Genomic DNA, 576,716 nt, shown 5'->3' on the forward strand with positions numbered 1-576,716 from the left:
TAACAAGAGCAAGTGAAACTAAATCTGAGCTCTGTTAAAAGAACAATGAAGCAAATCAATTATATTTATCATAGTGATTCAGGAGAAACCTAAGTGTATGTAAACTTCCGACTTCAACTGTACATAGTCAATGATAGGCTTCGAGGGGACTCCTACGGTAGGTACACCTATAGCTCATCTCTTGGAAGTAGTACTGTAGACTACTTTTTCACTAACCTCAAGCCAGAGTCTCTCAGAGCATTCACAGTCAGCCCACTGACACCCCTATCAGATCACAGCAAAATCACAGTCTACTTGAACAGAGCAATACTCAGTCATGAGGCATCAAAGCCAAAGGAACTGAAAAATATTAAGAAATGCTATAGATGGAAGGAAAGTAGTGTGGAAACCTACCAAAAAACAATTAGGCAAAAACGTATACATGATCAAATACAAATCTTAGAGTCAACTATTAAAGACACCAGAACTCACCAGATTCTACAAATACATTGAATGAACTACAGGCCAAAATACAAACCCTCCAACCCAAAAAGGCCTGTGGTGTTAATGGTATCCTAAATGAAATGATAAAATATACAGACCACGAATTCCATTTGGCTATACTTAAACTCTTTAACATCATCCTTGGCTCTGGCATCTTCTCCAATATTTGGAACCAAGGACTGATCACCCCAATCCACAAAAGTGGAGACAAATTTGATCCCAATAACTACTGCGGGATATGTGTCAACAGCAACCTTGGGAAAATCCTCTGCATTATCATTAACAGCAGACTCGTAAATTTCATCATTGAAAACAATGTACTGAGCAAATGTCAAAATGGCTTTTTACCAAATTACCATATGACAGACCAAGCATTCACCCTGCACACCCTAATGGACAAACAAACAAAACAAAGGCAATGTCTTCTCATGCTTTGTTGATTTCAAAAAAGCTTTTGACTCAATTTGGCATGAGGGTCTGCTATACTAATTGATGGACAGTTGTGTTGGGGGAAAAACATATGACATTATCAAATCCATTTACACAAACAACAAGTGTGCGTTTAAAATTGGCAAAATACACACACATTTCTTTCCACAGGACCTGGGCCCTGACAGTAAATCTCAGTCAGACAAAAATAATGCTGTTCCAAAAAAGGTCTAGATGCCAGGACCACAAATAACATTCCATCTAGACACCGTTGCCCTAGAGCAGGGTTTCCCAAACTCTATCCTGGACTTGAGCCCTGGGCCCAGGATGCACGTTTTGGGTTTGCTGATTCACAGCTGATTCACAGCTGATTCAAGTAACCAGTTCATTATCAAGCTTAGATTTTTTTGAACAAGCTGTGTAGAACAAGGGCAAAAACAAAACGTGCTCCCAAGGTGGGCCCCAGGACCGATTTTGGGAACCCTGTCCTAGAGCACACAATAAACTATACATACTTCGGTCTAAACATCAGCGCCACAGGTAACTTCCACAAAGCTGTGAACGAGCTGAGAGACAAGGCAAGAAGGTCCTTCTATGCCATCAAAAGGACATGCCAATTAGGATCTGGCTAAAAATACTTGAATCAGTTATACAACACATTGCCCTTTATGGTTGTGAGGTCTGGGGTCCGCTCACCAACCAAAAATTAACAAAATGGGCCAAACACCAAATTGAGACTCTGAATGCAGAAGTCTGCAAAAATATCCTCTGTGTACAACGTAAAACACTAAATAATGCAGAGCAGAATTAGGCCGATACCCGCTAATTATCAAAATCCAGAAAAGAGACGTTAAATTCTGCATCCACCTAAAAGGAAGCGATTCTGGGGCTCTGTTCACAAACACAAACAGACCCCACAGAGCCCCAGGACACCGACACAATTAGACCCAACCAAATCATGAGAAAACAAAAAGATAATTACTTGATACATTGGAAATAATTAACAAAAAAACAGAGCAAACTAGAATGCTATTTGACCCTAAACAGAGAGTACACAATGGCAGAATACCTGACCACTGTGACTGACCCAAACTTAAGGAAAGCTTTGACTATGTACAGACTCAGTGAGCATGGTCTTGCTATTGAGAAAGGCCGCCGTAGGCAGACCTGGCTCTCAAGAGAAGACAGGCTATGTGGACACTGCCCACAAAATGAGGTGGAAACTGAGCTGCACTTCCTAACCTCGTGCCCAATGTATGAGCATATTAGAGAGACATATTTCCCTCAGATTACACAGATCCACAAAGAATTTGAAAACAAACCCAATCACATACTCCCTTAATAGACATTCTCTTGAAAAACAAAACATTGCAAAAATGTTTATTTAAATGCTAATAAGCAACAGAGAAGACCTCAGGAAGACTACAAATTCCTGTAGGAAGCTCCTGCACATCATCTCTGGCCGACACTGTCAACTACCATTCACCAGCGTGATCAGAGATCTGTGCCCAATCCATGATGAATCCATGTGCTGTATTGAAATGAATTAAATAAAGTGTTCAACTTCTTCCGTCCCCTTTCTCTGTCTTAGCTAGCCACCGACTACATTACAGATTGTCTACTAGCCCAGTCTGAAAAGTACTAGCCTACTGTAGACATGTATAACAGACTTCACAGGTCATTTGATTAGTCATGTACAACAGATGCACTCGTGGAACTAAACTGTTTGTGTTTTGTATGGGGAAATCATTGATCCCACAAGTCCTTTGTGAGATAGATAGACAACTTTAGCTAACTAGCCAACCAGGTGCCTAACTACTGTTGCTGGCCCACCGGGCGATATTTAGCTAGCTAGTTAACATGCACTGGCTATGTAAAGTCTACTTGGACACCGGGTCCCCACAATTTCCCACTCTTTCACACCAAATAGCCTGAAGCCACAGGACTCTTCTTGCTGGTTCTATTTCGTTGGGATCATTGCGAACTGTAGGTCGAGATTTTTGACCAGGTTATATGTACATTGAACGACACAGCAGTTTTTCAGCCTGTTTTGTGATTTCTGCATGACAAAAACTTGAGGACTAAGTTGGCTCTTTTAGAATGGGGTTCAATAGGAAAGAATGTTTGTTTCCCCAAATTGTGGGCGTGGTCGATTGAATCCCTTCTTACACAACTCGTAGTATGACAACAAACACTTCATTGAAGAATCTCTACTGACGACCAATCACCGACAAACACTTCATTGAAGAATCCCTACTGTTGACCAATCACCGACAAACACTTAATTGAAGAATCTCTACTGTTGACCAATCACCGACAAACATTTAATTGAATAATCCCTACTGTTGACCAATCACCAACGAAGGGGAGTAGTCTTAAGAACAGCCCAAAAAAAACCTTGCCGAAGACCAAAAAGAACAAAAACGTCACAAAATGTCGCCATGATATATGCACAAACTGTTCCGAACTGTTTCAGATGACGCCTTTAAGAGGAGCAGAGGCAAAATTGAGAAGTATAATTATCGGAATGTAAGGAAGGGAGGGAGGGTGAGACCGAGAGAGATCGACTGACTAAGCAGGTGTTGTCATGTACTGTATGTTGACATTCCTCCCATTCTTGCTGAGCAGTTCAGTGTTTAGAACACTGATTCAATCTGTATAGTTTCTCTCCAGACATTCCAGAACACTCTCTCTACACCCATTATCTCCTACCTGCATCTTTATGTGTGCAGTTGTGTATTTGTGAGTGTATGTGTGTGACACACGAGTGCAAACTCATATTTCTATTTCTACTTCTTTCAGGCCCAATCATTACTGCTAAATGGTACTACCTGGAATGAATCATTGCTTGATGTGACTGCTTGGGCAGTACTGACAGATTGTTCTTCTTGATTGATTTCTTCTTCTAATTCATCTAAGAGTGAGGTGCAAAGTCCTCATAAATATAGATATTTCAAAGATTACCATAGGCCAAATAAATATATTTGGTGAGTGCTGTCCTACATCATGTAGAATGACCAGGCTGTAGTCACAATGATTCAGCACCCTGGTTGCAAGAAATAATACTTTTGTGGTGACTGAAAGCATGTTGTTTGCTATTTCTGTCATGTGTTGATTTTGCTGGTGGTTAACTGTAAGTGTTAACTTATGACTAGATTTCAGACTGGCTGGGCTAGATCCATTTCTGCCCACTTGTTGTGGTGTTTTGCTTACCATGTCAGTGAGTTCGCTCTATGTGGGGCAACCGGTCTCTGTTGATTTCCCCTGTTGATGGAAAACTATTGACCTACAGGGGGTGGGGGTAGTATCAGCTGTTCTCATCAGTCTTTCATGGTAAGGGCAATAGGGGTATTAGTTTGGCTCTAACTAATAATTACTGTCAAAGGCAAAGCAGCTGATATATGAATGGGATGATAACATTGTTATGAATATAATAGAATAGAATAACTTACTTTTTCTTTTACTTTTTCTACTGCACTGCATCTCAGTAGGCGTCATTGTAAATAAGCATTTGTTCTTAACTGACTTGCCTAGTTAAATAAAGGTTACATTTAAAATATAGTTCAGCCTAGTTTGGAAAAATCGCTGATCCAGGAGATGGATGAATAACTTTACTCTGACAACCTATTAGTGTTGGCCTATGTCCTAACATTACAGACCTTGCGGACTCGTTCCAACAAGAATAAAGTGGAATGTATAGGGTTAATCCTCTGCTTTCCCCATTGACAGGGTTCCAGCGCGTCGCTTCCCTCCTTCACCCACCGATTGGTCAATAGAGAGCTGGTCCCGGCGCCTAGACAGACAGCCGAACATATGATTGGTTTCAATTTGAGGCACGGTTGTGGGCTGATGGCTTTCGTCATGAATATTCATAACCTGGCGTTCCGCTAGGTCAGACCTCGCCCTGAATGGTTTATCCAGCGAGGTTGCGGGGTTTGATGTAGCATCAGTCATTTTTGCATTGGAATACATGAGAGCAAAATATAGGTCAATGTGAAGGAAGTTTGAATTCGATTGCAATGTAAACTATAATTCGTTTTTATTGTGCTTGGTGTGTGAATGTTTTGAGAAAGCTCACTATAAACCATTGTGTTGCGTTTGAGTGGCTGATGCGCAACACAGGCTGACAATTGCGCGGACATAGAGCCTCCTATCATTTGGTTTGCAGGGACTGGGCACTGGGCAGGGGCCGGATAGTAGGCCTATCGCTACTGGGAAGCCAATCCCCTTCATGCAAACTATGCCAGCATGTTTTTTCTGTCTGTGTGCTAGCTCATTGGAGTCCGGTTACTGTAGAACAGGTTCTGGGCACGCCCTTAGACACGAATCCACCTGCTCTATAAAGATCCGACCGGGAACCAGTAAGAGTCAGGACAGAAACGAAAAGAAGAAGGAATAGGTAAAAGAAGAAACGAGAACAACTGCCAAACTCTCTTCATAGCTCCGTTTAATAATTGAATACAAAAGGACCAGCCGCTTTCCAAAGCCGATTAGAAAGTAGAAGAAGAAACGAACTATCCAGCTCTGGTTGACAGTTATACATTTAATTTCTAAAACAAGTTCAACAATTAACAACAGTCGCCAAGATGATGCAGATCTCAGAATCCCACCTGCAGAAGAACTCCCTGTTCAACTCCATGAACCGCTTCATCGGTGCCGTCAACAACATGGACCAGACGGTGATGGTGCCCAGCCTGCTGCGGGACGTCCCCCTTGAAGAGGAGAGGGAGATGGCCGCCCTGAAAAGCTCGGGAAACAGCGACATCGAGGACGGCGACATGTACAGCTACTACCAGCTGCTCAAGTCTATCCGTTGCGACATTGAGTGGGGAGTGATGCGCGCCGAGGAAGCCAAGAAGCGAAAGGAGAGCCGGGCTTCAATCTCTCGGATGGATTCAGCGGAGGAAGATTCTGAGGTGTCGTCAGAGGAAGACGAGGATAACCTGCAGAAGCAGTTCCAGTTCCACATGACGGGGCTCCACGGTGTGCTGTCCAAGCTGACGCAACAGGCCAACACCCTGACCAACCGCTACAAGCAGGAGATCGGCATTGGATGCTACTAAAATGCAGCGCAACGATGATCCCCGATGATCGATTCTCATTCCCTGATGTTCGATTGTGTATTATTTAGCGGAAATGAGGTGAACTGAACTGAATAGTCTATAACTGATGAAAATCCTTTGAATGGACGGAGAGAGAAAAAAAAATAAGAGAGACAGAAATAAACATTTCTGCTCTCTATATGTGGTATTATTTTACCTTTGTGGTATATTGTGTTGATCCAAAGTAATGTTGTGGTTGACCTGCTATGTGCTATATCCGGGTTACACTACACCTGTTTGCACTCTGATTTTTTACGACCATGTCTATGTTTTATGCACGGTGTTCAATGGCGCCCCATGCCTTCAGCTCAAGTGACACAGATAATGCATATGTATACAGTTATTTAATATTGATGTATTTAACTTGTTACCTCGCACTGTATGTTTGAGAGCTGTATATTTCAAGGTTGAAGAAGTGCATGACCTCAGACATTTGGCTATATTTTTTTTACTTCCTAGTAAGTGGAAATGAGCATAGGCTTTAGCATGTCTAATATTGCCAGTGTGTCAAATAGTCTGTACAGGTCTTGTATTTTTCCTTATTGTTATGTTTCTTTATTATTTGCTTAGCTAAATGGAGGAGGCTTGATAAATTCTTCCCTATGATCCCATTGCTGCCCTATATGACCAATGAACTGAAATCAACTGATTGTTCTTCTGCATAGAGAATAATGAAGGAGTCCAAGAGGTCATGTTAATATGTTGCTGTTGCCATGGTATTTATGGAGAGGTGAAACTCCATAAGCCATTATTTTTGTATGTACTATATTATGTTTTTGTATTGAAGATTCTGCATTTGTACTGAGAATTAAACTTTTGTATAAATGAAATGAAGTTGTTATGCAAGTTCTTTGCCTGTAGCAACACTTCACCTAGAATGTTGTGGAACAGGCAGGGGCGAAAATCCTGAGGGGGACACCAAAAGTAGTGCTGTAACACATAGCCTACATTGTAATATGGTAAATGTATATTGCGGAACCAAAGAAATATGGTGTTTGCCGTACTCCTAACTACCGGTACCCAAAACTACACAACTAATCACAACAGCAATACCATTGCCTTTAACAAATCTTAGTTCAGTCACCAGTTTAAGTTGAGAGTGGGGGTATCCATGGCATTTTCCAATTATGTTCCTATTTTACAAGTAAAAAAAATTGAGAACCTTTCATAATGTTGCCAAACAAAGACTCAACAAACTTACCTGAGACTCCCTGTCTCTGCCAGTCTGTCCCTGCATATCTGTCCCCAACTCTGCTGTCTGTGTGCCATCTGTTGCCTGCTCTGCCTAATGACATCATTGTGAAACATTTCCATTAGAATTTCATTTCTTTCTTATGAACATTTTATCAACTAGTCTTTGAGATATTAGGCTACTAGGGTTCTTACTATGCGTTTTGGTGTATTGAAAAATACTCTGATGTCCGTCTTTTATTTTTCTGCCATTTTTCTACCTGGCTGGCTGGCTGGCTGGCTGGCTGGCTACACACACACACAGTGTGTAGGTTATTTACAGTAGGAGATGGGCTTCTATCATCTTATCTTTTATCATTCTATTTGGGCTTCGATCTAAAAGGTAGCTAGCAAATGTGAAACGGATTAAAATGACAAGAGTTGACAGCTGTATGAGTTCACCATTTACACAACATATGCTGCAACCTTTTGTAATTTTAATCGTTTGATTCATATTGGCTGGCTTCCAACAATAGCTGAATTTGCAAAGCTAGCGAGCACCAATTCCGTTTCAGTGGTGTTTGCTATAATCTTTGCTACCCGGGTTAAATAAAGGTGAAATAATATAAATAAATAAAAGTTCCCTTGCAACAATTTAGCTTTTGTAACGAGATCATTAAATGTATCTAAGACAATGGTAGAAGAGAGTGTAGTTCTGTTCAGTTTGGACTTCAGTTTATCGCTAACCTTATCACAGGAATTTTGAAGCACTAATTTACATCATCTGCATGCTGATCTTGGAATAAATTGACGATAGCAAAGATTCCATCTTTGACGAGGCCACATAAATGGAATAGGTACTAGCTAGCTTAATAGTTAATATTTGCGCGCTAGCTCTGCATATTCAGCTAGTGTGTGTGCGCGATTGACTGGATTAACCTCACGTCAGTTACGTTCATTGAGTGCCTTTCAGACAGTAGATACGACCCCTTTGTTACCTTGCCAACTAAGGAACTGGCAGTGGATCAAACCATTGTGAGGCAAAGGGGGGGGGGGGTCGCAATCTTTTGAAACTTAAAAATGCGCTATTAAGTGTCTATAATCAGCACAATTGCTTTCATTGCGTATTATTAATATTATTTAACCTGTTAGGGCTAGGGGGCAGTATTTACACGGCCGGATAAAAAACGTACCCGATTTAATCTGGTTACTACTCCTACCCAGTAACTAGAATATGCATATAATTATTGGCTTTGGATAGAAAACACCCTAACGTTTCTAAAACTGTTTGAATGGTGTCTGTGAGTATAACAGAACTCATATGGCAGGCAAAAACCTGAGAAGATTCCTTACAGGAAGTGCCCTCTCTGACAAGATCTTGTTCTTCTTGTCTCTGTTTATTGAAGACTGAGGATCTTTGCTGTAACGTGACACTTCCTACGGCTCCCATAGGCTCTCAGAGCTCGGGAAAAAGCTGAATGATATCGAGGCAGCCCCAGGCTGAAACACATTTGCTCTTTTGGCAAGTGGCCGATCAGAGGACAATGGGCTTCGGCGCGTGCAGGAGTCGACCCCGTGCTTTATTTTCTTTCGTCTATTTACCTAAACGCAGATTCCCGGTCGGAATATTATTGCTTTTTTACGAGAAAAATGGCATAAAAATTGATTTTAAACAGCGGTTGACATGCTTCGAAGTACGGTAATGGAATATTTAGAAATTTTTTTTGTCACGAAATGCGCCGTGCTCGTAACCCTTATTTACCCTTTCGGATAGTGTCTTGAACGCACGAACAAAACACCACTGTTTGGATATAACTATGGATTATTTGGGACCAAACCAACATTTGTTATTGAAGTAGAAGTCCTGGGAGTGCATTCTGACGAAGAACACCAAAGGTAATCAAACTTTTCTAATAGTAAATCGGAGTTTGGTGAAGGCTAAACTTGCTGGGTGTCTAAATAGCTAGCCCTGTGATGCCGGGCTATCTACTTAGAATATTGCAAAATGTGCTTTCACCAAAAAGCTATTTTAAAATCGGACATATCGAGTGCATAGAGGAGTTCTGTATCTATAATTCTTAAAATAATTGTTATGCTTTTTGTGAACGTTTATCGTGAGTAATTTAGTAAATTGTTAGTAAATTCACCGGAAGTTTGCGGGGGGAATGCTAGTTCTGAACGTCACATGCTAATGTAAAAAGCAGGTTTTTGATATAAATATGAACTTGATTGAACAAAACATGCATGTATTGTATAACATAATGTCCTAGGTGTGTCATCTGATGAAGATCATCAAAGGTTAGTGCTGCATTTAGCTGTCTTCTGGGTTTTTGTGACATTATATGCTAGCTTGAAAAATGGGTGTCTGATTATTTCTGGCTGGGTACTCTGCTGACATAATCTAATGTTTTTCTTTCGTTGTAAAGCCTTTTTGAAATCGGACAGTGTGGTTAGATTAACGAGAGTCTTGTCTTTAAAATGCTGTAAAATAGTCATATGTTTGAGAAATTGAAGTAATAGCATTTCTAAGGTATTTGAATAACGCGCAACAGGATTCCACTGGCTGTTACGTAGGTGGGACGATTTCGTCCCGCCGACCCTAGAGAAGTTAAATTACATAGTTATGTTTCAGTGATATATTGGGGGGGACAAATCATATTTTCCCCAGGATCCCCCCCGGGATTTCTGCCCCTGGGAACAGGATTATAATTGCAACAGCCATCATCCTCCAACTGGCCCCAATAAATTTCAACCAGTGTTTGACATTTCCCTAACATTTAATATTTGTCCAGGGATCACTCCATCTTATGTTCATATGTACATGTTTCTATACAATCCCTATTCACCCTATACAAATACTTAAAGGCATACTCAGGCAGAGTGAATCTGAAACATATATATCCACTTGTCTAACATAAACTTAAAGCACACAGAAACTCATAGGTTACACTAAAGATACAAAACAAACATATTTTGATAAACATGCATTAAAATTGCTCATATTGAAGTACAAGTAATCAAGTAAGAAGGAGTCATGAAAGTGTGAATCTGTTCTCAGCTACAGTAGCTGCATATGCTGCATCCATTCATCCAGCTCAGATTCAAGGAATTTGCAGGTCAATGAAATAGACCCCTCTGTTCTGTATTCAAGGTCATGAAACATCCACTGACTATTATGACCATGCAAATACAGCTCCCAAGAGTACATTTTTATATTTCTTTTGACATTTTAGTAATTTAGCAGACACTCTTATCTAGAGCGACGTACAGTTAGTGCATTCATCTTAAGATAGCTTGGTGAGACAACTACATATCACAGCTGTAGGAAGTACATTTTTCCAGAGTAAAGAACTTATCAGCATCTTAGCTTCAGGGGGAAGCTCGTTCCACCATTGGGGTGCCAGGATAGAGAAGAGCTTTGACTGGGCTGAGCGGGAGCTGACCCCCGCTGACGGCCAAGAGACCAGAGGTGGCAGGATGGTGTGCTCAGGTTGGTGTGTAGGGTTTGAGCATAGCCTGAAGGTAGTTTTTCTTTGCTTTTGAGATAGTGAGATGTTTAGTTCACACATCAAATCAAATTTAATCTGTTACATGCTTCGTAAACAACAAGTGTAGGCTAACAGTGAAATGCTTACCTACGGACCCTTCCCAACAATGCATAGAGAAAGAAAATAGATAAATAATAGAACATTAATAAGATGTAATAATGAATACACAATGAGTAATGATAACTTGGCTATATACACAAGGTACCAGTACAGAGTCTATGTGCAGTGGTACGAGGTAATTGAAGTAGATACATAAGCACTAAGGCATGAGAGTGTGTGGTATATGGCCAATATACCACAGCTAAGGGCTGTTCTTGTGTACAACGCAAATCAGAGTGCCTGTATACAGCCTTTAGCCGTGGTATATTGGCCGTATAGCACATACCCCTGAGATGCCTTATTGCTATTATAAACTGGTTACCAAGGTAATTAGAGCAGTAAAAATAAAGGTTTGTCATAAATGTGATTATATATGGTCTGATTGTCACGACTTCCGCCGAAGTTGGTCCCTCTCCTTGTTCGGGCGGCGTTCGGCGGTTGACGTCACCGACCTTCTAGCCATCGCCGATCCACTTTTCATTTTCCATTGGTTTTGTCTTGTCTTCCATCACACCTGGTTCCAATCCCATCAATTCCATGTTGTGTATTTAACCCTCTGTTCCCCCCCATGTCCTTGTCCGTAATTGTTTGTTGTAGTGCTTGTGCAGGATATGCTGGTATTTACCAGGGTATGTTTCACCCATTTATTGTATTGTTCTGTTGATGGTGGTTTATGGTTATTAAACACAACCGTTGTAAATCCGTTTCCGCTCTCCTGCGCCTGACTTCTCTGCCGCCAGTAGCATCGCATTACACTGATACACCACAGATGTCAGCCAATCAGCATTCAAGGCTCGAAACACCCAGTTTACAAGTACATTTGTAAACTGGGTGGTTTGAGCCCTGAGTGCTGATTGGCCAAAAACCGTGGGATATCACGTATACCACGTGTATGACAAAACATTTATTTGTATTGCTCTAATTACGTTGGTAACGTTGGAGGCTGGGGATTGTTACTAGGCAACAATCCAGTTTCTTACTACTGAAAGAGCACCTTTACTTTATCACAAAAGCACTTGGACTTTGAAAACTTGACAGTTGTAAGTTATCAATGGAAATATTATGAACTATAACTCGGGTTGTCATGGGTGAGATAGCTGGGGGTGTTGTGGTGGTAAAAGACAGAGGTACATTGATTGGAGAGCGCATCATGCAGAGAGCTATGTGTGCAGTATACTGTATATGACTCTGGGCTCATGGCATGGCTTTGCATGTATCCAAAACGCATGTTATTTTCCTTCGACATACATGTCCACTTATCTGAAATTATAGTGTTTCAACGTGTCACGGTTGTCGTAGGATGAAGGAGTGGACCAAAGTGCAGCGTGATTATCGTTCCACATATTTTATTGAACTGTGAAACTATGCAATACATACAAAATAAACTGAATGAACAAAAACAAACCGTGACGAAGCGTTAACATAGACTTACTCAAAATCAATCTCCCACAAACCCAGGTGGGAAAAACACTTACTTAAGTATGATCTCCAATTAGAAATAATGATGACCAGCTGCCTCTAATTGGAGATCATCCCAAACAAAACCCAACATAGAAATACAAAACTAGAACATAACATAGAAAATCTAAACTAGAAAAAAAACTCACGCCCTGACCTACTCTACCATAGAAAATAACAGCTTTCTATGGTCAGGACGTGACACAACGTGGATATAATTTGCTTGGATATGCTATTCAATTTTCCATAGGAAAATGGGAAATGCACTGGATTAACTGAAAACAGTAATGCGGACAGGGAAACACTTCAGGCTCACAAAAACTAGACTTTCTAATACGTTTTTCTAATATAAAAACAGTATAAAAGAAATGGTCCAGTGTTTGTCTCTACAGTTGTAACGTGGGTCGTCTAATGGGGACCAAGACGCAGTGTGTGACGTGCTCATATTTACTTTTATTAAACTTTAAATCAACAAAAACAACAAACGACCATAAACAGTCCCGTCAGGTGCAACATACACAAAACAGGAAACAACCACCCACAAAACACAGGAAAAAAACACCACTACTAAATAGGACCTTCAATTAGAGGCAATGAGGAACAGCTGCCTCCAATTGAAGGTCAACCCAAGAAACTAAACATAGAAATATACATACTAGAATAAACATAGAAATATACTAACATAGAACATAAACCAAAAACCCCGAAACACATAAAACAAACACCCCCTGCCACGCCCTGACCAAACTATAATAACAAATAATCCCCTTTACTGGTCAGGACGTGACAGTACCCCCCCCCCCCCCCAAAGGTGCAGACCCCGTATGCACCTCAAACAAAAACACAAAATCCAAATTAACCCCAAATAAAGGGAGGGAAGGGAGGGTGGCCACCGTCACCGACGGTTCCTGTGCTACACCCCCCCTTCCCAAACCTCCCCCCACAGAGGTGGCTCTGGCTCCGGGCTTAATCCCCACTCTAACCTGTCCATCCCTGCTGAAGGCTCAGGGCTGTAGCCCACCGCTGAAGGCTCTGGGGCGACTCTGGCTGCGCCGGACTGGCGGGGCGACTCTGGCTGCGCCGGACTGGCGGGGCGACTCTGGCTGCGCCGGACTGTGGGACGTCACCGGAAGCTCTAGATGGGGCACTGTTGCCGGAAGCTCTAGATGGGGCACTGTCACCGGAAGCTCTAGACGGGGACTGCGCACTAAAGGCCTGATGCGTGGGACTGGCTTTGGAGGCGCCAGAACCGTAACACGCACCACATGGCTAGTGCGAAGAGCAGCAACAGGACGTACTGGACTGGGCAGGCGCACTAAAGGCCTGGTGCGTGGGGTTGGCTTAGGAGGCGCCAGCCTAGTAACACGCACCTCAGGGCTAGTGCGAGGTGCAGGACGTACTGGACTGTGGAGGCTACCCGTGTGCCCCCCCAAAAAAATGTTTGGGGCTGCCTCTCGTTCTTCCCTGGTAGGCTCTGATATCGTTCAATAACTTGCCCCAAGTCCAGTTTCTCCTCTCCATCCACTCCAATACCGACCAGGTGTACATCTCTGCCCGGGCATGCCGCTTGATCCAGTCATGGTGGTTGGTTCTGTAACGTGGGTCATCTAATGGGGACCAAGACGAGGTATGTGACGTGCTCATATTTACTTTTATTAAACTTTAAATCAACAAAAATAGCAAACGACCGTAAACAGTCCCGTCAGGTGCAACATACACAGAACAGGAAACAACCACCCACAAAACGCAGGAAAAAACACCCCTACTAAATAGGACCTTCAATTAGAGGCAACGAGGAACAGCTGCCTCCAATTGAAGGTCAACCCAAGAAACTAAACATAGAAATTGACATACTAGAATAAACATAGAAATATACATAACATAAACCAAAAACCCCGAAACACATAAAACAAACACCCCCTGCCACGCCCTGACCAAACTATAATAACAAATAATCCCCTTTACTGGTCAGGACGTGAAAACAGTGCAGTATTCAGACCCCTTTACTTTTTCCACATTTTGTAATGTTACAGCCTTATTCTAAAAGGGATTCAATAGTTTTTTCCCTTATCAATCTACACACAATACCCCATAATGACAAAGCAAAAAGTGGTTTTCAGATTTTTGGGGGGAAAAAAACAATGACTGAAATATCACATTTACATTTGTATTCAGACCCTTTGCTCAGTACTTTGTTGAAGCACGTTTGGCAGCGATTAGAGCGTCAAGTCTTCTTGGCTATGACGCTACAAGCTTGGCACAAATGTATTTGGGGAGTTTCTCCCATTCTTCTCTGCAGATCCTCTCAAGCTCTGTCAGGTTGGATGGGGAGCGTCGCTGCACATCTATTTTTAGGTCTCCAGAGATGTTCGATCGCGTTCAAGTCCGGACTTTTTCCCTCAAACCTTAATCCCGACTAGTCTCCCAGTCCCTGCCGCTAAAAAAGATCTCCACAGCATGATGCTCACACCACCATGCTTCACCGTAGGGATGGTGCCTGGTTTCTTCCAGACATGACTCTTGGGATTCAGGCAAAAGAGTTAAATATTAGTTTCATCAGACCAGAGAATCTTGTTTCTCATGGTCTGAGAGTCTTTAGGTGCTGGCTGTCGTGTGCCTTTTACTGAGGAGTGGCTTCCATCTGGCCACTCTACAGTAAAGGCCTGATTGGTGGAGTGCTGCAGAGATGGTTGTCCTTTTGGAAGTTTCTCCAATCTCCACAGAGGAACTCTAGAGTTCTGTCAGAGTGACCATCGGGTTCTTGGTCACCTCCCTGACCAAGGCCCTTCTCCCCTGATTGCTCAGTTTGGCTGGGCGGCCAGCTCTAGGAAGAGTCTTGGTGGTTCCAAACTTCTTCCATTTAAGAATGATGGTGGCCAATGTGTTCTTGGGGACCTTCAATGCTGCAGACATGTTTTGGTACCCTTCCCCAGATCTGTTACTCGTCACAATCCTGTATCGGAGCTCTACAGACAATTCCTTCAACCTCATGGCTTAGGTTTTTGCTTTGACATGCACTGTCAACTGTGGGATCTTATATAGACAGGTTTGTGACTTTCTAAATAATGTCCAAACATTTGAATTTACCCAAAAAATTCTACAATCCTGTTTTCGCTTACTCATTATGGGGTATTGTGTGTAGATTGATGAGGAATAAATGTAATTTAATCAATTTTAGAATAAGGCTGTAATGTAACAAAATGTGGAAAAAGTCAAGGGGTCTGAATACTTTCCGAGCATACTGATCAATTTGATCATTATGTTTATTGTCCCACACCTAACATGTTTTTATTGCAAATTGCAAATAAACTTCACATTATAACACAGCATTACAGTCATAGGATATTCAATATTGTGTTCTGCAAATGTGTTAGGGAGCAGGTGTCACTGAGTGAGAGGCGAGGAGGAATGTAGGTGTGTGAGTGTGGTGTCTGTGTAGTGTGTGTGTTTCTTCTGTTTTGTCCCATTGTAACCTCATCTCTAGGGAACTGAGACAGATGCATGTCAGTGTTGCCTCATCGTTCCCAGGGTGTGACAGTCTCTGAAGCTCTGAAGCCACCATTGGTGATGGGTGCAGCTGGGGCTTAGTGGCAACAATGGGCCTCTCTACACATATTTCACACACACACACACATGCACGCACGCACACGCACACAGAAACACACACACACACCCACACACACACACACACACACACACACACACACACACACACACACACACACACACACACACACACACACACACACACACACACAAACAAAGGGGCACCTATCACAGACAAACACAGACCTTATTACACAAAAAAATAAACTAAATCAATCATAAACTGACAATATTACCTTATACTTACCATATATCCATATATCCACATACATACATATTCACATACAAAAGCACACAGGACTGCTGCATATCGAAAGACTGAATCTTCATTACAGGTTTCTGAAAATGTCTTTGGCATGAGGTCAGCACCAACTCTGTTTTCGAGTCCCACCCCTACAGCAGATTCCATTGTGGTGAAGCACAATAGCATTGAACAGAACAGAACCAGTTTAAGTCTAGATACCGAGAGCAACACCTCTTACCCATTGGCAAATACCTGAAGACATGCTGTGCCTTTACAGCTGTCACACCCCCCACAGTATTCTTCCTCCTACTATCTCTCTAATTAGTGTTGCAACATGTGGGTTTTGCTCTCCTCTGGGTTCCTCATCATGATGTCACTTCTCTGTCACCTATCCCTTTTCAGGCCAAAGGTATAGCTAAATTGCTCTGTGTTTGATAATAAAATGTATGTATTTCGTTTTTAAAACATCCTCAGTGATAATGATAACAACTTGTTATTATCGGCTAGCAGCTATCTCACCTCTTCTGTAAAATGTAGCAGTTGTTATAGCACTGGCAGGTCCTAAAAATGCATGGCTTACATCTTGAAGGGTGTTTTGCATTTCAAGGGACAGGGAAGAAATTCATTTCAAGGAAATCATTTCAAGGTTAATTACATGGTAATAACCAGTTGGGTGAATGTGAGGTTAGCCTGAAGTAGAATAGCATGGTACATTTAAGTATACAGTTTTACTGTATTCTAAAATGAGAACGTGTGGAGGAAGTTTGCATAAGAAAACCAGATAAGTTGGTTCAAGATTTACAACCTCAATATTTATAACAAATGAGGGTGACTCTTGATTTTGCCATATGCCTGGCTGGCCACCAGCCTTTACCTCTTGCACATGCATGAAGATAGACATACATCTTACTGACAAGTATAATTTCATGTGAAAGGGTTAGCTACAGTCTGCTTAAGAAGAGAGAACCTCATCTCAAGGGTCAATACCAATAAAGTATTGTATATAAGCCCTAGATTGCTGATGTTATGTATTGGTCATTGAGAGGCTTTGAAGCCACCTGTCAGCCATATTGGCACTCCTCAGTAGGAGTAGTCATCCATAGGAATGAATGGAATTCTACAGTATTTCAATGAAATGTTTCAAAGATAAAATTAAATGTATTTAAGTTCTTAGCATTCATTGCCATGGTTGCTGACGACACAACAGTGGTAGGCCTGATCACCGACAATGATGAGACAGCCTATAGGGAGGAGGTCTTTAGAACTGGCAGTGTGCTGCCAGGACAACAACCTCTCCCTCAATGTGAGCAAGACAAAGGAGCTGATCGTGGACTACAGGAAAAGGCGGGCCGAACAGGCCCCCATTAACATCGACGGGTCTGTAATGGAGCAGGTTGAGAGTTTCAAGTTCCTTGGTGTCCACATCACCAACTAACTATCATGGTCCAAACACACCAAGACAGTCGTGAAGAGGGCACGACAAAACCTTTTCCCCCTCAGGAGACTGAAAAGATTTGGCATGGGTTCCCAGATCCTCAAAAAGTTCTACAGCTGCACCATCGAGAGCATCCTGACTGGTTGATTCACTGCCTGGTATGGCAACTGCTCGGGATCTGAGCGTAAGGCATTACAGAGGGTAGTGCGTACGGCCCGGTACATCACTGAAGCCAAGCATCCTGCCATCCAGGACCTATATAATAGGCGGTGTCAGAGGAAAGCCCATAAAATTGTCAGAGACTCCAGTCACCCAAGTCATAGACTGTTTCTCTGCTACCGCACAGCAAGCGGTACCGGAGCGCTAAGTCTAGGATCAAAAGGCTCCTTAACAGCTTCTATCCCCAAGCCATAAGACTGCTGAACAATTAATCAAATGACCACCAGACTATTTACATTGATCCCCCTCCATTTGTTTTGTACACTGCTGCTACTCGCTGTTATTATCTATGCATAGTCACTTCACCCCTACCTACATGTACAAATTACCTCAACTAACCTGTACCCCGCACACTGACTCGGTACCCCCTGTATATAGCCACGCTATTGTAATTTTATTGTGTTACTTTTTATAATTTTTTTACTTTCGTTTATTTGGTAAATATTTTCTTAACTCTTCTTGAACTGCACTGTTGGTTAATCAGTTAGGGTCAAAGTAGTGGAATGGGGTGGTGAATTTAGTTTTTATGAAATAGTGGTATATAGGTGTAGGGTTAGTGGTGCAATTGTTTCCTTTTCCCCCTTCCTTTTATTTTTGTATAATAAAAATGTCCAAATGTGACGTGTCGACCACGCACTACCGCACAGTAGGTGGCGGCATGAACAAACAAAATGTTCGAACGACATAATACCAAAGAAGAAGTTCTCTTTGCGTTTACAGCGTCCATTCTGTTTGTCCTTAGACATGTACTGTAGCTAGCTAGGAAGTTGATGTCATCAAGTTTCACATGATGTGTTGCGACGTCCAAACATCAAAACATTGCTAGCAAATTGTAAAAAGAAATGGATAGTAACAATATAATTCCATTAAATAACGACAGTAGACGCTGTATTTTCTTTAATACAGGTTCTGACGACTATCGATGTGTAAGTAGCTTCGTACAGTACCTAGCTAACAACAATATGCAATGGGCATGGGGAGATAACCAGTTATCTAGCTAGCTAGCATGCTAACTGTTGCATGTTTGTTGACAGATCCATCGTTTATTCTAACCGTCTGTGTTTACCAATAATACACGTGACTAGTGCTGGCAGCTTTAAGCAATTCATTTGTTACTTATCTGGTCGGCTGGTTAGTGACCGACTGGTATTAAAATGGGTGCCATACTATAGGTAGTTGGTTGGTTAGCTAATATCATGCTGGCTAACAACTTGTGTATGCTGGCCAAGTGTGGCATTGGTGTTGTCAGTTCCTTTGACTGACTGAGTTATGACAAGTGAGTAGCAAGCTTTGTTTTTTCTTTTGACAGCTGAAAATGTTGGTCAACCATAATTCCTTATCATAATGTGATAGCTGGTGTTCACTGGCTCCCTATGGGGTGTGTGTTTGGTATCTTACTGAGTACATTTACATGCACACTAATAATTCGATAATAAACTGATGACAGTCATGTAAACACCTTACTCTGCTTATCTCAATCGGCATAAGGTCATAATCGAAGTAAGTATACACCGATTAAAACACCTGGTTTTCTGAGCAATCTTATTTGGACATCTTAATTGGCGTTCCAGTGATGTATTTGATCTGCGCATGTGCCAGCCCCGGGTAACGTTAGCGCAAACTTCCCTCTTAAAGCCAATTTATGCTTGATCCGAAAATGTCGGAGATGCCATATGGATGGTGTGACGCAATTGCAGAGCCTCATGCAGGGGCCAAAATGACCTCCGTATCCGCTCAAATATTGTAACAATAAGGAGGGCTCCGTAAAGCTCCACATTGACATGATTGGTTGGCATACGTTTCTGTATAAACACAAACTCACTTCCTTGACAACTTCCTTCACAACAGTTCTGCGCTGCTCCACGAAGCGCAAGAAGTATGAATACCCTGACTTTTTTAGAGGCCACATCACCGTAAATGTTGCACGGCCAATGCAGACGACAGCTTGACCATGCAGCGCCTTTTACCCGCGAGTGAAGTATGCATCTTATAATTCGTTTTCACGTTTATCAAAAGTCCCATCAGTAGCTTTATTTAATGAAAACAGGATTATTAGGGAAATCTTTCTTGCAAACCATGTATACTTTTTAAACTAACTATTATATTAACCTGACTATCCACAATAATGTCATTGTTGTGTGCGCATGTAACCGTGCTCACTGTCTCTCTTATAATTGTGTTCTGATGGTACAGAATATCATCAGCAGTGGTCACCTTCCTCAGTATCAGCGCACTGATGCTACACACACTGGGCACACTATGGGCAGTGCTGGAAAGCATTGCAATCAGATCCAAAATTGTATATGTGTCTTAATGTCTGTCTTTGTATGTAGGCTATTGAAACAGCATCTCACACAAAACACCTTGCTCAAAGTTGTCATTGGGTGTATATAGACAGAAAAAGCAATCACCTAATTTACACATGAACAATAGAGTAATGGCTTTGCAATCTGATCCAATGTTTTATGATTTGTGCGTGTGTTTCTATGGTCTGTCTGTGTGTCCATCTTCTTATTGTCTGTATCTAAACGGTATCTCATATGAACCACTTGGCTCGGCTCCAAGTTGTCATCAGGTGTAGACAGACAGACAGTGCAGTGGCCTACTTTACACAGGAATGCTGCAGTAATGTTGTCCAGCGAAGAGCCCACATAAACCACTGTTTGGCAGACATGCAATCGCTCCCAACCGACACCAGAAGCTGTCTTCCTTATCAGCCAACCTTGTTAAAGATGCCCAGTTACTAAATAGGCCTAGATCTAAATCTGTCACAGAATTAACAGATCTTTTGTCAGATGAAAAGTAGGCCTAATAGGCTAACCCATATATAGGGCATTTGATTTTTCAATCATTTAATTTATATTTCAAATCACTTCCTGAATTTACTGAATCAAAATAGAATCAACCCCAACCCTGATACATATTTTGCACAGATGCAAAACATACAGTGGCTTGTGAAAGTATCCACCCCCTTGGCATTTTTCCTATTTTGTTGCCTTACAACCTGGAATTAAAATAGATTTTTGGGGGGTTTGTATCATTTGATTTACACAATATGCCTACCACTTTGAAGATGCAAAATCTTTTTTCTTGTGAAACAAACAAGAAATAAGACAAAAAAAACAGAAAACTTGAGCGTGTATAACTATTCGTCCCCCCCAAAGTCAATACTTTGTAGAGCCACCTTTTGCAACAATTACAGCTGCAAGTCTCTTGGGGTATGTCTAGACTCTGGGATTTTTGCCCATTCTTCAAGGCAAAACTGCTCCAGCTCCTTCAAGTTGGATGGGTTCCGCTGGTGTACAGCAATCTTTAAGTCATACCACAGATTCTCAATTGGATTGAGTTCTGGGCTTTGACTAGGCCATTCCAAGACATTTAAATGTTTCCCCTTGAACCACTCGAGTGTTGCTTTAGCAGTATGCTTAGGGTCATTGTCCTGCTGGAAGGTGAACCTCCATCCCTGTCTCAAATCTCTGGAAGACTGAAACAGGTTTCCCTCAAGAATGTCCCTGTATTTAGCGCCATCCATCATTCCTTCAATTCAGACCAGTTTCTCAGTCCCTACCAATGAAAGACATGCCCACAGCATGATCCTGCCACCACCATGTTTCACTGTGGGGATGGTGTTCTCGGGGTGATGCGAGGTGTTGGGTTTGCGCCAGACATAACGTTTTCCTTGATGGCCAAAAAGCTCCATTTTATTATCATCTGACCAGAGTACCTTCTTCCATATGTTTGGGGAGTCTCCCACATGCCTTTTGGCGAACACCAAATATGTTTGCTTATTTTTTTCTTTAAGCAATGGCTTTTTTCTGGCCACTCTTCCATAAAGCCCAGCTCTGTGGAGTGTACGGCTTAAAGTGGTCCTATGGACAGATACTCCAATCTCTGCTGTAGAGCTTTGCAGCTCCTTCAGGGTTATCTTTTGGTCTCTTTGTTGCCTCTGATTAATGCCCTCCTTGTCTGGTCTGTGAGTTTTAGTGGGTGGCCCTCTCTTGGCAGGTTTGTTGTGGTGCCATATTCTTTCCATTTTTGAATAATGGATTTAGTGGTGCTCCGTGGGATGTTCAAAGTTTCGGATATTTTTGATAACCCAACCCTGATCTGTACTTCTCCACAACTTTGTCCCTGACCTGTTTGGCGAGCTCCTTGGTCTTCATGGTGCCGCTTGCTTGAATGGTGCCCCTTGCTTTGTGGTGTTGCAGACTCTGGGGCCTTTCAGAACAGGTGTGTGTATATATACCTTTCGTTGGAGTCATTAAAACAAATTTTTCAACCACTCCACACATTTCTTGTTAACAAACTATAGTTTTGGCAAGTCGGTTAGGACATCTACTTTGTGCATGACACAAGTCATTTTTCCAATAATTGTTTACAGACAGATTATTTCACTTATAATTCACTGTATCACAATTCCAGTAGGTCAGCAGTTTACATACACTAAGTTGACTGTGCCTTTAAACAGCTTGGAAAATTCCAGAAAATGATGTCATGGCTTTAGAAGCTTCTGATAGGCTAATTGACATCATTTGAGTCAATTGGAGGTGTACCTGGGGATGTATTTCAAGGCCTACCTTCAAACTCAGTGCCTCTTTGCTTGACATCATGGGAGAATCAAAATAAATCAGCCAAGACCTCAGAAAAAAATTGTAGACCTCCACAAGTCTGGTTCATCCTTTGGAGCAATTTCCAAACGCCTGAAGGTACCACGTTCATCTGTACAAACAAGAGTACGCAAGTATAAACACCATGGGACCACACAGCCATCATACCGCTTAGGAAGGAGACGCGTTCTGTCTCCTAGAAATGAATGTACTTTGGTGCGAAAAGTGCAAATCAATCCCAGAACAACAAAGGACCTTGTGAAGATGCTGGAGGAAACGGGTACAAAAGTATCTATATCCACAGTGAAACGAGTCCTATATCGACATTACCTGAAAGGCCGCTCAGCAAGAAAAAAGCCACTGCTACAAAACCTCCATTAAAAAGCCAGACAACGGTTTGCAACTGCACATGGGGACAAAGATTGTACTTTTTGGAGAAATGTCCACTGGCCTGATGAAACAAAAATATAACTGTTTGCCCATAATGACCATTGTTATGTCTGGAGGAAAAAGGGGGACACTTGCAAGCCGAAGAACACCATCCCAACCGTGAAGGATGGGGGTGGCAGCATCATGTTGTGGGGGTGCTTTGCTGCAGGAGGGACTGGTGCACTTCACAAAATAGATGGCATCATGAGGGAGGAAAAGTAGGTGGATATATTGAGCAACATCTCAAGACATCAGTCAGGAAGTTAAAGCTTGGTCGCAATTCGGTCTTCCAAATGGACAATGACCCCAAGCATACTTCCAAAGTTGTGGCAAAATGGCTTAAGGACAACAAAGTCAAGGTATTGGAGTGGCCATCACAAAGTCCTGACCTCAATCCCATAGAAAATTTGTGGGCAATACTGAAAAAGCGTGTGTGAGCAGGGAGGCCTACAAACCTGACTCAGTTACAGCAGCTCTGTCAGGTGGAATAGGCCAAAATTCAACCAACGTATTGTGGGAAGCTTGTGGAAGCCTACCTGAAACGTTCAACCCAAGTTAAACAATTTAATTTCAATGCTACCAAATACTAATTGAGTGTATATAAACTTCTGACCCACTGGGAATGTGATCAAAGAAATAAAAGCTGAAATAAATCAGTCTCTACTATTTTTCTGACATTTCACATTCTTAAAATAAAGTGGCGATCCTAACTGACGTAAGACAGGGAATTTTTACTAGGAAAACTGAGTTTAAATGTATTTGGCTAAGGTGTATGTAGACTTCAACTGTATACTGAGATCATGTGACAGATCGTGACACTTAGATTGCACACAGGTGGACTTTATTTAATTATCTGACTTCTGGAGTTAATTGGTTGTTTAGGGGCTTATTTAGGGGCTTCATAGCAAAGGAGGTGAATACATATGCACGCACCACTTTTCCCAGTTTTTTTTAATTTCATTTCACCAATTTGGACTATTTTGTGTATGTCCATTACTTGAAATCCAAATAGCAACCAAATGGGAAAAACGCCAAGGGGTTGAATACTTTTGCAAGGCACTGTATTATGTAAATATGGCCATTAGGTGAGCAAATTAATTGATCCCGTGTTAGTTTTTACAGTAGGCCTTTATCCCATGGTCAAACAAAATAATGTGAAACTGAAAAAACTATAGTATTGGTAAGATAAGAAGTGTGTGTGTGTGTGTGGTTACTAGTTTGTAAACAAAGCCACAGTGTAAACATTGCAGTGGTGGGTGTGATTGAAATCTAGCGTCCCAGTTTCCCAATAGCGATGGAATTTAGGCTTATGAGTGTTTTAATGATGCATCGTTCCTACAACGGCTGAAGATGTAACACGCCTTTCACAAAACACCAAGCTGGGAGAACGTTTGCTAAGTGCGTCACGACGTGTCGATACTGATAGGATCGAAAGAAAAGCAAAGCTGCTCTCAGATCAGCTTTCTCCAGTAAAATCTTACCTTAACATTCAAATTATTCCACAATACTGACGACGGATCAGCTTCTAGAGAGATATCTCCTATGGCTGCAAATATCGAGGCAGCTTTTTCTAATAGTTATAAGCATTGCCCTATAATTAACCTATAACCACTGAGGGCTTGAAGAGCGTATTGTGTAAAAATCGTCTGTCCTCGGTTGCAACACCCCACACCAAGTTCTGAACTGCCTCTGGAAGCAACGTTAGTACAATAACTGTTAGTCGGGAGTTTTATGAAATGGGTTTCCGGGGCTGAGCAGTCGCACACAAGCCTAAGACCCCCATGCACAATGCCAAGCGTCGGCTGGAGTGGTGTAAAGCTCGCTGCCATTGGACTCTGGAGCAGTGGAAGTGATGAATCACGCTTCACCATCTGTCAGTCCGACTGATGAATCTGGGTTTAGCGGATACCAGGAGAACGCTACCTGCCAGAATGCATAGTGCCAACTGTAGAGTTTGGTGGAGGAGAAAGAATGGTCTGGGGCTGTTTTTCATGGTTCGGGCTAGGCTCCTTAGTTCCAATGAAGGGAAATGTTAATGCTACAGCATAAAATGACATTCTAGACTATTCTGTGCTTCCAACTTTGTGGCAACAGTTTGTGGAAGGCCCTATCCTGTTTCAGCATGACAATGACTGTGCACAAAACGAGGTCCATACAGAAATTTTGTCAAGATCGGTGTGGAAGAACTTGACTGGCCTGCACAGAGCCCTGACCTCAACCCCATCGAACACCTTTGGGATGAATTGGAACGCCGACTGCGAGCCAGGTCTAATCGCCCAACATCAGTGCCCGACATCCCAAATGCTCTTGTGGCTGAATGGAAGCAAATCCCAGCAGCAATGTTCCAACATCTAGTGGAAAGCTTTCCTAGAAGAGTGGAGGCTGTTTAAGCAGCAAAGGGGGGACCAAGTCCATATTAATGGCAAGAATTTTGGAATGAGATGTTTGACGAGCAGTTGTACTTTTGGTCATGTAGTATGCATGTATAAAAGGATGTAGCCTATACTGTATTTTTCTTTTAATGCAGTCATCTCAATTTTCATTTGAAGCATATTTTTATCCAGGATTTGTAACAATTGCAAAGACATTGGTTACTTTGTATTTGAAGTGAACTTGGTTCTGGAGTTCTCGGCAGTCACAGGGAGACAGAACAACTTCTTGATTCTGTGTATAAAGTAACGCACAAAGCATCTAACTTAGCTGTTCTACGATTGGTCTGAGGTAGATAACAAGGGTCTTTACGTGCAACTTTAGTAACGATTGTTTTTGGAGACGGCTCTGATATAACGGTGAATTTAGGCTTAAAATGCTTTTGGGAAAACAGGCTCTGGTCTTCATTATTAATCAGGTTGAAAGCTCCCTGTGCATATCTCTCCCATGGGCAACACTGTCACTGTGGAAGGTCACTCACAGCAGCCCTGTTCTGCAGACGTGTGTGTGTGTGTGTGTGTCTTTGTCGTGTTTGTTCTATGATTCTCTCAGCCCCGAATGGAGGGCCCCTCAAGACGCTCGAGGGTGCTATTTAGCTGTTATGCATGCTTCACATTCTCAACTGTCTTTGTATCTGTCTCTCTCTTTCCCGCTCTCTCTGTCTCTGTTTGTCCCCTTCTCTGTTTTTGTGCATGTGTCTGTCTGTCTCTCTCTTTCTCTGTCTCTTTCTGTCTCTCTTCTTTCTCTTTCTCTCTCATGTTTATAGTTTGAATGCAAGCCAAAGAACATAGTCCTACAAAGGCCCTAGGTTATAAAACCATGCATGCCGTTGAAAAAAGGGCTCCCACAGTGACAGGTACATGCATCCTAATGTAAAACAGGTTTCCTCTAGGTTGATCCTTATCTCTCTGTTGTTTGTGTGCGTATGTCTACACTTTAGCCCTAAGCAATGATTCTAATCCTAACCTTCTGGTAGAGATGGAAAGGTTTCCCATAAAACCTCAGTTAAATGTTAATTATAAAGTAGCCTATGCCTTATAATTATTTGCGTCAATTCAGTAGCCATTTGTTTTGCAAACTCTGGAATCACATGAGCGATACAGAAATATTGCTAACCAAATAACGGTCTCTGGCTGGTGCACACTTGAATTACTGTAAAGAATAACTACACCCAAAAATAGACATTCCTTAGATTATTCCCAGACCTCAAAATTGGTCTGTGGTTTAAGCATTGTTGTGGACTAAGAACATCCAGGTTTTGGGGGGGGGGGGTTAAGTGTGATTTTAGGAGCTCAAATTGGATCTCCAGCTGTCCCATACTAATGAATGTGTCGTATCGGGACCAGACAGACAGACAGACAGACAGGCAGGCAGCTATTCTCAGCCAGTCGAAATCATGAATCAGCTGGCATCATTTTTATGGATATACAGTGCATTCGGAAAGTATTCAGACCCCTTTTCCACATTTTGTTTCGTTGCAGACTTTTTCTAAAATTGATGAAATGGTATATTTAATCCATCTACACACAATACCCCATACTCACAAAGCAAAAACAGGTTTTTAGAAATGTTTGCAAATGTGTTAAAAATAATAAACAGATACCTTATTTACATAATTATTCAGACCCTTTGCTATGAGTCTCAAATTGAGCTCAGGTGCATCCTGTTTCCATTGATCATACTTGAGCTGTTTCTACAACTTGATTGGAGTCCACCTGTGGTAAATTCAATTGATTGGACATGATTTGGAAAGGCACACACCTAAAATACCAAGAATTTCCAGCACACAGCTTTGACCTACTACAGTAGCTATGTTGGTATTTTACTTCAAACTATGTGTAGGCAGGTTGCTTAGCAATCAAAACCTTTTCAAACAGCCTCATTCATACTCTTAGAGGAGGTGCTTCCAAAATAATGTGATTTGTACTGTATACAAGGTAAATTATTGGATTCTTCACACACCACAGTAAGACATTATCCCATTACGCAACCTTCTCATGCTTTTTTTATTAAATGAAAGCAAGCTTTGCTTTTATACTTACAAGTCCATCAGGCTTGGTTGAGTTGTTTTGTCTTGTAGTAATGTGGTGCATGCATGTATTTCCTTAAACCTTTATTTTAGCAATACATGTCATTGAAAAATAATAATCATAATATCATTGTTTTTTGGTCAGTAGGTGCCCAGCAAAACAGCAGAACACAGTAGCTGTTGGACACAGTAGCTTAGATAGATAGAGCCTGTCTTCATTCCTGATTTCTGTAACTGTAAGCTCACCTGTGTAATATTGACATAAGCTCAGAACCACTTGTGTTTCGAACATGGTTCTGTTTTATCAATTGCTGTGCTGATCAATGGACAGTTAATTACCGAAATGTATCTTAAAGTTGCAATATGTCACTTTTTGGGCGACCCGACCAAATTCACATGTGTGTTATAGATCGGTCAATCTCATTGAAAGCAAGTCTTAAGAAGCAGTAGATCTGTTCTATGTCCGCTATTTCTATGCTTCCCTTAAGTTTAATTTGTGTCTTTTACTTTCAGTTTTTTACACCAGCTTCAAACAGCTGAAAATACAATATTTTTGGTTATGGAAAATATATTTCACAGGGATTTAGATGATTCTCTACACCAGGTATTCCCAAACTGGGGTATGCATATGGCAATGCCGTCGAGGGTACGCTAAATAAAAATGTGATTCACATTGAAAAACAATATATATTTATTTGTATTTTTTTTCTTCACATTTTCAAACAGTCCATTTATATTTTCCAACGGGGCTATACATTTGGGTGAGGTTTTTTTCTCACCTGAGTAGCCTTGTTTCACAGCCAAAAATGTAATTAAACCATCTAGTGTTCAGAGAAATAACAACACAATGTCAAATACAGGTAGCCTAGTCAAATAATTAACATCCAATCACATTAACCGTTAATCTCTTGCGGGAATTCCATTAACGGTCCGTATGTAGCCAAACGTAGCTGCTGCTCATTCCGTTTGCTCGAAAATGGATAAATGGTTAAAAAAGTAAGGCCCGCGTCCATCAAGACACATACCAGTTCTACTGGTAGTACTGCTACTACCAGCAGTACTACACCTGCACTTGTTGACGACATAAGTTGTTCTGCTTCCACGAGCACATCCTGTGCTAGCATCAGTAATTCTACATTTGTTGTTAGCCCAGCTAGCACAGACTCGAACAGTTGTGAATCTGATGCAGCCGAAGAGCTACTGCCCCCTTACCCGGGAAAGCACCGAACAACAGACAGGAACTACAAGCCACAGGAGTTTTTTGAGCGAGAATTAAGACGACTTTTGAGTAGTAAGACATGTATAAATGCAACAGGGTCTAGAAGCGTCTTATATGTTGAGCTACCGAGTGGCTAGTTCAGGCAAGCCCCATACTATTGTGGAGGATTTAGTTCTTCCTGCTGCCGTGGATATGACTGGGACAATGCTGCGGAAAAGGGCCAAAGAAACTATACAGACAATGTCTTCATCGAACAACACTGTTTCACAACGCATCAGTGACATGGCATGAGATGTTTTGAAACAATTACTGCTTTGCATACAAGGCAGTGAATTATATGCGTTACAGCTGGATGAGTCAACAGACGTGGTGGGCCTGGCACAGCTCCTGGTATATGTCCGTTACATTTATGGGGGCTCAATTAAGGAAGACATCCTCTTCTGGAAACCAGGACAACAGGAGAGGATATTTTTTAAAGTACTGGACAGCTTTGTGACATCAAATGGACTTTGGTGGTCAAGATGTGTTGGTATCTGTACTGATGGTGCAAAAGCCATGACAGGAAGACATAGTGGAGTGGTAACGCACGTGTAAGCAGTTGTTCCCGACGCCACTTGGGTACACTGCAGCATCCACCGAGAGGCTCTTGCTGCCAAGGGAATGCATGACAGCTTGAAAGACGTTTTGGACATTTAGAGTGAAAATGGTTAACTTGGTTTAAGCAAGGCCCCTGAACTCTCGTGTATTTTCTGCACTATGCGATATGGGCAGCAACCATGTAACGCTTTTACAACAATCAGAAGTGCGCTGGTTATCAAGGGGCAAAGTATCGACATGCTTTTTTAATTGAGAGAACTTTAAGCTTAAAGTTTTCTTTACTGACCATAATTTTAACTTGTCTGACTGCTTGCATGATGATGAGTTTCTCACACGACTGGCCTACCTGGGTGATGTTTTTTCTCGCCTGAATGATCTGAGTCTAGGATTACAGGGACTCTCCGCAACTATATTCAAAGTGTGGGACAAAATTAAGGCTATGATTAAAAAGTTGGAGCTCTTTTCTGTCTGTATTAACAAGGACAACACACAGGTCTTTCCATCATTGTATGATTTTTTGTGTGCAAATGAACTCAAGCTTACGGACAATGTCAAATGTGATATAGCAAAGCTCCTGAGTGAGTTGGGTGAGCAATTACACAGGTACTCTCCCTAAACGGACGACACAAACAACTGGATTCGTTATCCCTTTCATGCCCTGCCTCCAATCCACTTACCAATATCTGAACAAGAGAGCCTCATCGAAATTGCAACAAGCGGTTCTGTGAAAATGGAATTTAATCAGAAGCCACTGCCAGATTTCTGGATAGGGCTACGCTCAGAGTATTCTGTCTTGGCAAATTGTGCTGTTAGGACACTGATGCCTTTTGCAACCACGTACCTATGTGAGTGGATTCTCGGCCCTCACTAGCATGTAAACTAAATACAGGCACAGACTGTGTGTGGAAAATGATTTAAGACTGAGACTCTCTCCAATAACCCCCAACATTGCAGAGTTATATGTTTCCTTTGAAGCACATCTTTCTCATTAACCTATGGTGAGTTATTCACCATTTTTTATGAACAAATAAAGTTTACATGTAAGATGGCTAAATAAAGAGCAAAATTGTTGATTTATTATTTGTGCCCTGGTCCTATAAGAGCTCTTTGTCACTTCCCACGAGCCGGGTTGTGACAAAAACTCACACTCATTCTTATGTTTAATAAATGTATTGTATAGTGTGTGTGTGGCAGGCTTACAATGATGTCAAAAAACTATTTAGAGTGCGCTGAACCTGGTGCTAGAGGGAGGTTGAATGTTTGAAGGGGTACGGGACTATAAAAAGTTTGGGAACCACTGCTCTACACTACTTAATTGTTTGTCACATAAACTGAAATTTGGCAAACTATTTGAATTTTAGCAACCAGGAAAAGGCGGAGTGATGTATCTTTTAAAGTTATGTTTGTACTTGTACTTCTTTTTGCAATTAAGATGGTGACGCGTCAATAATAGGCCTATATCTAAAAAATAATACAGCCAAATGATATACATATTTTTAATCGAAGTCCATTATCCCACCGAAGAGTATGAATTAGGCTGTTTGAAATGGTTTTGATTGCTAAGCAACCTGCCTACACATAGTTTGAAGTACAATACCAACATAGCTATTATATTAGGTCAAAGCTGTGTGCTGGAAATTCTTGGTAGAGCATTGGTGGAATAGGCATTGTGGTGCTCATGTGAATTTGCTTTATTTTTCGGTTTCAGACCAATGCCTACTGCTCACTTAAAACATTGTATTTTGTTTTTAATTTCCATGGTTTTTACACTAGAATTTAATGTTCTGTTAAAGAGGAACTGCACCCACTGATTTGTCTTAGTGTTTTTACTTCCTATTAACACATAGGCTAATTGTAGTAAATTCCAGGTAAAAAAAATACCACCTGAAACAGGATCGTAAAATAAAGCCATACCAAATGTTGTGTTCCCCTCCACAGGTGGTGATTCTCACAGTGAAGCGAGCCACAGGCACCTTCTCACTGATAGGATGGTGAGTATTACTTCAACCACCTTTTACATTATTACCCAATTAATCAAATAGCTATTCTTCTAAAGAGATTTAATTAAGATAATAAACCGATTGACATCTCTTGGCTTTGTTTCAAAGTAGCGTTCTTCAATCCTGGGGGACCTGCATTGTTTGTAGGCCTCAGTTCCATCCCAGTACTCACTAGGCTTGGGCGATATACAGTTTACCATATACCAGGGTATTTCAAAATACCAATGGTGTGTTTTCAGTAGAGGTCGACCGATTTATGATTTTTCAACGCCGATACCGGTTATTGGAAGACCAAAAAAGCCGATACCAATTAATCGGCCGATTTTAAAAATATAAAAAAATGTATACAATTTATTTATTTATTTGTAATAATGACAATTACAACCATACTGAATGAACAGTTATTTTAACTTAATATAATACATCAATAAAATCAATTTAGCCTCAAATAAATACATGTTCAATTTGGTTTAAATAATGCAAAAACAAAGTGTTGGAGAAGAAAGTAAAAGTGCAATATGTGCCATGTAAAAAAGCTAACATTTAAGTTCCTTGCTCAGAACATGAGAACATATGAAAGCTGGTGGTTCCTTTTAACATGAGTCTTCAATATTCCCAGGTAAGAAGTTTTAGGTTGTAGTTATTATAGGAATTATAGGACTATTTCTCTATACGATTTGTATTTCATATACCTTTGACTATTGGATGTTCTTATAGGCACTTTAGTATTGCCAGTGTAACAGTATAGCTTCCGTCCCTCTCCTCGCTCCTACCTGGGCTCGAACCAGGAACACATCGACAACAGCCACCCTCGAAGCAGAATTACCCATGCAGAGCAAGGGGAACAACTACTCCAAGTCTCAGAGCGAGTGACATTTGAAACGCTATTAGCGCGCACCCTGCTAACTAGCTAGCCATTTCACATCGGTTACACCAGCCTAATCTCGGGAGTTGATAGGCTTGAGGTCATAAACAGCACAATGCTTGAAGCATTGCGAAGAGCTGCTGGCAAACGCACGAAAGTGCTGTTTGAATGAATGCTTACGAGCCTGCTGGTGCCTACCATCGCTCAGTCAGACTGCTCTATCAAATCATAGACTTAATTATAACATAACACACAGAAATACGAGCCTTTGGTCATTAAAATGGTTGAATCCGGAAACTATCATTTCGAAAACGAAACGTTTATTCTTTCAGTGAAATACAGAACCGTTCCGTATTTTATCTAATGGATGGCATCCCTAAGTCTAAATATTGCTGTTACATTGTACAACCTTCAATGTTATAATTATGTATAATTTTGGCAAATTAATTACGGCCTTTGTTAGGAATAAATGGACTTCACACAGTTCGCAATGAGCCATGTGACCCAAACTGCTGCATATACCCTGACTCCTTGCGCGGAACGCAAGAGAAGTGACACAATTTCCCTAGTTATAAGAAATTCATGTTAGCAGACAATATTAACTAAATATGCAGGTTTAAAAAGATATACTTGTGTATTGATTTTAAAGAAAGGCGTTTATGGTTAGGTACATTGGTGCAACGACTTTTTTCGCAAATGCGCTTTTAAATCATCACCCGTTTGTCGAAGTAGGCTGTGATTCGATGATAAATTAACAGGCACCGCATCGATTATATGCAACGCAGGACACGCTTGATAAACTAGTAATATCATCAACCATGTGTAGTTAACTAGTGATTATGTTAAGATTGATTGTTTTTTTATGAGAAAAGTTTAATGCTAGCTAGCAACTTACCTTGGCTTCTTGCTGCCCTCGCGTAACAGGTAGTCAGCCTGCCCCGCAGGCTCCTCGTGGAGTGCAATGTAAGGCAGGTGGTTAGAGCGTTGGACTCCTAACCGGAAGGTTGCAAAAATGAATCCCCGAGCTGACAAGGTAAAAATCTGTCGTTCTGCCCCTGAACAAGGCAGTTAACCCACCGTTCCTAAGCCGTCATTGAAAATAAGAATGTGTTCTTAACTGACTTGCCTAGTTAAATAAAAAAAATCGGTGTCCAAAAATACAGTATGGTACAGAAACGGTATGAAGATCTGGATACCTCCCAACCCTAGTACTCACACACCTGATTCAATTAAATCATTGTCATATCTTCAAGTCTTTGATTAGCGGAATTAGGTGTGTTAGTGCTGGGTTAAAGAAAAAGCCTGGACACCCTGTGGTTTTTCAGGACCGGGATTAAAGAACCCTTTGTTAAAGGATTTGTCTGGCCTTAATTCTGCTATTCACTGATGACGTGATGATGCAGGGAAGAGTGGAATCTTTAGTTGGTGGCTGGGTTAGGGTCAAGGGTAGCGAAATATTGCACTGGAAAATAATTCATGTAGATCAAGAATGTGTATAAACCTTGGATTACGGATGCTATGTATTGGCCATTGAGAGGCTTTGAAGATACCTGTCAGCCATATTGGCTGGAGCAGTCCTCCATAGGAATGAATGGAATTCTACAGTATTTCAATTAAATGTTTCAAGGACAAAATGACATGTATTTAATACTTTTTTGTAGTGAGGACAGTAACATTAGTACTGTCTTAAAAAAGTACTTCAATAAGGAAAATGTTTTTTATTTTAAAGTTTAGCTCAGATAATATACTTTAAAAGTACGCATCAAGATGTCTGGAATATAATAAATGTGGCAAAAACAAATGTAGCCATTAATAAATGCGTTTCTATAGCTTCCAAAATCTTTTACAATGGACAAGGAGTACCAAAATGGCTTCGCAATGGCTTTAATACAGTGGCCCCTGTCAGTCATCTAGGGTTTATATACTGAACAAAAATATAAACGCAACATGCAACAATTTCAAAGATTTTACTGAGTTACAGTTCATATAAGGATATCAGTCAATTGAAATAAAGTCATTAGGCCTTAATCTATGGATTTCATATGACTGGGTATACAGATATGCATCTGGTCACAGATAAAAGGTAGGGACGTGGATCAGAAAACCAGTCTGTATCTGGTGGGACCACCATTTGCTTCATGCAGCACGACACATTTCCTTCGCATAGAGTTGATCAGGCTGTTGATTGTGGCCTGTGGAACGTTGTCCCACTTGAACACGCTGTGGTACGCGTAGATCAAGAGCATCCAGAACATGCTTAGTGGGTGACATGTCTGAGTGAGTATTCAGGCCATGGAAGAACTGGGACATTTTCAGCTTCCAGGAATTATGTACAGATGCTTGCGACATGGGGCCGTGCATTATCATGCTGAAACATGAGGTGATGGCGGCGGATAAATGGCACTACAATGGGGCTCAGGATCTCGTCACTGTATCAATACAATGCAATTGTGTTCTTTGTCCGTACCTTATGCATGCCCATAGCATAACCGTAAACCGCTCACCCACACGACACCATACACACACTGTCTGCCATCTGCCCGGTACAGTTGAAACCGTTGATTCATCCGTGAAGAGCACACTTTTCCAGCGTACCAGTGGCCATCAAAGGTGAGCATTTGCCCACTGAAGTCGGTTACGACGCAGAACTGCAGTCAGGTCAAGCCCCTGGTGAGGACGACACACAGATGAGCACACACAGATGACACACAGATGAGCTTCCCTGAGACAGTTTCTGACAGTTTGTGCAGAAATTCTTCAGTTGTGCAAACCCACAGTTTCATCAGCTGTCCAGGTGGCTGGTCTAAGGCGATCCCACAGATGAAGGACCCGGATGTGGAGGTCCTGGGCTGGCGTGGTTAGACGTGGTCTGCGGTTGTAAGGCCGTTTGAGCGTACTGCCAAATTCTCTAAAAAAACGTTGGAGGCGGCTTATGGAAGAGAAATTCTCTGGCAACAGCTTTGGTGGACATTCCTGCAGTCAGCATGCTAATTGCATGCTGCCTCAAAACTTGAGACATCTGTGGCGTTGTTACAAAACTGCACATTTTAGAGTGGCCTTTTATTGTCCCCAGCACAAGGTGCACTTGTGTAATGATCATGCTGTTTAATGTGCTTCTTGATATGCTACACCTGTCAGGTGGATTGATTATTTTAACAAAAGGAGAAATGCACACTAACAGGGATGTAAACAAATTTGTGCACAAAATTTGAGAGCTATAAGCTTTTTGTGCGTATGGAAACGTTCTGGGATCTTTTATTTCAGCTCATGAAACATGATACCAACACTTTATATTTTTGTTCCGTAGACATCATTGATGTAAATCAGCAGGAAGTGCACTGCTCTTTTATTTCAATATATCATAGGTAAAGCTATACCCAGCCTTACTGAGTTATATAGGAAGGTAAGCCAAAACTATGCAGGAATATTGAAAGAGTGCAGAGCTATGCAGGAATGTGTCATATGAACAATTGTCTCGTTACTCTCTCCTCAGCTTTTTCATGCTGTTTGTAATCTGGCTTCTGCGCCGGTATCACTCCTTGGCCCAGGTAATTTGTGTGTGTGTGTTTCTGTCTGTGTGTGCTTTGAAGTGCATCAGAATGCTTACTTCTGTGCCATAGCAAGTCTGTTTGATTAGGCTACTCATGACAAATTACAGCGTAATTGAAATGTACAAATTTACAGTTATGGCTCATGATCTGTATTTGATAATGATTGAATGCTTGTGTTTTCCCCTGTCCAATTAAAGTGAAAAGTCTTTCTACACTGGTGAATCTGCAGCTAATAGTTTTAAGGCTTCTACTGTACTCATCGATCCAACTACAGCCAACACAACTGTGGATGGAAGGTTGTTCTAAGAATCTTCCTGGTGTGTAGTCTCAGTTGTTGCCGCTGGACATATTTACGCATAGTTGGTCCCAATTCAACATGAAGAATGGACCACTGACAGTTAGTCTGAGTTTTGAAAAAACAACTCAACTCATCGATATTTATGTGGTTGTAGTTGAGTAGATGTGTAGATGCCTTAAGGTCACATTTAGGCAATGTTTAAACTAACATTACCATGCTCTCTTTCAATTTCAAGAGATAATGTCGTTTGTTAATGTCGTTTGTATGCATATCTGTTTTGTGAGTGTGGGGGTCTTAGTATGTATTTGTGCACGTGCGGGCATACAGTGCATTTGGAAAGTATTCAGACCCCTTGACTTTTCCACATTTTTGTTACGTATTCTAAAATTACTCTCTTCTAATATTGATAAGGAAATGGTTTATTTAATCCATCTACACACAATACCCCATAATCACAAAGCAAAAACCGGGTTTTTAGACATTTTTGCAAATGTATTAAAAACAGTTGCCTTTATTTAAATAAATATTAAATCCTTTGCTATGAGACTCAAATTGAGCTCGGGTGCATCCTGTTTCTGTTGATCATACTTGATGTTTCTGCAACTTGATTTGGAGTCCACCTGTTGTAAATTCAATTGATTGGACAGGATCTGGAAGGCACACACCTGTCTAGATAAGGTCCCACAGTTGACAGTGCATGCAACGGTCGAGAGCCATGCGTCCTCCGAAACACGACTCCGCCAAGTTGCGCTGCTTCTTCACACTGCTCACTTAACCTGGAAGCCAGCCGCACCAATGTGTCGGAGGAAACACTACAATTGGTGACCGAAGTCAGTGTGCATTCGCCTGGACACCACAAGGGGTCGCTTTAGCGCGATGGGACAAGGACATCCCTCAAACGGAGCAATCGGGGGAGAAGGGCCTTTGTCTGGGAGGTGACTAAGAACCCAATGGTCACTCTGACAGAGCTCTGGAGTTTCTTTGTGGAAATGAGAGAACCTTCCAGAAGGACAACCACTTCTGCAGCACTCCCCCAATCAGGCCTTTTATTGTAGAGTGGCCAGACGGAAGCCACTCCTCAGTATAACAGCCCGCTTGGAGTTTGCCAAAAGGCACCTAAAGGACTCTGACCATGAGAAACAAGATTCTCTGGTTTGATGAAACCAAGATTGAACTCTTGGACCTGAATGCCAAGTGTCACGTCTGGATCCTGCTCCAGAGCACTCAGGACCTCAGACTGGGGCGAAGGTTCACCTTCCAACAGGACAACGACCCTAAGCACACAGCCAATACAACGCCGGAGTGGCTTCAGGACAAGTCTCTGTAGCCCAGCCAGAGCTCGGACTTGAACCAGATCGAACATCTCTGGAGAGACCAAAAAAGCTGCAAAGAAAAATGAGAAACTCCCCAAATACAGGTCTGCCAAGCTTGTAGCGTCATACCCAAGAAGACTCGAGTCTGTAATCGCTGCCAAAGGTGCTTCAACAAAGTACTGAGTAAAGGGTCTGAATACTTAGGTAAATGTGATATTTCCGGGGGGCTTTTTTTGTACATTTGCAAAAAAAACGGTTTTGCTTTGTCATTATGGGATATTGTGTGTAGATTGATGTGTGTGTGTGTGTGTGTGTGTGTATTCATGTTTGTGATGACTGTGGAGCAGGTTTAGCTGCATTCTGTTCTGTTATCCTCCTAATCTGGTGTAAATGACAGCTTTGTCTATGTCTACCCTTGGACCTGTACCTCACCCCTCTACCCCCACTTCCTCTCTCTCTCGCACATCAGAACAGAAAGTTGTTTTTACACTTTGTCATTTTGTCAAGTCTCTCAGAGTTTATTAAAGGAACCAGTCAGACTGTGTGAGAGGCTATGAGCAGTGGGTGTATGTGTAGGGCTGTGGCGGTCACAACATTTTCGTCAGCCGGTGATTGTCAAGCAAATAACTGTCGGTCTCACGGTAATTGACCGCTAATTAACATAAACACATTTGGCATCTCCTGGCTTCCACACACAGCCTACAAGCCAAGTCTAATATGTCCATGTCATATAGGCTACACCTTTCACAATAAATCCATGATTTATTTTAGACGGGTCTAAAGAAGCATGATATAAAGAAAATGTAGTCTAATTCAGAACAGACTAACATACTGAGTTGTCCTTATCTTAGGTCCTGATCTGGCTATGCCAAATGGCTGTGGGCTACACTAGGTCATTTAGCAGACAAGATTTGCTTATAATTCCGTGGCATTATTTTATATTATTTTATAGTATGAAGAATACAATTAAACAAAGCTGAATAAAATATAATATTTTTTCCAAATGATTTGATGGAGTGTGCAGCGTGTTGAGTGGTTAACAAAGAAACTGGTGCTCTTATATGCCTAATTTAAAGTTATTAATGTAACTTTAGTTGTTCTACAATCGTTGGCCTATATGTTTTGATTTTTAATACATTGTAAGGCTGCAAAAACGTCACTCGGAAGGCATGAGCTCTGCTTAGTTTTTTTTTGCGCAGGCTGTACACGCTCCAATAGTCTCTCATTCACAATTTGACAAGCACTTGATAATGCCTTGAATTTCACGGCAGCATCCCCTTTGTGGTCGTAATGCACCCTAAAAAAAGTCCATGCCTTTTGTGGCCCGAAGTGCTGCATTGTGCCCTTCTCCCTGAGTGTGCTGCGCAATCCGAAGCGTCTCTCACGTGATCAGGTTTTTCTCACAGGCTACAAGTTAAGATAGATGCGTCGGGGACTCAACTGCGACGCAACTGCGTGCGTCCTTATCCAATTCCGACGTGCATATTGATGATATTGGATGAACTGTCCACATTTACTTTTCGTCAACCAACAAGATGAGTAGACCTACAGAACAGCAAAAGCACTAGCCTATGTCAATCTACTACCCCCCATAGTACAAAAGTCCACCTATTCTGTGCGAGAAATAAATATTCCAAACATAGTCTGGGACAGTGGTGGGATGCAATAGATCCCACATTAATACAACCACTAGCATCAAAAAACATTGTTACGCAATGTGGCTGACGCAACAGATCAGAATGTTTTAGCTTAAAATGTTAATAAACTATTAAGCTATTTCTATACATTATAAGCGCAGCAATGCGCACATGGTAGTAGGCAATAAGCGCGAATGTTCCATTAGCGGAAAACACCTTTATCAAAAGTGACCGCAAATGCAATTATGCATGTAATGCTTTTATTATAAAGGTGCATTTTTATGGTGAAAATGATCTTACCCAAACTCGAAACTCACCCGCTGATTATGTATGCCAGTTAGGCTCTACACCACAAGGGTGTATTTTAAGAAGCTATTTGGCCACTTTAGTTGTGATACAAACCTTATCAAAACATATAGGCTTATGGGCTAGGCTACATGAGGTGTGCGACTATGATTCGAACAAGTTGCAAAAAAGGCATTGTTTCTTATGCTGGGCATCATTCACAAGTGATAATATAAAATTCACAAGCGATAGGCTAATATTGTCACCCATCAGACTATTCTTGAATAAATCTTGTCTTTACATATACTAAATAATATATGTGTGACATTTGTTATGATTTAGAATGGACCATTATCATGCACTGTATCGAAGCAGAGGCAGCGGGAAAAAATACTATGCACTTAAATAGCAAATACCGGACGTTTTTCCCCGTGGTTTATTTTCATGACTGCCAGGTAGGCTATACTCCTGTTGTAAATATAAGCAATGTGCTTAATATTAGGAAAGTTGAGAAATAAATATAGTAGGCCTAGCCTATAGAAAGCTGATGGGATCTTCCGCTTTTTATTAGCGGCCATCAATCTGTTTTCTCACGCAATTACATAGCATATAGAAATGTTGTGCAACATGAGCTCATGGGCTCTCATGAAGTGTTTGGTTAGATTTTTGATTACATTTGCATTGATGTTAGAGTGACAATAGAGTGCTGAGTACCAGGCAGGCAAGTTTGGTAGGCCACTAATTGTCACGTGTGCTCCCTCTCCGGCCTCTAGGTCACCAGGCTGCTCATTATGGCGCACACCTGTCACCATTACGAGCACCTGTGCGTCATCAGTCTCACCTGGACTCCATCACTTCCCTGATTACCTTCCCTATACAGTTGAAGTCGGAAGTTTACATACACTTAGGTTGGAGTCATTAAAAATCGTTGTTCAACGACTCCACACATTTCTTGTTAACAAACTATAGTTTTGGCAAGTCTGTTGTGTCATGCACAAAGTAGATGTCCTAAGTAATTTTCCCAACAATTGTTTACAGACAGATTAATTCACTGTATCACAATTCCAGTGGGTCAGAAGTTTACATACACTAAGTTGACTGTGCCTTTAAACAGATTGGAAAATTCCAGAAAATGATGTCATGGCTTTAGAAGCTTCTGATAGGCTAATTTACATCATTTGAGTCAATTGGAGGTGTAACTGTGGATGTATTTCAAGGCCTACCTTCAAACTCAGTGCCTCTTTGCTTGACATCATGGGAAAATCAAAAGAAATCAGCCAAGACCTCAGAAAAAATTGTAGACCTCCACAGGTCTGGTTCATCCTTGGGAGCAATTTCCAAATGCCTGAACGTACCACGTTCATCTGTACAAACAATAGTATGCAAGTATAAACACCATGAGACCACGCAGCCGTCATACCGCTCAGGAAGGAGACGTGTTCTGTCTCCTAGAGATTAACGTACTTTGGTGTGAAAAGTGCAAATCAATCCCAGAAATACAGCAAAGGACCTTCTGAAGATGCTGGAGGAAACAGGTACAAAAGTATCTATATCCACAGTAAAACAAGTCCTATATCGACATAACCTGAAAGGCCGCTCAGCAAGGAAGAAGCCACTGCTCCAAAACCGCCATTAAAAAGCCAGACTACCAACAAAAGCCAACTTATTGTGGGAAGCTTGTGGAAGGCTACCTGAAACGTTTGACCCAAGTTAAACAATTTAAAGGCAATGCTACCAAATACTAATTGATTTTATGTAAACTTCTGACCCACTGGGAATGTAATGAAAGAAATAAAAGCTGAAATAAATCATTCTCTCTACTATTATTCTTAAGACAGGTAATTTTTACTAGGATTAAATGTCAGGAATTGTGAAAAACTGAGTTTAAATGTATTTAACTAAGGTGTATGTAAACTTCTGACTTCAAATGTAAATGTCACTCCCTTTGGTTCCTCCCCCAGTTGTTATTGTTTCAGTTTTATGTCTGTGCGTTGTTCGTGTTTCTTGTTTTGTATTATGTTGCGTTTATTTATTAAAACAACTACTTCCTGAACTTGCTTCCCGACTCTCAGCGCACATCGTTACACTAATGACCAGCAGCAGCATCAGAGCTTGGAGAAGCATAATTACCGTGACTAAGCGGTCATGTGGAATTTGACTGCCTTCATGACTCGTGACGGCCGGTGTGGCGGTAATACGGTCACCGCAACAGCCCTATGTATGTGTCAGAGTTTCTGTTAACCAGTAATAGCCAGCTTTTGGCCTATAAAAAAAAATTGAAAAGCTGATAAATAAAATTTACACCAGCCACTTGTTTGGGAGAAGTAGAAAAGAATCCCATTGCGAATAATATTTTTTAGCCTATTCATTGATGGAAATACCTGTAGATGTAAATACATTTGACTGGTCATAATTATCCGTCTAGATTAATTTGCATAATTTAGTGGAATTAAATTGGCGTGTGTAGGCTACAGTATATTTGCTGTGTATCTTATTTATCACACGAATACAGCGTACAGATACAGAGCCTTTGAGCGGAAAATCTGTCAGACAGCGTGAGAGCTGCTGTGTCAGCATCTCAAATGGCAACGGAAGGCAAGCTTCATCAGTGCTTCACACACCACCTTGCAGTGAGCTATGCATTTTGGAAACATATACTTAATTGTTTGAAACCTGAACATTTTAATAGATATTATTAAGCATGTCTTACCTTGCTTCAAAGTAGCCTGTTAGATCTCCTCTCTTTCTACATTTCTAACGGATATTTTCATCTCTGTCACATGAAACAACTCTCATGTACGGTGCTCTTTAGACAACAGTGTTTTCCAGCTAATTGCATTATGGAATGAACATTCGCACGTAGCCTACTGCCTTGTGCACATCGCTTATAATGTGAAGAAATAATAGTTTATCAACATTTTAAGCTAAACATTCTGATCTGTTGCATTAGGCTCAATGCTTTTGAAAGTTTATGTAGCCTAGGCCTAATGGTTGTATGAATTTGGGATCTATCTTCCCACAACTGTCCCAGAGTCAGTTTGACAAGCTGACCAATAGAATATGTAAACCTTTCTACTCTGGGGATAGTAGATTGACAGGCTGGCGATGTTGCTGTTGGTTACTGGTCTCGTTGTTTGAGGAAAAGTAAATGTGGACAGTTATTTTAACATCCTCAAAGTGCACATCAGAATTCAGTAAGAAGGGCCGTATATCGTTGTATCCTCAACTTGCATGTTCTGTTAATATGAATGACTATAATCTAAATGGGATTTCTGTCATCCTGAGCGCTGTGGGTGGACACCCTAATCAGGTTATGCACCTCATGCATATGGGTTAGATGTCTCAAATGTCCAACACCACATTGACCTAACAGAAACCCTGGAGTGTGTGTATAAATGTTTGTGTAGATGTATGTGGTTGTGTCTGTGCACCGTGCGTGCGTGCGTGCGTGCGTGCGTGCGGTGAGGAGGGGTTCTCAGCCCTATTGTGAGTAATGAGATTAGCGTGGGTCAGCCTGGACCTGGGGATCGATCCCCAAGTCAACCCCAGACCACAGGATAAGTGGGCCATCTGGCCTCTCTCTCAACCTGTTATCTCTCTCTCTCCCTCTCTCCATTTATCTCTCTTTGTACTATCTCCATATCGCTCTGTCTCTCTACAGAAGATGATTTGCAGTCTGACAGTAGCGGCCTTCTTTGACAGTGTAGCGTATGTCATGGTGAGTCACTGTCACCACACACACACACACACACACACACACGTTCCCACAAGCACATTCACACCGAGAGCTACAGAGTGACCTTTCCGCTATTTTCTTGTCTCCCCTGTCCTTCCTCAGGGTGATACCCATCCAGAGGGGAGTCTGTGTAACTTCCAGGCCTGGTGGCTCACTTATTTTGGTAAGATTCCCCGTGACCCCACACATACACTACCCCCCACCTGTCCATACATATCCCTTACAAATGCCTTCCCTACAGCGCACATCACCTTCTGACTTCACGTTGACTGACCTCCTAATATACTGCTTCTTACCCAAGTTTTCTGTACCATCAATTTCTGACTCTCTCAACCTAGTCCTAAATTACTAATCATGTCTAACTTACTAATGACCTTCTAAGATATTGGAGCTGGTTTCACCATGTGGTTGTAAAAAAGTTGGCCTTAAATGCTAGGTCGGGCGTAGCTACGTCTGACTTCCGGATCAGAATTTACACCTGGTCCACCAACCTAAAATAAGACTAGTCGTAGCTACGTCTGACTTCTGGATCAGAATTTACACCTGGTCCACCAACCTAATATAAGACTAGTCGTAGCTACGTCTGACTTCTGGATCAGAATTTACACCTGGTCCACCAACCTAAAATAAGACTAGTAGTAGCTACGTCTGACTTCTGGATCAGAATTTACACCTGGTCCACCAACCTAAAATAAGACTAGTAGTAGCTACGTCTGACTTCTGGATCAGAATTTACACCTGGTCCACCAACCTAAAATAAGACTAGTCGTAGCTACGTCTGACTTCTGGATCAGAATTTACACCTGGTCCACCAACCTAAAATAAGACTAGTCGTAGCTAAGTCCGGCGTAAGCAATGCGCGTTCATGAGATTTGATGCTTCATAATGATGGTTGCTAGGCAGCGCCCGTTAGTAGGCTGTTACCATACTCGTGGCAGTTCTAAACTTTGCGAGGCATGTCACTTCGCAAAGACCACCACTAAGCATGCACAGTTTCTTAACCACAGCTGAATGGATCAATAAATAATTACTGTGGAAAATTCACTGAATGACAAAAATATTGAAATAAAGAGTAGGCTAATGCCATTAAAGGCATGTATCAAATTGTTGCTTTCTGAAACTCCCAAAGTCATCCAACCGTTTGAAATCATTTCATGCAGTAGAGGTGTCTGGTCAGCTATAATTTCAGCACCTCGCTGCTTCGAGACAAGCGTGGTGTATCGTCTTGATAAATCAATGGCAGATTTTGTTTTTCTTCACTGAATCTCTGTTTGGATATTTGGTTACAGTTATGCTGGGAAATGTTAACTATATTGAGTGTTCATGATGATAATCTTTAGTCTAGGTAGTTTTCTCATCTATTAGCACTGATCAGAACGTGTTATGTAGCCTAGAATAACAAGTGGATTATGTGGTGTCCATCTTGTTCTTCACTCACATAGTAGCCTATATCCCAACCAAAAGCCTCAGGCTTGTCTGATAATCACTCAATGTGATTTTGTTTCACTGAATCTCCGTCTGTATATTTGGTTATTTGATCTCTTCATTTTGCTAATCTATCACTGATCGGACACATTTAGTTAAGTGATAATGCCCTCAAAACCGGTGTTTGCCCGGCAATATTACTTTTATACAAACGGTTACCAACATATAAAAATGATTGACAAATGTTCACTGAAAACGTTGCTACCCAAGCCGGCCGGCCGTTCGTTCGTTCTATCGGTTCGGTTGCCAGAGACGCAACCCAGTCGTTCTGTATCTATGGACGTGACCCAGTCGTTCTGTATCTATGGACGTGACCCAGTCGTTCTGTATCTATGGACGTGACCCAGTCGTTCATTCTAAATGTTCCATTGCCATACTGGCTGGCAACGTTCTTATCCCTTGCTTGCTTGCTAGCCAACTACAGCTAACTTACAGTCATGTCAAAAAGTGCAGCCAGAATAACAACAAAGTAGCTGCATTTGCATTTGTTTAAGCTGTTTTCTAGTGACATTTATTTGGTACATCCATAACAATGAGCTAATGATGTGTGATTTCACCTGGCATAGAAGATGTGCTCTCTCGTCAGGACACTGTTGTTCAGAGGAGCTAGCCAACAATACAGCTAACACAATCACTTCAAACTGAAGCTGGAAAGAATGCAAACTAGCTACACTTTGTCACGTTTGACCTGTTTTTTATTGATAGTTCTTTGTATATATCAATGAAGTAGATGCTGATTCATGATTCCGACTGGTTGAGAAAAGCTGCCTGCCTGTCTGTCTCGTCCCGACACGTTGTTTACTATCGGACAACTGGAGATCAAATTTGAATATTGAAAGAATGTTGCAAATGTCAGAGAGACAGACAGGTTTATACAAATCTCTGCTGTTGAAAACTAAATGTTAGTCTAAAAGAAATGTGAGCTAATGTCCAGATGCTTTTTATAGTGGAGATCAAGTTTATAAATTGCTTGGCTGGGCTGATGAGACACGGGATTGCGCAGTCAGATGGAACAGAGTAAACATGCATTTTAACATCATAGATTTACCCAGTGGTAACTTGTGCAATAGACACCGTCTGGAATGCGGTTTTAACCAATCAGCATTCAGGACTAGACCCACCCGTTGTATAACATGATATAATGTAGCCTAAATCAAGTGTGTTATTTTGCTATTGACTCGCGCGTAGGCAACTCAAAAAGCCTGCGAAGGTTGTGAAATATGAACACGAGACTCACATCCTTTTGAAAATATAGATTGCTATTATTTTCTGTGCGTATCATGATGAAGATAGTCCCAATTTAAAAGTATACACCGGTTCTCTACAATTTAAAGCCCTACGCTTGCTCTCAACCCTACGCCTGCCCTTTGCTACATAGCTATAGAAGAGCTTACGCCCAGGTGGTGCAACAGGTATTTTTACATCCAGTGTAGATCACATTTTACGTCAGACATAGAGTTACGACCAACTGGTGTCACTGGCCAACGATGAACATCTAAAGTATTCCTGACCTGCTAAGGTCCTTTTTAAACTAACAAAATATGTGAAGTAAGATCTATCTGCCTTTCCGATGACCTTCTAAGTCACTGAAAACCTTCTCCTGATTTAGGCTAAACCTGCCCCTACTCTGGACCTCAGGACTTATGTCACTCAGGTGTCACCCCTGAAACACAGCAGACTGTTCAGTGCACTAAACACTGGTCCTCTCTGGCCTATCAGCTACAGAGCCTGCAGGGCTGGGACACACACACACACACACACACACGTGTAAACACATGCACACACGTACAAGTGTAAACACATGCAGCCTACAGGGCTGACTGGGAGAAGGGCAGTGAACTACAGCGGCGGGGTCAGTAGCTCTATGTCAGTTCTGTTCATCATGAAGGGAGAGAGAGAGAGGAAGGAAGGGAGAGGAGGGATGGAGGCCAGTGATGGAGAGGGATTGAAGTGGAGGATATGGGGACCGTGCAAAACGGCAGAAGAGAGTGAAGTAAACATGAAGTGAGCTATGCCAACAGTCAGTGGGAGAAGAGGAGACGGAGAAAAGAGTGAAAAGGGCCGGAAAGGACATGAAAGTACAGAACTGAGAGAGAGAGAGAGAGAGAGAGAGAGAGAGAGTGTGTTCCCCCTCTCTCTCAGCAGCAGCAGGTATTAATGCCCTCTATTCCTATAGAGAGAGTGTGTTCCCCCTCTCTCTCAGCAGCAGGTATTAATACCCTCTATTCCTATAGAGAGAGTGTGTTCCCCCTCTCTCTCTCAGCAGCAGGTATTAATACCCTCTATTCCTATAGAGAGAGTGTGTTCCCCCTCTCTCTCAGCAGCAGCAGGTATTAATGCCCTCTACTCCTATAGAGAGAGTGTGTTCCCCCTTTCTCTCAGCAGCAGCAGGTATTAATGCCCTCTATTCCTATAGAGAGAGTGTGTTCCCCCTCTCTTTCAGCAGCAGCAGGTATTAATACCCTCTATTCCTATAGAGAGAGTGTGTTCCCCCTCTCTCTCAGCAGCAGCAGGTATTAATGCCCTCTATTCCTATAGAGAGAGTGTGTTCCCCCTCTCTCTCAGCAGCAGCAGGTATTAATGCCCTCTATTCCTATAGAGAGAGTGTGTTCCCCCTCTCTCTCAGCAGCAGCAGGTATTAATGCCCTCTATTCCTATAGAGAGAGTGTGTTCCCCCTCTCTCTCAGCAGCAGCAGGTATTAATGCCCTCTATTCCTATAGAGAGAGTGTGTTCCCCCTCTCTCTCAGCAGCAGGTATTAATACCCTCTATTCCTATAGAGAGAGTGTGTTCCCCCTCTCTCTCAGCAGCAGCAGGTATTAATACCCTCTATTCCTATAGAGAGAGTGTTCCCCCTCTCTCTCAGGAGCAGCAGGTATTAATACCCTCTATTCCTTTTGAGAGAGTGTGTTCCCCCTCTCTCTCAGCAGCAGCAGGTATTAATGCCCTCTATTCCTATAGAGAGAGTGTGTTCCCCCTCTCTCTCAGCAGCAGCAGGTATTAATGCCCTCTATTCCTATAGAGAGAGTGTGTTCCCCCTGTCTCTCAGCAGCAGCAGGTATTAATACCCTCTATTCCTATAGAGAGAGTGTGTTCCCCCTCTCTCTCTCAGCAGCAGGTATTAATGCCCTCTATTCCTATAGAGAGTGTGTGTTCCCCCTCTCTCTCAGCAGCAGCAGGTATTAATGCCCTCTATTCCTATAGAGAGAGTGTGTTCCCCCTCTCTCTCAGCAGCAGCAGGTATTAATGCCCTCTATTCCTATAGAGAGAGTGTGTGTTCCCCCTCTCTCTCTCAGCAGCAGGTATTAATGCCCTCTATTCCTATAGAGAGAGTGTGTTCCCCCTCTCTCTCAGCAGCAGCAGGTATTAATACCCTCTATTCCTATAGAGAGAGTGTGTGTTCCCCCTCTCTCTCAGCAGCAGCAGGTATTAATGCCCTCTATTCCTATAGAGAGAGTGTGTGTTCCCCCTCTCTCTCGGCAGCAGCGGGTATTAATGCCCTCTATTCCTATAGAGAGAGTGTGTTCCCCCTCTCTCTCAGCAGCAGCAGGTATTAATGCCCTCTATTCCTATAGAGAGTGTGTGTGTTCCCCCTCTCTCTCAGCAGCAGCAGGTATTAATGCCTCTATTCCTATAGAGAGTGTGTGTTCCCCCTCTCTCTCAGCAGCAGGTATTAATGCCCTCTATTCCTATAGAGAGAGAGTGTTTCCCCTCTCTCTCAGCAGCAGCAGGTATTAATGCCCTCTATTCCTATAGAGAGAGTGTGTTCCCCCTCTCTCTCAGCAGCAGCAGGTATTAATGCCCTCTATTCCTATAGAGAGAGTGTGTTCCCCCTCTCTCTCAGCAGCAGCAGGTATTAATACCCTCTATTCCTATTGAGAGAGTGTCTTCCCCCTCTCTCTCAGCAGCAGGTATTAATGCCCTCTATTCCTATAGAGAGAGTGTGTGTTCCCTCTCTCAGCAGCAGCAGGTATTAATACCCTCTATTCCTATAGAGAGAGTGTGTTCCCTCTCTCTCTCAGCAGCAGCAGGTATTAATACCCTCTATTCCTATAGAGAGAGTGTGTTCCCTCTCTCTCTCAGCAGCAGCAGGTATTAATGCCCTCTATTCCTATAGAGAGAGTGTTCCCCCTCTCTCTCAGCAGCAGCAGGTATTAATACCCTCTATTCCTATAGAGAGAGTGTGTTCCCTCTCTCAGCAGCAGCAGGTATTAATACCCTCTATTCCTATAGAGAGAGTGTGTTCCCCCTCTCTCTCAGCAGCAGCAGGTATTAATGCCCTCTATTCCTATAGAGAGAGTGTGTTCCCTCTCTCTCAGCAGCAGCAGGTATTAATACCCTCTATTCCTATAGAGAGAGTGTGTTCCCCCTCTCTCTCAGCAGCAGGTATTAATACCCTCTATTCCTATAGAGAGAGTGTGTTCCCCCTCTCTCTCAGCAGCAGCAGGTATTAATGCCCTCTATTCCTATAGAGAGAGTGTGTTCCCCCTCTCTCTCAGCAGCAGGTATTAATGCCCTCTATTCCTATAGAGAGAGTGTGTGTTCCCTCTCTCAGCAGCAGCAGGTATTAATACCCTCTATTCCTATAGAGAGAGTGTGTTCCCTCTCTCTCTCAGCAGCAGCAGGTATTAATACCCTCTATTCCTATAGAGAGAGTGTGTTCCCTCTCTCTCTCAGCAGCAGCAGGTATTAATGCCCTCTATTCCTATAGAGAGAGTGTTCCCCCTCTCTCTCAGCAGCAGCAGGTATTAATACCCTCTATTCCTATAGAGAGAGTGTGTTCCCTCTCTCAGCAGCAGCAGGTATTAATACCCTCTATTCCTATAGAGAGAGTGTGTTCCCCCTCTCTCTCAGCAGCAGCAGGTATTAATGCCCTCTATTCCTATAGAGAGAGTGTGTTCCCTCTCTCTCAGCAGCAGCAGGTATTAATACCCTCTATTCCTATAGAGAGAGTGTGTTCCCCCTCTCTCTCAGCAGCAGCAGGTATTAATGCCCTCTATTCCTATAGAGAGAGTGTGTTCCCCCTCTTTCTCAGCAGCAGGTATTAATGCCCTCTATTCCTATAGAGAGAGTGTTCTCCCTCTCTCAGCAGCAGCAGGTATTAATACCCTCTATTCCTAAAGAGAGAGTGTTCCCCCTCTCTCAGCAGCAGCAGGTATTAATACCCTCTATTCCTATAGAGAGAGTGTGTGTTCCCCCTCTTTCTCAGCAGCAGGTATTAATGCCCTCTATTCCTATAGAGAGAGTGTGTTCCCCCTCTCTCTCAGCAGCAGCAGGTATTAATGCCCTCTACTCCTATAGAGAGAGTGTGTTCCCCCTCTCTCTCAGCAGCAGGTATTAATACCCTCTATTCCTGTAGAGAGAGTGTGTGTTCCCCCTCTCTCTCAGCAGCATCTGGTATTAATACCCTCTATTCCTGTAGAGAGAGTGTGTGTTCCCCCTCTCTCAGCAGCAGGTATTAATACCCTCTATTCCTATAGAGAGAGTGTGTTCCCCCTCTCTCTCTCAGCAGCAGGTATTAATGCCCTCTATTCCTATAGAGAGAGTGTGTTCCCCCTCTCTCTCAGCAGCAGCAGGTATTAATGCCCTCTATTCCTATAGAGAGAGTGTGTTCCCCCTCTCTCTCAGCAGCAGGTATTAATACCCTCAATTCCTATAGAGAGAGTGTGTTCCCCCTCTCTCTCAGCAGCAGCAGGTATTAATGCCCTCTATTCCTATAGAGAGAGTGTGTTCCCCCTCTCTCTCAGCAGCAGCAGGTATTAATACCCTCTATTCCTATAGAGAGAGTGTGTTCCCCCTCTCTCTCAGCAGCAGGTATTAATGCCCTCTATTCCTATAGAGAGAGTGTGTTCCCCCTCTCTCTCAGCAGCAGCAGGTATTAATGCCCTCTATTGCTATAGAGAGAGTGTGTTCCCTCTCTCTCTCAGCAGCAGCAGGTATTAATGCCCTCTACTCCTATAGAGAGAGTGTGTTCCCCCTCTCTCTCAGCAGCAGGTATTAATACCCTCTATTCCTGTAGAGAGAGTGTGTGTTCCCCCTCTCTCTCAGCAGCATCTGGTATTAATGCCCTCTATTCCTATAGAGAGAGTGTGTTCCCCCTCTCTCAGCAGCAGGTATTAATACCCTCTATTCCTATAGAGAGAGTGTGTTCCCCCTCTCTCTCTCAGCAGCAGGTATTAATGCCCTCTATTCCTATAGAGAGAGTGTGTTCCCCCTCTCTCTCAGCAGCAGCAGGTATTAATGCCCTCTATTCCTATAGAGAGAGTGTGTTCCCCCTCTCTCTCAGCAGCAGGTATTAATACCCTCTATTCCTATAGAGAGAGTGTGTTCCCCCTCTCTCTCAGCAGCAGCAGGTATTAATGCCCTCTATTCCTATAGAGAGAGTGTGTTCCCCCTCTCTCTCAGCAGCAGCAGGTATTAATACCCTCTATTCCTATAGAGAGAGTGTGTTCCCCCTCTCTCTCAGCAGCAGGTATTAATGCCCTCTATTCCTATAGAGAGAGTGTGTTCCCCCTCTCTCTCAGCAGCAGCAGGTATTAATGCCCTCTATTGCTATAGAGAGAGTGTGTTCCCTCTCTCTCTCAGCAGCAGCAGGTATTAATGCCCTCTATTCCTATAGAGAGAGTGTGTTCCCCCTCTCTCTCAGCAGCAGCAGGTATTAATGCCCTCTATTCCTATAGAAAGAGTGTTCCCCCTCTCTCTCAGCAGCAGGTATTAATGTCCTCTATTCCTATAGAGAGAGTGTGTGTTCCCTCTCTCAGCAGCAGCAGGTATTAATACCCTCTATTCCTATAGAGAGAGTGTGTTCCCCCTCTCTCTCAGCAGTAGTAGGTATTAATGCCCTCTATTCCTATAGAGAGAGTGTGTTCCCCCTCTCTCTCAGCAGCAGCAGGTATTAATGCCCTCTATTCCTATAGAGAGAGTGTTCCCCCTCTCTCAGCAGCAGCAGGTATTAATACCCTCTATTCCTATAGAGAGAGTGTGTGTTCCCCCTCTTTCTCAGCAGCAGGTATTAATGCCCTCTATTCCTATAGAGAGAGTGTGTTCCCCCTCTCTCTCAGCAGCAGGTATTAATGCCCTCTATTCCTATAGAGAGAGTGTGTTCCCCCTCTCTCTCGGCAGCAGCAGGTATTAATGCCCTCTATTCCTATAGAGAGTGTGTGTTCCCCCTCTCTCTCAGCAGCAGCAGGTATTAATACCCTCTATTCCTATAGAGAGTGTGTGTTCCCCCTCTCTCTCAGCAGCAGCAGGTATTTATGCCCTCTATTCCTATAAAGAGAGTGTGTTCCCCCTCTCTCTCAGCAGCAGCAGGTATTAATGCCCTCTATTCCTATAGAGAGAGTGTGTTCCCCCTCTCTCTCAGCAGCAGCAGGTATTAATACCCTCTATTCCTATAGAGAGAGTGTGTTCCCCCTCTCTCTCAGCAGCAGCAGGTATTAATACCCTCTATTCCTATAGAGAGAGTGTGTTCCCCCTCTCTCTCAGCAGCAGCAGGTATTAATACCCTCTATTCCTATAGAGTGTGTGTTCCCCCTCTTTCTCAGCAGCAGGTATTAATGCCCTCTATTCCTATAGAGAGAGTGTGTTCCCCCTCTCTCTCAGCAGCAGGTATTAATGCCCTCTATTCCTATAGAGAGAGTGTGTTCCCCCTCTCTCTCAGCAGCAGCAGGTATTAATGCCCTCTATTCCTATAGAGAGTGTTCCCCCTCTCTCTCAGCAGCAGCAGGTATTAATGCCCTCTATTCCTATAGAGAGAGTGTGTTCCCTCTCTCAGCAGCAGCAGGTATTAATGCCCTCTATTCCTATAGAGAGAGTGTGTTCTCCCTCTCTCAGCAGCAGCAGGTATTAATGCCCTCTATTCCTATAGAGAGAGTGTGTTCCCCCTCTCTCTCAGCAGCAGCAGGTATTAATGCCCTCTATTCCTATAGAGAGAGTGTGTTCCCCCTCTCTCTCAGCAGCAGGTATTAATGCCCTCTATTCCTATAGAGAGAGTGTTCCCTCTCTCAGCAGCAGCAGGTATTAATACCCTCTATTCCTATAGAGAGAGTGTGTTCCCCCTCTCTCTCAGCAGCAGCAGGTATTAATGCCCTCTATTCCTATAGAGAGAGTGTGTTCCCCCTCTCTCTCAGCAGCAGCAGGTATTAATGCCCTCTATTCCTATAGAGAGAGTGTGTTCCCCCTCTCTCTCAGCAGCAGCAGGTATTAATACCCTCTATTCCTATAGAGAGTGTGTGTTCCCTCTCTCTCTCAGCAGCAGCAGGTATTAATGCCCTCTATTCCTATAGAGAGAGTGTTCCCCCTCTCTCTCAGCAGCAGCAGGTATTAATGCCCTCTATTCCTATAGAGAGAGTGTTCCCCCTCTCTCAGCAGCAGCAGGTATTAATGCCCTCTATTCCTATAGAGAGAGTGTGTTCCCCCTCTCTCTCAGCAGCAGCAGGTATTAATGCCCTCTATTCCTATAGAGAGAGTGTGTTCCCCCTCTCTCTCAGCAGCAGCAGGTATTAATACCCTCTATTCCTATAGAGAGTGTGTGTTCCCCCTCTCTCTCAGCAGCAGCAGGTATTAATGCCCTCTATTCCTATAGAGAGAGTGTTCCCCCTCTCTCAGCAGCAGCAGGTATTAATGCCCTCTATTCCTATAGAGAGTGTGTGTTCCCCCTCTCTCTCAGCAGCAGCAGGTATTAATGCCCTCTATTCCTATAGAGAGAGTGTGTTCCCCCTCTCTCTCAGCAGCAGCAGGTATTAATACCCTCTATTCATATAGAGAGTGTGTGTTCCCCCTCTCTCTCAGCAGCAGCAGGTATTAATGCCCTCTATTCCTATAGAGAGAGTGTGTTCCCCCTCTCTCTCAGCAGCAGCAGGTATTAATACCCTCTATTCCTATAGAGAGTGTGTTCCCCCTCTCTCTCAGCAGCAGCAGGTATTAATGCCCTCTATTCCTGTAGAGTGTGTTCCCCCTCTCTCTCAGCAGCAGCAGGTATTAATGCCCTCTATTCCTATAGAGAGAGTGTGTTCCCCCTCTCTCTCAGCAGCAGCAGGTATTAATGCCCTCTATTCCTATAGAGAGTGTGTGTTCCCCCTCTCTCTCCGCAGCAGGTATTAATGCCCTCTATTCCTATAGAGAGAGTGTGTTCCCCCTCTCTCTCAGCAGCAGCAGGTATTAATACCCTCTATTCCTATAGAGAGAGAGTGTTCCCCCTCTCTCTCAGCAGCAGCAGGTATTAATACCCTCTATTCCTATAGAGAGTGTGTGTTCCCCCTCTCTCTCAGCAGCAGCAGGTATTAATACCCTCTATTCCTATAGAGAGAGTGTGTTCCCCCTCTCTCTCAGCAGCAGCAGGTATTAATACCCTCTATTCCTATAGAGAGAGAGTCACAGTGGGAAGAGAGATTAATGATAGAAGGATGTTCCTCCTTAATGACACACCAACACGGTATTGTTGATGTACAGGGCCAAGGTGTGTGTGATTATGTAAGGTGTACTGTCTGTCTGTCTGTCTGTCTGTCTGTGTCTGTCATCCATCATAAATGGGAGAGATTATAAAACAGAATCTTCTGCACACCATCACTCATCACTGAACACATACACACATACACTCAACATGCATTTAGACAAAATTACAACAATCCAAGTGTGTGTGGGGGGGACTGAAACTGGGAATCCATCAATCTGACAGTAGGCCCAGCCTGTTCTGTCAAACTCTGTACGCACACACACACACACACACACACACACACACACACACACACACAGCCCCTCTCCATGTTATAGATTATGCAATAGGACCTTGTTTCTTCTTCCCTCTCTCCATTCCTTCGTCCAGACTGGAGTGCCTTGGCCTGGGTGTGCCTGATCACAGTGAACCTCTACCTTAACCTGGTCAAAGAGATGAGCACCAGCCACTACGAGCTGTGAGTGGACCACCAACATCCACCAGCTAAAGAGTGTGTGTGTGTGTGTGTGTGTGTGTGTGTGTGTGTGTGTGTGTGTGTGTGTGTGTGTGTGTGTGTGTGCGCAGGAGAGATGGACAACCATCATCCATGTGAAAAGGTTTGTTGACGTGTTGGGGGGTTGTGTCTCCCTCTGGAGGACAGACATTCCTCTTCCCTGTCTCCTCCAGGCACTAATTGAAAACGGAGCTGTAAATCAATGCTGTGTGTGTGTGTGTGTGTGTGTGTGTGTTGGTGTGTGTGCATATTAATGTGTTTTCTTTTGTTTCTGTTACTCATACTCCCTTGAGGTTGAGTGCATCCGAAATGCATATGTGGGTGCTTGTCTGTGTGAGTGTGTCTATGTTTGCTGTGTGTGTGCGTGTGGGGGGGGGGGTCAGTAAAGCACGGAGGTGTTTCTCATATTGATCAACTGTAACCCTGGCCATATAATGATGGCTTAACTCAAGAGGGGACAGTTTAATCTGTGTGTGTGTGTGTGTGTGTGTGTGTGTGTGTGTGTGTGTGTGTGTGATGAGACAGCTTTATGACTGCTGGGTTTAGGAGCAGTGAATTCACTCACCCCTGACTTTAACATCCGGACAACCACCATACCCCTAATTGGTGTGTGTGTGACGTTGAGACAGAGAAAGGAAAACATGAAATAGAGAATAGATAGATGAAAGTCTATGCTCGTAGTGGGAGAGATGGCTTAAACAAGGGGGCGCTAAAAATAGAGGACAGAGAGAGAGACACCAAATGAGACAAAAGAGAGGCAGGGAAACGGAGAGAGTTGAAAAGAGATTGATCCTCCAGAGAGTATGTGAGAGAAAGAGAGAGAGAGAGATAAGTAAGCGTGTGATAAGTAAGCGTTTGTGTGTGTGCATTTTAGCCGGAGCGTACCAGTCCTGCTGTGCCTCATTAAGTCCATGTTTGCTGCGGACCTAGTCACCTCCCTCTTCGAGCGCTGCTAGTGTGTGTGTGTGTGTGTGTGTGTGTGTGTGTGTGTGAATCGATATCCTTTGACAGACCCCCCCCCCCCCCCCCCCCACATCCAGATACTGTGTTGAGTGGCAGAACTGATTTCACTATTTGTGTCCTCTCCCACCATCTCACTCCCTTCATCTCTCTTTCTCTCTCTCTAGATCTACTCTATATATCCATTCTCTCCCTTTCACTATTTCTCCTTCTTTCCCTTTACCCATCTCTCGATTTCTTGTTTCTTTCTTTCTTTCTCTCCCTTTACAGCCCAGTGACTACCCACCAATCTGTCTCTGTTAAGCTTCCTCTACAACCTGTCATTCTCTCCCTCCCTCCCTTTCCTCGATCGCTCTTTATCTTCCTTCCTGTCTTTCTCTCACTCATACACTCTCTCTCTTTCACTTTTCATCTAAAGAGAGGGGAGGAGGTGATAGAGGGCTGTAAAATCAAATATGAGAGAGGGAGAGAGAGAGAAACGTAGCGAGTGAGATCACCTATTTCCTGGGATTTCAGACGTCCATGTAACCTGAATGAGAGCTGTCACATTCAGTGGACCAGAGCCGTATTGACCGTGTATCGAGTGTTGCAGTAGGACTGACCGCTTATTGACCGTGTCATAGTAGTCCTGACGACATATCGACCGTGTAACTGTACGGTCCATAAAGTATCGACAACACTCACTCCTTCAGCCACTGTGTCTGGACCGCAATCTGCCAGGGAGGCTCACTGAGTCGTGACCACCTGAGGACCACCAGCAGACCGTGTGAGCATGCCTAGGAGACGGGCGGAGAGAGATGCTTACCTCCCCTGTCCCGAGACACGCTGGTCTGTCTTCATCAGTGTTCAGTGAAGCACATGGTAAAGAATGAGGGAGAATAAGAAGAAAGGTGGTTGTGGGTGTATGGGGTTGTGGGTGTATGGGGTTGTGGGTGTATGGGGTTGTGGGTGTGCGTGTGTGATCAGCAACTCTTGTATCCTCTCTCTCCACAGAGCGTTCTATCCCTTCATTTGTGGCACGGCATGGAGACCATCTGGGCTGTGGGTTTGTGGTCTTTCCCGTTGGTATGTAACCACTGCTCTTTCTTGTCTCCCAGACTGTACCACCTGATGGCCTGGGGGGTGCCCCTGGTGATGGCCTCCCTGCCCCTGTTCAGTGGATACTACGGCCCAGCAGGAGCCTGGTGGTGAGTTTTGTCTATTTGTTGTCATGCTAACAATGCATTTTGAATGTAGATTTCTGTTCATATTTTTAATGTCCTTTCCATTGCCTTGCGTTTTGTTCTACATCCTCTATATTCATCTATAGTTTATCGTCATCTCTTCCTTTTTGACCTGAGGTTCAGCATGAAACCGGATGGGTTTAAGCAAAAATGTCCCAACTAGCCTTTGATTTCACTTATCCATTATTGTTAGATTGATTGTCTTGAAGGAACAGAGGTAAGAAGGTACGGGGACAGAACCAGAGTCTCCGAGCTCCTTTCTAGTCTGAGATTATTAATAGCAACAGCTATGCTCCTTTCCCTACCAAAGTCACAGAATTCTCTGTCTTTTTCTCTCGTCCTCTCTCTCTCCCTTTGTAATCACCCTCACTCTCTTCCTGCCCCTCCCTCTCGCTCTCCTCCCTCTCTCTCTCTCTCTCTCCAGCTGGATCACAGACGACCACGTAGCTTGGAGATTTGGGATGTAAGTGAAAACCTCTCAGCCATCAAAGCCAGTGCATAGAGGGAAGACTGGAGGGAAAGAGGAGGGGGGTGGTCCCTACAGAGAGAGGGGAAGGGGTTTATATGTTGGGAGGCCAGAGGTTTTTCGTGTGTGTGTGTGTGTGTGTGTGTGTGTTCCTTCCTGTACATGTCTGTGTTTCTTCAGAATGTTATGAAGGATTACATCTCTCCAAGCCTGGATATGACCTGCCAATCACTTAGCGAAGCCAGACATTCACTTATCAAGCCAGGCAATCATGCTAGCGCTCGCAGCATCAGTGAGGAATCAATCTCTCTAACCACACGCACGCACACATACACACCATATACACACACCATATACACACACACACTCTTCTCTATCAATGCAGACAGCAGTGCTAGCACTCCGTCTCTCTGTCTTTTATCAGCCCCCCTCCTCCCCCTCCTAGTTTCCATAGCGCCGTGGGTCGCCTGGGGGACGGGCTGCTTAGAGGATCTGGGAATCTTCATTAAGTCTAATTACATCAAACGAGACGAGAGATTAGAGGCCCGGACGAAGCACGTCAGACAAACACACAACACTGGCACACACACACACACACACACACACTATATACTGTACACACACACACACACCATACATACACACGTCTGATGCTTCGCGCGAGAGAGATGGGGAGAGAGTGTGGGTGAAGGGGGGTGGCGGTGAGAGAGGGATTAAGGGGTCAGGTAAAAATGAGAGAATAGAAGGGAGGTTGAGAGGAAAGAGAGAGGTTTCATCTCTTGTTCCAAGACTCAGTGCTTAGTCATCATCAGTGTTCAGTCAAGAGAATATGAAAGATTAAAGAAAGACGGAGAGAGAGAACGAGAGAGGTGGTGGGGTGCACTGCAGGTCTTGTATCCTCACTCTCCCTCTCTCTCTACCCCTGAAAATAGAGGCAGGCAGAAAGGAATATCAGAACTGTTGATTGAACTCAAACATCAGCGCGTAAGAATTGCTTCATGTGCCTTTTACTCCAGTGTTTCAGACTGACAAACAATCCGCTGGACCCCTCTCCTGAGTTTGTGAAAGGGTGTCAGCCTGTGTGTGTGTGTGTGTGTGAGAGAGATACTCTACCTATGTTCTCCTTCCCCGCTGCCCTCCCTCTCTCTCTACTCTCTGGCCCATCCCTCCCTTCATGTCTTCCTCCTCTGGCCTGAGATGGTATCTTCCAGGTCAGACGTGAAACTAGCATGTCTGTAGCTGAGGTGTTGCCGGTGTGTCTTTTTCTCTCAAGTGTCTAATTAATGGCGCTTTCATCAGTTGTCCTCTGTCACTTCAGAGCAGGGCTAGAGAGCTTCTAGAGCTGCAGGGTGGTGTGTGGGTGTACACGTTTATGAGTGGCTTCAACTAGTGTTCTTTTTAGTTTCTCCCTCCTTCCTTTTTGTACCTTGATTTTTCTTCTGTCCGTGTTGCTTGCCTTTCTGTGTTCTCCGTCCTTACCTCTCCCCCCTTTCTCACCCCTCTCCCTCCCCTTTTCTCTCTCCATCCCACCCTCCCTCCATCCTTCCTCTCTCTCCATCTCTCCATCTCTCTCGGGTGGGTGATGTTCAGCTGTAGAGCTCCAGCAGACTCTAATGGCAGATCATTATCATGCTGATTAGAGCACTTTGTAGCTGCCGCTCATTACTCCTCCTCCCTCGTCTCCCCCCTCTCCCCCACCTCTCTCGTCTTCTCCCCCCTCCCTCGTTAAAAGGCCACTCTTCCTCCTCCCCCATCGTTAACGGGAGGCTGTGTGTAATTGGATGCCATTTATTCCGGAGAGCGGGTTATTAAATCACACAGGGGTGAGGTGAGCACGTTTTCACTCCATCCTCTCGCTCTGTCTTTCTCTCTGGATGAAACGCCTCTCCTCTTATCTTGTGCACGCAGCACGCACACACATACACTCACACACATATATATACACACATACACTCACACACATATATATATACACATACACACCCTCAGACTACATGTCCAGACAGCGCCACACTCCCACTTCCCCAGTGTTCAGGCAGTATTTACTGAGGATAGTTATGCACTTAGTCGAAACTGCTCTGGATAAGAGTGTCTAGTAAGTGATTGTAATGTGAATGTAGTTGTTGCTAAATGAACAGAAGTGTAATGTTAATGTTACGTAAAGCTACTGTGAATGTCATTTTGGATTTAGGGCAGATATCAAAGGACACTGAAAGAGCCCTGAGATGTTCCAGATCCTATGACTATGACACAGAGTATTTCCTGGTCAGGTCACGTGGTCAGGATGAACTCCGGGCGGATCATGTGTCTGGCCTGGGGGAATGAGGAATTAGAGTGGATCTGAAAAACAGTGCGGACTCTCTCGCTCTGATGAAACTCAGTCTATTGAAAGATTGCTAAATGTTGCATTGCTGAACACACGTCCCGCTGTCTATCTGCGCATGTACAGTAGCAGGGACAGCCTTAGAATGGTCTGTCTGTTATGATGTGTTCCATTCTGATGAGCAGAAGTGCTTTGATGAGTTAAGGTACTGTTGAGGCCCTGAGAGTAGGGTAGTGGTTAGAGTCCTGACATTCTGAGGCCCTTTCACAAACAGGCCTGTTGTCTGTGGTCATTTTCTGAGAGGGTGACACTCCTCTCAAGCTGTAAACCCTGTTCTTTCTCTCTCTCGTTCTCTGTCACACATCTTAACAGAAATACCATGCATTTCTCTGAAGTTGTGTCTCTTTGTCACCCTTTCTTGACCTCCTCCATCGCTCAAGAATGCCCTACATTACCCGCTATTCTCTCACTTTCTCCACCTCTCTCTTTCTCTCCTGTTTTGATAACTTCCTCTTACAGTGCCCTTGACAGAAACCCTAGTACTTACCTAGTGTGCTATGGTTTTACTTCTCTACACAAGTGCTGAATCAGAGGTGGCAGAAGGATATCTAAATAAACAAATACCTATGCAAAATAAATTGAGTTAAATGTTTTAGATGATTGTCCTTTACTGGCTTTGCGGAGTTCACTGCCCCCTGGTGTATTATGATTATACTAGGGCCAGGAGTTTATCTTGACTACATGATTTGACCAGGGAAAACTCCTGACCCTAGGCTCCTCAGGCCTGAGAGATCATGACTATTCCACCTGTCAGTCTTCCTCTTTAGTTAGTGTATGTTCTTGAAGTAACTCTTGTGTTCAAGTCAGTGGGTGAATCACATTTAAATGTGTGTTGATTTCATGTAAAGACATGGCCCTCTTGTGTGTAATGCATTTTCCTCTGTCCCCCCACCCTGCAGATGGTACGTCCCACTCTTCACCCTCATCTTCCTCATGATCTGCTGCTACGCCAGAATAATCTACGTAGCCAATGAGAGGGTGAGCCCACCTTCCCATGTGTCATGTTCGGCCAGTTGGCATGAGTTCACACGGTCATAATCCTGTGTGGCCAATGGTGGTGCACTCAGTTCATCTTGACGTGGATGTCTCTGTGATATTCACCTCAGTGTGCAGTGTTTCCCACTGTGTTTCCCACTGCTGCTTAAAACAATCCCAGGGGAAAAATTGGTGTGTGTGTGTGTGCGCGTTTGCCTGTCAGAGAGCTCACAGAGAACCAGTGACTACAAGCCACCAGTGGGGATGAAACTCAGTTTATCCCTCCCTCCCTCCCTCTCTCTCTCTCTCTCTCTCTCTATCCCTCTCCTGTTGGGAGTGTTTTTGTGTTTTGTGTTGATGGGCAGCCTGGAGGCAACATACCAGCGTGCTCCACATAGCTGCCATCCCCCTGATTCTGTCCTGAGTGACGACACAACACATGGACACAGCCTGGGGCAGCAGTAGTCTGACCTGCCAGAGTAGGCAGGGTAAACCATAACATGTACTAGCTACACGTACATGTGCAGCAATAGTATTTTTCTTTAAACAAGCAACTTAGAAACTACACACATCTACACACAAGGCAAAGGGTGGCTACTTTGAAGAATCTAAAATCTAAAATATATTTTGATTTGTTTAACACTTTTGATTACTACACAATGTGTTATTTCATAGTTTTGATGTCTTCACTATTATTCTACAATGTAGAAAATAGTACAAATAAAGAAAAACCCTTGAATGAGTAGGTGTGTCCAAACTTTTGACTGGCACTGTACATAAATTTGACTTCCCTGGTCAGCGTGTGTGTGTTAGTGTTAGAGGCAGGAAGACTGAATGAATGACTGACTTCTCTTCCCTTTATCACAGATATGATAAAGGGAATAAATGAATTGGTGTGCACCCTGCATCTCATCACATTCTGCTTTCTCTCTCATCGTCTCTCTATTTCTCTCTCTCTCACTGCCTCTCAATTTCTCTCACTCTCTTTCTCTCTCTCACTGTCTCTCTCTCTCACTGCCTCTCAATTTCTCTCTCTCTTTCTCTCTCTCACTGTCTCTCTCTCTCACTGCCTCTCAATTTCTCTCACTCTATTTCTCTCTCTCACTGTCTCTCTCTCTCACTGCCTCTCAATTTCTCTCACTCTCTTTCTCTCTCTCACTGTCTCTCTCTCTCACTGCCTCTCAATTTCTCTCACTCTATTTCTCTCTCTCACTGTCTCTCTCTCTCACTGCCTCTCAATTTCTCTCTCTTTCTCTCTCTCACTGTCTCTCTCTCTCTCCTTCTATTTCTCTCTCTTTCGATCATATGTATGAAGAGCTCAAGTCTTATCTCCTCACAGCTGCAGACGGTCTCACTTGAAATGATTTCTAAAACTTTGAGGCGGCGAAGGAATAGAGAGAGGGGATAAGAAAGTCAGGCGGCCCAGAGAAAGAAAAGAAAGCGAGGGAGGAAGAGAGATAAAGAGAGAGAGATGGAGAGATTAGGAAAATCAACTAGGAATTGCTCAAACTATTAATAATCCAGATGTTTATGAAAGCAGGATAGAACATATCCAGAATCATTTGATCAGAAACCATATTTCCATCCAACCTTATTATGCAAGTAAAGGATTAAAATGTCACGACGGGCTTGATGGAAAAAGCTACTTTGTCTGTAAACTTTCCAAATGTCCACAAAACAAAATATGCTAGACAAGGTGGGATCTTTTGGTGTCTGTAAAATGAATGATGTGAGATATGGTGGTGGAAACACTTTTGTACGCCTACCCATCCACCCCGACCAACCACCTTACATTATTTTTTGCCTTAACTAACCTGTCTTATGTAACCATACCAAACGTAATATATTATGCTCATTTTAATATCCTGGATTTACATTGACTATGTTACGTCTAGTCTATGAGACCAAGCTGGTTTATTAGGCTACAGATGAAATTAGTTATGATGAACTTCACAGGGTGGTGAAAGTGCACAGTGATGAGGTTGATGCTCCTTTCTAATAAATATCTAGGGTCTTATTCTGGTGACGTGATGATCGGTGTTTGGCTGCTGTTTGACAAATTACACTGAACAAAAATGTAAACGCAACATGCAACAATTTCAAAGATTTTACTTAGTTATAGTAAGATTTTACTGAGTTACAGTTCATACAAGTAAATCAGTCAAATGAAGTAAATTCATTAGGCTCTAATCTATGGATTTCACATGACTGGGAATACAGATATGTTGGTCACAGATGCCTTAAAGAAAAAGGTAGGGGCGTGGATCAGAAAACCAGTCAGTATCTGGTGTGACCACAATTTACCTCATGCAGTGTGACACATTTCCTTCACATAGAGTTGATCAGGCTGTTGATTGTGGCCTGTGGAATGTTGTCCCACTCCTCTTCGTCTTCTGTGCGAAGTTGCTGGATATTGGTGTGGACTGGAACATGCTGTCATGTCGATCCAGAGCATCCCAAACATGCTCAATGGTTGACATGTCTGGTGAGTATGCAGGCCATGGAAGAACTGGGACATTTTCAGCTTCCAGGAATTGTGTACAGATCCTTGTGACATGGGGCCGTGCGTTGTCATGCTGAAACATGAGGTTATGGTGGTGGATGAATGGCTTGACAATGGGCCTCAGGATCTCGTCACGGTATCTCTGTGCATTGATTGCTATTGATAAAATGTCCATAGCTTATGCCTGCCCATACCATAACCCCACCACCACCATGGGGCACTCTGTTCTCAATGTTGATCAGCAAACCGCTAGCCCACACGACACCATACACGGTCTGCCCGGTACAGTTGAAACCGTGATTCGTCTGCAAAGAGCACACTTCTCCAGAGTGCCAGTGGCCATCGAAGGTGAGCATTTGCCGACTGAAGTCGGTTACGACGCCAGACTGCAGTCAGGTCAAGACCCTGGTGAGGACGACGAGCACACAGATGAGCTTCCCTGAGACGGTTTCTGACAGTTTATGCAGAAATTCTTTGGTTGTGCAAACCCACAGTTTCATCAGCTGTCCGGGTGGCTGGTCTCAGACGATCCCGGATGTGGAGGTCCTGGGCTGGCATTGTTACACATAGTCTGCGGTTCTGAGGCCAGTTGGAACTACTGCCAAATTCTCTGAAATGACGTTGGAGGTGGCTTATGGAAGAGAAATGAACATTCAATTTTCTGGCAACAGCTCTGGTGGACATTCTTGCAGTCAGCATATCAATTGCACTGTCCCTCAAAACTTGAGACATCTGTGGCATTGTGTTGTCTCCAGCACAAGGTGCACCTCTGTAATCATCATGCTGTTTAATCAGCTTCTTGATATACCAAATCTTTCATGTGGATGGATTATCTTGGCAAAGGAGAAATACTCACTAACAGGGATGTGAACAAGTTTGTGCACAAGATTTGAGAGAAATAAGCTTTGTGTGTATATGGAACATTTCTGGGATCTTTTATTTCAGCTCGTAAAACATGAAACCAACACTTTACATGTTGCGTTTATATTTTTGTTCAATTTAAATAATCTTGGTCTTTTGTCCATAATAATCTCATCATGTAGGCTATATCTGCGAGCGGTTAGCTAGAGCGTACGTGCCAATACCAGAGTGGGCACATTCGAAAATGTGCCTGTTTTATTTGTGACTTTTTGAATATTCACATGAAAATCTGTCATCAATTGGATGGAAACCTAGCTCTTTTAAGGAATTCTTTGTGTGCAGGAGGGGATCCTCTAGCTCTCATGAGGAGAATTCATCAACAAAATTAGAGATTCTCACACATGCTTCTGTACAAGGGTAGATGACAGACAACATCATTGTCGTACACACACAAGCAACCTTTGTCTAAGGTGGTTAGATAGGCGGCCATTGTCTATCATTCTTTCATGCTATCTGATTCTCTCTCTCATGTGTAAATAAACACTCATCCTCTCTCTAACCTCCTAGCATGCGACCACACACCACACACACACACACACACAGGTAGAAATTACACAAACACACGACTACACACATACACAAACATCCAATGACGAGAGCTATAGTGCAGACAGAGAAACCATGGCAACGCTGAGTTGCTAAATAGTTGAACAGAATGAATGTGTGCCGAGCTCTCTCTCTGTCTCTCTCTCTCTGTCTCTCTCTCTCTCTGTGTGTGTGTGTGTGTGTGTGTGTGTGTGTCTGTCCATGGCTGACAGAGGCTCTTCACAGACTCTCCTCTGTTTAGATTGCTCTTGATTGTGTAAACCACACACTGTGTGTGTGTGTGTGTCTTGAGGAGCATCTGATTCCCGATTGAGCTTTTTATTGTTGCTGGAATTCCCCCGAGATGAAAGAGAGAAATGGAGGGAGAGAATGAACAATCTAGTCTCCTCTCTTGAGATGTCTGGGCTGGCCACCCGTGTCTGTCTCTTCTTTTTTATCCATATCTATCCAACGCTCTCTCTTTTTTCATTCTCTTTTTGATTCTGTATCTCTTTCTCTCATTTCCCTCTCTCTATCCCCCCTCCCTTCAGTGGTAGACTCAGCTGTGATCAGTAATGCTCTTTGGAGAGGTGGGAGCTGTACATGTTTTGTTTTGGTTGTTAAAGCATTCCCTGTCTACCTCAGCTTTGAATAGCTGTGTGTCTTTTGGGGTGTGTGTGTGTGTGCGTGTGCGTGCGTGCGTGCGTTCCCTGGATGCGTTTCAGCCTTGACTGACAGTGGATTAAATGAGGCTTATTTACCTTTCCTCCAGTCTCAGGTGAAGTACTTGTGTGTGTCTACCAATGGGACTCAGACAGTGTGTTCTTTGTGCTCCTTCCTCAGATGCAGTCGTGGTTTGGCACCTTCAACCCAGAGAGGGAGAGGAGAAAGGTAAATACCCATCATTTTCATTACTCAAGTCAATCACTGATTGGTTTTTAAAATGAGGGGGAGTTCCCTCATCTACTGAAATGTTCCTAGAATCTTTGACATGCACACACGCGCACACACACACACACACACACACACATACACACACACACACACACACACACACACACACACACACGGGCGTTTTGGGGATTAGAGTGTATGTTTTATTAGCTGAGGTCCTGTTGGGTAGATTCCTACTTGCCAGGGAGCAGTTTGACCCTGTCACACCCCCTCTCAGTCGGGGTGCTTTGAGTGTATGTTATATTTTTTTATAGCCTGGTTTGCTAACTACCTCTCTCAAAGAGTACAGTGTACAAAGTAAGAACATCTGCTCTCAGCCACTGCCTGTCACCAAGGGTGTACCCCAAGGCTCGATCCTAGGCCCCACGCTCTTTTCAATTTACATCAACAACATTGCTCAGGCTGTAGGAAGCTCTCTCATCCATTTATATGCAGATGATAGTCTTCTACTCAGCTGGCCCCTCCCTGTATTTTGTATTAAATGCTGTAAAACAAAGCTTTCTTTGTGTCCAACAAGCTTTCTCTGCCCTTAACCCACCTCCAAATCAAAGGTCATGTGGTTTGGTAAGAAGAATGCCCCTCTCCCCACAGGTGTGATTATTACCTCTTGAAGTAGTCACCTAATACAAGTACTTGGGAGTATGGCTAGACTGTACACTGTCCTCTCAGTACATATCAAAGCTGCAGGCTAAAGTTACATCTAGACTTGGTTTCTTCTATCGTAGTCGCTCCTCTTTCACCCCAACTGCCAAACTATCCCTAATTCAGATGACCATCCTATGGAGACATAATTTATAGATCGGCAGGTAAGGGTGCTCTCAAGCGGCTAGATGTTTTTTACCATTCAGCCATCAGATTTGCCACCAATGCTCCATATAGGACACAACACTGCGCTCTATACTCCTCTATAAACTGGTCATCTCTGTATACCCATTGCAATAAGGTTGTTGCTTATTTATAAAACCCTCTTAGGCCTCACTCCCCCTATCTGAGATATCTACTGCAGCCCTCATCCTCCACATACAACACCCATTCTGCCAGTCACATTCTGTTAAAAATCCCCAAAGCGCACACATCCCTGGGTCGCTCCTCTTTTCAGTTTGCTGCAGCTAGCGACTGGAACGAGCTGCAACAAACACTCAAACTGGACAGTTTTATCTCAATCTCTTCATTCACAGACTCAATCATGGACACTCTTACTGACAGTTGTGGCTGCTTTATGTGATGTATTGTTGTCTCTACCTTCTTGCCCTTTGTGCTGTTGTCTGTGCCCAATAATATTTGTACCATTTTTTGTGCTCCTACCATGTTGTGCTGCTGCCATGTTGTGCTGCTGCCATGTTGTTGTCGTCTTAGGTCTCTCTTTATGTAGTGTTGTCTCTCTTGTCGTGATGTGTGTTTTGTCCTATATATTTTTTTAATATATTTTTTTATTAATCCCAGCCCCATCTCCGCAGGAGGCCTTTTGCCTTTTGGTAGACCGTCATTGTAAATAAGAATTTGTTCTTAAATTAACTGACTTACCTAGTTAAATAGAGATACATAAATAAAGGTACAATAAGTTAAAAAAATTATATTAGGGTTATCAAAACACTAATAGGGTTATTTTAAGGCAAGGAATCGTAATTGTAAAGTGTTTATTTAACAAAACAAGTGCACCTGCATTACCAGCCTTGTCCTGTGCACTCTGAAGTAGATTTTCATCAAGGATCTCTGTGTACTTTTCTCCGTTCATCTTTCCCTCAATCCTGACTAGTTTCCCAGTCCCTGCCGCTGAAAAGCATCCTCACAGCACGATGCTGCCACCACCATGCTTCACCGTAGGGATGGCGCCAGGTTTCCTCCAGATGTGACGCTTGGCATTCAGGCCAAAGAGTTCAATCTTGGTTTCATCAGACCAGAGGATATTGTTTCTCATGGTCTGAGAGTCCTTTAGGTGTCCTTTGGCAAACTCCAAGCGAGCTGTCATGTGCATTTTACTGAGGAGTTGCTTTCTTCTGGCCACTACCGTAAATGCCTGATTGGTGGAGTGCTGCAGAGATGGTTGTCCTTTTGGAATGTTCTTCCATCTCCACAGAGGAACTCTGGTACTCTATCAGAGTGACCATTGGGTTCTTAGTCACCAAAGCCCTTCTCCCCTGATTGCTCAGTTTGGCCGGGCGGCCAGCTCTAGGAAGAGTCTTGGTGGTTCCAAACTTCTTACATTTCAGAATGATGGAGGCCACTGTGTTCTTGGGGACCTTCAATGCTCCAGAAATGTTTTGGTACCTTTTCCCAGATCTGTGCCTTGACACAATTCTGTTTCGGAGCTCTTAGGACAATTCCTTCACCCTCTTGGCTTGGTTTTTGCTCTGACATGCGCTGTCAACTATGGGACCTTATCTAGACAGATGTGTGCCTTTCCAAATCATGTCCAATTAATTTAATTTACCACAGGTGGAGTCCAATCAAGTTTTAGAAACATCTCAAAGATGATCAATGGAAACAGGATGCACCTGGGCTCAATTTCGAGTCTCATAGCAGAAAGTCTGAATACTTAGTTATTTCAGTTTTGGGGGGGGGGGGTTTCTCCAAAATTTCTAAAAACCTGTTTTCTCTTTGTCATTATGGGGTATTTGTGTGTAGATTTATGAGGGGGAAACAAAAACTTTATTCATTTTAGAATAAGGTTGTAACGTAACAAAAATGTGGAGGGAGTCAAGGGGTCTAAATACTTTCCAAATGCACTGTATATAGTTTAACAAGTGGATTATTTTGCACTTAAGCCTAGGCGTACTCTTGACCAAAAGCCTGTGATTTGTCTTAATCAATGTGATTTTATTTGACTGAATTCATCGTTGGTTAATTCTCTGGCTGGGAAAATAAGTGCAGGTGGTGTAGCTCATCTATCAGTGATGAGAAATATTTAGCATGCAATAATGGAGCCTAAATCAAGTGTCGGCCTATTATTTTGCTCGATCCCGTAGGCCTTTAGGCAACTCCAAAAGCCAGCGGAGGTTGTGAAATATAACACCAGACTATTATTTTCTGTCGATATCATGATGAAGATGCTTTCAATGTAAGACCCTACGCCTGCTCCCTAACAAAGTGGAGTGAGGGTAGGATAGAGATGAAATGTGGATCGAAAAAGCATGGGGTTGCCTTGGGCTCTTTCAAAATATCACCTCTTTTTTAATATGTCAGTGGTTCCACACGCTGCCATGATGCAAGTTGTGTGGGAAAAATATTATTTGTATTTGATTTTTTTATATTTCTTTATATTCTTAGCCCACTGTAAAATAAATGTGTGTTGACTGTGATCAGGGTCGCCTAAGAGTTGTCTTGTCTGTTCAATTAACATAATAACTATTGATTTCATGTGCATGGATCAGCCATGTAGCATATAGGCTGCACAGACCAGTTACATCATTAAACTGAAAATATGCCATTCTATTCATTTGAAAATACATTTTTATTAGTCTTATGTTTCTTAGGACCTGCCTAAAACAAATTAATAATGGATTGTGATTGTGTATATTCAATGGAGTTATTAAAATAGATGTCCACCCACATCGGCTCACTCCTAAATTTGCCGGAATGTGTACGGGAGATATAAGAAGCTTATCCCGGCAAGAATATGGTCAAATGGGGCTGTATGAATGTTTTTTTTTTTTTCTTACAAGGCACCATACCGTTGTAAAGGGTATCTGGGTAACTCAACGCATGAATTAATCATCAGCTCTCACTCTCCCTCTATCTCTGTCTCACACACACACACACACACACACACACACACACACACACTCACTCAGATTGAGCGTATGAATAAAGCAGCAGGCCAGGTTCATGGACATTAATATGTATGAGTGTTTATGCACGCGCTGTGTGATGTTCTAAAACAACACTCCCACCCCTCTCTTGCTTCTACCTAGCCACTGCTTTCTACTGTGTGTGCATGTCTGTGTGTGTACGTGTGTGTGTCAGCAGGTGTAAACCAGAGTCCCTGCTGGGTGTCTCAAACTGCTGCCTGTGGCCATTTCCCTCACTCTACTCTAGCCACCCTCAACTCTCTCTCTTTTCCTCTCTCTGTCTGTCTGTCTGTCTGTCTGTCTGTCTCTGTCTCTGTCTCTGTCTCTGTCTCTGTCTCTGTCTCTGTCTCCGTCTCTCTTTCTCTCTCCGTCTCTCTTTCTCTCTCCGTCTCTCTTTCGCTCTCTGTCTCTTTCTCTTTCTCTCCCTCTCTTTTCCGCTCTCTTGCTCTATTTTCTTTCTTTTTTGCTCGGTCTCCCTCACTCTCTCGTTTCTCGTCTCTCACACACTTGTGTGTGTTATTTCTCTCTTGCTCTATTTTTTCTCTTACTCACTCCATATGTCTCTCCTCCTCCCCCTCTCCCTTGTGTCTTTCTCTCTGGCTCTGTTTTGCTCTCTCTTTCACTCTCTCTCCCTCTCACTCTCCCTCTCGTGGCAACATTCATACTTGGCTAATACAGTGGTTATCAGAGACTTGAATCGCAGTGCTGTGTCTGGGACACACACACACTTAGACGCAAGGTCTACAACAAACGTGGGCTACACCCCACACACAGACAAGTGAGACGGAGGGCATTTGAAAGAGCGGACAAACGCACATGCATACACACACACACAGTGCTCTCAGAAAGAAAACATTGGGAGTTTGTTCTTTATCTTTAATGGGTGTTTCTGTACTGTTCAGCAGTAGCTCTGCCTACAGTCACGAACACAGCTGCTGTGTGTGTTTATGCGTATATTTGTTTGTGATGGAGCCGTAGAAGAAGGCAGACGTTTTACGTGTCCCCGAACTATTGTGTTTTTTTTGTTTGTTTATTTGCAACTTATTTTTTACTTATTTTGTACATAATGTTGGTGCTACCGTCTTTTATGACCGAAAATAACTTCTGGACATCAGGACTGCGATTACTCACCACAGACTGGCAGAATCCTTTTTTTCCTTTAACGAGTCTGACAAGCCCGATGCGAACGATATACTGCTTTCTCGGGAACAGGCCCAGATCCTCGGGATTTGCGTGAAGAGGAGGCGGAGAAAAAGGGGCCAGAGGACGGGCTGCCTTCTGAATTCATAGGCGATCGAATAAACCTCCACTTCCTTCCATTCTGCTAGTAAACATGCAATCTTTGGAGAATAAAATAGATGACCTACACAGAAGATTAAACTACCAACGGGACATTCAAAACTAGAATATCTTATGCTTCACGGAGACGTGGCTGAACGATGACACTATCAACATACAGCTGGCTGGTTATATGCTGCACCGGCAGGACAGAACAGCGGCGTCTGGTAAGACAAGGGGCGGCAGACTATGTATTTTTGTAAATAACAGCTGGTGCACGATATCTAAGGAAGTCTTGAGCTATTGCTCGCCTGAGGTAGAGTACCTCATGATAAGCTGTAGACTACACTATCTACCTAGAGAGTTTTCATCTGTATTTTTTGTAGCTGTTTAAATACCACCACAGTCAGAGGCTGGCACTAAGACAGCATTGAAAGAGCTGTATTCGCTATAAGCAAACCAGAAAACGTTCACCCAGAGGCGGTGCTCCTAGTAGCCGGGGACTTTAATGCAGGGAAACTTAAATCCGTTTTACCAAATTTCTATCAGCATGTTAAATATGCAACCAGAGGGAAAAAAAACTCTGGACCGCCTTTACTCCACACACAGATGCATAAAATACTCTCCCTCGCTCTCCATTTGGCAAATCTGACCATAATTCTATCCTCCTAATTCCTGCTTACAAGCAAAAATTAAAGCAGGAAGCACCAGTGACTAGATCAATAAAAAAGTGGTCAGATGAAGCAGATGCTAAACTACAGGACTGTTTTGCTAGCACAGACTGGAATATGTCCCTGGGATTCCTCCGATGGCATTGAGGAGTACACCACATCCGTCATTGGCTTCATCAATAAGTACATTGATGATGTCATCCCCACAGTAACCGTACGTACATACCCCAACCAGAAGCCATGGATTACAGGCAGCATCCTCACTGTGCTAAAGGCTAGAGCTGCCGCTTTCAAGGAGCGGAACTCTAACCCGGAAGCTTATAATGAATCCCGCTATGCCCTCCGACGAACCATCAAACAGGCAAATTGTCAATACAGGACTAAGATCGAATCATACTGCAAACCATTACAGACTACAAAGGGAAGCACAGCCGAGAGCTGCCCAGTGACACAAGCCTACCAGACGAGCTAAACTACTTCTATGATTGCTTCGAGGCAAATAACACTGAAACATGCATGAGAGCATCAGCTGTTCCGGAAGACTGTGTGATCACGCTCTCCGCAGCCGATGTGATTAAGACCTTTTAAACAGGTCAACATTCACAAGGCCACAGTGCCAGACGGATTACCAGGACGTGTACTGCGAGCAAACCCTAGACCCACTCCAATTTGCATAACGCACCAACCACCAACAGATCCACAGATGATCTCTATTGCACTCCACACTGCCCTTTCCCTTCTGGACAAAAGGAACAGCTATGTGAGAATGCTATTCGTTGACTACAGCTCAGCGTTCAACACCATAGTTCCCTCAAAGCTCATCAATAAGCTAAGGACCCTGGGACCAAACACCTCCCTCTGCAACTGGATTCTGGACTTCCTGACGGGCCGCCCCCAGGTGGTAAGGGTAGGTAACGCCACGGTGATCCTCAACACGGGGGCCCCTCAGGGGTGCGTGCTCAGTCCCCTCCTGTGCTCCCTGTTCACTCATGACTGCACGGCCAGGCACGACTCCAACACCTTCATTAAGTTTGCCGATGACACAACATTGGTAGGCCTGATCACCGACAATTACAAGACAGCCTATAGGGAGGAGGTCAGAGACCTGGCCGTGTGGTGCCATGACAACAACATCTCCCTCAACGTGATCAAGACAAAGATGATTGTGGACTACAGGAAAAAGATGACCGAGCATGCCCCCATTCTCATCGACGGGGCTGCAGTGAAGCAGGTTGAGAGCTTCAAGTTCCTTGGTGTCTACATCACCAACAAACTAACATGGTCCAAGCACACCAAGACAGTCGTGAAGAGAGCACGACAAAACCTATTCCCCCTCAGGGGACTGAAAGATTTGTCATGGGTCCTCAGATTCTCTAAAGGTTCTACAGCTGCCCCATCGAGATTATCCTGACTGGTTGCATCACTGCCTGGTATGGCAACTGCTCGGCCTCTGACCGCAAGGCACTACAGAGGGTAGTGCGAACTGCCCAGTTCTTCTTCTGTGCGTCTTTACATTGGCTCTCTGTGCTCCATGTGTGGTAGAGCGAGATAATCTATTAGGGTCAATCTATTTGAATTCAATCACTTTTTGACAGCATTCCTTTTTAATTTAAACAAAACTTTACATACATGTTTGCCTATGGAAGAAGTGGTCAGAAAGTGACTTTTTGGACCTGAATGACAAAACCTTCAGGAGATAAAGGTGGTCAAAGTTGATCCGGTCACCATCGGTTGAGACACAATATGCTCTTGAGTCTTGGTGGGTGTCATGTTTTGGCTTATAAATGTACTAAAAAGGGAATACAATTCAAATTTGACTTTCAAATGGTATTATATCAATCTCTACCGTTTATATTTTCCTGTGATGAATACATGGATGTTTTATGGTATGGTGGGGTATGCAAAATGGGTCAACTTTGAGCACTTTTATCTCTAATGTTTTGTCATTCAGGTCCAAAAAGCCACTTTCTGATCACTTCTGCAATGGGCAAATATGTATGGAAGGTTTCGTTCAAATCAAAAGGGGTGCTATCAAAAAGTGATTGAATTCAAATGGATTTACCCATTACTGTGGCTAATGTGCGTCATTAACGGAGGGCCATCAGACTCTCAGCCATGCGCATAATTACTGTTTCATTATCCTCCGCTCCCGAGGAGCACCAGGCTTCTGACACGCGAGAGCTGTGATTAAAAACACCACACACACGGAAGATCTTTTAACACAAACATTGTGCAGTGTTCTACTTAGTCCTGGTGTTTGATTTAAAAACCTAGGTGGTGTTGTGGTTGATGGAGTATCACGTCCTTCGTCTTTCTCATGGTAATGTGTGTGTGCTCCAGCACAACAAGACCTCAGGGTTTAGGATTAGTTGGCCATGCCTGAGACAGTGTCAGGTAGAGTGGAGAGTAGAGACATAGAGATGCCTAGCCCCATATGTTAAGGTCGGTCACCAAGCTCAGCGCATATTTTTCACATAGAAGTTGCCTGTTTTCAATCAGATCAAGCGTTACCTGGTGATAACAGACACCCGCATAGCGGATGTTTTGGCGTGTCGGAGGTGGAACTGCGTTGGAGCAGTCAAATCGGTGTGTAGCTGCGCTTGCAATTATTTTCACGAAGCCACACCCGCCCACTCCTGCTCGAAGTGCGGAAGGAGAAAGTGTAGGCTGTATAGATATAATTATGCCCAATGTAAAAATTATTCAACTAAATAATAAGGGGTTTTATCATCCTAACGGAGCTGTAGATTACATCTGTCATCCTAATGGAGGTGTAGATTACATCTGTCATCCTAACGTAGGTGTAGATTACATCTGTCATCGTAACGGAGGTGTAGATTACATCTGTCATCGTAACGGAGGTGTAGATTACTTATCCTAACGGAGGTGTAGATTACATCTGTCATCCTAACGGAGGTGTAGATTACATCTGTCATCCTAACGGAGGTGTAGATTACATCTGTCATCGTAACGGAGGTGTAGATTACATCTGTCATCGTAACGGAGGTGTAGATTACATCTGTCATCCTAACGGAGGTGTAAATTACATCTGTCATCGTAACGGAGGTGTAGATTACATCTGTCACCCTGACGGAGGTGTAAATTACATCTGTCATCCTAACAGAGGTGTAAATTACATCTGTCATCGTAACGGAGGTGTAAATTACATCTGTCATCGTAACGGAGGTGTAGATTACATCTGTCACCCTGACGGAGGTGTAGATTACATCTGTCACCGTAACGGAGGTGTAGATTACATCTGTCATCGTAACGGAGGTGTAGATTACATCTGCCATCCTAACGGAGGTGTAAATTACATCTGTCATCCTAACGGAGGTGTAAATTACATCTGTCATCGTAACGGAGGTGTAGATTACATCTGTCATCCTAACTGAGGTGTAGATTACATCTGTCATCCTAACGGAGGTGTAGATTACATCTGTCACCCTGACGGAGGTGTAGATTACATCTGTCACCCTGACGGAGGTGTAGATTACATCTGTCACCCTGACGGAGGTGTAGATTACATCTGTCACCCTGACGGAGGTGTAAATTACATCTGTCACCGTAACGGAGGTGTAGATTACATCTGTCACCCTGACGGAGGTGTAGATTACATCTGTCACCCTGACGGAGGTGTAGATTACATCTGTCACCCTGACGGAGGTGTAGATTACATCTGTCATCCTGACGGAGGTGTAGATTACATCTGTCATCCTGACGGAGGTGGAGATTACATCTGTCATCCTAACGGAGGTGGAGATTACATCTGTCATCCTAACGGAGGTGGAGATTACTTATCCTAACGGAGGTGTAGATTACATCTGTCACCCTGACGGAGGTGTAGATTACATCTGTCACCCTGACGGAGGTGTAGATTACAACTGTCACCCTGACGGAGGTGTAGATTACATCTGTCACCCTGACGGAGGTGTAGATTACATCTCACATTCCAGTGTTCCAACTTGTTAACAAGGCTGCAAGGAATTTCTGTTAATGCGACTCCATGCAGCCATTGGCAATGTCCGCTTTAGGTATAATGCCAGGAGCCACTTGTGGATTTGACGGCTCTAACGCAGTTCCGACACCGTCTAAACAACCGCTATGCGGATGTTGTCTAAAGCGGATCTGATTGAATAGATCCCTAAACAGCTAAACCCCCAGTCCATTTATTTATGCAGAAAATGTACCGCAATGCTGTGGGAGCTTAGAAGCTTTTTCTCCAAAATCCCCCACCAACGAGATCTCACACACAGGCGAGATCAAATACCACCGGGGGGCTCTCGTGATTTTCATTTGAATTGTTTAAAAGGCGTGCGTTAGCGCGAGCACGCCTCGGGGTCTATCTAGTGAGTAATTAATTTTTTGCCTGGTTGGAGGAGTCTGGAGGCTCGTGGGTCTGCCTCGTGTGTGTGTGTGTGTGTGTGTGTGTGTGTGTGTGTGTGAGAGAGAGTCAATCTGTGTGTGTGTTCTTCTAGATGGAGAGAGAGAAATAGAGAGAGGAGGGGCGCTGGCCAGACTCCCCGCGTACTTAGGAGAAAAAAAGCAATTCAGCAGCAAATCGATTCTGGGCCCTGTCTACTTCCGGCAGCTACAGTCCTCTCTACAGTCTACCGGGAATTGAATAACGGACTGTCACAGCTTTCCACCAGGGAACTTCCAAACCGTTACCATTTATAGCAAAGTTAAGAATTCATTAAATCATTTTTTTATATATATATTCTTATTAATTGCCTTTATTTGATTTTATAGGCTGTGTAATTAAAAATTCCTTGTCCGATCTGGTCAGAAGTGGCTCTACTTCTTTGTATTTAGTTCATCTGGAAACACTGATTTTTCATTAAAGGAACAATTTGCACACATATACAACTATACACAAATTTTCTCCCTGTGTGTGTGTGTGTGTGTGTGTGTGTGTGTGTGTGTGTGTGTGTGTGTGTGTGTGTGTGTGTGTGTGTGTGTGTGTGTGTGTGTGTGCGCCTGCACACGTATTTGAAACACCAGGTGGTGCTGACACGAGACAGAACCTCTTGTGTTGGCACTTTTGATGTTGGGCAGGGAGATGGTGCTCTCTCTATTTGTATATCTTTCTCTCCTCTCTCTCTCTCACTTTCCCATAAGAAATGGCCAACTGTCAATCTCCTGTGTATCCAAAATCTAGACTTTCGCTGCTCTGAAATAGTGTGTCAAAGCTTTCCACCACAGGACTTCCATTTATATCAAAGTTTACAATTCATGAAATCATTATTTTGTTTGTTTTAATCATGTTCATTTCATTTATCTGATTGTATTGGCAGTGTCATTTAAAATTCCTTGTCCGATGTGGCTCTACTTCTCTGCATTTAGTTCACGTGGAAACATAGATTTTTCATTAAAGGAGCAATTGGCACACATATACAGCTAAACTAAGTATAAACAAACATAGATTCTGTTTGTTTTTGTCTTCCCCACACATTTTCACACACCTTTTCTCCCTGTCTGGTCTCTCACAGAGGAACGCAACAGTGTGTGTGTAGTGTTTCTGTTTGTTTAACTATCCTTGTGGGTACCAGAAGTCCTCGCAAATAAAATTGGGACAAGTGGGGGCATTTTGCCTGTTCCCCACGAGGGAAAATGCTATTTTAGGCTTAGGGGTTAGGTTTAGGGTCAGGGTTGCAATTAGGGTTATAATTAAGTTTAGGGTTAGGTATGGGTTAGGGGTTAAGGTTAGGGTTAAGGTTATGGTTAGGTTAGGGTTAAATTTAGGGTTAGGAGTTACAGAAAATAGGTTTTTGGATGGGAATCAATTATTTGGTCCCCACAAGTATAGCGATACAATACTGTGTGTGTGTGTGTGTGTGTGTGTGTGTGTGTGTGCCTGCACACGTATGTGAAACACCAGGTGGTGCTGACACGAGACAGAACCTCTTGTGTTGGCACTTTTGATGTTGCCAGGGAGATGGCTCTCTCTTTCTCTTTCCCATAGGAAATGGCCAACTGTCAGTCTCCTCTTGATATAAAATCTAGACTTTATCTATCACTCCTCTGAAATAGTGTGTGTGAAGTATTTATTTAAACTCTCTCTCTGTCTCTCCAGGTGTCTTTGGCTGAGGAGATAAAGCCGTTGAAGTGGTATCCATCCGTTTATCTCCTGGTGTCTCTGTTCCCCCTCATCAACAGGTAAGACGCACACAGACCAACCAGAGATTGTCATTGTCGAGACAGTGTGTGTCTTCTTCAGCATTTTAAGCCTGTCTGGTTTCATCCCTATTTTATGTCCAGTCACACTTTTGGCTTCCACTCCTATCCTCCTGTCAGCTCTTAGGCCTTTTTTTTTACATTGACAAGAGTTTAAGGAGATTCTCCAGAGGTATTGAAAAACTCCTGAGTGCAGGATGCAGTTTTAATGTAATGTAAACATGCACACTTTTCACATCTCGACCGTTACCTCCGGAGGTCGCCCACAACACTTGCCTGACAGTTGCCCCCTCCAAGCAGGGCAGTGTAAACAGGAATTGTCTCGTTGAGCCCATCACTCCTACAGTATAAATAACAGAGAAATGTTTTTGAAACAGCTGAAATGTATAGGCATTTCTTAATATTAGTGACTTGTTTTATTGAGTTTTGGTCAGAAATTGCAGTAAAAGACCATGTCTCAGAAATTGATGCTGTAATTTATTTCAATGCAAAAGCAGGTAGGAACACAAGCATTAACTGCCCGGTGAATTAACCTTTTCAGTCGCAATTTGCTTATTTTCATGTATTTGATTAAATGAGGCATGGTTTGTTCTATGGTAGGCCGAAAATCAATCTAGCTATGATTCAGCTAACTAGCTGTCTAACTTAGCGAGTAAGTTTGTTTGTGAGGAGGATGCAAACATTTTGTTTAGCTTGCTACCTACAGTACCAGTCAACAGTTTGGACACACCTACTCATTCCAGGGTTTTTCTTTATTTTTACTATTTTCTACATTGTACAATAATAGGTAAGACATCACCACTATGAAATAACACATATGGAATCATGTAGTAAACAAAAAAGTGTTAAACAAGTAAATAAAAAAATATATATAGCCACCCTTTGTCTTTATGACAGCTTTGCACACTCTTGGCATTTTCTCAACCAGCTTCATGAGGTAGCCATCTGGAATGCATTTCAATTAACAGGTGTGCCTTGTTAAAAGTTAATTTGTGGAATTTCTTTCATTCTTAATGTGTTTGAGCCAATCAGTTGTGTTGTGACATGGTAGGGGTGATATACAGAAGATAGCTCTATTTAGTAAAAGACCATGTCCATATTATGGCAAGACATCTCAAGTAAGCAAAGAGAAATGACAGTCCATCATTACTTTAAGACAAGTTCATTTAATCTGGAAAATCTCAAGAACTTTGAAAGTTAAGTGCAGTCGCAAAAACCATCAAGCGCTATGGTGAAACTGGCTGTCATGAGGACTGCCACAGGAAAGGCAGACCCAGAGTTACCTCTGCTGCAGAGGACAAGTTCATTAGAGTTACCAGCCTCAGAAATTGCAGCCCAAATAAATGCTTCACAGAGATCAAGTAACAGACACATCTCAACATCAACTGTTCAGAGGAGGCTGCATCAATCAGGCCATGATGGTAAAATTGCTGCAAAGACACCTCTACCTAGGACACCAATAAGAAGAAGAGACTTGCTTGGGCCAAGAAACCCAAGTAATGGACATTAGACCGGTGGAAATCTGTCCTTTGGTCTGATGAGTCCAAATTTTAGATTTTTGGTTCCAACCACCGTGTCTTTGTGAGACGTGGAGTATGTTAACGGATGATCTCCGCATGTGTAGTTCCCACCGTGAAGCATGGAGGAGGAGGTGTGATGGCGTGGGGGTGCTTTGCTGGTGACACTGTCTGTGATTTATTTAGAATTCAAGGCACACTTAACCAGCATGGCTACCACAACATTCTGCAGTGATACGCCATCCCATCTGGTTTGCTCTTAGTGGGACTATCTATTGTTTTTCAACAGGACAATGACCCAACACACCTCCAGGCTGTGTAAGGGCTCTTTGACCAAGAAGGAGAGTGATGGAGTGCTGCATCAGATGACCTGGCCTCCACAATCACCCGACCTCAACCTAATTGAGATGGTTTGGGATGAGTTGGACCGCAGAGTGAAGGAAAAGCAGCCAACAAGTCCTCAGCATATGAGGGAACTCCTTCAAGACTGTTGGAAAAGCATTCCAGGTGAAGCTGGTTGAGAGAATGCCAAGAGTGTGCAAATCTGTCATCAAGGCAAATGGTGACTGTTTTGAAGAATCTGAAATATAAAATATATTTTGATTTGTTTAACACTTTTTTGGTTACTACATGATTTCATAGTTTGATGTCTTCACTATTATTCTACAATGTAGTAATAGTAAAAGTAAAGCAAAATCCTTGAATGAGTAGGTGTGTCCAAACTTTGGACTGGTACTGTAGCTCTGTATCATATGTATGTATGATAATGTTACTGTTCTTGATATTCATATGAGAGGGTTACAATTTTCATTTTTGCTATGCTGGAAGTTACTTGATGAAGCAAGTCTTGTTAGCTAACGTTAGCTAGCTACCAGCTGTGCCACTTTGGCTGTGTTATTGTCTTGCAGTTAAATTAGTGCATGGATGAGAAAATAAACCTTTTAAATGTCTGCACATGCTTGTGAATTGTTGCAATTTTCAAGATTGTTTTATGGTTTTGTTGCATTAATCAAGACTGTAATATGGGAGATGCATGAAAAGTTGCTTGCATAGCTAGCTATTTGAATAGTTTGCATACCTCCACTTCAGTTACACTACACGTGTCGCGTCGCCATCAGTCATTTTCTACCTGCTACACAGAGCATGCTGTTTGAGAGCAGAGGGGAAAAGCATCTTTAATATATTTCATCGACTATGCATAAGTACAGTAGCTTTGGTCCAGTTTTCACAAAGCTACTCATTGAATTGTTGCTAGTGGTTGTGCTAAATTATCCTTTAAGTTGTTTTTGTTTACATTGTGAACATAGTCAATGTAGCTAGCTAGCTAGAGTTTCTGCTAGCTAGAGTTTCTGCTAGCTAGAGTTTCTGCTAGCTAGAGTTTCTGCTAGCTAGTAGCTTCTTGACTTCATAAATGTTAGTAAAATAACCAGTGGTGTGTAGTCGAGGACATATGCATATTCACTAGATAGAATGCTAGAGTGAACGCACGTGTCAGCCATCAAGAATTGAACAAAAGCGATCCTTGTGCTTGGACGCTGCAATTGGACGCGATGCAACACGAGCGCAACATGGGCACTATAGCAGCTTTTATTCATTTCAAAGGAAGCATATCCTCAATGGTTGAAGGCAATGCCGGACGCCTGATGGCTGTAGTGTAGCAGGGCCATTAGCCTACTGGCGAGTGTCTACCTGTGACATTTACGGTACATTTGAGCTTCGAAGCAAGAACATCACTCGAACCCTCTCTCAGCTCGTGACATTCCCGTTGCTAATGTAAATTGAAAAGTGGATGTACATATTATATAAATTGAATCTCATCCCAATACCTCTACTGCAACTTTATCTCTCTGTCCCTCTATCTTTTATTATTTCCAGTGCCCTCAAACACCCCTCTCCCTTTCTCTGCCTTTATAAATAGAAAGCTGAAAGATTCAGATTCTAAAGAGCACAGAACTTTGTGCCTTAGGCAAACTGTGTGTTTGTGTTTGAACACTTAAATGAGTAAATTAGTTTTACTCTCCCAACTGATTTTTAGTTCCTGGAGGAGTGTATTTGTTTGTGTGTTTGTGATTGCAAATACTACTAACGCCCATCAGTGCCATTAATTTACAGAGCGCAGTTGCCGTGACTCAATGGTCACGTGGAATTTGAATGCGGTCATGACTAATGACCGCTGGTGTGGCGGCAATACGGTCACTGTAACAGCCCTGCTGGTAAAAGTTCCACCTCTCCCTCCCTTTCTCCCTCCTCCTCTCCCTCCCTTTCTCCCTCCTTCTCTCCCTCCCTTTCTCCCTCCTCCTCTCCCTCCCTTTCTCCCTCCTTCTCTACCTCCATTCTTTCTCCCTCCTTCTCTCCCTCCCCTTCTCCCTCCTTCTCTACCTCCATTCTTTCTCCCTCCTTCTCTCCCTCCCCTTCTCCCTCCTTCTCTACCTCCATTCTTTCTTCCCTACTTCTCTCCCTCTCTCTGTCCCTCAATCTCTCCCTCCCTCTGTCCCTCCGTCTCTTTTGTTTAACTTTGTGACTGGTTAGATAATGAGTTTTTAAAATTAAAAGTCTCTCCCCCTCCCCCCTCCTCTCATCCCAGGGGGATGGTGTGATTGACAGGTCAGGGTTACTAAGTGATTATCTGCGGCGGCTCCGCGTGTTGTCGCGGCGATGTAGGCAGAAACGCGGGTCAATTACAGGGTCAACATTTCTCAAAGGCTCTGAGCCGCCCCTCCCCCTTCTCCTCCCCCATTCATCCCTCCATCCCCCATTCCTTCCCTCCCTCTGCGCCCGCTGTCAGCTGATGAAGATGACAAACTGCATCCTGCGCTAAGCCCAGACCGCTATCCGTTCAGCCTCCGCTCTCCTCTCTTCTTTCACTCTCTCCCTCCTTTCCTCCTTCTTCCTCTCTGTCCTTCTCCCACTACTCTCGCCCTCACATCTCTTTGTTCTTCTTTCTCTCATCCTCTCCTGCATTTCCTTTCCCTCTCTATTTATCTCTCGTTCCTCCACTCCTTCACTCTCCCTCTCTGTGCCTTCCTAGAGAACAGAGAGAATGAGATAAATAAATCCCTCTCGTCTTCTACCTCCCTCCTTACCTGCTCTATCTCCCTGGCGCCTATTCCTTCATTAGCTCCTTCTCTCTCTCTGCTCCACTGCACCCCCACCCTCCACCCCACTTCCTCCCTTTGGCTCATATTCTTTCTCTCCTCCCTCCCTCCCTCCCTCCCTCCCTCCCTCCCTCCCTCCCTCCTCTGTGAAGCGATAGAGTGTGCAAAGTGTTTGTCACGGTGCTGTGGTGATGTCGCTATGCTCTACTGTAGGGGAGCTACACCGATCAGACAGCCAAAGTGTGGGTGTGTGTTTGTATGTTTCGTGGCTGTGTTTCTAGTCTCTCTCTCTCTCTCTCACACACACTTTGTGTATATAGGGTCTGTTTGTGTGTTTAGACTCTGCATGTGTGCACATCTTGGCTTTCCGTGGTTTATCTAGGCTGTGTGTGTGTGTGTGTGTGTGTCTGAGCTCTGTTTGTGTGTGACTCGGCTGTGTGTGTTTGAGTGGGGGATTATTTCTCTCTGAGCTCCAAAGCCTCCTAAACAGGGCTTAGAGAGAGGGCCCAGGGCAGCAGCCAAAGCCTCTCTCTCTCTCTCTCTCTCTCTCTCTCTCTCTCTCTCTCTCTCTCTCTCTCTCTCTCTCTCTCTCTCTCTCTCTCTCTCTCTCTCTCTCTCTCTCTCTCTCTCTCTCTCTCTCTCCTTTTCTCAATATCTTGCTGTCCCTTTCTCTCGTACATGCTTTCACACTCTGTTTTTCATTTTTCTCTGTCATCTATATCACTTTCTTCCCGACTGCCTATCTCTCCTTCTTTTTCAGTTCCCGCTCATTCTCCCCCCCATTCTCTTTGCCCTGATCCATTGCTATTATGCACATGGACTCCCACACAAAACATACTGTACACTTGATTTGTGCCTTCACCCTCTTTCTCTATTTCTCACACACACACACACACACACACACACATTTTTCATCTGTTCCAAACACAGGCTGTTAAATGTGTTAATTCGGCACCAGCTGTGGTAAATGGAAGTAGGGATTGGGAAGCACTTCTAGTTATTCATAGTGTTATACCTCTAGCCTCCCCTGCTTTCTTGTGGCTCACTATCATAACACACAGACATCCACCATCTCCCTAAGTGGGGGAATGACACTGAAATCATATCACAGTATCAACCTGCAACCTCTGTCTCCTTCTTTCTCTCTGTCTTTCTCCTGCCCCCTTTGTGTTTGGGTGTGGGGGGGGAGTGTGTGTGTGTGTGTGTCTTAGTCCCAAATGACTCCCACAGCTCAATATTTCACTTTCTGCTTCTCACTTGTCCTCAGAGTGTTCATGTTGGAAATATGTCTGTCTGTGCATGCTTCAGATGTGGGTCTTTAACAACCCTCTCCATAGAGATCTGATTTATATGCTTCAGGCTAGCAGACTGTGTGTGTGTGTGTGTGTGTGTGTGTGTGTGTGTGTGTGTGTGTGTGTCAGTGCACACCCTGGCCAGGCAGAAATTCCCACCTCCTTTCTTTGCTTTGAAAAACGAGGGAGGAGATCTTTGAGCTGCAGTTATAATTCCTCCCTCAGAGAGAGAGGAGGAAAGAGGGGGGTATTCATTCTTATCTCTGTACTGTTTCTACCCCTGCACCCTCTCTCTCTCATACTTTCTTTCTCTCTTCCTCTATTTCTCCCTTCTTCCCCTTGTCACCTCTTGTGTATATAGTGTGTGACTGTACAGTATATAGTGTTTGATTGTGTGTCTGTGGTTTGTTAGTTCTTTAAGACAATCTCATTTCCTGGTGTGTACTTACCTCGCTGATCTCTCGTTGGCCCCCCTTAACAGCGGACTCTGCCGTGTGTGTGTGTGTGTGTGTGTGTGTGTGTGTGTGTGTGTGTGTGTGTGTGTGTGTGTGTGTGTGTGTGTGTGTGTAATAGGACAGTGACCATCAGCCTGACAGTGTGTCTCTCCTCTATTAATCTCCTATATACACCACACACACACATACCACAAAGGATGGACCTACACTCTCCCACACAAACCGACATAGGAAAACACTCTCTCTCTCTCTCACACACACACAGATAGGTATCGATTCTCTCCTTACACACACACACACTGTTCCCCCCTCACTCCCTGACGCTTCTTTAAATATTCATCACTCTGGCTGTGCTGAGAGAGCCTTAAACGCTGCCTCACACTCCAGAGAATCACTAGAGCTTACTGTATCATCAACACACACACACACACACTGGGCAGACGACACACAGCGCAGATTATACATAAGCACACACAAAAACACACACACACCAGCAGTGCAGAAACATGCACATAGAGAGGCAGCATAGCACTTACACACACACACAAAATAGGCACACACGAGGCAAACATGAACAGATAATCACCACAAACTCATTCAGTGTGTGTCTGAGTGTGTGTGTGTGTGTGTGTGTGTGTTGTGCTGTTGGCTCAGATGGCTTAATAGTGTTGTGTTCCAGGAAACAGGATGTCTCTTTGTTTGTGTTTTATTCCATTGCTGAACACTCGCTACACTAATCCTGTGTGTGTGTGCCTGTGCGTCTGCTGTGTGTGTTTGTCTGCGCGTGCATGCCTGTGTGTTTGTGTTACAGAGAATCAGCTAGACTCATGTCAGATTGAATACAATAACTCACATTTCCCCTCTTTCTAGCTATGTAAGAGGTTAAGGGGTGTGTGTGTGCGTGTGTGCGTGCGTGTATGCGTGCCCCACTCAATAACAAAAAATAATTTAAAAAAAACGATATGATATATTGGAATCAACCAGGATTCCGTGCGTGCGTGCGTGCGTGTGTGTGTTTCTTTGACCCAATCATGAACCCTGATCAAAGAAGATTATGTGTGAGAGTGCAACATGAGGGAGAGGTCAGCATGACTTTCTGTTGCTGTGAATGTCCTTGCCTCCCTTTTAGTGGATGAGTGGAGATGTGATTCTTCCTGAATAATCAGTCATGCTGGCAAGATGGCGCCGAAAGACATGGTCGCCCTGTTTTTAGCTCCTAGCCAACTTTATAGTATTACATTTTTTCAAATGTTATTTCTTACATTATTTGCTCGGAACGTTTCTTGCGTTATTAACTATAGCCGGATATAACTTTGGGACATTAGATCGATGGTCAGACTTTGTTTGAACTTGGAATTGCCTCGGGAAACACATGATAGCATGCGCCTTGGCAGCAGCTATTGGGCATCCATAATAAATACAAGTACATTCATCCCAGGGGCTGCTCCAAGACGCCGTCGCCGGAGAAGAGGAATAAGAAGCAGGCTTTTAGTCAGACTCAGGAGGCACGGACACCATCCACCGCTTCCAAGTATATTACTCGCTAACGTTCAGTCCCTGGACTATAAAGTTGACGAGCTCAGGGTGAGGATCTCCTTTCAGAGACTGTAACATACTCTTTTTCACAGAATCATGGCTCTCTCCGGATACACTGTCCCTGTCCACCGCGCACAGGTGATTGTGGTAACGTACAGGAATTCAAGTCCTTTTGTTCTCCCGATCTGGAATACCTCAACTTCAAATGCCGACCGCATTACCTCCTGAGAGAATTCTCTTCAGTCATCGTAGGGCTGGGCGGTATACCATATTTTACTATATACCGGTATGGATGCATGGAAGGGTTTGGGTTTTTACTTTACCTTCTATTATGGTATTTGAATGTTTGTCTGTTAAATGTGATATGCCGTGTGTAACGTCCATTTTTATAGTTTCCTACGCTACCTGAGTCATCTCTCTCCGCTCTCTCTCTCTGTCTCTCTCCATGCCGCTTTCCACACAGACGTAGCCCCGTCCCGTCACTCAAGGACCGCATGTTGTTGTTGCTTGAACACGAGACACTTGTGTTCAGTCTACATGGTCAATGCAGCACAAGCAACAATGTTGATGACTACGTTGCTGTTTCCACTTCGCTTCTTAATATAAATCCACAAGCGTTCTATAATTACACTATTAGTTAGTGTTTCTCACATCTGCAAACAGCTAGTTTAGCAAATTGTGGCTAAGCTAGCTAGCTAATAAATATACTGAGTCAGAGCAAACATAGCTAGCTATACAGACTGATACTAGTGAAGGTGTAGGCCTAAATCAGCATGTTTGTGCAACAGTATCTTCTAAATCAAAGAGGAATAGGCTATGCTTGAATATGTCAGCTACATAAAGTAGCTAAGAGAAAACATTTAATGTAGCCAAAGATTATAGAGTCCCCTAGGAAACACTGACCAACACTTTGGTTCCTACCCTGTCACAATAACTTCTCCCTGGCATTTTCATTCGTTGTCATGTCAAACAACATTGTATTCAAAGTGCCCACTATTATCTTCTAACTATAGAATTAGAATATCATTATTTTTTTATGATTCCAACACTTCACCTAAGTGTTTAAATCAAAATCAGAAGAAAATCGCAATTGCAATATTTGGTTTAAAAATAAGGCCTAGATATTTTTCCCATATCATGCAGCCCTACGTGGCAGTGTGGAAATGAAGTTGAATTGAACAGTGTAAAACAATCAGAATGGAAAGAGACCCATTGAAATCACTTAGAATGTAACGGGAACTAACTCACTTTTGTACATCGCGCTGGTCCGTACAATTGACCTTATTTTAGTGCCTAAAAAAGTAATACTTCCAGATCAACTGTAATATCAATACCATTGTAAAGCACAATTTCTCCCCTTTCCAACAAAATCAATGACGAGACATTCATGATGCCCATCTCTGCTTGATTCATGAAGGCAATGAGCTCCGTCGGGTCTTTTTAAAAATGGCAGGTGGGGAAGCTTAACCTATTGCATGATAGTGAGAAGGAGAGATGTCGTGTGGGGAAGTTTTTTTTCACTCGATTTGTCCAACTTATCACCTTATCGCCTATAAAATGTAAATAAATACTATAAATAATTTATATAATGTGTCATTACATACCTATTTGAAGGTTTTTGTCGAATTTGAATAGGGTTTTTAGGGCGGTGCTAAAGTTATCTTGAGAAGTAAACAGTGGCTTTTGAGAGTCATGATGGCTTGCAGTGTTGACGCAAAAAATGACTAGGTATCCGCGAGTCACTGCCGCCCCTCATGATGAATTCAGATTTTTTTATGGCCCCCACCCCCATCAAAGTTACCCATCCCTGGTGTAGAGTGAGTGACAGGCATACCCAGCCAGGGATAGTGCTGCTCATCCCCTCCTCCCCACCCTTTCTCGTTTTTAAACGGTGAGAGAAGTGCCACACCTGGTGGAGAAAGGCTGTAAGACAGAATTAGTTGCTTTATGCGCGCTGTACGTTACGTCATGACACGTCACGATGTAACGGAGGGTCCGTTTTTTTCAACTTTTCTCCAATACTATTGAGCCATTACCATGTCAATCAACGCTTGAATAGAAACGTAGTTCACACCCCAGATTCTGATGTCAACACAGTCGCTACAGTCCCATTAGTTTCCTTTGCAGCCTCGTTTGAATGTCGCGGTTGCGCACATTTGTACGGAATGGGGTTAGCGTACGTTATGTGTTTGCCACCCTAGGGTCACACACTACTCATAAAGCAAATTTAGAACTTGTATTATTCGAAAACATAAAATACTGTTATACCGTCAAAAATGTAAAAAATCCTGTGATATGATTTTTGGGCCATATCGCCCAGTCCTAGGTCATCGTCACGGCCATGTATATTCCACCCCAAGCCGGCACTCAAGGAACAACACTGGCCTTTGAGCAAACTGGAAAGCGCATATCCTGTGGTCGCATTTATTATAGTTGGGGACTTCTGAGGAAAACTACCAAAGTTTTACCAACCCATCTCCTATGCTACTTGCTCATCGATCACAGAGGATGGCTACAAGGCCGTCCTGTGCCCTCTCTTCTGCAAATCAGATCACGCCTCCAATTTGCTCCTCCCCTCCTATAGTTGTTCCTGTACCGAAGAAAGTGAAAGACTGCATGGCCACTCAAGTCTCCAACTCAATCAACAAGTTTGCCGACAACACAACAGTGGTATGCCTGATTACCAAAAATGACAAGACAGCCTACAGGGAGGAGGTGAGAGCCCTGGCAGAGTGGTGCCAGGAAGATAACCACTCCCGCAATAAAACTAAAGAGCTGATCGTGGACTTCAGGAGACAGCAGAGTGAGCACGACCCCATCCACATCGACGGGGCTGCAGTGAAGAGGGTGAAAAGTTTCAAATTCCTCAGCATGCACATCACTGACAACCTGAAATGTTCCATCCACATGCAACAACGCCTCTTCAACCTCAGAAAGCTGAAGAAATTCTGCTTGGCCACTAAGACCCTCACAAACTTCTACAGGTGCATCCTGTTGGGCTGTATCACCGCTTGCCCTCAGAACAGCCTCAGTTGGCAGCGGAATTGAGTCTACAAGGTGTCGAAAGCGTTCCACAGGGATGCTGGCCCATGATTCCAATGCTTCCCACAGTTGTTTCAAGTTGGCTGGATGCTCTTAGGTGGTGGACCATTCTTGATACACACAGGAAACTGTTGATCTGGAGAAAAAAACAGTAGCGTTGCAGTTCTTAACACAAACCTGTGCGCTGGGCACGTACTACTGTACCCCGTTCAAAGGCTCTTAAATGTTTTGTCTTGCCCGTTCACCCCTGAATGGCACACATACACAATCCATGCCTGTAGGCTTAAAAATCCTTCTTTAACCTGTCTCCTCTTCTTCATCTACACTGATTGAAGTGAATTTAACAAGTGACATCAACAAGGGATCATTTACCTGATCAGTCTATGTCATGGAAATAGCAGATGTCCTTAATGTTTTGTACACTCAGTATAATTAGAATCTTGACTACATTTTTTATTTAACAGTGCCAGATTTAGATCAACAGCACATTTTTGTGATGAAGGGAAAAATGGAGATAAAGAAATGGTGAGAGAGAGATGGAAAGAGTGTGTTATTGAGAGGGAAAGGAGAAAATTGGTAAAGAGTGCAAAGAGGAAGATGGAAGGTGTGAGTGACGGGTAGAGGGAGAGAACGATGGAGGGAAGGACATAGAAAGAGAGAGGGATGGATAGCGTTGTGTGTGCTGATGATCGACGACCGGCTCACAGATGGTGAGAGAGACAGGTGGTGACCTACTGCTGCAAACACACACACAAACACTTCTGTGTTGATTTGTATGCGTTTGTATGTGTAAAATATCCAATATCACTCGTGCTGTCCAACATCAGCAGGCCAAGTGGCTTCACACACATACACACACCAGTCATCCTTTGCCCGCAGCTAGTATCTCATGCCTAGCTGCTAGGCTCTCTCCTGTTCTCATTTATTTTTCATTAGCCGCCCTAACATAGGAGAAACATGTTCTGCCTTCCCTCTCACTTTCTCTCTCTCAGTGTGTGTGCACCTCTCTCTCTCTCTCTCTCTCTCTCACTTCACGCCTCAACCTCTTGATCTCTATCCCTCTCTCACTGACACCTATTTCCCTCTCCCTCCCTTTACTCTTCATAATCATCCCTGTCTCCCTTTCTGTGAAAACCCTCTGTGCTCATCCCCTGTAGCCTCTCTCACACACATTCTCACCTCTCTTTTTCGCTCTCTTTCCTCCTCACTCGCTTTCTCTCTTTTTCTGACCCAAATTTCTATGGAGCAATATCAGTGCCAACAGAGATTGTATTTTAATTCCATAATTTTGACTTTCTGTTAAGATATTGCACTTGAATTTAATATTTTTGAAGGTGTAATGCACAAATTGAATCATTTTATGAATTCATAAATTGATCTTGTATTTCATGATTTGAAACTGAATTTAGTGAATATTGCACTCAGTTTTAAAATTCTGTTTCAGTTTAATGTAATATTCAAATTTGATAATGATATATTCAGTTTCAATTTGGTAGATATTGCATTCATTGTCTGTGTATCAAGTTTATAAACTATGATTTCAAGTTTATCAAAGTTTAATGTATTAAACATTTCAGATTCAGTTCTCTAAATTCAGATTCAAAACCAGAGACAACATCCTGGCACATTGCCAGCCAGGAAAAGTAGAGGAGAACAGAAAGAATTAAGCTCTCACTTAACTTTCTGACTGTTTTTGAAGCCAATGTGGCGTGTTTTAAATGTATTTTCTTCCTATGAATTTGCCTCTAGCTTTTGAACTGTTTCGGATATTAACTATTATGACCACATTCCTGAAAGCTAAGACTCTCTGGAATATGGATAATCACAGGCCGTGTTAGAAGGGAGTGAAACAAAACCACAATTTGTCCCACATAACAGTACAGTTGAATAGCCCTGTCATTGCCCTTCTAAGGATAGCCTTTCCCCTCCTTATTTAATCTTGCTCTTGTGACTGACTGGGTACGAACTTGTTCTCCTGCATGTCACAAGACTGTGTTAGCCCACTTAGCTAAATCCCATATGGATGAGATCAGGAAGCTATCACAAGTCTTCAAGTCTCCAGTAAGGTTACTCATCAAAAAAGAGAGGTTCATCGAACCATCTCAGTTACATTTCTCCCCCCTTTGACCTCATACTCAGAGGTCACGGCGCCAATAAAACTGTCTGACGGCCTCCCGAGTGGCGCAGTGGTCTAAGGCTGCATGTGGTCTAAGGCTGTGCCACTAGAGATTCTGGGTTCGAGTCCAGGCTCTGTCGCAGCCGCCCGCGACCAGGAGACCCATGGGGCGGCGCACAGTTGGCCCAGCGTCGTCCGGGTTAGGGGAGGGTTTGGCCGGCAGGAATGGCCTTGTCCTACCGCGTGCTAGCAACTCATGTGGTGGCCGGGCGCAGTGCACGCTGACACGGTCGCCAGGTGTACGGTGTTTTCCCCCGACACATTGGTGTGGCTGGCTTCCGGTAAGTGGGCATTGTGTCAAGAAGCAGTGTGGCTTGGTTGGGTTGTGTTTTGGAGGACACACGGCTCTCGACCTTTGCCTCTCCCGAGTCCGTACGGGAGTTGCAGCGATGAGACAAGACTGTAACTACCAATTGGATACCACAAAATTGGGGAGAAAAAGGGGTAAAAAAAGAAATATATATATATATATAACTGCCTGGGTTCAGAATCAGATCTACTGTACAAACACAACGCTTTCTGTGGCAAACAGAAGCAGAAGCATTTGTGCACTCCATGTAATGAGTGTAACAGAGGTGGTTTGGTGATCCATGCATGTGATGAGCAACCTTGCCTGACCTGAAGACGTATTCGTTTGACTGATGGGGTTCTAACCCAGGTCTCCTGTGTGCCAGACAATGCAACTGTTCAGGTCTCAGACAAGTTATTCATCACACAGTTATGGTCACCGAACCACCTGTGTTACACTTCACCACCCTTTGACCTCCTCCTTGAAGAGACCTATCCAAGTCACAGGACCAATGCCTAGGCTTTAGCTCAACAGGCTAACACAGTATTAACCCAGTCACATGTTAACCTTATAATGACTACCATTGCCAGAGACTTGAAAGTAATATGTCTAACACAAACTAACACATGTCAAACTAACATGTCTTCAGGTCTCAGGCAAGGTTCTCATCACATAACCATGGATCACCAAACCACACTCTTTTAACGAGTAACCATGCTGGATCTTGAAGACTTGCATTAGTGGAGCACAGGGTTTCCCAAACTCGGTCCTCAGGACCCCTTGTCCTCGCACTACAACACTAATTCAAATAATCAGCGAATCATCTTGCTTTGATAACTTTAGTCAGCTGTGTAGTGTTAGGGCAAAAACCAAAATGTGTACCCCTTGGGGTCCCAAGGACCGAGTTTGTGAAACGCTGGTGGAGCAGATGGGGATCTATGAAACTCACTCCTCAGCCTGAAGTATTGCCCCTTGCACAATCAAATAAGGCCTTTTTCATAGCTTGATGGGTTGGAATGCTTCAGTAGGGCGGTCATGTGTGTTTTCAAGGCAGAAGTCCTGATTTCGAGTCTCCATATGAGCTGAATCAGGGGGAAGCAGTACTCGCTAAGTAGGCAGCGTGATGTCCTTTATAATGGTGCCACTGGACTCAGATCTACAGTTGCGCAGGGTCAACCACTGGGGTCGCTGTGGAGTGAGTTTAGGGGGTGAATGAAGCAGATGAGGATCTGTGAAACTCACTTATCAACCTGAAATGTCGCCCCTTATGCAATTGAAGGCCTTTTTCAATAGCACGTGGGTTGGAACACTTCCAGACGGCGGTTACGTGTGTTTACGAGGCAGAGATCTTTAGTTCGAGTCTTGGTATGAGCTGAATTGGGAGGAAGTGGTACTCGTTTAGCAAGAAACGTGTCATCCTTTACATGAACTTTAGCTTTAGCTAAGTGGGCTCACACAGTCCTGTGACATGCAGAAGACCTGGTTCTAACCTAGTCAGTCACAAGAGCAAGATTAAATATCAGAGATTCTCCAAAATGATAATAGTCCAGGTATTTATATATACTGAACAAAAATATTAAGGCAACATGCAACAATTTCAATGATTTCACTGAGGTACTGTTCATATAAGGAAATCAGTCAATTGAAATAAATAAATTAAGCCCTAATCTATGGATTTCACATGACTGGGCAGGTGCAGCCATGATTTGGCCTTGGAGGGCGTAGGCCCACCCACTGGGGAGCCAGGCCCAGCCAATCTGATTGAGTTTTCCCCCACAAAAGGGCTTTATTACAGACAGAAATACTCCTTATAGTATCCAGGGATTTTTTTTCAGCTCATGAAACATGGGACCAACACTTGTTAGGCTTAGATTTTTGTTCAGTGTATAAATTCCAGTCGTACTTTATCGGAGGCCTTTTCAAAGTCAGCCTTGAATACCACGCCTGGTGTCTTATATTATCTCCAATGTATCGTCGATATTAAAAGCCTGGCTGATTACGATGAATAATATCCGACAATACCTTTTTAATTATATGCGCTATGCATTTTGAAGTGTAAGGGGTCTCCAGTTTTTTAGGTGGACTGGATCTTTATATTTACCACATGGGTTCTGTTTCAGTAATAATAAAATCAGACCTTCTTGCTGAGAATCCAATAGTCTACTATTTTTAAAGGATTGGTTAAAACATGTTAATAACGGATCTTTGAGTACATAGAAACATATTTGATATACACTTCCGGTCCAAAGTTTGAGAACACCTACTTATTCAAGGGTTTTTCTTTATTTTTACTATTTTCTACATTGTAGAATAATAGTGAAGACACTATGAAATAACACATATGGAAACATGTAGTAACCAGAAAAGTGTTAAACAAATCAAATTATATTTTATATTTGAGATTCTTCAAATAGCCACCCTTTGCCTTGATGACAGCTTTGCACTCTCTTGGCATTCTCTCAACCAGCTTCACCTGGAATGCTTTTCCAACAGTCTTAAAGGAGTACCCACATATGCTGAGCACTTGTTGGCTGCTTTTCTTTCACTTTGCAGTCCGACTCATTCCAAACCATCTAAATTTGGTTGAGGTCTGGGGATAGTGGAGGCCAGATAATCTGATGCAGCACTCTATCACTCTCCTTGGTAAACTAGCCCTTACACAGCCTGGAGTTGTGTTGGGTCATTATCCTGTTGAAAAACTAATGATAGTCCCGCTAAACCCAAACCAGATGGGATGGCGTATCGCTGCAGAATGCTGTGGTAGCCATGCTGGTTAAGTGTGCATTGAATTCTAAATAAATCACAGACAGTGTCACCAGCAAAGCTTCCCACACCATAACACCTTTTCCTCCATGCTTTACAGTGGGAAATGCACATGCAGAGATCATCCGTTCACCCACACCGCGTCTCACAAAGATACGGCGGTTGGAACCAAAAATCTCCAATTTGGACTCATCAGATCAAAGGACAGATTTCCACCGGTCTAATGTCCATTGCTCGTGTTTCTTGGCCCAAGCAAGTCTCTTCTTCTTACTGCTGTCCTTTAGTAGTGGTTTCTTTGCAGCAATTTGACCATGAAGGCCTGATTCCCAGTCTCCTCTGAACAGTTGATGCTGAGATGTGTCTGTTACTTGAACTCTGTGAAGCATTTACTTGGGCTGCAATTTCTGAGGCTGGTAACTCTAATGAACTTATCCCCTACAGCAGAGGTAACTCTGGGTCTTCCTTTCCTGTGGCGGTCCTCATGACAGCCAGTTTCATCATAGCGCTTGATGGTTTTTGACTGCACTGAAACTTTCAAAGTTCTTGAAATTGTCCTCATCGACTAACCTTCATGTCTAAAAGTAATGATGGACTGTTGTTTCTCTTTGCTTTTTGAACTGTTCTTGCCATAATATGGACTTTTACCATATGGACATATCTTCTGTATACCCACCCCCAGCTTGTCACAACACAACTGATTGGGCCAAACGCATTAAGAAGGAAAGAAATTACACCTCTTAATTGAAATGCATTCCAGGTGACTACCTCATGAAGCTGGTTGGAAGAATGCCAAGAGTGTGCAAAGCTGTCATCAAGGCAAATTAAGGTCACAGTTATGAAAACTTAGGACACTAAAGAGGCCTTTCTACTGACTCTGAAAAACCCCAAAAGAAAGATGCCCAGGGTCCCTGCTCATCTGCGTGAACGTGCCTTAGGCATGCTGCAAGGAGGCATGAGAACTGCAGATGTGGCCAGGGCAATAAATTGCAATGTCCGTACTGTGAGATGCCTAAGATGGCACTATAGGGAGACAGGACAGACAGCTGATTGTCCTTGCAGTGGCAGACCACGTGTAACAACACCTGCACAGGATCGGTACATCCGAACATAACACCTGCGGGACAGGTACAGGATGGCAACAACAACTGCCCGAGTTACACCAGGAATGCACAATCCCTACATCAGTGCTCAGACTGTCCGCAGTAGGCTGAGAGAGGCTGGACTGAGGGCTTGTAGGTCTGTTGTAAGGCAGGTCCTCACCAGACATCACCGGCAACAACGTTGCCTATGGGCACAAACCCACTGTCGATGGACCAGACAGGACTGACAAAAAGTGCTGTTCTCTGATGAGTCACGGTTTTGTCTCACCAGGGGTGATGGTCAGGTTCGCGTTTATCGTCGAAGGAATGAGCGTTACACCGAGGCCTGTACTCTGGAGTGGGATCGATTTGGAGGTGGAGGGTACGTCATGGTCTGGGGCGGTGTGTCACAGCATCATCGGACTGAGCTTGTTGTCATTGCGGGCAATCTCAATGCTGTGCATTACAGGGAAGACATCCTCCTCCCTAATGTGGTACCCTTCCTGCAGGCTCATTCTGACATGACCCTCCAGCATGACAATGCCACCAGACATACTGCTCATTCTGTGCGTGATTTCCTGCAAGACAGGAATGTCAGTGTTCTGCCATGGCCAGTGAAGAACCCGGATCTCAATCCTGTTGAGCACGTCTGGGACCTGTTGGATCGGAGGGTGAGGGCTAGGGCCATTCCTTCCAGAAATGTCCGAGAACATGCAAGTGCCTTGGTGGAAGAGTGGGGTAACATCTCACAGCAAGAACTTGCAAATCTGGTGCAGTACATGAGTAGGAGATGCACTACAGTACTTAATGCAGCTGGTGGCCACACTAGATACTGACTGTTACTTTTGATTTTGACCCCCCCTTTGTTCAGGGACACATTCCATTTCTATTAGTCACATGTCTGTGGAACTTGTTCAGTTTATGTCCCAATTGTTGAATCTTGTTATGTTCATACAAATATTTACACATGTTAAGTTTGCTGAAAATTAACGCAGTTGACAGTGAGAGGACGTTTCTTTTAATTGTTTATATTAATTGTTGTATTTATTACAATCCCTACCAAAAATAGAGTTGGATGTGACATTTTATTTAGAATAGCCATCGAGTGGTCTTGGTGTCTCGGAACAGTTGGTTATCAATGTATAGCTTGTCGACAACGAGAGCTACACGTCTCCCTTTTAGTCTTTTGTCTTTGAAGAGGGGATACCATTCTTTGCGTCGTTCTGCTATTTCCTTTTGGGATCTGATTGATCATGCCTATTTTTAAGGTGGCAAGTCTTTTTCCCAGGGTTTTAACCATTAGTTGATCTTTATTGGATGCAAATTTGGCAACGGTTGGACGCTCGTATCGCTGTCCTCTGTCTGAAACGATGTACGCGTTCGAGTTTAATTTGGTCGACAGTGTCGCCTGCGATCTGCAGCACTTTTAGCATGAATTTTTTCACTTTTCACTACACTCTCTGGATCTTCACCTTAATCCTCTTTAATTCTGGTAAGCACCAGATTTAAGCGCATCTCGTCTGTATTTCAAGCAGGGGTTCTCTGAAAAACTTGTTCTCTCTTTTAAGTTCATTAACATCAGCTTTGTTAACATTGACTGTACCCTTCAGTTTTTTTGTTTATTTTTCCAGTGTTGCGGCTTTCTCGTCACTCATTTCAAGGCTCGTCTTCATCTCTTGTATATCTTTACTGACTAACTCAAGCACGCCTAATTTATCTTTTATAGATTTTAGCAGTTCGGTTTCCACTCTTACCGTACAGGGTGGAGAAAATAGGTCATCCGTGTCAGTCGAAGAGTCTTAGTTTTCTTTTAGAGTTTGGTTCTCCATTCTTTCCATGTTTACTCTCCAAGTTTTTGTTTTGACAGCGTTGGTAGTGTTTGTCTATACAATTATCTAGCCTTACAAGTTGTTTTAAGCTATTATACAGTTTGGATGTTGTTGCCCACGAGTGAGCAGATCAGCGTAAATGTCCTATTTGGGCAGTTTTAGGGACATTCATTTCTAATGTTTTTCACGAGGCATTCACAAGGCATTTTGCACCACCATCTTCAGTCCACCATCTTTTTTGTATGTCTGTTCGACTAATGATAACATCCTTAATAGATTGCTTTTTATAAATAGCTGGAGAAGTTCCAACCAACTCAATGCACCAAGTACACATGTTGATCAGGAGCTCCACCCGGGGCAGTCCCGTTAGATCCTCATATACAGGTTACAGACACAGTTACATAGGCATAGTTCATAGGGTTGGTTCTGGCATGTGTCTGGCACCGTCTCCTATCTTAACTTATAGAACATGTTCTGGACATTCTGACAGATGGTCCTAAGGAGGGAGTCATGTCACCCCCATATCTTTTCCAAGCACAGGCAGGAACCAAGGATTATTTATGACACTAAGAAAATATGAAAATTTTCAAGGCTGTCTCTTCACATGATAAAAATTTCCATCACAAATGTTTTGTTACATTTAACTGCCGAAAATGATGTTATCGAGGTAATTTCCTCAGTAGGTGATGTCAAGAGGACAGCATGTGGGAAAAGTCGGAGCTCAGGGATGATAGACGTGTTTCCCACTGGTAATTACTGATTGGAGGGCCGTTCAAGTGGATTTTTTCCAGTCGTATGTGGTAAAATCCCACTTTGTTATGAACTCGGCATTAGGTACAATCATTACTGCACTTTGAAATATAGGTGGGGTCAATGTGCTGGCGGGGATCATTAGCATATTTGGGGGTATGGTCTAAAATATGTTGTATTTGTGCCAACTGTCAGTGAAAATGTTGGACCAGTTTAATTGGTTTTATTGTTATGTTGATGGCTGAGCATCTTTTGACACTGTCAGTTCTGCAATCTTGTGACAATCTTGAAACAATCAAAAGCTCCACTGTTACTGTGCATTTTCCAGTAGCTTATTGGCAGCTGGTTCACAGGAAGTTTGTTTAATTTTCAACAGCTTACTGTCAAATACTTACAAGTGGGTTATTGTACAATTCACAGTAAATTACTCTAGCTAGTCCATCACACTCACATACCTGATTGTCTAGGAAAGTGAGGATTACAAATACATGGTAACTAGCTATATATATATATATATATATATATGTCATATGGTTCTTTGGTATCACATGCACTTATGTCAGCCTTTAACAAGGCTGCAGAATTGACAGTGTACAAGCTTAATGTTTATGAACAGAGACCATTAACTGGGATGATATTCACTCTTATGGGAGACCAAAAAGAGCTAGCTGAAAGCCATGCCTTGAATAAGCCATACCTGCAATCTTCTGATAGGTTACCACAGTTACAGTAGGCTGCCAATCAGCAAGTGATGTGCATGTTGTCAACAGAAGAGTCAGTGAAGGAACTGTAGGTTACTGGAAAGATTGCTAGTGGCATTAAGTGTCCTGTAGGTTGCTGGCAACATTTTGCCAGTAAGTTATTGTGAGTTTTACAATAACTTACTGACAAGTAGCTTCCAGTTAAGAAATGACAAATTCACCGCACCTTCTGGCAACAAGTTGCCATTAATTTACTGGAAAATGCACAATTAACACTTCACAGTACAGTTCATTACTGAGACGTTCTCTTACAACATTTGCAGAACAGACAGTGTCAAAGGAGGAGCTCTATGTACACTGGCATAACCATCAAACACTTCAACTGCTACAACAATTACACATATATTTGACCACGTCCCCAAATATGTTAATGATCACACCAGTACATTGCCCCCACCTATCGAAGCGCAGTGATGATCGAACTTTATATTCAAAATATTGGGTAGAAAATGTCCCATTATACCTACAAGGTACCAAACTGTACCATGTGAGTTCATATGTGTACCTGTGAAGTGTACCTTTTACCTTTTTGTACCCCACGTAACAACACTATAGTGTTCCCTACCCATACCCTTATTTTTTGAGTGTTCCAAGCAATTAGTATGAACCTGGTGTCACTGCAGAAACATCGATACAGTCCCAACCAAGCGGTTGCAAGTTCAGATACCCAAAGGAATAATGTATAATCTAAGTCAAGTGTCCTTAAGCACTGCTAGTTTTATGTTGACATTACGTTGGTGGTGATAATAGGACAATTATTTACTTAATTCTGGGCAGCTTTTAGCAAAGTGCCAATTGTGGTCAGAGTACAAGATTTTACTGTAATTGAAATCAGAATACAACAGCATACTGTAATTTTATAGAAATAATACCTTCAAGTTGGTGTATGTATTTACTGTATTTTTACTGCAACTTTTGGCCAAGTGCAGAAATGGATTCTTGCCAATCTCCATTACATCCACGGACCTGGTGGCGTGGCAGGAAGTGCGTAAAGCCCTGAAAGAAATTGATGGGGAAAAAATCCCCTGGCCCTGATGAGCTAGACGCCTGCTTCCTATACCTAGCTGCAGACATAATTGCTCCCCTTAACATGTATTTTTAACCTCATGCTTGATGTTAAGGAAATCCCCAAGTTATGGAAATCTGATTCTGTACTGAAAGGTGGAGATCCTTCGCTGCTTAACAACTATCGACCCATATCAAAATTGTCTGTACTGTCAAAGGTACTGGAGTCCTTAGTTAGTCGGCAGCTAAAGGCCTACTTCCAAGAAAACAACATCTTAAATGGAATGCAATCAGGTTTTAGGTCTGGCCACAGCTCTGTTTCAGCAACATTGCATTTTTTTAATGACATCCACTGTGCTCTTGACAAGAAGTTACATTGTGTGTCTGTCTTTATTGATTTGTCGAAGGCATTTGACACCGTGGACCATGCTGTGTTAGTGCAAAGGTTAAAATGTTGTGGAATTACTGGTCATGCTCTAGATTGGTTTATAAATTACCTATCAAATCATACACAATGTGTAATGGCGGATGGTTGTAAATCTAAGTCCATAGAGGTATGCTCAGGTGTTCCGCAAGGTTCTATTTTGGGCCCACTGTTGTTCATTTTGTATATCAACAACATTGGGGATCTTATTGCAACAGCGGATGTTCATTTTTATGCAGATGATGCTGTTCTTTATTCAAGTGGTAGTAGTTTATCTGTAGCTTTTGAAAATGCCCAAAGAGCATTTAACATCATACAGCAGAATCTGTATGATTTAAAGCTCGTTCTAAATTTGGGTAAACAAAATGCATGGTATTTTCAAATGTTACTAATTATGCTACATTGGCTGGACATACTATAGAGCAAGTCAAAGTGTACAAATATTTGGGTGTGTGGGTTGATGATAAGCTGAGCTTCACTGTGCCTGTAGAGAACTTGATAAGGAAGCTAAAGCTGAGAAGAGGTTTTTATTACCAGCATGAGGCTTGTTTTTCTCTGGAGGTCAGGAAGGAGCTGGTACGATGTACATTACTGGCGGTTTTAGATTTCAATGATGTTATATACAGCTGAAGTCAAAGTTTACATACACTTATGTTGGAGTCATTAAAACTCATTTTTCAACCACTCCACAAATGTCTTGTTAACAAACTATAGTTTTGGCAAGTCAGTTAGGACATCTACTTTGTGCATGACACAAGTCATTTTTCCAAAAATTGTTTATAGGCAGATTATTTAACTTATAATTAACTGTATCACAGTTCCAGTGGGTCAGAAGTTAACATACACTAAGTTGACTGTGCCTTTAAACATCTTGGAAAATTCTAGAAAATGATGTAATGGCTTTAGAAGCTTCTGATGGGCAAATTGACATCATTTGAGTCAATTGGAGGTGTACCTGTGGATGTATTTCAAGGCGTACCTTCAAGCTCAGTGCCACTTTGCTTGACATCATGGGAAAATCCAAAGAAATCAGCCAAGACCTCAGAAAAATAATTGTAGACCTCCACAAGTTTGGTTCATCCTTGGGAGCAATTTCCAAACGCCTGAAGGTACCACGTTCATCTGTACAACAATAGTACGCAAGTATAAACACCATGGGACCACGCAGCCATCATACCGCTCAGGAAGGAGATGTGTTCTGTCTCCTAGAAATTAACGTACTTTGGTGCGAAAAGTGCAAATCAATCCTAGAACAACAGCAAAGGACCTTGTGAAGATGCTGGAGGAAACGGGTACAAAAGTATCTATCTCCACAGTTAAACAAGTCCTACATCGACATTAACCTGAAAGGTCGCTCAGCAAGGAAGAAGCCACTGCTCCATAACCGCCATAAAAAAGACAGACTACGGTTTGCAACTCAGGAAGTTAAAGCTTGGTCGCAAATGGGTCTTCAAAATAGACAAATACCCCAAGCATACTTCCAAAGTTGTGGCAAAATGGCTTAAGGAAAACAAAGTCAGGGTATTGGAGTGGCCATCACAAAGCCCTGACCTCCATCCTTTTGAAAATCTGTGGGCAGAGCTGAAAAAGCGTGTTCGAGCAAGGAGGCCTACAAACCTGCCTCAGTTACGCCAGCTCTGTCAGGAGTAATGGGCCAAAATTCACCCAACTTTAATGTGGGAAGCTTGTGGAAGTCTACCCGAAACCTTTGACCCAAGTTTAACAATTTAAAGGCAATGCTACCAAATACTAATTGAGTGTATGTAAACTTCTGACCCACTGGGAATATGATGAAAGAAATAAAAGCTTAAATAAATCATTCTCTCTACTATTATTCTGACATTTCACATTCTTAAAATAAAGTGATCCTAACTGACCTAGGACAGTGCATTTTTACTAGGATTAAATGTCAGGAATTGTGAAAAACTGAGTTTAAATGTCTTTGGCTAAGGTGTATGTAAACTTCTGACTTCAACTGTATATGCAGGCCTCAGCCACTACCCTGAGAGCACTTGATTCAGTGTATCATGCAGCCCTCAAGTTCATTACACATCTAAAACGTTCAACACATCATTGTGATCTCTACAGCGCTGTTGGCTGGTCATTCGTGACCTTGCGTAGGCTTACACACTGATTTATAAGACCATATTGGGTAAAATCTTATCTCTGTTCTTTTTTAGTCAGGTCGGTAAATAAATATAAATTACGGTCCAATTCTCATTTGCTTCTAACAGTACCAAAATTTACAACAGGTCATGGTAGAAATAGTTTTAGGTACTTAGCTCCGTGGTCCTGGAATTCTCTCCTGAACATTTTACAATGTGATGATCTAGTTTCGTTGGTGGAGTTTAAACACTTGATCGATGTATATATCATAGAAGAGTTTCTTTAGGACAGCTGTTTTTAGTCAAGACTTTCGTGTTTTTAACGTAATATGTAATTGTTGTGCTGTATGTGTTTTATAGTTTTGTTTAATGTTGTGTTAGTGTATGTAAGTTGTTTTGTCTGAAACGTTGTTCCCCCTGCTGCTATTGGACCAGGTCTCTCTTGGAAAAGAGATGTTATCTCAATGAGAAAAACCTGTATAAATAAAGGTTAAATAAAAAAATACAAATACAACACAAAACCAAGAGGTTATGAGTTAAAATCCCAAGTGAGGTTGAGTCCCAAGTAATCAGCATACTGTCCCTTAATATTAACACCCGAATTTAGCTGTAAAAATACAGTAACTAGTGGTAGATTTACCATATTTTCACTGCAACTAGACAGAAACCTCCAGGGGACCGTGACTGTTTAAATGGAATTAACAGACGGTGTCAAAGGAGGGGCTCTATTTGCGTTGGCATAGCCGTCAAACACTTAAAATATTTTACATGACATTTGTCACCTGTGTTTTCACGTACTCAAATGTTGTCACATGTATTTCACATTCATTTCACATGAAATCACATGCCCCCCCCCTCTCTCTCTCTCATGCTGAAGGGAATGGCTCTTTTCCTCTAATTGCGGATGCTCTGTTGCCATGGCGCATGTTGCTCAGTATTGCAAGGTTCAGTGTGTGTATGTGTGGCAGGCAGATGATTGCAGGCTGCCAGCTCTCGTTTCCTGGATGCCGATCGCGTTTCTGGGTGGTGGCGGGGGAAAATGAGACGCCAGAAATAGCCCCCCACTGCACACACATACACACGCATCATGTCACCGTATCTTCTCTTTCTGTGTCTCGTTCGACCACTGAGGTCACCCTTCTCTGATTTACAGATGACCTGAACGAGGCCCCCTCTGCTACACACACACACACAGAGACACACATTGCTCCTTTTGCCCTCTTTACCCCTAAGTGTGTGTGTGTGTGTGTGTGTGTGTGTGTGTGTGTGTGTGTGTGTGTGCACGCCAAACCGTGTCTCGGGGGTTGTAGAATAATTCATATTAATTGTGTGTGGACTCCTGATTAATTTCACCTCTAATGGGAAGTGAAGCTAAATGTGAGCAGCAGCTGGTCCTCAGAGATACAGAGCTAACCTCTAATACAGAATTTACGGCTAATCTGGACAACAGAGAGCAAAACGGCTAATACAGAGAATCCGAGATGATAACCTAATCTGAAAACATCTAGCCAATGCTAACACTGAGCTAACAGAGTAAACATATTTTAACTCTGAAGTAGATCAATGAAACATATTGGCGGTCCGCTAACCCCCGTCAACACAGGGTTAAAGGGGAATGGAAACATTAGGATTTAGAACGCCAGCTAACTGTAATTGTAAATCGGCATATTGGCATTGTTGCATCACTGGCAGGAGAGAACATGTTGGAACTCCCAAAAATAGCTGAATTTACAGATTAGCTCCGAGTCTGAGCATTTGTTTATCACAGAAAATGAAATAATGTTAGTTACTGAGGCAATAAACCTACTGAAGCCGATCATGTTTGAGCCGATCGTTGCCCCAGATCGAAGAGTTTGTTCCCGTAGCAGTAACAACACAGACATGCCGCCTGAAACGCCTCAGCTACAGGGTCGGTGTAGCCAAACAAACTGGTGTGAGTGGGGATGCTGCCAGATAATGGCTAGAGGATGAGTGTGTGTGTTGTAGAGAGATGGTGGCTGTATTACATCCAGTCAGAAGTTCCTGTCAGTCTGGATGGCGATATAGTTATTGGACATGTCACTAATCCTTACAAAGGACTTCCTGGCAGAAGAGGTTACTCGACCAGTCAGCAGCCCATATGCCAGTTAAATTTTGCTTGATTATAAATTGTTTAAGGTTAATATCAGTAGTGGGTAGGTGCTGAATATATATAATCAGTATCCTATAACGATGTTTATCACCAGCGCTGTTTGGCGCGTTGGTAACACATTAACCTTTAGATTAGACAACCGGAGTTGGAATCGCAGACAGTGTCATGATTCATGAAATCTCATAATGGGGCGTGCTCATTATAAATACATTGTGATTTAGTTTCGGTATCAGACAAACTTTTCTTAGGATTTTGTTTGCAGCGCATACAGGCTGGCAGTTTATCGGCAGTTCACCCTATGGGCACAAGGTGAGGTGTATGGTGTCTCACCCCTGCGTGTGTCGTTTCTTCCATAAGGCGCGCATACCCAGAAGCAAAGGCATTTACATAGGGTTTGAGTTTGAATAAAACCAGTTAATTTAGTAAATCTACCCTGTTGCCATTTTTTTAAGACATTTTTTTTTATTTTATTATTTTTATTTTCACCTTTATTTAACCAGGTAGGCAAGTTGAGAACAAGTTCTCATTTACAATTGCGACCTGGCCAAGATAAAGCAAAGCAGTTCGACAACATACAACAACACAGAGTTACACATGGAGTAAACGACATACAGTCAATAATACAGTAGAAAAAAATAAGACTATATACAATGTGAGCAAATGATGTGAGATAAGGGAGGTAAAGGCAAAAAAATGCCATGGTGGCAAAGTAAATAAAGTATAGCAAGAAAAACACTGGAATGGTAGATTTGTAGTTTGAAGAAAGTTCAAAGTTCAAATGTAAATAATATGGTGCAAAATAAATAAAATAAATAAATACAGTAGGGGAAGAGGTAGTAGTTTGGGCTAAATTATAGATGGGCTATGTACAGGTGCAGTGATCTGTGAGCTGCTCTGACAGCTGGTGCTTAAAGCTAGTGAGGGAGATAAGTGTTTCCAGTTTCAGAGATTTTTGTAGTTCGTTCCAGTCATTGGCAGCAGAGAACTGGAAGGAGAGACGACCAAAGGAGGAGTTGGCTTTAGGGGTGACCAGAGAGATATACCTGCTGGAGCGCGTGCTACAGGTGGGTGCTGCTATGGTGACCAGTGAGCGGAGATAAGGGGGGACTTTACCGACCAGGGTCTTGTAGATGACCTGGAGCCAATGTGTTTGGCGGCGATTATGAAGTGAAGGCCAGCCAACGAGAGCATACAGGTCGCAGTGGTGGGTTGTATATGGGGCTTTGGTGACAAAACGGATGGCACTGTGATAGACTGCATCCAGCTTGTTGAGTAGGGTATTGGAGGCTATTTTGTAAATGACATCGCCGAAGTCGAGGATTGGTAGGATGGTCAGTTTTACGAGGGTATGTTTGGCAGCATGAGTGAAGGATGCTTTGTTGTGAAATAGGAAGCCAATTCTAGATTTCACTTTGGATTGGAGATGATTGATGTGAGTCTGGAAGGAGAGTTTACAGTCTAACCAGACACCTAGGTATTTGTAGTTGTCCACAAATTCTAAGTTAGAACCGTCCAGAGAAGTTATGCTGGATGGGCGGGCAGGTGCAGGCAGCGATCGGTTGAAGAGCATGCATTTAGTTTTACTTGTGTTTAGGAGCAGTTGGAGACCACGGAAGGAGAGTTGAATGGCATTGAAGCTCGTCTGGAGGGTTGTTAACACAGTGTCCAAAGAAGGGCTAGAAGTATACAGAATGGTGTCGTCTGCGTAGAGGTGGATCAGAGATTCACCAGCAGCAAGAGCGACATCATTTATATATACAGAGAAAAGAGTTGGCCCAAGAATTGAACCCTGTGGTACCCCCATAGAGACTGCCAGAGGTCCAGACAGTAGGCCCTCCGATTTGACACACTGAACTCTGTCAGAGAAGTAGTTGGTGAACCAGGCGACGCAATCGTTTGAGAAACCAAGGCTACTAAGTCTGCCGATGAGGATGTGGTGATTAACAGAGTCAAAAGCTTTGGCCAGGTCAATGAATACGGCAGCACAGTATTGTTTCTTATCGATGGCGGTTACGATGTCGTTTAGGACCTTGAGCGTGGCTGAGGTGCACCCATGACCAGCTCTGAAACCAGATTGCATAGCGGAGAGGGTGCGGTGGGATTCGAAATAGTCGGTAATCTGTTTGTTGACTTGGCTAATAATAATAATAGACCTAATGCCTGTGCCTTAAGTAAAAATAGTATTAGCTAGTTTATCCACTATAACAACAGGTTCAAGCATAACCTGATGAACTTTATTTGAAGATTAAACTACTTTCAACGCGCGCTAATCCCGTGTCCCAGTCGCTAGAGTCGTGACTTCAACTAGCTTTGGCTGCCATCTAGTGGAAAGGAATGGTAACTACACTGGGCAGCTAATCGGAGTCAAAGTAGACTTCAATCATATATGCCATTTAGCAGACGCCTTTATCCATTCAGTCGCTTTTGCTTGACTCCGAAGTCAGTGCCCGTCATCGCGAAGTCTTTCTCTGGGATGTGCTGTCTGAAGATCCTGCTAGCTTGAGCTGGCACGTCCTTCCTTTTCAGGACATGGAGCCACTTCTTCAAAAGTTGTGGGTCCTTGGGCAGCCAATGGTAGCTTACTGAGGGATTTCTTTGGAGCCAATTCCTACAGCCTTTCTCTATACAGTTCATGTTTGAATTACTACTTGTTGGTGCTGTCTTCGTTGTCCGCACCTAACCTCACTCTCTGCGCGAAAACTCAATACCACAGACAATTTGATGATTCCTGCCAGTGACGCACTGGCGTCAGTCGTTACTATGGCAATTTAAAATGGCGCTGACCATAGCTCAAATACACCGACGATCAAAATACTTAATATAGAGATGATTATATGTTAAATACACATGTTTAGTATTAGTGGATTGAATACATCTCTTTGTTTAGATTTACTTCCTAAAGTGTTTCCATTCCCCTTTAACCGTTAAGGAGCATGCAGCTGGCTAAACATGTGCCCAGAGAAAATTATGACTGAGAAGAGGCCTTGTGGAGCTCCTAGCCTGGCTGCAGGCCCTGTGCTACATGCTACATGCTATAGGGTACAGGGGGTAAAAAGACAGGGAGAGATGGCAAGATACGAAGCAAAAATTAGGGAAGGACAGGTCTAGGGCTGACCCCATTTACTCGACTTGTCCATTGTTTGGTCGATAGGCTGTTGGTCGACCAGAATTTTTTTAGTCGAGCAGCGGCAAATATAGAAGACATTTTTATGACACACAGGACACCTGTTTGATTCACGCTTGTCTTAGTGGATTAATCCATTGCGGAGGCCGCAGAGTTTGCACACCAGTAGTACATTTACCGTTAATGACCATAATTCATGTTTGGTTACGGTAATATATGTTAATGCATTCAATATATTATTACAGTCTTACCGTTGTCATTGTAGGAGTGGACACGTTGTTTGCAGAGCGCACAACCAGGGCAACACTTGTGAGGAAAAAGTTTTGGTACATTTCATTCCATTTTTCATTCCAAGTTGTCAATTTATTCATTGTCTTTTGTTTAGAGCGCCCCTATCAATCTTGAGTAAGGACACACACCTGATTATGTAAACTAGACCTAGGCTACCTGGCCTGCGCGCAAATGTAGGCCTCTTTTTCGTGATGGCGCCGACAGAGATGGTCGCCTCGCTTTGCGTTCTTAGGAAACTATGCGCTATTTTTTTTTAATGTATTATTTCTTACACTGTTACCCCAGGAAATCTTAAGTCTTATTACATACAGCCGGGAAGAACTATTGGATATAAAAGCAACATCAACTTACCAACATTACGACCAGGAATACGACTTTCCTGAAGCGGATCCTCTGTTTGGACCACCACCCAGGACAATGGATCGGATCCCAGTAGGCGACCCAAAACATCGGTGCCGCAGAAGGGGCAGACGGAGCGGTCTTCTGGTCAGGCTCCGTAGACGGGCACATCGCTCACCGCTCCTGAGTATACTACTCGCCAATGTCCAGTCTCTTGACAACAAGGTAGATGAAATTCAAGCAAGGTTTGCCTTCCAGAGAGACATCGGAGATTGTAACATTCTCTGTTTCACGGAAATATGGCTTATTCGGGATATGTTATTGGAGTCGGTACAGCCACCTGGTTTCTTCACGCATCGCGCCGACAGAAACAAACATCTCTCTGGTAAGAAGGGCGGGGGTGTAATGCCTTATGATTAACGAGTCGTGGTGTGATCATAACAACATACAGGAACTCAAGTCCTTTTGTTCACCTGACCTAGAATTCCTTACAATCAAATGCCAACTGCATTATCTACCAAGAGAATTCTCTTTGATTGTAATCACAGCCATGTATACCCCCCCCCCCCCCCCCCCCAAGCAGACACCTCGACAGCCCTGAAAGAACTTCATTGGACTCTATGTAAACTGGAAACCACATCCTGAGGCTGCATTTATTGTAGCTGGGGATTTTAACAAGGCTAATCTGAAAACAAGGCTCCCTAAATTTTATCAGCATATCGAATGTGCAACCCGGGCTGGCAAAATTCTGGATCATTGCTACTCTAACTTCCTCGATGCATACAAAGCCCTCCCTCGCCCTCCTTTCGGCAAATCTGACCACGACTCCATTTTGTTGCTCCCAGCCTATAGATAGAAACTAAAACAGGAAACACCCGTGCTCAGGTCTATTCAACGCTGGTCCGACCAATTTGATTCCACGCTTCAAGATTGCTTCGATCACATGGACTGGGATATGTTCTGGATAGCCTCAGACAACAACATTGATGTATACGCTGATTCGGTGAGCGAGTTTATTAGCAAGTGCATCGGTGATGTTGTACCCACGGTGACTATTAAAACCTTCCCAAACCAGAAACAGTGGATTGATGGCAGCATTCGCACAAAACTGAAAGTGAGAACCACTGCTTTTAATCATGGCAAGGCAACCAGAACATGACCAAATACAAACAGTGTAGCTATTCTCTCCGCAAGGCAATCAAACAAGCTAAGCGTCAGTATAGGGACAAAGTAGAGTCACAATTCAACTGCTCAGACACGAGACTTATGTGGCAGAGTCTACAGTCAATCAGATTGCAAAAAGAAAACCAGCCCCGTTGCAGACACCGATGTCTTGCTCACAGACAAACTAAACAACTTCTTTGCTCACTTTGAGGACAATACAGTGCCACTGACACGGCCCGCTACCAAAACCTGCGGGCTCTCCTTCACCGTAGCCAACGTGAGTGAAACATTTAAACGTGTTAACCCTCGCAAGGCTGCCGGCCCAGACGGCATCCCTAGCCGCGTCCTCAGAGCATGCGCAGACCAGCTGGCTGGTGTGTTTACGGACATATTCAATCAATCCCTGTCCCAGTCTGCTGTTCCCACATGCTTCAAAGGCCACCATTGTTCCTGTACCCAAGAAAGCTAAGGTAACTGAGCTAAACAACTATCGCTCTGTAGCACTCACTTCCGTCATCATGAAGTGCTTTGAGAGACTAGTCAAGGACCATATCACCTCCACCTTACCTTACACCCTTGACCCACTCCAATTTGCTTACCGCCCCAATAGGTCCACAGACGACGCAATCGCACCGCACACTGCCCTAACCCATCTGGACAAGAGGAATACCTATGTAAGAATGCTGTTCATCGATTACAGCTCAGCATTTAACACCATAGTGCCCTCCAAACACGTCATTAAGCTCGAGACCCTGGGTCTCGACCCTGCCCTGTGCAACTGGGTCCTGGACATTCTGACGGGCCGCCCCCAGGTGGTGAGGTTAGGAAACAACATCTCCACCCCACTGATCCTCAACACTGGGGCCCCACAAGGGTGCATTCTCAGCCCTCTCCTGTACTCCCTGTTCACCCATAACTGCGTGGCCATGCACGCCTCCAACTCAATCATCAAGTTTGCAGACGACACTACAGTGGTAGGCTTGATTACCAACAACGACAAGACGGCCTACAGGGAGGAGGTGAGGGTCCTCGGAGTGGGGTGTCAGGAAAATAACCTTTCACTCAACGTCAACAAAACAAAGGAGATGATCGTGGACTTCAGGAAACAGCAGAGGGAGCACCCCTCCATCCACATCGACGGGACAGTAGTGGAGAAGGTGGAAAGTTTTAAGTTCCTTGGCGTACACATCACGGACAAACTGAAATGATCCACCCACACAGACAGTGTGGTGAAGAAGGCGCAACAGTGCCTCTTCAACCTCAGGAGGCTGAAGAAATTTGGCTTGTCACCAAAAACACTCACAAACTTTTACAGATGCACAATCGAGAGCATCCTGTCGGGCTGTATCACCACCTGGTACGGCAATTGCTCTACCCACAACCGTAAAGCTCTCCAGAGGTTAGTGAGGTCTGCACAACGCATCACCGGGGGCAAGCTACCTGCCCTCCAGGACACCTACACCACCCGATGTCACAGGAAGGCTAAAAAGATAATCAAGGACAACAACCACCCGAGCCACTGCCTGTTCACACCGCTATCATCCAGAAGGCGAGGTCAGTACAGGTGCATCAAAGCGGGGACTGAGAGACTGAAAAACAGATATCTCAAGGCCATCAGACTGTTAAACAGCCATCACTAACATAGTGTGGCTGCTGCCAACATACTGACTCAAATCTCTAACCACTTTCATAATTAAAAAATGGATGTTATAAATGTATCACTAGTCACTTTAAACAATGCCACTTGACATAATGTTTACATACCCTACATTATTCATCTCATATGTATATACTGTACTTTATACCATCTACTGCATCTTGCCTATGCCGTTCGGCCATCGCTCATCCATATATTTATATGTACATATTCTTATGCATTCCTTTGCACTTGTGTGTATAAGGTAGTTGTTGTGAAATTGTTACATTTCTTGTTAGATATTACTGCAATGTCGGAACTAGAAGCACAAGAATTTCGCTACACTCGCATTAGCTTCTGCTAACCATGTGTATGTGACCAATAAAATTTGATTTGATTTGAGAAATGTGCCCATTTGTGGATCTGATAGTATTTCTGATTGTCTTAACTCACCATCACCGTGGAGCTTCTCAAAGTATTTTTGTCTTCGCCTTAAAAAGCAAGTAAAAGACTGTTTTTACATCCATTGAGAATGACATTAGTTCCTCAATGTAGCCTATTTGAAAAATATTTCCAGCTCTCTCCCTTTCGATAACCACTCAGCATGAAAGAGGAAAGAATTTCTTGCTCTGATCCGGTGGAATAAAAAAGGCCTACCTGGTTACTTCCTATCCCTTGCACAAAATAGCTTACGCTTTGTGTGTCTGTCCAGAGCTCACTGGCATGGGAAAACTGAGGGCCCAGAATATTTTTATACAATGTTGCAAGTTTGTTAGCTTGAGCTTCAGGCTGGACACATTAATAGTTGATACAATGTTTCAAGTTCCTTACAGACAGGCCATGCTTAGCCAATGTGATTTATAGGATATTTATTTTTATCCAGATATTTTCCACCTGCGGCCTACAATGCTTTTATTTGTTGGCTTTATGTAGGCTATTTTTACATATTGGCATTAGAAGTTACTTTTAGATTTGTATCATTTTCATTTAGATAGATTTTTAATTAACCACATGACATTGATTTTGAGATATGAAGACTTTATAAATTAAATGAAACTGTTCCACGAGCATATGAACATCATAACTGGCACACAGATCATTAGAAAGAAATGGTAGGATAACTTGGCACTCCAAATGGAAAAGGTTTCCACCCGCTGGTGTAGCCTATTACCAGCAACTTCAGGAGCATAATGGCAGAATCTGTGAAGGCCAGCAAGCAGTGGGAGGGACGAGAGTATGTTTGGAAAGAGGTTTTATTCTTCTGGTTAGGCTATATTGATCTCTGGCTCCCTCTTTAGTAATTTGTGTCTTAATTATTAATTCAGTGCTTAAAGCATCAGGTGAAGTACCCTACATAGAGTTGATTTTATTCAAACATAGGGTTTGTCTATATATGGAAAAGAACAATCGATTGATCGAAACAACAGACATTTTTAGTCGGGGACAGCCCTAGACAGGTTCCTATACTGCAGGATTACATTAGATTAGAGAAGGGCTGATATAGGGAAATGGAGGTGAAGAGGACGAACTGTGAGGGAGAGATGGAGCGTATTTGAAAACAGACAGAGAGAGATAGTGGGGCAAAAATAGAAAGAGTTATAAGAGAGGGAAAGAGGAAATAAGGGGAGCAGGATGAATGGAAAGACAGTGACAGAGAGAGGTGGAGATGGATGGGAAGAGTGTGGAGGGAGAGAGGGATAGATAATATGAAAGGAGGGAAGCAGACCCTCTACACCCTCTCTTCTTACTGAGTGGGAGTAAAAGGAAATAGGATGGAGAGAGAGGGAGAGGAAGATGAAGAGATAGGGAGGAAAGCTGAAGAGGGCTGGCATGGACAGAGAATGAGGATGGAAACAAACCAATTGAGATCGATACAGAAAGAAGGTAGAGCCGAGAGGAAGAGCATATGGACGAGTGTGTCAGGAAAAAAGAAGCCTAAAGAGCGAGAGGGAGGTAGAGAGTGGAGAGAGATGTGAAGAAACTTAAGGATGCAGAGAGATGTGTGTAGAAAGGGATGGAAAGAGAGGAAGTTGAGCACTGTTCTTGTAAAGTGCTGCGTGCTGTCAGGGCTGCAGCCAAGAATGTGTAAGCCTGCCGTCTCCCACTGCCTAATGGGCTCTTAAACGCTGATATAAAGCACCCTCTCTCTCTGTTTCGTCTCTCTCGCTCCCTATGTGTCGTCCCTCACTCTCTGTCTGTTGTCCCCCTTGCTGTCTATCAATTCAAAGGGCTTTATTGGCATTGGAAACGTATGTTTACATTGCCAAAGCAAGTGAAATAGATAATAAACAAAAGTGAACAGTAAACATTAAACTCACAACATTTCAAAGGAATAGAGACATTTCATATGTCATATTATGGCTATGTACAGTGTTGTGTACAACGATGTGTTAATTAAAGGACAAAAGGGAAAATACATCAACATAAATATGGGTTGTATTTACAACGGTGTTTGTTCTTAACTGGTTGCCCTTTTCTTGTGGCAACAGGTCACACATCTTGCTGCTTTGATGACGCACTGTGGTATTTCCTCTAATTGATATGGACGTTTATCAAAATTGGATTTGTGGGTCTGTAATCTGAGGGAAATACATTGCATTCTAAAATGGATTTCATAAATGTTTTTCCTCGTCAATTTACACACAAAACCCCATAATGACAAAGCGAAAATAGATTTTTGGAAATATTTTATCAGAAATACCTTATTTACATAATTATTCAGACCCTTTGCTATGAGACTCGAATTGAGCTCAGGTGCATCCTGTTTCCATTGATCAGGCTTGAGATGTTTCTACAACTTGATTGGAGTCCACCTGTGGTAAATTCAATTGATTGGACATGATTTGGAAAGGGATAGAACTGTCTATTTAAGGTCCCACAGTTTACAGTGTATGTCAGACTGGGAGGCTAGTCAGTATCGAAGGAAAGATGAACGGAGCAAAGTACAGAGGTCCTTGAGTGAAAAATCTATTCCCCCTCAGGAGACTGAAAATATTTGGCATGGGTCCTCAGATCCTCAAAAGGTTCTACAGCTGCACCATCGAGAGCATCCTGACGGGTTGCATCACTGCCTGCTATGGCAACTGCTCGGCCTCCGACCGCAAGGCACTACAGAGGGTAGTGTGTACGGCCCAGTACATCACTGGGGCCAAGCTTCCTGCCATCCAGGACCTCTATACCAGGCCATGTCAGAGGAAGGCCCTAAAAATTGTAAAAGACTCCAGCCACCCAGGTCATAGACTGTTCTCTCTGCTACCGCACGGCAAGCGGTACCAAGTCAAGGTCCAAGAGGCTTCTAAACAGCTTCTATCCCAAACCCATAAGACTCCTGAACACCTAATAAAATGGCTACCCAAACTATTTGCATTGTCCCCCCCACCCATTTTACACTGCTGCTACTATCGGTTTATTATCTAATGCATAGTCACTTTAATAACTCTTAAGTAACTCTATGTACATATTACCTCGACTAACCACCTAACCGGTGACCCCACACATTGACCCCACCCTCTGTACCGGTACCTCGCTATTGTTATTTTACTGTTGCTCTTTAATTATTTGTTACTTTGTTACTTTTATTGATTTTTCGTGGGTATTTTTTCTTAAAACTGCATTGTTGGTTAAGGGCTTGTAAGTAGGCATTTCACTGTTGTATTCGGCGCATGTGACAAATACAATTTGATTTGATGAAAACCTGCTCCAGAGCGCTCAGGACCTCAAACTGGGTCGGAGGTTCAACTTCCAACAGGACAACGACCCTAAGCACACAGCCAAGACAACGCAGGTGTGGATTTGTGGACAAGTCTTTGAATGTCCTTGAGTGGCCCAGCCAGAGCCCGGAATTCAACACGATCGAACATCTCTGGAGAGACGTGAAAATAGCTTTGCAACGATGCTCCCCATCCAACCTGACAGAGTGTGAGAGGATCTGCAGAGAAGAATGGGAGAAAATCGCCAAATACAGGCTTGTAGCGTCATACCCAAGAAGACTCAATGGTGTAATGGCTGCCAAAGGTGCATCAACAAAGTACTGAGTAAAGGGTCTGAATACTTATGTAAATGTGATATTTCAGTTGATATATATATATATTTAATGTACCTGTTTTTGCTTTGTCATTACGGGGTATTGTGTGTAGATTGATGAGGGGGGAAATGATCTCAACCATTTTAGAATAAGGCTGTAACGTAACAAAATGTGGAAAAAGTCTAGGGGTCTGAATATTTTCCGAATGCACTGAATGTGTCTCTAATATGGTCATACATTTGGCAGAAGGTTAGGAAGTGCAGCTCAGTTTTCCACCTCATTTTGTGGGCAGTGTGCACATAGCCTGTCTTCTCTTGAGAGCCAGGTCTGCCTACGGCGGCCTCTCTCAATAGCAAGGCTATGCTCACTGAGTCTGTACATAGTCAAAGCTTTCCTTCATTTTGGATCAGTCACCAGGGGTCAGGTATTCACTCTGTTTAGGGGCCAAATACCATTCCAGTTTACTCAATTTTTTTTGTTAATTATTTCCAATGTGTCAAGTAATTATCTTTTTGTTTTCTCATGATTTGGTTGGGTCTAATTGTGCTATCTTATCTGTGTCGTATCTCTCGCTCTCTTTTCCTCTCTCTTTCATCTGTGTCATCCCTCTGTCGCCCCTCTCTCTTTCTTTGTTTGTCCTTCTCTTTCTCTCTGTCCCTCTCGCTCTTTCTCTGTCACTGCCTCTCTTAACTCTCTCCCCTGTCTCTGCCTCTCTCCCTTCTGTCTCTGCCTCTCTGAACTCTCTCCCCTGTGTCTCTGCCTCTCTCCCCTATGTCTCTGCCTCTCTGAACTCTCTCCCCTGTGTCTCTGCCTCTCTGAAACTCTCTCCCCTGTGTCTCTGCCTCTCTCCCCTGTGTCTCTGCCTCTCTGAACTCTCTCCCCTGTGTCTCTGCCTCTCTACCCTGTGTCTCTGCCTCTCTGAACTCTCTCCCCTGTGTCTCTGCCTCTCTCCCCTGTGTCTCTGCCTCTCTGAACTCTCTCCCCTGTGTCTCTGCCTCTCTCCCCTGTGTCTCTGCCTCTCTCCCCTGTGTCTCTGCCTCTCTCCCCTGTCTCTCTCCCTCCAATCTCCTTTACTGTGAAGTATTGAGCTGTGGACGTTTTTGTTGTTGGTGTTCTGTGTTTGGGTGTGTGCGCGCATGTGTGTAGCTGGTTTGTTTGTTGCCATACATCTTCCCTCGCTCTCCTCCATGCGCATCGTCTCTATAATGTAAATTAAAGTTTTTTCCTTTCTCTCTCTCTCCCTCCCTCCCTCATTCTCCCCTCTCCAGGCTCCATAATGCGTTCTACCCCCAGGATCCAGTGTTCTCTCTTACTTTGCTCCATGTCCTTTCAGCCCCTCTCCATGGCTTGGCCAACGCATTCGTCTTTGGCCTGGACAGAGACACCTGGAGCCAGCTCAGTCCTACAGGCATACAGGTACAACCCTCACCTAAACACTTCTGTAATCTCCCTCCCATCTCGTGGTCTAATCATAAGCTTTCCTGGCCCCCTAAACACCTCTACTCTCTTGTTCAGAGAAATGGTCTGAGTAAATACTTCCTTCCAAATGTCTTTGAAAGTAATGAAATAGTATTTTAACCCAGGTCTGGTGCTGTGCGACTCCACACACTGCTGAGTGGCTGTATTTCAAATCAAACTTTATTTGTCACATGCGCCGAATACAACAGGTGCAGGTAGACCTTACAGTGAAATGCTGAATACAACAGGTGTAGGTAGACCTTACAGTGAAATACTGAATACAACAGGTGTAGACCTTACAGTGAAATGCTGAATACAACAGGTTGTAGGTAGACCTTACAGTGAAATACTGAATACAACAGGTGTAGACCTTACAGTGAAATGCTGAATACAACAGGTGTAGGTAGACCTTACAGTGAAATACTGAATACAACAGGTGTAGACCTTACAGTGAAATGCTGAATACAACAGGTGTAGGTAGACCTTACAGTGAAATACTGAATACAACAGTTGTAGACCTTACAGTGAAATGCTGAATACAACAGGTGTAGGTAGACCTTACAGTGAAATACTGAATACAACAGGTGTAGACCTTACAGTGAAATGCTGAATACAACAGGTGTAGGAGACCTTACAGTGAAATACTGAATACAACAGGTGTAGACCTTACAGTGAAATGCTGAATACAACAGTTGTAGGTAGACCTTACAGTGAAATACTGAATACAACAGGTGTAGGTAGACCTTACAGTGAAATACTGAATACAACAGGTGTAGACCTTACAGTGAAATGCTGAATACAACAGGTGTAGACCTTACAGTGAAATGCTGAATACAACAGGTGTAGACCTTACAGTGAAATACTGAATACAACAGGTGTAGGTAGACCTTACAGTGAAATACTGAATACAACAGGTGTAGACCTTACAGTGAAATGCTGAATACAACAGGTGTAGACCTTACAGTGAAATGCTGAATACAACAGGTGTTGACCTTACAGTGAAATGCTTACTTACAGGCCCTAACCAACAGTGCAATTTTTAAGTAAAAAATAGGTATTAGGTGAACAATAGATAAGTAAAGAAATGAAAAACAGTAAGAAGACAGTGAAAATAACAGTAGCGAGGCTACAATTTACTCAGCCCATTTCGCTGAACAAGAGAGTAGAGGTGTTTTAAGGGGCCAGGAAAGCATATGATTAGACCACAAGATGGGAGGGAGATTACAGACACATACACACACCCTGCTGTTGTTCTTAATGGAGAGTGAGCACACTCAGAGAGAGAGGAGTCAGATGTGACCTTCAACCTAAATGTCAGCGAAGATGTGTGTATCCGTGGAGTGTGTGTTTGTGAGAGAGCGAGACACAGACAGAGAGAGGGGAACAGCGATATAGACCTGATTGTGTCTATGTTTGAGCAACGGTGTAGGTGTGTGTGTGTGTGTGTGTGTGTGTGTGTGTGTGTGTGTGTGTGTGTGGTGTGTGTGTGTGTGTGTGTGGTGTGTGTGTGTGGTGTGTGTGGTGTGTGTGTGTGTGTGTGTGAGAGAGAGAGAGAGAGAGAAACAGAGAAATAGACATATGAGTGTGTCTGTGTTTGAGCAACTGGGAGTTATGTGTGTGTGTGTGTGTGTGCTCTTTCATGACTAACAGGCAGTTGGTATTCATCATGGCATGCGACTCCCACACACATCAGGTGTGAGATTGGTGGGGGGGTGGCGTATCCGTAACAGCATCAAAACATTATTCCCCTCCGCAGGCAAGTCCACTCTTGCACGCCCTCCCTCTCTCTCTCTCAGCCTCCCACTATTGTCCTCTGTCGTCTTTCTCCCTCTGTCTCTCTCCCTCTTTCTGTCTCTCTCCCTCTCTCTGTTGCTCTCTCTCCCTCTTTCTGTCTCTCTCCCTCTCTCTGTTGCTGTCTCTCTCCCTCTTTCTGTCTCTCTCCCTCTCTCTGTTGCTGTCTCTCTCCCTCTTTCTGTCTCTCTCCCTCTCTCTGTTGCTGTCTCTCTTCCTCTGTTTCTATTATGCTATCTCATCCTCTGTCGTTCACATTTCTCCCTCTGTTTCTTGTTCTTTTTCTCTCTCTGTCTGTCTAATTCTCTATCTGTCGTTCATATCTCTCTCCTTTGTTACGCTTTCTCTCTCATCCTCCCCCTCTGTGGCTTGCACTCTCTCTCTGTCCCCCCCCCCTCCCCCCCTCTCCCTCTCTGTGATATTGATCAGTTTTCTAACCATGCGGCTCAACTGCCTGTGGCACTACAATCAGCACACATCTCGGCTCTGCCAAATGTGTGCGTGTCTGTCTCTTTGTGTGTGTGTGTGTGTGTGTGACTCTGTTAACTCTGTGAATATGTGTTTCTGTGTGTGATCCTAGTTGGCGCTGCAGTCTCGGCTGTGTGACAGGACCCGTATCAGGGAGTACCATCCTGGGGCGGTGCACTACACACAGGCTGAGCTGGGAGACTTCAGTGACGAGGATGATGATGACACCAACGTCCTTTTCTACCTCCCCTGACATGACCCTGAAAGACAGAGGACCCTAAGAGAGAGGCAGACAGACAGAGCAAGCGAGAGATTCATTCTGAGGGGGGATACGTAGGGAGGAAGAGAGAAAGGGAGCGAAGGAGGGATAGTGAGGGGTTTCTGTGTTAGGTCTGTCAGGATCCATTATTAATCCACATCCTTTACTATTTAATAACCTCCAACTACACACACACACACACACACACACACACACACACACACACACACACACACTATCCTGCCTTGCTATCTGACTTACACAGCATCGTAACAAAACCAGCAAAGCAGCTATAGTGCTTTAAACAGCCTTCAACCCTAATGCTACACACTAGCCTGGGTGCCAGTCTGACTCTGCTTCAGTCCCTAGTCAACTGCAGAGCTGGCTAAGGAAACAACAGACTGTCCTGGTACCCAGGCTAGCATATCACTAGTCCCAAGGGTCTTCCTCTCCTCACCTCCTTTCCTTCATCTGCACTGATCTGAAAAGACAGGATAGGTGAAAGCAAAATGTGTGTTTAATGTTCAAAGGAGAGGAAAACCGTTTAGACTATTGTCATGTACCCAGGAACTGCACAGTCACTTGCTCACTGAGCTCTCCATGTTATTTTTACATTTACATTTTTTTGTCATTTAGCAGACGCTCTTATCCAGAGCGATTTACAGGAGTAATTAGGGTTAAGTGCCTTGCTCAAGGACACATCAACAGATTTTTCACCAAGTCGGCACGTGGATTTGCACCAGCGACCTTTCGGTTACTGGCCCAACACTCTTAACCTCTAGACTACCTGCTGCTTATGCTGTTAGCTTGTGTTTATTATGTTATTTATGGCTTCTTTTTTTTACTGTATGACTTCTGTTAGCAAATCCTTCCCAAGAACATGTTGCGATCACGGTAATGCCCAGCATTATATGTGACTTACTGAGCTCTGAGGGTATAATACAACGCAAGTTAAACAAGTTAGCTAGCTAACTTACCTGAATATTCTGACATAACTTTTTCTTTTTTAGGAAGATAAGCTTGAAATGGGCATGGTCTAATTGACTCAACAACCAAACGCAAATCTAAGTTAGCCTTCTTAATTAACCAGAAAATTAGTAGTTATTTCTGGTTGTTTTAGCAGGCTAACTCATTGATCCTGCTTTGTAGTATACCCATCTGGTGCTAATGCTACAGTAGCTAACCATACAGGTTCTCTAACTCAACTCAACATGCTAAAAAGGCCTCAATTCAAAACAGACAGATAAATGGAGGGAGGAAAACATGTAAAGAAGGGGAGGGGGGTGATGGAATTGTGAACCAAGATAGGGAATGGGAGAGGTAGCAAGAGATATCTTAGAACAATTCATGTCCCAACGATAGCTGGGGATTTAAACGAACAAAATCCAGTATTTGAACAGTTTAACTTGTATCACACCTGTTGTTGTCTTTACATATGGCATTACTAATGTTGCTACTCTTGTAAACGTCCGTTGTTTTTCGTACTTTTATGCATCTGTATGTTCTTTTTCCATGAAATGCTGTGGTCTGCCCACAGGTTTCAGTTTGTTTGATAAACTGTTATACTGTATTTATAAGAGACAATGTACTGTATATATATTAGTGTATACGCTATATTTTGTATGGATGCTTTTGACTGGAATGTGAAAAGGTTAACTTGACCCCTAAATGGTCTCCATGTCCTGCTGTTTAGGCCTCAATGGGGGTGGAAGCAGTAAAATTGAACACACACACACTTTCTTAAATGTGTCTCACACACTTACACTCTTTCTTTGATGCCTGTCTCCACACAATGCATGTACACACACACACTTTGACACACAGTCACCTGTCTCTTTGATTGTAGCGGCTGCCACAAGGACAGTAGGAGCCTCTGACGGCCTGTCATTGACCTTCGACACTATGTCATTGGCTGACTTCTAGAGAACCGCAATTGTGATTAGCAGGCTGTTAGAGGTGCTGTGTGGTTGACGGGCTGATGAAAGAGAGATGTGATTTTGCTGAACATCCTGACAAGGGTGTTCCTTTCCCAAATCAACCCCCGTAGTCCCAGTGCACTTATGGAGAACTGGATAGCTATTAGTGAAACAGTAATCTACACAAGTGCACAGGAGGTATGGGGCAAGGGGTCAATTTGGGGATGCGCATATAGACCTGACACAGAATCCTATCTACACATAATTATACAGTCCCCTCTCAAACCACATACAATCGCTGCACCAATCCCAGTTTAGGCATACTTCTATTGTTCTGCTGTACACTCCATCTAATAAACAAGCAGGATACACTGGCTGTGTTTATTCTCCTGTCACATTGTCAACCTTGTCAATCATGGATCATATATAGAGAAGTAGAGTAATACAACACTGTGTGTGTGTGTGTGCCAAATCATGTCTCGAGGGTTGTAGAATAATGGATATTAATTATTCTGCTAACCATTGGCCCCCGCCATGTCTCCAAATCTGGTTAACTGGATTTTGATTTATGAAAAAGTGTCCATGGTCCTCCAGAAATCTACCCCCACCACTCCGTTTGAACGTCTCTGTAAAATAAAAAAAAAGACCCGCGAAGTGCCTGGAAATAACAATCTCATTGTCACACGGGAATAATTATTCCCCAGTATCGCTGCATGTTGATGTAATTGGATACTACTGAACATCCGCAGCACACAGGCATGGCTGCACGCACTGCGTACTATAGCTTCGCCTCTCTGCCTCTACTAGGTCTCGTCAGAGAGTAGGCCTAGAGAGTTTAACAGTCTGGTAGAATGCGTGTCATAGAAATAGACAGTAGCCTATGTGGGAGAGAAAGAGACCGATAGATCGTGTGTTTGTCTGTGTGTCACAATGGGAGAGACAGCGCGCAGTGTTTGGCGACACGCAGGATTCGGAGAGAAACCGGAGCTGTTGTTTGGACCGTGGCCTTGACCCAGGGGTGACGCACGGCGCCTTGCAGTCAGTAGGCTGGCTAGTACACAGAGGGAGAATAACTACGCCCATGGCTGAAGTCAACCTCATATGAAATAGGGGGGAGGGAGGGGGAGTCGTCGTGAGCTGGAGGAAGGAAGCATTAATAGCCTACATTTTGGGGCTCGCACAAACTCAACTTCCCGATAGAGGCCAACTGGGAATGGTGCCTCGCTTTTTCAATTCAATTAAAATGTGCTTTATTGGCATGGAAACAGGCTATGTTTACATTGCCAAAGCAAGCGAAAAAACAAACAAATGTGAAATCAGGAATTAACGGTAGCCTAAACCTTAGGGTAGTAGTAGTAGGGGGTAACTCCCCCCGTAATTCACATAAAGACCACAAGATATCATCACCAAATTATTTTCCCAAAACTTTTCCCTGCTGTCACTGTTCTTGCTGAACAAAACTTTTCCTCTGTGTCATCATGACTTTTGGAGATATTTCTACAAACGATTGGTGGTAAGTTGATCTCTTTTTTTTAAGTTGTAGATATATTCCAATGAAGTTAAATCTATGTATATTTTTTTATATATAAACGTAGGAAAGTCTTAAGAGAATAATCCACTTGCTTTGAGTAAAGTAGTAATATGTTGGATGAGGGTCACTTTCCTGACCAAGGTCCTTCTTCCCCTGATTGCTCAGTTTCTCACACAAATCATTAAGGAACCTACCAGGTACAACCCGAAATCCGTAACCATGGGCACCCTTTTAGATATCACCCTGACCAACCTGCCCTCTAAATACACCTCTGCTGTCTTCAAACAGGATCTCAGCGATCATTTGCCTGTGTGAGTACTGGGTCCGCGGGTCAAAACGACCACCCTCATCACTATCAAATGCTCCCTAAAACACTTCAGCGAGCAGGCCTTTCTAATCGACCTGGCCCGGGTATCCTGGAAGGATATTGACCTCATCCCGTCAGTAGAGGATGCCTGGTGCTCTTCAAAAGTGCTTTCCTCTCCATCTTAAATAAACATGCCCCATTCAGAATTGTAAAACTAAGAACAGATATAGTCCTTGGTTCACCCCAGACTTGACTGCCCTTGACCAGCACAAAAACATCCTGTGGCGTTCTCCCAGTGATATGCAACTTTTCAGGGAAGTCAGGAACCAATATACTCAGTCAGTTAGGAAAGCTAAGGCTAGCTTTTTCAAACAGAAATTTGCTTCCTGTAGCACTAATTCCAAAAAGGTTTTGGACACTGTAAAGTCCATGGAGAATGAGAGCACCTCTTCCCAGCTGCCCACTGCACTGAGAATAGGAAACACTGTCACCACTGTTAAATCTACAATAATCGATCATTTCAAGAAGCATTTTTCCACGGCTGGCCATGCTTTCCACCTGGCAACCCCTACCCTGGCCAACATCTCAGCACCCCCTGCAGCAACTTTCCCAACGCCCACACCCCCCCGCTTCTCCTTCACCCAAATCCAGACAGATGATGTTCTGAAAGAGCTGCAAAATCTGGATCCATACAAATCAGCTGGGCTAGACAGTCTGGACCCTCTCTTTCTAAAATTATCTGCAGCAATTGTTGCAACTCCTATTACTAGCCTATTCAACCTCTCTTTCGTGTCGTCTGAGATCTCCAAAGATTGGAAAGCTGCCGCGGTCATCCCCCTCTTCAAAGGGGGAGACACTCTAGACCCAAACTGTTATAGAACTATATCCATCCTGCCCTGCATTTCAAAAATCTTTGAAAGCCAAGTTAATAAACAGATCCCCGACCATTTCGAATACCACCGTACCTTCTCCACTATGCAATCTGGTTTCCGAGCTGGTCATGGGTGCACCTCAGCCACGCTCAAGGTCCTAAACGATAATATAACCGCCATCGATATAAGACAGTACTGTGCAGCCGTCTTCATCGACCTGGCCAAGGCTTTCGACTCTGTCAATTACCGCATTCTTATCGGCAGACTCAACAGCCTTGGCTTTTCAAATGACTGCCTCGTCTGGTTCACCGCCTACCTCTCAGATAGAGTTTAGTGTGTCAAATCAGAGGGCCTGTTGTGCGGACCTCTGGCAGTCTATGGGGGTGCCACAGGGTTCAATTCTCGGGCCGACTCTTTTCTCTGTATATATCAATGATGTCGCTCTAGTTGCTGGTGATTCTCTGATCCACCTCTATGCAGACGACACCATTCTGTATACTTCTGTCCCTTCTTTAGACACTGTGCTAACAAACGTCCAAACGAGCTTCAAACGCCATACAACACTCCTTCCGTGGCCTCCAACTGCTTTAGTAAAATGAAGTGCATGCTCTTCAACCGATTGCTGCCCGCCACCCTCCCGCCGACTAGCAGCACTACTCTGGACGGTTCTGAACCTAGAATATGTGGACCAACTACAAATATCTAGGTCTCTGGTTAGACTGTAAACTCTCCTTCCAGACTCTCCAATCAAAAATAAATCTAGAATCGGCTTCCTATTTCGAACAAAGCCTCCTTCACTCATGCCACAAACATACCCTTGTAAAACTGACTATCCTACTGATCCTTGACTTTGTCGATGTCATTTACAAAATAGCTCCACACTCTACTCAGCAAACTGGATGTAGTCTATCACAGTGCCATCCGTTTTATCAGCAAGCCACTATACTACCCACCACTGCAACCTTTATGCTCTCGTTGGCTGGCCCTCGCTACATATCCGCGCCAAACTCACTGGCTCCAGGTCATCTGTAAGTCTTTGCTAGGTAAAGCCCCGCCTTATCTCAGCTCACTGGTCACCATAGCAACACCCACCCATAGCATGCACTCCAGCAGGTACATTGCACTGGTCATCCCCAAAGCCAACACTTCCTTTGGCCACCTTTCCTTCCAGTTCTCTGCTGCCAATGACTGGAACGAATTGCACAAATCTCTGAAGCTGGAGTCTTATATCTCCCTCTCTAACTTTAAGCATCAGCTGTCTGAGCAGCTTACCGATCACTGTACCTGTACACAGCCAATCTGTAAATAGCACACCCAACTACCTCATCCCCATATTGTTACTTGCCCGCTTGCTCTATTGCACCCCAGTATCTCTACTTGCACATCATCATCTGCACATCCTTCACTCCAGTATGAATGCTAAATTGTAATTATTTTCGCCTCTCGGGCCTATTTATTGCCTACCTCCCTACTCTTCTACATTTGCACACACTGTACATAGATTTTTCTATTTTTATTTTCTTTTGTTTTATTGACTGTATGTTTGTTTGTGTAACTCTGTGTTGTTGTTTTTGTTGCACTGCTTTGCTTTATCTTGGCCAGGTCGCAGTTTGTAAATGAGAACTTGTTCTCAACTGGCTTCCCTGGTTAAATAAAGGTGAAAAAATATATATATAATTGGCCAGGTGGCCCCTGGCCAAACTGAGCAATCAGGGGAAGAAGGGCCTTGGTCAGGAAAGTGATTCAATCAGGGGAAGAAGGGCCTTGGTCAGGAAAGTGATTCAATCAGGGGAAGAAGGGCCTTGGTCAGGAAAGTGATTCAATCAGGGGAAGAAGGGCCTTGGTCAGGAAAGTGATTCCAAACTTCTTCCATTTAAGAATGATAGAGGCAACTCTGTTCTTGGGGATTCCCCAGATTTGTGTGTGCCTTTCCAAATCATGTACAATCAATTGAATTTACCTCAGGTGGACTCCAAAGATGATCAATGGAAACAATTTCGAGTCTCATAGAAAAAGGTCTGAATACTTATGTAAAAAAGATATTTATGTTTTTATATTTAATACTGTAACGACCCTGGGTTTATAAGCGCGGAAATCGACTCTGCCACTTCAGCATGCTTTTGTGGCAGAGTCGATAGCGCGCTGGACCTTTGGGCTAGAAGGTCGAGTGTTCGAGGCCTGCTCCCTGCTGTTTCATTACAATAGATTTGCAAACATTTCTAAAAACCTGTTTCGCTTTGTCATTATGGTGTATTGTGTGTAGATTGATGAGGAAATGTTTTTATTTTATCCATTTTAGAATAAGGCTGTAACGTAACAGAATGTGAAAAAGTCAAGGGGTCTAAATACTTTCCAAATGCACTGTAGGCTAACTCACTGATTTCCCTCTAGCATAAATATTTTTAGGCCTACTCTCTTGCACGAGTTGCTTCTGCCACACGCTGGGAACTGCTCAGCAAACGGCCCTATAATGGGGCCTATGTGGTTCTAAATAGGGGGTTTTCTCATCGGGGAGTTCCCAGCCTTCTTTCCACTCTTGGTTCAACTGCCTGTCAGTGTCAGAGTTGGTTGATTGATAATACAATGGCGAACAATGTGCAGATCTAGATTATTAGATTTCTATAAATCAATCCCCTTCGCCCGCTCGCCCGGCTGTCTGTCTGTGCGTGCTTGTGAGGGCTGTACAAGCTGGGTGAGGAACTGCATGAAATGTACACCCCCCTCCTCTCTCTCTCACACACGCACTCAAACAAACACTCAAACACACACAGCACGGGCTAGTTTGTTTGCTTGTGGTGTGTGTGAGTAGTGAGTGGGTGGGTGTTTGTGTGTGTAGCCTATCTCTGTGTTGCGTGTGCACAGCACTAACTAATTCCTATACCATGCATATGATTATGGCTGTATTATGTTGTCTTGGAGTAAAACACCCACCAGGGTTAAACACCCACGTCCTGTAATTCTCACAGAAATCACTTTGTCGCACATTTTTTATTAACACTTGCTCAACTAAAAATCTAATCTCTCATCTCAATTTAAGTTGATCCACCCAAAACGATGTTGAGCTAAATTGATCTAATATTTTGTCATTTAGAAAAAGTGATATATATATATATATATATATACTGCTCAAAAAAATAAAGTGAACACTAAAATAACACATCCTAGATCTGAATGAATGAAATAATCTTATTAAATACTTTTTTCTTTACATAATTGAATGTGCTGACAACAAAATCACACAAAAATAATAAATGGAAATCCAGTTTATCAACACATGGAGGTCTGGATTTGGAGTCACACTCAAAATTAAAGTGGAAAACCACACTACAGGCTGATCCAACTTTGATGTAATGTCCTTAAAACAAGTCAAAATGAGGCTCAGTAGTGTGTGTGGCCTCCACGTGCCTGTATGACCTCCCTACAATGCCTGGGCATGCTCCTGATGAGGTGGCGGATGGTCTGAGGGATCTCCTCCCAGACCTGGACTAAAGCATCCGCCAACTCCTGGACAGTCTGTGGTGCAACGTGGCGTTGGTGGATGGAGCGAGACATGATGTCCCAGATGTGCTCAATTGGATTCAGGTCTGGGGAACGGGCGGGCCAGTCCATAGCATCAATGCCTTCCTCTTGCAGGAACTGCTGACACACTCCAGCCACATGAGGTCTAGCATTGTCTTGCATTAGGAGGAACCCAGGGCCAACCACACCAGCATATGGTCTCACAAGGGATCTGAGGATCTCATCTCGGTACCTAATGGCAGTCAGGCTACCTCTGGCGAGCACATGGAGGGCTGTGCGGCCCCCCAAAGAAATGCCACCCCACACCATGACTGACCCACCGCCAAACCGGTCATGCTGGAGGATGTTGCAGGCAGCAGAACGTTCTCCACGGCGTCTCCAGACTCTGTCACGTCTGTCACATGTGCTCAGTGTGAACCTGCTTTCATCTGTGAAGAGCACAGGGCGCCAGTGGCGAATTTGCCAATCTTGGTGTTCTCTGGCAAATGCCAAACGTCCTGCACGGTGTTGGGCTGTAAGCACAAACCCCCACCTGTGGACGTCGGGCCCGCATACCACCCTCATGGAGTCTGTTTCTGACCGTTTGAGCAGACACATGCACATTTGTGGCCTGCTGGAGGTCATTTTGCAGGGCTCTGGCAGTGCTCTTCCTGCTCCTCCTCTGCACAAAGGCGGAGGTAGCGGTCCTGCTGCTGGTTGTTGCCCTCCTACGGCCTCCTCCACGTCTCCTGATGTACTGACCTGTCTCCTGGTAGCGCCTCCATGCTCTGGACACTACGCTGACAGACACAGCAAACCTTGCCACAGCTCGCATTGATATGCCATCCTGGATGAGCTGCACTACCTGAACCACTTGTGTGGGTTGTAGACTCAGTCTCATGCTACCACTAGAGTGAAAGCAACCGCCAGCATTCAAAAGTGACCAAAACAATCAGCAGGAAGCATAGGAACTGAGAAGTGGTCTGTGGTCACCACCTGCAGAACCACTCTTTATTGGGGATGTCTTGCTAATTGCCTATAATTTCCACCTGTTGTATATTCCCATTTGCACAAAAGCATGTGAAATTTATTGTCAATCAGTGTTGCTTCCTAAGTGGACAGTTTGATTTCACAGAAGTGTGATTGACTTGGAGTTACATTGTGTTGTTTAAGTGTTCCCTTTATTTTTTGAGCAGTATATATATATATATATATATATATATTCTAATGAAATTAGATTTATATTTTTTTTTAATAAACCAGTAGGGGAGCCTAAAGATAAATAATCAAAAATGCCCCCAGGCAATCCAATGCAAGTCAATGTTACTCTATACAGTGCCTTCAGAAAGTATTCACACCCCTGTTGTGATACAGCCTGAATTTAAAAATTGATTACATTTAGATTGTGTGTCACTGATCTACACACAATATCCCGTAATGTCAAAGTGGAGTTATAGATATATATTTTTACAAATGAATAAAAAATGAAAAGCTGAAATGTCTTGAGTCAAGTATTCAACCCCTTTGTTATGGCAAGCCCAAATAAGTAAAGATTTGCTTAACGAGTCAGATAAGTTGCATGGATGAACTCTGCGTGCAACAATGGTGTTTAACATGATTTTTGAATGACTCTCATCTCTGTACCCCACACATACAAATATCTGTAAGGTCCCTCAGTGAATTTCAAGCACAGATTCATCAACAAAGACCAGGGAGGTTTTCCAATCCATCGCAAAGAAGGGCACCTATTGGTATATGGGTAAACGTGAAAAAGCAGACATTAAATATCCCTTTGAGCATGGTTAAGTTATTATTTACACTTTGGATTGTGTATCAAAACACCCAGTCACTACAAAGATACAGGACTCCTTCCTAACTCAGTTGACGGAGAGGAAGGAAACCGCCCAGGGATTTCACCATGAGACCAATGGTGATTTTAAACCATTTACAGAGTTTAATGGCTATGATAGGAGGAAACTGAGGATGTATCAACATAATTGTAGTTACTCCACAATACTAACCTAAATGACAGAGTAATAAGAAGGAGGCCTGTACAGAAGAAAAATATTCCAAAACATGCATCCTGTTTGCAATAAGGGACAAAAATAAAACAGCAAAAAATGTGGCAAAGAAATAAATTAATGTCCTTAATACAAAGTGTTATGTTTGGGACAAATCAAACACAACATATCACTGATTACCACTCTTCATATTTTCAAATGTGGTGGTGGCTGCATCATGTTATGGGTATGCTTGTCATCGGCAAAGACTAGGTAGTTTTTAAGATAAAAAGCAACGGAATAGAGCTAAGCACAGGAAAAATCCTAGAGGAAAACCTGTTTCAGTCTGCTTTCCAACAGACACTGGGAGACAAATTCACTTTTCAGCAGGACAATACCTAAAACACAAGGCCAAACACTGGAGTTGCTTACTAAGAACGCCATTGAATGTTCAATAGTGGCCTAGTTACAGTTTTGACTTAAATCGGCTTGAAAATCTATGGCAAGACATGAAAATGGCTGTCTAGCAATGATCAACAACCAACTTGACAGAGCTTGAAGAACACTAAAAAGAATAATGGGCAAATATTGTACAATCCAGGTTTGCAAAGCTCTTAGAGACTTACCCAGAATGACTTAAAGCTGTAATCACTGCCAAAGGGGATTCTAACGTATTGACTCAGGGGGTTGAATACTTATCTAAACAAATTATATTAGTGTTTTATTTACCATTAATTAAAAAAAAATGAATTTTTCTTCCACTTTGACAGAGTATTTTGTGTAGATCGTTGACAAAAAAGTACAATTAAATACATTTTAATCGCACAAAAGTTTGAAAAAGTCATGGGGGCTGAATACTTTCTGAAGGCACTGTATCAGCATTTTCCAAATCATGTCCAGATAATCTATTAGTAATTTCATTGATTTACATAATCCATTTTTTGATACTTTAGGATGATTTGGACAGGAAGTGCACAAATGAAAATAGGGACCTTAATAAATCAAAACCTTTTAATAGTGAGGTGTGCAATGCCATTTGGTTTCGATATTTGACTTATTTAATTAAAATAAGATACCTAGACTTTAGCTTTTAAGAGTCAATTACTGTAAAATGTCTAAATTAAACATATAACATTTATTTTAACACACTTTCAGGAGGCATTTTGCCCTATGGGGGTGGGGGTGGAGGGGGGGGGGGCGACAGTGTTGCAAAACGCCCACTTTCTAAAGTTTCTGTTTTTATCAAATAACAAACAAAAAAAATTCTGCCCTTTAACATGTGTTTTCGTAAGGATAGCAAGTATGCACATATCTATATCTTACTGAACGTTGTTTTTTTGTCAAAAAATATACATTTTTCCTTAGGGGGGGCGTTTTCCCCCAACGTGCCCTAACGTGCCTCGTCTGGTCTTGTCTTGTGCTATACAGGCTCTATAGAGGGCCATTTAATTCCCAAATGCGGTAAAACGAGCCCCCCCACACACACACAGTCTATATGTTTCCCTCGTCTGCCGACCGCCGTCACCGCCCCAGATACCAGCTGCCGCCTCTCGAGCCGCGGACATTTATCTGCTGCGGTGGAGCCTGAACGGAAAGGAGAACGAGGGAATGGGGGGAGGAGAAGTGGAAATGAACCAGCGAGAGGGAAGATGGAAGGGCGGAGATGAGAGCTCAGTTATGGAAACGTACTCCGTTTTTCCGTCTCGAGCGCCTCTCTCTCTCTCTCTCTCTCTCTCTCTCTCTCTCTCTCAATTCAGTTAAATTCAAATGGGCTTTATTCGAATCGGAAACACGCGTTTACATTGCCAGAGCAAGTGAAATAAACAAAAGTGAGATGCCTCAAAGCAACATCAACAAGAAAATATTGCGCACTATCATGCCTTCTCTCCTGCCATGGCTAATCGCAGTAGCACGGGAAGGGAGTGAAGCGCCGGAGGCCTCTCGGAGCTCGGTAGCCCAATGTGTTTATGAGCGTGTTTGTGTGTGTGTTTATTTGAAAGAGAGAGAGGTGGAAACTGAGCTGCACTTCCTAACCTTCTGCCAAATGTATGCCCATATTTCCCTCAGATAACCCAGACCCACAAATAATTAGAAAACAAATGCAATTTTGATAAACTCCCATATCTACTGGGTGAAATACCACAGTGTGCCATCACAGCAGCAAGATTTGTGACCTGTTGCCACAAGAAAAGGGCAACCAGTGAAGAACAAACACCATTCTAAATACAAACTATAGTTATGTTTATTTTCCCTTTTGTACATCATTACAACACTGTATATAGACATAATATGACATTTTAAATGTCTTTATTCTTTTGGAAGTTGAGTGAGTGTAATGTTTACTGTTAATTTTTATTGTTTATTTCACTTTTGTTTATTGTCTATTTCACTTGTTTTAGCAATGTAAACATATGTTTCCCATGCCAATAAAGCCCTTAAATTGGAATTGAGAGGGAGTGTGCACAGCCTGACAGCTCAGCCAGAGTGGGGAGAGAAGGGGGGGAGCTTCGCTGCGCTATAAAAGGCTAGTGGTCTGCTCAGAATGCTTGAAATCCAGGCTAATCTTTTTTGTCTTTTGACATATTTAAATGCCCACACCTGGTGTCGCAGGTCTAAATCAGTCCCTGATTTGAAGGGAACAATGAAAAAAATGCTATGGAACTGGTTTCGAGGTCCAGAGTTGAGTTTTAGGGTTCTATATTCTTGGCCCTTTCCGATTTTCTCGCTTCACGTTTCTCTTTGTATCACTGATCAGCCTTGGCACGGGGCCAGGCTTGCCCCGCTGCGCTGGTCTGTAATTATCCCTGGTGAGGCTGCGCTAACGCAGCGTGGCGCGCCTGTGGGGAACCGGTTAGCCCGGCACGGCGGGGGGGCTGTTGCGTACGTGCGCGTGTGTGGATTGTGATAAGGAATCCGTAACGATCTCAAGGTGGATTCCCCGATGATTAGTGAGGGCGCAGTATGAGTGTAAGAGAGGTGTCCATGTGTTAGAAAGTGTGTGTGTGTGCGTGCTAAAGAAAAATAGTAGGGTTTGTCTGAGTAAGTGTATATTATAAAAGTGTGTGTGCCTGTCCATATGTGGATTGCGGTAAGCGATCCATAACGATCTGCAGGTGGATTGTGCTGATTAGGACCGGCTGCTGCTAGCTGAGCTGCGTGCAAAGAGCTTCCTGAAACCTGAGCCTGAGGTGTGCGTGTGGCATTTGTGTGTTAGTGAGACATTGTGCGTGACACTGTGCTAGTTTGCATGTTGGCTGCCCTAACCGAATGTGTTTTGTGTGTGTGTGTGGGGGGTGGGGGGGGGGGGGGGGTGTGTTTCTGTGCAAAGTGTGTGTGTCTTTATGTGTGCGTCTTTGGCTGTCTGTGTCAGCAGTGTGTGTGTGTGTGTGTGTGTGTGTGTGTGTGTGTGTGTGTGTGTGTGTGTGTGTGTGTGAGTGTGTGTGTGGCAGCAGTGTGTTTGCCAGTGTGTCTGTACTGTGTGCGATTGCCAGTAATGTGTGTGCTGCTCTAACTGTTTCCATGGGGCTTTGTGTGTGTGTGTATGTCAGCGTTGCTCCAGTGTCTGATTGCAGCAGCAGATGGCTGGATCACTGTGACCTCCCAGAGTGCTGCTCCTACACTGGGGTGTGTGTGTGCATTCACTGTTTTGGTTTACTGACACACGCATGCACAGACACAAACACACACTCAGAGCTCTGACTGTTTCACATAAATATACAGGGGCAACTACAACTACCTCACACACAATCAAACTTACATGAGCACAAAGTCACACACCCACATGGATGCACACACACTCGCAGAGCTCTGACTGTTCTACCACAAAGATTCATTCAATGGCTTTCAGCCTTGAAAGGTTTGCTTGTTTTTCTCAGAGCTCAGTTGACGTGTGTGCTCTTACATTTGAAAGAGAGGGAGAGAGATAGATGGTGTCAGTGCTCTGATTGGAGCTCTGATGTAGGACTGGCCCGTGACTCAGCCTATGGTGGCTGTGTGTGCATGCTCCAGAGGTTCAATGCAGAGCTGAAAGGGGACGTGTGCATTCATGCATCCGAGCTTTGACCTTCTAGACCAGGCCAGTGACAACACTACCAGCCTTTGTCAGATGGACACTCCATCAAGTGGCCTTTTCCTGGTTGCACTTAAGTAGATCGATACCTATCACTGAAAGTCTGAAATATGCCATTTGTTATATGTTTATGACAATATTAGGACATTTTCCCCTACTATAAAAGGTTGTTTTTCCTTGCCATGTCACAAGGCTCAGAGGGCTTGGTTGAATGCAAATGACACATTTCAGTTCTCTGAAAGAAAATAGACAAAGTATTCTTCACGACCTGAGTTTAGTGTGAACAGTTTTCGTATTTTTAAATAGAAACAAAACCTGTTTTTGATCTGTGTATCTCTCTCTCACCCCCTTTCCCTGATTCACCTTCCATACCCTCACTACTAAAGCAACCCTTCCCAGCCCAGGCGTTTCAGGATTCGCCACCCACTCTCATGCTAATAGCCTGTGTGTGTGTGTGTGTGTGTGTGTGTGTGTGTGTGTGTGTGTGTGTGTGTGTGTGTGTGTGTGTGTGTGTGTGTGCAAATCCCTTGGGGCCGACGGCTCTCTGATTTCAGAGCAGAATAATGCAGCACTCAGCCCCTCTCTTTCATCTCCTCTCATTCTGCATTCTCTCTTTCTTCCTCTCTCTTTTCTCTTTCTCTGTCTGTCTTATCTGGTTCCCTCTCTCCTGTCCCTGCCTCTGCTTCTCTCTCTGACTTCGGTGGGATAGTTTTAGGAAAATTCTCACCTGACAGTTTGCCTTCAAGGACTAATTTGTATGTTTTTTCAATGTGTGTGTTTGAGAGAGAGTGTGTGTGTGTCAGGCAGTGCTTTTTCAGCTCCTACTCTCAGCAGCTGCATAAACTGCACCCAGACCTTCCCCTGCCAACTCTCCTTCCTGGCCTCTTCTCCCCTCCCTCCTCCCTAACCCTCCCTCTCTCTCTCGCTCGCTCTCCCTCACACACACCACACCTCCGGCTAGGCTGGATATCCCTTGTCTCCTCTGACACGCAGACCTAACAGATTCATCTCAGCCTTGAGCAACCAACAGAACGTCTGCCTTCCCACTTCCTCTTTCTGGGTCTGTCTTTCTTCCTCCCCTCCTTTCTCTCTTTCTGGGTCACTCTCTCATCCTCTCTTCCTCATCACACTTCTCAAACTCACTGCATGGCATGACTTTGCAACATGCAACATTGAACCCAAATATGTACAGAGAAAAATAGATATGCTGTAAAACCAGTGTCCTTTGCCATCCCCTGTCAATATGTTTGGGTGGTGTGACATATTTGAATTGTGAGATAATGTTTGGGTAATTGTGTAAAACACAATCTTCTGTACATTGGGCTGGAACTCGACATGTCTGCCCATCTAGTTCACTGTGTGTGACAGCACAGCGTTTACTGTCTTGACACCCCAGGTGTCAGATATATATATACACACACACACACACACACACACACACACACACACACACACACACACACACACACACACACACACACACACAAACACACTATCAACATAGGCCCCTGAGGGTCTGACTTAGTGGCTGAGGTGTGGAGGCTTTACATTGGATGCTTTTCTTCAAGTTCCAGAATAAACGGCCCTTCATTGAACTTGGAAGAGCAGGTTCTCTCCCTCCCTTATTTTTTCCACTTCACTCTCTCTGTCATAATCCTACTTTACCTCTTCACTTTCCTTATCCCACACTCTCTCTCTCTCTCTCTCTCTGCCTGAACCTCCCGTTAAGCTACGGCGTCATCCCCCAGTCAATTTCTACCCTTCATTTATTTTTTCCCTTTCACCGTTCACTGCCACCCTCCCCCTCTTCTAGCTAGTGTTTTGTTTTACACGCCCGCCCCAGCGCGCGGTGTATGTGCAGGAGGTTTATGGTAATTGCGGTCTCCCGACTGGCCTTCTGGGTAGAGTCTGCGCGATTGAGAGAGTCGCTCGCGGTACAGCAACCCACTCCGCTCCGCGCGCCCTGTTCGGCGTCTTCAGCAACTCGGCACGAAAGGATCTACCAGGAGCTTTCAGAGAAAAACTACGGAAAGATAGACATTCCCGACCTTTTTCACAATATCGCCGGAGATAAATAGTATATTTTCGGAATAGACTGGGATTGACGAGATTGGAAGTAAGAGCTTTGAAACGGCATGCTCTGATAAAACCCAACATGGCGCTGAGAGATACGACCGAGCTGAATGCATTTCTGGAGTCCGCGGACCTCGCCACCTGTATCCTTGCGCACTGCTAAACTGTACGTTACCAGCCGCTGGGACGTTCTATAAAGGATGATTGGAAACCTTATTCTAGGGATTTGTCACACTAAGTCGATTTTGACGGCATTTTCTCTCGTCTGGAAACATATTGACATATTACTGTGAAAAAGTATTGTGCGAGTGTAAAGGAAAAACTATAACACATTGTTTAATTGACTGACAAGTAAATAACCCTTTAGCCACACTTCTGCTGATTTATATCCAACGGTTTGAATATTCGCTGGCCCGGGATGTCTATGCTTTTATAACGGAATCGTAACCTCCACGCACGAATATTTGCTCAGAGCCGGGAACAACTTGGAAAAACGGGAAAAGGAAAGTCGGAAATAGAGGATATTGACCAGGTAAGACAATTATTTGGGTAATAAAGACGTTTGGTTTTGGTGGGTCTTGTATTCGTTCTGCCACTGGGTTATAAACCTTGATCTCCCCTCGCGTATGAGAGGATAGCCTATTGTGGGTAGCCTATCACCACCACAACGGCATAAATTGATTTTCTCCAACATGACTCTGTCAACCCAGAAGTGTAAGCTTACGAAGCCTGGAAGAGAATTGTGTAAAGTTCTACTATACAGGTTCGGAGGGATTTTATCGCGGTGTCTGCGTGCGTGAGAGAGCGAGAAGGGGGAGAAAGAGGAACGGCAACTTCTAAGAATAGCGCATAGGGTGGTCTTTGTGTGTTTCGGCGGGGCAGTGGCATGTGGTTGATAAATAACATGGGTTTAGTTAGTCATTCGGCCCTGTGCTTGGCGACCGGGACCGTCCTGTCAACCCGGAGAGCGATGAGTCGGTAAGTCATACAGGACGAGGCTTCCCCGTCAACGAACGGTTCCGAGAACGGTTGGATGGAAAGTGACTGATAAGACTGAAGTAGGCTAGGCTACTAAATAAACCTTATTTTCTTTACCAGATCGATCCAAGTGTTCTCAATGTGTGCGTGTGCGCGCCCTAAACAAGGTTACGGAATCCAGCCTCGCCCTGCCAAGAGGAGGGGATTGTTCCGTTTACACACGGTTCAACACAGTTCAACACACTCCATCTCTCTGTCATTTGAACCCGATCTGGGATACAGGCTACAGGGCTTTTTGCCTGCCTGGCAGTTTCAGTCTTAAATCACCACCTTGCACCAGCAAATTCCTTAACTTTTTCAGAGATAGTTTTCTTCCATATAGGTATATTGTCACCCATGTTTTAGCTCCGCACGCAGCCACCGCCTCATGCCAGGGTTTCTCCCAATGACTGCATGATTTTTCGCCGCGCATGAGGCGTGTGTGACCTCGGGCCAGCGATAGAACACTAATTGGGGCGCGATCGATGTCTCCTATCTCATTGGTTGCAGCTCAATGGTATTAGTTAGGGTTCTAGAATTACGGTTCTAGAATATTGGAGTCGACCAAATCGTCTCTCTGGTATACAAACGCCGCTTCAAATACACCAGCATATACACAAACACCCACACCCTGTTTAGCCTTGTACTTAAATATACATATAGGCTACTTCGCTTGCCTGCGCTTATGTCATAGGCCTAGGCCTACTACGCACGGCTGGGAAGGAGATTACACGGGGCATGGCCTACTCTTTCCCCAACCGCCTAGCGATGGTATAGGGGGAAACCGTGATTTATGACATAGTGTTTGCTCCCAAGTCATTGTGGCAGATAAGTGATCACTTCAAATAGACAGATAGGCAGAGGACCAAAGTCAAAGTGAGAGCTTGCGTTGCGATTGTCCCCTGACATGACTCAGCAATGATAGTAAATACCCTGAAAGTGGGAAAATAATGTGGTTTATTTGGATAGAGAAGGTTTTGGTCTGTGCAAACGGACTCATAGTAGAAGGAAGAGAAGGGTGTGCTTTCCCAATGTAAATATAACATTTGAGATGGCTATAGAGAAATTATTTTACCCCTATACAAGATAAATCATATGAAGCAGCCAACGGGTCAAAAACTGGTTGAATAAACGTAGTTTCCATGTAATTTCAACCAAAACATTCAATTTAGGATTTATTTTCACCTAAATCCAATGGGTGACATGTTTGGTTTATTTCACGTTAAATTACCGTTAGTTGATGACTTAACCAAATGTAAATCAGAACTGGACATTGAACTGATGTCTATGCCCAGTGGAAGGTGTTCTGTTTCCAATATCCAAAATTCCATATAGGCTATATCTTGACAAGTTGCATCTTGGTTTTGTTTGAATTCCTCCAAGCCTTCAGTGGCCTTGCGCACAGCACAGAGCACACACACACACACACACACACACACACACACACACACACACCGCGCGCGCACACAGCATAGGGTAACAGTGGGAGGTATCCATATTTAGCCAAGATCTTATCGATTTGTTGGACAATGCCGCTGCAGGTCTATGCTAGATGGCTATGCGTAATGACATCTTTATTGAGATTGTTCGTGAGTGACCCGTTTGAAAACGTTTTTTATTTACTAAAGTTGTACGCATTACGTGGTTGTTGTATCATTTTTTGTGGAATTATTGAAAGACTGGATAAGAGTGTCTGAATGGCCCAGAGTAAACGACCCGCTTCTTTCTAAAGCTGTGTATAGTGCATAGGCTAACGTTTAATCAGCTGACCTATACTTGGACTTTCAATCTCACCGAGTTGATTCCACCACGGGCTTCTGTACTTCATAACGCCGAAACAGTTCATTTAGATGTTGTTCTGGTTGCAGTTTATTTGATAGCATCCCATTGGACTGTTTAGCGCCTCATTGTCTACTATGCTCGTGGGATGAGGTCAGCCGTGCTGATTCATTCTCCAGGTGTCCGTTCGCGCCCAGAGGTCAACATTACGCACGAGAGAGAGTAAGAGGAACGGGGGGGACTGGGGCGAGAGGGGACAAGAAACTAGACAGGGAGGGGGAGGCGAGAGAGCGAGAGGGGACAAGAAACTAGACAGGGAGGGGGAGGCGAGAGAGCGAGAGGGGACAAGAAACTAGACAGGGAGGGGGAGGCGAGAGAGCGAGAGGGGACAAGAAACTAGACATGAAAGGAAGAAGAAAATGAGAGGCCCCATAATTTGATTTCCCCCCTGACGATGCAGTAGATTAGTCTGCTATAGCGTAGGTTGCACGTTATTTCATTGAATGGCTCGCCATCACGTGTAGCAAGGTCATTGTTTCCTCTCGTGCTCGAGTTACTATCTCTCCATACACTATACCACCATGTCTATATGGGCAGGTCGGGGACTTTATAAATGGAGCAGGAAGAAGATTGCATAGACACTGATCTAAGGTCAATTGTGTGTTTATGTCCTTAAATGATTGGATCGGGAGGGTAAAGCCTACCCTGATCTCCGATCTGTGCCTGTCTACACGGAGCCTGGCAGGCTATTGTCCTGCGGTTTGATGGATCTGGTATTTGTGACAGCGTCTCTGGGCTCCCCGTGGGGCGGCATGGAGATGGTAATCTGGGTCGCGCAGGAACAATCTCACCGCCGCCATTCTAAACCCATTAAACGCTGTTGGGCCGTTTTGTAATCGGCTGAAATCAATGGATCTACGAGGGGGGATCCATGCGCTAATATGTCAATATAATTCTCTGTGGCCATGTGTGTCACCTGACTTTGGTTCGATATGGTGAAATGGACAGTAATCCTTCTGTATGGGAAGTGAGAAATAATGACAGTATGACCTATTAAAGATAAACCGTTATGTTTTTATGATTCACAGTATATCCCAGCTGCAGTTATGGCCAGGCATGTAGTTTGAGCTTGTGTTGTTATATCCCCGGTCATTATGTTGTTGTCTAGCGATTGATTGTAGCCCCGATTATAGGTAATGTTTTATGCTTACAGCGTTGCTGAGACAAAGCTTCAGCCCTCCCATTTTAGGCTAATGTCACTTGTTGTTTGTGTGCTTTCACTGAATACAACAACAATCCCAACACCACCGCTGCGCTCTTGGCTGCTCATGCGAGGTGCCTGTGAACAAAAGTGAAGGCATGATGGCGGAGAGATGGGGGAGATCGAGTTTCGGTGTGCTGTACTCCTCCCGGAGGAGATGTCATGGTTTGATTGAAGCTGTGCCTCCGTCCAGGCCTCCTGGGACCTCGCGCTGAAACGGGAGAGGCCTTTTTTCTCTCTGTTTCACAGAGCTTTTAGTTCCGCGGAGGCCTCGAGCACACGGATCACTTCCCCGCAGAGAGACGTGTCACTACCCCCTTATAGCACCCACAGCGTGAGGGCCTATGACGACAAATAGCCTGATGTGAGATACTGTCCTTCTTTCATTGAATGGGGAACAAATTAACACCGAATTAAGTGTGTCAACCATCCCGGTCCCTCCTTGGTCCGACCTAGAGTGTGATGATATTTTAATTCGAATAATGTTGCTTTTGTGCAGAGTGGATTATTTATTTGGCCTATGTTCATGACCTCACCGAATGATAATTTTGGGAGAGGATGTTGACGATGACACTTCGCCAGCCAGTCGCCCTCCTTTTCGTCTAAGTAGGCCCCATCTTGATCAAGCGGGCCCGTTTTGCTTTTAGATGTTAGCGCCCACTGCTGACGAAATCCTACAGACTCTGCGCAGAGCGCGGCAGTTCGAGGGGGCGTGTGTGTGTTGCGTTATTTCTATTACACCGCTCAAGAGAACGTTCATTTTCCACCGAACCATAAAGTTCTTAATTACGCACAGTTTGGATATACATGCAAGACGTGGGCTAGGCCAGTGGTTCCCTACCTTTTTCGGTTACTGTACCACCAACTAGATTTAGTACCGTCTTGTGTGCGTTTTATATAGAAATCCTGCATTAAACATTTCATTTGAAGCATAGCAGCAGCATGGATAATTTGAACGTAATTTCATCACACAGTAGGCCTATCTGATTCACAGCCAATTCCACCACATTCGCAGCCAAGAAATTACATTTAAAAAATACATTTTATTCAGGGGATATTATATTCCCAAATATCTCCATATTGATTGAGCCATGGCCCAATGGGACACACTGGTTGAATCAACGTTATTTCCACGCCATTTCAATGAAATTACATTGAATCAACGTGGAATAGACGTTGATGTGACGTATATGCCCAGTGGGGACATTCTCAAACCTCAAAAATGTGTAATATGATGTTTCAAAGAAAAGACTAAGGCTAGGGACTTTAAATGTTCCGGCTACTGCACACACACTATGGAGGCTTCAGTCTAGAGCACCCGGTTAAATTGTGTTTGAGAGCATTTAACTCTCTAAATGGTTAAATGAGTGAGGAATACACTAAGTACAGTTTATTAGGTACACCACCCCTTTCACAAAAGGTTCGCTCCTACAGACTGTAAGTCATGTGGCCGTGGTTTACTGTATAAAGCAGGCAGACTGGCATAGAGGAATTCAGTTAGTTTTCGATAGAATGTTAGAATGGACAAAACGAGTGACCTAAGTGACTTTGAGCGTGGTATGATCATCGGTGCCAGGCGCGCCGGTTACAGTATCTTAGAAATTGCTGGCCTCTTGGGATTTTCACAGCGACTATGTATAGGGTTTGCCGAGAATGGTGTGACGAACAAACAACATCCAGTGTCAGTCCTGTGGGGGAAAACAGCTCGTTGATGAGAGGTCGAATAAGAATGGCAAGAATCATGCAATCTAACAGGCAAATAATAGCGCAGTACAACAGTGGTGTGCAGAACGACATCTCAGAACACACAACTCGTCGGACCCTGTGACGGATGGTTATTGTAGAGGAGGACCACACCGGGATCCACTCCTATCAGCTAAAAACAACAAGAAGCGACTCCAGTGGGCACGTTATCACCAACACTGGATAATTGAGTTGTGGAAAAACATTGCCTGGTCCGACTAATCCTGGTTCTAGTTGCTTCATGTTGATGGCTTTATCAGGGTTTGGCTTAAGCAGCATGAGTCCAAGGCCCCATCCTGCCTAGTGTCAATGGTACAGGCTGGTGGTGTAATGGTGTGGGGAATGTTTTCCTGGCACATGTTTGGTCCTGGCACTTAAAACCCTCACAACCTTTTACAGATGCACAATTGAGAGCATCCTGTCGGGCTGTATCACCGCCTGGTACAGCAACTGCACCACCCGCTACCACAGGGCTCTCCAGAGAGTGCTGCTGTCCTGGAGGGCAAACTATCTGCCCTCCAGGACACCTACAGCACCCAATGTCACAGGAAGGCCGAAAAGATCATCAAGGACAACAACCACCCGAGCCACTGCCTGTTCACCCCGCTATCATCCAGAAGGCGAGGTCAGTACAGGTGCGTCAAAGCTGGGATTGAGAGACTGAAAAACAGCTTCTATCTCAAGGCCATCAGACTGTTAAACAACCATCACTAGCACATTAGAGGCTGCTGCCCTATACATGGACTTGAAATCACTGGCCACTTTAATAATTGGATCACTAGTCACTTTAATAATGTTTACATATCTTGCATTACTCATCTCATATGTATATACTGTATTCTATTCTACTGTATCTTAGTCTATGCCACTCTGACATTGCTCTTCCAAATATTTATATAATTCTTAATTCCATTCCTTTACTTTAGATTGTGTGTATTGTTAGATATTACTGCACTGTTAAATACTACTGCACTGTCGGAGCTAGAAACACAAGCATTTCGCTACACCCGCAATAACATATGCTAAACACCTGTATGTGACAAATAAAATTTGATTTGATTTATACCAATTGGGCAATGTTTCCATGCCCCAAAGAATTCAAGCTGTTCTGGAGGCAAAGGGGGGTCGACCCAGTACTAGATGGTTGTACCTAATAAACTGGCCTCTGTGTGTAGATGTCATTGTTGTAATAGTATATGTTGCCCACTCAGAAACTATCATCTTAAACGTACATGTTTCATTATTTTGCCATATAAAAGTATTGTATATCGGCTAATTTCCCAAATGTGGACAGTATGAGTTAATACCTTACACAAGCTTGCATTTTCACCCAATACAACTTAGTGGAATTACACAACGGTTGATTTTGTCACACACTCTGGGATGGCAGGACTTAGAACCACTTAAATTAAATGGCACAGAACATTTGGGGCGGTCAGTCTATACAAGTCGCTGGCCACACACCCCCAATACATGGATTGGACAGTCAAGCTATCACTTAAATAGCAGCCAACCATTGTCACTGTTGATATCAAATGCCACATCTTGATTCGTTTAAATTAACTAACAGAAAAAGTGGTTCATTACCTGTTCCGTGATGGCAGCCTCCAGAAATCAACATCTGACATTCCAAAATATACTCAAGCCTTCTTCTACAAGTTCTCATCTAACCAACCATGTAGGCCTGTAAGTTATTCCAAGTTTCCTTGTGGCCTTGGAATAGTTTTAGTTTAAACAGCGCTACACCCCAAAGGTTTGCCCCTGTTCTAATGATTTCAGCGTGTGTTTAACAGCGTGTGATTAACAGAAAAAGTGTTGAGTTACACTTACCACATTGGCGACCCACTTGAATTCAAATACAACATATCAAAATGTAGCTAACTGTCTTCTACAAATTGTCCTCTAACCAGTGATGTACATATTATTCCCAGATTCCGTGTGGTTTTTGAGCTGTTTTAGTTTGAACAAGAACCACATCTCCCCCCTCTTGCACAATTGATTTCAACGTGGTATGGATCGGAGTTATTGACACAAGTGATGCATTTCTCTTTCTGTTTTGGGAGCCACAAATCAACATGTAGCTGTGTTCTGCAGGTTCTCTATCCAGTGATGGAAAAAAATCTCCAGTTTCCATGTTTTTTGTTGTGTTAGTTTCAACAGTGAATACAACTGTATTCCCCCTAATCGATATCAGTGATTTATTGGCACTTTATTGGGTTTTTGGTGCGTGTGCAGTTTATAAGATGGTTCGTTAAAAAAAAATTAAAAAAGGATTACTATGTACAGTATGTGTAGATAGTACAGTTTATGTTTTCAATATCACAAACTGTTTTTTCATATTGGTTGTTGATTTGGACACGTTAAAACAGTGTTTTGACATTGGGCTATTTATCAAAATGTCTTGTCAACAGGAAGCATCTACAACATCATTTTCAAATTACATTTTAGTAATATAAATGGAACTTTCAACATTAATTTCCAATAGTATTGTCAGATTAACAGTGCTCAATTAATCAAAAAACATGTTGCGATTGATTTATTTTGATGATATAGGCCTACCAGAAATCCCCAAAACGGTTTACAATGCCTACTAAGGCGACTAACATGCGCGTCCCTGTTACTACAATCCTGGCCCCTCTGGGGACATAAAAGGTCCATTTAGTACTAATTTGGCCCGGGATGAATGGCATGGTTCAGCGGCCGTCACCGCTTCTCCAGTGACAGCACGGGTCACACAATGTCGGCGTTGTTGGCGGTCATGCTCCCGGGACAGTCCTCCCGCACTGACTTGCATTCGCCTGTGTGGCGGGAGGGCGAGAGGCCATGTGTACAGCCCGCGCGCAAATAATGGACAGCTGTTTTAAACAGCCATTCTCTCTCTCTCTGTCTCTCTCTCTGTCTCTCTCTCTCTCTCTGTCTCTCTCTCTCTCTCTCTCTCTCTCTCTCTCTCTCTCTCCCGTGTGTGCGCGCTATAGTGGAGCTCTTTCTCGTCCGTTCTCTCCTCGACCTCCCCACGCCCTCTGCCACGGGACTGTGTGCATGGACACAATGTCCCCGTTGTAGGGTTATGTATTTCATTGGTCATAACGTGTTCGCTATATGGAAATTATAGATTAATATGTAGCCGTCCCCGTGCTGATAATTTGTTGACAACTGTGGATATATTGTGCTACATTGTTGGGATAACGAGTGATTCAGACTTGGTTGTGTAATATTTTCTGTAATTGAATTTCTGACTTTTCATGGTCATGTTGTGACACTCTGTCCTCTTCTCTCACATTCAGTCCCTGTGTGTTACGGAATAAGCTGCTGCATACTGACTACGGGATTGTTGTATCATGTGGAGTGGGAAGTGAAAGCCCTCCTCTGCGCGGTTTGGCCCCCGTATCCGTCCTTTTGCGCTCTGCTGCTGGCTGCCTATCGTGCCGCGCTAGTATTCCGTGCGTAGAAATGTTGGAGGCCTGCCCACGTCTCTCTCTCTGTGTCTACAGGGAGCTGTCTCGGAGTTTCCCTACACCAGTCTCTCTCTCTGACACACACACACACACACACACACACACACACACACACACACACACACACACACACACACACACACACACACACACACACACACACACACACACACACACACACACACACAGCACACCCTACACACACAGCACACCCTAACACACACACACACACACACACACACACACACAGCACACCCTACACACACACACACGCTATAACACAGACACACACATACACACACGCTGTAACGCAAACACACAGACACTCTCTCTCTCTTTTGGCAGCTGCGTGTCTCTCGAGATGTGCTGTTATGCATGAGAGTGTACGAGAAAACTGGGGTACTGGAGAAAGGGCTAGTTCTATCCGAGATAGTTAGGACCTCCCTACCCTAACCTCTCCATAACCGTAACCCTAGCCTAACCCTAACCTTAACCATCTGCAATGGGGTAGGATCCCGGAGAGCAAGGACCCTGGAGAAAGGGTTGCTACATTTGTTGTCTTTGTCGTGTATAATGATCCTGGTAATGAATGTGACAAAGGAATAAAATAAATATGTGATAGTAATCAAAACACACATTGAGAACTATTATTTTACTTCCAACCTGTAATCTTTGTATTACCTTAAACGAGAAAAATGATAAGGCCTCCTGGCATTACGGGCAAAGATGCAGTTTTCATTTTGGTGAATAGATTGCAGTAAAGCTAATCTCTAGACGTGACTTTTAAACCATTCTGAGCATTGTTTTCGTTGTTTTATTTTCGGTCCACCCAAGTGGTATGCGCTTTCTTTTCGTTTTGGCAGCGCGCGCACACACACATACACACACACACCCGAGCCCTGCGTAGTGGTGTGTGCATTAATCCGTGTTAATCCTCACTCCTCACCCCCGTCGCTGCGGAGATTATCCTGCGTCACACTGCATTTTTTAGAGCAGAAGCTCGAGCCTCTGCGCTCCAGAGAGAGATGGCCCCGGGCCCACTCCCCCCGCCCTCGTCCCAGTTTGCTCGAGCCTAGAGAGAAGGACTTGCACAGCAGCATGTCAGGCACGGAAAAATGAACACATTTCCAGATTTATAGCCTACGCCACCCACATCAATATAACGTGTTTGTTGTTTTTAATATTTATCAGCAATGTCACATAGCCTAAACATTTACATTTAGTTGAATCTCCAGAACAGTTTAGCCAGTTGTGCGTATAAAGACGAGATATTTATGGGTTGATGACCCATACCACTGCTCTGACACACACACACACACACACACACACACACACACACACACACACACACACACACACACACACACACACACACACACACACACACACACACACACACACACACACAGCTTCCTTTCTTCTCTCCTGGGGTATACAACTGAAAGGAGGGCAGCCTGGGGAGTTGGTTGAGCGCTGGCCGTGAGGACGTTATTGTTCCTCCGCATGTGACAGGTCAGATGGAGTTGAAGGCGTGATAGTAACAGGAAACGAGATCGGACTGGAACAGATCTCTCTCACTGTTTGCTTTTTCTCTCTCTCTCTCTCTCTCTCTCTCTCTCTCTCTGTCTCTCTCTCTCTCTCGCTTATTCAATTCAAAAGGGCTTCATTGTAATGGGAAACATGTTTACATTGCCAAAGCAAGTGAAATAAAAACAAGTGAGAAGAAACAAATGTAACAACATCAACCAAAAACATTGCTCTCAAAAAGGTTCCAAAAATATTTTGTACATTTTCAAGTGTTATATTATGAGCTATGTACAGTGTTTTAGCAATTTGAAAATAGTCATAGCACGAATCGTAGATGAAGATAAATAGATATTGGATGGAATTCACAATGTTGTTTGTGCGCCACTGTTTCCCTTCTCTTTCTTTTCCTTTTCGCTCTTTTCGCTCTTCTCGCTCTTCTCGCTCTTTTCTCTCTTTCTATTTTCTCTTGCTCCTCTGTCTCTCTCTCTCTGATGACACTTGCTAAAAACACCCGGTGGTTTAATAGTGCGAATCGTGCTCCGCTCCAGCGGTCTGTTTTCTAAACGCAGCCCGACCGGCCCTCTCCGGTCTGCCTGCCGCCAGGCTGCGGCCTGATGGATTGCCGCCGAGAGATGTTTGTTGTGCAAACTATTCTTAGCACCAGGGATGGGCGTCGACGTGGTCTGGCTTTTCCTCCTGTTGTACACACACACACTGTACACACACACACACATACACAACCAGCTCTTCAAAGATGCGCAGCTGGTTCTTTTACAATTCACCTGTGCATTGTAGAGGCGTAGCTGTCAAACATTCCGGCCTCGGACACTGTAAATCATTTACGGCCTAGGCATGGTGGACAGGCAGCATATAGCCTATCCTTATAGACCTACAGAAATGTAGAGAAACCCTCCCTTGACATGAAAAATGTCTAAAGCTGCCATTATCTTTCTCTATCCTAAGAAATATCCAAAACACGTTTTAAATATATAGCCTGTATATTTAATATCTACAGTACCAGTCAAAAGTTTGGACACATCTACATTGTAGAATAATATTGAAGACATCACAACTATGAAATAACACATATAGAATCATGTAGTCACCAAAAAAGTGTTAAACAAATCAAAATATATTTTATGTTTTAGATTCTTCAATGTAGCCACCCTTTACCTTGATGACAGCTTTGCACACTGTTGGCATTCTCTCAACAAGCTTCATGAGGTAGTCACCTGGAATACATTTCAATTAACAAGTGTGCCTTGTTAAACATTCATTTGTGGAATGTCTTTCCTTAATAATGCATTTGAACCAATCAGTTGTGTTGTGACAATGTACGGGTGCTATACAGAAGATAGCCCTATTTGGTTAAAGACCAAGTCCATGTTAGGGCAAGAACAGATCAAATAAGCAAAGAGAAATGACAGTGCATTACTTTAAGACAAGAAGGTCAGTCAATCCGGAAAATCTGAAGAATGTTGAAAGGTTTTTCAAGTGCAGTCGCAAAATCCATCAAGCTCGATGATGAAACTGGCTCTCATGAGGACCGCCACAGGAAAGGAAGACCCAGAGTTACCTCTGCTGCAGAGGACAAGTTCATTAGAGTTACCAGCCCCAGAAATTGCAGCCCAAATAAATGCTTCACAGAGTTCAAGTAACAGACACATTTCAACATCAACTGTTCAGAGGAGACAGCGTTAATCAGGCCTTCATGGTCAAATTGCTGCAAAGACACCACTACTAAAGGACAGCAATAATAAGAAGAGACTTGCTTGGGCCAAGAAACATGAGCAATGGACATTAGACCGGTGGAAATCTGTCCTTTGATCTGATGAGTCCAAATTTGAGATTTTTGCTTCCAACAGTCGTGTCTTTGTAAGACGTGGAGTAGGTGAGCGGATTATCTCCGCATGTGTAGTTCCCACCGTGAAGCATGGAGGAGGAGGTGTGATGGTGTGGGGGTGCTTTGCTGGTGACAGTGTCTGTGATTTATTTAAAATTCAAACTTAACCAGCATGGCTACCACAACATTCTGCAGTGATACGCCATCCCATCTGGTTTGCTCTTAGTGGGACTATCATTTGTTTTTCAACAGGACAATGACCCAACACACCTCCAGGCTGTGTAAGGGGTCTTTGACCAAGAAGGAGAGTGATGGAGTGCTTCATCAGATGACCTGGCCCACAATCACCCAACCTCAACCCAATTAAGATGGTTTGAGATGAGTTGGACCGCGGAGTGAAGGAAAAGCAGCCAACAAGTCCTTAGCATACTCCTTCAAGACTGTTGGAAAAGCATTCCAGGTGAAGCTGGTAGAGGGAATGCTAAGAGTGTGCAAAGCTGTCATCAAGGCATAGGGTGGCTACTTTGAAGAATCTCAAATATAAAATGCATTTTGATATGTTTAACACTTTTTTGGTTACTACATGATTCCATATGTGTTAGTTCATAGTTTTGATGTCTTCACTATTATTCTAAAATGTAGAAAATAGTAAAAATTAAGAAAAGCCTTGAATGAGTAGGTGTGTCCAAACTTTTGACTGGTACTGTACATACTGTATTACCTGAATTACCTCAACTACCTCGTACCCCTGCACATTGAGTCGGTACTGGTACTCCTTGTATATAGCCTTGTTATTATTATATTGTTATAATTTTTTGTTGCAAACGTTCTTCTCAATTTTTAACTCTGCGTTGTTGGGAATGGGCTCCTAAGCATTTCACAGTAAAGTCTACATCTGTTGTATTCGGCGCATGTGACCAATACAATTAGATTTGATTTTGAACCCCGTTCGCCCTAATCAATCTTGTGTTGCCGATCCCTTAAACCAATTGAACAATCGAAACCTGTAACCCCACACCTACAGGTTTCTTTGTAGGCCTAATGCACTCTGCTGTTTTATGTAGGCTTTTAATGTGGTTTATTGCTTAACATTGTGAGTTTAGGCCAAAATGGATGGACCGACGGAGAGCGTCATAGCACCGATTGGTATTAACTCTCTTGCAGAGCGCTGGTCGGTTGGAGGTGTTTTAAGACGGACTGTCCCATGAGGGGATGACATGCTCTCCGCTACACAGATGTACGGAACGGTTCCCCCATGGATGAGTCACGAGAGGGCCCAAATGTATGGGATGGTCATGGAGGAGAGGTCAGTTTGCCTTTCCATCCATCCGCCTCTCCTCCACCCTCTATTCTCTCCTCTCAACCTCTCCATGTTCCTCAGTTGACATACAATCTGGCTGCACTCTTTTTCTCTTTCCCCTTCCGACTGCTGAATTCAGTCCCCCTGACAAGGTTTTCGATGAGTGTGTGGAACAAACAGTGCAAGTGACGATATGGCGGGACGGGAAAAACAACGATCCCGGCTGTTTGGACTTTCTCGGGCCTGATTCTCACACACAGGGCATAAAGGGTCCGTGCCATCCGGGATGACCGGGCATAATGCCTGTCACATGCTTGGAAACCGATCACGCATATATTATGACGACATTTTGTGACGTTTTTGTTCGTTTTGGTGTTCGGCAGGGGCAGGGCCGGCATTATGGGCGTCCTTAGGGGGCCTGGCCTCCTTTCCCGTCCAAATAAAATATTAAAATACTGATAATTTATTTGCCCGAGACGCCGGTGAAAGAAAGATGCAAGGGTAACAGCGCCGCTCTGTCTCGGTATGTGTGACCCGTGTATCTGATGCAGTCTGGAGTATGGCATGTCCCATCCCACCATATAATGATACAATGGAGTGGCCCACCCTGTTCTTCATTCACAATTGGTGATTACACTTTCTTAAAATTAGGTTGTTATTACAAGAAGCTAATATGCGATAGCATATTTGAAATGTATTAATTACACTGTTAGAATGTTGCAGTCACAATTAGCTTGAAGGGGTGTCCCTCGAGGCCTAGCAGTTCTAGTGTTAATATCATCTGTGCATGAGCAAGCGTGTACACAATCTGCCCCCTTATGGAAACCTAATGCCCATCCAAATGATTCGCTCTAACCGAAGTCTACACCCCTTCGTTAGTGATTGGTCAACAGTAGTAGTCCTAGTAAGAGTGGGAACTATGGATGGGATTTTTCAATTAAGTGTTTGTTTTCATTCAACGAGAGACTGCTAGTTTTCATGCACATTTTTTCACTTGAGAAATACTGCGCTAAAATCTTAGATGTAAAATTACGCGACTAAGTCCTCCTTGGCAAAAACGTAAAAATCTATTATAGATTTCTTGATTTATCTTAGATTAATTCAGACTATTTTGAGGAAGTGTATACTGGCTATGTTGTTGCTATGGTGTCTCAAGAGGGACAAATAGTCAGCTTTTTTCTTGTTTTTCAAGCGAATGTCTATAGTAAAGGGCGTATGCGAGGCACAGACACTCACTTCGTCTAGCCAAGTTCTTCTGCTAGGGAGCAAACAGAACCCAGTATGCAGGCACCTTAAGAGTTTTCAGTTTCATCTCATGCAGATGTTGTTCGGGCAAGCCAGGCAGGCAGGATTCGGTTGTGCTCAAGCCTCTAGGCAAGGAAGAAGAGGGGGAAGGGAGGAGCTGCGCAAGCGAGGGAGAGGGTGATTAATGAGCTTGGGGTCACTGTAATAAAAGCGGCATGCCGGTCGCGAAGCAGCTCGAGCCACAGACGCGTTTCTTTCCAATGATGGAGGAGCCGAGTATCTCACTCACTCACTCACTCACTCACTCACTCACTCACTCACTCACTCACTCACTCACTCACTCACTCACTCACTCACTCACTCACTCACTCACTCACTGACTGACTGACTGACTGACTGACTGACTGACTGATTTGGCTATATAGGGACTTCTTGCTAGACGCAACCAGCAGTTTCACCATACACAGGTCACAACGAAGTGCGTATTAAGTTCTGACGCTGTGTGAGTGTGTGTGAGAGAGAGACCAGTTTTGGGCATTTTCTACTGTGTGGACTAACTGAGAAGAGAACACTTTCCTATTCTGGGTTTTGAAATAGATCTTCATGGAGTTTGTTTATTAATTAGTGTGTGTGTGTGTGTGTGTGTGTACGATCCGGTGCTCCGTAGCAAAGGTTGAATGGCCTCCCACTGGAGTGGTCTGTGAACTATGATCGTCCCTCGCTTAGCTGGCTGCCAGAATGGAGGGAGAGAAAGAGGGAGGGAGAGAGAGAGGGTCAAGGAGGCTAGAGCGAACAAGTGAAAACGAGTGTGTGGAGAACGTGACTGAATGGCCTGGGCCCCACAATGCACGTTGTCTACTCCCTGGGTAGGCAGGGGGCTGAATTGAGAGCGTGGGGTGGAAGGGGGACTACTTCAGCTGGCGGGTGTGTATTTATGTGTGTGTGTGTGTGTGTGTGTGTGTGTGTGTGTGTGTGTGTGTGTGTGTGTGTGTGTGTGTGGTGTGTGTGTGTGTGTGTGTGTGTGTGAGTGGGTCGTGATAGATGTTGCTATAGCAGATACATCACACCCTCTCCCCACCTTTCTGCCCTTCCTTCACCCTCTCTCTCTCTGTTGTTGTTGCTATTGAAAACTCAAGCCTTAAAGCTTGTCATTAACTAGAGCACTGCACACCACTGCCACACCACTGTGTGTGTGTGTGTGTGTGTGTGTGTGTGTGTGTGTGTGTGTGTACAAATTATTCTGACCATGTGTTTTCTCTTTCCAGGAGAGTACCTGTTAGTGATGCGGGGACCCAGAGAAACCTGGATTTAAGAGAAGGCAACCACATCACACAAAGCATGGTGCGTCATCCATGTATAAGATGTGTATTAGTGTTATAACACTGTTTATAATAAGGTTAAGAGACGTTAACCATACCCTCATACCTCACACAAGGGAAGTCATTCCGTGTGTATAACATGTTACAGGTGTATAAGGCAAGTGGAAGAGTGGTGTAAAACCAGTTGAAGTGTGGTGTATAATCAGCTGAAGAGTGGTGTAAAACCAGTTGAAGAGTGGTGTATAATCAGTTGAAGAGTGGTGTATAATCAGTTGAAGAGTGGTGTAAAACCAGTTGAAGAGTGGTGTATAATCAGTTGAAGAGTGGTGTATAATCAGTTGAAGAGTGGTGTATAATCAGTTGAAGAGTGGTGTAAAACCAGTTGAAGTGTGGTGTATAATCAGTTGAAGAGTGGTGTAAAACCAGTTGAAGTGTGGTGTATAATCAGTTGAAGAGTGGTGTAAAACCAGTTGAAGAGTGGTGTAAAACCAGTTGAAGAGTGGTGTATAACCAGTTGAAGTGTTTTGTATAACCAGTTGAAGAGTGGTGTATAACCAGTTGAAGTGTGGTGTATAACCAGTTGAAGAGGTGTGTATGACAAGTTGAAGAGGTGTGTATAACCAGTTGAAGTGTGGTGTATAATCAGTTGAAGAGTGGTGTAAAACCAGTTGAAGAGTGGTGTATAACCAGATGAAGAGTGGTGTATAACCAGTTGAAAAGTGATGTTTTACCAGTTGAAAAGTGGTGTATAACCAGTTGAAGAGGAGTGTATAACCAGTTGAAGAGTGGTGTATAACCAGTTGAAGAGTGGTGTATAACCAGTTGAAGAGTGGTGTATAACCAGTTGAAGTGTGGTGTCTAACCAGTTGAAGAGGTGTGTATAACCAGTTGAAGAGGTGTGTATAACCAGTTGAAGAGGTGTGTATAACCAGTTGAAGAGGTGTGTATAACCAGTTGAAGAGGTGTATATAACCATTTGAAGAGGTGTATATAACCAGTTGAAGAGGTGTATATAACCAGTTGAAGAGTGGTGTATAGCCAGTTGAAGAGTTGTGTATAACCAGTTGAAGAGTGGTGTTTTAACAGTTAAAGTGTTGTGTTTATAACCAGTTGAAGTGTTGTGTATAACCAGTTGAAGAGTGGTGTATAACCAGCTGAAGAGTGCTGTATAAGAATTTGAAGGGGTGTGTTTAACCAGTTGAAGAGGTGTGTATAACTAGTTGATGTGTGGACTATAAGTAGTTTAATTGTGGTGTATTTTCAGTTGAAGTGTGGTCTATAACTTGTTGAAGAGTGTTGAATAACCAGTAGAAATGTAGTGTATAACCGGTGTAAGTGTGGTGTTTAACCAGTTGTTGAATAGGTGTGTATAACCAGTTGAAAAGTGGTGTATAACCAGTTGAAAAGTGGTGTATAACCAGTTGAAAAGTGGTGTATAACCAGTTGAAGTGTGGTGTATAACCAGTTGATGAGGTGTGTATAACCAGTTGAAAAGTGGTGTATAACCAGTTGAAGAGGTGTTTATAACCAGTTGAAGAGGTGTGTGTATAACCAGTTGAAGAGGTGTGTATAACTAGTTGAAGAGTGGTGTATAACCAGTTGAAGAGGTGTTTATAACCAGTTGAAAAGTTGTGTTTTACCAGTTGAAGTGTGGTGTTTAACCAGTTGAAGTGTTTTGTATAACCAGTTGCAGAGGTGTTTATAACCAGTTGAAGAGTGGTGTATTTCCAGTTGAAGAGGTGTTTATACCCAGTTGAAGAGGTGTTTATAACCAGTTGAAGAGTGGTGTATAACCAGTTGAAGAGTGGTGTATAACCAGTTGAAGAGTGGTATATAACCAGTTGAAGAGTGGTGTATAACCAGTTGAAGAGGTGTGTATAACCAGTTGAAGAGGTGTATATAACCAGTTGAAGAGGTGTATATAACCAGTTGAAGAGGTGTATATAACCAGTTGAAGTGTGGTGTATAACCAGCTGAAGAGGTGTGTATAACCAGTTGAAGAGGTGTGTATAACAAGTTGAAGAGGGGTGTATAACCAGTTGAAGAGGTGTGTGTATAACCAGTTATAGTGTGGTGTATAACCAGTTGAAGAGTGGTGTATAACCAGTTGAAGAGGTGTGTATAAGCAGTTGAAGAGGTGTGTATAACCAGTTGAAGTGTTGTGTATTTCCAGTTGTAGTGTGGTGTATAACCAGTTGAAGAGTGGTGTATAACCAGTTAAAGAGTGGTGTATAACCAGTTGAAGAGTGGTGTATAACCAGTTGAAGAGTGCTGTAGAACCAGTTGAAGAGGTGTGTATAACCAGTTGAAGAGGTGTGTATAACCAGTTGAAAAGTTGTGTTTTACCAGTTGAAGTGTGGTGTTTAACCAGTTGAAGTGTGGTGTATAAACAGTTGAAGAGTGGTGTATAACCAGTTGAAGAGCGGTGTATAACCAGTTGAAGAGTGGTATATAACCAGTTGAAGAGTGGTGTATAACCAGTTTAAGTGTGGTGTATAACCAGTTTAAGATTGGTGTTAACCTTGTGTATTACGTGTATGATGTTGTTTATAATAAAATTAAACTTTTTTTATTCAGCACATTTCTTACAGGGGATGTATTTTAAAGTGCTTAACAAATAAAATAATACAAGTTGAGAAAGAATAACATTATACCAGTTGAAGAGGTGTGTATAACCAGTGGAGGGGTGTGTATAACCAGTTGAAGTGGTGTGTATAACCAGTTGAAGAGTGGTGTATAACCAGTTGAAGAGTGGTGTATAACCAGTTTAAGAGTGGTGTATAACCAGTTGAAGTGTGGTATATAACCAGTTGAAGAGTGGTGTATAACCAGTTTAAGTGTGGTGTATAACCAGTTTAAGAGTGGTGTATAACCAGTTTAAGTGTGGTGTATAACCAGTTTAAGAGTGGTGTATAACCAGTTTAAGAGTGGTGTATAACCAGTTGAAGTGTGGTATATAACCAGTTGAAGAGTGGTGTATAACCAGTTTAAGTGTGGTGTATAACCAGTTTAAGAGTGGTGTATAACCAGTTGAAGTGTGGTATATAACCAGTTGAAGAGTGGTGTATAACCAGTTTAAGTGTGGTGTATAACCAGTTTAAGATTGGTGTTAACCTTGTGTATTACGTGTATGATGTTGTTTATAATAAAATTAAACTTTTTTTATTCAGCACATTTCTTACAGGGGATGTATTTTAAAGTGCTTAACAAATAAAATAATACAAGTTGAGAAATATTAAAACTAGACAAATTAAAATCAGTGGACCTCAGAGACTAATGAATTAATATAAATAATACAAGACATTTGAAGTGGGATATATCACGTTTATAATTGGTTTAAACCTGTGTTATTTCTCCTGTAGGTGGATGCCAGGCTAACGCCCCTGGCCGCCATGGGGCTGGACCGCAATGCCTTGATGCGGGACGGCCTCCGCCTGCACGGCAGCGTAGTCTACCCAGGGATCCGAGCGCTGTCGGCCGAGAAGCCCCACGAGGGGTCCACCACCCTCCCCCTCAGCTACAACCGGGACGGCCTTCCAGACCTCCTCTACAAGCCTGACGTTTCCATGGACCGGAGCAAGCCTACCAACGGCTACCTGGACCTGTACAAGAGCCCTCCACCAAGCCTCCATAGGGGGCCAGAAGGGCTGGACAGGAGAGGTGTGGGACCTGGGGGGGAGAAGCCCTCAGAGCTGGGCCTGGGGGGTGCTGGTGCAGGAGCAGGCGGGTACCTGCGTCTGCCCTGGGGGCTGAGCCGGGGGCTGTACCCCGAGGCGGGCCTCTACCCCTATATGGACTCTTCCAAGTATGCGGCCCTCAGCATGTACAAGGCCCAGTTCCTCAATCAGCCCAGCCCCTACTTGCCCCAGCACCTGGCCTACCAGTCTCTCTGTGCCTCCCAGGGGGGGAACATGAACCCTGCTGCTGCCTCCGCCGCCGAGAGGCTCTACTACATGCCCCCCTACCCCCCGTCCCCCATCTCCTCCCCCCTGGTGGGGTCTCCCATGAGGATCCCAGCGGTGTCGGTGGCCCCCACCTCCATGGTGCACTGCCAGGAGAAGGGATTGAGTGTCGGGTCTCGTGTCCACCACGAGGGGTCTCCGTTTGGGCAGCAGCTTCACCAGCCGCCACCTCCGCCCCAGCACCTTCTCCCCCCCCCACACAGACAGAGACCGAGACAGACCCCCCAGCAGAAGCAATAAGCCCAGTAGACCCCCCTCCAACAAAGGAGCCAGTAACAGCAGTGGTAGTAGTAGTAGTAGTAGTGGTGGTAGCAGTGGTGGGAGTAATACTAATAGTAGTAGCCTTCCTATTGATTCCTCCCCTCGCGCCTCTTCTCGCCTCCCCCAGCCTGCTCCTCCCCTGCCTCCCCCTCACATAGACAGCACCATGGACCTACAGAGGGCAGTCTCTAGAATAGTACCATTATCTCCCTCCTCTTGTTCCTCTTCCCAGACGATACCTCACTCGTTCTATGTGAGCAGCATGGCTCCAGAGAACCCCTCCCCTGCCCGGCCCAGCCCCCACAAACCCAGACCCAGAGATGGGGTGTCGGATCACAGGGCTGGGGGATGTGAGAAGAGACCCAGTCAGTGCCCTTCCAAACCATCCTCTGAGCGTCCAGCCCCACTGAACCAGCCGCCGACTACCAAAGACCCAGCAGACCCAAAGCCTCTCGACCTCTCTGGAAGATTGTTGGAGTTAGGCCTGCCTCCTAACAGCTTCCCTGTGAAGATGGAGGCTCTGGGGTCCCCGGGGCCTCGGTACGGACCTCCCCCCAGCCGGGAGCTCCTGAAAGAGACCCTCTCTCTCTCACCCCCCTCCCTACCCTCCCACTCCCTCTCAGTGGTCAGCAGCACTTCCTCCAAAGCCCCAGAGAGGCCGGAGATGATCAGCACTTTGCACTCCTCCTGGGTGGTGCCCACCCTTACACCCACCTACACCATTGGGTCCACCCACGCACACCCCCACCCCCCAGCCCTGTCCCCATCCCCCAGGCCCAGCCCAGACACCCAAGGGAAAGGCTCCTCTCCATCTGTCATCAAAAACAAGGCTCTGGAGAGAGTCCTACCCCAGCCCCAGCAACGCAGTCCATCCTGCCCCAGGGTAGGAGAGACAAATACTACCCCAATACCTTCCAATCTCAATCCTCCCTCCACAATACCCTTGTCCCCCAAACCCAATAATGATTGGCCCAAACCCAGCCCCAGCCAATCAGAAAGTTCCCCCATGGCCGGCCATCATAGGAACTCCACAGAGAAGCCCCCCAAAGCCCCTAAGAGGGCTGAGACATCCCAGGAGGTGTCTCCATATAATAAACGTCCGTGTCTAGAGAATGCCAATGGGCACCCACCCAGCCACCTCTACCTGCCCCAGAGCGAGGCCTACCTACCTCACAGCATGGTGTACGCCAACCGATACCTGCACTACTCTGTACCCGACGGCATGGCCCTCCACTCTCTCCCTCTGCCAGGGAAGGGCCCTGCCTACCCATCCCCCGTCCTGCTTGGCAGTAACAGCCTTTACCCCTCCCACCTGGCAGCCAAACAGCCCGTACCGTACCAGAGCCACGCTGGGGAGTACCTCACCTACAACTCCCAGGAGATGGCCCACCCTCTGATGCACACACACACAGACTCTAAAGCCTTAGAGCGGGCAGATCAGGGGCCCAAGTCACGTGGCCAGGGCCAGGACAAACCTAGGGGACTCAAAGAGGATTTTGGTGGGTCCCACAGGGGCCGGTGTGATGTGGAGACAGGGGAGGGGTCCCATGTGAAGCGCAATAAAGATGCAGGGGAGTGGGGAGGGAGCCAGCCCAGACCCCTGTCCTCCTCCAGCACCAGTATCCCTTCCAAAGATAGAATCGTCTGCATTGACCTCGTACACTCCGACACAGATGGAGAGTCCACGCCAGCCGCCAACAAGCCGCCACTCCCTGTCATCGTTCCCATCACCAGGGGCAACCAACACCAGTGTGGCCATGGCGACCAAAGCATGAGGGAAGTGGAGCGGGAGCCAGAACACCAACTGCATCATCATCATCATCATCATCTTCATCACCACCCCAGCCCAAGCTCCACCCTGAGAACTACCCACACAGACAGACAACCAGAGACCCCCTGTATGAGACCCAGGCCCCTCCAGGAGACGGGCTGTCCGGGTGTGGCCTCTAGCCCACTTCAGGGCTCCCCAGGACTGGTTACTCGGGCCGAGGAGAGCCGCGAGGACCAGAGCCCTTCCTCAGACCCAAGGGACCAGGGGGAGCAGGTCAAAAGCACCCTGCGCTGTGCCCGCACATCTGGGGACCGCAAGACGAGAGACCGGACTCTTGGAGATTGTGATCGCACTGCAGTAGACCGTACCACTGGTGATAGTGGCCGCATGCCTGGCGACCGCATGTCTAGAGATCGCATATCATCTTGCGACCTCACGTCTGGAGAGGAGAGAGAAGAGATGGACAGACGAACCTCCTCCCACCCCATCCTTCGCTACATGGACCTGGGGAAGGAAAGAGAAAGAGAAGGAGGGAGCGTTGAAGACACAGAGGAGTCACATGGAGAGGGGGATGAGGACGAAGAGGGTGGACGAAGAGGCTCACGGAGGACCAGTCTGACCAAGAGGATCGCTAACTCTTCAGGCTACGTCGGCGACCGCATCAAATGTGTCACAACCGAGCTGTATGCAGACTCTAGCAAGCTGAGTCGGGAACAGCGCGCCCTGCAGGTGAGTTGAGACAACTGCGGCCATAGGTGGGTTAGGGTGGCGGGCTGTGGATGTGATGATAAACATGACTCATTTATCTGAAGCCTTTCACAGTTTACATTTCAGTTCCCATATGGTCCATGCAGGAATCAAAGCCACTACTCTGGTCAATTCTGCCACTCATTCTAGCGGGCCATAGCGGGTCCTTGTCGTTTGGAGAGACAATATGTCTTCGTATAGATGTCTTAGATACCTGCTTCCCATATCTGAAGTAGGGTGATGGTTAGTCCAGGGTTATAGACTTATCCCAGCCCTTAGCTGTTGCCTCTGAGTTTATGAGAGGACATTTGAAGCCTGTTGACAGTCAGTGATTTAGTACAAGGCCAGTTCAAAGGTTAACCTAGCCCTGTGAGTTGTCTAGGCAACATTGGTTAAGTTGTTAGCGTGCCCTGCTCTGAGTATCTTGCTCCGGGAGAAAGAGAATGAGAGTGTGTGTGTGGGGGGGGTCAAAGGCACGTGCTGCTGGGCTTCACATTGTGACAGCGATAACCTCATGGTTCACCCTGCCTCTTGCTGTGCTTAACCCCAAGGTGAGCCAGAGGGGCTGGAAGGTGGATGGATGGGGTTCCTTGTTGATAAAGCACCCACCCCGGCCTTGTCCAAGGTCACACACCCCTCCCCCAATGGCTATTAGTGCCTAGCTTCTCACTCACACATATTGAACACATGAGAACACACACACACGCATGCCATATACACAAACACTGATTCAGTGCTGCATGATTGAACCCATTCCTCCTGGCTGCATTATTTATTGATCATCTACTTTTGTACCTATTAAAGACCAGTGGTTGTAGTTAGATCAGATCAAAAACACGTGTGTATACCATTTCTGGCTAGACACACACACCTCTGATGATGTATCTGAATAGTGCAGAGGCACATGTATGTTACTGGTTGGTTCTACCCATCTACCCATATGTTGTAAACATGCCTTTGAACCATCTGGTTTGTCTTTAATTGTCATGCATGCTCATACAGAGCTGGAACACAAAGCTATCAAACGCTAGAGTTCTGGACGTTGACTATCATCTTAATAACTCAATGATGTTATATTATGTACCTACAATTCGCCCCCTCCCTCCCCCCTCCCCAAGTCTAATTTACATATAATAATTGTATTGCCTTTCTCTTTGAAAAATATATATAATTTCAGTTCAGAAAACAAGGGTTTGATAGTTTTTTTATGTGTTTATTGATGTGTTCACTGGTTTGATTTGACTGTGTGTGTGTGTGTGTGTGTGTGTGTGTGTGTGTGTGTGTGTGTGTGTGTGTGTGTGTGTGTGTGTGTGTGTGTGTGCGCTTGGTGGGACAGTGGCTACTAGATGTTGTATGTGTATACAAGGGGTGCTTCAATCCCAGCTTCCAGGTCTTCAGTACTACTGGTTTTACGTAATAGTAGTTCATTGATTGATTGATTATTGCCAATGATTGGCCAATCCTTGATTAGAGGGGAGGAAGAAAAACCAGCAGTTCTAAGGACCCAGAGGCCCGGAATTAAGAACGGGGGGGGAGACATGTGGAGAAAGACATTTTAACATACAATACCTACATGAAATGATGGACAGATATATTGAAATTATGAAAATGATGGACAGATATGAAAATGATAGACAGATATATTGAAATTATGAAAATGATGGACAGATATATTGAAATTATGAAAATGATGGACAGATATATTGAAATTATGAAAATGATGGACAGATATATTGAAATGATGGACAGATATATTGAAATGATGAAATTGAAGGACAGATATTAAATGATGGACAGATATACTGAAATTATGAAAATGATGGACAGATATATTGAAATGATGAAAATGATGGACAGATATGAAATGATGGACAGATATATTGAGCCCCCGTTCTAATTGCTTAGATGGAAGTCATATCACGAGAGGGGAGTAATATAAGTCGCCCTGCAGCTAACTGGGAGGTCAGTTCTTTACATTTCTCTATCTCACTCTACCCCTCACACACACTTTCTCTCCCCTTCTACCCTCTTTCTGCTCCCTCTTTCTCTTTCTCTGCACTCTATCTTTATTTCTGTCTTTTTCTCACCTGCTCTGCACTGCGTACTCCTTCTCGCCCTCTCTCTCTCCCCCTCCCTTTCTTTTCTCTCTCTTTCCCCTTCTCTTTCTCTCTCTGTGAGCCTCAGGGCTAGCCGTATGTGTTTCCTAGCTGTGTTCATGTTTCAGGAAGGGAGATGGCAGGAACTAGGGCCTCAAAGCGATCGCATGGACTCACCGTGGCTGACTGCACTAGTCTAACCTAACCATGTCTGGATGTGCCATGCTTGTTAATTTATCTCTCTCTTTGTTCTGTTTTGTTTTGGCCTCCTTTTTTGACACAATGTGATCTTGTTGTTTGCTTCGGTAGTCGTTCAGCCCAGATTGAGGTTTAGAGAGGTGTGTGTGGTGGAGGCTAGACAGTTAGTGGGTTTCATGGCTGTTTTCTCTGTGTGTGTCTCTCTGTGTATGTCGTGTGTGTGTGTGTTTAGCGGGCGATGATGCGGTTCTCGGAGCTGGAGCTGAAGGAGAAGGAGTGCGGGGGTGTGTGTGTGTCTGCGTCGGCAGCGGTAGCAGGACAGCAGTTGGCAGACCGCCAGCGGAGAGAAAGAGAGTGGGAACACTGCCAACACACCGCCAGGCAGGGAGAGAGGGAGGGTGAGTAACCCAATTCTTCCACACACACACACACACACACACACACACACACACACACACACACACACAAACACACACACACACACACACACACACACACACACACACACACACACACACACACACTTACAGCACTCAGCTAGGCAGGGTTTGTTCCCAACACACATACACACACACAGTGAGAGAAAGAGAAAGAGAGCAAAAGAGAGAGACGTGGAGAGAGTCTTATTTTTAAGGAGCATTTTGTGCTTATCTGTGTAGAGAGAGGATAAAGAGGGAGGGGAGGATGAGATGGAGTGAGTGAGGGGGAGAGCTGAGGGGTGATCCAAAGCAAGTTATAGAGAGGGAAGAGGAATAGTTAGCGAGGGAAAGCGAATGGGAGCTAGAGAGGAATAGAGATTGTGCCAGAGAAAGAAAAGGAGAGAGTGCGAGGGAGGGAAAGAGAGAGAGGAAGAGGGATGGAGGGGGGGTTACTTGTGTTGGCTGGGAGCCGAGCTGTGTATTGAAGCGAGCCCTGGACTGACGTGGGAGCCTAATTATGGCAGAGAGAGGGAGAGAAAGGGAGAGCGAGCGTCACGCTCTGTGTGGGAAGGGCGTGGCAGGGTCATGGCAGGGGGTGGATGGGAGAGGAGAGAGGGAGAGACATGAGTGTTTTTGTCCTAAATAAAAAAAAATCCTGGCTTCCTCTTGCTCCCTCCCTCCCTCCCTCCCCAGTCTCTCTCTCTCTCGCCCTCTTTCTCTCTGTCTCTCTCTCTTTTTTCTCATAGTGGGAGTGTCGGTGTGAACGGTTCGACTTTTAGCTCCACTGACACTCTATACCCCATCAAAGTTTTATAGTCTGTCTTTAGAAGAGAATAAACGTTGGCTGCTGTTTAACAGCCCTTCTCTTTCTCTCTCCTCTCTCTTTCCCTCACTCTCTCATCACCCACCATCTCTCACCTCTCTCCATGGCTTCTTTCTCCTCCGCTTCCCTTCTCTCCTCTCTTGATCTTCCTCCCTGGTCTAGGTGGAAGGCAGGACTATGGGAACAACAGAGTCCCAGTCCTCCAGAGGTGTGGGGGCCAGAGGGAGAGCCTGTACCCAGGGCAGGAGGCCTGGGAGGGGGCTAGAGATGGTGCCAGAGAGGGTGAGGGTTGGCGATGTTCACCCCCAGTCCTGGCACTGGCAGACCGGCACCCCCAGGAGAAGGGTGGGCAGGGCATGGTACCCATTAGGAAACACACACACAGCCTACAGAAGGGAGAGGAGGAAGGAGAAAAGAGCTCAGAGAAGGCCAGAATGACTTCAGGTGAGTGTGGGGGATGTAGTTTTCACTTATCGAACCGTGTCAATGTGGCTCTTACAGCCTTTTCTCTCCATCTCATCCTTTTGCTCTCAGCTGTCTCTCTCAGGCCTCTCTCTCTGTCCCTCCTCTCATCCCGCTCTCTCTGTCCCTCCTCTCACCACTCTCTGTGTCTCTCCTCTCACCCCTCTCTCTTTGCCTCATCACCGTAGATGTTCAATCTCTGTTCCCTCTTTCTTTCACCCCTCTGTCTGTTCCAACCCTCTCCCCTTTTTCTCCCACAACTATTGTACTTCATTTCTCTTTCTCTCTGTCCCATCCCTCTCTCTGTGTGGCAGCCAGTTTAGCGAAGATATATATATAGAGAGAGAGGATGCACAAGAGGAGAGGAGTGAGAGGAGTGTTTAATCCTGTCTTTGAGTGGAGAGAAGGGAGGGAGCAGGACAGCCATTCTCTCTTTTCTTTCAACAGCGCCGTTCCTCTGCCACCTTCTTCAAAGCTGCTCTTTTCTTTTCAGATCCTTTCTTTCTTCCCTTGTGTGTTTGGGTTTCTGTTCTTTCCCCCCTTTTCTTTTGGCATGTGGTTGCACTCGCTCTCCCAGTGCTGGCAGGCGAGAGGGCTAGTCCTCCCCGGGGCATTTGAGAACCCCCCCCACTTCTCTCTCTCTTTCCCCCCCTCTCTCCCTTTCTCTCTGTCTCTCTCTTACACACACACACACGCACGCACGCACGCACACACGCACACACGCACACACGCACCAACACACACACACACCACACACACACACACACACACACACACACACACACACACACACACACACACACACACACACACACACACACACACACACACACACACACACACACACACACACACAAAGGCTTTCCTATGCTTAAAGTGAAGCTTACATGAGGCTTTACAGCTCATCAGCTTGTGAGAGTGGGCACCATGTTTGCCTTTGTGTCTTTTTTGTCTCTATGTGTGTATGTGTGTCCATGCATGCGTGTGTCTGTTTATGTTGCGCTCCTGTGTCTGTAAGTGTGGGTGTGTCTGTATGTGTCCTATTGTGTGTGTGTGTGTGTGTTCTCCGCTAACGTCCACTCTCTGGGTCGGTAGATGCGTGTGTACTGTGGGGCAGTGAGCAACCTATGGCTCCCACTACTAATGAGGATGATGATGAAGAGGTGAGGAAGCTGAAGGTGTGTATCGAGCTGAAGGGGCTCCGCCTCCGCAAGCCCACCGCTTCCTCCCCCGAGAGGCCAGAGGTCAAAGAGGAGAGGACATGGTCATCACATCACAGCCCCTCCTTCCTGCCCCGGACCCTCCCCCCGACCCCAACCTGGAGCCCAGCCCATGCCCTGCCCCCTCGGGACAGGAAGTTCAAGGTTGATCCGGAAGTGAAACCTCTGTCACAGAAGCCAGAGATCACAAAGAGCTGGGCCAGAGAGATGCTGGCTAATGGAGACGCTAAACGAGGTAGGCAGTGTGTCTGTCCGTCTGTTGTCTGATCCTGATGGTCTCTGTGGGGTTGTCCTGTAGCCTTTTCGCCAGTGGTAGTGGGCTTTTACTGCTGCTATGTACAGTATGGAGCAGTCTTTACTGTGCAATAAGCTGTTCCATATCTTTTATTATGTCCTTCGCATCTCCTCAACATCTCTGACAGAAGTGTTGAAGCCACAGACAGAAGTTCATCTAGGCTCTCTATGGTTTAGCCTTCAATATCCCTGTGCTTTGTGATGTCACTTCCTCTCTTCATTAGCGGTGTAGTCAGCCTGCCTGGGTTCAGGTGCTTTCCCTGCAGAGTGGACAGGAAGTGACATATGTGACACTTCCTGCTGGCTCCAGGGGCCCTGTGAAGGTCTCTTTAGGGTATTTAGGGTGTTTAGAGTTTTAGAGGCTGTGTCTGTGGTTAAGACTCCACCAGCTAACAACAAACGTTCCCATAACTTTAGAGAACGTTCCTTTAAGAGTATCTTTAGGTCATTAACTAATGTTTTTATAGGAATGTTCCTGTGATGTGCAAGGAATGTTTCCAAGAAACCATTCCTTTAATGTCAAGTAGAACTTACCCAGAACATTGTTACCATGATTGTTCTAGACACGTTTCATGGGAAAGTTGCAACAACATTTATGTGTCCAGTTTTCTGTTGGTTAGGAAAATATTCCATCAACGTCCCACCAAACATACACAGAAAATGGTTGCCATGTTCTCAGAACATAAATATTAACGTTCCATGGGAACATTGCAAAAACATTTGTGTGTCCCCCCCCAAAAAAATCATTACACATCACATCTTGTTGATAAGCCAATCAGTGCCCTGATTAGTGAACTACTGATCCATTCACAGGTCTTTGTCTGTTTGGGACACTCACACAGTGCTTTGGAGATAGTGTTTTCAACTTAGATATTTCACACACAGGATTACATTGTGCATGTTCAATTAATCAGTCATTATTATTCAACATTTCCTCACCTGGGATTTGAACTCACAGCCTCTTGGTTCACGGTATTCTGATCTTCCTGCTACACCTCCATGTCCGTGTAAGGTATTAATAAATCGGATTATTCTCTCATCATTGATTTTATTAGCTTATTTCAGCAATTGAAGGGCTTTCTGTGTAGTTGTCTAATGTTGCTGGGCCATATTAACCTGTTTTAATGATACTCCTGAATCATTATGATCAATCATATATTTTCTTGAGTGTACTTTTAACGGAGCTGAGATTTGCTCCAGAGTGCATTCACCTTATTGGTTAAACGGATCTAGTGGTTTCAGATCTACACAAGTCCCTAGGGAAGAGGGGTTTGTTCTGGACAGGACCTAACTATACTGGCCCAATCAGCACGTGCCTGAGGGATTTCCCTTATTGGAACAGTGGTAAGGGAATTTGTTAGTGGCTTGGGTTTGAGACCTGTTAGGGGAGTTAACCTACTGTCACATTCATAGCAATATATGTTGATGTCATGATTTGGCTCTAGTTACAACAGACCTGATCTAAATACAATGAGTTTCTCATTAGAAGGTGGGAATCTGTAGGGTTACGCCTTGCGCACGAATTATAACCACATTTCCACTATCTCTCAAAAGTGATCGGTATTCGTTCATTCATATACTATAGCTGAGCTCCATTGTCTTCTTGAAATCCACACCACATACCATGTATGTCAAGTGATTCTGTTGCAATTAGTCTGTTTTTCCACATTAAAACTTGGAGATGGAACTCTGTGTTGTGCATTGTTTTGGTATAACTGGCATATTCATTGCTTAAATGGCAAATGTGAGAAAGGGAAGAAATGCTACTGTAAATATACACATTTGTGACATTCTGAGAACATGGCAACCTCGGTATACTTGTATCAGAAGCAGCACCTGGGTCATGTTCTGGCAACACGTTGGAATGTTCCAGATAGAACTGCAATGTGAGTTGATGCGATTCCTAATCAGAGACATGTTTGTTCTACATGATATATAAACAGATGATAGAGAGACGTCTTGTAGCTGCTCAGCTATCGAGAATTCTACTGATTTCCATCTTTCAGTTAAAATACTTGTTTTAATTCGATCAGATAGGTGTGTTGTAACCAGCAACCGCTGTCCCAATAAGGGATATCTCTATGGCATTTGCTTAATGCGCCAGTATAGTTAGGACCTGTCAAGAACAAACCCTAAACCCTCCTCCCTAGGCACTAGTGTAGATCTGAAGCCACATGACATGTATAAGCAATGTGAATGTATTTTGAAGTAAATCTCATCTCTGTTAAAAGTACACTCAAGGAAAAATGTTATTGATCATGGTGATTGAGGATTATCAGTAAAACAGGTCAACATGGCCCACCAACATCAGATAATAATACAGAAAGTCCTTACATTTTTTAAATCAATCAATCAAATGAATGATGAGAGAATAGTCAGATTAACTGGTAACTGGCACAGACATGCTGGCGTAGCAGGAAGATCTGAATGTGTGTGTGCCTGTGTGTGTGTGCCTGTGTGTGTGTGCCTGTGTGTGTGCCTGTGTGTGTGTGTGTGCCTGTGTGTGTGTGTGTGTGTGCCTGTGTGTGTGTGTGTGTGTGCCTGTGTGTGTGTGCCTGTGTGTGTGTGCCTGTGTGTGTGTGCCTGTGAGTGTGTGTGTGTGTGTGCGCGTGTGTGTGTGCCTGTGTGTGTGAGTGAGTGAGAGCACGTGCACATGCCGTTTAGAAATATGGGGGCAGGTGTAGTGTGACTAACGTGTGATGAATGACTGTTTCCCTTCAAGGCCAGTCAAATAGAAAGAGAGAAAGACAGAGAGAGTGTCAAACTAGGGCTTTCCCCGTGCTCACACCACAGCTGAGAAAAGTGAGAGATGAATAGACTAAGAAAGAGAGAGAGGGATTAAATAAGGAGATTAAGAAAGGGTATTACCTGCTGGCTTGATGATTCCGTGGTAACCACAGAGTATGATTGACAGTGAGGCGTCGCCCTCCTCCCACCTATTCAGTGACAGCACTACGGCAACCACTGTCCTGGGTTAATGAGGCGTAATATTCCACCACTGTGTGTACGGGTGAGTGTGTGTATACGGGTGTGGGTGTGACTGATGTATGTACGTGTGAGTGTATTGGGGGGAGCTTTAAGAGACAGTGTGTGTATATGTGTGTCCAGGGAAGAAAATATTTAGACTTGTAGGCCAACCACCCCCACCCTCCAGCCATTGTAATTTCAAGGACATTTTTAAAATGTCAATAATGGGTACTTCTTCACTTTGTGTGTGAGGTTGAAAAAAGACAGTGGGAATTGCATTTACTCATTACTCAAACTGAGAGTGCCTCTACAATGTGTTTGTGTGTATGTGTGCGCTCCCAGACAGAGATGTTCATCCTCATTAATAAATCAGCAGACGTAGAGAGCTAGTCGAGCTTTACCTCCGCTTTACCTCCGAGCTTTACCTCCCTGTCCTTCAGTCTCTCTCTCTTTACCTCCGCACCCCTGTCCTTCAGTCTCTCTCTCTTTACCTCCGCACCCCTGTCCTTCAGTCTCTCTCTTTACCTCCGCACCCCTGTCCTTCAGTCTCTCTCTCTTTACCTCCGCACCCCTGTCCTTCAGTCTCTCTCTTTACCTCCGCACCCCTGTCCTTCAGTCTCTCTCTCTTTACCTCCGCACCCCTATCCTTCAGTCTCTCTCTCTTTACCTCCGCACCCCTGTCCTTCAGTCTCTCTCTCTTTACCTCCGCACCCCTGTCCTTCAGTCTCTCTCTTTACCTCCGCACCCCTGTCCTTCAGTCTCTCTCTCTTTACCTCTGCACCCCTATCCTTCAGTCTCTCTCTTTACCTCCGCACCCCTGTCCTTCAGTCTCTCTCTCTTTACCTCCGCACCCCTGTCCTTCAGTCTCTCTCTCTTTACCTCTGCACCCCTATCCTTCAGTCTCTCTCTTTACCTCCGCACCCCTGTCCTTCAGTCTCTCTCTCTTTACATCCGCACCCCTGTCCTTCAGTCTCTCTCTCTTTACCTCCGCACCCCTGTCCTTCAGTCTCTCTCTTTACCTCCGCACCCCTGTCCTTCAGTCTCTCTCTCTTTACCTCTGCACCCCTATCCTTCAGTCTCTCTCTTTACCTCTGCACCCCTATCCTTCAGTCTCTCTCTCTTTACCTCCGCACCCCTATCCTTCAGTCTCTCTCTTTACCTCCGCACCCCTGTCCTTCAGTCTCTCTCTCTTTACCTCCGCACCCCTACCCTTCAGTCTCTCTCTCTTTACCTCCGCACCCCTGTCCTTCAGTCTCTCTCTTTACCTCCGCACCCCTGTCCTTCAGTCTCTCTCTCTTTACCTCCGCACCCCTGTCCTTCAGTCTCTCTCTTTACCTCCGCACCGCTGTACTTCAGTCTCTCTCTCTTTACCTCTGCACCCCTGTCCTTCAGTTTCTCTCTCTTTACCTCTGCACCCCTATCCTTCAATCTCTCTCTCTTTACCTCCGCACCCCTGTCCTTCAGTCTCTCTCTCTTTACCTCCGCACCCCTGTCCTTCAGTCTCTCTCTTTACCTCCACACCTCTATCCTTCAGTCTCTCTCTCTTTACCTCTGCACCCCTGTCCTTCAGTTTCTCTCTCTTTACCTCTGCACCCCTATCCTTCAATCTCTCTCTCTTTACCTCCGCACCCCTGTCCTTCAGTCTCTCTCTCTTTACCTCCGCACCCCTATCCTTATCCTTCAGTCTCTCTCTTTACCTCCGCACCTCTATCCTTCAGTCTCTCTCTCTTTACCTCCGCACCCCTGTCCTTCAGTCTCTCTCTTTACCTCCGCACCCCTGTCCTTCAGTCTCTCTCTCTTTACCTCCGCACCCCTGTCCTTCAGTCTCTCTCTTTACCTCCGCACCCCTATCCTTCAGTCTCTCTCTTTACCTCCACACCCCTATCCTTCAGTCTCTCTCTTTACCTCCGCACCCCTATCCTTCAGTCTCTCTCTTTACCTCCACACCCCTGTCCTTCAGTCTCTCTCTCTTTACCTCCGCACGCCTATCCTTCAGTCTCTCTCTTTACCTCCGCACCCCTGTCCTTCAGTCTCTCTCTTTACCTCCACACCCCTATCCTTCAGTCTCTCTCTCTTTACCTCCGCACCCCTGTCCTTCAGTCTCTCTCTTTACCTCCGCACCCCTGTCCTTCAGTCTCTCTCTCTTTACCTCCGCACCCCTATCCTTCAGTCTCTCTCTCTTTACCTCCACACCCCTATCCTTCAGTCTCTCTCTTTACCTCCACACCCCTATCCTTCAGTCTCTCTCTCTTTTTTGTTTGCAGTCTCTTTGTTTCTCTTTTTCTATTTTTTCTGTTGTTTTTTTATAGAGTTCACAGTGAATGTCATTCTCTTCTTTTCTAAACTTGCATTCTTTCTCTCTGTCCTGTAGTTGGACTGCTCCCTTCAACACAGCAGAGGGACAGATCTGCCCCCCAGGGGCCCCTCATGGGGCAAGGATGTGACTGGGGATCCAAGGAGCCTAGGAGAGGAGGGCTGGGGGTGAAGACTGAGGGTCAGTGCCTCCCCCCCTCGGCCCCTGAGCCCCCCACCGAAGACACCGCCTCTCTCAAGCCCCGTTGTCATAGCGACACGGACAAACCCAAGGGCAAGCGGCCGTGCAAGACCAAACACATCAGCCAGAGAGAGAGGGAGCGGAGGAGAGAGCTGCTGAACGGCAGCAGCAACCAGCATGGAAGCACTGATCTGGGAGCAGCTTTGGAGGACAAGGTGAGTGTGCTGGAGTCATTGGTGTTTCAGTGTTAACAGGTCTGGTGTCAGATTTAACAGGCTGGAATGGGCCTTGGAGAGACAGTGAGATAAATTACAGAGACAGTGGATCGAGGCCGCAAGAGAAGGGTCGTTCCACCTCAAAAAGCACAATAAAGAGGATTTCCACCCCCACCATCTCAGATTGTTTTGAAATCGTTTCTGTAGTTAGGAATAGATACGATTAGAATTCCTGAAACATTATTTTGTTGAAGTATAATTTGATCTCTGAGAAATTAAGCTAATCGATTTCAACCAATCAGGTAATATGCAATAAATATAGTACCCAACATTCGATTTGGATCAAAGTTCTTTCTACCAATGAGTAAGACATGAGGAATACATTTTAAAAAAGGTCAAAAACCACCCACGGACCCCATGCCAAAGCCATCCCAACAACCAGTATACAGTATCAGTTCTCTATGTTTGACAAGTAGTATGGAGCTGCGGCTTGTAGTATTGCTTCTCCATGCTATTTATTGTATTCCCTGTGAATCTGGTGATGTTTTTTCCCCTGTTCAGAGAAATTAGCCATTGAAGTCGCTTGCATTATTTAGCAAGACGTACTGTGAAAGTACCAGGTTTTGACCACTAGATGCTGCTGTTCCTGCTATACTGCCACATTCTTTATCAATTTTGCTGGTCTCTTGCGTTTATTAACTAGATCACAACATTTCCTTTGCACCTTTGGGTAGAAAACCAATAGATCTGTCTCGTTATGAAAATAAATTGTGTTGTTTACTCACAGTTTCATGGTATCCAATTGCGATCTTGTCTCATCGCTGCCACTCCCCAACGGGCTCGGGAGAGGCGAAGGTTGAGTCATGCGTCCTCAGAAACATGACCCACCAAGCCGTGCTCCTTAACCTCTCTAGGGTATGTGGGACGAAATCGTCCCACCTACTCAACAGCCAGTGGAATCCCGTGGCGCGATATTCAAATACCTTAGAAATGCTATTACTTCAATTTCTCAAACATATGACTATTTTACACCATTTTAAAGACAAGACTCTCGTTAATCTAACCACACTGTCCGATTTCAATAAGGCTTTACAACGAAAGCAAAACATTAGATTATGTCAGCAGAGTACCCAGCCAGAAATAATCAGACACCCATTTTTCAAGCTAGCATATAATGTCACATAAACCCAAACCACAGCTAAATGCAGCACTAACCTTTGATGATCTTCATCAGATGACACTCCTTGTACATTATGTTATACAATACATGCATGTTTTGTTCAATCAAGTTCATATTTATATCAAAAACCAGCTTTTTACATTAGCATGTGACGTTCAGAACTAGCATACCCACCGCAAACCTCCGGTGAATTTACTAAATTACTCACGATAAACGTTCACAAAAAACATAACAATTATTTTAAGAATTATAGATACAGAACTCCTTTATGCAATCGCTATGTCCGATTTTAAAATAGCTTTTTGGCAAAAGCACATTTTGCAATATTCTGAGTAGATAGCTCCCCATCACGGGCTAGCTATTTTGACACCCACCAAGTTTGGCACTCACCAAACTCAGATTTACTATAAGAAAAATTGGATTACCTTTGCTGTTCTTCGTCAGAATGCACTCCCAGGACTTCTACTTCAATCACAAATGTTGGTTTGGTTCAAAATAATCCATAGTTATGTTCAAATATCCTCTGTTTTGTTCTTGCGTTCAAGACACTATCCGAACGGTGACGCACGGACACGTATCGTGACAATTTTTTTCTTCTAAATATTTCATTACCGTACTTCGAAGCATGTCAAACGCTGTTTAAAATAAATTTTTATGCGATTTTTCTCGTAAAAAAAAGCAATAAATTCCGACCGGGAAACCCTGTTTTCGTTCGAAGACTCAAAATCTAAAATGGACTCTTCACGTGCACGCGCGCACCCGTCTCATTGTTCTCAGATCGACCACTTACCAAATGCGCTACTGTTTTTCAGCCTGGGACACCAGAGTCATCATTCAACGTTCTGGTGCCTTCTGAGAGCCTATGGGAGCTGTAGGAAGTGTCACGTTACAGCAGAGATCCTCAGTTTTCAATAAAGAGAGTGTAGAAGGCCAAGAAATGGTCAGAGAGGGCACTTCCTGTACAGAATCTTCTCAGGTTTTTGCCTGCCATATGAGTTCTGTTATACTCACAGGCACCATTCAAACAGTTTTAGAAACTTTAGGGTGTTTTCTATCTAAATCAAACAATTATATGCATATTCTAGTTTCTGGGCAGTACTAATAACCAGATTAAATCGGGTAAGTTTTTTATCCGGATGTGAAAATACTGCCCCCTACCCTAGAGAGGTTAACACCTGCTTGCTTAACCCGGAAGCCAGCCGCACCAATGGGTCAGAGGAAACACCGTTCAACTGATGACAAATGTCAGCTTGCAGGCACCTGGCACGCCACAAAGAGTCGCTAGAGTGCAATGAGTCAAGTAAAGCCCCCCCCAGCCAAACCCTCCCCTAAACCGGATGACACTGGGCCAATTGCGCGCCGCCCTATGGGACTCCTGGGATCAAACAGCAGGCTGTAGTGACACCACAACACTACGATGCAGTGCCTTAGACCGCTGCGCCACTCAGGATCAACCCAACTCTCCTTGACTAGTCCAACAAGTGGCTGCTCTCTGAGAGGGTCATCCCTATGCAATTCTCATATGAAGACTTTTCCTACAAGCCCAAAACTTAGATGGAGAAATGGGCTAGGGACTAAAATTTTGTGCCAACCCAAATAAAATAATGAATTGCATGGCAGTCTTATGTTTTTCAATAAAATGATCAGGAATTAGCTCTATATGTATTGTGATTAGTGACATGTAACATTAAACCCAACACAACCCAATAGCATTACAATTGCAAAACACTATACAGTGTGTGTTTGGTACTTTTACCATTGAAGACCATTATAAACCATAACATTGAAACCATTAGATCTGCTGTAGCCTAATGGTTTGCTTGTTCACCAGGAATGGCCTAACAGTAACTAATACAGACCTTTTTTGAAGGGTATAACCAGCTTCATACTATTTGTCAAACACAGAGAACTGATACTGTATACTGGCTGTTGGCATGGTATTGGCATGGGGTGTGGGGGGTCCGTGGTTGGTTTTAGAATTTTGGGGGGGGATTCCTAATGTCTTAAATCAGATGCTGGGTACTATATTGATTATTATCTGAATCCTATAAATTACATTAAAATTGACCATTTGGGTGCATCAATTAGCTTAATTTCCCTGAGATAAAATGTAATTTCAACAAAATAATGTTTCAGGAATGACTCAAGAAGGAGTGAAAGAGAAAAGGAGAATAGAGAGACAGAGGGAGTGGGGGAATGAGAGAGAGGAAGGGATTAAATATGTTTGCGATGTTTAGAGTGTTGCTGCTGCTCTGACCTCTTCCTGCCCTGGAAAACTCCCTGTGGAGTGTGTGTGTGTGTGTGTGTGTGTTATACTTCTTTCACATACTGTAGGATTCATTGGTATGTTGGCTGTAAAAACAATTGGGCAATGTTTCTTTCAAACAGACCTAATTTTACCTCTCTTGTCAGTATTCACTTTTTATATAGCTATTGCTTTTATCAGGAAGGAGCAAGAGACAATCAACTTTGACCCTGTTGTTGCAACCGTTGTCATGGTAACCTGGCAGCTGCACGTTCTAGATTCTTTTGTTTAAATTCAGACCTTCCACTGCTTTAATTTCTTCACATTCACAACAGGAAGTTAGCAGCTTGCCATAGCCTACTTGTAAATAATTTGTAAATAATATTCTTGTATTTTCCTGTTATGGTGAATAAAAGTTGGCTACTCAAAACATTGTCAGATTGTTCTGGTAATTATATGAGCTGGCTAGACAAAGACAATACATTATTAATTTGTTTATGCAGGTCCTAAGAAACATAAGACTAACAACATTTATTTTTGAAAGAATAGAATGGCATATTTTGAGGTTAACTTTGTTATTAGTCTGTGCAGCCCATGGCTGCTCCATGCAAATGAAATCTATAGTTCTTATTTTGTTCAATAAACAGAGAAGAGACACACTTAGCTGACATTCCCCTGCCCTGATCAGTCAACAGGTTATATTTTAAAGTCAAAATTAATCAAATAGAATATACCAGAATAAAACAGAAATATTCTTTTTTCCAAACAACTTGAGTGTCACGACCATGTTGAACCACTGTCATATAACAAAAAAGTTGTATTTTGTCCTCATTTTCTTTCGCTATAGAAGCATTAGAATCTGCACTTTCTGATCATGTAAAGAAATAAAACAGCTGACCTGAATGAACCTCTGTAGGATGATTTCAGAAAGTAGAGTTTTTTTATCCACGTTGGATGTGGTCACACCATCGCAAACTTTCTCTTTTTTCAAACTCCCCAACAGCTGTTTTGGCTGAAACTAAATATAAGGGCCTTTAATTATTTACCTGTCAGAATCAAGACAAAAAGACGAGATGACAGTGTGCATTCCTCCAGCCTAAATACCAAAGCATTTCTGGGACAATAGACAAGAACAGCTCAAGGACAGAACTACATACATTTAAATACAGAGAATAAATGCATTGAAAGCGTTTCTGTGAAGCTTTGTGATTGACAAGGACAAGTTTTATGTCGGACAACAATAGAATATTCATGATTTAATGGGTGCCAACGATGGTAAGATGAAAGGCGATGTTCGTACTGAGGGGTTGGCGGGACTTCTAAATACATTACCGCAATCATGACTAGGTCGGTTGGTGGAAATAAAAGTACAGGGCTTTGTTGCTGGCAATACCGTTCAAATATTAAGAAATGGCGGCAAAGTTGGCGGCATGGTAAAATTGGTGGAAAAACGTCTTGGTATAAAAGGTATCTTAGTGTGTGTGTGTTTGTGAGTGTGTGTGTCTGTGTGTTTATCTCTGGCTTTGAGCTTTGGGAGTGTGTGTTATTGTGTAGGTCAATGCCAACACTGTAAGGGTATGTGCATTCTTTACATAACGAGAAAACCCTGGAGCGTTTGAGCAGTAGAACACTCAATTACACACACTCTCTCTGTCTCTCTCTCACACCCACACACACTCTCTCTCTGTCTCTCTCTCTCTCTCACACCCACACAGCTCTCTCTCTCTGAGAGGAATGTGGTGGCTGAGTGTCTAAAGTGTCGGAGTTCAAAGGAGAAAAAAAAGTAGAGGGAAAAAAAGGCTAGTTGTTTTCCGCTCGTACCGTTCCCATCCCTCGCTTCAGATTACAACAGCTGCTCCGACACGGAATTCCACTGGGGGGGGGGGGGGGGGGGGGGGGACGGACAGACACGTTGTGTGAGGGTATGGCTTCATGTGTGAGAGAGCGTTTGTCTGTACTGTATGTGTGTGTGGCTGGCTTTATCTTAATTGGTGTGTGTGTGCGTGTGTTCTCGCTAACCCCCTCTTCCTGTCTCTCTCTCCCCCAGGTCAGTGAGCAGTGTGCTCGGAGGAAGAGACCCTCTTCGCCCCTCCATTACCTCGGTTCTCCGGTCAAGCCCTGTTCCCGCGCAACGCGGCCCCCTTCCGTACCCCCTCAGGTGAACGGCTCTGGGCCTGTCCCACCGGATGGAGCAGGGGTGAGGAGGGCCCCGCCTGCTGAGCCTCCCGTGGTGCGGCCCATCCCCCCAGAGGCACGGAGACTAATCGTCAATAAGAACGCTGGAGAGACGCTGTTACAGAGAGCAGCACGGCTCGGATACGAGGTAAGACAAATATTATCTTTGTCCTCACTCTCCCTCGCTCTCTCCTTTTCTCTGTTTCCTTGCTCTCCCTCTCAGTTTTTCTCCTCTCTCTTGCCGTTTTCATTCTCTCCCTCGTCCCCCCTCCTCCCTCGACCCCCCCCCCACTCCCTCCCAGCGCTCTCTCTTCTCCCCCTCCCTCTTTATGACTCACATTGTTGTAGGCACGTACACACAGACACACACACACACACACACACACACACACACACACACACACACATACACACACACACACACACAGACACTGAAGCACGTAGGGATCGTCGGGCTCACAAGCAGACTAAATGCTGCCTCACATTCACACACAGACACTCCTCTCTTTCTTTCTCCTCTCTTTCTCTCTCCTCTCTTTCTCCCTCCTCTCTTTCTCTCTCCTCTCTTTCTCTCTTCCCTCTTTCTCCCTCCTCTCTTTCTCTCTCCTCTCTTTCTCCCTCCCCTCTTTCTCGCTCCTCTCTTTCTCGCTCCTCTCTTTCTCTCTCCTCTCTTTCTCCCTCCTCTCTTTCTCTCTCCTCTCTTTCTCTCTCCTCTCTTTCTCTCTCCCCTCTTTCTCTCTCCTCTCTTTCTCTCTCCTCTCTTTCTCTCTCCTCTCTTTCTCTCTCCTCTCTTTCTCCCTCCTCTCTTTCTCTCTCCTCTCTTTTCTCTCTCCTCTCTTTCTCTCTCCCCTCTTTCTCTCTCCTCTCTTTCTCTCTCCTCTCTTTCTCTCTACTCTCTTTCTCTCTCCTCTCTTTCTCTCTCCTCTCTTCTCCCTCCTCTCTTTCTCTCTCTCTTTCTCTCTCCTCTCTTTCTCTCTCCTCTCTTTCTCTCTCCCCTCTTTCTCTCTCCTCTCTTTCTCTCTCCTCTCTTTCTCTCTCCTCTCTTTCTCCCTCCTCTCTTTCTCTCTCTCTTTCTCTCTCCTCTCTTTCTCCCTCCTCTCTTTCTCTCTCCTCTCTTTCTCTCTCCTCTCTTTCTCCCACCTCTCTTTCTCTCTCCTCTCTTCTCTCTCCTCTCTTTCTCTCTCCTCTCTTTCTCTCTCCTCTCTTTCTCCCTCCTCTCTTTCTCTCTCTCTTTCTCTCTCCTCTCTTTCTCTCTCCTCTCTTTCTCTCTCCTCTCTTTCTCCCTCCTCTCTTTCTCTCTCCTCTCTTTCTCTCTCCCTCTTTTCTCCCTCCTCTCTTTTCTCTCTCCTCTCTTTCTCTCTCCTCTCTTTCTCTCTCCTCTCTTTCTCCCTCCTCTCTTTCTCTCTCTCTTTCTCTCTCCTCTCTTTCTCTCTCCTCTCTTTCTCCCTCCTCTCTTTCTCTCTCCTCTCTTTCTCTCTCCTCTCTTTCTCTCTCCTCTCTTTCTCCCTCCTCTCTTTCTCCCTCCTCTCTTTCTCTCTCCTCTCTTTCTCTCTCCTCTCTTTCTCTCTCCTCTCTTTCTCCCTCCTCTCTTTCTCTCTCCTCTCTTTCTCTCTTCTCTCTTTCTTCTTTTGGTAGTTTTTAACTCTTTCCCTGCTGGGCTGTGAATCCTGGTTTTCCCCACAGTGAATTGTGGGAACGTTGTATTTCCCTGTGGAATGAGATCTGGAGAAGGGAGGGTTGAGTGTGGCACACTTACCAAGGAGTGACAGTACTCCGCTTGTCAGAGAAGAGAAGCTGGAAACAGAGACTAGCCCCTATATGTGTGTGTTTGGGCTCTGTCTCTGTTGTGGCATAGCTTTTTCTGATCTCACACACTCCCGCTCCTTTCCCTGCTTTCCTTCCGCTCTCACAATCTCCCTCTTGCCTCACCCTCTCCTCCCTCATTCTCTCTCTCTCCTCCCTCTTCCTCTCTCTCTCTCTGTCCTCCCTCTTTCTTTGATTCTCCCCAGGAGGCCTACTTAGCCCCTCTTTTTCTCAGAGCCACAAACACTCTGCGACTCACGAACACACACACACACACACACACACACACACACACACACACACACACACAGAGACACACACACAGACACACACACATTTCCACATCCAAGAGTGAAAATGCATCCCCTTTCTCATTCCCCCTCCCTCCCTTCTCTCTTTCTCTCTCACTCTCTCTCTCTCTGACTTTCTCTCTGGGCTGTAGTTCATTAAGTGGGCTGTAATTAACCCCCCCCGGCCCACTATGTCTGTTTAAAACAGACCCAGCCTGTATTTCTCTATAACCCCTGGTTTCATTTCCACAGGATTTCGTTTGTCCTCTCTCAGTGCCTTTCAACACAAGCAGACTGTGTGTGTGTGTGTGTGTGTGTCGTTTTTTTGTCTGTGATTCTGTCTGTCTATCATCTATTATCTCACCTTCTGCAGCAGGTTGCCTGTACACCGTGTGTGTGTGTCAATCAGTCTTTCTTTCTATGTGTGTGTGTGTAATTAATCTTTGACGGGGGTGTCTTGATGGGGCTGTTAAATAGGTGCAGTAAGAAGGGTGGGTAGTGTGTGTGTGTGCGGTTGTGCATGTGTGTGTGTGTGGCTGAGAGGTAAGCGCTGGGAGTATAATTGTGTTCTAATGGCCCTCTAATGTGCCGTGGTGACTGTGGTTAGCAGTGGTGACGGCTGTTTTTCTCCACACACACACACACACACACACACACACACACACACACACACACACACGGGCACGGCGCAGCGCAGCAGCGGGGCTCAGTCAGCCGGCTCGGCTCTGATTTATGCGTCTCTCTCTCAGAGCATTTTCATTTTTTCCTTCTTTTTTTTCCTTCCTCTCCTCCGCATGTCACGGAGGGGAGAGAACGAGGGAGGGGAGAGAACGAGGGAGGGGAGGGAGGAGGAGAAGGCGGGGGTGTTGTTTGTGCAGCGGTCAGCGCCTTGTTTGTGTAGTCTCAGGTTCTCTCCTTCCCCCTATCCCTCCCTCCCTCTCTCTTTTTTCTCTCTCTCTCCATCGCTCCCTCTCAGGAAGCGCGTCTCTCACTGCCTGTGTGCGATAAGCCTGGGGCAGACCCCCGGGGCTTGCACACACACAAACACACACATACACACACACACACACACACACACAAACACACACATACACAGAGCATTTCACGCTTCTCACACGCAGGCAGAGAGACACGTGTGTATATATATATACAACTCAAACACATACAGATACACACACACACACACACACACATATACACACACACACACATACGAGAGCGTCTCACGCTTCTCACAAACAGGCAGAGAGACGAAAGCTGAGACACGCACGCATATATATATATATATACACATACACATTCACACACACACACATATATACACACACACACACACACACACACACACACACACACACACACACACACACACACACACACACAGTGACCCAGTAAGCACACACACTGACCTACTCATGCTTCCTTCCCAACACTCGCGGTGTCTCTCTCTCTCCCATACACACGTAACACACATACAGGCCTGGCCTGCCCTAGTCAACACTCTGTGTTCTGCATATTTCATGTTGGTTTAGTTTTGCCCTCCGTGCCGCTTCACATGAAAGCCCACTCTCTCTTCCTCCCCCTCTCTGTGTATCTCTCTCTCCCTCCCTGGCTCTCTCTCTCTTTCAGCATTTGATATGGTAATGAGAAGAGACTGGGTGGATATCTTCATCTCTCTCTCTCTGGGCTTGGTCCCCTCAGCTCAGACATACAGACTCATTCTACATCCATACTGCTCAACTCCTCAGCACTGACTTATAGCCAGAAATGCTATAAATCTATTGCTATTTCTGTGTGTGTGTGTGTGTGTGTGTGTGTGTGTGCATGTGTATTGCATAGCTTTCCTCCTCTGTATGTGTTTAGCATATTTCTCTCCTGTCGACTCGCCAGGCTTGGCAAGGGATCACACTCTGTGGTCCTGGCGCGCACACACACACACACACACACACACACACACCCACACACACACACACACACACACAGAGAGAGAGAGAGCTGTTGGGATGTGTGGTGTGATGATGTTGGTGTGTGAAGGGTTAAATGTCTGAGGGATGCATTGATTACAGTTGAGCGCAGGGAAGCATTCTAGAGAGGGAGATTAGAGGACGGGATAGAGGGAGAAGGAAGAGGAGGAGGGAGGGAGAGCGTCTCATTTTACTGCGGAGGGCTGTGTGTGTGTCTGGCTGTGAGATGGAGCTCTCGTGCTAAGCTCCTCACTCTCTCACAGCGATATTAAACACGACTCCAGAGGTTTAGCGCTATGCTTCCTCCACACACACACACAACTGAGACGCACACTCGCACACATACACACACACACGCAGCAAGATGAGTCTTGGAGCTTGGGTACACTCCTCAGTCCATTTCCAGTTCCCTCTTCCTCCTCTTTCTCTTTGTCCTCTTCTTCCTCTCCTTAACCTTCACTCAATATTCCCCCTCCTCTTCCTCATTTCCCTTTCCTCTCCTCTACTCCTCCTGTTCCATCTCCACTACTGTCCCCCCTCCTCCTCTCCTCTCCTCCACTCCTCCTGTTCTATCTCCACTACTGTCCCCCCTCCTCCTCTCCTCTCCTCCACTCCTCCTGTTCCATCTCCACTACTGTCCCCCCTCCTCCTCTCCTCTCCTTTACTCCTCCTGTTCCATCTCCACTACAGTCCCTCCTCTCCTCTACTCCTCCTCTTCCATCTCCACTAACCTCCCCCCTCCTCCTCTCCTCTCCTCTACTCCTCCTGTTCCATCTCCACTAACCTCCCCCCTCCTTCTCTCCTCTCCTCTACTCCTCCTGTTCCATCTCCACTAACCTCCCCCCTCCTCCTCTCCTCTCCTCTACTCCTCCTGTTCCATCTCCACTAACCTCCCCCCTCCTCCTCTCCTCTCCTCTACTCCTCCTGTTCCATCTCCACTAACCTCCCCCCTCCTCCTCTCCTCTCCTCTACTCCTCCTGTTCCATCTCCACTAACCTCCCCCCTCCTCCTCTCCTCTCCTCTACTCCTCCTGTTCCATCTCCACTAACCTCCCCCCTCCTCCTCTCCTCTCCTCTCCTCCACTCCTCCTCTTCCATCTCCACTAACCTCCCCCCTCCTCCTCTCCTCTCCTCTACTCCTCCTGTTCCATCTCCACTAACCTCCCCCCTCCTCCTCTCCTCTCCTCTACTCCTCCTGTTCCATCTCCACTAACCTCCCCCCTCCTCCTCTCCTCTCCTCTACTCCTCCTGTTCCATCTCCACTAACCTCCCCCCTCCTCCTCTCCTCTCCTCTACTCCTCCTGTTCCATCTCCACTAACCTCCCCCCTCCTCCTCTCCTCTCCTCTACTCCTCCTCTTCCATCTCCCCTTCTCTTCCCCCTCCTCCTCTCCTCTCTTCCACTCCTCCTGTTCCATCGCCACTACCCTCCCCCCTCCTTCTTTCCTCTCTTCCTCTCCTCCTGTTCCATCTCCACTACCCTCCCCCCTCCATCTCTCCTCTTTTCCTCTCTTCCTGTTCCATCTCCACTACCCTCCCCCCTCCTCCACTCCTCCCTTCCTCTCCTCCTGTTCCATCTCCACTACCCTCCCCCCTCCTTCTCTCCTCTTTTCCTCTCTTCCTGTTCCATCTCCACTACCCTCCCCCCTCCTCCACTCCTCCCTTCCTCTCCTCCTGTTCCATCTCCACTACCCTCCCCCCTCCTCCACTCCTCCCTTCCTCTCCTCCTGTTCCATCTCCACTAACCTCCCCCCTCCTTCTCTCCTCCCTTCCTCTCCTCCTGTTCCATCTCCACTAACCTCCCCCCTCCATCTCTCCTCCCTTCCTCTCCTCCTGTTCCATCTCCACTAACCTCCCCCCTCCATCTCTCTTCCCTTCCTCTCCTCCTGCTCTCCGAGAGAAAGTGTGTATGATAAACATTTGCAGTCGACGGCTGTCCAGAATTAGCATAGAAATGGAAGTTTGAAACTGTTTTCTAGGTTTAGATGTGTGTGTGTGTGCGTGTGCGTGCGTGTACGTGCGTGTGTGTGTGCGAGCGCGTGTGTGTGCGAGCATGTACGTGCGTGTGTGTGTTTGTGTGTGAGCATGTACGTGCGCGCGTGTGTGTGTGTGTGTGCGAGCATATACGTGCGTGTGTGTGTGCGTGTGCCAATACTCTCTATTTAAATGAGCACCACCATATAGACACATATAACCCCTACACTACCAGAACAAAGCTGTGAAATCAGACTTCAGTTTCCACACACCTCTAGCGAGGTCCATTTACAGCCTCAATGTGTCAGCTCCCTCAGGTTGTTCAGTAACAAGACATGATGAACACCAAACTGAACCCAGCCCAACCCTCTCTGTGTTCTGTCTCTCATTGTCAGAACCACATCATTGGTTCCAACTCCTGAATGGTTTCAACAGTTTTTCCCCAATCCACTCTGTGTGTGTGTTCTGATTCCAGACATAAGCTCTACAACAGTGTCCCAACTTCGGTCATAGTTGAACGAACGACACAGACAGAGTTTGACAGTCTAGCTCTATCTGAGTCATCGTTGTTGTCCCGATTCTGCATGTGGATTCTTCCTGTGCTGTTGTGTGTGTGTGTATGTGTATGTCCAGTTGTTTGTGGTGTAAACACACACTCATCTGTGTCGCCCTCCCTCTGTCCTCTGCAGGAGGTGGTGCTGTACTGCGTGGAGAACCGTGTGTGTGAGGTGAACCACAGGGACTATGCAGGCTACTGTGCCCTCCACGAGGCCTGCGCCCGCGGCTGGCTCTCTATAGTCATACACCTGCTGGAGCACGGGGCCGACATCAACTGCAGTGCACAGGATGGCACCAGGTACATTCACAATGCCGATACATTACACACACAGACGCAAACACACGCACACACACATACACATATAGCCGTGTACACTCACACTAATATGCAGAAATGCACACACACACACACACACAATGTATATCTCATGTGTTTTTCCTTCAAGATGATTTTCATGTGTGTGTGTGTGTGTGTGTGTGTGTGTGTTTGTGTCCAGGCCTCTGCATGACGCGGTGGAGAATGACCATCTGGACGTAGTGCGTGTGTTGCTGTCCTACGGGGCTGACCCTACTCTAGCCACCTACTCCGGCCGCGGTCTGCTCAAGATGACCCACAGCGACAGCATGGAGCGATTCCTCACTGGTCAGTCACTAACTACTATATCCCTGCTCTACCCTTTATATACCCCTCATATACTGCTTCTATACCACATTATACCCCTCATATACTGCTTCTATACCACATTATACCCCTCATATACTGATTATATACCACATCATACCCCTCATATACTGCTTCTATACCACATTATACCCCTCATATACTGCTTCTATACCACATTATACCCCTCATATACTGATTATATACCACATCATACCCCTCATATACTGCTTCTATACCACATTATACCCCTCATATACTGCTTCTATACCACATTATACCCCTCATATACTGCTTCTATACCACATTATACCCCTCATATACTGCTTCTATACCACATTATACCCTTCATATACTGATTATATACCACATCATACCCCTCATATACTGATTATATACCACATCATACCCCTCATATACTGCTTCTATACCACATTATACCCCTCATATACTGCTTCTATACCACATCATACCCCTCATATACTGCTTCTATACCACATTATACCCTTCATATACTGCTTCTATACCACATTATACCCCTCATATACTGCTTCTATACCACATCATACCCCTCATATACTGCTTCTATACCACATTATACCCTTCATATACTGATTATATACCACATCATACCCCTCATATACTGATTATATACCACATCATACCCCTCATATACTGCTTCTATACCACATTATACCCTTCATATACTGATTATATACCACATCATACCCCTCATATACTGATTATATACCACATCATACCCCTCATATACTGATTATATACCACATCATACCCCTCATATACTGATTATATACCACATCATACCCCTCATATACTGATTATATACCACATCATACCCCTCATATACTGATTATATACCACATCATACCCCTCATATACTGATTATATACCACATCATACCCCTCATATACTGCTTCTATACCACATCATACCCCTCATATACTGATTATATACCACATCATACCCCTCATATACTGATTATATACCACATCATACCCCTCATATACTGATTATATACCACATCATACCCCTCATATACTGATTATATACCACATCATACCCCTCATATACTGATTATATACCACATCATACCCCTCATATACTGATTATATACCACATCATACCCCTCATATACTGATTATATACCACATCATACCCCTCATACTCCCTATCCCAAAATCTCTTCACCATTTACATTCCCACTCCCTCTCTTTTTCTATGTTTTCTATCTTTCTCTCTTTCTTTCTCACAAACACACACATACAGACATGCTGAAAACAGTCCCTTCTCCTTCTCCACCCCCAGACCACCTGTGTGAGGGGATTCAGTTGGCCAGAGTGCGTGCTTGCTCGCCTATCTGGTAACTTAGCAACATCCGCTCTGTTTGCTTAGTGTACGTGCGGAAATGGGCTTCTCAGAGAGCACACTCACTCTAGAGACTAGAAATAGTGTGTCTCTGTGTGTGTGTGTGTGTGTGTGTGTGTGTGTGTGTGTGTGTGTGTGTGTGTGCGTGCGTGCGTGCGTGCGTGCGTGCGTGCGTGCGTGCGTGTGTGACACATGGGCTCTCAGTGCTACATACACATGGAGGAAGAAAAGGAACTACACACACAAAGACCACAAACAAGTAAAACCCAATTACCCAATTACCTCTGAGACAGCCAGCCGACCTTGAGAGAGAAGGAGAGAACGGGAGAGGAAGAGGCAGAGTGAGGCAGAAGAGATAGAGAATAGGTTAAAGAGAAACTCGTAGTGATACAGATTTGAGTGTGCTATACTGAGAGATGTGGATATAGAGGAAGGTACTGGAGAGAGGTTTAGAATGATAGACAGAGAGAGCTACAGAGAGAGATGTGGATATAGAGGAAGGTACTGGAGAGAGGTTTAGAATGATAGACAGAGAGAGCTACAGAGAGAGATGTGGATATAGAGGAAGGTACTGGAGAGAGGTTTAGAATGATAGACAGAGAGAGCTACAGAGAGAGATGTGGATATAGAGGAAGGTACTGGAGAGAGGTTTAGAATGATAGACAGAGAGAGCTACAGAGATAGATGTGGATATAGAGGAAGGTACTGGAGAGAGGTTTAGAATGATAGACAGAGAGAGCTACAGAGAGAGATGTGGATATAGAGGAAGGTACTGGAGAGAGGTTTAGAATGATAGACAGAGAGAGCTACAGAGAGAGATGTGGATATAGAGGAAGGTACTGGAGAGAGGTTTAGAATGATAGACAGAGAGAGCTACAGAGAGAGATGTGGATATAGAGGAAGGTACTGGAGAGAGGTTTAGAATGATAGACAGAGAGAGCTACAGAGAGAGATGATATAGAGGAAGGTACTGGAGAGAGGTTTAGAATGATAGACAGAGAGAGCTACAGAGAGAGATGTGGATATAGAGGAAGGTACTGGAGAGAGGTTTAGAATGATAGACAGAGAGAGCTACAGAGAGAGATGTGGATATAGAGGAAGGTACTGGAGAGAGGTTTAGAATGATAGACAGAGAGAGCTACAGAGAGAGATGTGGATATAGAGGAAGGTACTGGAGAGAGGTTTAGAATGATAGACAGAGAGAGCTACAGAGAGAGATGTGGATATAGAGGAAAGTACTGGAGAGAGGTTTAGAATGATAGACAGAGAGAGCTACAGAGAGAGATGTGGATATAGAGGAAGGTACTGGAGAGAGGTTTAGAATGATAGACAGAGAGAGCTACAGAGAGAGATGTGGATGTAGAGGAAGGTACTGGAGAGAGGTTTAGAATGATAGACAGAGAGAGCTACAGAGAGAGATGTGGATGTAGAGGAAGGTACTGGAGAGAGGTTTAGAATGATAGACAGAGAGAGCTACAGAGAGAGATGTGGATGTAGAGGAAGGTACTGGAGAGAGGTTTAGAATGATAGACAGAGAGAGCTACAGAGAGAGATGTGGATATAGAGGAAGGTACTGGAGAGAGGTTTAGAATGATAGACAGAGAGAGCTACAGAGAGAGATGTGGATATAGAGGAAGGTACTGGAGAGAGGTTTAGAATGATAGACAGAGAGAGCTACAGAGAGAGATGTGGATATAGAGGAAGGTACTGGAGAGAGGTTTAGAATGATAGACAGAGAGAGCTACAGAGAGAGATGTGGATATAGAGGAAGGTACTGGAGAGAAGTTTAGAATGATAGACAGAGAGAGCTACAGAGAGAGATGTGGATATAGAGGAAGGTACTGGAGAGAGGTTTAGAATGATAGACAGAGAGAGCTACAGAGAGAGATGTGGATATAGAGGAAGGTACTGGAGAGAGGTTTAGAATGATAGACAGAGAGAGCTACAGAGAGAGATGTGGATATAGAGGAAGGTACTGGAGAGAGGTTTAGAATGATAGACAGAGAGAGCTACAGAGAGAGATGTGGATATAGAGGAAGGTACTGGAGAGAGGTTTAGAATGATAGACAGAGAGAGCTACAGAGAGAGATGTGGATATAGAGGAAGGTACTGGAGAGAGGTTTAGAATGATAGACAGAGAGAGCTACAGAGATAGATGTGGATATAGAGGAAGGTACTGGAGAGAGGTTTAGAATGATAGACAGAGAGAGCTACAGAGAGAGATGTGGATATAGAGGAAGGTACTGGAGAGAGGTTTAGAATGATAGACAGAGAGAGCTACAGAGAGAGATGTGGATATAGAGGAAGGTACTGGAGAGAGGTTTAGAATGATAGACAGAGAGAGCTACAGAGAGAGATGTGGATATAGAGGAAGGTACTGGAGAGAGGTTTAGAATGATAGACAGAGAGAGCTACAGAGAGAGATGTGGATATAGAGGAAGGTACTGGAGAGAGGTTTAGAATGATAGACAGAGAGAGCTACAGAGAGAGATGTGGATATAGAGGAAGGTACTGGAGAGAGGTTTAGAATGATAGACAGAGAGAGCTACAGAGAGAGATGTGGATATAGAGGAAGGTACTGGAGAGAGGTTTAGAATGATAGACAGAGAGAGCTACAGAGAGAGATGTGGATATAGAGGAAGGTACTGGAGAGAGGTTTAGAATGATAGACAGAGAGAGCTACAGAGAGAGATGTGGATATAGAGGAAGGTACTGGAGAGAGGTTTAGAATGATAGACAGAGAGAGCTACAGAGAGAGATGATATAGAGGAAGGTACTGGAGAGAGGTTTAGAATGATAGACAGAGACAGCGAGATTGTGTGTGTGTGTGTGTGTGTGTACTCCTCCCTCCACCTGGTCCTACTCATCTGGAGGCCGTTAATCCCTCCAAACACACGCCATACGCCCAACGCCTCAGTACTGGCACTCAGCCCAGCTCTCACTTGCTCTCTCTCTCTCTCTCTCTGTGTGTGTGTGTGTGTGTGTGTGTGTGTGTGTGTGTGTGTGTGTGCGCGCATGCAGACACTCCCAGTATTAGTGTGTCTAAATGCCTTCCTGTGTGTGTGTGTGTGTGTGTGTGTGTGTGTGTGTGTGTGTGTGTGTGTGTGGAGATCAGGGAAGAACGGCAGCCCCCTCTCATTGAAGCCACAAATTTCAAGGCCGGCCGCGTTACTTCAGGCATCGTTTTCAGAAAACAGTATCCCCCATTATAGTGAATGGCAATCTTCGTGTTCAATCTTAGTGTAATTAAAACTTTTGTTTATGTCAATCATGGTACCAATAATTGCTTCGATTTCTTTTAACCGATTAACCAACTTCTTTGGCTTCAAATGCGCTATTGAGTCTTCACATGGGATTGAATGGTATCACGTGATCGATTGCTTTGGCCATTCATATGCAGTCATTGGTGTAAATGAGTGCATGTCAAACAGGTGTGTGTTTATGTGTGTCCCTTGTTTTGGCGTTCCGGGTTCTCAAAAAATTGCATAAACACAGTAAATATAATGTAGCCCTACTTGTTCGGGTAACGTGGGGTAAACTTCCACCCGGGGTAATATGCCCCCTGCCTGTACTTCTCACAGAAACCTTCACCATTTTACCCCCACCACTTTCCATGGTTGCCACTGCTTTTGCTAAACAAAAAATGTAATCTGTCTCATCATAATTTAAGTCACTCCCCCCAACAAAATGTTAAGTAGGGTTGTGTTTTACAACAAGTTACTCTACAGTTGACCCGTGTAACATTTAGCCCCACTCTCCCTTATGCACTCACAGTAAATGGTGAAGGTGCATATAGATGGAGATATTAAGATATGACGTCTTCGTATGAGAACTATCCACAGACTTTTTAAACTACAGTGCACGACATGGTTCAATGTGTGTGCCAATCTCTGTGTGTGTGTTTCCGGAGCTGTGTGATATGTGTGTGAGAGAGAGAGTGTATGTGCGGTTCATTTTTAGCAGATTCCTGTAGCCTTGGCATGAACCAAGCCAGCTATTTCTTTCTCTCTCTCTGTCTCTCCCTCGCTCTGTCACTCTCTCTGTCTCTCTCTCACTCTCTGTCTGTCTCTCTCTCGCTCTGTCACTCTCTGTCTCTCTCTCGCTCTGTCTCTCTCTCTGTCTCTCTCGCCTAACGTACTGTTTCTCCCTCTCTTCTCCCTGTAGATTATTTTGCTGACCTGCAGGGCCGCTCTAATGATGACCCAGAAATCTATTGGGAATTCTATGGCAGCACTGTGTGTGGTGAGTTCAGTGCTGTGCCTATGTGTGTGTGTGTTTTGAGTGTGTAATATAACTCTGTATGTACTGTGTATCGCTCTCAGTCCTTAGTGGTGTGTGTGTGTGTGTGTGTGTGTGTGTGTGTGTGTGTGTGTGTTTGTGTGTTAATCTAACTGTGTATCTCTCAGTCCTTAGTGGTGTGTTTGTGTGTTAATCTAACTGTGTATCTCTCAGTCCTTAGTGGTGTGTTTGTGTGTTAATCTAACTGTGTATCTCTCAGTCCTTAGTGGTGTGTTTGTGTGTTAATCGAACTGTGTATCTCTCAGTCCTTAGTGGTGTGTTTGTGTGTTAATCTAACTGTGTATCTCTCAGTCCTTAGTGGTGTGTTTGTGTGTTAATCTAACTGTGTATCTCTCAGTCCTTAGTGGTGTGTTTGTGTGTTAATCTAACTGTGTATCTCTCAGTCCTTAGTGGTGTGTTTGTGTGTTAATCTAACTGTGTATCTCTCTCTCTGTCTCAGAGTCGTTAGAGGGGGGCAGTGTGTGTGACGTACTGGCGGACCCCCCAGGGCCGGAGGACAAGGACAGGAGGGAGCTCTTTGAGTTTGAGTTCTCCGACCGACCCCTCCTCCCCTGCTACAACATCCAGGTGTCCCTGTCACAGGGGTGAGTACACACACAGATCAATCTGATTGGATAGGAGGGGAAGAGGGAAGGAGGAATAGAGTGGTACAGAATAAGAGAGAGAGTTTGATGAAAGTGACAGATAAATCAAGGTCATTTATTCAACTCAAATCCCTGTGGTACCGTATCTAACCCTCTCTCTCCCGCTCTCTTCACCTCCTCAGGCCCAGGAACTGGCTTCTCCTCTCAGATGTTCTCCGGCGGCTGCGAATGTCTGCCCGTTCCTTCCGCTCCTCCTTCCCCCACATGGAGGTCGTGACGATGGCCGAGGCAGAGTTTTACCGCCAGGCATCTCTCTCCCAGCTCTTCTCCTGCCCAGATGAGCTGGAGGGCTTCCAGCCTGACAGCAAGGAGCTGCTGGACCTGGTGGAGGGGAGTGCTGAACTGGCCGCTCTGCTGGGTTCTAATCTGGAGTGCCTCGACGACCGCTGGGACGAACCCCCGGAGGCTAACGCTAATGTTGACGAAAAGGCTAATGTCAATGAGAACATTAGGGCTATGGCTAATGCTAACAGTAACGTTAACGCTAAGGTCAATGGGAACATTAGGGCTATGGCTAAAGGTAACATTAGTGCTAAGACTAATGGTAGCACCCATGTTAAAGCTAAGGCTAACGCTAACAGAAGGTCGTGACCTGAACTTTGACCCTGAATTCTGAATCCCTGCTCTACAGTGGGGGGTTAAAATGGGTGAATGAATAAGACCACCGCCCTGAGAGCTGAGATTGAACTCCTGCTCTGTACCTGTGTGCTGGACAGAGGACAGACAGAGCAGCAGAGACTGAATATGTATGTCCATCAAGCGAAGATGGAGAGGCGACTGTAACTTAACAATGGTCTTATTTTTTATAAATGTATTAATATATGTATAAATATATAAATATATCTGGAAATGTTTTCTCGATTTCTATCCTTCAAAGTGTGGTTGTGTTGTCATGAATGAAAGGTTGTGTACAGAGGCGTCATGCCCATGCCACAGAGGCACGTTCCCTCTCAGATTTGTCCTGTTATGAAAAAATAAATCCAAATTGCAATATATATTTTTTGGAATACTAGCCACTTGACTGTTTTATGAAGTTGGCTTTAGCTAGCCCAAATAGGTTCCCAATCTACCAACCTCATTACTCACTAACAAGAAGCCATAGCTAGCTTGTCTAACTATCTTAGCTGGCATGCCTGCTGGCACCGTTAGTAGACTTTAGAAAAGCAAGCAATAACTAAATGTACTGAATAAAACTCACATTCCTTTCAATCTTTTAACAATATTTAATCAGAGATGCAGAGAAGCATATTTAGTTTCTTTAAAAAAAGAACCACCAGTCAGGAGGATATGCCGAAAAAATATACTTTTATTTTTGTTTTTACATTTACATTTTAGTCATTTAGCAGACGCTCTTATCCAGAGCGACTTACAGTAGTGAATGCATACATTTCATACATTTTTTTCCCGTACTGAATTAAGCATAGAATTAAGCATAATGATTATGGCTCTAGATTATTTTTTTTTTAAAGCTCTTTCAGGTGTTTGAAAAATGCTACATTCTCCAACTTCAGGATGGGGGGGGCCTAGCCCACCTCCAAACCAACCCCCAACCAATCCTCACTCACTTTGTGCCCCCTCTGATTTGTGGGGTACATGACGCCCCTGTTTGTGTGTGTACAGTATGTGTGTTAAATAGTACATTATGTGTGTGTCAGTTTATATGGCAGTGTGTGTACAGTCTGAGCACTGAGGCTGCGCTTTTGAATGTGACATTTTGTGTTGATAGGAAGCACACGTTGACGATCTCTTCTAATAGTTTTTTGGTCTGCTCAGACAGACTTAGCGCCCTCTTCACCCTCAGGGGCTGTTTTGAACCTGTGTTCAATCTGCTTCTCATTTAGTCTCTAAGTTCACTTGCTAAACTGCAGAGAGATGTGTTTTTGTATAATAGGAATGTTTTAAAGATGATGAGAAGATATTCGCCCTTCAGCACAGAGCTTGTACATAACAGGGTGGCTATTGCAGTACAGTATCAGTTTTACTGTTTGATGGGTCTTCTTTTTTGTTTTAACTTTGCAATTAAAATATCTCATTTGTATTTATATTTTACAAAAAAAATGCTTTAAAATAAATCTTAAAAACGGCAAGATAAAGTTATTCTGAGTGTTTTGCTTCTCACTATGTGATTATTATTGAAGGGCTTACATGGACCCATCTAAGCTTTGGACTTAAGGCATATATGTCCCCGGCTTTTCTAGACCCAATCTGTCTAGTCTTGACCTACAAAGACCTCCAGACAGTGGGTGCAAAAGTTGGGATGCTTCAATATTTCACCTGCACACATACTTGCATACGTGTTTAATGTAGCTAGACCGTTCTGAGCCCCATCCTGAATGCTCAAGGATAAGGGGGTGGAGGGGAGATGCAGTAGCCTACTCAAGAACAAGACAAGACTCCCTCAAGCCAAATGAAGCCAACAGCCTGGATAAACACACAGCTTTAAAATATACTGTTTTGTGGAGGTGACAAGTTTTCAAAGATAAATGATTGAACATCAAATGGGATAAAGCTGACCATAAAATTAAAGAAAAAGGACTTTACATTCAGAATATGACCCTGACATTCACAAATCCTTGGAATTACATCCTTAGTTGTCCTAAATCAGGGATGGCCAACTCCAGTCCTCTGGGGCCTGATTGGTGTCACTTTTGCCCCAACTCCAGCTAACACACCTGACTCCAATAATCAAATGATCATGATCTTTACTCTAGAACACAATTAGTTTCATCAACTGTGTTTTCTAGGGATGGCGGAAAAAGTGACACCACTTTTCCGCAACACCACGGAGTTGCCAATCGCTGACCCTGGTTGGTTCATTTATGTTCATATACCCCCACTCAGTGGATGTCCTTGATATTACAGGTGAAGAGAAAGTGAACACTGATGTGTTGTACTTCCGCAGTGGTCACCCAACCACTGATCGATCTCCAAGACATTCCTAGTCGATCACCAAACATTTCTGTAAAAAACCCAACAATAAAGCTTTGTGTTCCTATTTGTTTTATTCGCTTCGGGCTGTTGGTGGTAGGCGCACTTTCATGTGTCTGAAGGTAGAACTCCGCCTACCCCACAGACCCAGAGTAAACCAAGTGCCTACCGCTGGCCAATCAGATAGCCCAGATCACCGTGAACGCACATTTCCTTGAGCCACAGACCGTTAAAAGAAACCTGGAACTCACAGCAAAGTCGATACTGTCAGATTTCAAAACTTCGAAAACCATTACTAGAGAGAGACTTAAGAATAGGCTACAGATAATAGCTGCTGTTTTAATTACTACATTCATCCTTAATAAAAAAATTTTTTTTTACTTTCTCACGATTTCCACTTGCTACAGCAAGAATTGCAGCTGCAATGAATGCAGTGGTGACTCATTATTCAGAGCAGGGCAGAGCCCCACCTGTTTTGAGTCCTGTTTTGCATGTTATTTAGGCATTAATACGTGTCACATATCAGTTTGCAAACAATGTAAAACAATATATATCATTGAGTTAATAAAGCCGCATACAAACATGGTCTCTTTTTTTGTTTTCTTAAGTAAGGCAACTCCAAAATGCAGGTGTTTCAGTCTAGTTCAGTGCTTTCTGTGGTGGGGCAAGCCATCAGAAAATATGTAGCGTTGCGCCGTGATTGGCCCAGTGTTCTGTCATTCATGGGGACACTACGTCACTGCCAAGTCTAAGGGTAGACCTAAAAAATTCTAGCCCCTTGGGTGCTGTCATAGAGTTACATTAGAAGTGCTCATTCAAGAAGGCTCAAGGTCGTTGGCCACAGCTGAAAGGATGTCAAATCACATTATATGTACAGTAGCTTTGATTGGACTGATCATGTCAACATTATACTTTCAAAATCTTAGCTAGCAGTCATGAATCAAGTCGACAATCTACTGGCAAATCCTTTTTAATTCTTGTAATATGAAGAGAAATAATGAAGAGAAATTATAGATCAAACATATCGGTACTCATTGGCCATTGGTCAATGAGTACCGAAACTAATCATCCAGCGATCATACACTGTTTACCAGGGGGCAGGGCTACCGACGTTAAGGCTAATCTAAAGACGGTGCTGGCTAAAGCTAAAACTGGCGAGTGTAGAGAGTATAGAGATATTGTTATCCACGTCGGCACCAACGATGTTAGGATGAAACAGTCAGAGGTCACCAAGCGCAATATAGCTTCAGCGTGTAAATCAGCTAGAAAGATGTGTCGGCATCGAGTAATTGTCTCTGGCCCCCTCCCAGTTAGGGGGAGTGATGAGCTCTACAGCAGAGTCTCACAACTCAATCGCTGGATGAAAACTGTTTTCTGCCCCTCCCAAAAGATAGAATTTGTAGATAACTGGCCCTCTTTCTGGGATTCACCCACAAACAGGACCAAGCCTGGCCTGCTGAGGAGTGACGGACTCCATCCTAGCTGGAGGGGTGCTCTCATCTTATCTACGAACATAGACAGGGCTCTAACTCCTCTAGCTCCACAATGAAATAGGGTGCAGGCCAGGCAACAGGCTGTTAGCCAGCCTGCCAGCTTAGTGGAGTCTGCCACTAGCACAGTTAGCGTAGTCAGCTCAGCTTTCCCCATTGAGACCGTGTCTGTGCCTCGATCTTGGTTGGGCAAAATTAAAAATGGCGGTGTTCGCTTCAGTAATCTTACTAGTATAAAGACCTCCTCCATTCCTGCCATTATTGAAAGAGATTGTGATACTTCACATCTCAAAATTGGGTTACTTAATGTTAGATCCCTCACTTCCAAGGCAGTTATAGTCAATGAACTAATCACTGATCATAATCTTGATGTGATTGGCCTGACTGAAACATGGCTTAAGCCTGATGAATTTACTGTGTTAAATGAGGCCTCACCCCCTGGTTACACTAGTGACCAAACCCCCCGTGCATCCGGCAAAGGCGGAGGTTCTGCTAACATTTACGATAGCAAATTTCAATTTACAAAAAAAAAAACAATGACGTTTTCGTCTTTTGAGCTTCTAGTCATGAAATCTATGCAGCCTACTCAATCACTTTTTATAGCTACTGTTTACAGGCCTCCTGGGCCATATGCAGTGTTCCTTACTGAGTTCCCTGAATTCCTATCGGATCTTGTAGTCATAGCAGATAATATTCTAATTTTTGGTGACTTTAACATTCACATGGAAAAGTCCACAGACCCACTCCAAAAGGCTTTCGGAGCCATCATCGACTCAGTGGGTTTTGTCCAACATGTCTCTGGACCTACTCACTGCCACAGTCATACTCTGGACCTAGTTTTGTCCCATGGAATAAATGTTGTGGATCTTAATGTTTTTCCTCATAATCCTGGATTATCGGACCACCATTTTATTGCGTTTACAATTGCAACAAATAATCTGCTCAGACCCCAACCAAGGAAGATTAAAAGTCGTGCTATAAATTCTCAGACAACCCAAAGATTCCTTGATGCCCTTCCAGACTCCCTCTGCCTACCCAAGGACGTCAGAGGACAAGAATCAGTTAACCACCTAACCGAGGAACTCAATTCAACCTTGCGCAATACCCTAGATGCAGTTGCACCCCTAAAAATTAAAAACATCTGTCATAAGAAACTAGCTCCCTGGTATACAGAAAATACACGAGCTCTGAAGCAAGCTTCCAGAAAATTGGAACGGAAATGGCGCCACACTAAACTGGAAGTCTTCCGACTAGCTTGGAAAGACAGTACCGTGCAGTATCGAAGAGCCCTCACTGCTGCACGATCATCCTATTTTTCCAACTTAATTGAGGAAAATAAGAACAATCCGAAATTTCTTTTTGACACTGTCGCAAAGCTAACTAAAAAGCAGCATTCGCAAATGGAGGATGGCTTTCACTTCAGCAGTAATAAATTTATGAACTTTTTTGAGGAAAAGATCATGATCATTAGAAAGCAAATTACGGACTCATCTTTAAATCTGGGTATTCCTCCAGGGCTTCATTGTCCAGAGTCTGCACAACTCTGCCAGGACCTTGGCTCAAGGGAGATACTAAAGTGTTTTAGTACTATATCTCTTGACACAATGATGAAAATAATCATGGCCTCCAAACCCTCAAGCTGAATACTGGACCCTCTTCCAACTAAACTACTGAAAGAGCTGCTTCCTGTGCTTGGCCCTCCTATGTTGAACATAATAAACGGCTCTCTATCCACCGGATGTGTACCAAGCTCACTAAAAGTGGCAGTAATAAAGCCTCTCTTGAAAAAGCCGAATCTTGACCCAGAAATTATAAAAAACTATCGGCCTATATCGAATCTTCCATTCCTCTCAAAAATTTTAGAAAAAGTTGTTGCGCAGCAACTCACTGCCTTCCTGAAGACAAACAATGTATACGAAACGCTTCAGTCTGGTTTTAGACCCCATCACAGCACTGAGACTGCACTTGTGAAGGTGGTAAATGACCTTTTAATGACGTCAGACCGAGGCTCTGCATCTGTCCTCGTGCTCCTAGATCTTAGTGCCGCTTTTGATACCATCGATCACCACATTCTTTTGGAGAGATTGGAAACCCAAATTGGTCTACATGGACAAGTTCTGGCCTGGTTTAGATCTTATCTGTCGGAAAGATATCAGTTTGTCTCTGTGAATGGTTCGTCCTCTGACAAATCAATTGTAAATTTCGGTGTTCCTCAAGGTTCCGTTCTAGGACCACTATTGTTTTCACTATATATTTTACCTCTTGGGGATGTCATTCGAAAACATAATGTTAAATTTCACTGCTATGCGGACGACACACAGCTGTACATTTCAATGAAACATGGTGAAGCCCCAAAATTGCCCTCGCTAGAAGCCTGTGTTTCAGACATAAGGAAGTGGATGGCTGCAAATTTTCTACTTTTAAACTCGGACAAAACAGAGATGCTTGTCCTAGGTCCCAAGAAACAAAGAGATCTTCTGTTGAATCTGACAATTAATCTGGATGGTTGTACAGTCGTCTCAAATAAAACTGTGAAGGACCTCGGCGTTACTCTGGACCCTGATCTCTCTTTTGAAGAACATATCAAGACTGCTTCAAGGACAGCTTTTTTCCATCTACGTAACATTGCAAAAATCAGAAACTTTCTGTCCAAAAATGACGCAGAAAAATTAATCCATGCTTTTGTTACTTCTAGGCTCGACTACTGCAATGCTCTACTTTCCGGCTACCCGGATAAAGCACTAAACAAACTTCAGTTAGTGCTAAATACGGCTGCTAGAATCCTGACTAGAACCAAAAAATTTGATCATATTACTCCAGTGCTAGCTTCCCTACACTGGCTTCCTGTTAAGGCAAGGGCTGATTTCAAGGTTTTACTGCTAACCTACAAAGCATTACATGGGCTTGCTCCTACCTATCTTTCCGATTTGGTCCTGCCGTACATACCTACACGTACGCTACGGTCACAAGACGCAGGCCTCCTAATTGTCCCTAGAATTTCTAAGCAAACGGCTGGAGGTAGGGCTTTCTCCTATAGAGCTCCATTTTTATGGAATGGTCTGCCTACCCATGTGAGAGACGCAGACTCAGTCTCAACCTTTAAGTCTTTACTGAAGACTTATCTCTTCAGTAGGTCCTATGATTAAGTATAGTCTGGCCCAGGAGTGTGAAGGTGAACGGAAAGGCTGGAGCAACGAACCGCCCTTGCTGTCTCTGCCTTGTCGGTTCCCCTCTTCCCACTGGGATTCTCTGCCTCTAACCCTTTTACAGGGGCTGAGTCACTGACTTACTGGTGTTCTTCCATGCCGTCCATGGGAGGGGTGCGTCACTTGAGTAGGTTGAGCCACTGACGTGGTCTTCCTGTCTGGGTTGGCGCCCCCCCCTTGGGTTGTGCCGTGGCGGACATCTTTGTGGGCTATACTCGGCCTTGTCTTCGGACGGTAAGTTGGTGGTTGTAGATATCCCTCTAGTGGTGTGGGGGCTGTGCTTTGGCAAAGTGGGTGGGGTTATATCCTGCCTGTTTGGCCCTGTCCGGGGGTATCATCGGATGGGGCCACAGTGTCTTCTGATCCCTCCTGTCTCAGCCTCCAGTATTTATGCTGCAGTAGTTTATGTGTCGGGGGGCTAGGGTCAGTCTGTTACATCTGGAGTATTCTCTTGTCTTATCCAGTGTCCTGTGTGAATGTAAATATGCTCTCTCTAATTCTCTCTTTCTTTCTTTCTTTCTTTCTCTCCTTCTCTCGGAGGACCTGAGCCCTAGGACTACCTGGCATGATGACTCCTTGCTGTCCCCAGTCCACCTGCCAATGCTGCTGCTCCAGTTTCAACTGTTCTGCCTGCGGCTACGGAACCCTGACCTGTTCACCGGACGTGCTTGTTGCACCCTCGACAATTACTATGATTATTATTATTTGACCATGCTGGTCATTTACGAACATTTTAACATCTTGACCATGTTCTGTTATAATATCCACCCGGCACAGCCAGAAGAGGACTGGCCACCCCTCATAGCCTGGTTCCTCTCTAGGTTTCTTCCTAGGTTTTTGGCCTTTCTCAGGAGTTTTTCCTAGGGAGTTTTTCCCAGCCACCGTGCTTCTTTCACATGCATTGCTTGCTGTTTGGGGTTTTAGGCTGGGTTTCTGTACAGCACTTTGAGATTTCAGCTGATGTACGAAGGGCTATATAAATACATTTGATTTGATTTGATTTGATAAACACTATTCAACAAGTTGGAAATCGCAAATGTAACATTGAGTGGTTTGGAAGGAGTCAGTGGCTAACTGCAAGCACTGCAAAGTAATCATTAGCCTGCTATTCAGTGGAGTGGCTGTGTGGTCCCAAGTCTAAGATTAAGGGTCTCTTTTCTTAGTTTAAAATTATAAACATTCAACATGCTGTCAATGAAGCATGATTTTTTATTTATTTATTGTACCTTTATTTAACTACGCAAGTCAGTTAAGAAAAAAATCTTATTTTCAATGACAGCCTAGGAACAGTGGGTTAACTGCCTTGTTCAGGGGCAGAATGACAGATTTTTACCTTGTCAGCTCAGGGATTTGATCTTGCAACCTTTCAGTTACTTGTCCAATGCTCTAACCACTAGGCTACCTGTCGTGCTCAAAACAACTGTTAACTCGGAACTGCAAAATCTGACTTTAGTGAGTTCAAGGCAACTGGGAACTCGGGGAAAAACGAGCTACAACTGGGAAAATACGTTTTGAACTTTCAACCAACTCGGAATTGTTAAAACGGAACTCGGCCCTCTTTCTAGAGCTATGACCTGAAGATCACTGACGTCATCATGAATCAACTTTCTTTCTTTTTTTCCCTAGTTGTCTTGAAAGCACCATAAATCCATAGAATGCCAGACTTTGGTGACAAAGTTTGATGTCAGATGGACCGCCGCACCACCTTCCTGTTCAAGTGAGCACAGCACAACAAGGTGAGTCCAAAAATGTCTTGTATGCTGCTGCATAAATGATGTAATATACCAGGGAGACATGTATACTGTAGCTAAGAAAGTAATACTAAGTGGATGTTGTGTAGTAAGCTGTTAGTAGCCCATGTGCCTCACCCTAATAATTTTGTCTATTTTCACCTCTTATTTTCACCTACTGTTCTGACTTGGTGGTGCACATGTTGCCTATAACTTGTTTTTGAGAAATGTAATCATTGAATATTGTAAGCGCTTTCATTGTCTGCTTATATGCCCCCTTTATTTATCCTACGGCTCTCACTTGGTGTACAGGGAGAAAACTGTAAGAACGGCCCATGTTCTGAATTATGTTGCTGTACATTTCAAAAGTGCTGAACAAATTGTTATACTGACTACGTCCGTCCTAGCTCACTCATTAATGTCTTAATCGAAATTACGGATTGCCTCTTATCCGCTTGTTGTCCCCTTATGCCATAGTTTGTACATCTCAATTGTCATTAGAAACCACATTTGTTTAGGCAAGTCAGCCATATCAGCTGTTTTTTAAAGGCAGTAAATGAGGCTGAATGAACTGTTTCGCAGCCAGACAAGGCTCCGCTGAAAGCCAGGTTTAGCAGTGGTAAGGTGTTGGGACTGCTGTTGGGAGGGACTCTGCTGTTGGGACAGCTTTATGTAGGCCCTAACCGTTTGTGGGCACCGTTTGTCACCGTTATAGTGCAATTCATTTAGTGTTGTGTTGTGTTGTGTAGTGGCTTTGCTGACATGCGTCCCACACTTTTTGGGGTTTGTTGCGCCACCAATATTTAAATACTAAAATCGCCACTGAATGAATGAGTATAGAAAAGTGTTCCGATAAGCTTGCGTTGTTATTCTTTGCGGATTGTGTCTTTTTTATTAGCGAGGAATATGAGCGGAGGGACATGTCAGTGAGCCGGGTGAGAGGCAGCCTCATCGCCGCTCGATTTGGCTCCATAATTTGCATACTGCTACAACTGCTTCTTGAACTCAAAACAACGTTTTTCCGCAGATAAATTGCAAAATAATTCTGTAAAGAGGGTGAATGTGTAAGATTTCCCAGGCCATGTAATAATGTATCTAGGTTAAATGTATTTGAACACGCATTTCATTACACACTGGTAGCCTACCTTTTGAGGTTTGCAATTTGTTCATGGTTCTAGGTAGATGTTTGAGCATTTTTAACGAAGAGCCGTTTGGGAGCTAAATGAACCGGCTCTTTTACATGAACGTAGCCAAATGAACCGGCTCACCGAAAATACTCTGAATGACAATCACTACCCTCTCTCGCCTCACACCGACCGTCAAATGCAGGCCACTATACACACAAAAAGGCTCCGCTTTTTTATATACACACTCAGCTGGGCCTCACAAGTAATACAACAAATGATATATTAATAGTGTGATCATATACCTACATATATACCATATACCTACACGTAGACACCTGAAACCCCACCTCTTTAAGGAATACCTGGGATAGGATAAAGTAATCCTCTAACCCCCCCCCCAAAAAAAAGATTTAGATGCACTATTGTAAAGTGGTTGGTCCACTGGATATCATATGGTGAATGCACCAATTCGTAAGTCGCTCTGGATAAGAGCGTCTGCTAAATGACTTAAATGTAAATGTAAATTTTTTCAATATAATTTCAAAATTGTCTAAGAAGAACAACATTGGCAGGGCAATTGAAGCATAGCCAATATGCAGTGATAATGTATTGGGCCTATAGCCTACTGCACAAACATCATTGCTACATTACTGTTTTTAATTGGTTAATGTGGTATTGATTAACATGTTTTATATTGTGTAAAAAATCTGAGGGGTCAATCTCGGTTTGCATTTTGACTCACAAAGTGATCTAGACTCAGAAAAGGTTGGCGACCACCGTCCTAACGTATACCGAAAAGCCCCTGCTTGTGGTATTGATATTCATTACCTGAAATTGTAAAAGTACGGAGACAATGAACTCCATATTTCAATAGCCATACAATGAAAAGAATTGCAGAAATCAATGTAATTTCTGCAGATTACCAGTTCATACCCATCATGCATTGCTACCATCTTCGTGACTACCGAGTCAGTTGATTTACGTTAGCGCAAGGAGAAAGATGTCGCTGGAAAATCGCCGAAGGATGGAGGCTTTATTCACCGTAGCGCTTATCTTCTGCTCAGCTTTTACGTCAGGTATAAGAGATGGAAATCTTCTGATTATTTAGTTACTGATCTAGATGGTTTCTGGAAATGATCTCATGTAGATAACGTTGTTACTAGTAGCGAGTTCTCTGCTTCAAATTGATAGCTAGCTAAATACAGGAAATAGCTAGCTAGCTAGTTACTGTTGAAGAAATGATAATCCGACTTGGAAAAACACTTCCAATCCTGTTGATAGAAACATAGTAAGCAATCATTTGTGGAAAGCCATGTTTTTCCCACTTTAAATATGGTGGTATAATGAGTAGATACTGCTTGTTAGGCCTAATTGCCCTAGGATGCTAGCTAGCTAACGTCAATTTGACAGCCAGCAACCCGCACCAGCTGGGAGTGGGACGACATAATCACCGGCTAACGTGAGCCATTTCCCGCTGTTTGACCCCTTTTGTCGTTATGAACAACAATATCTAGCCATCCATCGGTTCATTTTTAGCTGTCTTACTAACCAGACTCACAGGGGAGCAACTAGCCAGTTCAGTATCATGTGACAGACGGCATACCAACATCTGATTCACTTAACTTCCTCAAACATTATTCTGCTTTTCCAGTCACGAGACTTCGGCTAACTAGTTACTGTTGCCCGGCTCTGCCATCCATTAAACAGTGTAATTCGCTGTTTTTAATTAACAGTCAAGTGGGACCAAATAGCAACACTATACTGTCAGAACCGACCTAGATTAACCTCCATAGTCTTATGATATGGCTCGGTATGTGGCCCTGGTGTCCCATCCACACACAGTATGGAATGACCTTTGCTGTTTAGACGTTTTTGGAAGTTGTTTATAGATTTGTTCCTTCTGTTTTCCCTCAGGTGTTCAGGGGGACAGCCTCACCATATTGCAGGCCCCTGAGTATGTGTCCTTCCAAAAGGGAGACTGGCCGATATCAGGGGAAAAGATTCCAGATATGGTGGCTCTGACTATGGGCTTCTCCGTCCAGGAGGTACACACACACTAATCCAATGTTTGTGCAGGTGTGCAAGCCTATTTTGTTGTAATATTATATACTAAAATCTTGTGTATTGTGTCTGTGTGTAGGATCTCTCCTGGCCAGGCCTCCGGGCAGGTCCTTTGTTCCAGCGTCCCAGGGCCAACGTGCTGGTGGTGGTGAGGGGGGTGGACAGCCTGGCCCTGCCCCAGAGTGTGGCCTCTTACCCCCTGGAGAATGTGAGTGTGACCAGAGTTCCAGTCAGTAAGGTGGTGGTTGGGGAGCAGCAAAGTTGTGCGAGATTCCTTTTAATCAGATTTTTCACCGAAGCTATATTATTAATAACTTATCCCTTGTTCCCTCTCCTCCAGCCGGTGCCCTTCACCCTGGACAGTGTGGCTGAGACGGTTCACACTCTCTTTGCTGAGGACACTCCTGTGGTGCTCCAGCTGGCCCCTAGCGAGGAGGTACTGTATACACCAGCACATTATTGGATGAGCACCTGAGTGTGTGTCACTGTGTTTTATTATACAGAGGGTTGGTATGTGCAGGTCATGGTAATGTTATCCTGTGTGTGTGTGTCTGCAGAGGCTATACATGCTGGGAAAGGCCAACGCTGTGTTTGAGGACCTGCCTGTGACCCTGCAGCAGATTCGTGCTCGTCTCTCCCAGGATGGCTCTGTGCTCACCTCCCTGCCACTCAACTCCCTCAGCCGCAATGCTGAGGTACATGCATTAGTCTCGTCACGATACTAACCATACCAGGCCAAGTATCACGATAATGACTAGTATTGCAATACAACAGGGTAAAATATTCAGTGGCCTAGCGTCCTGTTTGCCCCGTCCCCCAACATGTATTCCTGTTTTCTAAACGTTATGTGCAAAACAAACTCACTGATATTAACACTGTTCGCTGTATAATAGAATACTGCGTAGAATGGCTGATTTGCTGATATTTCAAAGGCCTACCTGCGATTTGGCTGGAGGAATGGGAGGAAGGAATATACATACATAATGATCTGCTTTCATTGTAGCAGTAAGGGGGAAACACTGCATGAAGCAGTCTTTACTCTTCAGTTAACATACATACAAACACACACTACCTCCCTCACACTCTGTCTCCCTCATAAACACACACACACTACCTCCCTCACACACTCTGTCTCTCTCATAAACACACACTCTCTCTCCCACAAACATACACACTGCTCCCAACTTTTAAAAAACGTGAGGCGCCAAACAAAATGTAATGAGTACCAGAAAGAACAGTGTGATAGTTTAGGTTTACATTAGACCAGATGAATCCTACCTTTGAAGCACATCTCATGAGTAACAGACACTTTTCCTTTCTTCCTGTGCCAATCAAATTAGCCTTGACCTAGTGTCAAGTTACCAGGTTGTTGTTGTTACCAGGTTGTTGTTGTTACCAGGTTGTTGTTGTTACCAGGTTGTTGTTGTTACCAGGTTGTTGTTGTTACCAGGTTGTTGTTGTTACCAGGTTCTTAACTAGCTAGGTAACATGACTGAACAAAGTTGTTTGTTATCAAAGCAATTAGCGGCCTGGGATTAGTTTAAAACGCCCCGCAAAATGGTTTGTGAAATTATATCAAATGTGCACAAAATCACGTGGAAAGAAAAAAAGGTAGCTCTGGTAATGAGTCATATTCTTTCTCCTGTTTGAGCAAAGACAAGCTGTAAAGCTGCAAGCATGACTGTCACAAAGTTTTTCCTCTATGGCACTGCTGTGTGACAACAAACTTGTAAAGCCTATGACTGGCCTGTGCTGTTGGTTATACCAGGGATGAAATTATATACGGCGTATAAACTTTGCTTGCTCTGAGTGCTCTTCTAATGTATCAAATGTACAAATGTAACAACAGAAGACTTATCAGGGTCTGCATCATGGCGTTTTGATACCATATTTCCGTGGTACCGGTATACCATGCAACACTAACATGCGTAAATAGTGCTGGTTCTGTCTGTGTCCCTCGGTAAAAGTTAACAAGAATGGTAAGGGTTGACCACTTCAAATGTTGACCTCTGACTTTTCTCTCCCTATAGGCTGATCTGCTCTTCCTGTCTGAGGTCCAGGTTCTACATGACATCACTGCCCTGGTAAGACTCTGAATATATCATTTGTTGGGCACAGGGGCATTGGATCATTTAAATCTGAGCACAGCAGTGCCATCCCCAGAGCCTCACAGCATGTTCTGCTTATTCATTAGCGGCTAATGTTGGTAGTCTACCCCCTTCACACTCCTGTAGCTGCAGAGACACAGGCACCTGGCAAAGGACCACTCCCCTGACCTATACTCCCTGGAGCTGTCTGGCCTGGAGGAGCTGGGCCGTCGCTACGGACAGGACTCCTCTCAGTACCAAGACGCCACTGCCATTCTGGCCAATGTCCTACAGAAGGTAAGCACAAGGGGGAATGCCCATACTCTGTATTAGAGGTTGACCGATTATGATTTTTTTCAACGCCGATACCGATTTATTGGAGGACCAAAAAAAGCCTATACCGATTAATCGTCCGATTTTATTTGTAATAATGACAATTACAACAATACTGAATGAACACTTCTTTTAACTTAATATAATACATCAATAAAATCAATTTAGCCTCAAATAAATAATGAAACATGTTCAATTTGGTTTAAATAATGCAAAAACAAAGTGTTGGAGAAGAAAGTAAAAGTGCAATATGTGCCATGTAAAAAAGCTAACGTTTAAGTTCCTTGCTCAGAACATGAGAACATATGAAAGCTGGTGGTTCGTTTGAACATGTCTTCAATATTCCCAGGTAAGAAGTTTTAGGTTGTAGTTATAGGAATTATAGGACTATTTCTCTCTATACCATTTGGATTTCATATACCTTTGACTATTGGATGTTCTTATTGGCACTTTTAGTATTGCCAGTGTAACAGTATAGCTTCCGTCCCTCTCTTCGCTCCTACCTGGGCTCAAACCAGGAACACATCGACAACAGCCACCCTCGAAGCAGCGTTAACCATGCAGAGCAAGGGGCCAACCACTCCCAAGTCTCAGAGCGAGTGACGTTTGAAACGCTATTAGCACGCACCCGCAAACTAGCTAGCCATTTCACATCGGTTACACCAGCCTAATCTTGGGAGTTGATAGGCTTGAAGTCATAAACAGCGCAATGCTTGAAGAATTGCGAAGAGCTGCTGGCAAAACGCACAAAGTTGCTGTTTGAATGAATGCTTACGAGCCTGCTGCTGCCTACCATCTCTGTCAGACTGATCTATCAAATATCAAATCATAGACTTAATTATAACATAATAACATACAGAAATACGAGCCTTTGCTCATTAATATGGTCGAATCTGGAAACTATCATTTCGAAACGTTTATTTCAGTGAAATACGGAACCGTTCCGTATTTTATCTAACGGGTGGCATCCCTAAGTCTAAATATTCCTGTTACATTGCACAACCTTCAATGTTATGTCATAATTATGTACAATTCTGGCAAATTAATTACGGCCTTTAAAGAAAGGCATTGATGTTTACGGTTAGGTACATTGGTGCAACGACAGTGCTTTTTTCGCAAATGAGCTTGTTAAATCATCACCCGTTTGTCGAAGTAGGCTGTGATTCGATGAGAAATTAACAGGCACCGCATCGATTATATGCAACGCAGGACACGTTAGATAACTACACATGGTTGATGATATTACTAGTTTAACTAGTGATTATGTTAAGATTGATAGTTTTTTATAAGATAAGTTTAATGCTAGCTAGCAACTTACCTTGGCTTCTTGCTGCCCTCACGTAACAGGTAGTCAGCCTGCCATGCAGGCTCCTCATGGAGTGCAATGTAAGGCAAGTGGTTAGAGCGTTGGACTAGTAACCGGAAGGTTGCAAAAACGAATCCCCCCAGAACAAGGCAGTTAACCCCCATTCCTAGGCCGTCATTGAAAATAAGAATGCGTTCTTAATCTGACTTGCCTAGTTGAATAAAGGTGTAAAAAAATATATATATATTTATATATATAATTCAAATAATAATCGGCAAATCGGTGGCCAGAAATACCGATTGTTCTGAAAACTTGAAATCGGTCCTAATTATCGGCCATTCCGATTAATCGGTCGACCTCTACTCTGTATTCATAACATGTCTTAGTGGTGTGACTTACTCCTAAATGGCCAAGTACAGAAGGCAATGGTTTATGGTTGTAAAATCTATTTATGTTTACTGAACAAAAATATAAACGCAATATGTAAAGTGTTGGTTTCATGAGCTGAAATAAGAGCCCTGAAATTTTGCATCCCTGTTAGTGTGCATTTCTCCTTTTCCAAGATAATCCAAAAATGTGCAGTTTTCTCTCACAGCAACACAATGCCACAGATTGGCATGCTGACTGCAGGAATGTCCACCGGAGCTGTTGCCAGAGACTTGAATGTTCATTGCTCTACCATAAGCCACCTCCAACTTCATTTTAGAGTATTTGGCAGTACGTCCAACCGGCCTCACAACCACAGACCACGTGTAACCACCCCAGCCCAGGACCTCCACATCCAGCTTCTTCACCTGCGGGATTGTCTGAGACCAGTCACCTGGACAGCTGTTGAAACTGTGGGTTTGCACAACCAAAGAATTTCTGCATAAACTGTCAGAAACCGTCTCAGGGAAGCTCATCTGTGTGCTCGTCATCCTCACCAGGGTCTTGACCCGACTTCAGTGGGCAAATGCTCACCTTTGATGTCCACTGGCACGCTGGAGAAGTGTGATCTTCACGGTTGATTCCCGGTTTCAACTGTACCGGGCAGATGGCAGACAGCATGTATGGCTTTGTGTGGGTGAGTGGTTTGCTGATGTCAACGTTGTGAACAGAGTGCATGGTGGCGGTGGGTTTATGGTATGGGCAGACATAAGCTACAGACAATGAACACAATTGCATTTTATTGATGGCAATTTAAATTCACAGCGATAACGTGATGATCCTGAGGCCCATTGTTGTGCCACTCATCTGCCGCCATCAAGTTTCAGCATGATAATGCAAAACTGAAAATGTCCCAGTTCTTCCATGGCCTGCGTACTCACCAGACATGTCACCCATTGAGCACGTTTGGGATGTTCTGCATCGACGTATACGGCAGCATGTTCCAGTTCCCTCCAATATCCTGCAATTTCGCACAGCCATTGAAGAGGAGTGGGATAACATTCCACAGGCCACAATCAACAACCTGATCAACTTTATGTGAAGGAGATGTGTCATGCTGCATGAGGCAAATGGTGGTCACACATAGGGCTGTTAGGGTGACCGTATTACCGGCAGTCACCAGTCATGAAGGCAGTCAAATTCCACGTGAACGATGCTGTTGATGGTCATTAGTAGCCTACCAAACTTGCTAACTGCCTGGTACTCTGTACTCTATTGTCACTCTGACATCAATGCAAATCTAATCAAACACTTCATGAGAGCCCATGAGCTCATGTTGCGCAACACTCGTCTATGCTATGCAATTGCTTGAGAACAGAGTGATGGCCTCTACTAAAAAGAGGAGGATCCCATCAACTTTATATAAGCTAGGCCTACTATATTTATTTCTCAACTTTCCTAATATTATGCACATTGCTTCTCTTTACAACAGGAGTATAGCCTACCTGGCTGGCATGAAAATGAACCATGGGAAAAGCATTCTCCATTTGCTATTTAAGTGCATTTTTTTGCCACTGTTTTGAGACGTGCATGATAATGGTCCATTCTAAATCAAAACAAATGTCACTTATTATTTAGTATATGTAAAGAAATATTAAATCAAGAATAGTCTGATGGGTGACAATATTAGCCTATCACTTGTGAATTCTATATTATCATATGTGAATGAAGCCCAGCATAAGAAACAATGCCTTTTTTGCACCTTTTTCTAATCGTAGTCGCACACCTCATGTAGCCTAGCCCATAGGCCTAAATGTTTTTAATTTTTTATTTCACCTTTATTTAACCAGGTAGGCAAGTTGAGAACAAGTTCTCATTTACAATTGCGACCTGGCCAAGATCAAGCAAGCAGTTTGACACATACAACAACACAGAGTTACACATGGAGTAAAAAAAACACAGACTTATTTTTTTCTACTATATTATTGACTATGTACAAAGTGAGCAAATGAGGTGAGATAAGGGAGGTAAAGGCAAAAAAGGCCATGGTGGCAAAGTAAATACAATATAGCAAGTAAAACACTGGAATGGTAGATTTGCAGTGGAAGAAAGTGCAAAGTAGAAATAATGGGGTGCAAAGGAGCTAAATAAATAAATACAGTAGGGGAAGAGGTAGTTGTTTGGGCTAAATTATAGATGGACTATGTACAGGTGCAGTAATCTGTGAGCTGCTCTGACAGCTGGTGTTTAAAGCTAGTGAGGGAGATAAGTGTTCGTTCCAGTCATTGGCAGCAGAGAACTGGAAGGAGAGACGGCCAAAGGAGGAATTGGCTTTGGGGGTGACCAGAGAGATATACCTGCTGGAGCACGTGCTACAGGTGGGTGCTGCTACGGTGACCAGTGAGCTGAGATAAGGGGGGACTTTACCTAGCAGGGTCTTGTAGATGACCTGGAGCCAGTGGGTTTGGCGACGAGTATGAAGCGAGGGCCAGCCAACGAGAGCGTACAGGTCGCAGTGGTGGGTAGTATATGGGGCTTTGGTGACAAAACGGATGGCACTGTGATAGACTGCATCCAATTTATTGAGTAGGGTATTGGAGGCTATTTTGTAAATGACATCGTCGAGGATCGGTAGGATGGTCAGTTTTACGAGGGTATGTTTGGCAGCATGAGTGAAAGATGCTTTGTTTGCGAAATAGGAAGCCAATTCTAGATTTAACTTTGGATTGGAGATGTTTGATGTGAGTCTGGAAGGAGAGCTTACTGTCTAACCAGACACCTAGGTATTTGTAGTTGTCCACATATTCTAAGTCAGAACCGTCCAGAGTAGTGATGCTGGATGGGCAGAAAATATTCTTTCTATTTTATTCAGCTTTGTTCATTTGTATTCTTCATACTATAAAATAATGCCACGGAATTCTAAGCAGATCTTGTCTGCTAAATGAACTACTGTAGCCCACAGTCATTTGGCATAGCCAGATCAGGACCTAACATAAGGACAACTCAGTATGTTAGTCTGTTCTGAAATAGACATTTTCTTCATATCATGTTTCTTTAGACCTGTCTAAAATAAATACTGGATTTATTGTGAAGGTGTAGGTTATATTACATGGATTTATTAGACTTTTTAAAATGTAGATGTTCCAAAGGTCTGTGTCTTGTGTGGAAGCCAGGAGATGCTAAATGTGTTTTAATTAACGGTCAATTACCGTGAGACCGACAGTTATTTCCTTGACAATCACTGGCTGACAGAATTTCTTGACCACCACAATCCTAGTCACACCTGATACTGACTGGTTTTCTGATCCACGACCCTACTTTATTTTTTTTAAAGGTATGTGACCAACAGATGCATATCATGTGAAATCCATAGATTAGGGCCTAATTCATTCATTTCAATTGACTGATTTTGTTATATGCATGGTGTGTTTATATTTTTGTTCAGTGTCGATTGTTTTTATGGTATTCTCTCGTTATGTTTATATAGACCAACTGTGGTGTTTTTCCACGATTTCTTTGTTCTACGTCTCTCAACTTCCTGTGCTTTAGTTTGGTGAGGACTTGTTTGGTCTTTATGGTGACAGCGCGGTGGTGGAGGTTGTCACAGTGAAGAAATTTGAGGCGCCACTTACCAGGAAATCTCGCTCAATCCTGGAGTCCAAACAAATTGTGAGTGCATTTAATATTTTTTTATATGTAGATCTATGTACATTTATGCTATAACACATCATAAGCCTGATCATATTTGGATCGTCATAATTCATATGGTTTCAATGGATGCAAATGTTCTCTACATCCCTCTCACCCCCTGCAGAGTAACCCTGGCAGTCCCTATAACCTGGCCTATAAGTATAACTTTGAGTATGCCGTGATCTTCAACATCGTGCTGTGGCTGATGATCATTCTTGCCCTGGCTGTTATCGTCATCTCATACAACCTGTGGAACATGGACCCAGGATATGACAGCATCATCTACAGGATGACCAATCAGAAGATCAGGTTGGACTAAGGTCTGCCCAGCAACACTCGAGCCCTCCTATTATCCCTCTCCTAGTGAATCTTTGTTTTTCTTGTTTAGTTTGAAAAATAAAGAAGTGGAGCTGAAGGTGTAGGCCTAATTCTAAATGGGTTGGATAGGTTTAAACAGTATGGTGAAAATAATTCCTCTTAGCATAGTATAGGCCATGGTTGCACTAATTACAAACCAGATAGCGTATACCTATTCAACCTCTCAGCAATAGACAAGCTTCTAGTGGTTGGTTATGGACTTGGGAGTAGACATCAGAGTAGCAGTTGTTCAGGGAGAGGTAAAGGTCCTATCCAATATGAATGAAATGTATAAGAGATGCACTTAATTAGTTAACCTCTGTGCAATTTCTCAAAGGTGCTAACTATACAGTAGCTGTAGATGTGTAGTTTAATGCTGAGTTGTAACACTAGAGCTGTCTCTGAGGCCTAGTCCTGTACCTTCAACCCCACACTTCACATTGCTTATGAGTGTCCTCTTTAGTAGTCGTCCCACATCCCTGGTGATTTCAAATGTCTTGTTTTATTTTTATTGTAAAAAGTAAAGATGATTATTCTAATGCCCTGAAAGACTGAGAATTGGTGTGTGTGATGTAAATGTTTGTCTTGCTATTTGAAACTGTTTTAAGTTAAAGTGAAATCTAGGTGTATATATTAAAGTTAGAAATAAAAATATCCTGAAGGAAACTGCTTTATTGGTATTGTGAGAAGGTCTGTGTAACATTCGCTGGCAGGTTGCAAAGGCGCCTTGCATGCATTTTGCGGTTGTATGACTTTGACATTTGAATATGCAATAAATGAATTACCATCTAATGTTTGTACTTTACTTCATCAGTAAATTAAATTTCACACATTTATTAAACCACCATAGTCTAGAAACCATTTGCACAAATGTCCTTGGACAAACTGTCCCATAGTTTGTTTTATAATATTTGTCTGACACTGAGTTTCTAATGAACAAACTTGTTCTTACTCAGTGACATGACATGTTTACCATGACCAAAAATACTCTTCAGTTGACTTATCCAACACACGGGAGCACGAGAAAAATGTACTCATTGAGTTATATGGAAGTAACCAACCACTTAAGCCGCATGACGACGCTCTACCTCTAAAATAATCTGCAATATGTAACGGGCTTGGCGTGCTTTTGTAACAGCAGATCCACTGTACTACAAAAACACGTTGTTCATGTAAATCTAATGGTATCATTCCGTTCGCCATTCCAGCCATCATTATGAGCCGTCCTCCCCTCAGCAGCCTCCTGTGGATATGAAGTAATAGTACATAGGCTATACATCCATGCCAATGATAGTATCTTGTGACATGTTATTTCAATAATGTTTTACTTGAAAAAAACAAGCAAAACAGTTTTTTGCTTGTTTAATTTGGTAAAGTAACTTGGTGGAAAGCCTTGCAGTGCTTATCTCTCTCTCAGCCAGCATCTGGACAGTGAGGAGTGTACATTTTCATTGGCAGATCAATTAAGTGCAATGCAGTTATCCAAACACATTCATCATCAATGACTAAAACAACAAATCTAGTTTTAAAATACAAATTTCAACAATACATATAGTCATTTCATAGCCTGTGTATCATTGTGGTACCCAACAATGCCAGAGTTAAGAACAGTGTATGGTTCCGTAGGTTCCTCTCTTATCCCTGGTTGGACAACATTAGGTTCCATAGGTTTGACAAAACCTGTCTATAGTAATTATTACCCTAAGGCTGGCTTTAAAAGACTGCTGTAGTATTTACCTACAGTATGTGTCAATCATGATGGTAATTTCCACAAATTGATTATTTTTTTAACTCTTGTTTGTATCTTGTTTGATAACCAGCTATTTATGGCTGAGACTCATCCAGCATTATCAGTCAGCATGATTAGACAGGCTAATCGTGTCATTTGGTAACTAAATGAATCCCTGTGCTGGTCTGCTAAAACTTGTCTGGCCTTTGCATAACCTTTACAAAGAACTGGTGTGGGTGGGTGTGTTTGTCTGTGTCTGTGTATTTTGAATCCTGTGTTTTCTACTTCCCTTTATTTCCTGTCTCCAGCTTTAATAAGAAGGAGAAGTTGACATCTGGTTCTGATCTACCAGCAGCCGTAATAACCCCTGAACCTCATGATGATGTTATCGCTAACGGCGGCCCTGTGCAGTCGTCAGAGACAGCCATGCGGAAGTGTGGATCCTGAGGTTAAAGGTTTCACTGGATACCAGGCTGGGACCAATCTATGATCATTAAACATTTATTGAAAAAGATAAATTAATAGAACTGTATATCTAATCAGATTCACTTGAGGCCACATTTTAACATCTTTATAGCCCTACACACTTTCAATAGATGATTTGAGACTTACTTTACTGACTTTAGTCAAAGCATTCCCATATCACCATGACCATAACGATAACAGATTTTTAGACCAAACAGTATATGACATGATACGTGATTCCATTTAATTGATGTTGTATGGGTTTAGGAGTGAGGTTTCTGAACCCAAGTATCTTAACAGGATATTGTCATATTATTGATTATTCACTGATCACTGTCCCAGTCTCTGTCCAGTGTGCCCATACTCAGTGGTCCAAATACTAAGCTGAGATACCTGTTGTAACTCCAACTTTCACTCACATCAGTCACTATGTCAGTGTAAGGATTGTGTGAAATATGAAGTAATTGGCAACCGCTCGGCCTCCGACTGCAAGGCACTACAAAGGGTAGTGCATACAGCCCAGTACATCACTGGGGCCAAGCTTCCTACCATCCAGGACCTCTATACCAGGCCGTGTCAGAGGAAGGCACAAAAAATTGCCAAAGACTCCAGCCACCCTAGTCATAAACTTTTCTCTCTGCTACTGCACGGTGCCAAGTCTAGGTCCAAAAGGCTTCTTAACAGCTTCTACCCCCAAGCCATAAGACTCCTGAACAGCTAATCAAATGGCTACCCAGACTATTTGTGTTGTCCCCACCCCCCATTTTTACACTGCTGCTACTCTCTGTTTATTATCCATGCATAGTTGGGGTGGCAGCGTAGCCTAGTGGTTAGAGCGTTGGACTATTAACCACAAGGTTGCAAGTTCAAATCCCCGAGCTGACAAGGTACAAATCTGTTGTTCTGCCCCTGAACAAGGCAACTAACCCACTGTTCCTAGGCCGTCATTGAAATTAAGTATTTGTTCTTAACTGACTTGCCTAGTTAAATAAAGGTTACTTTTTTTAAAAATAGAAAATACATTTGAACAGTAATATTTGAAAGTATATGAATGACTTGTCTTTTATTGTTTTGTGCGCATATAACTTCTCAGAATGTAAATTATGAGCAATTAGATATTAAAGTATCTGATGAACATTATCAAGAAGTGCAATGAATCGTTAAAACATTTTTTACATATCTGCAACATTAAATGAAAAATGTTATGTGGACCATGAGTAGCCTACATATCAAGTAATTTGATACTATGAAGGTATATTAGAATAATTCAATGTATTTCATATTTAATATCATATAAATGTACATTTGTAACCAAATAATAGTCATAAAACATAGACTTGGATGCAAATAATATTCTCATTCTATGGTCTCATATAGCTAGATTGTTCACTTCCGGAAACAACAGGATGTTCTTCTGAACCAGGAAAAGCTTGAAAACAACGGCAACCTTTGCAAACAACGTGTATTTATGATTTTATGGGCTTTGCAATTAATCAGCAAGATGATTTGGAGAGTGCAGTAGCTGTGTACATTTTCCGTCTCTTCGTTCTTTGGTCACGCGTGTGTATGTTGCACTAACTCACTGTATTACCGAGTAAGTATGAGAACTGGGGACAAAAGTTACCTGCTAGCTAGCTAACGTTAGCCTATTCATAGATGCTAGCTAAGGCTCGCCTACACCAAATGTTTCTGAAGTTACAGGCAGCTTGTTGCCAGGTTTTGTTGGCTAGCGTGACTGTGCATAGTTGAATGCTATTCTAGAATGACAAATGGCACACACGAAGATAACCATTATACGAGCAATATTTAACGTTAGCGAAATGCAACGAGTAGCGACCCGAGGACTAGCCAATGATTGCTAGCATAGTAATCCATGGCACGGGCCAGACCCCCCAAATGTGGGCAGTCGGGCTCACTCTTGGGGTGACGATGTCTCATGGCAGCTTTCTCCGTGTTATCACTCTTTTCATCCCTCCATCCCATTCATTTTTACCATTGTTCGTCATATCGTAAAATTCTGATGTCAGTATAGAACCAGTTATTGCTCACCTATAACGTTACCCTTTAATCATATTATTAGTAAACTTAGATTCACAGCTATCCATCCACATTTTGTAATGTTCATGCTTAAAAAAGTGAACCCTGATACATTTGGGTGGTCATGAAATTTCCTTTTAAGTGGTATAAATATAAACAACTTCAAATGTGACTTTGGGATTCAACTAAAGGCAGTTTTTTTTCCAACATTAGGAATGTTTTCCTTGAGAAATTAAGTCCACTTCATGTTTTGTTTCCTTTGCTTCCTTACTTCGTTGTATCGCAATACTGGTATATTGACAACAATACGCTAGAAATTCGAATTGTTGGAAGCTTAGCCATATAGTGGGGCAGCTATGTTTTTGTATTGTAACTTCGGTGATAGAAGCATTAAATTGCACACACACACAGAACATTGTTTTAAAAACATTTGTAGATACAGGACCATCACAGGATTCACGCATCAACTCCACTGAAGCTTTTTTCCAATATGGCCGCCAAACAACTCAATGGGTATTATTGGATACATTTCGCATCACCATACCTGTAAGAAACATAATTGTAGTACGCCCAATAATATCTTAAAATGGTCATAGGGATGTAGAATACACAACCAAATTAGCCAATTGTGCCAGCTATATAAATATGTTAAATGATTCACAGAACTGGGGTAAGAATGTGCCCAAAAAGCTGTCCTGATCACTGATTTCTTAACATTTCAATGCTTAAAGGGGCAGTGCAGTTAACGTGATTTTCTTGTTTATTTTTAAGTATTTCCACACAGAGGTCGAAATAACACTTGGAAATTGTGAACATTTTGATAATGCAGTTTTTGTATAGGGGCTATTTAGAAGAAAAAATGCCTGTAATTTCAGTCTGTTCAGGTGGGATGGAACTTTTGGCCCATATGACATCACAATGTGATCTGATTAAAATAGACCAATGACTGTTAATCGGGGTAAGCGGGTGCGCTCTATAGCATCCTATCAGCCGATCATGGCCGTGTATGTAAATATCTTAACATTTGTTTCCTAACGCCCGTATGATCAGCCTGAGCATTTCCAGGGCCAAAGGAGGCTTAGGGATATAATTGATAAAAAATATATTTGAGTAACTTTCATTAAATAAACACAATGATTTGTTAGACCTACAGTGATGATTTGAAACAATCAATTACAAAGACTGCATGGGGACTTTAATTGCAATATTTAATCTTTAAAAAATTATATACAATGTTATCCTATTAACTGTTTTCATAAAGCAGAGGATTAGAGCACTTGTAAAATTCCATGTGAATGCCAATATGTTTTAACCTATTATCTTGACGAGAGCAGAAAACCATTACACATAATTAGTCAAAATGTAAAGGGATAATCCACCCCAAACCCCTAATTCCTATATTTAACAGTGTCAAACCGTGTTAAATAACAGTAATATGTGAAAACTATATTTTTTGTGAACAAATATTTATTTTTGTCGTTATAACAAGGTTGGTATGTGAAAATCATTGTGGAAATCTGTTGCAGCTCAAGTCCACAACAAAACCCACAATGCAATGCTCACTCTGGGCTGGCTAGCTAGCTAGCTAGCAAATGTAAATCCACACAATAATACCAAAGTCAGTATCAGCATGTGAGGTAGATGGTTAGCTGTAAAATCGCCTAAACAAACTGCACCCATTAATTTAGGAGTCTATCTCACCAAGTTCAAATTGCAACTCTGCTGCCCAGAGCAGGTGCAAAGTACGTTGCTATGGGAACAGGGGTCCTTACCCACAGACACACAGGTTGCGTTGCAAGATGGTACTTGAAGGAGAAACTGAGTTGAATAATTTGTTCCACTAGATTGAGCACATCTAAGCGAAATATATACTTTGTCATGATGATATAAACGGACGGATGTGTTCTAGACAACAATGCCCATGCCATCTATTGGCTGATTTGGCGAGTTGGATTGTAGGTTGTTGTTTTATTAAGAGTGTCATGAAATGTGATGGTGTGTTATCCCCTATCTCCAGTGACAAGAACCATATGGCTATGACACGTTCTTGCACGATTTGTGGTTTCACAGACGGACCACTTATTACAGGGGGTGGATTATCCCTTTAAAATGTATTCTTACTATGGGGCCGTAGCAGGTTGGTCCGTTATTAGAAAACTAAAAGTATCACTTAATATAACAGGCCCAACATTGGATTTTACTACATGGAATATCCGGGGCAGGTTTATAGTCCTCATAATGAAAATAGTTTAATAGGATAACATTGTATATCCTTTTAGTCAGCCCACATTCATGAATATTTACAAGTATAAATCCATTTTAAATGTTTGAAAATGAAATATTGCAATTAAGATTTTAAACATCTTCAGAAATCAGTGATTCTGACACCTTTTTGGGCACATTCTTACCACAGTTCTGTGAATAATTGAACACCTTTGTATATATGACACACTTGGCTCATTTGGTTGTGTATTCTACATCATTATGACCATTTTAAGATATTATTGGGCGTACTACAATTCTTTCATACAGGTATGGTCATGCAAAATCGATCCAATAAGACCCCATTGAGTTGTTTTGTGCCATTTTGGAAAAAGGTTTCTGTGGGGTTGATGTGTGAATCCTGTGATGGCTCTGTATCTACAAATGTTGTTGAAACCCTTTTCTCACAGTGTGTGAAATTTGGTGCTTCTATCACCGAAGTTACAATCCAAAACCATAGCTGCCCCAAGACATGAAATTCTAAGGCTAAGCTTCCAACATTCTAATGTCAATTGCACAATAAGGGCTATTTTTAAACAATTGTTGTAGGTGGTACTTTCAAAGTTGGTTATGTTATATACAATTTGAAAGGTCATTTCATGACCTTTCAGATCCACTTGTCAAACAAAGTTAAAAATGTATCAGGGTTTCCTTTTTAAAGCCATTTATACCTAACCTTCCGAAAATGTGTCTGATGGATAGCTGCGTATCTAAGCTTTCAATGATATATGATTAAAGTGTATACGTGAGCAATAACTTGAAGAATACTGACATTGTTTTTCAGTTGGTAAAATCCCTATGGTGAAAAATGAATGGGATGGAGGGATGAAAGAAAGCCTGGTAACACAGAGAAAGCTGCCTTTGCAGCACTGCTATCGCACAACTCTAGGGACATAGACCTTCAAGAAAATCACTGAGACATCGTCATCCCAAGTGAGCCCGACCTGGCCCATGGACTATAGCATGCTAATGGAGGAAAATATATGCACGACACTGTGACCTGTCAAGATGCTGCTGTTCTTGTGGATTGAGAGATACAGAACATGTATCCATAATGAACCTGTAGTTGCTCACTAACTGCTATTGCAAGTTTATAAACAATGCTTGTATTTGTCATGGCAAAAGCATTGCGCATAAAGTACAAACTAAAAATAATCACACTTGCACTTACCTGATACTGTATTTAACAACGTACATCCCCAAGGTATGGGTGATTATGCACATTTAAACTGACAGATATCAAAGTGAATGTATACCATGTGTGTCTGCTGCAGATTTTGCTTGCTGCATCGCCATCGCTGCCTTGCTTGGTGACAGGAGGCTCTGGAGAAGGAGTGTCCATCAAGCCCTAAAGGACCATAGATTGGTCATGATGGACCACAGGAGAGCTCTAACCATTTCACTGGCCGTTGACAAGGTGGATAACGCTCAAGTATGTCTGGCCTGCCTGGTTATATTCATTCATTGGGATTCCTAGTCTTTTTCTCAGTCAGTATGCAAGAACTATAGTCAATAATAGTGAGCATAGTAACAGTACCCCTTTCTGCTTTTTAGATGGGAAGTCCACTCAAAATCCCTAAGACCCTCCTTTCTTCAGAGTCGGGATGTGGGAATGAAGAGGCACAGGTAGATGTTATTCTCTTTGGGTAACCTTTCTCTTAAGGCGTCCGCATGCTAAACATCTGAAACAGTTCGTGCATATATCATGACGACATTTTGTGACGTTTCTGTTCGTTTTGGTTTTCGGCAAGGGTTTTTTCGGTTGTTCGTGCACACGGTATTTTTTTCTTGAGACAAGCCGAAGTCGGTAGCCGAAGTCTACTCCTTTTCGTCTGTGATTGGTCAACAGTAGGGATTCTTTAATGAAGTGTTTGTCGTCATTCAATGAGAGACGAATCGCTTTCATGTACATTTTTTCAGTTGAGAAATACAGCACCAAACATCTTAGTTAGATGTAAAATTGCGCGACTAAGATTTAGACAAAAAAAAAATGTCATGATCGATGTCTTGAGTTATGTTAGATTAATTCAGACTTCTGAGGAAGTGTACACTAGCTACGGTACTATTGCGACTTTTCAATCAAAGGTCTTTTAAGGGAGAATGCGAGCACACTCGTTGAGTTCGCCTAGCCTAAGTAGGGCACACTAAGTAGGGCTTATGGGGTCAAACATTTAGTAAGAAACACAATTATACCTGAAAGACCTTAGCTGACCCCCAAAATTGCTCACCTTCTGTCCCTCTCTCCTTCACACACACAACATTAAAATGATTGAAAATAAAGGAAACGACAGATTTCACCTTTAACCTTTTTCCCTGAGGTTTTAATATTGTGGTCAGGGCAGTGGGTCAGTAACTTTTCCTCCTGCCTCCCTTTCTCCAACAGATTCATTGGTCCCAGATTGCTGGAGACAGAATCAAACTCCAAGATTCCCGTCAGCAGAATGGATCCATCTCTTTGGATCATGGCCAGGTGGCTTTAGCCCAAGCGGCAATGGACAGGTGAGGAGCAGCGTTTATGGAGCCGCAGATGGAAAGTTATGTTAGGAAGCAAGCTAGTCTGGTTAGATTGTTGTAGGTTCATAGATGATTTTACTCTATAACACGGTCACTTAGTAAGATACAGCCTTTGTCTTACTCTTACATTGCCAAAATCTACATTTTAATTCATGTTATTATCTGTGAACTAATTGGGAGCCTTTGCACGGTAAAGTAGAATTAAGCCACTTTGTCATTGGGTGCAGTTTTCTAAACGTTCCACAGATGGGGCTCTTCCCCTAAGTATTATTCTCAAAGGTAGTTTACATGCTCCGGGTCACCACCATTACTGGTACTGTAGAGATATAGCTACAGCAGCAGTGCTTATCTTTACCACACAGACACACTGCCTGGTCCTATCAACCCCATTCCACCTGTCTGCCCCTCCCCCCTATAGCCTCACACAGTTTCCCTATTGGTTAACTAACATGTACGTGGTCAGAATGGTTATCATATAAGCCGGAATGTCATGTCATGATGACACAGAATGGTCGTAGGGCTGTAAAGGTTCTGACTGGTTCTGTTCCCTCCTTCATCAGGCAGATCCAGTTGGTCCTCACGGACGTTTTAAAGACTGAACAGGGGCTGGCCTACCTGGACAAGAAAAGGCGTGGCCTGATGACTGGCAATGGAGAGAGAAAGAGAGAGTCGTGGGTGGGGAGTGGGCAGAGGATGGTGGCTCAGAGCAGCAGAGAGGGGGGGGAGGATCGGAGAGATGACCCCCAATACAGAAAGAGACCCCATGACCACGACACACCCACCTCGACCCGCAAGGAGACGAGGTAATGCTGGGTTAAATGTTGCTGAATTTAGGATGCCAGTGAGCGATCAAGAGTTAAAACACAGAGTAAGTATACAGAGAGTAGAATTTTGTTTGGGTGGCTTCTGACTTTCTTTCCCTCTTGTTTAGGTCACACCACAGAGGGGGGTCAGAGGAAGAGGAGATGAAAGAAGTGATAATAGGAGAGGAGAACGGTAAGGACCAGGGGCCTCATTTATAAAAATTGCGTACGTACAAAATATGCCCTAAAACATGTCTGCCAGTTTTCATGCAAAAATGGCAATTCTTTTCAAAACTGAACTTGACGTGAGAATGTGCTTATTTTCCCGTAAACTTTAGACCATGAGTACGCACAGTTTCTACTGGTTGAAGTATTGCATTACAAGAAGGCAAATACTTTGTGCAAATGTGGAATATATGGAACTCTAATTTATAACAGAAAAACAGGTAGCCTAGCTAAATATAATAACAAGATGCTAAATGTACAATGTGCATCTCTCATTTAATTGGGCCTATTAGATATTATCATTTTTTTTATTGAACCTTTATTTAACTACGCAAGTTAAATGCTATCATAACTTCAAGTTTTTGCTCTATGCATCTGACAGGGAGCGTAGTTTTATAACACAGAATTTAACCGGTGAACAGACAGTTGATCTTTTGCGTTGAGATGTATAGGCTACCACTAACTAGGCCTACTGTAGTTTAAAAAAAATTCAGAGTAGACATCGTTTCAGAATTCGCGGGCAGTGCAGCTTATTTAGGTTTGGGGAAAAGTGAAGGTAAAACATTATTGCGTTCGAAGAATCTGTTTACAGGTCCACAACAATTTGCAAGTGTTTTTGTTTTTCAGAAATGGTCATATACAGCAAATGTCACTGCAAAAGAAAACATTCTGCCAACACCTCCAAAGACATTTGATCAAGTTTGCCATGCATTGCTATTTCCTTTAGATACTGTCTTGGCCTAATTCCAATACTTCCAAAGTATACAGCACATTAGGGCGTTATTGTCACCATAAAAGGTGAATGATGGGCGTTTTTTCAGGTGGAGTTATAATGCTCGTTCACGTGCGCACAAGTTTACGCCAGGTTTGATTTGTAATGGGAAACATGCATGTATGTATGGCGTGCGCCAAATTTATGAGTCACAATATTTTTCTGCGTGCGCAGTCTTTTCAGAAATGAGGCACGCTGATATTTAGTGTTGCATTTATGCAACGCTTATGAGGCCCAAGAGATGCAGTGAAGATCACACACACACTCCTACCCCCCCCGAGGGTTCTCCTTATTGGAAAGGCTCTGCAGTATTCCTGGATTCAAGCCTGTTGTAAATAAACAAACGCTTTACTTTATTGAGCTGTAAAACAAAGACCTGCTGAATCTGCACCTTTCTTTTCCTCTCTTACATACACAGGCAACGTTGATTTAATTCTCTGTTACGGTCGTTTGTTTTTCCATATCTGCTGCCCTACTTTCTGGAGACTAGGAACACGTTTATTGTATCTGGTGTGATAACTTTATCACCGTCCCTTTACTCTGCAGAGGGTAGTGTGTCAGGGAGGCGCAGGTCCGGGGTACCCCTGGAGGAGGTGACCTTTACTGAGGGGGAAAGGCACCAGAAAAAGCGTTACCCACAATCCACCAGGACCAGGAAGTCCAATTCAGGTTCAAGTGAATCCACACGTGCTGAGGTAGGATCTCTGGATAGAAGTTACCTTAATACTGACATTAAAGTTGTCTGACTTTAAGGCTAAAGCCAAAAACCTGCAAGCTAGAAACCAAACCATTAGACAACCAGCCCCCAGCTTAACGCAACCTTTATCCCTCTGTTTCCAGAGGGAGAGATGTAGGGGGGAGTCTGGGCTCTACTGTAATGGACAGGTGAAGGATGGAGCGGTGGAGAGCTTGACCACAGACACCTCCAGGCACTCCAGGGGGAGCGTGCTGCGCCTGTCCGGGGAGTCCAGAGGCGTGGGAGGACTGCTCCCAAAACGGCTCTGTCTGGACGGGACAGGGGGCAGAGACACCAATGTAGCATCCATAGAGGTAGAGGTGGATCCCTCCGACTTTGACGGGACCTTGATGGTTGTCACTGTGGGGGAAGACGAGGAAGTTGTTAGCCCCTCTAACCCCAGCTGTGGAAAGGAGAGGAGAGGAACCCTGAGGCTGTGCCTGTCCTCCAGCCAGGATAGGTCGCCCAAACCCAGCCCTGCTGAACCCAGTGAGTATAGAGTGCACTGTATGCTGCATACCTTCACTCCTGGTGTGTGTGCTTCTTTCACCCCATCTCTCTTATTGAAACAAACATAAAGAAATACACAGATTCCTCCCCCTCCTGGAGTGGTTACATTATAATGTAGTAACAACGTGCATGCCCTGCCCACCTGAGCATCTGTATACCATATATTTCCTCTGTTTGAGGGGTCAAATCCACTTGTCACTTAAATCTCATTCGATTGATTGCTTTCATGTTACTCCTGTGACTCTTTTATACTCTTGCTTGTGCCTTTCGTTAGCGTTTTGACCACAGACATTTATATAATAACCTGTAAGACACCCCGGTAATGGCTGAAATGGGCTCAATGGAATACATTGTCTTTCTGTTGCATCTCTGAGAACGCTAAAGCTTCATCTGGGATTCAACGTTTAGTCTAGAAACTTATCATGCTATTGACACACTTGTTGAATTATACCACAGTAATTAATGAGGCTAGACAGCGCAGGTGGGTGCAGGTAGGGGAGATGGTGCAGGTAGGGAAGACGGGTGCAGGTAGGGAAGACGGACCAGGTAGGGAAGACAGACCAAGTAGGGGAGACGGAGCAGGTAGGGGAGACGGAGCAGGCGGGAGCAGGTAGGGGAGACGGAGCAGGCGGGAGCAGGTAGGGGAGACGGAGCAGGTAGGGGAGACGGAGCAGGCGGGAGCAGGTAGGGGAGACGGAGCAGGTAGGGGAGACGGAGCAGGTAGGGGAGACGGAGCAGGTAGGGGAGACGGAGCAGGCGGGTGCAGGTAGGGGAGACGGTGCAGGTAGGGAAGACGGAGCAGGCGGGTGCAGGTAGGGGAGACGGAGCAGGCGGGTGCAGGTAGGGGAGACTGAGCAGGTAGGGGAGACGGAGCAGGTAGGGTAGACGGAGCAGGCGGGTGCAGGTAGGGGGGACGGAGCAGGCGGGTGCAGGTAGGGGAGACGGGTGCAGCCCTGTTCCACCTCTTATGTTAATGTCAGTATTTATGCAAATGAGGCACATCATCTTTTATTTTTAACACAAAATATAAAAAAAATACATTGCCCTTAGAACATATGAGTGCATTCTAAGAAAAAATTATTAAATCCCTTAAATCCATTCATTATTTGTCCGTGCCAGTAAAATGTTTTGTGTGCCATAATTCAGTCAATATCTGATGGATTTTAAAATTGCTAAAAGTTTAGAGTATCTTCATTCTTTGCCTGTTGCATTTATTACTATTGTTTTAAAACCTGTTAACAATTTTGATGACCGTTGCTAACTGTAGTCTATTTTTCTGCTTTGGGCGCTGAGCCTGAGCCCGAACCCGTCAGTGTCTGTTAATGATGACCACTGGGTGCGTGATTGCGACTGTCTGAGTCAGTATGCCGTGTGTGTGTGTGTGTGTGTGTGTGTGTGTGTGTGTGTGTGTGTGTGTGTGTGTGTGTGTATACGTCTCTGCCAGTATCACCTTTTTGTGTGTAATTTTTAAAAATAAAAAGTATCTGTGGGCTTGCATGTGTGTGTGCCATAGCACTAGCTGTGGCCTACAACACTTTGCTATTGTTATGGTTACTGCCCCCCCCCCAACATATAGGGTCTGGTTTTATCCAGATGTCGTTACCGTTCCAGTACCATACGGTATTACCGGCAGTGCACACAAGAGCAGCTATTTCTTTGCAAACGTAAAAAATAAATAAGTATGCTAACAAAGTACTTGTGAAATCCCATAGCAGACATAAGGTAAATGCTAACAAGTGCAAGCGAACATAAACTAAATGCAAGGACACACAACCCAGCTCAATAAGTTCTCAAAAGACTATACTCGAACTTGATCCAGGAGGGGATTGATAGTCTCTGTTGTAGAGGTCGACCGATTATGATTTTCAATGCCGATACCGATTATTGGAGGCCCAAAAAAAGGCGATGCCGATTAATCTGCCTATTTTTATTTTACTTTTTTTTAAGTACTTTTTTTGTTGTAATAATGACAATTACAACAATACTGAATGAACGCTTATTTTAACTTAATATAATACATCAATAAAATCTATTTAGCCTCAAATAAATAATGAAACATGTTTAATTTGGTTTAAATAATGCAAAAACAAAGTGTTGGAGAAGAAAGTAAAAGTGCAATATGTGCCATGTAAAAAAGCTAACGTTTAAGTTCCTTGCTCAGAACATGAGAACATATGAAAGCTGGTGGTTCCTTTTAACATGAGTCTTCAATATTCCCAGGTAAGATGTTTTAGGTTGTAGTTATTATAGGAATTATAGGACTATTTCTCTCTATACCATTTGTATTTCATATACCTTTGACTATTGGATGTTCTTATTGGCACTTTAGTATTGCCAGTGTAACAGTATAGCTTCCCTCCCTCTCTTCGCTCCTACCTGGGCTCGAACCAGGAACACATCGACAACAGCCACCCTCGAAGCAGCATTACCCATGCAGAGCAAGGGGACAACCACTCCCAAGTCTCAGAGCGAGTGACGTTTGAAACGCGATTAGCGCGCACCCGCTAACTAGCTAGCCATTTCACATCGGTTACACCAGCCTCATCTTGGGAGTTGACAGGCTTGAAGTCATAAATAGCGCAATGCATTGCGAAGGGCTGCTGGCAAACGCACGAAAGTGCTATTTTGAATGAATGCTTACGAGCCTGCTGCTGCCTACCATCGCTCAGTCAGACTGCTCTATCAACTCATAGACTTTACTATAACATAATAACACACAGAAATACGAGCCTTAGGTCATTAAAATGGTCGAATCCGGAAACTATCATCTCGAGAAAAAAAAATTATTCCTATTACATTGCACAACCTTCAATGTTATGTCATAATTACGTAAAATTCTGACAAATTAGTTCGCAACGAGCCAGGCGGCCCAAACTGTTGCATATACCCTGACTGCGTGCAATGAACGCAAAATGACACAATTTCACCTGGTTAATATTGCCTGCTAACCTGGATTTCTTTTAGCTAAATATGCAGGTTTAAAAAAGATATACTTCTGTGTATTGATTTTAAGAAAGGCATTGATGTTTTTGGTTAGGTACAGTCGTGCAACGATTGTGCTTTTTTTCGCAAATGTGCTTTTGTTAAATCATCCCCTGTTTGGCCAAGTCGGCTGTCTTTGTTAGGAAGAAATAGTCTTCACAGTTCGCAACAAGCCAGGCGGCCCAAACTGCTGCATATACCCTGACTCTGTTTGCAAGAGAAGTGACACATTTTCCCTAGTTAAAAGAAATTCATGTTAGCAGGCAATATTAACTAAATATGCAGGTTTAAAAATATATACTTGTGTATTGATTTTAAGAAAGGCATTGATGTTTATGGTTGGAGCAACGTGTACCTAAGCGATTTATATGCAACGCAGGACAGGCTAGATAAACTAGTAATATCATCAACCATGTGTAGTTAACTAGTGATTGTTTTTTATAAGATAAGTTTAATGCTAGCTAGCAACTTACCATGGCTTCTTACTGCATTCGCGTAACAGGCAGGCTCCTCGTGGAGTGCAATGTAAAGCAGGTGGTTAGAGCGTTGGACTAGTTAACCGTAAGGTTGCAAGATTGAATCCCTGAGCTGACAAGGTAAAAATCTGTCGTTCTGCCCCTGAACAAGGCAGTTAACCCACTGTTCCTAGGCCGTCATTGAAAATAAGAATGTGTTCTTAACTGACTTGCCTAGTTAAATAAAGGTCTAAAAAATTGTTATGAAAACTTGAAATCGGCCCCAATTAATCGGCCATTCCGATTAATCGGTCTACCTCTACTCTGTTGTAAACAAGAAGCTTTTGATTTTATAAGCTAGCCACCTGTAGCTAGCAAGTTAGCAAATCAAATGCATAGCTGGAGCCTTGAGCTGGAGATCGTTAACTTCTACTAGTTATAACATATTTAGTTGGCAAACATTAGTAGTGAATTTGTAGTGTAACTTGATCACTTCTCTTTGCTGCTCAACTGTGGAGGTCACATCATGAAACATCCGTTTGCTCCATGTGCTAGTTGTTAACAAATGTACTTGAATTGAATTGCATTTTTGTGAGTCAAAATTAGAATTTTGAAAATCATACCCTCTTTATTTCTAAATATCCCAGTATTCCGCCCAAGCCTAGTGTGTAACAGTATTTCACTGCAACAGGTTTAATCTGTGTGTGTGTGTGTGCGTGTGTTTTTTCTAGTTGTTCTCTCCAGTGATGAGGAGGAGGTAGTCACCCCGTACCGCAGTTCAGTACTTCGGCCACAGACTGGCGCTAGTGAATCTAAGCCCCAGAGAAATCATTCTCAGGAACAAATGGTGGCAGAGATGCACTCTCAGGTGGGCAAAAACAACCTCTGACATCACAAAGGATGGAATAGGGGGATCTCACAATGGATGACATCACAGAGGGCAGAATAGGGGACATGCTGCTTGCTTAGTGAGTACCACTTCCTCCTAGTTCGGCTAACACCGATGCTCGAACCCAGAACCACTGCCTTGCTAGAACATGTGAGCGCCCTCTTGAAGCGTCTTACCAGTCAGCGCCATGTGAAAAGCTAGCTATTCAGACACTTCAGGCTGAGGAGTAGGCTTCACACATCCTACATTCTACACTAACGCTCATTGACATGGCTGGTAGCAAAGCTAGCCTAAGGGCATTTTTACCGGTTGAAGTATAATGCAGTTGATTGGCGACATAACACAAACGTTATGTTAAGCAGGACATTCATACGAGCCTTACAATACAATTCTAATCTAAAAGAAGTGTGAAATGCACTCATGAGCAACATGTAAATAGAGTTTTTTTTTTTTGCTGTCAGTCTAGGTTTTTTGTTAGTTTAAAAGCGACTGAGATTTTGTATGAAAAGAGCTATATAAAATACACCTATTGTCATTGTGAGAACTCCCAGTGTTTTCCCCTACGGTGGGGAAATAGTGAATAGCGACTGGAGAGTATAGATTACGGAGATGTCACAGAGGGATCAGAGTACAGAGGCAGGTGGTGTTGGTGAGGGAGGGCGTTGCGTGACTAGACTGGCCCGAGGGGGTAGAACCACCACCTGCTGCCTGCCAGGCTTTAGAGGCCAGTGTGGGGATACTGTAGCTCCCACGTACTGTAGTCGGTCAAATCATAAGAGGACGAGCCAAATGCCCTCGGCTGCACCACAAACAAATGAACACACATACACTACATTATCAAAAGTATGTGGACACCTGCTCGTCGAACATCTCATTCCAAAATCATGGGCATTAATATGGAGTTGGTCCTCCCTTTGCCGCTATAACAGCCTCCACTCTTCTGGGAAGGCTTTCCACTAGATGTTGGAACATTGCTGCGGGGACTTGCTTCCATTCAGCCACGAGCATTAGGAGGTCAGGCACTGATCTTGGGCGATTAGGCCTGGCCGTAGTCGCTGTCCCAATTCAATGGGGTTGAGGTCAGGGCTCTGTGCAGGCCAGTCAAGTTCTTCCACACCGATCTCAACAAACCATTTCTGTATAGACCTTGTTTTGTGCACGGGGGCATTGTCATGCTGAAACAGGAAAGGGCCTTCCCCAAATTGTTGCCACAAAGTTGGAAGCACAGAATCATCTAGAATGTCATTGTATGCTGTAGCGTTAAGATTTCCTTACACTGGAATTAAGGGGCCTAGCCCGAACAATGAAAAACAGCCCCAGACCATTATTCCTCCTTGACCAAACTTTACATTTGGCACTATGTATTGGGGCAGGCTTTATACCACTCCAGCCGACGCTTGGCATTGCGCACGGTGATCTTAGGCTTGTGTGCGTCTGCTTGGCCAAGGAAACCCATTTCATGAAGCTCCAGACTAACAGTTCTTGTGCTGACGTTGCTTCCAGAGGCAGTTTGGAACTTGATAGTGAGTGTTGCAACCGAGAACAGACGATTTTTACGAGCTATGGGCTTCAGCACTCGCCGGTCCTGTTCTGTGAGAGTGTGTGGCCTACCACTTCGCGGCTGAGCCGTTGTTGCTCCTAGACGTTTCCACTTCACAATAACAGCACTTACAATTGACCGGGGCAACTCTAGCAGGGCAGAAATTTGATGAACTGACTAGTTGGAAAGGTGGCATCCTATGACGGTGCCACGTTGAAAGTCATTGAGGTCTTCAGTAAGGCCATTCTACTGCCAATGTTTGTCTATGGAGATTGCATGGCGGTGTGCTCGATTTTATACACCTGTCATCAACGCGTGTGGCTGAAATAGCCGAATCCACTAAGGGGTGTCCACATAATGTTGTCTATATATAGTGTATGTTAAACCGATCTGTTGATTTAACTAAGTCTCTCGCACACAAACCCTTTCTATGTCTCCTTGTTTATCCGGATTCTCTTGTGCCCTTGTTATCAGAAAGCATGGTTGTTGTATGCTTGCATGCACTTGTGTGTGTCACTCAAAGTGTTTGTGTGTGTGTTTGTTTCAGTTGGTGCCTGTGGTGGTGACCGGATTTGGGGTGTCCCCCTTCCCCAGCGCTGAGGACTCCGAGAATATGGGCCTGCCCTTCTTTTCCCTGCACTGTGGGGGGGTCCGTGGGGAGGCCAGCGGGAACCTCAGGGTAATGCTCTGAACACTGTGCTCCAACTGTGGAGAAGATGCAGTACATACTAGAATAAACATTCAATACATAGCACCTTGTACTCTTGCAGTGCTTATGTGACGTGTGGCCCTTTCATTCCTCCTCTGCAGATCACAAACCAAAGAATCATCATACCAATTCAAGGTAATTCAGCACCTTTGGATCTTGTTTTGTGTTGTCGCCACAGCCTTTACCATACAGTCCTGGTCCTCTATTTAACCTTTAATCCTTTTGGAACAATGGCATTATTACTTGGTCCAACCTGAACGAGACCGCGTGTGGTCGCTAGCCCCTCGTGTGGTGGCTATATAAAAACTCTGCCTTGAAATATATCCTGTTGTGGTCCTCCTGTCTGTCTGCATACCATCCTCATCTTCAGCTGAGTGCACACGTGTGTGTGTGTGTGTGTGTGTGTGTGTCAGACCCTCAGGGCTTTGTGCTCTTTTTCACCTTTCTGCTGGTGAAATCTGTCTGCAGAGAGCTAAAGTGCTTTCCCCTGTGACTCCTGATCACTACTGTATGTGGAATAGTATGTTTTCCTGGTCTTTGTCTCCTGAATAAGCCCCAGGTTTAGATGACCAGGTTGTTGACCCCTCTCTCTCCCCTCTGTCTTCAGAGCCTTCGGGCCTGGAAGAAGTGATGGTGACTGTGGAGCGCTGTCAGCTGTGGCGGTACAGTGTCTGGGACTGGGAGGAGCTACAGGAGAGAGGGCTGGGGTGGGAGGTTGAGGGGGAGAGGGAGCAGCCCCCGCCCGCCCTCCTCCTCCTCTACGTGTCAGACACCCAGGCAGCCGCCGTCCAGGAAGACCTGAGTGAGCTGTCAATCAAACAGGCCTTAGACCCACCCACTGGTGAGAGCCTGCCTTGTGGAACCAAAGTGTGTGTGTGTGGGTGGGTGTTTGCTCAAGCGTGTGTACGCCTATGTGCTATGCAAATGTGTTTGATTGTGTTGTTTGAATGTGTGTGTTCACAGGTCAAGCCAGTCCCTTTCTCTTGCTCACTCTGTGCGACCCTCTGGAGGGGGTGGAGGGGGCTCTCCTTCGCTCCGTCCTCGACATCATCTGTCTCAACAACACCCCGCATGTCGACGCTGCACGGCTCCGTGGCAGCTCTCCTGTCAACTGGGTTGTTGACCTCCACAGTCCCCTCCTGTCATTGGATGACAGTCTGGTGCTAGTCAGCAGAACTGGACTGGACCCGCAGCTACTCTCCCTACTGGGCCATAACGGTGCCAAGCCTGGGACAGAGCCAGACCAGGACCAAGAACCAGAACAGGACAGAGACACACCTGGGCCGGAGCTGGACCCTCTGGACAGAGAGGTGGAGGGGGAGTCACAGACACTACCAGAGACAGACGTACAGATGGAGGGGAAGCAGAGGGAGGTAGAGATTGTACCCCTCACTGAGGTTGTCTAGTACTTGGAGTGTGTTTGTGACCATAACAAAATCCTAAGCTCTAACATTTAATAATCAAATGTAACCTATTATACTACCTCCGTCATTTGTCACCCCTCCAGGGGAGTCCAGTCCAGCCCAGACCCGTGTACACAGTGTGTCACCACAGAACCAGAGGCTCCTACTCTGTGTCCCTGGGCCCCAAGCCTGGCTCCAACTGGACCCGGTACACACACCAGGGCCCCACACGCAGGCAAGCTACACAACTTGTTGAGTCTTTAAAACAGGTGTGTTATCCTGCACACGCAATGAATCTCCAGGACCTGGGACGGAGACACTTGCTGTAGAGAAACTTGTAGATATATGGCTTAACTTGTTTCTTATCCTCAGGTTGATCCAGTTTCCTCCACCGCCTTCTAAAGGAGGGATCACCGTGACAACAGAAGATCTGGAGTGCCTTGACAATGGCCAGTTCCTGAATGATGTCATCATCGATTTCTACCTCAAGTGAGTGTGACATCAGTGATTGCATGGAGTATCTACCCTAACAGAGACATCCTCTGTACACAAAAAAAAAAAGTTTGGGCCAAAATGGAGGACAGTTTCAACCCCTGCATGGCTCTCTCTGTCCCAACAGGTATCTGCTCCTGGAGAGGGCTCCACAAGATGTAGCTGATCGGTCTCATGTTTTCAGCAGCTTCTTCTACAAGCAGCTCACACGCAGAGACAACGCAAGTGAGGACAGCACCAGCATCTCGTAAGTGTATGTGTGTTTTGGTTTATCATTCATGCATTTGTATTGCAGTGTATGTTTCATGTGTGTGTTGTCTGTCTCCAGAGCGCAGCAGCGGCGGCACCAGCGAGTGAAGACGTGGACACGACATGTGGACATCTTCAAGAAAGACTTCCTGTTTGTGCCTGTCAATCAGGAGTGAGTGACACACACACAGTTTTGATTTAATAACATTTGGGTAACTTTTTCTTTACTATTACACATCCTGTTTTCCGTAACCCCAAAACCCTAACCCTACCCTTAACCCCAAAACCCTACCCTTAACCCCAAAACCTACCCTTAACCCCAAAACCATAAACCTAACCCTACCCTTAACCCCCAAACCATAAACCTAACCCTTGAGCTTAAAATAGCGTTTTAACAAATTCCTACTCTTTTAGGACATTTGGGGTCATGATAATGTAGGAAAACAAGTGTGCACACGCACACACACACGCATCAATAAACCATGTGACTTATAGTGCTTTCTTCCTTGTATGACAGAGCCCACTGGTACCTGGTGGTGATCTGCTTCCCTGGTCTGGAGGATCCCCAGTGTGAGGAGTGGAGCATCCCAGCCTTGCTGAGGGGAACAGGGGGGGAGAAGCCAGGCAAGGCCCAGGCTGAAGAGGAGGCCTCCGGGTCTGAAAAGCTTAATGGTGTCACTGATGTTCCCCCTGGTCCCACCAACACTGACAACCAAGACAAACTGACAGTTACAGGTATGTGTGACTAAACTATTCTCATCATGTCTCTCACAGGACGTTAGACCTTTGTGAAACCATCAAACGTACATAATATTTCAACACGAGTGAATATTTGCATTGCTTTAGGAAGTATGACTATGGGTAGTCTAGATAAATGCACCTTCTTTCAGATGTATTTGGGCATAGTATGAAAAACTAGAGCTGTGGTAGGATGGAGCCAGAACATTTAGGAGGGAATTGTTTAAGAGCTGCTTTGGATTTTTGTCATCCAAAAACAATCAGAACACCAGTCACAGACACAGAGAATGATGCTGGAACTAAATAGGCTTTAATCTGTGTTTTTATGAGACTAAGACACATTCCATTCTCTATGTCACTGTGCTGCGATAACATACATCATGACCGTAAAACAACTACTGAAACCCTGGGATGGAACATGAGGAGGATAATGCTGCTGATGTTTCCTCTCTCTAGTTTCAGAGAGTGTTGTCCAGGGTGACTCAGTACTCCAGCCACCTCCTGGTCCTCCGGTAAGACAACTGTCTTTAGGGCTCTTATTGTGGGTCTCAATTTCTCATATTTCATTGTTTTCCGTCTCTCTCCCTCTGTTTTCTTTCTTACCTTCTGTCGTTCTTCTTCTCCCTAGGACTGCACTGAGAAGACCTGCCACAGAGAGAGTGTCTGTAAAAGGTGAGTGGAAAGACCCACACAAAGAGCTCATAACTGGATGTTTATATGCAATTGTGAAATGCCTTTCTCTTCTCTCAGACCCTGCATTCTCATCATGGACTCCCTCAAGTTCTCCCTCCATGAGCGTGTCTTCAAACTCTTACGGGAGTGAGTGTGTTCACTTTTCTTGTGTGTGTTAAATATCTGTAGACAGAATGGAAGGGTGTGTATATGCCTGTGTGTGTTAGATATCTGTAGACAGAATGTGTGTGTGTGTGTGTGTGTATGTGTGTGTGAGAGAAAATGTTCCTTATGGGTGTTTAATGTTCTCTGTGTCTGTGTGTCAGGTACCTGCAGTCAGAGTGGGAGGTGCGTCGGGGCTCTGTGCGTGAGTTCAGTTCTGAGCAGATGAGAGGCTCCCACTGTAAAGTCCCTCTACAGGACAACAGCAGTGACTGTGGCCTATACCTGCTGCAATACGTTGAGAGTTTCCTGCAGGTAACTATACACCTGAAATAAGAACATATATATGCATTCCCACACTTCCCACCTGTAACCAGCCGGGTATTGAACTGGTGTGTCTGAACAACTCAAGACCATGTTAGCCAACTGAGCTAAAGCTTGAGTTTTCTGGTCTTATGAGAACATACTCACAAACACATATGCTGGCATACACCTACAGACACCTTGTAGCTCTCTCCTGACCTTTCTCCCTTTAGGACCCTGTGGTGCACTTTGAGCTCCCCCTGCGCCTAGAACACTGGTTCCCACGGCAACAGGTGCGGAGGAAACGAGACGAAATCAGGGACCTGGTGCTGAACCTGTACAGACACCAGAGGGGCACGGTGGGTAGTATAGGAAACATGGGAAATGTAGGCAGTTAGGCACGGTAACCGCCTTGGGAATCTGCTCATGCTGAGCAACCAGGAAATTGCCATTTCAGCCAGTGATATGGAAATATGATTTCTTAGACAATAAGCGTATGCAGTTGTTCCACCGGCCAGCAGGGCCGTTCAAACATACAGTAAATGCAGATGTCTCATCATGTCAACAAGAAATTAGCCCCTAACATCAGATGTTGCTTTAATGACGTAAATCCAACTGAGGATGGATATAAAATACTTGCTGTAGTAGCTGTTGAGTTGCTGTAGCTCAGGTTCTTGTTTGAAGTTGGTGCATTAAAGGGTCATTCCACAGAAATTCAACAGTTAAAACTGTTGTTCTTTATTGTTTCAGTAGAATGCCCCTTTAAAGAGTCTGTCCCCACTGCACCTTATAGATAGAACCACATACCACCACTATAGCCTCATTTAACACAAGAGATCAAATTCAACAGGGTCTCCCATTTATTCTTTTACCTGTTTTACGATGAATTTCCCCCCATGTGATTCTATTGTAAATGTTATGTCAGTTTGATTTTTATATGTGGATTTTGTTTTAAAATGTACATTTTGATGAAAACGTGTTTTGAATATAAAATATAATAAATGCATTTGTAGTCGGAATTACAATTCATTACCCAGGAGGTGATCTACTGGCACAACCAACTTAGCCGCGTGGTGAAGGCCACTCCAGGTATAACACGAACATACAGATTGAGGTAAAGCTGATGGGGCCGGGTGGGGGTGCATTTTGTAGGATTTAGGAAAGAGACTCTGGCCCTGTCCAGAAACAACCCATAGCCATTAGCATTGTGTTGATCTGATTTGTGTGGTGTGTGTGTGTGTGTGTCAAATCCAATCACATTTTATTAGTCACATACGCTGAATACAACCGGTGTAGACCTTACGGTGAAATGCTTACTAACAAGCCCCTAACCAACAATGCAGTTAAAAAAAATACGGATAAGAAATAAAAGTGACAAGTAATTAAAGAGCAGCAGTAAAATAACAATAGCTAGACTATATACAGGGGGGTACCGGTGCAGAGTCAATGTGTGGGGGCACCAGTTGAGGTAATATGTACATGTAGGTAGAGTTATTAAAGTGACTACGCATAGATGACAACAGAGAGTGTCAGTGGTGTAAAAAGCGTGGGGGGGGGGTGCATATAGTCTGGGTAGCCATTTTATTAGGTGTTCAGGAGTCTTATGGGTTTGGGGTAGAAGCTGTTTAGAAGCCTCTTGGACCTTGACTTGGTACCGCTTGCCGTGCGGTAGCAGAGAGAACAGTCTATGACCTGGGTGGCTGGAGTCTTTTACAATTTTTAGGTCCTTCATCTGACACAGCCTGGTATAGAGGTCCTGGGCGGCAGGAAGCTTGGCCCCAGTGATGTACTGGGCCGTTCGCACTACCCTCTGTTGAGGCAGAGCAATTGCCATACCAGGCAGTGACGCAACCAGTCAGGATGCTCTCTGGTGCAGCTGTAGAACCTTTTGAGGATCTGAGGACCCATGCTAAATATTTTCAGTCTCCTGAGGGGGAATAGGTTTTGTTGTGCCCTCTTCACGACTGTCTTGGTGTGTTTGGACCATGTTAGTTTGTTTGTGATGTGGACACCAAGGAACTTGATGCTCTCAACCTGCTCCACTGCAGCTCCATCGATGAGAATGGGGGTGTGGTCGGTCCTCTTTTTCCTGTCGTCTACAATCATCTCCTTTGTCTTGATCACGTTGAGGGAGAGGTTGTTGTCCTTGCACCACACGGTCTGGCCTCTGACCACCTCCCTATAGGGTGTCTTGTCAGTGATCAGGCCTACCACCGTTGTCATCGGCAAACTTGATGATGGTTTTGGAGTTGTGCCTGGCTGTGCAGTCATGAGTGAACAGGGAGTACAGGAGGGGACTGAACACTCACCCCTGAGGGGCCCCTGTGTTGAGAATGAATGTGGCGGATGTGTTGTTACCTACCCTTCCACCTGGGTGCGGCCCATCACCCCCAGGAAGTCCAGGATCCAGTTGCAGAAGGTGTTTAATTCCAGGGTCCTTAGCTTATTGATGACCTTTTAGGGCACTATCGTGTTGAACACAGCTGTAGTCAATGAATAGCATTCTCACATAGGTGCTCCTTTTGTCCAGGTGGGAAAGGGCAGTGTGGAGTGCAATAGAGATTGCATCATCTGTGGATCTGTTGGGGCGGTAAACAAATTGTAGTGGGTCTAGGGTTTCTGGGTGTTGATGTGAGCCATGACCAGCCTTTCAAAGCACTTCATGGCTACAGACATGAGTGCTACGGGTCGGTAGTCATTTAGGCAGGTTACCTTAGTGTTCTTGGGCACAGGCACTATGGTGGTCTGCTTAAAACATGTTGGTATTACAGACTCGGACAGGGAGAGGTTGAAAATGTCAGTGAAAACACTTGCCAGTATCCGTCTGGCCCTGCGGCCTTGTGAATGTTGACCTGTTTAAAGGTCTTACATCAGCTGTGGAGAACGTGATCACACAGTCTTCCGGAACAGCTGGTGCTCTCATGTGTGTTTCAGTGTTTGCCTCGAAGGGAGCATAGAAGTGGTTTACCTCGCCTGGTAGGCTTGTGTCACTGGGCAGCTCTCGGCTGTGCTTCCCTTTTTGTAGTCTAATGGTTTGCAAGCCCTGCCACATCCGATGAGATTCAGAGCCGGTGTAGTACGATTTGATCTTAGTCCTCTGGTTGGGGTATGTACATACGGTCACTGTGGGGACGATGTCATCGATGCACTTACTGATGAAGCCAATGACGGATGTGGTGTACTCCTCAGTGCCATCGGAGGAATCCCGAAACATTTTCCAGTCTGTGCTAGCAAAACAGTCCTGTAGTTTAGTATCTGCGTCATCTGACAACTTATTTTATTGCTCTAGTCACTGCTGTTTCCTGCTTTAATTTTTGCTTAGAATCAGGAGGATGGAATTATGGTCAGATTTGCCAAATGGAGGGTGAGGGAGAGCTCTGTATGTGTCTCAGTGTGTGGTCGAGTTAAAAAAATAAAAAATATTCTCTGGTTGCACATTTAACATGCTGATAGAAATTTGGTAAAACGGATTTAAGTTTCCCTGCATTAAAGTCCCCAGCTACTAGGATCACCGCCTCTGGGTGAGCATTTTTTTGTTTGCTTATAGCGAATACAGCTCATTCAATGCTGTCTTAGTGCCAGCCTCTGACTGTGGTGGTATGTAAACAGCTACAAAAATATAGATAGAGATACTCTTCCTCAGGCGAGCAATAGCTCGAGACTTCCTTAGATATGGTGCACTAGCTGTTATTTACAAAAATACAGTCAGCCGCCCCTTGTCTTACCAGACGCCGCTGTTCTATCCTGCCGGTGCAGCGTATAACCAGCCAGCTGTATGTTGATAGTGTCGTCGTTCAGCCACGTCTCCGTGAAGTATAAGATATTCTAGTTTTGAATGTCCCGTTGGTAGTTTAATCTTCTGCGTAGGTCATCTATTTTATTCTCAAAAGATTGCATGTTTGCTAGCAGAATGGAAGGAAGTGGAGGTTTATTCGATCGCCTATGAATTCAGAAGGCAGCCCGTCCTTTGTCCCCTTTTTCTCCACCTCTTCATGCAAATCACGGGATCTGGGCCTGTTCCCGAGAAAGCAGTATATCGTTCACGTCAGGGTCGTCAGGCTCTTTAAAGGGAAAAAATGATTCTGCCAGTCTGTGGTGAGTAATCGCAGTCCTGATGTCCAGGAAGTTATTTTCAGTCATATGAGGCGGTAGCGGCAACCTTATGTAAAAAATACAAACAACGCAAATAAACGAACAATAAAAACTATCTGTTGGGGACACGTAAAACGTCAGCCGCCTTCTCCGGCGCTGTTGTGTGTGCGCATGTGTATGGGGTATGATACCGCAACATTTTATAGGACCCCCAGCTGTCTGATAAGAGGGCTACAAAAACACAACCCCCTGGTTAGTGTGAGATCGAGCTCACACGTAAACAACGCTTCAGCCTAAACTGGACGGACTGAGGTTGGGCGTATGTAAATCTCCAGGAATAGTATTATTTGTTGCCAGGAGGTAAATGCTGAGTTTAGGTGATTCCAGGTCATGGATTAGCAACCGTAGTTTGTAGGTGTTAGTAAGAGCAGGAATTTTACTGCAGTAGAAACCCTTTGGTGGGTGTTTTTTCAGGACTTCTAAGTCCAAACTTTATTTATTTTTGGGATTGAAAACGCTTTCAGTGTAAAGTTAAACCACTAAAATAAGATATACATAAATGATATTTTCCCATACTTTATTTTGTATAATATATTCTTTGAGAACTAACAATCACCCAAATAAAAGCTAGACTGTCAGGGGAATTGAAAATTCCCAAAACAAATAATTTAACAGTATTGATTTTGTTATTAAATTTGGGCAATAGAACACAGCATTAGCCATGGCAAAATGCATAGAATTGCAGGAAATTCTTTAAAACTATCTCGGCTCAATGGAGAAATTTGGAGAATTGCAGGAAATTGGCTTAAAAATGCCACGCCCACCACCGAAACCCCTTTTTTATCCAGAAAAAAACCCTGGTAAGAGGAAAACAAACATTTTGATTGGATGAATCTTCCTTCCTGATTAGAAGGAAGATTAGACTGATTATTCCACATACATTGAGTTGTACATGCGTGCCAACTGTCCCAATCAGTTCCATTCAATGGTAGGTCCCTCTTCCTTATGCCTGTATACTTCCTCAAGATTCTTAGGAATGATGACATCAGTCTAATCTCTCTTGGTACCATCCCACGTTGTTGTTGACATGAGGCTGTCTAGACTCTGAACAAGGTCTTACTGTCTCCCAGATTAAGTCTATTAACTGTCTCTGTCTCGGACAGCTCTGTGACTCCCCTCACACCCTGTAATCCCACTGCACCGCTGACTCCCCCCTCCCAGTTTAGACCAGTGTGGGTGAGGAAATCCCCTGCTGATGGTCCCAGCTCTAAAATGGTTGTGAATAGAACTGGATAAGGACTACACCGTTCCAAACCTCTACCTTCTCTATGAATGATAAAGAACAACAAGCATCAAACAGCCAGCAAGAGTTAACATTCAACACTGGTGATATCGCTGATTCCATGCGGTGATGATCTTTGTTACTCATTTTATAGCTTAAGTCAATATAGCTACAGTAGATTTGTGATCGTTTCGGGGGGAACCTGCCTGAGCCACCACAGATGGGTAGCACTTACCTGAATGATCCGTGGCAGTCATTTTGTTCCGAAACACTGTCCACATGGCAGCTATCAGTGCAGGATGCTTTGTGCCTCATTGGCTGCTCAGTTGTCCTGCCGATGATATCAGGTTACAGGGTAAAGAGCTCAGGGCATTACAGAGTGAGTGGGGCTACGCAGGCCATTGTACAATGGTCCTGCCAATTATTTCAACCAAAAGCCTGGGACAGTGATGGAGACTTTGGCTACTTATCTGACCTGATTAGATAGGGAGCAATATAGAATCGTTACACTTTGCCCTCTGATTGGCTAGGTGGAATTCCGGCCATGTTGGCAATGGAGGTTTCAAGACAATTACGTTGGAACTAATGAGCTTAGCTTTGGCGAACAAATCCTCCCAAAACCAAGGGTTTCTCTATACTTTAGACGCAGTTGATGGCCTATAGATAGGCTAGTGTTTGTACTACAACAAAGACCGATTGCGTGCAACAGTAAGTGCTACGGTAAGTTCACTAGCTCAGGATCACTGTCTGTCCACCCGCTGAACTCTTTATTCCCATTTTTAAGATGAATTAAAAACATCATTATCCTACAGTACATTGTCTACTACTGTGTAACCTTTAACTGTAACCCGGAGTCTAATGGAGGGACTGATTCCTCATGAATATACAGTAGGTCACCACCTTATTTGGAATTTCAGGTCCTTTTCTGAATTGACCAAATTAAATCATTGGACCCAAAAACTGGTTATGAAAAATAATTGTGAGAACATATAAAACTGCCATTTTGGTGACTCGTAAGAGTCAGGGTAACAACAGGATCGATATCCACAAGGGAGAGTGAAGGGTGAGAGTGTAGGGTGAAAGCTCCCAGCTTTGCGCACACAGAGGATTTTGTCTGCTGCCTCTCCTAGCTCCTAGACCACTTGTTCCATAATCACTCCCATGTCTGACTGTGTGTGTGTCTGTGACTTGCACATGCATGCATGTGGCTATGTAGCCTACATGATGTGATGTACGCTGAGTGGACAAAACATTAAGAACACCTTCCTAATATTGAGTTGCACCCCACCTTTTGCCCACGAAACAGCCTCAATATTTCAGGGCATGGACTCTACAAGGTGTCAAAAGCGTTCCACAGGGATGCTGGCCCATGTTGACTCCAATGCTTCCTGCAGTTGTGTCAAATTGGCTGGATATCCTTTTGGGTGGTGGACCATTCTTGACACACAATTGTCTTGAGGCTTAAAAATCCTTCTTTAACCTGTTCCCTCCCCTTCATCTACACTGATTTGAAGTGGATTTAACAAGTGACATTAATAAGGGATCAGAGCTTTCACCTGGTCACTGGACCATGCTGTGCCCATGTCATGGAAAGAGCAGGTGTTTTTAATGTTTTGTATGTGTAGCCTGTACAATATGATGACCAGTAGGCCTACCCAGGTTGTGTATTATTAATTTATGGGGTATCGGAGGTATCACCTCACCTTAGCTGAGGTGAGGCTCCTTAAATTTAGACTCCGGCCGCACAGTACCTAATTCCCTGATAATGATTTATTTTAAACCCTCTAAATCCTTCTCATCCAGAAGATGTTTTATAAATGGAGGATTTCATTGGGCCGTGAACAAACATGACTCGACCAGCCTCTGACACAACTACAAATGATCGAGGAGTTTGCTAAAACACAACCAGTTCTGGCTATGTCATTATGGTTAAACTCAGTGTTTCCTAGTCCATGTGTAATGGCCCTATAGGCTATGAACCATGATGGATTAAAACAGCACTGACCTGCTCAAATCAGAAACCTGAACATTACCCTCAGGTGAAGATTTAGAGCGATAGCTATCTGTTAGTTCTACTAAGACTGAAAATACAGGCCTCAGCCACTTCCAGCCTTGAGTGGAGTTTCAATTTGACCAGGACTGTCTGGTACCTTGCACTTACAGCCGTCTCTCTCTGCGGGTGGCCTCTCTTCCCTCCCCCCTTTCCCATCTCTCTCTCGTCCACATTTCCCTCGCACCAATCCCAGTATTACACCAGTAACGTCTTAACAAGCTGCTCTAAAGGGCTTAGCCAACAAGATTAGAGAGCAAAAAAAATCTCTCTCTCAATGGGCCATCTGCCTACCTGTGGCCGTGAGCTGTTCTTCAGCACCACGCAACACATCTTCCTCAGAAAGGAGGAACGGAGGCCATCACTTTATTTTTCTTAGCCACCGTGCTTCTACACCTGCATTGCTTGCTGTTTGGGGTTTTAGGCTGGGTTTCTGTACAGCACTTTGAGATATCAGCTGATGTAAGAAGGGCTTTATAAATACATTTGATTTGACTTTATCTAATCACTTCATAATTATTGGTGAGGAACTGATGCGTTTGCTGGATTTTGAACTATGCAAACTCGTAAGGACGGACTAATACCATTTTTCAACCCCTCTGAGTTAAAACTACTACGGATTTAGGATGTCGGACTCTTTATTGAAATGTATTTTGTGTACACTTCCGTTCATTTTAGCATTTGCACTTTTGGGAATAAGAACAGGTATGTATTTATGTAGGTAGGTAGGACTTCTAAATAATCAATTTACACATCTGCAATTTCAGATGGAGTTGTTGTCCAATGTTATGTGTTTAATGTTTTATCACAGATGCTGCATCTGGAGAAGGACCTATTCTTCCTGATGGACAGGATCTTTATTTCAAAACAGTTGGCATTTCACGCATTCTGTCAGTTCCTCAAAGCATAGTTCATTCACCTGTCCTCAAGGTTTCACACAAGGACCATGGAGCTATCCACCGGGGGAAGCGCAACGTCCTTTTACCCAGCGGGGTCAAACTCTGCAGGCAGGAGAGTGTGCAACAAGCCATCGCAAATCACCTCAGCTACTTTCACCTTCGAGGTGAGTTATTTAGATTGCTGGATTATGGCATAATGTTCACTACATTACAACCACCACTCACTGACCTGTATGGATCTGTTTACCCTTCCCAAATTGTAACCTCAACCGTTGGGGGGAGAAAGACAACGAACTTAAGATCAGTGTCAAGACTTAACTTCACACTTTATCCGATAGGCTCTATACTGTGTAGTGCTGTGCAGTGTGCTTATTCATTAGATGTATGGTTGTGTGTCTCTTGCCTCTAGTCAGGGATTTAAAAGTGGGCAGTTGCAACAGAAGTCAGCGAGGTGAGAGGCCTACACATACTGTAAACATCTATGGGCCTACATGAGTTCACGGTCCTCCCAGTCCCTCAGTTCCAAGTCTTTGGTCTTATAATGGCGTTTTATAACAATCATTATTTACCCCTCCCTCCGCTCCTCTTATCAAAGACCTTCACCTGATGGAGTAGTGCTGCGGATATCATGACATCTGTTGGAGGATTGGTGCTTGCCCACAGACCTATGGCCAGTTGTGTATTTACCTCCAGATTGGCTTGGGCTACTGACTGTAGGTATTAGCTGACCCCAGATCTACACATGTGGCACTTTCTGGAAACCCTTCCCCAGACCGTAGAGTAGGTCTGTATCCTTTACTCACCCAGCCCTAGAAACGTGAGGTGTGTGTCAACTGCATTGAGATATTTGGGTCTCAACCTATATGCCCTCTCCAGCATCAGATATTCGGCAACATCAGCTCTACTTTAGATTCATTTTATGGCGATCAGTAAGTCACACTGTAAGTCAAGATAAGCCCATTTAGAGCCCCTGTACAGCACTTGGAGAGACGGGGAGGGGAAGAGAGTGACTCCTGAGCAGGACGTTGGGCGAGAGCAGACCGGTTAAAAGTCAAACGCTCAGAACATGTGTCCAGCCACTCAGGAGAGTGATATAGAGGCTTAGGGTTCTGAGAGGGAGGAGCTTTGAAGAATCTGTGGGCCTGTTAGTGGGAGCAGAACAGTGAGGGTCGAGTAGGTAGCTACAGGTCATGGTGTTGGTGACCAGTTTTTTTTCTTCTTCATTTATTTCACCTTTATTTAACCAGGCCAGTTGAGCACAAGTTCTCATTGTACTCACCTGTAAGCTGACTTACAGTATGGAAAGGGGTTACATCACTGGTTTGGCAGTGGCATGACATTGGAGAGTGATACTGAGGTCAGGCTAAACATGGAATCAGTTGACTCTGACCTGGCAGGGGGTATGTACTGTACAACACTTAAATCCACACTGTGATCCACACATGAGCTAAGATGCTAGCTAAGATTTACCTCAGGGGGTCACAGCTATAGAATTGGAGGGCCACAGCCTAGGGTGGTTTTCCTACCTGCTCCTTGTCATCCTTAGAGAACATTTTCTACTAAGTGAATGGGTTCTTTCACCAATCAGTGACATTAGTGTGTGTGTGTGTTTTAGTGTGTCAGGAGATGGTGTGGGAAGCCTTCAAGATTTTCTGGGACCGCCTCCCGAACCAGGAAGAGTACCAGACCTGGATGAGTCGGTGCCTGAACGGCACGACCACTGCTCTGGAGATGGGCAACAACTTCAGCCAATCAGAGGAGCACCTGGCCCTGGTTGAGAGTGTGAGCGGGCTGTTTTTGAAGGGGGGGGGGGGTGCATAGGGGATATGAGTCTTTTCAGTCTCCATGAAAGTACCATCATAATGTATATCTACAACCTGTACATCATCATTCATCCAAAAAGTCATAGTTTCCAGCTGTTTTTTGTGTTTTTGTATGTTTTTTTGTGTATATAACAATTATATTCCTGCTTCAGTTATTACTGTACTTGCTCCTGTAACATTTCTGTCTTCCGTCTATCCAATTTCAGAGAATGTCAGTGACAGGGTTAAAAAGGCAAGGCATCAAATCATATTCACTTTATTTGCCATTGTAACCACTCTTTGAGCGTATTCACTGTGCATTACCCTTGTATTACATGTCTCATTCATTTCCCCATTGCTGTTCTCTCTACTTCTGTTCTATCAACTGTAGTGATGCCACCAACTCATGGTTACATATGTGCAGGTAAGGTTCTGAAGGTTCTTCAACCTTACCTGGCCATATTACTCCTCATCCTCTGCACCCTCTGCTGTGCCCATAGAGATAGATACAGTGTATATATCTCTATGGCTGCTGTGCCCATATCCACTCCATGTAGAACCCCAAACATTGTCATGTGCTTCTTAAATTACTCTTAAAAAACCCTTTTTATAATTTGAGTTGTGAGTGAAACTGTTGTGAGTGTGATTGTTGTTCCACAGCACCCAGACTCCAGACACAGAACAGGAGGCTCAAGGTCAGTGACACACACATCTTTCATCCCTCCTTTATCTCCCTCTCTCTGTCTCGCTCTCTCTGTCTCGCTCGACCCCATCTCCCTCTCTCTGTCTCGCTCGACCCCATCTCCCTCTCTCTGTCTTGCTCGACCCCATCTCCCTCTCTCTGTCTTGCTCGACCCCATCTCCCTCTCTCTGTCTTGCTCGACCCCATCTCCCTCTCTCTGTCTTGCTCGACCCCATCTCCCTCTCTCTGTCTCCCTCTCTCTGTCTCTCTGTCTCGCTCTCTCTGTCTCCCTCTCTCTGTCTCGCTCTCTCTGTCTCGCTCTCTCTGTCTCGCTCTCTCTGTCTCGCTCTCTCTGTCTCGCTCTCTCTGTCTCGCTCTCTCTGTCTCGCTCGACCTCCCTCTCTCTGTCTCCCTCTCTCTGTCTCGCTCTCTCTGTCTCGCTCTCTCTGTCTCGCTCTCTCTGTCTCGCTCTCTCTGTCTCGCTCTCTCTGTCTCGCTCTCTCTGTCTCCCTCTCTCTGTCTCGCTCGACCTCCCTCTCTCTGTCTCCCTCTCTCTGTCTCGCTCTCTCTGTCTCCCTCTCTCTGTCTCGCTCTCTCTGTCTCCCTCTCTCTGTCTCCCTCTCTCTGTCTCCCTCTCTCTGTCTCCCTCTCTCTGTCTCCCTCTCTCTGTCTCGCTCTCTCTGTCTCCCTCTCTCTGTCTCCCTCTCTCTGTCTCGCTCTCTCTGTCTCCCTCTCTCTGTCTCGCTCTCTCTGTCTCCCTCTCTCTGTCTCGCTCTCTCTGTCTCCCTCTCTCTGTCTCCCTCTCTGTCTCACTCTCTCTGTCTCCCTCTCTCTGTCTCGCTCGACCTCCCTCTCTCTGTCTCCCTCTCTCTGTCTCGCTCGACCTCCCTCTCTCTGTCTCCCTCTCTCTGTCTCGCTCTCTCTGTCTCGCTCTCTCTGTCTCGCTCTCTCTGTCTCCCTCTCTCTGTCTCCCTCTCTCTGTCTCGCTCTCTCTGTCTCCCTCTCTCTGTCTCGCTCTCTCTGTCTCCCTCTCTCTGTCTCCCTCTCTCTGTCTCCCTCTCTCTGTCTCGCTCTCTCTGTCTCGCTCTCTCTGTCTCCCTCTCTCTGTCTCCCTCTCTCTGTCTCACTCTCTCTGTCTCCCTCTCTCTGTCTCGCTCGACCTCCCTCTCTCTGTCTCGCTCTCTCTGTCTCGCTCTCTCTGTCTCCCTCTCTCTGTCTCGCTCGACCTCCCTCTCTCTGTCTCGCTCTCTCTGTCTCGCTCTCTCTGTCTCGCTCTCTCTGTCTCGCTCTCTCTGTCTCGCTCTCTCTGTCTCGCTCTCTCTGTCTCGCTCTCTCTGTCTCGCTCTCTCTGTCTCCCTCTCTCTGTCTCGCTCGACCTCCCTCTCTCTGTCTCGCTCTCTCTGTCTCGCTCTCTCTGTCTCGCTCTCTCTGTCTCGCTCTCTCTGTCTCCCTCTCTATCCCAGTAGAGTTGTTTAATCCACACTAGAAATCAGAGCAGAGTTAGCCAACTCTGGCTAACGATGTCTAGGTCCACAGCCGAGCAATGCTTCTGATGTCTCGCGGTGAACATACCATTACAATGATAGTTAAAGGATTTGGCTAAAGCACATATAGCACAGACCTGCGTCGAAGTTGACAATCAGATTTCTGTTGTCCTGAAGACCCACAGGTTGTGCAGGCTTTGGATCCAGCCCAGTAGTAATGTACCTGAGTCAGCTAATTAACTCATTCTAAAGAGCTGGATTAAGTTGATTCAGAGACAAGTGCTGTAAGAAGTGTTGCTTTGTAAAACACTGACTTTTACCCTCTCACTCCCTAACCACCCAGAGGTCATCATAGAGGAGGCTGCAGCGGCGGAGCCTTCCAAAGAACCCACAAATGACATAGAGATGGAGGTGTTGGAGCGGGTCCAGCTGGAGCAGGTGGTGGAGCTGAGTATCCTGCTGAAGGGAGAGAGGTACAGCGATGCTCTCAGAGACCCTGCCAGCCTCCACTACCAGACACTCAACCAGCAGTTCACTGACAAGGTACGACTCAGATGTTCTTTCTGCTTCTCTCACTCCTGTCAACCATTTTCACTCTCCATCCTCTTTCCTCTCCTGGCCTCTCCTCACCCATCACTTGGTTTGTAGGCTTGGCTCTGAGGCTGTAGTGATTTATTGTTAGATTTAACACACAGTCAGGGCACTATAAAGAACCCTCACAGTTGGGCAGGATTTCAAATTCCCTTTATTTGATTGTTTGTATTTGACACTAGGCATACTTTGTGTGAAAGGATGCTGAAATTGACAGTTTATGATGTGGCTTGAGGCCGCAAGAGGGACTGGAGTGAAAAAGGCAGGACACACACCCACGAACTCACAGATAACTTTCCTCCACCATTCAGGCTTTTTGACTGAGAACAACTGGGTCAGATGTTTTACTGCTGCTGGTAAAATAAGATGATTTTGACTCTCCCCTGCAAGCCGTTAATGTACTCATTATTACTCTGTCTTAAACTTGATCACTCTGTGTACGGGAAGGGGGAAGGAGATAGACAGGGAAAGAAGGAGAGAGATAGGAGAGGGGAGGAGGAGAGGGATGGACAAGTTTGGAAAGACCCAATGTGACAGCTGAAAAAGTAGGCTGTGTCTCCAAATGTGTCCAAATAATAGTGATTGCGAAAGCAGATATCTGGCGCATTGAAAGGGAAAGGCAGAAAAGGGTGTAATGGCAGGCTTGTTTGTACACTATTAAACTTGATTACATTTTATCACTGAGGAGGTATTCCGCAATGATGGGTCAATGAGTCAGCAGAACAATGGTTCTCTTCACAAAGCGTTTCACGTTAGCATCCAGCAACAAGGTTCAATCGGTGGTCTGTGTGAGTTGTAGTCACTAGATGGCCATGCTAGAGAGGACATCAACTGTCAAAATCCTCAGAATTCACTACCTAAGCTATTCCTTTTTTTATTTGGTTAGGTTTAGGGATAAGGATCGTGATTAAAGTTAGGGCACCGAGTGACATGGATGTTGACTGTTGAACTCCCGTTGACCTCTGTGTTTGCAGATAAAGGATGCTGTGGGGGGACTGCCAGGCTTTAAGAGTGTGGCAGTGCTGCAGTTCAGGTCAGTCTCTACTGTAGTGGTGTAGGAGACTGGTCCTGGTCACATCTTGATGTGCCTCAGTTTAACCAACTCCCTTAACGATCATTGTCATACTATACTGTACGTAAATGTATGGCATGACAGCATTCATCTTAAGAGTTGGCTAAAACACACAGATGTGACCAGGCTAGTGGTGTTAGACCATTGGTTTGATAAATTGACCTGACCTTCTCACCTGGTCTTTGTCAAACATCATTTCTTTAGATAAAGTGTGTTTTGTTTGTTTCATGCAGGCTTCAGAAGGATGCCCAAGGGTGAGTATAGACCCTTACCAACAGCCCTGGAGGTGTTCAGTCACTAGTAATCTGACCCTAGATTTGTGGTTAAGAATAACCTTGTCTACACACACACACACACAGAGAGAGAGAGAGAGAGAGAGAGAGAGAGGAGAGAGAGAGAGAGAGGAGAGAGAGAGAGAGAGAGAGAGAGAGAGAGAGAGAGAGAGAGAGAGAGAGAGAGAGAGAGAGAGAGAGAGAGAGAAGAGAGAGAGAGGAGAGAGATGAGAGAGAGAGAGAGAGAGAGAGAGAGAGAGAGAGAGAGAGAGAGAGAGAGAGAGAGAGAGAGAGAGAGAGAGAGAGAGAGAGAGGTCGTCGTCGTCGCTGTCTGAGGGTCACGTGGGATCCATGCTGTGTTTACCTGTGAGCGTGCGTGGGAAAGTGTGAGGGTGTGTTGGGTGTTTTTTCCTTTGTTTGCTTGTCTTAATGGTGTTATCGCGGTCGCTCACCTGAAAAGCAGGATAAGGCCGGGGCCTGACAGGGAGACAAGCTGCTACCTAACCCTTAACCTAGGAGAGGAGCTTATCTCTGGGGCTTTATGCCCACAGCAATCAGCCTCATGGCCTGTCAATGTCAACCACTGGGGGGATGATGAATTTTTACACCAATAGTGTTAAATGTAACACTTTCAAATCACATTTTGCTGGTCACATACACATGTTTAGCAGATGTTATTGAGGGTGTAGCGAAGTGCTTATAGTTCTTTGCAAAAAGACGTTCTAGGCTAATGATGTAAGAAATAACAAAAAAGACATAAATACTGCAAAGTTTCTTAGGAGCTAGAGACAGAGCTGCCATGTCTATTGGCGCCATTTTGAACTTCTACATGAACATCTCAAATGGTGTTAGTTTAACAGCCTAAGAGTGTTGGATTCCTAACACCAGATGACGTTGCAAATTCAGACTCACCACACCTGCAGTGATACAGTAACACATTTTGGGGTATTTTTATTATTTGCATATTTACCTGTATAACCTTTGGTGGTAACAGAGGCGTGACTGTTTGGTCGTAACAGAGGCGTGACTGTTTGGTCGTAACAGAGGCGTGACTGTTTGGTCGTAACAGAGGCGTGACTGTTTGGTCGTAACAGAGGCGTGACTGTTTGGTCGTAACAGAGGCGTGACTGTTTGGTCGTAACAGAGGCGTGACTGTTTGGTCGTAACAGAGGCGTGACTGTTTGGTCGTTACAGAGGCGTGACTGTTTGGTCGTTACAGAGGCGTGACTGTTTGGTCGTTACAGAGGCGTGACTGTTGCATTCGATGACTTTCAGTCCTGGAGCCTACACCAATTGAAAACTCGCAACACTTTTTGCCTCAACACAGAGATTGTAACACAAATTTGCTGTGTAGGCACACTAACACACACAGGAATGCACAAATGCGCGCGCGTGCACACACACAAACAAACAATCCTCTGTTTATGCAATTAGATGGGAGTTCACTAAGAAAAGCCTTTCTCTCCTCTGAGTGATGATCCCAGGACACTAATGTTACAGACAGGAACAGAACAGTAGGACCATCTGCTCGCCTAGTATCTGCAGGTGCAGCAGAAGACTAGAAAGGAACATAGACTAGTTTCAAGTGTCATTAAACATTTGGATTGTGAAAGTTGTTGTATCAAGGAGTATTCCTTTTCCAAGTTTGAGCTAACAGCAGGAAAACCGGGATGCGGTGGTGCAGTGAGCTAATTACAGGCACGTGCCTCACCCTGGGCCATGCCAAGCCTGCTCAGAGATCTAGGTCACAGGGAAAAAGACAAGAGCAGAAAAGTGCTCCCTGAAGCCATATGAAGGTGATAGATTGCTTTTCCACATAGCCAGGTTCAACATCCAGAATCTCTTGTGCGTTTTTTGTTGTGTTTATGACCATATTGATCACTTTGGTGGTTGGTCTGGTTTGATGGAAGTCATGGAAGTTGTAGACAATGCTCCAGGCGGGTGTAAATCTGGTGTAAATCTGGTGTAAATCTATAAAACTATCATTTCAGAATAGACACATATGCTTTTAACAGGTTGGTTAGTAAATCAATGTACTGTGTTTGGAACTGTACTCCTCCAAGGGAAACTTCTCTCCTCTTAGAGACGCTGTTTCTAGCTAAGCATATTAGATACGGTAGATGAATAAACCTATCAATAAAACAATATATACATGCATAGTAAAATTGGATGATTTGTCAATAAGTGTATGGGTGGATAGATGTTGATGACGGATGGAAATATATTTGATAGATTGATATATTGATCAACTGACAGATTGACTGATGTATCTGTATTGCCATTGCAGGTTGGATGGTGTGGTGGTGGTCTATGCGGTGACAGTGGAGGTGGAAGGGGAGGGGGTGAGCAGTGACCAGCTGGACTACCTGACCCTGCAGTCCAACCTGGTGGAGAACTCCTACAGAGAGGTGAAGGAGAGGAACTACATCACTGACCAGCACAAGGACAACATCATCAGTGATACAACTCTGGTCCTGGACCCTGACTCACTGCAACTATATACAGGTAAGACATACAACACTACTGTACAATACACTGTCTGTACATTACCATACGATGCCAAACCACGTGACACAACACTCTGGAACTGTAGCCCAGGGCCGGCTCTAACGTAAGCGAGATTTGGTTGGCAAAACATTTGACGGTGGAGAGAAACATTTACGTTTTAAAGTTAATTTCCTTAAATTTTCCACATTTTGCCATGGGCCAGAGAGAAAGTGTTGTAGTTCTACAGAAAACTTTCTCAAATTTAATACATTTTTCTGTTCGCTGGAGAGAAAACGTTGCAATTTCATAACAAATTGCATGCAATTTTATTCATTAACCCATGGGGCATCAACACTTTTTTTTTTTGCAGTTTTACGTCAAACTTCCTGCAAATCTACCCATTTTTCCATGGGGTGGAGAGCAATTTGTGATATTTTAAAGCAATTCTACAATTGTTTTAATGATTTATGCCATGATAATATGACATCTGAGTGAGAATGAAAAATGTTTTATCTATGGGGGCTCCCTGGAGCTCAGGCCCTCTAGGCACGTGCCTTGTGTGCCCAGTCAGTATTTGGCCATGATTACTGAAAGTTTAGGTACTCTTGGTCATGTAGTATATGTGGACACTGGAACTAAGGGGCCTAGCCTGAACCATGAAAAACAGCCCCAGACCATTATTCCTCCTCCAACAAACTTTACAGTTGGCGCTATGCATTGGGGTAGGTAACGTTCTCCTGGCATCCGCCGAACCTAGATTTGTCAGTCGGACTACCAGATGGTGAAGCGTGATTCATCACTCCAGAGAACGCATTTTCAGTGCTCCAGAGTACAATGGCGGCAAGCTTTACACCACTCACGCTTGGTATTGTGCATGGTGATCTTAGACTTGTGTGCGGCCGCTCGGCCATGGAAACCCATTTCATAAAGCTCCCGGCGAACAGTTCTTGTGCCGACGTTGCTTCCAGAGGCAATTTAGAACTCGGTAGTGAGTTTTGCCATCGAGGACAAATTATTTTTATGCGCTTCAGCACTCGGCGGTCCCGTTCTGTGAGAGTGTGTGGCCTACCACTTCGCATCTGAGCCGTTGTTGCTCCTAGATGTTTCCACTTCACAATAACAGCACTTACAGTTGACCGGGGAAGCTCTAGCAGGGCAGAAATGTGACAACCTGACTTGTTGGAAAGGTGGCATCCTATGACGGTGCCATGTTGAAAGTCACTGAGCTCTTCAGTATGGGCCATTCTACTACCAATGTTTGTCTATGGAGATTGCATGGCTGTGTGCTCAAGTTTATACACCTGTCAGCAACGGATGTTCCTGAAATAGCCAAATCCACAAATTTGAAGGGGTGTCCACATGCTGTTGTGCATATATATTGTAGCTACTGTACACTAACTACAAATCAATAAATTGTTAGCTGACATGGCTAATTGAGTGACTGTCAGTGACTGACCTAACAAAAGAAAAACTGCTAATGCACAGACAAATTTCAAAATTGCACTTAGTGTATTCTACGATTCTTACTCTCAATAGTAAGTTGAGATCCCGACTGAGTTCCATATCGATATACAGTGCCTTTAGAAAGTATTCAGACCCCTTGACTTTTTCTACATTTTTTTTCCGTTACAGCCTTATTCTGAAATGGATAAACAAATTATCCTCAGCAATCTACACACAATACCCCATAATGACTTGGCGAAATCAGGTTTTTAGAAATTTTTGCAAATATATCAAAAATAAAAAATTTAAATACCTTTTTTACGTAAGTATTCAGACCCTTTGAGACTAGAAATTGAGCTCAGGTGCATCCTGTTTCCATTGATCATCCTTGAGATGTTTCTACAACTTGATTGGAGTCCACCTGTGGTAAATTCAATTGATTGGACATGATTTGGAAAAGTACACACAAGGTCCCACAGTTGACAGTGCATGTCAGAGCAAACGCCAAGCCATGAGGTCAAAGGAATTGTCCGTAGAGCTCCGAGACAGGATTGTGTCAAGGCACAGATCTGGGGAAGGGTACCAGTATATTGCTACAGCATTAAAGGTCCCCAAGAACACATTGGTCTCCATCATTGTTAAATGGAAGAAGTTTGGAACTGCCAAGACTCTTCCTAGAGCTGGCCGCCCGTCCAAACTGAGCAATCGGGGGAGAAGGGCCTTGGTCAGGGAGGTGACCAAGAACCTGATGGTCACTCTGACAGAGCTCCAGAGTTCCTCTGTGGAGATGGGAGAACCTTCCAGAAGGACAACTGTCTCTGCAGCACTCCACCAATCAGGCGTTTATGGTAGAGTGGCCAGACGGAAGCCACTCTACCATAAAAGGCACATGACAGCCCGCTTGGAGTTTGCCAAAAGGCACCTGAAGGACTCTCAGACCATGAGAAACAAGATTCTCTGGTCTGATGAAACCAAGATTGAACTCTTTGGCCTGAATCCCAAGCGTCACGTCTGGAGGAAACCTGGCATCATCCCTACGGTGAAGCATGGTGGTGGCAGCATCATGCTGTGGTTATGTTTTTCAGCGGCAGGGACTGGGAGACTAGCCACGACCAACCGCTGGGGATCCAGGCCCACCCAATCAGAATTAGTTTTTCCCCACAAAAGGGCTTTATTACCAACAGAAATTCTTCTCAGTTTCATCAGCTGTCTGGGAGGCTGGTCTCAGACAATCCTGCAGGTGAAGAAGCCGGATGTGGAGGTCCTGGGCTGGCGTGGTTACACGTGGCCTGCGGTTGTGAGGCCGGTTGGACCTACTGCCAAATTCCCTAAAACGACATTGGAGGCGGCTTATGGTAGAGCAATGAACATTAAATTCTCTGGCAACAGCTCTGGTGGACATTCCTGCAGTCAGCATTCCAATTGCACGTTTCCTCAACTTGAGACATCTCTGGCATCGTGTTGTGTGACAATGCAATATATAAGTGTGTGTGTGTGTGTGTGTGTGTGTGTGTGTGTGTATATATCATGTTTTGGGGGTCGGGGGCCCCCTTGCAGCCGAGGATCCTAAGCGACCGCTTATGTCTGGAACCAGCCCTGCTGTAGCCAGACTAACTATGACTTCCATGGGACGGACACACACACACACACACGTGCATGCTCCACACAAACACACACGTGCAAACACCGCTTCAGCGAGTGTGAAATTCAGCTTGTCAGTAAGTAGGTTAGCTCTAACTTCTGGCAGGGTTTCATCCAGCGAATGGAACAAGTTCTACAGTAATGATGACTATACCGTCTCCCTGGGCTATGTTGAATTCTCCCTGGTGGTGTCGTAAAAGAATCCGTGTCATTAGTTTCCTGTGTTTCCCTGAAGATGGATGCCGTCTGATGGACTGGGACATCTGATATGAGGGGTAACTACTGTCAGATGTCTGCCTGGCACGGTGTGTGGTAACTTACAGGCACTGCTTATTAACTCCAAGTTACAGCCTCCAGGCCTGATGGTAATGCAGTCTTGGCCCACAGTGGCAGGAATAGGGGCCAGATCTGTAGGGTTATTAGTAGTGTTCCTCTTAGGTAAACACACAGTCAGCACCACCACTGTCAGGACTGGGGAGAGTGGATTTTACAGAAGAGAGGGAGAGTGGATTTTACAGAAGAGAGGGAGAGTGGCTTTTACAGAAGAGAGGGAGAGTGGCTTTTACAGAAGAGAGGGAGAGTGGCTTTTACAGAAGAGAGGGAGAGTGGCTTTTACAGAAGAGAGGGAGAGTGGCTTTTACAGAAGAGAGGGAGAGTGGCTTTTACAGAAGAGAGGGAGAGTGGATTTTACAGAAGAGAGGGAGTGTAAAAATGTAATTCCTCCTATACATTGAGAGAGAAAGTTTGACTTATTATGCAGCTGAGTTTGTTGAGAGCCTTTTGTTGTTGTTTTTAATGATCCTGGAAATCTGAATATTAGGTGTGATTGAATAGGGCCTCCTGTGACTCTGTGACAGTATTGACTCTGTGTCCTCTTTGGTTCCACAGTGCCCAGTGTTACTGAGTCCTTTGAGCCCACCGCTGGAATACCCGAGGATTACACCAACAGCAGTGTGGTAAGTCAGAGGTCATCTCCATGACAACAGCCTTTGACCTCTCCTGTTGGTTCAGTGGTACTTTCTGGACAACTGTGAGATAGGCACCATGTTGAGCATGGTTCTTTTAAAAATATCAAACCAAATCTATATAGGTGTGCATTTCAGTGTGGTGTGTTAGAATGGTGTGTTAGACTGGTGTGTTAGAGTGGTGTGTTAGGTAGTGTCTTGCTAAGACTGCTGCTTGGTGGTATTATCCTGTCCAGTCTGATGCTGAGGAAATACAGGATGAGGGGAAGGCTTTGAGGATTAGCTTGGCTCTTGCTATAATAATCCACTACTCTTCTGGGGCTAGAGAGAGAGGGATAGGGTGAGCGATTCTCAATCCAACTGTGTTTGTGAGGGATAGGTCTAGAACATTTTTAAAGATTGAAGATGAACAGTTTGTGAATGCAGGACTCTATTATCATTGTTGAATTGTACACGTCTGTCTGATTCTGCCAGTAGTCTAGTAGCTTTAATGTGCTGTGTAGTGGTAATCCGAGCTGGGAGCTCCAGTCTTGGTCTTGGACAGTAACTGGGTCTGCTGGTCTACTTTGCGTGCTAAGGCCCTAAGTGATTAATTTGAGTAATTACATGGACTGGAAGAGGTTGGCAAACTACCAGTCAGTTACTGGCATTTACAGCCAACTGCACACAGCCATAACAGAAGCAGTAGGCATCCAAGCTGCCTAGAACCTACCTTATCTTAGAGTGATTGATTTCTCTCCCTCAGACAGAAGCTGGATTTTTCAATTCAAGTTTTATCATAGTTAGTATTATGCCTTGGAGTAGGTGTCACACCATGTAGGTAGTTAAAACTTGATAACAATACACAGAGTGTGTGTGTGTCAGTAAATCATTTTTGTCAGTCATTAAGTCATGGAAACCTATAGTTCCCTAGCCTTGCTGTTTTCAAGACTACTGATTATAATACTATACAGTTCAGGGTTGGGGTCAATTCCATGTCCTGAATTGAAATGGAATGCAACCCCAACCTGATGGTGTAACAGTTGAGGGACTAATGGGTTTCTCCTCTGTTTCTGTTGTCCAGGAGGACATTTTGGCTGTTGAGATGACCCCAGACGCCCTCGAGGTAGAATCTGAGGATGTAGCGACAGGGGAGAATGATGTCATTGTTGTAGAGGAGAGCGTGACCCTCCCCGCTGAGCTTGAGGTGACCATCGATGGCACAAGCATCGAGGAGGAGGTTCTGCTGTTGGGGAACACTGTGTCTACAGAGAGCCCTGTGTTGGAGGACCTCCCTACAGACCCTACCTCCCCTGAGCAGCCAGAGGGTGCTACGCTCCCCGAGCCTCCTCTGGAGATAGAGGCCTCTGGTTCAGGTGTTAATGTACTGAAGGACTTGCCATTCCAGCCTGAGGATGAAGAAGCCATAGAAGAAGAGCCAGCTCCAGAAGAGGAACTGACCATGGAAGAAAAGGTAGTTCCAAAAGAGGTAATCATAGAGGAAGATATCCAAACAGAGGAAGCAGAAGCGGTGGTCTCTGAGGAAGATAAGGTAGAGGAGGAAACAGTAGAGGTCCCTGACACAGTAGAGGTTCTAGAAGAGGAAGCTAGACCCTCTGAAGACCTGGAGTACTCCATCATAGACACAGAGACCATTGAAGAGGAAGAGGCCCCTGCCTTCGTCCCTGTGGAAATGATGGAAGCTCCCGAGCCAGTGGGGGACCTCAATGTCCCAGAGAATCCCCCTGCCATCGTGACTCTGCCCCCAGATGAACCTGAAGAGGAGACTAACGTGGTGCTGGCTTATCCAGAAATACCTGACTATGGAGAGGAAGTTGAGAGCTTAGAGGAGGGACCAATCATCGAGGAGCCAGTAACTAAAGAGGATGCTGTGGAGGAAGAGGTGGTCGTTGATGTTCCGGACGTTTCTGAGATCTCGGAGGAGGACTTGGTAGAAGACGAGATCTTATTGGTCGATGAGGCTGCTCCGGAGGCCACCCACCCCACCCCTCTCTCTGCGGAGAAAGAGTCACCCTTCACCCGAGTCTCTGATGTCATAGTAGAGGAGGAGGTTACAGAGGCCACGGCCCTGGACACAGCCCCAGAACCCGAGGCAGAACAAGAGGACCAAGGGGTCACCCCAGCTCTCATACCCGCCGAGTACCACCCTGGTCCAGACATTTCTATCACTCTGGAGGTAATGACAGATGACTGAGAGATGATGTTTGTAGTGTATGTTAGTCAGGGCTCTGAGTGACTAGGAAAAACTCCCTTGTTATTGTACAGTTCAAGCAGGCAGAAATACAGTGGGCATGACGTGTTTTGCATCACGTTTTGCATCATATTTACATTTAAGTCATTTAGCAGACGCTCTTATCCAGAGCGACTTACAAATTGGTGCATTCACCATATGATGCAAAACAAGTCATAGTGGCTGTATTTCTGCCTGCTTGAACTGCGAGTAGCTCAGGCACACATGAAAACATGAAATGACCCTGGGAATCGTATTTGTGCATCTTTGAGCTATCGATTCCTGGGGTCATTTCATGTTTTCATGTGAATGACAGATTGTTGGTCTGTACATTAGGGGCCGTTCGTTCGCTTGCTATCGGCGCGGTGTGTTATAGGGACCACCCGCCAGTGTCGACTGACGACCGTCATTTTCGCCCATTTCTCCATGTAGAATCAGTTTGCAAATTACGACCGGCACTCTGTTTAAAGGTGCTAAGTACTCTCGGCCAGCAATCCTACTAGTCTGTCCATGCCTTTGTCTAATCAGCTGTAAGCACAGACATTTCCTTGTTTTATCATGAATGTTACGAAATGTTGTTTCACACTGACCAATTGCACCATGAATTGTGTCATGTCTATTTAACCAGCTGCAGACGATAGACCCTGTGACAGACTATGACCTGGTCCCCTTCGGAGGGACAAACCAAACAGAGGAAGGGAGCAGTGGGTACCCTTCTGGAGTGGTAAATGGTACGGACCACAGCATTGCCATGCCAATCAACCCTGGGCGGGCTCTGATGGTGTTCTTCAGTCTGAGGGTCACCAACATGATGTTCTCAGATGACCTCTTCAATAAGAGCTCTGCAGAATACAAGGCCCTAGAACAAAGGTTCCTCGAGCTGGTGAGCTATTCATTTTGATCATTTACTCACCCCATATTTACTTCATTTGAAGTGTTGTATGTAGACAGTGCTCGCTCTCTCTACCCATCTTTCTCCCTCTCCTCTCCTCTTTCTCTTTCTCTAGCTGGTCCCCTACCTCCAGTCCAACCTTACTAACTTCCAGAATCTGGAGATCCTGAACTTCCGGAATGGGAGTATCGTGGTCAACAGCCGGATGAAGTTCGGGAGGCCGCTGCCTCGCGGCGTCAACAATGCAGTCTACTTGATCCTGGAAGACTTCGCTAACACAGCCTACCAAACTATGAACCTGGCCATTGACAAGTACTCACTGGATGTAGAGTCCGGTAAGGTTGACAATTACCACATAATTCACCGGAGACACACGTTTCTGAATTATTCCCACTCTTTATTTTGTGTTTTTGGGGAGTTACAATGCCTTAACATTAGCATACCTACATGGATTGTAAGTTAAACGCATGGCACAACCGATCCATTTTAGCACGAAAGCCTTCTTCAGGGTGGTTTTGATCTAGACGGAAGACAAAGAGCCAGTCTCACCAGCCAGATCCTGGCAACCAGGATCACAACATCTGTATGATGTTGACGAGTAGCGGTGTGTGAACTAGAGAACAGATACTGCATGAAAAAATACCTTTTCCATCTTTCGTCAAATACCCCTGTTTTCATGCATGGAGAAACTATATCATGCTGTGATTCGGGACTAAACTTAAAGTAAATATGCAGAGCAATTAAAATAATTTATTTGAATTGGAACTAGTGAACGGCAATGAACTGGTGAACTTAAACAGAGTCTGCACTTATCCAATGTGCACTTATCAGGAGTCGACTGGAAATGCCCTAACACCTGTGTCCTGTGTGTTGTTGCCAGGTGACCAGGCGAACCCGTGTAAGTTCCAGGCGTGTAATGAGTTTGCCCAGTGTTCTGTGAACCGCTGGTCTAGCGAGGCGGAGTGTGTGTGTAATGCTGGCTACTTCAGCGTGGAAGGTCTGCCCTGTCAGAGCATCTGTGAACTGCAGACAGACTTCTGTATGAATGACGGGAAGTGTGACATCATACCTGGACAGGGGGCCATCTGCAGGTAGGTGTGTGTGTGTGTGTGTGTGTGTGTGTGTGTGTGTGTGTGTGTGTGTGTGTGTGTGTGTGTGTGTGTGTGTGTGTGAATTTCATTACAATTGATAGAATTTGAATGTCACTTACCCCACTCTTATTTGAAGGACCAATGCACAATTCCAATAATTGTCCGTACTGTAAAGCAGTCTCAGAAACAACACCATGGAAATGCAGTATGTATAAACAGATGTGTCTGCCAACATGTGGGAAGCTGTTTCACACCCACCATCATAAAACAAACACAACACTCCAGATGTTGTTGACTTCAACACGGCCGATGAGGAAGTTCACACTCTCCATGGAACGTTTAATCCCGGTTCCCACAAACAAGAAATAAACATTTACACTAAATTCACTTTTCTTGTGCATTGATCGACTTCAGTGTGTTTCTTATGATTCTAGGTGTCATTATGTTGAGAATTGCTAGTGTTCTAGCTGTGTATGTGTGGTACTAAAAGTTGTTCCTTTTGGTTCTAGATGTCGTGTAGGGGAGAACTGGTGGTACCGTGGAGAACACTGTGAGGAGTATGTGTCAGAACCTCTGGTGGTCGGCATAGCGATAGCCTCTGTAGCAGGTTTCCTATTGGTGGCTTCTGGAGTGATCTTCTTCCTGGCGAGGACACTACGGGATCAGTACGATAAGGATGAGACAGAGGACCCCATACGGTGAGTCAACACACATCCTTCTTTGTCATAGCGCCTCAGATGGAGGGTACATCACCTGTTGGATAGGGACTGCCATCCAGTCATATAGAGTTTGTGTGTATAGTATGTGTGTTGGTACGTGTACGTGACTGCGTGTCCTTTAGGAGCTGAACAAAGTGTAGGTGTCTCTAACACTGTCAGAAGGCCAGAGGCCTTATATATACTGTATCCCTGGTCAGTACAGTACAGCAGTTTACAGGTGATGTGTTAGTAGTAAATACTACTATAGACTTAACCTGTCTAAATATATTTACTGTAAAAGGACATCCCCTATTTAAGCCTTGATCAGAGAGGATTATTTCAGAAGACTACTATAGTGACTCCTTTCTCTCTCCCTCATCTATTCTCTTTGGGGACTGAGTTCATCTTTACCCTTTCAAGTATACAACGTCCTCTTCCCCATGGCCTTCCAACCTACTCTCACTTACACCAAGGGTTTTGTCCCTATTACAATTACCAGACAGATGTATTTGTCGTTTTCTTCTCTCCTATTAGCAGACTAAGCTCAGATCTCTCTCTCTGCCCCCCCAGGCGAGGGGAGAGTATCCCGTCTCTAGAGAGGGCCACTAAGTACAACCCCATGTATGAGAGTGAGGCCACGACAGGCTACAGCCACTACTACCGCCGCTACCCAGAGGCCCCGGTCTACAGCAGCGCCAGCGCCGAGGCCTCCACAGACTTCAGCAGCGAGGAGATACGCCACATCTACGAGAACAGCGAACTGACCAAGGAGGTGTGTGTCTGTGTGGAAGCTGGTGGGGTGGAAGCCAATGTGTGGGATCCCGTTCCGTATTTACCTACTCGTTTTGTCATACGCATCATTCAATTCCTTCATCTACTCTGTACTGTCTGGATATAGACCTACTGTACCGATTGGACAAAACGTCCGTCTGTCTATCATGTAACCTTTCTCAGCCTGTTAACCCCGCCCACTCTTCTTCCACAGGAAATCCAGGACAGGATACGCATCATCGAACTCTATGCAAAGGACCGGCAGTTTGCAGACTTTGTGCGGCAGCATCAAACGTGAGTGTGGCTCCGATAATTTATTCAGGTCTAACTTGAGATCTGAGCGCAAATCAGACTTTAGAAACAGAAAAGGAGGAAGGCTGGGAATACAATGCCAAGGGAATGAGACATTTGGCTCCCAGACACATCTAACCAGCTATGTCTGCCCCAGAGAGACAGGCCACATTAGTGGATACAGACACTCACTGTGTTTGGTCTCAATGTGACTGGCAGCATATGTCTGTGTGAGGGAGAGAGAAGCAGTGTGAGGTATTGGGTTGCGTGAGTGTGGTGATTTGGCATGCCATCACTAATTAGAGTCGTATTAGTGGAATCGTGTGTGAATGTATGTGGATGGGTGCGTGGGTGGGTGGGTGCATGTCTTGTCTGGTCTGTGTGTGTATTGACTTGCTTGGATTTGCATGGTACAGTTAGTGCCAGGTCTCTGCTGCCCAGTCTAATCAGTGTGTGTTTGTCTTCCACAGTGCCCTGGAAACACGCAGACAGAGCACCCTTGATAAACGCAGAGAGAGCGTGTCCACGTAGACCTGTATGGGACACTCAGCTGTATGCTGGACAACAAGGTACCTTATCCTTAACTTTGCTCTTTCCCCGCCCTGCTCTTCCTCCTTTGTCAGTGCCTTCTCTCGATTGGGTGAGCTCTGCTGGAATGGGTGTGGTGGCTGTGGGCATATCTGCTGCTCATTGGATGTCTTCCTTTGGGGGAAGACCGGCCTCCCTCCATCTGGAATCATATTCGTTACTTGAAATGATGACAAACAAAATGTAATGCTCTCTAGGATACCTGTTCTTTAGGTAGCAGATAAGACATGATAGAGTATTACATTTGCATTTAATGTCATATCTCACCCAGTTGTTGTTGACGGAAGAATGTAGCACTGTGAAAGTGTAAATATTTATCCCATTGGAATGTTGGATAGGTACTGTAAGGTGTGATTATCACTGTATCTGCTAATGTGTTGTATGGACTGTTATGGTTAAAGAACTGTATGAACTAGAGGCTTGGTCTATACCAGGGGTGATGGTCTATACCAGGTGGTGCACAACTCAGGCCCCTCAGGCAACACAGGCCCTCAGGCAACACAGGCCCTCAGGCAACACAGGCCCTCAGGCAACACAGGCCCTCAGGCAACACAGGCCCTCAGGCAACACAGGCCCTCAGGCCCTCTGGCAACACAGGCCCTCTGGCAACTCTGTCAACTCCAGCCCTCTGTCAACTCCGAGCCTCTGTCAACTTCTGCAGGGACTAAAAGCAGCAGATGTTGTTGCCCTCTGGACCAGAGCTGTGTGCCCTTGTTCTATACCCAGCTGGAGGTTGTTGGAGATTGAGCTCAGTTGACTGGCCAGTGTCTGTGCTGTTCTGGGTGCTATGGGATCTCTGTTGTCTGAGTTTCTGGCTAGTAGTAAGCCTAGGTAGTGTTCTTCTGAAGTTGGGAGAAGCTAGTTGGATGGACTCTGTAGGCAGATCTTAAATTTCAGCCCTCTATGGCTCTGGTGAAAAGTATTGCACCATATAAAGTAGTGCACCATATAAAGTAGTGCACTATATAAAGTAGTGCACTATATAAAGTAGTGCACCATATAAAGTAGTGCACCATATTGGGTACTTTGACATTTTAGGAAAAGTGGACAAATTGAGGGTGAATCTTCCATTTTTGTTCAGCTGCAATAAATGTCCCCCTCTTCATTTCCTCTTTCTCTATCCCTCACTCTCTCACTCTACATCAGGAAGCAGTTGGAGTTTGTTTTCTGTAGGAAAAAAAGTATTACGAGAGAGAGGGGGAGGGAGGGTGGGAGAGGGGGAGAGATTTTGCTGAAGGACCAAAATATAAGTGAAAACACATTTAGAATGGAAACAATCTTCAAGGGGAAAGAAAGCAAACCAAGGATTTGATCAGGCAGTCTGTTTCCAGATATGTGTTTGAAAACGTTCAAAAAATTATATAAAATGTACATGCGTAAACAACATGTGCTCTGTGGATAAACAAACTCTTAGCAGCAGCTGTTAAATCAAATAAATTTCACCAGAAACTTCAAAATGGTCAATTCTGTAACCACTAGTTTGGACCCCATCCTGTAAGTATTTCACATGAAGAGGACTGGTTTCCAGTGAATCCTCAAAGTTGCAGCTCTTCATGCTGTAGGTTGACTTTTCCACATTTGTTTTGACTGTGAATTGTCATAGGAAATCATAAGAATACACAGATCGAACTCAAATGGCAACATATTCCCTATAGTGCACTACTTATTCCCTATAGTGCACCCTATAGTGCACTATGTAGGGTAAAGGGTCAATTTTAGATGTGGCCACAGACATATAAGATATTTCCTGATTTAGGTTCCTGTTTACATTTCATGTCATCCTGTCCTTTTCTCTCAGGCCTCTGTATGGCTCCACACAAGCCAGAACACAGGTTACTGTGGTAAGGCACAAGCTTACCTTCCACTTATGATGTCGTCATGCCTTTTCAATCTGTGTGTTCATTTTTATATACATTTTCTCGTGTGCATAAACTGGTTTTCTCAACATTCTCTTCCTTCATCGGGACTCATAGGCAATGGGATGGATCCTGAACGCTGTGATGTAAATACTGGGTGTTGTGGAATGTTCTTTACACTAGAATGTCAACGGAATATGCTTGAAATGTTGACATGTTTTGTTGTACAAAAACTTTTTTTTTTTTTTTACGTAAGCACTGGTGGATATTTAAACAAATATTACATTACTACTTGCAGTTATGTCAATGTTTATTCTTAAAAAAGAAAGAATAAAATGAAGCAATAAATAAAAAGACACGTTTTCTACTAAATGATTATTCTTGCTATGTTTGTTACAGAAGTTACCTGTCGACATGCTTGGTACAAGAACTTAACTCGTCAAGGACTGCTCGTATTTTTTCATAAGGTCTGTGAGACCGTGGTTTGGTTACAGTTTCACTGAGGGCTTCAATTAAGATCACTTTTAGGAGCAGTAAACATTGAACTTGTTCCTTTTTCTGTCCAGCTCCTGTGGCATGTTTGGATGTGTATACACTAAGTGTACAAAACATTAGGAACACCTGTTCTTTCCATGACATAGACGCATCAGGTGAAAGCTATAATCCCTTATTGATTTCACCTCTTAATTCCACTTCAATCAGCCTTGAGACAATTGAGACATGGATTGTGTATGTGTGCCATTTCAGAGGGTGAATGGGCAAAACAAAAGATTTAAGTGCCATTGAATGGGATATGGTAGTAGGTGACAGGCGCACCGATTTGAGTGTGTCAAGATCTGCAACGCTGCTGGGTTTTTTACGCTCAACAATTTCCCATGTGTATCAAGAATGGTCCACCACCCAAAGGACATCCAGCTAACTTGACACAACTGTAGGAAGCATTGGAGTCAATATGGGCCAGCATCCCTGTGGAACGCTTTCGACTCCTTGTAGAGTCCATGCCTCAACGAATTGAGGCTGTTCTGAGGACAAAAGAGTGTGCAACTCAATATTCCGAACGTGTTCTTAATGGTTTGTACACTCAGTGTATACTTAAGCAAAAAGGCTGGAGGGGGTGAGGTATATGGCCAATATACCACAGCTAATGGTTGTTCCTATCCACGATGCAACATGGTGTGCCTGGATACAGCCCTTAGCTGTGGTAGATTGGCCATAAATCACAAACCCCCAAGATGCCTTATTGCTATTGTGAACTGGTTACTAACGTAATTAGAACAGTAAAAATAAATGTTTTGTCATACCCGTGGTATACGCTCTGATATACCACTGCTGTCAGCCAATCAGCATTCAAGGCTCGAACCACCCAGTGTATATGCTCTGTTAATTTATTGATCCACTATTCACAATGATGGGTTGATGAGCACTGATAGGCTAGGTGTTTAGCCTCTCTGCTGTAATCCAAAAAACAGATTAGCATTAGGAGCTGTGGTCTGTGGATTAGGCCAGGACTGTTACTAAGAGTGTGTGCCAGTAGTCAACCTGCGTCACACACACACTGCCATTACCAGGGCCCTCCTATCTTCAGCATGGTGGTACGTGACATGCGGTCACACTCACCACAATGCATGCCAAATGTATGGTCTGTACTATGGTGGAACCTCTACTGAATTTTGGGCATTATGTTTGTTGGGTCAGTCAATGTGTATAAGTGTTAGTCCAGTGTTAGTGTCAGAGAGAAGTCTTGTAGTGAACGTCTTAATCTGTTAAAGGTGAGTGACTGATGCATTGTGACAGCTCACCTCAGGGCACAGAGCGTCCTGCTCTGGAACAGACATAGGCCTTATCTGCCTAATGTCACCAACACCGCAGGGTGGTGGTGAAGGAAGACCCAACCAAACGAGCACAGATCCACACTGTCTACTATGTCACTCTCTCTGGGGGATCGTTTTGATTGTCCAAAAAAACGATGTAATCGATCACGATCCAGGGATACTTGTTATTTCATTTTGGGCACTGAGAGAGGAGGGAAGACAGAACCACGAAGAGAAGGGGGGTCCCGATGGGGATGGGTATTTTCCAAACTGGATTATCATGGTTCACCCCTGCATTTGGAAATGGTTTAGCCATGTGAGTGTCATTTGGAGGCTATTTGCCTTTAGCCCAAGTCCCTTTCCCTGCTAATGCCAACTTACTGCTAACATAATTTATGAGCATACAGCCTCCAAACAACAAAACTCAGGAAAACATACGAAGGGAAAAAGTGTGATAATAGCACAATATTGTCATGAAGACCTGAACTTGGCTATATGGATAGTGACTCACCTTGGATCAGCTGCATTGAACGCAGATGACTTCATAACAGTTGTAGACATTATGCCTTCCTCGCCCTGCCTTAGGCACACACACACACACACACACACACACACACACACACACACACACACACACACACACACACACACACAGCTAGACCGCTCCACTACACCTGTCATCCCTGTGGGACATCTCCATGACGGCAGTGTGTGTGAGGTTGTGTGTTTTTACATCATTAGTCTGGCTAAACACACTGTGAGCTCCTCCAGATGGCTCAGTCTGGGCTCTGTTCTCTGGCTACAGTCACTGTGGGTGATCCCTGGCTCTCTGTCAGCCTGAAACATCACAGACAGACCAAAAACACACAGCCACGCGGGGTGGTACTGGCTCACAGTGCCCCTGAACACTGACCTAGAGCTGGATTCAGTCCGTAGTGCCGAAGATCACCATTATAGTGTGATTGATCAAAAACGGCCTTTACCTTTCAACCGCGCTACAACGCTGATCTTTGGCACTACAGATTGAATCCAGCCCCTACAATGATCTATGGTCAATGTCATATAGGATAAACTGATCCTAGATCTGTGTAGGTCTTCTACCCACCCAGCTACAGCAGGCACAGTGAGGACATGATCCTGTCATATGATCCACAGCCCTTAACCCCTGACCCTAACTCACAGGACATAAGCAACAGAACAGCACAGTTCCTTAGTCTGTGTCATCCTGTCTGGAATATGAGCATATCTGCTGCAGCTGGATAGTGGACACTAAAATGATGGTCAGTGCTTTCCAGGATCCTTGGGAGGTCCTTAACCTAAAACTTAACATTAACCCTTACTCTAACCTTAACTCTTACCCATTTAAAATATAAACATCAGTAGGGACATCCCATGGATCGTGGATAGCATGGACCCTCAGTGACTGGGTCTGAGGGAGCAGACAGACGGGTGCGTGAGAAGGACACAAGCTCACTGGAAACCCCATGGAGCTGCAATGCATTCTAGAACCTCAACTTAGGAGGAGCTTTACAGGCTCAGCAAGGCCTCCTGCACGGCTCTTATCTGTCGCTTCCTCTCTCTCTGCTCCTCTCTTCCTCTCTCTCTGCTTCTCGCTCTCTCTCTGTCTCTCTCTGCTTCTCGCTTTCTCTCTCTCGCTTTCTCTCTCTCTCTTTCTCTCTCTCTCTTTCTCTCTCTCTCTCTCTCTCTGCTTCTCTCTCCCCCTCTCGCTCTCTTTCTCTCTATTTTTCTCTCACTGTTCTGCTTTCTGCCATTATGCTATTGTGTTTCTCTATTCGACATAGCTACAGCTAACTTCTAAGAAGTTGCATATTTGCTTATTACTGGCAGATTGAGCTACAATTTGTCCAATTGTTAAACCGCAATCTCATTTTATGTCAACATAATGAATATAAACACATAACATAGATTATAATTGTAATTCACTCCATTGTCTGTCAGCTGTCTTTTCCCCTCAGTAATAGTACACCTGGGAGATGCTGAGAATCAAGTTCTTAACCAAGGTTTTAATGAGAGTTCTTATCGTCTTAACCCCTTTGCAGTGTCAGCAAGAAGTCTTCTCTTCTAATTTTCCCACTATCCTCCCACCTCACATCATCCACATTGTTTTCCTCATTATTGTCAAAAGCAATGAAAGATCTGTGTTGCTCAATACAACAGTATGCGGAAAGATGAGAGATGTTAGGTCATGGTTTCAGTGAGAGATTGTTCTGGCTGGGTCCCACAGGCCCAGGGATTACTCAAGCTTTTAGTTCATGTTAGGGTTGGCACCCACTGACCATCCTCCTGGGGAGAGTTGGGGCTCGGGAGGTGGTTGTGTTGGAGCAATGTGGTGACAGACAGCTTATTCCAGAGCATGAGTTCCCATAACAAATCCTATTCCCATAACAAAGCCAAGCATTACCCATTCATGTGGAAACCCCCATAGTCATTCAGAATACAGTGGCAATTTTGGTCCAGCCCACTATTTGTCAGGAAGCAACGAGAATCAATCTGGACTTTGAACCTTGAATGTAATCAGAAGTTATAATGGGAAAATTGATATTCTCTGTGCCATCACTAGGTGGCCCTGTCTGTGTGTGTACAGTAGGTCTGAGAGTGATGCCTCCATCTCCATACAAGTAGGATGAAGATGACCCTGGATTATGCTCATTGTAATTAATGACCATGTTTTCTGCGGTAAATTGTTTTGAATATTTTCCTTTTGAAAAGACACCTTCTTACCCTGGACCTTGATCTAAGGTCTGGTTTGTTTTCTCCCATTTATGGTTCGGGTTTAGACAGGGTGAGCTGATTCTAGATCTGTGTAATATCCGAGTCCATGTAGGGTATGCAGGGTATATGTTTTCAAACCTAGAATCTCCACGCTTTACAACCTCATTTTTATGCGTTAATATCTTTGTGTATTCTCTGTGCTGCTTAATTGTTTTTTATGACAATATCTTCCTGGATACAGAAATGGTTGCTTCCTGACCTGGCGTCTCTAGAGGGGGAAAACATTTGGCATGGAGGCCCTCCAAAACGTATTAGAGATGAATTAGCCTGTTGATCGATGTTTCCCCAGGTACTGGTTCACTATTAAACTGTTTGTAGGAACTTAATAGAATTGTTGTGTGGCCGAGGGACTCACTTCCCTGACGGACTGAAGATATATCCAGCCAATCCAACTCCTCCATCACCCACATGTGCCCAGATAGCTGAGGCCTGGTCCGCTGATGAATGGAACACAGAACACAGCAGGAAACATTGAGTCAGGCATGCACACGGAGCATCATTGTCGCTGTCGGATGAAAATCTATTAGTTTCAATACAAAAACTTTTCAGGAAATTGAAAAAATGACCATATTTTCCCATTAACAAACATACAATTATGACACTTCAGAAGCTCTTTAGAATTGTCTTGGTCCTAGAGCCTTGAAATGTTCCGAATACATTGAGGGGAGTTACAGCTTTCAACAAATGTTGGTTACTCAATCAGGTTGCAGCTCATTCCAGGGTGCCAGGACCGACTTCTGTTCAGTGTCTTATAAAACCTGGCTGATTTACGAACTCACAGATGACCTTGTCAGCCTGAACGCTAACGGTCCTGCACAACACTCAAGAGAAACTGCTGATGGCCGCCAAAAGAACAGTGTTTAAAACTTGCGGTCTTGTCAGGGACTGCTGTTGACCACTTATAAAATGGTCATTGAAGAGCGATTGGCTATTTGTTATTGGTCACAGAGTGAAGACCATAAATGACTGATGACTATGTGTAGACGGTTACAGAGAACAGAATGTACGTCTGAGTTTCATCTTCTCTCTTTTCAGTGCAAAATAGAAACATAGGGTATTTTATTCCTCTCTTTACCAGTCTCTCTCTCACTCCCCTCTTTCTCTCTCGCTCCCCTTATTTCTCCCTCTTTCTCTCCCTCTCTCTTTCCTCTCACTTTATCACTCTCTCCTTCTCTCCCTATGGTTTATTTGTTTATTTTATTACTTTTTGCTTTTTTCCCTCCCGTCTGATGCAGGCCTTCTAATGTCTCCAGCGTGTTTTTTGGGAGTGAGAGAGAGACTGAAAGAGGGAGAAGGAGAGCGGCACGTGGCTGGAATACTACTCTCTTTTCGGCCCACGTGCCTCACCAGCAGACCAGCGGTCTCAGGGTGAGAGCGAGGTCATTGGCTCATAGAGCTCTTGAAGTCATCACCAGGGTCTGTCTGTCTTAGATCCGTAGGCCAGGACCAGTTTACCCATCTCAAATCTTTATCTTTTCCATTGAGTTGAAAAGGACAAAGTGTGGGACAGTGTGGATAGACCCTCTGACCATGCAAATAGTAGGTCTGAACCCCAGACAGGGGCCATGTGGCGCTATTCTATTCTGACATGGCACAAATAGTGCAAATAGTACCATTTAGCAACATGCAGGCTATGTTCTCCTCATTGACACCACATTGATAGATGAGTTCTTGCAGTACACTTGTATGGACCCCCCCCCCCCACAGTGCTTGAGACAGAGAGTGACGTACAGCCACTACTGCATGTGTTATATCTGCAAATATGAGCACAGTGACCTTTTAAGGTGAGCTTTGATCTTCTTTCCTATATTCCAAATTCAAAACATACGTATTTCATCTCGCGTTCACATTGACAGTGTTTATGTAACAACACGATATCAGCCACTGTTTGCCTCCGAGAGTCAACGACTCTTGTGCTTTTTCCTCTCCCCTGCCTCTCGTTCCAGAGGACCTCATTCTCCTTAAACCTTATGTTTTGGCCCTTAAAAAGCAATTTATAGCTCTTTATGATGATTAAATTCCCCTGTCGTCCTCCGGGAAGCTGCCACGGTGCTTCTCTCTGTCACTCAGAGGCCTAGTGTCTGGTGAGGTAACAGTTTTCTAGTGATTTATACCAGACAGATGCATGTGTATGTCAGTTGTTCATCTTAAACGTAGGGGTTTAGCTCTGATACAAGACTGCCTAACAGAGTTAGTATAGATAAAGTAAAAGAGACATTTCCTTTCAAAACAACATGTCGTGGTGGATACACTAACAGCTAACGCACCAAAGATAGTTTAGATGAGAAGAGATGGTTAAGATGTCGTGGTGGATACACTGGCAGCTAACGCACCAAAGATAGTTTAGATGAGAAGAGATGGTTAAGATGTCGTGGTGGATACACTGGCAGCTAACGCACCAAAGATAGTTTAGATGAGAAGAGATGGTTAAGATGTCGTGGTGGATACACTAGCAGCTAACGCACCAAAGATAGTTTAGATGAGAAGAGATGGTTAAGATGTCGTGGTGGATACACTAGCAGCTAACGCACCAAAGATAGTTTAGATGAGAAGAGATGGTTAAGATGTCGTGGTGGATACACTAGCAGCTAACGCACCAAAGATAGTTTAGATGAGAAGAGATGGTTAAGATGCCGTGCGTGACTGGCTGCTGAACCTGGGTCGTCTACGTACTTCAAGACTGTGTTAGCACGCTGGGGTAAAGCCTAGGCATTGGCTTGGGGAACTAACGTCTTCTGGTCTTAGACAGTGTTACACATGATGTGACCATGGTTAACTGAACCCTCTTTGCTCCTTTGATACATTAGGTTTTAGCTTGGAATTGGTACTCCATCCATTGGCACTGCAAGTTTTTACCTCTACTGTAAGATGAGACTATACAGTAGTCACAATGTTGTAAATATTATTTTAACCTCTGAAATTAGAGAGACCACCTCTTGCTTTGATCTATTGAAGTATCTGTCCCTACAGGATGCCTCACAACATACATATTTGCTTGCCTTTCTTTCCAAAACATCTTCTCTGCCATTATCAGAGTGATTGAGATTGCACAGCAAATTCTCCAGTGTTAAATCAACACCGACAGTGTTAAATTCAACAATGGGCTAGTGTCTATACAGGTCTGCACTTTTGAGTGTTAAATTAACGTTGTGCTTAGTGCTGACACTGTTACACTTTGTCAGTGTTAGGGAATTAACACATTCAGTGTTATGCAATAACACAAACTCAGCAAAAAAAGAGATGTCCCTTTTTCAGGACCCTTTCTTTCAAAGTTAATACGTAAAAATCCAAATAACTTCACAGATCTTCATTGTAAAGGGTTTAAACACTGTTTCCCATGCTTGTTCAATGAACCATAAACAATCCATGAACATACACCTGTTCAATGGTCGTTAAGACACCAACAGTTTACAGACGGCAGGCAATTAAGGCCACAGTTATGAAAACATAGGACACTAAAAAGGCCTTTCAACTGACTCTGAAAAACACCAAAAGAAAGATGCCCAGGGTCCCTGCTAATCTGCGTGAATATGCCTGGGCATGCTGCAAGGAGGCATGAAGACTGCAGATGTGGCCAGGGCAAAAAATTGCAATGTCCGTACTGTGAGACGCCTAAGACGGCGTTACAGGGAGACAGGATGGACAGCTGATCGTCCTTGCAGTGGCAAACCACGTGTAACAACACCTGCACAGGATCGGTACATCCGAACATCACACCTGCGGGACAGGTACAGGATGGCAACAACAACTGCCCGAGTTACACCAGGAATGCACTATCCCTTCATCAGTGCTCAGACTGTCCGCAATAGGCTGAGAGAGGCAGGACCTCACCAGACATTACCGGCAACAACGTCGCCTATGGGCACAAACCCACCGTCGCTGGAACAGACAGGACTGGCAAAAAAGTGTTCTTCACTGACGAGTCGCGGTTTTGTTTCACCAGGGGTGATGATCGGATTCACGTTTATCGTCAAAGGAAGGAGCGTTACACCGAGGCCTGTACTCTTGAGCTGGATCGATTTGGAGGTGGAGGGTCCATCATGGTCTGGGGCGGTGTGTCACAGCATCATCGGACTGAGCTTCTTGTCAATTTCAACACTGTGCGTTACAGGGAAGATGTCCTCCTCCCTCATGTGGTACCCTTCCTGCAGGCTCATCCTGACATGACCCTCCAGCATGACAATGCCACCAGCCATACTGTTCATTCTGTGAGTGATTTCCTGGAAGACAGGAATGTCAGTGTTCTGCCATGGCCAGCGAAGAGCCCGGATCTCAATCCCATTGAGCACTTCTGGGACCTGTTGGATCGGAGGGTGAGGGCTAGGGCCATTCCCCCCAGAAATGTCCGGGAACTTGCAGGTGCCTTGGTGGAAGAGTGGGGTAACATCTCACAGCAAGAACTGGCAAATCTGGTGCAGTCCATGAGTAGGAGATGCACTGCAGTACTTAATGCAGCTGGTGGCCACACCAGATACTGACTGTTACTTTTGATTTTGACCCCCCCCCCCTGTTAGTCACATGTCTGTGGAACTTGTTCAGTTTATGTCTCAGTTGTTGAATCTTATGTTCATACAAATATTTACACATTTTAAGTTTGCTGAAAATAAACGCAGTTGACAGTGAGAGGATGTTTCTTTTTTTGCTGAGTTTATGACTATATTTGTTAGTGAGAGAGACATGGTTGTTGAATTCTTTCATTTTCAGCCCTGTGAGTGAGTACCTACTGTAGGTAAATGTTATCCTTAAAATTAAACTGTTTACGACAATACATTACTTGTATCATGAGGCCTTACTTTGATGGCCATGTTTAACCCCAACACAGTGGTGTTTGGAACCTACTGGTTTTTACAGGCCACATCATGCGTGCAAGTCTCATTATGCTACCTGGCAAAGTTATATGCAATTCCTATTGGTTTACAGGCCACATCAAGCCTGCAAGTCACATAATGCCGGCTGGCAAAGTGATATGTAATTCCTATTGAAATCCAGACAGAGTTAGGACATCCAACAATTGGAATTTTTATTCATACGCAACCTGCATTTAGAACGACTGTCAGCGTTATGTACATTGATAAAGGAAACTACCTGAACTATTTAAACTGGAACAACCATTTCAGTAACAGGTGCAATAAATCTAACTAATTCATTGGATTAGTTTAGAGATCTATGTTATTTATCTGTGTGTAGCATAAGATTAATCAATCAACGTACATGCAAAAACACATGAAAAACAATCCTAAAAAAATCTAGCTGCAGTAAAGCATGCTGGGAAATAAGGTAATGATGGGTGTGGTTTTGATGAGAATGTTTTACTCTGCACAGAGTAAAACTGACACAATCACAGTCAACACTGGTTAACACAACACTGGGGTTATTTTACACCACTGAGTGTTAATTTCACTCTTGAATTAACACTAGAAATGTTACACTGGAGAATCAACACAAGGTTACACTGGTTAATTTGCTGTGTGTGTATCATCCAGATAATATTTCTGACACTGAGCCACGTTACATCAGGAGTGTGAAAAACATGACCTCAACTTTCAGACATGGACCTGCCAATCCCACTGTCAGCAAGGCTCTCAGCTCAGTGGTTTTGGGTAGGAACCGTTTTTCACAGGGAGGCAGATTTATTTTTCAGTGAACCCTCCTCTGGCCATCAATAGCCCAGCTGTTGTGTCTCTGTTGACTGGGGGAGGCAGGTAGGTCCTTCCTGGATCACGATAGGCCTCTTACATATCAATCCAGTCTGAGCTCACTGAGGGAATGAAAGGACACAGTGATGTACAATGCTCTCTCTCTCCCTTTGTGACATAACATTGCACATATTTTCTCTCTGTCTGTCTCTATGACATCACACCATTGGGTTATTTCTCACTTTGTGACACCATGTTAGGATTATTTTTTTCCCTTTGTAACATCACAACTTTGTTATCCTTTTTCCCTTTTTGACATAATCATAAAGATTATCTTCTGACCTGTATGACATTACAGTTTTAAAGTTTAAGGCCAATCTTTGTTGACAATGAGCCATTGATATCATTTCAGATTGAGCCAACATATGCAACGTTTATTGTGAATGCAGTCTACTCAAACGCGGGAACAATGCCTTGTCGACAAAGTATGTCGGGCTGTATCACCGCCTGGTACTGCAACTGCACTGCCCACAACCGCAGAGCTCTCCAGAGGGTGGTGCGGTCTGCACAACGCATCACCTGGGGCAAACTACCTGCCCTCCAGGACACCTACAGCACCCGATGTCACAGGAAGACCAAAAACATCATCAAGGACAACAACCACCCGAGCCACTGCTTGTCACCCCACTTCCATCCAGAAGGCGAGGTCAGTACAGGTGCATCAAAGCTGGGACCGAGAGACAGAAGCGGTTTTTCAATCTCAAGGCCATTAGACTGTTAAACAGCCATCACTAAAACAGAGAGGCTGCTGCCTACATACAGACTTAAAATCATTGGTCACTTTAATAAATGCATGACTAGTCACTTTAATAATGTTTACATATCTTGCATTTCTCATCCCATACTGTATATATAATATACTGTATTATTATACCATCTATTGCATCTTGCCTATGCCCCTCGGTCTATCATCATCCATATATATATATATATATATATATATATATATATATTATATATATTTTTTTCTTATTCCATCCCTTTACTGTGTATTAGGTAGTTGTTGTGGAATTGTTAGATATTACTGCACTGTCGGAACAAGAAGCACAAGCATTTCGCTACACTCACAATAACATTTACATTTTAGTCATTTAGCAGACGCTCTTATCCAGAGCGACTTACAGTAGTGAATGCATACACTTCATACATTATTTTTTTTTTTCTCTGTACTGGTCCCCCGTGGGAATCGAATCCACAACCCTGGCGTTGCAAACACCATGCTCTACCAACTGAGCCACACGGGACATCTGCTAACCATGTGTATGTGACCAATAAAACGTGATTTGATTTAGTTCTCCCTTTGTGACATCAGGGATCTATAAAGAGGTGACCTGACTAATGACTTGTTTCCTTCCCCCCTGGATCTGACCATCGTTTCCCCCAGTGGTGTAAAAGTAAAGACAAGTTAATACTCAAATACTTCGGGAAAAATCTAAAGGTATTTGGTTTTAAATATATTTAAGTATCAAAAGTAAATGTAATTACTAAAATATACTTAAGTATCAAAAGTATAAGTACAATTAAAATAATTTTGAATTCCTTATATTAAAACCTGTTGGGGCTAGGGGGCAGTATTGACAATTTCTGAAAAAATATGTGCTCATATTAAACTGCCTCCTACTCAAACTCAGAACGTAGGATATGCATATTATTAGTACATTTGGATAGAAAACACTGAAGTTTCTAAAACCGTTTGAATGGTGTCTGTGAGTATAACAGAACTCATATGGCAGTCAAAACCCTGAGAGAAATCCTAACAGGAAGTGGAAATCTGATGTGTGGAATCACTTTCAAGCCTTTGCCTATGAAACACACTATAAATTAGGATTCATGTAACACTTCCTACGGCTTCCACTAGATGTCAACAGTCTTTACAAAGTGCTTTGAGTCTTCTCCGGTAAAAACTGACCGAACGAGAGGCCTGGAAAGTTTGTCATAGGGGGAGGGCCATTACTACTATGATGCGCATGCCCGTGGGTACTCTCTCGTTCCGAAACGTTTTGTAAGACAATGCAATCGTCCGCCTTGAATATTATTGAAGTTCTGATTGAAAAAGGCCCTAAAGATTTATACTATACAACGTTTGACATGTTTGAACGAACGTAAATAATATTTTTTTGCACTTTCGTGACGACAAGTCCCGCGCGCTTCGTACATTTTGAGTAGCCTTCGGAACGTGCTAACAAGAAGGAGCTATATGGACATAAATTATGAACTTTTTCGAACAAAACTACATTTGTTGTGGACCTGGGATTCCTGGAAGTGCCTTCTGATGAAGATAATCAAAGGTAAGTGAATATTTACAATAGTATATTTGATTTTAGATGGTTCCAAGATGACGCTAACCTGTATCGCCTAGCCTATTTTTCGGAGCATAGTACCTCGTTTATTGCAAAGTGTGATTTCCCAGTAAAGTTATTTTGAAATCTGGCAATGTGGTTGCATTCACGAGATGTTAATCTATAATTCTTTGAATGACAATATTATATTTTACCAATGTTTTCGAATAGTAATTTTGTAAATTGTAGCGCAGGTTCACCGGCAGTTTTGGAGGCTAAATATTTTCTGAACATCACCGCCATTGTAAAATGCTGTTTTTGGATATAAATATGAACTTGATAGAACAAAAAATGCATGTATTGTCTAACATAATGTCCTAGGAGTGTCATCTGATGAAGATTGTCAAAGGTTAGTGCCAAATTTTAGCTGCTTTTCTGCTTTTGGTGACGCCTGTCTTTGCATTGAAAATAGCTGTGTGTAATGTTTTGTCAATGTACTGTCCTAACATAATCTAACTTTATGCTTTTGCCGTAAAGCCTCTTTGAAATCGGACAACGTGGTTGGATTAAGTAGATGTTTATCTTTCAAATGGTGTAAAATAGTTGATTGTTTGAGAAATTGAAATTATTAGATTTTTGCTATCTTGTCAAGCAATCCCGTTACCGGGATGAGAACGGGAAGGGGTCCCATAGAGGTTAAGCAAACCAGACGGTACCATTCTCTTGTTTTTTTTAATTTACGGATAGCTAGACCCTCAGACATAATTTACAAGCGAAGCATGTGCATTTAGTAAGTCCACCAGATCATCAGTAAGGATGAACAGGGATGTTCTCTTGATAAATGTGTGAATTGAACCATCTTCCTGTCCTGCTAAGCATTCAAAATGTAACGAGTAATTTTGGGTGTCAGGGAAAATGTATGAAGTAAAAAGTACATTACTACTTTCCTAAATAAAATAAAGTAAAAGTTGTCAAAAATAGAAATAGTAAACTACAGATACCCAAAAAAACTTGTGGACAGTGTGGTTGAGGAAGGTGCGCATGGAGAGTGGTCTGTTGGACTTGTTCCTGCCTCTGTGGAAGATCTTCCATCCATAACTGTCAATTGGCTAACGGACATTTTTTGTTTTGTTGTTTTGTTGTATTTGAGATTCTTGCTGTAATGAAAAGCGCTATACAAATTAAATCTATTCTTATTTCTCCCTTGGTGACAATTGTTTTAGGGCCCTATTTTAGTTTTTGGTGACATGTTTTGTTACAATGTTAAGGTTCTAAATTTCTTTGTGACATCACAGTGTCCTCTCTCCCTCTATGACATCACAGCTCTTAGTCTCTCCCTCTCTTCCCTCTCTCTCTCTTTGTCTGTCTAGGTCGCTCTCTCTGGCTCTTTGTCTCACACTCATGCTCTGCATGATAGCTTTAATTTAGCACACAGGCTGCATGTCCTCGAGTCTAGTGTGTGAGCTGAGGCCAAGTTCCAGTCGGTTCCGCTCTGTTGGAACAGCTTCCAGAAGCTCCTGCTCTTCCCACCTGGACTCTCTTCTCTCTGTGAAAATCAATGGGAGCGCTGTGATCTAGCTCCTCATCCCGTGTGCTTGAGGACTGTGTTTACATGCTGTTGTGACAGCCGTCCAACCCGGGAGCAGACAGAAAACATGTACCGTGGATGAGGGAAGACATTCCGTGGAACAGGAGACAGTGTGCAGCTGCAGAGGGAAGGGGCTCGGAGGGCCTGGGAGTGAGACGGAGAGAGAGAAACAGGACTTAATGAGTGAATCTGTGGCAGTGGATCTGCATGTTCCAGGGCTTTGCTTTGAGAAAGTACACTTCGATACCATCGTTACTAGGTCTGCAATGCATTCTTGTCGTCATAATTGTCATAGTAATCACCTTTGTCATCGTAATTGTCATCATCACCACCATCGTCACCACCATAACATCATCATAGCATCATCATCAACAACACCATCATCATCATCACCAGAAACCACTCCAACCATATGCCCAGCTCCTGATTCTATGGTTTCCACATAGTAGTGAACCCTTTTCATTTGATCATCTTTTCCCATTGAATGGTCATGTAACAGTGCATGCCGATGTACTATTCTTCAATATGAACCATATGGGCAGGCTGGGCTGGGACTTGGTCTGTGCTGTCTCCGTGCCCAATGATTTTTCTTACTTTATCCTAGTGGTGAAAGGAAGGAGAGGGATAGATGTGGTGTTGAGCTTGAGAAGGTTTCAGTGTCTCTCAGAACATGTTTTATGTTTCTTACTTTAAACCTCCTCCTCTCCATCCCCCCTTCCATACTACATATATTACCTCGTAATTTAGGAGCGCACAATTGGGCCATCCCTCCTTTCTGATTGGTTGGACGGCATGACAGATCTCCCCTTGATTGGTTGGTTTGCCAACTCTGCTCTGGCTTGGGATTGGAAGGCCAAATGGGCCGACAAACAAAACCAGTTTTATGGCTTTCTGGATGGCTGTCCAAGCAGGGGGGGTGCTATAACAGACGTTGTTGATACAAATCGGTCTTTTATTTCCAAAGGTGTAAACAAAGACTCCCTGCTATGTGGCATATTGAAACGCAATATTACGTAACAGTAGAGGAGCAGAAGGTTTAGACCTGTCAGTCTCAACCTGTTTCTGTTTCTTCTTCTGGTGATAGACAGTCCTGTGGGGCTCCATAACGACCATAAAATCTGCCTGTACTGGAGGACCAGACCATCTGTACGTTACTGTAAAAAGAACAGAGAGAAAAGGACAAGCAGCGTCTTGTGGCTGGGTTTCCCCAATGCCCACTGGCTGTGCTGGTTCCTTGACTGGTACGTTTCTAGCCAGCCCAGTTAAGGTATGGTAGGTAAAGCCTACAGTACACTATGTCCCTCTAGCTCAATCCTTAGTTGAACACACATTATTTTCCACTTCTCTCTCTTGTCTAGGCCTATAAAGTATCTGTTGCAGATGAAATCCATCATCTGATGTGAGTCTTCAAGACCGATCTAGTTCAGTGGGAGAGGAAACCAAAGTAAACTAAATCAAAAGATTACAGTCTGGGTAAACACAGATTATGGGAAGAACGGGATGAAGGAAATATGGAAACCAAAGGATAAAACTACTTTGTATTAGCACTGGTTTTCCTCCATCTAAACCTGTTTGAGTTGGCCTCTGTGTTTTGGGGGTTCTTTAAATCTGTCTCACCACATTTACTGTAAGTGTTGCTTTAGATCAGACACTGATACCTACTGCTGTGCTGAGATACCATATCAACCAATTATTAAGCATTTGAGCGTAATGTTTGAAAAGCACTTTACAAATAATGTTCTCATTGTCTATGATTAATCAAACAACATATAGGAAATACAATGATGATGAGATGGAGCGCTTATTGTCCCCATTCCCTTTCCCTCTTCTGTCCCTCATCACTCTCCATCTCTCTCCCCCATCCCTCACTATTCTCTTATATATATATATATATATATACTGCTCAAAAAAATTAAGGGAACACTTAAACAACACATCCTAGATCTGAATGAAAGAAATAATCTTATTAAATACTTTTTTCTTTACATAGTTGAATGTACTGACAACAAAATCACACAAAAATAATCAATGGAAATCCAATTTATCAACCCATGGAGGTCTGGATTTTGAGTCACACACAAAATTAAAGTGGAAAACCACACTACAGGCTGATCCAACTTTGATGTAATGTCCTTAAAACAAGTCAAAATGAGGCTCAGTAGTGTGTGTGGCCTCCACGTGCCTGTATGACCTCCCTACAACGCCTGGGCATGCTCCTGATGAGGTGGCGGATGGTCTCCTGAGGGATCTCCTCCCAGACCTGGACTAAAGCATCCGCCAACTCCTGGACAGTCTGTGGTGCAACGTGGCGTTGGTGGATGGAGCGAGACATGATGTCCCAGATGTGCTCAATTGGATTCAGGTCTGGGGAACGGGCGGGCCAGTCCATAGCATCAATGCCTTCCTCTTGCAGGAACTGCTGACACACTCCAGCCACATGAGGTCTAGCATTGTCTTGCATTAGGAGGAACCCAGGGCCAACCGCACCAGCATATGGTCTCACAAGGGGTCTGAGGATCTCATCTCGGTACCTAATGGCAGTCAGGCCACCTCTGGCGAGCACATGGAGGGCTGTGCGGCCCCCAAAGAAATGCCACCCCACACCATGACTGACCCACCGCCAAACCGGTCATGCTGGAGGATGTTGCAGGCAGCAGAATGTTCTCCACGGCGTCTCCCGACTCTTTCACTTCTGTCACGTGCTCAGTGCGAACCTGCTTTCATCTGTGAAGAGCACAGGGCGCCAGTGGAGAATTTGCCAATCTTGGTGTTCTCTGGCAAATGCCAAACGTCCTGCACGGTGTTGGGCTGTAAGCACAACCCCCACCTGTGGACGTTGGGCCCTCATACCACCCTCATGGAGTCTGTTTCTGACCGTTTGAGCAGACACATGCACATTTGTGGCCTGCTGGAGGTCATTTTGCAGGGCTCTGGCAGTGCTTCTCCTGCTCCTCCTTGCACAAAGGCGGAGGTAGCGGTCCTGCTGCTGGGTTGTTGCCCTCCTACGGCCTCCTCCACGTTTCCTGATGTACTGGCCTGTCTCCTGGTAGCGCCTCCATGCTCTGGACACTACGCTGACAGACACATAGCTCGCATTGATGTGCCATCCTGGATGAGCTGGCTCATGCTACCACTAGAGTGAAAGCACCTCCAGCATTCAAAAGTGACCAAAACATCAGCCAGGAAGCATAGGAACTGAGAAGTGGTCTGTGGTCCCCACCTGCAGAACCACTCCTTTATTGGGGGTGTCTTGCTAATTGCCTATAATTTCCACCTGTTGTCTATTCCATTTGCACAACAGCATACGAAATTTATTGTCAATCAGTGTTGCTTCCTAAGTGGACAGTTTGATTTCACAGAAGTGTGATTGACTTGGATTTACATTGTGTTGTTTAAGTGTTCCCTTTATTTTTTTGAGCAGTGTGTATATATATATATATATATATATATATTTTTTTTTACCCATCCACAACCATCTTCAGAGGACACACATCTGGTTTGTTTTTTACAGCTTTTCTGCTACATATACATATTTTGCATACATGGTACTTTTACATAAAGCAATCACATAACAATAATACATTACCAAACAAACTCTTTAATCCAACCCCTCAGCCACTCTCAGCCCATCCCACCTATCATCATAGGCCACCCTCGGTTGGTTTCCATGTGCCATATATTTTTCAATTGTGCTGTGATGTTTTCCATACATTTTGAACTTTTCTAATCGTATAGTATCCACAGATTGTGATCTAAAGATGAAAACCTGTCACGACTTCCACCGAAGTCGGTCCCTCCTTGTTCGTTCGGCGGTCGACGTCACCGGTCTTCTAGCCAGCGCCGATCCACCTTTCATTTTCCATTTGTTTTGTCTTGTTTTCCCACACACCTGGTCATCATTCCCTCGTTACATGTCGTGTATTTAACCCTTTGTTCCCCCCATGTCTGTGTGTGTAATTGTTTATTGTTGAGGTTGGCACGCTTCCGGCTGGTTTGCGCCGGGTTTATTTTATTACCCGTGCTTTGTGGCAGCCTGTACTTGTGTTTTTGTACTTTGTGCTGCCTCATTGGTTTGTTGGGCATTTGTTTTGTGATGCTGTTGCATTCTGTGCAAATTATTGCCTTAGTAAAGTGCTTTGTCCACTCATCTCTGCTCTCCTGCGCCTGACTTCGATGCACCAGCTACACTCACCTCTTGACAAAACCTTTCCTACGACTATATTATATTATTTATTGACTGACTATGGCTTTCCAAATCACCAAACACTGCTATTTGTAAGGTTAATTTTAAGTGAATGTTGTGATTTTCTAACCAGTCCTGAACCTGTGACCACAAACAAGCTACATAGGGGCAATACCAGAATAGATGATCTATTGATCCTGTCTCTTCACTGCAAAATCTACAGAGCTGAGATTGTTGTATGCCATATATAGCATTCTGTTGGTGGCAAGAACTTTGTATAATAATTTCAATTGAAAAAACTTGAAGTGTTGAATCAAGTGGTGTTTTTTGTACCAGTTCATAAACCATGTGCCATGGAATCGGTACATCGACAATCTCTTCCCATTTATTTTGCAACCTCTGTGGCACAGCTGTCAACATTTTTGTCCTCAAATGAAACTCTTACTATTTATGCCAATTCTTTTCAGCCAATTTGTATCTTTAAAATATGGCAGGCAAACAAGTTCCCTACCTTCTCCCTTTTCCACTTGCCTCCTCCATTTTTGTGGTAATGCTGCAATCAGTTAGTTGTAAGTTTTGATTGAGCAGACATTCCCATATATTTTCAATAGCTGCATATGTGCCATAACTCCACTGCTTAAATTCATAATATCATTAATAAATATAATATTTAAAAAAAAAACGTTTTCCATAAAGAATGTTTTTTTTATTAATCAGTACATTTTGAGTTTAAATCAAATCAAATGTATTTATAAAGCCCTTCTTACATCAGCTGATATCTCAAAGTGCTGTTCAAAAACCCAGCCTAAAACCCCAAACAGCAAGTAATGCAGGTGTAGAAGCACGGTGGCTAGGAAAAACTCCATAGAAAGGCCAAAACCTAGGAAGAAACCTAGAGAGGAACCAGGCTATGAGGGGTGGCCAGTCCTCTTCTGGCTGTGCCGGGTGGAGATTATAACAGAACATGGCCAAGATGTTCAAATGTTCATAAATGACCATCATGGTGAAATAATAATAATCACAGTAGTTGTTGAGGGTGCAACAAGTCAGCACCTCAAGAGTAAATGTCAGCTGGCTTTTCATAGCCGCTCATTGAGAGTATCTCTACCGCTCCTGCTGTCTCTAGAGAGTTGAAAACAGCAGGTCTGGGACAGGTAGCACGTCCGGTGAACAGGTCAGGGTTCCATAGCCGCAGGCAGAACAGTTGAAACTGGAGCAGCAGCATGGCCAGGTGGACTGGGGACAGCAAGGAGTCATCATGCCAGGTAGTCCTGAGGCATGGTCCTAGGGCTCAGGTCCTCCGAGAGAGAGAAAGAGAGAATTAGAGAGAGCATACTTAAATTCACACAGGACACCGGATAAGACAAGAGAAATACTCCAGATATAACAGACTGACCCTAGCCCCCCGACACATAAACTACTGCAGCATAAATACTGGAGGCTGAGACAGGAGGGGTCAGGAGACACTGTGGCCCCATCCGATGATACCCCCGGACAGGGCCAAACAGGCAGGATATAACCCCACTCACTTTGCCAAAGCACATCCCCCACACCACTAGAGGGATATCTTCAACCACCAACTTACCATCCTGAGACAAGGCTGAGTATAGCCCTCAAAGATCTCCACCACAGCACAACCCAAGGGGGGGCGCCTACCCAGACAGGAAGACCACGTCAGTGACTCAACCCACTTAAGTGACGCACCCCTCCTAGGAACGGCATGGAAGAACACCAAGTAAGCCAGTGACTCAGCCCCTGTAATAGGGCTAGAGGCAGAGAATCCCAGTGGAGAGAGGGGAACCGGCCAGGCAGAGACAGCAAGGGCGGTTCGTTGCTCCAGAGCCTTTCCGTTCACCTTCATACCCCTGGGCCAGACTACACTCAATCATAGGACCTACTGAAGAGATGAGTCTTCAGTAAAGACTTAAAGGTTGAGACCAAGTCTGCGTCTCTCACATGGGTAGGCAGACCATTCCATAAAAATGGAGCACTATAGGAGAAAGCCCTGCCTCCAGCTGTTTGCTTAGAAATTCTAGGGACAATTAGGAGGCCTGCGTCTTGTGACCGTAGCGTACGTGTAGGTATGTACGGCAGGACCAAATCGGAAAAATAGGTAGGAGCAAGCCCATGTAATGCTTTGTAGGTTAGCAGTAAAACCTTGAAATCAGCCCTTGCCTTAACAGGAAGCCAGTGTAGGGAGGCTAGCACTGGAGTAATATGATAATTTTTTTTGTTCTAGTCAGGATTCTAGCAGCCGTATTTAGCACTAACTGAAGTTTATTTAGTACTTTATCCGGGTAGCCGGAAAGTAGAGCATTGCAGTAGTCCAACCTAGAAGTAACAAAAGCATGGATAAATTTTTCTGCATCATTTGTGGACAGAAAGTTTCTGATTTTTGCAATGTTACGTAGATGGAAAAAAGCTGTCCTTGAAACAGTATGTTCTTCAAAAGAGAGTTCAGGGTCCAGAGTAACGCCGAGATCCTTCACAGTTTTATTTGAGATGACTGTACAACCATCAAGATTAATTGTCAGATTCAACAGAAGATCTCTTTGTTTTTTGGGACCTAGAACAAGCATCTCTGTTTTGTCCGAGTTTAAAAGTAGAAAGTTTGCAGCCATCCACTTCCTTATGTCTGAAACACAGGCTTCTAGTGAGGGCAATTTTGGGGCTTCACCATGTTTCATTGAAATGTACAGCTGTGTGACATCCGCATAGCAGTGAAATTTAACATTATGTTTTCGAATGACAGCTTTGTTTAACCATAACATTTGTTGTAATATTTGTTCTATCTTTTCTTGAGGATAAAACTGAAATTGTAACCAGCTTTGTATGGCTTGTTTAATAAAGGGCGATACTTTAAACAAATTTCATTTTCTATTAGTCGGAAATTAAAAGTTGTAATCTATATGAAGGCAAAAAGGCAATTTTTGAACAAAGGATGAGCCTTTCTTAATAATCTACTTGAGAACCATTTGGGGTTTAAGTATAACTTACAGTTCAAGTCAGAAGTTTACATATACCTTAGCCAAATACATTTAACTTCTCTGGCCTAGGTGGGAAGTGACCGTCCCACACTATTCAACAGCCAGTGAAATAGCATGGCGCGAAATACAAAACAGCAAAAATATCATAATTTCAATTTCTCAAACATACGACTATTTTACACCATTTTAAAGATACACTTCTCCTTAATGTAACCACATTGTTCGATTTCAAAAAGGCTTTACAGCAAAAGCAAAACATTAGATTATGTTAGGAGAGTACATAGACAAAAATAACCACACTGCCATTTTCCAAGCAAGGATATATGTCACAAAATCCCAAAACACAGCTAAATGAAGCACTAACCTTTGACGATTTTCATCAGATGACACTCCTAGGACATCATGTTACACAATACATGTATGTTTTGTTCGATAAAGTTCATATTTATATCCAAAAACAGCATTTTACATTGGTGCGTGATGTTCAGAAAATGTATTCCCACCAAAACTGCCGATGAATGTGCACATCAATTTACAAAAATACTCATCATAAACGTTGACAAAATATATAACAATTATTTAAAGAATTATAGATAGACTACTCCTGGATGCAACCGCTGTGTCAGATTTTAAAATAGCTTTACGGAGAAAGCACATTTTTCAATATTCTGAGTACATAGCTTGCCATCACAGCAAGCTATACAGACACCCACCAAGTTCGGGGTCACCTAAACTCAGAATTAGTATTATAAATATTCTCTTACCTTTGCTGATCTTCGTCAGAATGCACTCCCAGAACTGCTACTTCCACAAGAAATGTTGTTTTTGTTCGAAATAATCCATATTTATGTCCAAATGCCTCCGTTTTGTTCGTGCGTTCAGATCACTATCCAAAGGCATAACGCGTGAGCGCGGTACCAGAGACGAAATGTCAAAATGTTCCATTACCGTTCTTAAAAGCATGTCAAACGTTGTTTTAAATCAATCTTTATGGTATTTTTAATGTAAAAATGCGATAATATTCCAGCTGGACATTAGCATATTCATTCAAGAAGAAAAAGAAGGAACGGCGTGCTTGCGGGATTATGCATATCCAATCCCTTTGTCCCCAGGCAGTCCACTGATTGACTGAGCTACTATTCTCTGCCCAGTGACAGGAGAATTCTGAAAGAACTTTCTGAAGGCTGTTGACAGCCAATGGAAGCCTTAGGAAGTGCAACGGGACCCCACAGACACTGTAGTTTCGATAGAGATTCAAAAGAAGAACTACAATTCTCAGACTTTCCACTTCCGGGTTGGATTTTTCTCAGGTTTTTGCCTGCCGTATAAGTTCTGTTATACTCACAGACATCATTCAAACAGTTTTAGAAACTTCAGAGTGTTTTCTATCCAAATCTACTAATAATATGCATATTCTAGTTTCTGGGCCAGAGTAGTAACCAGTTTAATTTGGGTACGTTTTTCATCCGGCCGTGAAAATACTGCCCCCTATACTTTAAGAAGTTAAACTCTTTTCACAAACTTTCACAATTCCTGATATTTAATCCTAGTAAAATGTCCTTATTTTAGGTCAGTTAGGATCACCACTTTATTTTAAGAATGTGAAATGTCATAATAGTAGAGAGAATGATTTATTTCAGCTTTTATTTCTTTCATCACATTCCCAGTGGTTCAGAAGTTTACATACACTCAATTAGTATTTAGTAGCATTGCCTTTAAATTGTTTAACTTGGGTCAAACGTTTCAGGTAGCCTTCCACAAGCTTCCCACAATAAGTATGAGTGAATTTATGCCCATTCCTCCTGACAGAGCTGGTGTAACGGAGTCAGGTTTGTAGGCCTTCTTGCTCGCATACGCTTTTTCAGTTCTGCCCACAAATTTTCTATAGGCTTGAGGTCAGGGCTTTGTGATGGCCACTCCAATACCTTGACTTTCTTGTCATTAGGCCGTTTTGCCACAACTTTGGAAGTATGCTTGGGGTCATTGTCCATTTGGAAGACCCATTTGCGACCAAGCTTTAACTTCCTGACTGATGTCTTGAGATGTTGCTTCAATATTCACTATATAATTTTCCTACCTCATGATGCCATCTATTTTGTGAAGTGCACCAGTCCCTCCTGCAGCAAAGCATTCCCACAACATCATGCTGCCACCCCCGTGCTTCATGTTTGGGATGGTGTTCTTCAGCTTGCAAGCCTCCCCCTTTTTCCTCCAAACATAACGATGGTCATTATGGCCAAACAGTTCTATTTTTGTTTCATCAGACCAGAGGACATTTCTCCAAAAAGTACAATCTTTGTCCCCATGTGCAGTAGCAAACCGTAGTCTGGCTTTTTTATGGTGGTTTTGAAGCAGTGGCTTCTTCCTTGCTGAGCGGCCTTTCAGGTTATAGGTCCTTTGCTGCTGTTCTGGGATTGATTTGCACTTTTCGCACCAAAGCACATTCATCTCTAGGAGACAGAATGCGTCTCCTTCCTGAGCGGTATGATGGCTGCGTGGTCCCATGGTGTTTATACTTGCGTACTATTGTTTGTACAGATGAACGTGATACCTTCAGGCATTCGGAAATTGCTCCCAAGGATGAACCAGACTTGTGGAGGTCTACAATTTATTTTCTGGGGTCTTGGCTGATTTATTTTTTATTTTCCTATGATGTCAAGCAAAAAGGCACTGAGTTTGAATGTCGGCCTTGAAATACATCCATAGGTACACCTCCAATTGACTCAAATGATGTAAATTAGCCTATCAGAAGCTTCTAAAGACATTACATAATTTTCTGGAATTTTCCAAGCTGTTTAAAGGCACAGTCAACTTAATGTATGTAAACTTCTGACCCACTGGAATTGCGATACAGTGAATTATTGATTCAATTTCAAATAACCCCGTCGACATGGAAATTCTGTAAGCGTTATATGGAGGTCAATTAGAAGGTGGTCCAATCGCATTCGGTCTCCTACTAATACTTTTTTTAAACTTTTGATGCCGGCAAGAATTTAGACCAGGAAGTGATCAAGACGGCTAGCTTGATTAAGAGTCCTCCATGTATATCTCACTAGGTCAGGGTTTTTCAGCCTACATATATCCGCTAGTTCTAATGTATCCATGATTGGATATCATAAGGTGAATGCACCAATTTGTAAGTCGCTCTGGATAAGAGCGTCTGCTAAATGACATAAATGTATATTTATGATCGCCTTAAGTGCTTGAGTGTGATAGTTTGTAGCGTGATTTCCTTTATGATCCACTGAGGTACTTAAAACCGTATTATAATCTCCCACCATAATAATAGATTCATTCGTTGCTTGGGAGCTCAATAGATTATTATATATATTTTCGAAGAAGTGTGGATCATCATTACTTGGCGCATATAGATTAATTAGCCAAATCAGTTTTTGGTCCGAAAGTATATTTTAAATAATCCATCTTCCTTGAGGATCTGTGTGCACAGTTTGCACAATCGAATCAACATTTTTATTAATTAGATTACCCCTTTTGAGTTTTTTTGCCCATGACAAAAATATATTTCTCCCTCCTAGTCCCTTTTCCAGCCAACCTCATCTATTTTTGTGGAGTGAGTTTCCTATAAGCAATAGATATTATATTATTTCTCTTTTAGCCAGGTAAAAATTTGTCTTTTTTTATGATCTGCTAAGCCATTGCAAATGTAACTGGCTATACTTATTTCACCACTTACCAAGTTTCAATTATATTTACAACAAACAATCTGCATCAGCATTGACTGACAGGACAGAAAAAAATGTATGAAATTGTATGAAATGTATGCATTCAAAGTTGACTATGCAAACAATTTTGGATTTTCAACACATGAATGTTGCTTATAAAAAGAAGTGATGCAGTCAGTCTCTCCTCAATTCTTAGCCAAGAGAGACTGGCATGCATAGTATTTATATCAGCCCTCTTATTACAATGAAGTGCAAGTTGTGCCGCTCTGTTCTGGGCCAGCTACAGCCTAACTAGTTATTTCCTTGCAGCACTCGACCATACAACTGGACAATAATCTGGTTGAATCATCAGCATACATGGACACACATGCTTTGTTTAATGCCAAAGGCAGGTCATTGGGGAAAAATAGAAAAGAGTGGAGGGCCTAGAGAGCTGCCCTGCAGTAACACCACACTTTACATGTTTGACATTAGAGAAGCTTCCATTAAAGAAAACCCTTTGAGTTCTATTAGATAGATAGCTCTAAATCCACGATAAGGTTGAAAAGCCATAACACATACTTTTTTTAGGTTATGGTCAGTAATATCAAAGGCAGCACTGAAATCTAACAGTACAGCTTCCACAATCTTCTTATCAATTTCCTTCAACCAATCATCTGTCATTTGTGTCAGTGTAGTACATGTTGAGTGCCCTTCTCAATAAGCATGCTGAAAGTCTGTTGTTCATTTGTTTACAGAGAAATAACATTGTATTTGGTAAAACACAATTATTTCCAACAGTTTGCTAAGAGCTGTCAGTAAGCTTATAGGTCTGCTGTTAGAACCAGTAAAGGCCTGACCACTCTTGGGTAGCGAAAATACTTTGGCTTGAGGGCTGAGAACAAAGACTTTCCTCTAGGCTCAGATTAAAGATATGACATATAGGAGTGGCTATAGAGTCAGCTACCATCCTCAGTAGGTTTCCATCTAAGTTGTCAGTGCCAGGAGGTTTGTCATTATTGATTGTTAACAATAATTTCCCTACCTTTCCCACACTAACTTTACAAAATGCAATGCTTTTCTTTCATTATTTGTTTTTTGTGCATGGATACGATGGCTCAGTGTTCGATGTTGACATGTCCTGCCTACATTTGTCCACTTTGCCAATGAAGTAATTATTAAAAGAATTGTCAACATCAAATGGTGTTGTGATGAATAAGCCATCTCATTTGATAAAAAATGGAGCTGAATTGTCTTTCTGCCCATCATTTCATTTAAAGTTCTCCAATGTATTTTCCCCATAATTCTTTTTATCTTTGATCTTGGCTTCATAATACAGTTTCTTCTTTTTGTTGAGTTTAGTCACATAATTTCTCAATTTGCAGTAAGTCAGCCAGTCAGATGTGCAGCCAGACTTATTAGCCACTCCTTTTGCACCATCTCTTTCAACCATACAATTTTTCAATTCCTCATCAATCCATGGAGCCTTAACAGTTCTAACAGTCAGTTTCTTAACATGTGCATGTTAATTAATAATTGGAAAAAGCAATTTCATAAATTCATCAAGTGCAGCGTCTGGATGCTCCTTATTAATCACATCAGACCAACAAATATTTTTAACATCATCCACATAAGTCACAGCAAAATATTTTGTATGATCTCTTATATATTATTTTAGGCCCAGCTTTTAGAACGTTGGCTTTCCTGGATATAGCCACTATATTGTGATCACTGCATCCAATGGGTACGGATACAGCTTTAAAACAGAGTTCTACGGTATTAGTAAAAATGTGATTGATACATGTGGATGATCTTGTTCCTGCAGTGTTTGCAAACACCCGGGTAGGTTGATTAACAACCTGAGCCAGATTACAGGCCCTGGTTACAGTGAGAAGATTCCTCTTGAGCGGGCAGCTTGATGAAAACCAGCCAATATTCAGGTCCCCAAGAAAGTAGACATCTCTGTTTACATCATATACACTATCAAGAATTTCACACACGTTATTTAGATACGGATTGTCAGCCTATAGCAACACCCCAAAAGAAAAGGCTTTAGATGTGCCAAGTGGACCTGCAAACCTGCAATCACAACACTTCATTAATACTTGACATACGATATTCTCTACGCATTACAGGGATATGGCTCTATTTCCCCATCATTTCTCAGAGATCATTTCCCTCACTTTGACCTCAGACTCCGTCCAGGTCTCATGTGGAGATTCTGCAATTCCATCCACAACCATGTTGTTCTGCCTTGATTGGCCCTTGAGAATTCAGATTTATCAGTCATTGTTATCATGGATTCACACACACAAGTGATGTCCTCTCTCAATGACTAACAGATTGCTGTCATCTTGCCATTGTCCTGTTTCACCTCATCGGGCTGACCCTAGGAGAACTTGAAACTGTTCTTCAGATCCTGGACCTCTCTGGTCAGGTCGTCCATTCTTTTATTAGTTGACTCCACCAGTATTTGGACACAACACTTGAAGCTATTTTCTTGTTGTTGTAACAACTGCTTGTAGAACTCTTTTTGTTTGTTTAAAAGATCCTTCAGCTGTGATAGAGAGACACCACTGTGCTCAACGGTACTCCCGCCGGTGTTGGTCTTTGTCATGGTAGCTAGCAGCGTAGGTTACACTGTTACTCCTCACAGTTCCAGACAGGGCGGGTCACAGGGAAAATTGAACACAACAAACAGCAAGGATCTAGACAGGCATAAGCCCGGGACAATCCGCAGTCCCAGCCACACTGGCTAACGGCGTCGCAGGCTGCATTCAAGCCCTCAAGAAACCCCGCTAGCTTGATAGGCAGCTAGCTAGCAGCTAGGCTAGCTGTTATGCCAAATAGCTACTCAGAGCCGGCCTTGGTCGGCAGGATCACTGGACAGAGAGTAGCAGTCCCAGCAACTGATGCCAAATGCGTCGCGTGATCTAAACTAAAAAGTTAGCTAGCTACTAAGAAACTTTCCAATACACTTTCAAAACAAAAAAAACGTTTCAAAACAACAAACTGAGTACTCCCTCGTTCCGTATTCAACAGGAGTGTTCAACAGTAAGTGAGCTTGACCAAAAGTATGTGGATAACTGCTCATCGAACATCTCATTCCAAAATCGTGTGCATGAATATGGAGTTGGTACCACCTTTACTGCTACATATAACAGCCTCCACTCTCCAGGGAAGACTTTCCACTAGATGTTGGAACATTGCTGCGGGGACTTGCTTCCATTCAGCCACAAGAGCATTAGTGAGGTCGGGCACTGATGTTGGGAAATTAGGCCTGGCTCACCATCGGCGTTCCAATTCATCCCAAAGGAGTTCAATGGGTTTGAGGTCAGGGCTCTGTGCAGGCCAGTCAAGTTCTTCCACACTGATCTCGACAAACTATTTCTGTATGGACCTCGCTTTGTGCATGGGGGCATTGTCATGCTGAAATAGGAAAGGGCTTTCCCCAAACTGTTGCCACAAAGTTGGAAGCACAGAATAGTCTAGAATATCATTGTATGCTGTAGCGTTAACCTTTCCCTTCATTGGAACTAAGGAGCCTAGCCCGAACAATGAAAAACAGCCCCAGACCATTATTCCTCCTCCACCTAACTTTACAGTTGCCATTATGCATTAGGGCAGGTAGCGTTCTCCTGGCATCCGCCAAACCCAGATTTGCCTGTCGGACTGCAAGATGGTGAAGCGTGATTCATCACTCCAGAGAATGCATTTCCACTGCTCCAGAGTCCCAAAGGCTGCGAGTTTCACACCACTCCATCCAATGTTTGGCGTTGAGCATGGAGATCTAACATGCTGACCACACTGCTCATGTCGCAAAATAAATGTACACATACATGTTATTCAATCATTGCACCCACACTGCTCGTGCCCCTCAGTGAGCGTCTGGGTGGCCAGACACTAAAATAGAAATAGGTTCTATTTGTGATGCTCAATGCACTGCAAGTCCGGCCTCTCCCTTCTCCTCATTGGTGTTTAGGAGCATATACCCACGTGGGTGATTGAAAGATGAACTGACATCCACTCTCCAGTCGGTTGTAATAATGCACTGTAAAGTTGGTTACCAACCGCCATATAAAGTTCAAAGAAGTTAAAAAGAAGCCTGAGGAAGGAGACATGACGAGAAAGGAATCCAGTTTACCATTTTATCTGTCGGAGTAGAGGACCTTGTGTATTTCAGGTAAAATAACAACCCAATGTTTATATCTCAGGACAAATTAGCTAGCAACAGCAAGCTAGCTAGCTAAATTGCCATAAATGTTTAATACTTTTCAACCTGTCCCCAAATTAATATAATTGGTTCAGAGTTTGTTTTGATATTTCAACCTGTGTGTCCTGATCATGTCTGGTGTGGGTGGACAAAATCAACATGCGCGCGATGGCGCACATCCAATTTCAACATGTTAGGCTTGGAAACCCATTTAATGAAGCTCCCAACGAACAGTTATTGTGCTGACGTTGCTTCCAGAGGCAGTTTGGAACTCGGTAGTGAGTGTTGCAACCAAGGACAGACAATTTTTACTCGCTACACGCTTCAGCACTTGTCCATCCCGTTCTGTGAGCTTCTGTGGCCTACCACTTTGCGGCTGAGCCGTTGTTGCTCCTAGGCATTTCCACTTCCCAATAACAGCACGTGCAGTTGACTGGGGTAGCTCTAGCAGGGCAGAAATTTGACAAACTGACTTGTTGGAAAGGTGGCATCCTATGATGGTGCCACTTTGAAAGTCACTGAGCTCTTCAGTAACATTCTAATGCCAATGCTTGTCTATGAAGATTGCATGGATGTGTGCTCAATTTTATACACCTGTCAGCAACAGGTGTGGCTGAAATATACTTTTGTATATATAGTTTACATTCAATGGCTTAAGACTGTCATGAATGCAAATGCCACCTTGGACATGAGGTTTGAACCTGCGTTTGCAAGAATAAAACACTGAAGCCAACCGTGACATTGCAGCAAGAAGGTTTCATGTCCCTCTGGGCTCTTAGGTGAGTTGATATTACTGTGTGATGATATGTTAGCCATCCGGTACACGTGCAGTAAACTTGAGTATGCAGATATCAGATATATCAGCTTTTCACATCAAAACGTGTTTGTTCAGTTATGTGCACTTATCAGCAGATTTACTCACAAATAAACTCAAGTTCACCATACAACAGATAGCTCCAACAACCAGAGTGACATACCGGTAGGCTATTATCCCACCAGAGTCTTAACCCTGTCTAAGCCGGGGGAAGGGTGGGTTCTACTAAGCTATATGGAATTATTTTAAGAAGGTCATACCAAGGATCATTTTGCTATTTGATTTTGAATTATCATCTCCACTTTGTGAAGGGAAATACGAGGTTCACTCTCAGCACTGACACAAAAGTCATTCAAATTCCTTACTTCCACAAAGCAAAATGAAGTGTCCAAAATGTGTAAAAATCTGGTTAAAAACTATTAATCGGTAATGACTTTTCAGACAAATGGACAGTCCAGTACTCACTCTGTTCGCCTGCCCAACTGCTAGCAGTGAGGGAGATAGTGTCTTGGTGGTTGCCTGTGCAGAGCTTACCCAAGGGCAACACCCACACAACATGTTTAGGCAGAATGCATGCGACACCTATGCTGACCCTGTCCATTAACAGATAAGGTTGTGTGCGTCAAGGAGTTTAATGACGTTAAAAATATATATCATTGTATCTTTCATTTGGCTTTTGATAAGACTTTTTTGGGGGGGGATTATCACAAGGTAAACACTGTCTACCCTACCTTCCCTGACTGCACATCACTGGTCAGCTGTACAGTACTGTCCTGAAAACAAACAGTTTTCCCTTTACATACTCAGTGATCAAACAACATTTACATTCAGAGATGATATAACAAATGCATAATTGAGTCTGTTCTTTCCATTGTGATGAGTCCTCTGGCTAATTGGTGATATTCACTGAGCTGATGTTGGTTGGTGTCCAGCCAATCACAAGACTTGTCTTTGACAGCAATATGGTTACCAGATGGTCTTCAGCCGTAACAAATCCACTAAGCCCCAAAACGGTGTGTGTGTGTAATGATTACACACCAACCTGTGACCTCAATATAAAAACGACACACTTCAACCAACTGCACACACTTTTTGAAGTGTTGTGTGTGTGTGTGTGTGTGTGTGTGTGTGTGTGTGTGTGTGTGTGTGTGTGTGTGTGTGTGTGTGTGTGTGTGTGTGTGTGTACAGTATATGTGCATATCTGCCAGCATATGTTGTGCATACAGTATGTGCATGCCTTGCTTGCATGTGTGTGTATACATGCCTGGGCCTGTGTGCACACCTTTCCTCCACCCTGCAACCCTTACCAAACCACCAAACAGTCTTCTTGTGGAAAGTAAAACAATTTTTTGGAATAAAATATATTTACTGAACTTCATATTCCTGTCAAACATCATACCGTACTTGTTGTACTCCTCCACATGCTCATTGATGGTTCCTGATCTGAGTATCCTGGAGGAACTGTTGTTTGTTGTTATGCTGTTGTGTGTGTCCTCCATTTTTGGCGGTGCCCAGACATTTCGCCCTATTGGTCATATCAGGTGTGTGTGTTTGCTGTGTATGTGTCGGAGGAGATTGGTGGGAGGATATATAGGAGGATGGGCTCATTGTAATGGCTGGAATGGAATGAATGGAACGGTATCAAACAGATCAACCATATGGAAACCACATGTTGGACTCCGTTCCATGAATTCCACTCCAGCCATTACAATGATCCTGTCCTCCTATAGCTCCTCCCACCAGCCTCCTCTGGTGTGTGTGTGTGTGTGTGTGCGTGTGTGTGTGTGCGTGTGTGTGTGTGTGTGTGTGTGTGTGTGTGTGTGTGTGTGTGTGTGTGTGTGTGTGCGGATTAAGGAATGTTATGGAACATTTAATCAGCCTTGGCGGGAATGTGGTCGTTGTGACTGCCGTGGCAGTTGGAATGGAGGGCGGGTTTTTCCAATCTGCCTGCAGAACTGTGCCTGCTGCTGGTCACCTGCTCACAATTAGGACTGGATCTGGATATCTCCCCTTGCTGGCCTCTGCAGTTACTGACTGGGCTGAGCCTCTCTATCACTGGTCTGGGAACAGTTATAGAGACACAGTGGGGTTGGAGCAGCTTGGTGTCAAAAGCCCCGTTTATACCTGGTTCTTATCACGACTCAGGATATGACCCAGATGCAGACACGAGGTGGATAGTTCGATTCTCAGAGTATTTAATATGACAAAGGGGCAGGCAAAAAGGCAGATCGAGGGCAGGCAGAGGTTCGTAAACCAGGTCAGAGTCAAGCTGGTACAGGATGGCAGTCAGGGTCAGGACAGGACAGGACAGGCAGAAAGGTCAGAACCGGAAAGACTAGAAAACAAAAACTTTAGAAACAGGGAAACATGCTGATAAGACCTGACAAAACAAGACAAACTGGCAACATACAAACAGAAAACGCAGGTATAAATACACAGGGGATAATGGGGAAAATGGGAGACACCTGGTGGGGGGTGGAGACAAGCACAAGACTGGTGAAACAGAACAGGGTGTGACAGTTCTAACACCCGTCTGTTGTCCTGATCTTGTCTACGTTCTGATCGCTCCCACATTTGTCGACAGGTGTAGACAATCAAAAGATGCCTCCTGATCTGATTGTGATTAGGTCTTCCTGACCACCTCTGGAGCTAGTCAAAGAAGCATCTTGTATGGATAGCCTTGAAGTGTAAACGAATCTTAACAACCAAACCGTATACCTTCGGCCAATGTCTCGGTGTTCCCGCCCTCTCCAAAAAAATCACACCGGCCAGTTGAGGTAGTAATTATGGACAACAATACCTCTACAATTCCACCAGAATTAAGATCAGGGTCTTCATTAAAACCAAGTGCCTACTGGCACAGTGGTCGGCTGCCACAGTCCAATTGAAATTAGATCACGCATATAGAAATGCAAATATTTATGAAGCGATATCGTCCCGGATGAGAGAAAAAGGGTTTCCCCATTCCCACGTCTAATGCCAGCGCAAAACCAAATATTTTAAAACATCGTACAGAAAGGTCAAGGACTGTAATAGTGGGAGTGGGAGCGCTTCGTCAACTTTTTGGGTAATATGAATAGTTTAATTCAGTTGCTATGTCAGATATGAATACAACAGGCTACAGTGGTATTATAATACAGTGGCTTGTCTATGGAAATGCTATAAAGTCCACTATGGTAAGATCTAAAGGTACAGGTAGAAAATTAGGCCTACACATTATACCTTGCCATACGCTTGTCATACGCTCTTCTGCTCCGTTATATGCATCCCTAATACATTTGTTGTTCAGTTTAAATCCTGTAATGCTAGTATTTCAGTCTATCAACCCTTCGATGAGTGAAAGAGACTGTTAATGAATTATCGCTAATCAATGATTTGTAGTAAACTAAAACACGGTCGTTCTCCCTGCATGCATTTTTTTTTGCCTTTGGTACTGTTTAGGCCTATGCTAAACAAAAATCAGACTCCTGGAATATAATGCAATCCTTTTTGATTTCATTATATTATATTCTGTGAATCTTTGAGCATTTTCCAGACAAATTTCTAGTGATAAAGTTCAGAATATATCCAAAATGATGTGTAAAGGCGCATAGCTTTCTGTAAGCCTCAACAACCACTGGGATTATTATTTGACCCTGCTGGTCATCTATGAACGTTTTAACATCTTGAATAACAATCTGGCTTTAATGACCACCCAGCACAGCCAGAAAAGGACTGGCCACCCCTCAGGGCCTGGTTCCTCTCTAGGTTCCTGCCTTCCTAGGGAGTTTATACTAGCCACCATGCTTCTACATCTGCATTGCTTGCTGTTTGGGGTTTTAGGATGGGTTTCTGTAAAGCACTTTGACATCTGCGGATGTAAAAAGGGCTTCATAAATACATTTGATTGATGTATTGATGAATCATACGAAGGACGCTTTAGGCTGCTGTTAGACACTTTATTCCTTCCATAGTATTTGCCATAGTATAGTGATCCTTTGCTCTTTTCATCCATTGTCGACCACTTTTACCCATTTTTTAAAAATAATTTAATAATACCACGCGTCTTGCTATAGGTTATCATATTAGAGGTTCTTCGAAATACAAACTTTTGGTGTGCTAATTCTTCTTAAGACCTGCCTAAATACAACCAATGCACCTAGGCCTACAAAGCTGTTTCACTGTTTTTAAAAGGATATATGAAGTCATATTTATTTGTCTGGCTGTGGAAAGGTTGAGGATATTGGGACTATAGTCTATTACGCCCAGTCTTAAATCATTGGATAACAAATATAAGCTTTAACGATGAGAGTGTAAAACTATTAGCTATAAAAGTGTGCTGTTTTCTGTCAATTTATACAGCTTGTGTCGGGTTGCGTTAATTTGCATACAGGGACAAGGAGGGACCAGGGAATCTGGTCACAATACGAACGCAATGGGTAGACCACGTGTAGACGCAACATCTCGATCAGGTAGTAATCGGATCATCTTGATTGGATGATGACAACCACATGTTAATGCAAGGTGTAACCATGGCCAAAGAGGCAGATCAACTGACCAGAAATTAGTCATGTCACTGATGATATCTACAGTGCCTTCAGAAAGTATAAGAATGATTATTTCTATGGTATTCAAACGCCTTGACTTATTCCATATTTTGTTGCGTCCCAGCCTGAATTCAAAATTGATTTCATCAATTTTTTTTCTCCCCCCATCTACACACAATATCCCAAATTGACAAAGTGAAAACGTGTTTTTTGACATTTTAGAATGACCTTTGGCAGCATAACAGCTTTGAGTCTTTATGGGTAAGTCTCAAAGAGCTTTGCACACCTGGATTGTATAATATTTGCACATTATTCTTAAAACATTTTTTAAGCTCTGTCAAGTTGGTTGTTGGTCATTGCTAGACAGCCGTTTTCAGGCTAATTTAAGTCAAAACTGTAACTAGGCAACTCAGAAACATTCAATGTCATCTTGGTAAGCAACTCCAGTGTAGATTTGGCCTTGTGTTGTAGGTTATGTCCTGCTGAAAGGTGAATTTGTCTCCCAGTGTCTGTTGGAAAGCAGAGTTAAGCTGGTTTTCCTCTAGGACTATGAATGTGCTTAGCTCTATTCTGTTTCTTTTTATCCTAAAAAACTCCCTAGTCCTTTCCCGATGACAAGCATACCCATAACAAGCTTGAAAATATGAAGAGTGGTACTCAGTGATGTGTTGTGTTGTAGTATCCCCAAACATAATGCTTTGTATTCAGGACATAAGGGTCATTTCTTTGCCACATTTTTTTGTAGTTTAAGTTTATTGCAAACAGGATGCATGTTTTGGAATATTTTTTGTTCTGAACAGGCTTCCTTCTTTTCACTGTCGTTTAGGTTAGTATTGTGGAATAACTACATTGTTGTTGATCCATCCTCAGTTTTCTCCTATCACAGCCATTAAACTCTGTAACTGTTTTAAAGTCACCATCGGCCACAAAACATCACAGTACGTGAGATGCTGTTGACTGTCAGGCGTTTAACTATTTTACACTGGGTGCTAATTTGATCAACTAAAACCTAAAATGCACTCAGATAGCCTTACAGCATGATACTGAACGTATTACTCCTCAAACCTGTTTGTCCCCTGGTCTTCGTACATCTGCAAGTAGCTTGATTTGTTCTGGCTTGTATTGCCCAGTCTTGCATAAGTCCTACACCCGCCACAACGTGATACACTTCTGTTTTGTCTTCGTATAATTCTGACGACAATTACCCCCAATTCCCCTAAACGCACGGCTATTACACGCCGAGTGACTTCATTCTATCACTCGAACAAAAAGAGGTATAAAACAGCAGCATAGCAGCCCCGGATCTTGGCACTGGAGTGTTTTAGGAATCTGCTTGGTGAGAGGCCAGCTCTGGAGTCAGGAGCCACTGCGGTGAAACCAAAATGCAGACTGGCGGAGGCTGAGAGCAGGTGCTACCTAAGGCAACTATTTTAATGGAAAACAGAGGGATGGATAATATACAGTGCCTTGCAAAAGTATTCATCCCCCTTGGCTTTTTTACTATTTTGTTGCATTACAACCTGTAATTAAAATAGATTTTTATTTGGATTTCATGTAACGTACATACACAAAATAGTCCAAATTGGTAAAGTCAAATAAAAAAAATTACTTGTTTCATAAAATTCTAAAAGAAAAAAAACAGAAAGTGGTGCGTGCATAAACATTCACCCCCTTTGCCATGAAGCCCCTAAATAAGATCTGGTGCAACCAATTACCTTCAGAAGTCACATAACTAGTTAGATTGCACACAGGTGGACTTTATTTAAGTGTCACATGATCTGTCACATGATCTCAGTATATATATACACCTGTTCTGAAAGGCCCCAGAGTCTGCAATACCACTAAGCAAGGAGCCCCACCAAGCAAGCGGCACCATGAAGACCAAGGAGCTCTTCAAACAGGTCAGGGACAAAGTTGTGGATAAGTACAGATCAGGGTTGGGTTACAAAAAAAAACAGAAACTTTGAACATCCCACGGAGCACCACTAAATCCATTATTAAAAAATGGAAAGAATATGGCACCACAACAAACCTGCCAAGAGAGGGCAGCCCACCAAAACTAATGGACCAGGCAAGGAGGACATTAATCAGAACGGTAACAAAGAGACCAAAGGTAAACCTGAAGGAGCTGCAAAGCTCCACAGCGGAGATTGGAGTATCTGTCCATAGGACCACTTTAAGCCGTACACGCCACAGAGCTGGGCATTTACGGAAAAGTGGCCAGAAAAAAAGCCATTGCTTAAAGAAAAAAAAATCAAACACGTTTGGTGTTCGCCAAAAGGCATGTGGGAGACTCCCCAAACATACGGAAGAAGGTACTCTGGTCAGATGAGACTAAAACTTTGCTTTTTGGCCATCAAGGAAAATGCTATGTCTGGCACAAACCCAACACCTCTCATCACCCCGGGAACAACATCCCCACAGTGAAGCATGGTGGTGGCAGCATCATGCTGTGGGGATGTTTTTCATCGACAAGGACTGGGAAACAGGTCAGATTTGAAGGAATGATGGATGGCGCTAAAAACAGGGAAATTCTTAAGGGAAACCTGTTTCAGTCTTCCAGAGATTTCAGACTGGGACGGAGGTTCACTTTTCAGCAGGACAATGACCCTAAGCATACTTCTAAAGCAACACTCGACTGGTTTAAGGGGAACCATTTAAATGTCTTGGAATGGGCTGGTCAAAGCCCAGACCTCAATCCAACTGAGAATCTGTGGTATGACTTAAAGATTGCTGTACACCAGCGGAACCCATCCAACTTGAAGGAGCTGGAGCAGTTTTGCCTTGAAGAATGGGCAAAAATCCCAGCGGCTAGATGTGCCAAGCTTATAGAGACATACCCCAAGAGACTTGCAGCTGTAATTGCTGGAAAAGGTGGCTCTAAAAAAAAAAAAAGTTTTCATTTTTTTTGTCTTATTTCTTGTTTGTTTCACAATAAAAAAATATTTAGCATCTTCAAAGTGGTAGGCATGTTGTGTAAATCAAATGATACAAACCCCCCAAAAATCAATTTTAATTACAGGTTGTAAGGCAACAAAATAGGAAAAATGCCAAGGGGGGTGAATACTTTCGCAAGCTACTGTGTATATATATATATATATATATATATATATATATATATATATATATATTAATAAACACTGAGTATACCAAACATTAGGAACACCTTCCTAATATTGAGTTGCTTTTGGCCTCAGAAAAGCCTCAATTCGGTGTCAAAAGTGTTCCACAGGGATGCTGGCCCATGTTGACTCCAATCCTTCCCACAGTTGTGTCAAGATGGCTGGATGTCCTTGTGGTGGACCATTCTTGATACTGTTGATCGCCAAAAAACCCTGAAGCGTTGCAGTTCTTGACACACTCAAACTGGTGCACCTGGCACCTACTACCAAACCCCATTCGAAGGCACTTAAATCTTTTGTCTTGCCCATTCACTCTCTGAATGGCACACATACACAATCCATGTCTCAATTCTCTTAAGGCTTAAAACTCCTTCTTTAACCTGTCTCCTCCCCTTCCTCTACACTGGTTGAAGTCGATCTAACAGGTGAAATCAATAAGGGATCATAGTTTTCACCTGGATTCACCTGGTCAGTCTATATCATGGAAAGAGCAGGTGTTCCTAATGTTTTATATTTATGTGTTTGTGGGAGGGAAAGCCTTGCAGACATACTGTACGTTTGTACGTTTGTACGTTTCAGTTGAGTGGCCCTATCAGGCGGTGGGTAACTGGTGCGGTGAATCAAGCACAGGAGAGCAGAAATGAGTGTACAAGGTATTTAATTCCACGACAGCACCAGTATACAGACAATACTCAAGGTGCGGAGAAATACCGGTCACTCGAAACTAACGGGCGTAAATACATAACCCGGCAAACATAACCAGCCGACAAGTACCGACATGAACAATCAATAAACACGCACACTAACATGTGGGAAACGGAGGGTTAAATAATGAACATGTAATTGGGGAATAGAAACCAGGTGTGTAGAAGACAAAACAAATGGAAAATAAAAAGTGGATCAGCGATGGCTAGAAGACCGGTGACGTCGACCGCCGAACGCCGCCCGAACAAGGAGAGGGGACCGACTTCGGCGGAAATCGTGACAGGCCCTCATCAGCGTGTGATTTGCTGCCACTTCTCAGTGTAGTCTGTAGACATTGGAACCCAATGGGAACCCAGCCCTCTAATGCTCCATTGACACTGTTGACAGACTCACCTCATCGTAGGAGCAGCTGGAATGGGTTGGAAGGAAAAGTGTCATACTACACATGTCAGTAAGTCATTGTGTATCAAAGGCTAGAGGAAACAAACAGGAAAACAGGAGGCTCCGCGTTTCAAAGCTCAAACTCTCTGTGGGGTCTACTTTGTGACTTCAAAGGAATACCACAACCAAGACCATCATTCAAATCTGCCCCCTCAATGCTTGAAAACAGTCAATATGAGGCCCGTCTCAGCACAGAGGGGAGATCATGTTGGAGAAATCAGGATACATCTGGAGGTAGAAAATACTGTTCCATGTTACATTGTGTTGCATTTGTACACTTAAATGCGTTAGGAAAACAGCAATCCGCTTGAGGACAATAATGTCTGTCTATGTGTCTTCTCTCTATGACCGTCCTTCTTATCTCTGGCTCTGTACACAAACACAAGTTTGGTTTTGCTCTCGGAAAATCCCTCTCAATCTCTTCCATCTGACAATAGAAGTGAGTAAAGAGATTGTGGCCAAAACGTGCCACGGATCACATGTGAAACACATCCATGATTCCCCAGTCTTACAGGGGATGGATCTCCACCTGGGATCCCTCCTGTGGAAGGAAAAAGAGAACGATGTGGACACACACACACACACACACACACACACACACACACAGTGTTGGGTATCCTACTGGGATCCCTCCTTTCAGTCTTATTCAATGCAGCTGCTGCTAAAGACAGACGGTGGGAACATCAATACATAGTTAGCTGACAGATTCCTAAATGAATAAATAAGAAATTGCGGTGTAGACCACAATAAGAAGTTCAGGGAGATAAGGTATTTAGGATATAGTCTGTGCCAGAAGTCATGGCCAGGACTGTAATGAGCGTACGCACACTGCTGATTGCACTTAATTCAATGAAAATGATGACGTATCTGGTAATTTACCGGGTGAAATTATTATTACACAACACCTGTTGTTATTACTGAGATGGAGGAGGAAGAATACACCTGGCATTTCATATCATACACAACTGTCACTCTCTCATAATACTTCATATATTGTTTCTTTCTCAGGATTATAACCTCTTTCTCCTTTATTCGCTCTCTTTTTTTAACCTTCCACACCCCTCTCTCTCTTCTCTTCTCTCTCTACCTCTCATCCCTCGCTCCCTACCACCTGTCTTTCCACCTCCCTAAGGACCCCAGGCAGGGTGTATAAGATTCCAGGGTTAGAGGACATAGTTATGTAATAAGGTATGGCTCCCTGAATGCCTGTTGAAAAGTTCCTGACAAAAAAATCCTTGTCTGCTAATTGAGCCTGGAGATTAATATCACTCTCTCTCTTTCTCTCTCTCTATATACACTGAGTATACAACACATTAGGAGCACCTGCTCTTTCCAGAGGGTTAATGTGCAGCAAGACAAAAGATGTAAGTGCCTTTTGAACAGTTTCCCGTGTGTATCAAGAATGGTCCACCACCCAAAGGACATCCATACATTAAGAACATCTGCTCTTTCCATGACACAGACTGACCAGGTGAATCCAGGTGAAAGCTATGATCCCTTATTGATGTCACCTGTTAAGTCCACTTCAATTAGTGTCGATGAAGGGGAGGAGACAGGTTAAAGAAGGATTTTTAAGCCTTGAGACAGTTGAAACATGGATTGTGTACGTGTGCCTTTCAGAGGGTGAATGGGTGCCAGGCGAACCGGTTTGATTGTGCCAAGAACGGCAACGCAGCTTGGTTTTTCATGCTCAACAGTTTCCTGTGTGTGTCAAGACTGATTCAGACCTTGGACACTAGATGAGAGGCCTCTCTGACCAATCACTGACAATAATTAATCAATTAATAAGGAGAGAAAAAAGTAGCAGCACCGCAGAGGACCTGGAGTCCTGGATCAGATCCGAGTCCCCCTCCTATGGGGGTTTTATCCGATGAGGCTGGTTACAGTAAATGGTGAATATCATCCCCATTGACAACCACCCAAGGCTGTTCTGGGATGTGATGTCTTTCCGTAAGGGTATCTATATGTAGCTGGAATACTGTTAGCAGAAATGTTTTGCTTAAATGGTTCTTCTTTATCTGTCATTAAGATTAACCTCAGATGCTGCAGAGACAGCATGGAGTACTTTGTGATGGTGTACTGTGTGTGAATAGCTGTGATGCTTTACTTTAGAAAACGTGCAGAAGTATTGTTAAGGTTGTATTTATGATGTCTGGATTTGTGTGTGTGTATGTCTTTGTGTGTGAGAGAGAGATAAAAGCCAATGGAAGCTCATATCTTCCTGCTAGCATGTTATTCTGGCACAGGCTGCATATATGGAGCCACCTGTCCCCTTCCACCCCTCTACCCCATCTCTCCTCAACCCATTCCCCCTATCCCATTGCACCCCTCCACCCTCTAACTGTTTCCCCAGAGCAGAGCTGCAGTGAGTTTCCCTCAATGGTTTATTTGTGTTAATCACCCATTGGAGCACATAGGGAGCCCAGACTATAGAGAGTTTAACATTATAGCAGATCAGCCAGCTAGCAAAACAAATAAATATCAATCACAATCTCTCTCCTTTTGCTCCCTCTGTCTCTCTCCATATCTCTGTCTCTGTCTTTCTCTCTCTGTCTCTTGTCTTTCAGTCTCTCAATCTCTGTATGACTCTCATCATGTACTGTATATCTTCCTAATTTTGTCTTTATGTTGCTCTCTCTCTCCTTACCCCCCCTCCTCCCCTCCCTCCATCCTGCTCTCTCTTCCCCTCTCTCTTTGTCCCTCTTTTGTGGCAAAGGCATTGAGGGTATTTCAAGAGGCCCTTCATCATTCATCACATCTTTGTCTCAGTTGAGAAAATATGAGGGCAATATTGTTCCGCCACATCTTACACGCAACTTCTCCAAACAAAGAGCAGAAAAACATGCCATAGAGTCTTTTAAACATCATGCTTTGGGCTAAAACCACAGATTATACAGATAATTGCACACATTGAACCTCTGAGAATCAAGTGAAAATATGTATAGTTTTTTTCTTCTCCCTGTCAGTCAGAGTGTAGGCTTATACAGTGGCATTGTGCTTTTTAACGTTCCTATTGGATTATTCACAATGGTTTTTTGGCAGATCTAGTGGATCTTTGAAGAGGCTTGCTATACATGTACTCACGTCTCCAGATAATGCTGGTGTTTGTTTCAAAACCTCTCTTAGTGAAAGCCAAACGATACGCAACACCTCACTGCGATTCTCAACGCAACATAAAAAACACGTGAAGAGCCCAGTGATTACTTGGAATTCACGGTAACACTTTACTTGACATCCAGCGTCATAACATGTCATAATATGTCATAACAGCTGACATAACTTGTCATAACCTGTTTGAATATGGTCATAATACTGCCATGACACATATTTAGACCTGTTTTGACATTTACTGTGTTATTTTATGGCTGGTTATGACACCTACATGAGAGTGTGAAAACCCACAAAAACCTACCACACAAGGCAAAACCTTCCATTACACCATAGCCTACATGTCAACAGTGTGTTTGTTATATTAAAAAATATATATTTACCATATTCAATTATCATTGTAATTGCGTTCACATTGACGTCAGACATGCACCTACCCCAATGCTCTGTTGCTGATGACTGGGATGAATGTAGGAGAAGATTTCCGGAGCAGGACAAAACTCCCTATTTTTTACTGATGACTGACATAAGGTCATGTACGTGATAGGCCTATCTGGTTTATATGATTATGATGGTCATAATGCTTACTGACGGTGTCAAAAAGGGTATTTTCTTAGTGTGTTTTCATAAATTCACTCTAGCTATCTACTCCGATTTCAGAGCACTCTCCTCTGAGTGTACCTGTGCCAGAGTGTAGAATAACTGATGAATTTACGAACGCTCAACAGCAGTTGAATATATGGTGTCAGTAAACGTTGGCAAAGAAGCGTAATTAAATTGTTGCCAGCAGCACAGTTACAGTCACCAACTCTCTGGATAACATAGAAACAACCTAACCAGCTCTACTAGGGTGAGAAAATGGTCAGAGTGAGGTGATAGCCACTTAGCTTGGGTGCTTGACTGGCATTGTGAGGTCAGAACGCTTGGATCAACCCTACTCCTTGGCCAGAGCGTCCAGTGTGCGCTCTGAATGCTCCGAGAGCGAACCCTCTGAATTTACCAACTGACAATCGGAATTTACGAATGCCCACTCCAGCGCCACTCCAGATTATATTTACGAACACACCCTTAGTCCAAGTAAAGTGACACAGGACGGTCTTAATGCTTCATGATAGTGTCATAAAGTGCATTTTCTACAAGTTATTTAAAATCATTTTTGAGTTTTGGGTTTTTACTTTTATGTAGGTGTCATAACCAGCCATAAAATAAAGCAATATATGTCACAACAGGTGTAAATATATAGGTCATGACAGTGTTATGACCATATTCTAACAGGTTATGACAAGTTATGTCAGCTGTTATGACATTATGACATGGGTATGACCGTGTCATAACGTGTTACGTCACCTGGTGTCAAGTAAAGTGTAACCAAATTCACTGCACACCTCGCTACATGTTTGGCTAGTTTTCATCCGAGTTGTGTGCTTCCTTACAGCACGGCAACAACAACAATCCAGCTGTGTCTTTGGAAAGGTTGTGTCCTTTTTGTTGGGTTTTGCCTTCATGTTGACCCATTGTGTTCTGTGATTCATGTACTGTACCACTGTCCATTCAGCGCCAGCTACACCGGCCAACACTATAAGTGTTCCACCACACTTAGACATGGGGGAACTCAGAGAGTTCATCTCTAAACCAAATGCAGCACTGTCTTTGATATTTAAGTGAGCGATTTTCCATACCGCAGATACTGTGGATTCTGGAGAAGACATTAGCATGGTGTGTGTCTGTTATTTGGTTTTGCCCATAAATGTGTTACGTAAAGAATTATTGTATCTGCTTTAGCTATGGTCAAGGCCTTCTGTCTTTGTTTGACTACCTGTGTCTTGTTGTCAGAAGACATCTTTTGCTCTGATGTAATCATGCAGGATATTGTATTATTGTGTTTTGTGATGGTTGTGTGATTTCTGTTGCGCCTTGATTAACTTGTATTGTTTTGCCATTGTGTGGATTCACCATTCTCTCTGGCATTCGTGTGTGTGTGTGTGTGTGTGTGTGCTTGTCTGTGTGCTATAGCATGTCTAGTTTTAAGGGTGTGTCTAATGTGTTAGGGTGTTCTGTGTGTGGGTGTGTTATAGTGTGTGTAGGGTGTGTGTTATAGCATGTGTAAGGTGTGCTGTGTGTGTGTGTGTGTGTTATAGCGTGTGTAGGGTGTGCTGTGTGTGTGTGTGTTATAGCGTGTGTAGGGTGTGCTGTGTGTGTGTGTGTTATAGTGTGTGTGTTATAGCGTGTGTAGGGTGCGCTGTGTGTGTGTGTTATAGCGTGTGTAGGGTGTGCTGTGTGTGTGTGTGTGTGTGTGTTATAGCGTGTGTAAGGTGTGCTGTGTGTTTGTGTGTGTGTGTGTGTGTGTTATAGCGTGTGTAGGGTGTGCTGTGTGTGTGTGTGTGTGTGTGTGTGTCATAGTGTGTGTAGGGTGTGCTGTGTGTGTGTGTTATAGTGTGTGTAGGGTGTGCTGTGTGTGTGTTATAGCGTGTGTGTGTTATAGCGTGTGTAGGGTGTGCTGTGTGTGTGTTATAGCGTGTGTAGGATGTGCTGTGTGTGTGTGTGTTGTAGTGTGTGTAGGGTGTGCTGTGTGTGTTATGGCATGTGTGTTATAGGGTGTGCTCTGCGTGTGTGTGTGTTATAGTGTGTGTTATAGTGTGTGTGTGTGTTATAGCGTGAGTAGAGTGTGCTGTGTGTGTGTGTGTGTGTGTGTGTGCTGTGTGTGTGTGTGTGTGTGTCATAGTGTGTGTAGGGTGTGCTGTGTGTGTGTTATAGTGTGAGTAGGGTGTGCTGTTTGTGTGTGTGTTGTAGGGTGTGTAGAGTGTGCTGTGTGTGTGTTATAGCGTGAGTAGGGTGTGCTGTGTGTGTGTGTTATAGGGTGTGCTCTGCGTGTGTGTGTTATAGCATGTGTAGGGTGTGCTGTGTGTGTGTGTGTGTGTGTGTGTGTGTGTTATAGCGTGTGTAGAGTGTGCTGTGTGTGTGTCTGTTATAGCGTGTGTAGGGTGTGTGTTATAGCAGGTGTAGTGTGTGTGTTTGTGTGTTATAGTGTGTGTGTTTGTGTGTAGGGTGTGCTGTGTGTGTGTGTGTGTGTGTTATAGCATGTGTAGGGTGTGTGTGTTTGAGTGTTATAGTGTGTGTAGGGTGTGCTGTGTGTATGTTATAGTGTGTGGTGTGTGTGTGCTATAGAATGTGCAGGGTGTGTGTTTGTGTTATATTGTGTTAGGGTGTGTGTTTGTGTTATATTGTGTTAGGGTGTGTGTGTGTGATCTATATTTATAGGATGATCTGAATCTTCCCCTCCTGTCATCCCTTATCAGTGGGCGTGATCTCACATATAATGAGGTTATTTATCACTGGGAGGTGGGAGGCCTCCAGCAGGGCACACACACACACACACACACACACACACACACACACACACACACACAATCAAAAACACATTGAGAGTGTGCGGCTTCTCTCCCTCTCACAAATCCAGTGCTTCTTCCTCACAATCCCGGCTGCACGAGTCCAGTACAGTCCTGTTTTTCCCACACAACCTTCCCGTCAAGATGTGCTGATTGCCTCAATGGAGTCTTGACCTCCAACTTGTTTTATTTGTTGGTCCCTTTGAGTGCCTTACATGTCCCTGATGACGTATGTTTTCAAAGGGTTCGGTTATAATACAGTATCATATGTCATTAAGGCGTCTGGACTCTGATCGCTGTGGTATGATATTCCTCCACTAAATGTAACAGCAGATTTTCACTGAAAAAACAATATTTTGCTGTAAAAGGACCCCAGTGTTGCACACACACGTTTACCGTAACAGAGATACAAGATAGTGATGCAAATTTGCAATGTACGTCAAACATCTCAGCAGGTGTGGACACAGATGTGGATCATCTGTGTCGGTGATTGCATAGGTGTGTCTGGGAGGGGTTTTATGTGCATTAGTGAGCTTAGGACTGAAGAATAAAATAGAGGCAATGACTGACCCATTTACCTGCAACAGAAGGAGAGGAAAAAACTCTGACGAACTGCGCAGATATTTTAGGGAACAATCCATACATCACATTTTCCACTGTGCCGTCATGGGCCATCAGTGTTCCTCATGGACATTATTTTTCCCTTCACCCAGTCGGACATGAGACTCTACCTGCCAGTCACATGATACAGCTCAACCAATAGAATAGTGTTACATGTTACACGTCTAGTTTGCCCAATCATTGATGCTGAAAAATTGTATAATATATCATTTAACTTTCACTCATGAAATTGTAGCAAATTCCTTTACAGTGACAGCATGAACCCTGCTACTTGAATTTGTTGTGTTTAAATGATGGTTTGACAGAGGACATAATTCATATTTTGGGGTTTAAGACCACACATTCATCAATAGTTTCTATCGATTCATCGATAATTATACTATATATTCCCAAATTGGCATAATCTCCTTACTGTTTGGATGTTGACCTGAAAGGGAACAGTAGGACCTCATAATAAGCCAGTCCATTCCAGGCATCAGCAGATGAAAACGGCTTTGGAAAAGAAGACGGAAAAATGCTAAATCATTTTCTTTTTCCATTCTTCAAAATCTCAACCTGGTCCAAGTGGGGAAACTTACAAAGCTGTGACTTGGGTGATCTGCAAAATACCGTCCGCTTCTGGCTTCGGCAGCAACTGTTTTCCACCTCCCCATAGACCTACAGGCAAACAGACACCAAAATAAAACAAAGAAAAAAATACATTACCCTAAATTGCTAACATTTTGATTCAATATTGTGCGTTTTTGGCCAGGTGTGTCTTGTTTTGGCGTTGACGGTTAAGGTCGTTTGGTCCGTTTGTGGAATGTTTTTCCACTCGACTGAAGGTGATTCTTCTCCACAGTCACAGAGGATGAGTTTATAAATCAGTTAATGGATGAGAGAGGCTGAACAGCCAGAGGCAGACATACACACACACACAGGTCTAGACACACATCAGCACGCCTACACACAAATCAGCATCCTGAGTGTGTGTGCATGTGTGTGTGTTTGAGCACTTCATTTGACATCCACCCTGCCCATGCTCTGTATGTGTGTGTGTGTGTGTGTGTGTGCGTGGCTCTGGTTGGCAGGTGGGCCTGATGATGTGGTGAAAGGCTATAAAATGGAGGATGGGAACGACCAATCGGTGATTACTAAAGCAGAACGACTACAACGTGTCTGACCTACACGGTTCTGCTCTCAGCCACTGAAATATCACATTTTTTTTCCTCTTTCAGGAAGGGAGAGGGAGAGCGGCAAATACCAGATCATCTGCAGTCACCATAAGGTTAGGGGTCAGGGTCAAGGATAGCTCCAGACAGTGTCTGACAGGTAGATGGCTATCTTGAATGAAACCAGGAAACATTCCACTGCAGGATAGCTGGACAGCATGGAGAAGGCCTGGAGACAGTGAACACAGGAAATGTATTAAGAATGGAAATGAGATGTTATGGAAACAGTTACCTTGTCACACATCATTTATCTTTCCCGGAGTATGGGGATCATTGACTAGATTGGATGAAAACTGGTTCTCAGAATCAAATCAAAGGCACCTGTCTCACTTCAGAGGTCTCACAGCATTTTAGAGTAATTTCGCCATTTTTGCCTCTAAATACATACAGTATTTAGTCCATCCCCCGCATTTTTACCCTCCTTTCCTCTTTCTCTCCCTCCCTCCCCCTTTTTCCCTCCCTCTATCTTCTCTCCCTCCTCCCTCTCTCTCTGGTCACCTATTCTGTGCCCAGTACAGAGGGACAGAGGTGGTATTGTGCTGTACAGAGAGAGTTTCCTCTGACGTCCCCCTGAAGTTCTCCCGAGGCTTGGACATGGCTTTTACAGCAGAGACATAGTTATGTAAGCCGAGCTCAAACAATGCCACCCTGTACTCACTGTTCTGTCTCTTCCTGTGTCTTTAACACTGATTACACTCAGACTATAGGTGCAGGGAGAATGGAGGGACGGGATGGGAGGGAGGTGTAACAAGGTAGGCGGAGGAGGATGAGGTGGAAGGAGGAAGAAGTAGGTGGAAGGAGGTGGAAAAATATGGAAGGGGTTGAAGAAAGCGGAAAAAGGTGGGAAATGGTGGAAGGAGGTTGGAAAAGGAGGAAAAATGTGAAAGGAGGAAAATGTGGAAAAATGTGAGAGAAGGAGGAAGGAGGTGGAAGAATTTGGGAAAATGTAGAAAAAGAAGGAAAAAGGTGAAAATGTATGAAAAAGGTGGGAAAAGGTGGAAGAAGGAGGGGAAAAGGTAGAAGGAGGTGGAAAAAGGTGGGAGGGTGAAAAAGGTGCAAGAAGGAGGAAAAGGTAGAAAAAGGTAGAAGGAGGTGGGAAAAGGTGGAAGGAGGCGACACGTAGTCTAGCAATTAAGAACGGTGGGCCAGTAACCGAAAGGTTGCTGGTTTGAATCCCTGAGGCAACTATGTGAAAAATATATTTATGTGCCCTTGAGCAAGGCACTTAACCCTAATTTCTCCTGTATGTCGCTCTGGATAAAAGCGTCTGCTGATGACGTAAATGTAATGTAATGTAAATGGTAGGTGGAAAAGGTGGAAGTAAGAGCAATAGTTGGAGAGGTTGAACAGAGGGATGATGCTCTACATTGACCTCTGGACCTGGCGTATGTCCATTTCCTGGAACATTCAGCCCTCAGATGAACCCTGACACCACTGTCTATGGCTGGTTTACTATACAGGACAAAGACAAAGAAAGGAGGTCAGCATGATCCAAAAATATTATGTCATTTTAATCTACATTTTTATAACTACAACCATTTTGTGATCTGACTAAGTCTATAGTCTTTGATGTCTAATGGAAATGAACCAGACATTCTTTCTCATATTTTGTTCTGTTTTTCTTGTTTATAACCCCTGAATTATAATATTTAAAGGCAAGTAGACTGTATAACCATAACAAATATCTGTCTTTATTGATATTGGTGAATTAAGCCTGTGAACTCGAATATGACAGTGTGTAGGGACTTCCTGTTTGAATAGCCCTACCCCCTCTGGCCGAGGCCTCGTTCCTGTCTCGTGTGATGGCATGTGGGATGGAACCTCAGTGCCAGAGGGCCGGAGCTCCTGGAAACACACACATACACACATCCATGAACACACTTCGCATTCCAGCGGCCTGGTTCTGGCAGAACCGTGCAGGATGACTGACTGCTGACAGTCTGGACCCAGACATAAACACACATGCACACACTTAGTCACATGCGTACGCTCACACACACACATTTGCGTGCACGCACGCACACACACTGTGCCCAGTGGTTGTAAACATTGATGGATGAGTCTACAGTTGAAAGGCGTTTTTATGATGCTGCCCTACTACTGTATAAGAGCACGTGTTTGTGATGGGTTATTGTACATGTTGCCAAAATGCCATGTTTGGGGGTGTGATCATAGTAGGCGTGTTACCACACGTGTTGGATGCAGTGGCCAAAGATGCACGTGTTGGTGGCGTGTTTTGGGGATTGATACAGTAGATATTCATGGAGATTGTGTGAGAGAGGGATGAGAGAGGAAGACTTGAATTTTGGACTAGTGGGACACCCCTCTTTTCTCATTTTCCGCATACCTCCATTTTTGCAAGAGACTCTTACATCACCTTTAAGCACCTTAAAACTTTGGGCTAAATGAAGAGAGCGGTAACGAGTGGTAGAGAGGGATATGAAAGGGAGGAAAAAGGAGGGAGAGAAAGAAAGGAAGGAACGAGAGAATAAGTGCAATGAAAAATCAGCAAGGGCCTTAGGGATGGAAAAGACTGCCATTGCAGAAAAAAACTAATGGAAAAAGAGAAAGAATGAAAGGGGGGGATGAGAGAGAGAGAACGCGAGAGAGAACGAAAGCTAGAAAAAGAAAGGGCCAAAGAGACCGAAGAGAGAGCGAGAGTGGGTGTGACGCCAAGTAAAAGAGCGCAAATCTATGTGGGTGAGAGAGGGAGCGAGAAAAAGAGAAAGGGGGTGTGTCCGCCTCCGTCTGTCCCCTCCCTCTGTAGGTATAGATGCTGCAGGCTGGTCTCCCTGCATCCCAGAGCACAGAGCCCCAGAGCATCAAGCCCTTCAGCCTCAGACACAGCCTCAGACACAGCCTGTCCAGTGTGCTGCACTAGTCCTGAGACACACCAGCTCAGTGAAGTAGTCCAGCCACCAGAGTCAGCATAACTCACACAGAACTAGGATAATTACTTTACTGTTCTAGTTCTACTGTTCTAGTCATGTACAAGGCTCAGTCTGTGAACTAGTCCAGGGCTGGTTGATATTTACTCTGTCAATGTTCTCCAGTACTGTAGTCCAGTAGCTCACCTTAGTCCACCTCTTAGTCCTGAACTGAGATTATTAAGTCTTCAGTCAACTGCATCTAGTGCGAGTCACCAGCCAGTCCTTTGTACCTGAGACCGCAGCAGATCACCTACCACCATGCAGCTCTCACACACCTTCCTCGTCTTCCTCTTCCTCCTTTTCATCGTTGAGATTGCGCTGGCCGGCTCGTCCACGGCTCGGAGAAGCAGAGGTAGGTGACATCTGTATCACCTTCATTGCCATGTAAAACCTTTACAGTCAACTCCTAAGAAATGAAATGTTAATGGAATTGCTTGGCTTGTATAAACTGGAGCATGCAGACACAACACTATGAAAAAGACTGAACTTGAATTAGAGCTGAAGAACTCCAATGCAGAGCTTGCAGTTATCCAATATGCACTTATCAGGAGTCGACTTTGCATCACATAGTATGAATATATGTTGTTATGGGAATTCTGTCATGCAAATTATAGGCTATTGAGCTTTGCAAAGAAAGTTAGCCTCAGATGATATAAATAAATGAATGAAATGCATGTGGACATGCAGTTGAATTAAATGTGGACACCCATGCACATTATTGCAATGCATTTGATGATGCTGACTGCTCAGGTTCATGAGGAATTATTGGACCAAACTATACAGTATTGGTGGCTGGTATCTTATCACAATCAGACACAGTTAATTCGTTAATTCAGCTTAGATGAATCCTGTAGTGATTATGGGTTCAGATAATATTGCTAGACATTATTGCTGTGTTGAATCTGAAACTGGCATGTGACTGATATAAAAACCCTTCTGCTGAGACTATGTCCAGTGTTATGAAACTTTTGCTCCATTACATGGTCCAAACCAAGGTGACAATTTCATTGTCATGCTATGTGGTTGTGGTATAGGACTCTGCATTCTATGCAGCATGATGAAGGGTACGCAATTGTTATTATATGTTGGATGTTATGTCCTGCAGATGTTGCCGTGACAACCACAGGTGGTCGTTGCCTTGCCACACATTGCCAGGAAGGCCAGTGATTCTGATGTGTGCCTAGAAGCATGCACATCATGCTGATGTATAGCATGCAGGGTTGGACTGTCTTTAGCTGACCTGGAGCAAGGTGTTCCAATTCACAACAAGCCATGTCCAAAATTGTGCTTGTGCTGTTTTTATGAGCCACGTGAGTTTGTCCCATTTCTATGAAACAATGTGGGCAGGGGAGGATGAGAGATGTTAACTGCTGCCAGAGATCTGTATATAATGACGAGATGCTCATCCTAACAATGGTAGTCGTTGTCCTAAAGGCAGAAAGGCAGCCGACAAGCTTAGGTCTGCATATTAAGCCCATAGAAATACATTGGGCTTATTTTGGACAGATTTTGGCGTTAGTGAAACCTCTCGCTTTGCCTCTTCCTCTCTGCTGCTGCTAATAGTGTTCAGTCTGCACTAATGAAAGTGTTTCCAGGTTACAGGTCAGGGTTGTTGGTAGTTTGGCCCTTGTTAGAATGTGCCATGTGCTTGTCCAGAAATGTGTTTTTATTGCAGTTTAATTATTTTAAATTTAAGTGAAATAGATAGAACAGTAGACATTACAAAGAAATAGAGGCATTTCAAATGCCATTTTATGGCGGTACAGTGTTGTAATGATGTGCAAATAGTTAAAGTACAAAAGGGAAAATAAATAAATATAAATATGGGTTGTATTTACAATGGTGTTTGTTCTTCACTGGTCGCCCTTTTCTTGTGGCAAATATTGCTGCTGTGATGGCACACTATGGTATTTCACCCAATAGATATGGGAGTTTAGCTACATTTGATTTCTTTTCAAATTATTTGTGGGTCTCTTTCTATATCTGTCTCTCCCTCCTCTCACTTTTGTCTGTCTGTCTGTCTGTCTGTCTGTCTGTCTGTCTGTCTGTCTGTCTGTCTGTCTGTCTGTCTGTCTGTCTGTCTGTCTCAGCAGTTAGTTATTTTTAAACATGTTTTAAATGGGGCCATAAAATATAATCTGTTTAATATGGGAATCAGCCCTGTTTTGAGGGATCACTCTGATTAGGATTTTCACAACAGTCACGGGAAACTCTGCCATGCTGTCCCATTAACCCACTCTGTCGCATACACAAGGGTCACACACACACACACACACACACACACACACACACACACACACACACACACACACACACACACACACACACACACACACACACACACACTATATATATATATATACACGCAGTGTGTCTTAGTTTAATTCTGGCTCCCGTTTCCCATGTCTCCACAGTGCCGCCACACTGTTTTCTGTGAATTAAAGTTGGGCACTTTGAAAACTTTGATGCTAATAAAGCTGATTTTAAGTGAGTGAGACTACAGAGGGGAGTCGGTTAGAAGGGCAAGCACTGTGGAAAAACTGTGACATTGGCTTACAGACAGTTCCACAGTGTGTTGTTAGCTGAAGTTGGCCTACAGACAATAACATTGAGATTGGATGAACGAGTGTAACGTGAGTTTGCTTTGGCGGTCTGTCAGAGGTGGGTGTGGCTCTTCATGTTGGCATGTGTTCCCTGTCCCTAGTTGGAATATGTTACGTCAAGTTATCTCTGGCTGAAGTGACCTCAAATACAGACTCCAGATCAGTTTGTTGATGTGCTTTATACTTCTTTGTGCATGTTAGGTGTATGTGCTCTAACAGCCTGAGAGATGGATGAGAGAGGTTTAGACAGATGGAGGGATGATTAGAGCACAATGGAGTGCCGGAGAGATGAAGGGAGGGAGAGTTGGTGAAAGGGAGAAATTGAGTTTTGCTACCAGAGAAAAGAGAACAGCTGTAGTTGAGCCGTATGTGGGAGATATAGTATGAGGTCAGGGGGACCAGTGCAGGGGATAGCGTGGGAGCCTTAGCCCAGGCAAGGCTTGCTCCAGCTGGGCTGTGAGGTAAAGCTCCCCCTGAAAACCCGGAGCATGGCTGGGCTGGCCCATGGCCAAGGGTGTGGTGTAGTGGTGTGGAGCCCACTATAGCGTATCAAATCCCCTCTCCCCCATCCCGCATTGGAATTTGGTGACAGGTGAGGTCTGCTTGTCATTTCTTACCACCTTCAAGTTGTTTCTGTTTTTCTCAAAGTTTACTCTTTTTGTTTGGAGGCAGAACCATTCCAAACCCTGTTTCTTCTAGTTGGCATGGACAAGAGAGATTTTTTACACTTCATTGAATTAAATGAAGCCGACTCTGTTACCAAGAGTCGTAAAACTTGTCTTTGCTGGCCGTGGGAAGCCAAGTCCCCTTGCATCTCTCCACCTTCTCATTCCCAGGATGGAAACGCAAGATCCAAACACCTGCAGAGCTGCGTAAAATCATCTAGAGCCACAAAGCCCCACGCACACAAAACCTACCTAGCAGTGTGTGAATGTGTGTTTTATGTACTGTATGTGCATACAGTGGGAAATATTAATCAATGTCCTTTCAAAGAGAGGAAGGAATAGAGGAATGATAGGACACGAGAGAAGAGAAACTGAAAGACGGAGGGCAGAAAACAAGCTGCCAAGAGGACCTAGTTTGGGTGTGCAAAAGAGCAAGATTTAAATCAACAATGTGACAATGCTGATTCCAAAGCTACACACACACACGCAAACGTGCATGCACACACACACGCACAAACACCGGCGGAGTGGGTGTTTGTGAGTTTTCATAGCAGCGAGAGCACTGAGCTCACCCTCTGACAGGCCTAATGACCTCCTCCCTCTCAAAGAGGACCATCCATCACCAGGGATGAGCCAAGATGGCCGCCGTGAAGTCCAGTCGCCTCCAGTCAATGTTTCCGCTCAGTGTCTCCTGTCCAAGGGAGGTTCTGCAATCCAGCCCAAGAGGAATAGTGGGATCAGAGTGGAAGTATTTCGGAAGTGTTTATTGTATCTTTGAAGTGTGTTGGCTGATCCTTTGGTCTACTTTTTGTGGTGATTCACATGTATGAGTTTGAGCTTGCATCTCTTGAGCAAGGCAGGATTTCACTTTAGGATTGTTTCAGTTTAAAGGGCCAATCTGCAGTTGCTACATCCATGTTCGTGCTTAAATTAACGATAAATACCCATTGATTCTTTAAGAATCTAACTTATAAATGCTTCATGAGCTTAGTTCAACTGTCGCACCCCATCAGAACCAAAAACGTAAACTTGTTTCACTCTGATGTTTGTAAACTAAATAAATGTAAACAAACATTTGATATTATGGATGGTCAGTCCTTGCATCCATAGCTCTATGATTTTGAATGGTTACATTCCTCCATTCCCATCCCTTAGCTGTTTACCGAAACATTGGCTGGGATAACGCTTTGTTCTTGATTCAAATGCTGATTGTCCCTTTAGGTACAGCTAGGTGCTTTTCTCTGATATTTTCATGAAGTGTGGTAATGGAGAAAGCTGTTGTAGCAAACTTTATGACATGGTGATAGGCAGAGTTCTCCTCAATAAAAACAAAACATCTCACTGATCCTTCCTCTTAGCAACCACTCAGACAAACCCTGCAGCTATTTGGGAAATGTGCATTGGTTATCACCTTCTAATAACATTCAGTTTACATTTATGAAAGGCCTCATGATTTATTTATCCATTACATAATAAAACAATCAGCATTGCTGCTGAGATCTGGAACAGAGTGTGTCCTAGACAACATGAAGTACACTGCACACACTGTGTCCTTATCACAACATATGCACATCTTCATTCACAGCTGAGCTCAACGCTACGGGCGGCAACAATGTCACACACTTTCTGACCAGACAGCATCAGATAGATATGCTACACATACCCTCAATTGTTTTATGTAAAAATGTTACATTGATTTCCTCTCATACTTGTTTAGTAACGCTGTAATTACTATGGTAGCACACGTTAGTAATATGTTGTTGCTATAGGTGCAAACTTTTCACCTGGTGCCAACGCTTAGTGATTTAATTATGGCCCTTGGTTGTCAGATGTATCCCTTTCCTTTGTGGTTCATTAGTGCAAGGTCATAGTCAGTTGGTACATGTCATTAAGCTGAAGTATTTATTCTTTACAAATAACAGGCTAACTAGAGGTGTGCTGGCCTCTGCCCTCAGTACAGCCCTAGGTGTGTGTGTGTTTGTGCGTGCGTGTGTGTGTGTGTGCGTGTGTGTGTGTGCGTGTATGTGTGTGTGTGTGTGTGTGTGTGCGTGCGTGCGTGTGCACAATGCCGGAGGTGATGATCACAAAGCTTTCTGAGCTCCTGGTTCCTCTTGCCAGTTGACATTTGACCCCATTGTGGTTCTGGATATTCATTTGGTCGTCAAGCTCTAGGTCAGTTGTAACCGTGACACAGCTTTGGTCAGTTTGAACATTCTGTGTCGTTGGAGATTTCATCTGTCATTCCTAATCCTCTCTGCCTCGTATCCAAGACGATACCAAAATCCTCTTCTTCCCTTAGCTATCTGTGTTATGTTTGGCTAATATTCCAATTTCTTGTTATCTATTCTGGTGGCTTGGTTGTGACCAGTTTCCCTTTGATGTAGATTGATGATTGGGGTTATGATACTGTCTATTTATAAACTTCTAGTCATGTTAGACTGGAAATACAGATAAGTCCCTGTTGTAGAACGGCCAAACTGTTGGGATTTGGACCAGGTTGTTAGGGGACTGAGCCAATGTTTGCTTGTTTTGGAGTTGGAGAAACGCAGCCAGAAGTTTCCTAATGTTTCATACACTGGAAACCCCTCTCATTGAAGCCAGAGCTAGAGCCAATCCCCCATTGTTTCATCAGAAATATAGAGGGAGAAACAAAACAAATGCAGTCTTGATAGGAAACACACAGTTGGCAAAGGCTGAGGCTATTCATCAAACCATGGTTTCCCCTCATTTCTCCCCAAACTCTTTGTCTCTGGCGTCCGCTGGCAGAATGTGCAATTTATTTTTTCAAAAGCACGTTCCACATTCCACAATTTGCATTTTACTCTTTAGTTTGCCCTTAGATATCTCACTGCAGTTCGCTGAATGCACATGCTGTACAGTGAAGTAAAATGTCTGAGAATTCTGCTCTCAGACTACTTACTGTATATTTGCCACTCTCTCATACACCTTTGCTTTACTTCTCTCTGTTTTTGTGTTTATCTTCATGTGTTAACGAGGCAGACACTTTAAATCCTTCCCTAAACTCTCATACCAAACACAGTCCTGGCCAAAGGTCTCTCACCCAGTTAACACTGCTGTTTACACTACCAGTAAACACCAATGAAACCAGTCTTCTGCCCCTGCACTGCGCTTTTCTCTGTAGTCCAGTTTGGGTCTTTGTCTCTCTATGGTTTCTGACCCTGTGTAACCTCTTTCTCTGAGCTCCTTGGGTAGGGCATGTGATCTTGGGGGTTCAAACTCTGTTGATTTTGGCAGGATATGTCAACATATTTGGCAGCAGACTGTGTGTGTGCGTGTGTGCGTGTGCACAATCAATTACTGAGATGTATCGTTGAACACATTAGGGCGGTATTATAAACACAATCCCTCTGTTTGTTAATTAGCTTAATTAGCTTTGAGCTAAACTACTTCTATGCTCGCTTCGAGGCAAATAACACTGAAACATGCATGAGAGCACCAGCTGTTCCGGACGACTGTGTGATCACGCTCTCCGCAGCCGATATGAGTAAGACCTTTAAACAGGTCAACATTCGGATTACCAGGACATGTACTGCAAGGATGCGCTGACCAACTGGCAAGTGTCTTCACTGACATTTTCAACCTCTCCCTGTCCGAGTCTGTAATACCAACAAGTTTTAAGCAGACCACCATAGTCCCTGTGCCCAAGAACACTAAGGTAACCTGCCTAAATGACTACTGACCCATAGTACTCAAGTCTGTAGCCATAAAGTACTTTGAAAGGCTGGTCATGGCTCACATCAACACCATTATCCCTGAAGCCCTAGACCCCCACTCCAATTTGCATACCACCCTAACAGATCCACAGATGATGCAATCTCTATTGCACTCCACACTGCCCTTTCCCACCTGGACAAAAGGAACACCTATGTGAGAATGCAATTAATTTACTACAGCTCAGCGTTCAACACCATAGTGCCCTCAAAGCTCATCACTAAGCTAAGGACCCTGTGACTAAACACTTCCCTCTGCAACTGGATTCTGGACTTCCTGACGGGCCGCCCCAGGTGGTAAGGGTAGGTAACAACACATCCGCCATGCTGATCCTCAACACAGTGGCGCCTCAGGAGTGCGTGCTCAGTCCCCTCCTGTACTCCCTGTTCACTCATGACTGCACAGCCAGGTACGACTCCAACACCATCATTAAGTTTGCCGATGACACAACAGTGGTAGGGCTGATCACCGACAATGACGAGACAGTCTATAGGGAGGAGGTCAGAGACCTGGCTGTGTGGTGCCATGACAACAACCTCTCCCTCAACGTGATCAAGACAAAGGTGATGATCGTGGACTACAGGAAAAGGAGGACCGAGCACGCCCCCACCAATGGGGCTGTAGTGGAGCAGCTTGAGAGCTTCAAGCTCCTTGGTGTCCACATCACCAACAAACTAACATGGTCCAAGCACACCAAGAAAGTGGTCCTCAGAACCTCAAAAGGTTCTACAGCTGCACCATTGAGAGCATCCTGACTGGTTGCATTACTGCCTGGTATGGCAATTGCTCGGCCTCCGATTGCAAGGCACTACAGAGGGTAGTGCGTACGGCCCAGTACATCACTGGGGCTAAGCTGCCTGCCATCCAGGACCGCTATACCAGGCGGTGTCAGAGGAAGGCCCTAAAAATTGTCATAGACTCCACCCACCCTAGTCATAGACTGTTCTCTCTGCTACCGCATGGCAAGCGGTACCTGAGCGCCAAGTCTAGGTCCAAGAGGCTTCTAAACAGCTTCTACCCCCAAGCCATAAGACTACTGAACATCTAATCAAATGGCTACCCAAACTATTTGCATTGCCCACCCCCTATTTACGCCGCTGCTACTCTCTGTTATTATCTATGCATAGTCACTTTAATAACTCTACCTACACAAACATATTACATGAACTAACCGGTGCCCCCGCACATTGACTCTGTACTGGTACCCCTGTATATAGTCTCGCTATTGTTATTTTACTACTGCTCTTTAATTACTTGTTCCTTTTATTTCTTATTTGTATTTTTTTAACTGCATTGTTGCTTAGGGGCTTGTAAGTAAGCATTTCACTGTAAGGTCTACACCTGTTGTATTCAGCGCATGTGACTAATAGAATTTCATTTGATTTGTTTCCATTGTCTATGTAAACAAAACCAGTCTTATGACTATTATTGGTCCAATTCAAAGCAGCCTCTGTCTGTGTGTGTAGAGAAAGAGGAAAGGCATTCATTGTGCCCAATGTGTGTGTGTGCCCTCCATTCCGACCTTACTAAACACTCTCCTCTCCCACAGTGAGACGTCAGAACATGAAGGTGAGGATCAACGCTACAGGCGACACCATCGTGATGAAGTTTGTACGTCCGAACGCTGACACCAAGCTGGAGGGCTACATCCTGGGCTACGGAAGCAGCATGTTCTCTAAGCAGTTCATCCAACTCCCAGAGAACGGACTGCCCTACGAGACAGAGATCGGTGAGGCGTGTGTGTTATGTATGATCATTCCCCAGGGCATTGACACCATAATCAAAATGTGAATGATGCCATGTAGGTTTTCCAAAGGAATACAAAGATTTGAGCCTTTGAGGCTTACAGACCAGAAACTATAGAGTGGTCTCGCACACATACAGTATGTGTGTTATGTTGACGTTTTAGTCATGGTTTGATTAATGTCATCACCGACAGAGAACACATCTGTGCAGACTCCAACACCCCTCCAACACACACACACACACACACACACACACACACACACACACACACACACACACACACACACACCAGTGGAGGCTGCTGAGGGGAGGACGGCTCGGAATAATGGCTGGAACAGAGCAAATGAAATGCCATGTGTTTGATGTATTTGATACCATTCCACCGATTCCACTCCAGCCATTACCATGATCCCGTCCTCTCAAATGAAGGTGCCAGCAACCTCCTGTGTTACACACATGTAGATGCACACACATACCTCACTCGCAGTGTGATGTCAAATACAGCCTGCCCTATTCATTTCTGGAATGTTCGGTCAGGTCACATTTGAGAACGTCCAAACTCAACCCCATCGAGGGCCTCCTGAAACACGATCAAATTCAGAGACAATTATTAACAATCTTCTGTCATCAAGGCTAAACCATGACTCTATTCCAGATGCCGAGCCCAAGTACCTGATCGCTGTCCAGCCCATCCCAGTCAATGATGTGAAGAAACAGTGCACAGGTACTGCACATGCACCAACTCCAAGTGTTACCAGTAATAATGTGATAAATTACATTGACTCTTTTCTAATTTATGCCCATTCCTTTGAATCTGACGAGGTTTACCTTCGAACTGACCCCTGTGACTCCACAGGCAACGTGAACCTGGAGAAGCCCCTCCACCTGGTGATTGGGTCCGTGACCCCCACCTCGGTGCTGCTGTCCTGGGGGACCTTCCTCAAGACGCCCTACGAGGGGGACATCATGAACGACTGCCTGGAGGATGGGTGAGTTAGCACACAAATGCACGCACACACACGCACGCTCAGCAGAGTGAGCCAGTACAGGTACACAGCCCACATCCCAACCTACCTACAGAGGTTCTGGTGCTGGTTTGTCATGCTCTGAGTCACACCACAGTAAGATTATTTTCACAGCTTGAGAAAAGCAAAGCTGTATTTCACTCAAACTCACACTCATATTATATACAACAGACAGCTTTAAACATGTGGTCGAACTGCAACACACCGTCTGCCAGTCTTTCTGGCTACTGAGTGGAGGTGGAAGGCAGTGGGCGAGTGCACAGGTGTTTAGTAGTGGTTGGAGTGATCCTCATCCTACACATCAACTCATTGACACACTCTTCTCTACTTCTCTAAACATCCCCTGGAAAAGACATTGGAAAGCTTGACCTCACCCTACTCTGCTCCCAGTCCCTGCTGGCTTTTTAAACTCTCTAATGTCAGTTACGGCTGTCACTGCCCTGTGCCCCTGGCCTGCACAACACTTCTCAACCAGGAGACTAGAACTTACAGCTTTGCTTTCATGGCAGACACTGACACAAAATGGTGGACAGACTGTCACAGTTTCATAACATGCCATTGTTTTAATTACAAATCAGTCATAGGAATCTGTGCCATCATAATGCTTTAATATCCATGTTACCACACAATTTCTGACATTTCTATTCAATTCTATGTTTGTTGACACTTGTCACTACAGCATGCACAATGTTATAATACTACTGATGAAAATGTGTGAAATGAACAATGTTGTGTTCTATCTGGGTTGACCCAGGAACTACACGGTGCGCTACCGTGAGAGGAACCGGAAGTGGACCTACCAGACGTGCCCCGCAAGCGACACGGTCATTGACAGCCTTAAGCCCAACACGGCCTATGAGTTTGGTGTCCGGCCCAACAACAAGGAACGCAGCGGAGTGTGGAGCAAGCCAGTCATCCACAACACCAACATGAGCGGTACGTCACCTAAACCCTTCCCCTCTTTCCTTCCATAGTTCAAATCATCACCCCTTTAAATGCCCATAATTGATGCAGCATTGACTCTGTCGGTATCTCACACAGATCACATGTTTTATATTTACTGTATATTCCTTATGGTCCAATACTAGTAACATATATTCTATTAGTTCCAGTTATTCATTAGTATTGTGTTTTCCAGGGAAGGTCATGCAGAAACCCTACAAACCAAGGACCCCTCTGAAGCCTGTAGTAAGTACTACACTCATTGCTCTTTTACTGTGCTCTAGTGATTATGTAGTGTGCTCTAGTATGTAATGTGCTCTAGTGTGTAGTGTTTTAGTATGTAGTGTTGTAGTATGTAGTGTGATCTAGTGTGTAGTGTGCTCTGGTGTGTAGTGTTTTAGTATGTAGTGTTGTAGTATGTAGTGTGATCTAGTGTGTAGTGTTGTATTATGTAGTGTGATCTAGTGTGTAGTGTGCTCTGGTGTGTAGTGTTTTAGTATGTAGTGTTGTAGTATGTAGTGTGATCTAGTGTGTAGTGTTGTAGTGTGATCTAGTGTGTAGTGTGCTCTGGTGTGTAGTGTTTTAGTATGTAGTGTTGTAGTATGTAGTGTGATCTAGTGTGTAGTGTTGTAGTATGTAGTGTGCTCTGGTGTGTAGTGTTTTAGTATGTAGCGTTGTAGTATGATCTAGTGTGTAGTGTTGTAGTATGTTGTGTAATCTAGTGTGTAGTGTGCTCTGGTGTGTAGTATGTAGTGTGCTCTGGTATCTAGTGTTATCTAGTATGTAACGCGTGTAGTGTGCTCTAGTGTGTAGTGTGCTCTAGTATGTGTTGTGATCTAGTGATTATGTAGTGTGCCCTAGTATGTGCTCAAGTGTGTAGTGTGCTCTAGTATGTAGTGTGTGCTAGTATGTAGAGTGCTCTAGTGATTATGTAGTGTGCCCTAGTATGCAGTGTGCCCTAATATGTAGTGTGCTTTAGTACGTAAGGTGCTCCAGTATGTGGTGTGCGCAAGTATTCAGTGTGCTCTAATGTGTAATGTGCTATAGTGTGTAGTGTGCTCTAATTTGTAGTGAGCTCTAGTACATAATGTGCTCTAGTATGTGTTGTACTCTAGGGAGTATGTAGTGTGCTTTAGTATGTAGTGTGCTCAATTATGTAGTGTGCTCTAGTATGTAGTGTGCTGCTCTAGTATGTAGTGTGCGTTAGTGTATAGCGTGCTCAAGTATGTAGTTTGTGCTAGTATGTAGTGTGCTCTAATGTGTAATGTGCTGTAGTGTGTAGTGTGCTCTAGTATGTAGTGTGCGCTAGTATGTAGTTTGCGCTAGTTTGTAGCGTGCTCTAGTATGTAGGGTGCTCTAGTATGTAGTGTGCTCTATTATGTAGTGTGTGCTAGTATGTAGAACGCTACAGTATGTAGGGTGCTCTAGTATGTAGTGTGCCCTAGTGTGTAGTGTGCTCTAGTATGTAGGGTGCTCTAGTATGTAGCGTGCTCTAATGTGTAATGTGCTATAGTGTGTAGTGTGCGCTAGTATTTAGTGTGTGCTAGTTTGTAGTGTGCTCTAGTATGTAGTGTGATCTAGTGATTATGTAGTGTGCCCTAGTATGTGCTCTAGTATGTAGTGTGTGCTAGTGTGTACTGTGCTCAAGTAAGTCTTTAGTAAGTCTACAGAGTGTAATTAAGAGCTGCATGCAGCACTTTCTTTCCATTCTGCTCCTTATTGGAAAATAGCTAAACAAGCAGCTAGCCACATTTGGCCAAGACCAGTAAAGAGGACCATAGCCAGCTAATATCTGCATTACTAAGGAGGAGAGGAGAGGAGAGGAGAGGAGAGGAGAGGAGAGGAGAGGAGAGGAGAGGAGAGGAGAGGAGAGGAGAGCTGGAGGAAAAAGAGGGCAAAGTAAATATTGGAGTTTGGAAAGAGGTGGAGCAGAAAAGAGAGGCGAGAAGAGAGTGGAGGGAAATATGGAGAGAAGCGTTGGCCTTAACTTTCTGGCCGTGCATAGTGACTGGACTGTGTGTCTCTGTCGTCTCACGTGCCGCCGGCCCCACTCTCGTAAAGCTGCACAGCTGGCCAGCATCAGCCGCAACACTGGCACTTCCTGAGGAAAAGTTGGAATAACGATCTTCCCGCTGGAGAGTTTACAGATCAGACACGGAGAAGAGGGCATGGGGTTATGTGAGAGGGAGTGAGAGGGAGTGAGAGGGAGTGAGAGGGAGTGAGAGGGAGTGAGTGAGTGAGAGGGAGTGAGTGAGTGAGTGAGTGAGTGAGTGAGTGAGTGGGAGGGAGGGAGGGAGGGCGGGAGGGAGGGAGGGAGGGAGAGGGAGAGAGAATTGATTATTGGACTCACTAAATTAGTGAAGTAGATAGCTCTTCATATTATCATTGTTGTATAATTTTTTCATTTTATTTTATTTAACCTGTATTTATCCAGTTATTCAATTAAGAACTTATTTACAATGACGGACAGGCCAGTGACGACTCATACAGTATCATGGCTGATCTCTCTTTCTCCACCCCCTCCCTGTCACTCCCCCACATCTTCTTTCTCTCCCCCCATCTCTCTCTCGCTCACTACCTTTTTCTCTCCTAATAGAAAACGGTCAACATGCCACGGGCCTTCTTCCCTCCTCGTCACGGTAAGCCAGTAGACAGACAGACAGACACATTTTCACTCTTCACATATGCTGCTGCTACTCTGTTTATAATCTATCCTGATTGCTTAGTCACTTTTACCACAATTACCTCAACTACCTCGTACCCCAGGACATTGACTCGGTACTGGTACTCCTTATATAGCCTTGTTTTTGTTATTTTATTATTATTATTTCATTTATTTATTTTATTATTATTTCATTTTTTTACTCTGCATTGTTAGGAAAGGACTCATAAGTAAGCATTTCACAACAAAATCTACATCTGTTGTATTCGGTGCATGTGACAAATACATTTTATTTTGATTTGACACACAAACGCACAGACACACATACAAACACACACTCCTGCTTTGGTCATACCCACTGAACCCTGGTTTAATACAGCGGCAAAGACTTTACAGGACGTGATGATTTATCACTCTCCCTCAGAAACGTCTGTTTCACCCCTCCTCACTGAATCCTGCTCTGAGGAACCAGCACTGGAAGAATTTTTAATAGGACGTCTGATTTACGACTCTGCAGACACGACCTTATCATCATTCAATCCCATGTTATACAGTAATCTCTTATTCTTCCTTCTGATTACCACAGTGTTTATTCCAGGTGACCAGAGAAGATGGCATTCCTGTGTACCTACTGTACATACAATACATGTTGCCTTGGATGACGATGTGATCAGCAAGATACATGCTTGCTAGTGCTGTCAATGTTTTGAAATCATCCTTTTGACAGGCTGTACTTAGGCCATACTGTACTTAGGCCATACTGTACAATCTGCTCTTAACTGTAATGCACTGAGCCCATACATACAGTACATACTGCACTGCAATGAACTGAACAGAGCTACATGCATGTTATTTTCATTTGGAAACTCCAGGATGGCAAAGTGATGATAGCTGTTTTGATGTGTGTCCCTTCCTTCTGTTCAGCTGTCCATAACAGGAGCCAGGGTAGAACTCTCTACAGGACCCCTGTAGCTCCAAGGACCACCTTCGGTAATGAGCCATGCAACTATGTCCTATGATCTCTCCTTCTTGATCGTATTCCTTCTTGACCTTGCAGTCTTTTTCAATCTTATACTTTTCATGTCTCTTTCGTTTCCTCTGAAAACCATTTCACAGTTTATATCCTGTAGCAGGACATCAAATCTCTCTCCACAGATTGTGTGTGATTCTTAAAGTTTGCTATATTCCTCAGTGCCAACCTCGGTCAATAGACAGCACTTCGTGTCCACTCCCCGACCCACAATGCCTCAGGTGCAGCACAAGCCAACTGGTAAACAGACAGACACTTTACTCCCTGATGAGACAGGACGGCTTAACTGTCAGTCAGCTTGGCTGCAGCCAATGAAAGGGTGGGTGGGCGTGGTTTCAGAGGGATCTTCTTTATGATTGGCTGCATGAGTAAGATTGGTATGCACTGAGTACAGTAAGTAGAGAGCCCCGGATCTCAGGAGATGATGGCTGTCAGTTCCAATAATACTGCCTCAGACAATTCCCAAGGAGGCGGAGGTAGGTTGCCATGGCAGCATGACTTAGCCACGTGGTTGTATGGTCCTACTGAGAACATCCCATGACCTTTTGAGCACATTGCATAAGCGCTGCTTGTTCCCGCAATGCGTTTCTCATCAGTTTCGTCCCACAAACAAGTCAATCGTCTTTTTGTGTCTTCCTCTACACTCTTAGAAAAAAGGGTTCCAAAAGGATTCTTCGGCTGTCCCCATAGGATAACCCTTTTTGGTTCCAGGTAGAACCCTCTGTGGAAAGGGTTCTACATGGAACCCAAAAGGGTTCTACCTAGAATCAGATAGGGTTCTTCAAAGGGTTCTCTTGTGGGGACAGCCGAAGTACCCTTTTAGGTTCTAGATACACTCTTAGAAAAAAAGGTGCTATATTTGTCTCACTTCTTTACGGTCTGTGCATCCATTTGTCCATACTGTGTATCAATCAGCATCTTATACCATGATACCTGTCCACATTCATTAATCTGTTGATTTCAAGACATTTAAAACATTCCCCTCAACATTCCCCAACACAACTGTTCATTTAGAATCATTGTTTTAACTCACAGTGCTTTGCTTTCAGCCAGTTGCAGTCTAGAAGGTGTTCAGTCTGCATGATAAAGTAGCATGCTACAAAATGATCCCGCTTTCTCCCCAACAGGAACAGAGCCTCAGCTCTACCATAAAATGTCCTAATTTTTCATCTTCTACACTCTGTACCTCCTTTCTATACTATCCCTTCCCTTCCTATCCCTTCCTATCCTATTCTGATCATTCCCTTCCCATCCTATCCCTTCCTATCCTATACTATCCCTTCCCTTTCTATCCTATCCTATCCTATACTATCCCTTCCCTTTCTATCCTATCCTATCCTATACTATCCCTTCCCTTTCTATCCTATCCTATCCTATACTATCCCTTCCCTTTCTATCCTATCCTATCCTATACTATCCCTTCCCTTTCTATCCTATCCTATCCTATACTATCCCTTCCCTTTCTATCCTATCCTATCCTATACTATCCCTTCCCTTTCTATCCTATCCCATCCTATACTATCCCTTCCCTTCCTATCCTATCCCTTCCTATCCTATCCCTTCCTATCCTATACCTTCCCTTCCTATCCTATACCTTCCCTTCCTATCCTATACCTTCCCTTCGTATCCTATACCTTCCCTTCCTATCCTATACCTTCCCTTCCTATCCTATCCCTTCCCTTCCTATCCTATACCTTCCCTTCCTATCCTATACCTTCCCTTCCTATCCTATCCCTTCCTATCCTATACCTTCCCTTCCTATCCTATACCTTCCCTTCCTATCCTATACCTTCCCTTCCTATTCTATCCCTTCCCTTCCTATCCTATACCTTCCCTTCCTATCCTATACCTTCCCTTCCTATCCTATACCTTCCCTTCCTATCCTATACCTTCCCTTCCTATCCTATACCTTCCCTTCCTATCCTATCCCTTCCCTTCCTATCCTATACCTTCCCTTCCTATCCTATACCTTCCCTTCCTATCCTATCCCTTCCCTTCCTATCCTATACCTTCCCTTCCTATCCTATACCTTCCCTTCCTATCCTATCCCTTCCTATCCTATACCTTCCCTTCCTATCCTATACCTTCCCTTCCTATCCTATACCTTCCCTTCCTATTCTATCCCTTCCCTTCCTATCCTATACCTTCCCTTCCTATCCTATACCTTCCCTTCCTATCCTATACCTTCCCTTCCTATCCTATACCTTCCCTTCCTATCCTATACCTTCCCTTCCTATCCTATCCCTTCCCTTCCTATCCTATACCTTCCCTTCCTATCCTATACCTTCCCTTCCTATCCTATCCCTTCCTATACTATCCCTTCCCTTCCTATCCTATACCTTCCCTTCCTATCCTATACCTTCCCTTCCTATTCTATCCCTTCCTATCCTATCCCTTCCTATCCCATACCTTCCCTTCCTATCCTATACCTTCCCTTCCTATCCTATCCCTTCCTATCCTATACCTTCCCTTCCTATCCTAACCCTTCCTATCCTATCCCTTCCTATCCTATACCTTCCCTTCCTATCCTATACCTTCCCTTCCTATCCTATACTTTCCCTTCCTATCCTATCCCTTCCTATCCTATCCCTTCCTATCCTATACCTTCCCTTCCTATCCTATACCTTCCCTTCCTATCCTATCCTATACCTTCCCTTCCTATCCTATCCCTTCCCTTCCTATCCTATACCTTCCCTTCCTATCCTATACCTTCCCTTCCTATCCTATCCCTTCCTATCCTATCCCTTCCTATCCTATACCTTCCCTTCCTATCCTATACCTTCCCTTCCTATCCTATACCTTCCCTTTCTATCCTATCCTATCCTATCCTATCCCTTCCTATCTTATCCCTTCCCTTCCTATCCTATACCTTCCCTTTCTATCCTATCCTATCCTATCCCTTCCTATCCTATACCTTCCCTTCCTATTCTATCCTATCCTATCCCTTCCTATCTTATCCCTTCCCTTCCTATCCAATCCTTCATTGTATTCCTATTTGTCTATCGTTCCTGTTGTCCCTCTGGAACAAGTGTTCGCAAAACGTCAGGAAAAGGATAAAGTACCTGAAATATCTTAATAACAACAATACATTTATTGGTGATTTGCTTTTTACTCATTACATTTAAAGCCCTACCTGTCTGTTTATAACACAACTACACCACAAGCACCCCACAACCCTAACTGTGCTAGCATCACCATTACATGGCCAATAACATGAGAAGTGACACTAAAACACTGGAATGCATTGTTATCTACTTATCTACAACCTCCCCCCCTCTCTCTCCCCCCCCTCTCTCTCTCCTCTCTCTCTATCTCTTTCTCTCTCCTCTCTTCTATCCTTCTATGAGTTGAGGTAAAGTACCTGATCGGATTGAACAATCAATCAAAGATGGTCATTCAAATCCCTCGCTAGGTGATCAATACTCCCTCTGTTAAAACGTCATGGTTCCCAGTCATCCAGTGGCACACAGCCAAATGTATTTTGGATGGCCGTCACTCCCAGGTGTCCTAGGCCTGGTAGCAGCGTATGTGTGTAGTTACACGCTCGTTACACTGTAAACTGCTCCATATGGGCTCAGTTCCTTTGAAATCCAACCCTCGGTATCAACCTCTTGCCAGGTATATGTTATGTGCTGATTGAGGTCCAAGATAAGTTTCCATAGCCCAAGTCATAAACACATATCAGCCCGGTTATTTGAGAGTCTTTCTATCTGTTCTCTATGGTTCTTCTATTTCATCCGTTAATGGATTCTATGGTTTCTCTAAGCCATTCTATTTCCATGCCAATTTCTCCTCTTCGTTTTCCATTGTCAAAGACCTGTCCTTGGAGTACTGTCTGTTCTATTAGATTATATTTCTATGGCCTCATTGTACCACTCTCCTCTCTCACCCACCCCAGGACGAGCAGATCAGATCATATCTGCCTCCTCTCCTTCTGTGGATGTCCCCCGTGCCTCACCTGCCACCCCCCTGCCCTCTCCCAACCTCTCCCCTCAGCTCCTCCCCTCCCCCACCCTCCCCCATGCCTCCCCTCAGCTCCTGCCCTCCCCCAGCCTTCCCATGACTTCCCCAGCTGACCCTGTACTTAACCCCAATCGTAACGGACAGAGACACAGGGGACCGGCCCAGGCTAGGCCCCAACAGGCCAGGCCCCAACAGGCCAGGCCCAGGCCTCAGGCCCAGCCCCAACAGCCTGCTAAGGTCACCCAGAACCTACAGACCCCCACGGGTAAAGATCTTGCTCTCTCCCCTCACCTAGGCTGTAACAGAGCCATAAAAACATGTATAATGGATCATTGAGTCCAAGCTTCTTATCCTCTGATAAAAAACAAAGTTCTCTCTCACACAGCTCCCAGCCAATATCAGGTGGGACAACCTCTACCAAGACCCGCCCTCATCACTGAGAGGGCCAATAGTAACAGCCAGAGTAACGATGACAACATTTAGTCCTATCACCATCTCTGTTGTCATCCAACCTCATGAAACCCAAAGCTCTCATTTGTCATGTCTGTTCACCATCAATCAATCATTCATTGGATGTCATCGTAGCTTACACATAATACCGTTGTCATCATAGATCATACACCGTTGCTATGGGTTGAAGTTGTTTGTGTTGCACCACATACCTGTGTTCAAATACATGTGTATTTGAGTATCTGGTATTTAAAATACTTTTTGAGTATTTTCAAATACACAGCTCAAAACAAGTACTTTTATTTGAGAATTTGTATGGTTATTTGTAAAAACCATATAGTCTACCAAATGTATTTGAGAGTATTTTTTTCAAATACTTATTTCAAATGCTATTTTCAAATACTTGCAGGTTAAATGCATTGGAGTATATTTGATTATTTTCAAATACTTTCCAAGTGTATTTCCAAATACATTAAAATATTCAACTACTTGTCTTTTCAAATAAAATGTATCTGAACACTTACTTTGAATGTATGCAAAAGTAATTGAGATATATGAACCCAGGTCTGTTGTACCCTCAACCCCTTCTCCATCATTATTGGTGCAGTGAAATGTGTTGTTTTATAGGGTCAGCCATAGTAGTACGGTGCCCCTTGAGCAAATTGTTCAAGGGAAAATGGACAGATTTTTCACCTTGTCACCAGAGACCTGGCTACCTGCTGCCTACCATTACAACAAACTATACACCTCTACCCCTCCATCACTCGTGCCTATCCACCCCCATCTTCATTCCACCACACTAACCCCATTCCTGATAATTTCAGACACTGGAGAGTTTGCTCACTGGCATTATTAAATCACCCAACTTTTATGGAATATAATAGAAGGGCTGTTGAAGTTTTGTTTCGTATCTCCATGGATTCTTTTCACTTCACTCTTCCTTTCCACATCTGCATCTTTCAGTCATTAATTTACCCACTCACTCATTCATTTGTTTATTATCCAGGGCTGCTACCATCTCACCTGAATGACCCTTGAACCTTGTCTCCATGGAATCGGATCCCCTCTCTCTCTAACATCTCTACTACACCTCTTTTTGTTAATCTAGGTACCAGCTTCCTGAGACCTTTGACCCCTACTGAACCTCGCTCTCCTATACGCTCTGCCGTTACCACGGCAGCCAGAAACACAACGTTGCCTCGCAGTCGCGCCTCACTCTACTCCACCCCTAACGGCATCAGACCTCTCTCTCTACCCAGGGACACCAACTCCTCCCTCACCTCCGACACACCAGGGGGTAATGGAGCAATCTTTTCCTCTTCTTCCTCCTCCTCCCCCTCCTCTTCCTTATCTTTCTCTTCCTCCCCAGCACTACCTTGGGTCTCACCCTCTCTACCTCCTCTCACTCTCTCTCACACACACAGATGAACCGATTTGGGTGGCATGGGCTCTTGGTCCAGAGTGGACCAGAGAATGTGTAGGCCTAATAATGTCTGCCAATGTTTTTGGACGCATATTTGCATTCGTGTGTGTGTCCAGCACATGTGGTCCAGACTGTAAGTCTCTCCAAAACCTCTTTCCCTGCACCCATACTCAGAGGCCCTCCCCTTTGGCATACGTTTCACGCCTGTACCTCTAGGAACAGCAGCGTCTCAGAGGTCAGGGTCGTTAACGTGATTTACGCTCCCTATGGTCGACCGATTTATCTGGGAAGGTCGGCCGGCTCTTTAACTAGGACATAGATCACATTTACACCAGTCATGCCAAACCAAGCCAAGCACTGGGCAGCCAGCACTGGGCAGCTAGCACCACCACAGTATGGCACACACAGAAATAGAACTTCCAGATCCCTCTGAGAGAGAGAGAGCGAGAGGGAGGGGGAGAGAAAGGGGGAGAGTAGGGGAGAGAGAGGGAGAGGAGAATGCTCTAAAGCAGGGGTGTCAAACACATTTTGCCCCTGGGCCTGCATTCGGTCTTCAACCAGGTCCAACCAGGGCCACACTGAAAATTGGTTATACACTGCTCAAAAAAATAAAGGGAACACTTAAACAACACAATGTAACTCCTAGCCAATCACACTTCTGTGAAATCAAACTGTCCACTTAGGAAGCCACACTGATTGACAATACATTTCATATGCTGTTGTGCAAATGGAATACACAACAGGTGGAAATTATAGGCAATTAGCAAGACACCCCCAATAAAGGAGTGGTTCTGCAGGTGGGGACCACAGACCACTTCTCAGTTCCTATGCTTCCTGGCTGATGTTTTGGTCACTTTTGAATGCTGGCGGTGCTTTCACTCTAGTGGTAGCATGAGACGGAGTCTACAACCCACACAAGTGGCTCAGGTAGTGCAGCTCATCCAGGATGGCACATCAATGCGAGCTGTGGCAAGAAGGTTTGCTGTGTCTGTCAGCGTAGCGTCCAGAGCATGGAGGCGCTACCAGGAGACAGGCCAGTGCATCAGGAGACGTGGAGGAGGCCGTAGGAGGGCAACAACCCAGCAGCAGGACCGCTACCGCCGCCTTTGTGCAAGGAGGAGCAGGAGAAGCACTGCCAGAGCCCTGCAAAATGACCTCCAGCAGGCCACAAATGTGCATGTGTCTGCTCAAACGGTCAGAAACAGACTCCATGAGGGTGGTATGAGGGCCCGACGTCCACAGGTGGGGGTTGTGCTTACAGCCCAACACCGTGCAGGACGTTTGGCATTTGCCAGAGAACACCAAGATTGGCAAATTCACCACTGGCGCCCTGTGCTCTTCACAGATGAAAGCAGGTTCACACTGAGCACGTGACAGACGTGACAGAGTCTGGAGACGCCGTGGAGAACGTTCTGCTGCCTGTAACATCCTCCAGCATGACCGGTTTGGCGGTGGGTCAGTCATGGTGTGGGGTGGCATTTCTTTGGGGGGCCGCACAGCCCTCCATGTGCTCGCCAGAGGTAGCCTGACTGCCATTAGGTACCGAGATGAGATCCTCAGACCCCTTGTGAGACCATATGCTTGTGCGGTTGGCCCTGGGTTCCTCCTAATGCAAGACAATGCTAGACCTCATGTGGCTGGAGTGTGTCAGCAGTTCCTGCAAGAGGAAGGCATTGATGCTATGGACTGGCCCGCCCGTTCCCCAGACCTGAATCCAATTGAGCACATCTGGGACATCATGTCTCGCTCCATCCACCAACGCCACATTGCACCACACTGTCAGGAGTTGGCGGATGCTTTAGTCCAGGTCTGGGAGGAGATCCCTCGGGAGACCATCCGCCACCTCATCAGGAGCATTGTAGGGAGGTCATACAGGCACGTGGAGGCCACACACACTACTGAGCCTCATTTTGACTTGTTTTAAGGACAGTACATCAATGTTGGATCAGCCTGTAGTGTGGTTTTCCACTTTAATTTTGAGTGTGACTCCAAATCCAGACCTCCATGGGTTGATAAATTGGATTTCCATTGATTATTTTTGTGTGATTTTGTTGTCAGCACATTCAACTATGTAAAGAAAAAAGTATTTAATAAGATTATTTATTTCATTCAGATCTAGGATGTGTGTTCCCTTTATTTTTTTGAGCAGTATATTTGCTCACTGTCAAAATGTGCAAAGAATTGTCCTCTATCCATTGTTTTGGGAATTTTTATTCTCCCTGACTGTCAAGCTTTTATTTTGGTGATTGTTAGCGAGCTGGACACAGTCAAGAAGCTGCATGACTGTAGGTCTGTTATCATTACTACATATTTTCCATTTGGTTTTAGTCATTTTGAAGTATATTGAGTATATTGAGTTCGATTATGTTGGTGCTTCTGAAGGAGACAGAGTATTATGTTGGATCACACTAAAATCTGAAACTTTCCTTATTTTCCTTTCTGTCCCTTGGTTTAGAATATTCCCTCGACAGGTCTGGTACTGAGCTGTCCTCTCGTGTGTTCTTAGCATGTCTTTGCTGTGTTTTTGAGGTGTGCGGACGTGTTTAATTCAATGAGCCCTCTTCTCCCTCCAACAGCCGACGGGGAGCACAATAAGGGCCTTGCTCTTCCCAAACCTGCCATCTGGTCCAGAAAGCGACTGGGTAAAAAACAGAGACGGTCGTTACTTCTCAGTGTGTCTCTCACCCACTAACCCATCTCCCCCGAGAGATGCCATTTTGTTTTACTTCCTTGCAGTGAGCCCTCCATGCGCTTAAGTCACAACAACTTGTTCCTGTCCTATGATTGGCCAGCTTGTCTGTATGTCCGTGTGACTGTCCATTCTTATTGGACAGCCTGTCTGTCCATCAGCATCACCGTCCACTCACGTATTGTGCCTGTTATTGTTGGTGTGGGTCTGCAGGCGTGTTTGTCCATGTTTTCACTGTCAATATGACTGAGACTGAAGAATAATTCTCTCCCTCTCGTCATATTGCTACAGTCTGACCCTAGACCTATTGTTCAGGTCAAAAAGGCCCGAATCCTACAGTAACATGAGATCTGGGAGCATGGATGGAATTTTCGCACAACTCTCCCATTGACATCAATGCATGATTTTCTCGAAAATGTATTATATCTCAAGCCCAAAATGACCACACTCACCAATATCTACACCTCATTTCACTCTAATGAGTTAGTGGCTTCAGATTCTGCTTCAGTCTCAGCCAGTGTGTGTTTCTGTGAAACTGGGACGGTTTCAGAGGTCTTCAAGGAGCCGCAGGGCTTGCTGGAAGCAGCTCTGCTCAATGAAAACACACTTTGTCTTTGCCCGCCGTCATCACACACACCACACCGCAAAAGTCAATCATTGATGTAGTCATGATGTCTAAACAATCCGTCAGTGGTGTCTGTCTGTCTGTCTTGGGCTTATTTGTATCCTATTTATATGGTTCCATCCGCCTCCTGAAGCATGTGTTGCTCAGGGTGAATTCTGTACTAAATGGATTGTAAGTCTCATGTTTGATTTGATGTTGTTCAACTGTAAATGTCCTCTAAATAGGTTTAAAACCCTACAGTGTTATGAGCCTATCAGTGGATAGTGTCCTTGAGTTCCTTCAGTAAGTGTTGCAACATCCATAACAGCGAAGATGTAAAACAGTGGAATATTTTCTCTGGTAATATTGTTCTAGGCAAACCATAAAGCTTTGAACAGTGTTTTTTCACTGTCTCGCCAGAGAGGAGTCTGACAGAAACAGCACTCACAACACTTTACTGCTGTAAAACGCCCACACTTCAAAACAGTGTGTGAGCATGTGCTTAAGAGCATGTGTGTCACTGCTGTTGTAAAACAGTGCAGCAGTGAGGTGTTTGGCACCCAAAGTGCCCAAAGTGGGGTGTTGTTCTGTGTTTGATATTCCAGTGTCTTTATCACAGAGCTGTGTTCTGTGATGAAGGCTGGATGTCTGGAAACATGGCCCCAGTGATGTACTGGGCCATACGCACTACCCTCTGTAACCACTTACGGTCAGATGCTGAGCAGTTGCCATACCAGGCAGTGATACAACTGGTCAGGATGCTCTCGATGGTGCAGCTGCATAACTTTTCGAGGATCTGGGGACCCATGACAAATCTTGTCTCCTGCGGGGGAAAATGTGGTGTGTTTGGACCATGATAGTTTGTTGGTTGATGTGGACACCAAGGAACTTGAAACTCTCAACCCGCTCCACTACAGACCTGTCAACGTTAACAGAAGCCTATTCGGAGCTCCTTTTCCTGTAGTCCACTATCAGCTCCTCTGTCTTGCTCAAATTGAGGGAGAGGTTGTTGTCCCCTATAGGCTGATGGTGTTGAAGTCATGCTTGGCCACGCAGCAGTGGGTGAACAGGGAGTACAGGAGGGGCGCCAGTGTTGTTCTGGTTTTTAAATGAAAGCTGGTTCTACATAGCAAATTGGCCAGTGTTACCTAGAGCAGACTTTTCAGTGTAGCATTCCTAGTGTTGATTCAGGAGTTAAATTAACTCTCTCAGAGTGAAATTAACACTCATTCGTGTAAAATAGCCCCAGTGTTGGCGTTAATAACCAGTGTTGAATGTGAGAGTGTGATTGTGTCAGTTTTACTGTGTGGAAACTAAACGTTCCCATCAAAACCAAGGCCATCATTATCATTATTCTCAGAATGCATGACTGCATTAAAACATTTTAAGGATTATTTTTAATATATGTGTTCTTGCATGTACATTGATTGCTTGATTCATTTTTCTAAACTAATCCAATCAGTTAGTTAGATTTATTGCACCCGTTACTAAAATGGTTGTTCCAGCCTAAATGGATTATAGTAGTCTTATATTACTAACCCTGACAGTCATTCTGAATGCAGGTTACAGGTGAATAAAAATTCCAACTTTTGGATGTCTTATCCCTGGCTGGATTCAAGCATAATGTGCTTGCAGGCTTGACGTGGCACGTAAACCAGGAGGTTCCTAACACCACTGTATTAGGGTAAAACTTGACCATCAAAGTAAGGCTTTATGATATACAGTATCAGTCAAAGGTTTGGACACACCTACTCATTCAAGGGTTTTTCTTTATTTTTACTATTTTCTACATTGTAAAATAATATTGAAGACATCAAAACTATGAAATAACACATATGGAATCATGTAGTAATGTGTGCCAAGTGTGCCTTGTTAAAAGTTAATGTGTGGAATGTCTTTCCTTAATGCATTTGAGCCAATCAGTTGTGTTGTGACATCTTAGGGGTGGTATACAGAAGATAGCTCTATTTGGTAAAAGACCAAGTCCATATTTTGGCAAGAACAGATCAAATAAGCAGAGAGAAATGACAGTCCATCATTATTTTAAGACATGAAGGTCAGTCAATCCAGAACATTTCAAAAACTGAAAGTTTCTTCAAGTGCAGTCACAAAAACCATCAAGTGCTATGATGAAACTGGCTCTCATGAGGACTGCCACAGGCAAGGAAGACCCAGAGTTCCTACTGCTGTAGAGGATAAGTTCATTAGAGTTAACTGCCCAAATAAATGCTTCACAGAGTTCAAGTAACAGACATGTCAACATCAACTGTTCAGAGGAGACTGCGTGAAACAGACCTTCTGTGTCATATTGCTGCAAAGTAACCACTACTAAAGGACACTAATAATAAGGAGAGACTTGCTTGGGCCAAGAAACATGAGCAATGGACATTAGAGCAGTGGAAATCTGTCCTTTGGTCTGATGAGTCCAAATTTTGGTTCCAACCGCCGTGTCTTTGTAAGACGCAGAGTAGGTGAACGGATGATCTCGGCATGTGTAGTTCCCACCATGGAGCATGGAGGAAGATGTGTGATGGTGTGGGGGTGTTTTGCTGGTGACACTGCCAGTGATTTATTTAGAATTCAAAGTACACTTAACCAGCATGGCTACCACAGCATTCTGCAGCATTACGCCATCCCATCTGGTTTACGCTTAGTGGAACTATCATTTGTTTTTTAACAGGACAATGACCCAACACACCTCCAGCCTGTGTAAGGGCTATTTGACCAAGAAGGAGAGTGTTTGAGTGCTGCATCAGGTGACCTGGCCTCCACAATCACCCGACCTCAACCCAATTGAGATGGTTTGGGATGAGTTGGACTGCAGAGTGAAGGGAAAGCAGCCAACAAGTGCTCAGCATATGTGGGAACTCCTTCAAGACTGTTGGAAAAGCATTCCAGGTGAAGCTGGTTGAGAGAATGCCAAGAGTGTGCAAAGCTGTCATCAAAGTAAAGGATGGCTACTTTGAAAATCTCAAATATAAAATATTAATTTGTTTAACACTTTTTTTGGTTACTAACTGATTCCAAATGTGTTATTTCATAGTTGTGACGCCTTCACTACTATTCTACAATGTACAAAATAGTAAAAAATAAAGAAAAATCCTTGCATGAATAGGTGTGTTCAAACTTTTGACTCGTACTGCATATAATGTGTTGTCATAAACAGTTTACTTTTAATGGTATCATTTGCCTTCCATACTACGTCACAGGACTGAAAATGAATGAATTATTTGTGACTAACAAATACATTCATGGGTGGTAACTACAATTCACTTGAAAAGTCAAGGCAGACTGGGAAATTATATTGGAGGTGTGGCTTAGTGTGGGCTTTAAAGTTGTTCGTTTTTGCCAACCGTGAGTGGAAATATTGTCCCAGTTTAATTAGTTCTCAAGATACTTTTTTTACATTTCAAGTCCAATCTATTGAACCTGTTTGAAATGCCTGGAGAGCATTTCTCCTCAGGTGTGGTCACAGTTAGCACTCTCCTCCACCCCATCTTCTCTCCATGGTTTCAGTCGACACTGCAGCTTCTGTCTTCTATATCCCCCTTTTTCAAAAGCACAACATCCATCCTCACTTACGAGTTAGGGCTCTCTTCAGTGCACTCCAGCAGCCTCCATTGCTGTTGCAGTTCCTAACCCTACCATGGCCTCTATTTCCCAGGCTCCCCTGCAGTTCTGCAACCCTTTCTTCCTGTCAACAAGAGGCCCAACCTGGTGGGGAAATCAGGGGACAAGGGTGAGGGCAACACTGACCAATGTTTTGACTACTGAATACTTTGACTTCTGTTAAAGCAACACTTTATCAAAATGTTCCACGTTTTGCACTTCTTAATTTTGCTGTCATCTTGATGATTCTATTTTAACAACCTTCCCTCAGTTAACTTTTATTTCGATTCTAAAGCACCTTGCACTTCTCTGAAGAACACACACACAGCTTGAGACGCAACACCTGTGTGTGTGTGTGTGTGTGTGTGTGTGTGTGTGTGTGTGTGTGTGTGTGTGTGTGTGTGTGTGTGTGTGTGTGTGTGTGTGTGTGCGCGCATGTTTGTCTGAGTGCGTGTAAGTGCGTGTGCCTGTGTGAATGCAGTATGTTTATGTTGTTCTGACTGACTTCTCTTACGAAACACCAACACAATGCAACACACATATTTCATATCTTCTCCCTCAGCAGGAAAACCACTCAGATTCACCTGGGTGATGTCTGCAGCAGATGACCATAACTGTATTTGTAGTTTACATGACTGAGCAGTGTTCTGTCCTCAGATAAGCTGATGGACCTGAAGCAGGGAGACAATGCGTCCATCTTGAAGTCCTTCCCTCCAGTCACGGCTAAGCCCACCAAACAAAAGACCACAACCCTCGCCCCGGCCTTGAATGGTAAGATTCAGTGATGAGTGCACTTTCGTTTATAATAATGTCTTTGTGCATTCATGTTTGTACATGTGTGTGACCATGTATGTGTGTTTGAATCATGCTACATCTGAGTTTAATAGTTTGTGAAAGGTTATGAGAGACAGACAGACAGACAGACAGACAGACAGACAGACAGACAGACAGACAGACAGACAGACAGACAGACAGACAGACAGACAGACAGACAGACAGACAGACAGACAGACGCTGGCTGAGAGAGCTGCCAGGGAATGCTAACACATCATCACAGTACACTATTCATAACAAACTTCTCACTCTGCGGTTCTCAATCTCATCATCCGTCTTTCTGTAGCCACGGGTGACAACTCCTCTGTGTTCAGCTCTCTCCCTGCTTCGGAAGTGGACGCCATGGGCAAGAAGCGCTTCGTAGGTAAGGACACATGCATTATAACATTCTTCAACAAACCCACATGATTAAACTCACAGGGGACAGGGCCGGGGAATCACGGCTGTGGCGCTGGTACAAAAGGGGGGAAATTGATCTTGCAACTGGAAGGCTGCTGAGTTAATAATCCTAACAACAATCCCCTATTGTTGGGCCCTTGAGCAAGTCCCTTAACCCCACAACATGCACTCCATCCAGGCGCGCTGCGCTGCACTGCAGCTTGACCCTGTGCTCCTCTCACCTGTGTGTCTGTATGATGTGTGCAGGAGGGAGCTGTGACAATGGACAATGAAAGTTGTATTGTATCACTGTGGACATTAGCCTGGAGAACAATAACCTTTCGTGCTTCCTCTTAACGCCAGTTGTTTAGGATTGTCTTGCCTGTATTCACTATCCAGATTCTTGGATGAGCTCCAGTTGACTTAGAGCTCTTGTTTACGGAGTACAGAGGGGTATACCACAAAGCAGGATCAATGAGTTAGCCAGCTAACTTTGATAACAACACATTTTCAGGTTCATTAAGAAAGCTAAACTTCGATATGTGTTTTTGGTTGTTGAGTCAGTTAGACTATGCTCATTTCAAGCTTATCTTTCAAAAAAAATGTAACGTTATTTCATAATATAGTATTTAGGCAAGTTAGCTGGCTTACCAACCTGGTCTTAGAGCATTTCATATCATTCTGTATGTAAATCCGAAGCACTCCATTTGGTATTTTATTAGGATCCCCATTAGCTGTTGCAAAATTAGCAGCTACTCTTCCTAGGGTCCACACAAAACATGAAACATAATACAGAATGACATAATACAGAACATCACTAGACAAGAACAGCTCAAGGACAGAACTACATACATTTTTAAAAAGGCACATGTAGCCTACATATCAATGCATACACACAAACTATCACATCATTTAGTATGATATGTTGCGAATTACAATTCGTATGATATGTTACGAATTTGCAAAACGTACAATATTTTACAAATTTCAATTTGTTGTGGCTAACGTTAGCTATGCTAGGGGTTAGCGTTGAGGTTAGGAGTTAGGTTAAAGGGTTAGCGTTGGGGGAAGGGTTAGCTAGAAGGGTTAGGGGAAGGTTTAGCTAGCATGCTAAGTAGTTGCAAATTGCTAAAAAGTAGTAAGTAGTTGCAAATGAGCTAAAGTTGTCTGTGATGAGATTCAAACACACAACCTTTGGGTCGATAGACGTTCGTGTTATACACCCACACATCTACCCTCCTTTCCTTTTGGTTTGCCTTAAGTAACCTTTTGTCTTATGTAACCATACCAAACCTAACGTATACTTTTTTTTCTTATTTAAAAAAAAAATCTTTATTTTAACAGGGAAAACAGACTGAGACCTGGATCTCTTTTACGGCTGTGCCCTGTGTAAACATGTTGACATGTACAGTTTTAGGCATACAGACAAGAACATTTCAAACATACAAAACAAAGACACAATTCAACAGAAACAATCACAGACAACATCATATTGATCCTCCATAACATTTTTGAAATGGGCAAGGGATACCAGAGTGTTTAACTTAAGTTGGATCTGCAGTTTGTTCCATAAATAAGGTGCAAAGGAACTAAAGGCAGTCCTACCCAACTCTGTGGAGACCGCAGGAGTCTCTAATGTAATCCACATCTGTGATCTGGTTTTAAAATTAGTATATCTAGTGGAAATGAATGATGATATATATGGAGGTAGTTTTAAAAGAAGTGCTTTATAAATAAACAAGAGAGCATGTTGCTCTCGCCTCACAGATAGAGAGGCCCAACCCACATGTTGATATAAGATACAGTGATGAGTTTTGTAACTATCACCCGTGATAAACCTGAGTGCACAATGGTAAATAGCATCCAGTGGTTTTAATGTGTTTGCCGATGCATGCATATAGATAATATCACCATAATCTAAAACGGACATAAAAGTAGCCTGCACAATTTGTTTTCTAATTACGGAGGACAGACAAACCCTGTTTCTGTAAAGGAACCCTATCTTGAATTTGAGCTTTTTTCCCAATTCAGTAACATGTTTTTTAAAAGAAAGCCTATCATCTAACCATACCCCTAAGTATTTATATGCAGAGACCTGTTTGATTTGAGTACCATCCAAGCTAGTGATTACAAAAGTGTTTCTAACTGAGAGTTTAGACCTAGAAAAAAACATGACATTTGTTTTCTTAGCGTTTAAAACAAGTTTAAGCTGTAAAAGAGACCCCTGTAGTATCCTAAAATCAGACTCCAACTGCATTAAAGCTTGGTCCGCTGTTGGAGCAATAGAGTACATCACCGTGTCATCTGCATATAAATTGAATTTACAATATCTGACATCATCACCAATGTTGTTTATATAAAGTGAGAACAATAGTGGGCCAATTATTGAACCCTGAGGGACCCCTTTAAGTAACTGTAAGGGGTCAGACTTGACCCCGTCGACCATGACGGCCTGAGTTCTATCTTTAAGATAGTCATAAAACCATCGGCAGGCATCAGTGCCCAGTCCTATAGATGACAGCTTACTCAAAAGGATAGCATGGTCTACAGTGTCAAAAGCTTTTGACAAATCTACAAACAACGCAGCACAGTGCTTTCTATCATCTAAGGCATTTGCAATATCATTTACAACAAGCATAGTGGCTGATGTGGTACTGTGTTTAGATCTAAAATCAGATTGATTGGTGCTAAAAATACTGTTAGCAGAAAGAAAAGATTGTAACTGTTTGTTGACTATAGATTCTAGGATCTTTGCCAGACAAGGGAGCCTAGAGATGGGTCGATAGTTATCCAAATCACTACCGTCACCTCCCTTATGTAATGGCAGAACAAAAGCTGCTTTCCACACCTTAGGGGTATTTCCTGTGCTTAATTTTAGATAAAAAATGTGTGTCACTGAACCAGGTGCAGCACACTTAAGTAAGTACGGGTCTAAATTGTCGGCGGCTAAGGATTTCTTAGTATCAATGGCACACAGGGCAGCTAGAACCTCTGCTTCAGTTATTTTCTGGAAACTAAAAACAGGGTGACCATATTTCAGAGTAACGGTTGAAAAGCAAGACGAAAAATCAACTAACTGGCCAGTACCACAATGGCCACTTTTTTTTTCAAATAAAAAAACAATTTCAACACTAATTTCAATGTCCCAGATTTACATTTACTATGTTATGTCTAGTCTATGAGACCAGGCTGGGCTTACTTACTCCTTTATACTGCTTTGTAGTATACCCCTCTGATGTGACAGATGTAAACAATAATACAACTATACTGCTGATCATAAGCTGTTTGAGATTTGTTTCAGTGGCTGCAAAGTATAGGAATTTGACAAATATTAAATGAATTTCCTGTTTGTAATTAATGTGTCTTGAACCCAGAAGGAATGCAATATGTGGCACTACATTACAGTGCATTGAAATACATTTAAGTAAATCTGTAGTTGCAATATCTTTCATTTTCCAATTGTGTTCCTCTGTAGCTCAGTTGGTAGAACATGGGCCTTGCCACAGCAGGGTAACGGGTTCGATTCCCGCAATCACCCTTACGTAAAATGTATGCACGCATGGTCGTCGCTTTGGATAAAAACGTCTGCAAAATGGCATATATTTTCTAATCCTACAGACTTCTGTCTTTTAAGTTATTATTGTTTGAACGCCAATTCTTCAATTTCTCCTGCAGCCCCTCATGTGATCTATAAGACTGACAAGAAGCCAGACGAACCGTGTTCCATAACAAAGTCCCTCAGCTTCTTCCCTGAGGAGGAGGGGGTGGAGCAGAACGTCACCGCACCCCCCCGCTTGCCCCCCTCCAACCTCACCGTGGTTACTGTAGAGGGATGCCCCTCCTTCGTCATCCTGGACTGGGAGAAGACCGACAACGACACCACAGGTTAAGGGGGAAGTGTGCTTGTGTACGTGCGTGCGTGCGTGTGTGTGTGTACGTGCGTGCGTGTGTGTGTTTGCAGCAGCACATACCCAAAGAGGTTCATAAAACACTCCTGGTTATGGAAGAGTGAGGTCCTAACTCATAAGACTCTGTTACAATGGGTATTTTAATAACGTTATGAAACTCCATCTGTGCTCAATCAGGATATTTCTCTCCACAATGAAAACAAGTTGTGGAGATTTGAGACTACATATTTTCAGAGCGCTTTCTTTGGGGCCAATCCTTGCCAACCCCACCCAAATCCTCTGAATCCTGTGTCAAATGTTTATACTTGCCTCGTTAAGATGCTGCTGTGCCCATTTAAAATGAACATTTTTATGTTAATATCCCATCTGTATGATATGAAGTTGTAAAGATGTAATTAAACATGTTGTGTGTGGATGTGTGGATTCCATGTGTGGATTTCCTGCTTCCCCTTTGACAGAGTATGAGGTAATTTCAAGAACCCATGGACCCAATGGAGAAGAGGTGTCCATCCTGACCACCAACCAGACTCACACTGCAGTGGAGAACCTAAAACCAGAGAACAGGTGTGTGTCTATGTATGTTTTTGTGTGGTGTGTGGAGGCTTGCTGGAGCAGGGTTGGGTTGGTAAGGCTCAATGGCTTTATTAATGATGCTGGATCCTGGTCTTGGTTTTGGCTGCGATCTACAGATTCAGAGTATTAACCAGATTTACCAGAACCTACCACTGGGCTGGATTTTCTCACCCACAGACCACCATCTAAACATCACACATGGAACAGCCATTAGAATTGTGTGTGTGTGTGTGTGTGTGTGTGTGTGTGTGTGTGTGTGTGTGTGTGTGTGTGTGTGTGTGTGTTGTGTGTGTGTGTGTGTGTGTGTGTGTGTGTGTGTGTGTGTGTGTGTTGTGTGTGTGTGTGTGTGTGTGTGTGTGCGTGTGTGTGTGTGTGTGTGTGTGTGTGTGTGTGTGCGTGAGAGAGAGAGAGGTATTCAGTGTTAGTGTGTGAAAGAGAGAAGGGGAGATTAAGGCAGAAAGAGAGAGAGGGAGGGAATGGCCTCGATGCACTCAAGGCTGTCTGGAGAATAAAAATATCAAGTGTCACAGTGTTGGAGATGGGTGGAATATAAACTCAAGCTCCACAAAAGTTACGATTATGGTGAACAAGAGTGTCTAAGGTTTCCTTTACAGGGAAAGCTATCAGCATGGCATTCGGGATTGAAAGTATATTAAAAATGAGATTTCGGTATTTACTGAGCTAGGCACACCGGTGCCTTGACACCGTGTTGACTATTTATCTTTCCCTTCTTTTTCAGTTACGAGTTCAAAGTGAAACCCAAGAATGAGCTTGGGGAAGGGCCTGCCAGCGAGCCAGTGTTGTTCAACACAGAGTCAGGTAGGTGTAGAGCGGAAAGGACACCCAGCCAATGTATCGGATTACACTTATGTAATGGAGCCGGAATGGAGGCCAGCTCCAGATAGAAGTTCCACTTGGGCATGGATGGATCTAGGATTAGCTTATCTTTCCCATAACCTAACATTAGTCCCTGATTCAATCAGATCGAGCGTTGATCCGCGTTGGCCGACAACCGCATAGTGGATGTTCTGGTGGTGTTGGAGGTGTAACTGCGGTATGACCTGACAAATCAGTGAGCGGCTGCTCTTATATGTCACAAACTACACCTTTTCTTTCTTAGATCTGATATCATCTAGCACTGAAGCGTTGATGGAAAGAATGCAAAACTGACGTTAGATCAGTGTCTAGACCTAGGACCACAATTCCCACCATTAGCATCGTAGAGCCCCATTAGCTGTGCTGGTGAATTAGTGAAAGTCAATCAGCAACCACACTGTCTGTTTCAATTGTAATACTTTGCATTAGCCTGGCTTAGCCTCTAAGCTAAGTATCTAACAGGATCCCTGATAGCTTTCCAGACGTGTCTCAAATTAGTCACTTGTTAATAGGACATCTTAGCTAATAGATGTGTGTAAATAGTTAGCTGCTTGCTACCTATTTTTAGTCATTTAGCAGACACTTTCATCCAGAGTGACTTCCAGTAGTGAGTGCATACATTTATCATACTATTTTTAAACTGGTCCCCCGTGGGAATTGAACCCACAACTCTGCCATTGCAAGCACCATACTCTACCAACTGAGCCACACGAGACCCAGGGTGAATAATAACCTCTGCGACCACTGGGCTGTTATTGATTGAGACCTATCCTGTCTTTCGGTCCTGTCTTTCAGCCAGGTATTTCATCAATACCCTACTCCAGTGGCGGTCGGTGCCTTTTTTATGAGCATGACCTTATTTCTATTACACCATATTTGTCATTCATATTCCATTCACCCAGCTCAATGTAACATCGATAGGTTGAGGTTACTACATTATACTCAAATTTTCCCTGTATCCTTCATGAGGTAGCTACAACCTAGCCTATGAATGAACATTTACAACATAGGTGCACATGTCTAGAGAATTTTGAATAATCAAGATGACAGACAGTGACACAATCAATACCGCCTTGCTTACCTGCTGCATCTAGCTGATCTAGGGTGCAAATAAGAGTTTCTATTGGACAAATTCAGGTATTTTTATCCCCGTTTCGTTCCGTTTGCTTCCGTTTAAGAAACGGTTTTCAACAGAATTGGCAGAATGAATGCACCCACTGACAACACGCAAACAGTTCACTTTCATAGCAGTTCCAGTGTTGGATAGCCATAGCCAGCTAGCTAACATAGAGTTCCTCTCTGTTTGAGTAGGGTGTGTGAGTAGGCTAAACTAGCTAGCTGTATTTGCTAGCTAAGTGAAAGTAAAAAAAAAATAAAACCAAATCTCTCTCTCGCTTCTTAATTTTGGAATAAATTAATTTGTTTAAAACTGTTCAACTATTGTCTTTCTCTCTTTTTGAGTCAACTAATTACCGCATTTTATGCACTGCAGTGCTAGCTAGCTGTAGCTTATGATTTCAGTACAAGATTCATTCTCTGATCCTTTGATTGGGTGGACAACATGTCAGTTCATGCTGCAAGAGCTCTGATAGGTTGGAGGACATCCTCCGGAAGTTGTCATAATTACAGTGTAAGTTTATGGAAGGGGGTGAGAACCATGAGCCTCCTAGGTTTTGTATTGAAGTCAATGTACCCAGAGTAGGACAGAAGCTAGCTGTCCTCCAGCTACACCATGGTGCTACCCGACAGAGTGCTGAGGTTACTGTAGACCTTCATTGCAAAATAGTGTGTTTTCGTCAATTATTTGGTGTCGTGAATATATTTAGTATAGTTTTTAGTAATGTTTCACTATTTTTATTTTTATGAAATTCACTGAATCCCCTTCCTCCTCTGAGGAGCCTCCACTGCCCTACTCCCGTACACAACACACACTAGCCTCCAGGAAGAGATGGAGAGCTAACGCCAGGGTGCAACATTCCGAAGGGAGTGTATAGGGACCTGATCATATTGGACATTGATAGGCTTTGAATTTAAGCCCTCATGGTCAGGGAAAACTCTTGACCCAAGTCATAGTCACATAATAGTTACAGATGGACCAGATTTTCGGAGTCATATCATATCCGTTATGCACACTAAAATACTAAATCAACTCAATGAGCTAATTTGTTCCAAAGCAACATTGTGTCCAAACAGTAATAAGACTCCACTGATGGGACTGGGCTGGGCTAATGTCCAACACTGTGGTGATAGCGCTAATAGAGAAGAGTGATTGGTCAAATGGTTATTTTCCCTGTAGTGAAATCCCTGGGAGGCACAACGTTTTATGTGCTAACTAGAACAATGTGCTAACTAGAACAATGTGCTAACTAGAACAATGTGCTAACTAGGACAATATGCTAACTAGGACAATGTGCTAACCAGGACAATGTGCTAACTAGAACAATATGTGTTTTTGTTGTAATCTGAACCATGGTTTTAATATTATCTGTTACTGCCCAAGCGTCAGTATTGTTCTATTACTGTATTAATGTGGTAATAATGGACTGATGTGTGACTAACGATGCCTTCTCTCTTTTACTCTCTCTCCTCTGTAGCGGACCCTCGGGTGAGTGAGAATGTCTCAGGTGAGTGGACTCTCAGTATGTCATGTTCACACATCTTTCCTCCCTAGTTTGTATCCCATTCTCTGTGCCTATCATATCAATCCTTAGATCTTGTTTTCTCTGCTGCCTCCAGGTAAAGATGCTATCTGGACACAGTTCCCCTTCAAGGCAGATTCCTACTCGGAGTGTAACGGGAAGCAGTATGTGAAGAGGACCTGGTACCGCAAGTTTGTGGGCATTCAGCTGTGCAACTCCCTTAGATACAAGATCTACATGAGCGACTCGCTCACCGGTCAGTATAGTATAGTAAAAGTGTTTGTCTATGTTTTACTGTCTATGCTATACCTTGTATCTGTGCATGTACGTATATGAAGAGTTTATAGGTTACATTGGAATTTTGAACAAGGTTTAACTAACCAGAGCCATAACCTTTGACCTCTGACCTTGTGCAGGCAAGTTCTACAACATCGGGGACCAAACTGGTCATGGGGAGGACCACTGCCAGTTTGTAGATTCTTTCCTGGACGGACAAACAGGCAGCCAGCTATTGGCCGACCAACTACCCAGCCGATCAGGTAGAGTACTGGGCCAAATACTGTAACCCGTTAGATACATTAGTGGGAAAGAACCGTAGACACATGTACAGGTGCCCATGACCACGGTTCTTGGTCACTTTTCAATGACTACTGAAGTTTGGGGTTTCAGGGTTAACTATGGGAAACACTGCTCTCTAGACTATGTTAAAAGACCATTCACATTCCAAACCATTTGTAAAAGAAGGGTTCTCATATTCCCTCTGCTCTATTGTCTCAGGTTTCTACCGGGCTATGCGTCAGGAACCGGTCAACTTCGGCGAGATCGGAGGGAACTCGCACGCCACCTACGTTGGCTGGTACGAGTGCGGAACACCCATACCTGGGAAATGGTAAGACCCCTCCACCAGAGGGGTGGCCAGGAAGATGCCTGACTGGAAGAATGATGATCTCACCAGGGTGAGAGGAGGAGGACTGAGGAGGTCTCAGTGGCCCTTGAGGTGGGCTTCTCCCTCTTGTTACCACGGAGACTGTGTCAGTATGTTACCATGGAGATGCATCTGTCTGTCTGTCAGATGGTGATGGCCCACATTCCATTGTATAAAAGTTTACAGGACCATACCTTGTCATGGAACTCTGAGTTCTTTTGTCATATCTCCTTAGGGGATCTATTCAATCCGCATTACGGAAGTTCAGCATTACAGTGTGATTGAAATTTAAAGGCAATGTTCCTGCTTTAGCAGAGACTGCTTTTACGCAAACACTGCTTATGTCGGCTAAATCCGAAATGACCTTTAAATTTCCATCACGGAATCTGTTATTCTTCAGCTTTACAGATTGAACCGAGCCCTAAATCTCATCTCACTATTTATCAAACACAACATGAGGCAGTACTCAAAACCTGTAAAAATGTAAGAGAAGTTGATAAAGGTATTTCAGAGTGCTTCAAGAGGTTACATATGAACGCCGGAAACTGTTGGGAAGCTGGCTCCCTAAAAATGTAATAACGTGTATGATGTTATTTATCAAGCAGTTGGTATTCAATGTTTCTTGTGGTTTATATTAGCCAGTCTGCTAAAAGGGTTGCTATAACACAAAAACCTCTGCAAAAAAAGAAAGCACTATACACGCACACACACACTAAATTCGTCACTCATACACACATACTCAATACCCTTTCTTGATTGGTCCTGTAGGATTAACAGTTGCTGTTTGCACAATATGAAATTATTATTTATATTTTACCACAGCATTTTTGACTACTTGTTTCTGATATGCTAGAAGGGCATTCTAGAATGGACATAAAAAAACATAACGGGACAGTTGGAAAAGATATCAGGACACCTTGCAATCATGACGCAATATTCGCCTACACACGCAGACCGTACTTGCTACAAAGTTACAGAAATCTAAACCATCAACCACAGTAACGGAAATTGGATACATTCAAAATGAAGGTCCAACGATGAAAAACATAGCTAGCTAGCATTGATTTGTTCATGCAGAGACATATATTTTGGAGCATCTGATGATCTAACGTGGTGAGTAGGGCTGTTGAGGTGACTATTATCGCCACACCGGCAGTCATGAGTCATGACTGCAGTAAAATCCTAGGTGACCGTTGAGTCACGGTATTCTCCTCTTATGCACTCTGGACATGTGTTAGTAGTACCCAACTCGCTAATGATCAACAGGTCCTAATGGCCTGGTGATCAGGACTCTCTCTAACCACTCTGACATCAATGCAAATGCAATCAAAAATCACAACACTTATCATCAGAACAGTATGATGCATTTAAATCTCACCTCACTATGATGATCAATTTGAAGAAAGAAGTTCAGCAACAGGTTGAAACTGAGTGGAAAACATGGACGTTGTGGATGTTGTTTCAAAGCCAAACACAACGAAATGGACAGTGCTTTCTAAGGTGATGACTAATTCAAAACACCCATATGCATATTAGAGCTTATGCATGTAGGCCTATATAAACTCAGCAAAAAAAGAAACGTCCTCTCACTGTCAACTGCATTTATTTTCAGCAAACTTATTAACATGTGTAAATATGTGTATGAACATAGCAAGATTCAACAACTGAGACAAAAACGGAACAAGTTCCATAGATATGTGACTAACAGAAATGGAATAATGTGTCCCTGAACGAAGGGGGGGTCAAAATCAAAAGTAACAGTCAGTATCTGGTGTGGCCACCAGATGCATTAAGTACTGCAGTGCATCTCCTCCTCATGGACTGCACCAGATTTGCCACTCTTCCACCAAGGCACCTGCAAGTTCCCTGTCATTTCTGCGGGGAATGGCCCTAGCCCTCACCATCCGATCCAACAGGTCCCAGACGTGCTCAATGGGTTTGAGATCCGGGCTCTTCGCTGGCCATGGCAGAACCCTGGCATTCCTGTCGTGCAGAAAATCACGCACAGAATGGCTGTGCGTAATTTCCTGCAAGACAGGAATGTCAGTGCTCATGCTGGAGGGTCATGTCAGGATGAGCCTGCAGGAAGGGTACCACATGAGGGAGTACCACATGAGGGAGGAGGATGTCTTCCCTGTAACGCACAGCTTTGAGATTGCCTGCAATGACAACAAGCTCAGTCCGATGATGCTGTGACACACCGCCCCAGACCATGACGGACCCTCCACCTCCAAATCGATCCCAGTCCAGAGTACAGGCCTCGGTGTAACACTCATTCCTTCGACAATAAACGCGAATCCGACCATCACCCCTGGTGAAACAAAACTGCGACTCGTCAGTGAAGAGCACTTTTTGCCAGTCCTGTCTGGTCCAGCGACGGTGGGTTTGTGCCCATAGGCGACATCTGGTGAGGACCTGCCTTACAACAGGCCTACAAGCCCTCAGTCCTGCCTCTCTCAGCCTATTGCGGACAGTCTGAACACTGATGGAGGGATTGTGCGTTCCTGGTGTAACTTGGGCAGTTGTTGTTGCCATCCTGTACCTGTCCCGCAGGTGTGACGTTCGGATGTACCGATCCTGTGCAGGTGTTGTTACACGTGGTCTGCCACTGCGAGGACGATCAGCTGTCCATCCTGTCTCCCTGTAGCGCCGTCTTAGGCATCTCACAGTATGGACATTGCAATTTATTGCCCTGGCCATATCTGCAGTCCTCATGCCTCCTTGCAGCATGCCTAAGGCACGTTCATGCAGATGAGCAGGGACCCTGGGCATCTTTCTTTTGGTGTTTTTCAGAGTCAGTAGAAAGGCCTCTTTAGTGTCCTAAGGTTTCATAACTGTGACCTTAATTGCCTACTGTCTGTAAGCTGTTAGTGTCTTAACGACCATTCCACAGGTGCATGTTCATTAATTGTTTATTGGTCATTGAACAAGCATGGGAAACAGTGTTTAAACCCTTTACAATGAAGATCTGTGAAGTTATTTGGATTTCTACGAATTATCTTTGAAAGACAGGGTCCTGAAAAAGGGACGTTTCTTGTTTTGCTGAGTTTATAAGCCAAGGCCCCAAGTTTTTTGGGGGGACATAAAAGACTGAAAACAGCAAATCAGCTCCAAGTGATCTTAATTTTGGCAATTGGTTCCAATGTATTCCCACACATAATAGAGAGATATGTAATCGCATACAAATGTAAGCAAGGGTTGAAATTATTAATACTTAGTCAAATATATCTGTTTGCCCTTCTTGCGGGCAATTTGCTGTCTACAAATTTGTAATTATGTTCCGGCCCCCTGACCAAAAATATAAAATAAAATAAATACTGATTTAAGACATTTGGTACATAATTGGTCTAGCTTAAAATAAACAAATTCAGAGTTGGCCTACAATTATACTGAATTTGTATTTGAATTTCCTCGTAATAACCACTGGTGAGTGATGTGAACATGAATTTAGTGGTCCCTACTGTTGCAGTCATGATGCAAGTGGAGCTATGCTGTCAAATCCTCCCACGTTCCTAGTTTGACCCGTCATTTTCAGCAACTGATATTTTTGAATTTGGTTATCATATTGGAAGGTTTACTAGCAACAAACTACAGTGTATTCGGAAAGTATTCAGACCCCTTGAATTTTTTCACATTTTGTTAACCTGTTGAGGACCCCTTCGAGATAGGATCCCGTTAACGGGATTGATTTTGACAACAGCCAGTGGAAAATCAGCGCGCCAAATTCAAAACAGCTAAAATCTCATAATTCCATTTTCTCAAACAATCAACTATTTTACACCATTTTAAAGATAAGACTCTCGTTAATCCAATCACATTGTCCGATTTCAAAAAGGCTTTACGGCGAAAGCATAAAATTAGATTATGTTACTTCATAAACTTCACAAGAAAAACCACACAGCCATTTTCCAAGCAACTAAATGCATCACAAAAACCAAAAGTACAGCTAAAATATTCACTAACCTTTGATGATCTTCATCAGATGGCACTCATAGAACTTCATGTTACACAATACATGTATGTTTTGCACGATAAAGTTAATATTTATATCCAAAAACCCCATTTTACATTGGCGCGTAATGTTCAGAAATGTTTTCCCTCCAAACCCGCCGGTGAATGAGCAATGAGCACACATATTACAGAAATACTCATCATAAACTTTGATCAATATACAAGTGTTATGCACAGAATTATAGATAGACTTCTCCTAAATGCTACCGCTTTGTCAGATTTCAAAAAAGGTTCATGGCGAAAGCATAATTATCAATAATCTGAGTACAGCCCAGAAGACACCAACAACTAGCAAACAGAAACCCGCCATCTTGGAATCAATAAAACTAAGAAATTACATTATAAATATTCACTTACCTTTGATTATCTTCATCAGAAGGCACTCCCAGGAACCCCAGCTCCACAATAAATGTTCGATAAAGTTCATATTTATGTCCAAATACATCCATTTTGTTCGCGCGTTAGGTTCACTATCCAAACCCACAACGCGCGTGCTTACTTAGTCCAGACGAAAAGTAAAAAAAAGTTATACTACAGTTTGTAGAAACATGTCAAACGATGTATAGAATCAATCTTTAGGTTGTTTTTAACATATATCTTCAATAAAATTCCAACCGGACCTATCCATTCTCTTTAGGAGTGAATTTGAACTCAGCTCGCTCCCAAGTCCTTGCGCGTGACTATACCCATGCCTTATAATGGGACACCTACTTACTTGGGCTGTTAATCCCATCATATTCACCATAGAATCCTCAAACAAGGTTCTAAAGACTGTTGACATCTAGTGGAAGCTTTAGGAAGTGCAAAATGAACCCTAAGTCACTGTATAGGCAATCACTTGAATAAACTACAACCTCAGATTTCACACTTCCGGGTTGGATTTTTCTTAGGTTTTTGCCTGCCATATGAGTTCTGTTATACTCACAGACATCATTCAAACAGTTTTAGAAACTTCAGTGTTTTCTATCCAAATCTAATAATATGCATATTCTAGCCTTCTGGGCTCGAGTTGCAGGCAGTTTAATTTGGGTACGTTTTTCATCCGTCCGTGAAAATACTGCCCCCTATCCCGAAGAGGTTTTAAGTGACAGCCTTTATTAAATTGACTAATTGATTGTTTTTTTCTCATCAATTTACACACAATACCCCATAATGACAAAACGAAAACAGATTTTTAGAAATTTTTGCTAAGTATTCAGACCCTTTGCTATGAGACTCGAAATTGAGCTCAGTTGCATCCTGTTTCCATGGATCATCCTTGAGATGTTACTACAACTTGATTGGAGTCCACCTGTGGTAAATCCAATCGATTGGACATGATTTGGAAAGGCACACTCCTGTCTATATAAGGTTCCATAGTTGACAGTGAATGTCAGAGCAAAAACCAAGCCAAGTGGTCGAAGGAATTGTCCATAGAGCTCAGCGGTAGGCACAGATCTGGGGAAGGGTACCAAAAAATGTCTGCAGTTTTGAAGGTCCTCAAGAACACAGTGACCTCCATCAGTCTTAAATGGAGGAAGTTTGGAACCACCAAGACTCTTCCTAGAGCAGGCTGCCTGGCCAAACTGAGCAATCGGGGGAAAAGGGCCTTGGTCAGGGAGGTGACCAAGAACACAATGATCACTGATAGCACTCCAGAATTCCTGTTTTTGCTTTGTCATTATGGGTTATTGTGTGTATATTTATGAGAAAAAACTATTTAATCCAGTTTAGAATAAGGCTGTAATGTAACAAAATGTGGAAAAAGTCAAGAGGTTTGAATACTTTTTGAATGCACTGTACTTAGCTAGCTCTAGCCTATTGTTTGATATCAATGTGATCTCCTCATAATGAAGTGTGAGTGTCCTGACGAGAAGGCCAACTTTTCTAGCTATGCCAGGCAAAATCTGGTATCATCTCATTGTTATGGATGCATCAAAATGTATTTAAATAGAAAACAGCTTAAACAAACACAAATGCAGCTACTTTGCTGTTATTCTGGCTGCAGAGGTCGTGATGGTGTTAACCGTAGCTAGTTGGCTAGCTAGCAAACAAGGGACAAGGACATTGCCAGCGAGCATGGCAACGGAACATATAGAATGAACAACTGTGGCTCACCCATCAATATCAAACAAACTGGGTCGCGCCTCTAGCAACCGAAAAATTTAATCAACCGTTTTTTGTATTTCTACCGGTAAATTGACACTACTTAGTCCATTATTTACAACGTAATATACAGAACAATATTTCTGAACTCCCATTAAGTCTCAACATAAAGTTTGTACTGCAAGGTGGTTCTACTGACTTCAGGTGTGTCAAGCACTTGGAAAAACACCTGAATGGGTTCTGTAGCCAATGAACGACCAAATAAGAGAAACGAGCATCAGATACTGAGGCCTTGTAAGATTCAAGGGCTCAGTTGGAAACAGCAGCATACGGGATGCTTTGTTCTTTCACTCATCTGGAGTCATTTCAATTTAGAGAACGTGCCAGGAATGTTACGTTATGTGGACTGATGCACATTGGAAGTGACCCAAATTGTCCACCTCTGGGGCCTGTTCAGGAGGGTGCAACATCAGTGTTCAAATGGAAACGTATTGTGTATGTACAATGAGGAAATGTCCGTTTTATACAGTACATCCATCTACAACATTCTGAAAAAATTCAACTCACCAATGACACCCTTTGTCTTTAGCCTTGCAATCTTTTGCTACATTTGGACCAACCTGTTTGAGTTTAAATATTAGACAACCATGTCAGTAAAGGCTTATTTTTATGTGGAAACCAACAACCTAATTAAGATTGTTTTACATTGTGTATAGCTGCTCACAAATGGCTGCAGGTGTTATTTTCAATCCCAATTGTTGTTAGTGTTGAACAGAAAATTGTATTTTTGTTTCAGATATGTACAACCATTACTGTATCTATTTTCTACAATAAATCCTTAAGTATGGTTATTTTTACTACTGCTCTGACTGTTGTAAATGCATTGGGCATATCTGTATGTGTGGTGTTCATATGGTTATAGAATTAGCAAGTGGACACACAAAATCAACACATTTCACTCTTTTGGGCCTTAGTTGACTAAAGACAGGCAGAGCTGAGGGACCAAGCACATTTTTCACCGCCAGCCAACCACAATGCCTGATTAGAAAAACAAATAGCAACACCAGCATTACCACACTTTTCCAAATCCACCTAGGTGGGAGGAAAGGCTCTCGAAAGCTAAGCTCAACACGGAGCCGGGAACTCACAAACCAGTGAGGGGACGGAGAGGGAAAGAATCAAAACAAAGACAGACAAAACTTCAAGCTGGGTTTCAAAGCCTTTATTAGGTTCCAGAGAAAATGCTAGTTCATACATAAACTAAAATGTCACTTCAAGGTGGAATTTCTGATTGATATTAGTATAAACCAGTGAGGAAAATAAAGAGCAATAGCAAACAATGAGGTGATTTAAGAGGCTAAACATGGAAGGATTCTTCTGGATGATCAAAACTACACCTCCCATAATTTAACACGCAGCTAGTGTTCTCAATCAAGGGCAAGATTCCATGACACATCATAATACCAACATGGCGGTGAGGAAAACAAATAACAAAAAAAAGAAAAAAAAAAAAAGAGTTGAACACTATTTCACTAGTCTCTCATACACACATCTGTAGACGCGCTTCCGCAAACTACTGTCTATCCCAAAACCAGTTACATGCAATAGGAATCAACGTCCTCTGTTGACCAGCGTATACAGATGCATGTATGCATTACAGATGTCAGACTAGCAAAATAAAATGTGTGAAAAGAATAAACAGCTTTCATACACCAGCCTGTTTTGGTCTTTTCAGGTGAGTACTTAGACTGACTACATGTTCATAATGACAGACACACAGGGCTGGAGAGTGAGGGTGGGGCCTAGAGCTGGGAGATATGGACACAAATCCATATTACGATAAATTACTGAATTATCACCATAACGATTAATAGAACGATAAATTTTGAACATTAATGTGCACCAGTAAGCCTACATCTGTATTTTACCATAACCTTAGAACTACTACAACTTTAAAATGTTGTAACTATCAAAAGTAATGTTGGCAATAGCCCATATTAGCAAACTTATTTAATTTCAAACTTCACATCTCTCTAGTATAGGCTACTGATTGTGGTTATTGATATCAGTAAAATGTCCTCGATAAATGGTCAGTGTGATCAGTGTTGATAACTTTTGGTTTATCGTCCCAGCTCTATTAGAGTACATTGTGTGTCGTACAGCAGGGCCATAACACATCGGTGTGTGTGGTGAAGGGGCGAGACAGAATACAAACAGACGATCAGACTGAGGATTTGTAGCTTGTTTGGGATATACACTCCTCAATATCTGAGGACTGAGAGGGATGGACAGATTAGCAGACCATGTTTACCGAACCCAAGCCTAACAGCCAGGACACGCAGGGGAGAGGTGGGTGGATAACATTCCCCGTTCCTTCCCCTCTTTTACCGGTACCCGGGACCAGGCTGGGCGTAACCCGAGCCGAAGGGGGGCCGGTTGCGGGCGTAGGGGTTTGACACCCCGGGAGGGGGGGTGACGTTGCTACCGGGGGGAGGGGTGTAGCCGGGACGGGGCTGGTACCCCTGGCCAGGCTGGGGCTGGGAGCCGGGGGGCAGGCTGTAGTTGGCAGGCTGGTTGGCCTGGGAGGTGTAGTTTTGGGGAGGGAAGACCCCTGGGGGGTACTGCTGTGCACCCTGAGGTGGAGGAGCCTGCTGTTGGCCTCCCTGGAAGCCGGGGGCTGGGGTCTGGCCAGGTGCGGGGGCCTGGGAGGTGGAGGCAGGGTAGTTCTGGAAAGTTTGCGGCTGTTGGGGCTGAGGGCCGCCAGGCTGCGGGGCCCCGGGCTGGGGGGTGTATCCTGCTGAGAGAGCGAGAAAGAGAGTTGGGGAGAGAAGTAGAGTATAACTTTTAGTTGTGATTCATAGCATCATTTCTGTGAAGCTCTGGGCCATTGTTAGAAGATTAGCTTGTCCTTCTTGGACCTTTTCTAAAGGAAAGTGTGAGTCTTACCAGGGTACTGCATGCCATACTGCTGCTGTGGTGCTGGCTGCTGGGGTGGGTATCCACCTGGGGCCTGGTACTGGTACATCTGACCTGGAGAAGGAAGAAAGAAAGACAGTATGATTGCTGGGGAAGGAAGACACACACACACACACACACACACACACACACACCTGGCTAGAATCAGACAGAATGGGCGTAGTACAAACAGCTCCAACCGCTATAATTAAAAAAGGATTGGTTCCTCAAAGCCCTGCACCCAGACAACGCTCTATGGCACATCACAGTCAGCTGTACAGATCCAAGCTAAACACAATTTCGCTCCCTTGCTCGCTCTTACATACACACTGGTCTATCCAAATAAATGTGTGTATTGGGTCAAAGCGAGTGTCGTCTGTCTAAACAGGTCTGTCAGTAGACAGCCACTTTCCTCCCAGCTTTTATTAGCCATGACCTCACGTCTAACTGGGTGTGTGTAGTCCGTGTCCCATTTAAAAAAAAAAAAATAAAAAAAAAAAAAAAAAACTCTAGAATTGCATGTCCCCTTAATAACGTGGACTGAGGAGTGGGTTTAAGAGTGTCTGAAAATAAAAGCAAACTACACTCGCAAAACACTGAAACCGTTGGCCAACTAAAGTTTTCCAGTGAGTCTCACCATGTTCAGCAAACATGTAGAGTTGGCCACCAGTGTATTCCCTTTACTAGGCCTGTATCGCACACCCAAAGCCCCTGGCGTGTAAAGTAGGGCGACGACGTATTAAAAACACAAAGAGTAAAAGGATAATGAGAGAAGGCTGGTTTACGGTTCACTGGTTTTTCATGTGCCAGTTAAAGCAGAGCGTTGATTTTCCACTCTTAGAGAGGGCTCGTAACAGAGCCCTATGGAACTCCTTTGTGAGGGAATAGGGCCTGGAGATTGATGCTAGGCTATCAGTAAGCTAATGAAGCAGTAATTTATGTGATAGTTCACTCAAGAAAGCGGCTGAAAGATACAAAAAATTTCAGCAGTTCATTATGATAAATAACCAATAATGACCTACGAGAAAAAGGTGAAGTTTGAAATTAAATAACTGTACTAATATGGGTGATTGTTGATGGGACTGTTGATGGGACAGTTGATAGCTACAACTTTTAAAGTTGTAGTAGTTAAGGGGTAATATTAATATTTTTCATTCAATATTGTTAAAATTCTGTCAATTTATTATGTTTAACTTTCTTCCATATTGCCCAGCTCTCAACCACCACACCAGGGTTTCCATAAAAATAAAATAAAAAGTGGCGCCTGACAACGTGATCTGGAAGATTTCAATTTCCTGTCCATTTGAGAAATGTACCAGACCCATATGCACTGGGTGAGTAACCCATTAGAGCATCCACCCACGGTGTTCAGAATAACAGAAACCACATTTACATTATGGTAATGCATGTTAACAGAACATGACACTCCTGTAATGAAGCAGACAAAACAATTTTCAAACATTTGCCAAAATGCAATTTGCAGGAAAACACCATTCTAAACACTGCACCTGATGCCAGCAGTATATGACAGAGATGAAAATCTCTGTTAGAAACTTAGAGGGGGACTCTAAAGATGCAACAACTAGGATGGGTTGATATGACTAGGATTGTGTCTTCGGCTCCTGGACAACAAAAGAAAGAAATATGAAAACCAATAGAACAGGAGAGAAATGGCATATGATGAGGAAGTCTTTCAAAAGGCGGCGCGTGTGGCAAAAAGCCTAGCTGATTATTAAGTTGCGGCTGTTAGTGAAAAGCATTGAAAATGTGTCTTGAGTATCATTTTTAAATGTTAAGACAAGGTGTGGCGATGATAACCTATAGGTGTGTCTCTCTCCAGAATGCACTCAGCTGTATCCTGCCAAATCTTGTGCATTCATTGTGGGAATTGTTTGCCCTTTGTTTATTTTTTTATCAATTTTACCTGTAGTAAATGTACCGTTAATCCCCGTCATCTGGTTACAATCATTTCTGTTAATACATTGTATTACTACACTGAACAAAAATAAACGTAACATGCAACAATTTCAACAATTTCAAAGATTTTACTGAGTTACAGTTCACATAATGAAAGCAGTCAATTGAAATCAATGCATTAGACACTAATCTATGGATTTCTCATGACTCCAGATATGCATCTGTTGGTCACAGATACCTTTATATAAAAAATAAAATAAAAGTAGGGAGGTGGATAAAAAAATAAAAAAAAGTCAGTATCTTGTGACTACCATTTGCCTCATGCAGCGCGACACATCTCCTGTGCATAACGCACACGAGGCCATGCATTATGTTGAAACATAAGGTGATGGCGGCGGATGAATGGCACAATAGGCCTCAGGATGCCGTCACGGTATCGCCGTGCATTCAAATTGTCATCAATAAAATGGAATTGTGTTTGTTGTCCGTAGCTGATACCTGCCCACACCATAACCACCACCACGGGGGACACTGTTCACAACACCGACATCAGCAAATCGCTCACCATACACACCACCATATCTGCCCAGTACAGTTGAAACCAGTATTCATTTGTGAAGAGCACACTTTTCCAGAGTGCCAGTGGCGAGCACTTGCCCAATTGGTTACGACACCGAACTGCAGTCAGGTCAAGACCCTGGTGAAGACAATGAGCACGCAGATGAGCTTCCCTGAGACAGTTTCTGACAATTTGTGCAGAAACTCATCAGTTGTCCAAACCCACACTTTTCAGCTGTCTTGGAGACTGGTCTGAGACGATCCCGCAGGTGAAGAAGCCAGATGTAGAGGTTCTGGGCTGGTGTGGTATGCGGTTGTGAGGCCGGTTGGACCTACTGTCAAATTCTCTAAAACGAAGTTGGAGGCAGCATTTGGTAGAGAAATTAACATTACATTATCTGGCAACAGCTCTAGAGTTACACAGTATCGTTGAAACATCCACGAGTGTCACTGTTATTAGCTTCATGACTGACATTTGGACCAGCAATGTCAGCCCCATGAGCATACGGAGTCTGACGGCACTGTGGGTCGACGAGGATTTCGTACTAAGGAAAGCCGTATTGCATGCTCAAGAACATGCGCAAGAATGGGCTGGTTATCATACCGCTGCTGCCATTTCAATGGCATTTGAGAACATGTTTGAAACATGAACACACTACTAGCGCCATTCGAACAACTGACTGGAGAAATAAGCTAATCAACTGTCTGCAGACGTGATACCCTCTGTCATGGCACTGAAACGCCTGCTCAACAAAACTGCCGACACAGACCGGTGTTCATAGGGCTTGGCCCCCTTTTTCAAAATTTGACGGAATAACGTGCCCAAAGTAAACTGCCTGATGCTCAGGCCCTGAAGCAAGGATATGTATATAATTGGTAGCATTGGAAAAAAACACTGAGGGTTGTAGAAATGTTAAAATAATGTAGGAGAGTATAACATAGATATGGTAAGAGAAAATCCAAAGAAAAACCAACTGGATTTTTTGTTGTTGTTGAGAGACCATGCTCTTACAATGGAAAGTATATGGGAATACTGGAAATTCCTATGGCTTCCACAGGGTGTCAGCAGTCTATGTTCAAGGTTTCAGGCTTGTAACTTCAAAAACGAAGAAGAAATATCAGTTTTAGTACAGGGACCCAGTCTTGGAAATTCGTGTTTGCGCGCGCCATGAAGAAAGGACGCACCTGCTAAAATCGGTTTCCTATTGAACATACTTCTTTCCGTAAGAAATATTATAGTATCTGAGGAGTAAAAAGAAATGCATTTTGACTTGTTGAAACAATGTTTAGGGGTAGATTTTCAGATTCCTTTCTCTGCATGTTGAACGAGTGGATTCCTCAAATCGATGGCACCAACTAAACAGACTTTTGGGATATAAAGCAGGATTTTATCTAACAAAACGACACTAGATATTATAGCTGGAACCCTTTGGATGACAAATCAGAGGAAGATATTCAAAAAGTAAGTGAATAATTCATCTTTATTTGTGAATTTATGAAACCTGTGCCGGTGGGAAAATATTTTGATGTGGGGCGCCGTCCTCAAACAATCACATGGCATGCTTTCGCTGTAATAGCTACTGTAAATCGGACAGTGCAGTTAGAGTAACAAGAATTGAAGCTTTCAACCGACATTAGACACTTATATTTATCTAAATGTTTAACAGCCATAATATTTATGATTATTTATTTGAATTGTGTGTCCTCCAGTTTCACCGGAAGTTGTCCCGCTAGCGGAATGCCTAGGCTTAAGATTAAAACGTACAAAACGTACTCGAGGCTGTGAACAAGCAAGTCGGTGGCATTCTCTCTCTGCCCCTTTATTGTGTCCCCACCATGCTCGATGCTAGGTACAAGGACGGCTACTTCGATACAGACAAGAAACTGGGTTTACATGAAATGTTTTCATGCACAGCTGGACAAGATGGAAACAGTGACAGTGCGCACCAAGGAAGAGAGGCTGCGGACAGAGCTGAAACTTCACTGCTTGACATGTATGATGAAATCCTGGTTGAGAATGAAACAAATGAACAACAAAACAGCAAGTAAGTGAAAGAAATAGGTTTTGATTATGTTTTACTGGTAATGGGGACAAGTGCCAACAAAATAACTTTTTGGTCAGTGTGGTGTGTGTAACCTTAATTTAACTAGGCAAGCCAGTTAAGAACAAATTCTTATTTACAATGACGGCCTAGCCCGGATGATGCTGGGCCAATTGTGCGCCGCCTTATGGGACTCCCAATCACAGCTGGATGTGCTACAGCCTGGATTCAAACCAGGGACTGTAGTGACATGCTCTGAGATGCAGTGCCTTAGACCGCTGCGTCCGTGTGTGTGTGTAACTATTTAACTGTACTAGAATGCTTAAAAGGCTAAAAAAATGTAATATCGGTATCAGGTTTTTTGGCAAGGAAAATATCAGTGCATCCCTAGTAATTATGCTGTTTAAATCAGCTTCTTGATATGCCACACTTGTCTGGTGGATGGATTATCTTGGCAAAGTAGAAATGCTCACTAACAGGGTTGTAAAAACATTTGTACCCAAAATTTGAGAGAAATAAGGTTGTGGATATGGAACATTTGGGGATCTATTATTTCAGCTCATGAAACATGGGACCAATACTTTAAAATGTTGTGTTTATATTTTTGTTCAGGATATTTTAGGTGTTAATTCTCCCCAGGTCTGGACCAGATGAATGAACCGTTTTATTCCTCCACCATTGCTTTTCCCTCAATTATAACATGATGCAAATTGTGAAAAGCCTATATGATGAAACCAGATATATTGCTCTGAGACAACATCTATGGAAAATGTCAAGTTAAAAATCAGTTACTTCAACAATAAGTTACAACAGGACAGTCAGTCTAAGGTCCACGGGTTAATGAGCCTATAATGAAGGGGGACAACAGCTGTAACCCCACTGTCAACCCCTGTAATGTGAGCACAATGGTGCTCCAGTGAGAATGACAATGTGTTTGTGTGTGTGTGGGTTGGCTGTTCTGGTCTCCTGCCTGCTATCCATCATGTGTATTATATAATGTGATGGAGGGATGGATGGGGCTGCCGTCAGGCCTCATTGGCCAGAGGACTTCATCTCTGATCTCTGCTCAGTACATTTAAATCCCAAAGGAAAGAGAAATCACTGGGTCTCTATGGAGAGAGACCGGCTGCCTGCACATGTATTCCTTCAACTGAACAAAAAACAGCTGGAAAAATCTCTCTGGAATGCCATTGCTTGACTGTAGTTTTATACTTTTGGGGATGATTTCAAAAAGGAAACGAGTATATTGGTAGTCTGAAAGTATCACCGTCTTTACTGAGGTGGGTGAACAGGTGTGCTATAACTCTGTTGCCCTCTCACCCAGAGAACACTCCTCTATGGTTGATCATCGTCTGATATGAAAGAGCGCCACTATACATATCCTGCCAAGGGATCTTGTTAGTGCCAAGTTTGCTTATATACACACACAAACCAACCATGTGTTGTCAGAGAAAGAGGGGGAGCTATCTGGCCATCTACCCTCAAAGCACATGATCTGTGTCCACGTTGACTTTCTGAAGAAGTCTTCTCTGTGCATATTCCCAGTGCACCACACCCTTAATCAACATGTTCATTCCCAACATGTTGGTAGAAGTGCACTGTTCCTTTGAGACTATTCCTGGTCAACAATAAAACATTATTCTTTTTTAAAACACCATTGAAGTGTTGGGATTGGTGAAAACATGTCCATGCAGCCTGACGAGGCTGTCTGCCTACCAGCTGCAGCCCAGAGCCGCTCTCCTCCTTGGAAGTCTGGGAGAACCGGATGGAGGGACAAGCACAGCGAAGAAAAGAGGATGAACCCATGACGACATCCAGAAGATGCCCTGCCATGACAGGGATCGACTCAACATCTAAAAGGACAGCCAACCACATGGTAAGCGAGGTCACACTGAACCTAATAACTGCCAATGACCATTATATGACCATGCGGTCATTGATGGACAAACTAAAAGTGACCAGCACAAAGGTCTGGAATTTATAGAGAATCACTGAGTTACAAGTAAGAACTAAGGAAGAATTACTGTGTAACTTAAGACTCTTATGGGTGTCTTGGCTCTGCTAAACTCAACCCCAACCCCTTGGAGAAGCCTGAACACTGACCGAGCCAAAACCACTGGTCTGGGGAACACGGTCAAACCGTGACCATGTGGAACCACAGTCGGTGTTCCAGGTGTGGTTTGGAGGTGCTGGTATGGTTCCTCTGAGTCACAGCTCAACGAGCCTACCGTGTGGATGTGTGTTCCAGCTGTGGTTTGGATCCCGTGGTGCGGTTGTCTGCGTGCTGCTTGTGGGTCTTTTTGGGTGAAAACGGATACATCTCCAGAGATGGAGGCTACGGAGAGCCACAACAACAAAAAAGCGCATTCCAAAGACAAAACATCACATCCAAAATAACGAACTCGCTAAATAAGAGGACTGACTCGCAAAATTTCTCTGTCCCCTCCCTTCCTGTCCATCTCATATACTGAGATGCCAAACCCTAGGACACATACACCTAGTCACCTGGTAGGAGTTAACTCGCCAGCAGAGCACACCTCTGTTGATTCCAGAACACCATCATTATGGGAATACCCAGTAGGTCCTAGAGGGAAAGTTCTGGTCGGGAAGGCAACATTTCCCCCTAAAAACACGACCCCAAAGTGGCACGCAACTAGAGACTACAGAGGGATGACTGCTTGTTTTTTTATTTCCCCACCTCAGTCTGATCTGATCCGTCGTCCATGCATCCCTCCGTTAGAGGGGCCCGAGACGGCGGACATCCCATTTTCCAAGAACTACGTGATGTTCATGGTGGAGTGCAGATGGCAGAAGGAGGGGATTCTACATGAAGAGTTGTCTGGCTGACTAAGATGGATGCCAAGATCATGAATACACTGTTTATACAGTTGATTAAGTTACTTACGTGAACAGTTTCTCTGTGTCTGTGATAACATGGAATTCCTCATTAAATCTAAAATGTGCTTACATACAGTCTTATGTTACAGATACATCACCCACTAAATCACAGCATGCAGAGTGTAACAAAAATACGGTACCGGATTCAGGACTGGGGAACTGGCCAATCCAAGTGCAACATCTAGCCATCACCGAGTTACATAGAGTTCTGCTGCATCAATGGCATTAAATCCCCTACCAAGATGGCAGTTCCATTTCATTTCAACAGCTTGACAAACAATGAATACAAGTAGGGCAATCTATTCCTCCTGTTTGTGGTTGTAGACAAGCCCGAGCAGTGAACATCTGGGTTAAACCATTGTGAAACTGACTCACCCATAAAGTTATGTCTGTAGCGATGAGGTGAAAATAGAACAAAAAAACAACTGTGGTAGGGACTGGGAGTAGTGACAACTCTACTGGAGCAGAACGGCCCAATGCTGCCACGCAAGACAAGTGTTCCACAACACACTTACTGGGTCAAGGCTGCCCTTAGGCACTGCACAGGTCTAGGATCAGTTTAAAGCACAAACTGAAATGGGGTAACTCTTGGGCCAAATTCGTTCTCCTATTTTGACAGGACAAAGCAACAGAGTCAATGCACGCACACACTTTTTAGGAGTCTCAGTGGACCCCAGGTATTTGGAGGTGCTAAACCACCCACACTGATAATCTCTCCCTCTCAGAGGTCATAAACAGCTATTACAACACCCCCACACTTAAGTTGTCATGGTTATGTGATGCGTTTCCAGGGACATAAACAGCCATTAAACCCACGTTATTTACAGACACCACAGGTGTTGTACTCTCCTACTGCACAATCCCTCAGATTACAGCGTTTCCTACATATATTCACTCATGCAGAGCTATGGTGTGTCTGTGTTTGAGTTTCATGGTAATTTACAATGTGTGTTTTGTGTGTGTTCCTAACCGTCCATGGCTGCTTGGGGTCCCTGCTGTACCCCTGCATAGGGGGCCTGTGGCTGGGGGGGCACTCCGGGCTGGGGGGCGGCAGATGAGGATGATGCAATGCTGTCTGGAGTACCTGACCGCTCCTCAGCCAAGACACCTGGGGGGGCTAGATAAGAGATAGCAAAAGGGTATGTGAAAAATAAAACAGGGTGGAGAGTGAGGGTAAGGTATGTGACAACAATGTAGTCAGTAGACTACAATGAAAGTACAAACATAAAGCGAAAAAAGAAATTGCAAGGCAACGATGGAATTACCTGGGACCTGGTCTTCACTCAGGCCGAAGGCAGAGATGACGTTCTTGCTGACCTCGCCCTGGTTCTTCAGGGGGTCGAAGGCCGACATGCTGGCCGCGCTGACTGGCACCGGGGCCTGCTTCATTGCTGCCTCTGCTGCCACCGCCCTCCCCTCATGTCTATCCACCAAGTCTGGAGAGAGGAAGTGGAGGGTAGTGGAGAGAGAGAACGACACATGTCAACACACAATCACAAAAAAGACATGGACAAAGATGCTAGAGAAGCACACGTCAGTTTGAGGCAGAGAGAGTTGTTCATAAATAGTTCAATTATCGTTAATCATTGAACTGTCAAACCACTGCGTAAGTAGGGCTTACGAGGGGCTTTAATTGGTGTATTATCCTAACCCTGGGTTAAGGATGTTACCACACCAAAGGAAACACCTTGTAAAAATAAAAAATAAACTTTTACACACTTCTCTCCTCTACGCCACGGATAAACAAATCCACCTGTTGCCGTCCGCCACACGCCAGCAAGCTAACAACGCTGATGCAACGCATCCTGGGAAACTGCCCCTGGCATAAAGACTCAGTCATGAACACTTACTGACAGTTGTTGTGGTGACTACCATCTTGACCTTCGTGCTGTTGTCTGTCCAATAATATTTTTACCATGTTTTGTGCTGCTACCATGTTGTCACGTTGTGTTGCTACCATGCTATGTTATTATCTTAGGTCTCTCTATGTAGTGTTGTCTCTCGTTGTGTTGCTACCATGCTATGTTATTATCTTAGGTCTCTCTATGTAGTGTTGTCTCTCGTTGTGTTGCTACCATGCTATGTTATTATCTTAGGTCTCTCTATGTAGTGTTGTCTCTCGTTGTGATGTGTGTTTTGTCCTATATTTATATTTTATTTTTAATCCCAGCCCCCGTCCTCGCAGGAGGCCTTTTGGTTGGCCGTCATTGTAAATAAGAATTTGTTCTTAACTGACTTGCCTAGTTACATTTTTTAAATCAACATGGGGCAGGTGTGGAATGTGATTGGTCCACTGGATTAGAAGTGAAGGATGTTTTGGAAGGAGGACAAACCATCAGTTTCAGAGAGAAATGAATGAACTGATAAAAACAAACGGCCTGTAGCTGTTGGTATTTCAAAGTTATAACAAATATGCTAGATGTGTGCATGTGTGTATTTAATTAAATGACGTAAAACACACTTCACACTAGCAAACAGATAGGGGTGTGTATGTGTGTACCTACCACGGTCTGGTGCTGATGCAGCCAGGCCAGGTTCTGAGGGGGGCTCCAGGCTGTCCAGAAGACTGTTGACTTTGTTCCTGAGCTCAATGAGCTCCCTGCGCAGATACTTCACCTGACTGGATTCCAGAGGTCTCGGCTGACCATTCACTGTCGGGGGGAGAGAGTGTGAAGAGAACGTGTGAGACGATTTCAACGTCAATACATTTCAAATACTGAATGTGGCGCCTCGGTATGGAACTTCAAGATGTGGGAGAAGGAGGTGAGGGTGAAAGGGGGTGGACCACTTCCACAAGCCATCTCTCTCCATCCCCACTGCAGCACTCCAGAGCCATGGAAGACAGTGATGGAGTAATCTCCCCCAGACAGCCCTCCTGATCACTGTAACAGATGAGTCTTGAGGTTTGTACATTTCTTATGGTCCTGTGTGAGTTAAGTCAATTCCAGACTAAACCAAAATAGATGAAACCAGACCAGGGGTTGGGGTCCAGACCAGATAAAATTATCTAGGAACCGAGCAGCAGGCCTGTTCAGGGTAAGTAGGATTAACAGACCGTGATGTTCAGCTGTGGAGCCAGGAACAACATGGCACCCGAACAAACCAACAACCATTATTACTATTAGATTATTACTAGTCCCTCCCATCTCTCATAAACCTTGTCCCATTAAAATCAAATGTAGGCTGTGTCATTAGTAAGCACATTACTTTTGTTACACACAGACATTTGCAGTCTGATAAGTCAGCAGGTGTGTGTGTGTGTGTGTGTGTGTGTGTGTGTGTGTGTGTGTGTGTGGTGGGGGATTCCCAGCGTCTTTGTGATCAGACTCCCAGCGTGGGAGAGATCTGTAAGCTTCTTGCCAGTGAGGAATCCTGCGGTTTGGACACAGCAACATCCACACACTCAATCTCTCACATAACTGTCCATGTATTCTGTTATTTATGTGTATGTTTATGCCGTGCACCTGTCCTGTTAGTGGCGGGTCATAAGGGGGTAGACTGCAGACAGGCAGACACTAGGGCCGTTTCTTGGACATAGAGCCCCAGACACCTGCAGTCTCAGAGAGGAGTAGTAGTCCCCTGGTTCCACCACCACAACACTGGGTCAGAGGTCAAAGTACATAGCACAGAAAATGTGGAGTCATGTCTCCATGAAATAACAACTACATAACAGCTGTTAGCACCATCTATCTAATATATAGCCTGTGTTCTTAGGCAAACTCCTAAATGAACTACTCTGATGTTGACACGAGGTCAGAGATGGTTAGGCCAGACAGATCCATCCAGGTCATGGTCAATGAGAGTGGGTTAAATGTCAACGTACTAGGAAGTACTAGGTTATTCAAGAGCGCTTTTCCAGAGAGGAGAGGAGCCAGGTAATACCGTTCACGGGCAGCATGCTGTAGTGATATACGGGATACGGCAATTATATCATCCAGGAAAAATAAACAAAGGCTACTATGCATGACAAGAGTGATGAACAGTGCTGACAGTGGCTACAGTCTGGGCCTTGAAGATGCATGAGTACAGTTCTGCTGCTCACTGGGTCTTATGCTGTTAGCTCTGTGTGTGGGTGTGTTAGAGAGTGAATGAGAGAACGTTTAACTGTGTGTTTGCTGTACATGTGCCTAGTGATGGCTCTAGGGCTGGGCGATATCAAATTCATATGAATGTATGTTTTAGCGCAATGTTCCAAATGCCTGTATCACAAGAATCTGTTTTTTTATTTCACATTCTTTATGAGCGTTCTGTCTCCGTCCGTGCTGTGTGCACGGTGCACCTTCCCACCGCACACCGAGCCCCTCCGCACACTGACACCGAGCCCCTCCGCACACTGACACCGAGCCCCTCCGCACACTGACACCGAGCCCCTCCGCACACTGACACCGAGCCCCTCCGCACACTGACACCGAGCCCCTCCGCACACTGACACCGAGCCCCACCGCACACCGAGCCCCTCCGCCTGCCACTCACAACAACAAAGACAACTTCTTCCTCTGACAAGCAGTTTAAACTCACTATTTGCATTTGAGGTATGGCCCAACAGAATCGGTCATTTGGAAACAAACTCTTAGGTTTCCATCCCACTGGCATGAAAATATTCTACATTTTATATTGATAAAAACAAACAATTTAATTAATTTTAGAAGGCTGTAACCTATCAAAATGTGGAAAAAGTCAAGGGGTCTGAACACTTTCCGAATGCACTGTATATATAGTGAATCTGCCTTAAGTTTGAGAAGATACAAAATATTTTTAGGCCATACTGCCCAGCCCTAGATGGATCTCTGCCTAGTGCTAAACACCCCAGCATACATCTGGGCCTGAGAGACTAGAGGAACCATGTCTCATCTCAATGAGTCCCAGTGCTGCTCTATAGAGGCCTTACAGGCTGCCATAGCACCACAATCCTCACCAGCACTGACTGGACGGGAATGGAATTAGCAGACAATTGCAATAAGAGTGATAATTCAACAGAGGAAGGCGTCAGTCCCTCATATGAGCCTCATCTGTAGAAGGCCAGAGGTGCTAAATCACCACACAGGAACCTCACAGGGACAGTGTTGTGCAGAGGGCTGAATGGGGGTGAGAAAGAGTTATAGGGGCACAGAGGAAAGAGAATATGGTCCAGGGATATCATGGAAAAGAAAAGCCGCACACTATAGGAGCTCAGATGCAATAGTTTAATAACCTAACCACGAGTATTTCAACCCTGATGAAGACAGCTTGTCTGTTGAACCGTTGGTTATTAAATGATTGTATCTGAGCTCCTAGAGTGTGCGGCTCTCCTTTTCCTTTCCAAGTGTTCTACTCCGCTAGCCAGCACCTCAGCTAAACAGGTGTGCTACTCCGCTAGCCAGCACCTCAGCTAAACAGGTGTGCTACTCCGCTAGCCAGCACCTCAGCTAAACAGGTGTTCTACTCCGCTAGCCAGCACCTCAGCTAAACAGGTGTGCTACTCCGCTAGCCAGCACCTCAGCTAAACAGGTGTGCTACTCCGCTAGCCAGCACCTCAGCTAAACAGGTCTTCTACTCCGCTAGCCAGCACCTCAGCTAAACAGGTCTTCTACTCCGCTAGCCAGCACCTCAGCTAAACAGGTGTTCTACTCCGCTAGCCAGCACCTCAGCTAAACAGGTGTTCTACTCCGCTAGCCAGCACCTCAGCTAAACAGGTGTTCTACTCCGCTAGCCAGCACCTCAGCTAAACAGGTGTTCTACTCCGCTAGCCAGCACCTCAGCTAAACAGGTGTTCTACTCCGCTAGCCAGCACCTCAGCTAAACAGGTCTTCTACTCCGCTAGCCAGCACCTCAGCTAAACAGGTCTTCTACTCCGCTAGCCAGCACCTCAGCTAAACAGGTGTGCTACTCCGCTAGCCAGCACCTCAGCTAAACAGGTGTGCTACTCCGCTAGCCAGCACCTCAGCTAAACAGGTGTGCTACTCCGCTAGCCAGCACCTCAGCTAAACAGGTGTGCTACTCCGCTAGCCAGCACCTCAGCTAAACAGGTGTGCTACTCCACTAGCCAGCACCTCAGCTAAACAGGTCTTCTACTCCGCTAGCCAGCACCTCAGCTAAACAGGTGTTCTAATCCGCTAGCCAGCACCTCAGCTAAACAGGTGTTCTACTCCGCTAGCAAGCACCTCAGCTAAACAGGTGTTCTACTCCGCTAGCAAGCACCTCAGCTAAACAGGTGTTCTACTCCGCTAGCCAGCACCTCAGCTAAACAGGTGTTCTACTCCGCTAGCCAGCACCTCAGCTAAACAGGTGTTCTACTCCGCTAGCCAGCACCTCAGCTAAACAGGTGTTCTACTCCACTAGCCAGCACCTCAGCTAAACCGGTGTGCGTTTCTTTCGCCTCCAGGGATATCATGGGACATGGTCAGTTGGTACCAGTAGGGGAACAATCAGCCCCACAGTAGACTCTGGTTTGACACAGCAACCCCATATGACCCAAACCAGACGAAGGCTGTAGCTCTGTTCAGAAGTAGTGCACGATATGGGTGGCAGGTAGCCTAGAGGTTAGAGAGTTGGGACTAATAATCGAAGGGTCACTAATTCAAATCCCTGAGGCAACAAGGTGAAACATTTGCGAAAATTCAGTCGATGAGCCCTTGAGCAAGGCAATTAACACGAATTGCTCCAGGGTCGCCGTTGATAATGGCAGGTCCTGGCCGTGAGCCCACTCTCCGAGGGTGTCTCAGGGGTGGGATACGCAACTAAAATGTTGTAAGTCACATGCCTATTAATACACACTTGTACATGTGAGAAATAGGACAATTATAAGCACCCACCAAATTATTATTTATATGGGAAACAGGGTGTCATTTGAGAGGACTCAACTCCTGGACCATGACTAGAACAGACAGAGAAAAGCACTGTCCAACACTACAGGAGACCACCAAATCTCAAACAGGAGAGTGGAAATCCTTTTAGAATTCTCTTAAAGTTCTACAGACAGGATCCCAGAACCCCGCGTGTGTAACATTTAGCAGAGACCCAGGGGGTCAGGAGAAGATCCTGTATTGAGACACATCCCACTGGGATGATCCCACTCTTCCCTCCTGCTCCCAATCCTGGCACATGTCTGGAAATATGGGCTCCATGTGAGGTCACGACTGTGGCGCATGCTGATGCTCTGGATCTTGGGATGGAGTAAAAAAATACAAAAAAATAAATCCCCAAACATTTATTTTCTTATTCTTCATTGTCTGTCTGTCTTTTTTGCCACTCCCTATCTAATAATAGCAGGGACAGTTCAGGGACACTGTTCTGCAGTACAATTGGGAGCAGAACACATGAAATAACATAATGAGGTCTGACAGCATTGGAGATGAGCGGGAGCAGAGGTGTGTGTGTGTGTGTGTGTGTGGTGTAAACAGTAACACATATCTGCACTGTAAAACAAAGGTGGATCCATAACACCTGGCCAGTGTACAATTCTGTGTAATGGACCCACAGCTAGACCACACCTGAAGTCTCTCACACACAAGGGCATCATGATGATTAGGCCTAAAGCAGTAAAGCCAGCATAACTCTCCCTTTGACCTAAAGTGTTCTGTTGAAAAACAAAAGCCAATTGTCAATCATCTATCATCCTCTGCAGAACACTCTTAAAATGGGTTGACACCCAGCCATGGAGCGCACGCAAGCTGGAGCTTGACTTCAGAGGAGGGTCATGTGAAAAGAGAATTTCACAAGTATAGCTTGGTGCCTCTACTACCCAAGCAGCAGCACAGACGCCGACCTTGGGACGATACCAGCATGAGAGAATGAGTGTCAAGGGGGTCGAAGTAGGAATGTCGGGTTCAATGGCAAAATATGAGACTAGACTGCCTCCCAGTGGCATGTTAATGTACATGAACCATAAAACTATTGGAGAGGGGGCTGTTGGAACAGAACAGTCAGCCTGAGTATTCAAGTTGATACAAAGGATAGAAGTTCTTTATACTACGGTACCATAAAGACTAGAATAACATAATGAACCTACTTTAATTTCTAATGGGACAAATCAAGCCTGTTTGATTATTACAAAATGGGTATGCTTGGCACAGCAGCACATAGGCCTATTCTTAAAAAGGGAGGGATGGTTAAGTATGTGTCTGATAATATCTTACCAAACAGAGTGAGTTTCAGTATCCTACTGCACTGGATGGCAAAGGAGAGATCCGAGCTGTCGAAAATAGTAATGAGGTCATCATCTGCAGGAAGAGAAGAGAACAGCATCAGAATCAGGTCACATTCCAGTCCTTTTTTCCACCATTTCTTGAGATAATGGCTATTCTGAAATGGCTGAATAGGTGAACCCTGTGTAACCTCTACTATTATGGCTGATGATTACTGGAGGATGGGGGGGATGCATTCTCAAGTGTTTGGAAGAGAACCTCTGTTTCCATTACCAGCAGGAAACAGCTAAATGTTGAGGGGTCAGAGGACATCTAGCTAACACAATTGTGATAATACAACTTAATCCAGTGCTGGTCTAGAGCAGCACAGCTTACCTTCGTCCTTGTATTTGATGGTGACCTCATCGTTGCTCTGCAGCTTGCCCCTGAAGACGCGCTGCATCATCAGCACCAGCTCGTCATAGGTGATGTCCTCGTTGTGGATGGGGATGCGTCTGATGTCATCACCCAGCTGGGCCTTGATGATCAGTTTGCCGCTCAGGTCCAGCTGTCCGTTCATGGTGCCGTCCGCCCTCTACTGCTCCCACTGCTGGGGGGGGGGGGGGGGGGGACATGAGAGATTTAACACACCTAGAGCATGCGGAGAATCATGTAAGTTGGATCATGGTGTCTTATTATATCACCATTAACCCTAAAAGCGCCAACAGGGCTTGTTTTTTTTATCCCTCTGAAATGTTGGGACTTTGTCAAGCAACTAGATTAAGACAAAAAACATTTGTCATATAATCAGATTTGGCCCTTGGGTGGCGTGGCTGCCACTATAACATTTAAATAGATATTTAGCTTCCAGTCAATGTCTATACCAGGTCAAGAGTCATCTTCCAGATGCAATGGGAACAGAGTAGGGATGGCAGTATCCAGTATATTCAAACCCTCCTGGATCAAGATCCCTGTTGCCTAAATTCTTTAGTGTCCCAAAAAAATAGAGCCTGTTGTGTGAACATTCGGTAATACCCTATACAGCGGTATGGGAGGCAGTCTGTACCATACCGCTGTATAGGGTATTACCAAATGTTCACACAACAGGCTCTATTTTTTTGGGACACTAAAGAATTTAGGCAACAGGGATCTTGATCCAGGAGGGTTTGAATGTCTCTGCTGTAACTAATAAGCTTGATATCCAGCCACTTGGCTAACAAGTTAGCAAACCAAATGCATAGCTGGAGCCCTGAGCTGGATATAAATGACTTCTTAGCTTTCTTATAGTTATAGGCAGTGCCGTGGGACACACCCCGACAGCCCGTTGCCAATTGGTTTCCATCCAATTGGCAACAGACTTTCATGCAAACATTCTAAAATCTGCATAAAAACAACATGCACATTTTCCCACCTGAGATGTTTTCATGAAATTAGAGATGAGTCTCTGCGTGATGACGTAGTGCACATAAAAATACCTTTTGCGGTTAAATTCCCATGTACCAAATAAAGTTAAATGGGTTTCCATTGCATTTTTAACTCTACTGACGGTTCTCACATTGACATTTGTATTATATAGCAAGTGTGCCCATTCCGGTATTGGCACATGCACTCCAGCCAACAGTATACATATACTGCATCTGCACACTGTTGGCTATAGCACACGAATGGCCTACAATATTAGATAAAATGGATAAAAGAGCAAGACTGTTTTATTAGTGAAACGGCAGCAAGGTATCGATGATACGTCACCAGAATAATACACTCAGTATTTATTGGAAAGGAGCGTCAAGCTCATCACCTTGCACTTTCACCACCCTGTGAAGTTCATCACTTATTTCATCTATAGCCCTAATGAACTGCATGCTTTCCCGACGAGTCGAAGGGGTAGCAGACAGGCTGTCATCGCGTGACTCCAAGTTTACTTCGATATGATTATATCAATATTAGCGCATTAAAACTTCTTAGGGATAGCCCCCTTTTTTTCAATAAATGACATACCCAAATCTAACTGTCTGTAGCTCAGGCCATGAAGCAAGGATATGCATATTCTTGGTACCATTTGGAAGGAAACACTGAAGTTTGTGGAAAAGTGAATTGAATGTAGGAGAATATAACAATATAACAACCGGTCTTTTTCTACCATGTGAAGGAGACATTTGCATTCATATTCCATTTTTCTGCAAGAATATCGCCAAATCTGTATACTTGGACTTCGATTTAGCTTTCCAAGTATTAGTAGCCATATTATAAGTTCAACATTTGCAAAACAACCAGTTTTCATAACTCTGAACATCCTTATAATTTCTGTCCAAAATGATGTAGTTTTGCTGCCGTACAAGGTTAGTATCTACATTTTACAACATATACATGGTTTCCGGATACTCCGGTAAAGCCCAGCTTATTGGCTATCTAGATAGCTTTGTTTGACCCCAATTGGTGCTTATTTGACAAAGAAAGTCGTTCAAATGATGGCCGCCCGCGTCATCGGCGTGCCATGAAGGCATCGCTCTCTGACCAAATATGGTGTCCTATAGGATATACTACACCCCTAACGAAATAGTGAAGTCTTGTTACCTTCTAGGATCTCTGAAGAATAGATACGAACGTGATTTGACTCGTTGAAACAACGTTTAGGGTGAGATTTTCACAGATTCCTTTCTTTGAAAATTGAACAAGTAGAAATACAAAATCAATCGTACATGCTATATGGATCTTTTTAGGACATGAAAAATGATTTTATCTAACAAAACGACACTTCATGTTATCTCTGGAACCCTTTGGATGATAAATCAGAGCAAGATTTCAGAATGTAAGTACACATTTCACCATAAGAGGTGAATTTATCAAACCTATCGCAAAGAAAAAGTGTTTTGTTGTTAGGAGCTCTCCTCAAACAATAGCACGGCATTTTTTCCCCGCAGTAATAGCTACTGCAAATTGGACAGTGCAGTTATATTAACAAGAATTTAAGCTTTCAGCCGATATAAGACATATGTACCGACATTTGTTGTTTCTCTAAAATCTGTGATCTTGACATAACGCGCTGCATGATTTACAACTGTCCCGTCGATGGGACGCCGATTCTTAAGAATTAAAGCATTCCGACCGACATTTCTCTGATAATTCATTTTATCGACACAAAAACATCCCAGCTTGTCTAGTGTATTTTGTTTTGTCGACATCAGGCCTGTCATTAAAAAATGTTATCCGACATGTACTTTACTCGCAGAAAAAAGGTTGGAAACCTGATTAGTGACCATGTATTTTCATTGGCAGTTCTTACTTCCATAATTTCACCACAAGAGGCATTGTGCTGATTTCCAGTATATAGTAAGCCCCGCCCTGCTATAAATGTGCAAACATTAAAAAAAACATATGCTTATTTTGGGGAATTTACACCATTTGTGTTACAAAAGGTGATTAAAATAAAAAGTATTAATGCTTGATGGACTGTCTTTTCAATCATTACCAATTTGGGGTAAAAAGAATGACCTCCGTTGGTGCTTTTAGGGTTAAGGAAAGAGAGGGAGGGCATAACAATAACAGGAGCCTATGATGCAAATAAGCCACTCTACACTAAAGGACCACAGTCATATAGATGATTAGTAAGCCAAAAAACCACCATTGAAAAATAAGAATCATCACTTTAAAAAAAAACTTCAGTTACAGACAAAGTGCTTGGATCATGGAAGAATGGTGTTATCATTAATCTATCAACCTAGGATTCACTCATCTTTACCTTTGAATGGCAAACACGTCACTGCCCTTTACAACATTGCTCAAGTGCTACTATATAGTTTACAGTTTCACTCTGCTTCCAAAGTCTAAGGTTCAAGTACAACAGGCTGAACTCGGCTGAGCTAGCCTGAGCCGTCAGTCTGGTTCAACCAGACTTTGGCCTATAGGCCTAGTACTGGAACTTAAATGGAAAGAGGGAATTACCAGAATGTGTTGATTAGATCATGGAACACTACTGTTTAATGTCGTTAGAATAAAATACGGGCTAGCTAGCTAATCAGCTGAACTGATTAGATTAGGATAAACAATCTATTCCCTATCCAGTCCACACTAAAATGAGCCCATCAAGAAAATAGTTACAATAGTTTCAAATCACGTGACCTCCAACAACTTGTTGGTCTGGTCAGCAGTGGCTAGCAAACTAGAGCTAACAGTACAGTATCTAGCTAGCTAAATTAAATTACCAACAATAAAGTGTCAAACAAGGTTAGCGAAGATTATCTACAATTACACTTCGCTAGCTAATAGTTATGTTATGCCAACGAGGACAACATAATACGGCTTGTAACGTTACATAAATCATGCAGTTATAGTACTAGTTAATGAAAGGGCGAGGTTCAGGATTGCAGTTTGTAGTCTTTTTGTCTGAGATTCAATATAGCTAGCTTGCTAACTTGACAGTTCATTGTGAGGTCAATAAACTAGCTAACTCAAAATCAGTTGTACTGTCTATATTTATAACCTAGATAGCTAACTAATTGTATCGTTAATAGGTGTCGAAAGGAAACAAACTGGTATGCAAGCCAAGTTGTATCATAAACATAACCAGGCCATTTTCCTGTGTCACTGACAGGATGTAGAACCCTGACAAATAAAGACCCATTCAAAACTCCCATTCGTGGTTATAATGTTGACTTCCTGCAAAATATTTATCCAAACTGAACATTCTTACCGGCGTCAAAGAACGCAAGTTCATCGACTTAATTTAACACAAACACACAATTTCATTGTATTTTTGTCATCATGTAGCAATACAATTTCATTGCACTTCTACCATCAAATAAATTAGGCTATAAAAACAACAAACCCGATGCTAGCATCAATCGTTAGCTAGAAATGCTAACGATAGCTAGCGTTTAGAATCTGATTCATGTTGTCAACATACATATTAAGAATATCGAAAAAGACAAGTATATGAATCCCACCTGTAAATGGACGTCTTGATCCCGCTGTGGTATCGGTGGTTCTGGGAAGACCGTGTCAGGCAAAATCTGTTACCCAGGCTGGCAAACACAGAAACCCAGCTTCTCATCAGGAAGTCTGTCCGCTTGTCGACGTCAACCTGTACGTGGCATACCGCGGAGGGCGCAGTCGCAGCGGCTCAACTATTTGACACGTTTGACAGTGACATTTGAGCGAAATCAGCAGATTTTTTTCTGCATAGGCGCAGGTTGGGAAATTGAGTTTTATATTATAAATGTGTGACTCTGTGTGACTGCTTTCCTTTGTACTGTGTTTTGCAGGTCGTTCTTTTCATTTCAATGGTTGCAGTGACACACAGTACAAGTAAAACGTTTTGACACACCTACTAATTCAAGGATTTTTATTTATTTTTACTATTTTCAACATTGTAGAATAATAGTGATGACATCAAAACTGTGAAATAGCACATATGGAATCATGTAGTAACCAAATCAAAACACATTTTATATTCAACAAAGTAGCCAACCTTTGCCTTGATGACAGCTTTGCACACTTTTGGCATTCTCTCAACCAGCTTCATGAGGAATGCTTTCCCAACGGTCTTAAAGGAGTTCCCACATATGCTGAGCACTTGTTGGATGCTTTTCCTTCATTTTATGGTCCAACTCATCCCAAACCATCTCAATTGGGTTGAGGTCGGGTGATTGTGGAGGCCAGGTCATCTGATGCAGCACTCCATCACTCTCCTTCTTGGTCAAATAGCCCGTACACAGCCTGGCGGTGTGTTTTTGGTCATTGTCCTGCTGAAAAACAAATTATAGTTCCACTAAGCGCTAACCAGATGGGATGGTGTATCGCTGCAGAATGCTGTGGTAACCATGCTGATTAAGTGTGCCTTGAATTCTAAATAAATCACTGACAGTGTCACCAGCAAAGCACCCCCACACCATCACACCTCCTCCTCCATGCTTCACGGTGGGAATCACACATGTCGAGATCATCCATTCACCTACTCTGCGACTCACAAAGACACGGTGGTTGGAACCAACAATCTCAAATTTGGATTTATCAGACCAAAGGACAGATTTAAACCGGTCGAATGTCTATTGCTCGTGTTTCTTTACCAAGAAAGTATCTTCTTCTTATTGGTGTCCTTTAGTAGTGGTTTCTTTGCAGCATTTCGACCATGAAGGCCTGATTCAAGCAAGTCTCCTCTGAACAGTTGATTTTGGGATTTGTCTGTTACTTGAACTCTGTGAGGTATTTATTTGGGCTGCAATCTGAGGTGCAGTTAACTCTAACAAACGTATCCTCTGCAGCAGAGGTAACTCTGGGTCTTCCTTTCCTGTGGCGGTCCTCATGAGAGCCAGTTTCACCATAGCGCTTGATGGTTTTTGTGACTGCACTTGAAGTAATTTTCAAAGTTCTTGAAATGTTCCATGTTGACTGACCTTCATGTCTTAAAGTATTGATGGACTGTCATTTCTCTATGCTTATTTGATCTGTCCTTGCCAAAATATGGACTTGGTCTTTTACCAAATAGGGCTATCTTCTGTATACTACTGCTAACTTGTCACAACACAACTTATTGGCTCAAACGCATTAAGAAGGAAAGAAATTCCACAAATGAACTTTTAATAAGGTACACCTGTTAATTGAAATGCATTGCAGGTGACTACCTTATGGAGCTGGTTGAGAGACCCTTGAATGAATAGGTGTGTCCAAACTTTAGACTGGTACTGTAAGTTATTATGTGGTGTAAGTAGCTGTAATAAAAACTCATTAAGCACATCCCAAGGTCAGTAACAATCAAGACAACTAAAGGCACAACAATCTTGACACAAGACAACAAGTATTCAATGGGTCAAGCATACATGTCATTTAAGAGGTATATGAATGATAAACATTACAGTTTGGGCACATTACACGGCGGGGGCAAATCAAGACCCCTTGATAGCAGTCAAGACACAGTGTAACCTTTCAAGCCAACTTAGTGACATAATAAATCATTTTTTTTGCCATTGGAACACAGAATCTCATGTCTCTAAGTCTCAAGCTTTGCACAGTACTTGTGTGTATGCCTTATAGTGCTTTCAATATTTGACAGATTAGTCAACGGATTTTCCATTTAGTGAAACCATGGCAACAAACTTGTTCAGCCCTCATTCCTCCTCTGTTGAGACAAAGAGTCAGTTGAGAGATCCTCCTTCCGGCTGCAGTCTCACACAAGGGCCTGGTTCATACACACACATCTATCAGCTGTATCAGTAAACATTACGGTCTCAGAGGAAGCTGCAGTCTCTCTTGTTCGAATTCTGAAGCTTGTCAAACTAAGAACAAATTCTTATTTACAATAACGGCCTACACCGGCCGAACCAGGACCAAGCTGGGCCAATTGTGCGCCGCCCTATGGGACTCCCAATCACGGCTGGTTGTGATACAGCCTGGATTCAAACCAGGGTGCCTGTAGTGACGACTCTTGCACTGAGATGCAGTGCCTTTGACGGCTAGGCCACTCGGGAGCCCTAAGATAGGGAATGAGACGTGTGTATGTTTTTGTGTGTGTATGTAATATACTAATGTGTGTATCACAGGACGTTGGTGGAACCTTAATTTGGGAGAACGGGCTCGTGGTAATGGCTGGAGGTGGAATGATAACAAATGTGTCAAGTCAAACACATGGATTCCATGTTTTTGATGCCCTTTAATTCGCTCCATTCCAGCCATTATTATGAGCCATCCTCCCTTCAGCATCGTCCTATGGTGTGTGTGAGATAAAATGTACATTGAGTGAGTGTCTTTGAAATGGAGAGAGAGAGTATGTAAGCTTGGCGAGAAAGAGTATGCAAGGTTGACTAGACAATCTGGAAAAATAATGGACAGGGATTATGAGGTAGTAAATAAATAACAATATACAGTACTTATAAATGCATCCTAGAGACAGACAGAAATAAATTCAAAACACAGTTCTTCCCTTGCCTCAAAACCCACAATACATCTTCATCACTTCTTCTTCTTCTTCTCCTGTGTGAAATTGAACCAGGCGTCCAGCAGTTTCTTGCTGTAGTATATCTGACAGGCATCCACCTGCACCGCCACCACTATCACCAGGTACATGACGGTGACTTCCGCCCAGCCGAAGATGAAGCGGTAGGCCTTGCCTTGGCAGTAAAGCTACTGGGCCTCGCCGAGCATCTCCATGGTGCCGTAGAATAGTGGAGCGATGGAGAACAGGCCTGAGCTGATCATGTAGATCACCAGGTAGCTGATGTTGTTCTTGTACATTGACATGCTGCTGGTGACCGGTGGAAAGAAACTGATCAGGTAGGGGTACTCCCATCTGTAGGGATTGGCCGCCAGGTCGCTGGGCACCAGGTCGAGTTTGCTGATGGTCACCTGGGCCGCCACCACGAGCCACAGCAGAAGGTGGACAAAGTTGAGCTTCCGCAACTCCTACTTTATCAAGGCACTGGAGGCACAGGGAAAAAGGGGAGAGAAAGTTGACACAGTATGTTTAATGATCCGATAGAAAGGCAGGCAGACAAGACAGACAAGCATACAGACAGACAAGCATACAGACAGACAAGCATACAGACAGACAAGCATACAGACAGACAAGGGCACAGACAGATATGATTACCTCAACTGGTACTCATGTTGCATATGTCAAATCAGTTGGAAATGGCCTGTAGCCCTTTCCTGCAGTCAATGACAAAAAGCACCCTCTTTGGCCTCATGGGTTTAATATTATTCATATTTTTGATGATTTCATAATTAATCAAGATTATATGTTTTTTTAAACGACAACAATCTGGTGTTTCTATGTCAAACAGTTCTGTTACATTTCAGTCTTCTATGATGTACTGCATATACACTGTAATTTTGGGATGCAAACTCAAAATGTAATACATTTCAACTCCATATCTGACATGGTACAGGTGTCTTCTTTTTTAAAGCCCATAACCATGTGTGCGAGGTGTAGACTTTTGATTCAAAGTAGATTTGTTTAAGACTACAAAAAATCACTCTGTGTGACCCTGATTTAGCCCACTGCAGTAAAAGGCTACATTTACGAGATTGAATAGAGCCCGAAGTGTGCATTTTCAGCAGAAATTCTAGTAGTAACTCTACATCCAAACCAATATATTTAATGTAGTTTTTTTAAGCCCACATCTGATCCTTTAATAATGAGTATCATATGTGTTTTTCACATGCATTTCATTCAAAGAATTGATTATGCAGACACACACACCGATGTGATGATCAGGCTTCTATTTCTACCCTAAAACAATTGAATATTAAAAGCTCCTCTATTCTTGAAGTTTAAAAAAAAATCAAGAACAATATACACTGCTCAAAAAAATAAAGGGAACACTAAAATAACACATCCTAGATCTGAATGAATGAAATAATCTTATTAAATACTTTTTTTCTTTACATAGTTGAATGTGCTGACAACAAAATCACACAAAAATAATCAATGGAAATCCAATTTATCAACCCATGGAGGTCTGGATTTGGAGTCACACTCAAAATTAAAGTGGAAAACCACACTACAGGCTGATCCAACTTTGATGTAATGTCCTTAAAACAAGTCAAAATGAGGCTCAGTAGTGTGTGTGGCCTCCACGTGCCTGTATGACCTCCCTACAACACCTGGGCATGCTCCTGATGAGGTGGCGGATGGTCTCCTGAGGGATCTCCTCCCAGACCTGGACTAAAGCATCCGCCAACTCCTGGACAGTCTGTGGTGCAACGTGGCGTTGGTGGATGGAGCGAGACATGATGTCCCAGATGTGCTCAATTGGACTCAGGTCTGGGGAACGGGCGGGCCAGTCCATAGCATCAATGCCTTCCTCTTGCAGGAACTGCTGACACACTCCAGCCACATGAGGTCTAGCATTGTCTTGCATTAGGAGGAACCCAGGGCCAACCGCACCAGCATATGGTCTCACAAGGGGTCTGAGGATCTCATCTCGGTACCTAATGGCAGTCAGGCTACCTCTGGCGAGCACATGGAGGCCCCCCAAAGAAATGCCACCCCACACCATGACTGACCCACCGCCAAACCGGTCATGCTGGAGGATGTTGCAGGCAGCAGAACGTTCTCCACGGCATCTCCAGACTCTGTCACGTCTGTCACATGTGCTCAGTGTGAACCTGCTTTCATCTGTGAAGAGCACAGGGCACCAGTGGCGAATTTGCCAATCTTGGTGTTCTCTGGCAAATGCCAAACGTCCTGCACGGTGTTGGGCTGTAAGCACAACCCCCACCTGTGGACGTCGGGCCCTCATACCACCCTCACGGAGTCTGTTTCTGACCGTTTGAGCAGACACATGTACATTTGTGGCCTGCTGGAGGTCATTTTGCAGGGCTCTGGTAGTGCTCCTCCTGCTGCTCCTTGCACAAAGGCGGAGGTAGCGGTCCTGCTGCTGGGTTGTTGCCCTCCTACGGCCTCCTCCACGTCTCCTGATGTACAGGCCTGTCTCCTGGTAGCGCCTCCATGCTCTGGACACTACGCTGACAAACACAGCAAACCTTCTTGCCACAGCTCGCATTGATGTGCCATCCTGGATGAGCTGCACTACCTGAGCCACTTGTGTGGGTTGTAGACTTCGTCTCATGCTACCACTAGAGTGAAAGCACCGCCAGCATTCAAAAGTGACCAAAACATCAGCCAGGAAGCATAGGAACTGAGAAGTGGTCTGTGGTCACCACCTGCAGAACCACTCCTTTATTGGGGGTGTCTTGCTAATTGCCTATAATTTCCACCTGTTGTCTATTCCATTTGCACAACAGCATGTGAAATTTATTGTCAATCAGTGTTGCTTCCTAAGTGGACAGTTTGATTTCACAGAAGTGTGATTGACTTGGAGTTACATTGTGTTGTTTAAGTGTTCCCTTTGTTTTTTTGAGCAGTATAATTTCAATAAATATGACTGGCCCAGCAAGCAGCTACATCTATTGAGCCCAGCCAGTGTTGCCATGTTCGCAGTTTTCCTGAAAATTGGGCTACTTTGAAAACAATGTCGCTGAGCTAGAGGAAATTTGAAATGGAATTTGCATCTGTTGGCCATCAAGTAGGCTATACATATCTATGCAGTTGCAGACTACTGTAGCCTACCATTTGATACAATAAATATATATTGAAATTACAATATCACTGGAGTCATTGCAAATCAATTTGTACCACTTGTGTAGCCTACCTTGACCTGGCAAGCGGATTTAATAAATAGCCTATAACTCAGTTTGTTGTTGTAGCCTTGTGTTATTATGTAATTATTAATGGCCATATTTAATTAATTCAATTGAAAGTTATCAATTGTGTTAATCGTAGCTCGGCACAATAAAAGCAGGGTGAATAGATGACAGTGACGTGTGTGCGCACGCACGGAAGATCAGTCGCAGCATCCCTTTTTTTCCACTGAGCTTTTTTCTCGCAGCATCCTTTTCGAGATAAGTGAACTGTTGGTAAGAAACCAAAACATGTATTTTTGTGTTCGCGGAAGAAAGAAAGCACCTCTTATTATGAGGAAATACATCTATATGTCCCCATAGATGTGCCTGAAAACTATAGGATGAATCTAAGATATAATAGACTATTTTAATAGTCATCTGAACGAGTCAAGGTACAGTAGCCTATCTGTCTGGCAGCACAGTATCCTCATCTCTACACCATATGGCATATCCAGTCAGCTGCAATGATCATGACTATAATTAATGACTGCATTATTAAACCAGAGCATATTTACTGTAGCCTAGATCAGGAACAAGTACAATTAGTTTATTACATTTGGACTGGTGAACTGCGCTTATCTGATGTGCACTTATTATGGTCACACAGTGAAATAATACCTGTGTTATTTGGGCTCCTGAGTGGCATATCGGTCTAAGGCGCTGCATTTCAGTGCAAGAGGTGTCACTACAGTCCCTGGTTTGAATCCAGGCTGTATCACATCTGGCCGTGATTGGGAGTCCCATAGGGCGGCGCACAATTGGCCCAGCGTCGTCGGGTTATGGCCAGGGTAGGCCGTCATTGTAAATAGGAATTCGTTCTTAACTGACTTGCCTAGTTAAATAAAGGTTAAATAAAAATATAACCTTTATAAATAAAAGTCTTGATTGTACACTGAGTGTACAAAACATTAAGAACACCTTCCTAATATTCGTCTTAAATTCGTCGGGGCAAATGACATCAATAAGGGAACATAGCTTTCACCTTTTCAGTCTATTTTATGGAAAGAGCATAATGTTCATAATGTTTTGTGTACTCAGTGTATGTTGAAAAAAAGAGTAACAAATTACCTTCTAGTTAAATCATCTTTATTACTTTTTTTAAACAACATCAACAGTATAACAGTAAAAACATTAAAACTCAGGGTTTCTTTTGGTTTACTGAATCTTTAGCGCCATAGGCCCAAATAAAGACAGAAAACTGAATTCATATCTAGAGTCAATTTTCTAAAAAATGTTTAACTACATGTTATTCCACTTCTGCACATTTTAAATCAGGAGGTCAGTAGTGAAAAAGCTAACTGGCTAAAGCTACTTCCAGACATAAATGAGAGAGCACCTCTCTGACCGTTTTTCTCCGACCTAGCAGAGTTGGTTAGGCTGTTTCTATGTTATCCAGAGTGTTGGTGACTGTAACTGTGCTGCTGGCAATAATTTAATTACGCTTTTTTTGCCAACGTTTACTGACAACGGCCATATTTAACGAGTGTTGAGCGTTTGTAAATTCATCAGTTATTCTCGCTCTAGCACACTCAGATGAGAGTGCTCTGAAATCGAAGTAGATCGCCAGAGGGAATTTACGAACGCACCCTTTATCTTTATTCTTTGGGCTCCACAAGGAAACCTAATTCCATAAGTCTCCTCACTTACTCCTGGTTTGGTTTGGCCATCATGTTCTCTGATTGACATCAAAGTATTTATTATTCTTAACTCTTAACCTCCACATAGAGTACCTATAATCAGATTATTTTAATTCTGTACTGCTGAGCCAAGAGGAATTACACACCTTTTTCAGGTCTAACATTCATTCAATTTGCTAATTCATAGGTTATTCAAAAGAACCACAATTGATGATCAATGTATCTCTTACTTACAGAAAACTTTAGGCCCCTCTTAATGAGGGACTGTGTCTTGGTCAGATCTTTTTCATACGTCTGTCAGTATAACACTACTGCTTTATTCAGCTGAGAACCGACACATACAGCAATAAAAGGGTTTGTAAGGACAGCAGTGGTCTTCCAATTTTTGTTGGAGCCTTATTCTTTACTTGCCACAAGAGGCATTGCTTTGCACAACACTAATACACCCATAATACATTATATTGCCAACCATTTAATGCGACAAAATCACCCCTATAAACATCACAGATGATGCTTGTCTGCAAAAGTTTAAAAAATAATCAATCAAACAAATCAATCAAAAACACAACAAGAAAGTTACGCAACAAACTAAAACGTGAAATAAACCATTGCACCATTTTATTTGAATCTTGAACTCTATTGGTTTTCAGTTGCCTTTCTATAAGTACTTTAATAGCACATTGCAGGTGCCATTTTACTAGGCATTACATTTGTTTTCTTTAGTTATTCAATTTACATTCTTTGCCACAGTTTCATTAATGGCAGCTGCCAGTTTGCAAAGGAACATGTAGGGACTTGAGAAAACACATGGTACTCTGTGGCAATACAAGAGATATATCTCTTTCCACATCCGTCTGTGCAGCACTTTAAATTAAACTGATACATACAGGTGAAGTGGGAAGTTTACATACATTTAGGTTGGAGTCATTAAAACTCGTTTTCCAACCACTCCATACATTTCTTGTTAACAAACTATCGTTTTGGCAAGTCGGTTAGGACATCTACTTTGTTCATGACACAAGTCATTTTTCCAACAATTGTTTATAGACAGATTATTTCACTTATAATTCACTGTATCACAATTCCAGTGGGTCAGAAGTTTACATACACTAAGTTGAATGTGCCTTTAAACAGCTTGGAAAATTCCAGAAAATTATGTCATGGCTTCTGAAAGGCTAAATGACATAATTTGGGTCAATTGGAGGTGTACCTGTGGATGTATTTCAAGGCCTACCTTCAAACTCAGTGCCTCTTTTCTTGACATCATGGGAAAATCAAAAGAAATCAGCCAAGATTGTAGACCTCCACAAGTCTGGTTCATCCTTGGGAGCAATTTCCAAACGCCTGAAGGTACCACTTTCATCTGTACAAACAATAGTACGCAAGTATAAACACCATGGGACAACGCAGCCGTCATACCACTCAGGAAGGAGACGCGTTCTGTCTCCTAGAGATGAACGTACTTTGGTGCGAAAAGTGCAAATCAATCCCAGAACAACAGCAAAGGACCTTGTGAAGATGCTGGAGGAAACAGGTACAAAAGTATCTATATACCCATTAAAATGAGTCCTATATCGACATAACCTGAAAGGCCACTCAGCAATGAAGAAGCCACTGCTCCAAAGCCGCATAAAAAAGCCAGAATACGGTTTGCAACTGCACATCGTACTTTTTGGAGAAATGTCCTCTGGTCTGATGAAACAAAAATAGAACTGTTTGGCCATAATGACCATCGTTATGGAAAAAGGGGGAGGCTTGCAAGCTGAAGAACACCATCTCAACCGTGAAGCCCGGGGATGGCAGCATCATGTTGTGGAGGTGCTTTGCTGCAGGAGGGACTGGTGCACTAAACAAAATAGATGGCATCATGAGGGAGGAACATTATGTGCATATATTGAAGCAACATCTCAAGACATCAGTCAGGAAGTTAAAGCTTGATCGCAAATGGGTCTTCCAAATGGACAATGACCCCAAGCATACTTCCAAAGTTGTGGCAAAATGGCTTAAGGACAACAAAGTCAAGGTATTGGACTGGCCATCACGAAGCCCTGACCTCAATCCTATCGAAGAATTATGGGCAGAACTGAAAAAGGAGGCCTACAAACATGACTCAGTTGCACCAACTATGTCAGGAGGAATGGGCCAAAATTCACACAACTTCTTGTGGGAAGCTAGTGGAAGTCTACCTGAAATGTTTGACCCAAGTTAAACAATTTAAAAGCAATGCTACAAAAAACTAATTGAGTGTATGTAAACTTCTGACCCACTGGGAATGTGATGAAAGCTGAAATAAATTATTCTCTCTACTATTATTCTGACATTTCACATTCTTAGAATAAAGTGGTGATCCTAACTGAGCTAAGACAGAGGATTTTTACTAGGATTGAATGTCAGGAATTGTGAAAAGCTGAGTTTAAATGTATTTGGCTAAGGTGTATGTAAACTTCCAACTTGAATTGTACATTTGACTACATTTCACAATATGTGAACCCTGTTGATGTAATGGCATCTTTTAATGCAGTGTTGTAACGTTGTAACACTCTTAAGAGTGGTAGATAGATACAGAAATCTTTGTACCACAACCACAAAATGGTTATAAAAACTGCATATATGTACATTCACTCACACACATACACACTCCTCTCTCAGATTTTCCCAGGGACGGTCCGACTCGTCCTCCAATCGCTGTCGATCTCAACAGCATCGATCTCAACAGATAGTTGATGTTTAAAAAAAACATATACATTTAAAGACTTCTATAATCAATGCTTACATTTCTCCAACATTTTCTCCCTCTGTCACTGTCTCTTCCACTCTATAGTTGTTGTTACATAGGGTACAACATGTACCCAGAGAAGGATGAGTGGACGTATTGGCCAGCGTATAGTCCTGCGGCCTGGTCCGAGGGTAGCTGGAGGTACACGGTGTCCCCGGGCTGTAGAGGTAACACTGCGCTCCCCGACGCCTGATCCAGGAATCCCTTCTTATACTCGTCATACGTGTACATCACAGGCTCATCGTTCCTCATCAGCGCCACCCACACGTTGGCCCCTTTGCAGTGGACGTGGTAGGCAAAGTAGTAGATTCCGGGCATGTCGCAGGTAAACACGCCTGTCTGGGGGTTGTAGTTCTGACGACCGTTGTACAGGATCTTGTCGAACACCACAGGCATGCCTACTGGTGGGAAGGGTGTGGTCACCAGAGCCGTGAACGCGGGCATCTCCAGGCCGTTGGAGCCCATCACCTCTCCACTGTTTCCTCCATATTTCCCCTTCTTGCCATAGCCGGTGGTCTTTACTCCGTCCAGCCCAGGAGGAATACCCATCTCAGGGAGGACTGCTCCCATGTTAGGGGAGAGGGCGGGGGGTCCGGGTGGGCCTGGGGGACCAGGTAGACCTGGCTGGCCTGGATTTCCTGGTGGTCCTCCAGGACCTTCTTTACCTGGAGGTCCAAGAGGACCAGGGACACCTGGGTTTCCGTTACCCTCAACGCCGGGAAGACCAGGTAATCCGCTGTCACCTTTAGACCCAGGGGCACCAGGAGGTCCGATCGGCCCACCTGCACCTCCCAGACCTGGAATGCCCTTAGGGCCTTGGGGACCCTTCTCTCCTGGAAGTCCTCCCTCTCCCTTTGGCCCAGATAGGCCTGGAATCCCAGGGGTGCCTGGTAACCCTTTGTGTCCGCCTTCCCCTTGGGGTCCTATAGGCCCAGCGGGACCCCTTGGCCCTGGCTCTCCTCCCTCTCCAGGGAAGCCATTCTGACCATGCAGTCCAGGAGGACCAGGCTCACCCTGGCCACCTGGCAGCCCCTTTTGCCCTCCCTCTCCAGCCTCTCCTTTTGGCCCTGGTTGGCCAAGACCTCCAGGGGGTCCCATAGGGCCAAGGGGACCAGCTGGTCCGATTAGTCCAGGTGGTCCAATCACACCTGGAAGTCCTCCATGGCCTTTGTCTCCCTTCGGTCCTGGGCCTCCGGGCATCCCACCCATCCCTTTATCTCCCTTGGGTCCTGGGAATCCAGGTTTTCCAAATCCGGGCAATCCAGGCTTCCCAGGCAAACCTGGAGGGCCTGGGTGCCCTTTCCCACCAGGCATGCCTGGTTGTCCAGGCAGACCATTCTGGCCTGGTTTTCCCTGGCCTGGCAGCCCTGGTGGACCGGTCTCGCCGCCCTCTCCTGCTGGTCCAGCCAGCCCCTGCTCTCCAGGAGGGCCTGGTTTCCCTGGTCCTCCTGGTGGCCCCGATATGCCACTCATTCCAGGCTTGCCCACACCGGGCATCCCTCCCTGGCCTGGAGGTCCATGGGGTCCTGCTGGCCCTTTGTGGCCTGGCTGTCCTGGCTGTCCAATTCCCTTGTCACCCTTGGGTCCTGGTAATCCTGGTAGTCCTGGCAGGCCCTTATGTCCTGGCTCCCCCTTGGGCCCTGGTTGCCCTGGCAACCCCCCAACCCCTGGTTTTCCTATCCCCGGGAGACCTGGAGGACCAGGGGGGCCCTGAGGCCCTGGCTGCCCCATATGACCGTCTCCACCGCTGGGGCCCAGCTCTCCAGGTACACCTGGGTCTCCCATGCCCCCTGGCTTGCCTGGAATTCCCGGGAGTCCTGGTTTGCCTACACCAGGGAATCCTGGGGGACCAGCGGGGCCTGGTTTTCCTTCACCTCCTGGCTGTCCTACCCCAGGAGGTCCTGGTGGCCCAGAGGGTCCCTCAGGTCCTGCAGGTCCAGCTGGGCCCTGATCTCCTGGCAGGCCTCCAGGGAGACCTCCCATAGCCCCACTGGGGATGGTCTGACCTGTAAGGGATAAGATGTCCAGTCAGTCTAAACATTGGAAGATCACAGGCATAGCACAATATTCAGCACAAGAGCAAAATGAAGTACAATCTGCTTGTGTGTATGTCTTAACTAGAGTTAGGTTAGGTAATGAACATTGAAGATTGACATAGTCTCAACATAAACAACATACTATTGACCTACTCCATAGTAGTGTGCTACTTTTGACCAGAGCCACAAGTCCTTTGAGATTGCCATTCGATCTCACCTTTGTCCTGTCCACTGTTGACTACCACACCTTTGCGGGGGTATTCCTTGCCCATGTGCATGGGCATCTGGGGGATCTCTTTTCTGTAATGGGGGTACTGCATGTGGGGCATCTCCTTTCCTGGCCACTGCTGCTGAGGGTGTTGCTCTTTGCCGCCCATGCCCATGTGGGACAGGTGTGGTATAGGCTGGTGCTGCTGGGGTTGCTGCTGGGGGTGCTGCTGGTGCTGCTTGTGTCCATAGTATACCCCCGCGTGGACGAGAGGTAGTACTGCAAGCTGAAACAGAGCTACGAGGAGAGGGGCTGAGAGAGAAGGCACGGCCATGGCCTGGGGAAGACAGCAGAGGAGAACTATGTTAAACAATCAGTAAATTGATCAATTGATCAAAAAAGTCAATCAATGAGTCAAGGGAATCTAATTCACTGTCAGTATGTATTTTTCAATCAAATGCAAACAGTCAAACATACATACATGGCAATAAAAGCCATATGACTGGTAATATGAAAGCTTTTCCCCATAGAAAGGGATTCATGCCCTGATACACCTTCGCATTGCTCTGGCTCCACCTACTGGACATTAAAGAGCAATATATTACACAGACCGCGATGCCCGCAGCTGACTACAACCAGTCACTCAACACTTAACCATGGGCCAGCCTTTATAAAAATAGCATATATTGCCAGATGTAGGATATGGTAACCACAAAACAGTTTTCTTTTTACATGCTCAATCTTGTAACAACACTGCTATCTGACTACATTTACATTTTACAGATGCTCTTATCCAGAGCAACTTCCAGTACTTAGTGCATACATTTTAATCCTTTTTTTTCTGTTCCCCCTGTGGGAATCAAACCCACAACCCTGGAGCTTGCCATGCTCTGCCAACTGAGCTACACTTGACCTAGGCAGACTGCAGACCGTTGCCTAACACAATGTTTCCAATGCTGTTGCCTAGGGTCAGGTTTAAGAGCCTAATAACTGACTGAGCATTGCCTTGGCTTTCAAACAGCTGATGGAGCAAAATTATAACATGACTATTAGCCCTGTTATCAGACATACTATCAGACAAATGAACTGACAAGAACATTTATACTTCACATGAAAGCTTCTGAAAATCACCTACCAGATCAGGAAACACTCAAATGCGTTTCAGCCTACAGGTCACAGCAGAAAAAAAGCAGTTTTACTCAAGATAGGGAGGTGGGAAAAGAAATGATTCTCTGTTACGTTTCTTAACATTTTCTTTCTTTCATTAAATAATGAATCATATAACGTGTCTGTTTTTGGCTAGACTTTGTGTGTGTCTCTGACCTTCTGTGAACCCTCCCAGATGTTCCTGGGAAATGAGGGTCTCAGCCACAATACGACAAAGAGCATCAGACCTGGAACTGGGAGACGGTGTTTCTTGGCTTTGGTCCTCTTTTGTGTGACTGTAGCCAATTACTTTTTAACCCATTAAAACACTGTTAATTAAAATAAAAATGCAAAATGTTGAGTTTGACTGTAATAGTAAAGATTATGTGAGAAGTAATACTGATTGATTGGTATGCAGTCTCAGAAATATGTTGTTATAGTGATGTACTTACAATGGCTGGGAAATGTCAAGAATGCCATTGAACTGAATATGTTGTCACTTACTGTAGTTTGACCGTTTGATCTCTCTCACACACAGTTTCTCTCACACACTCTCTCTCCCTCTACCTCTCTCTATATATTTTTCTCTCTCTCCCTCACTGAATCCCTCTGTCACTGTCTATCCCTCACTCTGCCCCTCTCTCATACAGAACACAGAGCTCTGATGGTCAAAGTCTGTACTGTAGGCTAAACACCAGTATGTTAGAGATCAGCCCTCCAAACCAAAGCTTTTTGTTCAGAGAGCTGGTCTGGCCAAAATATGCAGCAGGAATGAGTTTTCTGAGTTGGCTTGGCCAGTTAGGTAGCCAGTTCATTCCAATTGGTTGTCACAGCTGATGGAAGAAGGATGGAATACATTTGATGGAGAGGCTATTATTCAGTGTTTCTGTCTATTCATACTTACCATAGAGTTCATAGAGTTCACACTTTCTGAAGATAAATAAAGAAAAATTGCTGCTTTCTTAGGTTCTTACAGGTTTTTACAGTATGTTTCCTGCCAAGCCTCCGAATCACAGCAGCAGCATTTACAACACATACCATTTTACAATAGATAGGCTACTACTTAAAAGTCATGCACAAGATTCAACCACAGGTATGAATGAATGATGTCAGAACTACTGACATACAAAAATGTCTAACGCAGCAATGCAGGTCTACAGTGAGAAATGATACAGAGGGTATGGGTAAGTCAAGTCGTAAGGGATATCCGTTCCTTGTCAGTTCATGTGGTTGTGGTGAACTCCTAGCCTAACAGAGGTCCTGTTAGGTCCTCAGATGTTGGGCTGCAATTGTGACATTGTGAACAGGAGTCAACACAGATAGGTACAGGCTATCTGAGAAATGTCACACCATTCTTCCTCAAGGAAGTCCAACAATTCACAGAATTATTACAGCAGTGAGTGTGACCCAAGAAGTTGACCAAAAAGTGTCCATGCGATGTGTGTGTGTGTGGTGCATAGGTGATAGTGTGCGTGTGTTTGTATGTAGCAGGTTACGCACTGCGTGTCACTCACTCATGCGTAATCTTACTGCAGTGAGAGGTATTTCTCTCACCCCAAAGCCAACCCACAGGCATGCCAAATGGAAATAGGAACACCTCACTGCCCGCAACCTCCCTGACCTCATCACTCTCCGCTTCTCTACTGATCTTGTGTTGCTTCCTCTCCTACATTTATCTGTCTGGGGCTGCTGTCTGTACATGAGAGAAACAAGAATATGTTTGTTAATGCATATGTGCATCTGTCTGTATTTTCTAACTTTTCATCCACATCCAGGACCCAGAAGTCCAATCCAACGAGCAGAGCTCTGGTCCAACAGATAGAAGAGCGGTCCAACGAGGCAGTCCAGACTGCCTTCTGGTCTTACACAATTTTTCTCCATCTTGTGCATTCCCATCTGAAGGTCAGTAACGCAGACAGACATTTGGGTTGTCTTTGGCTGATGCTCCTATGGAAGGATTGTGTGTTTGTGTATGTGTGTCTCTGTGTGTGTTTCTCTGTCTGTTTCAATTTGGGCTTTAAAGGCGGTCCTGATCCTGTCTAGTTGTGTCTCTGGCTTGGGCCAGAGGGGATTCCGTTCTGTGGTTGGGGTTGGGTCTGGCCGGCTGGTTCTGGGAGAGGAGGGGGTAATGCTTTATTGTACACTCCTATTTGAACTGGTATATAGTATTTACAAAGACCATTCTTAATACAAATGGGAAACTGATGAGTGTGAAAAACCCAGCAGTGTATCAGTTCAAACTGGTGCGCCTGGCACCTACTACCATACCCTGTTCAAAGGCACTTAAATATTTTGTCTTGCCCATTCACCCTCTGGATGGAACACATACACAATCCATGTCTCAATTTTCTCAAGGCACTGCATCTCAGTGATTGAGGCATCACCACAGACACCCTGGTTCAAATCCAGGCTGTATCCCAACCAGCTGTGATTGGGTGTCCCATAGGGCGGCGCACAATTGGCCCAGTGTCGTCTGGATTTGGCCGGTGTAGGCCGTCATTGTAAATAAGAATTTGTTCTTAACTGACTTGCCTAGTTAAATAAAGGATAAATAAAAAATACAAAAATACAAGTTTCTGGATCGAAGTGTACGACAGCACATTCCAGTTCCCGCCAATATCCAGCAACTTCGCACAGCCATTGAAGAGGAGTGGGACAACATTCCACAGGCCACAACCAACAGCCTGATCAACTCTACAGGAAGGAGATGTGTCGCGCTGCATGAGGCAAATGGTAGTCACACCAGATACTGACTGATTTTCTGATCTATGCCCCTACCTTTAATTATTTTTTATCTGTGACCAACAGATGCATATCTGTATTCCCATCCATGTGAAATCCATAGATTAGGGCCTAATGAATGTATTTCAATTGACTGATTTTCTTATATGAACTGTAACTCAGTAAAATCTACCAAATTGTTTCATGTTGCGTTTATATTTTTGTTCAATATATACATTATAGAAGACAAGACATTGAAGTGCCTTTGAGCGGGGTATGGTAGTAGATGCCAGACGCACTGGTTTGTGTCAAAAACTGCAGCGCTGCTGTTTTTTTCACCCTCAACAGTTTCCGGTTTGTATCAAGAAAGGTCCACCACCCAATGGACATCCAGGCAACTGGACAGAACTGTGAGATGCATTGGAGTCAACATGGGCCAGCATCTCTGTGGAATGCTTTCAACACCTCGTAGAGTCCATGCCCTGACGAACTGAAGCTGTTCTGAGGGTAAAAGCAGGGAGATGCAACTCAGTATTAGGAAGGTGTTCTTAATGTTTTGTGCACTCAGTGTATATATATATATATATATATATATATATATATATATATACACACACACACACAGTTGAAGTCGGAAGTTTACATACACCTTAGCCAAATACATTTAAACTCAGTTTTTCACAATTCCTGACATTTTATCCAAGTAAAAATTCCCTGTTTTAGGTTAGTTAGGATCACCACTTTTTTTTATGAATGTGAAATTTCAGAATAACGGTAGAGAGAATGATTTATTTCAGCTTTTATTTCTTTCATCACATTCCCAGTGGGTCAGAAGTTTACATACACTCAATTAGTATTTGGTAGCATTGCCTTTAAATTGTTTAACTTGGGTCAAATGTTTCAGGTAGCCTTCCACAAGCTTCCCACAATAAGTTGGGTGAATTTTGGCCCATTCCTCCTGACAGAGCTGGTGTAACTGAGTCAGGTTTGTAGGCCTCCTTGCTCGCACACGCTTTTTCAGTTCTGCCCACAAATGTTCTATACACCAGTCCCAGCTCCATACACTAGCTCGGCTATGAAGGATGACAACTGCGTTGACCCCTGACCATTTCTCAGGCGACTGGTGATTCTAATATGGCCGTGCCCCCCTCTCTCCCCCAGTGGGCGCTCGCCCTCTCCTGCCTTTGAAGAGGGCCCATCTCATTTCCATGGAGATGGGAGCCTGACGTGCGGGAATCCTTTCCAAATGGAATGCTTGCCAAAGGGAATGCTTTCCAACAATTCCTGCTCCATATCCATACGGAGGGAAAATGAGACGAGAAGAGAGCGAAAAAGGCAGAGCCAGCAAGAGAAGAGGGGAGACATAACGCAGACCCAGACACATGGGTGTATGAAGACGATGTGTTGGGTGGATGGGTGTGTTAGCGCTATAGTCAAATAGCCTCATTCAGTCCTGATGGTTCAGTGTGTGTGTTTAGGGTTTTGGGGTTAAGGTTAAGGTTAAAGTTAAATTGTCACGACTTCCGCCGAAGTTGGTGCCTCTCCTTGTTCGGGTGGCGTTCGGTGGTCGACGTCACCGGTTTTCTAGCCGCCACCAATCTATGTTTCTTTTTCCATTTGTTTTGTCTTGATTGTACACACCTGGTTCCCATTAAGTTATAATTTATTCCCTATTTAACCCTCTGGTTCCCACATGGTTTTGTGCGTGTTTGTTCTTTGTTTAGTGTTCAAGACTTCTGTGAGCTGGTGTGTTTTTCCCTGCGTGGAAATTGTTGTTTCTTTTCGAGTAAAGTACGTCTTTTACTCAGTTCTGTGTTCTGCACCTGACTCCGTCCTACCGCTGCACACTGACACATGACATAAATGGTAGGTTGAGGGTTAGGGTTAGGTAAGGCCTAAGGGAAAATATGATTTTTAATAGTCAAACATTTATACTCCCCAAAATGTCCTGAAATTTCACAAAAAAAAGCTTTGTGTGTGTGTGTGTGTGTGTGTGTGTGTGTGTGTATATAGATCCATTATGGTGGAGACAGAACAGTCTAGACTGTAATACAGTAGAATTGAGAGGTGGATTAAGGACATGCTCTGTTCATCGCTGCTTTTGTAGCAGAAATGTGTTTTCTGACAAATTATAGATATTCTGTTTTGGCCATCCATGCTTGGCCAGGGTCCCACTGTAAATGACACAGATGTATTTTATGTTACATTCACATTTTGGCCATTCAGCAGACTCCTGTATACAGAGTTATTTTGAGTGAGTATTCACGTAAGTAACCTGAAACCCCTTTCCAGGGTTGGGTGAAATGCCTAGATGCTGAGACATTTGACAGGGTCAGTTTAACTGTCACACACACTTCTGCCACCAAATTGTAACTCAGAGTAAATAGATCCATCAAAAGTTCTTAGTTTTTTCCAATTGCTAACACACTAAAATGACATGCACAGCACAATTATTTAAACTGACACACAGAGAGCAAAACCTCTTCTCAAGTCTCCAAAAGTCTAAACACATTTTCTGCTTTACACACATTTTGCAATTCAAAATGACACTTTTTAAATGCACTGCACACGGTTCTCTGCATAAGACACAACAATTTGACATAAAGTCACATGTTTGCCATTTCAAAACACTGCCATTCAAAATGACACTAGCTAATTGGCCAATACATGTGCCACCTGGCCAAACACCTCAATGGTTAATTGTTACCACTTCAATCAGGAAGAAAGCACTATGAAAAGACCACAGGTGAGCACCTTGTGTTTTACAACAACAATGGAAGCCGTTGCAGAGAGATGAAGAGGGAGGGTGAGAATGAGAGGGGGAGGAAGAGTGAGAGGTAGGGGTAGAGCTGGTAGAGGTAGAGCTGGTAGAGGAGTTCATGGCCAAAGAAGACAACAACTTTGAAATGAAATCAGAGCAACCTTAGTTGATCATGTCATCAACCATGGGCTGACAATGCGAGAGGCTGGACAGAGAGTGCAGCCCAATTTGAGCCGTTTTACTGTCGCCTGTGTCATCCGGACATTTAGACTGGAGTACAGGTACAGTATGTAACCAAAATTTCTTTCACACTATGTTAGTACACCCCATGTCATAGTGTATCAGTTGGGTGACACCTGTTTACTTCATGAATGGCTGATGTCATACACTAACTGCACACATTTCCTGTAGAATTGTCACGGCTGTCGTTGAAGAGAGAAGGGGACCAAGGCGCAGCGGGTTGCGTGCTCAACATTATTCTTTTATTTAATTAAAGTAGAAACAAAGGACAACAGTTTCACAGGCTATAAATAACAGCAGTGCAAAATACAACTACCCACAAACAACCAGGTGAAAACAAGCTGTTCCTGATCGAGAGCCACACAGACCAACAAAGAAATAGAAAAACTAGAAAAACCTAGAATACCAAAACAAGAACATACACCAAAACCCCGGAACACATAAATAAAACACCCCTCTACATACACATAACCCCCGAACCACATAAAACAAATACCACCTGCCACGTCCTGACCAAACTACAATAACAAATAACCCATATTACTGGTCAGGACGTGACAAGAATTTACTCTACTGTGGGGGAAATATTTTTAGGCTGCATTGTCCAAGCCCTATATTTTAGTTTTTTAGTTTTTCTAAAGGACTGAGAGACGCAACCATGGTGGAGGAAGGGGCCAAATGTTCACCGCGGTACAGGAAGCTGCCATTGTAAACTTGGTTTTGGAAAATAATGAAATCAGATTACGAGAAATTCAAAGCCACATCATCCAAGACAATACCATATTCAACAACATTCAACGAGTCAGTCTGTCCATATTGGCTCGCATTCTCAAGCGAAACCAAATCAGAATGAAACAACTTTATATGGTGCCGTTTGAGAGAAACTCTCAAAGAAACAAAGAGGTCAGACGAGCATATGTGGATGTAAGTACAATATTGACTGCAGTACACTACACGCAACATTGTTTCCCAGTGTACTGGATAACACCATATTGACTGCTTTTGTTCTTTGTTTTCAGGGAGTACTGGAAATGGATGCTCATGCAATCCCACATGAGTTCATCTTTATAGATGAGGCTGGGTTCAACCTAGCAAAGACCAGAAGAAGGGGGAGAAACGTCATTGGCCACAGAGCCATTATAGATGTTCCTGGCCAACGTGGTGGGAACATCACAATGTGCGTTGCCATCTCCAATACGCATGGTGTCCTCCACCGTCATGCCAACCTTGGACCATACAACACAGCCCATATTCTCACATTTCTGGACAGACTCCACAACATTCTCATACCACCAGAGTGTATGAATGATGCAGACCATCAAAGAACCTGGTACGTTGTAGTATGTGTTACGAACCGGCTCAGGGTTCGCAACAAAAGGGAGACAACGTGGAGACAAAGGGTAACAAAAATATATATTTATTAAATAAAGCAACTAAGTAGGTAACAATGGCATGTGTAATCAGTAATCAGTAGTGTAAGTGAGTGTGTTGCATACTTGAATGTAATAATGCTGAGTGTTGAAAGGTGCCAAAGCAAATAACCAAAAAAACCACAAAACTACACAACCAAAAACAGCAAGGTGTCTGTGTGGAGAGAGTTCCTCCATGACTGTGGAAGAGGTCCATTTATCCTGGGACACACCCGAGCCCAGGTGTTTCCCATTTATCTGACGACCCTTCCAACTCCGCCCACCGGCCTCCTAATAAAGAAACAAGAACAAAGAGAGAATACGGCAGACAGAGTGGGAGGGTCGTCACATATGGGACAACGTGAGCTTTCATCGTGCAGCCCCAGTCCAAAACTGGTTTGCTGACCACCCACCATTTCTCGTGCAATAAATCCCACCATACTCACCATTTCTGAACCCCATAGAAGAGTTCTCCTCGGCATGGCGGTGGAAGGTATACGACCGGCAGCCCTTTGTGCGCATGCCTCTTGTGCAGGCTATGGAAGAGGCATGTGATGAGATTGATGTGGGTGCGATTCAGGGATGGATAAGGCACTCAAGGCACTTCTTCCCTTGATGTCTGGCAAGGGAAGATATTGCCTGTGATGTGGACGAGGCGTTGTGGCCAGACCCAGCTGTGCGGCAAGATGCTGCCTAATTATTTTTCTTGCCTCTTTTTTTTTTTTATATATATATATTTTTTTATATATTTTTTCTGCAATTTTCTTTTTCAGTTTACTGTTTTTTCTGAGCATATTTTTGTTCAGTCAATGTAAATATATCTGCTGTGCATATGTTGCACTGACTTGTTTGGTGAAAAATAAAATGTTTCAACAGCATGTGTGTGTATCTGCAAGTATTTCTGTGCATCTGAAGAATTTTCTACAATTTGAGCTTTTAGTATTATGGCAAAGCATACTAAAGATGAGAGTGCTTTTCATTATGCCCAACAGTGTGTAGTTAGTTAGACAAAAATCTGGTAAAATGAATGAAGTGTGTGCCATTTCGTGCAAACGTTTGATTTTGATAATGCTATATGTAGTTTTGGTTGCAGTGCTTCATTTTGGAGGATATATGAGGTATTTTGCAGTTTGGGTGTGTGGTTTTGTGAATTGTGTTAAGTATTTTGATAAAACCAGCCTAGTTTGCAAAATTGTGTTTTAGCAATTGGGAAAAACTGTAAGCGCGTGAAAGTGTTTGGGGGTTTTGTGGAGTAGGTGCAAACTTTCAATGACTTTCTAATAGCCAGCCGTGTGACTAATCTTTCATTGCCTCATACTAACAAATGATCAACTGTACAAGGACAGCCAGAGTGTACACTGAGAAAGCATTAAAACGACCCAAAGTGATACATGATAAGCAGTCTGTAACTTAAACCATAGTGTGTGTGTGTGTGTGTGTGTGGACATGTGCGTGTGTGTGAGTGTGACAAACTTGAGAGGATAGGAAACATTTTCACAACATGAGAGATACGGAACATGATTTCTGTTCAGTGTCAGACGCCCCAACCTGTTGTCATCGACTCCCAAGAGTCAGACACGTGTAGACCTACATCATGAAACCTGCTCTATTGCGTAAGGTGTAGGGCAGGCAACCAACCCTTGCCTTATCAATACATGATGCAGCTTGTTACCAAAACATATATGCTATGAAAGAGACCATCATTCACTAGCATTGTATTTAGCTAAAGGATCCACTGAATGAGCTCCTTCAAATTGCTTCTGGAATTGGGTTAGAGCAGCCTCAGACATCGAGGCTTCGCTCACGTAGTCGAGTCAACGAGACCCGATTTGGAAGGATGGCCCAGCGAGGGTTGGAGCTCCTCTCCACTACACTCAGTCCCACAGGGTTTGGTCACACTAACCTGCTATTAGCTGTTATTAGACAAGCTGGCATGGGTCCTAACCTACAGCCCCCTCAGTTTGGCACGGTCTGAATGACTGGGTTCAAGCTGGGCAAGTCTCAATGGGATCTTCCTCACCCTCACAGAGGATCACACACACACACACACACACACACACACACACACACACACACACACACACACACACACACACACACACACACACACACACACACACACACACACACACACACACACACACACACACAGTCGGTCAGACTGTGCTGGACATGTTATTTTTCACAGACGCCACTCTGATGAAGCTTGAGTGTGACTCATGAATGAATGGCGTCTCCAGGAGATTTATGGGTAATACTTATTTTGGTAGGTGCCAGTATCTGTAGCTTCACTATGCTACTACCGTACGGCCACATTGGCCAGGCACAGAATGACCGGTTCCTCACATGAATATGCTTTTCTGTTTTGACTTCTCACTCAACTACAGACCTCTTATGTCATCACTGTATGACAACCAAGCAGAAGTATTTCAACAGAAAGGGCACTAAAGCCACATTTGGATTTAGTACGCCAAGTTAAGTATACCACCTTCCCGAAACCTTCCCTCTGCTCCCCGTGGCTGAAAAAGCTTCATGGTCTTGCTTCACACACACACACACACACACACACACACACACACACACACACACACACACACACACACACACACACACACACACACACACACACACACACACACAGTGTAGTCATGCAGGTAAACATACTGTACTTTACTGTAGTGGCAGTGGTGGAACTAGAGTTTTCTACATGGGGTGGCCAATGGTACTTCAGGGGGGCCTTAGACCATGACAGAAAATGAGTGTGTAACCCTAACCTGGCAACTAAGGAGCATGAATGAATCCTACAGTGAGGGAAAAAAGTATTTGATCCCCTGCTGATTTTGTATGTTTGCCCACTGACAAAGAAATGATCAGTCTATAATTTTAATGGTAGGTTTATTTCAACAGTGAGAGACAGAATAACAACAACAAAAAATCCAGGAAAACGCATGTCAAAAATGTTATAAAATGATTTGCATTTTAATGAGGGAAATAAGTATTTGACCCCTCTGCAAAACATGACTTAGTACTTGGTGGCAAAACCCTTGTTGGCAATCAGAGGTCAGACGTTTCTTGTAGTTGGCCACCAGGTTTGCACACATCTCAGGAGGGATTTTGTCCCTCTCCTCATGGGATTAAGGTCTGGAGACTGGCTAGGCCACTCCAGGACCTTAATGTGCTTCTTCTTGAGCCAATCCTTTGTTGCCTTGGCCGTGTGTTTTGGGTCATTGTCATGCTGGAATACCCATCCACGACCCATTTTCAATGCCCTGGCTGAGGGATGGAGGTTCTCACCCAAGATTTGACGGTACATGGCCCCGTCCATCGTCCCTTTGATGCGGTGAAGTTGTCCTGTCCCCTTAGCAGAAAAACACCCCCAAAGCATAATGTTTCCACCTCCATGTTTGATGGTGGGGATGGTATTCTTGGGGGTCATAGGCAGCATTCCTCCTCCTCCAAACACGGCGAGTTGAGTTGATGCCAAAGAGCTCCATTTTGGTCTCATCTGACCACAACACTTTCACCCAGTTGTCCTCTGAATCCTTCAGATGTTCATTGGCAAACTTCAGACGGGCATCTATATGTGCTTACTTGAGCAGGGGGACCTTGCGGGCGCTGCAGGATTTCAGTCCTTCACGGCTTGGTGTGTTACCAATTGTTTTCTTGGTGACTATGGTCCCAGCTGCGTTGAGATCATTGACAAGATCCTCCCGTGTAGTTCTGGGCTGATTCCTCACCGTTCTCATGATCATTGCAACTCCACGAGGTGAGATCTTGCATGGAGCCCCAGGCCGAGGGAGATTGACAGTTCTTTTGTGTTTCTTCCATTTGCGAATAATTGCACCAACTGTTGTCACCTTCTCACCAAGCTGCTTGGCGATGGTCTTGTAGCCCATTCCAGCCTTGTGTAGGTCTACAATCTTGTCCCTGACATCCTTGGAGAGCTCTTTGGTCTTGGCCATGGTGGAGAGTTTGGAATCTGATTGATTGATTGCTTCTGTGGACAGGTGTCTTTTATACAGGTAACAAACTGAGATTAGGAGCACTGCCTTTAAGAGTGTGCTCCTAATCTCAGCTCGTTACCTGTATAAAAGACACCTGGGAGCCAGAAATCTTTCTGATTGAGAGGGGGTCAAATACTTATTTCCCTCATTAAAATGCAGATTAATTTATAACATTTTTGACATGCGTTTTTCTGAATTTGTTGTTGTTGTTCTGTCTCTCACTGTTGAAATAAACCTACTATTAAAATTATAGACTGATCATTTCTTTGTCAGTGGGCAAATGTACAAAATCAGCAGGGGATCAAATACTTTTTTCCCTCACTGTATGTTTGCTAATTAGAGGTAGAAGTGATAATTCACTTAACCCAGAGTTCTTCAATGTGGCAGATAGTGTGGTCCAAAAGGGTTACTTCACTAGAATTCTTTAACATACTATGAATAGTCAGTGTCTCTACCTCGGAACTGCAGCTCATTTTCTCTCTCTCTCTCTCTCTCTCTCTCTCTCTCTCTCTCTCTCAATTCAATTCAATTCAATTCAATTCGCTTTATTGGCATGACGTAACAATGTACATATTGCCAAAGATAACTTTGGATATTTACAATATAAAAATAAATAAAAATGAGAATCAAAAATTGTCAACGGGACAACAGTAACAACAATAATCAACGGTCAATATAACCATACATTCAACAATAACAATAATCATACAGTTGAGGACATGTGCAGGTTTATTGGTCTGTCAGACACTGTCCCTCAACTTATGGCAGGCAGCAATGTAGTGCGCTGCCAACACACAGCTCTCTGCGTCCTCCCCCAACAGGATGGGTAGCCTATCCTCATCAGAGAGGTCTTTAAAACCTTGAATAAGGGTTTCAAATTTGGGGAAATGACACTGTCTAATTGTTTTATATTTTTGACATTTTGTCAGGAAATGCAGCTCCGTCTCAGGTTCTGCTGTTGTGCAGTGGTTGCACAGCCTTTCCTCTACAGGGAGCCAGGTTTTCCTGTGTCTACCCTTCTCAATGGCAAGGCTGTGCTCGCTGAGCCTGTACTTTGTCAAGGTTTCTCTCTCTCTCTCTCTCTCTCTCACATACATACATACATACATACATACATACATACATACATACATATACAGGAAAAATATACAGAAATACAGAAAATAAAGCTCAAGCACCAAGGAGATAAGATAGCATTAGTGTGTTACATAAAATTGCATAGTTTATTTACAAAAAAAGTAAATTTACAAAAAAACACACACTGCAATTTGACATACCAGGTATCAAGCAGAAATGGACTTGAAAAATATAAATAATTTTGGTGCCCATCAATATTACAAACGTACAGTATCATATTTATGCTCATATATTTTATGTTATTAATAGCAAGAAAAGTTTTGGAATTGGTCTAATCAAGACCAAATTAAATCTGTGTGACATGATACCCTTTATCATTTTAGAATATTAGTGTACTAGCTAGTACACAGTGCAGGTTTTAATCATGACCAGAGGGACCGCCTAAGTGCCAAATTATCATTGGTCGATTTAAAACAGCATAATTCTGCAATTCTGGTGATACCTAGAGAAATGTTTCACAAACTCATCCATGTTGAGGGAGTGTGCCCTCTTTGACTCAACATTGAGAATTCCGAGGTGACTTAACCTGTCATCAACCATTGTTGTCCTACGGTGGGTTTTAATCAGCTTTAAAGCTGAGAAGCTTTTCTCGCAAGAAGCACTGCTGACTGGTGTAACAACAGAAATCTTATGAAGTCGAAATAGCTCATGGAAGACCTCTTTATAAGGTTCTAGAAACACAACGAAGTCAAGGAAAGTAGACAGTCTGTCCCTTCCACTTTTCTCTCTACTATCAAGAAGCCGCTTGGTTTGATGAACCTCATGTTCGAGATCCTCTAAATCTGACTCAAAGGTCTGAGCAAAGGCAAACAGAGGCTCCTCATTCAAGAATGTTGTGCTCTTTGGGTTGAGAGACTGGACCCCTTGCATTATTTCGCAATTCTTATTTGAAAAACACCTCTGCAGCTCAGCTGTGAGACTGTCAAGCACCTCTTAAAAGATAGCTCTTTGGAAGCTCTCACCATTACTTTGGTCACTATTTTTCTGTCCTACAGTGCTCATCATCAATAAGTCGTGAAATCTTAAGCTTGTTTTAGGATGCCTTTTACACACTGTTTGTACACTTATTTTGCAGTGCTCTGCAATCTCTTCAACCTCTTTCCATGTGTATGTAAGGGCACCTACAAGATCAACAGCCCTTGCTAGGTCAAGAGAGCTTGATTGGAGCATGTCAGAAAGACATTTGGCAACACCAAGCACTTTACAAAAAGTAACCAAAAGCCCTATGAAATGTAAATCTATCTGAGAAAGAAGGCCCCTTGCCTCCACTGATCTATCACCACTATTTTCAAATGTGATATCCTGTAGCACTGTCAGAACTGCTGGAAGCCTGTCCCTCAGATTACAGCATGCCATGTATCTGCTTGCCCACCTTACATTTGTAAGTCTCTGTAGTTCCCTGGGCTGCTGCTGTGGATACGTTTCTTTCTGAACTGTAAGCCACTTGAGATGAACGTACGAACCAGATACAAAGTAATAAAGCTTCTGCAGGAGAGCAAAACAGTTAACTGCCTCTGATTTTACAGCATCGACAAGAACCAAATTCAAACAACATGCATTACAGTGCACATAAAATGCAAATCTTGCACTGTTTTTACTCCGTACAGACACACCAGAATGCTTTCCGCTCATGACGGATGCACCGTCATAGCCTTGCCCTACAAGATTATTTCTGTAGTCCAGACCATGTTTTTCAAGGCAATCAATTATCATTTTTGTGAGCTGTGCTGCATCTAAGCTTTCAGCTGACCGAAAGTGTAAAAAGCTTTTGTGGATGGCCCCGTTGTAATAGTAACTTACAACTAAAGACATTTGTTATTTTTTCTTTAAATCTTTGGTTTCTTCTGCAATTACACTAAAAACGTCACTTTCTTTTACTTCTCTTATTATTTGACTTTGTACCATCTCAGCTCAGCCCTCAAGAACTTCCTTCTGGATTTGGTGGCTGGTGTACTTAATATTACCACATGCATTCATCCTTTTCTCTATGAGAGGGTCATGCTTTGCTATTTCTTCTAAGATTCTCAAAAAAATTACACTTGTTGTGAGAGTCACCAGACACTCGATGACCTCTCTGCGCTATACTTTGAGTGATAGTTAATAGGAGCACATCTGCAATTGTTTTAATGTCAGTACAGTTTTCCTCCACTTTCTTTTTCCGGTCCTCATTTATGACATCTAACATTGATGAGTTGCTGTCAATAGCCCTTTTATGCTGATTCCAAGCATACATAGCATTGATATGATGCTCTGCCTTAGAATGGAGCTTAAACCCAGAATCTTTAAACAGCGCCTTTTTCCAGTTACAAAAACCTGACTGTGATGTGAAGGCAGATTCAGGTGTATTGGGCAGAGGAAAATGCTTACAGGCGAAACAATAAGACTAATCTTGATTTACAGAATATTCAAGCCATGAATTGTCCTTATACCATGAGCTGTAGAAAGCCCTTTTCCTAGTACCATGCTGAGTTCTGGGAAATGTTTTCAAACGGCTGTACAGGACCCTCTTCTCTGGATCTTGAAATGTCTGAAATACACGTTAAATAATGTGTCATATCTCTATGGAAATGTATAATTAAGGGATCCACAATATTAGATACTAACAGCTGCTAACTAAAATGTGTAGTTTAAAGTATAGGCTTGGCCTACCGTTGGGTCCTTTTGGAACATCATATCTGGTACGGTGCAGTGTTTTGGGGTTTGAGAAGTCAATGAAAGAAGTGAGAAATTCTTCCTCAAGGCACAACCTAGATTCGAGTCAATGTCTTAAGTAGTTGGATATGTTATTACTCTAACAAAGTGACGAACTGACATGTTTTCATTTTCATCAAAAACTTTATTTCAAAGGAGTGTCTTTGATTTGACGGCTTGCACATGTGCAGTTCGGTGCAAGACGACCCGTAGACTCGATTAAATGTTTCTGCGCATGAGCTTGGCCAGCATGTCGCCATGACATCGCCTACAAGCGTGATCAGGGATTTCTATTGGAGGAGCAGCTTCTGCCTATGTTTATACTGTACTGTCTTTGGTATGAGTGACATGTGTTCCAAAGGTAATGGAAGATGGCTGTTTTGAACTGGGATACTGTTATTGTTATTGTATTGCTAGATATTGCTGCGTTGTTGGGACTAGATACACCTGCGATAACACCTGAAAAACTGTGTATGCGACCAATTAACTTTGATTGGATTTCTGTAAACATAAACAGACTTCCTCTCTGATCAACCTCATGAAGATGTTTTTCTTTTGCTTAAAACGTATGAAATGATCTGTAACAATGACACGCTACTGTCTGACACTACTTGCAGAAGCTGTGGTTGACATAGAATGTAAACAGTATAAACTATTGCACTATGAACTGTATTGGTGCACAGTGAAAACTGTGTGTGTGTGTGTGTGTGTGTGTGTGTGTGTGTGTGTGTGTGTGTGTGTGTGTGTGTGTGTGTGTGTGTGTGTGTGTGTGTGTGTGTGTGTGTGTGTGTGTGTGTGTGTTTTATGGCTGTATGTCTGTTTGGTGCATTTTCCTTTTCTAGATGTCCATTTATAGATGGTTCCCCTTTGCACATGCACACGCATACATACATACACACACACACACACACACACACACACACACACACACACACACACACACACACACACACACACACACACACACACACACACACACACACACACACACACACACACACACACACACACACACACACAAAGGAATGTGATGTCTGAGAGAATGGAGAGAAGAGCCAAGTACAGTACATAGCAGAGCACAGTAAAACACTCTCCATCCATAACATCTCTCTTTGTTCCTCTTCTATCGTTCCTCTCCTCCAGAAAGAGGTGGAAATATCTCTATCTACTCCTCCTCTTCTTCCTCTACTTTTAGACACATCTGTCTATTCTCTTCCCTTCATCCTACTGTCTTCCGCTCGTCCTCCACAGACATCTTTCTCTTCTCATATTTCACTTCACCGTCTCCTATTCTTCCTCTCTATCTAAATTAGCAGACATGTCTATTCCCCCCTTTCCCATCTTTCTTCTCATCCCTCTATTTTCCCCCTGACTCTCTCTTCCTCCAGAAACATCCACATTCAGTGACCTGGAAGTCCTCCCAGTGACCTAAGAGAGAGAAGGAGATAGGGGAAGAGAAGGGAGAGGGGACAAGAGGGAAAGAAGAGAGAGAGAGAAGGGGGTGGTGTGGGAAGTGAGAGAGGGAGTGAGAGGAGAAATGGAGGGGAGCGAAGTAATGAAAGGGAGAGAAAGAGGTTATGAAGCACAGAGACATATGTGTATGCGTACAGGCAATAGGCACGTAGCATCAATCACTCTGACAGCACTGTGTGATCCTACTGGATGTTGAAAACATTCCCACTAACCAAGGAACAACTGTCCAAGCCTACTGAGCATGTCCAGACAACCACTGGACCGTCCGATTCCTCTCCTCTCCACACCACCACAACCATTCCCAAGTCCCCTTCCTCCTTCCTTTTCCATCCCATCTCCCGGCTGCCAGCTTTCTCTCTCTCTCTCTCTCTCTCTCTCTCTCTCTCTCTCTCTCTCTCTCTCTCACACTCTCTGTCTCTCTGTCTCTCTTTCTCGCTCTGTCTCTGTCTCTCTCTCTCACACACACACACACACACACACACACACACACACACACACACACACACACACACACACACACACACACACACACACACACACACACACACACACACACACACACACACACACACACAGGCCTAATTAGACACAGCTAAACTAAACAACCAAACTATGTTTACAGATTCTCTCACACTCGCTTTCTCACTCTCTGAATGCAGTGAATTCCTTCCGTTTAAATATCTCTTAAGAGTAGAGGTTTATGTTTGTGCAAACATGCTCTTTACGCAACGCATTGAAGACACACACATACAGTACAAACACCTGATCTGCAGTGACGTGTTGTAGGGATCATCTTCTTCGAACCCTTTGACCTTTCGGTCCTTATTCTGCCTTTCTGAAGCTTTCAGTATGCTTCCAGGATGAAACAGTTCATGCATATATTAAGACAACATTTAGTGTTGTTTTCTTTTTTTTTGGTGTTCGGCAACATTCTGCTGATTTTTGGGTTGCTGTTGGTGCACATAACTTTTTTTGTTGAGGCGAGCCAATGTTCGGTGCCCATTTATCTATCATTGGTCAACAGTAGGGATTCTTCAATTAAGTATTTGTTGTCATTCAATTACAGATGACTAGTTTTCATGCACATTTTTCCACTTGAGAAATACAGCACCAAACATATTAGTTAGATGTAAAATTGAGCGACTAAGACCTCCTCGGCCAAACATAAAAATGAATGGCCGATTTCTTGATTTATCTTAGATTGATTGTGACTATTTTGAGGAAGTGTTTCAAGAGCAACAAACAGTAATATTGCTTGTTTTTCAAGCTAATGTCTTTTTAAGGGAGTATGCGAGGCACAGACGTTTGCTTCGCTTAGCCGAGTTCTGCTAGGAGCAAACCAAACCTAGTATCCGGACGCCTTGACCCTGTACCTCCTATGTCCACTTGGAGGGAAGAAGAAGAGGAATCTCTGTTTGAGGTTCTCATGGTAGTTGATATGTTAAAGGATAGTTGGGTATATACACTGAGCATACCAAACATTAGGAACACCTTCCTAATATTGAGTTTCACCCCCTTTTTCCCTCAGAACAGCCTCAATTCGTCAGGGCATGGACTCTACAAGGAGTCGAAAGCGTTCCACAGGGATGCTAGCCCATGTTGACTCCAATGCTTCCAACAGTTGTGTCAAGTTGGCTGGATGTCCTTTGGGTGGTGGAACATTCTTGATACACACAGGAAACTGTTGAGCGTGAAAAACCCAGCAGTGATGCAGTTCTTGACACAAACCGGTGCGCCTGGCACCTACTACCATACCCCGTAAGGCCCTTAAATATTTTGTCTTGCCCATTCACCCTCTGAATGGCACACATACACAATCCTTGTCTCAATTGTCTCTAGGCTTAAACATCTTTCTTTAACCTGTCTCCTCCCCTTCATCTACACTGGTGGGAGTGGATTTAACAAGTGACATCAATAAAGGATCATAGCTTTCACCTGGTTAGTCTGTCATGTTTTGTGTACTCAGGGTTTGTTTAAGCTTTCAGGCTTTTGTCTGTGTGTGAGTCAGACGAGTGCAACTGGCCTGGTACAGAAATAAGGAGAGAGGAATTCAGAATGAGAGGAGCTGTGATAAATACGCCCTGTCCAAAAGAGGAGGGGAAAATGGTTGATTGTTGAGAACAGCTTTTAAAGGCAGTGGATTAAGCAGTCACACCATCAAATAGCATCAAATGGGTTCAAGTCACACACACACACACAATCACCAACCTGTGCTCCAGTGCATTCAACCACCCATTTATGATGTGTATGTGAATGTGAATCTTCACCATGTTCCAGCACTCTCTAAGATACACAGATACTGATCTGAGACCAGTTTAGCATGTTTTCCTTCTGATAGTGAAGGTTAGGATTTGGGAATGGTAAGCTGAAACCAGATCTGTGAGTTAAGACGAAGTCTATGCGAAGGACATTGGAATACAAGGCCCTCAGCTCAGGGTAGATCCTACACAGATTCTCTGATTTCCACATGCACTGAATAGACTGCCAACAACAATCACTATGACACTGAAACCCATCCTTATGATATACAGTAAACATCAATCACCAATCACTTACAGTTAGCCCATAACCCACAGTTTTCTGTGATATTTCTATATCTGCAAATCTCAGAATGTTTCAAGCACTGAATAAGGTCCAGGAAAAAGCTTGTGATGCCTCAGGGACACTACCAGTTAGACTAGACAGCTCTCTGGCCATTTGTCTGGTCAAAGTGGAAAATGTTCTCCCAGCTGTTTGTTCATTTACGCAATGAAGCCATTGTGTGCTTGTGACTGTACAAGCCGAATCTAAACAATTTTGCGCCAGCCAAGCAGTTTCCAGAGTTGTGGACTCGAGTCACATGACTTGGATTCGAGTCTGACTGGAGTTACACTAATGACTTGAGACCCGACTTAATAGAAAAGAAAATAACTTCAGACTTGACTTGGAGCCTCAAGATTCGGGACTCGACTTTGACTTTAAATGAATGACTTGAGTTTATCTGGCCAGGTTTTGTAATGTTTTGTCACTCATTTTGAGGCACAGAGTCTACGTGGATTACTCTACACGTAGCCAGAGAGTAGCTGCAGATCGCCCCTGCAAGAAAATCTGCAACAAATTGTCTAGTGAAACGCAAACCCGGCCCTCTGATTGGACCAACAAACTGTGAATCAATAGAGGTCGTGTGGTGAGGAGGAAAACATATTGCTGATTTTCTGTAAATCTATAGGATCGGGTGCAGCGCAAACATCAAATTATAGGAACAGAGGATTGCCATGGATATGAACTGTTTACTTTGAAAGCTGATCTGAAATGGGGCAACAATTACTAGCATATGCCTACTGGTATTTTGGTATGTAAAAATTGCTTGAAATGGATCATTTACTTGAAGCTTGCATTTGGAATGTGTTTAAAAGGAATGATTAATGTGGTGAAGACACACCCCTGACATGGTGGAGAGGGCTTTTATGTTCTTGTTGAAATGTTTGCTCTTGTATTCACACATTTAAATGCAGAGGCCCTATGTGGTAAATCTATCTTCCATCTAGTACTTCAACAATTGCTAGCGTTTCATAATTCCATCCCGTACCATTTATTGCAACGCGTAGATATTTCTGTTTCATGTTTGATCGGTCTACAATACATTTTCATTTAGCCAACCATTTCTTACCCTCTGAGTGGCGTGATGTTTATTGTGCACATGAATGTTCACAAGACCCATGAGGTAGAAATTCTGTATATTTAATTCAATGTATGTTTTCCTTTGTTGATATTTCCCGGGTTATGTCGGAGTTCCGTGTGCATGTGTCCTATGTCGCTGTCATTCTGGTTGTGCGTGATTGGAGCGTGCGCGCCTCAGTGCGCATAGAAATAGTCAATGTGGCCTGAGCTCCACGCTTTGGAGTCAGAACGTTGAATAAGATAAAATTATTGTTCCATGTATGAATGGTGTTGAAATATCAGTAATAATCCTTAAGTCTGATTAAGACGAATGTACCAATGGATGTGGAAATGTAACAGTTGTCGTCGGATTTAGACCAAAATGCAGCGGGGAAATGTGCACTCATTTTCTTTATTATAATCGGACAAGAAGGAGAACCAGAATAAACATGTACACAAAGAAAACACAACAACTATTCACAGGCTGGTAAGGCACAAGGCTATACACAGAACAATCTCCCACAAAGTACTCAACACATACCTATATATAGGACTCTCAATCAGAGGCAACTAGAAAACACCTGCCTCCAATTGAGAGTCCAACCCCAATTAACAAAACATAGAAATACAAAAGACTAGACAGAACATAGAAATACACTAACATATAACAGTGCCCAAAAACCCCCGGAATACATAAATCAAATACCCTACTAAACAAACCACCACCCCGAACCACATAAATAAAATACCCTCTGCCACGTCCTGACCAAACTACAATAACAAATAACCCCTATTACTGGTCAGGACGTGACAGGAAATTGCCTTTTTTCATTATAGAACCAGTTTATTGGTTGTAGTTGCCAATTGGGTAATTGTATGGTCCTGGGGACCAAATGCTTATATTATGTAGGCCTCCCTGTTTGAGCTCCTGTTAGACAGATTCCATTTGGTTTCTCAAGGGGAGGCTGTACAGTCTTGCCCTCTACCTGTGTCCATTCAGATAGGACAGGTTAAGCCTCATATAGAGGCTATTGCCCGTGTATATTTGGTAAATCTACTTGTATATTTTGTATGATATGGAGCTTTCATCATTGGATCACTAAGACCTGTACATAAGTCTACACTCTGAGCATGTCAACCTGCCTTCTGCTGATGCCATGCCCTTACAACTACTACAAGGTTCCTATTTTACAACTACAATAGGCTAATCAAAATGTGTTGGAGACAAAATAATGAAAAGGGCTGTCTGGTAGCCTCAATAAATAGACAAAGATTTGTAATTGATCAAGTCGTTGCATGTCTAGATTTTTTTTAAACTTGACTTGAAAACTTGTGACTCGACTCGACTTGCTCTTAGAATGCACGACTTGGACTTGACTCGAGTCTTGACCCGTTCTACTTGGGACTTGACTTGAGTCTTGACCCATTCTTCTTGGGACTTGACACGGGTCTTGACCCGTTCTACTTGGGACTTGACTTGAAACTCGGACCTTGAGACTTGCTTGTGACTCAAATAATAGTGACTTGGTCCCACCTCTGGCAGTAACACATCTGATACTACAAATCAACTAATCAGTCTCTAACTGATGTTTTGATCAGGGGAGCTACTGCGCGTGGGAGTAAAAGCCAGCACCCACGCTGGGCCTTGTAGGATAAGATTTCCTGGTCTAAATCATTGCACATCCATAGATGCACTTTGAATAATTTGTATTTCAACCAGATTCGAGCATCAACAGTAATGTCCATGGCAAGCCATCATCTCACACAGCACAAGAGTGAGAGAGCTTACAAAATCCCTCACTTTAGGTGACAGGGAAACAGGACTAATCTACTTAGTACATGTATATATGTTCTGTAATGTTGCACACTCATGAATCAGGCCTTGGTCACTCCTGCCTCAAAGAATTATACCATAAATAAACATTCACTTTGATTGACAGGCCAATGCAACAATGAGCTTTCCAGTGAGAGAACACTATCTAACCAATGAGCTGTCATTATTCCAGGGAGAAATAACTCCTGTCAGCCAGTGACAGTGTTTGCTCTGGGCTCTTTTCTCACCAAACTTCTGCTCCTGCCCCCATCACACAGACCTGACAGTTTGCCTTCATCCCTCTGCCACACAAACAACTCACGGCCTACACACACACACACAGACACACACACACACAGACACACACACACACAGACACACACACACACACACACACACACACACACACACACACACACACACACACATACACATACACACACACACACACACACACACACACACACACACACACACACACATACACATACACATACACATACACACACACACACACACACACACACACACACACACACACACATACACATACACATACACACACACACACACACACACACACACACACACACACACACACACACACACACACACACACACACACACACACACATAGATGCACGTACACTTGCACACGTGCACACACTCACACGCTCCTGCATACACACACACACACACAAACAAAAGTGTACAAACAGATGCTTTCTAAACAAACATTCTCTCACAGATACACACATTCCATTTCCCTGGGGATGGCAACTTTTGTCAGAAGAGGACAACTGGACAAACCCACCCCACTAGGGGGCACTCTCACTACATAGCCAAGGAGAAGAGCTACATGCTGTGTGGGCCAGGCTTTCCCTGGCCCACACCCTGTCCACCAGTCCTACTATGGTCTACTGGTCAGATTGTAGCCAAGCATGGCCACCATTAGACACAGTACAAACTCCACCATATTTGAATTAAACATAAACTGCACCACAGACATGTCAGTGACCTCTGCTCGTGAAGCAGCCAAGGTGAACAAAGACACCTCTTAAAGACACTTCAGCTTTACAAAACAAAAAACCATAATGGTTCAAGTAGTCTATTAGGCCTTCCCATTCTCATTTCATCCAAAACATCCAAGAGACCCAATTACATCCAAGAACAACTTAACTATAATGTAAGTGGACCAAAGGGGATTTGTGCTACCTTAAAACAATTTAGTCAATTACAAAGGAAGGCTTAGATCTTACTGGATTAAATATAAACATGTAAATCCAACACATGATATGAAGAATACACTGGGGAAATACTTTTCCCCCACAGAGAAACAAAAATCAACCCCAACGAACACAGCTTATATACCAAGGCTTCGGGCATATACAACTCTGGTTCTGATGACTCCAGAATACACTCAATGGCCGTCAAGCAGTCAGCATTTTCTAAATGACCAGTACTTATTAGACAAATACAAACATATTGCATATACAGACACACAAACCAAATGACAAAATGTGTACCATCAGATGTTGCCCAGAACTTAAGCAGATGTTTTTTTAGTTTTACATGTATCTAAAAAGCGTCATTCTTTACAGCATTTATCCACTGTAATAATCAGGATGTTCATCCATGCTTGTCATCTGAAATTCTGAAAAAGGAGCTAAGGCTGGAGGATTGGAAGGTTCCTTACCTTTCTCTGTGAGTGGCCGTTTAAAGGGGGAATAATCACTGCAGTCAGACAGACGGAGAGACAAACAGACGGACAGAGGAAACCCTGGGATATGAGCTCCAAACAGCACCACACAGCACGGGCCTGATTTATATATTCTACTGGGAGGAGTCAGAGGGAGGAGGGGGGAAGACCTGCTTAACAGTAGTAGGGAGTAAAAATATGTGTGTGTTTGTGTGTGTGGGGGGTTGTGTTTGTGTGTGTGTGTGTGTGTGTGTGTGTGTGTGTGTGTGTGTGTGTGTGTGTGTGTGTGTGTGTGTGTGTGTGTGTGTGTGTTAGCTACTCCAAGCCACCTGGCCCGACACACACTGTGGTCAGCTGCTGAGTCTGGGGCTTCCACAATAGGCCATCACTGGACGTCATCACCCCCTACATACACTCAGGTCAGGAGTCCTAAGAGCAAGAACATGACACTGTTCTTCCAAGGCAGTTTCTGACACCTGTCCTCAACCCCCCACCCCACCTGACTCGCTCACTTTGTGGTCTCCAGAGTGTGTGTGTGCCTGTGTACGTGCACACCGCCATGTGTCCACCGCTCCACTGACCGAGCCTGCTCTTAGCCCTCAGGGTCTCAGAGAATGGACAGCGAGTAGCAGTATGTCTCCACCGTGGGTGACGGAATGCAGTAAGTGTGTGTGTGGGGGGACCACGGTGACAGAGGGGTGTGAAAGGGTGGATGTCCCATCCTGTCTTCCACAGGCAAGAAAATGAAAAGAACTGATGTTGTCTTTCTCAACTGCTGTCCAAAGTATTGCACTTTTTTGTCCTAGCCTAGCACTAACACATCCCATGAAAACATTTGCATTCCTGTTAGAGTCAACCACTTCAACAATGTTCTAGTGTGCTTTAATGTCAGTAAGTAGAGTCGAACTGTTTGCAAGGATTCCCTTTCATTCTCTGTAATTGCGATGTGGGCATTTAGCCTGATGGAGCTCTACTGCACACACACACTTTGAGCGGCGGTGTGAAAGGTACACGTTAGTTTAGGCTGTAATGGGACAGTGTGTTTGTCCCTGGGCTTAAATTCTCTTCCTGTTCCTTTAATGAAGCCTCAATGAGCCTCAGTCACCTCCCACTGTGTGTCTGTGTGTGTGTGTGTGTGTGTGTGTGTGTGTGTGTGTGTGTGTGTGTGTGTGTGTGTGCACGTGCGTGTGCGTGTGTGCGTATTTGTGTGTCTTCAGTTCCTACTCTAAATAGTGCAAACACCCATCTTTTCTCAATTCTCCGCCAGTAAAATATCTGTATCTAAAGAAATCTGAATCTCAGTCCACACTCATCATGACCACTTCCTGTTGGCTCACAGACACATCTCATCAGCACCTAGATTAAATTATCCTAGAGAGAGATGCAGAGAGAGAGAGAGAAAGAGAGAGAGAGAGAGCAGAGAGGGAGAGAGAGAGCAGAGAGAGAGGGGAGAGAGAGAGAGCAGAGAGAGAGAGAGAACAAAGAGAAAGAGAGCAGAGAGAGAGAGCGAGAGAGACAGAGAGGCAGGGAGAGAGAGAGAGAGCAGAGAGAGATAGAGAGAGAGCAGAAAGAGAGAGAGAGTAGAGAGAGAGTGAGCGGGGAGAGCGAGCAGAGAGAGCGAGCAGAGAGAGAGAGCAGAGAGAGAGAGCAGAGAGAGAGAGCAGAGAGAGAGAGCAGAGAGAGAGAGCAGAGAGAGAGAGCAGAGAGAGCACAGAGAGAGAGCAGAGAGAGAGCAGAGAGAGAGCAGAGAGAGACAGAGAGCAGAGAGAGAGAGAACAGAGAGAAAGAGAGCAGAGCGAGAGAGAGCAAGAGAGACAGAGAGGCAGGGAGAGAGAGAGAGAGCAGAGAGAGATAGAGAGAGAGCAGAAAGAGAGAGAGAGTAGAGAGAGAGTGAGCGGGGAGAGCGAGCAGAGAGAGCGAGCAGAGAGAGAGAGCAGAGAGAGAGCAGAGAGAGAGCAGAGAGAGAGCAGAGAGAGAGCAGAGAGCGCAGAGAGAGAGCGCAGAGAGAGAGTGCAGAGAGAGAGAGCAGAGAGAGAGCAGAGAGCGAGAGTAAAACCAGTCAACTGAAAGCATGCTGTACAGTGGGTGTGAGTAGAGGGATATGAAGGACATTACAGGAGCTTTCAGCACCTTATTATCACATTACAGAGCTGGCCCGGTGCTGTGAGTCTCCCATATGACTACAGACAGAAAGACAGACAGAGGATTAGAAGCATGTGTAACTAATGAAAACCAGAAAACTACTCTAGACTGAGTGAGAAACGGTCTTGCTTTAATCACGGTCACACACACTGTGTGAAGAGAATGTCAATGGGTTCCTAACCTGTGCATCTGTCAAATGTAAAGTAATGTAATGTAATGAGTGGGACACAGACCCATACCCCCACCCCCATCACACACACACACACACATACAAACACACACACCACCTAGCCAGCAGGCCAGAGAAAGTTGATGATGCATATTATGTGTGACATTGTCCAGTACCCCTGATGAGTATTACCCCGGGAATGTTATTTAGAGGATCAACGAAAACATGTTTAGAGTCCAACCAGAAATATCCTATTGAAATAACTCAGTAATAACCATTGGAGCGAAAGGATCCCAGACAGAATGGCATGTCTACAGAATATACAGTGTGTGTGAATGTGTGAAAGTGCTTGTGCTTTGCTTGGTAAAGTGTTTTTAATTGTAACTTATACAGAGCAATCTCTGTCCAGTCAATCTGTCAGTGTCTCTCTCTACTGCTCTCGCTCCAATGATTTACTGTGTGTGTGTGTGTGTGTGTGTGTGTGTGTGTGTGTGTGTGTGTGTGTGTGTGTGTGTGTGTGTGTGTGTGTGTGTGTGTGTGTGTGTGTGTCATAGAGCAGATACACAGTCAAGGGGAATCCTAGCTATGCAATGGCACTGAGACACAGTATTCAATTAGCTCTCTGTGTTTGGCCTTCAAACATCATCCACCCCCTGTATCCATCTATGACATCTGGTCTACTGTTTACCGATGAACAGGAGAGTAGAGGAGAGGAGAGGAGGGGGGGGAGGGGAGAAGAGGAGAGGAGAGGAGAGGGGGGAGAGGAGAGGGGAGAAGAGGAGAGGAGAGGGGGAGAGGAGGGGGGAGGGGAGAAGAGGAGAGTAGAGGGGGGAGAGGAGAGGAGAGGAGAGGAGAAGAGAGGAGAGGAGAGGAGAGGAGGGGGGAGAGGACGGGGGAGGGGAGGAGGGGGGGAGAGGAGAAGAGAGGAGAAGGGAGGGGAGGGGGGAGAGGAGTAGAGATGAGAGGGGGGAGAGGAGAGGGGAGGGGGAGAGAGGGGGAGAGGAGAGAAGGGGGGGAGTGGAGGAGAGGGGAGAAGAGGAGAGGGGGAGAGAGGGGAGAAGAGGAGAGGAGAGGAGGGGAGGAGAGGAGAGGGGAGGGGAGGAGAGGGGGAGAGGAGAAGGGAGGGGAGGAGAGGGGGAGAGGAGAGAAGGGGGGAGTGGAGAAGAGGGGAGAAGAGGAGGGGGGAAAGGACAGAGGGAGAGGAGAGGGGGAGAGGAGAGGCGAGGGGAGGGGGAGAGGAGAGGGGGAGAGGACAGGAGAGGATAGGAGAGGGGGAGAGGAGAGGCGAGGGGGAGAGGAGAGGGGGAGAGGAGAGGAGAGGAGAGGGGGAGGGGAGAGAAGAGGAGAAGAGGGGGGGAGTGGAGAGGGGGATAGGTGGGGAGAGGAGAGGGGAGGAGAGGAGAGATGAGAGAGGGGATAAGAGAGGAGACCCTCCAAACCAATCACACTTTCAGGCTACTCTTTTATTACAGTTATTACAGTGGGAGTTGAGAGGCTGACCCTGTCACCGTGGTAATGATGGGTCAACCATCTCTCCTTTACAGTTCCACAGCCGTCATGGGCTCTATCTCTGATTGGTTGGCAAAGCCTAACTGCGAAACTCCCACTTTGCCACATTCTTCCTTACTTTCCCGTTCTCTGTGTGGCAACACTGGAATTCCGTGGGCAAGCAGAGGAGTCAACATCCCAACACTACTGTCACACCGTCCCAGGGGGACAGAAGCACCCAGAGGGGCTTGGAATTCCCCCCCCCCTTTCTGTGTGCGGTTCCTAAAAGTCCTCATTATCTGTGTCCCCAATATGTCACAACTCTGAACCTATAGCCCTGGACATCGTCCCCAAATGGAAACAGACAGGCAAACAACTGTGCTGTTGGTTTCTCATCCTCGGGACAGTGAAAACATGGGTCTGACTTCAGAGGGCTCCTTTAGTTCCCTGCACAATGACAAGCATTAATCACTGTCAACTCAGAGTCCACCACAGCCTCACGCAGGGCTTAAAACAAAGTCATCCATGGAGTCTGGAGAACCTTAACAGTGGTCACCAACCCTGGTCCTGGAGAGCCGCATGGTATGCCGGCTTTTCTTCCAGCTCAGCATAAATACATCTGATTCAGCATCTCAGGGTCTTGATGAGAAATTAGGGGGAAAAAAAGTATTTGTTACTACTTGAAACTATTTGAAACTCGTGTTCGCTGTTTGTGCTTGCCTGCAAAAAATGTTTGTACACCATATTGCCCTCCAGAACCAGGAGTGGGACACGGGTAAGTTGGTCGGGAAAACTGTGGATTCACAACGTTCAACTGACCCGACCCATGAGGTTGTCCCATCCTGGGCTTGATGAGAACTCTCCGCCCTGTCCCTCCCCTGTCCCTCCCCTGGTTCTCCCCTGTCCCTCCCCTGGTTCTCCCCTGGTTCTCCCCTGTCCCTCCCCTGGTTCTCCCCTGGTTCTCCCCTGTCCCTCCCCTGGTTCTCCCCTGGTTCTCCCCTGTCCCTCCCCTGGTTCTCCTCTGGTTCTCCCCTGTCCCTCCCCTGGTTCTCCCCTGTCCCTCCCCTGGTTCTCCCCTGGTTCTCCCCTGGTTCTCCGCTGGTTCTCCCCTGTCCCTCCGCTGGTTCTCCCCTGTCCCTCCCCTGGTTCTCCCCTGGTTCTCCCCTGGTTCTCCCCTGTCCCTCCCCTGGTTCTCCCCTGGTTCTCCCCTGTCCCTCCCCTGGTTCTCCCCTGGTTCTCCCCTGGTTCTCCCCTGGTTCTCCCCTGTCCCTCCCCTGGTTCTCCCCTGGTTCTCCCCTGGTTCTCCCCTGTCCCTCCCCTGGTTCTCCCCTGGTTCTCCCCTGGTTCTCCCCTGGTTCTTAGGGGCACGTCGTCACACGTCACGTCTCACACCTGCTACACCAGGGCGGGTAGGAACACTACCCTATCCCCCAAGCCCTACCCTGGGACAGCAAGTAAATCAGTCAGTGTAGACATTTAAGAGCCCCCAGTGCCATGGTAAAAGTGCCACTCTCACCACCAGCATGGCCCAACGTTTGTTTGAATGTTTTTGTAAAAACAACCCCATCACTCACTCATTGGGGGCTCCCATGACTTATACATTCCCCCCCTCCCAGAACACACACACACATGGCTTGAGGTGCGGTAGGACATTAGGGTGATTCTTCACGAAACTAGAACAAACCATTATTTCTCGGACGTGTACAACATTTAATCCATAGAAGGGTCATTTGGAGGAAGGATTGTTGACACACAGTGCCTTGCTAAAGTATTGTGTTACAAAGTGGGAATACAATTGATTTAACTGTACTTTTTTGTCAACAATTTACACAAAATAGTCTGCAATGTCAAAGTGGAAGAAAAATTCAGCTCCTTGAGTCAATACATGTTAGAAACACCATAGGCATTGATTACAGCAGTGAGTCTTTTTGGGAAAGTCTTTAAGATCTTTGCACACCTGGATTGTGCAATATATACCCATTATTCTTTTCAAAATTCTTCAAGCTCTGTCAAAATGTTGGAGATCATGGCTAGACAGCAATTTTTAAGTCTTGCCATAGACTTTCAGTCAAAACTGTAACTTGGCCATTCAGGAACATCCACTGTCTTCTTGGTAAGCAACTCCAGCGTAGATTTGGCCTTATGGTTTAGGTTATTGTCCTGTTGAAAGGTGAATTCCTCTCCCAGTCTCTGGTGTAAAGCAGACTGAAGCAAGTTTTCCTCTAGGATTTTATCTCTCCAGTATTTGACGATATCAAGCATACCCATACCAGGATTCAGCCACCACCATGCTTGAAAATAAGAAGGCATTTCCTCAGTGATGTGTTGTGCCCCAAACATAAGGCTTTGCATTTAGGCCAAAAAGTGTATTCCTTTGCTGTGCTTTTTTCTTCAGTATTACTTTAGTGCCTTGCTGCATATAAGATGCATGTTTTGGAATATTTTTTTCTGTATATTTGTGTTCTTCTTTTCACTCTGTCATTTAGGTCATTATTGTGGAGTCACTACAATGTCGTTGATCCATCCTCAGTTTTCTCCCATTGAACTCTGTATCTGTTTTAAAATCACCAATGGCCTCATGGTAACATCCCTGAGCAGTTTCATTTCAGAAGAACGGCTGTATCTTTGATGTGTCTGGGTGGTTTAATTCATCATCCACAGCATAATTATGAACTTGACCATGTTTAAAGAGATATTCAATGTCTGATTTGTTATTGTTACCCATCTATCAATCACTCCCCTTCTTTATGAGGCTTTCCAAAAGCTCCCTGGTCTTTGTAGTTGAATATGTGCTTTAAATTCAATACCTGACTGAGGGACCTTACAGATGTTGTATGTATGGGTGATAGAGGAAGGGTTAGTCACTCAAAAATCATTCCAAACCCTAGAGTCCATGCAACTTATTATGTGATTTGTTAAGCCAAATGTTACTCCTGAACTAATTTAGGCTTGCCTAAACAAAGGGGCTGAATACTTATGCAATGACTATATTTTAGCTCTGAATTTTGTCTCCCCACTGGAAGCCCGGGGTAGGGTTAGTGGGGGTAGGTTGACCTCAGGTCTCCCCACTGGAAGCCAGAGGTAGGGGGACGGGGGTATGTTGACCTCAGGTCTCCCCACTGGAAGCCCGAGGTAGGTGGGGGTGGGGGGGGGGGGGGGGGGGGGGGTAGGTTGACCTCAGATCTCCCCACTGGAATCCAGAGGTAGGGGTACGGGGGTATGTTGACCTCAGGTCTCCCCACTGGAAGCCAGAGGTAGGGGAACGGGGGTAGGTTGACCTCAGGTCTCCCCACTGGAACCCGGGGTAGGTTGACCTCAGGTCTCCCCACTGGAAGCCCGAGGTAGGGGTCGGGGGTAGGTTGACCTCAGGTCTCCCCACTGGAACCCGGGGTAGGTTGACCTCAGGTCTCCCCACTGGAAGCCAGAGGTAGGGGTCGGGGGTAGGTTGACCTCAGGTCTCCCCACTGGAAGCCCGAGGTAGGGATCGGGGGTAGGTTGACCTCAGGTCTCCCCACTGGAACCCGGGGTAGGGATCGGGGGTAGGTTGACCTCAGGTCTCCCCACTGGAACCCGGGGTAGGTTGACCTCAGGTCTCCCCACTGGAAGCCAGAGGTAGGGGGACGGGGGTAGGTTGACCTCAGGTCTCCCCACTGGAACCCGGGGTAGGTTGACCTCAGGTCTCCCCACTGGAAGCCCGAGGTAGGGGTCGGGGGTAGGTTGACCTCAGGTCTCCCCACTGGAACCCGGGGTAGGTTGACCTCAGGTCTCCCCACTGGAAGCCAGAGGTAGGGGTCGGGGGTAGGTTGACCTCAGGTCTCCCCACTGGAATCCCGGGGTAGATTGACCTCAGGTCTCCCCACTGGAAGCCCGAGGTAGGTGGGCGGGGGTAGGTTGACCTCAGGTCTCCCCACTGGAAGCCAGAGGTAGGGGGAGCGGGAGAATCTATCAAATAGCGCACCTCTAACTTTGTACAGTACTAATGCAATTAGTAAAATCAGTCACATTACAAAATGCTACCAAATAAACCACAATTCATTCATAATACTGTGAATATATAGTTTCACAGACATATTGTTGCATTTTTTTCTGGTTTGTGCAAAATCCTAAAGAATAATATAAAACCAGTCTGCACACCACCAAGGTGAATTGGTTTAGTCTTGACTCTTGGTTGACAGTGTTGGGGGATCGGTAATGGATTGATGCTCGAGTGCCAAATCAACACAAATTTGTTTCTACTTGCCTTTGTTACTTCTTTTTGATATTTATGAATCTTATTTTTGTATATATTTTTATACTTATATAGTTTTAAATGTTATGGTTATTTATTTGTGCTTGTTCCAAATGTCTGAATAAAAATTACAGTTAGTACAGAATGGTGCTTTTTTGTTGTTGTTGGGGGTTCCATGATTACATATGTGTTATGTAGAAAATAGTAAAAATAAAGAAAAACCCTGGAATGAGAAGGTGTGTCCAAACTGTTACTGACTGGTACTGTAGGTCTGGAGTAATGTGATTGCATACTTCATCAATAGCCTAAAAGAGGGAGGTACAGTATGCCCATGGGGATGGCAAACATATACAGGGGTTTATGAAAGTATTCACCCCCTTGGCATTTTTCCTATTTTGTTGCCTTTACAAACTGGAATTAAAATAGATTTTTTGGGGGGTTGTTTCATTTGATTTACACAACATGCCTACCACTTTGAAGATGCAAAATATTTTTTATTGTGAAACAAACAACAAATAAGACAACATAAAAACTGAAAACTGGAGTGTGCATAACTATTCACCCCCCCAAAGTCAATACTTTGTAGAGACACCTTTTGCAGCAATTACAGATGCAAGTCTCTTGGGGGGTATGTCTCTCTAAGCTTGGCACATCTAGCCACTGGGATTTTTCCCATTCTTCAAGCCAAAACTGCTCCAGCTCCTTCAAGTTGGATGGGTTCCGCTGGTGTACAAGAATATTTAAGTCATACCACAGATTCTCAATTGGATAGAGGTCTGGGCTTTGACTAGACCATTCCAAGACATTTAAATGTTTGCCTTTTGGTGAACACCAAACATGTTTACTTTTTTTTTATATGAAGCAATGGCTTTATTCTGGCCACTCTTCCATAAAGCCCAGCTTTATTCTGGCCACTCTTCCATAAAGCTCAGCTCTATTCTGGCCACTCTTCCATAAAGCCCAGCTCTATTCTGGCCACTCTTCCATAAAGCCCAGCTTTATTCTGGCCACTCTTCCATAAAGCCCAGCTTTATTCTGGCCACTCTTCCATAAAGCCCAGCTCTATTCTGGCCACTCTTCCATAAAGCCCAGCTTTATTCTGGCCACTCTTCCATAAAGCCCAGCTCTATTCTGGCCACTCTTCCATAAAGCCCAGCTCTATTCTGGCCACTCTTCCATAAAGCCCAGCTCTATTCTGGCCACTCTTCCATAAAGCCCAGCTCTATTCTGGCCACTCTTCCATAAAGCCCAGCTTTATTCTGGCCACTCTTCCATAAAGCCCAGCTCTATTCTGGCCACTCTTCCATAAAGCCCAGCTCTATTCTGGCCACTCTTCCATAAAGCCCAGCTCTGTGGAGTGTATGGCTTAAAGTGGTCCTATGGACAGATACTCCAATCTCCACTGTGGAGCTTTGCAGCTCCTTCAGAGTTATCTTTGGTCTCTTTCTTGCCTCTCTGATTAATGCCCTCCTTGCCTGGTCCATGAGTTTTGGTGGGCGGCCCTCTCTTGGCAGGTTTGTTGTGGTGCCATATTCTTTCCATTTTTTAATAATCGCTTTGATGTTCAAAGTTTCTGACATTTTTTTTATAACCCAACCCTGATCTGTACTTCTCCACAACTTTGTCCCTGACCTGTTTGGATAGCTCCTTGGTCATGGTACCGTTTGCTTGGTGATGCCCCTTGCTTACATTTACATTTACATTTAAGTCATTTAGCAGACGCTCTTATCCAGAGCGACTTACAAATTGGTGCATTCACCATATGATATCCAGTGGAACAACCACTTTACAATAGTGCATCTAAATCTTTTAGGGGGGGGGGGTTAGAAGGATTACTTTATCCTATCCCAGGTATTCCTTAAAGAGGTGGGGTTTCAGGTGTCTCCGGAAGGTGGTGATTGACTTCGCTGTCCTGGCGTCGTGAGGGAGCTTGTGTTGCAGACTCTGTGGTGTTGCAGACTCTGGGGCCTTTCAGAACAGGTGTATATATACTCTGAGATCATGTGACACTTAGATTGCACACATGTGGACTTTATTTAACTTTATTTGACTTCTGAAGATAATTGGTTGCACCAGATCTTATTTAGGGGCTTCATAGCAAAGGGGGTATGCACGCACCATATGCACGCACCATTTTTCCGTTTTTTTATTTTTTTGAATTTTTTGAAACAAGTTCTTTTTTTCATTCACTTCACCAATTTGGACTATTTTGTGAATGTCCATTACATGAAATCCAAATAAAAATCAATTTAAATTACAGGATGTAATGCAACAAAATAGGAAAAATGCCAAGGGGGATGAATACTTTTGCAAAGCACTGTATTTTCCACCTGTATTGTAATCATGCATTGTATTTTACAGTAATGTATTGTTCTTATGTGTTGTATTGGTCCTGTGTGGCTCAGTTAGTATAGATCTAGCAACACCAGAGTTGTGGGTTCGATTCCCACTGGGGTCACATATGAAAATGTGTGGAGTCACTTCGGATAAAAGCACCAGCCATGTAAATGGCATATACTGTATTACAGCATTGTATTGGCCAATGCAATTTATTTCAATGTGAAACATGTATTTGTAGATTAAACACTGATCAACCTTGGTGAAAAAGTGACAATGATTTTGTGTGTTGTGCTTAGTCAATTGAAAACGTGCTTAGAGTTTTGAAACAACTGCCTTTTTATGATCTGTTTTCTACTAAGCATTGTGAAAACGTACCACATACTTGTGAAAATTGCTCCACATCGATTGGAAAAAACTGTAAAATGGGCCATAACTTTAAATCTAACAGAGATCCAACTCAGGAACTTTTTTTGTCAAATACGCTTTAAGTTACAAATGTCAAATATATGTCAACAATCCTTCCTTCAAAGGACCCTTTTGTTCTAATTTCATGAGGAATCACCCATTATCTTGACGTCAAAATCACATAACCTCAGTTTAACTAAGAAATGTGTTTGTTTATGTTTGAAGTACAGTAATTTCACCGTCACTCAGTTCACCCAGCTGGGTCATTCCACCATTTCCGTGCCTTTTGAGATGTGTAAGTTTGTCAAAAAAAAGAAGAGTAGATCAGCTCATCTTCTTTTTCACGATGATTTAACTTTTAGATTTGTTCAATATTATTATTACTGACATTTTTTTAAAGAATGGTTTCACCATATTAGATGGAGAGTTCAGTTCATGTAACAGGGTTGACCTTAAAATGAGGGACAGACGTAAATGAATCACTAATCATACGAGAGCTAATAGTTCCATACCCTGACTCTGGAGGAAAGGGAAGTAGCTTGCTGTCACTATACCACCTTCGCTTATCTCCAAATCGTGGAAATGTGCACCCCAAGCTACAGTATAAGTGTGCACTATGTATGCATTTGTGTGTGTGTGTGTGTGTTTGTGTGTGTGTGCATGCATGTGCTTGTACCTCTACTTGAGTGGTGGGTGGTGGTTTATTTAGCTAGCTTTGTGAGTCTGCTGTACAAGCCCGTCCCCCACACACACACACAGCTGGCCCGTACACAAAGACCAGGCTTCACACCGCAGTGTCGCAGTAAAGTCCCCCCTCATACATACAAACTCATACACACACACACTATGCCTGCCACTTGACAAGTCCCGATCCATAATCCCCCAGACTGTAACATTTCTGCCTCTCGCTGGGGGGGGGGGGGGGGGGGGGGGGGGTTTACAAGGTCTAGGGTTGGAGATTAGGGGGCTTGGTAGGGTGACCCCCAGTTCAAAAGGGTGCCTCTCCCATGGGCGGACATAAAAAAGCAGTTTATCCCACTGACAAGTTTTATAGGACATTGAACATAAACAGAATAAAAGCAACTTTGTGAACAACTTGAGTGACATGCTTGTAAAGGAATGTATGTGTGTGTGCGTGTGTTGAAATTGGCGACCCCTATGACCAGTTCCAGTCAGAACACAAAACTACATGAGAAGGTAAACCATTTTGTGGTACCATGACTCTGACAATGTATGTATGTCTATGAGTGACCCAACATTACCCTCTCTCCCATCTCACCTTTTTGTGGTAAAAGCTTTCCTCAACCCACCAGCCTTTTGATGGTCAAAACATCATATACTGTAGATCAGGGGTGTGCAACTTTGATGGGGAGTGGAGGCCACAAAAAAACAGAACTCATCAGCAGAGGCTCATGGGTCTCTGTACGTACTTCCCACCCCAGAGCAAAACATTTTAGCACCCCCCCTCGTGACAATGAAGAGAAAAAATAAAATATTTTGTAATTTCATATCCTACAATTCTGTGCAATTTACTATGGGGTGGAGGCAAATGTTGGCAGTTTTTAATATAATAACTGATGATAAATGGTCCCCACCCCAATCGGTAATTCAACCATGCTTACTACAAGTTTGGATAGCTGGCCGCTAGACTCATTTACCAATCTAAAAAAAATTGCTGACATGGGCTAATTGAGTGACTGCTGGTGCACAAACAAATTTTGAAATAGCATCTTGTGTATTCTATTATTATAAAGCTTTGTTTGATTTCAAATATATATATATATATATACACACTACCGTTCAAATTTTGGGGTCACTTAGAAATGTCCTTGTTTTTGAAAGAAGAAAAAAAAGTCCATTAAAATAACATCAAATTGATCAGAAATACAGTGTAGACATTGTTAATGTTGTAAATGACTATTGTAGCTGGAAACAGATGATTTTTTTATGGAATATCTACATAGGCGTACAGAGGCCCATTATCAGCAACCATCACCCCTGTGTTCCAATGGCACATTGTGTTAGCTAATCCAAGTTTATCATTTTAAAAGGCTAATTGATCATTAGAAAACCCTTTTGCAATTATGTTAGCACAGCTGAAACCTGTAGTGCTGATTAAAGAAGCAATAAAACTGGCCTTCTTTAGACTAGTTGAGTATCTGGAGCATCAGCATTTGTGGGTTCGATTACAGGTTCAACATGTCCAGAAACAAAGAACTTTCTTCTGAAACTCGTCAGTCTATTCTTGTTCTGAGAAATGAAGGCTATTCCATGCGAGAAATTGCCAAGAAACTGAAGATCTCGTACAACGCTGTGTACTACTCCCTTTACAGAACAGAGCAAACTGGCTCTAACCAGAATAGAAAGAGGAGTGGGAGGCCCCGGTGCACAACTGAGCAAGAGGACAAGTACATTAGAGTGTCTAGTTTGAGAAACAGACACCTCACAAGTCGTCAACTGGCAGCTTCATTAAATAGTACCCGCAAAACACCAGTCTCAATGTTAACAGTGAAGAGGCGACTCTGGGATGCTGGCCTTCTAGGCAGAGTTCCTCTGTCCAGTGTCTGTGTTCTTTTGCCCATCTTAATCTTTTATTTTTAATTGGCCAGTCTGAGATATGGCTTTTTCTTTGCAACTCTGCCTAGAAGGCCAGCATCCTGGAGTCGCCTCTTCACTGTTGACATTGAGACTGGTGTTTTCGGGTACTATTTAATGAAGTTGCCAGTTGAGGACTTGTTTTAAAAAAATACATGGAATAGAATAGAGCTAAGCACAGGCAAAATCCTAGAGGTAAAAACCTGGTTCAGTCTGCTTTCCAACAGATACTGGGAGACAAATTCACTTTTCAGCAGGACAATAACCTAAAACACAAGGCCAAATATACACTGGAGTTGCTTACCAAGACAACAGTGAACGTTCCTGAGTGGCCTAGTTACAGTTTTGACTTAAATTGGCTTGTAAATCTATGGCAAGACTTAAAAATGGCTGTCTAGCAATGATCAACAACCAACTTGACAGAGCTTGAATAATTTTTTAAAGTATAAAGTGCAAATATTATACAATCCAGGTGTGCAAAGCTCTTAGAGATTTACACAGAAAGATTCACAGCTGTAATCGCTGCCGAATGTGATTCTAACATGTATTGACTGAGGGGCTTGAATACCTTTGTAATAAATATATATTTGTGTTTTATTTGACTTTGACATTACATAGTATTTTTTGGAGATTGTTGACAAAAGAAATGGACAATTAAATCCATTTTAATACCAAAATGTAAAAAAAGTCAAGGGGTGGGAATATTTCTGAAGGTTGGACAGTCATCAACAGCTAAATTCAGCCCAGGATTCAACAAAAAATATACATATAGGCCCAGGGTTAAAAAGCTTTGTTTGATTTCAAATGGAATCTACACGTTAATAATAACCCACTGTGTACACACTGGTTGAATCAATGTCCACCTCATTTCAATGAAATTACATTGAACCAACATGGAATAGACGTTGAATTGACGTCTGTGCGCAGTGGGAAATATGTTGGATTCATGTCTACATATCAACCAAAAATAAAAGTTAAAGAATAGGATTAAATCAAATCAAACAGCATTTAAAGTGAATTTAAAGTTTGATTTGATTTAGTCCTATTCTTTAATTTAGATTTTTGGTTGAAATGGAAACCTGAATCCGACATGTCAATTATTAATTTGAAGACAAACTGGAATTAAAGCCAGACTCAGTGGCACAGATAGAGCAATCCAAGCAGAATATACATCTCCTTCAAAAGTAGACATTTGGTTGAGTTACCAACCTAACACAATTCATTATCACTTTTGAAAAATGGTAAATAGCCTATTAACTTGTCGACAATTTAACAAATGATATGTCTCAAGCAAAAATAAAAGGATTAAGCCAATAGCTCAGAGGGAACTATCCAATCAGTAGATCCATCTCATTTAAATGTTGATATTTCATTGTTTTCAACTGAACACAATTCAACATTACTTTTGTTTGACAGTAATTAGCCTAATGTTAATCCTATGTTACAAACGAATGTAACATTATTTATTCAACCTTAAATTTAGTAACAAATGTCTTCTTCTGTAATCGTAGGAAAGCGTGTATGTACAGGTCTGTGGAAATTTTCACAATTGCTATAATATTCTGCACAAAATCTCAAATGGCATTGATCACCTGCACCAGTCTCAACTAACTGCAATCCAGGTCATTTAGTTGTGCTATTAGATGAAGCAGTGACAACACATTCAATTGTATAAATAAATCAAATATCTGACATTGTGTTCCCGTTTGAACTTTGATGTGCTTTTAAATAGTTGAAAGCGTAGTGATAACACATTTAGGTGACAACTAAACGAAAACTCTGACATTGATTTTCCATTGGAATTTAGTTGTGCTTTTAGATGGTTGAAAGCATACAGTAGTGATAACACATTGGGAATTCAACAAACTTTTGGCTGTCTTTTGTTGTAATCTCACTTATTTGTATTTTCATTGATCAATGTGACTACCAAATATGACCAAATGTTCCACATTTGAAATGAACTGGTGTGTCCAGTGGGAAGCATGTTCTTATCCATGTAGGCCACTTCATTTCAACATCTACACAAAGTGGACAGGCTAACATGCTGTTCAAACAGTTGGAAACGGACATGAGGGTGTGTTCATAACAGTTAAACTGTTCTGCCTTGTTAGCTAGAAAATAGATCCAAGTTGGCTAAACTTGAAATAGAAAGATTAGATGGTTACTCACTAGCACGTGGGCTTGTACTTGAGGGATTGTTAATGAGACCTGTGTTCATTTTCTAAAATGGCTGATCAAATAATTTCATTGTTAGTGATTTGTATGGTTGTGGAAGGCTTATATTCAGCCTAAGTATAATTTGACAAGCCCTGAATTCATTTGATTATTGCTGACTGTTTGAGATGCAGCTGCTGCTTTTCTTTCTTTCCTGGAACAGAAGTAGTACCACGATACCAGCCGCCAGAGCATCGCCAGCAGCTGACAGGTCTGGACCCACATACTGTACTTGAAGTCTTTGGTCAGTAGACATGATTCATACATGCACATGTTCTTGGACTGAGATCTTGTGTTTCCATCCTGTCTTGCTGCTTTTTGTCTGACATAGATGAAGCTCACCTGACAGTAGCAGCAGCCAGCAGTACATGTTGTGTTATCCTTTGCACGCCTCTGAATCTCATCCACCCCCAGGTTTTAGTCAAACATGGCTTTGTTGCTGTTTGGCTTTTTCATGTTCCGTATCCATCCCTTGAATTCTGCAGCCTGATCTGATCAATCCTCTTCAAATGCTCTTCTCTCCCCTCCTCAGCTCCTTTCAATCTGTTTTGGTTCTGTCCAACACACACACACACACACACACACACACACACACACACACCCACACACCACACACACACACACACACACACACACACACACACACACACACACACACACACACACACACACACACACACACACACACACACACAGGCCTATAACAGGCCTATACCTCATGTTTGTGCTGTCCAGGTGATTCACAGCTTTCATAGCCTCGTGCCAGTTCTTGTGTTTTGACGCTATGTGAGAATCGATTTCACCTCTCAATGAACTATCTTGTCTTTGTCTGGCGAACGACCACACATAATTATGTCATGGTAGTGAAATGTTTGAAGAAGTACATTTATTTGTGTCAGAGTGAGGAGACTTTTACAGGGCTTTTTATGTGTTTCATATTTCTCCCAGCTTTCTGTCACTTGTTACTCTTGGCCTGGCTGGATGTAAGGTCAGGACTACTGTAGACAGGGACAGCTTCATCACAAGAGATATCAGTTAGGATCCTGCACAATTCACTGTGCTTAGCTAAGACACATGAGACAGACAGACAGACAGACAGACAGACAGACAGACAGACAGACAGACAGACAGACAGACAGAACACCCTTATTAAATAGGCTCAGGGTTAGAGACAATGTTGGGTTGAGATTAGGGAAGGTTAAGGTATGGTAAGGAGGGGTATATGAGCAATGGGGAAGATGAGGGATGGGAGGGTAGAGTATGGGTTAGAGTAAAGGATGCCCAGACTGTTGGACGAAGAATGGGGTGATGATTCTAAGAAGAAGTAAGACAGGATATGACCAGGCCATGACCACAGGATATGACCTAGCACGCATCACTGCAGCTGGTACCTGGGAGGTCAGGGGTTAACTGAGATGCCAGGCTGGGCTACGTATGGAGTCCCATCTCTACGTATAGGGAGAATTTGATTTACATACAGTACGTACGTACGCACGCACACGCACGCACATACACACACAAACACATACACACATGTACACACACATACACACGCACACACTCAGAGTAACTAGGTGAAAGGAGAAGATTGTGGGCCATAAATATGGCTGCTGTTAGCTGAATGGGATTGTGGGTAGAGGATTCTGCAGTGATGTGCAGCTATGTGTGGAATGAGCACGGTGCTCAGTGTTGACCTGAGACAAACAGAGAGCATGCTGGGATTCATCCCTCTATGAAAGATGGGGAAGTCCAATAGTTGCACTTCAACACTCTTTTTGTGTTTTCTTTTGTAATCTAGAAAGGCAGTGGCTTAATCGTATTTGTCAGGGGGCTGAGTGGCTACACTTACGGTGATGTTTTGAAAGCGTAAAATGCAGATATGTTCCTGAAAACTAACATTTTCCCAAGGATATAATAAATACGTGTAGCACCTACCTGCCATCTCCAGCTCTTTCCCCCCCCCCTCCCCCACGTCCCCCTCCCTAAAACAAATGTGTGTGATAGCTGGGAATGCATCCATCTTACCAACAACAAGTAATGCATGATGGAAATACATTCCGTCCTTGTGCTCATCAAAATATTTACACAAGCCTCACTGGATTATTTGAAGACTTTTGATTTATGGCTGTAAACACGAACCAAAGTCCCATCAACAAAACATAGTGTTCCAAGGAGCCTGTTATACTCATAACACAGAAAAGGGGCACTAAGTGGGGAACTAAGAAGTCAGCCACATGGTTGTCATTAAACACCACTACACATTAATTAGCTTCATTCACATCACTACCCACTGGGCACACACTGGTTGTTTCCACCTCATTTCAAATAAATGACATTGAACAAATTTCAATGAAATAACGTTGAACCAACGTGGAATAGTAGTTGAATTGACGTCTGTGTCTAGCGGGTATTAATTTACAACTAGAAGTTATGCCTTTCATATCCCTGCCCTCCAACCCCCTCAGTAAATGTCTTATATCAACTCGAGCTAGACTTACACACAGGTACTACTTAATGTGTCTGGCTGGTGGTTAAAGACATATTGAAATAATGGGTATAATGACTGTAAATATTGGCTGTGTCCCCAACACATGTCTGACTCAAGACAGACAGAAAACAGTGGTGTATAACATACAGTCATTTGCCAAGCCATTCTTCTACCCCAGTAGCATTCCACTCCACTCAAACTGTCACCATCGCTAGATATCACAATAAGGCAGGCAACATGGCAGGCGAGCACGCCACAAACAATCCACCTGATTGACATGTGGAGCCAGACTTCCCTTAAAACAGAGTTGTGCTTTATTATGCATGCAACAATAGTCACTCCAACTTCACCTTCTGACAGTGATTCATGTAAATTCATGGAAGGTTATTACACCCAAAGAACTTTATTACAGTAAAACTATGTTCCCACTGATGGAAAAACCACATCGCATGATTTTTCATGTGAAACCATGTGGTTTTGGAACACTTCACATGGGATGATATTTCACATAACCTTCCACGTGGATTAAAATGTTCACTTGATGCCATTCAAACAAGAAGTCGCTAGGTTGTCACGAAATAGCTGCAGTGTTTTCCACTTACATATTTGACACATGATTACATAGATTATGTTTATTTATACATTCATTATTATTCAACATGTCCTCACCTCGGCTTTGAACTCACAACCTGTTTGAGTCTTCCTGCTACGCCACCATGTCTGTGTCAATGACTGATTTCCCCTGTATTCCTACACTTAGGACTTCAAAGTAAATCTCAGCTTTGTGTAATACACAAGAAAAACTTTTATATTCATCATAGTGATTCAGGAGTAACATATATATATATATATATATATATATATATATATATGCCCCACCAACATTAGACAACTATACAGAAGACAATCAACTTGCTGAGATAACTAAATGAAATCAATGATGAGAGAATAGTCAGATTAACTAAAATAGCAGTGCAGATGGCACTGTTTTTCTAAATGCAGAGATGTATTATAGGTAATCAATGTGTAGGGGACTTCTGGGAAGGCAACAGACTTTGTGGTGCAACAGAATGACCAGAGCAATTGTGAGTTCAAAACCCAGGCAGGGTCATATTGAAAATTCAGTACTGAGTGATCATGTCAAATGTAATCATATTGGCATTGATGAAAGATTGGTAGACTTTTTTTTTTACACATTTTAGCTGAACATCATACCACTTACCTTAAAACCCCTATAACATTTAATCACTTCCCTTACAAAAAAAACATGTGAAATCTGCAGTTTCACATGTGAAATACCCTTCAACATGTGAAAATCGAATGAAGGTTTACATGTGAAAATCGAATTTGCACTTTCACAAATGGTGTTTTTTTCCCGTGAGGGCTTTGATAGATCTAGGCAACAGCATCTCTCTCTCTCTCGCCCCATCTCTCTCTCTCTCTAACTCTCTCTTCCCTCTCTCTCTCCCTCTCTCTCTCAATTCAATTCAATTGGCTTTTTTAAATGTATTTTTTTACCTTTATTTAACCAGGTAGGCCAGTTGAGAACAAAGTTCTCATTTACAACTGCGACCTGGCCAAGATAATGCAAAGCAGTGCGACAAAAACAAACACAACGTTACACATGGGATAAACAAACGTACAGTCAATAACACAATATAAAAATCTATGTACATTGTGTGCAAATGTAGTAAGATTAGGGAGGTAAGGCAATAAATAGGCCATAGAGGCGAAATAATTACAATTTAGCACTAACACTTGAGTGATAAATGTGTAGATGATGATGTGCAAGTAGGGATACTGGGGTGCAAAAGAGCAAAAAAGTTTAATTAAAAAAATAACAATATGGGGATGAGGTAGTTGGGTGTGCTATTTACAAATGGGCTGTGTACAGGTACAGTGATCGGTAAACTGCTCTGACAGCTGATGCTTAAAATTAGAGAGGGAGATATGAGTCTCCAGCTTCAGTGATTTTTGCAATTCGTTCCAGTCATTGGCAGAAGAGAACTGGAAGGAAAGGCGGCAAAAGAGGTGTTGGATTTGGAAATGAACAGTGAAATATACTTGCTGGAGGGCATGCTACAGGTGGGTGTTGCTATGATGACCAGTGAGCTGAGATAAGGCGGGGCTTTGCCTAGCAAAGACTTATAGATGACTTGGAGCCAGTGGGTTTGGCGACGAATATGTAGCAAGGACCAGCCAACGAGAGCATACAGGTCACGGTGGTAGGTAGTATATGGGGCTTTGGTGACAAAACGGATGGCACTGTGATAGACTACATCCAATTTGCTGAGTAGAGTGTTGGAGGCTATTTTGTAAATGACATCGCCGAAGTCAAGATTCGGTAGGATAGTCAGTTTTACGAGGGTATGTTTGGCAGCATGAGTGAAGGAGGCTTTGCTGCGAAATAGGAAGCAGATTCTAGATTTAATTTTGGATTGGAGATGCTTAATGTGAGTCTGGAAGGAGAGTTTACAGTCTAACCAGACACCTAGGTATTTGTAGTTGTCCACATATTCTAAGTCAGAACCGTCCAGAGTAGAGATGCTAGTCGGGTGAACGGGTACGGGCAGCAATCGGTTGAAGAGCATGCATTTAGTTTTACTAGCATTTAAAAGCAGTTGGGTCTAGAGTGTCTCCCCCTTTGAAGAGGGGGATGACCGCAGCAGCTTTCCAATCTTTGGGGATCTCAGACGATACGAAAGAGAGGTTGAACAGGCTAGTAATAGGGGTTGCAACAATTTAGGCTGATCATTTTGGAAAGACAGGGTCCAGATTGTCTAGCCCAGCTGCTTTGTAGGGATCCAGATTTTGCAGCTCTTTCAGAACATCAGCTGTCTGTATTTGGGTGAAGGAGAAGCTGGGAGGACTTGGGCAGGTTTTTGCGGTGGGTGCAGAGCTGTTGGCCGGGGTAGGGGTAGCCAGGGGAAAAGCATAGCCAGCTGTAGAAAAATACTTATTGAAATGATCGATTATCATAGATGTATCGGTGGTGACAGTGTTTCCTAGCCTCAGTGCAATGGGCAGCTGGGAGGAGGTGCTCTTATTCTCCATGGACTTTAGTGTCCAAAAACGTTTTGGAATTAGTGCTACAGGATGCTAATTTCTGTTTGAAAAATCTAGCCTTAGCTTTCCTAACTGACTGTGTATATTGATTTCTGACTTCCCTGAAAAGTTGCATATCGCGGGGGCTATTTGATGCTAATGCAGTACGCCACAAGATGTTTTTGTGCTGGTCAAGGGCAGTCAAGTCTGGGGTGAACCACGAGCTATATCTGTTCTTAGTTCTACATTTTTTGAATGAGGCATGCTTATGTAAGATTGTGAGGAAAGCACTTTTAAAGAGTAACCAGCCATCCTCTACTGACGGGAGGAGGTCAATATCCTTCTAGGATACCCGGGCCAGGTTGATTAGAAAGGCCTGCTCGCTGAAATGTTTTAGGGAGCGTTTGACAGTGATGAGAGGTGGTCGTTTGACAGCGGACTCATTACGGACGCAGGCAATGAGGCAGTGATCGCTGAGATCCTGGTTGAAGACAGCAGAGGTGTATTTAGAGGGCAAGTTGGTCATGATGATATCTATGAGGGTGCCCATGGTTACGGATTTAGGGTTGTACCTGGTAGTTTCTTTGATTATTTGTGTGAGATTGAGGGCGTCTTGCTTAGATTGTAGGACGGCCGGGGTGTTAAGCATATCCCAGTTTAGGTCACCTAACAGTACGAACTCTGAAGATAGATGGGGTGGCAATCAATTCACATATGGTGTCCAGGGCACAGCTGGGGGCTGAGGGGGGTCTATAACAAGTGGCAATGGTGAGAGACCTATTTCTGGAAAGGTGGATTTTTAAAAGTAGAAGCTCGAATTGTTTGGACACAGACCTGGATAGTATGATCGAACTCTGCAGGCTACCTCTGCAGTAGATTGCTACTCCAGCCCCTTTCGCAGTTCTATCTTGCCGGAAAATGTTGTAGTTGGGGATAGAAATTTCTGAATTTTTGGTTGCATTCCTAAGCCAGGATTCAGACACAGCTAGGACATCAAGGTTGGCGGAGTGTGCTAAAGCAGTGAATAAAACAAACTTAGGGAGGAGGCTTCTGATGTTAACATGCATGAAACCAAGGCTTTTATGGTTACAGAAGTCAACAATTGAGAGTGCCTGGGGCTTGGGAATAGGTGTGGTGCTGGGGGCTACAGGGCCTGGGTTAACCTCTACATCACCAGAGGAGCAGAGGAGGAGAAGGATAAGGGTATGGCTAAAGTCTATAAGAACTGGTCGTCTAGTGTGTTGGGAACAGAGAATAAAAGGAGCGTTGTCTGGGCATGGTGGAATAGAGGATGTGAGTACAGTGGAGGTAAACCTAGGCATTGAGTGACGATGAGGCGATGAGGCTAGCTCAAGGCTAACTGGTGCTTGCTTCAGGACAGATGCGTTAGCCAGCATTAGCCACTCAGGTTGCAGCTAGTTAGCTGTGATGATCCGGTGTACTGGTCCAGAGCTTGCAGTAGGAATCCGGTGATGTGGTAGAGAAAAAGCAGTCTGATATGCTCTGAGTTGATATCGCGCTGTGCAGACTGGCAGGTATTGACCAAGCAGAAGCTGGCTGGTGTCCGTGTTAACGGTGAAGACCACAAGCAGTGGCTAACTGCCTACTAGCTAGTAGCTAGTTAGCTGGCTAGCTTCTGATGGGGGTTCCGGTTCTAAAGTATAAAAATAGCAGATCCGTACCACATTGGGTGAGGCGATTGCAGGAAAGTATATTCAGTCCGTAGATGGAAAGAGTGATTAGAATATATATGAAATATATACGGAAAAAACGAGTAGGACGACTATTTACACGGGACAAGACGGGACAAGACAAAACACACGTCCGACTGCTATGCCATCTTGGAATAAGCCGCTTCATTGGCATGGGAAACATATGTTTACATTGCCAAAGCAAATGAAATAGATAATAAACAAAAGTGAAATAAGCAATAAAAATGAACATCTCTCTAGCTCTCTCTCCTCTCTCACACGCAAAAGAGAGAAGAAACAAAACAAAACAAAGAATGCACAGTACACATTGCACTCAAAAAGGTTTCAAAAGTATAAAGATGTTTCAAATGTTATATTACCAGCTATGCACTGTGTATTTATCAATGTGCAAATAGTTGTAGTACGAATAGTAGGGGAAGATACGTAAACAGATAAATATTGGTTGTATTTACAGTGTTGTTTGTGCTCCACTGGTTGCATTGTTTTCATGGCAACAGGCCACATTGCGATATTTCGCCTAACAGATATGGGAGTTTATCAATGTTTGATTTGTCTTCAAATTCTTTGTGGGTCTGTGTGATCTGCGGGAAATATGTGTGTCTAATATGGTCCTACGTTTGCAGGAGGTAAGAAAGCGCAGCTCAGTTTCCATCTCATTTTGTGGGCAGGGGGCACATAGCCAGTCTTCTCTTGAGAGCCAGGTCTGCCTATGGCGGCTTCTCTCAATAGCAAGGCTATGCTCACTGAGTCTGTACATAGTCAAGGATTTCCTTCATTTTGGGTCTGTCACGGTGGTCATGTATTCTGCCACTTTATACACTCTGTTTAGGGCCAGATAGCATTCCAGTTTCCTCATTTTTTTTTTTGATTCTTTCCAGTGTGTCAAATAATTCATTTTTTATTTTCTCATAACTTGGTTGGGTCTAATTGTGTCGCTGTCCTGGGGCTCTGTGGGGTCTGTTTGTATTAGTAAACAGAGCCCCAGAACCAGCTGGTTGAGGGGACTCTTCTCTAGGTGAAGCTCTCCGTAGGTGAAGGCTTTGTGGTGGAATGTGTGGGTATTGCTTCTTTTTAGGTGGCTGTAGAATTTAACAGCTCTTTTGTGGATTTTGATCATTAGCGGGTATAGTCCTAATTCTGCTCTGCATGCATTATTTGGGGTTTTCTGTTGTACATTAAGGTTATTTTTTGCATAATTCTGCATGCAGTCTCAATTGGGTGTTTGTTCCATTTTGTGAAGTGTATAGAAAGCCCTTCTTGCCTTGTCTCTTAGATCGTTAACAGCCTTGTGGAAGTTACCTGTGATGTTGATTTTTAGGCAGAGGTAGTTATAATTATTTGTGTTCTTTAGGGCAGCGTTGTCTAGATATAATTTGTTGCCCTGGCAACTGGACCTTTTTTGGAACAACCTTATTTTTGTCTTACTGAGACACAGCTCCATGGCTGGAGAGTATGCAGGCCATGGAAGAACTGGGACATGTTCAGCTTCCAGGAATTGTGTACAGATCCTTGTGACATGTGGCTGTGCATTATCATGCTGAAACATGAGGTGATAGTGGCGGATGACTGGCACGACAATGGGCCTCAGTATCTCGTTACGGTATCTCTGTGCATTGAAATTGCCATCGATAAAATGCAATTATGTTTGTTATTCGTAGCTTATGCCTGCCCATACCATAACTCCACCGCCACCATGGGGCACTCTGTTCACAATTTTGACATCAGCAAACCGCTCACCCACATGACGCCATACAAGCTGTCTGCCATCTGCCTGGTACAGTTGAAACCTGGATTCATCCATAAAGAGCACATTTCTCCAGAGTGCCAGTGGCCATCGAAGGTGAGCATTTGCCCACGGAAATCGGTTACGTCGCCGAATTGCAGTCAAGTCAAGACCCTGGTGAGGACAACGAGCACGCAGATGAGCTTCCCTGAGACGGTTTTTGACAGTTTGTGCAGAAATTCTTTGGTTGTGCAAACCCACAGTTTCATCAGCTATCAGGGTGGCTGGTCTCAGATGATCCCGCAGGTGAAGAAGCCGGATGTGGATGTCCTGGGCTGGCGTGGTTACACATGGTCTGCGGTTGTGTGGCCGGTTGGGCATACTGCCAAATTCTCTAAAATGACGTTGGAGGCGGCTTAGGTAGAAAAATAAACATTGAATTATCTGACAACAGCTCTGGTGGGACATTCCTGCAGTCAGCATGCCAATTGCACACTCCCTCAAAACTTGAGACATTTATGGAATTGTGTTGTGTGACAAAACTGCACATTTTAGAGTGGACTTTTAGTGCCCCAAGCACAAGGTGCACCTGTGTAATGATCATGCTGTTTAATCAGCTTCTTGATATGCCACAACTGTCAGGTTGAAGGATTATCTTGGTAAAGGAGAAATGCTCACTAACAGGGATGTAAACAAATGTGTGCACAAAATATGAGATAAATAAGCTTTTTGAGCGTATGGAACATTTCTGGGATGTTTTATTTCAGCTCATGAAACATGGGACCAATACTTTACATGTTTTGTTTATATTTCTGTTCAGTATATATATATGCACGTTGAAGAGTTTGAGGCTCATGTTGCATCCCTGACTCACCCCATGGCTCCGAGGAAAGAAATATGTGTTTATTGCCAATTTTAACTGCAAACCTGTTGTTTATATACATTGATTTTATAATATCATATATTTCCTCCCCAACAGTGCTTTCTATCAATTTGTATAGCAGTCCCTCATGCCAAATTGAGTCAAAAGTGTTTGGGAAATCAACAAAGCATGAGAAGACTTTGGTTAGTTTGTTTGTCAATTAGGGAGTGCAGGGTGTATATGTGGTTTGTTGTCTGATATTTTGGTAAGAAGCCAATTTGACATTTGCTCAGGACATTGTTTTCACTGAGGAAATGTTGGAGTCTGCTGTTGATGATACTGTATAAGGTTACCTTTGACGCAGAAAACACAGTAATTATTGAGGTCAAATTTGTCTCCACTTTTGTGGATTTGGATGATCAGACCTTGGTTCAAAATATTGGGGAAGATGCCAGAGCTGAGGTTAAAGTTGAAGAGTTTAAGAATAGCCAATTGGAATTTGTGGTCTGTATATTTATTATTTTGTTTCGTATACGATCAACACCATAGGCCTTTTTGGGTAGGAGGGTTTGTATTTCACCCTGTAGCTCATCCAATGTAATCAGAGAATCCAGTGGGTTCTGGTAGTCTTTAATAGCTGATTCTATGTTTTGCATATTATAATGTATATTTGTTTGCTCTTGGTTCGTTGTGATATAGCCGAAAATGTTGGATAAGTAGTTTATCCATACATCTCCATTTTGGTTAGATAGCTCTTTGCGTTGTTGTTTGTTTAGTGTGTTCTAATTTTCCCAGCAGGGATTTGATTATGTGGATTCTTTAATCACATTGAGATGTTTTCTGACATGCTGTTCCTTCTTTTTTCTTAGTTTATTTCTGTACTGTTTTAGTGTTTAGAAAAGTTTATGGTCATATGCACATCCTGTTTTAGTGTTTTCCCATAGTGAAGGCATAGGTTCTAGTTTTCTGGGTCTCTGTGTTTTTGGTTGGATAGGTTTCATTCTTAGGTTTTCTGCTAGAATCCCCCCCCCCACTCTCTCTCTCTCTCTCTCTCTCTCAGGCAGGTGGTGGAAAATGTCAATGTCAAACACATTAGATAACAAAAAAAAACTTTTCTGAGATGATGGACTCATAGCAAACTGACCAAAACCATTGTTGGTGCCAAAAATGCTCTCTGGTTCTGATCTACAGTAAACAGTGTGAGTGGTGGCCTGCCTGCCTGTCTGTCGGCCAGCCTGTAAGTCATAGCCGGACTCTCTGTGTTGACCTAAATGTGTTTGAAATCTCCAAGACAACAGACTTCTCAACCTACCCTCAACAGGTGAGTTCGATCTGGTGAATGGGTCTGTCTGTCTGTCAGCAAATGAATCAATTTAGGACATTTCCACTTTAGTTTTTCATTCTCCTGTCTCCATGTAGCTTTATTTGAAAGGAAATACTTTTTTTCTGCTCCTGAATTCACTGAAAGAAACCTCTGGCTAACAGGTGTGACAGCTTTCATACATGAGTGTTAAGACTGGTGGGGAAGAGTTTGCTTGATAGATACTGTATCCTTAACGTAAATTCATACTGTTGTAACTTTGGAGCAAGGATTATATTTTGAAGATAAATGCTTGTTGTGTTGCCTTGGAAAATGTGAAATACTGACCTGTGCCAAAACTCCACTGCCCACTGCTTCCACCTCTTGACAGTGTTAGAACACCGTGATCTTTGTGTGAAGGTGTATTGTGTGTGCTTTACAGTATGTGTCTAGTGTGTATGTGAGCACACCTCATGAAATGACACGGTTTTACACCCTTTGTGTACTTCGTGGGAGACCTAGTAATAAAACCACACACACACACACCCACATTCACTAGGCCCCCATGAAGGCATCTTCTGCCTGTAACGACCCCGTAGAAGTTGAACTCTGTCTCCAGTACAGTTAGTGCTTATTTGTTCCTCCTTTAAGTTCAATCGTCCCTAGAATGGTCTTCTCTTTCCACCGTTTAACCGATGGTCCGTCAGTGTTCCAGACATTCATCAACGAGGTATTCGGGGACATGTGGTAGTGTATATCAATGACATCTTGGTCTACTTGGCTACCTTGGAGGATCAAATCATTCACGTCCAAGTAGTCCTGGAACGCCTCCTGGCTAACCAACTGTTTGCCAATGCTGAGAAGTGCCCGTTTCATCAGGAGGCTGTCTCCATCTTAGGCTACCAAATCAGCCCGCAAGGAGTGAAGATGGACGTCAAGAAGGTAGATGCGGTCAGGTAATGGCCAGTCCCAACCACCATAAAGGGGTTACAACGGTTTTTGGGGTTTGCCAACTTCTATCGCCGTTTCATCAGGAACTTTCGCTCCTTCGCCGATCCTCTCACCTCTCTCCTCAAGGGTGGTCCCCGTAGGTTGGTGTGGAGTCCATCAGCTGACGAGTCCTTCCGCCTACTGAAGGGACGTTTTACCTCCGCCCTATTGCTGAAAAACCCAGATCCCACGATACCTTTTGTGGTGGAGGTGGATGCTTCAGAGGTGGGCGTGGGGGCAGTTCTGTCTCAACGACAAGGTTTTTCACAAAAATGTTATCCGTGTGCGTATTACTCTAAGAAACTGTGGATACACTGGCTGGAGGGCGCCAAGTGGAGACACTGGCTGGAGTGGAGACACTGGCTGGAGGGCGCCAGGACACATTCGTCATCCTCACTGACCATCGGAACTTGGAGTACATACGGACAGCGAGGAGGCTGAATCCGTGCCAAGCAAGGTGGGCCCTTTTCTTTATGAGATTTGACTTCACGCTGACCTATCGCCAAGGTTCAAAGAACACCAAAGCCGATGCTCTGTCCTGTCTCCGCAATTTGGGAGAGATTTATGAATGCACCCATAATCCCTTCCTCTCGAGTCGTAGTCCTTGTGGTCTGGGACGTAGATGTGGACATTCGCCAGGCTCTGGAGAGGGAGCCCGCACCCACTACCTGTCTTCCTGAGCACATCAACGTTCCCACAGGGATAAGGGATTGGCTGCTAAACTGGGCGCACACAGCTGTCGTCGCTGGACATCCATGTAGTTCTCGTACTACTCAATCTATCTCTGCGGAGTATTGGTAGCATACCTTGGTGGAGAGGATTTAACAGGAGCTGGGGAGGTTCCTGAGGTGTCATTGCCAGGACCGGCAGGGAGAGTGGGCCCGATTCCGTCCATGAGCGGAGTACCACCAGAATTTGTTACGTCACTCCTCTACCGGGCTGATTCCCTTCCAGCCGTCCACTGTCAGAAGGAGCAGGCGGACCGCCACCGCAGTGAGGCTCCCGTGTTCCATCCTGGGGATCGTGTCTGGCTCTCTACCAGGAACCTCCCACTCCGCCTACCATGCAAGAAAATGAGCACCCGGTTTGTGGGGCCGTTCATGGTTCTCCGGAGGGTCACTGAGGTGACTTATAGGTTACAGCTTCCCAGTGACTACTGTATATCACCTTTTCATTTCTCCCTGCTCAGGCCGGTGTTTCCTGGTCCCCAGGCTGATGCTGTCCCCCAGGACATCGAGGGAGGTCCCTCGATGTCCTGACGTTGTGGGGGTTGACGTTGTGGGGGTTGGCTCCAGTACCTGGTGGACTGGGAGTGGTACAGCCCAGAGGAGTGATGTTGGGTTCTGGTGCAGGACATTCTGGATCCCAACATCATCTGTCATTTCCATCTGCGCCACCCGGAATGGCCCGCTCCTTGTCCTCGGGGCCTTCCATCTGGCCGGTGTCGTCCTGCGTACCCCAGTTTGGGAGTACCTGGCTCAGTCCATTAAGAGATTCCTGGCTTGCAAGTGGTCTCTGGAAGACATTCTGTTAACTCCATCTTATTCTGCACATTTTCTGTCTGTGGTAGGCATACAATTTAGACAACTTATTTTCAACAAGAGACAGAATAGGTAAAATACTCCCAGGTTTTATACCCTGGCCTTCTGTGACAAAATCCCAAATCTCAATTTTACACTTTAAATCAGGGGTGGGCAACTCCAGTCCTCCACGGCTTGATTGGTGTAACACTTTTTCTCCATCCCTAGCAAAAACAGCTGATTAATCAAATGTCATTCTAAAGTGAAGATCATGATTAGGTGATTATTGGAGTCAGGTGTGTTAGCTGGGGCTGGGGAAAAACTGTGACAGCAATCAGGCCCTCGAGGACTGGAATTGCCCACCCCTGCTTTAAATGCTTCTGCTGTTTATGGTAGAAATTAAACCTTTTACAAAGTATTTAGGTAATGTATGCATTCAGCTTGTGGGGCTTACATGGGGATTCATGCAGGATGGAAAGGAAAATACACAGTACGTACCTGGAGCAGGAATGTGAGAGAGGATCCTAGACAGACAGTTACACACCCAGCCTCAGGGTTCAGAGGGTACACAGTTATACAACTACATACTACACAACTTCATTACAACTAAATAACTGCATCACAACTACACAACTTCCTCATAACTACACATCTACACCACAACTGATACATACACGCATCAAGCTCTACAGTTCAGAGTACACAATTACATAATACTCACTACACAACTACATCACCACTATACCAATGCACAACTACACAACTTCATCACAATTACAAGTGCACCACCAGATTTACAACCAGCCCCAGGGTTCAGAAGCTAAACAGCTACACAACTACATCAAAACTACACAGCTACATAACTACATAACAACTGACACAGAGACCCAGCCCCAGGGTTCAGAGGGTACACACATAACTGACAAGCAGGCACACATACACGTCATGAGTTGAGTGACATATACAAAAATGATTGGCAGGTTGGCACATATACAGTGGATATGTGAAAGGGACATGTGGCAGCGCTGACACAGATGGAGCAAACAGAACAGAGTTACATTCCTCCTCAACCAGGCCGAGGCAAACACGCCACCCAGGGGAGGGGTCAGAGGTCACACAAGAAGTACCCGACCAGAGCCTTGCGGTCGGCTGACATTTATAAGACAAACGCTTCATACTGTTATGAGAGACAGAGAGAGTGAGAGAAAGGGGGAAAGCGAGAGTGTTGGGGGGGACCATCTTTGATAGTGTAGATGGATCTTTGCTCTTCCTACTGTTACAAACCAGTGGCATGTCAAAGTATCTCAGGGACTCAGTATGTCCCACATCCCTAATACTGCCTCATTACACACAGAAGGTCTGGAGTACACACACAGACTGTTAGATTACACGCCAAATGTCTGGGTTATACTGTATTACTACTGTTTGATTACACACACAATGTCTGAAGCTCACCAGACAGAAACACCACCGCGTCCACCCACCAGAGAATAAATATAACCACAAATCAGAGAGAGAGAGAGTCAGCAAACACAGACATCAGACAGTAGCATCTGTCCATCCATACTGTCACCTATGATGTCCTTCTGTCTTTGATCTTTTAGAGAGAAAGTTCATCAACAACAAACTCCACCATAATAGGAGCTTCCATCAAATTAAGAACATTTGTGATACCAAAAAGAATTAACCATAACGCACGCGCGCGTGTGTGTGTGTGTGTGCGCATTTGTCTGCGTGTGGGTGTGTGGCCTAGAAAAGTTTGGGAAGATGGTTTAATCTGTTGTCATCTTTCCGTACCACCTCTCCTCTATTTGTTGGTGTCTCACTAAGCTATTTATAAAACCTTCTAGGTAACAAGCATACACTCTTTCCTCCAAAATAAACCACTAAACTGTTCCTATATATTAGCCAACGCACATATAAACATACATACACAAACATATGGATTTCTTATAGACGGCGTAAAATGTTACAATGGAGCCTGTGTGTGCATACGCGGTTGTGTTTTTCATATTACGCAAATGATTTTATACAGAACTGGTGAGAAAATAAAGCTTCAGCCTGAACAGGTCTGACCTAAACAGTAGATGAATATAGTGGGCTAATTTCATAGCTATGGACAGCAGTTTCTCTGATCATGTGACTCTGACCAGACCATGAGTTATAACTAGGGCATTTATTTTTATGACACGCTCTTTGCGAGAGGGATGGAATCTAATTTGATTAGTCCTCAACTCACGACTCCAACACTTAATTTAGTATAAGTGGAGTTTGCGTTGAGTTAGCCTGCCTTGGAGCAGGTTAGTTCTGAAGGATTCGTTGCCATAGAAATTGACCTGGCTAAAAGGTGAACCACTTTCGTGTCACCGGTTATCCCGAGTTGAACTCCGAGTTGACCGAAGTTTGCTGTCTAACTCCTCTATGTAGATCGCTAGTACACCATTCTGGGCATTGCACTGGGATCATCCTTTCTGCCTCCTCACTACTTTACCGTAACGGTCTCCCTAACAATTGGAAATCACATATCAATTGAGGTGGAATTGAGTCCATCTCTAGTTGAACTAACGGATATGCCATATCCGCACTCACATACCAAAAATGGTGCCGACGGATAGGGCTGCCGTGCTTCAAGCTCTTAGGAAATTTTGCAGTATTTGATTTTTTTTATGTGTTATTTCTTACATTATTAGCCCAGGAATTTATTTTGTGTTATTACATACAGCCGGGAAGAACTTTTGGATATCAGAGCGATGGTAACTCACCAGCATTATCAGCATTACGACCAGGGATACGACTTTCCCGAACCGAATACTTTGTTCGTAACCCCAGGGCAATTGAACTGATCCCAGAGGCTGTTCCAAAACTCCGCTGGTGGAAAAGAGGTACTCGGAGCAAACTTTTAGTCCGACTCAGGAGGCGTGCACACCACCCACCGCTTCCGAGTATATTACTCACTAATGTTCAGTCTCTGGATAATAAAGTTGACGAGCTCAGGGCAAGGATTTCCTTCCAGAGAGACATCAGGGATTGTAACGTACTCTGTTTCATGGAAACATGGCTCTCTCGGGATATACTGTCTGAGTCCGTTCAGCCAGTTGGGTTCTCAGTTCATCGCGCAGACAGAAATAAATATCTCTCTGGGAAGAAGAAGTGCAGGTGTATGTTTCATGATTAACTACTCATGGTGTGATTGTGATCATACAAGAACTCAAGTCCTTTTGTTCACCCGACCTAGAATACCTCACAATCAAATGCCGACTGTATTACCTCCCAAGAGAATTCTCTTCGGTTATAGTCACATCCGTGTATATTCCCCCTCAAGCCGATACCATGACGGCCCTCAAAGAACTTCACTGGACATTATGCAAACTGGAAACCACATATCCTGAGGCCACATTTATTGTAGCTGGGGATTTTAACAAAGCAAATTTGAGGAAAATGTTACTGAAGTTCTATCAACACATTGACTGTAGTACTCGCACTGCTAAAACACTCGACCTCCAACTTCTAGGATGCCTACAAGGCCCTCCCCCGCCCTCCCTTTGGCAAATCTGATCACGACTCCATTTTCCTCCTACCTTCCTATAGGCAGAAACAAAAACAGGAAGTACCCGTCCTAAGGACTATTCAACGCTGGTCTGACCAATCAGAATTCACACTTCAAGAATGTTTTGATCAAGCGGACTGGGATATGTTCCGGGTAGCCTCCGAGAACAACATAGATGAATACACTGATACGGTGATTGAGTTTATCAGGAAGTGTATAGGAGATGTTGTACCCACTGTGACTATTAAAACCTACCCTAACCAGAAACCGTGGATAGGTGGCAACATTCGCGCAAAACTGAAAGCGCGAACCAGCGTAATTTACCATGGCAAGGTGACAGGGAATATGTCCGAATACAAACAGTGTAGTTATTCCCTACGTTTAGCAATCAAACAGGCAAAACGTCAGTATAGAGACAAAGTGGAGTCGCAATTCAACGGCTCAGACACGAGACGTATGTGCCAGGTTTTACAGACATTCACGGACTACAAAGAGAAAACCAGCCATGTCAGGGACACAGACGTCTTGCTTCTGGACAAGCTAAACACCTTCTTTGCCCACTTTGAGGATAACACAGTGCCACCGACGCGGCCCGCTACCAAGGACTGTGGGCTCTCCTTCTCCGTGGCTGACGTGAGTAAGACATTTAAGCGTGATAACCCTCGCAAGGCTGATGGCCCAGACGGCATCCTTAGCCACGTCCTTAGAGCTTGCGCAGACCAGCTGGCTGGAGTGTTTATGGACATATTCAATCTCTCCCTATCCCAGTCTGTTGTCTCCACATGCTTCAAGATGTCCACCATTGTTCCTGTACCCAAGAAAGCAAAGGTAACTGAACTAAATGACAATCACCCTGTAGGACTCACTTCTGCCATCATGAAGTGCTTTGAGAGACTAGTCAAGGATCATATCACCTCTACCTTACCTGACACCCTAGACCCACTTCAATTTGCTTACCACCCCAATAGATCCACGCCATCGCACTGCACACTGCCCTATCCCATCTGGACAAGAGGAATACATATGTAAGAAGGCTGTTCATTGACTGAAGCTCAGCATACAACACCATAGTACCCTCCAAGCTCATCATTAAGCTCGAGGCCCTGGGTCTGAACCCCGCTCTATGCAACTGGATCCTGGACTTCCTGACAGCCACCCCCAAGTGGTGAAGGTAGGAAACAACACCTCCACTTCGCTGATCCTCAACACGGAGGCTCCACCAGGATGCGTGCTCAGCCCCCTACTGTACTCCCTGTTCACCCATGATGCCAACAATGATGAGACAGCATACAGGGAGGAGGTGAGGGCCCTGGGAATGTGGTGCCAGGACAATAACCTCTCACTCAACGTCAACAAAACAAAGGAGCTGATCGTGGAAACAGCAGAGGGAGCACACCCCTATCCACATCGACGGGACAGTCGTGGAGAAGGTGAAAAGCTTCAAGTTCCCCGGCGTACACATCACGGACAAACTGAAATGGTCCATCCACACAGACAGTGTGGTGAAGAAGGTGCAACAGCGCCTCTTCAACCTGAGGAGGCTGAAGAAATTTGGTTTGGCACCTAAAACCCTCACAAACCTTCATAGATGCACAATTGAGAGCATCTTGTCGGGCTGTAGCACCGCCTGGTGTGGCAACTGCACCGTCCGCAACCACAGTGCTCTCCAGAGGGTGGTGTGGTCTGCCCAACACATCACCAGGGACAAACTACCTGCCCTCCAGGACACCTACAGCACCCGATGTCACAGGAAGGACAAAAATAACATCAAGGAGAACAACCACCCGAGCCACTGCCTGTTCACCCCACTATCATCCAGAGGGCGAGGTCAGTACAGGTGCATCAAAGCTAGGACCGTGAGATTGAAAAACAGCTTCTATCTCATGGCCATCAGACTGTTAAATAGCCATTACTAGCACATTAGCTGCTGCCCTATATACATAGACTTGAAATCACTGGCCACTTTAATAATTGGATCACTAGTCAATTTAATAATGTTACATATTTTGCATTACCCATCTCATATGTACACTACTGTTCAAAAGTTTGGGGTCACTTAGAAATGTCCTTGTTTTTGAAAGAAAAGCTAATTTGAGCCTGTAATCGAACCCAAAAATGCTGATGCTCCAGATACTCAACTAGTCTAAAGAAGGCCAGTTTTATTGCTTCTTTAATCAGGACAACAGTTTTCAGCTGTGCTAACATAATTGCAAAATGGTTTTCTAATGATCAATTAGCCTTTTAAAATGATAAACTTGGATTAGCTAACACAATGTGCCATTGAAACACAGGAGTGATGGTTGCTGATAATGGGCTTCTGTACGCCTATGTAGATATTAAATTTTTTTAAATCAGCCATTTCGTGCTACAATAGTCAAATACAACATTAACAATGTCTACACTGTATTTCTGATAAATTTCATGTAATTTTAATGGACAAAAAATGTGCTTTCTTTCAAAAACAAGGACATTTCTAAGTGACCCCAAACTCTTGAATGGTAGTGTATATACTGTATTATATCCTATTCTACTGTATCTTAGTCTATGCCGATCTCTGACATTGCACATCCAAATATTTATATATTCTTAATTCCATTCCTTTACTTTAGATTGTGTGTATTGTTAGATATTACTGCAATGTTGGAGCTAGAAACACAAGCATTTCGCTACACCCGCAATAACATCTGCTAAACACGTGTATGTGACGAATACATTTTATTTGATTTGAGGTGATTCACACTACTGTCCAACACTTCACCTCAATTTGGACCCCCCCCCCCCTTCCCATCCTACCCATCACCTTTATACCAGCCCCCCGATGTGTTCATTTAGGCTACCGTTGCTACAAAAGCAGTGTCATTTAACAGAACACATATTAGGACAGATACACATGTTTAGGCGGTGTGGTATCCCGGGAGGTCTACCCCGGCGGTTGGTGATAGACGGGAGGTACGTGCCATGACGTTAGCTCCCTCTGCTGGGAATACACGGGCTGTGCACCCCAACGCTGATGACTCTAAGTAGAGGTAATTAGGGGAGAGTGCCAACCAGCCATGCAGGTCACATAAAGGGAGCATCGTGTCACACCGCGAGGAGGAATAGAGAGACAGATACAGAGCAGAATCTGAGAAGAAGGACCGAGTCAAACATATGTTATTTTGTTGTTATGTTTATTTTGTTGCCTAGTAAATTTGTGTTTTCTGACTAGAACCTCCCTGTCTCTGTGTTAATCTCTGCACGCTCAACCCAACACCCCACGGTTTACCACATATGGTGGAGAATGAGGGCATCTCATTGCTTTGGGTGCTGTGGGGTCAAGCGTACAGAGATTACCATGGAGGAACTGGTGGCTCAGTTTATCCTCAGCCAGCAGAAGCAGCAGGCTCTCCAGGAGCAAGCACTGGAGGAGCAGCGCCAACAAAACCTCAGTTTGGCATTGGAGGTAGCACAGTTGAAGGTTTGGATGGCTCAGGAGTCTAGCCTGAATCAGTTCCTGGTTAAGGTAATGGAGGAAGATGACGTGGAGACATATTTGTGCACCTTCGAGAGGACGGCTCAGAGAGAAGGATGGCCCAAGCCCAAGTGGGCCAGCCTTTTGGCACCATATCTCTCTGGTGCCAAAAGGCTGGTCGGCATTCAAGTTGAATGCCGACCAGGCACGAATTATGGGGGACACAATTGTGAGCTGTTATGGATTCAGCCTCGCAAGCCGTGCAAAACTGGTCCACGACTGAGCCTTTGACTCCAACATCTCCCCCCTCGCTGTGATGAGCGACCTGTTGCGACTGACCAAGGGCTGGTTACTGACCGACGTACCGTCCCTCCCGATAATTTATAAGGTCGTCCTGGATCGATACCTTAGGGACCCTCCCATACGAGATGAAGAAGGCAGCGAGCATGAAAAACCCCCAGAGCCTGGAGGAATTTCTGACCACGGTGGAAACCCACCAGAACACCCATGACCTGCTGAAAGGGGCCCGGGTGGAGGGAGTGGACATGGGGAGGGAGAAGAAAAGCACAGAGAGAGGCGAGGGGCTGAAGGGGGCCCGGACGGAACCAGCCAAGGCCCTGAAGCAGGAAGGCAACCCAAACTAATGATGACGTCCGCTGCTGGACCTAGATCAGAGGCACTGCTATGAGTGCGGCGAGCCGGGACACATCGCGTGGAGCTGCCCCGGCCGGGAGGAGTCCATGCCCTCTGCATCCCCCAGCTCCGGGGTAACCCGAATGGTGAGTTATGTCACCTCCTGTTGGGCGCACACCGAGACGGCCCCTCCGGTGGTTCCTGTACGATTCAGTGGTGTTGACACCAGCGCTCTGCTGGACTCTGGCAGCATGGTGACACTGGCCCAACTGCAGTGGCTCACACGAGAGGGGAAAGACGAACCAGCGGACGAGGAGGTGACAGTGCAAGGTGTACACAGGGACACAATGAGGTACCCAACTGTGCCGGTGTGGATAACCACCTCAAGGGGGGAGTGCCAGATGCCTGTGGGGGCTGTTCATAACCTGCCCATGCCCATTCTCCTCTGTAGAGATTTCCCTCTCTTCCAGGCACTGTGGAGGGACCTGGGGAGGCGCACACGTGAGGTAGGAAGGAGAGGAAAAAGGACAGTCGCCTGTGCAACCCATGCCCCGTGGCGAGAGCTGTCCACTGGGCCCGAGTTGAACCAGCAGGAGGGAGATGACCCCGCGCCGGGAAGCGAGCCATTGTCCAAGGAGGACCTCAGGCTCCCCTTTATGGAGAAGGAGGCACCAGATGGACCCCCCGACACGGGAATCCTCACGGGCCAGTTCGGGACGGCCCAGTTAGAAGACACCAACCACCACAATGCAAGGGGCCAGGTGAACGTGCTGGATGGCATGCTATTACCTGGGGTAAGTGAGTGGCGCTACTCCCACTTCGCCATCAAGCATAATTTATTGTACCAGGTAGTAAAGTACAATGGTGAGACGAAAGACTTGTTACTCATACCCACCCAGAAGGTTAGGACTGTCTTGCAGCTTGCCCACACCCACCTGCTTGGGGCACACCTGGGGATGGAGAAAACCAAGGAGCGGATCGGGAATCGGTTCCTCTGGCCCGGAGTCAAGCGCATTGTGGAGGACTACTGCCGTACCTGCCCGGAGTGCCAGATTACAGCTCCGAGGGCACATTATAGAAACCCTTTGGTTCCCTTGCCCATTATAGGGGTGACGTTTGAGCGGGTTGCGATGGATCTGGTGGGTCCATTGGTAAAGACCATGAGGGGACACCAATACATCCTGGTAATTGTGGATTACGCCACCCGGTATCCTGAGGCGATCCTGTTACGCACAGCGGCAGGTGAAAGGTGTCGCATGGGAGCTCTTCCATTTATTCAGCCGGGTGGGTATTCCGTGGGAAATCCTAATGGACCAGGGCACCGCATTCATGTCTTGTGTAATGAAAGATGTCTGCAATCTGTTATGAATCAAACAGGTGAGGACCAGTGTGTACCATCCACAAACGGACGGGCTAGTCAAACGCTTCAATAAGACCCTAAAGTAGATGCTGAAGAAGTTAATCGAGAGAGATGGGAGGAACTGGTACCAGCTGCTGACCCACCTGATGTTCTCGGTGCGTGAGGTACCCCAAGCCTCCACTGGGTTCTCCCCGTTTGAGCTCTTGTATGGCCGTCGGCCCCGTGGACTGCTGGACCTAGCCAAGGCGGTCTGGGGGGAGCAACCAACCCCCCTTCGCAGCATAGTGGGGCACGTGGAGGAGATGAGGGAGAGGATAACGGTGATTTGGCCAGTTGTGAGGGAGCACATGGCCTAGGTGCAACTCACCCAGGAGCGCGTATACAACCGGGGGGCCCATCCACCAGAGTTCCACCCGAGTGAGAAGGTCTTGGTGCTGATCCCCATAATGGAGAGCAAATTCCTGGGTATGTGGCATGGGCCCTACGACATTGTTGAGCGGGTAGGCAACATCAATTATAAGGTCCACTAACCGTGGGAGGAGAAAACCCGTCCAGCTTTGCCATGTGAACTTACTGAAGAAGTGGCATGCACGAGAACATCTCGTGGAACATCATATCCACACCCATCCGGGAGAAAAAGTACGTAAACAACCATACCAGATACCAGAAGCCCGGAGGGCGGCGGTCCAGCAGGAAGTGAAGACAATGCTAGCAATGGGGGTACTGGAGGAGTCCCACAGTGAGTGGTCTAGCCCTATAGTGCTGGTATCGAAACCGGACAGAACCATCCGCTTCTGAAATGACCTCTGGGGCCTGAACGAGGTCAGTAAATTCAATGCCCACCACATGTGGACTAACTGATCGACCGCTTGGGGAAGGCAAGATACATCAGCACCCAGAACCTGACAAAGAGGTATTGTCAGGTGTCGCTGGCAGCGGCCTCCCAGGAGAACACGGCCTTCTCCATCCCGGGGGGGATATACCACTATTGGGTTCATACTTTCGGGCTCCATGGGGCCCCTAGCAACCTTTCAGAGACTCAGGCTACTACAGTCAATTTGTACCTAACTTTTCTGCAATAGCTTCTCCCCTCACAGACCTAACGAAGGCATACCTACCCCAGAAAGTGCGATGGACGGAGGACACTGAGGCGGCGTTCCAGGCCCTGAAGGACGTTTGCACCCGGTACTCGTCACCCCGGACTTCTCAAAACACCTCCTGGTCCAGACAGACGCGTCTGACACAGGGGTAGGGGCCATCTTGTCCCAAGAGCAGGAAGGCGAGGAGCACCCCATCATGTATGTCAGCAGGAAGCACCTCCCGAGGGAGAAGAAGTACTCGATTGTCAAGAAGGAGTGCCTCGCCGTGAAGTGGGCACTGGACACCCTCAAGTATTACCTCCTTGGGAGGAAGTTTACCCTTACCCTGAAGTTTACCCTGACCATACCGCGTCACCCACTGGTTCCTGTCCTTACAGCAATTCTGTAAGGATAGGAAGTCGTGTTTTCTGACTAGAACCTCCCTGTCTCTGTGTTAATAAATCTAGACGTTCCGCTAGCGGAACACCTGCTCCAATAGCCAATGATGGGCGTGGCGCGAATTACAAATTCCTCAAAAATACAAAAACTTAAATTTTTCAAACATATGACTATTTTACACCATTTTAAAGACAAGACTCTCCTTTATCTAACCATACTGTCCGATTTCAAAAAGGCTTTACAACGAAAGCAAAACATTAGATTATGTCAGCAGAGTACCCAGCCAGAAATAATCAGACACCCATTTTTCAAGCTAGCATATAATGTCACATAAATCCAAACCACAGCTAAATGCAGCACTAACCTCTGATGATCTTCATCAGATGACACCCCTAGGACATTATGTTATACAATACATGCATGTTTTGTTCAATCAAGTTCATATTTATATCAAAAACCAGCTTTTTACATTAGCATGTGACGTTCAGAACTAGCATACCCCCCGCAAACTTCCGGTGAATTTACTAAATTACTCACGATAAACGTTCACAAAAAACATAACAATTATTTTAAGAATTATAGATACAGAACTCCTCTATGCACTCGATATGTCCGATTTTAACCTGTTGGGGCTAGGGGGCAGTATTTACACGGCCGGATAAAAAACGTACCCGATTTAATCTGGTTACTAATCCTACCCAGTAACTAGAATATGCATATACTTATTATATATGGATAGAAAACACCCTAAAGTTTCTAAAACTGTTTGAATGGTGTCTGTGAGTATAACAGAACTCATTTGGCAGGCAAAAACCTGAGAGATTCATTTACAGGAAGTGGCCTGTCTGAGCATTTATTTGCTTTCTTTGACATCTCTTCCAAAAACTGAGGATCTCTGCTGTTACGTGACACTTCCCACGTCTCCAATGGGCTCTCAGAGCCCGGGAAAAACCTGAATGACGTAATTCAAAGCCCTGGCTTTGCTAAGTGGTCTATCAGCACACAAAAGGCTTAGGCGCGTGCACTGCCCGTCCCCGCCTTTCTGTTTTTCCCGTTATTTACAGACAGGTATGCTTTTTCTGAACGTCACATGCTAATGTAAAAAGCTGTTTTTTGATATAAATATGAACTTGATTGAACAGACATGCATGTATTGTATAACATAATGTCCTAGGTGTGTCATCTGATGAAGATCATCAAAGGTTAGTGCTGCATTTAGCTGTGATTTGGGTTTTTGTGACATTATATGCTAGCTTGAAAAATGGGTGTCTGATTATTTCTGGCTGGGTACTCTGCTGACATAATCTAATGTTTTGCTTTCGTTGTAAAGCCTTTTTGAAATCGGACAGTGTGGTTAGATTAACGAGAGTCTTGTCTTTAAATAGCTGTAAAATAGTCATATGTTTGAGAAATTGAAGTAATAGCATTTCAAAGGTTTTGAAAATCGCGCCACAGGATTACACTGGCTGTTACGTAGGTGGGACGATTTGGTGCCACCTAGCCCATAGAGGTTAAAATAGCTTTTCGGTGAAAGCACATTTTGCAATATTCTCAGTAGATAGCCCAGCCATCACGGCTAGCTATTTAGACACCCAGCAAGTTTAGCATTCACCAAAGTCAGATTTACTATAAGAAAAATGTTATTACCTTTGCTGTTCTTCGTCAGAATGCACTCCCAGGACTTCTACTTCAATAACAAATGTTGGTTTGGTCCCAAATAATCCATAGTTATATCCAAACAGCGGCGTTTTGTTCGTGCGTTCAAGACACTATCCGAATGGTCAAGAAGGGTTACGAGCACAACGCATTTCGTGACAAAAAAATTCTAAATATTCCATTACCGTACTTCGAAGCATGTCAACCGCTGTTTAAAATACATTTTTATGCCAATTTTCTTGTAAAAAAGCGATAATATTCCGACCGGGAGTGGTGGTTTTCGTTCAAAGAAAGAGAGAAAGTAAACATGGAGCCGACTCGTGCACGAGCCTTAGTCTCATAGTACTGTGACCGGCCACTATCCAAACGCGCTAATGTTTTTCAGCCAGAGCCTGCAAAGCCACAATTCAGCTTTTTGCCGCCTTCTGAGAGCCCATGGGAGCCGTAGGAAGTGTCACGTAACAGCAGAGATCCCCTGTATTGGATAGAGATAATCAAGAAGGCCAAGAAATGGTCAGACAGTGTACTTCCTGTTTGGAATCTTCTCAGGTTTTGGCCTGCCAAATGAGTTCTGTTATACTCACAGACACCATTCAAACAGTTTTAGAAACTTTGGAGTGGTTTCTATCCAAAGCTAATAATTATATGCATATTCTAGTTTCTGGGCAGGAGTAATAATCAGATTAAATCGGGTACGTTTTTTAACCGGCCGTGAAAATACTGCCCCCTAGTCATAACAGGTTAATCTCTGCACGCTCAACTCAACACCCCATGGTTTACCACAACGGACAGACGGTGCAGTAGACTGCAGGACATGGGAACCGTAGCTTGATACGGTTCACACACAGATGGAACAAATATTCCTAGAGTTCCTTCCATGACCATGTGCATACTGTACAGAAAAACCATGTCTGTCTAATGTTAGTGTTATGTGTGTCTGCCCATTCACTAATGTTTGTGTGTGTGCAGTCTTCCCCCTCTGTGTCTATGTATAGTGTCTGTGTATATGTGTGTGTGAATGGTCCCTTTGTCCTGTTGTTTAGCTGTGTGTGTTCCCCTTTGCAGATGGGAGGCCAGCTGAGGCAGAATGGTATCCCTCATTTAAAGTCCCAGATTTGGAGATCTGCTGCTTGTTTTTCAGTCCCCAGGAAAAAAATTCCGGGCCACATGGGGGCTCCAAAGAAACAGACAAACATCTGTCAGTGTGTGTGTGTGTGTGTCCTCCATGTGCAATGTTTATTTCTGTGTGTCTCCTTCTTGTGCAGTTTGAGTGTATTTTGAGTGTCTTTCATGTGCAATGTGTGTATCTGTGTTTTCAGGTTCCCCATGTGGCCATATGCAGTGTGTGTGTGTGTGTGTGTGTGTGTCTGTGAGCCCCAAACATCCCAGCAGAGCACGGTACGTTATGGACGAGGTGGTTAACGGGCGAAGAGTGTCAGACCACCGGCGACGGTCCGCTATTAGAAGCTGGGTGGCTTCACTAAGACTGACTCAGCATGGAGCAGACGTTTATTTATGGAACAAACATATTACATACATGTAGCTGGAGGTAGCTGTAACCCCACCCCCAAAACCCCCACCATAACTACTATAACCCCAATGAGTCACTGTGACGATGGTCTGGAAGGCTTGCGTGCACACACACACCCTTCTATGGACCTATGATAAAAGCTTCACCATTCACCTGCAAACCTGTCAAAGTAATACCCCTACTGTTCCTGCCTCCACTGTGCTTTTTCCTTCTATGATTTTTTCAAGCTCTCTCTTTAAACCAAACCCTGTTAGAATTGGATCATTAGCCTTTCCTTACACAGACAGACAGACAGAGACAGACAGAGACAGACAGAGAGAGAGAGAAAGATTTGAGGAATCGCTGAATGTGCTGAAGGAAAATAGTTTGTTATTCAACAGTCAATCTTCTGGACCAGACATCTGTAGCTTTACACAGTGCATTCTGCAAAGTATTCAGACCCCTTGACCTTTTTCACATTTTGTTACGTTACAGCCTTATTCTAAATAGTTTTTCCCCATCAATCCACACACAATACCCCATAATGACAAAGCAAAAACAGAGTTTTAGAAATGTTTGCAACAGTATTAAAAAAAATAATATCACATTTACATAAGTATTCAGACCCTTTACTCAGTATTTTGTTGAATCACCTTTGGCAGCGATTACAGCCTTGAGTCTTCTTGGGTATGAAGCTACAAGCTTGGCAAACATATATTTGGGGAGTTTCTCCCATTCATCTCTGCAGATCCTCTCAAGCTCTGTCAGGTTGGATGGGGAGCATCGCTGCACAGATATTTTCAGGTCTCTCCAGAGATGTTTGATCGGGTTCAAGTCCAGGCTCTGGCTTGGCCACTCAAGGACATTCAGAGACTTGTCCTGAAGCCACTACTGCATTGTCATGGCTTGCTTAGGGTAGTTGTCCTGTTGGAAGGTGAACCTTCACCCCAGTCTGAAGTCCTGAGAGCTCTGGAGCAGGTTTTCATCAAGGATCTCTGTATACTTTGCTTCGTTCATCTTTTCCTCGATCCTGACTAGTCTCCCAGTCCCTGCCGCTGAAAAACATCCCCATAGCATGATGCTGCCACCACCATGCTTCACTGTAGGGATGGTGCCAGGTTTCCTCCAGATGTGACGCTTGGCATTCAGGGCAAAGAGTTAATCTTGGTTTCTTCAGACCAGAAAATCTTGCTTCATGTGCCTTTTTGGCAAACTTTAAGCGAGCTGTCATGTGCCTTTTACTGAGGAGTGGCTTCCGTCTGGCCACTATATCATAAAAGACTGATTGTTGGAGTGTTGCATAGATGTTTGTCCTTCCGGAAGGTTCTCCCATCTCCACAGAGGAACTCTACCATCGGGTTCTTGGTCACCTTCCTGCCCTTCTCCCCTGGTCGGCTGGGAAGACAGCTCTAGGAAGAGTCTTGGTGGTTCCAAACTTCTTCCATATAAGAATGATGGAGGCCACTGTGTTCTTGGGGACCTTCAATGTTGCAGTCATTTTTTGGTAACCTTCCCCAGATCTGTGCCTAGACACAATCCTGGCTCGGAGCTCTATGGACAATTCCTTTGACCTCATGGCTTGGTTTTTGCTCTGAAATGTACTGTGAACTGTGGGACCTTATATAGACAGTGTGTGCCTTTCCAAATCATGTTCAATCAATTGAATTTACCACAGGTGGACTCCAATCAAGTTTTAGAAACATCTCAAGGATGATCAATGGAAACAGGATGCACCGGAGTTCCATTTTGAAGTATCATAGCAATGGGTCGGAATACTTATGGTATTATTCTTTTTTCCATATATATACACCTTTGCAAAATGTTCTAAAAACCTGTTTAAGCTTCGTCATTATGGGGTATTGTGTGTAGATTGATGAGGAAAATGTTTTATTTAATCAATTTCAGAATAAGGTTGAAACGTAACAAAATGTGAAAAAAGTCAAGGGGTCTGAATACTTTCTGAATCGACTGTACATTTTATCTCCCAGTATGTTCTGTATGTCCATCTACAATGACCTGAGTCTGCTGGTCTGCTGTCCCTCCAGATCAAACAGAATGATATCACCAGACAGATCCTGTGGCCTCTGCCATATGTCACCCTGTCTCTCAACACTGGTCTAGTGACTGACCATATAAAGAGCTCTATACTGACACCAGGTGGGTGTAAACAGTACAGCAGGCTGAACTTTGAATTCCAAAGACAGTGAATAGGTATAAGCCTACTTTTACTGTAAAACCAATATGATATCTATTCAATACCATATTTCACCACATATTTAATAAACCAAAAATTGATTTCTATCCAATGGAACGGTATTTGTGATTGCCTTGGGTCTTTTGAGCACAAATGGTGGATTGAAGACACATTTTCCAGGTCATCGGAGCCTGTAGCTCTGAACCTCCAACTCCTTGACCCCTGGCCTGGTCACTGTCAGGACCTTCCAGAAGGTGCATTCTCTCTCTACAGGTCAGTGTGTTAGAATGTATGTGGAAGACACCAACATTCCACAATTGTCTAGTCCACTGACTTCTCTGGAACAAGCTCCCTCACGACGCCAGGACAGCGGAGTCAATCACCACCTTCCGGAGACACCTGAAACCCCACTTCTTCAAGGAATACCTGGGATAGGATAAAGTAATCCTTCTAACCCCCACCCCCCCCAAAAAATATATAGATGTACTAGTGTAAAGTGGTTGTTCCACTGGATATCATAAGGTGAATGTACCAATTTGTAAGTCGCTCTGGATAAGAGCGTCTGCTAAATAATGTAAATGTAAATGTAAACATTCTGCTCAGAACATTCTGGGACATTAATCTAAATTGGTCAGAGATGTTTAAGTACTTTATTACCCATTTCTCATATTATTAAATTTACATGAGTAGCCTATGGCCTACAATATGAGCACTAATGTATATTTTCCTAGCTACAGTCATCTGCTACAGTCTACAGTCCTTGAGGGCCACAGTCTTGCAGGGTTTCCTTTCTCCCTGACACTAAACTGATGAATTAAATGTGATGTGGCTCTCAACAAATTGATCGGTGCACCCCTGCGCTCACTCCCATGTAATGTGTCTAATGCATATGTGTGCAGTAACATGGCCTATGTTTACATCTCTCTGAGCTCTGGCTACTGCTGCTGGGTGTCTGTCTCCATCTCCCAGTAATGAGCCTGGCCTGTTGTCCAGATGGGACTGCTCCTTCATACCAAACAGTCATCTTAACAGTGACGTCATCAAACAGGGACACTGCCAATCAAACATGAGCTCAAAGCGTGTGTTGACAGATTCCATTCCATCTCCCTCCTTTCCCTTAGAATCTTAACCAAGGAGGAGTAGGGGATTGAGGTGTAAACTCTGGGGTTATAATGGTTGTCTAATGGTGTGTATAATGGTGTGAGGCAGAGAGAGGGTGCAGTTGTGTCGTGTTGGTTCCTGTCTAGACTGACTAAAAGAGAGAGAGCGAGAGAGAGTGGGGGTTACTCATCTGAAGAGCACACGGACACACACCGATATCCTTCAACATCTCAGAGCCCTGCAAACACTCAGAGCCCTGTAGTAACCATAGAGTCACTCTCCCAGCCTGCTGGCTGTATCCATCACACTGTGTGGCTGCCATGGTAACCATAAGGCGGCGCACAATTGGCCCAGCGTTGTCTGGGTTTGGCCGGGGTAGGCCGTCACTGTAAATAATAATTTGTTCTTAACTGACTTGCCAAGTTAAATAAAGGTAAAAAAAAAAAAAAAAGGATGACTGTAATACTATGGAGGTACATTATACTGTATATACGAATGTATGTGGACACCCCTTCAAATTAGTGGATTCGGCTATTTCTGCGACACCCATTGCGGACAGGTGTATAAAATCGAGCACACAGCCATGCGATCTCCATAGACAAACATTTGCAGTAGAATGGTCTTACTGAAGAGCTCAGTGACTTTCACCGTGGCACTGTCATAGAATGCCACCTTTCCAACAAGTCAGTTCGTCAAATTTCTGCGCTGCTAGAGCTTCCCCGGTCAACTGTAAGTGCTGTTAGAGTCAAGTGGACAAGTCTAGGAGCAACAACGGCTCAGCCGCGAAGTGGTAGGCCACACAAGTTCACAGAATGGGAGCGCATAAATTGTCTGTCATCGGTTGCAACACTCACTGCCAAGTTCCAAACTGCCTCTGGAAGCAACGTCAGCACAAGAACTGTTCGTCGGGAGCTTCATGAAAGTGGTTTCCATGGCCGAACAGCCGCACACAAGCCTAAGATCCCCATGCCCAAAGCCAAGTGTCGGATGGAGTGGTGTAAAGCTCTCCATCATCGGACTCTGGAGCAGTCGAAACGCGTTCTCTGGAGTGATGAATCACGCTTCACCATCTGGTAGTCCGACGGATGAATCTGGGTTTGGCAGATGCCACTAGTATGCTACTGGCCCCAATGCATAGTGCCTGTAAAGTTTGATTGAGGAAAAATAAAGGTTTGGGTCTGTTTTTCATGGTTCCGGCGAGGCCCCTTAGTTCCAGTAAAGTTCTCACTCGAAGCGAGCATAGAAGTAATTTAGCTCGTCTGGTATGCTCGTGTCACTGGGCAGCTCTTGACTGTGCTTCCCTTTATAGTCTGTAATAGTTTGCTAGCCCTGCCACACCCGACAAGCATTGGAGCCGATGTAGTACGATTCGATCTTAGTCCTGTATTGATGCTTGCCTGTTTGATGGTTCGTCGGAGGGCATAGCGGGATTTCTTATAAGCTTCCGGGTTAGAGTCCCGCTCCTTGAAAGAGGGAGCTCTACCCTTTAACTCAGTGCAGATGTTGCCTGTAATCCATGGCTTCTGGTTGGGGTATGTACGTACAGTCACAGTGGGGACAACGTCAGATGCACTTATTGATGAAGCCAGTGACTGATGTGGTGTACTTCTCAATGCCATCCTTTATTTCTATCCAGGGGGCAGAGGTCAACCTCTTAATCAGAAACATATTTCTGCTATTTAGATCATTTGGAACATGTTGTATTACTTTTAGACAACACATTTGGTCAATGTGAGAAGTTAGCTGTTAGAGAGGAGGATTCCAGCCACTATCCACTGCCTAGAAATTTCTGCAGGAGAACTGTTTTACTGTCTGCTGCGTAACCGGCATAGCCAAGCCTTTCCCAAGGGCATCTACTGATAAGAACACTCCATAAACACACATTACTGGAATTCCCCAAACTTTACCCACTAGAGAGATAGAGAGGACATAATATTCAATAACAAGACAAGAATTTTCGGCCACTCCTCTACATAGCAGAAATCATGTCCCTGTAGAAAACATCTGTATGCATTCAGATTCCTCAACTGTAGACCTACACACCTACACTAGGCGAAAACACTGTTTGTTGCTACGGTTACTAATGGATACTCAGTTAGTTGCATCAAAATCCAAAGCAAGCTATCTTGTTCTTCCCTCTCTGCCAAGTGTGCCTGAGCCATAATAAACGCATGTGTGTGTGTGACATACATGTAGAAAGAAACTAATGTACCACTGGGACTCAGGAACATCTGGACACTGGCCAAAATGTGTTCATTAATTATAGATGATTACTGGCATACAATCTACTAATTACAACAGACAGTCAATAACTAGGCCACTCAGTGTTATTGGAGTGAAAAAGTAAGCCTTCTATCTGCACACAACAACTAAGTACTGACACTGTGGTTGGGTCTTAGGCCAGGGCATTGGGCAGGTACAGTATTTGGCAGTATGGGCAATAGGTTGTAGACCTATGACAATTTGTCCTCCAGTGAATGCTGATTATCTGGTTCATCCCTATCACGTTCAACGGGGAACAGTCGTTGCAGGATGCTTAATATTTCTTCATTTCTTCCGTCATACCACTTGGTGGACTTCGGATTCCTATTGAATCATGTTGCAGTGTGGGAGGAGCTGACGTGGAGGAAGTCGTCCTACAGCAGTTTGGATAATGTTCCTTCAGATTCACTTGTGATAACGAATCTGACCGCGTCGGACGTTTCCGAGCGCAGAAAGAAGAAGTAGAGGTTTTGACTGAGGACGGAGGTTTTGCGGAGCAGCGTTTTAAACTGCTATACAGACTAAACTCTGAGTTCACCGGTGTGAAAGCGAGCAGTATGCATTCGGACTGCAGGCTGCTATGGGCAGAGCGGTAATGGTGGGCAGGGGACCGACAGAGGCCGGGCTTTTCTTCCTGTCGACTCTCATCATCCTCCTCGCCGCCAGAAGCAGTCGAGCGCAGAAAGGTTGGTGCCACTTAATGTAACCATGTGTAATACAAGTGTACACTAGAAACATATAGACAGCACCACATTCGCGTTGACGCGGTGTTAGTATGAAGTGTGTCTGCTTTGTTGAATTCCGGACAGCCAGCGGCAGAGCCTGTTACGCTGCTGCGCCTCAGCAGGGTTGAAAAGAGACGCTCGCTAGATAAGCCTACCTTACATGGCTCGACTGCTTCGTTCTCTCCCAGATCCCAAATATGTAGCCAGAATCACACTGCAAAAGTTGCTCTCTTCTCCCGAGTAGTTTGATAGTCATTGGAATTGGTTATTGAAGTGTTTTAGCCTAGATATAAAGGGCAGACAGTGCAAACTTAACAGTCATTTGTGGGCAGGATTTCATCTGATAAAAGAGAATAATACACCGTTTGGTAACGTTTTAACGGAGGGGGAGGGGTTGAAGTGGTAGAGAGGTAAACAGCCTCAACAACGTCTCATGGTGGTACGGGTGGGCTAGGAACGAGTTAAATAAGTCTATTTAACCCCACAAACTTGGTCCAGAAACTTATATCACTTCTCCAATTGTCACTTGGACGTTTTTTTGAGCTTTTGGAAACATTGGTGGCAGAGTACGGCATTTGGTTGTTGTAAACTAATCCGAAAGCTGCTTCTCTCTAGGTGTTTAGATCCACAAAAAACACGCCACTTCGATACAACTACGATTTTTTTTTAGCAGGTTACGAGAATTAACATAGCAGGTAGGATAATTAGGTCGAGGTTAGGAAAAAGGTTTAGGGTTAGCGAAAATATTATCCTAACCTGCTACGAAAACGCATGTATCGAAGTGGCGTGTTTGAAGGGAGTACCGTTTAGTCAAGTTAATCTGAATAATATGTCAGTTACGTTACATGACACCAACCCAGCCTTGGATCCACTCAGCCCATGACAGAACTGTCCACTGTTATCTCTGGTCCGAAAACTAACCCTAGCCTATTCCACTATAGCTCTAGTCTTTATCTCTCAGTTTTCGCACATCTGTAAAGTGTAGCAATATGGGGTGGACTCCACCTAGCTTGACTTTAAATGGATTAAAGGACGGACATCAACTTGGTCTTGTTTTCGAATGAGGCCTTTGACTGGGCCTAGTACAGTATAGGACAGGGTCAAAGGTCAAGCCATAAACCACGGTCATGATTGACTTAAATCAGCTGCAATGGATTTGTTCACTAGAACTCCGTTGGAATACTGAAAACTAAACAGTGATGGTAAAATCCTCACGCTCATTCTCTGCTGTCCAAACTACTGGTGTGTCAGTCAGAACATGTCTACGTCTATCCCACTGATATTTCTAACTCTAGATTTATCCATAATGTGTAGTTGTGTAACACAACCCTTATGTGCTTATACATCCACCCATTATGTGTGGGTAGGAACAGTACATGTATGTCTCCCCTAAATCACTCAGTGTGTGTGTGTCTACAGGTGATGGCTGTGGCCCCAGTGTGTTGGGCCCCAGCAGTGGGACCCTGTCCTCTCTGGGTTACCCCGGGACATACCCCAACCACACGGTGTGTGAGTGGGAGATCAGTGTGCCGCAGGGCCGGAGGCTACACTTCCGCTTCGCTGACCTGGACATAGAGGACAACAACTGTCAGGTCAACTACCTCAGAATCTACGACGGTGTAGGACCCCAGAGGACCCAGATAGGTGAGAGAGAGATGGGGAGGGAGGGGATAGGGAATGGCTCCATTATCTCCTAGGGGAAAGGAGAGGGGTGTATGAAATATACATCATCCATCAATATAAATCACAGTATGTCAGTATGTGACAAACACATCAATAGAATAAATGTCTGTACCACTATCTGAATGTAGATAATAACCACTACCCCTCTCCTCCCGACCACCAGTGAAGTTCTGTGGTCTGGGTCTGAAGGTTCCTGAGCTCATCCAGTCCGCTGGGAACCGGGTCACCATCCAGTTCATGAGTGGAACTCACCGCAGTGGGCGGGGCTTCTCCCTGTCCTACTCCACCACAGAACACACAGGTACAAGGGGTCAGGGGTTGGGGTCTGAACTGCATCCTAGCTGTGAGGGGATCATTCAAGCTGCTGCTGGTGTCCCAATCCTCAGATATGACAATGTCACCCATCATAGATCGCTGTGTTAACTCTTAGTTGAGATTACAATAGATTGTTTTACAGTAACATTGCGCCCCCATGGCTGAGGGAGTTGCCTAGGTAGCAGTGTGTGTTTGCATGATTGGGAGTTGCAGGGTCTCATGTGAGTCTTATTATAAATGCTTCTCTGCTCCCTCTTTTTTTCCCCATTCCGCCTCGTCTACTCTCTCTCCCTTTTGCTCCTTTTCCTTACTGGATAAATAACTATTTTAAATGTATGAGACTGACTGTGTTGTCTGTAAGTGGTATCTCATGTTGCTCTCTGTCAGTGTGTGGCAGATGTATGGAGTGAATACCGTTACAGGGAGATGTGAGGAAAGTGATCTGCTGTAACATGACAGACATTGAGCATCCCTGGAGAGTATTACAGCTGGCATTTATCTCCACATAACCGTGTGTGTGTTTTAATACTGGAGTTCTTCATCTAGACATACAGCTCTGTGTGTGTTCATCATGCATGTGTGAATGTGTTTTGTGTGTCTTTATGTGAATGTGTGTGTGTGTGTGTGTGTGAGAGAGAAATAGAGAGGGTATAAGAAAAGGTGAGATAGGATGTGAGAAGGAAGTTAAAGGAGCGTTTTGGTCGAGGACAGATGGAAGGATAGGGATGTTTAGGCCAAGATTCAATCTGAAACAACTGTATGTAGTGCGCTTGACATTTTTAAAGGTAATTTCCAATTGAGGCGACATCTGCATCGTTTACCTTGAGTGCGATCTCCTGCGAGATGGGGTAACATTGCCTTTAAGGCGTTTACAGACGGGCTGCAGGAAGCGGCGAAGGTCGTATAGACTTTAATGGGAGTAGGGCGGTGAGCGGCAAAATGCCAGCCGTTTTGCAAGCCGCGCGGTTCTTGGTGCTCGGGCCCGTGGACGGTGCTGATGGCTCAGAGCCAAAAGATTAAATTAGCTGAAGTCTTGAGCGGCTGCCGCGCATGGTTGACCAATGAGCGTAGTTCACCTTGTCAACCAATCAAACAATGTTTTATTGACAACATTGGAGTTGACAAGGGAAAGGGTGATATCTAGTCAGTTGTCCAACTGAATGTATTCAACTGAAATGTGTCTTCTGCATTTAACCCAACCCCTCTGAATCAGAGATGTGTGGGGGGATTAACTGCCTTGCTCGGGCAGAACGACAGATTTTTACCTTGTCAGCTTGGGGATTCGATCCAGCAACCTTCTGGTTACTGGCCCGATGCTCTAACCACTAGGCTACCTGCCGACAACAACTGGGGCCGCTGTTCTGGAGAGGTAGGTTGATTTTTCTCACGGTTAAATTGTCGTTTACTGCAGCCCGTCTCTTAAGAGCCTTTAAAATCTGCATTGTCTATAAGCGTGATCGGATCCCGGTCTTAATGGTGAGGTGTTGCAGTGAGTCTGTCGGGAACAGGGTGTACGTATCCAGAACCCTTAGATGAAGCCCAACCTGTCCCTGTGTGGCTGGGCTTCGTCACACACCACTCCAAAGAGCTGTACATCTCTGCAGACTAGTGGCACAGACTGTGTGTGTGTGTGTGTGTGTGTGTGTGTGTGTGTGTGTGTGCGCGCGCTGAGAGCACAGCGTGTGGTCACACTTCTGTTGTCAAGAGTCTGTCTACATCGTCAGCCTCCCTGGAGTACTGTGGGGAGGGAAGAGATAGATGGGAAAGGAAGATAGAGGAAAGCAAAGGGGGATGCAGGGGGTGGAGAGAGGGAGGGAGATGCAACAAAGCTTTTATCCACATCCTCTGAAAGAAGGAAATTAAATTACTGAAGAGAGAGAGAGAGAGAGATGGGGTGAAAGACAGATGGATATGTTATTACACATTCATATGTTAGAGAGCGTTATCATCCTTAGTGACTGGATGGGATTTCTAACCTTGTGGGCATCCCCTCAGGGTTTTTCTTTAAAAAATGACCATGTCGCCCGTTACAGCACACTGTGTGTGTGTGTCGGTCCGTCTGTGCGTGTCTGTTCTGCTTGTGTCCATGTGCGTGTCTACCTAGACAGTGTGGAATACAGACACAGAGAGCTGAGTTAATGTGATCTGTCTGTGTGCGTGTCTACCTAGACAGGGTGGAATACAGACACAGAGAGCTGAGTTAATGTGATCTGTCTGTGTGCGTGTCTACCTAGACAGGGTGGAATACAGACACAGAGAGCTGAGTTAATGTGATCTGTCTGTGTGCGTGTCTACCTAGACAGGGTGGAATACAGACACAGAGAGCTGAGTTAATGTGATCTGTCTGTGTGCGTGTCTACCTAGACAGGGTGGAATACAGACACAGAGAGCTGAGTTAATGTGATCTGTCTGTGTGCGTGTCTACCTAGACAGGGTGGAATACAGACACAGAGAGCTGAGTTAATGTGATCTGTCTGTGTGCGTGTCTACCTAGACAGGGTGGAATACAGACACAGAGAGCTGAGTTAATGTGATCTGTCTGTGTGCGTGTCTACCTAGACAGGGTGGAATACAGACACAGAGAGCTGAGTTAATGTGATCTGTCTGTGTGCGTGTCTACCTAGACAGGGTGGAATACAGACACAGAGAGCTGAGTTAATGTGATCTGTCTGTGTGCGTGTCTACCTAGACAGGGTGGAATACAGACACAGAGAGCTGAGTTAATGTGATCTGTCTGTGTGCGTGTCTACCTAGACAGGGTGGAATACAGACTCAGAGAGCTGAGTTAATGTGATCTGTCTGTGTGCGTGTCTACCTAGACAGGGTGGAATACAGACACAGAGAGCTGAGTTAATGTGATCTGTCTGTGTGCGTGTCTACCTAGACAGGGTGGAATACAGACACAGAGAGCTGAGTTAATGTGATCTGTCTGTGTGCGTGTCTACATAGACAGGGTGGAATACAGACACAGAGAGCTGAGTTAATGTGATCTGTCTGTGTGCGTGTCTACCTAGACAGGGTGGATTACAGACACAGAGAGCTGAGTTAATGTGATCTGTCTGTGTGCGTGTCTACCTAGACAGGGTGGAATACAGACACAGAGAGCTGAGTTAATGTGATGTCTGTGTTTCTTTGTACAGGGACGCAAACGCGTCACTTTTTTTTTCTCTTCTCAAAATAGCTTTTGTGAGAATTCTACAGAATACATTTTGCTTTCACAGGACGTGAAAATAACAGTTTCAGGGTAGGATTAGCAAGACCCATATTCTACATTACGTTAGTGAGCTAGCTTGTTTACGACGGGCAAAAAAGTTCCACACGACTTGCGCTGTAGCATCACAATACCTGGTACTCTTGCCTATGCCAAAGAGGAATACCTATGTAAGAATGCAGTTCATTGACTACAGCTCAGCATTCAACACCATAGTACCCTCCAAACTCATCATTAAGCTTGAGGCCCTGGGTCTCAACCCCGCCCTGAGCAACTGGGTCCTGGACTTTCTGACGGGTCTCCCCCAGGTGGTGAAGGTAGGAAACAACATCTCCACTTTGCTGATCCTCAACTCTGGGGCCCCACAAGGGTGCGTGCTCAGGCCCTCCTGTACTCCCTGTTCACCAATGACTGCATGGCCATGCACGTCTTCAACTCAATCATCAAGTTTGCAGACGACACAGCAGTAGTGGGCTTGATTACCAACAATGACGAGACAGCCTACAGGGAGGAGGTGAGGGTCCTCGGAGTGTGGTGTCAGGAAAACAACCTCTCACTCAACGTCAACAAAACAAAAGAGATGACCGTGGACTTCAGGAAACAGCAGAGGGAGAAGCCCCCCATTCACATCAACGGGACAGTAGTGGAGATGGTGGATAGTTTTAAGTTCCTCGGTGTACACATCACAGACAAAGTGAAATGGTCCACTCACACAGATAGTGGGGTGAAGAAGGCGCAACAGCGCCTCTTCAACCTCAGGAGGCTGAAGAAATTTGGCTTGTCACCAAAAACCCCCACAAACATTTACAGATGCACAGTTGAGAGCATCCTGTCGGGCTGTATCACCACCTGGTACGGCAAGGCTCTCCAGAGGGTGGTGTGGTCTGCACAACACATCACCGGGGGCAAACTACCTGCCCTCCAGCACACCTACAGCACCCGATGTCACAGGAAGGCCAAAAAGATAATCAAGGACAATAACAACCCGCGCCACTGCCTGTTCACCCCGCTACCATCCAGAAGGCGAGGTCAGTACAGGTGCGTCAAAGCTGGGACGAGGGACAGAAGCTGTTTTTCAATCTCAAGGCCATCAGACTGTTAAACCGCCATCACTAACACAGAGAGGCTGCTGCCTACATACAGTCTCAAATCATTGGCCACTTTAATAATTGTATCACTAGTCACTTTAAATAATGACACTTTAATAATGTTTACATATCTTACAGTACTCATCTCATATGTGTATATACTGTATTTTATACCATGTATTGCACCTTGCCTATGCCACTCGGCCATCGCTCATCCATATATTTATATGTACATATTCTTATTCCATCCCTTTACATGTGTGTGTATAAGGTGGTTGTTGTGGAATTGATAGATATTACTGCACTGTCGGAACAAGAAGCGCAAGCATTTTGCTACATTCGCATTTTGATACACATGGTTAGCAGATGTTAATGCGAGTGTATGTGACCAATTTGATTAGATTTACTCTTGTCCAGGATCTTGGAAAGCTACCAACTCAGGTCCAGGATTAGTTTCAGCCAGGGTTTGTTTGCGTTTCACACATGTTTTATAGGGAGGATCAGGGTGCGGAACACTCCGGGATCCAGATCATATGGGGATATAAGAAAACGCCCTTAATCTATATGTGTCTTTGTCACAGAAAATTGATGATTTGCAGTAAGGATCAGATGAGAAGGAGGTCATTACCACTGAATATATTAAGAGGGACATTTTTGGTGTGCCACAGAATATGTTATCCCATCAAGGTGTGTGACTTTTCAAAAAAGGTTGGGACCACTAAGATAGCTTGTTGAATAATGTGCTTCAGTGGTAGGATGCATATAATCAATCAATGTAATTCTAAGCTAAATATTAATAAAAAAAACCGATGTATTTTTCTGGCGCTCCTTTAATTCTGTTTGGTGCCTATCTTTTTGGGGCAAACCGTGTGGTGTCACGATACTACTTGGTATCGTGATACTTGGCCTGGTATCAGATTCTCTGAAAATAGGCACATTTTCTTGCAGTTTAAACAGATTTCTTTGCATGTTTTGGACCTTCACCAGTTTGCATCCCTGTTTGTAGATCTGATCACCTGTCTCGACAAAGGAATCCACTTCACTGAGGCAGAGTTCACCAGATACTGTCCTGCAGGATGTCTGACCTCTGTTGGGGAGATCTCTGGGACCGTACCCCACGGCTACAGAGACGTGAGTATATGCGCAGTACTCAAGGAATGGTGTGTGTTTGTGGATGTGCATGAGTGGTGCTGGGTAATGAGTGATGAGAAAGTCAACGAAACAGAGACAGACTGGGTGGGAACTGTGTGTGTGTGCATTTGTGTGGTATGTGTGTGTCAGTGTTAGTCATTGTGGAGGGCACACAGTTCCCAGGTGATTCACACTGCCCAATACCCCCCTCCACCAACTGTCTGTCTCTGTCCTGCTCATCACTCAACAGTACCCACCACTACTGCCACTACCCCACAGGAACTAACTGGCCACACACAGTCATGACTCACTTCATGGCTATGTTCCCCTCTCTCTCTCATTCTATATCTCTTTTACTCTCTCTCTCCTCCAATCTCTCTTTTTCCTATCTCATTCACTCTCTCTTTGCCCTGCTGGACGTTGTCTGTCCTACCCCCCCCCCCCCCCCCCCCCCAAAGTTCTTTGTAAACAGAGCCTCTCTCAGCATATGCACATCCCAGGCTGATGACCTCACAATACCCCGGCTGTGTCTGAGGTCATGGGGGCCGAGTGAGTCTGCGGATGATGACCTCATGCCTGGGTGGGTCGGGGGGCCATGGGGGTGGGAGGGTTAGATTTGGGGTTGTGGGTGTTATCGAAGAGGGGGGCCCAGGGGTGGCTCAAATCAAACTTTATTTGTCACATGCGCAGAATATAGGTTCAGACCTTACCGTGAAATGCTTACTTACAAGCCCTAACCAACAATGCAGTTCAAAAAAGAGTTAAGAAATTTTTGACCAAATAAACGACAGTAAAAAAGTAACACAATAACGAGGCTATATACAGAGTCAATGTGCGGGGGTACAGGTTAGTCGAGGTAATATGTACATGTAGGTAGGGTTAAAGTGACCATGAATAGATAATAAACAGTGAGTGGCAGCAGTGTAAAAACAAATGGCGAGGGTCAATGTAAATAGTCCGGGTGACCATTTGATTAATTATTAATTGTTCAGTCTTATGGCTTGGGGGCAGAAGCTGTTAAGGAGCCTTTTGGTCCTAGACTTGGTGCTCCGAGGCACAGTGGAGGGCAAGAGTGTTTGTGTGTATGTATGTGTGTCTCTGAGTCATAGGGGAGGAGACGGGGGTTAGGGGGTGGTGAGCTAATTGTTTGGCCGAAGGAACAGCTTCTTCTAATCCAGTCCATCTGGAGGAGAGTGCTGAGCGGACTGGTGTGTGCAGTGTGTGCATGTGGGCGTGCCTATGTGGTGTGTACATGCGTGCAGGCGTACGTTTGTACCTGGTGGTGTAGTATGTGTGTGTGTTTCTGAGCTTGTGTAAGCGGTGTTGCAGATTGCATAGCAGAACAGGATTCCGGGTTCTCCATGTTCAGCCAAATAGAGCTGTACGGGTTTCCAAACAGAGCTGTACGGGGTTACAACCCGAGTCAGTCTGACTTTGGTTTCTATGGAGCGTTGCCGTCTGCTGCTCATTGGACCACACCTTAAGTCACGGGGGGGTCAGTGCACCCCACCCATCTCTGAACCTCTACTTTAATCTCACTCTGTCAACTTTTTCAGTAGGAATTTGTTTCTCTCTCTTGCTCTACTGGTTCTCCCGGTGTGTGATGTGTTGTAACGAGTGTGTGATGTGTTGTAACGTGTGTGTGTGTGTGTGATGTGTTGTAACGAGTGTGTGTGTGCGTGCATTATGTGTGTGAAAGCGGTCAGTGCTTTGAGTTGCTGGGTGTGGTGGTTTGGAGCAGTGCAGTGTGTTTGTGTTAGTGGTTTGGTGGGGTGCTGATCAGATGTGGTGTGTTACTGAGATGTTGTAGAGCTGAGAGGGCAAGTGTTCAGAGCCTGTGGGTACCTCGACTATGTGGTTAAAGTCTGTGCGTGTGTGTGAATGTGTAGAACGTGTTTATGATTGCATAGTGTGTGTGTGTGTCACAACATGGTGCCTTTGGTGTTACCCACTGTCCTGTCAGCTGTGAAACCCCATGTGGGGCCTTACCAGGAAAACCATCCCACTTCACTCACACAGCTGCCCACTGCTGGGAACTGTGGTCTCACTAAATGTGTGTTCAGCAGTGTGTGTACGTGTTTTTCCAATATATGAATGAATAGATCAATTTTATGACATCGGCAAATTACTGAGTTAGTTACTTGAAAGCTAAGGGAATGCTTTAAGAAGAGAGGGAAATGTTTAAACAATCCAACCTTTTCAGTGATATTAACTCACGGAAGGAATTAAGGAAGGATGTATATCAAAGTCAAATAAAACATTTTTATGAAGCCCTTTTTACATCAGCTGAGGTCACAAAGTGCTGTACAGAAACCCAGCCTCAAACCCCAAACAGCAAGCAGTGCAGATGTAGAAGCACAGAGGCTAGGAAAAACTCCCTAGAAAGGAAGACACCTAGAGAGGAACCAGACTCTGAGTGGTGGCCAGTCCTCTTCTGAATGTGCCGGGTGGAGATTATAAGAGTAAAGTAAGTAAGGCCAGATTGTTCTTCAAGATGTTCAAATGTTCATAGATGACCAGCAGTGGTTGTGGAGGGTTCAACAGGTCAGTAACTCAGAAGTAAATGTCAGTTGGCTTTTCATAGCTGAGCATTCAGAGGACAAGACATCAGGTGCGGTAGAGAGTGAGTGGAAACAGCAGGTCCGGGACAAGGTAGCACGTCCAGTGAACAGGTCAGGGTTCCATAGCCGCAGGCAGAACAGTTGAAACTGGAGCAGCAGCTCGACCAGGTGGACTGGGGACAGCCAGGAGTCATCAGGCCAGGTAGTCCTGAGGCATGGTCCTAGGGCTCCGGTAATCCGGGAGGGGAGGGAGAGAAGTAGAGGACGCATACTTAAATTCACGACACCAGATATAACAGACTGACTCTAACCCCCCGGCACATTGACTATTGTAGCATAGATACTGGAGATTAAGACAGCGTTGGGTCGGCGGAGACTGTGGCCCCGTCCGACGATACCCCTGGACAGGGCCAACCAGGCAGGATATAACCCCACACACTTTGCCAAAGCACAGCTTTCACACCACTAGAAGGATATCAACAGACCACCAACTTACTACCCTGAGGCAAAGCTGAGTATAGCCCACAAAGATCTCCTCCACCACACAAACCCAAGGGGGTGCAAAACCGGACAGGAAGGTCACGTCAGTGACTCAACCCACTCAAGTGACGCACCCTTCCTATGGACGGCATGGAAGAGCACTAGTAAGCCAATGACTCAGCCCCCGTAATAGGGTTAGAGGCAGAGAATCCCAGTGGAGAGAGGGGAACCGGCCAGGCAGAGACAGCAAGGGCGGTTCTTCTCCCCAGTGCCTTGCCGTTCAGCTTCGCACCCCTGGGCCAGACTACACTCAATCATAGGACCTACTGAAGAGATGAGTCTTCAGTAAAGATTTAAAGGTCGAGACCGAGTCTGCGTCTCTCACATAGATCAACAGACCATTCCATAAAAATGGAGCTCTATAGGAGAAATCCCTGCCTCCAGCTGTTTGCTTAAAAATTCTATGGACAGTATGGAGGCCTGCGTTTTGTCACTGTAGCGTACATGTAGGTATGTACGGCAGGACCAAATCGGAGACATAGGTAGGAGCAAGCCCATGTAATGCTTTGTTGGTTAGCAGTAAAACCTTGAAAGCTGCATAATTTTTCGCCAAAAAGTTTCTGATTTTTGCTTTACGAAGATGGAAAAAAGCGGCCTTTTTGGATGCCGATTATGGCCGATTACATTGCAATTTCCGAGGAAACTGCGTGGCAGGCTGACCACCTGTTACGCGAGTGCAGCATCAAAAGGACCTGTGGCTGCAAGGAGCCAAGGTAAGTTGCTTGCATTAACTTATCTTATAAAAAACAATCAATCTTAACAATCACTAGTTAACTACACATGGTTAATGATATTACTAGGTTAACTACCATGTCCTGCATTGCATATAATCAATGCGGTGCCTGTTAATTTATCATCGAATCAGTCTACTTCAACTTCAAAATTATGTGGATGTATTGAAGCAACATCTTCAAGACATCAGTCAGGAAGTTAAAGCTTGGTTGCAAATGGGTCTTCCAAATGGACAATGACCCCAAGCATACTTCCAATATTGTGGCAAAATGGCTTAAGAACAACGAAGTCAAGGTATTGGAGTGGCCATCACAAAGCCCTGACCTCAATCCTATAGAAAATTTGTGGGCAGAGCTGAAAAAGCGTGTGCGAGCAAGGAGGCCTACAAACCTGCCTCAGTTACAACAGCTCTGTCAGGAGGAATGGGCCAAAATTCACAGGTGATGATTTAACAAAAGCGCAGTCGCGAAAAAACATCAATGCCTTTCTTAAAATCAGTACACAGAAGTATATATTTTTAAACCTGCATATTTAGTTAAAATAAATGAATGTTAGCAGGCAATATTAACTAGGGAAATTGTGTCAGTTGCATTCAGTGCAAGCAGAGTCAGGGTATATGCAACAGTTTGGGCCACCTGGCTCGTTGCTAACTGTGAACTAATTTGCCAGAATTTTACGGAATTATGACAACATTGAAGGTTGTGCAATGTAACAGCAATATTTAGACTTAGGGATGCCACCCGTTAGATAAAATACGGAACGGTTACGTATTTCACTGATAAACATTTTGTTTTCGAAATGATAGTTTCTGGATTTGACCATGTTAATGACCTAAGGCTCGTATTTCTGTGTTTTATTATGTTATAATTAAGTCTATGATTTGATAGAGCAGTCTGACTGAGCGGTGGTAGGCAGCAGCAGGCTCGTAAGCATTCATTCAAACAGCACTTTACTGCATTTGCCAGCAGCTCGTAGCAATGCTTGAATGCGCATCGCTGTTTAGGACTTTAAGCCTATCAACTCCCGAGGTTAGGCTGGCAATACTAAAGTGTCTATAAGAACATCCAATAGTGAAAGGTATATGAAATACAAATGGTATAGAGAGAAATAGTCGACGCGTTATTATTCCTATAATAACTACAACCTAAAACTTCTTAACTGGGAATATTGAGCCACCAGCTTTCATATGTTCTCATGTTCTGAGCAAGGAACTTAAACGGTAGCTTTTTTACATGGCACATATTTCACTTTTACTTTCTTCTCCAACACTGTTTTTGTATTATTTAAACCAAATTGAACATGTTTCATGATTTATTTGAGACTAAATAGATTTTATTTATGTATTATATTAACAATAAAAGTGTTCATTGTTCATTCAGTATTGTCATTATTACAAATATATATCTAAAAATCGACAGATTTTAATCGGTATCGGCTTTTCTTGGCCCTCCAATAATCGCTATCGGTGTTGAAAAATCATAATCGGTCGACCTCTAGTGTAGACCAATTAGGGTTTCCAATCTCTCCAAAAGAATGTGGTGATCGGTGGTGTCAGAAGGTCTAGGCGCATGAGGACAGATGCAGAGCCTTTGTCTGATGCTATTAAAAGGTAATTTACCACCTTCACTTCATAGATAGATAGATGGATAGATAGATAGATAGCTATTAAAACAGGCCTTGGATCAGTTTTTTAAAAATGTTTCATGCCACTCAGGGTTCCCCCTGCCAGGAAGTGGCATCATCGTGCCGACTCATCTCCTGTTATCTGTGAAGCTGAGGTCTGGGAACTGAGAGCTGTTCTTTGTGATCCATCTCACTGTAAAACCTTATACAAGCCATTACTGTCACTCACTGGGATATATGGCCTCTCAGTTGTCACTGGAACAATCCTTACCACCGACTGACCGCTCCATCTCTCTCTCTCCTCTCCCGTTGTCATGCTCTTCTCTCCCTCTCTCTCTCTCTCTCTCCTCTCCCGTTGTCATGCTCTTCTCTCCATCTCTCTCCTCTCCCGTTGTCATGCTCTTCTCTCCATCTCTCTCCTCTCCCATTGTCATGCTCTTCTCTCCATCTCTCTCCTCTCCCGTTGTCATGCTCTTCTCTCCATCTCTCTCCTCTCCCGTTGTCATGCTCTTCTCTCCCCCTCTCATCATCCCTCTTTCTCTCCTCTCCCGTTGTCATGCTCTTCTCTCCATCTCTCTCCTCTCTTGTTGTCATGCTCTTCTCTCCCCCTCTCATCATCCCTCTCTCTCCCTCCAGTGTTCGAACCCTTTTCTTACAGCTGCGAGGATTCAATTGACATAGAAGTCATTTGATGATGTTCATACATAAAAATTCACATTTCTAAACACTTGGATAGATCATAATGAATATCTCATTCTCCTTCCCTCCTCTAGTCATCTCCAGTGTGTCTAGCAGCCATCCATGCAGGTGTGGTGTCTAACTCTGTGGGTGGTCAGATCAGTGTGGTCAGCAGTAAGGGCATCCCTCACTACGATGGCTCGCTGGCTAACAACGTCTCCTCCACTGTGTAAGTACTCCTGTCTGTCTGGGAGAATACATCTGCTTTCTCTTCCCTTTCCATCTCTCTCCGTCATTATGTCTATCTCTCTCCAGTGGTCCCTTGTCCAACAGTCTCTTCACTTTCAAGACCAGTGGTGAGTTAAGCTACAATACAAAAACAGATGATACAGCCACACATGCTTCTGTAACCTTTTCAACTACACCACAATCACTACAACAATCGCCAAGACAGTCATGTGTCCTCCCACTTAAAATGCAATCAGTTTCTCTCTCGCTCTCTCTCTCAGGTTGCTATGGGACACTGGGTCTAGAGTCGGGCGTTGTTAGGGACTCCCAGCTTTCTGCTTCCTCTGTGTGGGAATGGAGTGACGTGATTGGCCAGCCCAGCGAGTGGGGCCCATCTGGGGCCCGCCTTAAGAGGGTGGGGCTTCCCTGGGCGTCGGCTCACAGCGACCAGCAGCAGTGGCTACAGGTGGACCTGAAGAAGGAGAAGAGGATTACAGGCATCACCACTACAGGCTCCTCCCTCCCGGAGTATCAGTTCTACGTGTCAGCCTATCGGGTCCTCTATAGCAATGACGGACAAAACTGGAGCGTCTATCGGGAGGCAGATGCAACCCAGAACAAGGTGAACTGAACACTGCTCTCATCAATATCATTCAAGGGAAACTACACTCAAAAACAATCTTTTTGGCATTTTGCATCATGATGATGTGGCAGGTGACACTTTGCTTCTTGAAAGTCCAATATCTTGAAAACTTGACTGCTGACATGCAAAACATTTTGGGAATCTATCAACAGTGGCCTAATGAAAGAAATACCAAAATATAGTTTCCCTTTAAGGAGAGAGGAAGCCACTTTAGACAAGAGTAGGGGAGCAGGGGGGGTTGTGAGTTGTTTGTTTCTATGGCAACAGTGATTGATTGCAGTTGTTTACAGCAGGAAACATGAGAGCTGACTGTGGTTAAGTCCTGTGGTCACTCAGGACAGCATCTCATTAAAGATGGATGGAGATTGATTGAGTGGCTGTGTTAGGATCTGGAATCAGGGCTTTTTATCCTATAGATGATCTCACTAAGGTTAAAAATCTATTTTACAACAGAAACCTGCCCCAAGAATGTAGCAATCAAACATTTGTTACAAACCATATATAATATTAACAGTACAGTAGGCAAAGGCAAGATGACATGAAATATAATTTGGAAAACATACTGTAGCTTCAATGTCCATGTGTAGTGAAGACTGTTTCTCTTTCCTGACAGAGTTTTCAAGGAAACACCAACTATCTCCAGGAAGTGCGCAATAACTTCATCCCACCAATTGAGGCGCGATATGTGAGGATGAGCCCCACCCAATGGCACCAGCGAATTGCCCTTAAGTTTGAGCTGTTCGGATGCCAGTTCCATCAAGGTAACCAAACCAGCCAATCAGATGCAAGTCTGGTGTTTAGATTTGTTTTAGCCCATTAGTAAATTAGATTTTCTTGTGGGCAGTCAAAGGTTTTCTATTGGCATAGAGTGGTGATAACTGTTCTGTCACTTCTCCCATTGGACAGCTAGGCCACGGATAAACCACCCCCCTCGTCCTCCCACTCCCCCAGTGGCCACAGACACCCCCTCACTGAACGGTTTTACCACCCACACCCCTGATATCAGAAACACCAGCATGCCCCCACGCACCAGCAACGGTGAGGGAGGGAGGGAACAGATAGAGGGAAAATAGTTCCAGTATCTAGTTATGTTGATGATCGTGATTGGTTCACACTGGTTGTGTTGTGGTCATAGACGTGGCATTGGCAGCAGTGTTGGTGCCAGTGTTGGTCATGGTTCTGACCGCCCTCATCTTGACCATGGTCTGTGCCTGGTACTGGAGAAACAGGTGACGACAACTAAATACCCATGCACTCAGTAGCTCCCAACAAAGTACATTTACATTTTAGTAATTTAGCAGACACACTTATCTAGAGCGACGTACAGTTAGTGCATTCATCTTAAGATAGCTTAAGACAACTACATATCACAGCTGTAGGAAGTACATTTTTCCAGAGTAAAGAACTTATCAGCAAAGTTGGTGCTTGTAGGAAAGTGCACCATCTTGGGGGGGGGGGTGTGACTTCTTATTTAAGATAGTGTTTGAAGACGTTTTGATGTTTTCAGAAGATGGGCAGGGACTCTGCTGTCCTAGCGTCAGGGGGAAGAGTATCACACTCTTTGATTTTCTCCTCTGTTCTCTCTCTCCTCAGGATGAAGAGTTCAGAGGGGGCTTATGATTTACCTCACTGGGACCGTACAGGTAAACACAACACTGTGTGTGTGTGTGTGTGTGTGTGTGTGTGTGTGTTTGTGTGTGTGTGTTTTAATGTGTGTGTGTGTCTCTGTCCAGACTGGTGGAAGAGTATGAAGCAGTTCCTGCCATCTAAGATGGCGGAGGGGGAGGAGTCAGTCCGCTACAGCAGCAGTGAAGTGGGCCGGCTCAGAGGAAGAGGGAACGCCCCCAGACTACAGGCCAAACCCGCAGGTACACACACACACACACACACACCCTCTTTGAGTGTTTGTATGTGTAACACACCCTCTTCATCTCCTCCATTAGAATATGCCCAGCCCCTGGTGAGCGGTGTGGTGACATCACTAGGTCAGAGGTCAACCTTCAAGCCAGAGGAAGGTTCTGACCACTGCTACACTGACCCTGACCTCTACGGCGCTCCGATGGCGACAGACATCTACCACGCCTATTCTGAACCACTGCCCGCCTCCGGCGCCGAGTACGCTACGCCCATCGTGATTGACATTGCAAGCCACCTATCAGGGATCTCCTCATTGAGCCAGCCACCCACAGTCTCCAGCTTCATGGGCCGTAGCCCCGCCTCCCTACTCACACGGACAGACAGTGGGCAATCGGGTAGGTCAATGTACGACACGCCCAAGAGTACAGGACAGGCCACGCCCATTGAGGATCTAGCCTATCAGGTGCCTCAGAGCAGCTCTCAGAAGCCAGCGGGGCAGAGCTGAAGGGGCGGAGTGAGAACTGTGATTGACAGGGCCGTAACCATAAACCACATCCCCCATGGACAGAGAGAGGGGGATGTAACCCTGGGTCTGAGTCTGTAAAGAACACACTACCTTCAAGTTAGTTCACTTGGTATGTGGGTGTGTCAACACAGGAGTCTGTATGTGCAGTATGTGTGTGTTTACATGCGTTGTCGGAGAGTGCTAGCATAGTGCCATACCAGTCTTATCACTGAAACCACAAAGATGAATGTCTACATGAAAGAGGAGAGATGGAGAGCTCACTACTGTTTCAGCCAGGCTTAGTCCACTCTGTCAGTGTCTTCATTTTATGTTTAGTCAAACTGTGAGTTTATATTTAATTCCTTTCATGTGTCAATTTAAAAGTTTAGTAATTCTCCGAAGATAGGTTCTCTGAAATGTTTGCCTTCGATAGAAAGGCAATGTTTCTACCACTAATGTGTTCTAATAGTGTTCTCTGCATAAAGGCCAAAGGTCACCTATGTCATTTTTACTACGGTACGCTTTGATTGGATGCTTTTAGATCTGTTAGTTCTCAATCAGATCTCTTAACTTTTGAATTTAACCAATCACCTTTGTACATAAATCTAGAGTGAAATCCACACCAAAAACCTGTGCTCAAGTTACTCAAAATGATTTTCTTTTATTTATTTTTCTTTCATAATTCCTGCTGAAAAGGACATACTCTCACTTGAATGTTCCCACCATTATGGACAGCGGTGATGAATCCGCTTCCACGCGGAAGGCATCAAATAATGATGGTTGCACTGTTTTCATGGTTACACTGTTGTCATGGACATCTTGCCTCACGTGACACTGGTTGGTGACAGGTCAAGAAAAGAACCCATACACAACGTTTAGGTGCCATTTGTGTTCGCCCGATTGGATTCACACACTGCCAGATTAGGACCAGTGACTTGAGGCAGAATCCGCCATCATGGTGAGACAGGAGCTGCCCAACTGAAGGGCTGATGTCTCTACAGTATGTCAGTGAGACTAAACGTTTCCTTGTGTTTTATTATTATGCATCATATAGCCATGCATGCAAATATGGCCACTGTCTGTAAGTTCACACAGAATCCAGAGCGTGTAGGACGTCTGTGTGTGCTCGTTAGAGGAAGCTAGAGTCCACTCCAGCCAAACTCTGTCCCGGGGCCCACCCTGGGTGCAAGTTTTTATTATTATTTCCTTCTCCCTAGCACCACACAGCGGGTTCAAATAATCAAAGCTTGGTGAGTTTGAGACCAAGTTTGGGGAAACCCTGGTCTAGGTTACCTCGTCAGCCTTAAAGAGCTGTGTGTAGGTCATGGATCCTGTCAGATGGTCCGGAGAGGAAACATCACTAGTTACCGGTCAGCATACTGAAGTCAATATGTACAGAAACACTTCAAATTCCAATATACTGTATGCGTGTGAATGTGCATCTGTGTCTGAATTACTCTCCTGTGTGTATTTCTGGACATTGATTGTCTCTACTGTGTCTTTGTGCGAGTAGCTGTGTCTGTTGAACCTTTGTATTGGTGTGTGTGTGTCTATCTTTGTATGGCTGTCCTAAAGAGAGCATCTGTGTGAAGCTAGCTATGTCTGTATGTCTGTCCCTTTGAGTGTACTGTATCTGTGGTTGATTAGTCACGTCTATAGTAATGGATGTGAGGAGATAATTTGTCAGCTCACTCCCTGTCCTGAACACCAAATCTGATCCTGGACCAGTTTAATTTGTGTGTTGTTAAAGGTTAGGACATCAGTAGGGAAGGCTGGCCCTAGGTCAGTGTGTGTTCTGTGAGTTCACAGATTGTACAAAGAGAAATAAAGACTTTGAAAATAAGTCATGTTTTTTTTACAAAAGCGTTAATGCACAACACATTCATATGGTCGACGGTAAAAAATGTAATCTTAAATGATTCCTTCATATTTCACATTACTTAATATCAATATCTTGATAATTTCTTAATAGATATTCAAGCACTGGTATATATTATACAGTGCATTCAGAAAGTGTTCAGACCCCTTGACTTTTTCCAGAATTTGTTACATTACAGCCTTACTCTAAAATGTATTCGTTTTTCACTCATCAATCTACGCACAATACCCCATATTGATAAAGCAAAAACAGTTTTATTTTTTTTCAAATTTGTGCAAAAATGGAAATATTACATTTACATAAGTATTCAGTATTTACTACTTTGTTGAAGCACCTTTGGCAGCTATTACAACCTTGTTCTTGGGTATGATTGTTGTCCTTCTGGAAGGTTCTCCAATGTCTACTGAGGAACTCCAGAGTGGCGCAGCGGTCTAAGGCACTGCATCACTACAGTCTCTGGTTCAAATCCAGGCTGTATCACATCTGGCCTTGATTGGGAATCCCATAGGGCGGCGCACAATTGGCCTGATTTGGCTGGAGTAGGCCGTCATTGTAAGTAAGAATTTGTTCTTAACTGACTTACCTAGTTAAACAAACTCTGGAGCTCTGTCAGAGTGACCATTGGGTTCTTGGTCACCTCCCTGACCAAGGCCCTTCTCCCCCGATTGTTCAGTTTGGCTGGGCGGCCAGCTTTAGGAGGAGTCTTGGTGGTTTAAAACTTCTTCCATTTAAGAATGACGGAGGCCACTGTTTGTTCTTGAGGATCTTTAATGCTGCAGAAATGTTTTGGTACCCTTTCCCAGATCTGTGCCTCGACACAATCCTGCCTCTGAGCTCTACGGGCAATTTCTTCGACCTCTGCTTGGTTTTTGCTCTGACATGCATTGTCGACTGTGGGACCTTGAGAAAGACAGGTGTGTGCCTTTTCAAATCATGTCTAAACTATTGAGTTTACCACAGGTGGACTCCAATCAAGCTGTAGAAACATCTCAAGGATGATCAATGGAACAGGATGCACCTGTACTCAATTTTGAGTCTCATGTCAAAGGGACTGAATACTCATGTAAATAAGGTATCTGTTTTATACGTGTAATAAATTGGCAAAAATGTCTAAACGGTTTTCGCTTTGTTATTGTGTGTAATGAGGGAAAAAATATTTTATCAATTTTAGAATGACTGTAAAGTAACAATGTGTGAATACTTTCTGAATGCACTGTAACATCTGAAAACAATTTCCAAAGGTATCCCACCTCATTTCATTTTAACACCACTACTGCCACCACGTGGTGATGTAGGGAAATTAAACCAAGCACAAGCATTCATGATGATCAAACGCTAATAACACAAACCACATCTCAAATGTGAACTACGTACATTTGGATCATTGACCATTTCAGTAAATCAATTGGTCACAATCACAGTATTTAGAATGAAATATCAGACTTCTCATGATTCACTTAATATTTCTCTTCTTCCTCACCCCTTTTCACATTGGTCCTTTTACATCACTCCTTCATGTTCCGTCTGTTCTTACCAAACTGCCACCAAATGGTGGGGAGGATGACAGCGAGGAGCAGGATGAGACAGCCAGTGATCAGGTAGGCTACGGGCAGAAAGTTATTTTGACTGTGGACAGTACCACTTCCTTTCTGCCCCAGAAGGAATCCACTGCAAGTCTAAGGGGGGCTTCATGTGCTGTGACCCACATTGTTTTTATAACTTACCAAATAAACAAATCCAACATTTCAAGCCACAACCTACTGTGTCACTTCCACCCAATGAGAAACTAGCTAACCCCAATTCGCCTCAGGGACGGTCAGAAAGAGGAAACTGCCATTTGGAAACCATTTTAATTCAATTGATTCAAATCTCAAAATGATCAATCTGGTAGAATACAGCATTAATAAGCAGATGAATAATAATGACTACTGTAGGAGATATGGATGCAGTAGTTCCCAGTCAGCAGCCCTTCAGTGAAGGGTTCTCTAGCTCGGGACCCCATAGAGCTTCTTGAAATTGGGGAAGGCAGCCTCCCTCATCCACACTATCAAGTCCTCGTTGATGAAGCCGTTGTTGTGGTCCCAGGGGTCCAGGTCATACACTGGCTTCTACCAGTACAGAGGCCGGGCCGTGTCTGACAACACAGAGACAACATTTGTAAGAGGGAGCAGCGATGCAAATGTCTATTAATATTAAATAAGAATGTGGTATTACACCATGCCTATTAATAATAGATAGCCATGAACACACTGTGCGGGTGTATTGTGAGACACCTTCAATCACATGTGCTAACGTTAGGGTCTTGTTCTCATCTGGTTGGTTGCGGAACTTGACGTTCTTGTTGGTGTACCAGGTGATGCCCTTCCTGAACAGAGGAACATGGACCACTGGACCCCCCTCTCCTGAGTAGTACGTCAGAGTGAAGGAGTCTGGGACAAACAAACAAAACTCATCAAGAAATCAGTCAGTCAATAAATTAATCAAAACCAGGTCTCATGTCAGATTGATTTAATCATATCACTGGATATTAAAAGGTGTTTTCCCCCAAAATCCTATAATGCTGTCACATTATTAGCAGAGACTCAGAACATAGTGTGGGTAATGGTGTAATACCGTTGGCCATGGCCCTGCAGGGGGCGATAGGGAGTCCATTATTTTCCTTTATGAAGGGCTCACAGTAGGCGCTGGGGTTATGTAAAGCAGACAGACAGGAAGAAGTTGTAAAAGCTCAGAGTGAACCAGCATAAAGTTGGATAGAGACAGACAGACAGACAGACAGACAGACAGAGATAGATAGAAAGAAACAGTAGCTACCTTCAGGTTTTTATTTTCTCCCGACCATCTGTCCATCATCCCTGGAGTCCATGTATGTTCTGGTGGAAGTTGATCAGCCCATAGTAGAAGAACACATCTCTCTGGGACAGGAAATAGGAAACATCATCACTGTGCTTCTCAAAGGACTTGGATTTGGTTCAACAGATTGTGGTCTCAAAACACTTATCACATGGCCCTGCGTGTGTGTAGTAAACCTGTGGAGAGAAAGAAGAAGACCTGGTGAGAGAGGGAGCGACAGAAATAGATAGCAAACATTAAAACCATTATGAACTTTAGATACATGTTTGTTCTCCACCGCCACTCCTGTTATACTGTACACTCATTCTCAGGATACATTTAAACTCTTCTCATTGTCTCTCTCTACCTCTCTATCTCTGTGTTCATGGATAGATAAGATATGCATTGTGGAGGGTGTTACCTGCTCCATTTCAAGTGATTATATGTGTGTAATCAGTGGAAGTAGAGAAAAAAAGGCAAAAAGATTTGATTCATTCGAAGGGATTGATTACTCACCTTCAGTTCATGTGTATTCTGCACGGTGACAAGTAGGCACACTCCCAGTTTCACACATATAGTGGCCATACAGTAAAAGAAAGGCAGGACGGTGGTGTGAGCAGTGAGCATTGGGGACCAGACAGGCAGTCTCTGATGTTTGAATGCCGAGTTGTCAGGCCTCCGGGCCAGGAGCCCAGCATTGGCCTTCGCCTTTCCCATGACAGAGAGCTCTGGCTGTGGCAGGGAGAGGAGCACGGATAGGGTCACACAACCAGAGAACAAGCAAGAAATGTGAGTCTTGTATCTCTTCTCTTCCGGTCTTCTTTAAAACGGTCTTATTTCTTAGTTCCTCTCCCTTGCTCTCGCTCCCTGCCTACCAAGAGATTTTTCCCAGCAGGCTGCTGGGAAAAATCCTTAACAAGAATCATCAGCTCTTCTTCCTCTTTCCATCTCTTCTTTCTCATTCTTATTCTACTGTTCTTCTCTCAATTCTTCCTTAGCGCTTCGGTCCTACATACATACAGATGTTTTACAGTCTAACAGATCATCGAGCTAAAATACTTCAGGTTTATTTTAGACGGTAACTTACAATCAGTTCCCCTTCGAACCAGTTGCCTGTGTCTGTGCCTGCTTCATTGTTGTAGAACAACTTCACACACAGGATGTTCTGATAAATCCGACTTCCTACTGGGTGAAACAACTCATGACCTCAGACTCAGTGGGATGGGCTTCCCGGTGGTGTGGGTGACCAAACAGAGAGAATCTGGTTCCATTCAGAATGTCTTTATTCAGACCATCTCACAGGAGGGGTGGAGGTGTTGAACTACAACACTGTATAAACAGACACGTTACATGGTCACTTAAAATATAAAAATAACATCAACGGTGTTGCACAGAGAAGGTAAGAACAGGATAGGGAAGAGGGTTGAAGTGTCCAGCAGTCTCTGGAGACAGGATTGAGGAGCCCCACTTAACTTTGTTTGTGTGTGTGTGTGTGTGTGTGTGTGTGTGTGTGTGTGTGTGTGTGTGTGTGTGTGTGTGTGTGTGTGTGTGTGTGTGTGTGTGTGTGTGTGTGTGTGTGTGTGTGTGTGTGTGTGTGTGTTGTGTGTGATTATAGGTTTGTGATATATTTGTTTTTATTTCTATTCGTTTTTAGATTTTTATTGGAAATTCAGTTTAGTTTCAGTTAGTTCAGAGTTGATTTGTTCATTTTTATTTAGTTTCAGTTTGATAAAAACATTTCTATTTCGTTTTTATATTATTTAGTTTTAGTGTAGGGGACAGAATGCATGGGAGGCTAGGAGCCATTGTGTTGAAGGCCTATTGTTTTTTTGGTTTTTGGGATGTCACTTCTTGCCACTAGGGGGCAGTAATACATACAGTTCTGGGCCTGGACCATAGAATTGGATAGACACTAGAGGACTCCATACAACTCCGTAGCCAAGATGTAGGTTTGGTTCGGTTTGTCACGAACCGGCTCAAAGTGCATAATATAAAAGGAGACATCATGGAGATAAGGAATAACAAAATATATTTATTTAACTAAAGTAATGTAAATATAATTAACAATGGTGTGTGTAGTCAGTAATCAGTAGTGTAAGTGAGTGGTAGCAGCATAAATGTGATAATGAGGGGTGTTGAAAGGTGCCACCACAAACAACCAAAAACAGCCACAAAAATGCCACAACCAAAATCAGTGTCTGCATAGAGAGAGTCTCCTCAATGAACGGGGAAGGGGTGCATTTATCCTGGGACACACCCGAGCCCAGGTGTGTCCCATTTCGCTGACGACCCTTCCGGCTCCGCCCACCGACATCCTATTAAGGAAAACAAGAGCAAAGAGAAAGAATTCGGCAGACAAAGTGGGAGGGTCGTTACAGGTTTATTACAAAACAATCCTAATGTGACTTGGATTTGAAGGATGTGCACCTAGACTGGTGCAAGAAATATGGTGGAAGGATGTGTAACCTTTATTTATCTAGGCAAGTCAGTTACAAACAAATTCTTATTTAGACCGCTGCGGCACTCGGGAGCAATACTCATGTTTAAACCAATCCAATGCTTTTTTTTTTTGATGTAAGAAGAATCAAGTACCTTTACCTTTATCTGACAGAAAGAGAGAGGAAAAAACTACAAATGAAGTCATGGCACATTTGACATATTATGTTTATGTAATATTAAACAAGCGTCACTGACTAACCCCTTCAAATAAGGTTCATAAAAATAGATGCAACAACAGAAGAAACATAAGCAATACAACACTACTTCACAGATCTATCAGTTTACAGCCAGCCAGCCAGCTTGTATGTGTGTGATTGTTCCTGTTCAACCAAACAAGATGTTCTGGTTTCTCTTCAATAAGACTCTGTGTTCCAGAGAGGTGGATGTTGGGGTTCTCAAGCCGGAGGACAGTTGTCCACAAACAGAGAATATTCTCTCCACGAACACTTGGGACGCAAGGGCAGAAACCAGATCCAGCTCCACAGGGCACAGCTTTGGATAAAGAGCCATCCTTGTCTGCCAGAACTGGAGAGGTGACTCTGTAAACATGCCCCACTTACCCCCTTCAGGTATTTCCGCAGCTCACACTGGGCACTTAATGCCCTGCCAGGTTGACCCTCCGGCTGGACAGTGACCACAGACACAATCTTTGATGCAAGGCTATATTTCTGAAGAACTGTGGTCGAGATGTTTGCTGGATTCCCCCTGATTCAGAGGGGTTGGGTTAAATGCGGAAGACACATTTCAGTTGAATGCATTTAGTTGACTGACTAGGTTTCCCCCTTTCCCTTTTCCTTTTCCTGGGGTCCTGCTGCTCCACAGCTGTACTCTCTGATTTGTTGAAGTACAAATGACCCTGCTTCCCTCATCAGTGGCTCCATCTCTGTTGAGCGTAGTGCTTGAGATATACATGGGCCTATCAGGCAAGCTGCTGCAGGGGTTGGATGGAAGTTGGCTGCCAGAGGATTCTGTACGCATGCAAAGCGCTCAAACAGTGACTTCAGGAGGACCCGTGCCAACTGTTTTGCAACAGTAGATGACTGCAAGTGCGTCTCAAGGTTGAGAAGACACGGCACCACATCAGACAGATTGAAGTTGGTCATGGGGATTGCGAACAGCTCCAGCAACTTCACAAGACGTTCTCCCTTGGCCCAGTCACGCTCCTCGCTTGCCCTCGGATTTCTTCCCTGTTAGCTAGTGATACAGTAGCTAGTGATAGTGATGCACATGCTACCCACTAGGCAAAAACTGGTTAAATCAGCATTGTTTCCACGTCATTTCAACCCCAAAAATCTATCTGATGACGTTGAATCAAGGTGAAAACTGATTGGATTTGCAAAAAGGAATTAGCATTTCATCTTTTTTTTCAACCAACTTTTACTGAAACCCAATGACATGGTGACATTTGTTATTGATCTCACGTTGAAATCACTTTAGTTGACATCTCAACCAAATGTAAATCAAAACTAAACGTCAACAACAACAAAAAACATTCGATTTTTGCTCAAACTTCAGAATAAAACTTAAACTAAACATAAATAATTGTTATTTTTTATTTTATTTTAGTTCGTTTTGCAGTTTGTTTTGCAATTGTTTTTCCAATTTTTGTTTCAGTTTTTGTTTACTACAAAAACAACTTTGGTGTGTGTGCTTGTGTGAGAGCAGAAGAGGTCCAGTTTGAAATGGTTGGGTGTGTGTTTGTGTGTCAGTCTATGGCAGAGGGCAGAGTACGACAACCGGTGTGTGTGTATGTGTATCAGAAGAGTCCCACTTTGACTTTTCCTTCTCTACAGTCTTTCAAGATGCCCGTATCCAGCAGCTTCAGCAAGTCAGTTTCGACCTGGAAGTGAAAAAGAGGTCTATATTATTAAGAAACTCCGTATTGTCTGTGACAGAATGCCCATGTACTACCAGAGAATATTTTCAGTGCTGTGTAAAGTGTGACTGTGTTCTTTGCCCAGCAGGAGGAATTGTAGTCTCACCTCAGGGATGTCCACCATCATGCGAAGCTTCTGGTCCCTCCAATTCCAGTCCAGAACCAGGAAGCGCAGTGCTGGCAAGGCCAAACTGGGGTTAAATCCCTGAGGGGGAGTAAATTAGTGCCCACCTCAGGGTGAAGTGTAGAAGATCAGAACAAAGTATCATGTAAATTAAGCCACACTAAGGACAAGCCCTTACCTTTCCCTAGGAGGGCTTCAGTCTTCCTGGTGTTTCCACCCCAATGTATGTCACCTCAAACTTCAGCTGCTCCTCTACCTGGGGACAGAGACAGACAGACATACAGAGGACGGTCACACTTGGCTTTACTCACTCACAGAACAGCTCATCTGTATACACAAACATTCAGAGGAATCTATTCTACAATAAAGTATGTTACATTGATGTGCTTTGCAAACAGCTTCAGCACTTTAGCCTCTTGCTCAAATGTTGTCAATTGTCTGTTGAAGACATAAAAACAAAGGAGCATTATACTGAGCTGAGAAGTACCATAAAGTATACACAATGAAAGGAAATACAAATCAGATTAATAACTTTAAAAGAGGGAGATGTGAGTTGTTGAGCTTGATGAGTCTGAGGGTAGAGTTACAGACAATGAACAAAATTACAGAACTATTCTCTGTGTGCTGCGTCTGGACCTTAGCCCATTTGGGACAACCTGAGCGAAAAGAGAAAGGGAAAACATATACTGTGATACAAGAGACGGATGTCAGGTATGTTAGGAGTGATGGATTGGTGAGGTATGTAAAGAGTGATGGTTTGGTGAGTTATGTAGGTATGTAAGGAGTGATGGTTTGGTGAGGTATGTAAAGAGTGATGGTTTGGTGAGTTATGTAGGTATGTAAGGAGTGATGGTTTGGTGAGTTATGTAGGTATGTAAGGAGTGATGGTTTGGTGAGGTATGTAAGGAGTGATGGTTTGGTGAGGTATGTAAAGAGTGATGGTTTGGTGAGGTATGTAAGGAGTGATGGTTTGGTGAGGTATGTAAAGAGTGATGGTTTGGTGAGTTATGTAGGTATGTAAGGAGTGATGGTTTGGTGAGTTATGTAGGTATGTAAAGAGTGATGGTTTGGTGAGGTATGTAAGGAGTGATGGATTGGTGAGGTATGTAGGTATGTAAGGAGTGATGGTTTGGTGAGTTATGTAGGTATGTAAGGAGTGATGGTTTGGTGAGGTATGTAAAGAGTGATGGTTTGGTGAGTTATGTAGGTATGTAAGGAGTGATGGTTTGGTGAGGTATGTAAAGAGTGATGGTTTGGTGAGTTATGTAGGTATGTAAGGAGTGATGGTTTGGTGAGTTATGTAGGTATGTAAGGAGTGATGGTTTGGTGAGGTATGTAAGGAGTGATGGTTTGGTGAGGTATGTAAAGAGTGATGGTTTGGTGAGTTATGTAGGTATGTAAGGAGTGATGGTTTGGTGAGGTATGTAAGGAGTGATGGTTTGGTGAGGTATGTAAAGAGTGATGGTTTGGTGAGGTATGTAAGGAGTGATGGTTTGGTGAGGTATGTAAAGAGTGATGGTTTGGTGAGTTATGTAGGTATGTAAGGAGTGATGGTTTGGTGAGTTATGTAGGTATGTAAAGAGTGATGGTTTGGTGAGGTATGTAAGGAGTGATGGATTGGTGAGGTATGTAGGTATGTAAGGAGTGATGGTTTGGTGAGTTATGTAGGTATGTAAAGAGTGATGGTTTGGTGAGGTATGTAAGGAGTGATGGATTGGTGAGGTATGTAGGTATGTAAGGAGTGATGGATTGGTGAGGTATGTAGGTATGTAAGGAGTGATGGTTTGGTTTGTACTCGCTTTCTTTCAGGTAGGAGGAGAGGCTGTGTGTGAGGTCATTACTCGTCAGGAAGCAGTAACCAGAGAAAAAAGTCACATTAGGTGAGAGAGAGAGAGAGAGAGAGAGAGAGAGAGAGAGAGAGAGAGAGAGAGAGAGAGAGAGAGAGAGAGAGAGAGAGAGAGGCTGACAGCCCTTAGACCTGCTGGTAACAGAGGTCAGGTGTGACAGTCGAAAGGTTAAAAGTGACTCACCCTGCAGTTTAAGCTATTCCAGCTCGATGACGGAACGCTCATCTTTGAAGTGCTTTAGAACTAGGTTCCGCCTAGAGAGACAGTTTTGGGTTCCGACGTGGCCAGGACGTCTGTCATCGTCTTCTTCTGAATACACACAGAGATATAATTCCCACTTCTAACACCAATGTGGTTGAATTAAGGCACATTTTAACTGCAGTGCCTTTTTAGGACAGCAGGTGTCTCCTCAATCCCCTCCATCCTCAGTCTTACCTATCTCTGTTTCTTGGTCTTTTTCTCGCCCTCATCAACTTTCTTCTCCTGAGCCATAAAACACTCCTGGGATTTCTGTGTAGACAAATAAAATAATTGAGAAAGTGTAGTACAGTCGTACACCAAACAAAACACAATGAAGTTTAAAACAAACTTTTACATACCAGTGCAGTCTTCTTAGCAGGAACTGGATCCTCTGTTTCCTCTTCTTTTCCTTCTTCTCCTGGGGGGTGATTTTCCTCTCTTTCCCTTCTTCTCCTGGGGGGTGGTTTTCCTCTCTTTCCCTTCTTCTCCTGGGGGGTGGTTTTCCTCACTTTCCCTTCTTCTCCTGTGGGGTGGTTTTCCTCTTCTTTTCCTTCTTCTCCTGGGGGGTGGTTTTCCTCTCTTTCCCTTCTCCTGTGGGGTGGTTTTCCTCTCTTTCCCTTCTTCTCTGGGGGGTGGTTTTCCTCTCTTTCCCTTCTTCTCCTGTGGGGTGGTTTTCCTCTCTTTCCCTTCTCCTGTGGGGTGGTTTTCCTCTCTTTCCCTTCTTCTCCTGTGGGGTGGTTTTTCCTCTCTTTCCCTTCTTCTCCTGTGGGGTGGTTTTCCTCTCTTTCCCTTCTTCTCCTGTGGGGTGGTTTTCCTCTCTTTCTCTTCTTTTCCTTCTTCTCCTGGGGGGTGGTTTTCCTCACTTTCCCTTCTTCTCCTGTGGGGTGGTTTTCCTCTTATTTTCCTTCTTCTCCTGGGGGGTGGTTTTCCTCACTTTCCCTTCTTCTCCTGTGGGGTGGTTTTCCTCTTCTTTTCCTTCTTCTCCTGGGGGGTGGTTTTCCTCTCTTTCCCTTCTTCTCTGTGGGGTGGTTTTCCTCTCTTTCCCTTCTTCTCCTGTGGGGTGGTTTTCCTCTCTTTCCCTTCTCCTGTGGGGTGGTTTTCCTCTCTTTCTCTTCTCCTGTGGGGTGGTTTTCCTCTCTTTCCCTTCTTCTCTGGGGGGTGGTTTTCCTCTCTTTCCCTTCTTCTCCTGTGGGGTGGTTTTCCTCTCTTTCCCTTCTTCTCTGGGGGGTGGTTTTCCTCTCTTTCTCTTCTTCTCCTGTGGGGTGGTTTTCCTCTCTTTCCCTTCTCCTGTGGGGTGGTTTTCCTCTCTTTCCCTTCTCCTGTGGGGTGGTTTTCCTCTCTTTCCCTTCTTCTCCTGTGGGGTGGTTTTCCTCTCTTTCCCTTCTTCTCTGGGGGGTGGTTTTCCTCTCTTTCTCTTCTTCTCCTGTGGGGTGGTTTCCTCTCTTTCCCTTCTTCTCCTATGGGGTGGTTTTCCTCTCTTTCTCTTCTTCTCCTGTGGGGTGGTTTTCCTCTCTTTCCCTTCTTCTCCTGTGGGGTGGTTTTCCTCTCTTTCCCTTCTTCTCTGGGGGGTGGGTTTTCCTCTCTTTCCCTTCTTCTCTGGGGGGGGTTTTCCTCTCTTTCCCTTCTTCTCCTGTGGGGTGGTTTTCCTCTCTTTCCCTTCTTCTCCTGTGGGGTGGTTTTCCTCTCTTTCCCTTCTCCTGTGGGTGGTTTTCCTCTCTTTCCCTTCTTCTCCTGTGGGGTGGTTTTCCTCTCTTTCCCTTCTCTGTGGGGTGGTTTTCCTCTCTTTCCCTTCTTCTCCTGGGGGGTGGTTTTCCTCTCTTTCCCTTCTCCTGTGGGTGGTTTTCCTCTCTTTCCCTTCTTCTCCTGTGGGGTGGTTTTCCTCTCTTCCCTTCTCCTGTGGGGTGGTTTTCCTCTCTTTCCCTTCTTCTCCTGTGGGGTTGTTTTCCTCTCTTTCCCTTCTCCTGTGGGGTGGTTTTCCCTCTCTTTTCCCTTCTTCTCCTGTGGGGTGGTTTTCCTCTCTTTCCCTTCTTCTCCTGTGGGGTGGTTTTCCTCTCTTTCCCTTCTCCTGTGGGGTGGTTTTTCCTCTCTTTCCCTTCTTCTCCTGTGGGGTGGTTTTCCTCTCTTTCCCTTCTTCTCTGGGGGGTGGTTTTCCTCTCTTTCCCTTCTTCTCTGGGGGGTGGTTTTCCTCTCTTTCCCTTCTTCTCCTGTGGGGTGGTTTTCCTCCTCTTTCTCTTCTCCTGTGGGGTGGTTTTCCTCTCTTTCCCTTCTTCTCCTGTGGGGTGGTTTTCCTCTCTTTCCCTTCTCTGTGGGGTGGTTTTCCTCTCTTTCCCTTCTTCTCCTGGGGGGTGGTTTTCCTCTCTTTCCCTTCTTCTCCTGTGGGGTGGTTTTCCTCTCTTTCCCTTCTTCTCTGGGGGGTGGTTTTCCTCTCTTTCTCTTCTTCTCCTGTGGGGTGGTTTTCCTCTCTTTCCCTTCTTCTCCTATGGGGTGGTTTTCCTCTCTTTCTCTTCTTCTCCTGTGGGGTGGTTTTCCTCTCTTTCCCTTCTTCTCCTGTGGGGTGGTTTTCCTCTCTTTCCCTTCTTCTCTGGGGGGTGGTTTTCCTCTCTTTCCCTTCTTCTCTGGGGGGTGGTTTTCCTCTCTTTCCCTTCTTCTCCTGTGGGGTGGTTTTCCTCTCTTTCCCTTCTTCTCCTGTGGGGTGGTTTTCCTCTCTTTCCCTTCTCCTGTGGGGTGGTTTTCCTCTCTTTCCCTTCTTCTCCTGTGGGGTGGTTTTCCTCTCTTTCCCTTCTTCTCTGGGGGGTGGTTTTCCTCTCTTTCCCTTCTTCTCTGGGGGGTGGTTTTCCTCTCTTTCCCTTCTTCTCCTGTGGGGTGGTTTTCCTCCTCTTTCTCTTCTCCTGTGGGGTGGTTTTCCTCTCTTTCCCTTCTTCTCCTGTGGGGTGGTTTTCCTCTCTTTCCCTTCTCTGTGGGGTGGTTTTCCTCTCTTTCCCTTCTTCTCCTGGGGGGTGGTTTTCCTCTCTTTCCCTTCTCCTGTGGGGTGGTTTTCCTCTCTTTCCCTTCTTCTCCTGTGGGGTGGTTTTCCTCTCTTTCCCTTCTCCTGTGGGGTGGTTTTCCTCTCTTTCCCTTCTTCTCCTGTGGGGTGGTTTTCCTCTCTTTCCCTTCTCCTGTGGGGTGGTTTTCCTCTCTTTCCCTTCTTCTCCTGTGGGGTGGTTTTCCTCTCTTTCCCTTCTTCTCCTGTGGGGTGGTTTTCCTCTCTTTCCCTTCTCCTGTGGGGTGGTTTTCCTCTCTTTCCCTTCTTCTCCTGTGGGGTGGTTTTCCTCTCTTTCCCTTCTTCTCTGGGGGGTGGTTTTCCTCTCTTTCCCTTCTTCTCTGGGGGGTGGTTTTCCTCTCTTTCCCTTCTTCTCCTGTGGGGTGGTTTTCCTCCTCTTTCTCTTCTCCTGTGGGGTGGTTTTCCTCTCTTTCCCTTCTTCTCCTGTGGGGTGGTTTTCCTCTCTTTCCCTTCTCTGTGGGGTGGTTTTCCTCTCTTTCCCTTCTTCTCCTGGGGGGTGGTTTTCCTCTCTTTCCCTTCTCCTGTGGGGTGGTTTTCCTCTCTTTCCCTTCTTCTCCTGTGGGGTGGTTTTCCTCTCTTTCCCTTCTCCTGTGGGGTGGTTTTCCTCTCTTTCCCTTCTCCTGGGGGGTGGTTTTCCTCTCTTTCCCTTCTCCTGTGGGGTGGTTTTCCTCTCTTTCCCTTCTCCTGTGGGGTGGTTTTCCTCTCTTTCCCTTCTCCTGGGGGGTGGTTTTCCTCTCTTTCCCTTCTCCTGTGGGGTGGTTTTCCTCTCTTTCCCTTCTCCTGTGGGGTGGTTTTCCTCTCTTTCCCTTCTCCTGTGGGGTGGTTTTCCTCTCTTTCCCTTCTCCTGTGGGGTGGTTTTCCTCTCTTTCCCTTCTCCTGGGGGGTGGTTTTCCTCTCTTTCCCTTCTTCTCCTGTGGGGTGGTTTTCCTCTCTTTCCCTTCTTCTCTTGTGGGGTGGTTTTCCTCTCTTTCCCTTCTTCTCTTGTGGGGTGGTTTTCCTCTCTTTCTCTTCTCTTGTGGGGTGGTTTTCCTCTCTTTCCCTTCTCCTGGGGGGTGGTTTTCCTCTCTTTCCCTTCTCCTGTGGGGTGGTTTTCCTCTCTTTCCCTTCTTCTCTGGGGGGTGGTTTTCCTCTCTTTCCCTTCTTCTCCTGTGGGGTGGTTTTCCTCTCTTTCCCTTCTCCTGTGGGGTGGTTTTCCTCTCTTTCCCTTCTCCTGTGGGGTGGTTTTCCTCTCTTTCCCTTCTTCTCTGGGGGGTGGTTTTCCTCTCTTTCCCTTCTTCTCCTGTGGGGTGGTTTTCCTCTCTTTCCTTCTTCTCTGGGGGGTGGTTTTCCTCTCTTTCCCTTCTTCTCCTGTGGGGTGGTTTTCCTCTCTTTCCCTTCTCCTGTGGGGTGGTTTTCCTCTCTTTCCCTTCTCCTGTGGGGTGGTTTTCCTCTCTTTCCCTTCTCCTGGGGGGTGGTTTTCCTCTCTTTCCCTTCTCCTGTGGGTGGTTTTCCTCTCTTTCCCTTCTCCTGTGGGGTGGTTTTCCTCTCTTTCCCTTCTCCTGGGGGGTGGTTTTCCTCTCTTTCCCTTCTCCTGTGGGGTGGTTTTCCTCTCTTTCCCTTCTCCTGTGGGGTGGTTTTCCTCTCTTTCCCTTCTCCTGGGGGGTGGTTTTCCTCTCTTTCCCTTCTCCTGTGGGGTGGTTTTCCTCTCTTTCCCTTCTCCTGTGGGGTGGTTTTCCTCTCTTTCCCTTCTCCTGTGGGGTGGTTTTCCTCTCTTTCCCTTCTTCTCCTGTGGGGTGGTTTTCCTCTCTTTCCCTTCTTCTCTTGTGGGGTGGTTTTCCTCTCTTTCCCTTCTTCTCTTGTGGGGTGGTTTTCCTCTCTTTCTCTTCTCTTGTGGGGTGGTTTTCCTCTCTTTCCCTTCTCTTGTGGGGTGGTTTTCCTCTCTTTCCCTTCTCCTGTGGGGTGGTTTTCCTCTCTTTCCCTTCTTCTCTTGTGGGGTGGTTTTCCTCTCTTTCCCTTCTTCTCTTGTGGGGTGGTTTTCCTCTCTTTCTCTTCTCTTGTGGGGTGGTTTTCCTCTCTTTCCCTTCTCCTGGGGGGTGGTTTTCCTCTCTTTCCCTTCTCCTGTGGGGTGGTTTTCCTCTCTTTCCCTTCTTCTCTGGGGGGTGGTTTTCCTCTCTTTCCCTTCTTCTCCTGTGGGGTGGTTTTCCTCTCTTTCCCTTCTTCTCTGGGGGGTGGTTTTCCTCTCTTTCCCTTCTTCTCCTGTGGGGTGGTTTTCCTCTCTTTCCCTTCTTCTCCTGTGGGGTGGTTTTCCTCTCTTTCCCCTCTTCTCCTGTGGGGTGGTTTTCCTCTCTTTCTCTTCTTCTGTGGGGTGGTTTTCCTCTCTTTCCCTTCTTCTCCTGTGGGGTGGTTTTCCTCTCTTTCTCTTCTCCTGTGGGGTGGTTTTCCTCTCTTTCCCCTCTTCTCCTGTGGGGTGGCTTCTGTGGGCTGTTTCTCCTCCTCTTTCTCCTGTTCTCTCTCCTCCTCTCCCCCTGAGGCATCTGAAAAACCATATTAAAAGTGTCTGTTATATTTTGACAACCTCAACCTCTGCTCACTGGACAGGCATAGTTACCATGACAACATGGTGCATTGTCAACATGGACACTACGTTATAGTCACCATGTATATCAATGTTATCAATGTTGTAACATACAGCCAAACCAAATGCCTGGCTATCTTTAACAACCCTCTCTCCCCTCTATACCACATCCCTCCCATCTCTCACCCCCCCTCCCATCTCTCACCCCCCCCTACCATCTCTCACCCCTCACCTCTTATTCCCATGCTGTGAAATCATGTTCAGGCCCCATGGGAACAGAGGACAGAGGAGAACGCTGCTTAGAAATACCTCTGGTTTAATTTAAACAGGCAAATGCCACAGTCCCACCTCTAAGGACCCACTCCTATACTCTAATATATAACCATAGATATAGACTGTAAAGAACAGACTGACACAGGTCTCTATTCCACAGGTTATGTCATGGACACACCCACATGGTGATTGAATTGAATGGCTACTTTGACATATTGACATCCTGTCTGTCATACAGTACAAGTCTGCTTTTTAATGATAATGTTCATTCTATCTATTCCATATATGTGGTTGAACCTCACTTGTCCCAGAGAACATTATCTACCCCTGAGGCTGCCTTGTGGCGCGTCCTTATTAAAGCCCATGTATGTTCCATTGCCTGTCTGTCTGTCGGTCCCAGGTGTATAATGATCACAATGTGACCAGGGCTTATTGGGGACCTGGTGGCATGTGGCACGGCTGGGTTTTACGAGATCAACCCGAGCTGTGGTGTTTGCTAGACTGAATGTGTAGGCTGAGGAGTTTATACATTTATAATACGTTTGTAAGACACCATTGCCTGATTCCCTCTTCATGTGACCCTCATAAATACCACCAATAGGACAGCCAAAGGTCATTCCCAATTCCCATGGATCTATAGGCCTATAAGGTGAAGGAGTGATAATAACCCTCCCTCTAAAATACAGATGAGTGTCTGTCTGCCCAGACAGAGACAGATCTTACACATTAGTGTATGTATGCGTAGGCGTTCATTCACACTAGACTATATTCGTAATGCATTAATCAATTGGTATAGCCTAACAATAACTGAAATGAATAGAGACAATCTTACAGACTGTGACTTTAAGAGTTGCTGGAAATCACTTGGAGATTTAGATATCACTATGGTTGCCAAGCACTTGTGGAGTAACATCAATGTGGCTACAGAGTATATTTAGAGTAACATATATTTGGAGTAACACAAGGGTGTCCACTGATCTTTTTAGGCTTAGTACACTCACAGGACACTTTGCAGGATGGTTGGGTCATTCTCTGAGTGTCCGGCATAGCTGACAATGACGTACATTAGCCGCTCAATATACCTCAATGGCAAACTGCACTCAACACAACGCCGACCAACCGGAGTGTGTGTCTGTGCATGCATGTGTAAAGGTTATCAGCCATCTCCTTTCCTGTTGTTGTCCATCTTGGTCACCCTCTCTGTTCCCATCTCACCGATCTCTCTCCATCTATCCCTTTTCTATCTTGATCTGTCCCTCTCTTTTTCCTGCTCTGTCACTATTCAGTCACAACCATCTGTCCAGGGGAAAGAGGTTAGGAGTTTAGCGTGTTTAGGCACAGGGGGTTGTAGCAGGAAAGAGTGTGTGTGTGTGTGTGTGTGTGTGTCTAGTGTGAGAGAGGGTGCATGTTACATTTAATTAGCACCGACTCATTTCTGCATGGTAGGTCTGATCCAGCCACTACTTCCTGGCCCCACCCCTTCACTCTATACTTTACAGTCATCGGTCAGGGCAACCGCTCCCTCTCTCCATCCGTCCATCCTCCACTCTAAGCCCCACTCCATCCCTTCCTTAAGGATCAAACCACACACTCTCTCACACACACACATCCCCCTCTCTGTAAGGACACAGAAGTGGGGGAAACAGGGAAGAGAGAGACAAGAGTATCAAAGAATAGCCAAACGGGACAAGAGGAGAGCATAAGAAGAAGAAAAAAGAGTAGGGGAGCACTTTATTGGATGACAGATAAGGGGAAGGAGTACCAGACTCAGACGGAGCAGCACAGCCGGACAGAATCACTTGTCTGCTCCATCAGTCCTGCAGGTACATTTGTCTGCCTGCCTGTCTGTCTGTTAACTGGTCTGGCTGTGTGAATATTGGCTTTGTAAACTGGGAGTTGCTCTCATAGAAATAAGAACTAATTCTAGTTCTGTGGTTGCTCTGGACTGGTTTGGATGAGCCAGTTTAGCTGCTGTTCTATTCTAAATTCTACGATTGAGTTTCTTTGCTTCTTACGTTTGACTCACTTCATACTCCATCTACACTGTAGATGCGTGAGGATCTGAGTGTGTGACTCACTGTGTGAGACTGAAACAACGCCCTCTCTTCTGTACAGTCTGGTGCTGGGAAACAGTGACCGACTCACCAAACACCAGTTCCTGGTTGACTACATCAATCGCTCAGTAATATGTAGTATAATGATGAGCCAAGCACTGTATGACTAATGCTGAGCGATGGATGACCACAAATACTCCTGAGTATTTTGCTCCTGAGTGGCACAGCGGTCTATGGCAGTGCATCTCAGTGGTAGAGGTGTCACTACAGACACTGGTTCGATTCCAGGCTGTATCACAACCGGCCGTGATTGGGAGTCCCATAGAGCGGCGCACAATAGGCCCAGTGTTGTCCGGGTTAGGGTTTGGCCGGGGTAGGCCGTCATTGTAAATAAGAATTTGTTCTTAACTGACTTGCCTGGTTAAATAAAATGAAAAAATACCACTGACATCCTGTCAAGCTGTGTGTGTGTGTGTGTGTGTGTGTGTGTGTGTGTGTGTGTGTGTGTGTGTGTGTGTGTGTGTGTGTTGAGTTGATTCAGCAAGTGTCTGACTGATTTTAGGATTATGCAGGGGCCGGGTTTACATTGAGTGAACATAGACTATAACAGTCAGGTGGGGGTCTCTAATATAAGTATGTGTGTGTATATGGTGCGTGCCAGGCGTGTGTGTTTAGCATGGGCAACAGGGTTACTGAGGGCATCGGGTACAAGAGATATGGTTTCCCCCCATGGAACAGCAGATGGATCACATTTCCCTGGAGGTGACCCTAGGAAAAGATCTCTATTAATATAACGTTCTAATGCTAGAACAAGAACACACTATGCTAATGCTAGCATGAAACCCCCTCAGAGCAGCTGGACCGCTGGGAGGAAAGGCTAATGCTTATCACATTTACAGCCACTAGCAAGAATGCTATCAGTGATCAAATACATGCAGTACCCTACATACACAACTACTGTAGCCTAGAAAGTAAGGAAAGATGCTAAACACATTCACATATAGGCCTACATAACAGCACAAAAAAAGCAAACGTGTTTTGGTGTTTGAAAGTGTGCTAGTTTATGTGTCGGAACACTGCTAGGCTAGGCTGTGTTATGTACTGTATTGTTATGTACTGACCTGTCCTGTTCTTGTCAAAATACTTGCACATTAATCCCTGATTTATACACGTGTGACGTGTGAAAAGTTAAAATACCCCCCATGACGCATCACACAGAGGTCGCTCCTAAAAGTCACTGCCATTTTGGGTCCGTCCGGCTACACACACCGTATATACCGCACGCACACTACACACACTACATCTGGGCCAGTCCTGCTACACACACATCACGAGTACGCCACACACACACCACATCTGGGCCAGCCAGTCCTACCAAACACACACACACACACACACTCCTGGTCTTGCTCCATCTGAGCAAGCCCACAGCCTGAAAAGGTGAAAGGTCAGAGGGGGGTGAAATTTTGTCACAAGGCGCATTATTTTTCTGACCCCCTAACCCCTGATCCCTGATCCTCCCAGGTCAGTCCAGATGGTTAGAAACTGCTCTGGACACAGATAAGGCTTATGGGTGAATGAGTTCACAGGAGAGAGACACAGGGATCAATGGAAGTGAATGGCCTTAGAGTGGGCCAATACTAAAATAAATTGAGGTGACTGACTGGTTTTAATTGAGATCAATGGAGATGACTGGTTTTAATGGGAATCAAGAGGTGATTGGTTTTGGAGATCAATTGACTGGTTTCCGGATAGAGCTGATTCTGCCTCAGACAGGCACCATGCTTTCACTATCACACACCCACTGAAATTGTCTCTGTAGTACAACATACCCTGTTGCTGTTGTAAATTTACGATAAAATCATGGAATGGTTTTGAGTACCGTATAAAAACCAGGTAGACTCTTTTCAAAACACACACACACACACACACACACACACACACACACACACACACACACACACACACACACACACACACACACACACACACACACACACACACACACACACACACACACACACACACACACACACACACACAGAGAGAGATAGCTCTAAGTGCTCTGAGAAAAGCTCTTTATCACTAACGGGGCTATTAGTCTGATTAAAGATACCACTCAGCCCTGCAGGATAGCATCAACCTGTGTGTGTGTGTTTGTTTGTTTGTGCTTGTGTGCTGCTTCAACACAATTAATCTCACTTTTAATCACTCAAGATCGTATCCTCACTTACTGAATCCTTACTTGAGATATATAGTGTATGCATAAGTTTAACATCCATTGGTAGTGGATGAGGTGAGTTACCCCCTAATTAGGGACGGGCATTTGATATGACTTCACTATTCAAATAATATCATGCATTTTTGGGGATATGCGGATAGTCGAAATACACTTTATATTTTTTTTACTTCAATGGGGACTTGCTCGTGTGACTCAGGAGAGGCGCTCTACTTGTTTCAGCACAGGCAGGTGGAGGAGGGACATGAGAGGAGCAGGGACCGGTGTGTCTGATACGGGGGGAGTGGACTCGCGCAAGTTGGCGTGTCATCTTCAATGCTTGTACATGCCTACCTGGACATATTTCCACTTTTCCCGTAACGGTTTAAACCGCCCTGGCAAAAAAAGTAGATCTCATACATTGTAACATATTCAAGAGTACAAAAACAACATTTCACGACTCAATTTAGTGATATAAAGATGGCCTCAACTGTACATGTGACATAATGTACAGTTTAAGCTCTTAAATGATTAACTTGCGACGACTGGCTCCTGCCAACTCTTCACTTGTCACCTGGAAAATCTCTCTCCATTAAGGTCATTGAGGCTAGCATTTGTTGAGCTAGTTGCCATGACACCCATACCTACAAAAGCCAACAAGGATCAAATTAAGATTTTTTTTTTTTTACTGCTGGTAGACAGAGATCCTTAGCGGAATGAGAAAATGTGTTTCTCAGCTGGCAGATTTGGAATCATATGCAGACATTGCAATGCGATTGAAGATCAAATCGAATCACATTTTATTGGTCACATACACATGGTTAGCAGATGTAATTTTTTTATTAAAAAAATTTGTCATTTTTTTTTTAGCAGATGTTATTGCGAGTGTAGTGAAATGCTTGTACTTCTAGTTCCGACAGTGCAGCAATATCTAACATGTAATCTAACAGAGCGGCATAGACGGTATAAAATACAGTATATACATATGAGATGAGTAATGCAAGATATTAAAACGTTATTAAAGTGGCATTATTAAAGTGACTAGTGATCCATTTATTAAAGTGGCCAATGGCTTGAAGTCTGTATGTAGGCAGCAGCCTCTCTGTGTTAGTGATGGCTGTTTAACAGTCTGATGGCCTTGAGATACAGTGGCTTTAGCTTTAGCAGTATGCTTAGAATCATTGTCCTGCTGGAAGGTGAACCTCCGTCCTAGTCTCAAATCTCTGAAAGACTGAAACAGGTTTCCCTCAAGAATTTCCCTGTATTTAGTGCCATCCATCATTCCTTCAATTCTGACCAGTTTCCCAGTCAGTGCAGATGAAAAACATCCCCACAGCATGATGCTGCCACCACCATGCTTCACTGTGGGGATGGTATTCTCGGGGCAATGAGAGGTTTTGGGATTGTGCCAGACATAGCGTTTTTCTTGATAGCCAAAAAGCTCAATATTAGTCTCATCTGACCAGAGTAACTTCTTCAATTTGTTTGGGGAGTCTCCCACATGCCTTTTGGCGAACACCAAACGTGTTTGCTTCTTTTTTTCTTTAAGCAATGGCTTTTTTCTGGCCACTTTTCTGTAAAACCCAGCTCTGTGGACTGTACGGCTTAAAGTGGTCTTATGGACAGATACTCCAATCTCCGCTGTGCAACTTTGCAGCTCCTTCGGGGTTACGTTTGGTCTCTTTGTTGCCTCTCTGATTAATGCCCTCCTCGCCTGGTTTGTGGCCCTCAATTGGCAGGTTTGTTGTGGTGCCATATTCTTTCAATTTTTAAATAATGGATTTAATGGTGCTCCGTGGGATGTTCAATGTTTTGGATATTTTTTTATAACCCAACTCTGATCTGTACTTCTCCACAACTTTGTCCCTGACCTGTTTGTAGAGCTCCTTGGTCTTCATGGTGCCACTTGCTTGGTGGAATGGGCATTTGGGCATACCCTTGCTTAGTGGTGTTGCAGACTCTGGGGCCTTTCAGAACAGATGTGTATATATACTGCGATCATGTGACACATCATGTGACACTTAGATTGCACACAGGTGGACTTTATTTAACTAATTATGTGACTTCTGAAGATAATTGGTTGCACCAGATCTTATTTAGGGGCTTCGTAGCAAAGCGGTTGAATACATATGCACGCACCATTTTTCCATTTTTAAGTTGTTAGAATTTTTGGAAAGTAGATATTTTTTTCAGGGTAAAATGTGTCTTCACCAATTTGGACTATTTTCTGTATGTCCATTACATGAAATCCAAATAAAAATCCATTTAAATTACAGGTTGTAATACAACAAAATTGGAAAAAAAGCCAAAGGGGATGAATACTTTTGCAATGCACTGTAGAAGTTGTTTTTCAGTCTTTCGGTCCCAGCTTTGATGCACCTGTACTGACCTCGCCTTCTGGATGGTAGCGGGGTGAACAGGCAGTGGCTCGGGCGGTTGTTGTACTTGATGATCTTTTTGGCCTTCCTGTGACATCGGGTGCTGTAGATGTCCTGGAGGGCAGGTAGTTTGCCCCCTGTGATGCGTTGTGCAGACTGCACCACCCTCTGGAGAACCTTGCGGTTATGGGCGGTGCAGTTGCCGTACCAGGCGGTGATACAGACCGACAGGATGCTCTCAATTGTGCATCTGTAAAAGTTTGTGAGGGTTTCAAGATCAATAAATGTTGTTGACACATTACTTTGATTGATGCATTACAAATGATTTCCATATGATTTGATTGATTCAAATGCCATTCATGGTGCAGTAGACACATTTTACCTTGAAAAAGGTCCAGTAGATGGCAATATTTATCTGATATGAGAAGTTGACAATCTCAGCAGGTCAGTGCAATTCGCCATTGTAATCAGGAAAATGTTTCTAATAAAACAGTGACTAATAAAACAGAAAGAAAACTAGAGACCGCTGCAATTAGAATAAGCGTCTGAGGTTAGATAACCATTAGCGTTTGTGTCCAGCAGTCGACCACGTGTCAAATATGTTAATACAATAAGAAAATATCACAACAGGAAAAATTGTCACTTGGTGCAGTGTTATAGGACACCTTCAGCTAAACAATCAGCTAGCTAGGCAGTGGGCAGTAAAGAACATTTTTTTTGTTTGTTGCCAAATTCATGTACTTTGATTTCACGTAAATAGTGTCAGTTTCACAAGACACACTTGTTACTGCGATAGGTTACCTATCATCTCGTCTGGTAGTGTCTGTCTTAACTGCATCAAATCAATATATAAAGAAGCTCATTAGCTACACTAGCCAGCTAAGTTAGCTAGCTAGCAAGGCTAATTGAGGCTATTTTTCTGTGCCCCCGCATCTGTCACATTTTTCTTCGTCTGAAGATATAGAGAAATCATTGTCGGAGAAAGTGGACCAATACGCAGCGGGGTTATGTGTACTCATCTTCTTTTTATTATGGATGAAAAAGGTAAACCGAAAACAAAACACGTACACAGGAAAAACACGACGATGACTAACAGGCTTGTAAGGCACAAAGCTATACACAGCAATTCATCTCCCACAACTCACAAACCCAAACACATACCTATATATAGGACTCTCAATCAGAGGCAACTAGAAACACCTGCCTCCAATTGAGAGTCCAACACCCAAACCTAAACATAGAAAACTAAACAAACCTAGAACATACCCAAAACCCAGAACTAACAAACCAAACACCCTAATTAACAACCAACCACCCCGAACCACATAAAACAAATACCCTCTGCCATGTCCTGACCAAACTGCAATTACAAATAATCCCTAATACTGGTCAGGACGTGACAGCATCCTTGTCTACAACAACTCCATTCATAATAAACAACAGCGTACCTGTTGGTTGATACTTGTAGCCTAGTCTTTCTCATTTAGTCATTTTAATTCCGTTATTGTAATTACATTTTGTATTGATTAGAACCGGTGCGTCTTTTATATGCGGCACACCCATAAAAACTGTTGTTTTACTGAAATGTACAGTGTAATGTCATGGTCTATCCTTGCATGTAGCAATGTCACAGACAAAGCCGCTCCCATCGAATAACCGTGCCCATCCATACCCCTAATACAATATAAATCAACCTAAGCTCCCATAGAAGAGGTGTATAAGGGTCTTCCTATAAATAAAGGGGCCAATCAGGGTCAACATTTCTAAATGGTTTGATATACATTTAAATATGATTTTCTTGCAGCTTTATGTGAAGTTACAGGAATAAAAGTCTAGGTAAGCACAATGAGACCATATCTCCACCTAGCAACAACAAAACATCTACATGTCATTCAAAATGTCACAAGAAATATGGACACCGCATGTTTCTTTGTCATACCTAGTTGCCAGGTATTTTTGTGCTTTAGTCAATTTATCGCCATGGCAAACAATCCTGAAGAATAAAAAAGATAAACAACAGCATTTCTATATTTTTTTAATAGTTGATATAATAATATATCACAATGGGTTCTGTCCAAAAAATCGTTGACAATAATAGTAACCAATAATGAAATCATTATAATCAGTAAACTCTTCAAGCATTGTGTGTGTGAGTCTGAAAACTAGCTCTCAAATTCTTGCTTACTCTGTCCTTGTTTCCTCCACTCCTTGCATCTCCTTGAAAGTGCATTGTAACCTGAGGGAAGGAACCTTCACTCCTCTCCCCCAATGTACTTTGAGAGGGAGGTGAGGAATGGGGGAAACAAGGGGATAATCTCAATTGCATTTCCTTGATTCCTCACTTCCTCCCCCCTCGCCTCCTTCTCAAAACCCATTGGATAAGAAGGTGAGAGGGGAAGGAGACAAGAAGAGAGGATGCGACGAATCAAGGAAATGCAATTGAGATTCTCTCAAGGACAGAGGAAGCAAGTATTTGTCTAGAGCTCACCGCCTTACCCAGAAGAACAGTCATTGGTCTGTTATAATCAGGTCACATTGTGTGACGTCATGATGTGGGCCAAAAGTTCCATCACATCTGAACAGGCTGAAACAAAACACTTAGCAGATTTAACTTATTTAGGAAAACAGCCCTAATGTTGGAAACAAACATCATTATGTTGTCATCCAGAGTCACATTTAGATATAGCACACAATATTTTACATACAGCAGGTTTTTGAAGGACCAAAGAGTTTGGTCTGCTTTGTGTTTTCATTTTTGCCATGGAAAAAACATTGCAATACTGATATCATCCCGGCCCTATCTCATAGTGTGTGTGTGGAAATATAATAAAAAACAGGAAATCAAGTTTTTAACTGCACTGACCCTTTAACATTTTTAGACAGTGCCAGACTGACTAATTGACTGTGCTACCATAATACCCATGGCCTGTCCAGAAACAACCCCTAGCCCCTACTGCCCTACTAGACACTTGTGGAGATCTGTGAGGGATTGATGGTTGGTGACATGGTGAGAGCCCCACCTTCCCCACCGAAAGGCTTGGTGGAAATTTGGTGATATTGTTTACACCTGTCCAATCTTCTCAGACCTCCACAAGTGTCTAGGGGTAGGGGCTAGGTGTTGCTTCTGGACAGGACCCCAGAACCCCCGAGGCGTTGGTTGGATGTTTCATTCCATTTCTATACACACATGAATTTGCACAAGTGTAAACTGGACACACCCACAGCACCTTATCAGGCTGATCAGACAGTTCTGAGTAGTTGAAGACCTTCTGTAAACAATGAAAGGATATATTTACATGTCTACTATTCACACCCTTGCTTCATTCCAGCTAGTTAGATGTGCAACCACTGACTAACTATAGCTAGCAGCATATCTCTAGTCTAGCAATAAAAATGGTTGTTTTGGCTGTATGGCATCATTGAATAAGATTACCCATGGTCAGTTAGGTAGCTAGGATATATCAGTCAGCTAACCATTTACAGTAACAGCAGTTCATTACTAAGTCAATTCACACGAAATCTTACTTTATCTTGGCAGTGTGGCACAATACGGGCAGCTATTAATAGATTAATGAAATGATAATAGATTCCTAGATTTATGGAATGGCGTTAGAAGGGTGAACTCCTACTTTGAACGGATAGGAAGTGTAGGCTGTGCACTTAACCAATGACAGGCATTCCAAATTTTACCCCACCCCATGTGAAAATCAAAATAATAAGGTATTGTATTTGTTTTTATATGCAAAAAACGAAAAACAACCCACTTTTTATTTTTCTATTTCTATTCAATAAAGAACAAGTCATTTTCAGGTTCCTGCTTGGTCCATTTTAACTCTGAAAACAAACAGTCAAAACATACACAGACTGTAATCTTACCTCAGGAATCTTGACATAATGTTGTCCACAACATAGGCTAATTATCTTGACTGCTGTGACAACATAGACACCAAAACGTTTTGTCAATTGTCCAGATCAACATTAATTCCCGTACTTTGGCTGTTGTTCTGTCACGTGCAGTATCACACCAGCTCTTCATCAATTGACTGTCATTAAAAAAGTAATTTCCTGAATCAGCTGATGTTGTGTGATAATTTCCCCACTTAACTAAACAGTTAAACATCAAATGCGTATCAAACAACTATAATGCATCATTATTGAAGAACTCTGTTAATGACAGGATACATTTTGTTTGATTCATCTTGTTGAAGTTACTCTTTCAAGTTAGAAGCATTCGATTTTGCAATCCATACATTATTTTGGATATGTGTGCCCATGAAAACTGTTTTCACACCGTAACATAGGGAGATACAAAATGTTATGATGTTACAGTACACTTCCGAGGTCTCCATTCAAAAAGAGTCCGACAGCAATATCCAATATTCAGTATGCATATTCAGTATCCAATATCCAATATCCAACACAATTCCGTCTTCCACTCTCCTGGCTTACTTGGATACTAGCAGGGGCGCAACTTTCACTGGGGACAGGGGGGACATGCCCCCCCCCCCCACATTCTGAAATAGCATTTTTGTCCCCCCAGTTTTATCATTGAAATGTGATACAAAACGAGGCAACAGTGTGCTTTAGGACCATTCGGACGCCTCTGAGCAGTCGGGTAGTCTGTTTGGAGTGTTTATCCGACTGGATTAAAAAACAAAAAGTTATTCCCCCCCACTTCTAAAACCAAAGTTGCGCCCCTGGATACTAGTATGTCAGTAGCTTAGTACAGGGATAGTTATGAAGGCTAAAACTGACCAATATGATATCCCCTCAGGCCCATTTTGACCAGACTGGGTTTTTCATCTTTTCTTTCATTATGGTTGATGTTAATTTTGACCTTTTGGGTCAGCAAAATAACATGTTTCTGTGTTTCAGAAATTCTAGCCGACTTTTTAATCAACTTGAAGTGGTACAAAAATCTATACTTCATCCCAGGTCAAGTAGCAACCGCCTATTTTGCAGTCCAAGGATATATTGGTGATGTTGAGGCCTGCAGTTTCTTCCTCCTAAAGCCACTATTGAAGATGTGTTATTGTTAAATCAATAGTAAATTTAGCCTCCTACAAGCACAAAGTTAACGACCACTTTAGTGTCTGAGTCAGTGGGAGAAGTCAGATTGATGAAACGTGTCTGGGGAGATGTTCTTCTCATAGAATGAGGTCAAGGAACATTTCCGTCCCCCTTTCTGTAGAAAGGGGTAACACATTTGTTGATTGTTTTCCTTTGATTTAAAGGCAGTAATACATTTTATGGGGTTAGGAAATGAAGCAGTTTCAGGAAAGGGCAGGGAGCCCAGGTTGCAAACTGTGTCATGGATCAACCACTAGCCTATGGTCTATTTAGATCTGTGGTGATAGAGTTATCTAGTCACTGGTGTCACCACGGCAGAATATTTGGCTAAATACTGCCCCCTATTGGATTGACCAATACATTTCAGCTTTCACATGCAAAGCAGAGTGGTGGTAATGAACAACCAAGCCTTTTTATTCAAGCAAGTGTCAAAACACTTCAATGTATTATACTGAATAAGACTCTTGTGAGTTTAGAGTATTGACATTTATTTTGGCAGCAGAGTGAGCACAATTCAGGGCCACTAAGCCAGCACATATAATTCTAAAGTGCTTTTAAATTTGACCCTTTCTCTCCAGTGTGGTAGTGTGTGTGTGCTTGCCCCGGAGAGCGATTCGCTAATGTCTACATTTCCTGATCCAAAGCCACAAGCATGTCACACAAGACCACAGTGCACTCTGGGGGTTTACAGTATAGAAAGTTTTCCATTAGGATCGGAGAGAAACAGTCTGCATATAAACACAGCAAAAACTTACTGGCCAGTCTAGTTCCTCAAGTACATAACCACATAACCCAGACAGTGGTGGAGAAATTAAAACTGAACTTACAGATAAAATACTCCAGCTATTTGACAATTACAACTATCATTATCAATAATTACAATTTTTATAGTATTTTTTGTTTTTTAAAAGGGACAAAGATAAAAGGCATGAAGCTGATGTCCCATTAAAGGCTTTATATCCATCAACTCTGGGTGACTGTACTGTACTTGACACAATGTTCTCTAAACAAAGACAGAGGTTAACATCCACTGGGACAAGAACATCACATTCCTTCCGCACCCCTTCCTGTGCACGTGAGTGTGTGTGTTGTGTAACTGCCAATATGTCTTACTTAAATAAAAAATAGTGTGTGTGTGTGTGTATGTGTGTGTGTGTGTGTATGTATGTATGTATGTATGTATGTATGTATGTATGTATGTGTGTGTGTGGACTGTCAATTCCCAGCTGGTTCTCTTCCCCTCTCTCGTGGTAACATCCAGAATAAGAAGCTTTGGGTTTTTCACAATGCAGGGGTACCGAGTCATAAAACCATTGACCTGTGATGTCAGAACGGTTGCATGTGAGATCCATGTGTCTATGAGGGCCAAAGCGCATCTTTAAACTTTCCCTCTCTCCCCCTGACAGGTAGTGTGTGTCTGATGTTTAGGATCACTCCATCCTCTCTCTATCAATCATCTCTGTAGCACTCTGAAGCAATGCCAGAAGAATGTAGGATCTGATGGCTGTGGATGGATGGCAAACGCAGGTGTGTGTGTGCGTGCGTGAATGTGATATGCATAAACTGCAAAGTTCTCTCTACCTTGCAAGCATACTGTATCCATCTCACAGAAATACGCATCAGTCTCACATGTGAGTGTGCAAACACACAGGCAAAAAGACACACCAGTGGAATTTCAAATGCTTCCCCTATCCAGAGATTGACCTTCCGTCAAGAGAATTTAGTACCATCTTAATTTTGCAGTAGAGGACTCACACACCATTTTATATCTTCACTCCACATTTCATTACATCAGACTGACATCCAAATGGACTTCCACACTTGAGTCCATGTTACGCTGTTGTGATTGACAGGCATACTCTACTTGGAAAAAGAGAGGTCTACAGTCGGAAAGAGTGATTTTAAGTATGTTTAAAGCCGAGAGACTGCATCCAGCCAAGAAAATAACCAGTAAAATGATTGGGAATCGTAAAGAGATATATTACCCTCTGACAGGGCAGTTTAGCCAAAATAATAACAATAAATAAGGGACATTTCATATGCATTAGTTATATTAGTATGGGAGAACGAAGCACTAGCCATGCATGTGTGAAACTCCAGAGGCCAGAAGTGGGAACTCTCCAAAGACAAGAAACAGAGAGAGACAAACTACACATATAACTGTTTCATAAGTGGTAGAAAGCCTTTAGAATGTCTAACCATTGTATCAAATTATCAATATTACAGTATTAGACTAGTAAAACCTACAAAGCAAACCTCTTGTGCAAGGTGACTCATCACAATGGCAGCCAGCTTGTTAAGTCCTATGAATTGTGATTTTCTCTCATACAGTTTCAAAGGTAGGAGAAGGTTCACAACGTTCACCATAGACATTTCCTGAAATGTATCCCAATAGCTCCATTTCCTAATAACTTTTCCTTCATGCACACTAATTTGAAAGAATTGGAGAAGTGATAGCAATATGGTGGAGAAGAGTAGACCTTTCTGGTACTTCCACCTATTGGTGGCCATGAAGGGAGGGTGACAAGGATAACCAACCTAAATATGTACCTCTTTCTGAGAGTAGTTCAAACAAATGCCTCAGAAGATCGAAGGGAAGTGGAAAGTAGAAAAGGGGATATTTAAAAAGGTTTTCAATTCTCTATTAGTCATGTCTTTAAATACAAACAGCCGTCACAGGTGAAAACTCAATGTTTGCTGTTACATGTTTTTTTTACTTCATTGCTCATTACTTTTTCCTCCGGTGCCATACCATGAACAGGATACTATAAAACATATCTGTGAAAACTGCCTCACCCCCAAGATTCCATAAAACCCTGCTTCTCTGAGGGCCGCTGAATCCTAACTTGATGTCAGCTAACTTGAGTGAATGTGCATAGAGTATTAGAGATTCAACCTAAGACTACCCGGGATCAGAATAATAAACCACATTAATAGGCATAAACAGCTCCCCTACATATCAACATATGACTTCATAAGGGTCACGAGGGTTCAGCTAATTCCTTTTGCTTTGTTTTCCCATCAGAGCTGACTCAGTAGTCCACAGCGCATAAAGCAGCGCTGAGATTTGCTTTGAGCCTTTGATCTCTGTGGTAATGGTTTGCTGTCTGAAACGTAACTCGGACTCATGCCACTAATATAAGTGTTTTACAATCAGCAGAAAACCTAAGATATGTTCTTGGCCTCAGATTTAAGAAGTCCTGATGTAGTATATATTGTCCTAGACTTATGGCATAGAAACTAGGCCTAAATAATTGTACACCGACTTATTTGAAGTTAATAGCCTTCATGATTCAAACAATTTCATGTGAACAAATCATACAGTTGAACGTTTCCTAATCTGCATGTCTGCAGCAAGTGTTTACTAAATAAGCAATAATTATTGTAAAGTTGGGAGGGCCATGTTTTTCCCTTTGTTGTGTTGCTTCTGAATATTCGAGATCCTGGAACAAAGGCTGTTGTTGTGTCCTAGAACTTCTGCTCTTGGAACCGAAGGTGTTGTTGTATCCTAGAACTTCTGCTCTTGGAATCAAAGGTGTTGTTTTGTTCTAGAACTGTATCTGGAACCAAGAGTGTTGCTCCAAACAGGTGCACTGCTGCAGTGGTTCCCAAAATGGGGGCCCCCCTGCATCATCAGTTCTTGTTGTTATGTTAGTCATTGCATACCTTAGAGAGAACTTGTAAGAAATATCCAGATCAACGAGCACATGTTAGCTAACATTGTTTTAATTAGGTTTTTTAGCACATAGTTATTGTTGTAATTTTTGTGTCACTCAAATATCACATGCATACACATTAAACATGGAAAAATGCATAAAATTGAAAGAAAATGTGCTTTAAAACTTCTACATTTTCTTTGCACCCCACAGCAAAATGTGTAGAATTGCAGGAAATAAACTTTAAACCTGCACATTTCTCTCCACCAACAAGAGAGGTGTGAACAGTTTGTGTGAACAGTACTGTTCTCCAGTGCTGGAAGGGTGGCCCGAGTTAACATTTTGGGAGCCCCTGCTCTACTGGACAACCGTTCCAATATGTCTGCCACATTTACTAGCTCTCCATAGAGGCAGAAAGAGAGAGAGAGAAAAGTGATGAACTCCTGCTGAGAAAGAGGTGACTGAGCCATTTTCTAACAGAGGAGAGGTGAAGAGAACGGGTGGGGATGATACTTTTTTTCCATTTAGTGAGGAGTTGATCAGAAAACTGCCAGAGGAAACCTGGGTGATTCTCATGAAACCAGTTTTACCATGGCATTAGCAAACTGAGTTAGAAAACCATGATGTATCTTCAACAGGCCATCGGGACATCAGACTGCTAAACAGCAATCACTAACCGAGAGAGGCTGCTGCCTACATTGAGACCCAATCACTGCCACTCAAATAAATGGATCACTAGTCACGTTATACAATGCACTCTAAATAATGGCACTTTAATAATGTTTACATATCTTACATTACTCATATCACATGCATATCACATGTATACCGCCTATGCCGCTTGGCCATCGCATACCTAGTTTATGGCACAGTGTCTTATTTTAAATAAATTCAAAATTTCCACCTGAATTTTAAAAATGTTCTCCTTAAATTCTCATTACCGAAATGCGTCCAGATGAAATTGTCAGATAATTTTAGAACAGTTTACTTTAGAAAAACCTAACTTATTTGAATAAAACACAAAATATGTTGCTATAGTATGTCTATAAATAATAAAAATGGTATACTAGTTGAATTTTTTTCAAGTTTTTCAAGTCACCCATGATGGATCATCTGGAAGAGTATTCCTTATTTCCTTTAATTTCTTCACTTATATGCCTTCAGAATGAGGAACTTATTCTGAAACACCCTTTTTACTACACTTTACCAACATTGAGGCATGAATGGGCTTTAGTGATTTGCTGGCTGACACATTATGGCTGTCATCTATTACTTGCAGATTGAGCTAAGGCCTCATTAACGAAACACACATTTCTCATTATTTTTAAGTACGTTTTGGTAATGAGAAGCTTAATTTCGGTAAAAATACTAAGCTAATACTAATGTATAGTCAATGGGTGTGCTGTGCTGGTATCTTTAAATATTTACTAGCACTGCTCACACCTATTGTATAGATTTTGTAAAACATCAGTTATTTTATAAATTAGGGATTGTCAAGAAATATAGGTGTATAAAACCCATTTAATTTACTTAAAGCCACAATCTGGGGTTTGTGTTTCAACAAGGAGCAACCACTGCACCTAAAGGAGGATATCCCCCATTTTGGAAATGTGTACCTGTTTTAGAATATAACAATATTGTCGTTTGATATCCCAAGAAGGTTTTTGGTCCATATCCCACATATTTAGATATTCTATAGGAATATCATGTTATGCCATTTGCCCATAGGATCCCATTCAATTTAGAAACCATCTAAAATACCTTAGAGCCACACATATCCATGTCCTAACACAAAAAAATGTAATACATAATTACAGTACTTATACTTATGCTAAAATAGTATTTTACTATTTTAATAAATTGCATTAAGATCAAATAAAGAAACATTATCAGCACTTGAAACGTGAATTGTCATAACACCATAAGCATGCATAAAAATGTGTTTACATGCAACAGAAATGATGAATCACGAAATAGATTAGAAAATCATTATTTACATTGTTAAACGTGGCTCTTTAAACTGAGTGCGTCTAGCTAGCTAGCTAGAGTGGGCAATGGACATAAGTGTTGACGTATCATAACTCAGGCTACGCTTTCTACGGTGATTAGTCAACAACGACGTTACCGCTTCAGAAATAGAACAGATTTATATTTTCTCCACCTCGCTTGAGCAGCCTTCACTGGCACATTGGAAATGAATGAGCCACCCTGCCCACCACAAGCTGTCTGTTAGTGCCTTTATGCAAGTCATTTGGGATTAACCAATGACACAGTTTGATGATTTATTGGGTTACTAAATCTCTAACAGAGCTCAGTAGTTTTTCAATGGCAAACTATGCAACACTCATTATCATTACCGTAACACACCGACATTTAGGAAATATTAGGAAAAATGAAATGTACACTTAAGTAATTTGAGATTAACCCGATAGGGTGCCTTTTGATCTTTATCCAAATATGTGTACATATTACAGTCGTGGCCAAAAGTTTTGAGAATGACACCAATATTAATTTCCACAAAGTTTGCTGCTTCAGTGTCTGTAGATATTTTTGTCAGATGTTACTATGGAATACTGAAGTATAATTACAAGCATTTCATAAGTGTCAAAGGCTTTTATTGACAATTACATGAAGTTGATGCAAAGAGTCAATATTTGCAGTGTTGACCCTTCTTTTTCAAGACCTCTGCAATCTGCCCTGGAATGCTATCAATTAACTTCTGGGCCACATCCTGACTGATGGCAGCCCATTCTTGCATAATCAATGCTTGGAGTTTGTCAGAATTGGTGGGTTTTTGTTTGTCCACCCGCCTCTTGAGGTTTGACCACAAGTTCTCAATGGGATTAAGGTCTGGGGAGTTTCCTGGCCATGGACCCAAAATATCAATGTTTTGTTCCCCGAGCCACTTAGTTATCACTTTTGCCTTATGGCAAGGTGCTCCATCATGCTGGAAAAGGCATTGTTCATCACCAAACTGTTCCTGGATGGTTGGGAGAAGTTGCTCTCGGAGGATGTGTTGGTACCATTCTTTATTCATGGCTGTGTTCTTAGGCAAAATTGTGAGTGAGCCCACTCCCTTGGCTGAGAAGCAACCTCACACATGAATGGTCTCAGGATGCTTTACTGTTGACATGACACAGGACTGATGGTAGCGCTCACCTTGTCTTCTCCGGACAAGCTTTTTTCCCCAATGCCCCAAACAAGCGGAAAGGGGATTCATCAGAGAAAATGACTTTATCCCAGTCCTCAGCAGTCCAATCCCTGTACCTTTTGCAGAGTATCAGTCTGTCCCTGATGTTTTTTCTGGAGAGAAGTGGCTTCTTTGCTGCCCTTCTTGACACCAGGCCATCCTCCAAAAGTCTTCGCCTCACTGTGCGTGCAGATGCACTCACACCTGCCTGCTGCCATTCCTGAGCAAGCTCTGTACTGGTGGTACCCCGATCCCGCAGCTGAATCAACTTTAGGAGACGGTCCTGGCGCTTGCTGGACTTTCTTGAGTGCCCCGAAGCCTTCTTCACAACAATTGAACCACTCTCCTTGAAGTTCTTGATGATCTGATAAATGGTTGATTTAGGTGCAATCTTACTGGCAGCAATATCCTTGCCTGTGAAGCCCTTTTTGTGCAAAGCAATGATGACGGCAGTTGTTTCCTTGCAGGTAACCATGATTGACAGAGGAAGAACAATGATTCCAAGCACCACCCTACTTTTGAAGCTTCCAGTCTGTTATTCCAGCTCAATCAGCATGACAGAGTGATCTCCAGCCTTGTCCTCGTCAACACTCACACCAGTGTTAACAAGAGAATCACTGACATGATGTCAGCTGGTCCTTTTGTGGCAGGGCTGAAATGCAGTGGAAATGTTTTTTGGGGAGCTTCAGTTCATTTGCATGGCAAATAGGGACTTTACAATTAATTGCAATTCATCTGATCACTCTTCATAACATTCGGGAGTATATGCAAATTGCCATCATACAAACTGAGGCAGCAGACTTTGTGAAAATTAATATTTGTGTCATTCTCAAAACCTTTGGCCACGACTGTACTTGAATACACAAGTAATTGACAAAAAACAAGATTCAGAAAAGGTTGTGTGTTGCGGTATTGAGAAATTACAAAATCAATTTAATAACTTGAAAATATATTTCTTTTCAGTGTTATTTTTAACTGAGGCCTTTTCATTAAATGAGCGGTGTTAAAAAATATTATAAATTGATTTGTTTATAACTTTTTGGGACTTTGAAAACTTATGCAGTAATGCTAATTATCAATAAACATAATTAGGAAATATATCAATACAGATCTTAGTGATCCAAGAGGAATTATGGTGAAAAATGTTGTTTGTTTTTTTCTCACAATGTTTTTTGTCTAGTGCCAGATTCTTGAGAATCATCCACTACCCAGTCACCCTCCCTAGGAGGTGACCACCGTAGGGCATAACCTTAATGACCATGGCACCTAGCCACCTAACCTGAGTAGGAGGGAACCTTAATCTGAACCTAGGCCTCCCACAACAGGTGGATATTATCGGGCTATTGGGAGTGAACGGGTAGACACAGGTTGGACAAGTCAGGCCCTTTCTGAGACATTTATTAATGGTTTATTAAACATGTACTAATCCTCTCCATAGTTTATTAGCTTAATGGTTACATAACATGGTTCAGAACGTCAGTGAATAAATGTGCATTCATAGACTGAAGTCATGTTTATATTAATCAAGCTTTAAAATGGCATCTGGGTTTGAGGGGATATTTAATAAGAGGGCAAGCGAGTGGTGAAAGTGTGTGTGAGTGTATCACCATGTCAAATATAGGAGTTATTTAATGGGTGGGTGGTGAAAGGGTGTGTGTACACACTTGTGACCATGTTTTCAATCCAAAGTGTTAATTATTTTTTATCCCGGTGCAGCTGGTGGCCTTCCGTGTAGACCGGGCAGACAGGCGAGACGTGGGTAGCTCTCCATGGTTAAGAAAATAAACCAAGGAGCCAATGGGCACGTGGTGCTGCCATTCTGTCTGCAAGGGGAAAGCCCTCAACTGGACACTTACAATTAGGTGTGTGTTGTGTATGCGCAAATTAGTCTGCATTTGTCTAAGAGATTAAGCCTATGTCCATACGTGTGTAAGCATGAGTGCATATCTGTGAGTGTATCCAGATGAGCACTTAGGCCTAGCTTAAGTGCTGTGTATGCATGCAGACATCATTAGGCATAGGGAACAGAGAAGTACACGTAGTGGGCTAGCAGGATGGACGGGGCAAGAGAGCATGATCTAGTCCAAAGGAAACAAAAATCAAGTCAACAGAGAATATCAGCCAAAATAATCATACCTGTAAAAGTGTTCAGCTCAAAACCTCAAAATGTGTCTGCTCACAATGTAGGCATGTGTGTGTGTGGTGTGTGTGTGTGTGTGTGTGTGTGTGTGTGTGTGTGTGTGTGTGTGTGTGTGTGTGTGTGTGTGTGTGTGTGTGTGTGTGTGTGTGTGTGGTGTGTGTGGTGTGGTGTGTGTGTGTGTGTGTGTGTAGACCTCAGCTGTGTGTGTCCTCCAAGATGATACCTGTGTGGCTGTGAGTCGTAGGTTTCAAGTACTTGCTGTAAGAATGGGAACTCATAAAAGGCCTCTGTGTTACTTTATCATTCCTTCCATCCCAGTAAACCAGTGGAGGGATGAATGCCAGAAAGGAAAGTGAGTCCAGACTGGGCTTCTGCTATCCGAGATCCTTGGGACGTCCCTACCCTAAAACATAACCCTAACCTTAACCCTTAATCTAACTTTAAGCATAACCCTTACCTAACCCTAACCATAACCCTTACCTAACCCTAACCCTAACCTTAACCATAACCCTAACCTTAACCCTTATCTAACCCTAAACCTTTTACATTTCAATTTCAATGGGGTGATGTCAGAGTTGGGACGTTCCAAAGATTCCATTTAGACTTTTCTGTCCAGATAGCTCCATCTGCCTTAGTAATTGATACGGAGAGGATCACAACTCAGATAGGCAGACAGCTCTCGCACACGCACACACGCACGCACGCACACACACACACACACGCATGCACAATCACCTTCCCTATAACCTATAATCCACCTTTCCTATAAGCCATTCTGTTTGTTTTGCTTGTTTAGAAAGATGGGCTGTTTTGATGACAACATCCAGCTGTTGCCTAAATCCTCACTCCCCCATTCTTGTGTAGGAACATCTGACTCATCTCTCACTGTTGTAGAACTCTGAAAACACTTGTTCTGTTTCTAGTGTCATTTTTGTTTGTGTACATGCATGTGTGGTAGCAGGCCTATCATGTGTGCATAATGCATACGTGTGCTTTCTGTGTATGCGCCCATCTACTGGCTAGGTTTGGGACACACAGTTGTGTGTGTGAGCCTTTAAAATCCTGAATATGTTAACGCTTTGGCTGGGTATTAAAATGATTCTCTTGTAAATTGGGATCTGCAGAGATACTATTAGGCCTGGATATCCGACTTAATATAATCTGCGGTTGGACCAGCATTGTTTGCTGTTGCTGTAACCTGTTGGGAGTCAGCGTTGAGAACACACACACAGACACACACACACACACACACACACACACACACACACACACACACACACACACACACACACACACACACACACACACACACACACACACACACACACGGTTCATCTCCTCATATGGTCAGTAATTAAGCCCTTGGTCTCTGGCACGCTCCTTATGCCTGCCAAGCCGTCAGCCAGACCTCCCAGTCAATTATGTGCTAACAGAGAAACTATGAGATGACATAAGGGTGACATAAGCAACATAAGCAAACATGCTAAAGCTACTTTTTTTTTTGCCCTGGGCGGCTGGTTATGACAAGGTGCCTAACAGTTTACATTTACATTTACATTACATTTAAGTCATTTAGCAGACGCTCTTATCCAGAGCGACTTACAAATTGGTACATTCACCTTATGATATCCAGTGGAACAACCACTTTACAATAGTGCATCTAAATCTTTTAAGGAGGGGGGGGTTAGAAGGATTACTTTATGCTATCCTAGGTATTCCTTGAAGAGGTGGGGTTTCAGGTGTCTCCGGAAGGTGGTGATTGACTCCGCTGTCCTGGCGTCGTGAGGGAGCTTGTTCCACCATTGGGGTGCCAGAGCAGCGAACAGTTTTGACTGGGCTGAGCGGGAACTGTGCTTCCTCAGAGAAAGGGAGGCGAGCAGGCCAGAGGTGGATGAACGCAGTGCCCTTGTTTGGGTGTAGGGCCTGATCAGAGCCTGAAGGTACGGAGGTGCCGTTCCCCTCGCAGCTCCGTAGGCAAGCACCATGGTCTTGTAGCGGATGCGAGCTTCAACTGGAAGCCAGTGGAGAGAGCGGAGGAGCGGGGTGACGTGAGAGAACTTGGGAAGGTTGAACACCAGACGGGCTGCGGCGTTCTGGATGAGTTGTAGGGGTTTAATGGCACAGGCAGGGAGCCCAGCCAACAGCGAGTTGCAGTAATCCAGACGGGACATGACAAGTGCCTGGATTAGGACCTGCGCCGCTTCCTGTGTGAGGCAGGGTCGTACTCTGCGAATGTTGTAGAGCATGAACCTACAGGATCGGGTCACCGCCTTGATGTTAGTGGAGAACGACAGGGTGTTGTCCAGGGTCACGCCAAGGTTCTTAGCACTCTGGGAGGAGGACACAATGGAGTTGTCAACCGTGATGGCGAGATCATGGAACGGGCAGTCCTTCCCCGGGAGGAAGAGCAGCTCCGTCTTGCTGAGGTTCAGCTTGAGGTGGTGATCCGTCATCCACACTGATATGTCTGCCAGACATGCAGAGATGCGATTCACCACCTGGTTATCAGAAGGGGGAAAGGAGAAGATTAATTGTGTGTCGTCTGCATAGCAATGATAGGAGAGACCATGTGAGGATATGACAGAGCCAAGTGACTTGGTGTATAGCGAGAATAGGAGAGGGCCTAGAACAGAGCCCTGGGGGACACCAGTGGTGAGAGCACGTGGTACGGAGACAGATTCTCGCCACGCCACCTGGTAGGAGCGACCTGTCAGGTAGGACGCAATCCAAGCGTGGGCCGCACCGGAGATGCCCAACTCGGAGAGGGTGGAGAGGAGGATCTGATGGTTCACAGTATCAAAGGCAGCAGATAGGTCTAGAAGGATGAGAGCAGAGGAGAGAGAGTTAGCTTTAGCAGTGCGGAGAGCCTCCGTGACAAAGAGAAGAGCAGTCTCAGTTGAATGACCAGTCTTGAAACCTGACTGATTTGGATCAAGAAGGTCATTCTGAGAGAGATAGCAGGAGAGCTGGCCAAGGACGGCACATTCCAGAGTTTTGGAGAGAAAAGAAAGAAGGGATACTGGTCTGTAGTTGTTGACATCGGAGGGATCGAGTGTAGGTTTTTTCAGAAGGGATGCAACTCTCGCTCTCTTGAAGACGGAAGGGACGTAGCCAGCGGTCAAGGATGAGTTGATGAGCGAGGTGAGGTAAGGGAGAAGGTCTCCGGAAATGGTCTGGAGAAGAGAGGAGGGGATAGGGTCAAGCGGGCAGGTTGTTGGGCGGCCGGCCGTCACAAGACGCAAGATTTCATCTGGAGAGAGAGGGGAGAAAGAGGTCAAAGCACAGGGTAGGGCAGTGTGAGCAGGACCAGCGGTGTCGTTTGACTTAGCAAACGAGGATCGGATGTCGTCGACCTTCTTTTCAAAATGGTTGACGAATTCATCCGCAGAGAGAGAGGAGGGGGGAGGGGGAGGAGGATTCAGGAGGGAGGAGAAGGTGGCAAAGAGCTTCCTAGGGTTAGAGGCAGATGCTTGGAATTTAGAGTGTTAGAAAGTGGCTTTAGCAGCAGAGACAGAAGAGGAAAATGTAGAGAGGAGGGAGTGAAAGGATGCCAGGTCCGCAGGGAGGCGAGTTTTCCTCCATTTCCGCTCGGCTGCCCGGAGCCCTGTTCTGTGAGCTCGCAATGAGTCATCGAGCCACGGAGCAGGAGGGGAGGACCGAGCCGGCCTGGAGGATAGGGGACATAGAGAGTCAAAGAATGCAGAAAGGGAGGAGAGGAGGGTTGAGGAGGCAGAATCAGGAGATAGGTTGGAGAAGGTTTGAGCAGAGGGAAGAGATGATAGGATGGAAGAGGAGAGAGTAGCGGGAGAGAGAGAGCGAAGGTTGGGACGGCGCAATACCATCCAAGTAGGGGCAGAGTGAGAAGTGTTGGATGAGAGCGAGAGGGAAAAGGATACAAGGTAGTGGTCGGAGACTTGGAGGGGAGTTGCAATGAGATTAGTGGACGAACAGCATCTAGTAAAGATGAGGTCAAGCGTATTGCCTGCCTTGTGAGTAGGGGGGGAAGGTGAGAGGGTGAGGTCAAAAGAGGAGAGGGAGGAATTTGTCAAAGGTAGACGTGGGGAGGTTAAAGTCACCCAGAACTGTGAGAGGTGAGCCATCCTCAGGAAAGGAACTTATCAAGGCGTCAAGCTCATTGATGAACTCTCCAAGGGAACCTGGAGGGCGATAAATGATAAGGATGTTAAGCTTGAAAGGGCTGGTAACTGTGACAGCATGGAATTCAAAGGAGGCGATAGACAGATGGGTCAGGGGAGAAAGAGAGAATGTCCACTTGGGAGAGATGAGGATCCCAGTGCCACCACCCCGCTGACCAGAAGCTCTCGGGGTGTGCGAGAGCACGTGGGCAGACGAGGAGAGAGCAGTAGGAGTAGCAGTGTTATCTGTGGTAATCCATGTTTCCGTCAGCGCCACGAAGTTGAGGGACTGGAGGGTAGCATAGGCTGAGATGAACTCTGCCTTGTTGGCCGCAGACCGGCAGTTCCAGAGGCTGCCGGAGACCTGGAACTCCACGTGGGTCGTGCGCGCTGTGACCACCAGGTTAGAGTGGCAGCGGCCACGCGGTGTGAAGCGTTTGTATGGCCTGTGCAGAGGGGAGAGAACAGGGATAGACAGACACATAGTTGACAGGCTACAGAAGAGGCTACGCTAATGCAAAGGAGATTGGAATGACAAGTGGACTACACGTCTCGAATGTTCAGAAAGTTAGCTTACGTTGCAACAATCTTTTGACTAAAATGATTAAAATGATACAGTACTGCTGGCTGGTGAAGTAGGCTAGCTAGCAGTGGCTGCGTTGTTGAATTTGTTTGAAAGTGTAGCTGGCTAGGTAACCTCGATAGTTTCAGTGCTACACCTTATCATGATACAAAGGCAGCTATGTAGCTAGCTAACATAACACTAATCAAGACGTTCCTTTGTAATGTATTTAGTTTCTACAATGCTGCTCGTCGGTAATAGTTGGCTAGGTTTGGAAATGGCGTCGCGGGGGACGAAAATAGCTGGCCAGCTAACCTCGATAATTACTCTAAACTACACAATTATCAAACTATGACAAACTATGACAAAGACAACTTATTGACTAAAATGACACAGTACTGCTGGCTGGTAAAGTAGGCTAGCTAGCAGTGGCCGCGTTGTTGACTTTGTTTGAAAGTGTAGCTGGCCAGGCAACCTCGATAGCTTCAGTGCTACACCTTACAAGGCAACTATGTAGCTAGCTAACACAAGCTAACCTGGCTAGCTAACCTCGATAATTACTCTAAACTACACAATTATCTTAGATACAAAGACAGCAAAGACAACTATGTTTACATTAGTTGTAATAGAATCATCAAACATGTAACTGATACACACAAAGCACTCGTTCATTGATTCAAACAAGGAATAGGCTTACTTGAGTGCTCAGCTTCAAATTATATCACCATCTATTGTCACTGCACTAACCTCCCTTCACTGCCTCCCTATTCTCCTTCGCCACTCTTGTACTACCTCTCCATGTCCATAAATCTCTCACTCGCTATTCTTCCCAGGTGGCTCCACAGATACGTTCCCGTAGCAACAGCCCCAACATGGCTGCCTGGAACGGCAATGGTTCACAGAACTCCGTGGCCCACCTCGACCCCCTCAAGGGCACCGTCCTGAGGGACAACATGGGGGGAGGAAAGGGGGGAGAGAGGAGGAAAGACCTGTCCAGGGATGACCTTGTGTTCCTCCTCAGTATAATGGAGGGAGAGCTGCAGGTAAGGACAGGACAGAACAGTTGTGTTCTAGTATTTCTGGATCTAGGTATACAGTAGATGTTTCATCCACAATCATGACCGCTGTGCCCTATAAGCTAACAAGATCAGGATGGTAGTATGCGGGCTAGTAACCCATAGCTCAGACTTGGCCAAACCACACTAGGGCCAAATCCTTATATGCATAAATGCGAGTGTTACATCGCACATTGACATCGTCAATGGGAGATTTGCTCCGAACTGAGTTGAGACCAGCCGTAGATGAGCTGTAGAGGAAACAGAATGAATCAGACTCTAATAAAAGAGCCTATTGTGACTAACTAAAACCATGAGTAAAACACTCCTAGACATGCCTCGCAGAACGTGACACACACACAGCCTACAACGCAGCTGCATAAGAAAGACTTGGGAGTGCAATCTCTTTTTCATCTCTCTCATTCTGCATCCCTCCTTTTTTATTCTATCTGTCCATCCCACCAGGCCAGAGATGAGGTGATCACGGTCCTGAAAGCAGAGAAGATGGATCTGGCTCTGTTGGAGACCCAGTATGGCTTTCTCACCCCAGTAGAGGTGCTCAGGGCCCTGCAGAGAGACTCACTCCAGGCCCAGGCTTCTGAGGCCCAGGAGGCCCCACAGCAGGATGTCTACGAGAAACCCATGGCTGAGGTAACAGGAGATTAACACTAAGATTGAAAACACAGCCACTGTTAAAACCACCAGTCACACATAGGCTTGTATAGGCTTTAAGGCATGGGTTTTGAAGTAGAAAGCTAATGATAAACCATTGACCCTTTGCCCGTTTCCAACAACGCAATGAGAGCCACGATGTCTTCAGCCCTGTCTTCATGTCCTGTCTTCATGTCCTTCTCTCTCTTTCTGTGTTAGCTGGACCGGCTGGTGGAGACTGGAAAGCAGAGCTACAGGCGGATGCTGGAGCAGCTGCTGCAGGTGGAGTGCTCCCACAGTGGCGCCCTCTGCAGGCTGGAGGAGCAGGACCAGCAGCACCGTGCCTTCCTGCAGCGCAGCGATGACCTCACCTGTCTACTGGAGCAGGACCGCGAGAGGTCAGTGACACCCACTGACCGCAACAGGACCCGTGTTGGAAATGCTACCTAGGCTAAGAGCAGGGGCTCTACCATATTAGGCTAATCTATCCTATCAGATCAGAGGTCACATAGGGAAAGAGATCAGAGGGCAAAGGAGATTATCTAAGGACATTGGAACCAGTCCATCTGTACCCTGTAATGTAATATAGTTTAAGGGCTGCAGATTCCTCTGTTGCAACCAAGAGAGTAGTCTCTATAATGATTTCCATGGCTGAGTGAGTGTGTAGGGCCACTGTGACCACAATGTGTTCATATACGCAGCAGTGTAGTGCTGCTGACCTCAGGCCTGTACTTATAGCTACTATCCTCACTCACGGACCATTACCCCTGCTCACTCCTTAAGCACTCTCAGTCCCTCAGAAACACACATGTTAGCACACACACACACACACACACACACACACACACACACACACACACACACACACACACACACACACACACACACTCTCGCATTTGCAACCCTTTGACTTGGCAGTGCAAAACAAATGTTTTATTGGTCGCTATTGGGCCAGTGAAACAAATGTAGCTAGTCACGACAGTTCGGTTCGCAATTTGATAATTTTTTTAATTATCATGATTTATCCAAACAGTAATGTGCATTTGATCCGAAATGTCCCTGTTCTGCTATCGGCTGCGGTGTGAGCGAGCCACCTCGTGCACGGAGGAGAGAGAGGAGCATTCTAAAAAGCACAACCATATGACCGTTGCTCAAAATGCAATTGTGGGAAAAATACAGTTTTCAAAGCAACTTCTGTTGTTCTAGTTACAGAGAGGATAGTCACGGCTTGCTGTGAGTATATTATATCATTTATTTATCACCTCTCAATATTGAGCTCATAGCACTGCTTTACAACTATAGTGGGCTAAATAGCACAGGAGGCTGCTGAGGCTCATAATGATGGCTGGAAAGAAGCAAATGGAATGGCATCGATTTATTTGGCTCCAGCCATTACCACGAGCCCGTTTCTCCATTTAAGGTGCCACCTGTGCTACATAGTATATGGTGTTGATACATCCCGCGGAGCGGAGTGGGCCATTTGTGGTGAATAGGCCTACATCAAGTAGCCTGTATAGACCTAGTGCTGGAAAGTTTCTGTAGGACATTACATTTACTGATAGATGAGTCAATTAGCCTACATGGTTATCTAGCAACGTTGTCATATTTAAAGTTGGCAAACTAGCTAAGTGTTTTGAGTTCCTACTTCCTCAGGAGGTGAATAATATAATATAATATACACTGCTCAAAAAAATAAAGGGAACACTTAAACAACACATCCTAGATCTGAATGAAAGAAATAATCTTATTAAATACTTTTTTCTTTACATAGTTGAATGTGCTGACAACAAAATCACACAAAAATTATCAACCCATGGAGGTCTGGATTTGGAGTCACACTCAAAATTAAAGTGGAAAATCACACTACAGGCTGATCCAACTTTGATGTAATGTCCTTAAAACAAGTCAAAATGAGGCTCAGTAGTGTGTGTGGCCTCCACGTGCCTGTATGACCTCCCTACAACGCCTGGGCATGCTCCTGATGAGGTGGCGGATGGTCTCCTGAGGGATCTCCTCCCAGACCTGGACTAAAGCATCCGCCAACTCCTGGACAGTCTGTGGTGCAACGTGGCGTTGGTGGATGGAGCGAGACATGATGTCCCAGATGTGCTCAATTGGATTCATGTCTGGGGAACGGGCAGGCCAGTCCATAGCATCAATGCCTTCCTCTTGCAGGAACTGCTGACACACTCCAGCCACATGAGGTCTAGCATTGTCTTGCATTAGGAGGAACCCAGGGCCAACCGCACCAGCATATGGTCTCACAAGGGGTCTGAGGATCTCATCTCGGTACCTAATGGCAGTCAGGCTACCTCTGGCGAGCACATGGAGGGCTGTGCGGCCCCCCAAAGAAATGCCACCCCACACCATGACTGACCCACTGCCAAACCGGTCATGCTGGAGGATGTTGCAGGCAGCAGAACGTTCTCAACGGCGTCTCCAGACTCTGTCACGTCTGTCACGTGCTCAGTGTGAACCTGCTTTCATCTGTGAAGAGCACAGGGCGCCAGTGGCAAATATGCCAATCTTGGTGTTCTCTGGCAAATGCCAAACGTCCTGCACGGTGTTGGGCTGTAAGCACAACCCCCACCTGTGGACGTCGGGCCCTCATACCACCCTCATGGAGTCTGTTTCTGACCGTTTGAGCAGACATGCACATTTGTGGCCTGCTGGAGGTAATTTTGCAGGGCTCTGGCAGTGCTTCTCCTGCTCCTCCTTGCACAAAGGCGGAGGTAGCGGTCTTGCTGCTGGGTTGTTGCCCTCCTACGGCCTCCTCCACGTCTCCTGATGTACTGGCCTGTCTCCTGGTAGCGCCTCCATGCTCTGGACACTACGCTGACAGACACAGCAAACCTTCTTGCCACAGCTCGCATTGATGTGCCATCCTGGATGAGCTGCACTACCTGAGCCACTTGTGTGGGTTGTAGACTCCGTCTCATGCTACCACTAGAGTGAAAGCACCGCCAGCATTCAAAAGTGACCAAAACATCAGCCAGAAAGCATAGGAACTGAGAAGTGGTCTGTGGTCTACACCTGCAGAACCACTCCTTTATTGGGGGTGTCTTGCTAATTGCCTATAATTTCCACCTGTTGTCTATTCCATTTGCACAACAGCATGTGAAATGTATTGTCAATCAGTGTTGCTTCCTAAGTGGACAGTTTGATTTCACAGAAGTGTGATTGACTTGGAGTTACATTGTGTTGTTTAAGTGTTCCCTTTATTTTTTTGAGCAGTATATTCTTTTCCATGCTAAATGTAAATCTGCTGCTGATGGAGCTCTCTGAGCTGGATCTGTCTGAGCTGACTTCAGTGTGTGTGTGTGTGTGTGTTAGGGGTTTAACGGTTCACCAAACCCACAGTTCTGTACCTATTGCAATTTTGGGGTCACGGTTCGGTTCAGGTACAGCGGGAAAATGAAATGCCATTCACAAGGTTCAGCATTCACAATGTTCATTGCATTGCCTGTTGTGACCGGATTGTTATGTTGGGCCGCTCAAGTTTCCACTCTGATGGTGCTTTCGTAACCATGCAGGAGGTGGGAATTTAACAGTTATGAAGTCTTAAATACCAGTTAGATGCGTTTAAGTGATTTGAACCCGTTGAAAAATGCTGATTTGCTAATGGCCAACAGGCTGTCAACTATAAACTTAAAGTACAGCTATCATTCTTGTAAACAAATTCTAGAGTTCAAAAACCATATTAAGAGATTGCTTTTTATAAATAATGTTTTGTTGCTGTTTACTGCCGAAAATGCTGTTTTAGAGGCCATTTCCTTAAAAGGTGAAGTCAGAGGTCACCATGTGTGAGAAGTGAGTGCTCAGAATGATAAGACAACTTTCCCATTAGTAATTACCAGTTTAAGGGCCGTTCAAGTGGATTTTTCCTTGTTGTATGTGGTAAATTCCCAGTTGGTTACAAATCCACCATGACCCTACCTCCTTCAGTGCCAGTTGCCACTCTCATAAAGGGCAGCAGTGGCGGTCAGTGCTGTTTAAAATGAGGGAGGACAATTTTCTTTTCATGAGCATGGCCTTATTTCTGTTACAGCATATCAGATGACTCTCCTTCATATTCCATTCACCAAGTTCAATGTAGCAGCAATAGTTTTAGGCTACTACATGATACAAAATGTTTCCCTGTACCCATCACGAGGTTGCTACAATCTAGCCTATGAATTAATGTTTACAACATAGGTGTACACATGTCAAGATAAATATTTGAGTTGCAAACTAGAGTTTCTATTGGACAAATTCAGGTATGTTTATTCCCGTTTGTTCCGTTTGCTTCTGTTTAAGAAACATTTTTCAACAGAATCGGCGGAATGAATACACCCCTGAGCACGAGTAAACACAGTTCACTTTCATGGCAGCCACGTCCTATGCGCTCTCCTCTCACCACTTCTCTTTGCTTGTGGACTTCACTGCACAACACATCAGCTGTATGTGACCAGGCAAAAAACTTTTCCAAGCCAAACCACTACTGTACACACAGGCTACATAATTGTCACTATATTAGCAGTGGTGTAAAGTACTTAAGTAAAAATACTTTGAAGTACTACTTAAGTAGTTGTTTTGGGTATCTGTAATTTACTTTACTATTTATATATATTTTTTAAACTTTTACTTTCACTTCATTCCTAAAGAAAACAATATACTTTTTACTCCACACATTTATCCTGACACCCAAAGGTCCTTATTATATTTTGAATGCTTAGCAGGACAGGAAAATGCTCCAATTCATGCACTTATCAAGAAAACATCCCTACTGCCTCTGATCTGGCAGACTCACTAAACACCAATACTTTGTTTGTAAATTATGTCTGAGTGTTGGAGTGTGCCCTGGGCTATCTGTAAAAAAAACTTTTTTTTAAATGTGCCTTTTGGTTTACTTAATATAAGCAATTTGAAATTATTTATACTTTTACTTTTTGCAATTACATTTACTATTGATACTTAAGTATATTTAAAAACCAAATACTTTGAGACTTTTACTGACGTAGTATTTTACCGGGTGACTTTCACTTTCACTTCAGTCATTTTCTATGAAGGTATATTTACTTTTACATACCTATATACCTATGACAATTAGGTACTTTTTCCACCACTGAGCTAAAGTAACGTCCTAGTCAGCATAGCTAATAGAACTAACTCGTTAGTAAACCCTCTACAATCATGCAGTAACGTTACAGTGTACAGTCAGTCAGTAAGCAGTTACACCGGCAGGCAATAAATTAGTAATACCAAAAGCTTACCTTTCTGTGCCCAATAATATTTGTACCATGCTTTGTGCTGCTACCATGTTGTGTTCCTACCATGTTGTGTTGCTACCATGCTGTGTTGTCATGTGTTGCTATGTTGTTGTCTTAGGTTTCTCTTTATGTAGTGTTGTCTCGTCGTGATGTGTGTTTTAATCCCACCCTTTTGGTAGACCTATTTGTAAATATGAATTTGTTCTTCACTGACTTGCCTAGTTAAATAAAGTAAAACACCATGGTTGGAACAATGTACACTGAGAGTCAGGAAGCCAGTTCAGGGAGAGAATACATTTAATAACTAAACCAACAAAACAAGAACCACGAACAGCGCACCGACATGAAACAGAAACAATAACACCTGGGGAAGGAACCAAAGGGAGTGACATAAATAGGGCAGGTAATCAAGGAGGTGATGGAGTCCGGGTGAGTGTCAATAAGCACTGGTACGCGTGACGATGGTGACAGGTGTGCGTAATAATCAGCAGTCTGGTGACCTAGAGGCCAAAGAGGGAGTATATGTGACAATGGCCCTACCCTACAGTGTGCTGTTGAGGCTACTGTAGACCTTTGCAAAATAGTGTTTTAATCAGTTATTTGGTGACATGTGATTATATTTAGTGTAGTTTTATCTAAAAAGGATACATTTTTAAATGTTTTACAATCAAAATAAAAATAAATCACTGAGGATGGTCCTCCCCTTCCTCCTCTGAGGAGCCTCCACTGGTCTGTAGCACCGTACATCTCCCACTACCACTTGGGGTAATGTGATGGTCTGTCACTGCTCAAGTTCCAATGCAGCTGTTTTTATCTCAATATCAAATCATTTCAGGGTAACACATTTTTTTATTTAACCTTTATTTAACTAGGCAAGTCAGTTAAAAACAAATTCTTATTTACAATGACAGCCTACTCCAGAAAACGCTGGGCCAATTGTGCACCGCCTTATGGGACTCCCAATCAAGGCCAGATGTGATACAGCCTGTATTTGAACCAGGGACTGTAGTGAAGCTACGTGCACTGAGATGCAGTGCTTTAGACCCACTGCACCACTCAGGAGTTCCTCTGTAGAGATGGGAGAACCTTCCAGAAGGACAACAATCAAATCTATTAAGAAATTATTTTCAGGGAAATTGATATGAAGTAATGTGAAATATGAAGGAATCATTTAAGATTACATTTTCTACTGTCGACCGTATGAATGTGTTGTGCATTAACATTTTTGTAAAAAACATTACTTATTTTTTATGTCTTTATTTCTCTTTGTACAATCTGTGAACTCACAGAAAAACACACACTGACCTAGGGCCAGCCTTCCCTACTCATGTCCTAACCTTTAACACACAAATTAAACTGGTCCAGGATCAGATTTGGTGTTCAGGACAGGGAGTGAGCTGACAAATTATCTCCTCACATCCATTACTATAGACGTGACTAATCAACCACAGATACAGTACATGGGGGCTGGGATTAAAAATAAAAAAATAAAAAAATATCGGACAATACACACCTCACGACAGAGACAACACAACATTACATAAAGAGAGAATTAAGTACCTTACTGTGATTGTTTTAAAATAAATTGGTAAAAAAAATATATATAAAAGAAATAGCTTCTCAGCAAAGAGTAATTTCTCAAGCAAGAATTTAGCTAGGACTGTCTGGGAGTGGTCTGAGTGGGGAGGGAAAAACTGTAAACTAGATGTAAGCTACTGTAGCTGTTAGAGGTTTGGAACTCTCTTATTGGTCTATTACTTAATTTTGTGCCTGGTGATGTCACTGTATCCCAGCAAAACAGGGATTTTCAATGTATTTTTAAACAGCTCATACACTACACGGGCATTGGCATAATTTTCACAATTGTACAGTATTATTCCAACTGCACAGTGTAGAAATATACTGTATATAAAACACAGGGAAAAAATGAGGTGCTATAAATAAATTATCCTACCTATCGCTCTTATAATTTCTTTGGTCGGGTCAGAATCAGCTGCCAAGAGCTGCTTGAATGCAGAGGGGAGACGATGTTGTACTGTTGCTTCTTTGTGTTTCTATCTTGCTCAAGTACACTGGGGGGATGTCGGAGTAAATGTGTCAACATATTTGAGGTGTTAGCAGTTGCATAGGCTATTCTCCTTGAGTGTGGCAGTATACTGTTAACGTTTTACCCATAACACTTTATCCATCGCCTTTGTAATCTCCTGGGAAGCCACAATGTTCCCAAACTGGAAATTTAAACGATGATGGAGGATCCTCCAATTCTAGTTTATCGACCCCGACACTTGTCATCATACAGAACTAGTTCCCGGCTGCGCCTCATTAAAGGACAGTTTGAAATGTGGCAATTAAGATGTGAATTCAGATTACAATGTGCGCATAGACTCTAGTTGTTTTAACAGAATAGCCTGAAATGTTTTTTCAGCTCAGACTTATTCAAGAGGCATAGGTCTACAACGCAGCGTAGTCATAGCATACAGGCCTTGTTTTTAATTTCGGAAATCTTTTTTATGTATTCATTTGGGTTCACAGTGCGGACCGAACGAGGTCCCCATACCGGATGGTTCCTACACCACTAGTGTGTATGTGTAAATCATTATTTCTATGGTGCATGTACTATGAAGGCACCTGAACTGTGCCATAAAGGAGACCAGGCATCTACCACCCCACTACCACTATCAGTTTAGGGGGGCAATGAAGCCTGTTTTTTGTCCACCCCCCACATTGGTTTTGAAATCACCATCACCCACAAATTAACTTGTCATTTTTGCAGATTAAGTGTTTGAGCTAGTAATGTATCAATATTTATCCTTTACAAATTAGCTATGACATAGCCAATAAATATATAGCACAACTTTGGATTTCACCCCCATCTCAAAATCAAATGGTTTTGACTGTTTGGAAGTTTTTACATAGTGATGTTCTCTTATCTTGCTTCAACCATGCAGTGCACCTTGCAAAAGCTATTGCTGTCCTCTTTATGAAATGATCAACTTTACCCTGTATATCTAAAAATGACCATATGCACTGATTGTTTAAAGCAGAACTACCAACTATTGCTGATGGAGAACCTGAACTATCAAAATAAAATCGATTGTAAACCCCGTTCAGCAGGTTTAGCCAGATGAGAGTTGCGTCTCTGTTATCTTACATTTATTCTGGTAAAACACCATTTTCAACAGTGCATAGATAACAATAACCTAGCAAATTACATAGGTTGTCCCTCAACTAATAAACTAATATCACGCACACCCTTTTAGCATTTGAATGCTGAAGGTGCAAGATCAGGAGCAGGCCTCCTACCTCGCTGGGTTGTTCGGCATGCAAAATTACTTGTAGATCAATGACTGTCAACACAGTTACATGCAGTTCAACACTGAACGAGAGGATGCATCAGTCGACACAGAAGATGAGAGGTGCTGTATTTTACAAGGTAGAAAGAATTTAATATGAGAAAAAATGTATTGTGAACTGGTGATTTGTAATGTTTGAATCGATTTTCTGGTCAATGCATGCAACATTTGGATTGGGGTCAGGGTACCGATGCACTTGTATCTTAAACATTTGTTTGGGAACCGATGCATATTGGTGAATCGTTACATCCCTAATAGCTTACTTTTTGAATCATAGGCTACCATCTCAGTTGACTCATGTATCACTGAATCATAGGCTACCGTCTCAGTTGACTCATGTATCACTGAATCATAGGCTACCGTCTCAGTTGACTCATGTATCACTGAATCATAGGCTACCATCTCAGTTGACTCATGTATCACTGAATCATAGGCTACCGTCTCAGTTGACTCATGTATCACTGGAAATAAATGGTCTACTGGCTATAGTTGATAGTCTACAAAAAGAAAGCTACAAAAATACATTTACCATTTGTCTTGTCTAGTCTACTTCAGAGACATTGATACTGTATCTCTTTTGAAAAGCAGTCTGTCTAAAAAGGGCAATGTCCTATTTTAAAATGTAAAAACTAAATCTTCAAATGACAGGCCTAAAGAATAGAAAAATGTCTTACATTGCTAAATTATATCATACAGTTTTTAATACATAATTAATTAATAACCAAATGTAGGCTATTACTAGCTGAATATAGAGAACAAGCATGCATCCCAACGATGCCGGATTCAAAACTTTGAATTTTTGAATTTAAATTATAATACAAAATTCTTGCAACCTATAGAATGTTATATATATGGGGAATATCGAGTGGCGCAGCGGTCTAAGTCACTGCATCACAGTCCTAGAGGTGTCACTACAGACCCTGGTCCGATCCCGGGCTGTATCCCATCCAGCCGTGATCGGGAGTCGCATAGGGCGGCGCACAATTGACCCAGCGTCGTCCGGGTTAGAGGAGGGTTTGGCTGGGGTAGGCCATCTTTGTAAATAAGAATTTGTTCTTAACTGACTTGCCTAGTAAAATAAAGGTTAAATAAAAAATGTAAATTAAAATTAAATACAACCTTCCCAGCTCTGCTGGTTTTGCTGCGAAGAGACAGAATCATTAGACCATTTGTTTTGGTACTGTCCATATGTAGCTTGTTTTTGGTCACAGGTCCATGAATGGTTGAAGAATTGCAACATTTACCTGGAGCTAACTCTGCAGATAGCACTACTCTAGATATTATGAGAATAGAAAGGTTCAGAACTTATATCACAGCACAGTAGAAAAATATATGGCAAATAGAAATCCAATATGGGATGGGATGGGGTTAAATGGAGCTGAAGGTTGGGTATAATAACAACTAATAACAACAAGATAACTAATGTAAAACATGTCCGTAAAACATATATAGGTTCAGAACCTTTGTGAAAGAAATAGATGGGAAAGGTTGAGGTTAGAGGAAGGACAGGAGTAAAAACAAACAAAATATAACTATTGTAAAATAGACTGGGCCTGTAAAATGTATGTAGTATGTATAAAATGGAAGTAGAAGCCTAAGCATTGTTGTTCATTAGTTTACTCCAATTAGGGGAGGGGTGGTAAGGTTAGAAAGTAATTAAGGAAAATATATTTAAAAAAAATAAGTGTGCAGTGCCAGTCGGGGGTTTGGACACACCTACTCATTTGGGAGGATTTCTTTGTTTTTGCTGTTTTCTGCGTTGTGGGGTGGTGGTGAGGACATCAAGGCTGTAGGGTGGCACGTATGGAGTCGTGTAGTTACCGGAGGAGTGTTGAACAAGTCAAGATATGTTTTGTATTTGGTATTCTTCGGGGTGGCCACCCTTTGCCTTGCTGGCGGCTATGCGCATTCTTTGGCATTCTCTCAACCAGCTTCACCTGGAATGCTTTTCCAACAATCTTGATGGAGTTCCCACATATGCTGAGCACTTGTTGGCTGCATTTCCTTCACTCTGCGGTCCAACTCATCCCAAACCATCTCAATTGGGTTGAGGTCAGGTGATTGTGGAGGCCAGGTCATCTGATGTAGCACTCCATCACTCTCCTTTTTGGTCAAATAGCCCTTACACAGCCTGGAGGTGTGTTGGGTCATTGTTCTGTTGAAAAACAAATGATAGTCCCACTAAGTGCAAACCAGATGGGATGGTCGCTGCAGAATGCTGTGCTAGCCATGCTGGTTAAGTGTGCCTAGAAAATCGAAATAAATCACAGACAGTGTCACCAGCAAAGCACCCTGATACCATCACACCTCCTCCTCCATGCTTCACGCTAGGAACCAGACATGCAGAGATCATCCGTTCACCTACTCTGCGTCTCACAAAGACAGGGCGTTTGGAACCCAAAATCTCAAATTTGGACTCATAATAACATAGGACAGATATCCACCAATCTATTGTCCATTGCTTGTGTTTTTTGGCCCAAGCAAATCTCTTCTTCTTATTGGTGTCATTTAGTAGTGGTTTCTTTGCAGCAATTCGACCATGAAGGCCTGATTCACACAGTCTCCTCTGAACAGTTGATGTTGAGATGTGTCTGTTACTTGAACTCTGTGAAGCATTTATTTGGGTTGCAATTTCTGTGGCTGGTAATGAACTTATTCTCAGCAGCAGAGGTAACTCTGGGTCTTCCTTTCCTGTGGCGGTCCTCATTAGAGCCAATTTCATCATAGCGCTTGATGGTTTTTGAGACTGCACTTGAAGAAACTTTCAAAATTATTGACATTTTTCGTATTGACTGACCTTCATGTCTTAAAGTAATGATGGATTGTAATTTCTTTTTGCTTATTTGAGCTGCTCTTGCCATAATATGGACTTGGTATTTTACCAAATAGGGCTATATTCTGTATACCACCCCTACCTTGTCACAACACAACTGACTGGCTCAAACGCATTAAGAAGAAAAGAAATTACACAAATTCACTTTTAACAATGCACACCTGTTAAATTGAAGAGCATTCCAGGTGACTACCTCATGAGGCTGGTTGGGAGAGTGCCAGGAGTTTGCAGGGCTGTCGTCGGGGTGGGTGGTAGCTACTTTGAAGAGTCTCGAATGTGGAATGTATTTTGATTTGTTTGGCACTTTTTTGGTCGCTGCATGATTCCATATGTGTTGTTTCGTGGTTTTGGTGTCTTCACTATTGTTTTACAATGTGGAAAGTAGTAAAGGTGGTGAGGAACCCTAGAATGAGTGGGTGTGTCCAAACTTTTGACTGGTACTTTATATGTATGTATATGTATGAATATGTATTTATATGTATGTATGTGTATGTATTTATGTGTGTATGAATATACACTACCGTTCAAAATTTTGGGGTCACTTAGACATTTCCTTGTTTTTGAAAGAAAAGCACATTTTTTGTCCATTAAAATAACATCAAACTGATCAGAAATACAGTGTAGACATTGTTAATGTTGTAAATGATTATTGTAGCTGGAAACGGCAGATCTTTTTATGGAATATCTACATAAGAGGACAGAGGCCCATTATCAGCAACCATCACTCCTGTTTGAATGGCACGTTGTGTTAGCTAATCCAAGTTTATCATTTTAAAAGGCTAATTGATCATTAGAAAACCATTTTGCAATTATATTAGCACAGCTGAAAACTGTTCTACTGATTAAAGAAGCAATAAAACGGCCCTTCTTTAGACTAGTTGAGAATCTGGAGCATCGTCATTTGTGGGTTCGATTACAGGCTCAAAATGGCCAGACAAAGAACTTTCTTCTGAAACTTGTCAGACTATTCTTGTTCTGAGAAATTAAGGCTATTCCATGTGAGAAATTGTCAAGAAACTGAAGATCTCGTACAACACTGTGTACTACTCCCTTTACAGAACAGCGCAAACGGGCCTTAACCAGAATAGCAAGAGGAGTGGGAGGCCCCGGTGCAAATTTCTGAGTTTGCTTGTTCCGACTAGCACGTGAACGCGGCAATAGGCAATGAAAGGAAGGCTTTGTAATTTTGTATTTTATTCGGATCCCAATTAGCTGTTGCAAAATCAGCAGCTACTCTTCCTGGGGTCCACACAAAACATGAAACATAATGACATAATACAGAACATCAATAGACAAGAACAGCACTACATATATATATTTTTAAAAGGCACACATAGCCTACATATCATGCATACACACAAACTATCTAGGTCAAATAGGGGAGAGGCGTTGTGCGGTAAGGTGTTGACATCATTTGAGTCAATTGACATCATTTGAGTCAATTGGAGGTGTAGCTGTGGATGTATTTCAAGGCCTACCTTCAAACTCAGTGCCTCTTTGCTTGACATCATGGGAAAATGAAAATAAATCAGCCAAGACCTCAGAAAAAAAATTGTAGATGACAAGTCTGATTCATCCTTGGGAGCAATTTCCAAACGCCTGAAGGTACCTCATTCATCTGTACAAACAATAGTATGCAAGTATAAACACCATGGGACCACGCAGCCTAGGAGACGCGTTCTGTCTCCTAGAATGGATGTACTTTTGTGCGAAAATTGCAAATCAATCCCAGAAGAACAGCAAAGGACCTTCTAACGATGCTGGAGGAAACAGGTACAAAAATATCTATATCCACAGTAAAACGAGTCCTATAACGACATAACCTGACAGGCCGCTCAGCAAGGAAGAAGCCACTGTTCCAAAACCACCATAAAAAAGCCAGACTACATTTTGCAACTGCACATGGGGACAAAGATCGCACTTTTTTGGAGAAATGTCCTCTGGTCTGATGAAACAAAAATAGAACTGTTTGGCCATAATGACCATCGTTATGTTTGGAGGAAAAAGGTGGACGCTTGCAAGTCGAAGAACACCATCCCAACCGTAAATGGGGGGGGGGGGGGGGGGGGGGGCAGCATCATGTTGTGGGGGAGTTTTGCTGCAGGAGGGACTGGTGCACTTCACAAAATAGATGGCATCATGAGGGAGGAAAATTTATGTGGATATATTGAAGCAACATCTCAAGACATCAGTCAGGAAGTTAAAGCTTGGTTGCAAATGGGTCTTCCAAATGGACAATGACCCCAAGCATACTTCCAAAGTTGTGGCAAAATGGCTTAAGGACAGGACAACAAAGTCAAGGTATTGGAGTGGCCATCACAACGCCCTGACCTCAACCCTACAGAAAATTAGTGGGCAGAACCGAAAAAGTATGTGCGAGCAAGGAGGCCTACAAATCTGACTCAGTTACACCCGCTCTGTCAGGATGAATGGGCCAAAATTCACCCAACTTATTGTGGGAAGCTTGTGGAAGGCTACCCAAAACGTTTGACCCAAGTTAAACAATTTAAAGGCAATGCTACCAAATACTAATTGAGTGTATGTAAACTTCTGACCTACTGGTAAACCTAGTGTAAACTTCTGACCTATAAAAGGTGAAATAAATCACATTCTTAAAATAAAGTGGTAATCCTAACTTTTTACTTGGATTAAATGTCAGGAATTGTGAAAAACTGAGTTTAAATGTATTTGGCTAAGGTGTATGTAAACTTCAACTGTATATAGGGCAGGTAATCAAGGACGGGATGGAGTCCAGGTGAGTCTGATGACGTGCAGGTGTGCGTAACGATGGTGGCAGGTGTGCGCCATAATGAGAAGCCTGGTGACCTAGAGGCCGGAGAGGGAGCACACGTGACAGTACCCCCTCCCCGACAAGCGGCTCCAGCCGCAGGACTAAAATGACGATCCCGGGGATCAGGAGTGGACCGGTCACGGCTGAGGTGCGGGAAACCTGTCAGTCCGGCTAAGACGTGGGAGCATGGCGACCTAGAGCACCGGAGAGAGCATACGTGACGGTACCCCCTCCCCGGCGCGTTTGGCTCAGGCCACAGGACACCAACCAAAGGGACGATCCCAGGGTTCCGGAGCGGACCAGTCGCTTCCACTGAGGCGCAGAAACCTGATGAACCGGCGGAGGTGTGAGAGCCTGATGAGCCGGCTGAGACCTCCCCGGTTGCCTCGGCCGAGGCACGAGAACCTGTTCACCAGCTGAGGCATGGGAGCCTATTGAGCCCACTGAGGCATGGCAGTCTGTTGAGCCAACTGAGGCATGGAAACCCATCAGCTGAGGCAGGGGAACCAGACAAACCGGCTGAGGCCTCCCAGGTAGCTCCGGTTCGGACAACCATCTCTTTACTACGGCCAGACCTCTCCCCATCTTTACAACCATTGAATCTATATGTTTTGATCATGACCATTTACAATCTAAGGTAACACCAAGTAATTTAGTCTCCTCAACTTGTCCAACAGCCACACCATTCATTACCATATTCAGCTGAGGTCTAGAACTTAAAGAATGATTTGTACCAAATACAATGCTCTTAGTTTTAGTGATGTTCAGGACCAGTTTATTACTGGCCACTCATTCCAAAACAGACTGCAACTCTTTGTTAAGGGTTTCAGTGACTTCATTAGCTGTGGTTGCTGATGTGTATATGGTTGAATCATCAGCATACATGGACACATGCTTTGTTTAATGGCAGTGGCAGGTCATTGGTAAAAAAAGAAAACAGTAGAGGGTCTACATTTTACATTTTTACATTTTAGTCATTTAGCAGACGCTCTTATCCAGAGCGACTTACAGTAGTGAATGCATACATTTCATACAATTTTATACATTTTTTTTTTCTGTGCTGGCCCCCCATGGGAATCGAACCCACAACCCTGGTGTTGCAGACACCATGCTCTACCAACTGAGCTACAGTCTAGAGAGCTGCCCTGTGGTACACCGCACTTTACATGTTTGACATTAGAGAAGCTTCCATTAAAGAAAACCCTTTGAGTTCTATTAGATAGATAGCTCTGAATCCACAATATGCCAGAGGTTGAAAAGCCATAACACATACGTTTTTTCAACAACAGGTTATAGTCAATAATATCAAAGGCTGCACTGAAATCTAACAGTACAGCTCCCAAAATCTTCTTATTACAGCTTATTACAGTTTCATCAGTGAGTCACACACAACGTTGCAATGAGCTAGAGGCAGTATGCATTTTGAAAACATATACTTAATTGTTTGAAACCTGAACGTTTTAATACATAATATGAGGCATGTCTTACCTTGCTTCAATGTAGCCTAGCCAAAATCATATTATATCTGTGGAGGAAATTTTCTTTCATTGTCCAGTAGCCAAAGGCACAATCCTAGTCATATTAGCAACCCATGCTAGTTGTTGCATATTAGATCTCCCCTCTTTCAACATTTCTAACGAATGTTTTAATCTCTGTCACATGAAAACGCTTGCATGTGCTGTGCTCTTTTGACAACAGTGTTTTTCAGCTAATTGCATTATGAAACGAATATTTGAGCATAGCCTACTGCCTTGTGCACATTGTTGCGCCATCTTTCTAAAATTTTGTAACTTATTTTGTACATAATGTTCCTGCCACCGTATCTTACGGCATAAAAGAGCTTCTGGATATCAGGACAGCAATCACTAACCTTGGATTAGACTAAGAATTTTTCTTCAACAAGCAGGATGCACAGGATGTACTTCAGACACCCGACAAGACCGAAATCCCTGTCATTGACAAGAGAAAGGTCCTCAGATCCTCAAGAGGTTCTACAGCTGCAACATCGAGAGCATCCTTACTGGTTGCATCACTGCCTGGTACGGCAACTGTTCGGCCTCCGACCGCAAGGCACTACAGAGGGTAGTGCGTACGGCCCAGTACATTACTGGGGCTAAGGTGCCTGCCATCCAGAACCTCTACAGAGGGGAGCCCTAAAAATAAAAAAATTAAAAACAGCCACCCCAGTCATAGACTGTTCTCTCTGCTACCGCATGGCAAGCGGTACCGGAGTGCCAAGTCTGGGACCAAAAGACTTCTCAACAGCTTTTACCCCCAAGCCATATGACTCCTGAACAGGTAATCAAATGGCGACTCTGACTATTTGCAATGTGTCCCGCCACCCCCCACCCGCCAACCCCCTCTTTTACGCTGCTGCTACTCTCTGATTATCATCTATGCATAGTCACTTTAACTATACCTACATGTACATATTACCTCAATTAGCCCGACTAACCGGTGCCCCCGCACATTGACTCTGTACCGGTACCACCTGTATTTAGCCTCGCGACCGTTATTTTCACTGTCATTTTACTGTTTTTTTATTTTTATTTCTTTACTTATCTTTTGTTTACCTAATACCTATTTTTAACTTAAAAATTGCACTGTTCGTTAGGGCTTGTAAGTAAGCATTTCACTGTAAGGTCTACACCTGTTGTATTTGGAGCACGTGACAAATAAACTTTGATTTGATAATGTGAAGAAATAATAGTTTATCAACATTTTAAGCTAAACGTTCTAATCCGATACACCAGACTCATTGCTTTTTAATGTTTTTATTTTTTATTTAGCCTAGGCCTACTGATTTTTGGGATCTATCGTCCCACAACTGTCCCAGAGCCTGTTTGGAAAAGGCTATTTCTTTCTAGCTAACCAATAGAATAAGATAACTTTTCTACTCTGGGGATATTAGATTGAAGTAGGCTGGTGATGTTGCTGTTGGTTACTGGTCTTGTTGATGAGGAAAAGTAAATGTGGACAGTTATTCTAACATCCTCAAAGTGCACATCAGAATTTTGTAAGAATTCGAATTGCATGTTCTGTTAATATGAATTACCATAATCAAAATCTGGTTTCTGTCATTCTGACCCCAGTGGGTGCGACGCCCTAATCAGGTTACGCACCCAATGCATATGGGTCTGGTAATTTAAATTCTGCCAGTCAAATGTCCAGCGCCACATTTTCCTTACGGAAACCATGAGTTGAACTCTAAATCTATCCAAATCAATTTAAGAACACAAGGGCATGCTAATTTAAAAGATGGCTAGCCATTATTAGCCTGGTTCTGTATGGAATGCAGGTACATTATCGGACACGGGTCAGTTCATTATTGGCGCAGAGTAGTAAAAATTGTGCTGGTGTAATCAACAGACAAGGTGAAAAAACTTAGTCTAGGGTCCTGCACACACACATTTGTATGCCGCCAAAGCTTTAGATGTGTGGGCTTTCAGGTTGGGAGAGCAGCGATTACACAGAGAGGGTTACTGGGTTAAAGACGTGTTTCTGAGCGAAACCATATACTGTATTGACAGCGGCTGTGTCAAAAAGACGATTCTGAGTCCAAATAAATGAAATTGTTATTAGATGTGGTCTGGGCTCTGGAGGTAGTTAGACTTCTAACAGTGACTACAGGAATGTCTGTAGTCTACAGGAAGACATACATTCTCACACCCATTCATACGGCTTGTGATTCAGACATAGGAATCAACACATACCACCCTTTGTGATACATCTAGGATGATGAATATAAAGAGCAGTAGACTCCGTCACTGTTACAGCCATGTTAGCCCGATCTGTAGACTAGCGTGCGACTTACTCATGCATTCCTGGCTAACCTCGATTTAGCACTGAGACAGGCAGGCAGTACAGACATACAGACAACACAGCCAGTATACCATGGCCAAGTCCTCTCACTGACATGCGAGCGCACACATACACACAACGAAGAGATTCTAGGATTCTAGGTGAGGGTGAGATGAGAACAGGTAAGAGCGTGAAGGATGTATGTTTTTCTCCCACTTCATCCTCTCTCTCCCTCCTGTCTCACCCTCTTCCCAACAATAAATGACATTGTGCAGGTGGACTGAGAACATTCTAGAAGAGTGAGATCAGTGTGCATACACACACACACACAACTCTAAGCTTCACAAGGCTTACATTTAATTTGCCATGTCTATCTTTGATATCAGACACACTCGTTCAATCAGACTGTTGTTACAACATTATTTATCCTCTCTACTTCTCTCCCTTTCTAAAAATACACACACACTCCTACACACACATTCCTTGGAGCCTGACGGAGACAGAAGGTTGGAGATTGCGTCAGTGATAATGACCTCTCTTTAAACATTAGAGAAAGAGAAGATTCTCCATGCTTTGACAAGAGACTACACATGGTAGTGCTGGAGAGGAAAAAGTAAATACTGGAAGTAAGCAATGTTTAATCTGCCATTTATCTCTCTCTCTCTCTCTCTCTCTCTCTCTCTCTGTGTCATCACTCCATCCCATCTCCTGCGTAAATAAGACAAGCGACTGAGTCAGGAACATATCTAAAGTTTATCAGCTCTCAATCCATTTGTCATCCATCCTCCTCTCCTCTAAATAAATATTATACAGTGCCTCAGTAAGGAATGTCTCCCACTCTTCTCCTCTTAATATCTCTCTCTCCATCCTTTCCTCCTTCTCTCAATCCACCCACTCAGGGTTTAAAGCTATCCACTTAATATCTGATCGCCCCTTCCCTCCCTCTTTCCCCATCCTCTGGTAAATAAAAGAGATTAGGTAAGAAACTTGTTTGTGTGGAAGAGTTACAAGAGAGTGTGTATACAGAGATTTGCCTAGATGTTCTGCTGTGATCGTGAACTGTAGACTTTAGGCTATTCATTATGTGAAGGATGATGTAATCATTGCGTGTTATAGTATGATTAGACCATCATTGCGTGTTACAGCATGATTACACATGTCTATCAGAATGCAGTGATCTGACTGTTCAAACCCCAGACATCAGACCATGCTTTGAATCTCTGTTTTCTATGCCCCGTCATTAGGTTGACAGGTCTTAAGTGTTAACCGCTCCCACATGTTGTTGACGACACACACACACGTCTGTGTGCATTATCTTTTACTCACTCGCACGTCTTAAAATATCGCCCCGCACCGGCAACCTTCTCCAGACTAGTACATGTTTTCTCAAATGCGTCCCAAAAAATTGACGGGATTGTTAGAATAATCACATCAAAACCATCTAAATGTAAGAGAGTCTTGTGGCACATAACAGATGGCCACTCCAAGCCAGAGATAGGGGAAAAATCGATACAATTACATATCACGAAATTACACTGTACAAAACATTTAGAACACCTACCTAATACTGAGTTGCACCTGGACTGGAATAATACATTATGGCCTTTCTCTTGCATTTCAAAGATGATGGTATAAAAAAATATACTACCTTTTACCAGATCTAATGTGTTATATTCTCCTACATTAATTTCACATTTCCACAAACTTCAAAGTGTTTCATTTCAAATGGTATCAGGAATATGCATATCCTTGCTTCAGGTCTTGAGCTACAGGCAGTTAGATTTGGGTATGTCATTTTAGGCGTAAATTGAAAAAAAGGGTCCGATCCTACAATAATGAGCTATATTGTATGCTACATTTTTGGGGGAAATTATATTATTTGATACTGATACAATTGCTCAGAGAAAGATAATTAATTTAACAAGTTTTATTTAAAAAAAATTAAGGTAGGGGTCAAAGCTTTTTGACACCCTGTTTTCAAGACCATTCAATACCTCACCTTGAGAGGATAACGACACTGAGACTGTTGGAGAACACATTGGGAGGGAACTTAGACCATTCCTCCATACAGAATACTGAGTAAAGTTCATGATGCCGTTGACCTTAACAAGGGCCCCAGGACCAATGGAAGCAAAATGGCCCCATAACATCAAAGTTCCACCACCATATTTTACAGAAGGTATGGGGTTATTTTCTGCGTGGCCAAACAGCTCTATTTTGATATAATCCAACAAATGGAGTTTGCTAAACGGCATTTGCACTTGGATTGGAACCGGTGCTTTGGTCAGATGACATAAAAAGAGAGCTGTTTGGTGTCGAAATGAGAATCAGTATTTGAATTATTGCTTTTTAAACAAATTATTCATTTTTAACAAAATCTCATTCTCTGAGGAATTATACTAGTATAGAATTATATATTTTCCCAATTTTGTGGAGCACACAATATAGCTCAGTATGTAGTTCAGTATTTATTTTATATAGTAATTTTTGCTCATCTTTATCAAGGGTGTCAATAAAATGTTTTAATTGGTCGTCCTGAGGGACAGGACTGAGGACAGTGTAAACTTGGCTGAGTCGTCGTGGAAACCAGCTGTTTCATCTGTCCTCCACGCTCACACATCCGTCCACTCAGCCAGTAATGTGTCAGGGCCATTAACAGGAGGATCTGGCACCGCAAACTCATTCAGAAGTTACAACTCTTTTGTCACGATATAAACTGATAGGTTCATTCAGAACTCTAAAATATTGGTTATTGATTAGATACAGCCAATCATTTCCAAATAGGTCTAAGTGAATCCATTGTCTGAACTGCTTGACTCAATAATGGTCTGAACTTTGCCATAGTGCCATTGAGAAGGGTAAGGGGAAAAGAAGGGGATACAATAACCCGAAGGATTACAGTTGCCTTGCACAGAGAACTGTGTTGACAACAGGCTCTGGAGTCTGCCAAACACCAAAAACAGCCTTAATTTACGCAATATTTTTTTCCTCTGACAGATCAGTTATAAATCACAAATGAACTCCTTCCTCTGAGTAGTTCGGCAACAATGGAGTCAGCTCTTTATAAAAGAGCAGAGTAGAGGCACTTAGGACAGCAGAGAGGCCCTGCTTGACTCAACACTGGCCATGATTTGATGAGGTAAAACCCCCGACACACATTCACACACACTGCTGATTAGGGCCTACCACTGGCAGGGACATAAGAGATGTACACAACTTAATAAATTGTGAGCTCAAGCAGATAACTGCAATCAGCAACAGCATTGTCACAAACATCAGCTCTCCTCATATAACAGGCCTATTACATGGCAGCCATTTTGAGGGCTTTCCTGGAAATGCCTTTGAGAGATTCAATCATTCATGTAATTGTGGAAAGGCAATGAGGCAGCCAGCCCTTCCTTGACGCGAAACAGGACCCCATGAACCCTGTGTTTAGAGTTAGTGGTCCTTCTGAATACTTTCAAAATGCATCCTTCTTCCTCAATTTAGGCTATAGGTGTCTGCATCTGCAAGCCCTCCGTCACATAGCTTTCACCTATCCAGTTATGTCAGGGCGTATAGTAATTTGGTGCACAACATGCACCATTTCACACATGTATAAGTGTGTATAAATATGTGAATTGGAAATGCTTTCTTTGCATATCCCAATTCCCCCTGAGACACGATCGGAGGGTGGGACCATAGCCAGGGTCTGCCATTATTAATGATGACCATGGTGCAATTAGGATTAAGTGCCTTGCTCAAGGGCGCATCAGCAGATGTTCCTGCTCAGGGATTCAAACTAGTAACCTTTCGGTCACTGATCCAACACTCTAACCGCTAGGCCATCTGCCAACCCATAGGCCTAAGCTACTTCAAGGGAGGAAGGAAGAATACATTCCTGAAGTATTCCAGGACAGTGGATTGGGCTGGAATGAGGAGCACTGTCTAATACACATCCCATTCCTTCAGTTTTCAAATAATTGATTATACAGTACTCATAGGTAGGGAAGAGGAGCTTTTCCCTGACCATGGGAACTGACCAGGTAAAACTCCAGACCAAGCTTTTCCTCAACAGGTTAAATGGGAAAAAAAAGTGTTAACACACTTCTGAATTGCATAACGTACAGTAGTTCCTGCCTTCATTGTAAACTACTACCTGAAAACATCAGGGCTATTACAGTGTTGTTGCTGTTATTTGCTATTGGAATTGGAGCCACATGCTGCTAATCAGCTTGGTCCAGGTTTAATGGATGTCACATGAGCTACTCCCTCTTGTCCCTCTCTCTGTGTGTTTGGCTTGAGCTTTAGTCCTATGCTGACTAATTCACATACATACATACACACACATACTCACCAACAGTCCCTTCTATAAATAGAGAAGTTTCCAGAGAACTGTGGGTCTTTGGGCTGTTTTGAAAATGCTTGTGTGATGACGACATGTCACAGGGGACATATTTCAACCTTAATTGGAGACTTGAGGCTTTTTCTCCAGCAAAAAGGAGGGAAAAACGTCTATTTCCTCCTCTGAGTGAATTGACCAGTGTTTAGCCACAATGTTGTTCCTCTGGAGAATCAGTTCCCATGGGAAAGAGAGACAGCTCCAAGAGCATCTTCCTGTGTGTGTGTGTGTGTGTGTGTGTGTGTGTGTGTGTGTGTGTGTGTGTGTGTGTGTGTGTGTGTGTGGAGATCAGGGAAGAACGGCAGCCCCCTCTCATTGAAGCCACAAATTTCAAGGCCGGCCGCGTTACTTCAGGCATCGTTTTCAGAAAACAGTATCCCCCATTATAGTGAATGGGAATGGCAATCTTCGTGTTCAATCTTAGTGTAATTAAAACTTTTGTTTATGTCAATCATGGTACCAATAATTGCTTCGATTTCTTTTAACCGATTAACCAACTTCTTTGGCTTCAAATGCGCTATTGAGTCTTCACATGGGATTGAATGGTATCACGTGATCGATTGCTTTGGCCATTCATATGCAGTCATTGGTGTAAATGAGTGCATGTCAAACAGGTGTGTGTTTATGTGTGTCCCTTGTTTTGGCGTTCCGGGTTCTCAAAAAATTGCATAAACACAGTAAATATAATGTAGCCCTACTTGTTCGGGTAACGTGGGGTAAACTTCCACCCGGGGTAATATGCCCCCTGCCTGTACTTCTCACAGAAACCTTCACCATTTTACCCCCACCACTTTCCATGGTTGCCACTGCTTTTGCTAAACAAAAAATGTCATCTGTCTCATCATAATTTAAGTCACTCCCCCCAACAAAATGTTAAGTAGGGTTGTGTTTTACAACAAGTTACTCTACAGTTGACCCGTGTAACATTTAGCCCCACTCTCCCTTATGCACTCACAGTAAATGGTGAAGGTGCATATAGATGGAGATATTAAGATATGACGTCTTCGTATGAGAACTACGGTGCACGACATGGTTCAATGTAACTATAAATCAGCTCAATTGTCACGCCCTGACCTTAGAGATCTTATTTATTCTCTATGTTTGGTTAGGTCAGGGTGTGAATATCTATGTTTTCTATTTCTTTGTTTTTGAGCCGAGTGTGGTTCCCAATCAGAGGCAGCTGTCTATCGTTGTCTCTGATTGGGAATCATACTTAGGCAGCCTGTTTTCCACCTGAGTTTTGTGGGAGGTTATTTTCTGTTTAGCGTATGTGCCTGACGGAACTATGCGTTTTCGTTTTTCCCTTTTGTTATTTTGTTTGAGTGTTTCTTGAAAATAAATAATCATGAGCACTTACCACACTGCGCTTTGGTCCACTTCTTCAACTACAAACGACGAGCGTTACATCAATCTACTTTTACATTTTTTTAATTGCGCCCTCTTGGAGATCGTATTGGGATCATGTATACTGTCTTAATGCCAATACAAAAAAAGAGTAATGAAGAGCACTGTACAATACGGTGAACTGTAGTAAATCAAATCAAATCAAATCAAATCAAATCAAATCAAATTTATTTATATAGCCCTTCGTACATCAGCTGAAATCTCAAAGTGCTGTACAGAAACCCAGCCTAAAACCCCAAACAGCAAGCAATGCATGTGAAAGAAGCACGGTGGCTGGGAAAAACTCCCTAGGAAAAACTCCTGAGAAAGGCCAAAAACCTAGGAAGAAACCTAGAGAGGAACCAGGCTATGAGGGGTGGCCAGTCCTCTTCTGGCTGTGCCGGGTGGATATTATAACAGAACATGGTCAAGATGTTAAAATGTTCGTAAATGACCAGCATGGTCAAATAATAATAATCATAGTAATTGTCGAGGGTGCAATAAGCACGTCCGGTGAACAGGTCAGGGTTCCGTAGCCGCAGGCAGAACAGTTGAAACTGGAGCAGCAGCATGGCCAGGTGGACTGGGGACAGCAAGGAGTCATCATGCCAGGTAGTCCTAGGGCTCAGGTCCTCCGAGAGAAAGAGAGAAAGAAAGAGAGAATTAGAGAGAGCATATTTACATTCACACAGGACACTGGATAAGACAAGAGAATACTCCAGATGTAACAGACTGACCCTAGCCCCCCGACACAAACTACTGCAGCATAAATACTGGAGGCTGAGACAGGAGGGATCAGAAGACACTGTGGCCCCATCCGATGATACCCCCGGACAGGGCCAAACAGGCAGGATATAACCCCACCCACTTTGCCAAAGCACAGCCCCCACACCACTAGAGGGATATCTACAACCACCAACTTACCGTCCGAAGACAAGGCCGAGTATAGCCCACAAAGATGTCTGCCACGGCACAACCCAAGGGGGGGGCGCCAACCCAGACAGGAAGACCACGTCAGTGGCTCAACCTACTCAAGTGACGCACCCCTCCCATGGACGGCATGGAAGAACACCAGTAAGTCAGTGACTCAGCCCCTGTAAAAGGGTTAGAGGCAGAGAATCCCAGTGGGAAGAGGGGAACCGACAAGGCAGAGACAGCAAGGGCGGTTCGTTGCTCCAGCCTTTCCGTTCACCTTCACACTCCTGGGCCAGACTATACTTAATCATAGGACCTACTGAAGAGATAAGTCTTCAGTAAAGACTTAAAGGTTGAGACTGAGTCTGCGTCTCTCACATGGGTAGGCAGACCATTCCATAAAAATGGAGCTCTATAGGAGAAAGCCCTACCTCCAGCCGTTTGCTTAGAAATTCTAGGGACAATTAGGAGGCCTGCGTCTTGTGACCGTAGCGTACGTGTAGGTATGTACGGCAGGACCAAATCGGAAAGATAGGTAGGAGCAAGCCCATGTAATGCTTTGTAGGTTAGCAGTAAAACCTTGAAATCAGCCCTTGCCTTAACAGGAAGCCAGTGTAGGGAAGCTAGCACTGGAGTAATATGATCAAATTTTTTGGTTCTAGTCAGGATTCTAGCAGCCGTATTTAGCACTAACTGAAGTTTGTTTAGTGCTTTATCCGGGTAGCCGGAAAGTAGAGCATTGCAGTAGTCGAGCCTAGAAGTAACAAAAGCATGGATTAATTTTTCTGCGTCATTTTTGGACAGAAAGTTTCTGATTTTTGCAATGTTACGTAGATGGAAAAAAGCTGTCCTTGAAGCAGTCTTGATATGTTCTTCAAAAGAGAGATCAGGGTCCAGAGTAACGCCGAGGTCCTTCACAGTTTTATTTGAGATGACTGTACAACCATCCAGATTAATTGTCAGATTCAACAGAAGATCTCTTTGTTTCTTGGGACCTAGGACAAGCATCTCTGTTTTGTCCGAGTTTAAAAGTAGAAAATTTGCAGCCATCCACTTCCTTATGTCTGAAACACAGGCTTCTAGCGAGGGCAATTTTGGGGCTTCACCATGTTTCATTGAAATGTACAGCTGTGTGTCGTCCGCATAGCAGTGAAATTTAACATTATGTTTTCGAATGACATCCCCAAGAGGTAAAATATATAGTGAAAACAATAGTGGTCCTAGAACGGAACCTTGAGGAACACCGAAATTTACAATTGATTTGTCAGAGGACGAACCATTCACAGAGACAAATTGATATCTTTCCGACAGATAAGATCTAAACCAGGCCAGAACTTGTCCATGTAGACCAATTTGGGTTTCCAATCTCTCCAAAAGAATGTGGTGATCGATGGTATCAAAAGCGGCACTAAGATCTAGGAGCACGAGGACAGATGCAGAGCCTCGGTCTGACGTCATTAAAAGGTCATTTACCACCTTCACAAGTGCAGTCTCAGTGCTATGATGGGGTCTAAAACCAGACTGAAGCGTTTCGTATACATTGTTTGTCTTCAGGAAGGCAGTGAGTTGCTGCGCAACAACTTTTTCTAAAATTTTTGAGAGGAATGGAAGATTCGATATAGGCCGATAGTTTTTTATAATTTCTGGGTCAAGATTCGGCTTTTTCAAGAGAGGCTTTATTACTGCCATTTTTAGTGAGCTTGGTACACATCCGGTGGATAGAGAGCCGTTTATTATGTTCAACATAGGAGGGCCAAGCACAGGAAGCAGCTCTTTCAGTAGTTTAGTTGGAATAGGGTCCAGTATGCAGCTTGAGGGTTTGGAGGCCATGATTATTTTCATCATTGTGTCAAGAGATATAGTACTAAAACACTTTAGTATCTCCCTTGAGCCAGGGTCCTGGCAGAGTTGTGCAGACTCTGGACAATGAAGCCCTGGAGGAATACCCAGATTTAAAGATGAGTCCGTAATTTGCTTTCTAATGATCATGATCTTTTCCTCAAAAAAGTTCATAAATTTATTACTGCTGAAGTGAAAGCCATCCTCCATTTGCGAATGCTGCTTTTTAGTTAGCTTTGCGACAGTGTCAAAAAGAAATTTCGGATTGTTCTTATTTTCCTCAATTAAGTTGGAAAAATAGGATGATCGTGCAGCAGTGAGGGCTCTTCGATACTGCACGGTACTGTCTTTCCAAGCTAGTCGGAAGACTTCCAGTTTAGTGTGGCGCCATTTCCGTTCCAATTTTCTGGAAGCTTGCTTCAGAGCTCGTGTATTTTCTGTATACCAGGGAGCTAGTTTCTTATGACAGATGTTTTTAATTTTTAGGGGTGCAACTGCATCTAGGGTATTGCGCAAGGTTGAATTGAGTTCCTCGGTTAGGTGGTTAACTGATTCTTGTCCTCTGACGTCCTTGGGTAGGCAGAGGGAGTCTGGAAGGGCATCAAGGAATCTTTGGGTTGTCTGAGAATTTATAGCACGACTTTTAATCTTCCTTGGTTGGGGTCTGAGCAGATTATTTGTTGCAATTGTAAACGCAATAAAATGGTGGTCTGATAATCCAGGATTATGAGGAAAAACATTAAGATCCACAACATTTATTCCATGGGACAAAACTAGGTCCAGAGTATGACTGTGGCAGTGAGTAGGTCCAGAGACATGTTGGACAAAACCCACTGAGTCGATGATGGCTCCGAAAGCCTTTTGGAGTGGGTCTGTGGACTTTTCCATGTGAATGTTAAAGTCACCAAAAATTAGAATATTATCTGCTATGACTACAAGATCCGATAGGAATTCAGGGAACTCAGTAAGGAACACTGCATATGGCCCAGGAGGCCTGTAAACAGTAGCTATAAAAAGTGATTGAGTAGGCTGCATAGATTTCATGACTAGAAGCTCAAAAGACGAAAACGTCATTGTTTTTTTTTTTGTAAATTGAAATTTGCTATCGTAAATGTTAGCAACACCTCCGCCTTTGCCGGATGCACGGGGGGTTTGGTCACTAGTGTAACCAGGGGGTGAGGCCTCATTTAACACAGTAAGTAAGTAGATGTGGGGCCGCCATCTTTATGCACATGCTTAACCATGCTGCTGCTAAATACTCTGGGTTTAAAATGGTGTAGTTCGCACATTTAGAAGTTGAGAAATAAATAAAGTAGGAATGCAAAGCTGGGATCCCCCCTTTTTAACAAAGGCCATTAAAACTGCTGTTTTCCCCGAAATAGCAATAATTGTTGTGCGTTGACTGCTTGTCAGAATGCATGTTTCCCTCCTGGCACTCGTAACTTGAATGTGGCTCGAGATAAATATTTCTCTCATGTAGAACACACAACAAAAAGCCAATAAGGTACATAGATAAACTATTCTACTATGGGGATGTCTGATTTTTATATTCATTACACGTTTTGTTTGCAGAAGAAAAGTAAATGTGGACTGATCTAGCATCTTCAAATGAAATGATTTTGCTGTGATGCAACGCCACACATAAATGATTGGAGAGAAAATACTGGTGTGTGTCTCAGCACAGTGCCTTTAGAAAGTATTCACACCTCTTGACTCCAAATTTGTTGTGTTGCAGCTTGAATTTAAAATGACTTAAATGTAGATGTTTTATACCAGTGGTGTAAAGCAGGGGTTCCAAAACTTTTTCACTCATGCCCCCCTTCCAGCATTGGGAACATACCGCACCTCCCATTCGCATTTTGCAGGTTTAAAGCTTATTTCCTTTAAAACCTTAAAACAGTTACGGAATTTAATGGCTGTGATAGGAGAAACTGAGGATGGATCAACAACATTGTAATTACTCCACAATGCTAACATAATTGACAGGTAGAAAAGAAGGAAGCCTGAACAGAATAAAAAATACTCGCTTGCAGCAAGGCACTAAAGCAATTAACTTTTTGTCCTGAATGCGAAGTGTTATGGAGAAACATATGCTTTTCAAGCATAGTGGAGGCTGCATCATGTTATGGGTATGCTTGTAATCGTTAAGGAATAGGGAGTTTTTCAGGATAAAAAAGAAACAAAATGGAGCTAAGGACAGGCAAAATCCTAGAGGAAATCCTTGTTCAGTCTGCTTTCCACCAGACACTGGAAGATGAATTCACCTTTCAGCAGGACAATAACCTAAAACACAAGGCCATATCAACACTTGAGTTGCTTACCAAGAAGACAGTGAATGTTCCTGAGTGGCTGAGTTACTGTGCTTGATAATCTATGGCAAGACCTGAAAATGGTTGTCTAGGAATGATCAACAACCAATTTCACAGAGGTTGAATAATTTTCAAATAAATAATGTGCAAATATTGCACAATCCAGGTGTGCAAAGCTCTTAGAGACTTACCCAGACAGACTCACAGCCAAAGGTAATTCTAACATGTATTGACTCAGGGGTGTGAATACTAAGGTATTACTTTTCAATAGATGTGCAAAAATGTCTAAAAACATGTCCACTATGTCAGTATGGGGTATTGTGGTAGATGGGTGAGAAAAACATATATTTAATCCATTTAGAATTATGGCTGTAACACAACAAAATGTGGAATAAGTCAAGCGGTATGAATACTTTCTGAAGGCATTGTATATCAAATCAAATTTCATTGGTCACATACACATAGTTGGCAGATGTTATTGCGGGTGTAGTGAAATGCTTGTAATGCTATGTACGTGTGTGAACACATGTATGTGTGTTTGAGAGAGCCTGCAAGTGTGTGTGTGTGTTTGTGTGTGTTTTTGTGTGTGTGCCTCGGACAGTGTTCCTGAGGGGAAAGCATTTCTGTGCACCTATAGAACACCCTATATGGATTACATCTCAATGTATCTGTCCCATGTACCAGCAATAGAGAGGGAAAAGGGAGTGATAGAGCATACCGCTACACATGTGGATGTGATTGCAGACCTATGATGATGTCATCCCTCAGTCAGGTTATCAGGCCCCAGGCACGGGGGCTAGCACAAACATGTGGCTCCACACAACACACACACACACACACCAGTCTCTGTACTGTACACCAATGTAAGTGTTGCCAAGTAACTTGTTAGAACTGAGATTGAGTGTGAGGTCCCTCTTCTCTCTTTCGTTCTCTCTCTGAGTAAAGTCTCTTCCTCTGTCCTTCCCATCAGCCTCTCCGGCATGGCTGCAACATGACCTCATCCGGAATAGGCTTATATCCAGTTCACACACACACATACACACACACACACACACACACACACACACACACACACACACACACACACACACACACACACACACACACACACCCATACACACAAACACCCATACACACACACACACCCATACACACACACACACACACACACACACACACACACACACACACACACACACACACACACACACACACCCATACACACACATATGCATGCATGCACACATTAAGATTAGCAAACATGACAAGCAAATTGTTCATGATGCGTACACACACTTACATGTACACACACACACACACACACACACACACACACACACACACACACACACACACACACACACACACACACAATAGAGTCTGTACATCACAGAGCCCCTTATAAGGTCCTGTTGATGATGTAATGGGCTCTAGAGCTGTGCTGTCTGGCTGGGGGTGTGTGGAGAACACTTCTCATAATGTTAGTTTTCTGCCTGGAATGTCCACATTGCTGGGAACTACGGGAAGGAGAGGTGGGAGAGCGGAGAGGGAATAGGATTTGATCTGAGACTTTACGGACATACAGATCAGGTAGGAACAAACCCAGATGAACTCAGAACATGCTACAGTATGGTCCCTTTGAGTGAAGTTTTGGGGGGGTGGGGATTGGGGGGGTTTTAGGTTTTAAAAGAAAAAAGAAAATCACCAGGAATTCAGCAAAAAAATTGTTTAAATCAGGAAATCTGGTCCCAAGTATTCCCACAAATAAAAAGGGACATATGTGATCATGTCTCAATGTAATCAAGGTATACAATTATTGTTATTTTCAAAAACTCTTATTGGGCTAAATTATTATAATTATGTTCCGGCCCCCCCGACCATCCACTCCAACAAAAATCGGTTGCCTTCGCCTATATTACAGGGATGGATTTAGGTTTATTCTTATTAGCCTACACATAACCTGGAGTTATGATACAAAATAATGATAACATGCTAAATTATGCTTACAGTATTTCACTTTGCTACAAACACTCAAATTAACATTCCACCCATACATTTATTTGGATAACTTACCTCAACAACTTATCAGACAAGTCTAGAAAAATGAAATACACCCAACGGTTAGCCTAACATCTAAAAGCAATTCTCAGTCTAAAGAGAAGATAGCCTATAACGGGAACAATAATAAGGCTGCTAAAGTATTATAAAATATTCCTCTTAATTGCTTTTGCTCTAAATTATAGGCTACATTAGCCTAAATATTCACACACAAACACAAAATGATGAATATGGTCACTATCACTAATCACATTTACGGGTAGAGAGATGAGCTAATCAGAAACTCCGTTTAGATTTCCCAGCTGCGCTCCCAGCATTGATTTTCCAGCATTCCGAACCATGTGGGTTATAAATCAGTTGGGAATTTTCAGTGAGAAGATTTAAAATCTATCAAGTGAAACAGGAATATTACAATACAGAAAACTCAGTTCGTCAATGAAGAAATACTGTAAATGTGTACACTATAGGCTAAACAGTTCGTCTAGCTTCTGTACATTTCTGTAGAGTTAGGCTGTATTTTGGGCCTGTGTATGTGTGTGTGTGTGTGTGTGTGTGTGTGTGTGTGTGTGTGTGTGTGTGTGTGTGTGTGTGTGTGTGTGTGTGTGTGTGTGTGTGTGTGTGAGTGTGAGTGTGAGTGTGAGTGTACACATTAGTACACGTGTGTGTGCATGAGAGAAAATCCCAATTGGGTACTGACAGTCATCCAGCTCATTAGCATTTCGGTATTGTAGTAAAAGATAATGCATGCCAAGAAAATGCTCATAAAAACAACCCCATAAATATTTACAGAGAAAATAAACTACTAAATTGCATTGCAAAGTAATCAAAAGTAATACAGCTCCATGCAAGAGTTTTCTGTAAATTTGCACGCTAGCCCTGCCCTATACAAACCCAGGCGTCCGTCACTATATCTCTGAGATTCTGTAAATATGTTCTTGCCTTAATGGGAAAAATGTTTTACAACACAAAACAATGAATATCAAATAAATGTCTTAACAATGTGAACAAACATTAGCTACATGCGTGTTTGTTCTTGTGTGTGTATTTATGTATGTGTATATGTATATGGTTTATGTGTATTCAAACACATGTTTATGCTGGTGTGTATGGTGAAAATAATTAACCAACTGCTCCTTGCCAAGGCACCATCTGTGATGCCAGTCAAAACATCCTTGCAAACGCCAGCAGGACAGGGATGTGGAGACTGGAGGGAAATGAGAAGGGCAACACACACACACACACACGGGTCGGGTGAAGGAACAGAGATTGTTCCTAGAGAGAGCACTGAGGGCCAGGGAACAGGGAGGAAATGAAGTCTCCGTCATGGACATGGTACATTTCCTGTCTGAACATTAGCTCACCAGCTCAGAAGTGTACTGTAGTAGACAGAGGAAAGGGAGTGTGGGGGGACTTGCACACACTGGATAACATTGCATTCAGAAGAAAGACAAATACAGGCAGGTATTTCATGTCTTGATTTGATTGAAAGTAAAGGCTTGTAAACCTTCAACAGAAGTCACGTTGTAGACTTTTAAATATGTTACATCAGTAAGTTAAACCACACCTTTCCCTTTGAATCACATCCTTTTGTTTGTCTCCCTCTTCTAAAGGCTGAAATTACTGCTCATCCAGGAGAAAGCCTACTGGGAAAGAAAGGAGGAGGAGAGCAAAAGAGAGGTCTCTGCTTTAAAGGAAGAGCTGACTAAACTCAAGTCTTTTGCATTGTTGGTCGTTGACGAGCAGCAGCGCCTGACGAATCAACTTTCACAGCAGAGTAAACGCGTCCAGAAACTGACAGAAATCGCCGACCACGCCCAACTGGAGCTAAACTCCACCCATTCCAGGGCAAAGGAGGAGGAGCTTAAAGCACTTCGTCTGGTGGCGGAGCTACACAAACAAGCTTCCTACTTCCGCCTCAAACAGGAAGCCATGATGGCCAAACTGTCCAATGAGGACACCCAGAACCGGCAGCTGCGTCAGCGGTTGGCTGCCCTCAGTCGAAAGCTGGATGAGCTGGAGGGGACCAAGGGCGCCTTCCAGAGGGCCGAGGAGGAACTGAAGGAGCTGAGGGACAGGCTCGGCCACGGGAGAGAAGGGTGCGCAACAAACCCTGGCTTGCTCTCAGAGGTGGAACAGCTGAGGATGAGGGTGGTGGAGATGGAAGGAAAGGATGAGGAGCTGATCCGAATGGGGGACCAATGCCGGGACCTGGACCGAAAACTTGGAAGGGAGTCCAGCCAGAGCCGCAGCCTGAAGGCCGAGGTAGACAAGCTGAATGGCCGAATCAGTGAGCTGGACAGACTGGAGGAGGCTCTGGGGAAAAGCAGGCAGGAGTGCAGCTCTTTGAAGGGCAGCCTGGAGAAGGAGAGGGCCAGCTCCAAGCAGCTGTCTGGAGAGCTGGATTCCCTCAGGGTGCGGGTAAGGGAACTGGAAGCCATCGAGGGCCAGCTGGAAAAATCCGAGGGGGCGTTGAGACAGGACTTTGCCAAGCTGAGAACACTCACAGTGGTAGTGGTTGAAGAGAGGAAGAACATGGCTGAGCGACTCAGGCAGACAGAGAAGAAACTCGAGGAGAAGAAGGATGGGAAACTCCAGGCTGAGAGTGACAGTGTGTCAACAGCCACAGAGAAACTCATTGAGGAGAGCCGCAAGGCACTGAGGACTAAAGCAGAGCTCGAGGACAGGATTCAGAGTGTGGCGAAAGAGCGGGACGCGCTGCGGGTGAGACTGAGGGCAGAGGAGGATAGGAGTGTGGATCTGCAAAGCAAAGTTAGCGCCATGAAAAAAAGGATTCTGATCTTGGAGGTCAAAAAGGGGGAGTTATGTCGAGAAGTTAAGAGCCCCCTGCTGGACAACACTAACCATGGCTACCAACAGGAAGACAACAAAGTCAAAGAACTCACCCAGGAGGTAGATAGACTGAGGAGGAGACTCATGCAGAAGGGAGTGATAGAGGGAGAGCTGATGAAGGCAGAGGAGGACTTTGAGTCTTTGGAGAGGAGGTGCTCCAAGGAGCAGGAGAGAGCCAGAGCTCTGGCAGTGGAGCTGGAGGAGTCCAGGAGGGAGCTCTCCAAGTACCAGCTGGCTGAGAAGAAGGAGAACAACCAGGAGCACCTCCTCCTCAGGCGACTCCAGGAGGAGCAGGTCAAGTCTGTCCTCCTCAAAAGGGAGGTGGAGACACTCAAGGAGAAGGTCCAGAGGCTGATGGGGACAGAGGAGTCCATCTGTCGGGTGCAGACGGACAGCTCCACCCTGCAGAAGAGGCTGACCCAGCAGGAGGTCAGGAACAGGGAGCTGGCCAGGGAGATGGAAGGACTGACCCATGAGCTGGAGAGGTACCGGCGATTCAGCAAGAGCCTCCGGCCAGGCATGACTGGCCGATGCTTCTCAGACCTCCACCTGTGCACCAAGGAGGTGCAGACAGAGCCCGCAGACACCCTGCCACCTGACTACAGAAGCCTGACTCCGCTGACTCTCAGCGGTAAACTGTATGAGGAGATTGATGGAGAGGACCCAAATCAAAAGGAGGATCGTGTCATCAACAAGTGCAACTCACCTCCGCTGAACAACATTGAAAGCTTGAACCACCAAAACAATAATGTGAGGCGATTCAGCATACCTTCACCCAACGGCAAGGACAATCACCATCCCATTAACTGCAAAGTGTTGAACGGTAACTTTTTCCAGAAAGGAGATGTGATGCTTGCACACACCCCAGGGAAGCCCTTACACATCAAGGTAACGCCAGACCATGGCCTCAACACGGCCATGCTGGATATCAGTAGCCCTACCACTGACAATGCCTTATCCTATACCAGCACCGCCGTCATCCCCACCAGCGGAGCCCCACCAAAACAGAGAATCACCATCATCCCAAATGCTGCCATCTCACCAGTGGCCAGAACAAAGAGCGCCCCACTATCAGAAGGGTTTGGCAGCCCAGACAGAGTCCTCTCCCCTCTCACCATGACACCCGTCTCAGTCATGTCCCCAGATTCCTCCAGGTCAGTGTCGCCTGACCACACTGGCTCTCCCATCCAGATGCTAACTGTCAGCACTGGATCGCTTGAATCCGCTAAGGTCATAGGTCAAGCCGTATTCCGGGTGAGCCCGGAGAGGCAGAATGGCTGGCAGCTACAGAGGTCCAACAGCACTGGTCCGAGCATCATCACCACAGAGGACAACAAGATCCACATCCACCTTGGGAGCCCCTACATCCAGTCTTTTAATGGTATAACCCAGAGCCAGTCTGGTGGCCCGTACCACACCCCTGGGCGGGAGCTAAGGACACCAGTACTGACCAATGGCTGCCACGTTAAAGGCAACAGCAAGATCACCAGTAGCATCACCATAGCCCCTGCAAACACCCCTGTCTCACGACCCTCACACATTACAGTAAGTGGCCCTTATGATTGAAATGCCCACCCCCATCCAGCCCCTAGTGACTTAGATTATTTACCCAATCCTGAGTCCCTTTCACCACAAAATCAACAGAGAATCAGCTCAAACCAGCCTATGTCTGAATGGCCACATCATCCTAATAATAACAAGTGTGTGATTCCATCTGTGTGTGCATGAAAAATCACTTATCAAACACATATCTAATCCTAACTGGACTTGGTCTGCACTCACTGTATATGGTCACCTTAATGCATTTAAGACTACTACTTACATATATAGCCTTTCATACTTTACTATAATGTGTTCATTACATTTTTAAACATTAAAAACAATTTGGTTTATTTTGCTGTTCCCGTGTTGCCCATTTAATAAAGGGTATAAATTCCTGATGAATATGTTGACTATCATTCTAAAATAGCATGTGTTTTATATTAACCTAGCTTACTTACATTTTTTTTGATTGGGCTATATTTTCTTTGATGGTCTAATCTCATTTACTATAAAAGACAAACAATCTAACTTTAAATGGTTGAAAATAGCTGAAAGTTGGATATTTGTTTTATGCACTCATTTTTAATACTTACTGAGACCTTAACACAGAGGATTTTACCATGACCTAGAGGTTTATAATAGAGATTAATGGGACAGAAAAGAAGGAGCAAATTCCAACATGTGTGTACTTGGATCAGGGATATTTACAAGCTGATATCACCATTTCATCTCTACTACACCATAACCTCAGCATGAGCATATGCCTGTACTCTCTGTAGGGCTGTGTGTCTGTGTGCGTGTGTGCGGGGGGGGGGGGGGGTAGTGAAACAAGGAAAATTCTGCCATTTCCCACATCCCCATGGGGACATATGCTATTTTAAGCGTTGGGGTTAGGGTTAAAATTAGGGTTAGGGTTACAATTAGGGTTAGGTTAAGGGTAAGTGGTTAAGTTCAGGGTTAGGAGTTAGATTTAGGTTTAGGGTTACGGTTTAAGGTAAGGGTTCAGATTAGGGTTATGGTAATGGTTAGAGAAAATAGGATTTTGAATGGACATTCATTTAGGTCCCCATGAGGATAGAAGAACAAAACATGTGTGTGTGTGTGTGTGTGTGTGTGTGTGTGTGTGTGTGTGTGTGTGTAGCGGCTCCAGCCTTATCCAATGATACGCAGGAAAACTCAGTTCAGATCAAAAGCCCCTTGTACAGTAGCAGAGCAAAGGGAAGGGGGGAAGCACTGTGGGGAACTGAGTGTACTCAGTGATGTTAGGTCTATTCTTGATGGGAAAACATTTCCTCAAATGAGATCCATTTCAAGGATCAGTGTTCCAATGTGAAAATAAACTGAGTCAGTGGCCTAATTTGGGCAAGCAATTCAAGCACAAAACAGAAGTGAAAACAAACATATAGCCTAAGCTGAGGTAGTCAAAGATAATATACAGTAGGTCAGGTAAACTGCCAGCCTCTCTTTTTATAAGCACACACACAACACACACACAGACACACAATTGCGACTGACACAGACACAGAGCATACCATACTCTACAAAAGGAAGGAAGGAGTGGTACTTTTAAAGATGCACGCCAGTGATTTATTTTTTAGCTTTCATGTTTTAACTTCTCCTGTTGAAAAACAAAATCCCAAGTATAAATACAGCAATGTACACACACTTAAAGGTAAAACATATGTCTTCAGCAAAATAGTACTACAAACTTCAAAGTGTAAACGATTCAAGGAGTTGGTCTGATGTGATGTCATCATCTCATCCTTGCTTGTGAGAACAATAGACGAGCAATAGAGGACAAAAGAGAAAAGGCCCAGCCCCCACTTGTGCCATGTCATTTCATACCTGGACCAGCTATTGAGATGTGTTGTTTGTTAAGTAAATCAGGTGTTAAATGAGGTCAAAAGGAAACTGTAGTAGGTCTTTAACCTTTTAGGGACAGACGTTCCGCTAGCCTCACCAATATCCAATGGTAGAGCGTGGCGCGAAATACAAATACCTCAAAAATGCTATAACTTCAATTTCTCAAACATATGACTATTTTACACCATTTTAAAGACAAGACTCTCGTTAATCTAATCACATTGTCCGATTTCAAAAAGACTTTACAGCGAAAGCAAAACATTCGATTATGTCAGGAGAGTACCCTGCCAAAAATAATCACACAGCCATTTTCAAAGCAAGCATATATGTCACAAAAACCAAACCACAGCTAAATGCAGCACTAACCTTTGATGATCTTCATCAGATGACAATCCTAGGACATTATGTTATACAATACATGCATGTTTTGTTCAATCAAGTTCATATTTATATCAAAAACCAGCTTTTTACATTAGCATGTGATGTTCAGAACTAGCATACCCACCGCAAACTTCCGGTGAATTTACTAAATTACTCATGATAAACGTTCACAAAAAACATACATTATTTTAAGAATTATAGATACAGAACTCCTTTATGCAATCGCAGTGTCAGATTTTAAAATAGCTTTTTGGCGAGAGCACTTTTTGCAATATTCTGAGTAGATAGCTCGGCCATCACAGGCTCGCTAATTTGACACCAACAAAGTTTGGTGCTCACTAAACTCAGAATTACTATAAGAAAAATTGGATTACCTTTGCTGTTCTTCGTCAGAATGCACTCCCAGGTCTTCTACTTCAACAACAAATGTTGTTTTGGTTCCAAATAATCCATAGTTATATTCAAATAGCTCCGTTTTGTTCGTGCGTTGAGGTCACTATCCGAAGGGTGACGTGCGAGCGCATTTCGTGACAAAAAAAAATCAAAATATTCCATTACCGTACTTCGAAGCATGTCAAACGCTGTTTAAAATCTATTTTTATGCTATTTTTCTCATAAAATAGCGATAATATTCCAACCGGGCGACGTTGTATTCATTCAAAGGATGAAAGAAAAAAATGGAGTAGTCTCGTGGACGCGCATCTCCAGTGTCACTGTTCCCAGGCTGACCACTAACAAATTATCCTGCTGTTCTTCGCCCAGAGACAGCAGACACCCCATTACACTTTCTGGCGCCTTCTGAGAGCCAATGGAAGCCTTAGAAAATGTTACGTTACAGCACAGATGCTGTATTTTCAATAGAGATGCTACAGAAGGACAACAAATTGTCAGACAGGGCACTTCCTATATGGAATCTTCTCAGGTTTTGGCCTGCCATATGAGTTCTGTTATACTCACAGACACCATTCAAACAGTTTTAGAAACTTTAGAATGTTTTCTATCCAAATCTACTAATTATATGCATATTCTCGTTTCTGGGCAGGAGTAGTAACCAGATTAAATCGGGTACGTTTTTTATCCGGCCGTGAAAATATTGTTCCTCAAGCAAGGTGGAGGCCGATGACATCATGACTTCCCACCAGACCAACTCCTTGAAATTTGCAGTTGTGTCTAAAAAACACAATTTTTCTCAAAACATATTTTTATACTCTTTAGTGTGTGTACTTTACCGTAGTTATACTTGGGATATCAATTTTCAACAGGACAAGTTAAAAAATTACTGGAGGACCTCTTTAAGCTTCAAAGAATTGACTTCAGTAGTTCAGCCATATCCGAACAGAGAAACAGACTCACAATGCAGTATCCTGTACCTATGGTGACAAGCTGAATCCCATCATGATTACACACCAGAGACGTAAGGGAAGAAGGTTGGCTGGAAGCCACCAGGAGCAGACAGACCATGACCATACATGACAAACATGGAGCGTTTTCTGTGCTGATGACATCACTTGGCGTGGCTGTGGCCAAGGGAACCGTGTGAAAACAGTTTGGACAGATTTTTGCGCAACAGAGGCCTCATGGGAGTGTGACGGCCATGAAATCTCACACACAATGCACTCACACTCCTCTCTCTATGCCTGCAGAGTCATTCCATGTCATTTCAGCAACCCATGACACCCACCATCTCAGATTGTTCTGAAATCGTTTCTGTAGTTACAAATAGATACGGTTAGAATTCCTGCAGTTTTTTGGGGGTTGAAATGTATTTTGAAATTAAGCTAATTAATTGCACCCTAATTGTCCTTTACGTTTTTAGGATTCACACAATATTCACTAAATATAGTGCCGAACATCAGATTTGGACCAAACTTCCTCCTACCATTGAGTAAGACAGGGAATCCAATAAAATTGTCAAAAGCAATCCACGGACCCCCACACCCCATGCCAATCCCATCTCAACAACCAGTATACAGTATAAGAATTCTTCTGACAAGTAGTATGGAGCTGCGGCTTGGTGTATTGCTTCTTTATCCTATGTTATATATTCCCTGTGAATCTGGTGATGTTTCTTTTTTTACCTGTTCAGAGAAATTAGCCATTGAAGTCATTTGCAATAAATGAGTGTGAAAGTACAAGGTTTTGCCCACTAGATGTCATTGTTGCTGCTACAGCCACTCTCTTTTATCCATTTGCTGGTCATTTAAATGGATCACAACATTTTCTTTGGAACTTTGGGAAGAAAAACAATAGCTTTTGCTCATTATGAAAATACATGGTGGTCATCCTTACAAGTCAAGCCAGTCCTCCATGAAAGCAACTCTCCTTGAATAGTCCAACAAATGGCAGCTCTCTAGGGCTATCCCTATGGTGCAAATCTAACATGAAGACTTTTCCTACAAGCCCAAAACTTTGATGGAGAAATGGGCTAGTGACCCTAATAAAATAATACAATTATAAACCATTGCATGGCAGTCTTATCATTTTCAATAACATTATTAGAAAACATCTCTACATGTATGTAGTGTGATTATTGTCATTTACCATTAAAATCAACTACTCCACAGTGTGTGAGTTTGGAACTTTTACAATTGAAGACCATTAGAGACCTTCACATTAAAACCATTAGATCTGCTGTAGCCAAAAGGTTTGCTTGTTCACCAGGAATAGTCTAACTAATCCATACCTTTTTTGAAGGGAATAAACCACACACAGATGGACTGTTTCCTGGACACAGATTAAACCTAAGAGAAGGACAAACGTAATTGCTTTCATGGAGGACTGGCTTGAATTGTATGGATGACCACACAATTTATATTCATCATGAGCAAAAGCTATTGATTTTCTAACCAAAGTTTTAAAGAAAATGTTGTGATCCATTTAATGAACACAAGAGACCAGCAAAATGGATAAAAGGGTGTGACAGTAGTAGGAACAAAGGCATCTAGTGGGCAAAACCTGGTACTTTTACACTTATTTATGGTAAATAATGCAATATGGCTAATTTCTCAGAACAGCAATGTTTTGCCTATATGTATTTAGCAGCGGCACAACTTTGCCACCGCCGCAGAAAGAAATCCTAATGGAAACACACACAAAAAAACATGATCAGATTCACAGGGAATACATTACATAGGATGAAAAAACAAGCAGCAGCTCCATACTACTTGTCAGACATGGCGAACTGACACTGTATAGGCCTACTGGTTGCTGGGTTGGGATTGGTGTGGGTTTCTTTGGATCATTTTAATGGGTTCCTCATGTCTTACTCATTGTTAGGAAGTATTATGGTCCAAATCGGATGTTGGATACCATATTTATTGAATATTATGTGAATCCTATAAATTAAAAGGGCCAATTTGGGTGCAATCAATCAGCTTAATTTTTCAGATATTACATTATATTTCAACAACATAATGAAGGAATGCTAATCTTATCAGTTTACTACTAAATTACAGCACAATGAGAGATGTTGGTTGTCAAAATCCTCTTGTGCTTTTTGAGGTGGAATGACAATGCAGTTCTTCCACTCCCCAACCTCTTTCTCTCACTAGTCCGTCCCCAAGCCATCGCTCTCCTTCTCCCCCACCCTTTCTCCTCCCACTAAAAGAAGGGATGAAAGGAAGGATGATGACTGATACTCTTGTGGTCATCGGGACATTCCCTCAATATGACACAATCACACACGCACACACACGGAACTCATTAACATATGCTAAGACAGATCTTCTCATAAAACCACATTCTCCACAGTACAAGCTCATTCACTGCCAGCCCTTTAGAGAAGTTACTGGATCAGTGCTAGGCCATCACCATCATACTGTATCCAGGCTGTATCACATCCGGCCATGATTGGGAGTCCCATAGGGTGGCGCACATTTGGCCCAGCGTCGTCCGGGTTAACCCGGGGTAGGCCGTCATTGTAAATAAGAATTTGTCCTTAACTGACTTGCCTAGTTAAATAAAGGTTAAATTAAATTAAATTACGATACAGAGATCAGTTGGCCTAAGCAGCCGCCCCTGAGTAGAACAATATCATGTGACTTAACCAGGAATCATTCCTGGCCCTACTCTTGAGTGCACTGTGTAATAGTTTAGTCATCTCAACAGCAGTGGATAAAGTAGTGGTCAGGTGCTTTAAAGTGAAAGTGAGGGAGATAGACACAGGGAGATGCAGGGGAGGATAAAGGAGAGGACGTAAGAGCATAAGAGCATCTTTCTCAAGTACTCAGTCATTTTGATGCGACAGAAATGACAGTTGTTGGGTCTCTTTGAAACATCAGACCAAACACTGATTGAATTTAGGGCTGTGATGGTCATGGAATTTTGGATGACATTATTGGTCAGCCAAATGACGTGGTCACGCTTATAGGCCTAATCGTTTTTATTTTAAGCGTATTTTAAGCGTATTTTTTTATAAGCGTATTTTACTATATACATGGACTGGTTTGGATTTTTACTTTACCTTACATAACGGTATTTCAATGTTTGGTTTGTTAAATGTAATTTAAATTGTAATAACTGAGTGAGGAAAATCAAAAAATTATGGCAATTGTCTTTTCTTATTGCCAATAAGTAGTGCTGAGCATTAACCGAAATGTGGGTTATTTTAAATTTTTTAAATAACTAAGTGACCAATGTCGTTCAGATAAATCAGATCAAGACTGAACTGTGCGATTTAGTAGGGAGTTGTAGTTTCCAACAGGCCAATATTCTACATAGTTTAGTGCAGAAAACGTGGTAATTAACTACAATGACCATAATTCATTGCCTGTATACTTTTCCGGTCTGTGTGGGGCAGACACAGAAACAAGAAGAGAGAGGGACCTTCACAAGATATCTCTACCTGAAAATACATGATCTAAGTGATTGATAGTTGGTGTTCAGTCATAAAAGTATGCCTTATTTACTTTGAACTACTAAAATAGTGATTTTGTCAGACAGCATAAGCAGTAGCTCTATAGAGATGAGATTCCTTGGAATGAAATAATAAAGTAATAAAATAAAACAAATGTAACAAATATACACAACAACTAAAATATTTTATTAAAGTAAAGTAATGTGAATAAATTATGCTTGATAAGCAGTAATGGGTAGTCACTACCATCATGGGACTTGTATAAATTGTTTTGCTCTGTGCTGTTACAGTGATTATTTTTTTATAATCGAACCGACATCGAAATGACCTCAAAAAGCACAAATCGCTCAACACTACCAGTAAGAGACTGCTAACAATTAACAACTGCTTATTTGCTAGCAAGAGCTTTGGGTGCGCACATTTAGCCTATTTTCTTTTGAATCTTGCCTGTGAGGCAGTACTGGTGACAAAAGCAACCTAGAAATCGGCACAATGCCCCTTGTGACTAATTAAGAACTGCCATAGACCCAGATGGTATTAGCTAGAACGTCTATTCTAGACCCTGCTCGCCTGGGATGAAAACAACCATTGATAACCATTGGCTCACAGCAATAACATCACCTATTTCAAACACAACTTTCTTGTTGTCTGCTTGTTTTGGTCAATTACAAAACAAAATTTGAGAGAAGTACAACACGTCTAAAGATTCCTTTTCAACATTGCCTGCTCCCTGGTGTTCTCACTACTTAGAATTTTTTTGTTATATTGTAGGACTTCCCTAATGCTCTTTTTCATGATGACGCTAGCAGCCACTTGAGTGAGTGATTGCTAGCTAGCTACCAACCTGAACATTAAGGTAGCCAAGACAAACGGACTAAACAGCAACAAGCAGTGAGCGGAGTCACAAACAGACTGTACTAAACAAGTTAAATGTTTTACATGTGATGAAATGTTTTCCACACATAGCTACATGTAGCCTACTTGGATACTTCGTCCCCCCATTTCCCACTCTACCACACGGAATAGCCCGAAGCCACAGGGCTCTTCTCGCAGGCATCATTTCCCTACATGGGAGCATTGCAAAATGTAGGTCAGGATTTTTGACCTGGCTAACAACACAGCAGCTTTCCGGCATGTTTTGTTATTTCTGTATATCAAAACAATCAACAACAAAGTTGCCTCTTTTACAATGGGGGTCAATAGGAAATAATGTTGGTTTTCCACTATCTGTAGGCGTGGTCGAGGGAAATTTCTTATTATCATGTGAATTTCGACTCGGGCTATTGTATCCACTGAAAATACATGGTCATAGAGGAGCATCATTATTCTGACAATGGAAAAGTTACTTTTTCACAAAATAGAGGCATACAAAGTCAAAACATGTGGTACAGTGTGGAAATGATAACAAATGATTAAAGTAAATCCAGAAATGTATTAAAATGTTTTGGTTGAAGTTTGATTGAACAGTATAAAACAATCAGAACAGAGAATACCGCCGCCCTTCATCCACACAATATACCATATTTCATGACACTAAACCTGCCCACCCCACAGATATAACTGCGGGACTGCGGGTTATGAGTCAACCTGCGCATCACTAATGTGCTGCTGCAAAGAGGTCAGTGTTGCCTAGGCAACCAAAGACTTGTTTGCTACAACACAGCAAGGAGAAACAAAGTTTCATCATGTTGTAAAGAGTCCTGCTACCACAAAAACGGACTCAACGGTACCGGAGCGCCAAGTCTAGGTTCAAAAGGCTCCTTAACAGCTTCTACCCCCAAGCCATAAGACTACTGAACAATGAATCAATTGGCCACCCAGACTATTTGCATTGTCACCACCAGGGGTGGACTGAAACAATAATTCAGGCCGGGAATTTGACTCCATCCCAGGCCACCATGTTCACACAAACCACCAGACCGCAAATTTTATAGGCTTACCCTATTTGTTGATGTAACGGGTACCAAACGAGTTATACATTTGACCACTATGTTCATCTGGGAAGAAAGTTACCAACATTACAAAATACAAACATTTGGGACTGACCAACAAGTAGCCTATCTGAACACTGAGTTTTCAAGGTATGCTATGGCTATGGGTGCACCCTCAAAAACTCACTAGGAATACACCAATGATAGCACATACAAATGTACAAGGCTAGACACACAAAACAATTAGCCTACACTTTTTAAAAAGAGAATGAGATATACAGAGTAACTCAAATGTTCAAATTATTATCACACACACACATTCACTGAACTTGAACATAAGCTACAACAATGTAAGTAATTATAATACAAAAGTCGAAAAAGCACTCCTCTACAAAAAAATGTAGATTAAAATGTTCACTAACTGGTGTCCATAAAGCAAACAGCACAACAATAAACACATCTATACACTGAGTCAATGAAATTGAACATTGGCTACATAACTGCAAGTATAATACGAAAGTCCAAAAAACATGCCTCTGTACAAAAGCTTTAAGTCACAGCAAATGTTCTTTCACCCTTGTCAGCCTGTTAAGGAAGAGTCATAGCATAGCTACTTCAGAGTAACCAGTAAGTAATTACCTGTAGTAAACCAGTGGGTGGCGCAGTAACTCACTGCTCTCTGCCATCTTGTCAATGATGTCATCTTTGTCAAGTCCCAGAAGAATCTCCTTCTCTGTTGCCAACAAAAGGAACGCTTCAAGGTTCTCTTGAGTGAGGGAGGTTCTTAGGTGGTTCTTCACAAATTTCAGGGTGGAGAAGGTCCTCTCACAAGTCACTGAGGGATGGATAGAGTGAAGAGGAACTTGTAGCCCAAACCAAGATAGCAGCATATTGGTCAGTTTTTACATGTGGAACAACTTCTGCTCACCAACTCCACACTTTCATTAGGATCCTCAAAGCCTTCCCCTGATTCATCACTGCCGGCGGCAGCCCTGGTGTTGTACTCCTCCAATGCTGACTGTTTCAGTCTTTCCCACTGTTGTGCAAGGCTGCTCAGTTCAGCCTTCAATGCCTCAACAGTGGCATGTTCATCAAATTCCAGTAAGCATTTGCTGAGCTCCTTCATGGCTGTCTTTGGAAGGCCCTTTTCTCTGATCTCAGGAAAATGCTTCGGATTCATGCAGGAGACATCTGCACACAGCACTGCATTTGCTGCATAACGGCAGTGAATACTTTCAACAACAGTGCCCAGTACCACATTGTGGATCTTGATTTTGTAATCCATGTCTGCATTAGCAATGGGCTCGTCTTCTGCCAACTCACCTGGTTTTCTCTTCTTTTTTTGTTGTTCTCTTCTCTGGGAGAGCAGTCTGAGCTTCGGCATCACAGTCTTGCTGCTCCTCCAGAATGCCATTGGCCCACTCAACAATGTCGTCTGCTGCCCTCTTCACACCCTAAAAGTCTCGGGCACACTTTCTCAAGTTATCCTCCGTTCCCGTCACCAAGTGCTGTGCTGTTACGATATCCATGCCACTTGTTTGCAAGTATTTAGAGAGAAGGAACGTCTGCTCAAAAATCCTGAGAAAAACCTCAGCTGTAAGTATGGTTTCATACTTTAGGAGAGCATCCTAGTACCCTTGGGCCTTGCTTCGGATGGCAGGTTTTATGGTCACATCCTTTTCAATTCTTTCCATAGTGATGACCACATCCGTGTAAAGTGCACGGTCAGGCTTTGCAAAGCTTCCAAATTCCTTCCTCAAGGCCTCGTCTTTGACCCACCAGCGTGTTTCACCAATTACATCAAGCCATCTGTGTCTCCTGTCCTCACTGGTTTCCTCCCATAGCTTCATGCGTTTGTAGGAATCTCAAACGAACACTGAAATGTCATTCAGTTGTGAGAAAAGGGATTCACTTGCCACAACAACCCCAGTGGTGTCAGTTAGCACAAAGTTGAGGACATGTGAGTAACACCATATGTGCACCTGGTTAGGAGACTCTCCTGTGAGCGATGCATAGAAGCCCCTGTACTGTCCCTGCATATTAGCTGCTCCGTCTGTTGCATTACCAACACACTGTTTGACATCTATGTCCATCTTCTCAAGGGTCTGTTTCACAAGGTCCACAAAGTACTGTCCAGTCGATGACTCACAGTCAATGACTGCAATGAGTCTCTGGTGGACAACATCAGTGACATATTGACGAACTACTGCACACTGGTCTTTGGATGTTAAATCCTGTGTTGTGTCCATTTGTATTGACAACATCCCTGCCTTTCTCACTTCAACAGCAATTGTCTGCTAAATCAACATTCTGATGACTTCAATTACTTTATTTGCTGCTGTTTTAGGCATCATAGTTACCAAGGGCCCTCTACCTTTATTTCCCATCTGTTTCTTGCTCTTCTCAATGCAATCACTAACATGCTCTTGTAGGCAGACATCATATTTGCATCATAACAATATAAGCTCAAGAAACTTGCCATGGTTGACGGCCATGTTTTCCAAGTTATATGCAGCTTCGTGTCTGTGTCCTCTGTAGCTAAGCCCACATTTATCAATAACTTTAACTACATCAATCACACGTTCCAGGACCTGCCTCCTCTTTCTGACCTGGTCTCGTTGAACTGACGTTATCACTCAGAAGGGTACGGATGTCTGCTTTGCTGGCTCTGAGGGAAAAGGCTTCTGCACTTTCTCTATGGTTCTTGCTTCTCTCATGTTCCTGTACTCTCTGATGGGCATGTTTCCAGGCCTGCATGCCTCTTTTGACAAATGCACTATCACTGGCTGAAGGTTTTGCGACTGCAAGACATACTGAGCAGAACAAGGAGGGAGTTACTTCATTGTATGTCAGCCATTTTCTGTTTGTGCCATCTTTATAGTGGAATACATTGGGAATGACTCTTTGAGGGGTTTGTTTTGGGTGGTACTGAAAAAACAAGTCAAAATCCTTTGACTGAGGACGGACAAAACAATCAAATGGATTTTCAGTGCTTTCGCTGTCCCTTACTATTTTCTCTGTACTGGGCTCTGAACCTCTCTCTCTCTCTCTCTCTCTCTGCACATCTGGTTGCTCTGCAGAATGAGATTAACATTGTAAATAACCTACATTTAAACTTGCATTACTTGTGCAGTCATCGATTGTATGCCCACCGATTACAGTCCTACTGATAATCTCATAAATAAAGCACATATTAATGTAAAATCATAGCCTACATGTTTAGGTTTGTGCTCTTAAGTTGTACCTGAAGGTTCCTGCTCTGAGTCTGACTCTGTACTGACCACCATCTCCAGTTCTGCAGGAGCACCTGAAGCTCTAGTGCTGCTGCTGCTTCCTTCTCCACCTTTACAAAGAAAATACTATTATCATACTCACTATCAATAGTGTATCAGTAGCTCTAGTGCTGCTGCTGCTTCCTTCTCCACCTTTACAAAGAAAAGACTATTATCATACTCACTATCAATAGTGTATCAGTAGCTCTAGTGCTGCTGCTGCTTCCTTCTCCACCTTTACAAAGAAAATACTATTATCATACTCACTATCAATAGTGTATCAGTAGCTCTAGTGCTGCTGCTGCTTCCTTCTCCACCTTTACAAAGAAAAGACTATTATCATACTCACTATCATTAGTGTATCAGTAGCTCTAGTGCTGCTGCTGCTTCCTTCTCCACCTTTACAAAGAAAAGACTATTATCATACTCACTATCATTAGTGTATCAGTAGGCTACACTAATACAGCTCTGAATAAATGTAAGAGTGGCCTCTTAATTTGGAGTGGCCTCTTAATTTGGAGTGGCCTCTTAACTTGGAGTGGCCTCTTAACTTGGAGTGGTTCTCTTAACTTGGAGTCGTCTCTTAATTTTTCCCAGAGCTGTATATCATTGTAGTAACTTGTAATGCTGGTACTAATGGCTCTAATGATCTTTGTCATTGCCTGTGCTGTGTCACACATTCATGTGTGTATTATGGTTACGTTACTGTAGCCTATTTTGCTGTACAGTGTATGTGCACTTTCCCTAGCTTATGTGGCATAAGTCATGACCGAATGCTGGCAAGTCCATAGTCTAGGTTAACTATGTTTTACTAGTTGAAACATATTGCCTTCAATGTCATATTATGTTGTGTTAATGCTATGCTATTTATGCTATGTTGCATTCCTTGATATGATATAATTCAAGATTCTCTGGTCTGATGAAACCAAGAATCAACTCTTTGGCCTGAATACCAAGCGTCACGTCTGGAGGAAACCTGGCACCATCCCTACAGTGAAGCATGATAATGGCAGCATCATGCTGTGGGGATGTTTTTCAGCGGCAGGGACTTGGAGACTAGTCAGGATCGAGGCAAAGATGAAGGGAGCAAAGTACAGAGAGAGCCTTGATGAAAACCTCTCCAGAGCGCTCAAGACCTCAGACTGGGGCGAAGGTTCACCTTCCAACTGGACAATGACCCTAAGCACACAGCCAAGACAATGCAGGAGTGGCTTCAGGACAAGTCTCTGAATGTCTTTGAGTGGCCCACCCAGAGCCCGGACTTAAACCCAATCGAACATCTCTGGAGAGACTTGAAAATAGCTGTCCAGCAATGCTCCCCATCCAACCTGACAGAGCTTGAGAGGATCTGCAAAGAAGAATTGATGAAATTCCTCAAATACAGGTGTGCCAAGCTTGTAGCGTCTGACCCAAGAAGATTCGATACTGTAATCGCTGTCAAAGGTGCTTCAACCAAGTACTGAGTAAAGGATCAGAATACTTATGTAAATGTGATATTTCAGTTTTTTTATCTTTATTAAATTAGCAAGAATTTCTTAAAAACAGTTTTTGCTTTGTCATTATGGGGTATTGTGTGTAGATTGATGAGGGAAAAAAACAATTTAATCAATTTTAGAATAAGGCTGTAACTAACAAAATGTGGAAAAAGTCAAGGGGTCTGAATACTTTCCGAAGGCACTGTACATTCTAATGCTAGAATGTATTTTCAACCAGCAACTATCAGGAAATAACATTGATCACATTTTTCACACTTTTACAGTGTTAGTTTCATCAGCTGTTGTACAATATCACATGAAATATATATCTTTGAAAATACAATTTAAGTATCATTAGCTTTTAAAACAATTCAATATGTTTTTCTTTTATCATATCTTGGACAAGAGTGAGGCTATATTTCGACCTGCCTATACCTATTCACCATCTTCATCGAATGTTTTCATAATTTATCTGCAGATAATCAACAAAAAGCCTACCAGTATGCAAATGAGGGAGACAAATGATTCACTCACTTTAATGTCACTGTCTGGCAAGTCCTGATGGACAAATGAAGTCTTTGGTTTACTTGTCCTGATGCGATACCATGGACATTTAACTATGTTATATGATTTCTGAATGGCAAGGATTTACACTGAGTGTACAAAACATTGAGAACACCTTCCTAATATTGAGTTGAGATCGACTTTATCCAGTCAGTTCAACACCTTTTATAAACGTGTCAAGTTTGCTGTTCGTGAATCAAAGCACAATAAATAGCCTATGCGCCACTCCGTGGCTGCATATGAAACACGCCAGGGTCCAACGCTAACTTTTTTTAATCACGGGCCAGTTGGCCAAAACTCGACTGGCCTGAACAGAATTTCAACTGTCACAGACATGGTGTAGTTCTTTCATACATTGGGGTCATGCAGGGCCTATAGGTTGTCATGCTTTCTCTCTATATTCAACTACATTTGTTTATTATATGTATTAAAAAGCTATGTAATATAATTTAGCAATGCAAGTCATTACTCTATTCTTTAGAATTCTATTGTTATTTTCATACATTTTTGTTTCTAAAGAATGTCATTTTGAGATTTGAAAATAGGACGCTGCTCCTTAAAGACAAACGTTCCCAAAGAGATAGCTTATATTGAGATAGCTTACATGCCTACAATAGGTTAGCCAAGGCGAATGCTTTTTTAGCTTTCTTTTTGTGGACTATCAACGGTAGCCAGCATATTCCTAGCATTTTCACTATCGAAGGTTAACTTTTGTAAATCACTTTCCCTAAAACAAATAAGCTCAGAGAGTAGATTTATGGGTGCTTCTTTTTGCTCTGGCCAGGTTGCGTGTGCTATGTCAAGACATCAACTTGTGTACTGCTCGATGGGTCGAGAAGTTGTGACTCGCGGGATCGTGCTGGTGTTTGGGGGAACGCCCATTCATAGCTCAAAGTCATATAGCATGACATTTACACGTGTTCATTCATGGTTTTCAATGGTAGACTGCGACAGAGCAGGTAAATGTTGAACTTGAAATCAAAACATACACTGAAAAGTGACTGACGAGATCCACAGGCATGTCATGTTTTTATTGGCCCTGGGCCAGAAGGCCATTGTTAATGTCGGACCCTGCACATGAAATAAAACCAATTAATGTGCCAAATAACAATAGGCTAAGTGGTTTTCGACTCATTGTTTCCACATTATATTACATTTCTGTCATTTAGCAGACACTCTTATCCAGAGGGATTTACAGGAGAAATTAGGGTTAAGTGCGTTGCTCAATGGCACATTGGCAGATTTTTTCCCCTAGTTGCCTCTGGTTTTTGGAACCAGCAACCTTTCTGTTATTGGCCCAATGCTCTTAACCCATAATCAAATCAAATCAAATGTATTTATATAGCCCTTCGTATATCAGCTGAAATCTCAAAGTGCTGTACAGAAACCCAGCCTAAAACCCCAAACAGCAAGCAATGCATGTGAAAGAGGCACGGTGGCTAGGAAAAACTCCCTAGGAAAAACTCCCTAGAAAGGCCAAAAACCTAGGAAGAAACCTAGAGAGGGACCAGGCTATGAGGGGTGGCCAGTCCTCTTCTGGCTGTGCCGGGTGGATATTATAACAGAACATGGTCAAGATGTTAAAATGTTCATAAATGACCAGCATGGTCAAATAATAATAATCATTGTAGTTGTCGAGGGTGCAACAAACATGTCCGGTGAACAGGTCAGGGTTCCGTAGCCGCAGGCAGAACAGTTGAAACTGGAGCAGCAGCATGGCCAGGTGGACTGGGGACAGCAAGGAGTCATCATGCCAGGTAGTCCCGAGGCATGGTCCTAGGGCTCAGGTCCTCCGAGAGAAAGAAAGAGAGAAAGAAAGAGAGAATTAGAGAGAGCATATTTAAATTCACACAAGACACCGGATAAGACAAGAGAATACTCCAGATGAAACAGACTGACCCTAGCCCCCCGGCACATAAACTACTGCAGCATAAATACTGGAGGCTGAGACAGGAGGGATCAGAAGACACTGTGGCCCCATCCGATGATACCCCCGGACAGGGCCAAACAGGCAGGATATAACCCCACCCACTTTGCCAAAGCACAGCCCCCACACCACTAGAGGGATGTCTACAACCACCAACTTACCGTCCGAAGACAAGGCCGAGTATAGCCCACAAAAATCTCCGCCATGGCACAACCCAAGGGGAGGCGCCAACCCA

At 43.9% G+C, this 576,716-nt stretch overlaps 13 protein-coding genes and 2 pseudogenes across 27 annotated transcripts; 11 read left to right on the forward strand and 4 right to left on the reverse strand.

Annotated features, from left to right (window-relative positions):
- The first annotated feature begins 4,989 nt into the window (after positions 1–4,989).
- Positions 4,990–6,844, forward strand: LOC115156333 (mid1-interacting protein 1-B). Its single transcript, XM_029703821.1, has one exon. The coding sequence runs from the start codon at positions 5,499–5,501 to the stop codon at positions 5,973–5,975; it is 477 nt and encodes a 158-aa protein (XP_029559681.1). The 5' UTR covers positions 4,990–5,498; the 3' UTR covers positions 5,976–6,844.
- Positions 6,845–18,509: 11,665 nt separating this feature from the next.
- si:dkey-100n23.5 (cyclic AMP receptor-like protein A) lies at positions 18,510–120,167 on the forward strand. Of its 2 annotated transcripts, XM_029703807.1 has the most exons (13): positions 18,511–18,719; positions 31,043–31,095; positions 35,463–35,517; positions 42,715–42,771; positions 42,892–42,952; positions 54,097–54,184; positions 56,278–56,367; positions 56,828–56,866; positions 60,152–60,230; positions 65,020–65,067; positions 76,944–77,026; positions 115,140–115,287; positions 117,701–120,167. In XM_029703807.1, the coding sequence occupies exons 1-13, from the start codon at positions 18,636–18,638 to the stop codon at positions 117,839–117,841; spliced, it is 1,026 nt and encodes a 341-aa protein (XP_029559667.1). In that variant the 5' UTR covers positions 18,511–18,635; the 3' UTR covers positions 117,842–120,167. The 2 variants fall into 2 exon arrangements, with proteins under 2 accessions (XP_029559668.1, XP_029559667.1); XM_029703808.1 differs by lacking the exon at positions 35,463–35,517 and having other exon boundaries at positions 18,510–18,719.
- Positions 120,168–133,866: 13,699 nt separating this feature from the next.
- Positions 133,867–189,800, forward strand: LOC115156299 (BCL-6 corepressor-like). Its single transcript, XM_029703750.1, is given in 16 exon segments — positions 133,867–134,645; positions 147,903–148,044; positions 150,549–150,624; positions 153,965–154,726; positions 154,728–157,325; positions 159,249–159,305; positions 159,870–160,035; positions 161,042–161,323; positions 162,437–162,796; positions 168,194–168,531; positions 174,004–174,279; positions 180,849–181,015; positions 181,215–181,360; positions 186,929–187,006; positions 187,503–187,647; positions 187,830–189,800. Coding segments are annotated over 15 exon segments (6,009 nt in total). The 5' UTR covers positions 133,867–134,645; positions 147,903–147,955; the 3' UTR covers positions 188,299–189,800.
- Positions 189,801–199,141: 9,341 nt separating this feature from the next.
- Positions 199,142–209,180, forward strand: LOC115156323 (renin receptor). Its single transcript, XM_029703806.1, has 9 exons — positions 199,142–199,264; positions 200,103–200,233; positions 200,329–200,457; positions 200,590–200,685; positions 200,807–200,944; positions 202,280–202,333; positions 202,484–202,633; positions 207,891–208,010; positions 208,156–209,180. Exons 1-9 carry the CDS (start codon positions 199,189–199,191, stop codon positions 208,348–208,350), a joined length of 1,089 nt encoding a protein of 362 aa, XP_029559666.1. The 5' UTR covers positions 199,142–199,188; the 3' UTR covers positions 208,351–209,180.
- A 2,818-nt stretch (positions 209,181–211,998) lies between these two features.
- Positions 211,999–232,054, forward strand: LOC115156304 (sentrin-specific protease 7). Of its 2 annotated transcripts, none has more exons than XM_029703757.1 (23): positions 211,999–212,176; positions 216,156–216,313; positions 216,436–216,507; positions 217,265–217,380; positions 217,956–218,198; positions 218,327–218,391; positions 219,742–219,890; positions 220,036–220,420; positions 224,610–224,746; positions 226,855–226,986; positions 227,118–227,151; positions 227,624–227,857; positions 227,980–228,389; positions 228,524–228,654; positions 228,792–228,908; positions 229,039–229,158; positions 229,240–229,332; positions 229,678–229,895; positions 230,355–230,410; positions 230,527–230,570; positions 230,649–230,717; positions 230,897–231,047; positions 231,269–232,054. In XM_029703757.1, the coding sequence occupies exons 2-23, from the start codon at positions 216,251–216,253 to the stop codon at positions 231,431–231,433; spliced, it is 3,204 nt and encodes a 1,067-aa protein (XP_029559617.1). In that variant the 5' UTR covers positions 211,999–212,176; positions 216,156–216,250; the 3' UTR covers positions 231,434–232,054. The 2 variants fall into 2 exon arrangements, with proteins under 2 accessions (XP_029559617.1, XP_029559618.1); XM_029703758.1 differs by having other exon boundaries at positions 216,156–216,298.
- A 2,946-nt stretch (positions 232,055–235,000) lies between these two features.
- On the forward strand, positions 235,001–270,921 carry LOC115156303 (interphotoreceptor matrix proteoglycan 2). 2 transcript variants are annotated; one of them, XM_029703755.1, is made up of 20 exons: positions 237,956–239,164; positions 239,271–239,522; positions 240,974–241,140; positions 241,388–241,413; positions 241,552–241,584; positions 241,821–241,855; positions 243,670–243,869; positions 244,892–244,950; positions 245,223–245,243; positions 247,549–247,766; positions 251,721–251,788; positions 252,861–253,973; positions 254,656–254,910; positions 255,035–255,254; positions 255,800–256,010; positions 256,520–256,708; positions 257,279–257,480; positions 257,694–257,773; positions 258,241–258,339; positions 270,867–270,921. In XM_029703755.1, the coding sequence occupies exons 1-19, from the start codon at positions 239,086–239,088 to the stop codon at positions 258,299–258,301; spliced, it is 3,489 nt and encodes a 1,162-aa protein (XP_029559615.1). In that variant the 5' UTR covers positions 237,956–239,085; the 3' UTR covers positions 258,302–258,339; positions 270,867–270,921. The 2 variants fall into 2 exon arrangements, with proteins under 2 accessions (XP_029559616.1, XP_029559615.1); XM_029703756.1 differs by lacking the exons at positions 237,956–239,164; positions 270,867–270,921 and adding an exon at positions 235,001–235,130 and having other exon boundaries at positions 239,390–239,522; positions 258,241–260,586.
- Positions 270,922–310,150: 39,229 nt separating this feature from the next.
- On the forward strand, positions 310,151–348,252 carry LOC115156310 (target of Nesh-SH3). 7 transcript variants are annotated; one of them, XM_029703770.1, is made up of 21 exons: positions 310,151–310,642; positions 318,840–319,019; positions 319,692–319,760; positions 319,893–320,025; positions 320,816–320,997; positions 321,200–321,249; positions 323,600–323,642; positions 324,590–324,655; positions 324,858–324,935; positions 330,217–330,405; positions 333,108–333,173; positions 337,489–337,563; positions 338,091–338,204; positions 338,554–338,631; positions 342,321–342,530; positions 343,012–343,117; positions 343,866–343,945; positions 346,597–346,626; positions 346,739–346,897; positions 347,058–347,180; positions 347,419–348,252. In XM_029703770.1, the coding sequence occupies exons 1-21, from the start codon at positions 310,549–310,551 to the stop codon at positions 347,532–347,534; spliced, it is 2,241 nt and encodes a 746-aa protein (XP_029559630.1). In that variant the 5' UTR covers positions 310,151–310,548; the 3' UTR covers positions 347,535–348,252. The 7 variants fall into 7 exon arrangements, with proteins under 7 accessions (XP_029559630.1, XP_029559631.1, XP_029559632.1 ...); XM_029703771.1 differs by lacking the exon at positions 333,108–333,173; XM_029703772.1 differs by lacking the exon at positions 324,858–324,935.
- Positions 348,253–354,869: 6,617 nt separating this feature from the next.
- tfg (trafficking from ER to golgi regulator) lies at positions 354,870–377,237 on the reverse strand. 3 transcript variants are annotated; one of them, XM_029703803.1, is made up of 8 exons: positions 377,078–377,237; positions 372,531–372,741; positions 372,147–372,230; positions 366,537–366,683; positions 365,298–365,468; positions 365,003–365,149; positions 356,609–356,692; positions 354,870–356,459 (listed from the first exon to the last, which is right to left on the reverse strand). In XM_029703803.1, the coding sequence occupies exons 2-8, from the start codon at positions 372,712–372,714 to the stop codon at positions 356,047–356,049; spliced, it is 1,230 nt and encodes a 409-aa protein (XP_029559663.1). In that variant the 5' UTR covers positions 372,715–372,741; positions 377,078–377,237; the 3' UTR covers positions 354,870–356,046. The 3 variants fall into 3 exon arrangements, with proteins under 3 accessions (XP_029559663.1, XP_029559664.1, XP_029559662.1); XM_029703804.1 differs by having other exon boundaries at positions 354,870–356,456; positions 372,531–372,744; XM_029703802.1 differs by having other exon boundaries at positions 372,531–372,744.
- A 2,841-nt stretch (positions 377,238–380,078) lies between these two features.
- LOC115156355 (protein jagunal homolog 1-A-like) lies at positions 380,079–380,738 on the reverse strand (annotated as a pseudogene).
- Positions 380,739–387,332: 6,594 nt separating this feature from the next.
- On the reverse strand, positions 387,333–464,209 carry col8a1a (collagen, type VIII, alpha 1a). 3 transcript variants are annotated; one of them, XM_029703763.1, is made up of 3 exons: positions 463,996–464,209; positions 389,979–390,306; positions 387,333–389,731 (listed from the first exon to the last, which is right to left on the reverse strand). In XM_029703763.1, the coding sequence occupies exons 2-3, from the start codon at positions 390,301–390,303 to the stop codon at positions 387,777–387,779; spliced, it is 2,280 nt and encodes a 759-aa protein (XP_029559623.1). In that variant the 5' UTR covers positions 390,304–390,306; positions 463,996–464,209; the 3' UTR covers positions 387,333–387,776. The 3 variants fall into 3 exon arrangements, with proteins under 3 accessions (XP_029559623.1, XP_029559622.1, XP_029559621.1); XM_029703762.1 differs by lacking the exon at positions 463,996–464,209 and adding an exon at positions 414,700–414,862; XM_029703761.1 differs by lacking the exon at positions 463,996–464,209 and adding an exon at positions 398,693–398,960.
- LOC115156356 (36.4 kDa proline-rich protein-like) lies at positions 419,328–419,981 on the forward strand. The gene has a single exon (XM_029703834.1). The coding sequence runs from the start codon at positions 419,328–419,330 to the stop codon at positions 419,979–419,981; it is 654 nt and encodes a 217-aa protein (XP_029559694.1).
- On the forward strand, positions 463,437–482,478 carry LOC115156312 (discoidin, CUB and LCCL domain-containing protein 2). Of its 2 annotated transcripts, XM_029703777.1 has the most exons (13): positions 463,437–463,801; positions 465,260–465,484; positions 465,687–465,824; positions 471,144–471,268; positions 477,498–477,631; positions 477,718–477,758; positions 477,912–478,252; positions 478,887–479,034; positions 479,180–479,311; positions 479,409–479,502; positions 479,867–479,916; positions 480,007–480,141; positions 480,217–482,478. In XM_029703777.1, the coding sequence occupies exons 1-13, from the start codon at positions 463,696–463,698 to the stop codon at positions 480,633–480,635; spliced, it is 2,088 nt and encodes a 695-aa protein (XP_029559637.1). In that variant the 5' UTR covers positions 463,437–463,695; the 3' UTR covers positions 480,636–482,478. The 2 variants fall into 2 exon arrangements, with proteins under 2 accessions (XP_029559637.1, XP_029559638.1); XM_029703778.1 differs by lacking the exon at positions 479,180–479,311.
- Positions 482,479–484,345: 1,867 nt separating this feature from the next.
- On the reverse strand, positions 484,346–486,635 carry LOC115156336 (cell cycle control protein 50C-like; annotated as a pseudogene).
- A 31,193-nt stretch (positions 486,636–517,828) lies between these two features.
- On the forward strand, positions 517,829–525,359 carry LOC115156357 (filamin A-interacting protein 1-like). The gene is made up of 4 exons (XM_029703835.1): positions 517,829–517,840; positions 524,037–524,246; positions 524,724–524,909; positions 525,129–525,359. The coding sequence occupies exons 1-4, from the start codon at positions 517,829–517,831 to the stop codon at positions 525,357–525,359; spliced, it is 639 nt and encodes a 212-aa protein (XP_029559695.1).
- Positions 525,360–556,396: 31,037 nt separating this feature from the next.
- On the forward strand, positions 556,397–560,615 carry LOC115156305 (filamin A-interacting protein 1-like). The gene is made up of 2 exons (XM_029703759.1): positions 556,397–557,153; positions 557,432–560,615. Exons 1-2 carry the CDS (start codon positions 557,131–557,133, stop codon positions 560,235–560,237), a joined length of 2,829 nt encoding a protein of 942 aa, XP_029559619.1. The 5' UTR covers positions 556,397–557,130; the 3' UTR covers positions 560,238–560,615.
- Positions 560,616–576,716: the final 16,101 nt, after the last annotated feature.

The sequence above is a fragment of the Salmo trutta genome, chromosome 20 (assembly GCF_901001165.1).
Source record: "Salmo trutta chromosome 20, fSalTru1.1, whole genome shotgun sequence".
NCBI lineage: Eukaryota > Metazoa > Chordata > Actinopteri > Salmoniformes > Salmonidae > Salmo > Salmo trutta.

Excerpts from the sequence above, each read along its gene's own strand:
- si:dkey-100n23.5 (XM_029703807.1), top strand. The coding sequence starts at position 18,636 with ATGGATAGTAACAATATAATTCCATTAAATAACGACAGTAGACGCTGT. Across the intron at positions 42,953-54,096 it reads CTGGTGGCTCACTTATTTTG|ACTGGAGTGCCTTGGCCTGG; the intron begins GTAAGATTCCCC and ends TCCTTCGTCCAG. Across the intron at positions 56,368-56,827 it reads GGCCCAGCAGGAGCCTGGTG|CTGGATCACAGACGACCACG; the intron begins GTGAGTTTTGTC and ends CTCTCTCTCCAG.
- LOC115156303 (XM_029703755.1), top strand. The coding sequence starts at position 239,086 with ATGTCGGACTCTTTATTGAAATGTATTTTGTGTACACTTCCGTTCATT. Across the intron at positions 239,523-240,973 it reads CAGCTACTTTCACCTTCGAG|TGTGTCAGGAGATGGTGTGG; the intron begins GTGAGTTATTTA and ends TGTGTGTTTTAG. Across the intron at positions 257,481-257,693 it reads ACAGCGAACTGACCAAGGAG|GAAATCCAGGACAGGATACG; the intron begins GTGTGTGTCTGT and ends CTTCTTCCACAG.
- LOC115156312 (XM_029703777.1), top strand. The coding sequence starts at position 463,696 with ATGGGCAGAGCGGTAATGGTGGGCAGGGGACCGACAGAGGCCGGGCTT. Across the intron at positions 463,802-465,259 it reads AAGCAGTCGAGCGCAGAAAG|GTGATGGCTGTGGCCCCAGT; the intron begins GTTGGTGCCACT and ends GTGTGTCTACAG. Across the intron at positions 477,632-477,717 it reads AACAACGTCTCCTCCACTGT|TGGTCCCTTGTCCAACAGTC; the intron begins GTAAGTACTCCT and ends ATCTCTCTCCAG.
- LOC115156304 (XM_029703757.1), top strand. The coding sequence starts at position 216,251 with ATGATGGACCACAGGAGAGCTCTAACCATTTCACTGGCCGTTGACAAG. Across the intron at positions 219,891-220,035 it reads GTGAATCCACACGTGCTGAG|AGGGAGAGATGTAGGGGGGA; the intron begins GTAGGATCTCTG and ends CTCTGTTTCCAG. Across the intron at positions 227,858-227,979 it reads GGCCTTAGACCCACCCACTG|GTCAAGCCAGTCCCTTTCTC; the intron begins GTGAGAGCCTGC and ends GTGTGTTCACAG.
- tfg (XM_029703803.1), bottom strand. The coding sequence starts at position 372,714 with ATGAACGGACAGCTGGACCTGAGCGGCAAACTGATCATCAAGGCCCAG. Across the intron at positions 372,231-372,530 it reads CATCAAATACAAGGACGAAG|ATGATGACCTCATTACTATT; the intron begins GTAAGCTGTGCT and ends CTCTTCCTGCAG. Across the intron at positions 356,693-365,002 it reads ACCCCAAGCAGCCATGGACG|GTCAGATGTACCAGTACCAG; the intron begins GTTAGGAACACA and ends TTCCTTCTCCAG.
- col8a1a (XM_029703761.1), bottom strand. The coding sequence starts at position 398,728 with ATGCCGAGGAGAACTCTTCTATGGGGTTCAGAAATG. Across the intron at positions 390,307-398,692 it reads TTCTATGGGGTTCAGAAATG|GCCATGGCCGTGCCTTCTCT; the intron begins GTGAGTATGGTG and ends TGTCTTCCCCAG. Across the intron at positions 389,732-389,978 it reads CAACAGTGGACAGGACAAAG|GTCAGACCATCCCCAGTGGG; the intron begins GTGAGATCGAAT and ends TATCCCTTACAG.
- LOC115156323 (XM_029703806.1), top strand. The coding sequence starts at position 199,189 with ATGTCGCTGGAAAATCGCCGAAGGATGGAGGCTTTATTCACCGTAGCG. Across the intron at positions 200,686-200,806 it reads AGCTGGCCCCTAGCGAGGAG|AGGCTATACATGCTGGGAAA; the intron begins GTACTGTATACA and ends GTGTGTCTGCAG. Across the intron at positions 208,011-208,155 it reads TCCTGGAGTCCAAACAAATT|AGTAACCCTGGCAGTCCCTA; the intron begins GTGAGTGCATTT and ends CACCCCCTGCAG.
- LOC115156357 (XM_029703835.1), top strand. Across the intron at positions 524,247-524,723 it reads TAATGGAGGGAGAGCTGCAG|GCCAGAGATGAGGTGATCAC; the intron begins GTAAGGACAGGA and ends CCATCCCACCAG. Across the intron at positions 524,910-525,128 it reads ACGAGAAACCCATGGCTGAG|CTGGACCGGCTGGTGGAGAC; the intron begins GTAACAGGAGAT and ends TTTCTGTGTTAG.
- LOC115156305 (XM_029703759.1), top strand. The coding sequence starts at position 557,131 with ATGAAGTCTCCGTCATGGACATG. Across the intron at positions 557,154-557,431 it reads AAGTCTCCGTCATGGACATG|GCTGAAATTACTGCTCATCC; the intron begins GTACATTTCCTG and ends CCTCTTCTAAAG.
- LOC115156356 (XM_029703834.1), top strand. The coding sequence starts at position 419,328 with ATGAGGTTGTCCCATCCTGGGCTTGATGAGAACTCTCCGCCCTGTCCC.
- LOC115156333 (XM_029703821.1), top strand. The coding sequence starts at position 5,499 with ATGATGCAGATCTCAGAATCCCACCTGCAGAAGAACTCCCTGTTCAAC.
- LOC115156310 (XM_029703770.1), top strand. The coding sequence starts at position 310,549 with ATGCAGCTCTCACACACCTTCCTCGTCTTCCTCTTCCTCCTTTTCATC. Across the intron at positions 310,643-318,839 it reads CACGGCTCGGAGAAGCAGAG|TGAGACGTCAGAACATGAAG; the intron begins GTAGGTGACATC and ends CCTCTCCCACAG. Across the intron at positions 338,205-338,553 it reads CCTCGCCCCGGCCTTGAATG|CCACGGGTGACAACTCCTCT; the intron begins GTAAGATTCAGT and ends GTCTTTCTGTAG.